The sequence below is a fragment of the Sciurus carolinensis genome, chromosome 5, assembly GCF_902686445.1.
Source record: "Sciurus carolinensis chromosome 5, mSciCar1.2, whole genome shotgun sequence".
Lineage (NCBI taxonomy): Eukaryota > Metazoa > Chordata > Mammalia > Rodentia > Sciuridae > Sciurus > Sciurus carolinensis.
The window spans coordinates 64044349-64621064 of NC_062217.1; the positions used below are offsets into that span (position 1 = coordinate 64044349).

Sequence of the window (576716 nt, forward strand, 5' to 3'; positions counted from 1 at the left end):
TACACACTTTTCAAAAGAAGAAATTCAGATGAGCAACAAATATGTGGAAAATGTTCAACATCCCTAGCAATCAGGGAAATGCACATTGAAACTACATAGAGATTTTATGTCACTCCAGTTAGAATGGCAAGCATCAAGAAGACAAATAATAATAAATGCTGGTGAGAATGCGGGGAAAGAGGCAAATTTTTCATTCCAATTTGAAACTTCCTCAATCAGATACTTCCATAAAACTGAATTTAAAATAGTTACTTCATTGTCAGTGAATGTAGGATACTTATACATTGTAGGACAAGGAAAGAGGTTTAACCACCAATCAAGAAAACAACAACAACAACAAAACAATTTCCTTTGTTAATGTACTGGCTAAGACTTTTCAATTATTTAATTAGATTTCTCCAGTATAATTACAGACTGAAAGTTTTCTGTGTTAGTGCAGTCCGTGACCTATTCCAGATCCCCAAAGATGACAACAGTAAACATTTGAAATGAACGTGAACTTCCACATTGAACAATAGAAGAACTTGTTTTGAGATGATTACTATGTCAGGAAGAGCATGGCACACTAACAGTCTCTTCATAATTCCAAAATAATAGAATGTAACAATGCTTTATATTGTTCTCAATTTTCTTTTCCTTAGTACAGAACAAAGATTTCCAAGAAATTAGAGGAAATTTTCAACTATCTACCCACATTCTCTCTCTTTCAGAGCAAACCCTAGGGGACATCAAAGCAACTGTTACATTCACTCTGGTTACAGCCAGCTGAGGCTTGACAGGAAAATCTCCTTGAAGTGATTCTCTCTGCTAACGTTTTATACTTATCACTGTCAAGTAGTTATTATCATTGACATCTGGCAGAATTTCAGAGCTTATCATGTTGTCTAACACCTGCCAAGGTTTATGCAGAAGACTCAGAAGTTTATTAGAAGCTGCTCAAAATAATTAGTTTCATTAGTAATTTTTAGAAATCTTATATATTGATACTCTACTTCAACAGTATCATATCTTAACAAATATTTTTTCACAAAGTTAAAATAACGTTATATTTAGCTATTGTTAAATGGTAGCATTTTTAAAGTCCCAAATCAATGCAACTGGTTTAGAATATTTATTTTCATTATCAAAAGAAAACTGATGATGGAAAAGGTCATTAGGAAATGTCTAAGGAATTACAAAGCTTAATTCGTATATGTTGCTAAGTCTTTTCTTACCCATAGCTATTCATAGTATGAAGTGTATTATTAAGAAAGAAAATGAAGGGTATGGCTAAGATATAATTTATATTATGCACATTCATTTAACACTTTGTCTACATAGCAACCATCAGGTTTTTTGTTTTGTTTTGTTTTTAAAAAACTAGAAAATTAAATTTTATTTTTTTATTTTTTTTTATTTTTATAGAGTACATTTTGATTCATTGTACACGAATGGGGTACAACTTTTTGTTTCTATGGTTGTACATGATGTAGATTCATGCCATTTGTGTAATCATACATGTACATAGGGTAATGATGTCTGTCTCATTCCACCATCTTTCATACCCCCGCCCCCCCTCCCCCCTCTTATTTCCCTCCAACCTAGATGCCCTTCAACAGATGAATGGATAAAGAAACTGTGATATATATATATATATATATACACACACACACACACACACAATGGAATATTTCAGTCATAAAGAGTAATAACATTATGGCATTTGCAGATAAATGGATGAAATTAGAGAATATCATGCTAAATGAAATAAGTCAATCCCAAAAAACCAAAGGTTGAATGTTTTCCCTGATAAGTGGATGATGATATATAATGGGGGTGGGGGGTGGGGTGTGAGAGAAGAATGGAGGACCTGTACATCAGTTTTATGTTTATGACATTTTACTCTCCAATGAAATTAGGAATTTACATACTATGTTATTTCTCTCTTTATAACAATTCAACATAGAGTTTTTAGAATTGATGAAAATGTGTATGTGCCTCAACTTTATCAATACAAGGAATTATTACAAAAATTGGCCACCTTGGATTTTGCCTTCATGAAAAGTTGAAACTTTCTCATATGTTGCTGCTACTGTAATAGTGATTCACCTCATACCAAATTTAAATATAACCCTTGCTATTCTGCCACTGAGGCTTATATTAAAAATGGACATGTTTTATTTTCCTCCTCTCCTCTCTCCCTCTCTAACTTGGGGGCAGGGAGAGTAGGAGTTATTGGTTTTTGAGCACTTACCTACCACAGGAATCAAGTAATTCATACTTCAGGGATGGAGCCAGAAGATCCAAGAAATGGCTCCTCCCAAATTAACAAGTGAATCACAATAGCCCAGAGGTAACACCTGGAATAAATCTGTTCTTTAAAAAAAACCCGTTTTTCCTCATGGGCAGATCACAGCCTCTGGGACAGGAGTGCCCTATGCTTTTCCTTTGCTAACAAAGCAATAAATCTTCTTTTTCCTTTTTCTTAAAACTATGTTCTTGTTATTGAATTGGCACTGGGGACAAAGGACCAAGTTTCAATAACACTGTTGCATTGATTATTATATATCTAACAATCAGGAAATTTTCACTTATTTAATTTTAATTTCCTTTATTTAAAGTTTTCCTTCTTTGTTAATTCCTAAGGCTGTAGCTAGCAAAGACAGAAGAATTTACTTGAACTCAAAGAATTACTTAGGTATAGGTATTGGCTTGCAGTGAGTAAAAGGACCATTAAAAGAAAACAGTTTCCCATTTTATAACTAGAGTCTTCAGACTCTCCTGGCGATTTTTTTTTGAAGTCTTCCCTTCACCCAAATCCAGTAGAATTTGGCATAATCAATGACAATGTTCTGATTCTGTGCCTTAAAGGATATTTTGATAGAGCAACCATTACACAAACTTTTGCACTGCATTACTTTGATATTCCTTGACATACTAAATTTTCTATATATTATATTTAAACACAAAATATTTGGGTGCAAACAAAGAATAACAATGAAACCCAAACATAACCTGTCTTTCAAAGTTCTCTTGATTCTTTATTCTTGTTTAAAGGGAATCATAAATGCTTTATTGAAACAATAAATTTACATAATAGACAACATTTAATCTACACTAAATTATACCACCTTAACACAATAGAATAGTTAGAGAAAACCAACAATGCTTCATTGTGTTTGGTAAAAGTAGAATAAAATTTGCACAGCTGTTTAATAAGTATATTCACATTCTCTGGGCATTAACATACATATACTCTGTAAAAGGTGACAGCAAATGAACACTGTTTTGTCCAATTTTATTCTTGTTTCCAGCACATTAATAGCATAGTCACTTTAGATATCTATATGTTTCTCTCTTTCATGAGTTAATGGTCTATTTTTCTTACTTTTTAAAAATTTATACTTGTACATGTATACACACGTGTGTGTATGTATGTTATTAAGAAAAGCAATCATTTAATTACATATATGTATGAAAACACAGTACCCCACATATACATTTTATGTTATACATTTATGTTAATGATAAATTTAATGGTTACTCAAAGTAATGAAAGTTTGAATGAAAGGAATAAAAATTACATGTTACTAGTTAAATACGTGATCTTTCTGATATTTTTCTATCTCTGTGTGAGGTTTATGGATGAATTGTGAATGGTCAGAGATTTCTAGATTAATAGTGTTGTCTGAGATTTCCTTACAGTATGTTCTTGGGAACTGCCATCCTGTTCTTGGTAGTCTAGGAAGTAGGGGGTGGAATGAATATATATCAGGGAGGAGAGACTTGCTGTCTTCACAACTGATCAGGACTACATAACATCTACTGAAGTGTGCCAAAAAAGAAATATGAAACAACTCTGCCAAATCCAGACTTAATTTTGCAGATGTGTTAGGAATAATTCTTATTCAAGTGGAATCAAGAAATAATTCCTATTCAAGTGGAATCATCTTAAGAGTAGTATTCTCTTTGTTTTGCATAAAGGTTCTGGAAGGATAAACAGTTTTATAAAAGTAAAAATTTCAGAGAATTAAATTAAAATCAAATGTTTGATACACTTTAATTTATGTTCAAAATAATATTTTAAATAGTAATTACTTTCTTGATTATTGTAAGACATTTTGCATTACTTACAACATTATGTTGCAGTGAGAATTCTCTTTAGAAAACAAAAAATTGTATTTTATAGTTATTTTATTAGCTCATAAAAGCTACCACTCTACCAGAATAAGAAAGCAATTCAAATAAAGTAATTCATACATATATTCACTATGTAAAAATACTATTAAACATTTGCAATTAAAGTCAAAGTTTTGATAATTTATATTATTTTCTTTTCAAATATCTATAGCAGCACCCAGAGTTACATATATCATACTGGGATTAAAAAAAATATATATATATATATAGTTCTGACTATGCCTTCTCAATAAATATATATATATGTATACATAAATATATATGAATGTTAAACTGTTACAATGCATCACCTTCTTTATAGAACCCCTTAAAATTTTAAATGGGATGCCCAATTTAAGAAGAGATAATATTATTTTGAGGGTTGCAAAGCAGGTTCATTGTTCACTAATTATTTTGCCAGTTTCTATCACCTGCCCAGTCTCAGTGAGACAGAACCCTCATACATAAAAGTTAAGTCGAGCAGATTTATTGCTTACAATTAGGTAGCAAGTTACAGTAGAACCCTGAACCAATCCTTTGAGGCTCAGAAAAACTGCACAGGGAAGATAGAATTTCGTCAGCATGTGCATCAACTGTGCTATATCTGAGGAATCCCAGAAAGCATCATCCTTGAGATTTATTCTCTGGGGATCACATGACATAATGCACCAAAGTATTGAAGGACATCCTGTTTTGAGAGGAGACTGGGACAGAACCTGGACTGTTGCAGCCAGGTTTCCTTCATTTCAGAATGTTGTATTCCCACATATTCCACAGTTATTCTGGAAGAAAGAAAAACTACATCAGCTAAGGACCACGCAGAGAACTATCCTGTAGAAGTTGATATTCTCATGGTGGCTAAATAAACACTTATTTGAGTTGATCTCACAGAAGTTGAGAGGGGACTAGCAGTAGAAGTCAAAGCAGGAGAGTTCCATCAATAGGTACAATGTTATGATTAGATAAGAAGAATTAGATCTGGTGTTCTGTGGAATAGCAGGGTAAATATAATTAACAACATTGCAGTGTATATCTCAAAATAATTAGAATAGAGGATTTTGGATTTAGTCATCAAAAAGAAAGGGTAAAAGTGTAAGGCAATGGATATGCTAATCACCCTGAATTTATCACTATCCAAACTACACATGAATCAAAATATCACACTGTACCTCATAAATATGTGAAAATATTATGTCAATAAATAAATGAAATGAATATATTAATCTATTGACTCCTCGTATAAGCTTGCTACTGTGCTAGATTGTACTAGATCATATTCAACAAAGTAGAAATAATTCCTGGCTTTGTGTTTCTTATAGTCTAGTAAGAAGTTAATTGAACAAATAAGATATAACTCTAGAAAATTATGGTATACACTCTTAAAACAATATAGATGATTCAAAAAAATCACAAAATCAAGTACTATTGAAAACTAGTGAAAATAATTGAGCTCCAGATTACATTCTGTCCAAGCTTATATGTGACCCTTGTTTAGTTTTATAATTTCCAAGAGTTTTAAATTATCTGTGAAATGAGAAAGTTGCTTAAATTCTCAGAAGTTCTCTCAATCACTGAAATTATTGATATTCATTAATTTTATTCAATTATTCAGCAATTTCCCTAGAGGAATCAATAGTTATGTTTTATAGTGGTAAGTACAGTGATAAATACATGTGTGTGTATATGCAATGAGCAATTATTTGATAATATATACATATGATTGCTATTTTATATATAATATGTATTTGTGTAAAATATGTATTATGTATATACACACACACACTCTCAATAACATAGAATGGCTAGGGAATAGACATTTTTCCTGCTTGCACAGAGTTTAACATAATAGTAGAAAGTTAAATCAATATTAAGTATGTAATTACATATATAAATACATGATTAAATTTTATAAAAATTGCAATGCATATATTTCAAAGAATTCTAGGTTTCTGACTCTAATCCACAAATGGTGCTGTTGTTTATTGAGGTCAGTATGAATAGATTTTTTTGGTGCTGTTGTTTGTTTGTTATGGGTAGTACTGGGGATTGAAGCCAGGGTCTCAAGCAAGCTAGGTAAGGACTCTACCCTCTATACCACTGAGCTACATGCTCAGCGCTTTTTAAAAGTTTTATTTTGAGGCAGACTGTCACAAAGTCTTTCAGACTATCCCGGAACTTGTGATTCTCCTACTGAGTCTCTGGAGTAGCTGGAATTACAGGTCTTCACCATCACCATCACCCCCAGCCTAAATAGAATTTTAGGAAGAATGGGGTGACAATGACATTTTGCTAAGTTGGAAATGATGGAAAACTAACCTAATCAGTATGTCCAGTAGAAAACTGAATACATGTGTATGGAGTAAAATGTTAAGTTTCCAATGGAGATAACTACAAATTTGTGTTGTCTCCATATACGTGGCATTCAAACTATGCAAGTATTGATTTTATCTATGAAAATGTAAGAGAAAGGAAGAGCAAGAGAGGTTAGGAATGAATATTGAATGGGTAGTTGAGCTGGTTGTGGTGATGCACACCTGTGATCCCAGCAACTAAGGAAGCTGAGGCAAATTCAAGGTCAGCCTCAACAACTTAGCTTAGCCTTCAGTAACTTAGCAAGACCTTGTCTCAAAATTAAAAAAAAAAAAAAAAAAAAAAAATTAAAGGTGCTGAGATTGTAGCTCAGAGATGAAATGCACTGGATTAAATCCACAGTGCTGAAAAACAAGATAGGTGTCTGAAATGGAGTTAGAGGAGTGTCCAGATAGTTAGAATACAAAGTACAGATAATTTGTGTAAGAGACTAGAGAGGAAAGAGTTTCCTAAGAAACTCTCTGACAGGCAGCTGAGATACTGAGCAGGAATTCTTCATTGACAAATATTGATTGCATTCCTACCACACACCAGGTGAAAGTCTAAGCACCAAGGATACATCAATGAATAAATCAGAGTCTTCCTTTGTGGAACTCCTTCTCTTCTTTGGCTGGGGGACAAATATGATACATAATAAATTATTAATTTTATATCACCAAGTATTTTAACATATGATAAATGAAATGAAAAAAAGTAAAGCGGGTAAGATATTTTGAGACTACAGCACCAGTGTGATGTAAGAAGGAACGAGGTCAGAGAGATGATAGTAATTGTTTTGAGCATATTAGAAACTTGATTTAAGTTACTTGAGAGAATTATTGCTGTAACTTTTTAGAAAATATGCTGTATGGGGAGAAGTGTGGAATCCATATTTCTGTTTAGAAAGTTATTACTATTGTATTATAGTAATAAGCTATTATTACTATAATCCACAAGAGAAATGATGGTTTTGACCAAAGTGATTAGGGATGGTGAAATGTGTTTGTCTTCTGCTATATTTTGTAAAGGATTTCCACACAAATTGAATGAGAGCAGAGAGAGAAAGGGAAACTTCAAGGAGGGTATTAAGATTTTTTTGGCCTGAGCAACCAGAGGGATGGGGTTGCCATCCCCTGTGGTATGACAGGCTAATGCTGAACCTGGAGAATTCAGGAATGTGGTTGATGAGCTGTCAAATTTAAGGTGTTAACCAATTACAGGCATAAAGGAGAAAGTTGGAAATAGGAGTCTACAGGACTAAGAAAAAAGATGATCAATGTGCAAGTTTTTATATATAAAAACATAAGAATGGATATCTGGAGAATAAGTTTAAATTGAAAAGATGTCTGGTAAAGATAACCCAGTTGATACTAAACTTTTAAATACTATGCAGCGTTATAGATTTTACAACTCTTGTTTGTTCTCTATTAAAAAAAAAAAAAAAGCTGGGGATAGAGCTCAGGGGTACAATGCTTGCTTAGCATGTGCAAGATGCCTGATTCAATCCCTAGGATTAAAATGTAGAAAGAAAAAAGGCAAAAAGGTTTCTCAAAAATTATACACAGATTGGGCCCTGGTATTCATTTGGTAATGAACATGTGCACGTAGTTGTTGACTGGACTAAGGTGCTCTTTACATTTTTGCTTGGGAATTTTATAAGGCAGCTTATATTATTCGATGAAAACTCAGAACTTCTCATTAGCATTCAGGTCTCATCAAGCTTATCACTCCTCTAGCACTACTACATTTCCATATGTTCTCATTTGAGTCTTCTTTGCTAAATAGTAGCATCTTCTTTCCATCTTAGTTTTATACAGTCCCTTCTCCTATAAGTGCCTTTCCTGCTCCTGAAAATTAAGCAATTTCCAGGACTCCTTGTAAAATCTCATTTATATTAGTTGTTGTTTATTTCTATTTCTTTGGCTGTTTCATGCACATTCTGTAATGCATTAAAATGGGTCTTAGAACAGACTCTTGAAATAAACAAGAAAACTAGGCAAGCAGCACTAAATGTTGAGACTGGCAGCATAGGCCAATTAACATTTAACCCTAAATAAGATAATACATTAGAATAAAAATAGTTCAACTAGGGTTCTGCTAGAAAATTAATAAATAGAAGGCTATGGATTAAGCCTATTGTGGATAAACCTTTTCTGAATAAACTGTTGATCACAGTATTTTTCATCATGTGCATTTATTGGCTTAACTCTGGAGAATGTTATTTAAGCAGTGCTCTTAGGATCTCATGCAGGGGATATGACATTATAAATGTAATGCTAGATTTTATTTTACAATGTTTATTGTATTTATCATCCAACCCAGTAGTGTTTTGCACATAATTTCATGTTATTTAAAACTAATATGTGGCACATTTTGGCACTAGTAATTTACAATTAATTAAGATGGCATAAGACTTTCCTGCATCACAAGAATATAGTGGATGGAAAAATGTTAGTGTCTTTTCTCCATCAATAATATCACATGGAACATGGACTGTTAAGTTTATGAAACAAGCACATAATTTTCCTTCTCACTCATTGAAATAAGTAAAGATAAATAAAAACATTCTCTATTAGTTATCTGTTCAAATGAATTAGTGGAAAGAGATACTGAATATCTTTGCTTGCTTAGAAAGATTCCAGTTCACCCCCAAAAGAATCAGGCTTCCAAATGAACTAGGCCATGTTTTATTTTATGTCAGAAGACAGTGGAACCATAGACTCCTTTCTTGTTACTATGTGGGTTGGGAAGACCAGGTTTTTGGGGTAACAATCTCATGGACCAGATTTTGGGGTCATGAAGACAACCCAAAGCCATTCTTTTCTGAATGCTAATCAAGATTAGGGACTGATGACAAGAAGGATTTCACAAATTGACAAATGTAGAGCCCTCTATCTCCTCCTAAATTTTCACCTGCAGCTCTTGAAATTTCACTGTCAGTGAATCCTTCCTTATCCTTCATTTTATGTAACTTAGTATTTGGTTCTTTGGGATTGGCTTATTTTGCTTAGCATAATATTCTCCAGCTCCATGCATTTACTGACAAATGCCATAATTTTATTCTTCCTTAAGGTTGAGTAATATTCCATTATGTACATATAGCACATTTTACTTATCCACTTATCTATTGGTTCCATAGTTTATTGCAAATTGAGCTGCTATAAACATCTATGTGATTGTGTCACTGTAGTATGCTGATTTTAAGTCCTTTGGGTATAAATGAAAGAGTGACATAACTGGGTCGTATGGTGGTTTCATTCCAAGTATTTTGAGGAATCTCCATACTACTTTCCATAATGGTTGTGCCAATTTGCAGTCCCACCAGTAATGTATGAATGTGTCTTTTCCCCACATCCTAACCAACACCTACTGTTGCTTGTATTCTTGATAACTGCCATTCTGACTGGAGTGAGATGAAATCTCAGTGTAGTCTTGATTTGCATTTCTCTAATTGCTAAAGATGTTGAACATTTTTAAATATATTTGTTGATTGATTGTATTTCTTCTTTTGTGAAGTGTCTTTTCAGTTCCTTAGTCCATTTACTGATTGGGTTATTTGTTTCTTTTTTTGGTATTCAATTTTTTGAGTTCTTTATATATCCTGGATTAATGCTCTATCTGAGGTGCAGGTGGTAAAGATTTCCTCCCATTCTGTAGGTTCTCTCTTCACATTATTGTTTATTTTTCTGTGAAGAATTTTTTTTTAGTTTGATTCTATCCCATTTATTGATTCTTTTTTTTTATTGTAAACAAATGGGATACATGATGTTTCTCTGTTTGTACATGGCGTAAAGGCATACCATTTGTGTAATCATAAATTTACATAGGGTAATGTTGTTTGATTCATTCTGCAATTTTTTCCCTTCCCCCCCACCCCTCCCACCCCTCCCCTCCCTCTATACAGTCCTTCCTTACTCCATTCCTACCCCCTCCCTAAACCCAACTCCAACCCCAACACTAACACTTCCCACCCCCCATTATGTGTCATCATCCACTTATTAGCGATATCATTCTTCCTTTGGTTTTTTGAGATTGGCTTATCTCACTTAGCATGATATTCTCCAGTTTCATCCATTTGCCTGCAAATACCATAATTTTATCATTCTTTATGGCTGAGTAATATTCCATTGTATATATATACCACATTTTCTTTATCCATTCATCAATTGAAGGACATCTAGGTTGGTTCCACAATCTGGCTATTGTGAACTGAGCAGCTATGAACATTGATGTGGCTCTTTCTCTGTAGTATGCTGATTTTAAGTCCTTTGGGTATAGGCCAAGGAGTGGGATAGCTGGGTCAAATGGTGGTTCCATTCCAAGTTTTCTAAGGAATCTCCACACTGCTTTCCAGAGTGGCTGCACTAGTTTGCAGCCCCACCAGCAATGTATGAGTGTACCTTTCTCCCCACATCCTCCCCAACACCTATTGTTGCTTGTGTTCTTGATAATCGCCATTCTAATTGGGGTGAGATGGAATCTTAGGGTGGTTTTGATTTGCATTTCTCTTATTACTAGAGATGTTGAACATTTTTCCATATGTTTGTTGATTGCTTGTATATCTTCTTCTGTGAAGTGTCTATTCATTTCCTTAGCCCATTTGTCGATTGGATTATTTGCATTCTTGGTGTAGAGGTTTTTGAGTTCTTTATAGATTCTGGAGATTAGCACTCTATCTGAAGTATGATTGGCAAAGATTTTCTCCCACTCTGTACAGATTTAATGCAATTCCAATTAAAATCCCAATGATGTACCTTACAGAAATAGAGCAAGCAATTATGAAATTCATCTGGAAGAATAAAAAACCCAGAATAGCTAAAGCAATCCTTGGCAGAAAGAGTGAAGCAGGGGGTATCGCAATACCAGATCTTCAACTCTACTACAAAGCAATAGTTACAAAAACGGCATGGTATTGGTACCAAAACAGAAAGGTGGATCAATGGTACAGAATAGAGGACACGGACACAAACCCAAATAAATACAATTTTCTCATACTAGACAAAGGGGCCAAAAATATGCAATGGAGAAAAGATAGCCTCTTCGACAAATGGTGCTGGGAGAATTGGAAATCCATATGCAACAGAATGAAACTAAACCCATATCTCTCACCATGCATGAAACTAAACTCAAAATGGATTAAGGATCTCGGAATCAGACCAGAGACCTTGCATCTTATAGAAGAAAAGTAGGTCCAGAGCTTCAACATGTCGGCTTAGGACCAGACTTCCTCAACAGGACTCCCATAGTACAAGAAATAAAAGCAAGAATTAATAACTGGGATAGATTCAAACTAAAAAGCTTTCTCTCAGCAAAGGAAACTATTGATTCTTAATTTTACTTCTTGTGCTTTAGGTGTCTTATTAAGGAAGTCAGGTCCTAAGCTGACATGATGAATGTTTGGGCCTACTTTTCCTTCTATTACGTGCAGGGTCTCTGTTCTAGAGTCTAAGTCCTTGATCCATTTTGAGTTGAGTTTTGTGCAGGATGAGAGATAGAGGTTTAATTTCATTTTGCTACATTTGGATTTCCAGTTTTCCCAGCACCATTTGTTGGAGAGGCTATCTTTTCTCCAATGTATGCTTTTGGCACCTCTGTCTAGTCTGAGATAACTGTATTTATGTGGGTTTGTCTCTGTGTCTTCTATCCTGTACCATTGGTCTACCTGTCCGTTTTGGTGCCGATACCATGCCATTTTTATTATAGCTTTGTAGTATAATTTAAGGTCTGGTATTGTGATGCCTCTTGCTTCTTTAAAATAAGGAATTTTTAAGCCTACCAAAAAATTGACAGCAAGATTAAAATCTATTCTTGAATCACTAACATGTAATCCAACATGGCAAGACATGAAATAAACTGGGGTAAATAATAAATTGCAAACCTCCACAGGTGTGTTAGGTATAAGGCTTCTCAAGATAAGGAGTCATGTAAAGCTAAAATATTCTAATTTTATTATTTTAGAATTTGACCAATTGTCTTACATTTTTGACTGTGACTATTTATTATTTTAAAAGGGACAGTTTTGATAGATTTATACATCCATTTTCATTGAACAGTTTGATATTTAGTAGTTTATTTTGGCACAACGTAAGTATTAGCCAACTGTAATGTAACTTTTCATCAATAAAAAAATGACAAATTCATAAGTGTTTAATAAAAAACAGTATCATACTGATCATTAAATAATTATGTAACATCCCATCCCACCATTTATAGTTAATTGCTTTCAAAATTAATTTTGCATTATTTTATCAAGTTTCTAAATCCCCCAACATTAATAAACAAAATAGACATTGTTTCTTCTATCAAGAAGTCACCTTTTAATGTGTTTGGAAACAACTCAAAGTAATTAAAAATTCTTTTTTGTCTTTCTATGTTAAATTTGAAGGGCAACACCAAAAGAAAAAAAACGCCCAAGGAAAAGACAAAAAAAAAAACCACTAAAACCTCCTTAAACTGTCAAAACACTTTATTAAAATTCTAATAATTGACCAGTATACTCTGTTCAACAGGGAAGGGAAAATGTTGTAATAGGTAGAGAGAGGGATATCTAATGTGGGGCAAAAAATGACAATTAAAACAAATTATAACATTAAAATCTATTTAAAAGGAAAAATTAATGGTGATTATTCAATTAACTCTTAAAGGTAAATCTCCAATAAAGTTTCTTCCAGCAAAATTACTTAGGATAAATATTAAATAAGAAAAAATAATGTTACTAACATATACTTGCAAAGAAAACTTGTTTTGACATTCCAATTTACATTGTTTTGATAAGTTTCCTTAATTTCTTTGAAAAAATCCTAAATTCATCTGGTCAAATAACCCATCTCTAGATCAGGAAGTGAATGTGCAATCTAAACTTAAAAAAAAATCATAAGATTTCATTACTTTGATAATAATAATCTCTTAGGGGTGAACACAGGATACAGTTTGAACATGTAAGTCAAGATTCTTAGATGTTTGCTCTTGCTACTGGGGAAGAGAAGTAACTTAAAATGAATAAATGAGTAAATGACTCAATAAACACAAACATGGCATCTGATTTCATTAATAAGCAAAAGAATAAATTTTTAAAATTAAAAAGAAGAGATCAGACTACTGAAATTTTCTCTTTTTATATACCAAACTTTTAAATGGTAGACTGGAGGGGGTAATAGGATGTTAGCCACTACTAAGCCATCCTGTCTCTCACCAAGAAGTAAGGCACACCAGAAAGGTAAATGGCTCCCAGTACCTCAGCTCTGCTCAGGAGCTACTCTAGTCTTAGGGCCATTCTCTCCACAATTCACGTGATTATCTTCGAGGGTTTAGTGTCATTTTAATAATGTGTTGGTTCTTGTGTTATTTTTGCATTCTCTATTTTATATGGTTGTTTATTTCAACTTGTTTTATTTTCTTTTTTTTTCTTTAATTATTAATTTTTTACTTTTTATAGACTGCATTTTGAATCATTGTACACAAATGGGGTACACTGTTTTGTTTCTACGGTTGTACATGATGTAGATTCATATCATTCATTTTTCATATCCCCCCATTTCCTTCTACATAATCTAAAGTTCCTCCATTCTTCTCTCACTCTCCACCTCACAACCCCCATTATATATCATCATTCGCTTATCAGGGAAAACATTCGGCCTTTATTATTTTGGGATTGGCTTATTTCACATAGCATGAATTCTCCAACTCCATTATTTTACTTCCAAACGCCATAATATTATTCTTCTTTATGGATGAATAATATTCCATTGTGTACATATATTATGCTTTCTTTATCCATTCCTCTGTTGAAGGGTGTCTAGGTTGGTTCTACAAACTAGCTATTGTGAATTGTGCTGCTATAAACATTGATGTGACTGCATCACTGTAGTATGCTGATTTTAAGTCCTTTGGGTATAAACCAAGGAATGGGATAACTGGGTCAAAAGGTGGGTCCATTCCAAATTTTCTGAGGATTTTCCACACTGTTTTCCAGAGTAGTTGTACCAATTTGCAACTCCACCAGCAATATAAAAGTGTGCCTTTTTCCCCACATCCACGTCAATGTCTATTATTGTTTGTGTTCTTGATAATAGCCATTCAAATTGGAGTAAGATGAAATCTTAGACTTGTTTTAATTTCCATTTCTCTTACTAGAGATGTTGAACACTTTTTCATATATTTATTAATTGCCTGTGTGTCTTCTTCTGTAAAGTGTCTGTCCAGTTCCTTGGCCCATTTATTGATTGGGTTCTTGGTATTTTTGGCATAAAGTTTTGTTAGTTCTTTATAAACTTTGAAGATAAGTGCTCTATCCGAAGTGTGTGTGGAAAGGATTTTCTCCCACTCTGTAGGCTCTCTTTTCACATTATTGATTGTATCCTTTGCTGAGAAAAAGCTTTTTAGTTTGAGTCCATCCCATTTATTGATTCTTGCTTTAATTTCTTGTGCTTTGGGAGTCTTGTTAAGGAAGTCTAATCCTAAATCAACATGATGAAGATTTGGACCTACTTTATCTTCTTTTTGGTGCAGGGTCTCTGGTCTAATTCCTAAGATCTTGATGCATTTTGAGTTGAGTTTTGTGCAGAGTGAGAGGTTTAATTTCATTTTACTGCATATGGATTTCCAGTTTTCCCAGCACCATTTGTTGAACGGGCTATCTTTGCTCCATTGTATGTTTTTGGCTCCTTTGTCTTGTATGAGGTGACTGTATTTATGTGAGTTTGTCTCTGTGTCTTCTATTCTGTACCATTGGTCTGCCTGTCTATTTTGGTGCCAATACCATGCTGTTTTTGTTACTATTGCTCTGTAGTATAGTTGAAGTTCTGGTATTGTGATACCTCCTGCTTCACTTTTCCTGCTCAGGATTGTTTTGGCTATTCAAGTTCTCTTCTTCTTCTAGATGAAGTTCATTATTGTTTTCTCTGTTTCTATGAGGAATGTCATTGGAATTGTAATTAGAATGGCTTTGAATCTGTATAGCATCTTTGGTAGTATGGTCATTTTGACAATAGTAATTCTGCCTATCCAAGAACATGGGAGATCTTTCCATCTTCTAAGGTTTTCTTCAATTTATTTCTTTAGTATTCTGTAGTTTTCATTGTAGAGGTCTTTCACATCTTTTGTTAGATTGATTTCCAATATTTTATTTTTTTTGAGGCTTTTGTGAGTGGAGTAGTTTTCCTAATTTCTCTTTCAGAGGATTCATCATTTATGAATAGAAATGCATTAGATTTATGCCTATTGATTTTATATCCTGCAACTTTGCTGAATTCATTTGTTAGTTCTAGAAGATTTCTAGTGGAGTTTTCTGGCTCCTCTAAATATAGAATCATGTCATTGGCAAATAGTGACGGCTTGAGTTCTTTTTTTCCTCTTCAAATTCCTTTAATTTCTTTGATCTGTCTAATTGATCTGGCTAGTGTTTCAAAGGATGATATGACTAGAAGTGGTGAAAGGGGGCATCCCTGCCTGTTCCAGTTTTTACAGGGAATGCTTTCAGTTTTTCTCCATTAAGAATGATGTTGGCTATGGGCTTAGCATAGATAGCCTTTTCAATGTTGAGGTATGTTCCTACTATTCCTATTTTTTCTAGTGTTTTAAGCATGAAGGGGTGCAAGATTTTATCAATCACTTTCTCAGCATTTATTGAAATAATCATGTGATTCTTTACTTTAAGTCTATTGATGTAATGAATTACATTTATTGATTTCCAGATGTTGAACCAAACTTGCATCCTTGGGTTAAACCCCACTTGATCATGGTGCACTAGCTTTTTAGTATATTTTTGTATGTGATTTTCCATTATTTTGTTAAGGATTTTTGCATCTATGTTCATCAGGGATATTGGTCTAAAGTTTCTTTCCTTGATGAGTCTTTGGTTTTGTTATCAGAGTGATACTAGCTTTATAGAATGAGTTTGGAAGGGTTCCCTCCTTTTCCATTTCCTGGAATACCTTGAGGAGTCTTGGTATTAGTTGTTCCTTAAAGGTCTTGTAGAATTTGGCTAAGAATCCATCTGGTCCTGGGCTTTTCTTTGTTGGTAGGCTTTTGAGGGTTTCTTCTATTTCGGTTCTTGAAACTGATCTGTTCAAATTGTGTATGTCTTCCTGATTCAGTTTGGGAGGTTCACATGCCTCTAAAAATTTGTCAATGTCTTCGATATTTTCTATTTTGTTGGAGTATAGATTTTCAAAGTAGCTTCTAATTATGTTGTGTATTTCAATGGTGTCTGTCGTGATTTTCCTCATCACGAATTCTAGTAATTTGAATTTTCTCTCTCCTCTTTGTTAGTGTGGCTAGGGGTTTATCAGTTTTGTTTACTTTATCAAAGAACCAACTTTTTGTTTTGTCAATCTTTTGAATTGTTTCTCTTGTTTCAATTTCATTGATTTCAGCTCTGATTTTAATTATTTCCTGTTTTCTACTATTTTTGGTGTTGAATTATTCTTTTTCTAGGGATTTGAGATGTAATGTTAGGTCATTTAGTTGTTGGCTTTTTATTTTTTTAATGTATGAACTCAATGCAATGAACTTTCCTCTTAGTACTGCTTTCATAGTGTCCCAGAGATTTTGATATATTGTGTCATTGTTCTCATTTACCTCTATGAATTTTTTTATTTCTTCCCTGATGTCTTCTGTTATCATTGCATCATTCAGTAGCATGTTATTTAGTCTCCAGGTGTAGGAGTAGTTTTTGTTTATTATTTTATGGTTGATTTCTAATTGCATTCCATTTATGGTCTGATAGGATACAAGGTAGAATCTTTATTTTTTGTATTTAATAATAGCTTCTTTGTGGCATAGCATATGGTCTATTTTGGAGAAGGATCCATGAGCTGCTGAGAAGAAAGTATATTTGCTTGATAATGGATGAAATACTCTGTAAATGTCCATTAAGTCTATATCATTGATTGTATAATTTAGTTCTATAGTTTCTTTGTTCAGTGTTTGTTTGGGGGATCTATCCGGTGGTGAGAGCGGTGTGTTCAAGTACCCCACTATTATTGTGTTTTGGTCTATTTGATTCTTAAAATTGAGAAAGGTTTGTTTGATGTACATAGATGCTACATTTTTGGGGGCATAAATATTTATGATTATGATGTCTTGCTGATTTATTCTTCCCTTAAGCAGTATGAAATGTCCTTCTTTATCCCTTCTGACTAACTTACGTTTGAAGTTCACTTTATCTGATATGAGGATGGAGACCCCTGCTTTTTTACTGAGTCCATGTGCATGGTATGTTTTACCCCATCCTTTCACCTTTTGTCTATGAATGTCTTTTTCTATGAGATGAATCTCTTGAGGCAGCATGTTGTTGGGTCTTTCTTTTTAATCCAATCTGCCAGTCTGTGTCTTTTGATGCGTGAGTTTAGGCAATTAACATTTAGGGTTATTATTGAGATGTGATTTGTATTTATTTGGGCTTATTTTTGGTTTTTAAATTGACTTGGTTTCTCCTTTGATTGACTTTTCCTTTAGGGTAATTCCTCCCTTGGCTGACTTGTATTGTTTTTCACTTCCTCCTCATGAAATATTTTGCTGAGAATATTCTATAGTGCAGGCTTTCTATATGTAAATTCTTTTAACTTTTGTTTATCATGGAAATATTTTATTTCATCATCAAATCTGAAGGGTAGTTTTGCTGCGTATAGGATTCTTGGTTGACATCCATGTTCTTTCAGAGTTTGAAATATATTTTTCCAGGCCCTTCTTGCTTTTAGGGTCTGGGCTGAGAAATCTGCTGATATTCATATTGGTTTCCCCTTATAAGTAATCTGATGCTTTTCTCTCAGTCTTTAAAATCCTATCTTTATTTTGTATGTGAGATATTTTCATTATAATGTGCCTTGGTGTGGATCTGTTGTAATTTTGTGCACCTGGTGTTCTATAAGCCTCTTGTATTTGATTTTCCATTTCATTTTTCAGGTTTGGGAAATTTTGTGATATTATTTAGTTGAATTGTTTGTTCATGCCTTTGGTTTGCATCTCTGTGCCTTCCTCAATCCCAATAATTCTTAAATTTGGTCTTTTCATGATATCCCATAATTCTTGGAGTTTCCGTTCATGATTTCTTAACATCTTCTCAGTTTGTTCAATTTTATTTTCAAGATTAAATATTTTGTCTTTATTGTCTGAGATTCTGTCTTCCATCAGATCTATTCTGTTGGTGATGCTTTCTCTTGAGTTTTTAATTTGGTTTATTGTTTCTTTCATTTCAAGTATTTCTGTTTGTTTGTTTTTCAGAATCTCTATCTCTTTATTGAAGTGTTCTTTTGCTTCCTGCATTTGCTCTTTTAATTGTTTATTGGAGTGATCATGCATTGCCTGCATTTGTTCTCTTATCTCATGTTTTGTTTCTCTTTATGGATCATTTTAATTATGCAGATTCTAAACTCTTTTTCTGTCATTTCTACTGCCATACTGTCATTGGATTCTATCAAAATAGCATCTTGGTTTGTTAGGGATACTTTCTTCCCCCATTGTTTCATATTATTTCTGTATAGTCCCCTCTAGCAGTGAAGATCTGAGGCACTGAAATTTCCACCCTGCAGGCTTATTGTGACCTCCTGCTTTCTAGTACCTTTTCTTTGAAGGGGAGATCAACATTAGCAGCACCCAACACAAAGGAAATGCATCCCTGAACCCAATAGCCCCTAAAAGATAACATTATTGTAATAAACAGGATGTATTTGATTATTAGTTACAGAATTTCTAGTGGTGAATGAAGAGGATGGGGAAGGTTGTAGGATGTAAGTGAGTAAATAAAGGTGCCTGTCAAAGGGCCTCCAGTCTCCTTTAGGTGTGTCAGGAAGGGAACTGCTCTTCCTATGATGGTGGCCACGCCCTCAGGAATAATTCAAAATGCCTGCACCAGCTTCCAAAGAAGCTGGGGAGCCCCAGTGAGGGCAGACTCAGTGTCCAGTGAGCGTATCTGGCAGGGATTGGGGAGGGTAGGCTTCTCAACTTGTTTTCATAGCTCTAATTGACATTCCTCCAATTCCCTGGTTTATACATCTTCCTCTTCAATAATTATTATAATTAGTTTACTAAGTACTCTGTGTATAATATATACTTGTTTGTAGTAATGAAAGCTGTTTTTTCTTTGCAAGTCTTGTATTTTTGACTGGTGTTGAGGTTCTATTTGAAACACACCCACAACTCAAAACTGTATCATAGTGAGTGACAACACCGCATTTGATAGGTTTGTTATAACAAAAAATTAATAAATAATAAACTCGTATGACAAAATTTCAACTGAATCATTAGTCATAGTACTTTAACATATTTATTCTGTACCAAATTGTCAGTACCTTTTCTTTACAAGAAAAACTTCCCAGTAGGGAATATTAAAGTCCTTAAATAGATACATTTTCTAGGCCAATCTTGTGAGAGAAATCCACTTGGGCAAACAAATTCACCAGATAGTGGAGTCTATGTTTTTCTGTTTTGCTTTGTATTTAATAAATGAAGACAGATTTTGAAGGGTGGTGGGGCATGTGGAAATTTTATGGTTGTAGGGTGGAGGCTAATAATGGTCTCTGAGCCCCTTTGACCTTCAAGAAGCAGAAACTAGAGCAAGCAAGCATCTGATTTGTAAAGTAGGGAATTTGGAAACATGAAATCCAAGGAACTTTGATAGTAGTATGGCAAGATTCAAGGCTTATTATTTTGGCACATAGAAGTTCTGTTGCTACATAGAAGTAACTTGTTGCATGGAAATGCTGTTAGTTACTTCCAAATGTTGAATTTTTTTTTTTTTCTTTCAGAGTAACAGAGTTTCAGGTTTTTTCTGCTCAGAAGAAAGGTTACATTTCCCCTTGACCTACTAAAAATTTCTGGGAAAGTTTCGGTAACCTCCCTGTCAAAGGCAAACTGTAAATGAACGGAGTTAAACGGGTAAAAGACTGTTTAAAACTATCGCAATAGAGAAGAAAACTTAGCTAAAATAAAAGGCAATTACTGGTGTGAATGGTGGAAAAGTGCTGGAGAACAGGATGGGATTAGCAGGAGGATCTCAATTACTAAAGCACATTTGATTATTCCTGAGTCTGTTAATGTTTTTCTCTGATGATACCATCCTTCTTTCCTAACTGGTGCCATGAAAGTTAGGCCTCTGTCCTTATGAAGAAACAGAAAGATAAGGGCACTATCTCTTTTGATAATTTAATTCCAAAAGGATGAATCCCAGGCCATGGAGAAGACATTTCTCAGTTAAAAATCTGACAAAAGACTGAGAGATTTATGTATATTCCAAAGAGGTAGGGCAAATATTCATAAAGACAAATTTTCTAAAGTAAATGCTCTCATAAAAGAGACCTGGGATTTGCCCTCAGGAAGAAATCTGTTTAAATTTTAGTTAAGCTGAGAGGAACATGGAAGTCAATCCTGGTTAGCTGTTAAAAACAACCACAAAAACAGCATGTGTCTTTTGGTCTTCATTCATTTCTTGCTCTTTCCTAGTATATTGGTTTTGGACAATGAGGACTGTCAGAGCAGTGAACTAAGTGAATTCTTAGTCTGTGAAGACTTTGCAGAGAAGAGTGTGCCACGTCAACCCTGAACTGCACATGTCAAGACATTCTAAGTGTTCAAAACACTGGGACTATTAATCTCTGTTTACTCTCAGTTGAACGGAAACCTAACTGGTAGTGCTTTTTGTGGAATTGAAATGAACACAAAAGGATTCCAAAATAGCTCCTGCCTGGGACCTTCATCAACATATACGAGTCTCCTTGACTTTGAAATGCCTACATTTATTAATTCTCCATTCACACTTATTTTGCTTTATCAGCAAATATGCTACTTTTCCAACTTAATTTGAAGCTGGTCTCATATTTTGTGTTCCTCCTAAAAAACTGATGTAACTATTACAAAATTTACCCTCAATGATATTTGTTTGAGTGATTTTCTCTTTCTAATAGCATCTCTATTTAAGAATTATGCAGAATTTCTAATATATGCTTTGTAATTATGGGACTATGTCACACAACTTCAAGGTTGTAAATATGTTACAGTCCTTATGCATAGTGTTCTAAATAGGGAAACCCAAATGTAGGATCGAGCATGGGGGAATAAAGTACAATCTCTCTCTCTCTCTCTCTCTCTTTTTTTTTTTTTTTCTTTTTAGTTGTAGATGGACACGAAGTCTTTATTTTATTCACTTATTTTTATGTGGTGCTGAGGATCGAACCCAGTGCCTTACACGTGCTAGGTAAGTGCTCTACCACTGAGCTAAAACCCCAACCCCATGGACAATATCTTTTGATGTTGGGTTTGATCATTGATTGATTTGGAATAATGTCAAAAATCAATGTAAAAATAGATATGGGAGAAATTTTCATAGTTTATAAAACTTTGAAATTACTTAGCTTAGTTTTTTTAGTCTCCTTTGTACAAATAAAATTTTAACTATTTCAGAATATAGAGAAGCTTGGGGTTAAAAATAAGCTTTGAAGTTTGTGCAAATAGGATCTTTTCTAATTTTTGTTATGGTATTTTATTGAGACCTATACATCCAATATAAATAGTGTCAAAACTTGGTGAAGAAACATGGCCTACAATAAATATTAAACAACAAGATGATAATGGTAATGATTTTTTCATTGAGGACAGCTTTTGAATTTTTGATTCATATGAACTATTAAGTCCAGGCCTTAATAGAGTATTGATTACATATAGGAGTTCTAAATAACAATAAAGTGATCCTCATAAAGGAAAAACATCACATGAGAAAGCTTCTAATTAAAGCTGTAATTTATTATCATAAAATAAATGTTATTGCTATTATTTATGAACACTATACCTAAATAACTCTGATAGTAATCAATATCTATTGACTAAAAGAACTGAGTTGGCTGCATTTTATTTCAAGTGTACAAACCAGGACATGTTTTTAAATGCCAAAATTGTCCTTCATTAAGAAATGCATTGTATTAACAAAAATAAAAAAAAATTATGCAATAAAAAAGAAGCTGATTTAAGTACTTTTTTATCCTAGTAGGTTAAATTATTTAAGTTTAAAATTATATTTGCTTAATAGGGAGTCAATTTATGTATTCAAATAGACTTACAGGATAGAAATGGGTAAACTATTTTAGATAGATATCTCAAGAGAAAAACCACATTTTAAAATGTTCTTTATTGGTAAGGGGGGAAAATTCAGCCTCTGCTTGTTGCTAGGTAATCATCAGAGTTGAGATAATCACTTTTGTGTTCAATCTTACTTTAAAATTTTGCATTTACAAATGAAAGTAAGAGTATTCAAGTTATATTCATATTGATAAAATTTTATCCACATGTGCCACGTACTGGCACTGTTCTGTGTTTAGGACTATGTGGGTCACTGTCTTAAGCATGACCAGCTGCTAAGGAAAAAGTGGAGAACAGTACAGACAGTGATGCCTTCGACCTCTGATAGACCAGTTTTCAAGTATGTGGGCTACTGTGTGAACTTCATCTGCTATTTAAATTTGAAGTTTCTGTTTCTTCTGCAAGATTAAGATAATAGCTAATATACTGCGTAGTTCTAAGAGATAAATGAGATGATATGATAAGTGCTGGTACATTATAGGCCTCAACAGATGGCAGTTTACTAAACTTAAATAGTTTACCTTACAAAAAAGTGAACAGTAGTTAAAGTAGTTTAACTTAAACTGCTGTAAACATTCGTAAGCATTAACCAGTACGTTATTGGTGGTTAAATTTCAGGTAATCAAAATATGAAGACTCAACTTAATGATTCTTGTTTCATTTTAAATATAAAATTTAAGGCATATTTGACATTCATGTAAAATGCATGTGTTATATGTCATGCGTTCGGCACTATTTCCTCATCAGATTTTTCATGATTACTTCAAGATGCTGCTACATGGTAAGTCATTGCACACAGCCTCATTACCAGGGCTTGTCACATTTTGGGAGACACCAGTGTGGCTTCTGTGAATATCACCACATTAATGTGAGTTTGCCACTCTTCTGAGTACCACATAGAAGTGATGCTTCTGAGTACCACATAGAAGTGATGCTTTTTTCTTTAAAGAAATATTTTATATCTGCTGTTGCAACTTGCTGTTGATGCACAACACAATATTATAGGTATTCCTCTGGATAAAAAAGAATATTCTATTGTTTTTAGTGAGTGTGTGAATAATGTAAATATACTAAATTATTTAATCTATTAATGGATTATCTCTTATTTTCAATATTAGTTAATATTAAGGAATTGCCTTAACATCTTTGTATTTACAATCATATTTTTATTTTAAGAGGAATAATTGAATCAGAGGTATATAAATTATATCTTTAATTTGCACTAGCAAATCAAGCTCCTGTTATGGGGTGCAACTTAAGAACAGACCAGTCACCACTGAGAAGTCCAAATTTGGGAGTCTTTATTAAGCCAGTTGACTGTCTCACACAATGCCCCAAAAAATGCCTATTGGGAGAACAGCCCCAACCATAGGGTTGTAGGGGTTCTTATACCAAAAATCACATCAATCATAAGTGTCTGTTGGTATGATTCAAAATTACAAATTAACATCATGAGATCATCAACAGAGGGGGAAGTGGGTCAAAATGACCCTCACCTAGGTGCAATCTAAAGAATGGTTACTAACATCCACATAATCACTGTTCACATGGTACATTGTTTAAGAGCAATAGGAATCAAAAGAGAGCATTTTTTCTTTACATAGGAATTGTCATTCTGTATTGTTAAACATGTCACACTAAGTAACTGATGATAGGTATAGAGGTGGGGTGTTCCCACGGGAGAAGCTTATTTTCTACATAAAATGGAGTCTCAGAACAAAATGGAGTCTGTTTAGTCATTTCCCTTAGAGTCTGCCCTATAACATTCTCATGGAGTCAGATCTGTCAGCCCATCACACTCCAAAGTATTTGTATGATAGTTTCTAATATTTCAAATTACATATAAATATATGTGAGTATATATATTAGATAATACAAACAAGAAGGTATTTTCTAATGCACTTATTTATTTCAACTCATTGTTTATACAACTCAAATTACATAAGGTTTTCAAATTGAGTAAAATTTTTAGAGTTTTAATTTTGTGTACATTGTTCAAAATGCCAAATTTCAGTTTTAATGAAGTTATGTTTAATCACATCCTTTTCTGACTCTGAAAGCTCAGTATTTTACATGGATGATATAAGTTGCTTCTTTTTGACTGCTTTCCTATCATTCATTCTCAAAATGAATAAGCTATTCTGACTTTCATACTTCTGATTCTAACTAAATTATTGAGAATTAATTGCCTGATTATTTTTTCCTTTATCTATTTCTTTTTCCACAAAGAGGTCCGTTGTTTTTCATAAAATACTCAGTTTCAGAAGGCTTCTCCTCTGCTTACTGCCCTTAGAACAAGCACATAACACTTTCCTTCTAAAGTAGCATTTAAAGAGCAGTTTTGTCTCTAGTTCCCATGCTGTTCATTTTTCTTATTTCTGGGGACCTTACTGCAAGTGTTATACACAAATTGACATTGACTAGTTACTTCGTTAGACTTTATAATGGACTGCAAAAGAGGGGCACAGTCTCTAATTTAACTGTTTCCACCTAGGGAAAAGGGAGGTTCAATGATTCTACAAAGAAAAAACCATTGAGAACTCAGAAAATGCAATTCACTTAAAAAATTAAGATCATATTGCTTTTCAGTGATATTTTTATTCTGAGAAGACTTAATAATTTACAACTACTTTGCCAGCTTTACTCTGATGAAAAGATTTTATGTTGATAAAGTAAGTAATGCTTCCTTTTCCTATGTGTTTTTTTGCTTTCCCTTCCTTTGGCATCCTATTTAAGTGGCAAAGAAATAATAAACACAACTAGAGGCTAGTGTTTTATGTCAACAATTCAGACCAAAACAAATCATCCTACCAAAGGCCCCACCCACAAATGCCAGCACATTGGTAGGATTTTCACACATGAATTGAAGACAGTGAACATTGGAACCACAATAGCTGCTTTGTAGATAGGATAGTTTCAAGAACTAAGTCCTGAGTATAAGCATATTTAGCTGTGTACTGTCTTCATTATTTGTTACTTGATTAAAATATTTTCACCTCAAGATTTATTTTGCATGCAGAAAAGGGAATGTTAAACTCTTACAAGGCAAATAAACCAATAATGCTATTTTAACATGTGGGTGTTTTTGCTTATTAAGTTTAACGCTTAGAGTTTTATGACAGAACTTCTGTGGTTTATGGTATATATCTTATAATAAAATGGATTTTTAAGTTACATATTGGTAACAAAATTAATACAAGTTAATAAATTCAACTAATTTATTTGTTTTTATCCTTAAATTGTATCCTGCATTGTTTCTCTGAATCATTAGTTTTGTAACTTACAATTTATAGAAAACAAGGAGAAAGGGAGTTATATCAATATTTTCTATCATATAATGCTTAATAAAATATACACCCTAACCAATTACTATGCCTCCATTTCTGCCTTATACTATAGTAGCAAATTTATTTAGTAATGCTATTAAGATGATTCTCTGATACATGATTTTAGATTTTCCCCTCTTTCCTTCAACCATTGACTTCACTTGAATCTGCTTTTAGCCGTAATCACTATGGACTGTGGAAGAATGCAAGGGCCACTCTCCTTTCTTGGAGGGTCTTCCCTTCCCTGTTCTAGGTAAATCTTGTTCATTCTTCACTTGGTAGCATCAGCACCTTGGAGAATCTTTCTCTGATTTCTGTAACTGTCAAATTCTGTTGGTAGTCCTCTACGCAGTTATAGTTTTCTTTTTGTGTGATTACACATTGTTTCACAACTAGATCTTGCTTTCCATTAGGGAAGTGGCCTGCTTTGACCCTGTTGATTTTATCATAACAGCTTAATAATATTTTAAGTGAATGAAAGAAACAATGAAGTAAATAATCTACAAAGTTGAGAAATTTCAAAAAATTAAGTAAAAAAATGACTTAAATTCACTACTATAAATATTTTTAAGTGGTGAATTAACTTATTCTAATATAATTGCAATGTTGAAAGGTAATTCACTTGAATTTCTGTTTTTATTCACATTCTAGGCTTTCTTAGAAAAAGATTACAAGTTACAATATGGAGAAGATACCACTACCTGGACACATTCCAGGATGGTAAAAATTCCCCTCCTCTTCCTGAAAACTTGTTTATATTTTAAAATAATAATCCTAGATATACCTTCCCCTTTTTCTGACATACATATAACACACAGCCTGGGTGTATAGTAGGATAAACCACCTAGGTGTGTGTACCATCACTCTCTGATGTTTACACAATGACAAAATCACCTAATGATAAATATCTCAGAACTCATTTGTGGCTAAGTGGTATACAACTGTACTTTGCTAGAGTGACTCGAGTCTTGAGGCTCAGGAAAGTACCTTACTTAAGATTTCAGGGTTTTTTTTTTTGTTTTGTTTTGTTTTTTGTTTTTGTTTTTTTTTTTTTTTTTAAGCAAAATGATGCAAAAGAGAACCAAACAACAGTGAAACTCCACCAGGAAATGTCTGGGAGAGAGCCAAATGCAAAACTTCCATCATTTATAAGACCATTATCATCTTCACACCACTAAGGGAAAACATGAAGTATTGCCAACTAGGGAAGCTCCTGAAGCATCAATTTCCAGTGTTTTATCAGAGTTTCATTATGTGGACATGTTTTTTGAGTCATTGACCAAATAATCATCAAAGTCAATCTCCAGCTCTCTCTCCTCCTAAAATATTAAACTGATTCTTCAGTTTCATGGCTAGTCTTTCTGGCATGGTCAGAACCCACTCTAACTCATCTTATTAGCATTGACTATATAGAGTTCATCATGAGTCAATCCATTAGTGAAATGCACTGAGAAGCCCGCTGTCAATGAGAAAGATGTTCATATCACTTAGGAAATTTCTTTTCCATTGAAGGAAAAGGCCAATTTTTTTTTGTTACACAGTATGTAAAAATGTGTGTTTGTAACATGAAATGAAAATGTGGGATAAATATCTGCCTTCATAGTTTAATACTATTTAGACTACTTAATACTATTTAAACTATTTAGTATATAGTTTATTAAGAAATCTCATGATCTACTTCTAAAAGTAATGTGACTTTTATAGAATTCTCATTCCAAAATTGAGACAGATGTTGTCCTATTCAAGCAGAATATCAAAAGTTATTCCATTTTCAAAAGTATTGTTCTGTATTTGTAAAACTAAGATATTATTTCAATTATCCAAGCAGAAATAGCATAGCTATCATTAGCTGAGATCATGGATTAAATATCATTTATGATGCTTTTTCTAGTCTAAGAATATATTATTTTGGAATTTTGTGCTATATTATTGCTGTGTGCAACATCTACTCTGAAAATGTGTGCAACATTCATTTCAAAATACGATCCTGTTCAGTTCCCCGTCTCAATGGGTGACAGAAATATGCATTCAGTTTAATAAACACAGAAATCCAAGAATGTTTTCAACTCTGCCTCCACAGTCAATCCAGCATCAAGCTCTTTGATGTATATTCAAAGAACTGATCCCAATTTGTTTGACATTTGTTCAATATTGCTCTCATAAATCTTATCCAAGATATAATCATCATCTACCTAGAATACTGAATAACTTCATTTTGAACCCCAAATGGAACTCAGCTTCCAAGACCACAAGATGGGAAAATGCATATTTAAAGAAAAATAGAAGTGTTATAGTGACTCATTTAATTTAACACATGAGTGTTTATACCACTACATGATCAGTCCTAATATATTTAATCAAAATAGTGCCTTTAAATATATTCTATGGAAGATCATCATTTTTTCCTTTTTATTTTTTCTTTTTATCTTTCCTTATTTTCCCACACCCTCTCTTAATATGGACACTGAAGAAGAAAGAGAAGTATTGGGAAGGAAGCAAAAATGATTGAGTGACCTTCGTAACAAAAGCTCGAAAGAATTAAATATTTCCTTTTTATCAGTAATTTTAATCTTCACATATTCTAAAATAAATATGAGTTTTCTGTTCTTCTCAGTATCCCATTTGGATTAGTAAAGTTCACTGATGATGACTTTAGGCAAAGCAAATTCACAAATTTTATTAGGAAAAAATCCTCTAGGTAAGTTTAAGTACTATACTTTTGAATTAGTTCCTCAAAGGGCATATGTTATAAAAATTCAATTTGCAATGACAAAAGTGACCATGAAATTTGCCATGGCAGTATTTAATCTATCCCAGAAGTCATATACTTTTGTCAAAGCTAAACTGAATACTAAAATATTCCACTTTTGTCTCTTCAGTAAATGATGCATTGGGGAAATGATTGTCCAGTGCTATCAAAGTCATTGAGGCAAAGAAATGAATTTCATCACTCATGTCTAATAGACAGAGGCACTGAAGTATACCAAAACTAAATCTACATTTTATTTCTGGGAATGGACAGAATATGAGCAGTAAGAATACTGAGCTCAATATTTCCAATTTGGGGGCAAAATTTTACTTCTCTACTATTTCAAAATTTTAAAATACAAATTTTAGGTAGATGTTCAGAATAATCAATCAAATGACTAATTGCTGGTCACCCTTGTGAAAACTAAATTTTATCTATTCTGTGATGTAGCGAGTGTGGCTGGAAGTTTCCTTTTCTCATCTCTTTATGTGATCTCCCCAAGAAAAGATCACACTTCACAAACTTAAGTAAGGTATGGCCATGCAGCTAAGTTTTTGTTTGTGGGATGAAAAAAGAAGTGTCATGTATAAGCTACTTCAAATGTCTTCAAAAGACAGCTGGTGTAGGGAGTTTCCTCTTTTTAATTTGTCCTTTCCTCATTTCTGCTGTCTTTGTACAGATGTGATGACGAGTACTAAAGTCCCCATTTGCCTCATTGGGAGAGCTGGTGGAGGCCAAGTGTTTCAGCAGTGGAATAAAAAGGGCCTGGATGTCTGCGGCCACCTTGAAGCCGAGTTGCCTTGCTAGCCTGGCATGCAAAGCTTCAGACCTTTGTGAGACAGGAAGGTACGCTTATCATTTTTTATTTATGACACTTTTATTTTGATCCTTCCAGCAAAATGTAATCCTAATAGAAATAGTGACATTTCCACGGAAATAAAGACATTCAGTAGAGGGCTACTCAGTCTGGTGAGATGTGAATTTTTATTTGTCTTTGATAAGGTAAGTACAGAAACAGGCAATTTTTAAAATTAATTAATTTTTGGTACTGAGGATTGAACCTGGGGTCCTTTACCACTGAGCTAAATCCCTAGTCCTTTTTTTTTAAAAAAGCTAAGTTGCTTACAGCCTCACTAAATTGCTGAGGCTAGCTTCCAACTTGTGATCTTTCTGTCTCAGTCTCTCAATTTTTGGGGATTACAGGCATGCACCACTAGGCCTGGTTTAAAAATAAGTGATTTTTTTTTTTTTGAGTAGTTGTTTCTGGCATGATAAATTTATTGTATTTTTCCAAAGTACTAATTGATCATAATTTGACATTTTTTAAGGGATCATCATTACAGATAATCTGAGACTATTTAGGTAACACATATTTTCTCTGTGTGTGTTTTTGTTAATTACTATAATTACATTGAGTTATAAGTAAATGCTTAAGTAGTTTAGGCTTTAATCTGGAAAATGTAAAATTGTTAGATAATTAGAACACCATTCTGTGTTTGCCCTCAGCTTCTATTGACTCTAGAAGACAATCAGAGAACCCATTTAACTACTGTTCCAATTACATGTCTTTCTCCAAGCATAGTTCAGAACTGAGATATGAGAAGACTCCCAAGAATTTATGTGAGTCTTGAGACTTTAATAGAAGAAATGATAGATCCTCTCGTGCTGAAATCTTGGTCTTGAAATTTTCCAGTTGATGATATTAGCATATAAGGATAGCCCAACCTTGGACAAGTATCAACCACAGAACATGTCAATTTTAATGACTGTTCAAGACTAACCCAGGAGGGAAGGGGAATGGGAGGAGAGAGAGAGAGAGAGAGAGAGAGAGAGAGAGAGAGAGAGAGAGAGAGAGAGAGAGAGGAAGAATAAGGAATAACATTTTTTCTTCCTATAACTTCTCTACATGTATGGTAATAGTAGAATGTCAATTAGGAAAAGTTTCAGTTACTCAGTAGTTGAATTGTTAAAAGATTACATCACATCTTTAAAAAGGTAAAATAAAACTTACAGATAATAATCACCATTTTTGTACATTTTTTAACTTTATCCCAAATACATTTCATAAAACAGAAGAGAAGGAACCAATGCCTTTTCACAAACAGAATTTCCTTATTCCTGGTCTTCATGATTCTCCAGGCAATGTGCAATTCATTTCAATTTTGTGGCCTTATTTATTGCCCAATTGTTTCTTTCTTATTTGCTGTTGGAGATTACTATATAAAGTCTATCAAATATACAACTTAATGAGTACTTCAGCTTCTCTTTTTACTGCCAACCATGAACAATGCAGAAAAAATATACAGAGAAACAGCTTTTTATTACCTCCTGCCACTTAACGATAAACCACGGCTCTGTTATTAGGCAGAATTGAATGTCTTCTTCAATCAGATATAGAAAGAATATAATTCTTGAGGGTAAATAACATTAGGCTAAGATTTTGAAGGCTATAAGTAAATTATAGTTCTCAAAACAAATAAAACAATGGTGTTTTTTTGCTATAAAAATACATATTGAAACATATATAACATGTTTTTATAAGGAGTAAATAGCATTTAATTAAAATTATAAATTGTAATTACTCAATGTGTCTCATCCTTGAAAAACTAATCATTCATGAATCACTAATCTTTGTGAATTTACTTGTTCCAGGTACTATATGAAATCATATTAGGTGGTAACAGCTCCATTTCACAGGTCGGCATTTTTACCCCTTTTATTAGGCTTTTATGAACAAATAAGTTTATGCTAGAATATAAAAAAATATGAATTTTAAAAATATAAAATAATAACAATAATAAATAAATTCAATGACAAAATTAATCATAATGAAAACTATATTTTCCTAGTGTTAGTGTATGTGGAACATTGGAAGAGGTAAGATATTTATTATTTTAAACTGAAATACAACTATGATGCTGGCAGGCATTAAATCATAGTCTCTCAGGCAATTACTACACTTTTTTAAAAAAAGAACTTTAGAATTCCAAAAATAATTATCAGAGTTTCCTCCTAAGAAATATTATACTACTGAATTATATTTTTAAAAGATAAATATTAATGAATCTCTTCTGAACAGCAGCATCACAATTTATAATAGGAATATCAAGCTTGTTACTCCTTTTGAAGATTACCTGTAAGAAACAGTATGATCAATTGGAAATGAGAAAATAATTTTGAAATCTACGATTCAAAAAGAGAAAATGAGGAAAATCTTACTATATTTAGACTGTAAATATTATGGCTGTTTCTATATAGATTTGTTAAAATTTAAAATATAAGATCATGCTTAATGGCTTAGTAAATAGGATAATCATCTTCACTTTTTCTTCCTCTCTTTTCAGTATTGTAAGAAAAATGATTTGGATAAAGAAAGAAAGATTTCAAGGGAATACATTTAATTTGCATGGTAATTAGCAATGTTTAATGGGAAGTATTAAAAATGAGCATTCAATGGAGAAATTCAATGTGTTTACATTTTATGGATTGGTTCAAATATTTTAGAGATAATGCTCACCTTTACAAAAAGACTCACAGGAGTATACCACATCAGGAACCAGCACCTCAGATCTGATCCTTCAGTTATCCTCTGTCCATCTATCAGTAGGGAAATAGTTCTGGTTTTCTGACATCGACTGTGCATGGCTGCTTTCCGTCCTCTGATGGCATGTCTTATCTACTCTCGTTAACCTTTCATTCATGAGCATTGCCAAACCCATTGAAAAGACAAATAACTAGACTTAACTAAGCCTACATCAAATGTTGAATATATTATTTTGAGCCTACATGTATAAATGTTTGCTTATGAAATTTTCAGTGTAAATGTTTGCCTTTAAAGTTTTTAATGTGTGGCAGAATCCATTTTGAGACTCGTGTTTATAAAGACATCACAGCAAAATATTAGCAGATTAGCTAACTCCTAATTCAAATTTCCAAGGGCTATCGTTATTTACTAAAATGCTAAAACCAAACCAAACACATGCACACTCACAAATCCAAGTATTGTATATCATCAAGTTGACATTTGGTACTGCATGTCAGCTAAATAAAACAATCAGAGAGAGAGATTCTCCAAAAAGTAATGATATCTATTTGGGAATTGCAGAACCTAGCAAAGGGAATGTATATTCCAGAGTAATCTATAAGCCTATCAAAAGGATTGGGGCAAGGGAAAGCTTTTAAAGCCAAAAGTGAGGAGGATTTCATCAGATATTTTGAAACAATATTCTCTGACTACAGTGATTAAAAGAATGGAGTCAATCCAAGTTTGAACAGATAGTAACTGGGCACATGTCCTTGTAGGAGTACTTTATGTATAAGGTTGTTGTAGCCTCCGTGTAAGCTTGTGGATCTATAAGTCATTTGATATAGTTACTATCTGGAAACTATGCATTAAGAATGCTTTCTTCATAATCTTCCTGACTTCATTCACTTATTTTTATTTCTGTTGAGATATGTGAATCCATTGTGAATATGACAACATTCACATTTCTTTCACATTACCAGGATTTCAATTTAAAATGTTTACTTGTTTTTGATTTATGGATTTAACTATAAAACTCTAGGAGAAGCAAGCTAAGTATATAAGGAATATTGAAAATATTAAGATACACAGTATAAGATAACTGGTCTTACCATACTATTTTTTAAATCCCCTTTAATCTTAATGCCAGAGAAAGCCAAATATACTCCCAGAACCATTACATATGATACCTCACTTCTTGTTAGCTTGCTGCTAGCTTCCCAAACATGTAACCTCATCAGGGGATACCTGAAACTATTCTTTACTTGTTCCTTTCTTCCCCCTCTTTTTCTATCCCTCTCCACCCTTCCCCCTCTTTCTTGTTCCTCTCTCCCCACTACTTCTCCTCCTCCTCTGCCTCCTTCTTATTGTGTTCACTATAAGGATTCTCAAACTCTGTTGTCTATATAGTGACTCTGACAAATTCAAGTTAGAGTGGCTGATAGAAATATCTGAATAAATAATTTTCTATCATTCTCATATGGTGTGATCTTTAGTTCCAAAGAAATAGTGAGAATCTGACCTCTTTTTTTTTTTTTTCTTTTTTTTTTTTTAACCAAGGCATGATTAGAAACACTGATATGTAGCTAAAACCTTGTTGGAATATCATATTTGAAAATAATACCCATTTAAGTAGATGTGACCAAATACTTCTTTAATGACTAAAATTGACTTTATGGAGACAATGCTCAAAATGCTTGCTTGGGAAAACTGAGCTGGCTCTGGTGTGTCCTCACTTTGGGAACTGAGTAAGGAAGTTTACTTTTTGGTAGGTATAGGAATATAAAGATTTGAAGACCCCGGGAAGAAAGGTATCACCCAAATTAGTAGGAACTACATGGTAAAACTGACGCTAAGTTCTTTGTTTGGATTCCTAGACCACAGAGGATTTTAAAGTTCTGTTCTGAGATTTCTATGAACACTTCAGCAAATTTGAAGAAGACCTAGAGGGTAAATTATCACATTGCTGTATCCTTAAAAATAATTCAGCTGAGTCTGAGTCTAGCTTTATTTTTCAATCAATTATACTTTTATAATTATTTTTTATCAGAAGGAGGAAGACTATCGAGCACAATTTTGTATCAGTAGGAAAGTATATTATCGCGTCCCCTGCCCGCAGAGAAACACGAAACCGGATCAGGGCAAGTTCTTTATTTTCTGCAGTCTGCTTCTTCTGGCTGGCCAGCAGCCGCGGGCCGCTCTTGCAAGCGCCTTACATTACATACAACAACCAATCAGCTTATAGATCACGAGGGGAAAGCATGGACAGTAATGGAGCACAATAGTGTGGATATAGCAATCATGCAGTGTCCACGAGGACCCATGGCCAATCACATTAACTTCCTCAAAATACGCCACTTGTTGGCAGAGAGTATTAGTCTGCTGGAGGTACCTGGTTTTGTTCTCAGCACTTCCTTGGCACCTTGCCAGGCGCCATCTTGGCCACGCCGAAGGGCTGGGGGTCTGCAGTACCCCGACAGCTCCCCCTTTTTTATTTATTAAAAGAATGCTGGCTTGGGATCGTGCCTGTCTTAGGCGGAGTGGTCAACCATCGTCCTTACCCGTCATCGGATAACTGCAGAGCATGCTACAGCTCCTGTCTTAGGTCGGTACGCGGTTACCTCCTTCCTTACCCGTCGTTGACTACCGATCCAGCATGCTCAGCCAGACTTGAGGAGAGCTGCCAGCCTCTAAGGCCATCATGGCTTGATGGAAAATGATGCGATCTCTGGCATGAACTTGGTGTATACGCATGATAAAGCGTGTGAGGAAGATAATTGCAATAATCATTAGCACACACAATGCTCCCATTCCTGCCCATTGCTTTACAAAACTGAAGGAAGAAGATAACCAATTTTGCATTTCAGATATAGGGGCTACATTAACTCTAGTAGAATTAAGGCTAACAATTTGTGATCTAAGAATGGCAGTAAGATTATCAAATTTATAAGACCAATTGGCACGTAGCTGAGTAGATATGATTTTAGACAAATTTGCTGCATAACTAAGATTATGATAAGCTACAGGTGTAATGCACAGTCCCGGCAGATGATAAATACACCCCACGCTTAACAGTTCTTGTATAAGGTCCATTTGTTCTTGAAGTAAGTCCACACGCTGGTTCACCAAAAGTAGTCCTGCTTTTAGGTGTTGATCCACTGTTTGTTGAGTAGACAGAGCAGTAGCTGTCTGCTGGACCACTTCATTAAGCTTAGTTGCTGACTGTACTGATGTCGTCAAGGCTACAGCTGCTGTGGCGACTGCTGCTGCTGATGCAACTATGGTGGTAATGACTGCTACGGTGATTCCAAAGTCCCTCTTATTTCTGGAAAGCAATACTGGCAATTCATCATCTGTAACAGAAACTGGGACTGGTAGGAAGGTAGGAACACACATTAAGTCTGCCAGCAGGAACCTAGAAGCATTTTAACATTGAGAGATAGCACAAATCTGAAGTACAATTGAGAGAAGCAGTTGTTTTGTTACATAGTTGAACTGTTCCTCCTAAGAGACTAAAAAGAGGTTGTAAGTTAGTTTATTCCGTGGAAACACACAAACTGAGCCGCAGCTCCAGTAAAGCACCGGGTTACCCTTATTACCCAGAGTTAAAAAAAAAAACCCAAACAAAGAGACAAAGAGAAAGTTTATCTTTAGGGGATCTGAAGGTCTCCTCTATTCCCCCTTTTTGTTTATCATGGATAGAATCTTATACCCATTTGTCTATCCTGCCTCGGTTATCAGTTTGCTTAATCATTTGGTACTGTTGAGTAAGGACCATAGTTTGGATTGTTTAAAGGGAATAATACAGACTTCTCCCGGCAGGGAGAAAGCTGATATTTCGAAAGTCCCGAGAAGTGAGCGCACCCTACATCCCCTATAGGCAGGTAAATTTGGTAATCAATGGGCTCCGGAGATCCTTGACATTTGTAAAGGCAGATGGCTTCATGGCTTCATTTCCTCGAATTGACCCGATTCCCTATTTCTACACTAACTACCTGTCCTTAATTCTGGCTTCATTCTCCGCTTTAGCTAGAGGAACTCCCAACTGCTTCAAGGAAAAGGGGGCGTTGGTCGTTCTGGCTGCTTCGAAGCTGAAAGGGGGCAGTGAGGGGCAAGCAGCTTGGAGTTCCTCTTTTTAAAAATCGGGTCAATCGAGGGGTCCGAGGTAGAAGTCTGGTTGGGGAGGAGCAGGTTATAAAGTCATCTGGGGGTGGGTGTTTCTATGATAGAAGAACAAAAAGACATGAGTACTGAAATGAAATTAGTACAAAGTAAATGTTGCAGTATCTGGAACATGCCACTGAGTATCATGAAAATGACAGAAGTCAATCTTTCACCAGGAGGTGGAAGAACTGAGAAATTGTTCCCATAACTAGACCTAGCAAAGGCTGGAAAGGACAAGGCCTTTATTTGGGAACTTTAACATAGTCCAGGTTATCAGGAATGTAAACACAACATTTAACTCTTAATGTCATAGATATCCCAAAAAATATAGTTAAGCTACTTAAGTCATCTGATTGTGTAAAATATCCCTTTATTGGTATAACCTGTGTTTAGTAGAGAGCTCTATATTTCTGTTACTTAGGGCTAGGTAATCATACGAGCAAACATAGATTAAGTCTACCTGTGTAGCTTAGGAAGATCTGTAGGCCTTAAACTGACTAAAAACTTCTGACTCTGGCAGTTTCTCTTGATTGTTATCAGGCACATTTGTTGAAGAATCTTTTTTTCATTTGTAGCTTCCAGTCTTTATTCTAGTGGACTAACATAAGTGTACATCTTAAGTTACATTTAATTATTATTTCTCTTAAATGCCCAAGAATGGCTATATTTTGGTTTTTACTGTTTTGCTGGGTGTCCAGGATCCTCTAGTCTCAACAATCTCCTTGATCAGGAGGTTGTGTGACCCAGAGTTGCAGCACTCCTTAGAGAAGTCCTCTTATTCCCTGGGTTCAGGCTGACTGAGGGCAAAAGATCCAAATACTGGCCTATCTTGCCTTCTGTATTTAATTCCAATCTCTAAGTTTGATCTTAATCATCCAGCAAGCCAGTTTTACCAGTCATAGAGTGAGAGTACTGGGCTTTAACTTTAATGTTCATAACTTTACAGTTATTTACCCTTTTATCTAACTGGAGTCTGTATTAGTTCTGGAAGTTACCACTATCTGTTCTATAGGTGATGGCTTATTATCATAAGTTACCTAGGTTGCGTGTTTTTGAAGCAGCTACTTTTGTAAAACATTAACAGGTAACAGTTTTACAAAATGAAATTAGCAAGAGTAAAAATATATTCTGCTTGTATAATAGCTATCTTGAATTTTGACTGAGAACCACATTATATTTCCTATTTGAGATCATAGTAATTTTACAACAAGAACCAATCTTTTGATTATAACTTTAAATAAGCTGAAGTCTGACTTATTTTGGAGTCACTCTAACATGTAGTAAGGTGGGAGGCAGAGCCTTATCTCAGGTAAGGCGTGACTCTTTATAGATCTTAAGTGTTCTAATTCTGATGTTGATCTTTGCTTTTTCCTTAAATATCATTAAGTAGTTTACATATACTGTTTCCTGAGTCTATACAAACTTTATAATTAACACAATTTAACATTGTATCTAAAACATGAATCAAAGAAAGGCTGAGAGAGCTTTTAACTTTCCTTTTGTGTGTCAAAGTGGCAAAATATTTTCATGTTTCACAAAATTAACCTTTAAACAAGTCAGGCTCTAATGTTTAGAAATACATTTACATTTGAAATTTTTTATCTCAATGTAAAGTATAACCAATTTTACATATATCCTATTGATAACAGGTCCTCTAATAGAATACTAAATGATAGAAATTAATCCCCAATGAAATTTACTCTTTATAAGCTTAAAATTACCATTACAGACAAGTTTATCTGGAGAATAGCACCTTGATAAATTTCCTGCTTTAAAACTTGTATACCTGAAAAATATGAACACATTTAATATACAACTAGAAACCATTTCACAATTACCTTGACACCTTTTTTTCTTACCAAATTTAGTTTTTAAAGAAAAATTTAGACTCTGTAACACAGTACAATACTTTAACAGTTGTTTAACCATAATTGTATACACCCCAATTTTTAAGACTAATTGTTCTAATGAATAAAACTTAAGAGACACAAAGTTAAGAGTAAATTAGTGTTTCTAAGAAATCCTTGCCATTTTACCATGTCATTTTACCATATAGATTAAACTTTGGCTTATATTAGAACATTAGTATTTCACCTTAGGAAAAACCTTAAATAGCTTTAGCTGTTTTACATACATACAACCAACTTAGTTATACACAGACTTGTTGAAACTGGCCCTTTACTTACACACAGACTTTCTTACTCAGAAACATTTCCTTTTTCTTTTTATTTACCAACCTATGAAAACACCAAGAATGTTTAAGTATGATACCCCATGTAATTTAAGAAGTTAAAAGTACTTGATGTTATTTAACAATTAGCATTTTAACTTTGTAAATTAACCAGACGTCTCTACAAACACATTTGAGTAATCCCATACATGTTAACTCCAATTTATTTATTTTATAAAAACCAAGATATCAGACAAGTGTCCTGAACAGGATCCGTTGCCTCTTTCCTGCTGAAGAAAAGTCCTAGAAGCAATTGATATTAGACATTGTTTAACAATAACATTTCATTAGTTTGACCACCTGGAGACTTGTAAGTTATTTTCAAAGATATTTTACTTTTATTAGTTTACCCAATTTAAATTGAACCTTTTTAAATCACGTGAATAAAAGTATTTGGATCCATTTTTAAATTTTAATTTTAAGAGCACTCAGTTTTGACAAAACATGACATTAGACAGCACGACATACAGATAACATAAAATTAAAGGCCTTGTAACTTTATAGGTAAATGTTCATTGCAATGAAACAGATGTTTAAAAACTTCAGTTGAATAAAAAATAGAACTGATCAAAAAGAAAAAAATCATTAACCTAGGTATGTAGGATCAAAATTATGAGCTCAAAAATACAGCATTAAAGAAAAACAAAACAAACAAAGAATCCTAGAAAATAAGTTAGTTAAGTTTAAAACGGACACCCCTTTTTTTTTTTTTTTTTTTTTTTTTTTTTTTTTTTTTTCTTTTCTTTAGGTTACCCCTCCTCCTTCCCGCTGAGACTGCTGTAATTTATAATCCATTGTAGGCTTTGACAAGGCCAGGCAGGGGGGAGGGAGGATCACCCAGGACTTTTTAACCCTTTTTTTACCTGGTTGAGAAATCAGATTAGGTTTGAATGCAGAAAATCATGAAACAATTATCTCCCAATACTTGTGGGGACTATGGCTACTATATTATGTTCCCACTCTTTTTGAAGACTGAGAACATGATCGTTCCTCTTTAATTTCTTCTAAGATCTGACTTCCTTCTTCTAAAGGCCCCTTTAAATCCCTAAAAGGGTTTTTTGATTTACCTTGCTGCATCAAACAAGATTTAACAAGTGACCATATTGCCAGAGTTCCCATTGGCAAAGGCTCGCGTCTCTCCGCGTCGCGCAAATCCTCTCCTAGCTGTTCCCACTGAGGAAGATTTAATAATCCCTCGTCTAAAAACCACGGAGAGACTTTCTCTACAGTATCTAGGAACTTGAAGGCCGTGTTTGCCTTCAATGGTGTTCCGTGATTTTTTTTTAAAAGTTCTCTAAGAGGCCGCTGCATTCTAATCTTAGACAGATCCGTTCCCATGACTACGAGGTAGTTTACTAGTTTAAACACATAAACAAAAGACAGGCGCGCGCACGCACACACGCTCACTCACACACGCACACAGTTTGGTACCACTTGAATCGTCCCTCCCACGGGGAACCTTTTATGATGAATCGTCCCTCCTCTGGGGAACCTCTTATGATGAATTGTCCCTCCGCTGGGGAACCTCCTGTGATGAATTGTCCCTCTGCTGGGGAACCTCCTGTAATGAATTGTCCCTCTGCTGGGGAACCTCCTGTAATGAATTGTCCCTCTGCTGGGGAACCTCCTGTAATGAATTGTCCCTCTGCTGGGGAACCTCCTGTAATGAATTGTCCCTCTGCTGGGGAACCTCCTGTAATGAATTGTCCCTCTGCTGGGGAACCTCCTGTAATGAATTGTCCCTCTGCTGGGGAACCTCCTGTAATGAATTGTCCCTCTGCTGGGGAACCTCCTGTAATGAATTGTCCCTCTGCTGGGGAACCTCCTGTAATGAATTGTCGCTGCTCCGCGAACCTCGAGACGTCTCACCTTTTGAACTCTCAAACTAATTTTTCTTGATTTGAAAACTTATGTGAACTTACCCTTATATTTTTTCTCAGTCCGGGTGTTTCGGCACCATCTATCGCGTCCCCTGCCCGCAGAGAAACACGAAACCGGATCAGGGCAAGTTCTTTATTTTCTGCAGTCTGCTTCTTCTGGCTGGCCAGCAGCCGCGGGCCGCTCTTGCAAGCGCCTTACATTACATACAACAACCAATCAGCTTATAGATCACGAGGGGAAAGCATGGACAGTAATGGAGCACAATAGTGTGGATATAGCAATCATGCAGTGTCCACGAGGACCCATGGCCAATCACATTAACTTCCTCAAAATACGCCACTTGTTGGCAGAGAGTATTAGTCTGCTGGAGGTACCTGGTTTTGTTCTCAGCACTTCCTTGGCACCTTGCCAGGCGCCATCTTGGCCACGCCGAAGGGCTGGGGGTCTGCAGTACCCCGACAGTATATATTCTTTATAAACACCCCTTCCAGGTTGTTAAATTCTGGCCATTTTCTGTCTTTCAACATGTTGGCACTACTTTGGAAATTTCAGAAATCTGATGGATATGCAAAGAAAATTTAATTTCCATTCTGTGGGATTACTGGTTTAGGTACCCACCTGAAAATATGAATTTTGTTTTCTTTGCCCCAAATTTCAATTCCTACAGTTTCCTTCAAATACCTGCATACTACCTTCCAAATTAAAGTTTCCGGTTTTCTCCTTTCCACTTGATTTTGGGACACCAAGCACTGAAACCTCCTTCCCCAGTTCCGTTTAAAGACCCTTGGTTATCTTACATCTGGCCTTTTCCCCCAGGATGGGAAACCCTATAGGTTCAGACAACTTGTCAGAAATTCAAAAGGTCGTCATTCAACAGATCTTTCCAGAGCCAGATTTATCACATGACAAGTCTCTGTGTGGTCTTTTAAGGAGGTCTGGCAAAATATTTGGGGCACAAAATGGTCTTACACAAGTGGTAACAAATATTATGCACAATATCACAAAGAACAAAGACATTCTAGCTCTAGAGCTTGAAGAAACTCAGAGGGTTGTTCTATATAACCATCTGATTCTGGCCTCCAGAGGAGTCCATGTGCACTGGTCAGAAACAACTGCTGTGCATTTGTCCCCTGAAATTTCTCTGACATCTTTATGGAAAATAATCATATTAAAAATGCCAATGTAGAAATTCATAGAATTTCTGATATTATTCTCATACTTCCAGGATAATCTTTGTTACACTGATTTAGAATCCAATGGGCAGGTGACACTCAGGGCACAATCACTGGCTTCTTGTAATACAAATAAAGACACATACTCACCTTTTCATTTTAGGGATCTCTCTTTTAAAATGGATGGGCCACCAGATTTAGCATTTCTAATAAGCTCCCAGGTAATAACAACATTGTTTATTCATGGACTTAGATTAGTAAAGACCTAAACCAGACATCAACACTTTTTTTGTCTTTAAAGGGCAGACAAGTAAATATTTTAGGCTTGTGGGTCATAGTGGTCTGTGTTGCAAGTCTTCTACTCTGTTGATGTAGCTCAAAAATTGCCATAGAGGATTCCACATAAAGGAGTAGGCTTGGCCACATTTAAACTACCCTTTTAGGCACAGGAATTTGTTTCCTGTAATTTTTGTTTCATGAGATAGTCTTCTTTTTGACATTTTCTCAAACATTTTAAGATGTGAAAAATGTTCTTAGGTAATAAGACATAAGATAAGCAGTAGGCTATATTTGGCCTTTAGCCCTTAGTTTGCAGACCACTAACCTGGATCCTACTCTTGTTCTGACCTGAATGGAGATAGAAAAAGACTAAATCTCCCAAAGCTTAAGCAGAAAAACAACTGCAAAAAATATAGTAAATATAAATAGTAAGGACAATGACAAATTAAAAGTAAGAAGCTAGATTTTTCTTGTCGAAAATAAGAGATTTCTTCCCCTTTCTTTCAGACATTTTATCTTCCAAAATTTGTAATTTTAACTACTTTTTTTTTTGGTACAAGGGCTTGAACCCAGGGACACTTATGTATTGAACCACTTCCCCAGACCTTCAGTTTTTAATTTTTAAAATTTTGATATAGGGTCTATCTAAATTGCTTAGGGCCTCCCCATGCTGCTGAGGCTGGCCTTTGAACTTGCCATCCTCCTTCATCAGCCTCTCAAGCTGCTGGGATAACAGGTATGTGCTACCGCACATAGTTTACTTTTGCCTCTTCAAAACATATTAAAAAATTAGATAGACTTTATATCAGCTTTAGGACCCAGGATGGCTTTCTCAAGGCATTTGGAGGCATTTCTTTGAAATGTCAATAATTAAGGAAGAGAGTGCCCTATTTTCTGGTGCCCCTATTTTCTAAGGAGCATAACATCCCTAAGGAACATTGATTCAGATGGCCAAATTACTGTCATAAAATTTTAAGAAGTTTGCTTTTCTTCTGGATAAAGTTCAGTACGTACAACAAATGACCACTCCAACTACCAAATAAGGTTGGAATGAGTTACATGTTACAAATGGTCCTTGTAAGTCCTTTTATTTGAGGCCTAGTACTGTGGATCTTCAGAACTTGGGTTGTGTTGTCTGGGTTGTATAAAATGGTGGAGTTCTTACTGTCTTTGCAGTGGATTGCCAATGCACCATTTTCTGTTTCAATGGTGAGTTGATCGCATAAGAGTTTTCTCAACTACCTTTGTGGAGAGGATCTCTAGATTGGAGGTTTTCGTTTTTTGTCTTTTTTTTTTTTTTTTCACAACATTACCATGCATCTACCATGTTAGATTGACTGTGGTTCAGAGGAATAAGGATGGAATTTGGAAGAGCATCTACTTAGTCCAGGAGTGTCTAGGGAAAAATCTCTTATCATGCTACCAGTGTAAGGCAGAAGTTTTCTATTAACATCATTCTTCATGATTCAGAAATCACATCCACAGAATTGTTTGATGTCCCTAACTTGCATTCTTATAGCATTCTGGAAATTATTTTCTCAATATTACTGGAGTGTGATGTAATCAGTGATTTATTAGCTTATCTTGGTTCATGTCTGTGAGCTACTTGGGGGCAAATATAGCACTCTGAGTACAGTGGCTAGCACATTCAGGGCATGTCGTGGTTTGGATATGAGATGTCCCTCAAAAGATCCAGTTAATTAAGGAATATTCAAAAGTTAAATGCTTAGATTATGAGAACTATAACCTAATTAGTCTATCCTAATTTGAATGGACTTTCTGGTTGGTAACTGTAGGCAGATGGACCATGGTTAGGGGAGGTAGGACACTGGGGTGTGCCCTGGAAGGGTTGTTCTTCCTTGGGGCCCCTTTTCTTCCTTACTCTCTGCTTCCTGACCCCACCATAAACTGAGCAGCTTTCCTCCTCTGGGCCATGCCCCAGTGATGTGATGCCTCACCCAGAGCTATTAGAGGCCTAGAGCTATTGAGTGGACCATGGACCATCTATGGGCAAAGATCTCTGTAAGTCCTCAATCAACTTTTCCTCTTCTAAGTTATTGTTAGACATTTTTGTCATAGAGATATAAAAGATGATTAAAACAAAGATTGATACCTATTCTAAATAAACAAAATAAATTTAAAAAATGGTTTTATTTTCACAATGTTGTTCATGTATTATGAATATATTAATATTCTTGTGTGCATTACATACTTTTATTTTTTCATATATTTCCAAGCAGAAGAAATGTAATGGCCCATTAATTTTCAATTACTAAAAACCACAAATTAATTTGAAGTGATAAAATGAAAATTTTCCAAGTGTAAGCATATATATAACCCCAATAAATGCATCTAAAATTCTGTATTAGAATATGCTTATTTATGAAATATATAATTATTGTCAATATCAAATCATAGGAACTTAGAGAAAAAAAATATCTCAAATGTACCTAATTCACAAAATATCAGATTTACAGATGAGCTACAATCATTCATAAGATGGCAGAATACTAGGCCTTTTGAAATTATAAAGTAATAGTGAAATATTTAGAGGGAAAAACTAATGATATCTTTTTAGGGGACAAAGTGATGAAGAACAAAGTTGCCTAGAATACTAATTTCAGTTCTTGCTCCTCTTATTATTTATACAATTTTTATAGTACTTAAAATGTCACGTGTAGTATTAATGATGGCATGGGTAAGTTTAAAAGAGGAATTACCAAAAGATACAAAATCTTTAAAAATTTTTATATAAACATTTCAACCTAGAAATATAAGACTATAGAAATTTCAATATTATATTTTAGCTTTAATTTTGTTTTTAGGTTTTTAGAACTGGTCATTTTATCAAAAGTTCTAAATAGACCAATATTTTAAAAATATATAATGATTCAATTAAAAGTATAAAATTCTTGTGCTCTGTGAGAACATAGCTTTTTTAGGAGATTGTACTAATGCTTCTATTCTTTTCCAGTCTAGTATCCAGAATAAACTTCAGATATCTTCTTTGATTTTAACTGTCAGATAGATCGTGCTTTATTTACTTTTAAGGTAGATTTATTTATAAATATAATAGGAAAAAATTCAGTATTACCACATTAGAAAATTGGAAAAGATTATATACTCTATAAAATTTGAAACATATTATGTATTTCTTTTATCACCTATAGTCATCATTAAAATTAAAAATAGTTTCAGTATATTCTAAGACTTCAGTATATTCTAAATGCTACCAATGAAAATATTTTGTGTTCCAGAGATATTAATACAATAAAAACTCTGAGCAATGTCGTAAAAAATAGTAACACTGATGTTTTTGTCTATGCTTTCTGTATTTAGATATGTCTTATTAATTAAACAGTCAAGTAGTAATACCTCTATTTTTAGCAGAAATTTCATTTCAAGGGGAGATACTAGAGTAACTAGCTGAGTTAGATTGGCATAGTCAGCTTTCAAAAGTACTAGATTGGAGTCTTGGTGGAGTCTGTCAGTAAGATGTGGGATTTGTTCAGCATGTGACATTTGTGAGTAATTTCCTTAGTAATAATATGGCACAATGATGTCATTCTCCCTATCTCACATCACAGCTGAGAAGACCATCAAAGTGTGGAAAACATGTGTGTGAAGAAACTGAGTCTGCTCACAGGAAGAATGTGTGCATTTGTACTTAACTCCTTATTGTCCAAACAATATCTTATGTAAAGATAGCTTGTTTTCATCTTCATTTCTCTTTCCATGTCAGTCACCATAGTGATTTTAACAATAAGAACAATTGTAGACAATTCTAAATGTAAGCAAAATTTTCTCTAGGCAAAAGTATTCATCAAAAGCCATGGTAGAGTGTCTCTAAGAAAGGGAATCAAGGGTCGTTTCAGACATTGTGGCATCCAGATGTAATTACCTAATTGCACAAACAAACGTTAACCAAGCAATTGTTAAGAAATTTGGAGATGTATTAGTTTGGTATCAGAGAAAATATAAAAGTATATTTATAGCATATAATATGCATATGCATATTATATACATTCATCTCCTGGAGTTTTTCATATTACATTTCTGGAAATGGACATTCTTAGCCAAATAACCTCTTTTTTACCTACAAGATGCTATTGTCAGAGATCTCTTAACTTCACATTTCTACCATGCCTCATAGTTCTTTGCTCACATAAGACTAGATTAAATGATGTGATTTGAACAGATAGTACACTGGATGTAGAACATGGTAGTCTGGTATAGTTTCAAGGGATTAGGAATTGAAATCCAAAGTGTCCTTGAAATTATAAACCCTCTCAAAGTTCTCAAAAATTTTAAAGGACATATGGGAATTTCTAGATTGCAGTGTTTTTGGACAAAATTAGCATATTTCACATAAATGGATGGAAATTTGGGGTGGAACAGACACTTAGGGTATACTTTGGCATATATTTGAGAAGGAGTGAATAAACAACATGAAATAGATGATGTATGGAGTCTGAAGTTAAAAAGACAATGACAGTATGAATCTATAGAGATGGTGTTATAGGAATTAAGGGTGAGAAGAGGGATCAAGTAAGTTTATACACACCTAATTAAGAAATTTAGTTATCATTCTCTGTAGGATCAAATCCAAAGAAGTCTCCTGAGATCAAACAAAATAGTTCGTTCTAAGTCCAAATACTATTCTTTTGTGTATATATACTACATTTTTTGGTCCATTTATTCATCAATGGATACACTGGGTTATTCCATATCTTAGCTATTTTGAATAATAATATAATGAAAATGGGAGGGTAGGTATTTCCTAAATATATTGGATTACATTTTTACTGGGAGGATTTTCATAATTTATAATTCACAATTAATAGATAATTATAAGTGTAACTTTCTCAGTATATACTTGTTCTCACACAATATCTGTGTTCTAAAATAAAACACAATATTTCTATTCAATTAGAACACACATATTGTTGTCTAAAATGTAAAGCATTTACATTCGTTAGTGAACTTAAATGCTTTATGTTTTAGGCATTATTATAAACATATCATATTTACATGACTAGCCCACTTCTGAAGAGATTTCAGTTTAGTTTTTTTTTTTTAATTTTAGAAGAAGAGTTATCCATTATTAAGCCAAATTCAGGGGATTGGGGGAGGCATCTCCTGTCTTAAAATTCCTATGTTTAACAGGTAAGGGAATAAAGGCTCTTAACGTTTTAACAAATTTTGCAAGGTAAGCACTGGGCTTATATTTGAACTACAGTAAGACTGAATAAGATGATTCATATGCTAATCAATTAATCAAACCAAATTAATATATTCCATTCTCATCTAAACTCTTGCATAAGAGTTCTGACTTTGTGTATTACAGGGATATTTTCCTTAGATCACCCATCTTTGTTCTTTTGAAATTTGTGTTTGTTCACAGTCCAATTTGTTTAATGTCCTGTCATGATTTTTAAACATTAATTTATTGCTAATTAAGATGCTTATTTTGGTATAAATCATGTTTTTAAAAATACATGACTTATATCAAATCATTTCTTTGGAATATTTAAAAGTTTATCTCATCAAATCTGCTTTTTCTCCTTTTGCTTTCAATATCACTTTGACTATATGCTAAATGTATGCAATCTGTTCTTGAATTTTGTTTGCACAATCAGGGTTTGTTTGTTTGTTTTTATGTGTGTGTGTGTGTCCTTTATTAATATATTATTTTAGATTTTATTACTTAATTGTACCATGAAAGATTAGGAAATAAATTTACTTTTGACATGCTAAAAGTTGATATATTCTTAAAATCAATGTTATATGTCTTATGAGATCTCAAGTTTTTTTTAAATCTAGTTATTTTGTTAAAGTCCTATCCTCTCAGCCATTTACTTACTGTTTCCTTAGGATATTAATTCGTGGAATGGAGATACATCTGCAAAGAAGATAGGATGAACATTTCTCAACAATCTGTTGGACTTAGTGACATGCACTTATAAATAGAAGCAATTGTGATAATCGTTGTATTGTTATTGACTTTCTTTTTTCTGCCTTATACTGTTTTACATGTTCGGATATTAATCTCTTGTTCACCTTTCTTTTTGGTATGCTTTTGTTTGATAGTCCAGCCTCTTAATCGGTTTGTTTTAGTTCTGCGGTTGTTGTTAGTAACTATATGTGTTCATGTGGCTTTCTGATACAGTTTAAGATTTGTCATTAGGAATATATTAAATTGACTGCAACACAAATATGCATTTTTTCTTTAAACCTCAAAAAATAACTGCAGATGGAAAATCAGGATAGTCGGATAAAATGAAGTTTTAAATAAATATTGTGAGTTTCTGAGCCTTTGGTGATTATATGATTTTGCTACAAGGCAATAGTGAAATACTACAGGCTGTGTGGTTCACAGTCTGGAGGCTGAAGTCTGGGATCACCATCCTCCAGGGTTGGGTTTCTGGTAAATGCTCTCTTCCTGACCTGTAGATGGCCATGTTTTCTTTACATGGCCTTTCCTCAGCATAGATGCAGGGGAAAGAGAAAAAAGGGGGAAAGCTCCTTGGAAAGTTCTTGCAAGGACACTAAACCATTGTTTCAGGGGTCCTACACTATGACTTCTTTTAACAGCTCAGTTTTTCCTTAGAAGCCTATTTCCATGTACAGACACACTGGTAATTAGGGCTTCAACACATAAACTTGGAAGAACGCAGACATTCAATCTCTAATAACAAAGGTACAGTACCTAACTCTGGGGAGAACCTTTGTAATGAATAAGGCATATATAAAATATGATTATTTGTATAATCCACAATCACCCTAAAAATACAACAGTGACTCAGGAAAATAAGTTATTCCATATATTCTGCCCAGTGAACTGAAGCACACTGCACTATGTAACAATACTGAAATCACACCTAGCCTTGAATACTCGCATGCCAAATGCTCACTTTGGTCTTTAGGGTAAGACCATTAGAAGTATTTGTTTAGTGAATAAATGAAGTAAATGCTTGTATAGAAATAATATTTAGCTTACGTAAGTGATAAAGAAAATCTACATAAATTGACATTTAAAAATAAATTGTTCTTGTAGATAGGATTTAAATCTAGTAATAACCCCTTCATAATAATAAAACTATCTTTTTCATCAAACTCAATATTTAATTCTTTGAACTGTATACGTGGAGAGGGGGAGATGTGTACAATCTTCATAGCAGTTAAATTTACAGTGTTCATTTTGGAATATTATTCATACATCTATATGTAAAATAATGCCTTTTTAATTAGAATACCATTATCAGAATTGTTATGATACTCAATTTTTTTTCTGTATCTGCCCTATGAAGAAGATCCTACACACAACCAGATCAGAGATTTACAAAGAAATAGTCACATTCACACATGTATCTATTATTCTGCATTTTGGGGTTAATAGACAATAGCTTTTATATTCTACCTCTGTACTACTGTGTAATAGAAAATTGATATTCTCAGTTCTCATCCATCATGGAAAAAAAATCTGTGTACAAGGTATTGTAGTTGATAGTATTTCGAATAACCAAAAATAGGAGAAACTATTCTCAATATGGTATTGATAATAATAATGCATTTTGTTTTGCTTTAAAATTCAGCTTACTTCCTTACAAAATATTCATTGTACTTTTTCACATGTATTAACTTTCCATTAACTAGATATTCAACTGCAGAAAATATGCATTTCTCAATTTAAAAAATTGACTTAATAATACATGAGAGATAAAGGAGTAAGAAAAATGTCACTGTCAATTTTATCATTAGCTCAATTTTGTTGAAATTGCTTTAAATTTACCTCAAGGAGTAGAGTGAATTCAAACACTGAAACATCACATTGACTTATAAATTAATTTTGAAGAGTCCTGATCAAAATTAAATTGCATTTTAGCTTGTTTTGTCCTAGAAAAATGCCTCTTATTATATCTGATCTCATTGTCCAAACTGTTCTTCCTTGTTCTCATGTGGTTAAGTTGGATACACACACCTGTTGTATATAAGTGGTACTCACCAAATATAATCTATACAGATAAATCGTTGAATGTAACATATTCAGAGACTGTTTCCTCTTAAGAGAAAAATAATTACTAGTAAAAATCTTGATAAATATATTAACCAGTTTTGAATATGATGACAACAAAATATTACTGATCAAAACATATACACAGACCCATTTATCTTCTCCTCAATTCTTTCGTGTTGTCCACTCCAGCTCGCTAATATTATCTATATATTCTATGTGTTGGTGAAAATATGTGGGTGGTGAAATAGTGTACCCTGGAAAAGAGGACTCAGGTATGCAAGCACTGGGTGTCCGAAGCACCTGGAATAAGCCTAAGGCTCTAAAATATTAAGACTAAAAATAAAGGTGCATATCACAATAGCCACTTTGACACCAGTTGCTGCATTGAAAACCTCTAATCATAAATGTAATATAAAATCTTTTACCTGCAATTATTTTAACCTTTAGTATTCTTTGTAAATGTGAATTAAATGTGTTAATTACAAATTATATAAAAGGAGCCGGTAAAAAATAAATGACAGAAAATCCCTGCAGGGATTTTTTTAAATTGTATTTTTTGATGTCTATAAAAGTTAAATGGTATCAGTAGAATTTTGAACCCATGATATTTTGTCTATACGAATGAAAAAATGTATTTGTCTTATATTATAACTTTTAATTATCTCAATGTTTTATAAAAGTAAATTGCCATTTTATATGTATTTAATGTCAAAGAGAATGCTTTAATTTAATTTAAGGAGATTGTTGCTGGTTTGGTTTTTAATGAGTAGCTTACACTTTTTTCATTCTTTTGATCACATTTTTGTATTAGATATCTCTAAAATTATATGTAAATAGAAGGAAAAGAAAATTTGCAGAGTTGTAAAACAAAGTTAAATGCATATTTTCACAGTGGCATTGAGCATAGGAAAAATTGTCCTTCATAAATACAAGTCTTAAAATATGTAAATCCTAAACTATATTGAGTATAGGTAGACACAATGATTCTACAATCCTCATTTAGAACACCCCCTAGTCAGACTCATGCTCTGAAGAAGAAAATGCTTCAGCATTTCTATAAACAATAAGTAAAGCTGTAGAATAGAAAAATTTACGTTTTGTTTTAAGATACATTCAACATTGATTTACTATTTCAACACATTTAAATAAATCAGTTCTGATGAACTATTTTTAATCCAAAGAATGTAAAATAAAAATAAGTAAAAACTGTTTTTTTCTTTGTTATCTTTTGCCAAAACGTAGCTTCAAAAGCAAAAATGTTTCTTGCTCATTATCGTAAAATATCTCCCCTACTTGATAGTTGTTTAATTCTTTCTTTTTTCACACTGGGGAATATTATCCACAATTGTAATAATGGGTTTATGAGACTAAGAAGCAGAAAAATGCATGAAAGATGTTAAATCTCATAATTTGTGGTACTTTCATCAAACGACTCAATAGAATAAAAATACTATACATCGGGAGGCAACATTTGAAAAATATATAAATAATGAACTCCTATAATTCAACAATAGCTTACTAAACAACCCCATTAAATACTGACAAAGTACTTGAATAGACATTTTTAAAAAAATTATATAAATGAAATTAAGCATATGCAAAGATGTTCAAAATTGCTAATAATCAGGGTAAGGCAAGTGAAAGTAAGGATGTGGAGACATTGGAATCTTTGTTCACTGTTGATGGGAATGTGAAATGGTGCAGCTTCTGTGGAAAATAGTATAAGGGTCACTCAAAAAAATTGTAACTACAAGTTATCTGAAAATCCACTTCTAGATATATATCCAAAAGGATTAAAAGAAGTATTGTGAGGTGATATTTGCAAATAAATAGAGTGTAATGTTTCACAAATATTAAGGAAGGGAGGCAACCCAGTGCAGATGGATAGATGAATTGATCATCAAAACATGTTGTAGACATATAATGGAGTATTACTTAGTCCTAAAACACAACAGGAAATATGTCCAGTAAAAAACCCCCACAAATAATGTATGATTATAGTTATATGAAGTATATAGCACTCTCAAATCCATAGAAAATAGAATGTAGGTTGCTGGGGGTTGGTGGGAGGAGAACAAGGGGCATTGTTTCATATATAGAGAGAGCTTCAGTTATGTAAGATACAATAGTTCTGGAGTTGGGTTCCACAACAATGTGCACACACCTAACAATAAGAAATTAAGATGCTAAACTTTGTGTTATATGTAATTTTTTCTTGTTAATACTATTTTTAAATTTTTTAATCTTTCAACTGATACAAACATCAAAACTACACATATTTTGGGGGTACCATATAATGCTTTTGTATACACCGTATGATGTTTAAATCAGGTTAAGTCAATCTATCTCCTGAAACATTTATCATTATTTATGATGAAAACATTCAAAATCCTTTCCCTGAGGTTTTTTTTAATAAATATATTTTAATAAGAAATAACCAATTTTCCCAAACAAAAGAGAGAAGAATGCATTGAATTAAAATTTTGTGAATCTAATATCTGTCTTAGTAGAAAACACTCAGATTCTCATATGCACATTGAAGTATACAGTATATTATTTTTATCTATAGTCATGTTACTGTGTAGTAGCACACCAGAATATTTGCTCCTATCTAACCATAACTTATCCCCCTTTGATAAACCTTTTCCTATCTCTCTGTCCCCCCTACCCTGTCCAATCTGTAGTAATCATCATTCTATTCTCAAAGTCTAGGATATCATCTTTTAATATTCCACATATAAATAAGATTGTTCAATACTTATCTTTCTGTGCCTTATGTCACTTAACATATTTCCAGTTCCATTCATATTGTTGCAAATGGCAAGATTCCCTTTATTATGGCTGATTGCTATTCCATGTTGTATGTGCACCACATTTTCTTTATCCAGTCAACAGGTGATTGACACTTACCTTGTTTCTATTTCTTGGTTATTGTGAATAGCACTACAGTTAACATGGGAGTGCAGATATTTCTTCTACTACTGATATCATTTCTTTTAGCTACATACCCAGTAGTTGAATTGCTGTATCACAGGATAATTCTATTTTTTAATTATTTGAGGAGTTTCAAGAGAGGTGTTCATAATAGCTGTACTAATTTACATGCCAAGCAACAATATGTCAATTTTTCCTTTAATCTACACCGTCTCCAGACTTCTTGTCCTTGGTCTTTTTTTGTTACAGGAGTGAGGTAATATTTCATTATAGTTCAAATTTGCATTCCTCTTAATGGTTAGTGATATTGAATGTTTTTCCATATACCTGTTGGCCTTTCATATATCTGTTGTTTTCCTTTAAAAATATCTAATAAGCTCTATTGCCCCTTTATTAATTGGGTTATTTGTTTTAGTGCTATTGAACTCTTTGTTTTCCTCATATATTCTGGGGATTAACCCTTTATCAGATGGTGCATTAGCTTTGTGTCACTGTGATCAAAAGATCCAACGTGAACAATTTAGAGAAGGAAAAGTTTATTTCATCTCATGATTTCAGAGATTCAGTCCATGGCTGACCAACTCCATAGCTCTGGGCCAGAGGTGAGACAGAACAATATGGTGAAGTGGTGTGATAGAGAAAAGTAGCTCAGGATATGACAACCAGGAAGCAGAGCATGCTCTACTCACCAGGAACAAAATATAAACCACAAAGTCATGCCCCTAATGACCTACTTTCTCCAGCCACAAGCTACCTGCCAGTGGTTACCACCCAGTTAATCTATTCAAGTAGATTAATCCATAGATAAGTTTATGACTCTCATAATCTAATCATTTCACCTCTGAACATTCTTGCATTGTCTCACACATGAGCTTTCAGGGGCCACCACATATCTGAAACATAACAATTGTGTAGAATACTTTCTCCCATTCTGAAGGTTGTTTCTTCATTCTGTTGATATTATCTCTGCTGTGCGGGAGCTTTTTAGTTTGATATAATCCTATTTATCTACGTTTGCCTCTTTTTCCTGTGCTTTTGGGATCTTGTTCAATAAAAAGAAACTAGCCCATTCCAATATTCTGAAATACAGCCCTTTGTTTTCTTCTAGGAGTTTATTAGTTGAAGTCTTATATTTAAGATTTTAATCTATTTGAGTTGAATTTTTTTTTTTTGCTACTGGTGAAAGAGTTATATCTTTTTAAAATTAGAATTTAAAAGCAATCAGTAACACTGCCTTAGTATTTTTAGCAATAATGACATCTTTTTTTCTGAAATGAATTGTAAGTAATAAAATTGCTATCTAGATCTTGGGAAATTTAAGATTTCTCAGTATAATCCTGGGATAAACTCTCAATAATATTTTCCTTGGTTGTTAGATTTCAAACATTTTTCACCACCCAACAATAAAAGTTAATTTTGTGGCTTACATTGACCGAGAAAGAGGGATTTATTTGTCTTTTATAACTTCTGAATAATTCTTAATTTATTATATGATGAATATTTTCAAGGCACTAATGCTGTCTCAAGTCAGTGACTTAAAAAGAAAACAGTAATTGCAAATGTTGCCAGCATGGTGTTGCTTTAGGAGGAAATCAATTTATGTTTTGATGAAAAAATATTTCTTTAGTGTTGAAAAGTAAGACAATAAAATTGTTTTTCTCTGTAGTACATCTTTTCAATTTCAACTTTGATCTAAGTTAAAATCTACTGAAGAAAGATACACTGATAGCAAATGTTTTATCATTTATTAATTGTATTTAAAATTTACATGGTTCTATTTACTAAGGATATTAGATGATGTTCTTATTTTATGATTTAAACAATTACAAACATTTGGCTTAAAATAATGTACATATCAATGTAACAAGTTTGAAAAATGGAAAATGAGAATCTGAAGCCTGTCTTCTTTAGAGCAATAATCATAACACTTCAACTTAATGAATTATATTTTTTCTTTAAAAATTCTAGTATTTTTTAAAAGAACAAAATTCTAAAGGCCTTTACATGCAGTGGATATACATAACATTCAGAATAACTAGCTCCCATGCTTACACTGAACTCAACATAAGGCAAAAGCCCATAATTGTATTGATTCTTTGGCTCAGTGTGTTCAAATTGCAAAGCAATGTGGCAAGCTTAATGAAGACAATCCCTTGATTTTGCCAGCTTATATTGCTAACATGGTTGCAATAAATTTCAACCATTGTCTCTGATGAAATAAGCAGTTTTGATTAGCAGGACAGTTTTGTTTTCTGAATGCAAGAGACAAGCATGAATCTGTTTCTCTAATTGTTCTCTTAGCTCAGGAAAATGAGGAAGGAGCAAGTTGTTTTAATAAAACATTATTTTGCTTCCTGGCATGACCACATCTGATTAGGAAAACAGTAAACCAATCAGATTCTGTGAGATGAAACGGCATATCTTCTACTCTTGGCAACCTGTTCCATATTGCCACAAATTATAAAACAATAGAATGATTTGCTGTCAGGTAATTTATTCATGTCACAAACATTGGTCTCCTTTCAACTGCTCAAGAAAAACAAGCCTTTGGTAACTCTAGTTATTGTATGCTACAATACAAAATAAATTACCAATTATCATTCCTGAACTAACATACGGCCAGACCTATGCACCACTTTGATGTTTCCTTCTTTCCTATAATTCTCTTTGATAGTCACCTCTTTTGACACCAGTAGGTAAATCTACAGAAATCCTTGTTCTTGAAATGTTTTCATCTCAGGACATTCTTATTCTTGCAATATAATAGAAAAATAACCATTCCGGCAAATAAAATCCCTCCAAATAAAATAAACATAATTCAAGTTTGCTTGATGACGACCACACAGGCACCTGCTCTCCCAATATTCAAGGACGCCATCTGTCCAAAAAGATAAAAGACAACTTTCAGACAAATTTTACCCTCAGAGTAAAATATACAAATTATAATGTGTTTAAAGGTTAATATTTTTAAAAATCATAAATGTACTTGCCTTTTTCTCCTTTCAGTCACAAGTAGTACAATAAAATTGAAACATTAGACAATGGCATTTTTAAAAAGGAAGTGATTTGTATGTTAAAAATGGTAGTACTAGCACTCATTTATGGAATTTTTAATAAAAATAATAAAAATAGAACTTAAGTAAAATGAACTTTCTATAGAAAAATTTCCAATAAAAGGTTTACTCTGCAGTTTGCAGGTATACTTTTGCAATGATATTTCCTAGTGATAGCTTGGACTATATTTGAGAAGAAATAGCTATTACAGTCACTGCAATCATTTTGAAGTTATTTCCGCAGATATTATATTGAATTAAATGTGTTATTCATTTATTCCAGACAGAAACATACAATGTTGTAACTTCAATGCTTTGTCATAAATAGACCATAATTACAATTGCTGGGTGGCTTATTAAAAATTGTTTTCACCTTATGACAATCATTGAAATGAGAACTGGGATTTAAAAAATAATACTGAATATAAAAATGGCTAGACATATATTAAAAATTTTTACATGGTTTATAATGAAGATTTATTCTTTAGACATAAACCAACATTTTAATAATTTGACTTTTTGATATCAATTTTATTGTGATTTTCTAAGGTCTAAGGATTCAGGGTAGACTAGCAATTAAAGAATATTATTTCATACTAGAAAGAAAGTAAAAAAATTGTGAGAAATAAAATAGCTAATATTGAGCTGAATTGAAAAAAGGGCATGTTTTCATTTCCTAAATATGGAAATTAACTGCATTATCTACCAATTCTTTCTAATGTATTTATTGTTACTCATTATCTCATTGTAGGTTTAAAAGAATTCAAATAATATTTATTTTTATAATATTTATTTTTTATTCCTTTCACTTAATACATTGTTTGTAAAAGCTAATTTTCTGTAATATCATTTATCTTCCTTTAGAATTGATGTAAAAGTGAGAGGAGGAAAGGATCATGTGAAGGCATTAATGATCGCTTTTGTGCTAAGAATAATTTTTATAGGTCACCACTATCATCTTCAGTCACCTGTGTATAGTTACATCCACATGCTCCATGTAACCAGAGAGTGAATGGAGCATCAAGAGGCAATATGTAAGTCACACTTCATCAAAGTGAAGAAACTGAAGTGCATCTAACTCCAAAATACATGTGCTTTTCCTTGTGTTTCTTCTGATATCTAATTGTTTTCAAGTGTTGTTTCATATCAGTCATCTAAAGAGCTTTTTACCAAATATATGTGCAGTATTCCTAATGTTCAATAGAAATGGATAAGTACTGGGTAAAAATTTTTGAAAAGTTTCCCAAATGCCCTCTGATATATGTTCAATACTGGGAAGTACCATGCACTCGAATGCAAATGATTAAGTAGCTTCACTTGTTATCTATATCTACATCTGCAGGTATCTTACAAGGTTTCCCTGGTACACATTCTCAGTCCTATGTGATCTGTTGTGTGAAAATGAACTGAACACATGCACACCAAATTAACATAGTTTCAAGGACTGTTCTCAATTAATTGGCATGAGAAACAGCCACACATTCTCTAAATCTTACCAATCAATATAGTATTGGATACAGATTATTAAATGGCATATTGTTTTGATTTCTTACAGCTGGTAGATACATAAAGTGTGAGAACCCTGTGGGAATACACCAACAGAACATAGGAATGGATGATTTTATCCAAGCTATGAGAAAGAGGATAAAGTTCTTTTTAAGTTTTGAAGCACACATAGTATGTTTTTCAAATTAAATGGCAGAAATAAGCCTAATGTTTAATGGTGGTCAAATTTATTTAAAGCACATGCATGTACATACACAAACAAGTGTATATGTTCTCTATAAAATACACTAAGACTTATGTGTGGGAATTGCTCCCTAATCTGTTTCCATCATTTCTAATTCCAGCTAACCTGGAAAGTTTTCCAAATAATCATATTCTTGTATATTTTAATATTTTCACTTATTTGTTCCAGTGATCGGCCACTTGTGGAGGACAATGATATATGGGATATCCAATGAATTTCATAGACATATGGAGTGAGTGGAGGGAAAGTGACAGGAATTAAATGGCATAAATAGGAAACCTTTCCAATAAACTGGAATCCTGAGAGTTTTCAAAGGTTTTGGTGTGGGTCTGTTGAGAGTCCCCTGAGTGTCTTAAAAATATAAATAATAAAAGATGTGGAAGTAAAATCTTAAAGTAATTTAAAAGTTTTAAAATTAGTGCTTATTATACTAAAATAAAGTCATTATAAAACATTTTATATGCTGCCTTGCTGTTTGTATGATACTATATGATACAAAAGAGCATAATAAAATACGGAAGAGAGAAATAGTCTTTAGGAGGCTTTTAAAACTTATTATTACTACATATATTATTTTGATTTCAATTTTAGAGGAATGATAAGCATAATGGCTCTTTACTATAAATATGTAATGAAGATATTATACATCATTTATATACCCATAAACTTCCTTTATTTAATGCTCTTTTATATAAGAGATACAATTAAATTACATACCATTGAACTGGGATTTGTTTTTAGTAAATCAAAATATCATTAATTCATGTAGTACTCTTTGGAAATACTAAGGTCTCAAAGTGAAGAACTCAAAATATAGTCTCTAAACTTTTAGTACAACAATGTGAAAGGTAGTCACTAACTTATTTTATATTTTCTGCCCTTTAGATGAAAATTGCTTCTCTTATAATTGAAGAATTGCAGTAACAAACAAAACTCATTTATCCTCATATTTTACCTTCTTTCCTCTGTTTTTCCATTTTCCCTCCTTAACCAAATCTATCTCTGTTTATTGAATTCAAGAGTTTTCTTTTAGGGGGGAAGGTGATTCATAAGGCAAGCACCTTAAGCCTGAACATTAGAATTTTGATTCTGCATTTCCACCCACTAATACATATGAGATGTGGTTATTAATCAGCTTCAACTAAGTAAGACTTTGGAAAATCACTGCACTCATTGATGGAGAGTATATATTTATTTGGACAGTATCTTACTTTTAGACTTCTGACTAAATAAGCAAAGTGTTACAAATATTGAGGGAATTGTGAAAGAAAAAAGAAAGAGCAATTGATAGTAAGGACAACTGTCTGAGAATGTATCCATTCCCTCTATCACAAATCAGGACATGGAAGCTATAAGTTTGAGGCGCTTTCTCTAGATTTAGGTATACTTGGGTTGTCCTGCCTTCATCCTCCCCACCAAACTCACACAGCAGCACACACCCTCTATGTACTCAGAGTGGGAGATGCTGCACTCTAGCCTGAACCTGAGTTCCTAACTATATTCAGGGGATAATGACTCACCTAAGTCAGTCATTTGCTTACTTCTTCTGGATAAAGTGATTGTCAAGGACCAACTACTTTATATATGAAAAGCTATTTAGGATTGTTTTTCTTTTTAATTGAACTGGGACAAAAAGTTATTTTATTTCTGTTTATGTCTATGAAGAATATAAGTGGGAAATTACAACAGTACCTCCAAGTAGAAAATTCTTTTTGGTAAGAATGGATCTAATATATATAGACAAAAATGCGAGGCAAAAAGATTGAGTTTTGCACATGATGATTTCCTTTTTCTAGCTATGTGTAAAATTAAATATTCTAATGTTAGTGTTTTGTAACAAGCATATTACACTTTTAACTTTTTGCTTCAGCTAGCTCAAATTCAGTTCCTGTTCCTTGTTATGACTTATCATAAAGTGGAAATGCAATTGAAGCAGGCATGTCCCTTTTAAATATGTTTCTTTTAGTAATATATGCAAGAGAAAAGTATACAAAATGTGATTTAATGACCTATTTTTCAAACTTAACAAAAGACTAAATTGCTCTTGGTTGAGGGTAACTGGACTAGATCAATCACTATTTGTATCTTCCTCCTCCAAAAGAAGTAGATGAAGTTAATTCTTATACTTGAAATAACTTTAGTAGATGACAGTCTTACCTGTGTCCATTCATTCGTTTGTGGATCATAGGATTCCATAGTGTTTAGGTATGTCTGCCCATCATAGCCGCCGACAGCATATAACCTGTCACCAAGGAGACAGACTCCAACAGCATCCCGGGGCATACTCAAAGGAGCCACCATGGTCCAGGTGTCTGTTTTCGGATCATATCTGAAATTCAAGGAAAATAGAACATAACACCTTCTAATTGCATTAAACTTTTACTTGATGAACGGTAATTTTTCAAATGCATGACATAAGAAAGAAAACTAAGTTCTTTTTTTTTCCTAAAAGTTCAATCATTTGAGCATGTTTGGAATTGATAGCAATAATGTATAGATATCTAAATGTTAAGATATTTAAAAAATATACCTATACTCTTATATAGTGCAGATTCATTTAACAAAAGTATTCTTTTCATTAGGAAAATTTAGATACAAAAATATTTTCCATAGCAAAACAAGTGCCTTTAAAATCATATATGTAGAGTGTGATGGTAATGAATCAAAGAAATGGCTAAAATTCTGGGAGAATTGTGCCACACTTGGTTGATGAAAATGCCTTTGTGTGTATTCTGAAAGTCTATCCTAAAACTGCTGGAAAGTAAAGAGAAGTTGGTGCAAAAGACCCATTCTTTCAAAAACCATGTGGTTAGCTTTGAGGAAACAGGTTTGTAGTGTAGTTAACTAAATTCAAGAAAGTATGAGATAGAAGTATATCTGAAAAGGTAAGTTTTGATCAGCTTATTGATTGATTTCCTGGACAGGATGTTTCTTCTTTATTCAATAGAAAAATAGTGAGCCTTTGAAACTTGGGGAAGTAATTATAATTTGAACAGAACTGCCACTCCTGGGACATGTAGAAACATGACAAGGTTTCACCATGAGAAAGGGTGGTATGTCAAGAAATTGAAGTCAGGAAATCAATACATGGGATGGCTTCAAACTAAAAAGCTTCTTCACAGCAAAGGGAAAACATCAAGAGTGGGAAGAAAGAGACTACAAAATGGGAGGAAAAATCTTGGCACTTGCACCTCAGATAAAGCATTAATTTCCAAGATATACAATGAACTCAAAATCTTAACTACAAACAAACACAAATAACGCAATCAATAAATGGCAAAGGAACTAAATAGACACGTCTCCAAAGAAGAAATATGAACGGTCAACAAACATGAAAAAATGTTCAACATTTCTATCAATTAGAGAAATGCAAATTAGAACTACACTGAGTTTTCAACTCTCTTCATTCAGAACAACAATTATCAGGAATACAAATAACAATAAATGTTCTTGGAGATAGGGATAGGAAAGACAGTGGCATGATTCTGACACAACTTTTCTATGTACATATAGTTATACACCACAGTGAATCTCAACATCATGTAAGACCACAAGATTTGGATCCTAATTAGAATAAGATATACTCCATGTTTGTAAAACTATATCAAAATTTACTCTACTATCATGTATAACTAAAAAGAAAAAATTAAAAAATCAAAAAAGAAATGATTTCCTTCCAAATCCTTCACAGGTATATGCTAATTTTGGTAAACAAACATAATCTTCCCACTTCCTAATTGAGCTTTGAATTGAAATTGTTATAAAGTAAAATGAAATTGTGGAATAAAAAAAAAGAAAAAAATTGATGCCTAAATTATTCAAACAAACAAAAAATAATTTCAGTTTCAAAATATATATATCTATACATATAATATTGTGAGTGGCAAAAGCCTGGAGACTATTTTAATTAATGTGCTTTAATTCAGCTAAGAATGAATGATAGAACTATGCTGTTGCGTTTCACAGTTGCTGGTTCAAACACCAACACAAAAAACTCATAAGAATCGAAAGGAAAAGTATAAAAATAAGACTAGAAGAAAGTATTTCCTTTCAAACACAGCAAATATATTTTTAGTTTGTTTTTCTGTTCCAATTCTTTTTATACCAATTGAAATTTTCAATGAACACATACCTAAAATACGAGAGCAAACAATCAAAAATACCTATAGTTCATTGAAAATAAGTTAAAGTGGTTACAAAAGATCTCCAGTTGTCATACAGACAATAATCATATTACTCAAGATGTCACATGCATTTTTTGCATTGTGTTTGAAGGGTTTGTGCACTTTAATGATGACATGTGTGAAATGAAATACTGATTGAACACCTGCAAAACCTGGATCACCTTGAAGAATAGACTGCTCAGCATATAAATATTTGATTTTACATGCTCAGATTAATCAATGCAAAACTTCAAAAACAACCAGGCTCATACAGATACACATGTTTGCAGCCACAAATATAAAATCTATTTTATCAGAATTTTCTCTTAAATTTTTAAACCTTTTCCACAAACATTTTGAAGTACACAAAGATAAAAAATGAGAGGAATAAGAGAGATCAAAAGATACTGTAAGTATACAAATAGTACAATCTAGAATGTCTAGAACAGGGTGGCACATTTAACAATAATATTTACTGAATTTTTCCATGAGTCAAAGCAAAAGAAAAAAGAAAAAAAATAATAATGAGTAAACAAAAGTGAAGAAGCAATGGTTTTAAATTGAATGTGAGTTGGACATATAATAAGCTAAAGTAAGTGGACCTTACTTGGGTCCTAATTCAAATTGAACCAAAGTTAAAAGACAGATATTTTGAAAATTTTAATATAACACAGGTATTCAATTTTAATAAAGAATTGGTGAAGTTTTTATTGGTGAGATAATAGCAATTGTAGTTATGCTAAAAAATGGATTGCCATGTTGTTTGTTTCTGAAACTAATTTAGAAATGTTTTGGTTTAAAAACATGTTTGATAAATTCTTTATAATAGTTTACAGGGAAAAAAGGACACAGGGAAGGGAAATGGATGAAGCAAGAGAGACAAACTTGTGATAGGTGTTGGAGCTGGGTAAAGAATACAGGGAGTATCCTGCATTGTTTACTTTTTTTTCTTAGGAAAGTTTTCTATTCCAAATCATTTTGAAAGGATTAATGTAGAATACATTTTAATTTCAGTGGGAAGGTAACCTTGCTTAACATTATATTCTTAATAAAATCCAAAATGACAATTGTCGCATTCATTTCACAAACATAGCTTTATCTGTATTCATATTTTAGACTTTATTTAATCATTATTAAGGTCTACAGTGTGGAGAGCTGTGACAGAGGACAGGAGAGGGGTCTCTGATGACCTCATGGCTGTGGCATGCCCAGTGCCTGGAAATGTTTCTGTGCAAGGGCACAGAATGCTTAGCTGCTTTGGCAATGCCCTGCATGAGGAAGCTCTGTGCAAGAGTCCTATCAGCTCTGAACTTGATCTCAGGCACATTGCTCCTGGGAAGGAAGGAGTTCTTATGCTAGACAACTACAATGCTTAACCAGCTCTGCTTCTCCTGTTTTTGCCCATTTTGCCCACTTTACAGTAAATTTAAACAATGAATTTTCTTGAAAGCTGCACAAAGCTCCTAACATTGCACTTTGCAACTGTGGAAAAGCTACATATAGATATCCTAGTTTCTGTAACATTCCTGAATACAAAGAATAGTCCTTGCATAGTCTTTAACCTGATGAGATGTATATAAATAAAGATTACTGGCGTTATTCTTTAGATCTGCATCACCAGCAGAGAGCAGAGCTCCACCTGATCCCAGCTTAATCTTCAAAATTTGTGTTCATGAGTCTTTATTTCTAATCCTCCTTCACCCCTCCTGGGAACATTGAGTTTGGCTGCACAGGTTGCAGCATTACAGAGTTATATTTTTTTCAAATATGGTCTGCAAAGCAGACTTTTCATTTTAGCAAAAAAAAAAAAAAAAAAAAAAAGGCTAACACTGGTGTTAAGCAGTCATAAATTTCAAAAAGTTTAGTTCTTTAAGTTAAATTTATACAATGAACAATTTTGAAACTCTCATATTTGAAGAGGAATTAAGAAAATACTAATACAATACTAATACATCCAACATTTAGGGGCACATTTAGAAACACTAAATTACATTTAGAAATGCAGATCCTTTTTCAATTTCACCTTTCATTTTGGTACGTGTGTATATGTGTGTGTGTACTGGGAATTGAATCCAGGGAAGCTTTACCACTGAGCAATCCTTTTTATTTTGAGACAGAGTCCTTGCCAAGTGTCTCGCTAAATTGTTGAGGCTGGCCTTGAACTTGCATTTTCCTGCCTTTGCCTCCAAAGTTGACGGTATTACTAACATGTGCCACTGCACTGACTACATTTCACACATTTTTTTGAATGTAATTTTAAAGCTGTAATGCTTTCTAGAATCCTCAAATCTTAGAATTAGATGTACCTGTTTTTGAAATGTCAGTATTTCAAATATGTAACAGCAATCTTTTCATGAGTATATGCAGTGGTGATAACATTTACATTTGTATATGACCAGTGACATCAAACCAAACCAAGACCTTAGCGCCTTTCTTTCCCCCAAATACACACTCTATCACAGATATTTAGGAAGTGATCACATAAGTTCAAATTTACCCAGTAGTCATTATCTTTCTTCACACATTAATAATTCTAAACTTATTATTCTGTATTCAGGAACTCTGTAGATTCCCCTCTTAGACTGGGGACAGGCAAAGTTATCCTCAAAATGAGATTAGCATCTGTTTTTAGCTTAAGAGAGGATCTAAAAAGGGATAAGTATTTTCTAAACCATTACTAACAATGAATTTGTGCTTTTTATGTCATGTTTTTGAAAAAAAAAAATGTAATTCTAAGCACTCTTTTTTTGGTCCCTGGTTGCCACTTCATTAAAAAAAAAAAAAAAAAAAAAAAGCAGTGCAGGGTTTGATTTTGTATTTACCTTGCCTGCTTTCCTTGCATCTCACATCTCACTTTGGCCTTCCAGGTAGGAGAGTAAGCTTTGTATCAGATACTCTATTAAAGTTTATAGTCCTTAGGCAAGAGAAGCACCAGTATATAGTGGCTAAAATTGGCTGTAAAATGAAAACTTGCTAAAGGCTTATGCTAGTTACAGAAAAAAAAGTTAGTTTCTCTTTGAAAATCCCTACTGCAGTTCTTAAGTAATCACTAATTTTTTTCAAGTTCTATGGTCATTTCCATAATTTAAGAATAAAATTTGGTCTTAAAATATTAAAAGAAAATTTATCTTAAACAGGAAAAAATTACTTGGGTAACAGTTGAGAATGATCAGTTTTTCAAATTATAAGCAGCATTCAGATAGCAGACTAAACAAGTGTTTTATAGCTAGGTATGTTTCCCTGTTTAAAAAAATAATTAAATAAAATTACCAAAAAATAAGAACACAAAGAAACAAGAAAAGACAAAAATGAAGAGCCAATGCTACGAGAAAGAATAGACTGCTCTGAAAGAGTAGTTTGTAGATTTCAAGTAAATGAATTACACAAATTATTTCTGAATTAATTTGAATAAATTATTTGTGCTTTAGGTAAGAGTGATGATAGTGCTCTAGTGCTAGTTAAATATAAATAATTTTATTTTGTCCTATAAAGAAAACAATTGTCTATCAGTTTTCATGAGATTATCAAAATCGAAACCTTGACTTTAGAAATACTAGAATATAGGATAGTAATGCAAAATAATTCCAATAAAATTATTTGTTAAGAACTTCATTAATAACTGCATCAATGCTCCTATAAACATTCTTGTTTGGATATTTTCATACATGCACATTGCTAAAGGATATTAAGGAATGAGATATTTGGTTGAAGAAACTATCTAAAATGTCAATTCATTTGACAAAGAAGCCTTGTTGACTTATCCTCCCTTCATTAGTGTAATGAGTTTCACTTGCTCTACCTGCTCTAGTATTATGTTTTCATTTTAACCTTTCTGTGGTAAGTGGTGGAGAGACATAGGAATTTTACTTTGCAGTTCCTTTAGGACTAACATCAATCATTTTTTCCAGTAGTAATTGCCGTTTGGGTGTCCTGTTTTGAAGAGCTCTTGTTTAAGTCTTCTGCCTATTTTTTTAAAAATGCTTTAATGTTCTTTTAAAAATAATTTGTATTTTATTCATAGTTCATTTCTAGAGTAGAATCAATGCATTTGTTAATTGTATGTATTCCAAATATTTTTCTCACTCTCTAGCTTACTTTCTTATCCTCTTAATGATATTTTTGAAAATGTTTCAACTGTAATATCTTTCTTTATTGATAACTCTAGGTCCAGGTTAACCAATATTTCACATTCCAATACTTTGAATATGGTTTTCTATATTGTATTCTAAATGTTTTATTGCTTTATTTTTCACATTTAAATCTAAAATGCATTCTGAACTAATTTTTGGTGTGATATGAGATAGGAACTAAGAATAATACTTTTGTATATTTAATATCCAACTGACCTAGCGCTATTTGTCATAAAGACTGGATTCTTCTCACTGCTCTTCAGCTTCTCCTTTCCCATAATCAAGATTCTTTATGTGTTTGATTCTGTTTCAGGACACAAATCTGTTTCATTTGTCTGTTTATGCTGTGGTGGTGCCACAATGTCTTACTTAAAGTCACTTAGCAGTTTTATTATCATTCAGTTCAAATCATTTTCTAACTTTGGCTATGTGTTTCTTTAAATTGTATTGCTTAATTTCAAATGTTTAGCATTTTTAAAGTTATCTTTTAGCTATTTATTTCTAATTTAATTTCACATTGGTTGGAGAATACACTCTGAAATTTCAAGTTTTGCAATCTCTTGAGGCTTACTTTATGGCTCAGAAGTTGGTAAAATTTGATACAAATTTTCATGTATCAAAATATTGTTGATAAAGGAAATTATTGCAACACTACAATAATCTAGATCTATTTTTAAAGAATTGTATATAATAAACTAAAATGAGGAGAAAAATATTATCTTCATCCAAAGGAGGTAGGGGGAACAGAAATAGGAAAAATAGTGGAATGATTCTGACATAACTTTTCTGTGTACATATATGAATATAGCACTGTGAATCTCCACATCATGTACAACCACAAGTCTGGGATCCTAATTAGAATAAGATGTACTCCATGTTTGTATAAATATATCAAAATATACTCTACTGTTATATATTACTATGAAGAATAAATAATTTTTTTAAAAAAAATCAAGGCAAAAGATAACTGTAAATTGGAGTGAAAAGAGTTGTAAAGAAATGTATGGGTGTGAGAATATATTTGAAAAGAGAGTAAAAATATACTTGCATAAAACAAATATTGTGTATTAAAATAAAAAATTTTATACAAATATGCCAAAGTAAAAGAAGAAAAGGATAAAACAGTGGTGACTTAGGTCACTACGGTGTTGTGGAGGATGAAATATAGAGACGTTTTACACATAAGGTGCAGCTGGTTGATTATAATTAAAAATATTATTTAAAAAAGAATATTAATGTCTACCAAAAAACTTCTTTTACTTCTTTGAACTCTCTTGGGAGAGTGTTGTGTGATTAAAACATACCTACACATGCATGAGTGCACATATGTGCATGTGTGTGCATGCACACACACACACATACACATGTCAATCATTCTCCTGATAGCTTATTTAATGGAATTGGTCTGCACCACCACAGATCTGCATGCTTGTTTGATTCATTCTGCATTGTGATCAGTAAACACTGGTGGTCTGTGGGTGCTCTTGAACGGCGGTACACCTGACAAAGGGAGAGGGTTGCTCATCAGCACCTGTGAATGGACTGCACTAAAGGATATTCTAAGAAGTCAGGCTGTATCACTACAGTCACTTTCTGAGACTTTCCCGAGATGCCTCTATGAGACATCCTACGAAGCTTCTGCAAAGAGAATCTGAATGAGTGTGGGAGCAACTCTGTTTTGAGGTGACAACCCCATAATGCATCACTTCATATTTGCTCTCCTCTCTTCCTTTCAAATTTTGCTCCACCCATCCCTTGTTTCCCTGGATCTGATCCCTCACTAAAGCATTAACATGTTAGGTGTTAACAGGGAACATTACCTAAGGGAACTTGAAATAGCAATTTAAATATAATTGTTGAAATTAATTCTAGGGACATTTAAGAACAGAGTACAGCCTATAGGAACTTTGATTAGAATATTAGGAGAAATTCATTGGGTCTTACTTAATTTTTAAATGGTCATGTTAAAGAATAAATTGTATACAACAGTCATTTTGAAAACTGAATAATGTAAAGGTGTTTGATTCTTACTAACATTATGTTAAAAACAACAAAATTTATTAATATAATGCATATTTTAATTTATTAAATTAAATATTTAATATTTGATTTTATTTAAAATATTTAATAAAATTTAACAATTTGAAAATAAAAAGCTAAGCAAATATATAAATATATGCATATCAAAAGTATGTAGATTAGGTCCTAGTAATAACAAAATGAGAACATAATAAAAATAGGTCAGAAAAAGAGTATATTAAATTTATTCTATAATATTGGTTGAAATTAGTATTTTTCAGTTCATAATGATTTAATTGGAACAAGAGAATAAAATGGATGTGAACATTTTATATCATTCGCCAAATGATTTATTAAAGAGATAACTGAAAACAGCTAACGCTATAAAATAAGGATAAATTATATGTGCATATATATCTAATATCAGGACAGAAATTTACCAAAAAACATAATCACAATTGTGTAAATCATTACTATGCTGACACCTAATGAACTGCGCTTCTTAATGTCATGCCTTTGTGTAGCATATTCCCACATCACAGTGACTTGAGTCAACTAAGGGACACTAACAAATATAATGCAAAGGTTTAATTAGTCATTGTATTGAACCCTTGTCCACTTCGAGACCTCTCCTTTTGGATCACTTTGTCTTGAACTCCAGTCACCATACTGGAGAAGTTCAAATCACAAGGAGACCTGGCAGAGAACCAAAGTTCTCTGGTAGAAGCATCAGCTGATCTCTCCAACAAGAGCTACCCTTGTCAGTCCTGAGAGAGAATTATATGGAATATGGAATATTCCATCACCAAACCCCAGATAATCGCATCAACCTGCATGTTGAGCAGACCAGCCCAGATGAAATTAGTCAACACACGAAATCATGAATGATAATAAAATTGTTATTTTAAACAACTAAGATCTGGGGATTGTTCTGTAGTCAGAAATATATAACCAGAGAAAGAAACTCTCATACGTTTTTGTCTTAAAAGAAATATACAACACCCACACTTAAAGCAAATAGCCTTGGGAAGATATTTGTAAAGCAGAAAAATAAGTGTTTAATAACATCTTTAAGGTATATTCAAATAAATTTTAAAAATAATAAGCCTCATCTTATTGGTTCATACCACACTTTAAAATGCCATTAAGTTCTGATGGAATTTAAGATCAGGTGGCCCAATGTATTAGACATTCCATCATTCCAAATGCATCAATTCATAGTTTTTTTTTTTGGTACCAGAGATTGTACCCAGCAATGCTTAACCACTGAGTCACATCCTAGTCCTTTTTTGTATTATATTTAGAGATAGAGTCTTGCTGAATTGCTTAGGACTTCGCTAAGTTGCTGAGGCTGGCTTTGAACTTGCAATCCTCTGCCTCAGTCTCCCAAGCCACTGGTATTATAGGTGAGTGCCACTGCACCCAGTGTCAATCCATAGTTTAAGTTATGTGCTATGCTACTGAAAATAGCCTGAAAGTAAATTAGGAGAAAGAGATAAAGAAATAGAGATATTTTTCTAATGTTAATATTTGCTATAATGTATATCTTAATATACAAGAAGATAAATAAAATGTTGATACCAGATTTCTTAAATAAATTTGGTTGCATAATAACTGATGAAATTGCTTTCTTTTTGAACTTTTCCTTGATTTTCCATGTTATCTACAACAAATTTGTTGTATTTATAAGTTAAGAAATTTAAAAAAAAGTTTTAAATGTTTTAAAGATCAGGCTGCAAACATTCAAGACAAACTTTCTTATTTTCAAATTCAGTCTATAAATTATTCTCTGATCAGAATATATTTCTCAACAAGAATCTCACATAGGTTATTGAGGGCATGTTCTCTGTTCAGATTCAACTGCAGAAGTCCTGCTAATTAGGGTCACATGTGAAGGGAAATAACTTTGAGTTGACTGTCAACTTCCACTCTATGACAAAGTAGGAAGAGGTTAGCTCAAGTTAAAAAAATAATTCTACTCAATATTCATAATGTGTTTCAGGCTTTCATGTTTCAGGTTCTAATGTTTATTTTCCATATATTTCATGTTTTTATTAATGTTCTCCCTATATTACTTGATACTTCTTTTAAAAATATGATGGACACAAACAGACTGAGAAAGAAAGAGAAGGAAACTAGGTTTCTGTTTCCCTCTCAGTATTCATTGTTTATTTTTTTACACAAAAATATTTTAGAAGTTAATCTGTCACCTTTTGTATGAAGATGAATGAAAGATTCTATTTTGAATAATGCCATGTTTTATTACATCTACTTTCCTAGGTTGAGAAGAGAGAAATGAGTTGTTGACAGAACAGAGAGAAAACAAGAGCAAGCTAAGAAGATCTTTGAGTCCTTTCAGATGCAATTCTGCAGTAGACGATTACAGATTATTTGAATTATTGTCAATCAATAGGAGAAGGAGCATACCCAGGAGTTATGAATACTGGTTAAATCTCATTTTTTAAAATGAGAATCTCCTCATTTCAAACTGAGAAACAATAGATTATTTACATAATTACTTCATCTATTAATATAACAGAACACCTGTGAGTTTCAACTATGCATTTTTAAATAACCTCTCCCAAAATAAAAATGAATTTTTCAGTTTGATAAGAGGGATGATGTCCTTCTATTTATATAGACGTGACATGTTTCTTTAATTCATGAACATCTGCCTTTCCACAGGACTGTTCTTCTCCCTCGAATTACAAAGATAAAAAACATAATGCCAGAATTCTGGACAGAGTTTTCCAGGACATTCTGGCACTCGGTGTCTCCAGCTGATCACTTCAAAGAATGTCCCTTGCCTCGTAAGTCATTCAGGAAGATATCTAATCACATCTAAATCATGGATAACTTAGTATCAGTTAACAATGATTGCATTCACTAATAAAGCTGAACCCCTCAGTACTTAAATTGTCATGGAATCCCCATATTTTGTAAATACAAGAAACAAAACTTAGGGTCCTATATATATCAAAACATAAATAATATATTAATATGGTTCTTTAAAAACTAAGAAAATCATCAATAATTTGAGTAAATAGTTTTTCTCTCCTTTTTCACTTCTTCATATTCTACAAATGTTCCAATTCTTGAACTTTGAACAAAAAAGACGAAATGAAGAAGGATGGAAAAAAGAAATGAAAATATCCAATGTTCCTATTCTTACCTTATATTCTGTTTGTAGTAATTAAAAATTCAATTTCACAACAAATTGAATAATGCATTTATCCCTGTTTGTATGACTGCAAATATTGCCTTTGCTCCTTTCATTTTATCAAAGATATGAACAAAATAAAACTAAAGAACTATATCTTTACAGAAATATAATCAATTCTATTGTTTTAGATAAATTTTTCTGACTGGATTTGACTTTGATAGACCTTGAAAAATAGTTTTCTATTTATGATAATATATAAAATACTTTTATAGTTGTTAATTGGTTAAGATTTAAAGATATTTTTGAATTAATATTTGAACCATTGCTTTTTCAAGCACCATCTACCTTAAAAATTCTTGTCTATTGAATAAATGTCTCAAATATATAATAATCATTGATATCCAGCAAGAGATGATGAAAATAGACATTCATATGCAAATCTGATAAAATAATCAAGTAAAAACCTATCTATCTATCTCCTTCCAAACATCCATCCATCCTTCCATTCTTTCATTCATTCATTGCTCACTCTATCATATACATACAGAAAGAGACACATATCACTCTGTATCACTCTATATCATGTATATGTACACAGTAGAGATGATATATCATGATACATATAACCAGATGATATAACATTTCTCAATATGTCCTCTGCCAATTTACTGGCAATATTATCAATATAATAACTCTTAGTTTACCTGAAGATATTTTTCCTTGGGGGAAATTTGAGGTCTGTTTTCCTTAGTGTCTGATTCAATAAATGTTAACTGAGTGCCTACTCTACCAGGGATTGTGCCAAAGTGCAGAAATATTGAGGTGGAGATGTAATCTTGGTCATTCCCAACATGTGGAACCAACTTTAGTGGAAATACTGATAAAAGCATAACTTAATTGATATTGATTAGTACAAAGCAAAATTCTTCATTGTTATTTTAGGCCAAATCTCAATTAAGAAAATATTCCTCTAGCAACTATCAGGAGAATAGTTTGGAAGGACCAAAACTGGGTGTTACAGAGTTTAGGGAGTTCCTATCATCTTGACACTCTTCTCTTACCATCCTTCATTACTGGGATGCAGATCTGAGGGCAAAGTGTTTCTGATCTACTACTACCCAGCAGTGGTATTGATGCTTTTAAGGACATTTTATGATCTATTGCCTGGATTCCAGTTTTGCTTGCAATATTGTTAATCGATAGTATTATTGCATAGCAAGTTAATTAGTGTTATTAATGATATCATTTGCTATTATATATAATAAAATATTTTCTAATATTAAATATTACACAGTATTAAAATATTATTGAATATTAAGCTCTGATTATTTGTTTCTTGTCTCTTAAAAAGCAGCATAAACTCTGGCACAGTACAAAATGTGTACAAGATAATAATTGCTGTCTAAATAAAAAGATATGTGAAAGTTCTTTGTCTAATGCATCTTTTTTATCGGCTTAAATTCTCCTAGAACTCTCTCCACACTTTGGAAACAAATATTGTTAGCCAATGTGTTCTCATTAAGGTGAGGCTCAGTCACAAAACCAAGTTTGTCTGTTCCATACACTATTCTGGACTCCCTGTTCTCTCACTCAGTCCCTGGCTTCCAACCTGCTCTGATCTGAGGTTCTTGGCTTTCATGACAGGCAACTGTAAAAATTTTAAGTATTATATAAATGTGCTTGATAACATTATTATACAATATATTTGCATTTGCATAGAATATTATGCAAATAGTATATTAAAATTTGACATATCCATCTATCTATCAAACATAGCATTGTACACTACACTTGTTATTTCCAGTGATGTTTTGCCTATGATTATATATTAAAATATTTTTCACGTTATATGTGCAAAATAGTTCTACAGAAACATCATGAAGTACTTTTTTATTGATGATTTACATGTGAAATCATCAATATAAAAACAGTTTACAGAACATGCAAGAATGCTATTACTTTGACAGGTAGTATGAATTAGGACAAGAATCATGAGAACACTATGTGCTTCTGCATTACTTAAGCTGTGAGTACTCACTGTACTCCTATAACTTAAAATAGCTTTGCTTATTTAAATCTAATTTTGTATCATAAATATATTCCTAGACTGAATTATTTATGCCTCTGTTCACAAACAACATTTCAATACATCATACAGTAAAGTTAGAGGGAATATTTGGATGAAATATCATTTCATTAGTAGTATTCGTCTTTGATATTCAAGGTAAAAGTAGGATTGTCCTCATATTCAGCTTTTCTTTCATTTTCCTAAGAATTTAGCAGAGGAAAATGTGAATCACCTTTCAATTCATTTGGATTTATTAAAAATAAATGATTGCATGTTTATGCATATAAAAATATAAATCTATGTATTTAGACCCTCACCTTCATCCTTACTATAACAACTGTAGTTCCTAATTTCAGTAGATTAGGGAATATTTAATGAAAACATGCTAAGCCTAATGTCCTTGTCTATGTATATGTTGCCATAAAACTGAAGTCCATTTCACAGAGTAGCAATACCGTTTAACATTATTTATGGATATCATAGAAGGAGAAGCATATATTTGAGTAGAGGCTATTTACCAAAAACTATCTTTTGCCAATAAACAGAACCTCAGGGGATCAATGATATACATATATATTTTAAAAAGTTATTGAATCTTCTTCCTACTAACTATAACACTTATAAACATGAGTATAAATGATATAGTTTCTTAATATCAAAAGGAAATTTTCCCTCTCTTCAATGGTAACCACCAAATATATCTTTTTCTTCTCCCATGGAAAAGTTGGGATACTGTCTTCCCACTCTCATGAAGCTTTCTGTGGTCATATGACTGGTTTGTCATTGAAGTATGAAGAAAAAAAATCGTATTATTTGCAAGTAGAATCTTTAAGAATCAGTGAACAATTTCCTAGTATCTCGCTTTTTTCCTTTGAGCATAGGGACCTGCAGTACGATCTCTCTCTCTCTCTCTCTCTCTCTCTCTCCATATATATATATATATATATATATATATATATATATATATATATCAGAGTACTATCTCTCTCTCTCTCTCTCTCTCTCCATATATATATATATATATATATATATATATATATATATATCAGAGTGACAGCACCATAGACAAGTAGCATCACACTATTACACCACTGAGAGTTTTGAAGATACAACGGGATTACTTATTCCAAGTGATACATATTTCATATTTTGATTTCCCCATAGATCAGCATATATCTGTCTGTAACAGAATATATCACTATAAGTCTTACTAAAGATGCTAAAATCCTTACTGCATAAGGTATAATTCTTGTGAGACATGGCCCTGAAAGGGAACAGTTATAACCAAGCCAGTAATGTCTACATTGCTGAACTAAACCTGAAGGTAAGGTACATTTTCACTCTGGTCTCTGTGTACCTGGTCCGTTTTAGGAACAGTCGAAAGAAGTTGGTCACAGTGGTACACGCCTGTAATTGCAGGGACTCAGGGCACTGAGGCAGAAGGATATCAAGTTTTAGACTGTATTAAAAATAAAAATAATTCTAGTAACTCTGTTACATTTAATAGGGTGTGTCTTAAAACAAAGAAGTCCTAAATAGTCTTTGGAGAGTCTGAAGAGGTAGGTAGAAAAAACAAGACAGGATGAATAAAACAAATAAATCAAATATCCAATATTTTAAAAAATGAACGAATATTCAGGTTTGGTAAATTACTTAAAACTTTGTTTCAGCTAACCTTTTAAAAATTCATCAAGGAGAAAATTTAAGATTATTTAAGAGTCATGTGAAGAAAACTTCTAGGACTTTAAGAAGGAAGAAAGCAAGAAAGAAAAAAAGAAACATGAAAATGAGAAAATGAAGGAGTGTGTGTGTGTGAGAGAGAGAGAGAGAGAGAGAGAGAGAGAGAGAGAGAGAGAGAAGGAGAGAGAGGGAGGGAGGGACAGGGAGGGGAGGGGGGAAGGAATTTGTTTTTCCTCAAGTACAGTTTTCACAATCACTAGAATTAGCATCAGTATCATTTGCACTATCTCTTACACCTTAGCAGTGCCCAAAGGGTCTTACCTTTCTACATAATCTAGGAGCCGGGAACAGTGGTTTGAAGCCGGAGCATCATGGCCGCCTACTGCATAAAGAAAACCGTCACATGTGGCCACTCCAACACCCCCTCTCCTCTTACACATCGGAGCACACATGTTCCACTTATTTGTATGAGGATCATAGTATTCCATTGAACTCAAACAGGAACTGCCATCACGACCCCCAACTGAATACAACCTAAAAACACAATTGGAAAAACACCATTTAATATCACAGTCTGGATAACAAAATGCAGAAAAGTTTCTCTAAAAATGCATTTGACAGTATGAGCTTTAGTTGTGTTAGAATACATTATTTTACACGGAGAGTTTGTGAAAGACTCTACAAATGAGTACATCTATCCACAGTACCTACTATACTAAAACACAGGGTACTAGATGAATTTTCTAATCTCTATGGTTTCTAGAATCTTAGAATGACTTAAATTGCATATTGCAAGATAATTAGTATTAATAAATTAAACTTAATAAACATTGAGGAATAATTATTATAATATGGAAGAAGATAAAAGACAGTGACCCTAATCAGAAGTATTGAAAGAATTGATTTGAAAGTGTATAAATCATGCCTGCTCTTCATGTTCCATTCTCACACTTTAAGACCCTAAATAAATAGAATAATTCTAACAAATACTGTCATAACCAACTTTCTTAGCACCTCCACTTAGCTAAATACAAGATTTACAGAGGAAAAAAAGTGTGCAATGATGTTAGCCTGATTGAATATTGCTGAAACTGAATACATTCATTTTGCTACAGTTATTTAATTAATGAGAAGTATGATAGGAACCCAGGAAATAAGCTATACCTCATAACTGGCACGTAAACATTTTAAAATACTAATTTGGGTGAAACTGTTCTTTCCTGTTTCATGATAGTCATGAAGTTTCCATCACAGGCAGATGTGGTATTGCAGTTATTTACCCATTTCTTCTCTACATATGTGCCACACACCATGCAGAGTTAGGTGAACATAACTATGAACAAAATAAGAAAAAAAAAAAAATCCCTGTCCTAACTTCTACTGATGTAAGGGTGAGTTTGTGGGAGGAGTAGACATAACTTATATACTACTGTGGAAGGTGCTAAGTGCTGTAGGCCTCAGAAGCATGGTCAGGAATACAATGGGTTAAAGGAGGCAAATGGGTAAAAGGTAAAGGTTGTTGGAATGTTAAATAAGATCTCAATGTGAAGGTGACGTTTTCACAGAAACTTGAAAATGATAGTGATTAGAGATGAGTGCAGGAGTATCTGGAAGGAAAAGGATTCCAGGCTGTCTAAACAATTAGTGCCAAGTTTCAGAAGCAGCAAATAAGGCCGTGTGCCTGGAGGGAAGAATGAGGCTGTGGCGGCATTTGGGGTAAGAGATGTAGTTCAGGGTCAATGGCAGCTTACACAGGTGCATGTAGACACTTTCCCTCAGTGAAATAGAAAGCCATAGAGTAAAGGAATGGCATGACTTACTTATGTTTTAATGAGGAGGTGTGTTACAGAATTTTTCCTTTTCTATGAATATTTTGCCTAATATGTAGTCGAAGTACTTTTTGTTTTGTTTATTTTTTTAACCTGGGGCACTTAACCACTGAGTCACATCCCCAGGTCATTTTTGTATTTTATTTAGAGACAGAGTCTCACCGACTTGCTTAGGGCCTTGCTAATTTGCTGCGGCTGACTTTGAACTCATGATCCTCCTGCCTCAGCCTCCTAAGCCCCTGGGATTATAGTTGTGCACCACTGCACCTGGCATGTAGTCTTAATTCTACATTTTTTTTTTTCAGTTTCAAAATAAATACCTTTGAAGAAAGTATTGGTGTATAAAATAATTCAGATTATAGATTTATAAATTCATGCTCTAATATCATTTAGTAATTCTAGGATAGTTTAAACTGATTTCAAATCCTGGGGACATTTTTTAAAACTGTTTATATTTCTCATAATGCCTGTGATAAAAAATGCTTCTGATTGCCCAAGTGTTTTCTTTATGAATGTAATACCTCTTTACTTGATTACTCACAAGTTGTATACTGGCTCTCAATCCTGCATAATATTGAAATTAACCAATAGGAGCATTTAAAAAGACAAATACTGGACAATTTAGCTTGCAAAATTGCCCAGAAGCAAAATAATTATTCACTCAGAAGTTTCATCATCCTAGACACTCCATGAAATCTGGCCTCATTTATTTGTTTCATTTAAGGTCTAACTAAAGAAAGTATACTAATCTTGAGGTATTTTTAAGGGTAACTATATGTATTTTGCATGAACTTAATTATTATGTAAATGTCTTCTTGTAAGACTCCTAAGACAGTCTGTGGTAAATAGTTTAGATATAAAAATGGTATCAACCTCTTTTTGATATTGTTTTAAAGAAGAGGTTCACTTTAAACTGCTCTATTTATTAACATATATTGTGGGAAGTCAACCTATGAAGCAGAATCAGACAGTTCCCTGTCTAGTTTCCCTGAGAAAAAGCTCCCCTAATTCCTTCCTATCCTGTCCATCACAGAAGAAACTCCTGCTGATCTTGCCCCACTTCACCTGTGTGTCTATAAATAAAAGAGTAGGGCTACTCCATGTTAGAGGCCAGAGCTGGTATGGCCAGACCGGTCATGCTCCCTCTCATTTGAAAAGAGTATTGGCTCTTATTTATTGATTAGATAAGTATATGGGTAATTGATTAATTTATAGCCAACATCATCCTCCGGCAGTTAACCCTTTTCTGATCCTTTATTATTATTGATAATAAAATAATTCCATGCTATAATATATCATATCATACTTATTTTCATTTTCTGAAATTACCTTAAAATGATAAATTATATTAACAAATACATAACAAAATACGTATAAAAAGCAATGATACCATATGACCTACTGAGACTAAATCATGAAGAAATAGGAAGTCTGAACAGACCTATATCTAATCTAGTATTAGTAAGCTATATGTCCATTCAGACTTTGGAGATTGAAACAGTAATTGAAACCTCCCAACAAAGGAATATACAGGACTAGAGATGGTTTCTCTGGTAAACTCTCACACACTGGAAGAACTAATGCCAATCCTGCCAAACGCTTCCAAAAAGAAGGAAGGAACACTCCCAAACATTTTGTGGGGCCAGGAAAGACACTGCAAGAAAAGAAAGCTAGAGGTCAATATTCCTGATGAATGTAGATAAAAAAAATCCTCGATATCAGCCAACTGACTTCTACAACACATTAAAAAGCTTATATACCATGATCAAGTGAGATTTACACCTGGGACTCAAGGATGTTTCAATATACAAAAATCAATTAAATTGACACATATACCATATTAACAGAATAAAGGCTAAATATCACATAACTGTCTCAAAAACAAAAGAAAGCATACCACAAAATTCAGTGCAAGTTTCACAATAAAAACTTTCAATAAACTAGGCATAGCAATAAACCACTTAATAAAAATTAGTTAGGATATTATGCATTAAGCCAAATTCATCCAATGAAAAATCTACTTATTATGCTGGTAGAATCAGTGAGTTAATAAATATCTCATATTCTTTTGCTTGAAGACTATAATAACTACATGATGATTAATTAAATATATTGCTTACCATACAGAAATATTAAGCCTATTTTCATATTTTTGGCTAATAACATACATTAGCATATATTTTATATAGAAATGAAATATTTCTGCAAAGTTCACAGCTGATCTTATCATTGATTCTTTGATTTAATTACACATATTATGAATCTTCCCTAATAAAATCCACCGCTACAGGGCTTATACATTCAAGAAATTCATGTGATGCCTCAGTCAAAATGAAATGATATTTTACAGTTCTTTTTGTAAACTAACACTTGGTAACTATGAGCTATTATGTTATAAATTACTTAATAAAACCTAAATAAACTACATTATTGATAGTTTGTTTCATTTGATGTATGGTTCCTTTTCATGTTATTCTTAATATGGTATATCATATCAATAAAAAAGTAACCATCATAATTTTAATAACAAAATAGCAATACTAAGACAATTTAATTGACAGTAGATAATATATTGGACTTTTCTGCAATGAAAGAGCTTTGAAAAAGAAATTAGAAATTGCAATTCATATAAAGCAATAACGATGTCCTTAAGGAATGTTTCATAAGTCATCATTAAAACCATGAAATATACCAGGCATGATGGCACATGCCTGTAATCCAGTGGCTCTGGAGGCTGAGGCAGGAGGATCTCAAGTTCAAACCAGTCTCAGCAAAAGTGAGTCACTAAGCAACTCAGTGAGGCCTGTCTCTAAATAAAATAACAGAATAGGGCTGGGGATGTGACTCAGTGTTCAAGTGTCCCCGAGGTCAATCCCCAATATAAAAAAACAAAACAAAACAAAACATGAGATGTATTCCAACATTTGAAAAAAAATGTATTGTGTACTTTATGAATATATGGAATTAACCAACATTATCTACTTTCCACTTCTTTGTCAACCAAACTAATAGTAAATGACTAATTAAAATAGAATATAGCCAGGGATGGTGGCACGTGCCTATAATCCTGAGAACTCAGTAGGCTGATAAGGATCACAAATTCAAGACCAGCCTCAGCAACTTAGTGAAACCCTGTCTCAAAACAGAAACAAAACTTTAAATTTAAATGTAAATAATGGGCTGGAGATTTGACTCAGTGGTAGAACACTCTGAGTTTAATACCCAGTACAAACAAGCAAACCAAAAGAGAACGATAAAGTAAAAATAAATAACGACATTATTCTAGTTATTCTTAACATTTTAAAAATATCCAGACGATAGAAACAATATGCTCTGAGAAGTTAGAATGAATTCTCCAATATGCACGAAAACTATCATAAAAATTATCTAAGGTTATCTTCCCTCATTCTTGGTCTATTTCCTCAAAGTTTAGACTAGTTCCCTGCTTTCTTTCACTAACACAACAAATTAGATGTTGTAAGTCTGAAGGGCAGAGGAGTCTGACACTGGAAGTAAATGCTATGACAATATAGGAAGTGACATCTGACAGTTTCATAGCAAGAAAAGAAAGGTGACATTTCAAGTTAGAGTTGAAAGATGAGTAAAAATTTGTAACATAAAGAAAAAAGAAGGAAGCATTACCTTCAGGGAGAGCTTATGTGTAAAGACAAGGGGCATGGAAGGTTATGGCAGGTGATATATAAAGATTGGCAGCTATGTCATTCTGATGGAAGAGGTGATATTGATGGACAGGAAGAGATGCAGCTGGTAAGATGAAAAGATTAGACTGAGAATAAAAGGGGTTTTATGTCAAGCTATGGAGTTGTGATTTCATTCTCAGGTGATAAGAAAAGGACAAAAGTATAACATTTATAGGAATTATTAGGTTCCTAGTTCTGTTTGTTATATTGACCAGCATATAATATACTTGGAATGCTAGGAACTGGAGGGGGTTAAAAAAAATCCTTGACTTAAGTAAATTTTTTCAGAACTCTGCTGAGAATAGCAAGAAGTGAGTCTTCTCTACTATTTTTCATAGCTTATATGTTTGATCAGCACACAGATCAGTTTGACACAGTGTTTAGACACCAAGTTTCAATGCCTTGATACCTACTTCTCAGTTGCCCATCCAAGATAATGCTACTCTAGTAGTTATAATGCTATTCTAGTATGAACTATACAGCCGTTCTAGGAAATACATCTTATATTCAGTAAGCAGTGTCCAAGTCTGTATTAAAGAGACTTTGTGCTGCAGCATGGTGGTGCATATCTGTAATCCCAGTGACCCAGTGGCTGAGACAGGAGGATTGCAAGTTCAAGGCCAGCCTAGGTAACTTAGAGATACCCTAGGCAACTTAGTGAATCCCTGTCTCAAAAAAAAAAAAAAAAAAAGTTAAAAAAGAAAAGAAAAAGTGCTGAGGATATAGCTCAGTGGTAGACTACCCCTGGGTTAAATCCCCATGACCCACCCCTGCAAGCAACAACAACAAAAATAATGTAGCTTTACATGTGTTAAGACTCAGGATACTTTTAATTATATTATCTCTAGAGTGTGACTCTGTCACAAATGTGACAATTCTGAGATTTTTAACCCTATAAGTTATACAAGCTAATGAGTTATAGTTTCAGATGCTGGCAGAAGACAGTCTCCTTGTCAAGAAATGCCTTCATCACTTACAGTACAATAAGCAACATGAGTTTCACGGTCATGTTGCTTTCCCTTGACCCCTAAGGCCCTCCAGGGTGATACAGAGAGATTGAGGTGAACACTGCACATATAATGAGTCTATTTCACTTTTGAGAAACCTCAAGTTTAGGAAGTCCTAATCTTTTAAAGGGGGCTGTCAACAAACCTGCTCAAACTTTGTCCTGAAGGGAGATATTATGGCTATTTATCTTTATTCAAGGAACAAAACTGCTCTCTGCGCTGAAGAAGACATTATCTCCCCATCTATCATTGCTGTTGGACCTACAAATAAACTTGGAAATATGGTGTGAATAAAAATTGCCAAAACTTCTTGCTTGGAAAATGTACAATAATGTTAAAAATCCTTGGAGACTTGTGCACTAATTCTCTTGTCCTAATAGCCATCACAGCCTTGGTCAAAGAGCTGGATGAAGGAGAGATGGATTCACATTTCCTTTCAAAAACTTTTTTGTTGTTGTTGCACAACTTACTTCTCGCATAAGTTTTTTAGAAACTAGATATAAGGTAATACTGGTAAAATGTTAGAAAATTTTATTTTAGGTGATCTTATCCCTCATTAATAATTGGTGTTTATGTTATCATGCAAAAAGAGTAAATGAGAATTGGAAGACATGTAGAAGTTTCTACCACAGCACTAGACCTTTTCCAGTCCTACGTGCCATTGTGTGATTGTGCTTACTTTATCCTAGGTATCTTTTTCACTAAGTAAGTAGGGTTATTTTTACTCATCTCTCATTAATAAATGCAAGTTTATCTCACCAGAAAGCATTCACTGATCTCACATTGTCCTGTTCCCTGAAATTTATTAATATCTGTACCCTAGGTAAAGTTATTTACCGCTTTGCATATTTTATCAATCATGCGTACTCCAGGGGTGGTTATGGAAAATTTTTCTGATTTCCTTTTCTAAATATTCAAAGGTTTTGTTAATTAGCGTGTGATATTAAATATGTTTTCACTCACTGTATTTGATTACTTAGAACAAAAGCTGCCAGAATCTCACAATCCCAGTAGCGTGTAACACCTCTGAAACAAATCTCTAGATCTAGAACTCTGGTCTTTTGTTTCCTAATCAATGGAAAATTCTTTAATCCATGAGGAAGCTTTTAGATCCTGATGTTAGAGTACTTCTGCATTGGCCTTTCAGTGAAACTTTTCATGCAAGGTACTAGTTAGAGTGCCTGACAGGTCAGTGAGCAAGATTTCACTGAGTTTGCAATAGGTTGTATGATGGCTTTTGTTCTTGCTTACCAAGAAATGTTGGTACATGTTGCAAACTCAGCCTGAAACTTGCTGCCATTTTAACATATAGGTTGGTAAACAAAGTTATGGGCTGAAGCCTGATAAAGCACATCAACCTTTAATTATTACCCAATATTTACTAAAAGAACTTGACAATTGTAGGTATGCAAATTAATTTAAGTAAGTTCAACACGTCCCAAAGCTTAGTAGAATTCACCAACCTAAAACCTGGTAAACGGTCACATCATTCTTCTTCCATGGTTCTTGCCAACTCCCATTCTCCACCTCTTAGTACCTGTAGCTTCCATTTTGTTTTGTGGCTATTCCCTATTTCTTCTAATATTATGTAAGCTCCCCGAGGGCAGACTTGATTTATTTTCTTTGATATATTACCATAACCTTTACATGTTTGTGAAATTTGAAAAGTAAGTAACATCATGGTTTCCCATTTTAGAAAAATGAAGATTCATCTATGAAAACTGGTCAATGAAAAAAGCACCTATTTAAGTTCTACTGAAACAAGACTTTGACATACAACAGTGAAAAACATTAATCATGTCTCTTGTGAACACAAAAGAAGGGAAGATTAAATTATGTGAATTACAGAAGGGTTCATGGAAAAGTCAAAGCCTAAACTAGGCTTTGGATGATCAGAAATACTGTAAATATTCTCATTCAGGGTTTAGGCAGAATAAATCTTAATATACATTTAATATTTCTTGACACAATGTCTTCAAGGGCTATGAAATGAGTCTCATTAGTATTGATCTTACCACAGGGAATTTAATGCACATAAGGGGCTAGAGCTATATTAGGTTATTGGCCTAGAGGTTTTTCAAATGCAAGCAAAGATCAGGAGAACATCTGAAGAAAGGAACTAAGTGGATGGTGGACAGGGGTCAGTGCACAGCCGCTGTTAAAGAAAAAATGGAGGTAGAATCCAGGCAGAAAGACAAGTATATGAAAAGGCACATGTGTGTGAGTAATCAAAGAGTGTTCAGGGAATCTGAGTCATTCAAGTACGGCTGGAATTTCAACTGGTTGTAAGGCAGGTGATGAGAATGAAGACTGGATTAAAAAAATGGGGTCTACATCTAGGGCATTCCTCATTTCAGACTGAGAAGTCTGAAAGCAACTATGCTAAATGTGAGAAACAAAATGAATTGTTTGCTGTTACTATAGTCTGCAGTTCTAAGGCGTGATTTATCAAGAAGCTATTGTAATACATCTTAGCCAGTCTACTCTTAAAGTGGGACTCTAATAATTTTATAGTATCTTTAGCAATTATAAATTAATTTTCAGCTATAGAAAATCGTTACGAAATTAAAATGCAACCGTGTCACTGCCCTTTTAACCTTTCACAACATCTTTACCTTGGCCTATGGCTGCTATATGACTGGAGCATGCCTTTCAGTCCAATTGTTTCTGTCCACTCTCTCTCATCATGTCCCAGGAAAACTTTTCTACATTTGTTTGCATCTCCTATTCAAGGACATGACACAAACTGTCTTTCCTTGTTGGAATGCTTCCTTGTTGAATATCTGATATCCATAAAGTCCTACCATTTCGCCTAGTAGATAAATTATAAACTTCCTGAGCTTTTTAGTAGCCAGAAGTAATTCAATAAATAAGTATACAATTTTTTTTTCCTTCTCTTCTTTTTCCTTTTTTAGATGTGGAAGAAAAACAGTAAATCTTATAAGATTTTGGGTTTCAGATTTAAGAAAAAAGAGTAACAAAACTTGAATATAAAAATAGAAATAGAGTTTGGAAGGCATCATATAAATACCTGGTCATTTAGCTTCAGGCCTCTTGCTTGATATTGGGACATAATAAAGAAAATAATAGACATTATTTCCTACACTCATGATACTTAAGACAGTATAAGCTTCAGAATGAACATAAATGGCACTGTCCCATGAATATTATTAACATGAAGTTCTGAGTGAATGAATGAGTTGGTTTTGGGATGGTGAATCATGAAACAGAAACAGTTGTGTAGTTTTTATGTTTTCCAGGCATGTCAAAACATTATTAAAATTCAGGCCTGTTTGTGGGTGTGTTCAGACAATATCAGTATCTGCTTATTAGCTAATTTAAGGGGAAAAATAAAAACAAAAAACAAAACAAAAAAGAAAAACGCAGAAAGATCTTTTTAGATTCAATGTAAAATTTAAAGAAACCAAGCCAAGGCAGGAATCAAAAAAGAAACAAAAAGAATCACTAATGCACATATTGCCTGGCGATTCTGAGATTAATGACCAACTACTGTACCACACTGTCTACTCACTAGTTTGCTGCATTTTCTTTATTCACCAAATAAGTTTTCAGCTGCACTGGCCTAAGATGATGTACCTACTCCTTAGCTTACTCTGTATTATTGGGAGACTGCCCAGAAAGTTCCATGAAATCAATCTATGCTTTTGAATCCACCAGAACACATTTATAAATTTTAAGCCCTGAGCCAATTTCATAGTTTTCCACAACAAATGGTATCAAAATAACCTCAATCTTAGAGGATTGTGCATTGTTTTTATTAGTCTTAATTGGAAAAATTGTTTTAAAAATATTCGAGGAAACATCAGCAAGGTTAGAAAGATCCATTAGTGATATGATATATAAAAACAAAACAAGAAGAAAAATTTTCATCCATAGAAGCAAGGGGAATAAAAAAGAAAAAGTCAGAGGGTGATGTGATGTTTTGAAACAATTTTCTGCTCTGGGTCTGAAGTGAAAGGTTACCCTCTCATGCTTATTCTTCTCTATGAGTAACACAGGAAAAACACCTAGGAGTTAAGAGACACTCATCAAATTATAGAATGTTGAGGCTATTAAATCTCACTTCAGAGGTGAGTATAGATGCCCAAATAAGAGCTGTGCTACTTTGATTTAATGGAGAAAGATAATATAAAGTAAAACACAAAATCATTGAAAGTATTTTCATATGATAAGATCAAAATTTAGGAGAATTTACTGAGTCAAAATGCAAATAATTTCAAGAATGTAAACTTCAAATAGTATTAACTTCATACTTTTATATTTGGCATGAAATAAACAGAATTTTTAAAGGTATTATAAATCTTTGGTAACCAAAACACAACCTGAAAATTAATTAATTTGAATGCCTAGAAAATATAAAAGTGGCATTAGAAGAAGCTAGATGGAAAACTTTTAATGTTATAATGATGTGTGAGTACTTGCCATAATATTTTCCATTAAATATTTTATCCTGTTTAATTCTGATTAAGATTGAAAAACATAACAAAATACACATATTGAAATGTTTCAAAACAAAGTTATAAGGAAGTATCACAAAGTCATAATATGAGGTAATCATCAAAATAATCTAGAATAAGATAATATATTAAAATGCTACTTTGTGTGTATGTTTTCATTGCACAATAACACTATGAGTTAATATAATGATGGGGTAAGGAGACTTCCAATTTGTAGGACAAATTGGCTATGTCAATGATACACTATTCTAAAAAATGCAAGGAATCTATGTAAATAGTAAGAAAAAAAGTCACTACACAGATGAACTATTACTTATTCATGTAATTATTAGAAATATATATATGATTATTAGAAATATGAAAGAGGCAGTTTATCTATGATTTTCTTTATAGGAATTATGAAAATTAACATCCAAGAGAAAATCATTCTATTATGGTAAATTTTACAATCTGTGAATAAATACATGCATATGATTGTTTTTCTCTTACAATTCTTATGAAAAATATTATATTACTTAGCCTGGTGCATTCTTGTAATCCCAGTGGTTTAGGAGGCTGAGACAGGAGGACTGCAAGTTCAAAGTCAGCCTCAGCAACTTAACAAGGTCCTAAGCAACTTAGTGAGACCCTATTTCAAAATAAAAATGAAGTTCAAAACAGGCTGGGGATGAGACCCCATATTTAAGTGCCCCTGTGTTCAATCCCGGGTTGGAAAAAAAAAAAAAAAAAGAAGAAGAAAAATATTATAATACTTAAATGGATATCCTCCTTTGAGAGATAATAAGTACAGGTAGAAAAGTGGCATTAATATAAGTATTCACCATGGAATAAAATGAAAATGTTAACACAAATGAAAATATTTTTCTACAATTGCCATTAAAAGATACAGCAGAATAAAAAAATTACATTATGAGGAGAGTGAAGAGTAGACTATGAGTAACTCATGTAGAAATAATTCCTAGAAGTTAAGAAATCAGGTAAATTGCTGATGAGATCATGTTGAAAAGTTATTTCTAGGAGGGTTGTGCAAGAGTGCTTCTAATCACTTGTTAAGTAGCATCCCCTCACTCTGGGACCATTAGAATGCACGTACTTTAACTTCTTTTGACTTTTATGCATCAACTTTCCAGTAATTTTACCTGAGAAAAATAACTTAAGAAAGAAAAGATTTATTTTGGCTCTCAGAGGTTTCAGTCCATTTTCATCTGGCTCCATTGTTTCTGGGCTTATGGAGAGGCAAGTACATCATAATGGAAAGTTGTGACGAAGTTGTTCACCTCGTGGCAACCAGGAAGAATTTTGAGTTTTTCTCAAAAGTTGGAGCCAAAAGAAATTTTGCAGGAATGTTCAAAAATATCATTTTCTATTGAGGGTGCTACAAGTAGAAGGTTTGAAAGAGAAAAGCATACAGCAGAAAATGAGTTTGATCAAACACAAAAAGAAACTAAATGGACAGGTTGCTATCAGGTCAGCTTCCCATGATTCTGGTCCATCTTCCCTTTCTTATCTAAAAGATTTTGAAAATAATAAAAGATTTATATTAAATAAGTAGCTAGCAATATATTTGAGAGTAGGATTTTAAGAGCAATTAAACACACTGTGAAAAAAACTTAAGGGTCCTAAAAACTCAATGACAGGACAAAGCACATAGGAAAACAGAACGAAGTACAACATAGCAAGTGAACATCTTTCTATAAAATGAGAACAACGTACAGTTATGGTTTAGATATGTGTCCTCCCAAAGTTCATGTGTAAGTTAATGCAAAAAGGATTAGTAGTGAAATGACTGAGTTATGAGTGTCTTAACCCAATCAGTGCATTAATCCACTTTAGGGATTAACTGACAGGTGACTCTGGACAGCTAGGCTATGGTTGGGTCTCTGGGGGCATGCCTTCAGGGTATGTATCTTGTCCTTGCTGAGTAGAGCTCTTACTCTGCTTCTTGATGCTCATGTCCTGACCTGCATTCCTCCAGCAAACTCTTCCACCATAATGTTCTGCTTCACCTTGAGCCCTGAGGAATGTAGCTGGCCTTCTATGGACTGAGATTTCTGAAACTGTGAGCCCCCAAATAAACTTTTTCTCCTTTAAAATTGTTCTTATAGGTTCTTTGGCCACAGCAGTGGAAAAGCTGACTAAAACACTTATTTTCTGAGCAAAAGTACATGTATTATAATGCAAAATATTTAAGAAAATGTATATTTGGTGATACAGAAGAATTCTTAAGGTGACATAAAATTCAGTTAATTGAAATAAAATAAGAATGAAGTAGATAGGAAGGAGATGAGTCCAAGATATCACGTAGAGAAAATTAAAATAGAAAAATTTTATGTCTGCATTGGAAATAATAAGTATCATAAAGAAATTAATGCTGCTGGAATCTACAATGTTGAAGAAAAAAATTGCCAGGTTAAGGGGAAAAGAAATAAAATATTTTAAAAGAAAACACACTTAGGGTAAAGAAATCAGTGTTTGAACACTTTACCAATATAAATGTATATTATTAGTCACCTTTCCACTGTAGTGACCTCATACCCAATACCTGAGAAAAATAACTAAGAAAGAAAAGATTTATTTTGGCTCTCAGAGGTTTCAGTCCATTTTCATCTGGCTCCAATGTTTCTGGGCTTATGGTGAGGCAAGTACATCATAATGGAAAGTTGTGACGAAGTTGTTCACTCGTGGCAACCAGGAAAGAGAGGTGGGGAGGGGCAGGGGAGAAGATAAAAATCCCCAAGGGCACGGCCCCCAGGTCCCACTCCCTCTATCTTACTGCAGTTTCCACCACTTCCCAATATCCATTCAGCTCCGAGTTCCTCCATAGATAAATCCATCCATGAAGTCAGGGCCTTCATAATCCAATTACTTCCCCAAATTCCTATATCTGAACATTGCTGCTCCATGAACCAAGTCTTCAACACATGAAACTTTGGGAACATTGAAGAATTAAATCATAATACATACTAAATATGTAACTTAGTGAGACCCTATTTGTATGTATATATATGTGTGTATGTGTGTGTGTGTGTGTGTGTGTGTGTGTGTGTGTGTACATATATACTGCAAAATAAAGGACTGTAAATAATAGGAAAGTAATTAACAAGTCACAGTAGACAGAAACTTCCTTGAGTAGAAGACAAGTTTGCAATTATTAAAATGGATCTTCAAGAATTAACTTTCAATAATGAAGAGTAGCCATCTGATTATATCGTGAAATACATTTTTTATTTTGAGAGGGGTTTGACTATTTTTAACTTGTTATTTTTCTGATCTCATGCTCTCTTTTGTACTCAGCTTTTGAGTGGGGACTTTGCTGTCTGATTTATTGTTAGAATTTGGCATTACAAGGTGATGGAGAGAGATTAAAAGACTAGGGAAACTGTTTTGCTCCATTTTGTTTGCGCTGGGTTCCTGTGAGAGTCAACTGCTCCATTCTTCACTCCAACAAGAAGTCTCTTGTTTAACTTCAGTTTAATTTAGTTTGCAGTTTTTCCAACAATTGCAAAGACTCTTTAATCTTAAAGAGTCAACTCAGAGTCATTAACACCAGCAAACTCTGACACCTTCTTCTGAGCACTCTGGGTCCCAGGGCAAGGGACCCTTCTTCCATGCTGAGATATTGACTCCAGATAACTGTGACTCGGTCTCAAATGTCTTGAGTTTGAGTTACATCTGGTCCTTGCCCCAAGATTCTAAATCTTAATGATTTCAATCTCTTCTTTCAGTTCCCCCATCTAGGGGAACACTATAATGTAGTGTTCTCTTGTAGATCTTCAAGTTGACTAATTTTTATTCCTATGTAATGCATTCTTTACATTAAAGTATCTTTTTTAGCATAACTGATAAGTGGTTTGATTTCTTTTTATGAAACATTTAATAACAAATATCTATGAAAATAAAGGTGTGAATCATGAAAACATGTAAAAATAATAAAAGACTATAGGATTTAAACATTGCCCCATCACCAAAAGGTAAACAAACAAACAAACAAACAAAAAACAGGCTCAGTGGCACATATAACTTTAATCCCAGCAACTTGGAAGGCTAAGACAGAAATATTGCAAGTTATAAGCCAGCCTTGGCAATGTAGTAAGACCCTTTCTCAAAATAAAAAATAAAAATGGCTGTGAATTTGATTCAGAAGTAGTAATATGAATAATAATGAAATGAGATGCATCAATCCAGAAAGAATTAATATCCAGGATAAATGAGGCACTCCACAAAACAAAACAAAACAAAAAAGAACACAGGAAAAACACTATACCATACAGTTCTAAAAAAAGGTATTCAATGGAAAATACGTATACTGAAGATGTTTGGTCTCATATATTACAGAATATGATAGAGATATCTACTAAAATGGAAAAGAATAATAAAAGACTAAAATTATCAAGTCAACAGGATATGGTACACCCTGCACTTGAATAAAAAACTTAATATGTCAATAAATTAAGGGCACAACTTTCAAAAACTTTTACACAAAACTCAACACAAAATCAGCATACTACAGAGATACAGCCACATCACTGTTCATAGCTGTTCAATTCACAATAGTCAGACTGTGGAACCAATCTAGATGTCCTTCAATTGATGAATGGATAAAGAAACTGTGGTATATATATACAATGAAAAGAATAATAAAGAATACTAAAATAATATAAAGAATAATAAAATTATGGCATTTGCAGGCAAATGGATGAAATTGGAGAATATCATGCTAAGTGAGATAAGCCAATCTCAAAAATCCAAAGGATGAATGATCTCACTGATAAGTGGATGATGACACATAATGGGGGGTGGGAAGGGGGCAAGAATGGAGGAAGGAGGGACTGTATAGAGGGAAAAGAGAGGTGGGAGGGGAGGGGGGGAAGGAAAAAATAACAGAATGAATCAAACATCATTACCTATGTAAATGTATGATTACGCAAATGGTATGCTGTTACTCCATGTACAAACAGAAACAACATGTATCCCATTTGTTTACAATAAAAATAAAATAAAATAAAATTCTAATCAGTGAAGCAAATATTCAAGCTTAATCACGACTTTTAAATATCTCTCTATTAGGCTCTAAGACGGTCCCCAACGTTTTTTGCCCCATAGGGCAGATACTCTGGGAAATCCCTCCCGTTGACAATCAGGACTTGCCGGTGTTACAGAATACTTGCTCCCTTAGCTTATCTCAGACCCAGTCATAGCTGACAGCAAGGGGAATCTTTTCTGCCCTTGAAGAAGTGAACTGTCAAATTGTGAAAGGTCCTCTTGGCTAGAACTGAGAGCAGACTTTAGGACTGAGAGCAAACTCAGAGGATAGCTGGCAGGAAAATGGTCTCTTCCCTGTTGCCATAGGAACTGAATCTGCCAAAACCCCCAACAAATCTGGAAGAGGACCCCGGGCTCTAAATAAGACTGTGGCTCGGCAGACATCTTGATTTCAGCTCTGAGAGCTGTAGAGAATGTAGCCCAGATTTCTGATCCAGGGAAGCTGTGCCATAATAAATGAGTATTGTTTAAGCTTCTAAAAAAAACCAAAAAACAAAAAAACAAAACAAAACAAAAAAAAAAAACAACACAAAAGAGTATTGAGTTAGACTTTTGTCACTGTAACCAAAATTTCTGATAAGAACAAGTTACAGGAGGAAAGTTTATTTTGATTCATGGCTTCAGAGGTTTACTCCATGGTTTGCAGATTCCTTTGCTTTGCATCCAAGATGAGACAGAGCATCAGGGTGCCTGTGGTGGAGGAGTGCTACTCCATTCTTGGAGGATAGAACACAGAAGTAGGGAAAGGGACCTCAGGGAAGATGAACCCTTCCAGTTCACTCCCCCACCAGTGACCAACCTGCTCCAACCATGCATCACCTTACCTACAGTTATTACCTAATTAGTTCACTCAAACTAGGATGGTCCAATTAGGTTGCAGTTCTCACCATTCAAATTTCATCTCCAAACATACCTGCATTAACACAGGAGCATTTGTGGCACACTTCACATACAAACCATACATTCTTCTTCTGGTCCCCAAAAGCTCATGTGCATCTTGCAATGCAAAATACATTTAGTTCACCATCCAAAGACCCAAAGTATTAACAGTTTAAGCATTGCCCAGAAGTTCAATTCCAAGGTCTTATCTAGGACTCAAGGCAAACTCTTGGCTGTGAGCCCTTGTAAAAATCAAAGGCAAGTTACATACATCCAACATACAATGGCACAGAGAAAATGAGTCCATTCCCGAAGTGAGGGATAGGAAACACAGAAGAGATGGTACCATAACAGACAAAAATCCAGCAGCCAACAGGTCTCATAGCTCTGCATACAACATCTAGGACACATGGCAGCAAGATGTGCTCTTTATATATACACAATGGAATATTATTCAGCCATAAAGAAGAATAAAATTATGGCCTTTGCAGGTAAATGGATGGAATTGGAGAATATTATGGTAAGTGAAATAAGCCAATCCCCCAAAAAACCAAAGGTTGAATTTATTCCCTGATAAGTGGATAATGATACATAAAGGGGCTGGGGTGTGATAAGAGAAGAATGAAGAATGGAGGAACTTTGGATTACATAGAGGGAAATGAGAGGGGAGAGGGGTGGGGGTATGAAAGATGGTGCAATAAGACAGACATCACTACCCTATGCACATGTATGATTACATGAATGGCATGAATCTACATCATGTACAACCATAGAAATGAAAAGTTGTACCCCATTTGTGTAGAATGAATCAAAATGCAGTCTGTAAAAAAAAAAAAATGTGATCTTCAAAGGGCTTCAACAGCTCTACCACTTTGGCCTTTCTTTTGGCCTTTCTGATTGCAGCACATATGGCCTATCTTTCAACCTGTGTTTTTTTTTTTTTTTTTTTTTGGGGGGGGGGGTGGGGGAGTTAGGGGCTGGCACTTTTTTTTAGAAAGAAGCTTTTCTCAGCAGACATCTCTTATTTCCTGGAGTCTCCATTCTGGTTTCAGCTTCAACTTCACAGCTTAACACATCACCCTCTCAGTGGTAGCCCACAGGGATTCTGACCTAGCTAACTGGCCTTCTTTGAAATCTTGGTGAATGCATACATGAGCCCTTAACTCCAGAATCATGCATTCCAGCAGAACCTGCATCACTTGGATAATGCCAAGGGTTGTTGCCAGTTTTCACAGTAGATGGGCCTTCTGGGATCAAGGCTGCAGAAACCTCTGAGTGCCTGGGCAACTGAGCATGGTGAAACAACCTGCTAGGTCTCCCTGTGTAAACAGGATGTCCTCAGAATCTCCTCCCAAGGAAATTTTCCCTTCTACCTTCTTGAGCTTTCAATGGGTGTTGTCTTGGCAAATTCCTAAGAATGCCCTCAAGTCATCTTTCCTATTATTTCTGTGCAAAGTACTTAGTATTTCTTCAGTGATTGTAATCTCTTTAACAACTGCCCTTCCTTGGCTCCAGTTTTACATTTTTCTGGTCAAAATGGAAGTTTTAACATCCTTTACCTCTGCTTTCTGATCCTAATTCTCACAGTAAACTGAGTAAATCTGTCAGCAAAATCTCACCACTGACTGAATGCTGTGATGCCTTGAAATTTCCTCTGCCAGATTAGTTGGTCCCTTACCTTTAAATTCTGCCCCATACAAAGTCTCAGGACATGGGCAAAATGTCAAAAAGTTCTTTGCCAGAGTATAAAACAAATGATCTCTAGTCCAATTCCCAATAGAGAAATAAGGTATTTCCATCCGAAACCTCATGAGTAAAATCTTCACCATTAGCCATTCTAGTCTTCTGAGCTTCCAGCAGAATTGCATATTAAGTTCTGCTTATAAAATCCTAAGTCTTCTCCAGTCCGTATCTCCAAACTCTCTAAACTTCTTCCTCAAACCAGCTCCAAGGACTTCTTAACCAAATGGTTAAATTAGTCACAGAAACAACTCATCTACTTGGTACCAATTTCTTTAATTAGCTTTGTCTTGCTGTAACCAAAACACCTGACAAGAATAACTTGGGAGGAAAAGAGGTGTAGTCCATGGTATGCTGAATCCATTACTCCAGGTAAGGCAGAGAATTGTGGCAGAAGAGTGTGCAAAAGAAGGTAGCTTAGGTCATGATGGCTAGGAAGAAGAGAGAGAGAAAGGGAAAGGGGGCTGAAGGGAAGATTGACCCATTCAGGACACACCCTAGTGATCCACCTCCTCTAGCCATGCTCCACCTGAATACAGTTACCATGGATCAGTCCCATTCAAACTAGGATGGACTGACCAGGTTACAACACTCACACTCCAGTCATTTCAGCTCTGAACATTTCTGCATTAACACAAGAGGCTTGGGGGACACCTCGTAACCAAATCATGACAACTATAAAGACTGTTTCAGGTATAGGTCTACACCCAGCTCAAATGTATAGATGTGTTTACCAGAGGACATATGCAAGGATATTCAACATTCTTATTAGCAAGAAGTACAAACTAAAAAATATTCAACTATATTCAGTAGTCGAGTATCAAAAATGAATTAAGTTAACAAAAAAGAATACCACAAAGACCATTATTAACTTTTATTAAGTTTTGAATTTTGAGACATAATAAATAGAACTAAGGCAAGTAAAAATTAATGAAGAAGAAAACAAGAAAAGCAGGCATAGCTTCTGCATATGCTAAATATTAACTAAAAACAAAAATAAAACTAAATAATGACATTGGCAAAAAGCTAAGACAAGATGGAATTAGCAATAAAGCTAAGGTATATAAACTAAAAAAAAGGAGTATAATAACAATATAGAAGGAGACATAACAATGTGAATTGATAATTATTACTAGTTGTTAAACTAGAAACAATGTATAACTGCTACCTGCTAGACTTTAGAATCTCAGTAAAATATTTTTAAAGGTATTGCATTTTAAAATGTACAAAAAATTTCCGCCATCATTTTTTTCTGCTGCTTAAGAAATTATGCTTCTCCAGTCTTCATCTCTGCAGCGCTGGCGTTCTGAGGCAATTGCTGAGCCTGCTGCTGCTGAGTGGGCTCCAGGCTGGCGGTGTTCCTGGGGCACCTGTTGGACTACATTGGCAAGACCAGGACCCCTTGCTCAGGTTGCCATGCTATCTCCCTTGCTATCTCCAGTTGTCCCTGATGTCACCTTCCCACCTTGCTGCCTGTGTCCAGAGGGTGCACATAGGTTCTCATGGATCAGGAGTCTGGTTCCAGAGTTTGACATCTGCATTTCTCCTGTCAGGGTGCTGTCTCCCCCAGCAGAGTTCTTACAGCTCACGAAGTGGCAGATAAAAATAGCTAAGAGCCAGGTTATTATTGCACCCTTCTACCTGGGGACAAGACCTTTAGAGCAGAAACTGGTGAATTTCCTGGAAAGTACTCTAGAAAAGTCTCTGCAAGTGAAGTTTCCATTCGATCTCAGGGTCTGTATTCTCCTGGATTTCACCTGGGGTTCAAGAGCAAGAATAACTCTGCACAATGCTGCTCCAGTTTTGGCAGAGGTTTCTAGAGCAGGTTCTCATCTTCCTCTTCCATGCATGGGAACTTTGGGGGATTCTCTGGATCCTTGTCAATGAGCACTTCAACAAGACCATTGATCTCTGGTACATCAAAGTTTACCTCTTTGATAGATAACACTATCCTCTTAAGTGGTGCAAACGGGAGTGACTACTACTTCCCCAATTGCCAGGACCTCTACATGTTATTGTCCAACTATGAGGAGATTGCTGAGTTCCTTACAGATCAAGTGGATATGAAGGGGGATGTTACCCTGCAGCCGCAGGGGAAAGAAAAGGTGCAGGTGGTGGATGGGACTATGCATCCTTACAAAGGTGACTGGGACTGGACTGTACACTGCAAGGTGGTCAATAAGTGGGTCATGTATGTGATCCATTCAGCCCAGATCTGCTAGCAGATGCTGCATGCCTAAACCTTCCATGGGGATTCCTTTCTGATCTAGGAGGAGGCAGCATCAGCTGGTGATAAGAGACCCCTGGATTTATCAATTGATACAGATGAAGCCTTTTGAGACACACATTGATGAGATAGTCACAGACACCCTGCTGACTAAAACTGGAAAAGGTGTTGAGATCTACCTCACCATGGGCTATCTCAATCTGACCCAGGCCTACCTGAACCTGGTCTTGGCCATGCAGGTAAAGTACAAGATCCTGCTGGCCTCTCCAGAGGTAAATGACTTCTTTGGAGCCAAAGAGGTGGCAGGCGCAAACTGAGCAGCAATTCTATAGTGAAGTATGCCGCCTGAGGAGCAGGAGCAGGTCCAAGTACAGGACTACTAGTGGAGGAGTTGGAAGTTTCATGACAAAGGTCTCTGGCTGTCCCTGGCAGGGAGTGGCTCTCCCTATCTCATGCTGATTGGTTTTCCTAATTTTGGGTACAGGTCAGTTCACTTGGGCCTGGAGACCCAGAATACCATTGTTACAGAGAACTGAGTCCTGCAGCAGCAGTTTCACCATGAGCAAAAGCTGCTCTACTTGCAGTCAGGTGTGGTGTCCTCCACCGCCATCTAACAGCCGAGTGGCCTGGTGAAACTGTGGATGAAGATGGTGACTTGACTGATAAAGAACTTCTGAGGACATCAGAAATGATCTTGATGAAGATGACAGGCATGGTGGGCATCAGCTCCTTCGGCCATACTTGGACAATAACTGTGGTCTGTGTGTCCCATTAAACTCTTGCAGGGACACCGTGGCCAAAGGTCAAGACAGCCCTGGCAAAGCCAATGAGTCTTGCCTGTTGTGCTTGCTATGAGGGGAGGAGCCTGCAGGGACCTGACCTAGTACCTCCCTGCTCTTTCAAGAAGGCTAGTGCCCCTGAGACCCCCAAAGAGTTCAGGTCAGGTACCCAGGGGCTGGAATTGGATGCATAAACAGGGGACTTGGTAGGGAATCACATGTATTTTGGGACTGCCGCCTGCATCTCGATCTATACTGAGGAACAGCTCTGCACTAACTCTCTTGGATTCCATGTGTTTAAATTTGTGGTGTTTTCGGAGCCTCCTCTGTTAACTTTCTTAATTGCAATGGCAAGAAATCATAACTCAGGTGAAAATTATGAAGTCCCCTGACTCCCCTCCAAGAAAAATGTAATTCTCATGTTTCATGACTGTTATACAGAAAAATTATTGAAATCTATGCCATTCATGTTATGATGTGATTATGCTAAAGTAAGAATTAAATAACAGTGAAAAATGTGAAATGCTTTAAAGACTAAAGTAGATACAAAACCAAAGCTGGAATATGCATTATTATAAAATATTGAAAGAATAATGAAATATGAACAAATATATTTGATTCTAAATAAGTAATATGATTTATAGTTAGAATAATTATATAAATCTCCATGGATAGATCAATAAGTTAAAATATTTTGACAAATTGTTGGAAGGAATTTAAGTATAAAGTCAATACTGACTTTTAAAAGTAAAATCTCCACTAAGGAAACTATACACAATCAGATATTGCCTTTAATATTCCAGAGCATATGCATCTCAAATGATAAGTGACATCACAGGTTACACCCATTAAAACTGTTTCATAATTAGAAAACATAGACAAGGACACCTGATATTACAATTATGTATGTTACTACTCTAAAAAATAAAGCAATACAATAAAAATAAAATTAATATAAATATTGAGAAGTCAGAGACAATGTTTTACTAGTTTACTGATGCTTATCTTTCTAGCAAACGTATTATTATAAGTTTAAAAATAGAATTAGCATATTTAAATATATTAATCAATGTGAATGACTTCAGAAAGAATAACCTATGCCAAATTAAAAACCACCAGAATACATAAAGAATACATAAACTGTGATTTTGAAAGATAAAAATATGGCCTTGTTCTCAGATAAAAATAGAAAATAGAAAATAGGAAAAAATAATAAATATAAAAAGTGTATCTTTCCATTGAATTAAATAGAATGTAAAATGTAATTTATTTATGTGCATGTATGTGTATGTACACATAGTGTGCTAATTCACTTTTTATTCCTAAAATAACATGACACTAAGAAAATAATTTTAAGCCTGAGGTAAACCTCAATGAAGCTTTCCTTAACCTCAACAAACTATGAATAAATTTTGGCTTGCTATAAACACATTAACATGGAATTCGTATGTCAATAATGTAAACAAATTAGGAGAAAGAGGAAGTCAGCAAGATGGTGAAATAGACTTCCCAGCACTTTTCCCCTAACAGGAATATCAAGGTACATACCTTCATGAAGGGTTAAGAAACCTAGGTAAGAGATTACAGCACCCAAATGTAGCATAGAAATAAGAAAAGTCATATCAAAAAGGAAGGGACATTATCTATGCCCCTCATGCCCCAAACCCCAAGCACTATCACATGAAGAGAGATAGCCCTAAGTGGAGGAAGAAGAAGGAAAGTGGACATTGACCTTTGCCTCAAACACCAACAGAGACCTGCCCAAGGAAATCCCAGAGCCAGGCCGTTTTCATTGCCCCAGCCTTTAGGCCAGTGCTCATGGACTGAGTCCCCATGCCTGAACTGGTGCGGGGCGGATTCCAAAGCCCCAGGAGGCCTGCCAGGTTCATATAGTCTTCAGATCTGCTGCAACACCAGGTCAATCCCAGAGTTATTGGGATTATAGAGACATGGTCTTCTCTCATTTTATAAGATATTTTGAGGTTGACAATATAGCCACAAATTTTAAATATATATTTCCTTTGGTCCAGGGAGTCTATTTCCAAATGTCTATCATAGAATATAGTTTTGTGCTTATAAAATATACATACAAATATGTTCAAGTTTATCTATTTTTAATAGTGAAAAATTAGAAACTTAAATGTTCGTAAATGGAATTATTTAATAAAACTTTTAGAGACTAGCTACATTTAGTTTAATTTTTTTTTTTTTAACAAAGAGTAGACTGCTTCATAGTCATACAATACTTATTTACAATTTATGGGAGTGAAGCAGTTTATTTTTTGGTACTGTATCATAACAGTAACTGTATTTTACACACAGTCACATATATTTTAAAAAGCATTAAATTTTTAAAGACTTTAACTAAATTTGATAGAAGAATTCATTTAATATTCACTCAGTAGATACAGAGAATGTTTATTATGCCCAGGCATAATGAAAAAGGCAGACAAAATCTCAATACTATTAAACATATATGGTAATAAAAAGAAACAGAGCAATAGACTAATAATCTTAGGAACAGTGAGTAAACAGTTTGGAATAGTCCACACAGTGGTCTCATTTAGATATTCTCCATATCGACAAATTTTTGATGAAATCTAGATAATAAGAAGGATCCAGGTACATCAGTATTGATGTGAGCAGCAACTCAGCAAAGAAATAAGTAAATTCAGAGTCACTGAGCTGGGTTAGACCTTGGTATATTTGAGTCGTATTTAATAGGGTAATTTGACTAGTTTGTAGTGAACAAAATAGAGTAGACAGGAACAACATTTAGTGGGCCCCTTTAGGTAAAGATTTGTATGGTGTTGTAATTGCAAAGAAGATGTACTTACAAAGACTTACTTATTGTTACCATGTGTACAAGGATTTCTCTAGAAACTTTAGCAAATAGACTGTAGGAGAAAGAAGTAGAGAGACTATCTTGAAAGTTTTTGCAATTGTCAGAGTAGGTGGTGCCATTGTCTTTGCTTAGTACCACAGTTCTAACAGGGGTGAAAGGAGTTGGAATTTGCCAGACAAATTATACATTACACGATGTCCTCAGACATTTTTGCTTGTCACGCAGAAGTGGATAGATTGGAGATGCTGGTAGCCTATAGTGGTTAAATCCAGGATGTTGTTAGTCTACAATGCACAGGACAGAACTCTACCCTCAACAAATTATTATCTGGCACAAAATACCAACAGTATTGATGTTGAGAATTTCTCACTTAGGGCAATAGGAATGGAGTTGCTTTAAAAGTAGACAGAATGGTATAATCATGCAAGAAAATATATTTTGAAAACAAATATTTAGAAGTCTTTTGAAGGGTAGTCCTTTCCATTTTTTTCTAAAGGTTATAGATATTCTTAGAAAATATATTTGGCATTGCTTTAACCAGAAATTAAAGAATTTTTGGTTCCTGCTTATATGGAGAGAGCATTGATTTTTATTTGTCAATTATCCAAGCAGACTAAATCTTAAAACATCAACAATTTGAAATGCTTTAAAAGTTTTCTACTGAACCAGCTTACTAATAGTTGTTTTAGAAACAATTTTTCATTCATTTTTTTCACAATAAAAAAATTAAAGAAAAATCTACTCACTTGCCATTCAATGCTGCAACACCAACTGTGCTCCGAGCAATTGACATGCTGGCTACAAATGTCCACTGTTGACTCTGTGGATCCCACCTCTCCACTGTATTCAGGTAGCTCCAACCATCATGGCCTCCCACAGCATAAATAGGGCCCTCAAGCACTGTTACCCCTAAAACATGGGAGAAACACATATTGTACCTGTAGTTAACAATATCTCATTATACACTTAAAAATCTGTTAGATTTATGTGTTCTTATGACATTATTATGAAAATTAAAATAAAAGAACATTGAATGGATTTCTTTCACAGTGTAATTTTAAAAGTCAAATTAATAGTACAAAACTATGATCTCATTCAGCATAAACTCCTGTTGCTAAGAAACGATTTCAATAAGGTAAAAACTATCCGCTATTCATCTAATCATTCTATAAAAGTGAAAGCAAAATTTAAACCAACAATAAATATTATGACCTATATGCTTCATAAAAGAAAACTAATTCATTTATAAGTAACCATATGAAGAAAAATAATCTGAAAATCAGAGATAGTATCTTGTACCTCCACTTCTAAAGACTATTTCTACACTGCAGTTTAAAGTACTGTATGGTTTTCAGCAACGTAATGTGAAAACAATGGAGGAGTATCAATTTGTATTTCTTGGTAGTGTTCTCTGTTTTGGTTTTCCAATTACTTCATAGTAAACTTATTTATAGCTTAGAAAGTATGACATCCATCATACTATTAGCCCAAATCACTAAACACAAATAATCAAAATAAACAAAATCATTGTGAGTCATAAATGGGAGGATGTAATACAACTCCATTCACTGATTTTCCAGTATGTTTACTTCTTCATAAATAAATATTTAAATATCATGTTAATATTGATTAAAGTGATCTCTTTTTTTCTATAGAGAAATTATGGGGACTATTCCACAAAAGGATAAATTTCAATGTCTGTTAAGAGCTCTGAGTTGTCTGTGATTTTGCCCTACTTCCACACTGAGTGGGTTGCCACAGCTTTATACATATTGATAGAAGACATGACTCCTGTGTCAAAGAGGAAAAGCAGTTTATTATTTATAGCAAGAGCAGTAGTCAAAGTATCACCAATTTGGGAAGCTTTGTTTTTATTTTTGCTTGTTCCCCGAGTTCCAGTTCCCACAGGGTGACCAAAAAAGGTGAGTAAGGTGGACTTTAATGTTTCCTTCTGCCAAATGAACTTTAAACAGGTTCTTCCTGCTTCTAGAGCATTGAGAAGATTATTTCTCTATTCCTTTGAGATGTAAATCTTTCTAAAACCCTCCTGCAGTTTTTACCATCTGATTGCCTTTTTCAAGGACCTGATAGAGGTACCTTTGAAATGCCCTTAGCATTGAAAATAGTATGCTATGTTGTCTCCCAGTCTCTCTGGGTGGGGAGATAGCATTAGCATTTTGCTCCAAATTATAGAACTACCTATAGATGTGAAGATAGGAGAAAAGTTTGCTTTTCTTTGGTAAGGTCAATTAGCAAACAGACTTCCTAATATCCTTCTCTCCTTAGTTCAGCTCTTAAAACCTACCACTTCTATTTTTAAAGCTGAGGTCAGCCTTAGTTCTGGCCTATTTTCTGTATTGCAATAATGTTCAATAAAAGATTCCTTGCCTACTTAAGTTTGCTTGGTACAATCTTTGCTTTGAGAAATGTCAACTGAAGTTCAGATAAGCAGCAGTTTGAATAACAGGACAGGAAACTAATTCATAATGTCCAATAAACATATATGTCCATTGTTCTGGAAAGAGACAGTATCTTTGTTTTTAAGCTAGGTTGCCTTTTACTTTGGTGAAAAGCACATTTGTCTTCCCGATTATACTAACATGCTTTTAAATATAGCCCAGAAAAAGAAAAAAAAAAAAAGCAGTTAGTAACTGACTTCAGAAATGTGCATAAATATAAGATCTTCCAGGGAAAATTGTCTCTCAGTACTGGTGTGAAAATAAGATTTTTATTTATTTATTCATTTATTTAACCATTATTATTCAATGACTATTTTGTGTCAGAAATTGATCTTGGCACTACAGACACAAAAATGAACAAAGCAGACAAAGTTATGACCCTCACTGGGCTCCACATATTAGTCAGTGAGTGTTTAACTGAAATGGAATAAGCCTGCTTCATATGTATAACACAACTATAATAAAAAAAAAGTATCTAACTAAAATAATACATTCAACTTATAAATATACATTCAGAAGTGTATACATTCAACTTATGAATCCTATTTTAAATACACTAGTAAGTAGGTATAAGTATACAAATAAAGGGCTAGAACCCTTGATTAGTTATAGTAATCTAGAGTTTATGCCTTTTGAACTTCAGATCTTGTTCTTTAATAGGTCACATTAAGAAATAGAATGAATGAGAACATGTGAAGGCAGGGGCTATATATAAAGATATGGACAAAACTATATGGACTTTTAGAGAAGTATACATAGTTAATCACATGTATCAGTAATAATTAAGCTTATTAAGATTGAAGATTAAATAATAATGAAGTTTCAAAAGTGATGACAGAATCAACTTTTTCTTGGGTTATTAAATTAATATGTAGTAGAATTTGAATAGTTTGTATACTTTAGATTAGAACACACTTTTATTGATTTATGCTCTGTCTTTCCTCTTAAAGATAAGGTATTTATCAGAAAGGGCCACATCATTAGCAGGATCTAATAAAGTAAACAAATTCATTATTTTTTATTCTAAGCAAAAAAAACCACTAAATGTTTATTTAAAAAAAGGACGAATTACTATAATACTTATTTTGGTTGTTTTAGAGAAAATGATTTGGTAGCAGTAGGGTGATGACTAGAAGGAAATTTCAGTTATCCAGAAGTAGAATTTGGTAGCTTGAACCTGCAGGTTTCAGTGCAAAAACATAAAAACAAAAATATTTGAGATATGTTCTAGGTATCTTGCTGTTGTAACTTGCTCATAGATTGCTTGATTATATGAATAAAAAAAGGTGAATCAAGAATAACTAAATTTATTAATCATTTGAGATATTTCAGGGAGAGGAGAGGTTTGGAAACTGTTTCAGAGGAAAATTTGACAATCTTACTTTGATGCTTCATGTTCGAGGGGACCAAATGGGTGGTTGAATGTTGGAGTCTGAAATTCAAGTAATGCTGGAAAATTGGGTATACATTTTGAAGTCATCAGCAGTTAAGTGACATTTAATGTTAAAGAATTTGAAAGAATCAGTTAAGAAAACAACATGAAAAATGAAAGTAACAGAGATCAAAATCTAGGCCCACATGACCCCAATACTAGTTAATGAAGACAAAATATGAGACGAAGAAGTGGAAAGTAGATGGGAAGAAAACCAGAAGTTTTTGATATCTCATAACTTGGAGGAGAAAATGTCCTTCTTACCTTGCTTTCTCTCTGGTGTCCTCAAGAATTAGGTCTTCACATTTTATTCAGTTTTTATTGTTATACATTATTAGATGTCTTACTTAGAGTCAGATATTCTAAGGCGAGAGGTTAATTTTGTGTGATTTACACTTTAAATTTCTTTTTAATATGAATGTTTGGTAAACAAATGTATTTGTTATCACCATTTTTGTTTTTGTTTATATATGTGCAAGATTTCCCTCTAGCTCTAGCATACACATAGGCAAGTTTCTGATGCTATGTTGTAAATTCCTTATCACCAAAGAAGGACATAAGTATTGTAATGATTTCATAGTGTTATGGGAAGGATTATATGAATTAAGGTACATAAAGCACACAGAACAGAATCTGATATATTACAGTCATTTGATTTTGATAAGCTATTGCAATTGCTATTATTATCTTCATACTTAAGTCTCAGGAAAAATGGAAAGGAAATTCATAGCATATATATAAAGATTGCATAAACATCTAAAGGCTTGATATATTTAGTAGTCAGAAAAACCATTCAAATAAAATGTCTTTGGGAAAAAGTTTTAGATATGTATAAATGTTTAAGTTATGATGCAGTCAAATGGTGTTGAGAACAATGTGAATTAAGAATTCTTTATATTTCTTATGGAATTTTAATTTAGGAAAATAATTTTGGAGGTAAATTTAACTAGGTTCACTGCAAATATGACAGTCACTTTTATAAAATTTGCAATAATTTATAATTAAAATAATTATGATAGCAAAATGCAGTAATTGATGTGTAAGAACTTGTAAATATTTAATACAAGTCAAGCAAACTTTTAGATAGGTCATTACTCCTTCAATGCAGGTGTCATTTGTTCTAAAGAACAATTAGGAAGTTCTCCATGTATCTACTAAAAATGATATAGATCCAACATTGAAGTGAAGAATAAGACAACAATCACAGAAATATTATGATATTTTATATATTAATATTGTTTAATAACCAGAACATTCTTGGAGAGAATACAAGGTCTGTGGGGGAGAGTGGCAAGGTAAAATTCAAAAGACTATTGTAATACAGAGTTTTGGCTATGAAGTATAATAGTATGGAATCGTAGTGATCCATTACTACTAGCTGGGAAATACTTGACCTTGGAAATATTAATTCATTGTCATATGAATAAGTTATATAGTTGTTTGACAAATCAAATGGTCATTATGTTTTAGGAATGGACATTAAAGCTGGACGTTAAGAATTGAAAGCAGAACTCGAATTCCTTTCTCAAATATATCTGATTAAATTATTGAGTAAGTAATGTATTCTTAGGATTATTTTTAATAACATGTTTGGAAAAATATCTACTTTTTTCCTGAAAATATCTGTGTTTTATGCTTTCATATTATAAAGATATTCCTGTAGAATGCCAAGGATTCTTGAGTTCTAGCTCCTTACGATTTGCACATTTCTTGCAGCTGTGAAGCTTCCCTTGCAGAAGGGTCTCATTAAGTGGAATGAATAATTGGACCAGAATAATTTCAAAATCAGAATAATACATTCAACCACCTCCAATGTTTACTAAAAATATCTTTATATTTATAGATGGAATAAGGTTAAGACTGTAACAGTATTTTTTTGTTATCGATATTAACCCAGAATCTAAAAAATTAACATCTAATGTAAAGAAGAGTAATATCTAAAGTTATTTTAAATGACTCAAACTTAATAATTTCATAATTAATTCTGATAAGTTTTAAAAAATTATAGATTTTAGGTTTTAAAAATATACCTTTTTTAGATACATAAAATTATTTGTATATTTTAAGCTAGGGCTCCTTGCACATGTCATTGCCTTAGAGAATTCTGAAGCAATATATTTATCAGAAATTTTCCATACACTTTTATTTCAGGATAGTTCATTCAAACAACCAAACTATCCCTACTTTTCAGGTCACAACATAAAATTAGCATTTTTCACCTGGGTTATAGAACGCTAATAAATGCAGTGGAGATTTAGGTCTTTAAATATGGAGACTAATTAGTGGGGAATGGTCTGATTATACATCTAATACCACAAATATTTTCACTTAATAAGAGAATTTTAAAATTCCACAGCTTACATCAAAATACATATTTTACTATTTCCATATCAACATAATGAGAGACTTGTTTTCCTGAAGAAAAATTTACTTTTTCTATCCCTACTAATATTATCAATCAGAATATAGCTAAATTAGTTCTAAGCTATAAACTGTTCCAATTTAAAGACATGTGTTTAATTATGGAAAACAATGACAAAGTAAAGATATTGCTTTTTTTTTTTTCTTTTCTTTTTGGCAATGATGAAGATTAAACCCAGGGCCTCATGTATACAAGGTAGATGTGTTACTGCTGAGTAATGTCCCCAGACCTTTTAAAATTTTATTTTGTGACAGGGCCTCTCTAAGTTGCCTAAGCTAGCTTCAAACTTGCAATCTTCCTGCCTCATCCTCCAGAGAAGTGATAATTTGTGGGAAGTCATCCTTATTTAGGAGAATCAGATTAAGTTGAGCCATGGGATCAGATGTCTAGCTTCTAGGAACTGCTGGGAAGCATGTGGCACTGCATGGGAGTGGTTCCCAGTCTCCTTCTGGAATAGTCCCCCTAAGAGAATGTCTCCCCTATCTATACCCTATCCTGTCCCTCACAGAAGAAGCTCCTCCTAGTCTTGGCCCCCTTTACCTCTGTGTCTATAAATAAAAGAGAGTTGGGCTACTATATGCTTTTAGAGGCTAGAACTGGTATAGCCAGATCCATCATGGCCCCTCTCATTTAAAAAGAGTATTGCCTCTTCTGTGTTTTGCCTCTTCTGTGTTTATTGAGTAGATAAGTTTATGGGTAATTGATTGATAAACAACCAACATCATCCTCTGGCAGTTAACCCTTTTCTCATCCATGAGGGTTGTGGCTGATAGACTCCCACAATAATTAGATTTAAAAACCACCACTCCTGGCAGGATTGATTTCCTATTTGCATTTAACCATTAATTACAAACTAATATGAAGTCTGAGTCTGAAAACACACACACACACACACACACACACACACACACACATGTATATATATTTTTAGGTACAGCATATTTCTTTTGAAATTCTAACAATGCAAACTTTTTTTGGATTTAACCATTTTTTTGAAATAAATTACTACGATATTACTAATTATTATCTGGGGAAGTCAAAAATAACACACCAGTGGCTTCATCATATGTGTGTAGTCACTCACCAAAACAATGTTTTGGTTAGGAGTGGACCACATACATGACAGTGGACCCATAAGATCATAATGGAACTGAAAAAGTCCTATCATCCAGTGATGATATAATCCTGGTAATGTCATAGAAAAATGTGTTACATGTTTGTGTTATATGCTCCTGTAAACTAACCTACTGTGCTGTCAGTTGTATAAAAGTAAAACACATGAATTTATGTATTGTACATAATAAATGACTGTTATCGTTTTATGTATTTACTATACTTTGATTTTATCATTTTTAAAAAATGTACTTCTACTTATTAAAAAGGATTCATTTTGAAAGAGTACATTGTGTTATGCTGCCAGCAACCTCCCACACCTAATGCTGACCATCCATATCTCTGGATTTCATCAAGAAAGAAATGAAATCAATATAACAAAGAGATATCTGCATTGTATTATTCAGAAAAACTAATATAGGGATTCAACCTAGGTGCCCATCAAAATATGAATGGATAAGAAAAATGTAGTATGTATACAAAAAGAAATATTATTCAGCCTTCAAGAAGGATAAAATCCTGTCATTTGGGCAAAATTGAAAGGAACTGAGGATATCATGTTAAGTGAAATAAGCCAGACATGGAATATGAGGAGTACATGCTCTTCCTATTAAGTTGAAGCTAAAATTATCAACCTAATTGTAGAAAAGAGATTATGACAGGTTGAGAAGGGTTGAGGGGGAGGTGGAAAAAGGATGTTGAATTTGACTAGAGCACACTGTATACATTATATAGAAATATCGCACTAAACTCATTAATATGAACAACTAATAAAGCTCACCAAAAATAAAATATATTTTGAAAAAAAGGTCACTTGTAGTGATTAATGCATACCACCTAGTTTGTGTAGAACATCCTTTGATATTTGCACAATGACAAAATTGCCTAGTGACACATTTCTCAGTTTACATGCCCATTATTATGTGATGCATGGCAATAATACAATGGTATAATTTACTTTAAGCTTTTTTAATCAAAACTATTAAAAAACATTATCAAAGCTATGCTATAAAGTAGTAAATATTTATAATTAAATATTAGTGTGATAATTTGAGTGGTAATTAGATAATTTTACTTCAGAAGCAATAAATAAATAACAGTTCTTAAACGTGACACTTTATATTTGCTCTGTGTGAATAATTTAAGAAATATAATTTGCATAATGGGAAATGGAAAAATAGATGAGTAAAAAATTATATATACTTAAATACTTAATTCTATAAATTTTCCCAGTGAGTATACACTTTTTGTGTTTGTTTATGTATACAAATATACACTCTTCTTTAATATTTGCACAATAATATTAGATATGCAGGTGATATACAATACACACAAATAATAACTATGCAAATCTGTGTGCACATACTAAATAAAATATTAGTAGACATGGGCAGAACACAATGTAGCATATAGCATAGGTACGTTTTTCACATAACTCTACAAATTCATGTAGGATTAAGTTTCTTTTTGCTTGATCCACAAAAAGGAAAAGCATAATTTATTTTGGTGTATTATATTCCATTCTTTCTTACACTAAGAATAATGAGTGTCTATCTTGGCTGCACATTGAAATCACCTGGGAACATTTGGACAAAAATACTAAGGTTTGTCTGGTTTATGGGGATTTTAATTTGATTGAACTGGGATGAAGTCCAGAAACAGAGATGTTCTGAAGTTCTCTCAGGTGATTCCTATGGACAGTGAAGACTGAGAATGACTGCTATGGTAGAAAATGATGACAGTACTAGACTCGTGGCAGGATGTCTTCAACCAATAATCTGCCTACCTTATAGATCTCTAATATTTTCCATTCATATACTGTGTGTGTGTACACTAAATGTATAGTCATATGGAATCAAGGATGTCATAAAGTTTAGCAGTTAGCTAACTTTCAGTTTCATTCCTATACAACTTCTATTTAATGGATTCATTCATAATTCACTCATTTTTCTAAAACTCATAGCCTACATTCTATATGTTCACATATTCTTGTAGTGTATAAAAGGGGGATGGGGATCAGAGAGACAGAGTCACTGAAGCCCACTAATAAGTTCTACCTTATCATCTAACCTTATGGTTAAGAGAAAGGTTCTTTCCCAGGTGAAAAAGGGATGCCTGAACTAAGATCTAAAGAAAGAATATTAAGATTTAGTTGGGAATGAGTAATTCTTGAGAGAAAGAACATTGTGGTGTGAAAGCCTTGTGGCATGAAGAAGCAGAATACGTCTGAGGAGATGCAAGAAGGCCAATGTGACGAGAAAACTGGAAGACTGAGCCATAGGCAGCATGACGTATATGAAGGCCGAATAGTTAAGAGGTCACACAAGGTGGGACCTTACATGTCAATAAATGTCAAGCAACTAATTAACTTTGTAAAACTGATAGGACTATTTGTCTTTCACAATATGTCTTGCTGTCCGGGTAGGAATAAATGAGAATAGATGTGACCATGCCAATTTATGTGAGATCCTGGTGTCTCGTCCTGAGGTGATGAAAGCTGATACAAGAGAAAGTGTAGAACTGAGGAAACACTTGTAAATGAAGAGCATGAACTTATGGGTCCCTTTTCCTACACCTCTCCTCCATCCATTATCAGCATATTTGTTTATTAGAAATTATATCTTGTAATCCTGAGAAAATTAGCCTGTTGTGTTTCAGTTTCTTTTTTTCTTTTCTTTCTTTTTTTTATCTATACAATGGAGTAATAGTGGACCTAAACCACAGGTTGTTTCAAGGACTGAATGAATTAATATATGCAAAACACTTAAAAAAAAATGCCTGGAAGTCTTTAGCATTGTGTATTCAATATGTTGAAGATTATGAGTGCAAAGTATTAAGAACCTAGGTGTTACTGGTCCTACTTCAGTGTGTAGTATCGTGGTTTCATTATAAAGAGACAGTAGTAGAAGGGCCAATTAAAGATATAACTATGTACAATGTGCCACATTTCTTCTATTATTGAGGATTCTATCTACATATGATTAATTTTAACAATTTAAAACATTGTTCCTAAAACATTCTACACTACAAAAAAGCCCTTTCTAAATATTTTGCTAAGTTAATATAAGTGTTCTTTTGTGAAAATCCCAGTGATGCTTTCATATAATACTAAGTCATTGTTTTAAAGTAGGAATGTTTGTGCACATGTAAAGAAAAACAAAAATTGTACTAGATTTCGAAGTTCTAAGTGCTAGTTTTCCTATTAGCTAAATGTTGTTCGCTGTTAAAACAAAAATTACAACTGATGTAACACAGGTAAGTGCTCTAAAACCCACAAGTTCTAACTGGAGAGTATCTCAGAATGTATCTCAGGAGATGAGGCAAGTGAACTGTGGTTGAAAGGCTAGTTAGAATGTTGACAACTAGATATGTAAGACACTGAAAGTAAAAAGAATCACTTGAGTGGAACAAAGAAAAAACAGGTTATCTATGATGGTGAGTGAACAGGCATTTTCTTACCCGATGGTGTAGCAACCTTAAAAATGTGTGGACTCAGAAGTGATTTCTGCTTCACTGCATCCACCATGCAGCACAGGAACCAAAGCTACCCTTTATTTTTTTCATTATTTGGAAATATTATCTTTTAATAATATAATAGTACATAATTACATAATCATACATGGGGCAACTGTAAAAGATTTCAGACATTCCACATCACCTTAACCCCACTCTGTGGTTAGTTTTGTAATAGAAATTACATAAAGTTTATTAATTATTATTTAAGTTCACCCATTCAGGACTATTCTTCAAATTACTTGTTAGTTCCTAGTTTTTCTTCTTTTCTTTTATTATTATTATTAGAACTTTATTGTTATACATAGTAGTTGGGTTCATCCCAATAAACTCATACATGTATGGAAGTCAATTTCAGTTCACGTTCCCCTCTTTTTCATCCCCTCCTCCATCCCTTCTCCCTTTCTCCTTCCTCTACTCTACTCGACTTCCTTTTGCTCATCTATCAATTTGTATTTGATTGGTTCTTTGTGTAATCATATCTTTCCTTCTTCCATTCCTTTATTTTATTCTAGCTTCTGAATATGAGAGAAAATGTTTGACTTTTGAATGTCAGGGATTGGCTTATTTCATTTAGCATGATGTTGCCCATTTCCATCCATTTACCAGCAAATGCCATAATTTCATTCTTTTTAATGACTGAGTAGAACTCCATGGTGTGTGTGTGTGTGCATGTGTGTGTGTGTGTAACAATTTCTTAATTCATTTATCTGTTGACAGGCATCTGGGTAGTTTCCATAATTTAGGTTTTGTGACTTGTGCTGCTATAAGTGTTGATGTGGCTGTGTTGTTGTATGTTAATTTTAGACCTTTTGGGAAAATACCCAGGAGTGGTATAAGTGGTATGGTGGTTCCATACCTAGTTTTTTTGAGGAATCTCCATACTGCTTTCCAGAGTTGTTGTACTAGTTAGTCTGCAATTCCACCAACATTTTACAAATATTCTTTTCTCCTCACAACCTCACCAGCATTTATTATTGTTCACATTCTTGGTTATTGTCATTCTGACTGGAGTGAGATAAAATCTTAGTTTAGTTTTGATCTGCATTTCCCTGATTGCTAAAGATGTTGAACATTTTTTCATATCTTTCTTGGTCTTTGTGTTTTTTCTTGTAAGAAGTTTCTATTTAGTTCTTTTGCCCATGTATTGATTGATTGGGTTATTCGTCTGTTTATTTTTAAATTTTTTAAGTTCTTTGTAATATTCTGGATATTAATCTCCTATTGGAGGAGTAGCTGGCTAAGATTTTCCCCAGTTCTGGCAGGCTCTCACTCCTAACCATTTCCTATGCTGTGCAAATGCTTTTTAGTTTAATGGCATCCCACTTATTGATTCTTGGTTTTATTTCTTGCACCAAAGCTACCCTTCTTACCAACCACTCCCAGACAATGACTGCATATGATGGAGGTAGAAATGCAGACCATTCTTGGAAGACACAGGACTCCCTGAACTGGAGCCTTCATCTCTGTGATCCCTGTATGCCCAGCTAAACTCTTTTTTAGAAGTGTGTTCCAGAAGAGAGCAACTCTTCTGTTCAATCTTCCTTCCTCTCATTTTACCTTCAGGAGACTTAGATCTGAAGTCTTTTTACACCATCTCTCTCTCCTGCTCCCTCCCTCTATATCCTTCAAGCTTGTTCCCTATAATAAATGTCATGAACAGCTAACCCATCTTAACATCTCCTGCTCATGGACCCTAATTTTACACAGTCGTTAAAAGAAAAATATTGTCGATAAAGTTAAAACAAAACTTTGGAACAGGGATATAAAATGATACAAAAACACTGATTATTGGTCAAAGAAGAATATATTTTATGTGAGATCTGAGGAATTGGTGAAGGCTTTTTTTTTTTTCAAGCAAGGATTGATTCCAGATGGGTTAACCACTGCGCCACATACCCAACTATTTTTATTTTTTTAATTTGAAAAAAGGTCATGCTATGTTGCTTAGTGCCTCACTGAGTTGCTGAGACTGGGTTTGAATTTGTGGTCCTCCTGCCTCCTGAGGCCACTATGAACCTCTGGTGAAGGTATTTGCACAAGAGACGGGTCTCATCAGAAATGTAGTTTAATCTCACCCCAGTGCTTAGTGTCATTGTAGAGAGTATGTAAACAGACGATTGATGATGCTGTTAAAAAGGAAAAAGAAATTAAAAAATTTAAATTGTTCTGTTTAGATAAATGCAGATCACGTCTAAATGTAGCCAGTGGGGTGAAATTTTAGAGAGGGGAGCCTTGTGGAGGTCGTATTGAAAGGATCAGAACTAGATTTTATTATACAACATGACAGGTAAGTCAAAATCCATTACTTTAGCAAATAGAAATATTTGTTAAATTTTCTACAACATAAATTGAGATTTTAAGATATCTTACTGGAAAAGATCTTAAAAATTCAATAGTGATTGCAGGGTACTCCGGCATGCAAGCAGATTCAGGGACCAGATAGGGCAGCCAGAGACCTCCCCAAGTAGCCTGGACGCCTGCGGTGGGAGGTGCCGTTCAAGGCTAGTTTTTCGGAGCTGACCGCCCAGTGAGAGGCTTTCTACATAGAACCAGCCACAAGCCCCCGAACCAACGGAGAGCCTCGATCCGCAAGCAGCCTCTGGGATCAGGGCAGGGCAGCCAGAGACCTCTTCAGGCGGCTCTGCCCACTCCGGCTGCAGGCTCTCTTCACGGGGCGATCCAAGATGGCGGCCTAGAGGGAGACTGCACCCCCTGTCGCTCCAGAACCCAGGAGTTAAGAGGGGAGGCATTGAGAGACTCGGACTGAAATAGAGCCATGGGTGAGTCTGCCCACTGGGTAAAGCGCGGCCCGGGTGGCAGGCCCAGATAGAGGTGGCTTATCGGACACGGGCAGGGCAGCTAGAGTCATCCACAGGCAGCCCTGCGCACTCTGGCAGTGGGCCCCGCCCACACAGCCAGCTTCTCCAGGTTCTCGGAACGGAACTGGCCCGCTAGTGAGAGCCTTTCTGACCAGAACAAGCTCCGAGTCCCGGAGCCAGCGCATTGCAGCGTACTCCGGCACGCAAGCAGATTCAGGGACCAGATAGGGCAGCCAGAGACCTCCCCAAGTAGCCTGGACCCCTGCGGTGGGAGGTGCCGTTCAAGGCTAGTTTCTTGGAGCTGACCGCCCAGTGAGAGACTTTCTACATAGAACCAGCCACAAGCCCCCGAACCAACGGAGAGCCTCGATCCGCAAGCAGCCTCTGGGATCAGGGCAGGGCAGCCAGAGACCTCTTCAGGCGGCTCTGCCCACTCCGGCTGCAGGCTCTCTTCACGGGGCAATCCAAGATGGCGGCCTAGAGGGAGACTGCACCCCCAGTCGCTCCAGAACCCAGGAGTTAAGAAGGGGAGGCATTGAGAGACTCGGACTGAAATAGAGCCACGGGTGAGTCTGCCCACTGGGTAAAGCTTGGCCCAGGTGGCAGGCCCAGATAGAGGTGGCTTATTGGAGCCGGGCAGGGCAGCTAGAGTCTTCCCAAGGTAGCCTTCCACACTCCGGCAGTGGGCTCCTCCCACACGGCCAGCTGCACGGTGCAGGCCCACAGTGAGAGCATTTCAGCACAGAGCCAGTTCCAAATTGTGGAACCAGTAGGGGGCTAGGGGCAGTTTTCTTCGGATGCGCTGCTTTATCAGATTCCTCCAAGACATCAGGCTACTGAAGGCTGGGAGGTGATACACTGGAAATCTACCGGGACACTATAAGCCAATAGTGGAAAACTGCAATATCTCAGGGTCCCACTGACAACTGACCAATATGAGAAAACAAGGGAAGAAAATGTCCCAAACAAACCTAGATACTACATCAATAAAACCCAATGACAGCACAGAAGAAGAAATGTCAGAAAGGGAGTTCAGAATGTACGTAATTAAAACGATCAGGGAAGCTAATGAGGAGATGAAAGAGCAAATGCAGGCATTGAAGGAGGAGATGAAAGAGCAAATGCAGGCATTACATGATCACACCAATCAACAGTTAAAAGACCAAATACGGGAAGCAAGAGATCATTTCAATAAAGAGTTAGAGATACTGAAAAAAAAACAAACTGAAATACTTGAAATGAAGGAAACAATAAACCAAGTTAAAAACTCCATAGAAAGCATAACCAATAGGATAGAACACCTGGAAGACAGAACCTCAGACATTGAAGACAAATTATTTAATCTTGAAAGCAAAGTTGGCCAAACAGAAAAGATGGTAAGAAATCATGAACAGAATCTACAATAATTATGGGATATCATGAAAAGGCCAAATTTAAGAATTATTGGGATTGAGGAAGGCTTAGAGAAACAAACCAAAGGAATGAACAATCTATTCAATGAAATAATAACAGAAAATTTCCCAAATCTGAAGAATGAAATGGAAAACCAAGTACAAGAGGCTTATAGGAATCAAAATATACAAAATTACAACAGACCCACACCAAGGCACATTATTATGAAAATACCTAACATACAAAATAAAGACAGAATTTTAAAGGCCGCGAGAGAAAAGAATCAAATTACATTCAGAGGGAAACCAATAAGAATATCAGCAGATTTTTCAATCCAGACCCTAAAAGCCAGAAGGGCCTGGAACAACATATACCAAGCCCTGAAAGAAAATGGATGCCAACCAAGAATCTTACACCCAGCAAAACTTACCTTCAAATTTGACGATGAAATAAGATCCTTCCATGATAAACAAAAGCTAAAGGAATTCACAAAAAGAAAGCCAGCATTACAGAACATTCTCAGCAAAATATTCCATGAGGAAGAGATGAAAAACAACAATGCAAATCAGCAACAGGAGGCGCTAGCCTAAAGGAATAGCCAAATAAAGGAGAAACCAAATCATGTCAAAAACAAATATGAGTCAATTGACTGGGAATACAAATCATATCACAATAATAACCCTGAAGGTTAATGGCCTGAATTCATCAATCAAAAGACACAGACTGGCAGATTGGATTAAAAAGAAAAATCCAACAATATGCTGCCTGCAAGAGACTCATCTCATAGAAAGAGACACCCATAGACTAAAGGTGAAAGGATGGGGAAAAACATACCATGCACACGGACACAGCAAAAAAGCTGGAGTATCCATCCTCATCTCAGATAATATGGACTTCAAACCAAAACTAGTCAGAAGGGATAAAGAAGGACATTACATGCTGCTTAAGGGAAGCATAAATCAGCAAGACATAACAATCATAAATATCTATGCCCCGAACATTGGCTCATCCACGTACGTCAAACAAATCCTTCTCAATTCCAGAAATCAAATAGACCACAACACAATAATACTAGGCGATTTTAACACACCTCTCTCACCACTGGATAGATCGTCCAAACAAAAATTGAATAAAGAAACTATAGATCTCAACAACACAATCAGCAATTTAGACTTAACAGACATATATAGAATATACCATCCAACAAAGAACGAATACACTTTCTTCTCAGCAGCACATGGATCCTTCTCTAAAATAGACCATATTTTATGCCACAAAGCTACTGTTAGCAAATACAAGAAGATAGAGATACTACCTTGTACTCTATCAGATCATAATGGATTGAAATTAGAAATCAATGACACAATAAAAAATAGAAACTTCTCCAATACCTGGAGACTAAATAATACACTATTATATGATGAATGGATAACAGAAGACATCAGGAGGGAAATAAAAAAATTCTTAGAAGTAAACGAGAACAAAGACACATCATATCAAAATCTCTGGGACACTATGAAAGCAGTACTTAGAGGAAGATTTATTTCATGGGGTGCATTCAAAAAAAAGAAGTAGAAATCAACAAATAAACGACTTAACACTACAGCTCAAAGCGCTAGAAAAAGAAGAGCAGACCAATACCAAAAGTAGTAGAAGACAGGAAATAGTTAAAATCAGAGCCGAAATCAACGAAATCAAAACAAAAGAAACAATTGGAAAAATTAACAAAATAAATAGTTGGTTCTTTGAAAAAATAAATAAAATTGATAAACCCTTAGCCACACTAACAAAGAGAAAGAGGGAGAAAACTCAAATTACTAAAATTCGGAATGAACAAGGAAACATCACAACAGACACGAGTGAAATACAAAACATAATTAGAAGCTATTTCGAAAATCTATACTCCAACAAAACAGAAAACCTCGAAGACATCAACAAATTTCTAGAGACATATGAATTACCTAAACTGAACGAGGAGGACATACACAATTTAAATAAACCAATTTCAAGCAATGAAATAGAAGAGGTCATCAAAAGCCTACCAACAAAGAAAAGTCCAGGACCAGATGGGTTCTCAGCCGAGTTCTACAAAACCTTTAAAGAAGAGCTCATTCCAATACTCCTCAAACTATTCCATGAAATAGAAGAGGAGGGAACCCTCCCAAACTCGTTCTATGAAGCCAATATCACCCTGATACCTAAACCAGACAGAGACACATCGAGGAAAGAAAATTTCAGACCAATATCCTTAATGAACATCGACGCAAAAATTCTCAACAAAATTTTAGCAAATCACATACAAATATATATTAAAAAGATAGTGCACCACGATCAAGTGGGTTTTATCCCAGGGATGCAAGGTTGGTTCAACATTCGGAAATCAATAAATGTCATTCACCATATCAACAGACTTAAGGTTAAGAATCACATGATTATTTCAATAGATGCAGAAAAAGCTTTCGATAAAATACAGCATCCCTTCATGCTCAAAACACTAGAAAAAATTGGGGTAGTGGGAACATTCCTAAACATTATAAAGGCAATCTATGCTAAGCCCATGGCCAATATCATTCTAAATGGTGAATAACTGAAAGCGTTCCCCCTAAAAACTGGAACAAGGCAGGGATGCCCTCTTTCACCGCTTCTATTCAACATCGTCCTTGAGACTCTAGCCAGAGCAATCAGACAAACCAAAGAAATTAAAGGGATACGAATAGGAAAAGAAGAACTCAAACTATCCCTGTTCGCTGATGACATGATTATATATTTAGAGGAACCTGGAAATTCCACCAGAAAACTTTTAGAACTCATAAGTGAATTCAGTAAAGTAGCAGGTTACAAGATCAATGCTCACAAATCCAATGCATTTTTATACATAAGTGATGAATCTTCAGAAAGAGAAATTAGGAAAACTACCCCATTCACAATAGCATCGAAAAAAATAAAATACTTGGGAATCAATCTCACAAAAGAGGTGAAAGACCTCTACAATGAGAACTACAGAACACTAAAGAAAGAAATTCAAGAAAACCTTAAAAGATGGAAAGACCTCCCATGTTCCTGGATAGGCAGAATTAATATTGTCAAAATGGCTATACTACCTAAAGTGCTCTACAGATTCAATGCAATTCCAATTAAAATCCCAATGATGTACCTTTGCAGAAATAGAGCAAGCAATTATAAAGTTCATCTGGAAGAATAAAAACCCTAGAATAGCTAAAGCAATCCTCAGTAGCAAGAGTGAAGCAGGGGTAATCGCAATACCAGATCTTCAACTCTACTACAAAGCAATAGTAACAAAAACGGCATGGTATTGGTACCAAAATAGAAAGGTAGATCAATGGTACAGAATAGAGGACATGGACACAAACCCAAATAAATACAATTTTCTCATACTAGACAAAGGTTCCAAAAATATGCAATGGAGAAAAGATAGCCTCTTCAACAAATGGTGCTGGGAAAACTGGAAAACCATATGCAATAGAATGAAATTAAACCCCTATCTCTCACCCTACACAAAACTCAACTCAAAATGGATCAAGGACCTCGGAATCAGACCAGAGACCCTGCATCTTATAGAAGAAAAAGTAGGTCCAAATCTTCAACTTGTTGGCTTAGGATCAGACTTCCTTAACAGGACTCCCATAGCACAAGAAATAAAAGCAAGAATCAACAACTGGGATAGATTCAAACTAAAAAGCTTTCTCTCAGCAAAGGAAAGTATCAGAAATGTGAAGAGAGAGCCTACAGAGTGGGAGAATATTTTTGTCAACCATACCTCAGATAGAGCGCTAATTTCCAGAATCTATAAAGAACTCAAAAAACTCTACATGAAGAATACAAATAATCCAATCAACAAATGGGCTAAGGAAATGAACAGACACTTCACAGAAGAAGATGTACAAGTAATCAACAGATATATGAAAAAATGTTCAACATCCCTAGTAATAAGGGAAATGCAAATCAAAACTACCCTAAGATTTCATCTCACCCCAATTAGAATGGCGATTATCAAGAACACAAGCAACAATAGGTGTTGGCGAGGATGTGGTGAAAAAGGAACACTCATACATTGCTGGTGGGGTTGCAAATTAGTGCAGCCACTCTGGAAAGCAGTGTGGAGATTCCTCAGAAAGCTTGGAATGGAAACACCATTTGACCCAGCTATCCCACTCCTTGGCCTATACCCAAAGGACTTAAAATCAGCATACTACAGAGATACAGCCACATCAATGTTCATTGCTGCTCAATTCACCATAGCCAGATTGTGGAACCAACCTAGATGCCCTTCAGTTGATGAATGGATAAAGAAACTGTGGCATATATATACAATGGAATATTACTCCGCAATGAAGAATGATAAAATTATGGCATTTGTAGGCAAATGGACGAAATTGGAGAATATCATGCTAAGTGAGATAAGCCAATCTCAAAAAACTAAAGGACGAATGATCTCGCTGATAAGCGGATGAGGACATATAATGGGGGTTGGGAGGGGTTAGCATTAGGTTTAGGGTTAGGTTTAGAGTTAGGCTAAGGAGAGCGGTAAGAATGAAGGAAAGAAGGACTGTATAGAGGGAAAAGAGGGGTGGGAGGGGTGGGGGGAAGGGAAAAAAAAATAAACATCATTACCCTATGTAAATGTTAAAAATAAATAAATAAACAAAAAAAAAATTCAATAGTGTGATATTACTACCTAAACAACTATTTTACCTGAAAATTGTTCTCTACTGCATTACCTCAGTGTTCTACTGACATACCCATGATTTTTACATATGCCAATGGTAACCTCATAAAACTCCTTATGGAGTGTCCTTAATGGCATACACTTTCCTTAATGGCATAAAAATATTTGAAAATATTTAAAATATTTGAAAATAAGTATTCTTGTCTGCTTCCATTTTCATTTCCTTTAAAAAAATGGAAGGGTGATTATTACAACAAATGAGACTTAAGAGAATTTTCATGATAACCAACTACCCCCAGAGTTGTAGCATTTCTTAAAGACACATGTTTACATACAGTTATGTTATTCAGGCATGTAAAAAACATGTGTCATTCAAAATGCATAAAATGTAAATATAATTTTTACTTAAGTGTTTATAATTTTAAAGGGTCAGAGACATATATCTTTTTTGTTTATACAAATATCTGGATTAACCTAAAATTTGCCAAATATTCACTTTAGTGCCAAAAAGTCCACTATATTTTGGTAAGTGAATTAATTCTCAGATTTGGTGCCATATTAAAGATACATGCTATTTGTCTTCCAAATGTTAATATTTTGCCTGTTGGAAGTATTATTTTTACAAAAGGGATCTATGTTTTATATTATGTACCTTCAAGTACCTAATATAACATTGCCAGTGTGTACGAACAGACCCTTCTACTCCAATTCATTCTTCACTTTGCCGCTATAAAAATCATCCTGATGCTGTAGAAGTCAGGCATCTTCCTGCTCATACCCAAGTTTTATTTGTTCTATGACTTGAACTTACCTTACTTTTCCATGATGAATTGCCATTGCCTAAATATTCCTACATGGCTCCTTTGATAAAATTCTACTATTCTACTCAAATCTAACTCAAAGGGGACATATTCTATAAGTTTTTCCATTATTTTGATAAAATTTCTTCCTCCTATATCTATGAGCCTGTAACACTTTCCATATTTAAATCTAAGCTATATTAGGCACACTGAATATTTTCTAAATATATAATATTCAGATTACTTATGAAGTAACATTATACATAGCTTCCACTTTATATTTATATAAACTAATATTTTCAAATATGATTGATGCAAATTAAAAGCAGTATTGCTTTAATGCAATTTTAATACTTCTCTGTATCTGTACTCATTTTTAAAGTAATTTAAAAGAACGGCCTTGCGGAAGAAGTTAATTCCATAATTATTTAATAAAATAAATTCAATAAGATTATCTTGTCTCATTGTACAGTTCACTGATTACATTTATATTACATTTCAATAATTGCTAAATTAAATAAAATTGGGGAAATGATTCTGTATACTAAATGAAAATGAAGCAGGCAAATATTGAAAAGATCATTGCTGTTGAAGACTTGTTGTTTGCATTCAGAACAATCACTTGTTAGCTATGTGATTTTGTAAGAATACCTTAACCTCTGATTCACATTTTTGTCAATTTTTAAAATAAGGTTATGAGCTCTTTTCCTTGAATCATTCTAGCAAAAATTTACATTATGTTTCTAGCTCTTGAAGTGTATGTAATAAATATTTCAGAACTGAATTATTACTTGTTCTAAATTTTAAGGCCTATTGTCAGTGATATTGCTGGTTGGGAGTAACAATTTTCAGGACAATTTTAGGTAAAATATGAAACTGTTAAAAAAGAAATATCTTACCAATGTCAGTCTAGATGTATAAATAACTAAACTATTTGTCTTTATTTGTTCCCTCTTAACCTTGTCTTATTTTTTCAGACTATCAATATGCTATTTATTTCATTCTCCATCATTTCAACCAATCAATAAATCCTGTTTTAATCAGAAGCATTTAATCCCACTATTTTAAACTACATATTTCTTTCCAGCAAGTCACTCTCTCACAATAAAATATCCTATCATCTCTTGACATTTCTCCCAACTTCCATAAAATAAAACATTTAGAAGTTCAGGAATTTTAGATAGACATATCCAAGAGTGAATTTGGTTTTTTTCATTAACCTTCCCTGGAATATAAGGATGTTTAAATGTACATATTAAAGTTTTTCTTCAGTTTTAGAAAAAAATACAAATATACGAAGAATTGAAAAATCCAATTTAATAATGACCTAATAATCTATGTTTAAGCTTTTCATCATTTAAATAGGAAATACCAAACTTTTGGACATAAAAAACTACCATTTACTATCCTATCAAATTTGAAACAAAATGGTTACATGCTAATAAGAAGAAACAATTTTTTTTTAAATTGAAATCAATGAGACACAAACAAATATAAATAGATTGAACATATTACAAAGTTTTTTATTTGAATAGATGATTAAAATGTTTTGATTTGTAAGCCTGATTAAGAAAATTAAGACCTAAATCACCTAAATTAAAAATGAGGAAGGCATTATTACAAATACATGAGAAATTAGAAGAATAAGAGATGGCAGTATGAATAATGTACTGAATTTGGGTCCCCCAAACTTATATGATGTAGACTAGTGCTGCTCTAAAACCTCAAAGATTTTCTAGTCAAGAAAACCACTAAATAGAAAATTTCATAATCTGGCATAATATTCAATTAATATTAATTATTTAATATATGATTAGAGAGTATTAATTTCCAAATTATTAAGTAAAATCACTGCAATCAATAAATTAGTTGTTTTATTTAAGACTTTAATACACACTCTATAAAGGTGAATAATTCTATTTATAGGATTTAAAATGTTTATTTTTTCCATTTTTTCATATAATCTGACTAAGTATCAGAGGAAAGGAGTGATTTTCATATTCAAAACTAAATCATACATGGAATATCAATTTTTCCATGTTATTATATTTTAAATTATACTGGAATCATAGCATTTACTGGGAAGTTTTAATGAAGATTTCAAAAAGTAAGAATTAAATCTCATTTTAAAATGTTCCAATGTAACAGGAGATAATATTAAAATTGTACTGGTGACCTTAATCAAGTTTGTAAAGGTTTAAAGGAGTTATTTTATCAAGTCTAAAGTCAAGAAAAGCATATCAAATGCTTGTAATCATTAAGTAAACTTTGGTGCTAAAAAACATGTTCTGTTCAATTCTCTTTTAAAGATTATGCTTTTCTGCATTTGAGAACATGTTTTCTCTTTTACACATTGGCTTTGAGTTTATATGAGTAAAAATCTAGTATTTTTATTATTAAATTCATTAATTATTAAATGGCTTCATTATTAATAACTTAGTTAATGCTTTTTCTATGCTTTTGTTAATTATTATTTCTTTATTAAATTGAGATTATCTGGGTTTATCCTAAGTTCTATTAACTAAAATTAAGAAGAAAAAAATGCTTGAACTTCTGAAATGGAAATTGAACAAGTTTGAATCTTATCTTTTCAAAGTGCTAACATTTTCATAATGTTTCTAATAATGATTTTCTTTAATCAATGACAATATTTCACCTTTACTTACAGAACCCTAATGTGAGCCAACAATGTCTTAGTAAATTTGGCAAGTAAATAAAAGGGTACTTACAAATGAACGTGACAAAGTTTTACTGTAGAAGTTATTAAAGTAAGTGTGAAAACTGCTAAATTAAATAATTATTATCTGCATTCATGGGTTTTAAAATATGCCTACTGTATACCTGGAGTACAGAGGAGAGAACCATTAACCTTGCACAGTGGAGGAAGACTTGAAGTAAATGACACTCAATTCAACTGGTAAGTGATGAAGAAGAGTTTTCTACTGAGGGATTAGAAGAGGGGTTATTCCAGACAGACACAAAAATTTGTGCAAAGTAGGCTGCAACTGTGGTGTTTATAGCATAGTCATGTGTTTTGTGTATTACTAAGGTAATAAATGTCTGCCCTATCAAAAAAACAAATAAGATCTTAATCACTTTATTTATTATTAATAGATCCTAGTATAAGTTTGTTGCTTATATATTGCATGTATGGATGACATAAGCAAATGTAAAACAAATGCATAATCTTCAGGGTGTTTTTTGGGGAGCTATAGGTATCACTGCTATACTGTTTGGTCTACACAATGTTAGTCTATAGTCATCTGTGTTTCCTGGATTTAGCTATGCTTTCCTCTATGATTCATAATCACATACATCCATCTGAGTACATTATCTCTTCTTTACCTTGGGAACTTCTCTTCTATGCTGCATGTTTGGTTATTCCAGTCTGTTCTTCTTTTTTTAAATTATTTTTTAATTTTTTTTTTTTTTTTTTAGTTTTTACAGACTGCATTTTGATTCATTGTACATAAATGGGGTACAACTTTTTGTTTCTATGGTTATGCACAATGTAGCTTCATACCATTCGTGTAATCAAACATGTACATAAGGTAATGATGACTGTCTCATTCCACCATTTTTATAAGGCATTATTTAACACTTTGTCTTTAGCAACTTGCAAAGATAAGACTAATGAAGGCAGGCTTCTTATCTTCAATATTTTATAATAGTCCAGGATTTTTTAAATTCTTTAGCCTTAAGATTGGAATAAACAATAAGAATTAACTGGTGAGTTACTTATCTAGCCCTCTCCATCTTAAATCTTTTAGAGAAACATTGACAGGTTTGTAAGCCTTTGATACATTTCGAGTTGACTAAGGACCCTTGTCTGTCATTTCATGCTTGCCTACATTCTAGCAGCTATTGATCTTTGTTGGCACAGATTCTCTGTTTTAGATTTTAGGGTTTCCTAAATGCTAAAATTGAGGTGATGCATATTTAACAAATACTTGTGCATGAATTCAATTTAATGATGATAGTGCTATAACATGTGACCTTTACTACTTGATAAAGTGATAAAATTAGGGACATGTGAACTAATGTGAAGACATTATTTCATAAGAGTAAATATCACTCAACTATTTTTCTGATGGACATCATTATCATGAGCCTTATAAATAGAGCAAATTACATAAGAATAATCACATTAAGATTAGAATCCTGAGACACTATCATTTCATTGTGATTCACTCTATCATTTTATTTGGTGGTTTTTAGTTGACATAAATGGTATGACGAAAACAACAAAGAAAAATATAATGATTTACTATTCCACCCCTACTACACCTATTCAGATGAGTTTCATTAAACTAAAACCAAGAAAAATAAATTTAAACAATACGAATAACTGTAGAAGTTGAAAGCAACAGCTCACAAGTCCTTGAAATGTTTTGTCCTGCCGATTCCCCTCTTTCCAGTCTCATTAAATACACATTGATCCACTAAGAATCCTTAAGGATCTGTCCTATGCATGGAAGTAAATAATTGACACGCAGTTATTTCTTAAGCTACAATATGAACATAATATTCTAGTAATAAAAGTTAAATGCTAAGGCATAGAATTATGTGCAGAAGTTCTCAATATCTTTGTAACCCTCGATAAATTACTATAACTCTGAGCTCCAATTTCTTATTTGTAAAGCAGTGGTAGAGATAGCACTTACTTTAAGAAAACTATTGTGAAGATTAAATGAGAAAATGTGCTTAATGTGCTTGAGAGAGTTTTTGACACTTGGTTATTTTTTAAAAAGTAACTCTTAGCTTAATGTGATTTTATATGCTCAGTGTCAAAAATAAGGTGAAGTTCAAAAATATCTAGGAAGGAACAAAGAAATGATAAGTCCAATTCCTTCTCATACCATTTTCTACTATTCTCTGGTTTCTTATTCTTAACTCCAAATAGAAGCTCAGATTCAGAAGTGGCCTATTAAAAGCACTTTAGTTATTTTAATCCCATATTATTTTTTAACAGATGTGATTGTAGACTGTCGGGAGAGGCAAATGAATTACAGTCTTGTTTGAACCATCTCAAGGCAGAGGTGATGCCCTTCTGAGAGCTCTTGGTGGTATCTCCCCAATTTGAGACAGCTCGGATGCTGGTGACACCCTGTTCAGAGAGTTCTATGTCTCATAGAATTTATTGGTTCAAATAGCCTTAGGTTCAGACACCAGCTTCCAGTGGGTGGAAGAGATATGGGTATGCTCAACAGTCTTGAGATGCCAGGTGCCTGGAGGAGAAAAAAATGCCAGCCAAGCAGATGAGCCCAATTGGGCTGTTTCCTCATCACCTCACTTTTGTTTATTTTAAAGAAGCTTCTCACAATAAATCCTTTTAATGTCTAAACCTATATAATAATGCGGGGAGCCATGCTCTTAGTTGTCAGAAACCCCATCAGGGCTACCTCACGCATTGGGATGCTTTCTCTCTTTTTTTTTTTAAATTAATTTTTAAAATTTGTTCTAATTAGTTACACATGACAGTAGCATGCATTTATGCAGTTTGATAAATCATACATAAATGGAGTGTAATTTCTCATTTTTCTAATTGTACATATTATAGGATCACATCAGTCATGTGTTTGTATGTTTGTTTTATTTCCAATCCTCTTGCCACCCTCATTTGGGAAACTGAGGGAATATCATGATGGATCACTACAGTAGATGTTTCCTGACCTTTGGTGAAATGAATAGCTTTTAAGATATGCAGCCTATAGAAAAATATTTTATAAGTATCTCTGATCTTGTATTAACAACTGATAAGATTCAAAACATGTTATGAGATTAAAGTACTAACAGGTTGCTTAGTAGGTTATTCATTAGGCTTGGGACCTTAGGTCAAGGGGTTTTTCAGGTGTAATTAAATAGAAATCCACTGCTTGACTCAAACCATAATTTCAGTGACATTTTATTATAAAGATTGTAATTAGTTTAGCTTATAAATCAAGTAATGTGCCTGTTTTTTTTTTTTTTTTTTTTCTGCCTCATTTGTTAAGTATTTGTATGTTTAGGTAAATTCGAACTGAGAATTTTCTTTCTTCATTGACAGATAGGAAGTCTGTTGGGAGAAGTTTCCCATGGGGCAAAACTGACTACAGATATTGAAGATTACAAATATCCAGCACAGAAACTCCAGCACTTATATGCTACACATATGAATGTACACATATACATACATGCACTTGTGTGTGTGTGTGTATGTGTGTGTGTGTTTCAAAATGACTCACAAAGACCTGTGTATCGAAGGGTTAGTGTTTTAGTTAATTTTTTTATTGCTGTGACTAAAAAACCTGATCAGAACAAATATAGAGGAGGAAAAGTTTATTTAGGGGCTCACAGTCTCGGATGTCTCAGCATATAGAAGGCCAGCTCCATTCCTCAGGGCTCAAGGTGAAGCAGAAGATCTAGCTGAAGAATGTGGTGGAGGGAAGCAACTCACATCATATTCAAAAAGCAGAGAGAGAGAGAGAGATTCCACTTGCTAGATATGAATTATATACCCCAAAGTCACATCCCCAATGACCCACCTCCTCCAGTCACATCCTACCCAACTTCAGTTTCCACTCAGTTAATCCTGTCTGGGAATTAACCACTGATTGGGTTAAGGCTCTCATAACCCAATCATTTCTCCTCTAAACCTTCTTGCATTGTCTCACACATGAGCTTTTGGGAGATAACTCACATCCAAACACTTGGTCACTAGTCTGTGGCACTATTGAAAGGTGGAGAAATCTTCAAGTGGTAGTGTCAAGTAGAGGAATTTTGGTTATTTGGGGAATGTCCTTTAGGTGGTATCTGAATGCCAGCCTCCTTCTTTCTCTCTTTGTTTCTCAGATGTCATGAAGTAAACAGGCCTCCCTCACCAGACACACCCAACATTATGTATAGTGCTACCATGGGCCCAAATAAACAGAACCAAGTAACAATGGTCTGGAACTTTGAATCAAAATAAGCCTTTCCTCTTTTTAAGTAAATTATCTCAGGTATTTTGTGCCAGAAACAGAAAGCTAATAACATTGTGTTTGTGTGTACATGTGTGTTGTATGTGTGTATATCCCTCCAAAGACACATTATTTTCTGCCATTTACAATTATGTATAGTATGTAACAGTTTTAAATTGAAGTAAATTTATATGAGACTGAATTTATTATTTATTTTTTTAACTTAATAACATAAAAATACATGTTTTATAGGGAAGCTTTGAAATCCTGAATTGTGTGGTATATCATAATAATGTGCATATTTTATTATATGAATTGCATTTTCTCTTCAAGTAAACCCAAAGAGAAATTATTCTTCAATCAAAATTTATTTTTTAATTGGAAAATTATATTTTACTTCTTTTTTGTTAAAAAATCATTAATAAATCAATCATTCTCTGTATAAAGAGACTTAAAACTCCTTAAAACTTAACAATTCTTTTTTATAATTTTTCAGACATTACCCCCCTACAAATCATATTTAGTTAAACTTAACCAAATTTGGATGTTGTTTATTTCCAAATTTCATTGACTAGAAATTTCACTGAATGCCTTATGTGTGGTTGAAAAGAGCTAGACTAATGGTGTTATAACCCATGCAAACACAGTTTTTGAATCTCTTCTCTAAGAACTACATCCTACTTGTTTGAATTATAATTTTGTCAAGTTTTCCTAATCTACTGTAGATTAATAATATTTCAAGCATCATTATGACCAACATTATTGCCTTGAAAAGGGTCTGATTTTAAAGTTATGCATATTTGCTTACACTTACTCTATATAAAGAGTCATTTTGGAATGCCTGGTTTAGTTGCAATGACAGCTGCTTTTTGTTTGTTTTAGAACAGGGTATAGAGTGTCCTAGAGAGAGCTGTGTCATTCCCCAGCTTCTGGTGACAGGTGAGAAAAATGGTGTCAATGTGAAAACATCTTCATGTGGTGAAGATAAACAAGGAGCAGCACTGGTCATTTGCTGAGGTCAATGCCCTCAGAATCAGGTTAAGGAAGATCTCATAGAGTAAGTTAGCTCTCTTGATAGTCAATTATTAAAAAAACTTCAAGCCTGATTCCTGAATCTCTTTTGCTTTCTGCCTTGTCATATGATGTTTCCTACTTGCTTGTGTTCACACAATGTGTGACACAGTCAGGAGGCCATGATCCTGAACCTCCAGAACTGTGAACTAAATAAACCTCTTTTGTTTACAAAGTTCTCAGACTCAGGTATTTTGTTATAGTGTCAGAAAATACACTAATGGAGTGTCTAATTCAACAGGTTTTAATCAACTTCTGTATGAGAGTGTATATATACATATGGTGACATGAAAGCACAGACACAGGTATAGAAATATAAATATTGTGATCATTTACATTAATTTACTAAAATTAAATATATTATATTTTTGCATATTATATTATAAAAATATGAATCACTACCTTTGCCATCCTTTCAGAATCTTAAATAACATTTTGGTGAAATAATGTCAGAATAATGTTATTCTCCTCCTCCTCCCAGGCAAAACATTTTTGAATTGTTCTTATCCCAAAGGTCAAAATACAGTATGAATTTAAATAATAAAATGACAAGTATAAAGAGCCTATAACATCCTTTTCAACTGTAACCTTAATACTGTGTTATATTCTTGTATATTAACTTCTCAGAATCTGCCATCTCTAAGGAATCATTGAACTGATTACCTGTGAGCCATAATTTATTGTGCAAGTCAGCTTACTAGTAAAGTTGCTTCTGAATTCTATTTCAACCATTTCATTTAAAACTGTATTTAAACTGAAATGATCACAGAAGAAAAGCTTTCTAGGAACACCATTTTTCATTTTTATTGGTTATTAAATAGAAACTTCATGTCCTGTGAAATGGTGAAATGTTTTTGGAATGAACTTTTGTCTGTATTAAATCTGACAATCTAATCTCTTTCCCTGGGCACAAAAACCAAAACAAAACACAATACATTTTGTTCCGATCTTTTCCTAGGAGTGGCTGAAAGATGAAATACATTAATGAAACTAATAGGTTACTAGATAGGGCAGGACTAACACCTTCTGCATGTCATTATTAATGCATTCGTGACCAAGTATTTGGTATTTTAGAATATTTGCTATTAACAAATGACATCCAAAGAGGCAAAGCAAGGTTAAGCTGTTGGTTAATTGCCCTGAAAAGAAGTATCAGTGATTCAAAATTTTATAAGAATGTGTGAATAAAAGATTTATATTCCAGGGGCTGAGGTTGTATGTCAATGGTAGAGTGCTTGCTTCACACGTTAGAGGTCAGTGGTAGAGCGCTTGCCTTAAAAAGAAATAACTTCCATCTTTTAAAAATGATTTATATTCTTTATATCTTGTGAATATAAACATCTGTTAACATGAACATAAGAATTAATAATTATTGATATCAGTACCCTATAATTTAAGGAGCATAATATTTTTTTTTCACTTTTTTATTTATTTATTTTTTTTACGTTTACATAGGGTAATGATGTTTATTATATTTTTCCCCTCCCCCCCACCCCTCCCACCCCTCCCACCCCTCCCACCCCTCTTTTCCTTCTACACAGTCCTTCTTTCCTTCATTCTTACTGCTCTCCTTAGCCTAACTCTAAACCTAACCCTAAACCTAATGCTAGCCCGTCCCACCCCCCATTATATGTCCTCATCCGCTTATCAGCGAGATCATTCGTCCTTTAGTTTTTTGAGATTGGCTTATCTCACTTAGCATGATATTCTCCAATTTTGACCATTTGCCTACAAATGCCATAATTTTATCATTCTTCATTGCGGAGTAATATTCCATTGTATATATATGCCACAGTTTCTTTATCCATTCATCAACTGAAGGGCATCTAGGTTGGTTCCACAATCTGGCTATGGTGAATTGAGCAGCAATGAACATTGATGTGGCTGTATCTCTGTAGTATGCTGATTTTAAGTCCTTTGGGTATAGGCCAAGGAGTGGGATAGCTGGGTCAAATGGTGTTCCCATTCCAAGCTTTCTGAGGAATCTCCACACTGCTTTCCAGAGTGGTTGCACTAATTTGCAACCCCACCAGCAATGTATGAGTGTTCCTTTTTCACCACATCCTCGCCAACACCTATTGTTGCTTGTATTCTTGATAATCGCCATTCTAATTGGGGTGAGATGAAATCTTAGGGTAGTTTTGATTTGCATTTCCCTTATTACTAGGGATGTTGAACATTTTTTCATATATCTGGTGATTACTTGTACATCTTCTTCTGTGAAGTGTCTGTTCATTTCCTTAGCCCATTTGTTGATTGGATTATTTGTATTCTTCGTGTAGAGTTTTTTGAGTTCTTTATAGATTCTGGAAATTAGCGCTCTATCTGAGGTATGGTTGGCAAAGATATTCTCCCACTCTGTAGGCTCTCTCTTCACATTTCTGATAGTTTCCTTTGCTGAGAGAAAGCTTTTTAGTTTGAATCTATTTAATTAAAAATTATTAATGTATGAAAATGTATGATTTCCTATATTTATCAAGTTCTTAATCTATCAGATCACATGAATCAAAAGCTTACATTCTAGCAATTTGATTTGTTTTTACTTAAAAAAATCAATAATATTACCTAGTGTTTTACATTCACAAGAAAATATTTTTTGGGAATTACATGAAATGTGTTTCTCTGGGTACATATTTATAGGATAAAAATTGATAATATTCCATCAAAAAGATAGCAAGATATTTTTCCTAGTGTCATGACATTGATAATGATAAAGGTATTTCTAAATAAGTGTCTTTTTAAGTAATTCACAAATCTGAAGATTTATAAGGAAAAATCATTTCAATGATTCAGAAATATTTTACCAAACCAGTCACTCAAGTCTCAACAACATGCATATCTACAGAATTTCAGCTGATTATTTATATATTCAATTTAATAATTGTAGCTTTTCTGTTAGATGAATAAAAATCCAATTTTCAGAAGATTATAACTGTACATATTCTTGAGTATGATGTAGATATATGTGTAGTATAACCTAATCTGTAATTGTCATAAGAAAAGCATTAAAGACATAATTTTAAATAAAGCAAAATATGGTCTGAGAGAAAAGGATGATGGCTTCTCTCATCAAGAGGGGATTTTATGAGAGACTGGTGAAAGGAAATTGAAGGCCTGTCACTGACCAAACTTCCTACAGCGTCCACGAAGTGGCTCTCACATTGAGGTCAGATGACAATTATTTTTCCATAAGAAGAGTCCCATTTTTAATCCCCATAAGATTGGCTGTGATTCTAGTATTATCATACCTACTTGTGAATAATGAACTTACTATATTGCTAGAAAGGGTAATACAATAAATAATCAGAATGGGACAAAAATGAAGAAAAAGAGTAAAGCAAAACTAAACAATCTCATATTTGTTAAGAATTTTAGACCAAACTTTATTACTAAGATCTATATCAACTTCAACAAGCTAGTTAATCTTTCTGACCCTTAATTATTTCAGTTCTAAAATTTGTAGTAAATATTTGCTTGAGGTTTAAATATGTTAATCTATATAAATTTCTGTTTGATTTCTTTATTGTTCCATTACCATGTGTTCTTTGGGTTGGAATCTACTAGGGCTTAAGGAAATTTCTATTAAACCTTGAGTTTAACATACATTTCAAATTGGGACATGGAAGATTTGCATCTTCATTCATGCCAAATACATCTATGAAAAAATTAAAATGCAAAATGAAATTTTTTCCCCGAGAAACTTAAAAAGCAAAAGTAAGAAATAAATAAGCATTATCAGAATGACAGGGTCTGAAGTATTCAACTTTTGTGGGCTTAGTGTTTTTCCTTCTGTTAATAGCTCTTTCTGTGTGATTACCTCAGTGACCAGATTGCTCCCAAGTTTTCTAAAAATCAAATTGCATAACTTTTAATTCAATAAAAAAGGGTATCAGGTGAGTTTATGTCTTTATTATGTGAAATGATGAATAACTCTAAGTCTGTAGGGCAACTGTGCACAAGAAATTACCCCCAAATAAATATATCATCATTAAATTAAGAATTCCCATTGAAATATTTTCATAGAGTGGGGTTTAAGTTGTTTTATTACATGTTATACTTGCAGTTCTTTCACTGGAGAGTAAATATAGGAAAAGATGTTTGTTTTCTTTAAAAACACTTTCATGACATAATTCAGTATCATTAAAACAATTTGTTTTCCAATAAAACTTGGTTTTCCAATAAAACTTTCCAATAAAAGTTGGCTGAGCTTGCTTTTCACATTTCTGCTTTTATACATTCTCCTTCCTTGTCCAAAATGTAGTTTTCTTCCTCAATTTGTCTGATTGTTAATCTTTCATACTTTGGTTTATGCATTACCTCTCCTTAGATGTCATTCCTAATTCCTAATTAGTTGTACTTAATGTGACAACACCCTTACTCGTTTCATGTATAACTCTTCATTTTAATTAGCTATTAGATTATTTGGACTCACAAGTCAGGTTTATGTTCCATCAGTGCAATATCTTTTACTTTTTTTCATCAATATTATGGTGTGTCGTAGTGCAATTTCCATATTAGTTGAATGTTATAATTTAATCAATGAACATTCTCACACAAAATTTTCTCATGTTTTAACTTAACTAATTTGGCTGGGCTTCTCTTTATCTTGATATTATTCATATTCCATGTTAATATAAGAATATTAAGATAATTAAAACATTTATAAAATAGACATGGACATATTTGATTAAAAATAGTTGCTAAAGAAGACAGTAAAACAAAGAAACGGATTTAAAATATAGCCAGATGAGATTGATATGAAATTTGAATGCATATTTGTTCTTATCAGGCTGTGAAATTAATTTTAGACTTTCTAGCATTTAACTCTCAGAGGAAAACCTAGTTAGATATATCATCTAACAATGTTTATGAAATAAAAACTGACTGATGGTTCAGGAAGGTAAAGTTAATATTGTGACTTCAAGTAAACTGGTATATCTCTCAGTATTTCTTATAAAGAAAAACCTGCCTGTACTCAAAACCAGTTTCTATTTTAAAGGTCCTATTTTCAAGAAGATATTTTATGGGTCGTCAGTAATGATTTTTTAGAAATTCAATCCAAAATTTCTTAAACACAATTTCAGAATATAGTTTTCTGCTATATTCCTTAACAGAATTTTGAAGATGGAAAAAAAAAAAAACAAACAAACTTGAAGACTATTAAAGAAAAGTGATATCATGGATTGCAGAGAGAACATTGTTAAAGATTAATCACACATTTTATGATATAAAATTTTACTTCTAATAATAAGTAACATTAAATAAAAGATTACTGCATAGCTAATAAGGCATGAAATCTCTGTGAATAATTTTGTGTTTCAACTAGTGTTCAAATTAGCTTATATAACTAGTGTATGTAACATGAAAGAAGGTATTCTTTCTATTCATCTCTTCCTTAAGCACCTAATGAAATTTCTAGCACTAAAATTCTTCAATAAATGTTTACTTGAACATGAACATAATTCAATAAAAATACACCTGTGAATATCTAAGCTAAGAATTCCAAAGGTAACAGAACATTTTGTTCATGGAACAAAAACTACAAATACATAATGGAACTTTAAAAAATAAAATTGTAGTTTACTGATCAGAGTATATCATGTTACATTCTATGAAAAAAGATCTTGTAGTTTGTCTGTTGTTCCTTCCTCTTTCCTTCATCCCAGCCTTTCCTCTTTCTTTCATTCCTGTTTGCGTCTATTAGGCAGGTTACTTAGCCATGAATGGGTAGGTCGGGGAAAGGATGATGAAGGGCAGGCATTAGACAAATGCATTAAGAAAATGAGTGAGTCACAAAACTGAGACTATAGGGAGCCTTAACAGACAGGCAAGCATTTGGAAAATGGGAGCCTAAATATCCAACCTTCCATCACCCAGAGATTATTATAAATCCATAAGGTAACCAATACTTGAAATCATGGAGAACATATGGAAGCAGATAAATGTCAGCAAAATGGGACCCATTACTTCAGAACCTTCTCTAGCAGTAGTTAATCATAACCCCATAAGGGAACTATTGTTTCTAGACCATGTCACCACTATGTCTTGTGACCACATTGCCAGGACACTTCCTTATCACCAAAACCATGTCACAACCAGCCCTTGTGAAGAGGTCATCATGACCTTTTATCAGAAATCAGCTTAAGACTATACAAAGAGAAAATTAATTGCTTAAGGGGGCACAAGAGAATAGAACAAGGTCAAAGAAACTGAAATCTGTTAAAAATGTCTGAATCTATAAGTGTCATGCAATTCTCTTCAGAGACTGTCCAGGCCACTAAGTACCTGTACTGTATTTACATCTCTTATTCTCACTTTCCAAAATAAACTCCTGCCTGGTACTATGTACAACTGGTTTGGGATCCTTCTTACCAGATTACAAGAACCTGCTGCTAAGAACCCCTGCAAGCACTTTGGCTTTGCAGGCCAGTCTCCTCTACAACATTTCCCTTATTTCTTCCTTTCCTTCTCTCTTTTTTCCTGTTTATTTTTTGCAGCAGATACTAAAGATGTGTCTATGATTCTTCCAAAATAAAATGATAAAATGTATAAAGTAAATAAAAATACCAAAATAGTGTTTGAAATTGTAAACGTATATGTTTCTCTATTACATCTTTTATTTTTTTTTTGTGGGGGGTACCAGGGATTGAACTCAGGGGCACTTGACCGCTGAGCAGCATCTCAGCCCTACTTTGTATTCTATTTAGAGACATGGTGTCACCAAGTTGCTTAGCACCTCAATTTTGCTGAGGCTGGCTTTGAACTAGCAATCCTCCTGCCTCAGTCTCCCAAGCCACTGGGATTACAGGTATGTGCCATGGCGCTCGGCCCTCTGTTATATCTTCATAAGTAATAAGAAACATGGCACTATTATAATTTCCTGTTTACTCAAATACCTAACCTGTCAATGAAGATTATAAAGCTCTCTGCTCTAAAACCTTATTTTCATATTCCATTACCTGCTAAGAATGTTTTTTAAAAATTTTATCAGTTGGATATGCATAAAGACTGAAAAGTGTGGGACTCTGTGTATATTTGTTTGTTGGATTTGGGTGTGTGATCTGAGTATGTATACATGAGCACATATTGTCAAGAGAATTAAACCTTATTTATATCCCCAATAGGTGCTCCCCTCTTTTCTTTCTTTTTTTTTTTTAAGTATCTGTTACATTATACTGAGTAGATAGATTTAAACTGTGGTTCCTTGTGAAATACTGCAGAACTTTGAAGGGAGAACCTTTTTAAGGAAACAGGTTGTCTTGGTCTAGTAAGAAATGCTACCTCTTAAGTAAAAGAGACGTGAAGAGGACAAACATATACTGATATAATTAGAGAAACGGTGGTGATGCTGAAGCGAGTGTTTCTTTTAAAACAATGAAAACTGACAGCCTAGAATGAGATTTTCTAGTCCAATGAGTTACATCAGAAATAAATACAAGGATTGTAGAATACTGATATTTTCTTTAGTCCATTCATTACTCCTTGCTATCTGTATAGTTTCTAAAAACGAGGGGAAAGATTAGTAATAAAAGTTATTTCTTTGGTTTCTCTTTCCTCATATGTATATTGGGTAAATTTTATTACTTAAAATATTTAATATTATTTGAAAACATTATTAGATACTTTAATTTCCACATCGGTTTCTCCCTTGGAGTTTAAGAAACCTTACTGTTTTGTTTCTCTGGTATGTGAGCATTTCTGCATACAAATTAACAGATTCCTCTATCCCACCCTTGTCTCAACCCTGGTCCCAAGAAGGGTATCACCAGATTGTTTTAGTAATTTAATTCCAGTCTAGTATAGTAAGTCAAATGTGGAATTGGACTTCTTTTGAGCAACAAGGAAAGAATGTAGTGACACATTAGGATCCAATCTTTGTAGGAGGCAACTGCCCTGTGTTTGCTTTGGCAAAGAAGCCCCTTTCTCCCTATCAACTTTCCCCACACCATGCTTTTTGCAAATCTTGATTTTTCTGGGAAAGAATTTTTAGGGTTTGTATCCTTGCTGAGATGGGCAGAGGCCATGTATGAAGATGTCTTTTTTCCTGTACTTCATAATTGGAAAAAAAAAAAAAGTGCTTGACTTAGCACAGGTTAAGTTGAAAACCATTTCCTGTCAGAAATTTAAAATATGCATTCTTTATTTTCTAGCATCTAGGATTGATATTGAAAGCCTAATATTAGTCCTTCCTTTGTACTTGAGTACTTCATTGCTGTCATTTCTTTGCTGCTCATTCATGCTCATTTTCTTGTTAGCTTAGATTTATTTTTTCCTACTATGGGAGATGCTGCAGTAATCTCTTCATCTTTGAAAGTTATAAAATAACAAGTCAAATGAACTGAACTTACTCTTCATTCATTTTTCTGGTTTCCTTCTGAGCTACTTATTTGAGAAATCATGTGTTGTACTTCATTTATTTCAAATTAAATTTTACGTTTCTCTCCCACATTCTTAGTGCTTTTTAAAAATGATCATGAGTGATTGATCATCTGGCAGGGACCATCTTGGGACTGGGCGTGGTGGAGCCTACGGAAACTGAAACTCAGATTTGTGAGGTACTGGAAACCTTCAGTGACACTGTAAGTCTACAGGGTAGAAACTGTACTGCCTCAGATCCCCACAGCTAGATGGGAAGACACACGAACAAAATGAAAAAAAAAAAAAAAAAGGGAATAAAGCACTCTGAACAAACCAGGATGCTCCAATTATAGACTCCATTGACAAAACAGTAGAAGAAATGTCAGAGGAGTTCAGAATTTTCTTAGTAAGACTGCTCCACAACTTTAAGGAGGATATAAAGAGTGAAATCAGAGCTATGTTTCAGGAGGTGGAAGGTAACTTAAATAAAGAGATGAAGATCCTGAAAAGAAATCTAGAAGAAATCTTTGAAATGAAGGGATCAGTAAAGCAAAATAAAGATTCAATGGAAAGTAGCTCCAACAGAGGAGACACTTGGAAGACAGAACCTCAGGCAATGAAAACAAAATATATAATTTTGAAAATAAAGGTGACCATACAGAGAAGATGATAAATTGCGTGACTTTCCCTCACCCAGACACAATGCCTAAACAGCAGCTGCTAAAGCCAATGGAGTGGAGCTACTGTGACTACTTCTGGGCTAATGAGAAGGACCCCCCAAGGCAATGGCACCACAGCGGAGTTCCAACTACTGCTCCAAAAGCAACTGAAAGGCAAACAAATGCAGAAAGAAATGTCTGAATTCGTCCAAGGGAGGATAAAGATTGAAGAAGAATATGCAAAGAACTTGGCTAAGCTCTCTCAGAACTCGTTGGCTGCACAGGAGGAAGGCTCCCTGGGAGAAGCATGAGCTCAGGTGAAGAAGAGCCTGGCAGATGATGCAGATGTTCCTCTCAAGTTCTCTGCCAAACTTCACAGCAAGGTAGAGAACTTCAAGAAAGACCCGAAAAAGTGTGACCACCATATTGCTGACCTCCACAAGCAACTCGCCAGCTGCTATGCATCGGTGGATTAGGCCTGAAAAGCCCTCACAGAGCATCAGAGAGACCTGGAGATGAAGACCCAGCAGCTGAAGATCAAGCTGAGACACAAGACGGAGGAGAATATCAAGAAGGCACGGAAGTCCCCACAGGCTGGTGATGACCTCTCGTGCTATGTGGACCTCTACAACCAGGCCCGGGTCAAGTGGTTTGAAGATATGATGACCACCACTTTGGAGCTGGAGCAGCTGGAAGTGGAGAGAGTAGAGATGATCCAGCAACATCTGTGCCAGTATACACAGCTGTGGCATGAGATGGACATTTTCAACCAAAGCACAGTTGAGCCTGTGGACCAACTGCTTCAAAAAGTGAACCCAAAGACAGAGAACTGTGGGTCAAAGACAGAGAACTGTGGGTCAGAGAGCACAAAATGGGCTACATTTGCTCTGTGGACATGGAGATCTAGACATGCCTGTGTAGCCCCTAGGGGGTCCTGCCCAGGAGATGGGCTCAGTGTCCCACAGAGAGGAGGTGGCAGCACCCACTGGGTGAAGTTGCCCTCCCACTCACTCTCCTGTCCATTGAGGAGAGAGGAGAGAGCTGGTGATTCCAGACAGGTGATCTGGATGGCCCAACTGGGGGATCCCAAATATTCCCAGGACAAGAAGTAGACCTGCAACCCTGCCCTTGTCTCTAAGACTGAAGCCCTCCAAACCCCATGCCATGCTTGTTGCACTGAGAACAAATAGGCTGGAAAAAAAAAATGATCATGAGTGTAATATCAAACTTTTTGATAAAGGACAAGTTTTGTCCTTTATCTATTTTCTCATAATTTTAAGATAAATTTATTTTTATTGATTTTAAAGAGATGACATAGATTTTTATTTTTTCCCCAAACTTATTTAATACTTAATTTCAGCAAGCATTTTAAATTTTAAAGGACATTGCTTATATTTTTCTTCTTTTTCAACTTTTTATTTAAGGGTTAATATCTTATGGCACCAATTTGAGGATGCCCAGAGAAATTTGTGTTCTTTTTATATTTTAAGTTCTATCTTGGAAAATGGATCATATCTTGGTTTTTCAGAGAACATTGCAAGCATGTATATCTTCACTTCTTCATATCCTTCAACTATCCTAGGGATCTTTAGAGTTAAGATATCAATAATATTAAGCAAAATATAATTGGCATTCTATGTGCATGGAAAACATGAATAATATTACAATATTAAGATGACAGAGGGGAAAATGTCTCTTTAAATGAGTAATCCATGAGTAATCCTTAAATGTCAGAATTTAGGGGAAATTTTCATTTTATTTGTTATAAACTCTATCATTACAATGGCATCACAACTGTGATTATTTGTTAGTCTGTGTTAGTAGGATAGCAAGTTGAAGGCCTGGCTTACCTGGGTAACATAGTGAAACCAGTCTCAAAATAAAAATAAAACAGAAACTCTGCTATTATGAAGTTGACAATAATAGTTATTGCAGTAATGTTCCTGTTTTTGCCCTCGGAGTCATTTTGAGGAATATAAACAGTCATAGAGAGGTTTTTCAACATGGCAGAATAGAGAAGGTCACTTTCCTGGATGCTGTGTGGTGCAAAATCAAGAAAGCAGACAGGCAGTTTCTCAGCAAGGCATGTGAAGAAACGGGGCTTTGCTGGGAATTAATACTGAACATTTAAAGCAGATTGTGGACTCAGGAGGTTGGGGATAATAAAATAAGGAAGAAATTCACAGTGTCACTGCTGAAGGTGATGCCAGCCAGAGAAATACCCTGCAAACAAAGTAGAGGGTATTGAATTAACCACAATTTCAGGAGGCCTGAGGTGTGACTGGTTACAGAGAGACCAGAGATCAAAGACTAACCTGAAAGGAGTGCTGCAAAATGTCCTTGCACAGGAAAGAAAGCACATGTCTCCTGACTGCACACAAAGGAGAGAGGAAGGAACCATTTTGCAGTTGTGGCAACGGGGCCAGCAGCGGAGTCGTTGATTCCTGGCAAACCTAATCATGGTCCAAATTAAAGACCTGGAAAGCCCACACTGCATGACACAGAGTGCCTAACTGACCAGGAAAAAAAGCAAATGAGAGAGGGGTTTGCACACGGGAGCACAGGTTGTGGAATCCCACCTGGATTCCTCGCTCCCCATACAGCCTGGTCACTTTCAGAACTGGCTGTGAGAGATGCACAGGACTGGGAATTTGAAGGGAGTGGGCGGGAATAATGGAATTTGGAGACTGAACCAAAGATACCAGGAAATGTAGGACGATAGAGGGGACTAAGCATTGGATCCTCCACCACACAAATGGAACCTGGAGTAGATTCCTGTGGTGCATTCTCCCAGCATGAACGAACAACTGGTGGGCCCCCTGATTTAAAATCTTCAGACCAATTGCCATTTAACTAATAACTTGGAGCCTACCTAAGCCTAAGCCCTGCCTCCAGGAGTTTTGCCTATTGGATTTCCTTTCAACTCTAGAACCCCACCCTGAGAGTGGAGCAGACCTCACACTCCAAACCGCCCCACATAACACTGCTGAGAAGGGAAGAATCTTTTGAACTTCAATGGAAATAATTTTCAAACTTTTCATGGAGATTGTTTTTAAAATTTTTATTTTATTTCTTTTTTTCTTTTATCTGTTTAATTGTGATGTGAATGGTTCATGGATACTTACATATTTTCACATTTGTTTCCTTTTTCTCTTTTTTAGCACTTTTTAGAGGCAGTCATTTTTCATGGATCAGTATTTTGAGGACTAGGATTTTTGATTAATATATTTCAGTTTTGTTTTGTACACTTATTTTTTTCTCATTTTTATTTTATATATATATATTATTTTTTCTCTTATCTGTTTCCTTTTATTCTTTTCTCTCTTTTATTCTGTGAACAAAAAAATTTAAAAAGTCATAGAACAGAAATATACTTATTTATCTACCTACTTACTTAATTTCCCACAACCTATCCATCTTCTTATATGTATATCTACCTGTATGTCTAAGTCAATCAAATATTTCAGTTGACTCATTCCTCATATGCATCCTACAGAAACAATTGATCATCCATGCTAAGAACTTCATGTGGGAATTTATGAATGGAATTACTTTTTCCCACATGTAGTTGTCTTTTGTGTAAGTAAGTTGATAGAGTAAGCACAGATTGATCAAGTGAAAACAGAAAATATAGTTATAAGTAGAATGATTTATTTATCTTTTTATTGATAACAGCATTATGAATAAGAAAGAATATGAATTTTAAGTCAGGTTGAGGTTAATATCCCTTGTCTTCATTATAAGAAGTTGTGACTTTTAAAAAAGTTGACTACCCTGTTCATTATATTTTTGTATCTTTAAAAATGCAATAACATTATTTGTATTATATGGTAGTTGTGAGTATTTAATCAGGTAACAAACAAATGGTAAATATCAACCATTTTCCCCCATTGACTTCATATCTGATCATTTTTTAAATTTTGGTTATATCCACATATATAAATGTTCATGGATAGCAAGTATTTTTCCCCTTAAATACTAATAAATACTAATAAGTTATTATTAATTTTTTTACTGATCTTGAATGTCTATGGCCTGTATCTATAAACTAAGCACATCAGATAATGTGCTCCCATAAGGAATTTAAAATCTGAAGTGAACAAAGCTGAATCCAGATAAGAACAGTGAATGCTATGATGTTTTACTGTGCTTTATCCCCACTCGCTTCTCCCTAACTTTATTTCAATCACTCATCTTCCACAAACTATCCCAGAAAATAGAAGAGAAATAAACACATTCCAACTCACTATGAGACCAATATTAACTTGACACCCAAACCCTACAAAGATTGGTAAGAAAAGAAAATTGCAGAAAAATTTTCCTGTGAATTTGGGTGAGAAATCTTCCACAAAATACTAGCAAAGCAAATACAGTGACATATAAAAAATGATTATATTCCACGACCAAGTAGATTGTATCTGAAGAAGACAAGATGAGTTAATATCTGGAAATTTTGCAATGTAATATACTATAGTAATAGAATAAAGGCCAAATATTAGATGTTCATTTTAATAGGTACAGAAAAATTCTATTCTTTCTTGATTAAAAAAAAATCATTGAACAAGAAATATTAGAGATCTTCCTTAACTTGATGAAAACATTTACAAAAAAAAAAAAAAGAAAAAGAGATAAAAGAAAAAAAGGAGGAAAAGAAGGAAAAGAAAAGAGAAAAAATCCTAAGAAATGTAAGAGTTAGTGCTGAAAGTTCCTGCATTCAATTCTGTACTGGAAACCCTAATCAGAGAAAATAGGTGAGGATAAGAAACAAAAATCATATGACCTGAAAGAAGGAAATAATACTATCCATACATGCAGAAAACACAATCTTATATAAATAGACACCTAACAATACATAGAAAATCAACTAACCCATTAAAATGTTTAGCAAGGCTTCATCATACAAGAACACTATCCAACTACAAATCAACTGATTTTTCATGGGTGCCAATGTGAAAGAAAGATACTTTCAACAAATGGTTCTAGGACTACATACAAATGAAAGAAAGAGAACTGCTATCTTACAATAGATTAAAACAAATAACTCTAAATGGATCAAATTCTTTTGGTTAAAAATCTATAAATATAATACTTCTAAATGAAAACATAAGCATAAGTCTTTATCAGCAAATATTATGTTATTATTTCTTACATATGCTACCAAGATCATAGGCAATGAAAATAATTAAAAGGACTTCTTCAAATTAATAACTATTGTGTTTCAAAGGACATTATTAAGAAAACTAAAATATAACCCATAGAATGTGAGAAAATACTTACGAATTTTATATGTGATAGAGGATTTTTGTCTAGAATATAAAAAGAACACTTACAACTCAATGGTAATAAAAACATTGCCCTCTGAGTCATTGAGAGTCATTTTAATCATTTTTATAACACAAAATTGCATGTTTGTATAAAATATATTTATTTTATGAATATATTAAAATGTATATAGAATATAAGGTTATATCAGATATTTTCTAAGTTCCACCAAGACTTATAGCTTATGATTTTTTCATTTAATCACTCTGTCCGATTAATTTTATAATATTCACTATTTTCTTCTCCATCTTCTTTTCCAGTAATCTCAGACTACATCATCATTGTAGATTATTATTTAAAACTTACATTTTATTTGGTCTTCCCAGTTCTAGACTTTCCGACAGGATTGGATGAGACCTCTATTTCCACCAGTGTTTAACATTTCACAATTCTTCACTTTTTTATAAAAGTTGTTTTTGGAAGGACTGACCAATAAATTTATGCAAATAAAAATAAAAAAACCTCAAGCACTTATTGGGCAAAATATTTTAATCAATATTTTCCCAAAGAAGATATATGATAAGACAATAAGCACAGAAAGATTCTCAAAAAAAAAAAAAAAAAAATCACTAGAGAAGCATCTACAAAGCCACAATGAGATAATACTTCAAATAAATTAGGATGATTATAATGAAAACAACAGGTGTTGGCAAAGATTTGGAGAAACTGGCACCCTCAGGTATTGCTGGTGTGTATAGGAAAATGATACAGCCATTCTGGAAAACAATATAGAGTTACCACATGATGAAACAATCCTACCTACATATCTATGCCCAAGAGGACTGAAAACATATTCAAACAAAAATGCATAAAAACGTTTATAGCAGTTTCAATTGTAATAGCTAAGAAGTGGAAAGAACTCAAATGTCTTTGTGAAGATTATATATAAAGAAAGAATGTGGCAAAGTCTAACAAACGGTATCAACCCTAAAAGAAACAAAATGTTCAAATGTGCTCCTTTGAATGAACCTTGAAAATATTAAACTACATTAAAAAATGCACAAAAGTCTTCAGTTTGTATGATTCTATTTTAAAGAAATGTCCAGGACAGGAAAATTAAGTAGATTAGGAGTTGCCAAGGAGGATAGGGCAACAAAGAGTGACTATTATTGGGTACAGGATTTCTTTTGGGGGATGACAAAAATATTTTGGAATTTGATAGTGATAATGGTTGCTCTACTCTTTGAATATACTCAAAACCACTGATTTTTACATTTTGAAACTTAATTTTATGATATATGAATTGTAACAGAATTGAAAATAAGCTATTAAAAAACGAAACAATCCTTGCCACACATTTCCCATATAGCATGGTATCAGGCATGTCAAAAATTCATATAGCCTTTATATTATTGTTTATCAGTTTTTCCTTAACAGAATTCAGTGTAATGTCTTATTCAATTTTATACAATGTAAAATGTGGGGAAAGTTGATATAATTTATAAATCATGTGTTTTAAAAACATAAATGATAAAAAAAAAAAACCTTGGCAAATTGGGAGAACTGAGATCTTAATTAGTTTAATTCTCCAGGCAGATACATGGCTCCCTTGGTATGACAGACTTAATATGCTCAGAATTTTAGTATGCTGTTTCATCCAGCAAGTTTCTTAATTTATTGGCAGCTGTGAAACATTTTTTAATGACATAATCATCTTTAGCAATTAAAGGACTTGTGATTTTCTCATAAAGGGAAAATAAAGCTATCCAGGTCAAAATACTTCTAGTTCTTTTTTTTTTTTTTTTTTTTTTTTTTTTAATAAAGACAAGATCTTGCTGTGTTGTCCAGGCTAGTCTGGAACTCCTGAATTCCTGAAAGCATGTGATCTTCCCACTACAGCCCCTCTGGAGTGCTGGGATAATTAGGCCTGCACCACTGTGCCTAGTTTCATTTATTTATTTATTTAATTTTGTAATTTTTTGATTTAGAATGTAACTCCTTATCACTTGAAAGTATATTATGGTATTATATATTAAAACTTGTAATTCCACTGCATGCCACAAGTAGACCCTAATTATGTAATAAATAAAACGGGTCATTCTGAATAAATAGAAAATGAGCACAGGTGGTTGGTTTACACTCAAACCCAATCCTGATGATTACACTAAAGCCTTAATACATGCCATGTTTGAGAGACTAACATCAAGCCTGTAAAAATAATCAGGAAAACAGATCGGTACTGTTTTGTGACAGGGAAACTTTGGGCATTGACTTCGGTGGACATCTTGAAGGAGAACTTGATTTGTGCTCCTTTTGTTACCCCATGTTGCTCTCTTAAGAAGAGCTGTTGCATCTCTATACTGCTGGGCATGAAACATCAGTGCCAGTGCCGATTTGCCAGAATGGGCTTGCCAGAGCCTGAGGATGACATCACAACCTAACTTGGATGAGAATTGACAGATCTGGATATTGACTGGCAGACCTGGATATTGACTTCTGCTGTTAGCTGCTGGTTTAAAAGTCAAGGCATCACATACAAGGGAAAACTCAAGAAAAGGTAAACAAAAGCTAAAGAGGATTCTTGTGCAAACTGAAGTAAACAATGATGTACCTCTGAGGATTACATTTTCAGGATAATAGCAGATAATTTGGGTGAAGTCAGCATGCACTTTCAGAGCTCCAAACCTCATACATTCTTGATTATTTTAATAAGGTACAGAGAATAGCATATACTTTAACCCTGCCTACGATTAGCCAGAATATCTGTTGTGCCCACATGAGTGTTCAGAAATAAAATCACATATTTAATTGGCCACAACTGCTAGTAGACAAAATTAAACAGGAAAGAAAAAAAAAAAAAAAGGAAGAAATTTGGAGAGAAAAGGAAGAACATAATGAAGAGAGAAAGGAGAAAAAGTAGGAAAAGAAGAGAAGGAGGGGGAAATAGGAGTAGGAGGAATAATGGGAGAAAGCTGAGAAAAGGACAAAAAGGTGAAGGAAACTTGGAGGAAGCAGAGGAGAAGGAAGGTGATCACCTATAATAAATAAAAATGAATTAATTAGTTAGATAAGAATTTGAAATAGGAATAATAAATAACCCAATAACTGCATAGAGATAAGGGAGGATATTAATACCATTAATGATTATAATGAATTATCAAGTACGAATTATGACAATGCACAATACAATTAACTCATATTAAGATGTTGATATGTGGTGTGAGTATTATGATGTATACAGACTGAGCACATTTTGAAGACTGGATATTAAATTTATCTATCAGGAAGGAATAAAGAGAACCCATAAAATAAAATTTAAAAGATACAATGAATTAAATAAGAAATATCAGCATTGATGCATTATAAGTCCCTGGAAGAGAGATAAAGGTAAAGCAGACTCACCTGATATAGGAGAATCAGGACTCTGGGTTCAAGGAATTTTATTTATGTGGGTATGACATGTAATGTTGACATTGTTGTGATTCAAATGATTATAAAAGAATATGACAGTTCATAGGGGAAGCAATCTTTCACAGGAGAGGACACAGAGCACAGCTGTTTTGGATTCCTCTTGATCTGATTTCAACTGACTGGAACTTGGATTACTGTCTAATCAATCAAGCAGTTTTCCATATGCTGGGGTATGTCAGTCATTTACAAGAATTTTGAGATGAGAATTGTGCTCAGAAATATGTTCTGTGTTATGATTTTATTACTAATCCAGTCAGTTCAGATATTTGGAGTACTGCAGGAGAGTATAAAAAAAAATAGCAGGAAGCAACAACCAGTAACAAGTAAAACAGAGAAAACTATTGACAAAGAGGATGGCAACATGATCTACCAGGTAATGGAAATGAAATGGAAACAACAGCAGAACAGAAGAGAGGCTTAGATATGAAAATGTTGTACTACTAGAGTTGTAATTGGGTTTCTAAAACCTGTGGGAAGCACTGCATTACATTTCAGATGTCTGTGGTACTGACCTCATAGTTTTCTGTGCAGCCTCACTTCCATATGCACCTTTCACTGGGGTCTTAATTAGACACTTTACCAGAGCCTGTCCAAGAGAATCATCTTTGCCATCCTGCTCAGTGCTGAGGTCTGAAGAGTCAGCAACCTGTGTAATAGGATTTGAGGCAAACCCTAATCCTACATACTTTTACACCTGAAGCTCTACCACTAAAAGTGTATTCTAGTCAAAATGGTTTAATGTGTTTTGTTGAGATACAATTACCCTACATAACTGAGTTTTTAGCCTACATTAATGGAAATAAATTGAATGATAAAAACAAAGGGGGAAGAATATACTAAATTCTAATTCTTCCAATCCAGTTATATTTCCCCAGCACAGAAATATACATAGTTAGCTAGCTGGCTACTAAAAACAACACATACGAGTTTTATATGAAATCCCATATCTTTCAAAATATATACTTAGAGAAAAGTACAGTCTAGAAGATACTTTTTTATATCATGATTATTAGCTGGGAAAATACAATTTAAGATTGATGCTTTTATCTGTATTACAAATTAGTTTGGCTCACTGTGTTTTAAATAATTTACAGACTCTTAAATAAAATAGAAGTTTAGAACTTTGGAAATATTCTCAGATATTTATCAATATTCCTAGTTTTACTTATGAGCAAACTAAAGAAACTGAGATCAACCAGCTTAATAAAAATTAAAAATGTTTCTTTAGTTCAGAGGTATTTTGTTGATGTATCTATCCATCTATCTATATATGTACATATATATATTTAATATTGCTTAGATTAAAAAGACAGTAGACACAAATTGGTAATAAATTGTTAGAAACTTCAGAGTAATTATTTATAGTTGCTTTTGAAATGCTCCACAATTTTGTTTTTCTCTGAGTCTGTTTATTTCAATTAAACCCTGACATCTCCTTAATATGTATATTCCAAACACACAAACCCATTTAGTTACTTACCTGACATATTTCAAGTCTTTGAAAATAGTAATTTGAATTTCTCCTTACAAGCACCATTATACAAAGTACAAACTCAACAAGTATTAGTCTTTATTAAATTTCACTATTTTTAATTGCACAGAACTTTACAAAGTGATTTCATAATCTTTATTAGATTGTTACCTATTTAATAACCTTGAATTGGTGGCAAATCAGCAAACAGACTGATTTTAAGTGTTGACTCTTCATACATGCAGATATAAAATAGTAAATTAAAGATTCACATATGGAATTTCTGAATCCAAATACAATTCTCCTTATTCTACAAATTACTCCACAGTAAAGACCAGATGAATCCTATCATACTGACTTATGATGCCAGTTGTTATGTCACTGTTTCTTCAAACTTGTATTGCCCTTTTCCTCACAGATTTTTCAAGATAGACTCCATTAATAGCACAAACAGATAAAATTGCTTATCTAGCACTGTGGGAGAGGCTACCTTAAGTTTTACTCACTCACAGTAACTATTTCTTCTGGGCTGCACTAACTTTGCCTCTACATGATTCTTCATTTCTTTTATATCAAATATATGAATGTCAGATTGTGAAAACCTTAGTGATAGCCTGAGGACTATTCTCTTTGGTCTTCAACATCTCTCTCAACAGTTTAATGCACATGTGTCAAAACAGGAAAATGTCAAGAATTTAAAGAACAAAAAAACTATGCTTCAAATAAGCCCACAATTTGCATAAATGCAATAATAATTTATAGCATTACCATAGCAATAAAATATTTGTAATAGTAATATCAGTAAAGTAATAGATCTTACCTAGACCATGTCTATGTGTTGACATTGGTGGTAAGACAGTCCAAGTCTTGGTTTTGGGATTGTAACATTCAACAGTGTTCAGTGTCTTTAAGCCATCTCGACCTCCAATTACAAAGAGTTTGTCATCAATAACAGCCACACCAAACTGCAGCCTTCTGCCATTCATCATCCCTGCCTGGATCCACAAATTTGTTCTGAGGTCATATTTCTCTATGGTTGTAGCTCCTGATAAAACATAAAATCAAATAGTCAAGAATTGCTACTATACCCAATATAAATCCTGCCCCCAAGACAGTGTACAAACTAGGATGTGAAAACATTGCTGTCACATTCATTTTTCTTAAAGAAAAGAGTGGCAGAAAAACAAAGGAAATAGTAACTGGACTACTTTACTTTCTCTTCTTGTCAGACGCTAATGATCCAAATAGACACAAATGTTCAATTCTTTTAATTACATAATGCTCTCAAGGCTAAAATATTGATTTAATAGAAACATTGTTGGCCACGACAGTTTTGTCAGTAGATTTTAAAACTCCTCTGTATCCTGTTTGCCATTTTAAAAATGTGACATTGTCCCAGTTTGAAAAAACTTGGACAAGCCCTTAGTTTGGTTTTTGGTTTTTCTTTGGTACCAGGGATTGAACACAAGTGTGCTTAACCATTGAGTCACATGCCAGCCCTTTTTTAATTTTTTGTTTTAAAACAGGTCTCACCAGGATGCTTACAGCCTCTTTAAGTGTTTGAGGTTGTTTCAAACCTGTGATGTTCCAGCCTCAGTCTCTCAAGCCACTGTTTTTACAGTCATGCACCATCATGCCTGGTAGACAAGTCCTTTTAAATGACTAAACTGTGTGTGTTATCTGTATAATTTCTGAAAGTAAACATCAGATGAAATAATTCTTACTTCATTATTACATAGTAATAATGAAATATTACTGTTTCTCTTTACATTTGTCTTATGTCTTTAATAAATTAAGATTTTAGAAGTCAACTGTAAGATGTTTAAGCAAGTATTTACCGTTTTATAACCTGTTTTAAAAAATGATCTTAGAAATAGCTTCATAAAATTTAGCAACATAAAATATCATTCTATCCTTACCAACATTAAAATCGCAAAATAAAATATCTTTATCTAAAAGCTTTTTATACATTAATTTAAGAATTCTATAACTGATAAATAAAAAAAGAAATTAAAGGATAAACTAAATTGCTGGTGAGACTTGTTTTAATGTGTTTATTCAATTCATGTTGAAAATGTCTTCCAAGAATGAGATTACAAGTATTTACATGAAATGATATAGGTAATAAATATAATACTGCTTCATCATTTGTTCTTACTATGCAGACTAACATTCACCAATGCTTCTTTAAAGGTTAAACACCCTTACAAAGAAAACTCACATTTCTGTGTACTTTCACTTCAAACACTGAAGATCTATTTTACTTGTGATACAAGGTTGCAAATCTAGGGAAAACATTCCTTTTGGGGACTCATTTATATTTTAAAACCTAACCAGCAATGAACAAAACGAACATAAACATCTTGGAAAAAGAATTTTTGCTAATTCATGCAGTTTATGCTCCATTTCTAGTCAAACCTATTAGAAGTGTAATAGTATAGATACAGGATTAGATGCATTAAATCTGCTTTCTGATGTAACTAAAAATAGAAGTTAATTCCCACATACAACTAAATTTGAAGCATTATGAAGCAATTATTTTTAGATTAATATTAATTTTTAATGTTCATAAATTATGATAGTATTTACTAGAATTTATGCAGTATTTTAAACATTTATTTTGTTTTAATGCATTTATTATATTTTATATTGAATGCTTTATTTCACTGTGTACAAATCAAAACTCCAAGGAGAACTACATTTGTTGAATATTTTCAAGGTCATCTGAATGATCAAATTTCAACAGCATTCCTATTATAATGAATGCCTAATTAAAAATAAAGATGTAATGTACAGGTGCCTGTCTCTTCCAGTTATTGACAAATGATGGCAACAGGAAGAATATAACCTAATTCTAAGACACCCAACCCTATTAAACTCATATTATTCAGGTATGAATGGATAAGGAAGCATGTGAACAACAGACAGTTCTTTTAATTTCCAAAACCTTGCTTAAAAGCTCTGTAGAGAATTCAAGGTGCAGTTATGTACCTCAGTGGAAATAGTTGAGAATGGGTGAAGTTAATGGTTCCTGAATAACCAAAGGAATTACTTTTCAAAAGGGAAAACTGAGCACTTGATATGACTTTCAAAGCCTTATCCAAATAAGCTAGGTATGTCTTAACATCTCAATATATGACAAGGGATTTTACTAACTTCAGTTTTCAAAAGTGAACTTATCCTAAAGTTGCAACAGCAAAAATAGCAGCTTAGTCCTGTCTTCATTTTTCAAATTAGAATTTGTATTTATTCTGTATGATTGCTGTAAAAACAAAAGTCTCAAACTTAGTTGCATAAAAAACACAAATTAATTATTTTACAATTCTGTACGCCAGCAACTAAAACACAGTAAAATCAAGTGTTGGCAGCACTGTGCTCTTTCAGGAGTCTTTGGGAAAAACTGTTTTCTTGTCTTTAGCATCTTCACATTCCTATGACATCTGCTATGCTCAAAGCCAGCAACACTGTATTTCTCTGACATTGACCATTGTGATTACACTGGACTCACCCTAACTTAATTTGACAGCTTAATGTAGATAAAAATAATCTCTTTATGCTAATGTCCTCTGATTTGCAATCTTAATTTTTTTGCATAAACTTAATCCTTCCTTCGCTATGTAATCTAATATGTTCCCAGATTCTAGAAATTAGAATATAGACATTTGGGGATGGCATTATTCTGGTTATCCTAGAAGTTAAGGCCTATTTTCACTTCACTCTTCAATTGTACTTAGTTACCAAAAGTTTAGTAATAATAATAACAATGATAACGAATACTTTTCTATTTGTAGAGCATATTGTACTATTTAATGTAATCCATCATATTCTTACTCAGTCACCACATATTGTGTTTTATCTGCCTTTTAACAATGACAAAGCTAAGCATATGCTTCTCCTTTTACCGATGAAATTATTAATAATAAATATTTTAAGAAATAGTCTCACCAATCTATTTAATTAGCTGTTTATTTAGCCTTATTAACTTTATTATTATTCTTATTTTTACTTTCTCATTTTGTGAGTTATTTTTCTTTATTTGTAAGGGTATACGTATTCCCTTTGTTGTTTCCAGAAGAATTTGAGTCCTTATTGTTTCTTAAAATAAACACAATTACTGTGATTATAGTTTTAAAAAACAGTATGAATATGAGTGGGCCACTGTTGTGGTAAGTAATCACTGTGGAATAATGCAAAATTTATTTTAAGACAGTTACTTTGGAGCTACCTTATTAATGAAACCATTAATGGTTATCTCAAATGCTTACGAAGTGAATATATGACTTTAAAATGTGTTATTACAGCAAAATTTTCTAAAATAAAAAATACAATAAAACATGTGACTGCATGTCCAATGAAGTGCTGACAATTTCTGTAAACTGGAGAATAGTCATATTATCTAAAGGTAAAAATTGTCATTGTTTTATTGCCATTAGAAAGTTTGCACTAGTATTGCCAGTTGATCCAACTTACTAAGAAGAGGCAGGCAGCAAACTAGATTCTTTTTTAAAATTTGGAACCTCCAAATAATGAAGGCATGCAACTAATTTATAATAATTTTTAAGCCCATTAAAACATATATGACCATGACTAATACTAGTCTTTGGTGACTATTAGTAGGAGTCATTAAATCTTAAATTCTAGACTAGCCCTGTTAAAGCATTTTGAATCCTGCATTGACTCTTAGAGGGAAATTTTGCTGTTATCCTGTGAGCTTTCACTTTGTGCAGTAATAATATTATCTTGTATAATTTTTATTATAATTTAAGAAACTATAAAGCAACTGGTACAACATCCTAACAATGTCATATTTTTTTCAATTGTAAAGGAAAACATTTTTGGTATGTAAAGAACATGAAATAAAACTAGATATATATATTTTTGAGACTTTATGGATACAACTACACATATGTGTATTTTTATATACTTCATAATTCACTTATTATCAATTATGTTCCTGATAATGGTTAGTATCTTAGTATTTATAGTAAAACCAACTTTTTTGGTTGTATGATTTAAAATAATTCCTAATATGATCATTTTCTGAAAAAGCAGTCATAATACCAAAGAAAATAATGAGATGCATATTGTTTGCATATATTTTATGAAATGTTTATTAAATAAATCTTGAGTAAAGGGCTTTTGAGTAATAATTTACAAACATGACACTGTATTTTCATAAAAACCTGAAGAAATGGATATCATTTCTATGCAAATTTTATATAAAATATCCAATTTTGAGAAAACTTCATTTATTAGTTCAGTATCTTACTGATACTTCTTTTAAACATCTCATCTTATTAAAGAAAGAGTTAGTTGCAACAAAACATGTATGGTAGGCAGAATTTTAAAAATTCCCCATCCTGAGATTTAATGTCCTATTTTTGGGAACTGTGACTATGACAAAACGTCAGCCCATTGATTGCAATGCTACATGGTTCTGTCAATCTTATGATAGGTATATTACCTCTGTGGCCCTGATGATGTAACCCCTTAAAAATAGAGCTATTTCTCTAGTTAATTATAAAAGAGAAAATCAGAATGTCTTGGAACTTGAACAGGATTCAACTTAGTATTGCATGTTTGAAGATGGAGAAGACACAGGAGAAGGCATGCAAGAGTTCCGTAGGTGCTAAGAACAATCCTTACCTAACCCCCAGAAAGGAAATAGTACCTTAGCTCTTCAATCACATGGAAAGAATTCTGTCAACAATCTGAATGAGCTCCATAGTAAAGTCTAGTGAACCTTGATTCTCGAGGTCTTAAGCAGAGCATCCAAACCCGCCATTCTGGACTTTTAAGCATAGAAATTTGAGCGAGTATGTGGCAACTGTTTTAAGCAATTATGTATGTAGTAATGTGCTACAGCAAGAAGGAATAAATGTTAGTTCATTTTAATTTGCATTTTTATAGTCTGTAAATTTTTTGTTTTCCAAGATCAATAACAAAACTAGAAGGTGTTAAATACAAAACAAATACAAAAGTATTTCCCTCATATAAAAGTGAGTAGATTCTTTTCAAGATATAAAACTGGGAAAAAGTGCTCAAGATGTTATCAAAGCACAATTCTGAGTTTCTTTAGAAACAAATATGAATATTTGGGGGCAAGAATGATAGGAATTAATGCTTGCACATTCTACTTTGGAATTATAGATGATAGAACTTTCCCCATTATATATAATTCAAATATTTAGTAACCTCATTTATTCTGAACACAGTACAGAATTAAGTGATAAAAGTTTTTGAATTGACAAACTAGTTGTCACAAAAGGCTCCTATATATAAAGAAGATAAAGTTCTTCTATTCAACACACCAGAAAGGCCCTCAGGTCTTCTCTCAAAGCTTTTTTTACCATAATTTTAATGTAATATTAATAAACTCAGTACCTGACTTGCAAGCCTTTTTACAAACCCATAAATTAGGATGATCTTGGGCAGCTGAAAGTAGCAATAGCTGACACTAAGTGAGTAACCAGGGGGAAAATGCATTAAATTAGCACAGAACAATCATTTATGACTACTCAATGAAAAAAATTGAATTATCAAATGTATAAAGAGCTTTTTAGTCAACACTGATGTTGATCTTTATGCTATCAAATCGTTACAAAAAGGTTAAATTATACGAGATATATTCTTTCTAAGAAAGCAGCAAACACTGAGAAGTATTTTTGAAAACTTTGAAGCCAAAGATATTTTTCACAATGTATAAAATATAAGACCTCAAACTTTAAAGAGAATATGATTATAATTAATTACTTATTTCTTGAAATTATCATGGGATAAGCACTTCATTGACTTTTACATATCCACATATTTGTGAAAAATATGATTGTGGAATGATATTTATTACACTCATATAAAAGATATCATTGCAGGGAAAATATTTTTCAAGTAAGATAGAAATTTTATTTTCCAGATAATTTGTTATATTTTGTAAAGATGTTCTTATAAATATCTTATAATCATAATATTTATGTTCCAAATAAGCAATAAAAAAAGTCACATTGTCTCCTGATATAAAACATTTGTAAAATAGTTATAGACTGATGCATAGTTTTATATATATAAGTCAAAATTTATCATTAATTTTAACACATAATTTTGAAGAAGGTATATAAATTTTGAAATTTCAGCATTATGCTTAACTTAAACTAAATTCATTAAACTCAGAAAATACAAAAAGGATTCCTACCTTGAGACTTATAGCCAAAGGAAAGAAAAATATGTGTAAAATGTTTCATTATTATGTAATAATTCACTTCAATGACTAAAAATTATTGCTTTTAAAATTTCAAAAAAAAAGAGATGTGTGGAAGTTGGCAAATCAGAAAAGCAAAATGCCAAGATCAGTGAGATTTCTTTATAAAAATGAAAATCACTTAGATTGTGAAAAGAAGAACCTATTCAACATAACCACACTAAGAGTAAATTAAGTGAAAATAAAATCAGCAAGCTAAGTGACTGTATCAGATGATTTAAAACACTACTGAGAGATGTCAATTGAATGAATGATAAAAACTATACTGATTTTAAGTGAGATGACTGTGGAAATTACTATATTGTATAGCCATAACTAATAGAATAATGATGTTTTACAAGATATTTTAAAAATTATATAGGTATTACTGTGAAAATTCAAATGCAAAACATTAGGAAATAAATTTTTAAAAGAGATAATCTCTAATACAGAGCAGTACTAAGGGGAAAAAAAAACTTACCTGACATTAAAAAGTACTGCATAACTGTAGAGATTTTTTTTTAAGTTACTGATGAAATAAAGTGGTTATATTAATAAATTTGAAAAGAAAGCCAGGAATAGTCAGACATGGGTATTTTTAAAAAAATATAAAAGTGGCTATATACATCCATGGAAAATATTTATTATATAAAAATATATTAAGATAAATCAGTATCCTTTTGAGAAAAGCAAACATGATTCCTGTCTTACTACTTATTTCAGAATGCATTTTAAATGAATCAATGATGCAAGAACAGCTCAGCAACCACAGAACTCAATTAGTTTTTGGTTTTTCTTCTCAGGACTTCACAGGTATTAATTGAGACAGGAAGAGCCTGAGTAACCTGCCAGGGTCATAGCCACACTCTAAAAAGAACCTCGAGTGTTCCAGAAGATAAAAAAAGTAGGCAATCAAATTTCACTTCTTAGTGGACCTGTGATTAAAGGTCTATTTGAAAAAATTACAAAACTCAGAAGTTATAAATTATTTATTAATATATTTTACCACTAACCACCTACATAGAAAAATTTTAAAAATTATACAAATAGTGAAACAAACAAAAACAGAAATCTGAGAATATACACAACAAAATAAATTTAAATGGAGGTATAAGTATTGCATAAATCAAGAAAAATGGAAACATTCAAATAAAAAACATGCCAATGACATTAACAGCACTTAGTAGGAAACGATTATGAATAACATTAGAAAATTTACTTAACTTTCCTATCATTAAAAAGTTTAATTAGATGTTCCAACAGATTTCAAAAATATAAAATTTTTATGTTCACATCAAACAACTTAATGACATTAAGTCAATACAAATATTTTTAAGAGGTGTGTGTGTGTGTGTGTGTGTATTTAAATATGCAGTAAATTTAGGAAGCAGGAAGTTGAATTTTTAATGTGCAGCCTATTTTAAGTATTTTAGCATAAGTATGACTTAGTTCGATAGTTTAAATTCTAATTCATTGTTTTTAAAAGCAGTGTCTGGTGTTGCTATTGACATCACAGGATAGAGGCTTTCAAAATGAAAAACCAAAGTTTAAACTTATTAATTCTACTCATTCACCTTTTTATAGCAAAGAACTTTGCAGTAAATGAACACACACATTAAAACATTATTATGAGTGTGTGTGTATTTTCATCTTGGTAAATGCTCATTAAAATCATGTTTCACATTTTCACATTAAATATTTGTTTTCATAATCCACATCATTTGCCAAATATGAGTCATGCTCTTATTATCCATAAATTATTCATTATTATTAAAATGCCCTGTAGCCTCATAAACACCTTCTATAAAATAATGACTACAAGTATTTTAACTTTTGTTGAAAATCTGTACACTGATGAATGAAATAAAAAGAAAACATTCATGGCAATTGGGTTCCAGTATTGCTGGACATATGGCAAAAATACAAGTCTTAGTAAAAGAATAGGAAGTTAATTAATCTCCACCTAAGTTCTAAACCTTTGGAAAATACATTTTTTTCCTGTTTCAAAAATGAGCATGCATCTTCACAAAGCTGTACTAATTGAGGAATCTTTGTGATTCACTGAATTTGTTCATTTCAAAATGAAGGATTACATTAATAATGCCACATTAAGTAATAGGATAGTGACTTCTTCTGTCTCTAAATCTTTTACTTCTTATTCTCTGAGAGTCTCTGTCATAGAAGTAATTTACCATAGCCCTGGGGAGTCTCCTTTGCCAAGAGTAGGCACACACTGAAAGATTAAAACCAGGTATTCATAAAACATGCAAAAACATACTCAGACTTATTCCCCTGTGGATCTACAAAAGGAGAGTTAGTGTGAGAAAGGAACTATTTATCATTATTTGCAGTACATTCACAGGGGCATGGACCACAAAAGAATGTACTGAGATTTATTTATTTAATATGTTGAATATTTATAATAAAAATGATGGACATTTCATCACAACATGAATAATTTCACATTCAATCTGTATTTCTTGAAAGACCTACATAATGTATAGTGGTGTAGTCCAAATCCTCTGACTATTAAGGGGAAAAATAAAGTTTTCATTAGATTAAATTCAGAACAATTTTAACTATAATTTTAACCTTGCACTATCCTTAGAAAAGCAACCTGAGATGGTCACAGGTTAGTCACTAAAATTTGTCTCTTTCTAGTAAATAAGGCTGTGAAAGGCAACTTCACTGATAGTTTATTCACTATCCACTTGACAGTCTCCTTTCATTCCTGGATAAAGCATGGCTTCAGGGGTCTAAAAGTCCCTTGTCTACAGACTCACCGGGAAAGATACAAACAAGAATTTAACACATGAGCTTCTTTCCTAACTCCAAACATTGTTAGGAAACCGATAGCATGACTTAGTTCTTCCCTTGGGACACTTAGGGAAGCATGGTTCTCCAATAAAATATCCCTTTGCAACAATAGGAAGTATATATCTATTTCAGAAGACAGTTCTGTGTATGTGAAAAAGCTAACTGGTCTTTGGCTGACAAGATGTTATTCAGGGTTTTGAGTTTCTTCTGTAGCTTTCTGAAAACTGGTGACCTTGAACTGGCAATCTCCAATGATACAGTTCAAGTTCAAAGAAAGAGTGCTGAAGTGGAACCAAAGTGACTGAATGGGGTTACCGAGACAGGCATCAAGTCGGGAGATACTCAAAGGCCAAAGATGAAAAAATAAGACTTCTTTTTTATATTGCTTTTCTTCAGAAAAAGTCATACAGCACTTTAAAGTTATTGCAACTGCCTAATTGCAAATGCTCAGGTTTCTTTGGCACAGAGTTGTAAGTGAATCATTTCCTTAAAGTCATATTATGATTACTAGTGAGTAAAATGCTTTAAAAAATAACTAATTATGGAATTACAGAAGTGAAAACTTGTGCTTCCAAAATTCTAGATAGTTACATATTTTCCTGTTCAAGTCATGGAAGCAAAAATTAGGTCAAGATGGTTAATTTCACCTAGATATTTCACTTCTCATCTTTGCCCTTTCAACCAAAAGGCTGATAATGAAACAGAGACAAATTCAGTATAAAAAGATCTGATCAAGTCCTTTGAATGGCAAGAAAAAAATCAGAAATTTTTTACCTAAAGCTAAATAATTTCTTACTTTAAAATATGTGAAAATTCAAAAGATGGCTTAAATATAAAAATACCATAATACACATAAAATAATTGAACAATCCTAGGAATTATGTTTCTATTTTATAGTTAATAATTAAAGCTTTAACTCATTCATATTTTATTTATCTTCTTCCCATCACATTCCTTTTATTAACTGCATGAAGAACATTTGCTTTGAGTTCACATGCAATATTTGGGGCTATGTGATCAAACACCAACCTGACTGTTAATCAGGTAGTAACTAACTTTTGTTTATAATCAGGCCATCAAGGAGACGGCAATGCAAAAACATAATGAGGGATGCTTTTAATTCTCCTTCACTTTTCTACTCAGTTGATCACTGTCTAAGTGAGCAGGCACCCTTTCTGTGCCATCAGTACACCTGGCATTGCTTTCGTCAGGTTCCATCTAGCATTCACGGCTATAATGCATAGAGTTAAAGTAGAACGTTGTAATAATGCAATTTTCTCAATTTCTCCACTTCATTCTCAAAAGATTACCAATTTGAATGATTCTCAGTTTTAACTTTCTTCATTCTTTTTTGAAATTAAGGAGTCTGTTATAAATGCCTTAATCAATGTCAGAATGGCTTTCTCTTCACCTGCTATCCTGATTGTAGGAAAGTGCACTGTGTCTGCTTTGTGTCAAGAAGGGAGCAGGTCCTCTCTGAATCTTGATTCCTCTTCAGCCAAATCAAAGGACACCTGCTTCTTCACAGGTTTGTACCTATTAGTAGGACTTTTCAGTGATCTATAACCTAACATTCCAGCAGTCCTGTTTTTTTTTTTTCTGTATCAAGTGGCAAATTTTAATGTCTTCTCAAATACAGACAGTATTGGTTCTGATATGCATGGATATTATTTATTACTGTTTAGTAAAAGAACACCAGTCACCCCATGACAGGGTTTATATCTGAGTTACTAATTCACTGTAATTACTTTAAATTCAAACATTGCTACTAGCTCTTCAGTCTACAAATCACCACTTCAGAGAAACGCATCATAATCAACAATTTGTCATGTCACTTCTTTCAAAGTATATAGGTGATTTTTATTGACGTCATGAACATGCTTTCTGTTTCAGTTTCCTAGAGAAACCCACTTTAATATTACACACACACACACACACACACACACACACCCTGATAATTGAAAAACAATTGGCCAATGAGGATGTAAGTGCAGTATAAAAAGGGAAAAGGATAATACTGCAAGTGAAACCAGACTGGAACTACAGTTTTCAAAATCCAGATGGTTGAGAGTTGTTGCCCTTGGAGATTTATCCTTATCTTTAATAGAACTTCTAGACTTCTGTGTCTGAGTTTGCTCTCAAAAAAAAAAAAAAAAAAAAAAAAAATCCCAATGTTTTTAGGCAGATAGGCAAGATCAGAGGTTGCCTGTTTTGTGGCATTGCAAACATGCTCAGAAACTTCCCACTCGAGCTGCTGACAAAGTAGATATGGGTCAAATGAATTTGACATTTGTATCACAGATTTCATAGAAATAGGGAGAAGAGGATTATTTTTTTTTTGAATGGGAGTTCTAAAGCTTATTTTGGTAAAAAGCCCAATAGCAAAAATCACTGGCTTTATGGGCCACCTTATAGGTTTCTTAGTTGCAACCACATGACCATGACAGACTGAAAGAACAGATAAATGAGCAATGTTCAATAAAACTTTATGGATTCTGAAATTTGAATTTTAAGAAATGCATATTTCATAAAGAAATTTTTATTCTTCTTTTGATTTTTTAACTATTAAAGTATATAATTTTTAGGGCACAAACCATGCAAAACATGGGAGAACAGGTCTGCAGGCCAGTTTGAGGAGCTCTGCCTTTAAAATACCATAAAATACAAATATTAGGAAAAAAACAAAAATGATAACAAATATAGTCTGGTCAACTAAATGAAAAAACTAATTTTGGAAGAAGGCATTTCCAGATAGCAATTTACAATATCCAGTTTATCAGTGGCCTTCCCTAACCAGCATGCATGAAATAGAAACAGTGTTTATTCTATAAGCTCCATTACTTTTCTTTCTTAATATTTCTCCATACCTAATGATCACATGAACTATTCAATACTTACTTGTTTACAGCTTCCTAAATACTATTTAAGCTAAAGCAAGCCAGAGGTTTTTTTTTTTTGTTTTGTTTTGTTTTGTTTTGTTCGTCAGCATTAAGAAGAGTACTTGGAAACTGGTAGGCACTCCAATATTTATAGGGATATTAGATGATCAGAAAAGAGTCAGTGTTTAATCTGGAAACCCAAGAATGTCTGAGCCACTGACAGCAGAAAAGGATGCAACTCTATTTTATAATTAATACTTCCTAATTGTTGGGCCAGAAATTTATTTAGACATGAATTTTTCCTAGTTTAGGAGAGTTTAGCAGTTCTACATAAAACATATTTTTTATTTAAATAATTATTTAACTCATGAGTATAAAAGAGTTTAATGTGATAGAATTACCATTAATCAGACTGTCAATATTTGAAGACTTTGTTTATTCCTGTCCACTCTTCAGATGTAGACTTTGACAATATGCACACTGTCAATAGAAATTCTTGTAAAGAAGCTACTTAAAAGAAAATTGTAAATTATGTGCAACAAAAATAACTCAAACTAAAACATTGTGATACTAAGCAACTAATATTAAAAATAATACATTTGAATATATTTTGTGTAATTTCTATAAAATATACTTAATTCAATTATTTTTATATTAAAAACAGTAACTTCTACAATTGTCTGATAAAACTGATGTTGACTCATTAAAGTTTTGATGCATATAAAATTTATAATGCAATAAATAATAAAGACAAATGATTTAAAAGATGTGAAAACTAGTTGTGCAAAAGTATAACTTTATATTTTTATAACTGAACTTATCCTATTCATAAATTTCCTTTCAAAAGGGACTTTGTTACTATTTTGTCAAATGTTACTATTGAGACTTTACTTCTTAGATTGATTTGTTCTATGAAACAATGGAAGCTTCATCTCCAAGGAATGAATGAGGTATAGGTGTGAGCAAAAATCTCCAACAATGAATAATACATATCATAATATTTCAAAATATGACTTTGATCATATATTTTTAAAAATTCTTACATGTGCCATTATGTTGATATTTCTTTCTTTCTTTCTTTTTTTTTTTTGGCACCAGGGATTGAACCCAGGGGCACTTAACACTGAGCCACATTCCCAGCCCTTTTTGTGTTTTATTTAGATACAGGGTCTCACTGAGTTACTCATGGCCTTACTAAATTGCTGAGGCTGGCTTTGAATTTGCAATCCTCCTGTCTCAGCTTCCCTAGCCACTGTGATTATAGGCGTGCACCACTGCACTCAGCCTTAGGTTGACATTTACTAAAGTGCCTCAGAGAGAACTCTATTATTACCATCTTGTATATGAGAAGCACCAAGATTTGTAATACTTAATTATCTGCTAAAGCTAACAAAACTCACACAAGTCTTTAAATTTTACTAAAATGAGTAAAATGTCATGCACCCAAAGGTATGTGAGGTTGTTAGTACAGAATTAGACCTAAAAGTCAATATAAAGCCAAAAGTCATGAAATATTTAAATCTTATACATTTCTTGTATATGTATATTTATATGGACTTACATAAATATAATTTAAAAAGTTTAAATCTATTATGAAAATGTATTTTTGGTTTAGTATCTTGTTTGATGTCATGAAATAAAATATCTAATTTTCCTTTGCATTACCTGTGTTTATACGGAATTTAAAAATTATTAACAAATATGCAACTATATTCTTCATATCACACAGACACTGGGCCTTTCTAAGGCATCAGCATTTTCAGGTCTCCCACCATGGCTTACTCCAGAGAAATTGAGCTCGGCATCACTCTCATCATTGAAATCATTTCCTTCTCTCCCTCTCAGCAGGTGTGGTTGGATTTCATGACTAATATGACTCCAGTGTAATAGAATAAATTAAATGTTCTTATTCACTTGATAATTTATTCATGATTTTAGCTCTTACTATTAGATCATCCCTTGTTGGGTATATCCTTATGTGCAGACATCATTTTGTAGAAATATTTGTTTATACTTCTGAACCACATTAAGTGGTACATGTTCATAAACACATTTTTTAAAAGTCAGGAATCAAGACTACTTGAGTGTGAAACACAGCTCACATAAAATTTTTCAAAAGCTTTAACAGAAAATAAAAACATAACTTATAATTCTGGTACAACAAAGAATATTTTATATGTATAAAAATGCCAAAACTTTCCAGGTTGTTATGCAGGTTGTAATGAAATATAATTAATAGAAAAGAGTCATGAAAAAGCAAACAGATATACAGGGCGTAATGAAAATGCAACTTTTGTAAATTTAGTGATATACTAGTATTGTTTCAAAGAAGTAAGAAAATATTTTCTGTGATTTTTTCATGTATCTTTCTTCAAGGCATATGTCTTATAATATCAGCATATGTGTCTTTTCAATGTAAATATGCATTGGTTACAAAAATACTTGTGCATGACTGATCATAGCAGCTTTATTTATTTATGATAGCTAAAACTGGAAGCATCCCAGGACTCCATAATAGATAAACAGATTGCTGTTAAGCAATTAAAAGGAATCAAGTAGTGATATACACAACACAGATGAATCCCAAGGAATATTATGCTGATTGAAAGGAGTCTTAGAAAAGAGTAAAAAATATGTGATTTCATTAATTTGAAGATCAATAATATACAATTTAAATTACAAAGTAGTCTAGGGTGGTCTTTGGAAGTACAGAAGGGAAGATTGACTAAGGAAGGATATAAGGAAATTTCCTGAGGTAATGATAATGCTCTTTGGGATGATGACAATGATCACTTAAAGGAACACCTAAGATTTGTGTGTATCATTGAATATAAATTTTGTTAAAATATCTAAGCAAGTCTTTAAATTTAGTTAATAATATGCATGCTGATGTGGTTTAGATGAAGTATATTCTTTTCTATAATTTTTAAATGCATTTAAAAATGCTGAATGAATACAGAGGTGATGGATAAAAATGTGATAAAATTACAAAGCATAAACATGATATAAGCTTGATTAGTATATGGATGCTTAGTTTATGACTATGGATTTTATATATTAAAATTTTATAATAATATTTTGGGCAAAAAAATGATTAAAAACAGTTGTTTTCAATATAACTGGTAAGGCTATTGAGTAACCAAAGACTAAGTTTTAAATTTGAATTAGACAAGGTAAGAAAGGAGTAGAATTAGATATGGTGTGGATATAGATATTATTACGGTTACTGTGGAGCATCAAATCTGAGGAAGTGAGTGGTGAAATGTGATAAAGAGTATCAGTATTATATCAAGACATGTTTGATGGAAAAATAGGAAAAACTTGCTGGTTAAATTTTTAACAGTAGATGATGAAAGAAAGTTATTGCATGCACAAAGAATATTGGGTTAAACTGTGTGGACATTGTGGTCTTATGAAGATTCTTATAATTTTGAATTTACATTTTGATTAATAATCAGAGTGAAAGTCTCGATATATTTATTTGACAGCAATGAGCTGGGTGGGTGGGATTGAAGAGATCTTGGAGCTAGGAAGATCATTATATAGCATTTCTCTGTGTCATAAGAACAATAAATCCCTTGGAAGAGTACATGCAATATATGCGTCCAGCAGCTATGAAGTGATAAAGCTTCAGCTAAGAGACTGGAAATGTAGATGTAAATCAGATAGCCCTTGATAACTGATTAGCTATGGAGGGAAAGGAAAATCTGATAACTGCAGTTTGAAGCTGATAAGGGTATATTCTAGGGAGAATATTAATACTTTCCTTATAAAAGGAAATACAGTAACCTCCTATAGAATTGTAGAGTTGTTTATATAATATTATGTATTATAGCCTAGTTATCCTTGGTTACAGAAAAAATTGATTTTTATATTTCATATTTAAAATTTCTTTCCTTCAGTGAACACTGTGTTAAGTGGAGTAAGGCAAGCAAAGAAATATAAATACTATATGTTCTCACTTGTACAAGAGATCTAAAAAGTTAACACAGAAGCAGAGAGCAGGATGGTAGTTACAGAGGTGGAGGTAGATGTTGTTGTTTGGGGAGTTGTTAGTCAAGAATACAAAATTTTATTTAGAAAAGAGGTAGACTTTCAAGAGATATACTGTATAACATCATGAGTACAGTAATAATTTATTTTCAACTTGACAATTGCCAGGAAAGAGATTTTAACTGTTCTCAATAAAAAAGTAAGTATACCAGGTAATGCATATGTTAGATGGTTCAATTTAGCCATTATACAATATGCAAAGCAACCTGCTATATAATATAGATATATGGAATTTTTAATTTTTCAATTAAAAATATTAAAGTTGCCTTTTTCACATAAATTATTCTTTGAGGATAAAAACATGAACATAAAAATCAAATTTAAAACTGTTTTATTACAGTAAGGCCTTTTGTTTTATAAAAATAAAAATATACCAAAATATACTAAATATAGCTTTGTAAATTTATAGTCATATACATGAAATTTTAAGATGTTACTATATAGCTTTTGTCATTTAAACAATTCTATGTGTATAAAATTAATTTACAAAACAGGAAAGGGAATAAATATCACAGAGTGTATTCAATTGTTTCATTCTTATATTCTTAACATTTTCTCTAAAATCATAAAACAAAATTTATTCAGCTGACCTGGTATTTTTTGTTTACTTTAGTGCATTAGAGAACTAGGTGTGATCTTCAGTAAAAACTTAAAGAAAAAAAAATTGTTAGATTTATATTATATCAGGGTCTTTCTTGGCATTTAAAAACAAGTCATTTTATCATATTTCAGGTGAAATGTGGATAAAAGGGTAAGAAGAATTCAAATTTTTTAATTATACAGGCCCCTGGATTTACTCTTCCTCTTAACTACTAAATAGTAGAAATTAAGAAAGTTTCTTAACTTCTAACATAATGAAAATAATCTAGAAAAATACTCTCAACATAAGTTCATTATAGGAAGTTAATGAAATTTTGTATACAGAGATATATGGCAGTAGGTGTTTACAATATATTTCATTGTTGAAATCATTTAATTATTTCCAAATTATCAGCTACTGAGGACAAATATTCTTGATCCATAATGTTGTTTTCCATGTGAAGGACAGAAATGGGAAAGTTATTTAGGTAACAATTTTCTACTTTCATATCTTTAAAATATTATAATTTGGGGGAATTTCATATTAGTATTAAATTTGTACTGATACATAATGTATTATACTTCAAACCTAATGCTTCTTGTATGTATGTGAGAATTAATGTAGAACAAATGGGTAAACATGAATTTGTGCTTCTAGGTCTGAATGTTAGCTAATGATTCCTCAGATCCAAGACTTTTATTGATTTCTACTTGTACTCTGCATTTTGAATTACAATCATTACTAAAAGATGTGTGGGATTGGATCAAATAGTTAATGAATGATAATTTGTTTTTTAATTAGAGCTAGTCTAATTTAATAATAATATCGTTTAATACTTTCAGATAGGATTATTTCTAATTTGAGATGTAAAATATAGAACTATGAATACAATACTTCCAAATTTGTGAATACTCCAAATTTAATTAAACTTAGAAATATCAACAGTCCACTTTCCAAATATGTAAAACGCCTGAAAAAATGTAGGTTGTTATTAGTTTAACTGTGAACATAACATTAAATTTCCAAAAGTTATAAAACAAAACAAGTAATCTAAAAACTTACAAGTACTTACAAAACAAGTAATTACTTACAAAACAAGTAATCTAAAAACTAATCTGAAAATCTCAAAATATATGAAATGAAACAAAACACATAATAAACCCAAAGAAACAGGAGATTTCTGTCCATTGGAAAATAGAAGACTTATGATGAAATGCCCTAAAATTATAACTCTGGTACACCTGGGCAAATTACAACAATAGATTTTTTTTTAACTAAATAAATATTCAACTGATACACAAAACATAAAGATTGCATATTTATTAATGAGGTATTGCTATAGTTTGGATCTGGAGGGTTTCCTAAAGGCCATATGTTTAGCTGGTTATCAATCTGCACTATTGGGAGGTGATAAAAGGTTTGGTAGGTGGGACTTAATGGAAGAAAGTTAGGTTATTGGGTGTATGCTCTTGAAGAGGATATTTGGACCCCAGTTCTTTCCTGTCTTTCCTTCTTTGTGATTTATCACCTTCTCCAAGTTGCACTCTAACCATGATATACTCTGCTACTATAGACTTAAAGCAACAGAGCCGATCAACCATGGCCTAAAATCTCTGAAGGCATTAACCAAAATAAACCTTTCCTCCTTTTATTTCTCAGGTATTTTGTTTAAGTGCCAGAAAACTGACTGACTATATGTACCATGTGATGTTTTGTACATGTATACTAGTGTGATCAGGTTAAACGTATTTATTGTTTGTGGTGAAAACATTTGAAATCCATTCTTCTAGCTTTTTGACATACGCAGAACACAATCACTATTTGTATTCACCTTGCATAATTTTTTGCATTGTTAGACTTAAGTGAAAATAAGAGAAATCCTCAAGGGCACAATCAAGTAGCTGAAAAAACAGAGATGGGAGATCTGGGAACTAAATTAATATGGAAGCTAGCACTTTCAGAGGGCAGATGAGTATACCATGTATACACTTGATGAGATCTGGAGCATCTGCCTTTGGCCTGACAGAAGGTGGGAGAACAGGGAACCAGAGACACTGCATTAAACCTGATTCATTGAGGAAGACTGACATAGCTCTAAGGGTAGCCTTGGTTCAGGGTTAAAGCAGACTCATTCATATTGGAGGAAAACATCTGTAGTTAGGCCTACAAAAGTTCACAGAGGAAAGAAAATTAACTATGATTTCAAATAATATTATTTAACACACAAAGAATGAAACTAACAAGAATGAGAACATTAGAAACAACGAATAGTAGATTTGTTCCCCCAAAGTTTTTAGGTGTTGGTATTCTTGACCACAGGATATGAAATAAATCTGAAGTATAGTCAGCATTCCATATTTGGGGATTCTGTATCCATGGATTCAACCAACCATGGATAGAAAATACTAGGGGAAAATTTGCGTGTTTCTTGAGTATGTACAGACTTTTTTCATGTTATTATTCCCTAAACAATACATTATAATCTTTATTTACATAGCGCTTACGTTATATTAGTAAGTAATCTAGTAACCTAGAGATGATTTAATGTATATAGCAGGATGCATATTGGTTATAGGGAAATAGTGTGCCATTTTATATAAGGGACTTGAAATCTCCAGATTTTTGTATCTCAGTGGTCCTAGAACAAATCACCTATGGAAACCGAGGCAGATGGATGTCTATAGGTAAGAAGTAATAAATGAAGCTAAGTAAATAAATAAATAAACAAGATGAAAACTACATAAATTTATAATAAAAATCTGAGAAAAGAATTTGAGATTCAGGTAGAAAATTTTGAAATTAAAAATAAATAGGTGCCTCTGCTTTTAACCATGATGGATTATTGTGTATCAGAAAACTATCCCCCAAAGAGTAACTACAAAGCTTCGGTTTTCAATTAAGCTTCACTTTTCAATACAAAAAAAAAAAAAAATGAGCTCTTCTAAGAGATTGAAGATTAAAAAAATGATGGCTAACATTTAAAAGGCCAAGTCCCACTATAAAAGGACTATGAATGGAAATGAGCCTAGTACTGTTTGCCATTTTCCCCTTGAGAAATGGCTGATACACAAACAGTGCTAGAAAGAGAGTTCTTTGCAATCTGTGCTGGCTGAGGCCTCTGGGCAGTGTAGTGGCACTGGGGGTAACAACTGCTGTTCAGGGCAGCCAGGTAGTCAGAACTTTACACTTGAATCCCTAAGAAAATAGTCTGGTTGATTATCACTGCTCATCTTTTCTGGCATTTTCTGATTTCTAAGATATACCATGAGACATACATAGAGGCAGAAAATGGAAGCTAAGATGCTAAACTTAGCTCATGAATAGTTCTAAGGCATAGATCTATCTGAGAACTAGATTAAGCTAGTTTTTCTTAAGTGAAAATAAAATGACATTCAGGGACCACCAAAAATTAGTGGCCCTGTTATAAATATTGAAAGCAAAACAGGAGTAGGGCAGTACTAATAAATACCTAGTCTTAGTCTCAAATTATCTAATTCTTTTTTGAAAGATGATTTTCTCTTACTCTTAAATTCTGCCTAAGGAAAGTAAATTCTATTTAAGAGAACTTAATGGTATTCAGAGTCTGTTTATCTTCTTATATAATATTCATCATTCTTTCAGAAATTGCCAGAGATTTTATGCTGCTTACTAGATTTTTACTATAATCCTCTAAATCACTAAAATTATTCCTTTGAAAATAAACCATATGACAAAAGTGTCTGATAGGCTGTCTGTATTGAACACTTTATTTTATGGTATAGCTAACCCATTAGTTCAAGAAACTGAAATAAAATATGTAATAATTAGAAAAGAAGGAAATAATCTGTAACTATTCAACATTATTTACATGATTAAATAGGTTAACAAATTAAAATTTAAAATATTCAATCTTTCTACATAAGAAGGAAATTTAAATGTAATGACAACTTGTGGTTTATTTTATAATTATTTCTACTTTATACTAGAAATTGTTCATAATAAAGTAATTTTTAATACAGAATTTTTTGAGAAGGTATTGCAAATGGCATCCTGCATAATTTAATGATGACATAAAGTTATCTATATTTTCTAGAAAAAAATCAATTCATACATCATAATACGTTTACCTCCCACACACTGATTTTTCACCTAGAATTCATTCACTCAGAGGTTGGATAAACTAAAAGAAAGAGAGGTGCAGGGATTTCAGGTCAGTCAATGTACAGGGGAGCAAAAGTCCTTGAGTCAAGAAAACTCCTTAAGACACAATAGGGGAACCCTGTTTGAATGGCTTAGAAATGTCTGCAACTCCTCTGTCCTTGAGACCTGGAGACATTATCTTATTATAATAACATTTGGTACTAGTGAACTCTGAGAAGCAAGCAAGTTATGTGATCTGCACATGCTCAAAGCTAACTGTACTATGTAACCTAATGCAACTTGATATGACGCTGGAATACATAATAAAACTGAACTGGCTTTCCCACAGAAGCCACTTTTTGCTCTTTGCCATCCTGTGTGCTTGCCTGTTTATTGCTCTCCCCTTAGCCCTTATACTTGAACCCCAATTAACCTTTACAGAGAGGAGAGGGCCAGAGTTCCAATATCCGTTTCAAAAGTATGTCCCCAGTGGCCTATCTTCCTTTGATTAGGTCCCAACTACTAGAGGTTACACCACCTCTCCATATCACCATATGTTGAGACCACACCTTCAACCCATGTGCCTTTGGGAGACATTCAAAATCCAAACTATAATGCTTGAAAAAGTATACTACAAGATTCCATTTATCACTTAGTTCTTTTTTTCTTGATTCATCATTCTTGAATGTTGTTTGAACTGGCCTAAAAGACATTTACCTTACACATATGGTGTTCATGTATGTATCATCTACATGACTACCTTGTGGTCTTATTCCTGCCCTGCATCACATCACTATCTCTTATTTGTTTATTTATTACTTTTTTGGCATTGAACCCATGGTTACTGAACTTCTGAGTTCATTCTTGAACCTTTTAAAATTATTTATTTTTTTAATTATTTTTATCTCACTAAGCAAACCTGTTTTGCTCCATTCAATCATCTTTTTTATTATTATTTTTTATTTTTACAGACTGTATTTTGATTCATTGTACACAAACGGAGTACAATTTTTTGTTTCTATGATTGTGCATGATATAGATTCATACCATTTGTGTAACCATACATGTACATAGGGTAATGATGTCCATTTTAAGACAGGGTTTTGCTAAGTTGCAGATGCTTTCCTTGCATTTGCAATTCTCTCTCCTCAGCCTCCCAAATCACTGGGTTACAGAAATAAGACACCACAATCAGCAGATTGCTATTATTTCAGGAAGTCCTTGTATTCTCATACTTCTGAAGTTTCTACACTCTTCTTTTTCCATAATTCAGTTAGGAAACTCAGACCAGGTTACTACAGAGAACTGGTAGACTTTTTAGTAAAAAACAAGCCTGCTAAAATGTTCTCTGTTATTAGTTGTCTTTGCATACTCCTTCTCATCATTTTTGTACAAAAATCAAGCATAATGCTGAGAAAAAGTAGATTAAAAATATTAGGTGATGTACCTGGATTTGAACAGATATTTCTCTGATTTCAAAATATTTTCCACAAAACCAAAGGTAGAATGTTTTCCCTGATAAGTGGATGATGATATATAATGGACGTGGGGGGTGGGGAGTGAGAGAAGAATGGAGGAACTTTAGATTACATAGAGGGAAATGAGATGGAGGGAGAATATGAAAAGTGGTGGATTGAGACAGACATCATTACCCTATGTACATATATGATTACACAAATGGTATGAATCTGCATAGCGCACAACCATAGAAACGAAATGATGTACCCCATTTGTGTACAATGAATCAAAATGCAGTCTGTAAAAAAAAAAAATACTTAAAAAGCCACTTTCTCCATAAGAATATCACTTGCCTATAAGTACTTATGGAGTAGAATAGAACCTACTAAATATTCTGCTAAAATTAGTATGTATCTTTTCTCCACTAGTGTGTTTTTTTTTACCTACTGGTTATATTCCAGCCATAATGGTTTTCTCCCATTCCTTGAAGATGCCATATTCCTCCAAATGTACACCTTTATATTTGATAGATATGCAGTCATTTTCTTTTAGCCATATTCCTCTTATAGTAATTTTCTATAACTTTGTGCAGTGGCTCTATCATAGCCAATGAGGTTTGTCCATGGCATGATTATTGCTAAAAATAATTTTCTAAACTAATGCCTAATAATTCTTTATATTTTGATAAAAAACCACTTTTATTATACTTCTATACTTCTAAGCTAGACTGTCTGGTACCTATACCTTGTATTCATTGCATTTACAATTCCCTTTTTGTAATGTTCATTTTAATTATTTTGTTTACTATTTGCTGTCGGGAGCCTCAAATGAATTGTTGGCTTGTCTGAGTCATCTCTAAGTGGCGGTTTGTGCCTTGGAGAACTCTTGGTGTTATCTCACCCATCTGAGACTGCTGATTGCCTTGGCAATGAACTGCTTAACGAGAATTCTATGATACTGTGGAAGTTATTGGATCAGACAGCCTTAGGTCCAAATGTGCAACTCCCAGGAGGTGAAAAGAGATACCAGTAAGTCAAATACTCTTGAGGTGCCAGCTGCCTGGAAGAGGACGAATTACTGTGCAAGTGATAAGTCTCTAATCAGGTCAGTTTTCTATGGCCTCTAATTTCTGTTTATCTTGAAAGTTTTTCTCACAATAAATCCCCCTTTGATGTGTTTCAATATAAATAAAACATTCACTGGCCTTCTTCCTTTGTTAGGATCAGACCCATCAAGTCTTTTCAACCCTTAAAGCCCCCATTAAACTATATTTCCTGTGTTCTTTGTCTTTATTTCTTAATACTATTTTTTCAACCTTTTATTTCTAGCTGGCCCACACCTCTATATGGTTTGCTGAATCCCCCCCTGCACAGGTCGCAGAGAGAATTTATTTTCCCAGATAAAGTTGGTAGCTCTGTGAGTGAGGGATCATGCTCTCCATTGTACTCTGCCAGTTCTTAACATAGAAACTGACACAAAAATATGCACATAAGGTGTGCATAATTATTAAATGCAGGTACCTGTTAATAGAAAAAGAAAGAACAGAAAAAAAGCAATGCTCTGAAATATCATAATATCTGCAGGACATCTGCCACTGTTATTCCTAGAGTTTATGAAATCCATGAGATATCGTCTGAATCCAAGTAATTAAGGAGCTGAAGAGGAACCCAATGAAACTGCATAGCCCTTTCAAAGCCACAATATAAATAGATAAATAATTACAGAAGATTGCACTGACTCTTGCATAGATCTTCAAATTAGTAATGCAAGTTCTAAATTGTTTGCTGTATTTTAAATTTTTATTTCTCTTACTTTTTATGGTTTTCTTTTTCTTTTTCATGTTTGTTCCATTTTTCTCATTACCCTTCCAGAAAAGTGGACACAATTTTAAGACAAAAATCTTAATAACTATTTACAGATAAGTTAATAAGATGTAGAAAGCACTTTTTAAGCAATAAAATCATGATGCTTATACAAGGATTACCTTGAAAATGTCCTAGTTGAACTTTAAATGACTTGAGAAATTGGGCTTCTAGAAGTTTCTGATTTACCAGGAAGAACAGTTTCTCTGAAGATTGATTTAAGTGCTAAAATTTTTATCTAAATTTATGAGTTTTATCTAAGGTACAATTCACATACTACTAAGATATGGTATTCTTAAAAGTCTCCTCAATTAATTTCCCCATGTTTTATGCTGAATTAATCAGGAATATCTTTTTAAATACCCCTATATTCTCATACTTTTTAAAGTTCCTACCTTACTGGATAACTATAGCAGTAACTAAATGGGCATTATTCATTCCAAAATCAAAGAGATTCAGGAATTTCAAAGGAAATTTAATTTTCAAAGAATTTCTTCAATTTCAGAAGACAACAATGTGAGATTAGAGATATTCAAATTCTGGCAAATATTTCAATAGACTGTGTATTTTCCTATTATTTTATGCTGCAGCAACTGTATTACAGTCACAGGATTTATCTACCTAATATGCCAATCATATTACTGAAAAAATTAATGTTAAATAGGATTAGATAAATGTAATTGTTTGGAAAATACATTCCTGCTGAAATAAGTGTGTGAATCACATAAAAATTTTAGAGAGAAAATTTTCATGATGTTTAGTAATCTGCGGAAATCAGTTAAATAAGATAAAGTATGAAACAGATAAAAATTCAAATTAGTCATATGCTTTGCTTCTTCAAAATTGCAGTGATTTCTTGTTAATATGAATTTATTGTTTAATGTTCAATTAATATTTTTGTTTTTTTATTAAAAAATACTATTCTTTGCAGATGTGCAAATGGAATTGATATTGGCATTTTCCCATAGAATATGCATTCTTTAAAAACAAATGATATTCATTTGACTTTGAAATTAGACAAATATGTATAGACTCATATTTATAAAAATCTGAGACTAGGGGGAATGTATTTATTGAAGTTCCTAAAATCAGATTATTTAACAAATAAAATAAACTTACCACAACATTATAATCATGTGTTTCTGCTTCTGTTCTAGGGCATAGAATATTACATCATATAGTTTATGTTACTTGGTATTTATTACTCTCATAAGGACAATGTAGATAGAGGTTAATACCTTTGCTTTCTTGACTGAGATAAATCTTCAATACCTTTGCTTCTTGACTGAGATAAATCTTCTTTGTTTTTATTTTACTATAATTTCTAACAATTTGTTGGTCAGAAGATTTTTATCTGATAAGACATTTTCTGTTTCATCACTTTAAAAAGACATTTTAAAACCATTATCCCTTCTCTTAAAACTTCCATAATATCATCTTAAATAATAGCATTTGATGGTATATTAAAGAAGTGAGGCTCTGAGAAAGAGAAAATGGAGAGAAGGGACAGAATTCATTTGTGTCATTTCTTTAGTTCTCAAAGCAACAAGTTATCTATTGCTTTTAACTGACAGTTATGTGTATTTCATATTTTTGAAAATTATCTTAATTTTATTTGATAACTGCAACACTACTCATGAATTGAATAAAGAGCAATTTTCTAGAGCTGACGTCATGGCACAGAATAGATGCTTAATTAGTTTTCTTGAATGAATGAATCAATCAATCAACTAATCAATCATAATGACTAAAACTCAGATTTCATTAAGCCAAAGCTATTATTATTAATTGAAGTAATATTAGCTTTTCTCAATAGTCCTGATATTATAATTTGGTAAGAAAACTAGGATACTACATTATTACTTCAAGTAGAAAATACATTTTTAAATGAAATCATAATGTCCACAAACTTGTAATCCATAGAATGTATATGGAAGAAAGATATATAGCAAAGAAAGAATAAAAAATATGTAATGTCTTTCTGTGGTAAAGTTACTGTAAAATTTTTGTAAAGTTAAAATATATTTTGCATCAGTTTTATATAAACCATCAACACATTAGTCAGCGTTCCCTAGAGAAAAAGAACTAATATGGTATATAGATTTGTAAGAGAGAATTATGGGAATTGGCTCACTCAGTTATGGAGATTAAAAAGTCCCCACTAATTGGGCACTGTGTTACATGCCTGTATTCCCAGTGGATGGGAAAACTGAGGCATGAGGATCACAAGTTCAAAGCCCACCTCAGCAAAAGCAAGGCACTAAGCAACTGAGTGAGATCCTTTCTCTAAATAAAATACAAAATAGGGCTGGGATGTGGCTCAGTGGTGGAGTGCTGCTGGGGTTCAATCCCTGATACTCAAAAAAACAAAAAAAGTCCCCACTATATGCAGTCTTTAAGCTGCAGAATCAGGGAAGATAGCAATGTAATTTATTCTTGAGTCCAAAACCCAGGAACAGGACGCAATGGGGCCATGGTGGAGGGGGAGTAAAGTTCACTGCTGCTATAATTACTGGAGTTTGAGTTTCTGAAAATATGTTACTATGAAGATTGAGGACAAAGGATGTATGTTCACCTCCAGGAGAGAAAGTAAATTCTTTTCTGTGCCTTTTTGCTCTATCCAGTACCTCAAGGGATTGGAAAATGTTCACTACATTAGTGAAGGAAATATGATATTCAATCTTCTTTGCTCAGTCTGTTGAATAAAATGCTAATCTCTTCTAGAAACACCATCAGAAATAATATTTTGCAACAACTTAAGTATCCCTAACCTAGTCACAATGAAACATAGAAGTAACCATCAAAACAATTCTTGATTATTTCCTTTCAGAAAGAGACTGTTATGGTTTAGATATGAGGTGTCCACGAAAAACTCATGTGTAAGGCAATACAAAAATGTTTAAAGGTGAAATGACTGTATTATGAGAGCTTTAACCAAAACAGTGCATTAATCCATTGATCTGAATTAACTGGAAAGTAACTATAGACAGTTACTTTCCTTCAGCTGGAGGAAGTGGATAACTAGGGCTGTGCCTTTGGGGTTTATATTTTTTCCCTGATATGTGGAGCTCTCTCTACTTCCTCATTGTCATGTTCTGAACTGCTTTCTTCTTCAACACCCTTCTGCCATAATGTTCTGCCCCACCTCAGGTCCAGAGCAATAGAGTTGACCATCTAGGGCTCAAGACCTCAGAAACTGTGAACAGCAAACAAACTTTTCCTCCTCTTAAATTGTTCTGGTCAGGTCCAGCAGTGAGAAAACTGACTGAAACAAAAACTAACCCAAATGAATGAGATTCCATTGGCTTCAATGAAGTTTAGAGGCATTTCCTAATTTCTATAACAATGTATTCTATAGTTTAGCACCTTCTCCCAGTACCTTATTTTTTTTTATTAAGGAGTTATAGTCATCTCCTGCAATGTGATACATTTGGCCCCTTTATTCTCTTGATTTACTAAGTAACTATAAAGGAATTCTAGTTTCTTTAATTTTTCTAACTTACATATGTTAATACTTTAGTGCTCATTTTAATGTTATAATTACTAGAAATTAACTTCCTAGTATATAGGAGTTAAACTTTTCAAAAACAAAAGCCATGGGAACTATCAGTCGTAGGACATCTTTTTGACTGATAAAATATAGAAATATGAGTTCTTTCCTATTATATAATTAGTTTTTCTTTATATACTATTTTGGTATCTCCTGTTACAATAAGTTTAGTTACTTCATTTTGTTTCTTCAACAGCAAAATTCTTTCAAAAGAGGTCAAATATGTACTTATACTGTTGTCACCAATTACATTTTAGTATGTACTTGAAATATATTTTAGTTAATTATATTACTTTTTACATACAAATATATCAAATTATACTTTTTCATATTGTATATTTGTTCAACAAAAGGCAGACACACATAAGAAACCTAAAGAGGACAAATATTCATGAGATTAGTTTCCAATAACTATAGAAAAGTAAGGACAAAATATTTGAATGTGTGTGTTAAACTTTTAAACACTTCTTTTTGAAGGGTTAGATAAGTACACACATTAAATTCATGAAGTAAAACTACTACTGTTATTACACTAATTCATACTTGTCTGTTTATATGTCTGAATTCTATCTGAATGTCTCAGCTTCTCAAATGCAGAATCTTATCATCATTGTACTGCAGCAAGCATGTCCCTGACATATTGTGTTTCTTTTATTTATATCTAAAATGCACTTCTCAATATATGCAACAAATTGGCCTGTGTTTTCAAAGTTTTAATTCTTTTCTCATTTCATTTGAAATCTTGTATATAATGCACAAGAAATGAATAAAGAATTTAAAGATGAATAAACAGAAATGGAAAATACAGACCAGAAAAACAAATGGTCTTTAATTTTCCCTTAAACTTAAATCATAATTGTTAAAGTTAACTTTATGCAAGCATTATTGACTTATCCAGATTATAATAATAAAATAATAAGCCATGGTGTGGCACAGGGTTTGTCTTAATAAAGATCTAAAATTATATACCTTTGTTGTTATCCATTCCTCCTACTGCATACAGAGTTCCAACTGTAGATTTTCTGGGTTTAGTTCTTGGACTTTGCATTAAAGTTCTTCTTTCTGGCAGTAGATGATATTTCATTGCTTCCAGAATCAGCTTTTGACATTCCAAATCATTCTTAAATAGTGCATGGTTTTCTAGGTCAGCCAAGATCTGTGAATAATATGTAATCACTATTAATAATGATTTTAAAAAATAAGAATGTGGCATCAGTAATTAAAAATATTAAAGCCTATGATAGTACTCCTATAGTGAGAGGAGTAAGGAGTGTAGGAATTCATTATACTGACAAATAAATACAAATAAAATGCACATTTCCAAGAGGAATGCAGTACATATTTTAATTCAATATTGTCATGATCTTACTACTTATTGCAAAAAGTTCTAGAGATCAATTTTTCCATTTCCTTTCTTCTTAGAGAGTTGTTTATAAATCAAGTGCAATTGCTTATGTTATTCATAAACATGTCTGGTTAAGAATTAAATAACTTTCAATGAACTTATCATAAGTATTCACATAATTAAGATCTTTCAAATACAGTTGAATTCTATTCTAAATCCAAAGTAACTCCATGAAAATGTAAACAGTTTCCTCATAATAGCTCTTAAAGTATGGAAGGAATTTAAAAGCTGCTTATGAGGTAAAGTAATAGTTTCCAATAGTGAAAAATAAGAAATTTTAATGCCAAAAATCCTGCACCAAAGGGAACAATAGAGTAAAACCAGGAGTTTTAAACTATATTGTCTCTCTTTTGCTACTACAGGTTTTAGTGTCTATGAATCTTTTGTATACAACTTTTAACACTTCCAAATCTTTAATTTCCCTCTTCCTCAGTATTTGTTTAGATTCCGTTATTCCTTGAATTTTTTCAATCTTACTTTTTTTCATGAATTGCATTTCATTTTTAATGATACTGGTTTGTTATATATATATTTAAAATTAATGAGTTGAATATTTAACAAAGACTCACTGGTTTTTTCTTGTACATTGATAAGTAATTATACTACATCCATACACAAATGTTCATTAAGTGAATACATTAATATAAAATGGCAACATGTAATTAAATAAGTAATGTAACACTATAATTTTAACTTGAAATGAATTTACTTAACCTATTTATATTACTATTAGAGGAAATAGGAAGACTGTAAAAACACATAAAGGCTCATATATAAAAGGTATAAAAAATAACAGAGTAGATCTAAGTCAGAATAGGAGTATAATGTATTAGTTACTAGATGCTATGGAAATATGTAAGTGAAAATGTTTACATTCTTGGATCTATTTCTTTTCTTATATATGAAACACCAGCTGTCTTACTATCTTCTTTTATTCTGAACACTAAATTAAAAAAATAGTTTGGAATGAAATAGGTAATTGTTAATGAATTTTTTAAAGAACTACTATTTCAACATTTAGTAACAGTTTTTGCTCTTTATTACCAAAAAGAATATTTATTTCTAACATATATATCAAAATGTTTCTCTTGAATCTAAGCCTTTTCTTTCTATTTTTGAAAGAAAAATAATTGGGCTTTACAGTGATTAATGCATAAAGCTACATATATTTACAATGTATAAATTATTTTGTGATTAATTTATAAGTGAATTTATGATTGATTTATATATTTACAAATTTATATATACGATGTGCCCTCTCATAAATTCTTTTTTCTTTCCTTTTTTCATCTCTTTGGAAAAATTTGGGATTATCAATCATTAAAAATTATCACTGTATTTGGTGTTAATTATTTATAAAAAATATGTAGATGGGTAAGAAATTACAAATAAAAGAGAAAATTTTTTAAAAATTATGAGCTCTTTTCCATGTCATTTTTTCCTGGAAAACTATATTCTAGGATCAAAACAGTTTAACTTAAAACCTGGGTGATGGCTTTAGTTTTAGATAAGTTGATTAAATACTTTAAAGTTTTGATATATTAATGCAAAGAGTCATTTATATTAAAACTAGTTCATATACTATTCCTGATAGTTAGATAACTTTTAACTCAGGGCAGATTAATTGTAGCTTATAATTAACTTGACTTCTTTTTGGCTTTATCAGTATGACATAATATCAACACAAAATTTTAGTAAATGGAAACAGGTTAAATATCTAATATTTTAAAATTCAAAGATTGCATAGTAGTAATATGGAACCAATAAGTTATAATTTAATAGTTTAGCATTACCAACATACAAAAGTGTTCATATTAAATTCCAGTAAATGATCTCTTCTGAGGCTAAATCTCTTGAATTATTCCAGTGCTGCAAATCAAAAAGGTCAGATAATATTGGCTCACATTACAATTTTTATTTCTTTGGACAAGTTTTAAACAGTAGACTATTAGAAATTAATGAAATTCTTGAATAACTTTTAATTTTCAAAAATAAGAAAAATGCTACAAATATTAGTCATTGAAATGTTTCAAATTTTTCTTAGTTTTTAAAGTTTTATATATGAAATACACATAAGGAAATAGAGTATACTACATGTTACATGAGTTAAATGTTGTTTAAATGATAACATTTGCTAAAATAAAATAAATTACATGTTTAAAAAATTAGCCATCTGGATCATGTTTTCCTGTTCTAAGTTTTGTTGAGACTGAAAAACAAAAGTCCCTTTTTCAGTTAAATGATATGTGTAATACAAGACTACAGAGAAACAAGAATGTGCATGCAATAGAAAGATATCATTTCTTTCCCAAGAAATATATTTTGTTAAAATTCAGTAGCATGATATATACATTGATATTAAAGTTTAAGAAAACATCTGATTTGAGCTTCTATGGGAACACTACATAGTTACATACATCTAAACAAATGCAAAGATATATCTGACTTATTTCAAATTATTTATAAATAACAGCTAATTGTTAAAGTAAGTTAAGAAGTTAGGTGGAAATAAAGAATCAGGAGAGTCAACTTTTTAGTACCTAGTTTTATAATTTGTTTAAGTAATAAATTATAAATGGAAATGAACTACTCATTATTTACAAATGTATGCACAAGGAAATTACAATATGAATCATTTATTTCAAAGTATGACAAATAATATATGTAAATTAAAATATGTATTATGCTTCTATAAAATGGCAATGGTATTTAGTCCTTAAATGATATTTTTCTTTATATGCACCAAATGTTGTGTAAAATACCTGAACTTTGGCATACTCCTAACCATTTTCTCAAAGTCAGATATTTTGAAAGGAATTCAATTATTCATAATCATTGGTATGTATTGTTCTATATTTTAAAATTATTACTTGTAGCTATGTATTACTTATGGATACCATGAACACTGTTTGTGTTTCATTTCCTCTAACAAAATGTTTTAGTATTATTATTTTATCCCAAGTTCAAGTATAAATGCAGACTGTTTTTAAACTTCAACTATTTTTATATTTTCTTGGAATATTCCAAAAATAACTCAAATATGCTTTTTTTACCCATTGAAAAGAAGATAGTAAAAGTAATGTAGTTTTAACATTCTTAAATTCTAATGAATCCTAAGTTAATGTGATTTCTTCTTTGCTTCTCAAATTTAGAAAAAAATTGGTATTAGTTTATAAATAATAAAATACTTATAAACCTGCTCTGTTAGTCAGCTTTTCATCACTGTGACCCCCATACCTAACATGAACAAGTTAGAGGAGAAAGAGTTTATTGTGGGCTCACAGTTTCAGAGGTTCAGTCCATGGTTAGCAGACTCCACTGCTCTGGATCTGAGGGTAGGTCGAATATCATGACGGAAGGCCATGGTGTAGGAAAGATGTTCAGGTCATGAAAGCCAGGAAGCAGAGAAAGAGAGAGTGGAGCCAGGGACAAGATATAGTCTGAGGCTACACTACCAGTGACCTACTTCCTCCAGCCATGCCCCATCTCCCTATAGTTAACATGTAGTATTCCATTCAAATTATTATCCATCAAATGGGTTAATCCATTGGAGAGTTTACAGCTCTAGTTATCAAGTTATTTAATGTGTGAACATTCCTGTATTGCCTAATACATGAGTTTTAGAGGAACATTAAAGATTCAAACCAGAAAAGTTGTTTGTCTGCAAATATTTATATAATAATTGCAAATTAGAATTTTTCCCTTAGAATAATAAATATGAATACCATTTTGATAATCTTAACATAATTTAGTTTACAAATGAAAAGTCCTTGAAACTTTGTCAATATCAATAATTTGGATGTTTTCACACTTAGAATAATTATCAACTGCATCTTAAGTATTAATTTGGTTCTAAGCCTCAAAAAAGTATTTCATTATTTACAAATCTATAATGTTTCAGCATGTTCATTTTCTTAAAGAAAGACCAAAAATAAAATTTCTGTGACTCAATATGAAGGACATTATGGGGAACTATTAGCATTACATGAATTTCTAAGGGAAGAATCTCTGGATCCATGCCTTTCAGCTAAAGAGAAATAAGACATACTTTAGTTTTAGAAATTTGTCCTATGTAGAAATATGAAACAAAAAGTTTTGGAAATTCTCCACAGTCAAATAGGTATTTTGGAACAGGTAGTATGCACCCAAGACCTACACATCAGTTAGAGAAGTATAACATGGGCAGTGTCCACCAAGTACCTTAAAATAAGATTCATTGGTACAAAGTAATTCTGTGATACTTCAATGTCCATGGTTCTGCTATGTTTTAAAATGATAGCTTCTGTCTTTCTGTTATCATTAAATTATTTATCTTTACAATTACTTTTTAGTTCTGATGAGAGATCGATCCCTCCCTAGCTTATAGACAGCCACTTTGCTGTGTATTCACAAGAATTTCCCTTAGTGCATGGATGTGGAAAGAAATTTCTTTCCTCTTCTAAGAGCAATAATTCCATCATTAGTGCTTTATTCTCATCTAAACTTAATTACTTCCCAAAGGTTCTACTTCCAAATAGCATCACACTGGGAGTTAGGACTGTACCATGTGACTGCTAGTGGCTACAGGAATTCAGTCCTTACCAGTTCCTCAGTAATCCTAGCTAAGAATTCAATACCTGAGTACAATTTGACCAGAATTTAATTAATCATCCTTGAGTGTTAGTCAAGTTCCTTTTTTAATTCCTTATAAAATGTTGGTGGTTTTCTAGGGAATTGGATCCCCAAACAATTAATTGCAGGTTGTTTTGTTTTGTTTTGTGATAACCAGTATAACAGTAGACAAGAACTAGATATCAAAAGATCCCTCACTTCATGGTTATAAAGGAGATTTTTATATGCTCAGGACATATGGGGCAGTGCGTGCTTCTCTGTCCCTACATTAAACAATAGTGAATACGAAGTAAATATTTGATCCAGGAAGTATTTGCTCCTGGAGAATGAGACTGGGAACCACAAAAATAGCATGACTACAGCTTGTCCTTTAATACTACTTCAAGAGGCTCACCTTGCTGTGCATGCTGACCCAAAGTTATTATGATATAAACTCCACATAAGCCCAACACTCAAAGACTGCTTTAAAATAACCATACCCAAGAACTAGAATCATATAGCTATCTTGTGATTTCTCTGCAGAGGAAACACTAGGGTATTTGTTCTTTCATACTGAAAAAGGTATAATAAATACAATTTGTTTATAAAAAATTGTTTTGTGTTAACAATAAGTGCATTTCACTAAATATAGTTACAAATAAATTGCAATTCCAATGAATGTACTACTCAGAATAAAATTAAGCAGACTGAAAACATTCTTTTTGCCATTTTGCTATGCAATTTAATTTCCCAAAGTGTTTTACCTATTTATTTTCTGTAAAAATTTTAAGAAATAAAAGTTATTTAGTTTTTGGTATGGTTTACTCTGTGAAGAATTTCACTTTAAATATGAAATTGGATTATATAATTGAAATTGCAAGTATGCATAATTTCATTTTAGTTAGATTGTATTTCAAACAAAATTTCAAGTATATTTAATAAAAAAACTATTGTGATATTGTCTTTTAGAACTTATAATAATGCTTGCCCTTTGGACTATTATGTTAAAGTTTGACAGTAATATAATCATGTAGAGTTTGACGTGGAAACACTATTAAGTAGAATTTGTAATGGAATACTATATTGTTTAAATTCACATTTCATGTATTACTGCTTTCAAATTCTGTGGGTTGAAAGATAAGTAGATTTTGTAGAGAAATTCAAAATCGTAAACTATCAAAATTTGATGTTTGCCTTGAAAATGCAATGAAATATAGTTAAAGGAAAATACGTTTGTTAGAAAAGCAAAATTTTTGATGTTTTATAACCTATTTAGGTAAACTGAATGGGAAAAAAACTGTATCATATTTGGCAGCAAATATAAACAAAATTTAAAAAAATCTTATCTCAAATATATATATATGCATGTATAAATACATATATAATATATAAATGAATTAAAAATTTCCAGTGTTCCTATTTAATTATGTGAACATGTTAGGAAAATAAGGTATATAGCACATGCCACTTCTCTGTAGGCAATGTGTTCCTCTGTTAAAAATTTTTTTCAGTTAAGCAGTCACTTTGCAAATATGGTCTATCTCTCTATAACCTTGTTAGGTTTCCTCTGTGACTCAGTAAGGACTGCTGAATTATAGGATAACCCTGTAGCAGCTGAATAGAACATAACCAAGAAACATGAGAAAAAACTTATTATTTTGAATCTATCCCATTTTTTGATTCTTGCTTTTATTTCTTGTGCTTTGGGAGTCTTGTTAAGGAAGTCTGGTTCTAAGCCAAAATGGTTTAGATTTGGCCTGCTTTTTCTTCTGTTTTATGCAGGGTCTCTGATCTAATTCCTAGGTCCTTGATCCATTTTGAATTGAGTTTTGTACAGGGTGAGAGATAGGCATTTACTTTCATTTTGCTGAATATGGATTTCCAGTTTTCCCAGCACCATTTGTTGAAGAAGTTATCTTTTCTCCATTGATTTTGGCTCCTTTGTCTAGCATGAGATAATTTATTTATGTGGGTTCGTCTCTGTGTCCTCTATTCTGTACCATTGATCTACCTGTCTATTTTGGTGCCAATACCATGCTGTTTTCGTTACTATTGCTATGTAGTATAGTTGAAGTTCTGGTATTGTGATACCTCCTGCTTCACTTCGTTCTTCCTGCTAAGGATTGATACCTAACAGGGAGGGAGGAGTGAGGGAAGAATGGAGGGAGAATGCATTGTGTAGAGGGAATGAGGGGTGGGGAGGGGGCAAGGAGGAGAAAAGATAATGGAATGAGACAAACATCATTACCCTTTGTACTTGTATGTTTACACACAAATGGTGTGACTCCCTGTACAACCAGAGAAATGAAAAGTTGTACCCCATTTGTGTACAATGAATCGAAAAAGATAAGAAAAAAATGAGAATCATGTGTATTACCTTAAGAATTCACCAATGCAAAAAATATTAGACCAGTTTAACCATCATAGATAGAACTTTTGGTGTAGACTCTGTAGGACCATTCTAGCTACTAGAAAAGTCATGAACTTTCAATTAGAAATATTCTTTACGGCTATGCATTTGAAAGCATTATTCTTCTCCTCTTTCCCATTCTTTTTAAAGTTCCATTGGATTTCAGATTAACTTCACTTTGATTAGGAAAAAATTGCATTCATTAAGGCAATATTTAATGCAATATTTTATTATAATAAAATGACTTTGATTGTTGATGGTTTGAGAAGTTGAATCTCAGGCCCAAATTAGCTACATGTTTAGGAAAGTGAAAATCTGTGAATGTTTTAATTCTGTGTGCTGCCCAAAGACACTCTGCAAATGGCAGATTTCCATAACTATGTACCTGATTTCATTTCAAATGCTTACAGTAAATTAGAAAGCATGACTCTGAAAGTATTCCAAATAGGAATAGTTTTTAAATCTACATTTGCCTTGCTTTTTGCCAAGTTATAAAATAGAAAACAGAGTAAATTTCATGTCAATCAAGAAAATGTGTCTTCTTTTTGAAAACATTACATCAAGAAAATGCTTTTTGCCTAGAGTACATGTTATGATTTTCCTGTCTCATGTATATAGACCTTGCTTTAACATTGTAAATAACTCATTTATTTGTTTGCTTAAAAATAAAATGTATAATTTATTTTTGTTGTATCACCTATTCTTATTTGTCTAAGGGTACATGCTCTTAAAGTAAATGTTAAAAAGTATTTACATCATGATTGTGAATTATAAACTTTCCAAAAATATAAAGTAACATCATTAAAGATATAAAATCATAACATACTTCTATATTGTTAAAGCTTGAAATGTGAAAATATCTTTATATTAATCCATCCCTTAAAAAATACTGCATTAATGGAAATATAATTTGAATGGGAAGGTAATTAACACAAGCTGTACAAAGCATAGTATCTATACTTTTCATCTGGTCATGGGGATCTGTAGAAAAATGGAATGTAATATTGAATAAAAGCTGAAATAAAGAGATGTAAATATAAACTTACTATAGAACAAAGAAAGTACTACATTTTCCAATAATATATTCTTGGGCTAGCACAGTTATGAAAACATTTTCATTTTTACAACAAAATGACAAAATTTCATATACTTTATATCATTCCATAATATATCAAACTCTTATTTCACTATTGTCCTATGCTAAAAAAATAAACTCACATAATTAGAATCTACAAAATAAAATTGATTCATATTAGAAGTAACACTCCTTAGAGAAATGAGTTTCATACAGTTTTCAAGTTTTCTGCTTAAGAATAATAAATAAGGTAATGATAAAATGCTATCATATCCCATAAGCCATAAGAAAAATATTTTTACTTCAATGTCTGGGAATCATACAAATAAAATATATTCAGGCATTTGTATTATGCAGTTTCTAAGACATTTCACAGGGAAACAATAATCCCATTCAGTGCTAAACAAACCCTGAGCCTATTTATTAGTTAGTATAGCGTGCTGATGAAAGAAGTTTGATTTTCACAGAACTTTATAGCAACATGATGAATACAGAGTTCATGGGTAGAACAGTTTCACAAGGGAAAACAGTGCCTCATGCCTACAGAGGTTTTCTGTATATTTCCTCTCTTTCATATTTTGTCTGTGTTCAAAGGCATGAAGAGGGGAAAATGAATGATAATGTTGAAAATTTGGCAATGTTAGTTTGTTCCCCAGTGCTCAGAGATCTTCATCAGTGACTAATCCAGTATCTGCTGTGATTGGAACAGCTGCTTTTCCACCAAAGGATCTAGCTCAATCAAAGCTAGATTGTCAGTCTGTTGCCTGAAAGGAAACATCACCCCTGAGCAGACAGACTCTCTTATTACATTTGAAGTCCTATTAACCTCCCTTGAAAAGAATTTTGTCAAAGGGTAGAATAATGACATTTTAAGAGGCCAAAATATTTCCATGCCCATTTTATTAACATAATCACTCTTTTAGCTAAATTACTTGAGAATCTTATTTATATTTTACTATAAATGAGAAAAGTAGACGATAAAGATTTCTGGATTCTTTTCCTGTGTTCTCATTTCAAAAACAAAACGCAAAATGACTTATAAAACTTATATCAGATACATTTGAATGAGTCCTCCTCAGGTATTTGGGGAAAAAAGAAGAAACTGCATATGAAATAAGGATCAGGTTCATTAATTTAATTCTGAGTACAGAAATATTTGATTGCCTTCAGATGATAAATAATTGGCTAAGCTGACAATACAAATACAGAAGAATAATGGCATAATCAAAACAAGTAGAGCTCATAAGACTAATCCAAATGATAGTTTTTATTAGTGACAAGTGAAATGGGTTTTGTGCTGTTATAATTTATGAGTGACTTTTATTTATTTAATGTGGGTTTACAGTTTCATAGTTTGAAAGCTCAGAATTTCTAAAGCTGAAAGAAATGATCCTATACTCTGCACAAATATTATCTCCATTCTGAACAACTTTATTGTATTCCCAATTAATTGCTGGACCTTTCATTCATTCATTCAGAAAAATTTAGACAGCGCAGATTTTGTTCAAGGTACTATTAGGTCCTAGATACCAGCAGTCTTGTTTGCCACTAATTCATTTAAGATCACCTTAGAATATTTTCTTTAATTTATTCATGTTTACACTATATTTAAAATTGTGCATTACTTTTTGTTTATAAGAGATTATTCAACCTCCTTTGACTATATGCTAAAAATTTTACTCTACAATTTCATTTTATCTAGTCATTCATTTTCTCCAAATCCCTAAGGCACATTATATTATATTTTATATTTTAGTTATTGATTTCTTCCCACTCATCAGAATACATTATGCAACTTCCTTTTTCTTTTTCTTATGCAACTTTCTTAATCCAAACCCTTATCCTTACTGCCTCTGTCTCTCACTCTCTCTCAAATGTAAATATTACCTTTTCCCTCTGGAGCCTCTATTAAAATATGACCCAATCTTCAGAGTCTAGTTTAAGGTACTGTTACTTCAACAAGGACCGAATGAATTGCACAGGCCTCAGTCAATAAAATTTACTTTTTAAAAAAATCTAGACTTTAGTTATTATGTATATAAACAATTAAGGGCTTGTTATACATGTTAAATTATAAACCTTTAGAAAATCATTAAAAAATATCTGCTATATCTTGTCTGTTACCTCTGACAGGGTTACGGGTCCTAGGACTCACTAAGAACTGCTTAAATGAGTGATCATTTGCTATTATTAGTTTGTATACTAATTTACTTTAAATAATCTATTCTATATTGAAGTCTGAAAATATATACATATTCAATATCACATCTCAATTTCAATGTATAAATTAATCACCATCAGAAACATTTTTCTTTGTTAAGAAACATCTTTGCTCACCAATCACTGAATGTCTACATTTTTAAACAGTTTATCCCAGAAACTGGTCATAGAATGTTTATTTCAAGTCATAGTCAGTAGAAAAAAATCCACTAGAGAAAAAAAAAAATTAACTCTTGGACATTGCTGTAAGGTGTTTTGACAATTAACTAGGAAGTATTATATATGGATGCTCCACTGACCATTCAAACTCATATATTTAAATCTGAATTTCTTCCCAGAACCATTTCCCTTCTGCATTTGGTTTGTCTTCTTTTTTAAATTAATGACTTGGAATATTTCTTTGCCCCCATATCTATTGTAAGCTATTTGCATTTAAGCTGCTTCAACAACAATGGAGAATATACTATATGAATAAATGAGCATTACCAAAATTTATTTTCCTTCCCAAGATCTCTTACTCAATAAATATTTTATTAGAAAAATTCCTATCTCCTCGGTCAACCTAACAACTAAAGTTACCAAATATTGTTAATTATTATAATATTGCCTAGGATCCTTCAATTTCACTATTCCTTTTGCATTCCGAATACAATATCACTAGACAAAATTCTTTAAATCTTTTCTGATTTCTTAGAAAGATTAACAATTTGAGTTATTATTGTCTCTTACATGAAATCATATGCAGAATTCCAAATTCTCCCACATAGTGTCCCAAAACACAACTTCACTCTTCATCATGCTGCCATGTTTTAATCAACTGCAAGATTGTGAAAGTATTTCCAACTGAGATCTTAAACACCTAGTTCGGGCTGATTTTTCATTGTAGTTCCAAATCAACCATCCACTTTGACAAGGCTATTCTATTTACTCTCCTCCATAAACATAATTTCTTTATTATGCTTTTAATATGTTTTTTTTCCCTTAATTTGAACTATCTTGACTGACTCCTAGTCGAATATACTTGTTGCACTCTGTTTCTAAAGAACTTTTGAAGATGTTATTGTTTTTAAAAATCTATAATTGGATCTCCATAAGAAAAGCTCCTATTTTTACTTTTTTCTGTAACTTACTTAAAAATTATTTAGTATTGTGTGGTTTATACTTAGCAGACACCAGTAGAAGAATATGTATATGTATATGTGTGTGTGTGTGTGTGTGTGTGTGTGTGTGCGCGCATGGAGTACTGGAAATCAGAAACCTAGGGTGCTTTACCACTAAGCTACACCCCCAATCCTCCTTTTAAAAACAAACAAACAGAAAATTGAGACAGGGTCTCCTTAAGTTGAACAGGTTGGCCTCAAACTTTATTCCTTCTACCTCAGTTTCCCAAGTAGCTAGGATTATAGGCATGCATTTACTATGCCCAACTTGTTTTTATCTTTTTTATGGTTTTATATTTGGCAGTCTCATTCTTAAATATTAAGTGTGCTTATTTGAATATTAAAGGAAGGAGTGTGGAGGAGCATATATTTATAACATTCCATTATTTTAATCTTATTTTTCAGTGGATAATTGGAAAAAAAGATATTCAAGTGTGTAGATTCATCATGAGGGACCACTGTGTTTATGCTGCCTTTAACTCATTCACAAAATAATTCTCCACTATCAATACAGATCATAAGAATTATAAAGTCATTTTTACTAAGTTAGGGGTCAAATACAGACTCAAATTCAGAAGCATATTGAGTTACATTTTTCTGTTTTTTTTCTGAGGACACTGTGAGACTTTTTAAAGTGACATCTGCACACTTGGTAGTACTGGATTAATTGAAGATATTCTTGACCTTTGAGTTGTATGAAGTAGTAATTTTTAGCATGTTGAATATGATTAGGACTATTACCTCTGCTACAGCCTGTATCAGAGGGAGATATCTAAATTCCATTATTATTACTGTTGTTATTTAAAATCCCATTATTAATCTTCAAAGATATTATAGTTGAGAGTATTAGCATAGTGTTTGATAAATATTTTGATATATCATTAAAATTATAATCTTTTCCTCAGAATCAAATTAATAGATATTTGTATTTGCCTTGCTGTTTCTTTTTTCTGAACACCCATTTCTTTCCTAAAGAGGTTTAGCATGCTTGCATGTACCTAGATTCCATTAAAGCTTTTCCTAGCCTGAACAAGTTTTCAAGTTGAAATTTATGCCTAACTTTCTGAATCATGCTTTACGGAATCACTTATGTGTCCCTAGCTACCAAAACTAAAAGGATCAATCTTATCTAGAAAGTCATCTTAAAAACATTTAGTTAATGTCAGTTTCACTAATATTTTGTAAGAAAAATTGTCTCAGTACGATTTATTATTACCTGAAATGGATAGATCATATTCTAAGTAAGTGTGTCATCCAATCATAATTCAAATGCAAACCATCTGTGCTGAAAGAATAAAATGTATTATGATACATAGGGTCATCCTCTATTTATATGACTTTTACACAAGACATTGTTCTAAATTAAGAGATACTAAACACAGTTTTAAACTGTAGCTAACAAGGGAAAGGTACTAAGTGCAATGCTCATTCTTAAACATTACCTTCTGTGAGAGGGATGAACTTTCAAACGGCCTTCACACTATATTCAGAGGTAACTGCCTCAATCAGTTAAAAGGCATATGCTGCTACAAGAAAGATTAAAAATTCTTCCTTTACTTCTCCCACATTTGATCTTAGAGAAGATAATTCTGGTGGTAGAAGGACCTGGAAATATTTTGACATAAGTCTTCAGGATAGTAATCAAAGAGACAGAATTTAGTGGTAATGCAGTCTATGTGGAAAGCTGGAGTCCCTAATTTCAATAATAATGTGGACCTCACATTAAACGTGCTTTGCTTCAGCCCCATCTCAATCATTTTAACTAATCCTTTTAATTTGTCTCACACTAATTATAAGGTATCAGTCAGTATTTTGCTTCCTTCATTTCACTAAGAGAAGATGGAGAAAGAATTTTAATCACTTCATATTTGCAGATTTCCAGTTTTCTTTAGATTTATTCTGATCAAAGCCCAACATACCTCTTTTGATCATCATCAGTGAAATAAGTTCCTGTGAAAACATCAAGGTAGATGCATCTTGCAAGTCAATAAGGGATTAAAATTATTCTCCCACGTAAACCTAATTCCACTGGGCATACACTTTTGAGAGTTTTTAAAGTTTGGGTATGAAATGAATTGCTCAAACATCTTTACTGAAAAGATTTCAGGAATAAAAGAAATATAATTTTATTAATCTTAATACTCAGGGCACTAAAAGAGATGGGAATGTGTCAAACCTTATGTCAGATACTTTGGAGTATGCAAAAAGCAATGCATTGGTTCCTAATTTCAAGTGATTTATAATATATTTGAGCATATGGTTATTATTTTCCAGTAATTACAGTTAAGCAGCAATATAACAAGCTGTGTGTGAAACAGCTTCCTATGTCTGCATCTGAAGCACAGTTTTCAGTTGGTTGACTTCTTTAAACCAAAAATTTTTAAACTACCTACTCTTTTTTGCTCTTTATACGTGGCCTGCCTGAACTTTCATAGCAGTTGAAAGTCATTGCAAACAGTTCCATTAATCACTGTAATGTGTAGATCCATGCTGGGAGGTAATTACTTAAAGTGGTATTCAATAGCATACATTGTAATTTAAATTGCTTAACACAGGAAGTAATCGTATTCTCACCATGCCATTCACAATGTCATGCTGGAACAACTAAAGTAGTTTTCCTTTAATAAGTCTGGGTTGGGTATTTTGTTTTTTATTTGGTTTTGCTTTTGCATCTATATTTCATTTCTGAAAGAAAGTCAATACAATTTCTTCAAAATATGAAAGAGAATAGGGTGTGGGGCCTATTCTTAAAAAACTTTTTAATAGAGAAACATATGGCCCCCACCCGGGCTTTTCTCTTTCCTTCTGTTCTGCTACTTACATACATGTGCAAAGCCCATTCCAAGTACAATTAAAGGGAATTCTTTACCTGCTCAGCAAAAGACAAAATCCATCCTGACCATACGGGGCAAAATTTAATTTTTAAAATGACTGTGATTTTTTAATGCGTATAATTTTTTATTTCTGCCGAGACCAGTGCAGCCAAATTTATGGTTCCGGTGAGGGGTTCAGGGGGATTTTAGAAAATAAAGACTACTGAACACAGATTTTGAAGATTGAGCGGGGATCAGGTGGAGCTCTGCTCTCTGATGGAGATGCAGATATAAAGAGTTATGCCAACAATCTTTTCTATTTACATGTCTCATTATCAGGTTAGACTATGCAAGCATTATTCTTTGTATTCAGGAAAGTTACAGAAACTAGGACATCTATGCAGCTTTTCTGCAGTTGCCATCCACAGTTGCAAAGTGCAATGTTAGGAGCTTTGTGTAGCTCTCAAGAAAGTCCATTGTTAAAAGTTACTACTGACTTTACAGTAAAGGGAGGAGCAGAACTGGTGAAACATGGTAAAGAATTCCTTCCTTCTCAGAGTTATTGTTGAGAACAAGGTGACATCTGTGCAGGCAAGTTGTATTAACAAGCCATTTTGGGAACTTGCCCATAAACCCCCCCAGGAAAGGGCGCTCAGGTGCTACCCTCAAGAGCCAATACAAGACAAATAGGACATACTGGGCCCCCGGGGTTTATCAAGGCTGTTAAGAGAAATCTGTCTGAGAAATGGGCAGTTTCCCGGGAACCTTATCTATCAAGGACAAGGGGGCCTAGCCCCTTCATCTCCTCATCTCCTGCATAGTTTACCCCCTCCCTCCTCCTTTCTTCTTCCAGGACCATTCAGTTCTGGCAGGACCCAATGAGAATCAAATAGATTGGAGGGACCCAACAAAAGAGGACAAATGTTTAGCTGTTCAAATGTTAACCAATAATATATAGGTCTTTGTGTGTGAATGCTTGAAATAGAGTGCTTTCTCACCCCTCGGGGCCGCTCCCCACTCAGCCATTGTAGTGGTCTGAGAGGCTGGTTGCGGTCCAAGCTCAAGCTTGCAATAAAACCTCGTTGTGTGTCTTGCTTTATCGTGTGTGCACTTTGACTCTCTGGGGATCAGTCAATATTGAACCCCAATACTATGTGCCTGAGATTAAGGTCAGAGCTGATAGGACTCTTGCACAGAGATTCCTCATGCAGGGCAATGCCACAACAGCTAAGCATCATGTGTCCTTGCACAAGAACATTCCAGGCACCATGCATGCCTCAGCCATGAGGTCATCAGAAGCCCCCCAATCTCAGTCACAGCTCTCCCATCCTCTGTCACCCCTGTCCACAGATTTCTATCTTGTCATCAACTATTAAAAACTCAGACCTTTCAGAAAGGCTAAGAAATTAAGAAGGGTTATATTTTCAAGATAGACTATGGTTATTAGATATAGAAATTTACATAAATATATTCCTATTTGTAATTTGGTTATTTTCTGTGAAATTATAAATGCTGCTAAACATTTAATACTATTTGTATTTATGAGACTTTTTTACTAACAGTTTTGCTCAAGTTCCTAAAACACAGTTATAACTGGATCACAAATTGTGGTTTTAGTATGTCAAATCTATAAGTTTTTGCAGTGAAACATTGTCACTTATCAGAGTTGGAAAAAGAACTTGGGAAAATTCTTAAAGTTAAGATGCTGTGTCTGCTCTCTGAAGTGTCCATATTTTGACATAGCACTAACTGGAAATATTAGACATGCTTTTTATAAGAAGTAAATTATTAGGTATGAATACTTATAAGAAATAGTTTATTTATAATAATTGTTATAAGAATATATATGTATGTACATATATACAGATGATATAATATATATGAAATATTTATAATCATAGCAGATGGTATTAGCAAAAATATGCTATGTTTGGAACTGAGAAATTGTCAATTATTAAAGCTAGGTTCCAGTCAAGAATCATAAAATAAGCTGCCTACTGGTGAGAATGTGGAGAAGCTGTTTATCAGAGAAACATCAGAAGCCTTGCTAGTTTAAATGTTTTATCACTAGTACTCTTAGTAATGATAACAAATTATTGGATGTCCATGGGTCTAGTATTTTTTGCACAGCTTGTGAGCAGAAGCATACAGGCATTCATAGCCATTGTCTGGGACAACCATTTGAAGAATGAATAGAAAAAAATCTTCAGAAGGTGAAAATTGTCTCCCTTTGGATTTAAAGAGAGATTTGCTTACTACTGAGAAAGACAGAGAGAGAGAGAGAGAGAGAGAGAGAGAGATGCATTTCTACAAGGCAAGGGGCAAGCATACCCACAGTCCATTATTAGAAATTGCTCAGGTTCCTAAGGTTCAGGAGCCAGACACCCAGGGGTGGAGAATTGTGGGTGCAAGCTGATGACTGTAATTGGGTTGGTCAAACTTTTGACCATTCTGTTTTAAAGTAACTTTCTCACAATGAATCCCTTTGATGTAAAAACATATATAATAAGCATGCAGAGCCAATTCATTGTCAGTCTTCCTCCATCGGAGGTCAGATGGACCACAGGGTCCTGCTTTCTCTATTTTCTCTATTTCTGTGTTTCTTCATCTTTTTTCCAACCCCCTCATCAGCCCAGTTCAGGGAAACTGAGTAAACAAAGTGGTGCTGGACACAAGAGTTAGCACCTTGGAACAGGAACCCAGAATGCTCATGGGAACTTTAATTTGTTAAGGTGAGTGGGACGCTCCTCAAAAAAAGAGGACCATTGATTAAAGGAAGGGGAGGAGTGAGTTGATATATAGCTCTGTAAAAAGCACAGGATATTCTAATTCTAAAGAAAGAGAACATTATGCTACAGTGCTTAAGAAATCATGGGGTAGCCCCATAACGAAGGTACAACTGGAGCAGTTTTTGGAATTTGTTATTAAAACTTCTTTATTTCTTTGAAGAGGGAGCCAGTGGTAGATGTAGAGATCTGGGAGGAGCTTGGCAAAGAGCTGCATGTTAGATATGCAACTGAGCAATCAGGCAAGATTTCCATGGAAACTATTTCTTTGTAGTCCATTTCTGGTTGTAAGAATGAAGGTAAAGGTTAGAAACAGCTAACAAAGAGTCTGGAACCAATTTTACCTTCCCCCCCATGGCCAGCCTCTGTCTACAGAGAACAAGTGGGTGGAGCCCTGGGTCAAGTTACTGCCACCACTGCTGGCTTGGTTGGCTTGCTGAGGCAGAGGGTAGGGGGTTGTGTGGCACTGTCTTCTTTGCTCAGCGTTATGGATCCAAGCCTATTGAGAGAGAATAGGAGATGTCCAAAAAATGAGACCTTTTGTTAATAAGCTTCTCTCTAATCCTGCAGTGCTGGAGAGAAAAATGGAAAGATTCTAAATGTGTAAGTTTTCCTTTTATTAAGAAGTTTTTCTGAGGATTTCACAGGGTCCCACATTCTTTAAATATCTGGACTCTAATCTAAGCCAAAAGTGCACTCAGATTTAGTAAAGATGTTTTGCATGCTCTTCTAGAAATTGTGCCCTGTAATTTTTTCTTCTTCTTTTTTTTTTTAATAACTCCCATTTTAAGATTCTATATTTTGGGGCTCATGATCTTATGGTGAATTCACATTTGATCTTGCATGCCTAAAGTACAGTATTTTCCTAATTGTTTTATTTAACTATTGAGGTCTTTGCACTATGTCTTTGCTCAGAGGCAAATTTTTTAAGAGTTGACTCTCAAATACATTAAAAAAATTTCCTCTTAAAATTCTAAAAAGGTCATAGATATGGTGGTGATGAGAGTGGATCTGATAGTCATCAGGACAAGTAGCCATCTGAAATTTTTTATTTCAGTGTCCTCCTGTCTGTTAGATTTTATACCTAACATTTTCAACTGTGCAGGTCTGTCCTATATTTAAGCCATAATGTGAAAGTCTGATTGGCTTTATTTTAATGTCTAACAGGTTAAATCTAGTAGCAGCTTTAATAAACATCTGTAACATTGCCTCCTACCTGTGGAACTCCACTTGCAAAAAGTTACAAAATCTTTGTTTTTTGTCTTTTATGTGTATGTGTGTACATTGGTGTCTTGCATTTTGTCTGCATATGTGTTGTATGTTTATATTGGCATATAAATAAATGAGCATTCATAAATTTAAATTTAAATTAATACTGGATTCAAGAATTTTTAAATTTACATGATTTAAAAGTAAGGGCAGAGTAAATTGGGTAAACAGATAAAAATAAAGATGTCTTCACAATTATTAACTTAAAAGTTTTTTAGGTGATCAGAAAATGGTGTTAATTTCTATAAAATATTAGAATATAATATCCATTGTTTCTAGGATTTTTCTTCAACAAGAAAAAGATGGCTGATACTGTTAACTAGTCTAATACCTTGGTTTTCACAATTTGAAATAAATAAATTAGATTTAACACAAATTGGATTATCATAAATGTGTTTGTTATAGATCTGAATGATTTACAAAGGTAAGGTGCCAAAACATTAACTTCTAAATATAACATGAAGTGCTCTTAATCTCATAATTCCATAAGGAAATATATTTAAACATTGGATCATAAATTGGTAAATGACAAAGATTTAAGATTGCTTCATCAGTGTCTTCACTGAAAATAAGTTTACTAAGAGTTAATATTTTAACAAGTATAATTCCATATGCAAAGGGCACCAAAATGTTCAATTGCAGTACTCTCAATAACATAAAAGCATTTTATCTTATTAAAATGGAGTAATTTGTCTGAATTCAGAATTTCATAGGATTGTGTCAGAATATAAATTTTAAAAAGGGATCAACAGCTACGAAAGAGAAATAAGAAAGTTCTAGGTATGGAAATATATCTTAGAATGGAAAGTAGGAGGAAAAGAAAACATTTCTGAGTGAGAAAGTCTTTGTGTGATCAAGTAAAGTTGTAGAATGTCTAAGCAAGTTACAAAAATTTACCCCTGTGAAGGGTAAATTTCAAAGTGTGTGTGTGTTATTAAATTGGTTATATATATACATATATATACATGTATATATATATGTGTTATTAAATTGGTTATATATATATGTATATATATATATATATATATTTATAATAAGCAATTAACGATATTCAAGGCTTTTCCTAAGATCAAATACTAACATACTGGTATAAAACAAAGTATAATCTATGTTAGAGCCATGGTTTTAAAGGAATTAGGGTCTATACAACTCTGGTTAAACAACAACTGTTATTTTAGTATATCATGCTATATTACAGAGTCTAGATATCTTTTTCAAAGCTAAACTTGGTTAATATAAAACATCAATGTAATTGTGCTATTCATGATTTCTTGGAATAATAATTGTATTCTTAATTCCCAAATATACAAATTTTTAAAGTATAAGATTTGAAAGAACATTTACTAAGCTGGTGTTCTCCAAACTAAAATTGTCTGAAATGGTAAGTTTAGACTTACAACAATAACAAATTTAATTGGGGATTTATTTATATCATTTAATGTTTTGTAACTGGACCTGTTATCAATTAGAAATATGTAAAATTTTATGTTACTTTTTACACTGGGGTAAAAATTTAAATGTATTTTTAAAAGATAATTAGATCCTTATCTGTTTAATGTTAATACTGTGAAACATTAAAACATTTTGCCACTTTTCCACAAAAGGGAGTTAAACACTTGCTTAGCTTTTGTTTGATTCATGTTTCGAATGTGGTGTTAAACTGTTTTAACACATTCATATAGACTCAAGAAATGATATATAGAAAATTTAAAAATAATACTATTTTTAAAAGAGACTAAAATCATTTTCAAAAATAAAACACCATACCTTAAGATTTGGCAAGAGGCAACCTCACCTAAGTTAAGACTCTGCCTCTCATCTTATTTCATGTTAAGATAACCTTTCAAGTTCATTTAAAATTAAATTTAAAAAATAGATTTTGTTTACAAAAATCACTGTGATCTTAAACAAAAAAATATAGCTAAGCAAAAATATGAGATTATAAAAAATTTTGTTCCTTGGTTCACAGATATTATACAAACTAAATATGTTTTTACTCTTGTTAATTTCATTTTGTATTTTCCTTGTAAACTTTAACTGTTGTCTGTTAGTGCTTTACAGAAGTACAACTTTCAATAAAACAACCTAAGTTAATTTGAGATAATAGGCCATTATCTAAAGACAGACAGAATGTAAGGTTAACTTTCAGTAATAATACTGATCCCAACTAAATAAAAGGGGTGACTGACTGTAAAGTTATAGACATTAAAATTAAAGTCTAGTACTCTTACTTTAAAATTGGTGAAACTGACTTGTTGGATGTTTAAAACTAAAGCTTGGAGATTAAAGTTAATGAAGTAAAAGAGTCAAGAAAAAAATACGCAATATTTGGCTCTGACCCTTTGAATCAGCTTGAACCCAGGGAATAAGGGGACTTCTCTACAGGCTTGCAACTCTAAGCCACATGACTTCTTGATCAGGGGGATCCATGTGACCCTGTAGAACAGAAAGTTAATCAGTGCACATGGTGCAAAAAAGGAGAGTCATTGGAGAAGGGAGACATCCTTGATGCTTCCAAGGGAAGTCACATCGTCAAGGAGATGCCCACCCATCCTGGCAGATTGCACTAAAGGAGCTAAGAGGCTGTTCAAGTTCCCAGGAGTGATCCCCTGAGGCAACTCAACTGATTTTTTTTTTTTTTTTTTTTTTTTTTTTTTGCGGTGCTGGGGATTGAACCCAGGGTCTTCTGCTTGCAAGGCAAACACTCTATCCACTGAGATATATCCCCAGCCCTGATTCTTAAAAAATAGATAGGAATGAGGTCAATTTTACCAGCTTGGTCTTGAATACCTAGCAAAAACAGTTATAACCAAAGTATGGCCATTCCTGGGAATTTGAAAGAAAATAAAATAGTTCTTTTAATAGAACTTAAGACATATGGTGCCCCCAAATTCTGACACATTTTTCCTTTGTGAGGCTCATATTTACCTCTATCTCTTTATCAGGGAAGAATGTTTCTTCTATGTCAATCAATCAGGACCGGTAAGGGATAAGGTTAAATAACTACAGGACAGATTGAGACCAGATTATGGTAAAGAGGGCTCACTCATCCCTTAAGTTACAATTTAAAAAACAAATTAAGGGGGAGATAGAACCCCACAAAATTGTTTGGATCATGCTATTTTTGTTTTACATTTTTAAAATTGTGATGCTGAAGGTTGTACTGCGGCAGAGCACACATGACACCCACTACAGTAGGTCTGTCAGGCCTGGTCTGGTGGAGAGACTTATAAACAGGACAATAGAATGGACCAGATCTGGTGATAATGTGGGGAAGAGGCCATGCTTGTGTCTTTATAGAAGTTGTGGCTTATCCCATCTGAGTACCTGAATGGGCCATCCATCATCATCATGGAGGTTCAAACAACTTAAGCTCAAACCAGAGGTGTTGATCCCAACCCCCATCAGGAACAAGAAGCTGAGAAGGAAGAAGAGGAAGCAAAGAAGACTCCATGGACCCAGAATGCCAATCTGCCAATGTGAGGACAACTGAAGAACTTGACACATCAGACTGAACAGTTAGTCAAATAGCAGGGAAGGGAAGCCCTAAGTCTCCACCATGTTTGTGGATTCAGCATGGCTTGCCAAACAAACATTTAAGGATGTAAATGGGTTTAATCTTTGGAATATGTTAAAACATTCTGGGTGGTACATTTTTGGGAATATGTGTTTGCTCCTTAGTCTCTTTTTGTGTTATAACAACAAGATGCTGTTTCTTCTGGAAAGAAATCTGAGAACTCCAAATAGCCCATAACTTGTACGTAAATAAAAAATAAAGGGGGAGATGTTGGGAGTGGCAGATGAATTTTGGGTCTTTGAACTGCTCAGAGACACAGGCTGACCCTCCCTTATTTTGATACAGGGTCTCCTAAATTGCTGAGGTTGGTTGTGAACTTGTAATTCTCCTGCCTCACCTTCCCAAACTGCTGGAATTAAATGTGTGTGCCACAGCGCTTTGTGTATCTATAGCTATTTTGATACCAAAACAAACTGTATTTCTATTATCAATATGTAACTCACACACATACACATATACACACATATAAATATGTATTATCTATACATACACAATAGTATCCCTTATCTGAGGGTGATAAGTTTCAAAACCCACAGCCTGAAACCATGGATAGTACCAAGTCTTAGGTATGTTTTCTTTTTTTCTCTCCAAACACACATGCCTACTATAAAGATAAATCTATAAATTAGGCACAGTAAGATATTAACAACTCATAATAACAGAGCAATTATGATAATATACCTTAATAAAAGTTATTTAAAATTATGCATTGTTAATTTCTTGCATTGTCCACTTAATATTTTTGGACCATGGTTCACTAAGGGTAACTAAAACTATGAAAAGTGAAACGGGCTAAGAGGGAACTATTATATCTCACAACTGTTTGTTTGCTTTTAAATAATAACTTTTGTATAAACAATAAATAGCTACTTTTTAATTCATATGACATAATCAAGCCATTTTTTCCCAAAATACATCATTTCTAGTCAGAGTATTATGACTCTTGAATCAGAAGCAAAAAATATTAATTCTTAATTATTTTTCCCTAGTATCTGTGAATACTTAGGCAAGAGACAATTTTCTGAGTTAAAGTAGCTTAAAAAGGAATCACAACAATCTTCTTAATGTAGAGATGAACATTAAGAATATTTAAACATAGTGTTAAATTTACCGTCACATTGTACAAATAAATTTAAATTTATTGTCACATTGTTTCAACACAGAAGCATTTCCTACAATCACAGCCCTGCCCTTCATCCACAGAGAATCTTCTACTACCACCTTCCTCCCGTTCTTTGTGTTTCAACCCTCACTTCTGGGTACTGTGAACAGGTTCCCTTTCTACTGTGGGAGACTGCTCTGAAAATTTCCCTGTTTACTTCCAAAATGTTCCTTCAAAGGGACTCTTCAGTTTCCTTCACGTTTTACATCTTTCTAGTGTTTTACTCAGTTGATCATTTCTTTTTTATTCTCTTAAAATTCTCTTTCCTTGTATTTCTTTAAAACACTTTTTGAATTTCGCTTTAGAATATCTTTCCAATGCACTCATCATGTACCTTCACCTTCACATCTCTTTTCATCTTTTTCATGCTTAAAACTTCTAAATCACACACATTGCCCAACTTATGCAAGGACATAATACAGGTTTCACACATTTCATGAGAAATCTCCATGACTCACTAATGAATCTATCCACGAGTTGAAATGCAGGCTCTGGAGAGAGGCATCCTGTTTCCAAATCTCAGTCAGTCCCTCACCAAGTTTTGGAATGTAAGTGAGAATAATTTGTGTCTTGAATTGACAAATAGTATGTGAACAATTAGTTCTATTATTACATATTCCAAATATTTAGGTATCTTCTAAATTTCAAACATTTTGCTCTTCTCTGTGCTAAAAACCTTACCTGCTGTCATGCAACCTGCTACTACACTATAATCTCATATAATACATACTACTCGTTTTCCCCCTAAACTTCTCTATTTTCATCATTCATACATGGAATCACATGTAATATTAATTATAGAACAAAGGCAAGTAAACATACAGTTGAATTTTTTCCCTTTACCTAATCTGCTACTTCTATCCTGATAATATTTTTTCTATTTTATTCCGTAAAATTTTATATTAATCCTTTTCTCTCCCAAACTTATTTGCTGCCTATTATGGTTTGGATGTGAGGTGTCCTCCAAAAGCTCATGTGTGAGACAATGCAAGAAGGTTCAGAGGAGAAATGATTGGGTTGTGAGAGTATTAATCAGTGAATTAATCCCTGATGGGATTAACTGAGTGGCAGCTGGAGGCAGATGGGGTGTGGCTGAAGGCAGTGGTTAACTGGGGTCATGACTATGTGGTATATACTTTGTATCAGGAGAGCAGAGTCTCTCTCTCTGCTTCCTGATCATGACATGAGCTGCTTCCCTCCGCCATGATGTTCTGCCTCATCTTGAGCCCTGAGGAAAGGAGCCTGCTATCTATGGATTGAAACCATGAGCCCTCAAATAAACTCTTCCTCCTCTATGGTTGTACTGTTTGGGTCATTTAGTCATAGCAGTGAAATTGCTGACTAAAATACTGTCCAAGCACAGCAAAATTTATGACTTAACTTGTCTCTGTTTCCAACTTTCTGCATGTTGATGGCCCAGTTAAACCTCTTTTAAGAACATAAACAAAATCATCTAATTTGTCTGGCTAGTACCTTCAATGGTTTCTCCAATAAACAAAGGTAAATTCCAAATCTAACAGAACACTAAGTAAAGCTATTCATTATCTATTTTTCTAGTGTGAGATTTGATAGTGCTTCCATAACATCTATGCTACAGATTTGACAACCACTGTGCAAAAATCAGTGACACTTATTTCATGTTGCTCTGAATTTGCTCCTTCTGCCTTGAAAACCCTCTTTTTACTGAAGCCCTGATAAATAACTCCTCCTTTTCTAAGACCCAGTGTATGTCACCTCCTTTATAAAGTCTTTCCTGATGCCAGGGGATATGGATTACTCCCCATTCTTTTATCTCCTATTACTCAACTACAACATTTAATTGTATAAATTAATTTATATTTGTCTATCTCCCACCCAATGACATGTTATTTATCTTTATATGCCTGCAAATCTAAATTGACATTAATAGAGGATGATGAATGAATACTATTTTTAAAACACATTATTGTAGTATTGCTATTTACTTGCAGAGATGTTTAATTTTCTATTCATTTACATATGTTAATAATTGCAAAGGAATATCAAATATTTATTGGAGTATTATGTATAGAGAATATCAAATAATTAGAATAGCTATTTTCTGAGATATTTCAGGGTTAAATTTGAGTTTCACCATTTATCCAAGTACGTGGTAAGAAAATGGTTAATAAAAATTACAGTATTTGCTATTCTTAGTTAGGAAATAGTATGAGAATAAAATATATTTCAAAATGAAATTTATCTTAGCATAAAAATATATTGATCTGGGTGAGTGATCACTAGTGACACAGTTAAACATTTTATAAAATAATTTTAGTGAATTAAAAGAAAATTATGAGACACACTGTGTAAAATGAATCTGAACAATAATTAGTTGTCAAATGGCTGTGGCAGCTTTTGGGCACTCTGATATAACAAGGGCAAGGACCAACAACCTAAACCATTGCCTGATGACTTCCATTTAGATATCAATGACCCCCAGTAACTATGTGTGGAGGAAAATTTGTGGGAGATCTCCTCTACCTACCTCAGTAAAGACATACAAATCTCTTCAATCAATATTTAGGAAGGAGAAAGATTGGGGGTTGATGTGAGGCCCCTTGACATGGAAGCACAATAAGGACTTGACATACTTGGTTTACTGAAAAACATGATTGTTAATGACACAGAGTTCTTTCTAACTTCACTAAACATTAAGAATAAATTGAACTGTCATTAGTATGAATGGAAGTCTGAAAGTAAGATGACATCAGTTATAAAAGTTAAATTACTTTTCTCTGTGTAGCAATATAAGTTAAAGTGATTAATTCTAACATTCAGGAGAGTGCATTTAATTAATTAATGCAGTGGACATTCATCAATTTCCTACTATTGCAGAGGCCTTGTCCTAAGAACATAAACATAAATAGAATAATTTCCCAAAGTGTAAACCTTCATAAATTACGAAAGAAAAAGAAATGTAATTGTAAGAAAATAATTAAAACTGTTATACTATCAGTAGATGTTATGGTTTGGATCTGAAAGTTTCATAAAAAGCTCATTTGTTGAAGGCTTAGCCCCAAGTGCAGTACTGTTTAGTGATGAAACCCTGGGGTAGTGTTGTATCATGGGATTTTATTCCAATAGTTGGTTGATCCATTGATGAGATCATAAATTAATGAACAGCTGGGAGGTGGTGGAAACTTTAGGAAGTCCAGTTGGAGGAAGGAGGTCACTGGGAGAATGTTCTGAAAGGGTCTATCTTGTCCCTGGCACCTTCCTCTCTTACCTAGCATCTTCCTCTCTCTCTGTTTCCTGGCCTCCATGAGATGAGGAGTTTTGCTCTGCCACGTATTCCCATGCCCACTGCAATGAGAACAAGTGACTATGTATGGAAATATCTGGAACTCTCAGCCAATACAAATATTGCCTCCTGTAAGTTGCTGTTCTCAGGTATTTTATCACAGAGAGAGAAAGCTATCATAGTAGAGATGGTTTCTTTTTATAGTACTGGAGATTGAACCCAGGACTTTCTGCATGCCAGACAAGAACTCTTCCACTGAACTGAATCCCTATCCTTACAGATGACTATTAATAGAGATATGGGCAAATGCTCTAAGAAACAGATGAAGATATGCTTAATCAGGTGCTATGTGATAAAGAAATACTTGCAGAAGGGAAATCTTGCTTAAACTTAATCAATACTGATAAAATATTTACTTGCCAGGCATGGAAAAGGGTTGACTATGACCAAGAAGAGAAACATGTCCTTGGAAATAAAAGCTATCAAATAAAATTTGAAGTATTATTTTATTCAAAACATACCTTGTTTACTGATATTATATTCCTAAAATATTTGTTATCTATGTATTTGTGTATGTATACATGTGTATAGTATCTTAATCTCCATCTATATCTCCATTCATCTATTCATCTATTTATCCATCTACCTGTCTATTCATCTTTCTATTCAGTCATCCACTAGTCTATCCATCTGCCCATCTATCCATTCATCCATCCATCCATCCATCCAGTTTTCCAAGCTCTACATGAAGTCAAACAACTATAATGTCCTTATAAAATTATCTTTTTTCTTGAATGTAGCACATAAAACCACAGGATAATATTTATTGTATTACTTTCTAAATATATTCAGAAGATAAGTATCACCTAAACTATTGCAATACTTCCCTAACTGGTGTTTCGGCTTTTAATCCTTCCTCTTAGTAATTCCTGTTTTTCATTTACACCCCCATCATTCATTTTGTAGCATTCTCTGACTTGTTATTTGCCTTCAGAGATGAAACTTTCGGCAACAGCATCACCTAGCAACATCGCTGATTTGATTTAGGCTTGGTCTAACCAATGTTAATTAGAATCAGAAGGTTAAAGTATATGAAGGAGGGCAAAAGCTTTTCTTCTCTATTCCCTGAACATAGTGGCTAGGGTTGTGTTCGTTTATGACTATCTGAAGTGGGATAGAGTCTGCTACAATTCTCATCTCTCTGGGCTGTGAAAATAAGTATTCTTGCCTGACACAGTGCTGCATACCTGTAATCCTATTTACTCCAGATAACTGTGAGATTGAGGCCAACCTTAGAAATTAGATCCTGTCTCAAAAAAAATAAATAAATAAAATAAAGAATGAAATAAAATAAAAAATAAAAAATAGTGGTGGGTATGTAGCTCAGTAGTGAGTGCCCCTGGGTTAAATCTACAATACTGCAAAGACAAAACAAAAACTCCTCAATACCATTTGGTGGTTTCTGTAGCCCTCGTCAAATTTCTCTGCAAATAGTGTCATCATTGAAATCTCATCAATTGAATCAACTTTACTGAATTTTGTTTCCAGTTGGGTTACTGGACTACAATATAATTCATCTTACACCTTTAGCTAAAATGATCCTTTTAGGATATAATTACTCTCCACTTATTATATTGGGATATTTCTACAATAAAAATCAAAAGGATAAAAAAAAAGATATGAGTATTCTCATCCCAAACTCCTATAATTATTTTTCATATTGATTAAAAGTTCATAGGAACTTTCACTTTAAAGTTCCTAGTTCTATATTATCTAATTCCTTATACTTTTTACTTTGTCTTTTACACCCTAGCAAACTTGTTCAAAGAACTGTAGATGCATTCATCTCTTTGCACTTCCTCAAAGATGGCCAATACATGCTCACCTCAGAGTTTTGCATTTGCTATTGCCTCTGCTCTTCTGCCTGATATTCTTTTGATATTTCTTTCTTGTGTCTGTTCAGTCTTTTCTTCTTAGAAGTCTTTTCTGGTTAGATGACATAAATCAGTCACATTGACCCCTTACTACAATTAGGTATAGCTGAGGATAAGCAGTTGTAGACGTTATAGTCTCTATAGACAAGATGGGAGAAATTGAATTAAACCAAATTTTTTTCCCCACAAACAAGCAGAAAGAAAACATCTATGAATGTACCAAATTTCCACTTACCAGAAGCATAGGCTACTGAGAACAATATTTTCTTCTTTCAAAAAATGAAAAAAATTATCTGCTTATCTACAGATAATATGACACAAGAATTTTACAGATTTAAAAGTGAATATTCTTAAAGGAATGTTTATAGATTTTGGAGTCTTGGATATATTCTGGCTGTGATTCTTTCAAACTTAATGAGTAAGCCACTTAATTTCATGATTTTTAATTCCTTTATAAATAACGTAATGATGTTTTTTAACATTTCTCAAAACATTATATTAAAATAGCATCAAGTATGTTAAAATATTTTGTATATACTTGAATCATAAATTATTATTTAAAATTATTCATTTTATTAACTATATTTAAGGAAGTTGAAGAATGATATACTATATAAAACAAATGCTTTCTATTAGATTTTTTTAAATCTATTCCTATGATTCTAATTAGTAATTGTCTTTAGAATTCTACTTTTAAAAGCAACTTCCTAATAGAATTCATAATAAAAAATCTAATTTTATTTGGTTTAATATAAGCCACCATTTCTATTATGTTCTATTAAACTTCTATTATGTTCATAGTGGGGGTAGTTTATAAATTCTAGTCAATTTCTTATACCTTCTATGTGATCTCCATATGGAGAACTTCAATAACAATACACACATAACAGCGAGCTTCTACCTATCAAGGAAAAGATAATTTATAGTAGAAGCTCTAGCATATTTAAAAAATGACCCAAGTGATATAAGCCAGTAAGTACTATTCTTTAGGCCATTCCTAATTTTAATCTCTCAATTTCCTTATGGTTTTTGCTTTTAACTATTTACTGATGAATGCTTTGTATATATATATATATATATATATATATATATGTATATATATATTTTTTTAATGTTTCAATGTATCTGTTGATATGTTTATATCAGTTTAAAAAATAGCATTAATGGCTTTTATTAATATATAAAATATTTACATGTTATTAATTATATATTTTATATATGACATTATGTTATTTTTATATATTAAATGCTTCATGTATACTTCATGCATTTATATGCAGTATTTTATGAACAAGTTCATGATTTCATTTTGGATCAAATTAATATCTTATCCTGTCCTAAAAAAAAAAAGAAAAAGGAGAACAAATTATTGAAGCCAATTAGCAGTAAATAGTATTCTTTCCTGTGAAGCATAGCATATATAGCATATTTGATTTGCAAGAAGGGATTACAATCTGTGGAGAACCATCCAAGTCTAGTAGATAAGACTTGGATGAACCATAGGATACAGAGATCTGACTCCCAGGAACTGGCAGTAGGTCATGGGAGACTGTTTCAGAGAGCCTAAGAGTGAGTGGCCCTGTATGGGAGTGGCTTACCATCTGGGGATATGCTAGTTCCCTAAGCAAATGACTTCCCTAACTCCACCCCATCCTGTTCCTCACAGAAGAAGCCGCTCCTGGTCTTTGCTCCTTTACCTGTGTAACTATAATAAAGGTGAAGGTGGAGTTCTCCATCTTGTTGGAGGCCAGATCTGATATGGGAGATCAGCCACACCCACTCCCATTTGAAGAGTATTGACTCTTGTGTGTTTATTAACTAGATAAATTTATTGGTAATTAATTGATTTATCACAGCACCATCCTCGAACAGTTAATCCTTCCCTCATCCACACTGAATTGGACATGGCTGAAACTCCTGCAACAATCTTTTAAAACATGAGTATCATACAATATGGTAATAGAGATTTGTAAGAAACTTCATAGAGAAAGTCTTAAGTAATAATTAGAAGGGAAAATGAGGTCAACAGAGGGAATATGATACACATTCAGAATAAACATATATAATCACATTGTTTTCATAACAAAGTAAAACAAGTATTAGAAAAAAGGCAGATCCAAGAATAAAATCTTGAACTTGAAACTTTCAGGTTCCATTTTACCAAAATGCACAGGGCCATGGTAGGTGGTAAAACATATACTTTAATGCCTACAAGTAAGATATATGAGAAATGAGAAATAAGGACACAAGTTAGGTAATTTTGTTCACATTAACGGTTCTGTATGACCTTTGGATTCTTACAAACACTAAGATATGATAAGGCAAATATAAGTTCAATACCAAATGACTTTTTCATACTTCTTGTGGGTTATACACCTTCCCCCAATTAATATGCCAAATCCCTAAGACCACTGTAATAATAATGCATTTAAGGAAAGAAATGAGGATAAACAGCATGGTAAACGTGGGGTCTTAATTCAATATGATCCATATTCTCATAAGGAAAAAGGATGTTCCTGCCCCCATCCCTCACTGTACAAAGGAAAGGTCATGTGAAACCATAGTGAGAAGTGGCTATCTATAAGCTAGGGTTAAGAGTTCTCATCAGTAACTAAATTTACCAGCACTTTGATGTTATCTTTTAGCTTCCAAAACTGAGAAAACTAATTTCTATTGTTTAAGACATCAGTCTAAGGCATTTTGTGCTGGAGCATAAGCAGACTAATATGCTTGGTTTACAACAATAATCTGAGCAAATGTGTAACACATTTCACTCACATTTTATTCTATTTTCTGGTACCCTTGAAGATTACAGTCCAGTTTTGCAATTTAATTCTAAAATGCTTTATAACATTCTTGTGACATTTCTTAAAGACCGTCTAGTAGATTAATGATTTCTTATTTCTCAGAATTATGCAGCTGTGATGTCACTTTCTGTATGTTGTAATTATTCATTGTGCGTGTGTGTATGTGTATCATGTGTGTGTCTGTGTGTTTCTCTATATTTTCAAATCAATCCTCAGTGATGAGACATCTGGTAATTATAGGATGGGACATTTAGTAATTATATTTTAATTAGGGAAAACAAAGTATTAGAAAACATTCTAAATCCTAGTCTTAGCCTGGGAAGTAAACAAAAGAAAGCTATAAATATGAAGAATATTGGTGCCAGGAAGTGAGGAAATAGATATTAGAAGGATAGACAGACAGAAATAAAATGTTAAATACTAAAAATGTAGTTCTGAGGGGTGACAAACCTTGCATTTTTCATCTTGGGTAAAAAACTCTCCCAACTTGCAAGGCTGCTTTTTTATATGAAGTTATAATATCTTTCTTTCTTTCTTTCTTTTTTTTTTTTTTTTTTGTACCAGGAATTGAACCCAGGAGTGCTTACAGGGAGCCACTTCCCCAGCTCTTTTTTTATGTGTTATTTGGGGACAAGTTCTCTCTAAGTTCCTTAGGACTTTGCTAAATTGAGGCTGGCTTTGAACTTGCAATCCTCTTGCTTCAGCCTTCCTAGTAGCTAAGATTATAGGTATGTACCTTGTCATGTTTTAAAGAACCTTATTTATAAATAGTCTTTCATATTGTGAAAGCATAGAATAAATTAATTGCTTTTCTTTGTTTCAACTCTCGCTTTGACAATACAAATAGTCATGTTCAGTGTGTGTACTTAATAAAGCAAAAATCAACTCACACATTGTTATTCTTCCAACATAAGAAATACCTCTCCAAAACACTTTCTTTCAGAACACCTTTATTTGAATGTTTTGTACTCATTTTAACCTAAAAATTAGTGATGACACTTTCTCACTAATATTTTAAGGGTTTCTTTAAGTTGATGTTCTCTTATTTTTAAATTTATTTAGTACTGTCTTAAAAATTCCCTTATACTTTCCACATGGAAAACAATTAGCTGATATTTTTTGGTGGTACCTTTCAAAGCCTTGAAAAGCTCAAATTGCATTTTATGTCATTAGGTTCATAAAAACTATTTGCAACAAAATTAAATATTTTTAGATTTGTCTCAGAGGACAAAGTTATGAAACAATAAAGTATGACCCTCAATCAAGGTTACTCTGAAAAATAATGCTTTTTCTGAAATATTTTAATTCATCTTTCTATTATACTTTGGGGATTTTACAAAAGCAAAGAAGAAACACAACATTGTGTTTGTGCTAAAATGATCCTGATCATAACAAGAAGTAAAATTATGTAACTTCTGTTCTTCTATGAAAAAACTTTGAGTCTTGTATAGGTATCTGTACAACTACACATACAGATATGCATCTACATACATATGAGAAAAATCAAAAGACTAAAATTTCTGTAAAATCTACAAAATAAATTTTTAAAAGGAAAAATTATAACTGGTTTTTGAAATTGTCACCGTGAAGTTATCTTTCATTTGTGTCATGTATTTTTCTCAATATTTGATATGGCTCAACATAAAAACAAGTTAATTTTTTTTAAATACAGATAATGGTTTGATTAAAAATTCTGTACCCAAAAGATAAACACTAATGAAGTTTGGAATAATCTGTTTAAAATGTAATTATCAAAGACATTAATAAGCAACTTTGTTTTCAAAATTCCTCTCTATTACAAAATAAAGCCATTTTTTAGGTGCCTAGTATGTAGAAATATTGGAGATAAGATCTTGAAGAACTTACAAAACATTATAACTAGACACAGACATCCAAATAATCTAAATAAAATATGCCCGCTCTAAAGTGGTAAATAATGTGCTATGGGAACACTGAAGGAAAGCACCAATCTCTGGAAATGGGTAGAGGTGTGCAAGCAAGTTTCAGAAAAGTCTATCTTGGGTTGAATTCTCAGTGATGAACCTGGCAATCAAATGTGTGCATGTCTCACTCAGTATGAGGATTATGGTATGGAAGTAGACATAGAAAATATTTAAAAATCTGTGTTCCTTTCTACAAGTAGTTTAATAACTACAGGAAAGAAAGCTTCAACAGAGAATATTATACACATTGCTGAGAATTTGGTATAATACATACGGGTATACAACATATGCATTTCAAAGCCACAGAACATTGCAATTAAATTTGTGTTTTGAAAAATTTACTCTGGAGGTTGTGAAGAATGGATATAGGTAGGGGAATTTGTTAATGAACTTAAAGAGTTAATAGGGAGTCCATTAGAATATATGATAAGGACTAAATCTAATGGTCAGATTAATACAAAGATGAGATTTAAAACTATTTAAATTTGCACATTAAAAAAATAAAAAATAAAAATGTTAATGAAAAATGAAGCAAAAGAATAACTTAAGAAAGAATAACTTTAGAAAGAAAAACATATTTCTACATTATGTTGCTGGACATGGGATTAGGACAGTCCTTCTGGTCTCCCAAAAATCTGACCAGTCTGATTAATTGGTATTTATTATTTAAACAGATCTTTACTTTGTATTTCAGGCATAATCTATTTATCTGCCTATCTTATTCATATTTTATCAGATATTGAAACTAACAAGCATTAACATGAATGAATATTAGCATGAGGTGAAATATAATGGTCTGGATAAAATTCCACCTTTCATTTTTATAATAGATGAGTATTATAAGTGACAACTCACTGACCAGATTTAATGTGTTCTTTGTGCTTAAATATTCATCACTCACCAAATTTTTACTTCATATTTGCCATCTCATATTCTTAACCCGCTTTTGAAAAGACTACAGCACTTATCCTGAATTGTAGCAAATTGGGAAGTTGTTTAATGGTTTGGAAAAGCCTCACAGCTGACTGAATAGAGAATAACACACTCATTATTATTTATGACTCTATTTCCAGGTCTTTATAGGTCAGCTTATTGAATTCACTGAATATGTTGCTTTTTCAGCTTAGTAAAACCAAAGTTGTAGGCTATTTTGCAGTAGACAATCTAATAGAAAAACATTAAAATTCTTTAAATGTAATAACGCATTAACACACTTAGGATATTTACTCCAAATGAAAAACTCATAGGTTATGAAACTTTAAGAATTTTATAACATTAAAAAGAATGTATCCACAAAAGAAAATGATTCCCTAATGTTTCTCTGGATTATTCTTTCCGTGAGTTTTTAATACACATTAAAAGTTTCTTTAGAAAAAGAGGGATTCCAGGAGTTAGTGTTGAGTTATGCGTTAGTTTTTTAATTAAGATACTTGAAAGACATTACTATAACAATTTATATTTTAAACTTTAAAAAGGGGGATTGGTCTGATGGCATTTTAGATTTATAAATATGAAACTTTTTTGAAGAATATCTTCAAATAATATTTGCACAGAGATATAGCCCTGGGAAGTGCTAATCTACAGCCAATCATTGAAAATCTTTTGGAGACCAAATATAGAGGTAATAGACTTAATCATACAAAATGCAGCATGTTTTTGTTTTTGTCTAAGTAATTTATAATTTAAGCATCAGCATTTGACATTAGCCTATGGGAAACACAGTCTATTTTGGCTTCAAATATCCCATATTTAATCCTTACACATATGTTCAAAGTGTATCTAATGTGTAAAAACATTGAACAATATAGAACTCTATGCTATTTAAAGTACCAAAAGAAAAGAAATAAAAAATATGTAAAAATAAGAAAACTGGATGGTTTTGATAATCAACTTTAAGTGTATTTTGACCAAAAAATATTTTACAAGTAGTATTCTCCTTAATTCCCTTTCTATAATACTAGCTTTTCAGTAATTTAATATTTTATAAAACAGCAATATGTATATGAAATATTTTAGGAGAAAATTTGCAGAAAGACCTTAGCATTAATATAGAATATTTGAATTGTTACATAAATCATAGAAAAAACATTTATTGAAAAAATTAAGTCATTTAAATATACATTTAAAATGTAATTGATAGTTGAAAGTATAAACATAGTAATACTGATTTTCATTATTGATGCAATAAAATATATTTAAAGAGTATAATTATGTAAAAAAACAATAAATTACATGGATATAGATTTATTAAATGATGGTTATAATGAATGTTAAGAGGTTCAGTAAATAACTTTTAGTCATAAGTTTCAAGAAAACATGAATATTTAAATATTATCTAAATTTTCAGGAAATTTTTTCTTCTGATCATAACTAATTTAAGCTTTGTAGTTTAAATAATCCAGCTTTCTATTTGAAATATAATCTTAAAAATTCATGTATCCATCATATATGTTGTTTCTACTTTGTGTATCAGGATGAGAGCTTCTACTTCTACATCTTCTAAATGCCAAGACATAAGAGTCAAACGATTATTTCATTTGTTTGAAAGCTTATTCCCATAGGGGGAAAATAATTCTTGTTGGAGATTTAGGTTCTCTAAATTTCATTTCACATGTATCAATGAGTTATTAAATTTAAAGTAGTACCTAAAATAGACTTTTAATTCTCAGCATCTCAAAATTTACCTAAAAAAATATTTATGGGGATGGATATGAAAGTCTTTTCTGGAATAAAAATCTATGAAAGTAAGTAAGGTAGACATATTTTAATAGAGCATCATGTAATCAAGCATATATTTTTAAATATGGAAAAATAAATTCTAAAATGGGCAGAATAAGTTTGGTAAAGAAGCTAGCATTAGATATAAAATATTGGAGTAAATATAACTTTGAATCAACAATAGTCAAAGAATCACACTAATATTTCATAAAGCACATCAACAGAATAGAAAAACAGGGAAAAACATAGTGCATCCACTAAATGAATTCTATTAACTAAATTAATGGAAGTCTACCAAAAATTTCTGCTAACAGCAAACCCTGAATTATTTTCCAGAATCTAAAACTGAGCATACAAAAAATAATTGAAAATTTTCTCAATTTTTAAGAGTATTGAATTAGAAAATTTTTGTATGTGTGAATAATGTTAAATTAATATGTATGCTGCTTAATTAATATGTACATATATATTAATTTATATGATACTCAGCATAATATTCTAAGATAATTTTTCTTCATTTGAAAAATATCAGTCTTTTAAACTATTATAAAAGTGAATATGGATCATTTAAGTATTTTCTTCGCCAGCTAATGCTTCGGTAAGCTTTATCAGTAGGGTGTGCCGAAGAGACATTGTATGAGGAAATATTTTGTTTTCTGGTTTACATGTGCCCACTTTCCAGGTCCCTATAGTGAATGTAATTCTTCATTACCTTCCATCTGTGCTAAGTGGCTAGTATCACTTATCTGATTCCTTCTCAGCTGATTCTGTAGTACTGTCTGTGGTAGGACACAGGTGGGGAGAATTCTCAAAGTTGTAGGGGTTAGGTTTCCAGCAAGTTCTGCCATTGCACCAATCACCAAAGTGACCTCTGCTATCCAGTGAGCTATGGTTCTTCTGGATTCAAGGTTTGGATATTAGTGATGATGGTGGGGACTCTTCATTGGGTGCTTAATTCTTGGTCCTATTGGTAGTAACTACTCCTTATTTTTGTGATTACTCTGGTTAGTAACTGCTCCTTATTTTTGTGATTACTGTATTCTTTGGCATCATGTTAAGTTCTTACTTTCCAATCCTTCCTTATTCCACATGGTTGCTCATGGTAGTTTATATAAGCATACCCTGTTTAAATTTTAATGTGTGTTTGTATATGTATATACTTTCTTTCTTACTGAACTTAGCTAACTAATTCCAGTCACCTATAGAAAAAAAAATTCATTTCAGTTTTGAATTCTCTGCATTTACTCTTAAATTCTAGTCTCCTACTCTTCTTTGGTTCCATTTCACAAAAGAGAATTTGGGCAAAGTTGGCAATGAACTTTATGTTGTTAAATACAAAAGGCAATTATTAAGTCTCATCCTATTTGACATTTCAGCAGCATTTGATATCTTTGCTCACTCCACTGAGATGTTTCTTATTTGAAATCCCAGGACATCAAGCTCTTTTGGTTTTTATTCTATTTGATTATCTATATAATATCAAATAATTTGTTTTTTCTTATTTCTTAGTTGCTCTGGTTGAATATTCTAGAATTTCATTTTTTCCTCTTTTCTTATCTAACTACGCTCACTTCTTTGGTGATGCTATCTCATGTCACATCTTTAAATTGTATTTATGTGCTAACTGCTTCCTGATTTTTTTTAAAGTTAATTTTCTTTTCTTTTCTTTTCTTTTCTTTTCTTTTCTTTTCTTTTATTTCCTTTTTTCTTTTTTTCTGGTTCCAGGGATTAAACCCAGAGGCACTTAACCACTGAGTCACATCCCTGGTCCTCTTTATGTTTTATTTGAGATGGGTCTCGCTAAATTACCTAGGACCTCAATAAATTGCTAAATTGGCTCCAGAGCTGCATCTTCATGCAGGCTTACTGCTTCCTGATTTATATCTCCTTGCTACTTGTTACACCACCTGAAAGATGCATTTGATTGCCCTCTTAGCGTTTACACTTAAACTATTAAGATTCTTTACGAGATAATTCAGCTTTCTCAAATCCTAAATTAAAATCCTTGGTAAAGAAAGTCTAATGATTTAAGTTTCATTTGTTTTATTGCAATATTTCATAATGTTCCTTAGTTCATCTACAAATTATTATATCCTTTTAAATTTTGTGATTCTATATAACATAAACAATTAAAAATAATTTCCCTTAAATGTTTAAAATAGAAAAAATAATTGTTCTTGTACTGGATGTCCTCTTGGACATTGAGAGCTTGTATGGAGTTTCCAGCAAGGGAGCATAACTAATCATACATCTTCGATATCTTTGACTGAAGAATGGTCTTCCTTATCAGGGAAGGTGGACCTCTTTGATCCAAAACACAGGTTAAGGAGAGATGTACATGGAGTGGTGAGAGAGGAAGGGGAACATGTCTAACCAGCAGATCAGTCAAATCAACCTTGGCCATCAATGAGATGGTGGATGTCACAGCAAGATTTCCCTCATTCCTGTGTAGTCTCTTAGTAAATGCAATCTATAATATTTTAAAAATATGTATGAAAATACTTAGGAACAAATTTAATTTTTAAATTTAATTTCTTTTGTTTTTTGGAGTAAACTTTGTTTTTCTGATAAAATGTCACAAAATTTTCATGTAGTCTTTAAATATATCATGACTATAGATATCAGAGGAATGTTGATAAATTTATGCTTCATAAATTTATCTAACAGAGGAACAAATGGGATATTATGTTCTATGCAAATTTGCTTTTGCAATGTCCATTCAATAAAGAAATTTTAGTAAATTCAGAATCAATGTGCTCCAATCCTTGCTTATGACAATGTTCTCAGTGTTCTCTATTATATCCTTTGTAACACCATCACATAGACTTACACCACAATCCAGACAAATCAAATATCAACAAATAGTTAAAATACATGTAACAAAAATTCTCTTACTGCCTAAAATAAACTTCTCATTTGTCTATTCAGCAAGATTTGATTTCAACTGAATTCAACTATGCCAGCATCTTTGTGAGCAAGACTTGTTTTTTTTCTTTTCTTCTTTTGGTATTGGGGAATGAACTCAGGGGTACTCAACCACTGAGCCATGCCCCCAGTCCTTTTTATTTATTTATTTATTTTTAATTTTGGACAGGATCTCCCTGTTACTTAGAGCCTTGTTAAATTGCTGAGCCTGACTTTGAACTTGAAATCCTCTTGCCTGAGCATCCTGAGCCACTTGGATTATAGGCATAAACCACAGCACCCAAATGTGAGCAAGAAAGTTTGTTGTTCTAAAAAATATTACTTGAAGAAAGTTATAAAAGCAAACTGAACTAAGCAATACAATACAGCAGGAAGAATTTAAAGTCAAACATACTTAATGAGAAAGGTTCAGCTAAGTTGGAACAGAGAACAAATAGAGGTGTGTGGTGGGCAGTTGGTTCCAGCAAAAGGGAATATGTTATCAATAACATTAGATTTGTCAAAGCATACCCTGATGAAGTAAATAAAACAATTGTTATATGTGATCTGTAGGTCATGTGTCTTCCTTAAGTGGTTGGCCTTGTGTAGACAACCTAGTTTCAAATGGAGTAACTAGGCAAATAGAAGAAAAACAAAACATTCCCCATGGCATGACACTCCTTTTAGCCCCAAAGATTAGCTGATAAAAATGGACTATGGAAGGAATAATCCTGGCTTCCTTAAGATATTGAAAGATGTCCAATTTGGCTGGAGAATTGTGAGAAATGATAAAAAATGAGGTCAGGGGAGTAAACCTTTGGATAAATGATGTAGAGTCTTATAAAATGGAGATATTAGCAATTTATCCTAAATGCATAAATCTTAACTTTGAAATCTATTCATACTGAAAAAGTTCTGCATGGTGTTATATGGAAAATTATTGCAGTGGTTACATTATTAAATATTATTTGTACATAAAAGTAAGAACAAAAGTTCAGAAGCTGGGCTGGGGATATGGCTCAGTTGGTAGAGTGCTTAACTTTCAAGCACAAGGTCCTGGGTTCAATCCCCAGTACCACAAAAAAAAAAAAAAAAAAAAAAAAAAAAGTTCAGAAACTATTCAGAAACTATTACAATAGTATAGAATAGATATGGTAGGGATGTAAAGATGATTATAGACAAACAAACAAAAACTAAGTCCTCTCCCCCCAAAAAAGAACAAACAACAAAAAGAACACATTTGGGACATGGTTTGGAGAAGAATCAAAGTACTTGTTTAGAGATTGAATGTTAAAAACAACGTGAATAGAAAAATAAAGCTAAAATTTAGGGCTTAGCAACTGGTTGATTGGTGTAATGGTTAATCTGAATTGTCAATATGATGGGATTAAGAGATGGCTAAAATTAGAGGCTGCTGGAGGTGTAAATAAGCTTGATTTTAAGAATGAGTGGCATGCGGGAGAGCCAACTGAAGTGGAGACCCACCCTACATGTGGTCAGCATCATCCAACAGGTTGGAAACTTGCATAGAATTTTTATGGAAGAACAAGAAAGCAGCAGCAGACACAAACTCCGTTTTTTTGGAAAGAGATCTTGAGAGTGCTGCGATCACCTGAGGACATCAGACTCCAGCTCCTTTACTCTTCCAAAGAAGCTCTGCCAGTGATTCTTCAGGGAATTTTTAGGCCTTCTGTCCTGGAGTGGGGTAGCATCATCCATCCCTCTTGTTCTAAGTCTTTAGCATCTTGGACTACTGGTTCCTTCACCTCTCCAGTCTTTAGGCAGACATTGTGGACTATCAAGCTTCTGGTTGTGTAAGTCAATCAAATAAATCTCTTTGTGTAATCATATATGTATTTGATTATACAGAACCAAAAGGATTTATATATATATATAAATACTTTTATATATATACATATTTATATAGACATAATTATAAATCTATGATATGTTTAAATATATACATATATATAAATTCATATATACCCTATTGGTTGTGTTCTTCTAGAGATCCCTGACTAATATAATTGATCATGATATTTAATGAGAATGAGAAGAATAGTCTTGGGAGTTTGCAATAACCCATTTTGTTCATGTGAAGTTCTGTATTCCTATTGGATATGCAGTTGAACTTATTAAGTAGTTAATTGAGCAGTTGAGTGTTTTTCAGAAAAAGTTTAGGAAAAAAGGCTAAAACTTAGAATTTGTAACTAGTTTCAACATGGCATTTAAAGGTGTGAAATTATATGCTATTTTCAATATACAAAATATGGTGGCCTGGAGCACTGCAACATTAGAGAACAGAAAAAATTAGCGATGGAAAATGAGCAAGAGTGACCAGATTAGCAATACAGAAAGCTGCTAAGAAATCAAGAAAGATGAATGTGATGTGGGAAAGAAATGACAGCATGAAGAGTTTTGGTCATTTTGATTAGTGCAAAGAATTGATTGAAATAGGGTAAAAGATAATGAGGGTTATGAACAAGTTAATTTAATAACTATAAAAGTCCATAATTTGGGGGAAATGGAACAGAGAATTGGAGCAAGTGGTAGAGAGGCATATGAGTTTTGTTTGGTTTTAAAATGTTTGAAAAAATGCAACTTTGTAAGTAGTTTGGGATTATCCAAAATAGTCAAAATTGATAAAATATAGAAAGGATAATTGTAGTATAGGAACCTCTGTGGCAAGAGAGATGGGTTACAAAGCACAACTAGTGGATGCAGCCCTGATGGGAGAAGAGCAAATCTCCCATCAGGAGAGGCAAATACAGGCTTTCAGATTATGGTCCAACTTCTTTATTTTTTTTGCTACACCAAGGAGAACAATGTGTGAATGGACATATCATTGAACATCTTTTACTAGATTGATACCCTGTTGGTTTAAAGCTTGTTGAAAAGAAAGAAAAGTTTTGAACTTTTGTAATGTAACTTGAACTTTGAATGTCATTGTAGGCTAAATGATCATAAATAAATAAGATTTTAGAAGCATATGTTGTCTATATTTTCATTTTGAAGAAATTGCTTTCAGATTCCTTTTAGAGAAAAGTAATCCTTTTTCATTATTGATTTTTTAGCTTTGTAGAGAGGACTATTTCTATACTAACTAGACAATGAGCAGATCAGAGGGAAATAGAACAGTGCCAAAATGAAAAGATAAAAATGAATGAAAATGAATTATGCTAACTTGTTTGGATAATTCTTTTGGTCTTATTCATTTGTAAGAGTTTATAGATTTTCAATTTTTTTCCATTATAAAGATAAGATGTACAACACATTAAACATTAAAGTTTTGCAGACATACTTGGAGAACTGTTGGAATTGTCAGGGACTAGTTTGGAGAAGTAAAATTAAACAAAACATAAATTACTCAAGGATGTAACCTATTCAGTATATCTTCTACTGTGATTTATGAATTCTCTTTTTATATTGATTTGCTCTTTGTCATGTTGCTTGCTTTTCATTAGATTTTTTACTCGTGGCTATAATTTTTATGGGCAATAGAGTCTCTATGTCACTGCAATCAGATCATTTGTCACTGTTCCAATGAACACAAAGGTTGGAGACCTCGCCCTTACTTCTTGTATTATTATTACTACCTTATAGACTCTTTGGGAATAAGTTTAATAGAGATTTTCAAAAAAGAATTAATTCTTGTGAAGAAAAAGTAGCATCTCTTTCCTAATATTAAACACTTGAGTGTCTTTATAATTTTGTTTGTTACTAGATTAAACCATATTCTTCTAAGTCTAGACAATATTTTATTTTTCCATTGTAAATGTTTTTCGCATTAACTTTTGCTACAGAAAAATAAAAGTAAATGTACATGTGTACAAACACATGTGCACGTGCGCACACACACACCCTCAGCTACATTATTTTAAGAATCAATAGGTTTAATAACTAAAACAATATTAGTTCTAAGATACGAAGAAAAGCCTATCTGAATATTTCCAACTTTCAAAATTTTCTCTGTGAAAGATATCTCTGAATATCTCTAAACTTGATTATATGTAGAATTGTTTTCACTTTATTTTTAGAGACACATAATAGCTTTCTAAACCATTTGAATTCACCAAAATTGATATTCATGTGTACTTTTTTTGTGTTTGTGGTAGTAGGATTGACTCAGAGCCTTGAGCATACTAGGAAAGCTCCCCACCAATGAACTGTACCCTCTGCTTTATGTATACTTTTAAATGTATACATATAGTAAATTTATACATATAATATATATGTATATATATATATATATGCATACATATATGAAACCAAAATCAGTGGAAATGAAAGTTACAGAATATTAAATGTTAGTCATTATTTAAAATTACTTAAATTTCCATATTTTGGTTGTTGAAATTTTAAATATTGGGTATTCAAGAAAAATATAAAAACTATTATACAAAATTCTACTCCTCACTTATTTTAAATAATAGAGTTCTTGGTCTATAGCTCAATTATCTATTTCTTTCATTTTTCATTTTCCTCTGTTACCTTCCACAGCAAAGTCAAACAATTGAATTTATTTTAGTTTAAGCTGTCGTATCTCAATTGAGAATGAAATAGACGTTGTTTCTGTGTCTCTCCTGAAGTTCATTTCACTTACTATTGTTCTCATATAAAATCCATATTTCTTTACTAAAATTTACATCCTCATTATATTTACAACACCAAATTGCCATAACTAATACCTCATAAAGGCATGTACTCATTTATAATTAATAAAAATATCAGAACAGATTTTATCTTGTGTACCTAAGAAATACCTATATGCAGAAATATGCAACAGACTAAATAATAAAATACATGAGAATGCTAATTGTGAGTAAAGATTGAATATATATCAAAGGCTATTTGGTCAATTACCTCATTAATATAAGACAAGATTATTATTGTAGGCTAAATTTATTCCTTGGCACTAATAAGTCTTTTATCATGTTGCCGTTGTTGATGAAGTCACCATCATTGCTTTGATTGCTATCTTTTATTCTAGAATTCTTTAATGCATTTGCATATATAATCACAGAAATACCCAGTTAGAAATGTAATTTCAGGGACACTATAAGCCAATAGAGGAAATCTGCAATATCTCAGAGTCCCACTGACATCTGACCAATATGAAAAAACAAGGGAAGAAAATGTCCCAAACAAAACTAGATACTATATCAATAAAACCCAATGACAGCACAGCAGAAGAAATGTCAGAAAGAGAGTTCAGAATGTACATAATTAAAACAATCAGGGAAGCAAATGAGGAGATGAAAGAGCAAATGCAGGCATTGAAGGAGGAGATGAAAGAGCAAATGCAGGCATTAAATGATCGCACCAATCAACAGTTAAAAAAGACCAAATACGGGAAGCAAGAGATCATTTCAATAAAGAGTTAGAGGTACTGAAAAAAAAAACAAACAGAAATCCTTGAAATGAAGGAAGCAATAAACCAAGTTAAAAACTCCATAGAAAGCATAACCAATAGGATAGAACCCCTGGAAGACAGAACCTCAGACATTGAAGACAAATTATTTAATCTTGAAAGCAAAGTTGGCCAAACAGAAAAGATGGTAAGAAATCATGAACAGAATCTACAAGAATTATGGGATATCATGAAAAGGCCAAATTTAAGAATTATTGGGATTGAGGAAGGCTTAGAGAAACAAACCAAGGAATGAACAATCTATTCAATGAAATAATATCAGAAAATTTCCCAAATCTGAAGAATGAAATGGAAAACCAAGTACAAGAGGCTTATAGGAATCGAAATATACAAAATTACAACAGACCCACACCAAGGCACATTATTATGAAAATACCTAACATACAAAATAAAGACAGAATTTTAAAGGCCGCAAGAGAAAAGAACCAAATTACATTCAGGGGGAAACCAATAAGAATATCAGCAGATTTTTCAATCTAGACCCTAAAAGCTAGAAGGACCTAGAACAATATTTACCAAGCCCTGAAAGAAAATGGATGCCAATCAAGAATCTTATACCCAGTAAAACTTACCTTTAGACTTGATGGTGAAATAAAATCCTTCCATGATAAACAAAAGTTAAAGGAATTTACAAAAAAAAGTTAAAGGAATTTACAGAACATACTCAGCAAAATATTCCATGAGGAAGAGATGAAAAACAATGATGCAAATCAGCAACGGGAGGAACTAGCCTAAAGTAATAGCCAAATAAAGGAGAAACCAAATCATGTCAAAAAACAAAAATGAGTCAAATGACTGGGAATACAAATCATATCACAATAATAACCCTGAAGGTTAATGGCCTGAACTCATCAATCAAAAGACAGACTGACAGATTGGATTAAAAAGAAAAATCCAACAATATGCTGCCTGTGAGAGACTCATCTCATAGAAAGAGATACCCATAGACTAAAGGTGAAAGGAAGGGAAAAAACATACCATGCACACGGACACAGCAAAAAAGCTGGAGTATCCATCCTCATTTCAGATAATGTGGACTTCAAACCAAAACTAGTCAGAAGGGATAAAGAAGGACATTACATGCTGCTTAAGGGAAGCATAAATCAACAAGACATAACAATCGTAAATATCTCTGCCCCGAACATTGGCTCATCCATGTACGTCAAACAAATCCTTCTCAATTCCAGAAATCAAATAGACCACAACACAATAATACTAGGCGATTTTAACACCCCTCTCTCACCGCTGGATAGATCTTCCAAACAAAAAATGAATAAAGAAACTATAGATCTCAATAACACAATCAACAATTTAGACTTAATAGACATATATAAAATATACCATCCAACAAAAAACGAATACACTTTCTTCTCAGCAGCACATGGATCCTTCTCTAAAATAGACCATATTTTATGCCACAAAGCTACTGTTAGCAAATACAAGAAGATAGAGATACTAACTTGTACTCTATCAGATCATAATGGATTGAAATTAGAAATAAATGACAGAATAAAAAACAGAAACTTCTCCAATACCTGGAGATTAGATAATACACTATTATATGATGAATGGATAATAGAAGACATCAGGAGGGAAATAAAAAAATTCTTAGAAGTAAACGAGAACAAAGATACATCATATCAAAATCTCTGGGACACTATGAAAGCAGTACTTAGAGGAATATTTATTTCATGGGGCGCATTCAACAAAAGAAGTAGAAATCAACAAATAAATGACTTAACACTACAGCTCAAAGTCCTAGTAAAATAAGAGCAGACCAACACCAAAAGTAGTAGAAGACAGGAAAAAGTTAAAATCAGAAATCAATGAAATTGAAACAAAAGAAACAATTGGAAAAATTAACAAAATAAATAGTTGGTTCTTTGAAAAAATAAACAAAATTGATAAACCCTTAGTCACACTAACAAAGAGAAAGAGGGAGAAAACTCAAATTACTAAAATTCGAATGAAAAAGGAAACATCACAACAGACACAAGTGAAATACAAAACATAATTAGAAGCTATTTTGAAAATCTATACTCCAACAAAACAGAAAATCTCGAAGACATCAACAGGTTTCTAGAGACATATGAATTACCTAAACTGAATAAGGAGGACATACACAACTTAAATAAATGAATTTCAAGCAATGAAATAGAAGAGGTCATCAAAAGCCTACCAACAAAGAAAAGTCCAGGAACAGATGGGTTCTCAGCCGAATTCTACAAAACCTTTAAAGAAGAACTCATTCCAATACTCCTCAAAGTATTCCATGAAATAGAAGAGGAGGGAACCCTCCCAAACTCCTTCTATGAAACCAATATCACCCTGATACTTAAACCAGACAGAGACACATCGAGGAAAGAAAATTGCAGACCAATATCCTTAAGGAACATCGATGCAAAAATTCTCAACAAAATTTTAGCAAATTGCATACAAAAATATATTAAAAAGATAGTGCACCATGATCAAGTGGGTTTTATCCCAGGGATGCAAGGTTGGTTCAACATCCGGAAATCAATAAATGTCATTCACCATATCAACAGTCTTAAAGTTAAGAATCACATGATTATTTCAATAGATGCAGAAAAAGCATTTGATAAAATACAGCATCCCTTCATGCTCAAAACACTAGAAAAAATTGGGGTAGTGGGAACATTCCTTAACATTATAAAGGCCATCTACACTAAGCCCATGGCTAATATCATTCTAAATGGTGAAAAACTGAAAACATTCCCCCTAAAAACTGGAACAAGGCAGGGATGCCCTCTTTCACCACTTCTATTCAACATTGTCCTTGAGACTCTAGCCAGAGCAATTAGACAAACCAAAGAAATTAAAGTGTTACGAATTGGAAAACCAGAACTCAAACTATCCCTGTTCGCTGATGACAGGATTATATATTTAGAGGAACCTGGAAATTCCACCAGAAAACTTTTAGAACTCATAAGTGAATTCAGTAAAGTAGCAGGTTACAAGATCAATGCTCACAAATCCAATGCATTTTTATACATAAGTGATGAATCTTCAGAAAGAGAAGTTAGGAAAACTACCCCATTCACAATAGCATCGAAAAAAATAAAATACTTGGGAATCAATCTCACAAAAGAGGTGAAAGACCTCTACAATGAGAACTACAGAACACTAAAGAAAGAAATTAAAGAAAACCTTAGAAGATGGAAAGATCTCCCATGTTCTTGGATAGGCAGAATTAATATTGTCAAAATGGCCATACTACCTAACGTGCTATACTGATTCAATGAAATTCCAATTAAAATTCCAATGATGTACCTCACAGAAATAGAGCAAGCAATTATAAAGTTCATCTGGAAGAATAAAAAGCCCAGAATAGCTAAAGCAATCCTCAGTAGAAAGAGCAAAGCAGGGGGTATCGCAATACCAGATCTTCAACTCTATTACAAAGCAATAGTAACAAAAACGGCATGGTATTGGTACCAAAATAGACAGGTAGATCAATGGTACAGAATAGAGGACATGGACACAAACCCAAATAAATACAATTTTCTCATACTAGACAAAGGTTCCAACAATATGCAATGGAGAAAAGATAGCCTCTTCAACAAATGGTGCTGGGAAAACTGGAAAACCATATGCAACAGAATGAAATGAAACCCCTATCTCTCACCCTACACAAAACTCAACTCAAAATGGTTCAAGGACCTCGGAATCAGACCAGAGACTCTGCATCTTATAGAAGAAAAAGTAGGTCCAAATCTTCAACTTGTTGGCTTAGGATCAGACTTCCTTAACAGGACTCCCATAGCACAAGAAATAAAAGCAAGAATCAACAACCGGGATAGATTCAAACTAAAAAGCTTTCTCTCAGCAAAGGAAACTCTCAGTAATGTGAAGAGAGAGCCTACAGAGTGGGAGAATATCTTTGCCACTCATACTTCAGCTAGAGCGCTAATTTCCAGAATCTATAAAGAACTCAAAAAACTCTACACGAAGAATACAAATAATCCAATCAACAAATGGGCTAAGGAAATGAACAGACACTGCACAGAAGAAGATGTACAAGCAATCAACAGATATATGAAAAAAATGTTCAACATCTCTAGTAATAAGAGAAATGCAAATCAAAACTACCCTATGATTTCATCTCACCCCAATTAGAATGGCGATTATCAAGAACACAAGCAACAATAGGTGTTGGAGAGTATGTGGGGAAAAAGGAACACTCATACATTGCTGGTGGGGTTGCAAATTAGTACAGCCACTCTGGAAAGCAGTATGGAGATTCCTCAGAAAGCTTGGAATGGAAACACCATTTGACCCAGCTATCCGACTCCTTGGCCTATACCCAAAGGACTTAAAATCAGGATACTACAGAGATACAGCCATATCAATGTTCATAGCTGCTGAATTCACCATAGCCAGATTGTGGAACCAACCTAGATGCCCTTCAGTTGATGAATGGATAAAGAAACTGTGGCATACATATACAATGGAATATTACTCCGCCATGAAGAATGATGAAATTATGGCATTTGCAGGCAAATGGATGAAATTGGAGAATATCATGCTAAGTGAGATAAGCCAATCTCAAAAAATTAAAGACGAATGATCTCGCTGATAAGCGGATGAGGACATATAATGGGGGGGTGTGAGGGGTTAGCGTTAGGTTTAGGGTTAGGTTTAGGGTTAGGGATAAGGAGGGTGGTAAGAATGGAGGAAAGAAGAACTGTATAGAGAGAAAAGAGGGGCTGGGGTGAAGGGAAAAAATAATGAATCAAACATCATTGCCCTATGTAAATTTATGATTACACAAATGGTATGCCTTGACTCCATGTACAAAGAGAGAAACAACATGTATCCCATTTGTATACAATAAAAAAAAAGTATGTAGAAGTAAGCTAAAAAAAAAGAAATGTAATTTCAGGTAACAAAGTCTAACTTTCTTCTGGAAGCTAATTTTTTGCTATATGTATTTACTTTTGTCTTAAACATCTTTTTAAATAATCTTATATTTTCTGTTCTTACACTGGTCAGTACTTTGCACTGTTTTGGCTAATGATATTGTAAACATTTCACATTGATTTTTCACATTGATTCTCTCACTCACCTGAAACTGATCATTTGTATCAGCAGGAATTACTTTACAAAAGCACAAATGAATCCTTTTCTTAAGTCTCCTCATACACAGTTCAAGTACTACTTAGCCAACTATTTTTGAAAGTAATCCTTATTTCACTAGGAAAATAAAACTCTTTCTCCCTTAAATATTGTTAGTATTTAGAAATGTAATTTGTGTTTTTAATATATGAAACAGCATATGATTATATATTATAATTCATGTAAAATATATAACATTATAATTACATGTTCATGTATATATCTGTATCTATTTATATTATCTATGGTAATAAGGAAAGAAAAGGAAAAGAGGAAAGAAATTAACACTGAAATTATTATTTTAGTATTATTTAGAACTTAGAGTCATAGTACTTTTAATCTTTCTACTCTTATGTATGCTGACATCTTGCTGTGGCATGTTGTCCAAATAACTTCCCCTACTCTCGAATGGTTTTCAGTTTTTTATTCAATATTTCTATCATTCATCAACCAAACTGTGTTTGAAATTCCATATGTCCTACCCACTCTGATGATAACCCACACAAACTCCTCAGGTGTGTGTATTTAAACACACACAGCATATGCACAGAAATCACCTAAGGGCTGTAAAAGAGCTATGCATCATTAGTTATTTTAAGAATCATGATTCCAGGATCAAGAAAAAAGTGTTTTTGGTCATATTAATAGATTTTTATGAAGACCCTAAGATGTTTAAAAGTCCAAGTGAAAAGCTATAATCCTAGGTTCAGTTAATCTCTCTCCGCCCCCTGGTTGAACACTGAGATTAGTATGAAGCTAACCAAACATAAACATTGCACTTATATTGTTAGGTAGTATCTAGCAGTGAGCAGTGAAATGCATGGCAAGGTCACAAGTATTCTTTAAATTACTTTAGGATCTTCTTTAAACTACTTTCAAAGTAGATCAGAAAGCAAAGTTGATTGTAGAAAATAAACAGAAGCAAAAGAGGTAATGGGAAACTGTCAAAAGAAAAGGATTAATGGGACTAACTCTTGACAGGGTCCATTGATGTTGATGTGAAGCTTGGAATTATGGTTGTAGGAGTCTCCATTTGTCTGGGAAGGAAGATTCCTTTAGTAGCACAGGCTCACTCAGATAACTTCTGGAGAATAGCTAAATATTACATTTATGTCTACTGGACATTGTGGTTAGAATTACACTTCTGTAACTCCAGGATCTCATGAGGCTGAGGTGGGAAGATTGCAAATTCAAGGCTAGGCTGAGCAACTTAGTGAGACATTATCTCAAAATAAAAAATAAAAATGACTGGAGATGTGGATCAGTGGTAAAGGGTTCCTGTGTTTAATCCCCAGTACTTCCCTCCCACCCCCAAATAATTAAGTTAAAATCTTTCTACTAGTTAGTCATGCCAAAACGAAAGATTATATTTAGATTTTTAATTTTTTTATTTGTTCCAATAATGTTAAAATATTGATTCACTAAGCAAGATAAAGAATCTGAACCAGTAAGAAATAGAAGCCAATACATGGCATAGCTTTAAGAACAAAATGAGACCATAGAATAACATCTCTGTTCTGATGTACAGGTGGGAACATCTCCCCATAGATGATGACAGAAGAATGGGGAAGGAGGATGTGAAAAAAAACTCATATTGTGAGAAGATAGAGCCCTGGTCATGTTCTTGGCCTCTTCTGGGATGCATCCTACTCTTTATGATAATTTTTGAGTACCAGTTTAACTCCATGCTCCCTGCATTTCAGTAAACAAAGAGTGTAAATGGTTAGACAGTAATAGCTATATCCTAGCATTTGTTATTGGCTAATGACCACCTACCTATCATTGGCTATCTTTGGTTAGCAGTGATCAATGGCCATTTGTGCCTTGAGAAAGGATTTAAGACTCTGCAAACACCTAGCATCAGAAGCTAGTGTGGGAGATTTGAAAAATTCCAATTCTCGTTATCACAATTTATTTTGTCCAATAATCTAAATGCATGTTTTATTTCCTAAAAAGTACAGCATTATGATAGACTCATGTAATTTGTTCAGGAAGTACTTGTATAAATTCTTTAGCTCTGTTTTTTCCTCCTTTTTTTCTCTCAATAGTCAAATAAAACACAATTATTGTTTTTTATGTGAGTCTTCATCCTTTTTCCAGTTATGGTAAACAGATGTATTAAACTTTCTAACTTTAATACACGACCACAAACTTCACTTCTGTATTAGCTATTAACATTTTATTCTTGCCTATTATTTTCTTCTGATGTCCTAAGTCTCTACATTCTTAGTGATATATGTGTTAGGGAGAAATTTTGTTGATGGTTTGGATCCAGATGAAGAAAGGAATAGGTTTTCCAACAAAATACAGGCACATAAAATTTCATCTATCATTTCATAGGGTAGATCCAGTTTCAAGATTAATTTTGGATAGCCGATGAAGCCAAGTCCCTGGATTAGCAATGCTGTACAGAGATAATGTTGCAAAATTACAAATTTTAACCAAAACTTTAAATGTGAATAGATAAAACATGTTGTGATGTGTATTTCCAATATGTCTTTTCAGTAAATTGTGTCTATTGAAACAGCATCACACATAATTACCTGTGGTGGAAGCAGTGGCAGTCGTATGAAGGCAAGAAGCATGCTCAGATCATTGCATCGCCTCTGCATGTCATACTTGACCCACATCATTAATGCATGGAAGATGGTTTCTTCATCAGGAACATTTACATCATCACTGGCTAGTAGTTTATGGAGCTCCTCAGCTGGAAGGAGTAAAAACTCCTGATTTCTTATAACTTCCATTATGTTTTCCTGGAGGGAGAAAACATCTTGGCATAAATTCTGCTTCACTTTTATTTGGCGAGTAAAGCATCTCAGAAAGAAATGAGAAAAATAGTCAATAACCTTTGTTCTCGTTATAACATAATCCTTGAGACTCAATCCTTCAGAAACTAGAAGCTGTTAAGATGAAAGCATTGTAATTGTAATTGAAGTGTAAATGTATCTGAGGCAGCACAGCTCTTGTAATAACTGGAGGATTATAATGTTGAGCTTTGTTATGCAGGCAGAATATACTAAGTGATTAAATGTTCAAGTTTCAAGTGTTCTGCTATGGAAGATTTAGTGAATATGAAAAGAATAACATTTCGCATTTTTAAAAGCTTGACTACACGTACAAGCATCAGAAAATGGCAATAAAATTACATTGAAAATGTAAATATGTATCATTGTTTTTATAAAAGGAAAAAAAGAAAAGGACAGAAAGGCCACAGCAGTCACAACAGTCCCACATTCCACCCTCTTATTATCTTTCATAGCTCTTTCCTCTCAGGACAATTTATTTGGCTCAATTCAGATTTCCATTTGTTTTATTTCCAGATTGCCAGAGTCTCTAATTACTCTGCCTGAGTCTATTCTTAGTGTCTCAATTGCATCTTCTATAATGATGCCAAAATGATATTTCTAAAACATAAATGTGCATATAACATCATTCAAAGATTTTTGTTTTATTTTATAGTCTTCCTTGCATTTGGTTCAAACTTCTTGTTTAAGCTTTCTGTTTTTATATTATCTGACATCTTCTGATTATCATTCATTTTTTCCTTACTTATTCCAGTCACAACTGAAAGAAAATTTATTCTTTAAATTCACCATGTTAACATGTTCACCTTATTCATTTCATTGCTTAAAAATGACTTTATCCAGCATATTTTCCTAATTCCTGTCATATTTCAAGATACAATTCAAAAGCTATCTATCTGAGCTATTCAAGCCCTCTATCGTGTCTCATGTGACCTGACTGCAGTTCCACTAGATCTTCACAGTTCAAGTTTGTATATCTTTGCCACTGCTGTTACCAAACAGCAGTCTAATCTTTGGTGCACTTTGAGATCTCATTACAAATTGTAAAACCTTGCCTCTTGTAAACAGTATATCTAGATCCTGGCATAGTGCCTGGAAAATAGCAGAGGAACCATACATTTACTGAATAGATGGATTGATCTTGCAGAAAAACAATTGTGGGTAAAATGATACAGAGTACTACAGTGCTTTTTAAACATATTTTTTAAACTGTCAAAACCTTTCCTACACTTAATGTTTAGAGAAGACAGAGATTCCACAAACAATATTTGGCCTCCTTTTTTGTGTGTGTGTGTACCAAGGATAGAACCCACGGGCACTCAACCTCTGAGCCACATCCCACTCCTTTTTTATTTTTTATTTTGAGATACAGTCTTGTTAAGTTGCTTACGGCCTTACTAAATTACTGAGGCTGGCTTTGAACTTGCAATCCTTCTGTGTCAGCCTCCTGAGCCACTGGGATTATATGTGTGTGCCACAGTGCCTGGTATGTTTGGCTTCCTTTTGCTCTACCTCCTCCAATATCTCCTGAAGCAATTCCTTGGAAGATATAACAAAGACTTCTCAGAACAGAGTAATGGTCACAACATTATAATACTGGTAGAGATCTCCATAGGACATATAATTTAAGATAAAACCTGATTGAAGCTAGGACTATTTTTAAAAAGGCAATGTGACTCTACTAAAACAGAGTAAAACATTCATTAAGGGACCAATAATCTGAAGGTGAGAGAAGACACACTTATATTCTGAGGAGAAACCTGATTCATGATGGGAGCATATCATGGGACCCGAAGTGCCTTTAACTTGAACAAGAGGATGCTAACTTTTACTTTCTTTCAGATCATCTGTCATTTAATTTGCATACATTTTATAATTTATAAGTAATATAATTTGTTTATATTAATCAACATCACACAATAACTGAGTTAATTCTGTTAGTGGAAATCATTTTATCCCTTGTGTTTCCTTTGGGCTTCTATGATGCTATATAAATTGTAGATGTTCAATAACTATTTACTGAGTTAACAAATTAAGTGTTTTGAGAAGTGCTATAAAAATTCTCTAAAGAGATAAAATAAAAGTGTTTTTGTGAAATCTTGGAAAGTTTTTTTTGTCCATTTGCTCTTTCAGTTACTCAAAAATATCTGCCTCTATTAAACTATCCACAGAATTATAGAGCTAGACCATCAGTATGTAGCGTGGAATACCATTTAAAAAGCTCTATGAAACTCTTAGTGGTATCTATCATAAAGATATTGTTCAAGGCATATTTCATTATATTTTATAGTGTCCTCTTTATGATGACCCTTGGGGAAAATTTCTTTCAGGTTTTAGTAGCAGGAATAATTGCACTTCTCCTGAGTAAATTGGTTTGCTTTTATCATGGATGTTGTAAATTATGAAATTGATCAGATTCCTCTCTTTATTTGGCCTCTAGAAAACTTAGAGTCACATTGAAATTCATGTGGCAGGAAAGCTATAGCACTTTATAGTTTGGTTTATTTTTCTGACAACTCTGATAATAGTTTCGTTTAATATCACTACAGCATCTTTCTTTGCTTTCTCTTTTTCTGCTCTTTTACACCTGCATCTAATTTAGCTTATATTCATATAATGTTGAATTATTTTGAGCCATATTTAAATCTTTTGGGAGCTATTGTTGCATTTATAAAACTCCTATAAATAAACTGAATATTAGAAGTTTGGTATCATTCCTTCCTAATTCTGTCAGACTTGCTCATTTATTATGTTGTTTACTATTGTTGTTTTTACATACTCTGAAATTCTAAACATCTCTTGGTTTTCCATACCTCAAGTTTCAATATTCCCTGCCTAATATTCTTCTATGGTGATTGGAATCTAGCTTCTGAAATTGTTTTAGTTCTATTATGCTTTATTTATAAATGTTGTAATACCAGTTCACACTAATTTTCTTATATTGCTTATGCACCTTAGCTAATACTTTATTATTTGTAAAGATTGTATTTTGAGAGACATCTACATTTACCTTTTGTAAAATTCCATTTTTTTAATGTTCAATCATTTGTTCAGCATAAATTTATTTAACACCTGATGTATGGTCCTGACTAACTTGTGAGGGACAACAAAGTAGAATCAAAAACTTACCTTAGAGGAGATATGTATAAAAATGCAGTACCTGGAAAGTGATGGTGGGCAACTCCATAGAAGGTGACTTATTAAATATACCCAAAATATCTGGGAGGAGTTTATACCAAAAAATGGGAGCTGGAGAAAACTGGTATTCTGACCATAAAACAAAGATATAACATCAGGAAATGCAGTATGTGAAGCCAGGGTTGGTCTATCACCTTGATTGGAAATGAGCACAGAAAAACTCTGGGAAATAATACTGAAAGGGTATTTTAAGTAGGATAATGGAAGAGGTTTATTCTAAAACTGTGACAGTCTCTCCCATTTATATACACACACAGAGACTCTCTCTCTCTCTCTCTCTCTCTCTCTCTCTCTCTCTGTCTCACACACACGTACACACACACACACACACACACACACACCTTCTATATATTCTATGTATTAGTTGAAAGCATTTATTGTAAAGAACAAAATTTGGTATTAAACATAAGATGCCACTACCTAAGACATAAAAATTATAGAAATGAATTCTAAAATCTACTATTTACTTTTGCTACTTCATATTATTTTAAATTATTTTTCCTAGCTAAAAATATTCAAGTTTTGTTTTATTCTAAATAGAAGATTTTTTCTTTTCTTTCTTTCTTTTTTTTTTTTTTAACCAGTATTGTTTGGTGTCCCTTCAGTTTAACATAAAACTATTCTCTAATATGCATATCATCTTCTTTTAACTCTACTATTACTTTTCCTATTATATAAGTAGTAATTCCTTTGATATTTTATTAGAAATATCATTTTCTACCTCACATAAAATGTTAACTAAAAATTAATGGTAACATTAGGTCGTGCAGAATATAATTACATCCCTTTAATTATTACCTTGTTGTTATTGATGTAGCTTAAAATATGGATATTAAATTGATAGCAAAAAATTACTCAAATAACATTAAAGTGAACTTTAATCTTCTTTACTTCATTAATGCTTTCTATTAAAATAACACAAAATGCAAGAAAAAAAAACTAAAATTATGGTTACTTAAAGAAACATTTCTCCTTTGGAAATCTGATGAGTTAAGACCAACATCACTCCAAATGCAATTTTAAAATTATACTTCTTTAAGGATCCCTTACAAAGTAGTTTGGAGAGTTTCATAACATACATATGACTATACTATTTTCTGAAGCAAGATTGAAATTAAGAGATGGTTTCAATCTTCTTAAGCAGTGTCCTTCCTGTTAATTCATGCACCGGATAGAGATAAAATTTCAAACTTCTATAACATTAAACCCAACACTGTGGTGTGAGTCACACTGGCTGTCACTCATGAGGGCACAGGTTGTAAATTTTGGCCACATCCTTGGTGTTTTCTCCTAAGCATGCTTTCCCTTCTTTCTACAAGCACCAGACTGATAGTTTTCCAAATTTTAAAGTTCTGTTTCCCTTGTCAGTTCTCTTTTCTTGCATTTTCCTATAAATGATCAAGAAAATAAAGTCACTCATTTAAAACTTGATTTAAAGATTTTTCCCACATATATTCCATTTTATTACTCATGTTGTTGCTTCTGCAAAACACTAGACCACAAACTTTCTTGGAAGTGGTGACTCCTTGCTGTATTTGCACATGATGGAAAGGGTGAGAAAGATCTCTAGAAACTCTTATTTATAAGGGAAAGAATCTCATTCATGATGGCCTTGTCTTCATGTCCTAATCAATCCCAAAGGCCACATCTTCCTACTATTACAAATGGGACTGAGGCTTCAACATATGAATTTGGGGGAAGACAAAAACATTTATACCCTGTTTCCCTAAAATATTCATTGATATTCTTAAACATAGACTGTGACCTGATGTGGAAATAGATTGTTTGCAGATATAATTAGTTTAATTGAAAGCCACACTGAATTAGACTGGCCCTAATACAATGACTATTGTCACTGAGTAATTATGAGATCTACAGATTCTCAATGAGGAGAGCTCAAGCTGAAAAAAATTGGAGAAATGGGGAAAAGAAGGATATTTGAAGATAAAGGGAGAGATTAGTTATACTGCCACAAATCAAGGAAGGCCAAGGATTGTCCAGGATACCAGAATTTTGAAGAGGAAGAAAAGATTCTTCCCTGGGGACTTCAGAAATGGCCCTGCACACAATTCAATTTTGGAATCCTGGCCTTCAGAATGGTGAGATAATATATTTCTGTTGTTTTAAGCCATTCATTTTGTGGAACTTTGTTACTAATACACATCCTAAGAGGGAACTCTTACATAAAACTAAGAAACTATAGCGATTATTCCCAATATTTTAAGTGATAATTTCTTGATTCTTTATTTATAGATGCTGCCTTTAAGAAACATTAGCTTTCCCATGTGCCATGTTGAGGACAAGAAAAATATGGTCTTATTAAAGGTTCAGCCTGATTTTACATACATATTTTTTCTATTACTTCTAGAATTTACACTTTTTATATCTAGAATGACAAGAATTAACTCTCCTCATTTATCAAGAGCTTCTTGTAAGTGACAAATGTTGTTATACTGCCATATTACTGTCAAGATTCTAAACTTTTCAGATTTTAAAATCTGTTTTTCTTGGCTTTTTAAAAATATCTTTTTTTTTAATGTGGTACTGAAAATCAAACCCAGTACCTCACACATGCTATTTTCCTTGCCTGAATTTTTAATCCCTGTTTCAAAGTGGTTGACTGAATTCTTGAATACTAACCTGCAATTTCAGAGGGAATGAAGATCCATTACGCTACAGTGAAAATTTGCTATTTTATACATGAAAATGCTGAGACTCAGAGAGGAGCAAATATAATCTCGCTGCTAGTCAGTCCAAGGCTGGGATTAAGAATTCAATCTCTTGTCCTCTATGATACCTCCCATTAACACTACCTGGACTATCTACCCTTTGGGTAGTTTCTTTCAGATTCTCCTCTGATAACTGTTGGGACTGTCTTATTTTGACCAATGGATGTATATGCACCCTGATTCTTGAGTGCTGACCTGAATTTTGTTTATCATCCTTAATATTTCTGAGTTCCATGATGTGGCATGGTGATTATGGGTGATTTATTTTGGAGAGTTGGCCAGGATTTAGATCCCAACCCTGTTAATCATTGACATGTGAATTTAAAAAGCTGTGTTTCTTATAAGTGAGGATAACTATAGTATTCACTGTAAAACACTCTTTTGAGGATTTAAGTATGAAGACTAATTTAAATTTCTTAGAGAAATGTGTGACTCCTAACACATTATGTATTTGCCATTACTGTTCTGCATCTGACCCTACCCTTTACTTCAATCTTCTATTAGTAGCTCTACAGTCTATATTCACATTGTTATCTTCCTTAATTTCTTTTCCAAGTAGTCACTGAAGCAATAAAATTTTATTAAGCAATAACTGTAGGTCTAGTATGTACCTAACCTGAGAATACAGAAAAAGAAAAGAAAGAGAGGGAGGGAAGGAAGGAAGTTTTGGGGACCTACAAATCTTACTCTTACTTTCTAAAGAGGAGGCCAATATGATGCTATAAGAGATTTAATGAAATCAAAAGGATGGAAATGGAATGAAGGAGTTTGAATTAGTGGAGAGCAACAGTTTTTCTCTCTGCAATAATTCCCAGGGCAAGAAAATACTTATTATGGAACCATGGATTCAGCAAGTAACAAATAATTCTTAATATCTTCTGGTCCAGTTCTCATATTTTTTGGCCAGAATGTAGTATGGGAATTTCTGCTACCTCACATAATCTCAAAATGAAATGATCTTTAAAATCACTTAATTTAGATTCCATGTGTTTTTTATGTGCACTGCTCGCCTACTTGTTATTTTCTGTGTTGAGAACCTTATTACACTATGAAGAAACTCATGTCATTGCTGAATAACTCTATCAGAAAATTGTCATAGTTTGAAGCAAAAACTGTCTTCATGCAATTTTTTATGAATCCTGATATAAATCAATTACTATTCTATATATCATTTCAAACACTTGAAGATTAATATTTTTCTTCTTTATATTATGTCTTTTAAAGACTGTAAAATTATCATTCTTTAATCTCTCCAGAAGATCCTAATCTCCAAAACCAGAGAGAGATGCTGGTGTAGAAGATGCAGTTTTAGATGAATTCCTTTTTTGAAATCCCTGCAGTTTTTTCTTATTACTTTAGAAATGAATAAAAATAACACAAAAATAATAGATTGTCTCACTGACCACATTGTTTATTTGCAGAGTTTTTGTCATTCTCAATGAATTTTCCAAATAAAGACAGAAAAAAATGAACTAATCACTATAAAAATCTTTATTTTCATCCTGATATATGTTTACATTTCATCCACTGAATATAGTGACATATGTAAATATAAAGTATACTATTTACTAATATATTACTAATATTATTCAGATAGAAGGAAGTGTTTAAAGAGCTACAAATATATCCAAGTTAACAGTGTTTCCTAATTTTTGTTTATTTTTATCCATTTGTAGAAAAACAACGTGAAAGAGAATTTCTTTAAGTATTTAACTTACATAATCAGTTCCTGCTTGATTATAGTACTGTAAGCGATGTACATCTAGTACTTGCCACTTGTATTTTGTTGTCATAAACCCATACCTTCTGGATTTCTCTCAACTATGGTAAAACTACCTTGAACCAAATCTACCAGACTAAAGTGAAGGGCTGTGAGTTGTGTTTATTAATTCTTTATCACCCACTAAATACTGGCTACTTGATTGGTAGTAACTACATTTTTTTTTTTCAAAACATCAAAGTTTCAATGCTTTAAAAAATGAAACATATTATAATTCCAAAACTGTATCTAGTATCAGAAATAATATTTGCTAGCCTTTATCAAGATTATCACATGGGAAAAAAGAAAATTGTGTTAAATGCCTTAAAATATATGATTTTATAATTGGAAGATTCTTTGACAAAATGTAACTAAAGAGTTAAGCTAGAAATTTATTGGAAAGAGCAAGTAGTTTTTAATAAAAAGATAGGATGTACCAATTCTTATACCTCTTAATCATGATTTGCCAGGTAAAAAGAACTTAGTATTCTCAGACACTGTCTCCTTATCTTGAAAATCAATACCACAACTATATCTAATTTATAAGCCTCTTCTTATTTGCCTTAAAGATCCACTAATATTAGAAAAAATGGATTTCTAAATTTTACAAAGTTATGCAAAATATAAGCAATTTGTTAGGGTGGATACTTAAATCTTTGTACTTGTTGGTCTGTTTCTGATATTGGACACATATTGGTGAAAAGTTTAATATGTGACATATTATTTACTAACATAAATAATGCATAAATATAAAAGTACATAAATATAATTTATAAATTTTATTGCAAAAAAAATATCCCAGTCAGCTAAAACAGTTCTAATTCATCTTTTGAATTAATAGGAAAGGGACTCTCCTCAAATATGTTAAATGCTTTGTAAACTGTGTAACAGTATTATGTATAAATTACAAGTATGAATCATCATATTGATTTTTATGATTATTAATATTATGCACTTTTAATTCTTAGTAGTAACAAAATCTCTGTCTTCCTCAACTTTATAAACTGTTTGACATAAGTATTTGCTAGGTTCCTTCTAGTTGTTTAATGGAAGTCATTAATAATGACAGTAGCTGGAGAGGTCAGGAGGAAATTGAAAATCCATACGCAATCTTTATGAAATCATATGTTTGTGCCAATACACAGGAGAAATGGTTATCAGTGCCAATTAAATCTTGAGACAACAACATACCTATATATTCAAAGATGTTTCTGTGGCAAAGTATCCAGGACACCTAATCATATAACTTTTACTTCAAGTTCTCATTTGATGAAAGCATAAAAAAATGATCTTCTACAACTTTGCTAGAAAAAGAAAATTTTTTATGCATGGTAATATTCTATCTTCCCTGCTAGGGCATCTTGTAGAAAATTGACTGTAAGAATCGACTTTGATCTGCCAGAATGTTTGTATATTTTATCAGGCAGTGCTCATCTATAGTTACAGAAAAGTAAAAGAAAATTTTTTCCTTATCTTAACAGAAAACATTTTTTCCCAGGACTAGAAAGGACTATATCATTGACTGGAATTAACATAGTCTTTGTACTTATGCTTATAAACATAGATGACCCTGTAGAAGTGTCTGTTAAATGCATAATCAGAATTACTAGACAGTTGGTGTAAAAAGTATGTGTAGAAAAGAAAAAAGTGAGTGGGGAAGTGGCATACATAACCATATTGATTATTGTGCAGTTAAAAATATTAAGCACTTTGCAAAAAGACTACATTCCAATTTTGCAATCTTAAGGTCTAAATGGTTTCTACAAAAGCATGTACAATTTTAATTATAATTTCATTTTCATTTATTGCTTAATCAAAGAATTTAGACCATTTCCCCTCTGGGTTGGATTAATTTACTACTTAATAACAACCAATATTTAAAAATCTCGGCGATCCAAGATGGCGGCCTAGAGGGAGACTGCACCCCCTGTCGCCCCAGAACCCAGGAGTTAAGAAGGGGAGGCATTGAGAGACTGGGACTGAAATAGAGCCACGGGTGAGTCTGCCCACTGGGTAAAGCTCGGCCCGGGGGGGCAGGCCCAGATAGAGGTGGCTTATCAGAGCCGGGCAGGGCAGCTAGAGTCATCCACAGGCAGCCCTGCGCACTCCGGCAGTGGGCCCCGCCCACACAGCCAGCTTCTCCAGGTTCTCGGAACGGAACTGGCCCACTGGTGAGAGCCTTTCTGAACAGAACAAGCTCCGAGTCCCGGAGCCAGTGCAGCTCAGCGTACTCTGGCACGCAAGCAGATTCAGGGTCCAGACAGGGCAGCCAGAGACTTCCCCAAGTAGTCTGGACCCCTGCGGTGGGAGGTGCCGTTCAAGGCTAGCCTCTCGGAGCTGACCGCCCAGTGAGAGACTTTCTACATAGAACCAGCCACAAGCCCCCGAACCAACGGAGAGCCTCGATCCGCAAACAGCCTCTGGGATCAGGGCAGGGCAGTCAGACACCTCTTCAGGCGGCTCTGCCCACTCTGGCTGCAGGCTCTCTTCTCGGGGCGATCCAAGATGGCGGCCTAGAGGGAGACTGCACCCCCTGTCGCTCCAGAACCCAGGAGTTAAGAAGGGGAGGCATTGAGAGACTGGGAATGAAATAGAGCCACAGGTGAGTCTGCCCACTGGGTAAAGCTTGGCCCGGGTGGCAGGCCCAGATAGAGGTGGCTTATCGGAGCCAGGCAGGGCAGCTAGAGTCTTCCCAAGGTAGCCTTCCACACTCCGGCAGTGAGCTCCTCCCACACGGCCAGCTGCACGGTGCAGGCCCACAGTGAGAGCATTTCAGCACAGAGCCAGTTCCAAATCCTGGAACCAGTAGGGGGGTAGGGGCAGTTTTCTTCGGATATGCTGCTTTATCAGATTCCTCCAAGACATCAGGCTACTGAAGGCTGGGAGGTGATACACTGGAAATCTACCGGGACACTATAAGCCAATAGCGGAAAACTGGAATATCTCAGGGTCCCACTGACAACTGACCAATATGAGAAAACAAGGGAAGAAAATGTCCCAAACAAACCTAGATACTACATCAATAAAACCCAATGACAGCACAGCAGAAGAAATGTCAGAAAGGGAGTTCAGAATGTACGTAATTAAAATGATCAGGGAAGCAAATGAGGAGATGAAAGAGCAAATGCAGGCATTGAAGGAGGAGATGAAAGAGCCAATGCAGGCATTAAATGATCGCACCAATCAACAGTTAAAAGACCAAATACGGGAAGCAAGAGATCATTTCAATAAAGAGTTAGAGATACTGAAAAAAACCAAACTGAAATACTTGAAATGAAGTAAACAATAAACCAAGTTAAAAACTCCATAGAAAGCATAACCAATAGAATGGAGCACCTGGAAGACAGAACCTCAGACATTGAAGACAAATTATTTAATCTTGAAAGCAAAGTTGGCCAAACAGAAAAGATGGTAAGAAATCATGAACAGAATCTATAAGAATTATGGGATATCATGAAAAGGCCAAATTTAAGAATTATTGGGATTGAGGAAGGCTTAGAGAAACAAACCAAAGGAATGAACAATCTATTCAATGAAATAATATCAGAAAATTTCCCAAATCTGAAGAATGAAATGGAAAACCAAATACAAGAGGCTTATAGAACTCCAAACATACAAAATTACAACAGACCCACACCAAGGCACATTATTATGAAAATACCTAACATACAAAATAAAGACAGAATATTAAAGGCCGCGAGAGAAAAGAATCAAATTACATTCAGAGGGAAACCAATAAGAATATCAGCAGATTTTTCAATCCAGACCCTAAAAGCCAGAAGGGCCTGGAACAACATTACCACACCCTGAAAGAAAACGGATGCCAACCAAGAATCTTATACCCAGCAAAACTTACCTTCAAATTTGACGATGAAATAAGATCCTTCCATGATAAACAAAAGCTAAAGGAATTTACAAAAAGAAAGCCAGCATTACAGAACATTCTCAGCAAAATATTCCATGAGGAAGAGATGAAAAACAACGATGCAAATCAGCAACAGGAGGCGCTAGCCTAAAGGAATAGCCAAATAAAGGAGAAACCAAATCATGCCAAAAACAAATATGAGTCAATTGACTGGGAATACAAATCATATCACAATAATAACCCTGAATGTTAATGGCCTGAATTCATCAATCAAAAGACACAGACTGGCAGATTGGATTAAAAAGAAAAATCCAACAATATGCTGCCTGCAAGAGACTCACCTCATAGAAAGAGACACCCATAGACTAAAGGTGAAAGGATGGGGAAAAACATACCATGCACACGGACACAGCAAAAAAAATGGAGTATCCATCCTCATCTCAGATAATGTGGACTTCAAACCAAAACTAGTCAGAAGGGATAAAGAAGGACATTACATGCTGCTTAAGGGAAGCATAAATCAGCAAGACATAACAATCATAAATATCTATGCCCCGAACATTGGCTCATCCACGTACGTCAAACAAGTTCTTATCAATTCCAGAAATCAAATAGACCACAACACAATCATACTAGGCGATTTTAACACACCTCTCTCACCACTGGATAGATCGTCCAAACAAAAATTGAATAAAGAAACTATAGATCTCAACAACACAATCAGCAATTTAGACTTAACAGACATATATAGAATATACCATCCAACAAAGAACGAATACACTTTCTTCTCAACAGCACATGGATCCTTCTCTAAAATAGACCATATTTTATGCCACAAAGGTACTGTTAGAAAATACAAGAAGATAGAGATACTACCTTGTACTCTATCAGATCATAATGGATTGAAATTAGAAATGAATGACAGAATAAAAAACAGAAACTTCTCCAATACTTGGAGACTAAATAATACACTATTATACGATGAATGGATAACAGAAGACATCAGGAGGGAAATAAAAAAATTCTTAGAAGTAAACGAGAACAAAGACACATCATATCAAAATCTCTGGGACACTATGAAAGCAGTACTTAGAGGAAGATTTATTTCATGGGGTGCATTCAACAAAAGAAGTAGAAATCAACAAATAAACGACTTAACACTACAGCTCAAAGCGCTAGAAAAAGAAGAGCAGACCAATACCAAAAGTAGTAGAAGACAGGAAATAGTTAAAATCAGAGCCGAAATCAACGAAATCGAAACAAAAGAAACAATTGGAAAAATTAACAAAATAAATAGTTGGTTCTTTGAAAAAATAATTAAAATTGATAAACCCTTAGCCACACTAACAAAGAGAAAGAGGGAGAAAACTCAAATTACTAAAATTCGGAACGAACAAGGAAACATCACAACAGACACGAGTGAAATACAAAACATAATTAGAAGCTATTTCGAAAATCTATACTCCAACAAAAAAGAAAACTTCGAAGACATCAACAAATTTCTAGAGACATATGAATTACCTAAACTGAACGAGGAGGACATACACAACCTAAATAAACCAATTTCAAGCAATGAAATAGAAGAGGTCATCAAAAGCCTACCAACAAAGAAAAGTCCAGGACCAGATGGGTTCTCAGCCGAGTTCTACAAAACCTTTAAAGAAGAGCTCATTCCAATACTCCTCAAACTATTCCATGAAATAGAAGAGGAGGGAACCCTCCCAAACTCGTTCTATGAAGCCAATATCACCCTGATACCTAAACCAGACAGAGACACATCGAGGAAGGAAAATTTCAGACCAATATCCTTAATGAACATCGATGCAAAAATTCTCAACAAAATTTTAGCAAATCGCATACAAATATATATTAAAAAGATAGTGCACCACGATCAAGTGGGTTTTATCCCAGGGATGCAAGGTTGGTTCAACATTCGGAAATCAATAAATGTCATTCACCATATCAACAGACTTAAAGTTAAGAATCACATGATTATTTCAATAGATGCAGAAAAAGCATTCGATAAAATACAGCATCCCTTCATGCTCAAAACACTAGAAAAAATTGGGGTAGTGGGAACATTCCTTAACATTATAAAGGCCATCTACGCTAAGCCCATGGCTAATATCATTCTAAATGGTGAAAAACTGAAAGCGTTCCCCCTAAAAACTGGAACAAGGCAGGGATGCCCTCTTTCACCGCTTCTATTCAACATTGTCCTTGAGACTCTAGCCAGAGCAATCAGACAAACCAAAGAAATTAAAGGGATACGAATTGGAAAACCAGAACTCAAACTATCCCTGTTCGCTGATGACATGATTATATATTTAGAGGAACCTGGAAATTCCACCAGAAAACTTTTAGAACTCATAAGTGAATTCAGTAAAGTAGCAGGTTACAAGATCAATGCTCATAAATCCAATGCATTTTTACACATAAGTGATGAATCTTCAGAAAGAGAAATTAGGAAAACTACCCCATTCACAATAGCATTGAAAAAAATAAAATACTTGGGAATCAATCTCACAAAAGAGGTGAAAGACCTCTACAATGAGAACTACAGAACACTAAAGAAAGAAATTAAAGAAAACCTTAGAAGATGGAAAGATCTCCCATGTTCCTGGATAGGCAGAATTAATATTGTCAAAATGGCTATACTACCTAAAGTGCTATACAGATTCAATGCAATTCCAATTAAAATCCCAATGATGTACCTCACAGAAATAGAGCAAGCAATTATGAAATTCATCTGGAAGAATAAAAAACCTAGAATAGCTAAAGCAATCCTCAGTAGCAAGAGCGAAGCAGGGGGTATTGCAATACCAGATCTTCAACTCTACTACAAAGCAATAGTAACAAAAACGGCATGGTATTGGTACCAAAATAGACAGGTAGATCAATGGTACAGAATAGAGGACATGGACACAAACCCAAATAAATACAATTTTCTCATACTAGACAAAGGTTCCAACAATATGCAATGGAGAAAAGATACCCTCTTCAACAAATGGTGCTGGGAAAACTGGAAAACCATATGCAATAGAATGAAATGAAACCCCTATCTCTCACCCTACACAAAACTCAACTCAAAATGGATCAAGGACCTTGGAATAAGACCAGAGACCCTGCATCTTATAGAAGAAAAAGTAGGTACAAATCTTCAACTTGTTGGCTTAGGATCAGACTTCCTTAACAGGACTCCCATAGCACAAGAAATAAAAGCAAGAATCAACAACTGGGATAGATTCAAACTAAAAAGCTTTCTCTCAGCAAAGGAAACTATCAGAAATGTGAAGAGAGAGCCTACAGAGTGGGAGAATATTTTTGCCAACCATACCTCAGATAGAGCGCTAATTTCCAGAATCTATAAAGAACTCAAAAACTCTACACGAAGAATACAAATAATCCAATCAACAAATGGGCTAAGGAAATGAACAGACACTTCACAGAAGAAGATGTACAAGTAATCAACAGATATATGAAAAAATGTTCAACATCCCTAGTAATAAGAGAAATGCAAATCAAAACTACCCTAAGATTTCATCTCACCCCAATTAGAATGGCGATTATCAAGAACACAAGCAACAATAGGTGTTGACGAGGATGTGGTGAAAAAGGAACACTCATACATTGCTGGTGGGGTTGCAAATTAGTGCAGCCACTCTGGAAAGCAGTGTGGAGATTCCTCAGAAAGCTTGGAATGGAAACACCATTTGACCCAGCTATCCCACTCCTTGGCCTATACCCAAAGGACTTAAAATCAGCATACTACAGAGATACAGCCACATCAATGTTCATTGCTGCTCAATTCACCATAGACAGATTGTGGAACCAACCTAGATGCCCTTCAGTTGATGAATGGATAAAGAAACTGTGGCATATTTATACAATGGAATATTACTCCGCAATGAAGAATGATAAAATTATGGCATTTGTAGGCAAATGGTCGAAATTGGAGAATATCATGCTAAGTGAGATAAGCCAATCTCAAAAAACTAAAGGGCGAATGATCTCGCTGATAAGCGGATGAGGACATATAATGGGGGTGGGAGGGGTTAGCATTAGGTTTAGGGTTAGGTTTAGAGTTAGGCTAAGGAGAGCGGTAAGAATGAAGGAAAGAAGGACTGTATAAAGGGAAAAGGGTGGGAGGGGTGGGGGGGAAGGGAAAAAAAAAGAAACATCATTACCCTATGTAAACGTAAAAAAATAAAAAAAATTAAAAAAAATAAATAAAAATCTCAGCACAGTATGTCCTTTTATATTGAACCTATTTTAAAACTTTTTTGTTTAACAGCAGAAAGAAGTGTAATAATTACCACATAAAATCAGGTAAAAATAAAAGGCAACCTATAAAAATATTTCCAGTAAAACCCTAAGATTCAAATAATGAAAGTATACTTTATAAAAAAATATTTAGAATAAAACAACAAAATCTTGGCAGTTACACAAATTTATAACACATAGTCCTCAAGTTTGCCAAAAAATAATTTTGTTCATGTCAATAATTTGATAATCATCAAATAAAGAACCATTAATTATATTAGAACATGTATTATTATATACAGAGCATTCTATACAAATTTGGTTCTAGATATGGAACATTAATATATTATACAGTAATTTGGTAAAAAGAAGTTAAGAGCTACTGTAAAGATAAAGATTATCTTTCACAGTGCTATCTCAGAAAGTTTCAAAATGGAAATGACTATTCAATATTTCTTAAAACATTATAAATATACAATTTTACTTTTAATAAATTCATTAAATAGCTATTGTATAATGTCAAAATGATAGGTTTACATATTAGTTTTGTATTGTTGTGTAACAAATCACACAAAATTTTGGCTTAATGAGATGGAGCATGAAAAAATGTTGGAATGAGAGACATCATTACCCTATGTACATGTATGATTACACTAATGGTATGAATCTACTTTGTGCACAACCATAGAAACAAAATGATGTACCCCATTTGTGTACAATGAATCAAAATATAGTCTGTAAAAAATTTTTTTAAAAACTCATTTATTATTTAGTACCAGGCAAAATGTAATTCAGTTGCTTTCACAGTGTCAACATCAAGGTAGTGGTAGAGCCTCTTCATTTTTAAAAATCTTTGGAAAATTCTCTTTTCAGGCTCATACAGGAAAATTCTGATTTCAAGTTCATGTACACAGTGTGGATTTGGGAGCTGGAAGAGGAGAGGAATTAACCTCTCTTGTCTCTCCACAGCATATCCAATGTAATTTCTACCTCACCAAATACATAAGTACTACTGTTACATGATGTTGACACTAACCTGAATTTGATTAACTATTGAATATTATACAGTTTGATCCTGTAGATAAATGTCTCATTTCTGTGCCACCCTATACTACAAATAGATAGATTTCTAACTATGATCTTTCAGGTATCTCAAGTGCTCCAACCTTATTAATCTTGATCCAATAAACATAGAGGTTCTAATACCAGCAGAGTGAAATGCCTTCCTATATGTTAGCCCACCTCTGTCAAAGATAAGAACATCCAGAACATGCACAATGAGGGGATCACTATGTACCGTGAAGGTTATTTTGTCAATAGTAATGGCATTCTTTTTCTCCTCTAAACTTACCCCCCATATTTATTTATAATACCTCATGGTGCAACAAGATCAATAAACATAGCAAAATAGAACATTTCATTGCAAAACTTTGACAGAGGGTGACTGGCTCTTTCAAATACACTTGAACAACCTGTGGGCCATTATTTCTTTGCTTGGTAATGTTGTAGATTCATGACCATCTTAATCTATCCAGGTAGAAATGATTATTTCACTTGGTGTGGTTTTGATCATGACCTGGTTCACTGTTGCCTCAGATTAAACAGTCATGATCATAGACCTTCCGGGTCTAGTAAATTGGAATCCATGTTGGGTAGCTTACGGGTAGCTTCTAGCTTGGGCCTGAAAGGATCAAAAGGTAACTTGTGAGGTAGCTCAGTGGTAGAACACTTAGATAGTAATAATGGAGTCCTAGATTTGGTCTCTAGAACCATATATATGCACACATGCATGAGTACACACTCAGACACATAGATACATCAAAAAGGTAGAGTTCGGAAGAGTGACTCCAGGCCCAAGTCCTATGTATAATCTTTCAGGCCCAATTATAGCCATTTCTAAGACTTTGCCTGGAAGGAAACTGCCCTCTTCACACAAGACTAGGTATGCAGCCAGTGACTGTAGTTTTCCAAAAGAAGTCACAGTCAAGATCACCAGGGTCATCCATTCTCATACAGATACCTGCACTCCTAGCTCAGGCCCCTCCATTGAAGAGACCTCTTATCAAGAGCCTTGGCTGAGACACTACCTCCTGTTGAATCAGAACCTTTTCATTTTTGGTCTTTCCTTGTCTCTTGCTCTTGGACTCATGATTCCATCATATCAAGAGTCTTTTATTCAATGCTACTTGGCAGTGAGAGTTTTTCTCATCTTTGATCTTCCACCTAACTGCCACTGGTGCTGGTCTTTGGGAAAACATGGGACTTGAGACACAGCACAACCTTTTGCCTCTTACATCTACTGTCCTGGTATGTGAATAAAGGCTTAATAGTTATTTCAGTTAGTCTCGTTGTCATAGTGGAGCATCTTGACGTCTGGTTGCTTGACAGTAGGTGTGTGTTACCCCCAAATCCAACACCTTAACTTTTATTTATTTTACTTTGCTTCCCTCCTACTGCAATGTAGAAAGAAATCAGTCCAAAGTGCATCTTTCAATCCTGTAATCACTCTTATATGTCTAGTTTATGCAATATAAATGCAACTGTCATAAAAAGTTTTAGAATTTTCTATCAACTTTTATATTAAGGACCATATTTTATCTACTTAGTATGCCTAAAGCTCTTGAATCACAGATATACAGTGTTGAATTTAGATCCTTACTGAGAATATTTTATTCTTGTTACTACAAATTAAAATGTTAATGTTAGCATTTTTGGTCATAGTGTGAGTTTTCAGAATTGTGAAATGCTTTCAGTTCACTACACATATTATCAATGAACTTCTAGTAATTTTTATGTGATTAAGCTAAAACACTGTACTACCTGTAATGACTCTATAATATAAAGAGAAAGTTCTGCACTTAGAGTAATAAATCAATACAGAAATTTCTGTATCTAGAGAGACAATATGTGTGACAGAGAGGGAAAGACTAATTTATCAAAGACTACTAAATAAAGGATGCAATTTACTTAGATTATAATAACAAATGTGCACATATGAAGAAAGTGAAACTAATGAGGGTTAAAGTGAAATGTCCAAAGTTCCTTCTACAATTCTAAAAAGTAGATAAACAATTAAAATATGTCAATTTGATTTCAAGGAAAAACCACATAATTGATAGGGAAAGGATGAGATGCTGTCAGTTGAGATAGGGATGTGAGGAGATGAGCCTGACAATCTTGAATCCCTTAATCTTCTGATCCCTTCCCTTCTACATTCCAGAAAATTATCTTTTTTTGCTAGAAAATGAGCCAATGAATAAATAAAGAAATAAACCAGTCAATACAAAAAATTAACACACAAAGTGATACCTCAGTTTCTTGCCAGAGTCAGTATCAGCTAGATAATTAGAAATTCGATTCTGGAAAAAATACCATTCACATCAAAGTACCATAATTTTAATTAAACCAGGTCCAAGAGTAGGGGATGCTACCTCTCTCCAGAGCATATGACTGGAAATATTGGTATTGCAGAACAGAAGAATCCACATAATAGCACTAATCATCAGAGCCGAGTAATAAAAATAAAGAGAAGGGAGGATGAATTGGCAACCAAATTGCCAAGGTCTATAAGGATTTATGGAAATTGTCACCAAGAATCTTGGAGTGAGATGGATTGACTTTTGTTCAGGGCATTATTTTATTTAAATGATGAGAAAACTTAGATAAAAGTTGATAGTAGCTATAAAACGGTAATTTCTTGTGTTCATACAATTTTTAGGACAAAATAATGATATATACTCAGAATTAACTGATTTAAGGAAAAAATTGAGATTTGCTTGTTCAGTATACTACCCACAAGTATGTATAATCTTTTTGATTCTTCCCAATGGAATATATGGCTTTTAACAGGGTAAATACACAATGAAAATCTTATGTGATACTTTTACAGACTACATAAGGACTCTGTTTTTCTCTGCTTATAGGAGTATATATAGAAGTTTCACAATACCTAAAATTTTGTCCTGGTGTGGGTGCAATTGTTCCATAGGACAGAAGAAATAATCAGAAGACAGAGGCAGAAAGATTGGAAAGAGGAAGAATGTGTTCCCTCATGCATGGAACCATCACAGAATGATGCTCTTAGGAACAGGGAGCCCTTCATAGTTTCGCATGAGCACTGGTACACAATTACTGATTTGACAATGATACTATTGCCTTGAAAATGCTTCCTTCTCCAGTCTTATCATGAGGATGTTACTAGAAAAGAAGAAATGCAGTTTATTTTTATATACCAAAGTTGAGAGTATACTTTTATAGGACTTTTTCACTTTTTCAGAGCTCTTATTTGCTGTCATGATATAGGATACACAAACCTTAACTGTTCTGACATTCTACAAAATATCAAAGGCATCCCATCTGCTGATGGATACCTATCATGATGCTATGTGGATTCAGTGAGCAGAAAATAATCTAGTAACATATATGTATGCTGAAGGTGAAGGATAAATCCCATGATGTTTTCATGAATCTTCTGCATTTGTATATTTTTTTAATTACCTTGTAGTGTGGAATATAACAGGAGAGTTTCTCTTTACCTAGAGAAGAGAACATCATTGCCCTTCATTCATTCGCTTGTAAAAATTAGGTACTAATTTATTTGGCGCTTTTTTTTTTTAACTTTGAAGACCCTTCAGAATATGATTCTAACCTATTATATGGGTCATTTTGTAATCGTTGTCCTTCTAAGAGGCTGGAACAAGCAAGGTCAGGTTGTAGTGCAAGTTTCCCTTCCATTTATATCATATGATGAGTAAATCATTCACGTGAGAATATCGATGGTGGATAAGAACATTGAGAAGGGATTCTGGCTAGTCTCAGTGATAAAATTAAGGCTCAAACTTCTAAAGTTGTATAGCCAGGTCATATTTTGCATAAAGTATTCATCTTTGAGTAAGTATATCTGTGCCTATCTCTTAACCCAAATTTAGGGCCTTAAGTAGGATCCATTAACAAAAAATATGGAGAAAAGATAAGAATTCAGTTCTATTATAGAAATATATCAATGTGTTATAATAGTGCTACTCATGACAATAATGAAAGGAAATCATTCTCTTAGGCCAAGCTCTGAACAGGACACTTGGTTGTTGACTTTGTATGGTTACAAAATGGCTTTCTGAGAATGTCAAATAGGTTGACGAGCTATTGAAGTCTTATGGAACAATAGGGAATTATCAATGACAGGGAGGTCTAGGACAATCTTATGTCAACCGAGTGACTTCAGAGTGAGGGTATTTCCCGAATGCTTCTCAGATAACAATTATTATAGAGGAGCAACAACCAAGTAGGAGCAACAACTTAAGTGATAGACATTGACTATCTTCTTCCCTTAGCCATTTCAGTATTTCCACAATATTTTCACAAACAGAGGACAATGAAAGGAAGGATTGAATCTATGCATGGCCCTGAAAATATGAACTCCCTCTCACCAAGGCTAATCTAATTACAGCACTGCTAATTGTTAACATGGTACTTCTTTGGAGGACATAAGACAACTGGTGAAAATGTGTAATATAAATTACCTTCTACCTTGAAAGAGGAAGACATTCATCTTTTCTGGTATAGTTGCATATTCTGGGTTGGGGTTTGACTTCTTTCCACTTCAACATCATGAAAAAGGCATAGAAAATTCCTGACCAATTGATATATTATGACTAGAAAATTTTCTTCAGAAAAAAGAACTCCTATTACAGTAAAAACAGTGCAAAAATGGACTCGTCCACATGAGATTCAGTGGTCTTACTACATACTTCATCAACAGTTTCTGTTGCAAAGAATGATAGAACAGTATGTTGAAGGATTCTATAAAGCACCAGCTTTAGAGATAGCACAATGTACAATAAAAACATGGTTCTTCAAGAAAGTCTACATTAATTGAACCAAGAATTCATATTTTATTCGGCATCACCAACCTATTAGAATTCATCGGTTAGGAAAACAAAATGTGGGCCTGAGATTCACCCATTTCACTATTAGTCCCAGTAACCAATTTAAGAATATGTGCTTTCCTTCCCTCCAACAGGATTTGTTAAGCAAGAAAGTCTGGGTCCTAGAGGAGAGGCCACCTCTGTCAGTAGAGAGTGAGTTCTGCTGAACTAGAATCTGGCCAGTCAGAGCTGATTAATACCATTTAGAAGAGAGAAAGAAATAGTGTATAATGGGATAAACTTTGACCTTTGAGAAACAAAAGACAATATTTATTGTCAGAAAATTCCTTTCCTTTTATCTCTTTGATGGACAGTTTTGCACCACAGTGGTTCCACATGATCTGTTTAGATACATTACCCTTGTTAAACTACCAGCTGTGTTTTTTTTATTACCTGTGAATAGCTCATAAATATACTACCTTGCTGCTTTCCTTCTTTTCCAGACTACTTTCCTTTTTCATCTCAATTTTGCAGCCCTGAGATTACATATACCAATACATCCTTGGTCCATTAGGTTGTCTCGGCTTTTGTTTTCTAGGGAAAATATATCTTTCTCTTTTGGAAATCAAAAGTTAAGTGCAACCTAATTATCAACCATAAACAAACAAGAAATTCATGGAATGTTTACGTTTATAAGACCTTGTCCAGGTAAATAGCTAGAATAGAATGGAAATACCAATGGGGGAATATTAGTTATATGTGGAGACTTTTCGATTACTCTATATTATAGTGTTTTGATCACATATTTAATGTACAATTGTGAAGACAAGTAAAATGCAAAAGAAATCCTCATCATAAGAAAAATATCCAAAGTAATATCAATATTACTACTATTCATTTTACTGTGACAAACACTTTAAACTATTTCCCTTTCACACTTGAGTCTGTTTTGGGGATGGGCATATGTCATCAAAGGGTAGGGTAGGTAAATAAATTTCCAAAACAGAGTTGTGTGATAAATTACATGTAACAATGAAAAAAAGAGTGCAGATAATTTGAAAAGCAGCAATGTATATAGTATGCATGGATGACAAGGACAGTTTTGGTCAGGAATAGGTCGATGGCTTATTTTGGGACAGAAAAAGAAAACAAAGGAGTATAAGTAGATCAGATGCAAGTGACTTTGGTAATCTAAATTTTGATAATAGTTTGTAGTCTGGTTCCATAAAAATTGATTATAGCTTTGACAGAAATGGAAAAGTTTAGAATTGACATGTTGCTAATCAAAGTAAGTTTTATAAGACTCATTGCTTTTGAAATGATAAGGCACAATATATTATAAATATTTAGCAGGAAACTAGAAGTGTAAGTCCATAGAAAGGTAAATGTTGGACAGATAGAACTCTTTAATTGATAGAGTGATAATATCCTTTTATGTTTTGGCCAACATGGGCCAAAACAAGAAATAGCAAAACAAGAAGAGATACATATGAGACGGTCAAGGAGATGAAAATTTTAAGGACAGGTTATTTAGGAAAATTAAAAAAGAATAATTACAGAATAAAAACTGAGAAAAAGACCATATCCCTGATAAGCACTTTTACCCAGATGATAGATGTACAAGTCTGTAGGATTGTAAAGGGCAAACAGTGAATGTCATGAAAGCAGTGGAATACTCTGGAGCCCTACTGTGCTAACAAGAGAGAATTCACTACTATAGTTTTACCATAGTACTTATTATTCTAAAGACAAGACTCATTTATTTGACTGTATCCTCAATAAGTATCTCAAAATCTGAAAGAGTATAAGTCCTCAAAGTTCCTTTTGAATAAATTCTTGTTCTCAGCTTACTGCAAAGCAGAGGGGGGAAACAAGTTAAAGATAAACAACATAATCATGAGAAGGAAAACATAATCATGAAAAGGAGAAAATAATCAAATCGGTGTAAGGAAAAAGTACAAGCAAATGAGAGATCACTTGAAAATGTCTCCTAGTTAAGAAAGTTATAATAAAAATTTTAACCAGTAGTATGGAAACCAAAGTTGTTCATATTTTAAAACAGAACCTTGAAAATTCTCTGCACTATTTTTGAGTATGTATAGAATTTAAAATATAGGCGATAAAGAAATACGAAAGCATTAGAGCAGAAACAGGAGAGGATAGCTATAATCCAAAGGAATTATAGCATATATATTGCATATAAATGTCCATCTGAAACATAGTAGACTTGTAAGGATTATGATATCATTTCTTTTAATTCATTTAAAGGAATGCTTGTGATATGCCCTATATAAGTATTTAAAGAGATATACTTAAAGTGATAACTAAATATAATTTTGGTTTAGTTTTCTTTTACTTTTAAAATTTTTTTAGTTATACATGATAGTAGAGTATATTTTGACATATTATACAAACATAGAGTTTATCTTATTCTAATTAGGATCCCAGACTTGTGGATGTGCACAATGTTGAGATTCACTGTGGTATATTCATATATATACATAGGAAAGTTATGTCAGATTCATTCCACTGTTTTTTCTATTCCTGTCCCCACTCCCTTCCCTTCATTCCCCTTTATCTAATCTACAGAAATTTAACCAATATACAGAATTATTTAAATATACAAATCAGAGATTTTTCATTTTTCATTTTTCATTTTCTAGGATACCAAAAATGTCTCAGAATAGATTTATAAAAATAATTTGATACTCACTATTTAATGAGAAAAGAGCATTAAAGATAAAAGTTTAAAGTTTGCTGAAGTCAAGAAATATGAAAGTGGAGGAATTTCTGACAGTTACCTCTTTTAAATTTTATGAGTCTCAAACAGGGCATTAATAGGTAAAAGCTGAAGTCATCATTTTGAAATTCTTACCTTGAGAGTAATAGAACATGACTATTATCAGAAATATGTACATACTTCAGATAGATTTCTATTGTACAAATCCCTCTCTTGTAAGTCTCCAACATACTTATTCCTTTTATCAGTGGGAGCTGAAGATAACTACTAAAAAAGGTCTTTTCATTGCACTGAAATCATTCCTTTTACATTTTATTCACATCATCCCCGGTACCTCATTAAGACCTCCATTCAATAACTGATAACTCATATTTATATTTTATTTTCAGTTGCTGTAATGAGTAGAAACCCATATGGTCACTCATATTTGCCATCTTGGAAAGTCAAGCACAATTTTAGAAAATATTCCAAGTTTACACAAATGTAGTTGAGAAGGGCTTCAAAGTTAGGCAGTATGACTCCAGAATTTATACTTAGCCATAGATTATGTTGTATCTCAGTATGGCTTAAATAAAATGCTGTTGCAATATATTGAGTATGTATCAACATCATGATATGATTTCTTTAAATTTCTTCAAAACTTTACCACCAATGGTTTATAGTGAATTTGTTCTCTTGATGATTCCCATAGTTGCAATTTCTGCAATAAAGACATGTCTTCACAAAAATAGACAAAGCAAAACTAACTATAACACGGTTATCCTTAAAAAGGAAATTAAGGAAACATCTAAAGCTGTTTTTCTTACATTCCTTCCGTATTGAGTTAATTTGTTTTCTACCTCTAAACCATGTAGAGCACATAAAAACAATATCCAGATTAATTCAATTTCAAGCTTGGAATAGGTTATATTTATTGAAACTCTCTAAAGAATGGTTTTGCCTAATCTGTGAGAATATAATTACACTCTAAATGGGGTTTTTAGTCCCATGCAATGGCACACACCTCTAACCCCAGTACTAGGTAGGATGAGGCAGGAGCATTGCAAGTTCAAGGCAACTAAGCAAGTCACTGTCTCAAAAACAAACAAATAAACAAACAAATAAACAAACAAAAAGTGGACTGGGGCTGCAGTTCAGTGGTAGAGTGCCACTGGATTCAATCCTCAGTACTGAAAAAGGAAACAAAAAATAGAGATAGTGTTGGTTTTTAAAGTGTAGCACTAAGACTATATTATTACTTGTAGGAACAATACTGATAATATGACATTATAGTTTATCCTTCACAATTTTAAAATCACTACCCTTTAGCCTTAAACTAATATTTAAAATAACATGTGGATTATCATACTATGCATTTTAAACTGAGTAATAATATTATTATTATTCAATAATAATATTGAATGTAATGTGGTGATTTCTCCACTTTCATTCATTAAACACTTAGTGAGCATCTACATTGTGTCAGGCATTCATATTAAATTCTGGGGAAGAAGAGGTACTTGGGACTAAAGTAGAACAAGATATATTCCATGCTTTTATAATCATGTTGAAATGAATTCTACTATGATATATAACTAAAAAGAACCAATAAATAAAAAATTTAAAAAACAAAAGTGATTGCTAAATATTAAAAAAATAAAAAGGTAAGGAAGATTGACACCAGTTGGCCTAACCAATTACAAAAGCCTTGAATTCCTGCCCACTCACAATATATTCAGATGGCTGCAACTATTATAAACTTGTGATTTCATTTTTTATGTTTATAAACTATTAAATATATTATTTAATTCTCATCGCTCAGTGATGTCAGTGGTATGATTATTCCCTTTCAAAGATGAGGAAAGCAGAGCATGAAAAATTTCTTGCCTTCAATGGTTTCCCCTGTTGTCCTATTAACAATCCAAGTGTTATGGTCTAAGTTAATGTAGGCAGTGAAATGATTAGATTGCAAGAGTTCTAACCTTATGGGTGTATTAATCCATTTGATGGATTAATAAATTGAATAGATTACTAGGTGGTAACTCTTGGCAGGTGAGGTATGGCTAGAGAAAGTAGGTCACGGGGTAGGGGTGTCTTGGAGATCATATATTTTGTTTCTTGTTCCTCCCACTTTCTCTCTCTGCTTCCTGAACTCAGTGAGCTGAGAAGCTCCCCTTTGCTATTCCCTTCTGTTATGGTGTTCTGCCTCTCCTTGGGTCCAGAGCAATGGAGTCAATCAAACGTGGACTGAAGTTTTGAAATCATGACTCTGAAATAAACTTTCCTCCTTTCAGTTGTTCCTGTGATATATTTTGGTCACTGTGACAAACACACTAAGTAATCTGCCTCCAAAGACCATGCTTATAATCACATTCTTCACTGTCTCCTTGCCTAAAATAATTGCTGATGAATAACTGTGAATAGAAATCTTGAATAAAAAAACAAATTTTTACAAATTTTCATGAAAGAGACTTGTGAACTATCACAGCAACCCAGGAGATGATGTAACATGATGGATACACTAACCAACTGATGCCCCAGCATGCCAAAATCTCCCAGGGAACTTAAGTTACTGACCTAAAAATGTTGATTAGCAAAGTGAGCTCACACAATGAATTTTTAGCAGGTAAATACACTATGTACTGTCTTCCCGTCTCAATACCCCATGAGAACTATGCCCTTATTAAGGAGTCACTGAAGTTCCACTAGATTCACCTAATACGTATTAGACAACATTGGACATTTTAATTACAGAGGTAAGACACTTCTGTGGCTTAAGTTTCCTAAGGACACTTTCATTAGCTGAAGTTTATCTAAAGAGTCATAGTTTGATCTTTGATTTTATTCAGTAGGGCAAAGAAAGGAGTCATTTAAAGAAGGATCAAGGGGTAATTGTGCGACTAATCTTTGTTCTTTATTGCCTACTTTAAAATACTTGATTAAAGTTTGGATTATATTTGCAAACCAGGAAAATTGGGTTGTAACATTACATAGTTAATATTAAAGTTCTTATAGAATAATGATATTTGGGAGTTTTCTTCAATTCTGCTTGCTTGGTTCTGGATTTTTAAATTTTTATGGAATGAATAAATTTTCAATTATGAGAACACATTACAATTTTAGGATTATATTTTATAGTCCTTACTTTATCTTGGATACAAGATCCTTTTAAATATGGCTCATTTAAATATTCATTTTTTCAGAAACTGAACTAACTAGCTAACAAAACAAGATGAAAATTCCTATCCTGATTTTCATACTGGATACTTACTTAGCGTGATGAAAATTCACTTGACTGAAGTTATCATGTATGTTTTTGATATCTTTCTCCATCATATCAAGTCTTGAAAATAGTATAACTCTCAAGATAATAGAAAAAAAGTCACAATTTAAATTTAGTTTTTACTAGCAACCTTCCTCAGGTTTTCAGAATATCTTAAAATCATTTGTGTTATTCTGCCAAATAAATGAGTTTTCATTATTCCAAGTAAAATGTTTATTTTTCACTTTGATAATACAACCTGTGATACACAAACTTTGTGAGACCTATCAACTACTTCTTCATAAAGCATTTGCTTAATCAATCTCTTATTTAAAGAGAGAAACAACCACAGAAAAAGCAGTTAATATGTGGGCAATGTATGCCTGTTGGTGGCTCACATTTGTGGGCAAAGCTCTAAAATAAGGTGTTGAATATTTATCTGATTACTCCTTGTGTATTAAAATATTTGCCATTTTAACATATTACATGAATATACATGTATATGTTCACACACATATATGCATATATATGGTAAATTGTGTATATATATATATAGCATGTACACACATATGCACATGCATGGATTCATCATGGGTACAAAAACTACAAATTTGTGTTTATTGACAACTCAAAATCATGAATAGCATTAATACTGACATTTCAAGTTTCCAAATGGCAGCAATCTAAGACAACATTCTAAACAGAAGATATTTACACTTTTTTTCACAATGAGTTTGCATTAAAAAATTTAGAAATATTTTATTTATATTAAATATTAATAATGTTTTATGTTTATATGCAAAATTAATTTTAGTTTTAGATATTTATGAATAACAATTTCACTTACATGGATGCTTAGCTATACCTTGAAAGTCGTGGGTAGAAATGGATGATATCACAAGAAAGTTAATTGCAAAATGGTAATATTGCAAGAATATAACATATTCTTGGGAAAACTAGAGGGGATTAAGGAGGTTGATAACTAGAATACTACTAATTAAATGAAATACAACACTGTTGATGACGGCTGGGGAACTTCTAAGGAGTTGGTGGAGCTTTATACTATAAAGAATTAGAAATCAATTCACAAAATTTCCAGGTTTTAAAATACAACAATGATTATGTTTATGTAAAAATATTCTACTAGTAAGATGTAGGATAGCTCATAATGGAATAAAATGGAGATGGGGGAAGTTCCATGTCATTTTAAAATAAGAATTTTCATACATGAAAGTTACTTGGAGAGTGAGATTGGAAAAGAGGGAGAAATATACTTCAGCCATCGATATATTGACTTAAGTTGCCTTGTGGATGATGAAACAGATATATGAAATGTTGGAAGTTGGACCACATCAATGTTTATAGCAGCTCAATTTACAATAGCTAAGCTATGGAGCCAACCTAGGTGCCCTTCAACAGATGGATGAATAAAGCAAATGTGTTATATATACACAATGGAAAATTATTCAGCCATTAAGAAGAACAACAGACATTTGCCAGAAAATGAATGGATCTGGAGACTATTATGTTAAATGAAATAAAACAATATGAAAAAGCCAAAAGTGGAATGTTTTCAATTATATGTGGAAGCTAACACATAATAAGGGGGGTGGAAAATTAAAATTCAGTAGATTAGATGAAGGGGAATGAAGGGAATGGAAGGGGGATAGGAAAAGGAAAGAGTGGAATAAATTTGACATAATTTTCCTACAAACATATATGAATACATCACAGTGAATCTCATGATCATGTACATCCACAAGAATAGGGTCCTAATTAGGATAAAGTATTTTCCATGCTTATATAATTATATAAACATGAATTCTACTATCATGTATAACTAAAAATACCTAATAAAAATAAATAAAATAGAAGTTGTAGTGAATATTTTAGAAAAAATAATTTCTTGTAACAAACCAAATAAGTAACCCTTCCCTCATCAGCAGTTTTTCTTTCTGCAGTTTCATTACCACAGTCAACTGAGGTCCAAAAATAATAAATAAAAAAATATCATTAAATCAGCAATTCCTAAGTTTTAAATTGCATACCATTCTGAGTAGTATGGTATGATTAAATCTTAAACTACCTTTCCCTGTTCCTTCCAGGTTGTGAATCATCCTTTTTTCCACTGTATCCAGACTGTAAACACTAGCCACCAATTAGTTACTATTGCCCTCTTGGTTATCAGATGGACTGCCATGATATCACACTGCTTATGTTCAAATAATTCTTATTTCACTAGAAAATATTCCCAATGTTGAAGAGTAGTGATGTATAAAAGAGGACTGAGAAGGACAGATTAACTCTGGTACTAAGTGGCAATGCTACAGGACAAATAATAAAAACATGGCATACATAGGACTTAGAACGACGGGTGGTTTCAGGCATCCACTGGGGGGGGATTCTTGAAACATAGCCCTGTGGATAAAAAGGAGTAAGGTGTTAGTAATTGTTATACACAGGGATTGAGAAGTAAGCTCTTGAACTCAGAATGAGATCTCAGTTTGCGATATAGCCGGTGAATCATTACTGAAGTTCTGGGACCCTCAGTGTACCAGGAGTGAGTATAAATTAGTGAAAAAAAGAGAAGATGCCATAACACTGTGGGTGGGTAAGGCTTAAATAAATGTGCAGAAAAGAGAAGACAAGGAAAAACACTGAGAAACATTTTGGAAATCCAGGGGAATGAGAGGTTAAAGGTTAAAGTGTTATTTATTAGTGTGGAAATTTAAATCTGAAAATGGTGAATAAAAAAGGGGAGTTAAAAGAGAGGATGATATAAACACTTGTTTGTGGGCTAGTTAGCCTTTCCTTCCACTTTTTAAAATAAATTTATTTTAGTTGTTGATGGACTTTTATTTATTTATTTTTATATGGTGCTGAGGATCGAACCCAGTGCCTCACACATGCTACACAAGCACTCTACCACTGAGCCACAACCCCAGCCCTTCTTCTACTTTCTAATCCAACCTTTAAATAGTAAATTTTGTAAATCAAAAGGATAACAATTATATAGTTTATTTACTTCCTGAATTTAATATATGAAGAATTAAAGGAGAAATGTGAAAAACAATTTCTTTAAAATATACAGATTTATTTGTTTATTTTTAATTCAGAGTTAATTTTCATTTTTTATTTTAGGTTTTTTAATTTATTTTTTAATTTTATTGTTCTTTTTAGATATACATGACAGTAGAGTATATTCTGACATATTTATATAAACACGAGTATATCGTATTCTAAATAGAATCCTAGTCTTGTGATTGTATATGATGTGGACATTCATTGAGGTGTATTTATTAACAAGTAAAGAAAATATATTAGAATTAAATTATAAACTTACATATATTTCAAATTACATAACTTGTACTATTGCACAATGATCACAAATAGTGTATAAAAATTATAAGAGCTGAATCTTTTTGACATCAATTTCAACGTTATAGAGTATATTGGTTTATATTATACTATTTTTCCTATCTTTGCAAATAATGACTGCAGAATAATAAATGATCCTGTTTAACAACATTTCTTCAGAATTTATCAAATAGTACAGAGTTAAATATTATGCTTGTTTTTACATAATAAAAACATCACTTTTTTAGGATATGATATTTACCATAGATATTCAAAATGTATTTTAAAATAATTTTAAATATTAGCATACTGGACATAAGGCATTGTTAAATTAAAAACATTTGTTCTTAAAAGGTAAATTCTAGTCCTAAATTTGGTTTTATCTAAATTGTAACAAATTCTAATATGTAACAATAATCCCACAATTATGTATAATTATAATTCAGCAATAAAAAATAGGGAAAAATAAAACAAATTGTGACAACTTCTAATGATTTACCTCATATATTCATGCACATAAATTATTTATTTCATAAATATATATGAACATATATAAACAAATAAAAATAGTTTATAAATAATTGTTTATTTGATTAAAAAAATCAGAACGAGAATAATTTACTTGAAGTTCCAGAGAGAGAGAAAGAGAGAGAAAGAGAGAAGAAAGTGGAGTACAATTGTAATTTAGATGCTTACTTGTCATTTTTTAGCCCACAGAAAACCTCAAATGCCTGCATTTTATGGCAAAACTTGTGCAGAATCAGCACACTTTTAGATACAGAGAGGTTTTATTCCAAGTGGATTTACATAGACATAAATAATGTTTGTAGATTAAAAAAAGGTGAAAAAATGGTTCATGCAATGTTAACTCAAATAATGTTTTTAATCACAATTAAGGGACTTTAAAAAATTGCTAAAATGTACTCTGTTATCCATTAGTATATATTCATACTATATAGCACTGATTCCTTTAATTGTGACTTACCATTGTAGGTCATCCATGTTTATTAAATTGATAAGTAAATCAAATAACTTCTAAAATTTACATTCTCAAAAATAATGCTTGGAATATGATATTTCATATTACCTAAGGATTTTCATAACCTAAGAGAAGAAAATTGAAATAGTTGTTTGTTTCACCTTTGTTAATTTATGTTTAGATATTATGCTGTAAAGTTTTCTTCACTGGATCCTTTTATTTGAACCTGATATGGCTTGAATTCTATTCATAAAATTTAAACTGGATGTTCAGACACTGCTGATTTCTGGGGTTTTGTTGTTGTTATTGTTGTTCAGCCCAGAGCCATGTGAATGGAAAAGATTATGAAGACAGTAGAAAGGAAAATGCTTTCTGGATATGTTAATGATACCAATTTTCTCTCCAAATAGATGGATCAATGACACAGTATGGCCTGCTGTACAGGGAGGACTGACAGTAAGGTAAGAGGACTGTTCTTGAGACTTCAAGCTTCCCTATCTCTGTATGAGCAGCCTAGAGCAGCCTGGATCAACCTTTGGAGCACATCTCCCCAAATAATCTACTCAGATGTTTGATTTTTCTATTCACTATTTGATACTGATTGATATTCTGATCTTCAGGTTTAGAATATAATTTCTGGCAAAATATTTTAAAAACTGAAAATTAAGGTTGAGTATCTTTTTTACAGTTCTGTCTCTTTCATTATTCTAATTTGACTGAAGATGAATAATAATGCAGTGTCTCCAAAGTAGGGCAGAAAGAATAAGAAATAGGTAGAATGGAGACATAAAGGAAAGATAAGGATGTAAGATTTTAATTCAGAAGTTCCTCAGACTTTTCCAGGTCTAGTGCAGCCTAAGTCAGTCTCTGTCCCAAGTCAGTTACTGTCCAATTTCTGGAAAATCTGCAACTCTTCCTGTGCACTGTTAAATGCCCAATAAATAGAGATACAAAGTTTTGAGAAATCTATGATTCAGGGGACTTTCAAGTGCTATGTACTGATCAGATAAAGGAAATCACATCACTCTAAGGATCTGGAGATTAACCAGACCACCAGAAACTATCTTGAGATCACTAGACTGATATAATTCCCACATACTTTTCTATACTCATCCCCTTGCAAGTTTCCCTTACAAGAAGAGTTGGGAAATCCATAAACTTATCTCTCACTCTTGAGATAACCATATTCTTCCTTGAATGTGAATTCTTTGCTTTGTCCGCCAAAGGCATTTCTTTTGAGATTGCCCACATTCTCCACTAAATGTGTATCTACTTCTAAAATAAACCTCTGTCTGTGCCTCTGGATGGGCTCATGCTGCACTGCTAGCCAAGAACTGGGTGGTGAGCCATATTCCTACTTCTCTCCAGGAACTCCTCAGACCCTTCTTTGAAGACATCTCTTCTCCCATGACACTCCCATTCCTCCTGGGATCCTGTCATGTCTCTCAATTAGAAGTTGCTTCTTCATATAATTCGCTCAAGTCTATCATGATATAAATTAGAGAATATGTCTCATTGGTGATTACATTTTACACTTAATTGTACTAGATTTGGTAGCTTTTTGTTCTTCAGACTTCATAGAATTAGATTGCTATAATTATCTAACACATAATGTAAATGAAATTTTCTTTGACTTTTGTTCTTTTTATTCATTTGGAAGAGTTCTATGAAATGGTTATGAAAACAGGGTTATGATATACACTTAGAGAACATTGGGTTTTATATAAATTTATGATAACCTTGACATCTTTGTGTCATGGGCATGTACATGGATATGCCTTTTCATACTTAAAATTGTCATAGAACAAAAAGTAACAATCAGTGAAAAAGACTCCTATTCATTGAACATTTTCATTACTCAACAATGTTCTTAAGAGAAGAAGAAAGGTCAGCAAAATATCTGTTAACATAGTAATTCTGACACAAAACACCTCACAAACATTAATTGTGCTTTGTGTGCACTCATAAACTTTGCACATGAAATAAACAAGAACATTCAATATACAAACATATAAATAGTCATAATTGCTTACCCCTACCCTATTTTAGCATATCTATGAAATTAACAAACTCATGTTTGTTTCAGCACCAACTTGGCAGATAAAATGAAGAGGCTTATGTGTGATAAAATGTAAATGATCTTACTGACCAAATAACAGGGATATATATTTCTTTTCCTAAAGAAAATTCGGCCAGTAAAGACAAATACAGTGTTAAACTAAAATAGCATTTTCTTTGTAATAAACTAAAAACCACATCATTCAGTGGAAAGAAACATTACAAACACCTTACGAGAAATCAATAAGATAAGGTTGCACAACAGGTCAAATCACTCCTGTTGTCTGCACCATGATTTATAATGCATGTCTCCTGTAGAAAATGTATTAATGCAGACATAATCCTGTCTTCCATTGTGAAAACAATAATGGGGCCCTATCCAGCTGATACAAGGCTTGTAAAAAGTGTTTTAGGTATTTCAAATGAGCATTTGTTTAAATTTTGTTGTATGTAGACTGAATTGAGTTGATTTAATTAATCTAGGATTATAATATTTCTGAAACTCTTTTATAATGCTCCATATCTATGAAATAAATCTCTCTTAAAGTTCTGTACTATTTAATAAAACTTGCTCATGTCAAATTCAATGTAAAGATAAGGCTCCCAATACTAACCCTCTTCCCGTTTTTACCTTTTTTAAATACTATGGGAAATTTTATTATCCTATTTCCCTCATGCATGCCCTGGCTCTAAAATTAATTCATTTGTTTAATTAGTCAAACAAAATGATACTTTTTCAAGTTTCACCTGAGGTAGATTAATACTATTTACCTTTTAAATACTAATGTTGGATGGAACTTATGAATAGATGATACACATAAAAGTAGTAAGTTCTGCAACAGATGAAAGGACAAAATTATACAAAAGTGTAGGAGAAGAAGGTTTCAGAGGGGAGAATGGATATGTGAGGGTGTACTTAGAATGTTATATTTTAAGGTTGAAGATTGCATTGAAAATTTGAGGGAACATAGGGAGGTAGGATAAAACATTTTGGTAGAAGAAGAAGAATCTTAAAGGACATAAAGAGGGGAAATATAATGGAATGATGGAGACAAGAAAGTACCTGGCATGGTAGAATAGCAATTGTTACAAGGAAATATGACTAGAGTGGACATCGGACTGCAAGAGACTGTATGCTAGCAGCCTGTTCGTATGACAGTTTATGAGACCCTTTAAAGAATGTTGAATAGAGAAGAAGTTTAATCAAATTTGGATAAAAAGAAAGCAATCACATAATTTAAGAAAAGTGGGGCTGGGGAGATAGCTCAGTCGGTAGAGTGCTTGCCTTGCAAGCACAAGGCCCTGGGTTCGATCCCCGGCACCCCCCCCCAAAAAAAAAAAAAGAAAAAGAAAAGTAACAGAAATAATGTTGTGTTTATCTCCTCTGTGAACTATACTTTAATATAATTTCTACAAAGCACAAGAAAGCAAAACTAAACAATATATAATATTTCTAAAATATACAAACATACATTGTAAATATTTGCAGAGAACAGATGTATTACAAACAATAAATATTCTCTACCCTCAAAAGATAGTTGTACCATTAAAGGAGAAATACAGATTCTTAAAGAATCATCAAGTATAACTGTAGCTAAGAAGTTCTGTCTTAAATTTGGTGGTACTTTTGTGGAACACTGAGTTTCATACTTGATAATGTTTACTTATATATATATGTATATATGTAATAGGTTAAATTTAAAATATTATATAATAAAACATTTAAAACTGAATAAACAAAACATTTGAAATCAAATATTCCAAAGCACTACAAGTGAATTTCAAATGCTACATAATAAGTATTTTCAGTAATTGGGAGATAGAGAACACAGGAGCCAATGCAACTTGGAACAAAAAAAATGAGAACTTTTAAAGGGTAGTGAACTCCAGGCAGACTGAGAAGTCAGGTTCAGTGAACCATATAGAGAAGAATAAATAAAGAAGACTTTCCCCAAATTTAAGGTTAGAGGAACTGTCAAAAAAGTGTTCATTTGACTGGGTGCAGTAACACACTCCTGTAATCCCCGCAGCTTGGGATACTGAGGCAGGAGGATTGAGAGTGTAAAGCCAGCCTCAGCAACTTAGTGAGGCACTTAGCAACTCAGCAAGACACTGTCTCTAGATAAAATATAAAAAAGGGCTGGGGATGTGGCTCAGTGGTTAACCACCCTGGGTTCAATGCTCAGTAGTTAAGAAAAAAAGAAAAAAAATGTTCATTTGTATTAAAGACTGATGAAACTGGGAAAAGTACAATTGGATTTTTAAAGTACTGCTGTCAAGTCTGCCAAGGCATTTCTTTATCTTGTTGGAGTTGAGATTCATGAACCTTGGAGTTACACAGAGGGGGTGATCTGGTTTGAAGGACAGTACTAAGGTATTTGTCTTAATATTGCAGTTGTAGAGGAGAAAGCACATAATTTAAGAGTGTTGGTCACAGATCACTCAGAAAACTAAACTCTTAAGATACATTTGTCCACACATATTATTTTAATATGCCTATTTTGAACAAGATTTGTCATCATTATTATTATTTTATTACTCTTCAAGGTGGTTTTAAGAGATTTTGTTGGGAAAGGAGATAAACTTATAGCATTGTAATAGTTGAAGAATTAGAACATAAAGAGGAGAGATAGAGACAATTTGGTCAATGGTCATATATAGTCAACACAGTCAATATATGCAACAGTTAAATGACAGATTTTGGAACAATATTATCTAATTTGATTCTGGCTGCACCACTTTTTGAGTGCAATAGCATGATTCAATGAATGTTTTTTGTTTCAGGGCTTTGTTGTTGTTGTTGTTGTTTTATTCAATTTATTTTAAATGGCCAAAATAGACAAATACTTAGTTGCCTCTACCTGAGGGTAGAAATTAAAGGAGGAGGGGGAAGAGACTGCTAATGATTACAGAATTTCCTTTGAAGAAGTGTTAATATTAAAATGAGATTTCAGTGGTGATCAAATGGCACTGTACATATACTAAAGAAGTCGAATAGCAAATCCTAATGTGTGAAATACACGCCGTATCACTCATATATCTCAATAAATCTCTTATGGTTGTAAATGCACAACATAATTCTGAAGTTACAAGATATATATATATATATTCCATGGCATCAGAAAAACTAGATTTTTCAAAACACTAAACACAAATTTCATATATAGCAAAGGATTTATAAAGATAATCAATCCATAATTCTGAAGTGAACACAATGACCTCCACATAAAATTGTTCAAGTCTGTTAATATCACTTTTAAAGTTTGACATACTGTTTTGCTTCCTCAATATGCAATTCTAAAATAAGATGATCTGTCACTAAATATGTGACCGAGATTTCTCTACAAATTGTGAATGATGTTATAATATATTCTCTTGCTATGTGTAACTAAAAGGAACCAATTGAAACGATTGCTTTTATAAATATTTTGAAGTTTGTAGGGAAATTGCTTCAGAGATTTTTAACTATAATGATACTATCTGTATAATAAAACTATTGGCACTAAACAATAAGTGTAAAGCAGAATGAGGTCTAGCATAGAAAGGCCTATTACTCTAATTTAATCATCATAATAATATTCTTCATAATAATGTATTGTGAAGAAACTAAATTTTTTGCCATTACTTGGTGCTCTGGTTATTGCTAAGAAATATTGTGTAGCAATCATAAATAAGATACACAGATAGTTATTTCATCCTCTTGTTATATAGGGACATTATCTAACATTTACCATTGGAAAACTATTTATCTTACTGAGGAAATATACCTCAGTGTGCTTTACTATTTCTAGTGATTAGAGTCTAAGTTCTATGAAATTTCATATTACTTGCAGGAGATTGATGGTTGTAAATTATCTGCCTTGTGAAAAAGACAATACTAAGGTTTGAGATTTTATTGCTTTATATGATATTAACCTGTTTGTCTTTAACTCTACAAGTTTATTTTAGCATTCTTTTTATACCGACTATAATCTTATATTAACATCCTTCTAATACTCTTATTCTTGAAACAGGGATCATAAATTATTTGGCATGGGCTTAATATATGTTTGTGTGAAACTTGGGTTTTACTTTTCATTAAAGTCATGTTTTATGTTTTTATAAATGTGTACTCAGTTTACAAGTAAACCAGCTACTTTTATGTCTCATAATATAATATTAAGTAATACAAAATGACCTTTAATAAGTAATCTAGTGGTATTTGAAATTAGGTGATCCTATCTCAAATATAGTATATAGGTTGTTTCAATATAGAAACATGATCATAATATTTCGGGGAGTTATTTCTCAGTGTCCTAATCAAGCTGCCTTAGTCTCTCAGGTAATCATTTTTCCAGAATATAAAGACCTGTGGATTCACTGTGACCTAAAGCTTGGACGTCATTTTGTAACTTACTACCTCTTCATGCCTATGAAAAAATTTGAGGATTTCCATTTTTTTTTCTATCCACATCATAAGAAACCTTATCATATGAATGTGCTCAAAACTGGTGAACACCAAGTGTTCTGTTTTGTGCTCTGTATTGATTTGTCTTTTGACCTCTGGGTAGGATCTTTTAAAATAATGATTTCATTTGAAACCCAGATCAAACAAGCTTTATGAATCTATATTTGGACTTTGCGGATTGCCTGTTCTTGATTAGAGAGTATGTGGTAGAATGTGATTGCAGGGAGGGGGAAAGAATGAGAAGCAGGTAGGGAGAGGATAAATCACTGTTCCTTACCTCCTGACTGCCCCCAAATCCCTTGAAAGCATAATCTCTAGCTAACGTAATCTTTCTGTCTTTATTAAAAGAATTTACAATCTACTAAGGTGAACTATCTTCTTTTGTCCCTTTCTTCTATTAATTAGTACAGTACCTGAAGACTGTGTTTTGAAGTGGATAGGAGTAGACATGGAAAGAAAGAAAAGCACATTGGTTAGATGGCACCAGTCCAAAGAAAAAGCTGACAACCAAAGAAAGAAGATATTTAATAGATTTTATTTATTTATTTATTTTGGTGAGAGGGATTGAACCCAAGGGTGCTTAACCACTGAGTCATATCTCCAGCCCTTTTTATTTTTTACTTTGAAACAGGGTCTTGCCAAGTTACTTAGAGCCTCACTAAATCGCTGAGGCTGGTTTTGAACTTGCCAATTCTCCTGCCTCAGTCTTTTGAGCTTCTGGGATTCCAGGTGTGCACCACCACACCTGGCTTAAAGAAAAATATTTCTAAAGATAGAAGAGGACTGTGATTAAGAATATGAGTGAAAAGACGGTGGTTACTGCTCCCATAAAAGTGGAAGTGAATGTAGGTGTGTTGATTTAACTCTAATAGTTCCTTCATTAACTAGCATTTTATATTTCTTAAAGTACTTTACAAATATGGTTCACATTTGATATCTACTGCAAAGCACCATGTACAATGTTTCCCTAACTCAAGGTTTCTTTTAATAAAGTAACTTTTGAAAACTTACCTTCATATTTGGATAATATTTTTGTTCAAATATTATCCAAATATTTGATAATTATTTATCAAATAATTATCAAATATAACCTTGTAATTATAACATCAGACAATTGCTATAAGTGGATGATCCTTCTACTCTAGGTTCAAATTAAAGATTGACAATTTATTAACTAAATGGTCTTGAAAAAGACACTTAAGCTAATTGTGTCTCAGTTTTATTATCTGTAGAATGAGAACACAATTTTTCCTATCTATAGGGACATTGCTCTTCTGTGCATAAAGGACTTTCTGTCAATCATAGGGAAAGTTTACAGTAACTTCCAAGCAGCATTATCCTGTATTAGGTCTTTAGAATTTCAGAGATTATGCTAATACTTTCTTTTTCTATAGGAGATCAATATACTGAATATATTAGAAAGAATAAATATAAATTAAGCATACTTTTGAAATAATTTATACTATTGAATGTATTATGTCACAAAGGTAAAGCTAAAATCAATAATTTTTATGGAAAAATCTTGGTATATGAATGTATATATGTGCACATATTATGTTTATATTTATGTTGTATATGTGTCTGTGCCTACATAGAGATACATTATTCCAGTGAAAGCAACCGTGCATTTAAATTGTATCAATACTTCAACCTTAAGCACTTTTAGGTGCTGTGAAGAGACTAATCAGTATGCTTTATCTGGTTGGGAAGATATTAGATTTCTTTCCTTCATTTCTGTTTTGTCCTTTTTATTGTAAGAAACAATTTTTACTTTTCTTCCAAAAGTTATAATAACTAGTAGTTCCCAAAGTGTATATTTTATATTGCTTTTAAAATTAAGTGAGTACTCAAGTCCTTTCCAAAGAACTGCATTAAAACAAACAAATACAAAACACACTAAAATTGTTGGCAAGGAATAGGGGATAATCATAAAATTGCTACTTTAAATGACAATAAAATTACTCAAATATAATATGTATAAATCAATTAATAAATAGTAAACTATCTTTTAAGTCAGTATGCAGAAAAAGTTCTACATAACATTCTATGTGTTATGAGTTGAATTCAGGAAGAGTCTTTTGAATTACCTATTCCAAAGTTTGAAATACAATACAATATTTGGAGGAAAGCTTCTGAACGTCTGTAAAATGGGAATATGTATATATGTTTAGAATTTCAGGAAAATTCTTCCTAAAGGACAAAAGCATTGAAATAGCACTTAATAGTTTTTTAATTGAAAATTGTTCAAAGCATCATAGAAGAAAAGAATAGTATGCTAAATAAATGATGTAGCAAATGCATTGGTGTAAGGAACAATCTGGAAATATAATATAGATAGAAATTCAGTTTATGATAGTATCAAAAAGAAGAAAACAAGAATAAATTCAACAAAAGAAGTATTAAACAAATACTTTGGAAACTAAAAACACTGCTGAAAAAATTAGTCTAAATAAGTAGAATGTATCTAATGTCTATGGATGTGAAGGCTAAATATTAAGATAGAAATAATCCACACACTGATTTATAAACTCAGTACAATACCTATAAAAATCTCAGCTGTCTGATTTGCAACAAAAGTGATCAAAAATGGTGGAAGGAGACAGACATCATTACCCTATGTACATATATGATTACACAAATCTTATGAATCTACATTGTGTACAACCATAGAAACAAAATCGTGTACCCCCTTTGTGTAAAATTAATCAAAACACTGTCTGTAAAAATAAAAAAAAGTGATGAAATTTTCCTCAATTTTACATCAAAATTCAAAAGACCAAAAATAGCTAAAATATCTTAAAAAAGAATAAAATTGAAGACCTCACACTTGCCAAATACAAAGTTTACTGACACTTGATTTGCAGTAAATTGAGAGTGTTTTACTGACATTATGACAAACATGGAGCTCAATGAAAAATAAATGAGAGTAGGAAATAAACCATCACCTTTATAGTCAACTGATTTTTGACCAGGTTGCCAAGAAAATTCAGTGGAAAAAGTAATCATTTTGATATATGATGAGGAAACTGGATGCTGTAAAATAAAGTTACACCCCTATCTCACAACATATAAAAATCACAATACCAGACCTTCAACTATACTACAAAGCAATAGTAACAAAAATGGCATGGTATTGGCACCAAAATAGACAGGTAGATCAATGGTACAGAATAGAGGACACAGACACAAACCCAAATAAATACAATTTTCTAATACTAGACAAAGGTGCCAAAAATAGGCAATGGAGAAAAGAAAGCCTCTTCAACAAATGGTACTGGGAAAACTAGAAATCCATATGCAACAGAATGAAACTAAACCCCTATCTCTCACCCTGCACAAAAATCAACTCACAATGGATCAAGGACCTCGGAATCAGACCAGAGACCCTGCATCTTATAGAAGAAAAAGTAGGTCCAAATCTTCAACTTGTTGGCTTAGGATCAGACTTCCTTAACAGGACTCCCATAGCACAAGAAATAAAAGCAAGAATCAATAACTGGGATAGATTCAAACTAAATAGCTTTCTTTCAGCAAAGGAAACCATCAGCAATGCAAAGAGAGAGCCTACAGAGTGGGAGAAAATCTTTGCCACTCATACTTCAGATAGAGCACTAATTTCCAGAATATATAAAGAAATCAAAAAACTCTACACCAAGAATACAAATAACCCAATCAACAAATGGGCTAAGGATATGAACAGACACTTCACAGAAGATGATCTAGAAGCAATCAAAAAACATATGAAAAAATGTTCAACGTCTTTAGTAATAAGAGAAATGCAAATCAAAACTACCCTAAGATTCCATCTCAACCCAATTAGAATGGCGATTATCAAGAATACAAGCAACAATAGGTGTTGGAGAGGATGTGGGGAAAAAGGTACACTCATACATTGCTGGTGGATCTGCAAATTAGTGCAGCCACTCTGGAAAGCAGTCTGGAGATTCCTTAGAAAACTTGGAATGGACCCACCATTTGACCCAGTTATCCCACTCCTCAGCCTTTACCCAAAGGACTTAAAATCAGCATACTACAGAGATACAGCCACATCAATGTTCAGAGTTGCTCAATTCACAATAGCCAGATTGTGGGACCAACCCAGATGCCCCTCAATTGATGAATAGATAAAGAAACTGTGGTATTTATATACCATGGAATATTACTCAGCCATAAAGAATAATAAAATTATGGCATTTGCAGGCAAATGGATGAAATTGGAGAATATCATGCTAAGTTAGATAAGACAATCTCAAAAAACCAAAGGATGAATGATCTCACTGATAAGTAGATGATGACACATATAGGGGGTGGGAAGGGGGCAGGAATGGAGGAAGGAGGGACTCTATAGAGGGATAAGAGGGGTGAAAGGGGTGGGGGAAAGAAAAAAAATAACAGAGTGAATCAAAAACTATTACCCTAGGTAAATGTATGATTACACAAATGGTATGCCTCTACTTCATGTACAGAGAAACAAGATGTATCCCATTTGTTTACAACAAAAATGAATTAAAAAAATTAAATCAACGTAAATTAAAGAACCAAATATAAGAGCCCAAACCACAAATCCCCTAAATGGTCATATATGTGGAAATAACTGTGACAGTATATGTGGAAATCATGTGACCTTGGATTGATCAATGGTTTCTTAAATCAAAAGCACAAAAAACAAACAGCAAAAAAGGTTAAGTTGGACATCATCAAATTTGAAACCATTGCCTTAAAGAACATCATTAGAAAGTGAAAAGACAACCCACAGAGTGGCAGAAAATATTTGCAATTCACAGTTGATAAGGGACTTGATATCTAGAATATTTTAAGAATTTTTACAACTGAATAATAATCCAATTTATTTTCAAATGTTTTTATTCATATATTATAGTTATACAGAATAGTGGATTTCATTTTGACATAACTTTGCTTCATTTCTCTCCCCTGTGTTTCCTCTATTCTTCCCTTCCTCCCTGTTCTTATTCCCCCTCCTCTACTGGTCTTCCTTCTATTTTTTTTTATTGTTTCTTTAATTTTATAAATTAAAAAAAATTTTTTTTTGCTTCTTTTGAGTTATAAATAATAGTAGAATCCATTTTGATAAAATTATACAAACAGATTATATCTTATTCTAGTTAGGACCCCATTTTTGTGGATCTACATGATGTGTCTCTTTTACTTTTTCAAATTGATGCTTTACAGATACACACAAAGATGAAATTCACTGTAACATATTTATATATGTAATGTAATTTGGTCAAATTTATTCTGTATTTTCTCCTTTTCCCCATCCCTCCTCCCTCCCACTCAGTCTCCTTCCTCCTCTCCACTGATCTTCTCCCTGCTTTTCATGGGATCTGCCTCCCCACTTTTTCCCCATTACTTTGCTCTAGCTTCTACATATAAGAGAAAATATTTGACCATTGACTTTCTGAGTCTGCCTTACAACATTTAGCATGATGTTCTCCAGTTGCATCCTCTTTAGGGATACCATAGTTTCAGTCCTCTTTCCAGTTGAGTAAAACTCCATTGTGTATATATATCGAATTTTCTTAATCTATTCATTTCTTGAAAGGCACCTGGGTTCATTCCATAACTGGGTTATTGTGAATTGCACTGGTATAAACACTGAGGTACCTACAGCACTAAAATATGCTGATTTTAGTTCTTTGGATCAATTCAAGGAGTGGGATAGCTGGGGGATATGATGATTCTATTCCTAGTCTGTTGAGAAATCTCCATACTGCTATCAAAAGTGGTTCTATTAATTGCCAGTACTACCAACAATGTATGAGTGTAGATTTTTACCATTGTCCTTGCCAGCATTTATTATTATTTGTATTCTTTTTTTTATTTGTATTCTTGATGATTGCCATTCTAACTGGAATCTCAATAGTTTTGAATTGCATTTCCCTGATTGCTAGGGATTGCAATGTTTTATGTATATGTATTGAACTAAATATATATTTCTTGGCCATTTGTTTTCTTCTTTTAAGAAATATCTGTTTAGTGTTTTTTTTTTTTTTTTGCTTATTTATTGATTGGATTATTTAGTTTTTGGTGTTAAGGTTTTTGAGTTCTTTATATATTCAAGATATCAATCCCTGTTGGAGGAGTAGCTGGCAAAGGTCTTTTCACACTCTATAGGTTCTATCTTCATACTCTTAATCATTTCCTTTACTGTGTAGAAGCATTGTAATTTGATGTTGTCTCATTTATTGATTCTTGGTTTTACTTCTTTGAATTTTAAGTGTCTCAAACAACTCTATTTAAAAATAGGCAGAAGATCTGAAAGACATTTTTTCAAGGAAGATGTATAAATGTCCAGTGAATACATGAAAAGAGACTACATTGCATTAGGCACCAGGAAAATGCAAATAGAAATTAGAAGAGGACATTTCATACTCACTAGGATGGCTGTAATCAATAAGAAATGTTAAACACAAAGTGACCACATGATCATTTCACTCCTAGATACATACCAAAAAGAAATAAAAGTATTATCTCTACATGAAACTTATATATGAATTTTGATACCTGCATTAATCATAAAACCCCAAAGTATAAAGAACTTGAATATTTGTCATCTGACGAGTGGATAAATAAAATGGAGTACATATGTATGGTGCAATGAAAAATGAAGCACTGATACATGCTGTAACATGAATGAGACTTGAAAATATATTGAAAAAAAAGAAGTCAAATGCAAATGACCACATATTTTATAATGCAATTTCTATGAGAAATTTCTATAAATCAAATAAATAAATGACAGAAAGTAGATTATTGGTTGTAAATATTGGTGAACTTGGGAGGAAATGGAAAGTTAACAAGAAGAGTTCCTTTTTGAATAGAAAAATGTTCTAAAATTGTGGTGTTTGCATTACTCTGAATATGTTAAATTCATTACACTGCACATTTTACATTGATAAATTTATGGCTGTGAATTATGTCTTGATACTGCTTTAAAGCAAAATATTTTGAAGTAGGAAAATGACACTTCAAGAATCATTCCTTGCTCACCTACTGTTATCAGTGTTCCTCTATTAAGGACATTAAGTTTTATTGCTTGGTGATAAAGTGGTGCTTATCAACATTATCTTGAAAAACATTTGCATTTTATGGAACTTAAATTTTAACAGGATATTTGGAGACTCATAAGGCTGTAAAGAATCACAAGAGACCACGCTGATAATCTCTGACAAATTTCATTTGTTTCAGTGATGAGAGAAATCTCGAATGATCTGCTAAAAGACACATAGTTGCATTAAACATCATTAAATGTCAAGTTTCTTAGTTTTCTATGAAATTTTTTCTTTATACTTTACCTTTTTTCTTGTTCAAAGTTAGTATTGAAATATCAAAAGCTTTCAGTTATAAAAAATATAATAAAACATTAAAATGAACTAGGTGAAAATTGCGTTTGTTGCCCAAAATTCAAGCAGCAGAGTTGGGAAAGTATTCTGAACAAAATTAATTAATAAATAAGTATAGTCCAGATTTTTGGCCCCTAGTTTTTAAAACAGCATGAGAAATTCTACAGTGTCTATATGGTTGGGATTATTCCAGAATACCCATGCCAACATTCTGACCATTGTTTTCTCTTTAATCTTAGTGGTACTCTATAGTATCATAGATTCCTTGAAAAATTAACATTGATAAATGTCATACATTCTAAGGTTAGTTATTCACAAAATTTTATGTTACAGTATTTAATATTAAGAAAATTATACTATTTTTATAAAATCTATTAGTTACAGCTTGGAGCTAAAACAATAATAGCAAAAAAACTAATATAGGATATTATGCATTTTTTATAATATAACTCAGATATATTACATTGGCCTCTCTAAATACAAGGATAACTCTTCACTACTATATGTACTTAGGTTTTGATTTTATGTCAATTAAATATATCAATTTTATTAATGCAAATGTAATGTATTGATGAACACAGCTGAATAAGAGTTGACAGCCTGTGTCTTCCTCTTAACCCAGGCAGATGCTTGGAGTTGGTAAAATTCTCATCTGCTGATCTATCAGATGTTTTAAAACAATTTTTGCTTAGAACCTGAAACTTCTTTATTCATATGTCTATTGCATATGCTGCCAAAAAGTTTATTTATTCTGAGTAGTTTACAAATTATTGTTGTTTTGTTGTTGTTTTGGTTAAAGTTATTACCAAATCTTATTTATATAGACCTTATTTATATATATTTATATATATATCATATTTCTGCCTTCTTGAAGTAAAACAATAATAATTCTCAGACAATTTTATGACTTAAAAAAGGAAAACAGAGAGTCAATATACTATGATGGATTTCAAGTGGGTTTACTAAATGTTTTACTTTTGATTCTAAATGTTCTAGTAAAATAATGGTCTTTTCTGTGCCAAATACTATTTCAATCCACTGGAAACTAACCAAGACATGTCCCCCAAAAGCTCATGAGGGAGACCTTGCAAGAAGGTTTACAGTTGAAATGATTAGAGATTAACTGAGTGGTAACTGGAGGAAGGTAGGGTGTGGCTGGAGGAGATGGGTCCTTTGGGAGTGTCTTTGGGTTATAGTTTCTCTGAAGAATGGAGCTCTCTCTGCATCTTGATGGTCATGTCCTGAGCTGCCTTCCTCCACCACATAATGTTCCGCTTCAGGTCAAGTCCGGAGGCATGGGAGTAGGCCATTTGTGGACTGAGACCTCGGAAACCATGATCCCCCAAATAAATTTTCCTCCTGTAAAATTGTTCTTGTCAGGTCTTTGGTCACGGTGGCAAAAAAGCTGACTAAAATAGCTCATTACCTACTAAAGCAAGTTGTTCAAATGCACACCGCATCATTGGTCACTTAAAAACGAAGCTTTAGAGTCTTTGAAACGGTTGTAGTTTTCAAGCCTTCAGTATATAATGAATTTTCTCCTATAATAAAGAAAATGGAATTTTCTACAGTCTCCTTCAAAAAGAGGATAAAAGCACTTCAGTGCATCACAAGTGATATCTGTCGGTATGCATAAAATAGCAAACTTAAATAATTTAGGTAATGTACTATTATTGCCTACTTTTATGTTTCTATTTCTTTATCGAACTTACAAAAGTTTAAAATGTAGAAGTTAATAAGGCAATGATGATAATAATACAACTGTATCATGGTCTGTGAAGATTTTGAATTTTTAAAACATCACACAGTACCCTATTATTAGGTACAATTTTTACAGTTTTGTTTTTGTGCAAAATTTAAAAATATAAAGTAAAAATGTAAGGTACAGTTAGTATAGAGTTCACTACTTAAAAAAACTGCCTTGTTTGATTAATATATGTAGTCAATCTCAATACATAAACCAATTAAAGTATGTAAATTTATACACATATGCCTTAATCAGGTAATGCCATGAGACAAAAACAAACCAAAACAAAACAAACAAAACCAAACACCCAAGTATCTATAAAAATTTAATTCTGTACATTAACAAATGTCAATTTCATCAATTTTTCTTCCAGTTCAAGCATGATATATTTATTTGAAAAAGTATTTTCTAAATTTCATGGTATCTGAAATCATTTGGTTTTGAATTTTATCATTTATTCTTATTCATACGGCAGAAGTAAAAATAAAATCACTTTATAATGTAATCAGTAATTATCTTAATCTCCTTTGTAATAGAACTGGGAATGAAATGAAATTCTATCTCTATGTTTGGAAGTCTCTACGTTCTTTTAACTGTAGATCCAAACAAAATATAAAAAATTTTTAACAATTGCTTATAATATTATAAAAAACAATGTGGACACTTATTCAGTTTTAAATAAGCATACTGTATAATACTGACAAAACAGATAATTTTGATTAAAATGTGCTCTTTCATTGTTTTCAAGAAATCAATTATTTTAATATTTATAAATTATACAACTTTAGTGGAATTTAAATATCTTCCATGTTGTTCAAATTTTCCTCTGTTAAAAAATGTTTTGAAGTTATGAACTGCTAATTGGAATCAAGATCACAACCTAAATTAAAATATTTATTGAATTTACTTAGGTCCAGATCTGAATCACATTCTTCAAACTTTGGGTCACTTCTGCTTACTAGGATCCAGCAATTTTTCATTATGATGTGTTATTTTATACAATTGCTATCATGTGAAAATAGGGTACATTTGGTCTACTAGTAATTGTTTCTTTATTATGTGCCTTCTGTATGTCACACCAGGTTTTGAATTTATTCCTTTATAGCATCATTTTCCATGAAAACTAATGAAATACAATTTTCATTTGAAATATGAGATAATTAAATATAGACCTTGAATATAAAATAACCATTGAGAACTCTTATTTCATTTTAAAAATTGTATGTATGCATTATAGAATATTACATTACCTTTTCAACAGTTTTCAAAGAGCTGAAAATGTTGGTGAATTCTAAAGAACATAGGCACATCTTGTTTATATTTATTTATGCTTACACCTACTAATAAGGTAGTAAGAAAAATACAATGACACAATAAATTTTTCAAACTGTTCTGGTTTAGGGATAAAATTTTTACTTGAAATTATCAATATTTATAAACTTTCCCTTAATTTAGGGTTATTAAATGTATAATATTTTTAATTATTAAAATGTGAAAGTATTAATATATTCTTATAAACATACTTTATTGTGTACCTAGAATAAGAAAGGTGATATACTAAGCTCTAAGAAAAGAACTATGAACAAGTCAGGGGAAGTTTGTTTCCACAAATGATGTTAAAAGATAACTCTATGTGTAGCTTTAATATATTTAGAAAAAATTGGGATCTGAGGGGAGCATCTGATATCCTTGAGCTTTTTCTGGCAGTACACTAAGTTCTGAAACATTCTTTTAAGAGCAGAGATGGCCCATTTCTATCCTGACATGTATATGTACAAAGGGCAGACTGGTTTTGCCCTCAGGCAAAGATTGATTTATCATGTTTCTTTTGAACTCTAATCGATCCCTCTGCATTTTTTTTTCACTTTAAAAATTACTGTTAAACATCTAAAGAATAAATATACTCCTTAACAGGGAAAAAGCATTAAAAGAAAGATCTAAGAAGGAAACATAAAAAGAAATTAGTTCCATAATAATGTGATTCATCAGAAAATGCAAGTAATCTACAATACTATTTTATGATGTGAAATTACTATAGTAAAATGAGACTTTCATATACATAAATTTAGATGTCTTTTCTTATTTGTAAGAAAAGAAAATTATTGATGTCATTTATTGAACACTGTGATTGTCAAGTGAAAAGAACTTATAGGCAAGAATTTCTGTTTTTTCTTCCTTTTCCTATCTCTCTGGAAGACTTTTTTGAACTATTCTAATAATAAGAGATTGTCACTTGCCACCAATGATAATTCTACAGATAAAATGATTGAAATCACTTAGGGATTACTTTCAAGATGTTATGAAAATGCTTTAAATGTGTGTTTATAAGATATTTTAAACTTGAGTGTCCTTTCTTAAAGTTGTATTATTTATATTATTGCCACAACATGAGACATATAATATGTCTACAAAAGCTTAAATCTGGTAGACAATAAAGAAAAGATAATACATTTTGGATAGTAAGTTGTACATGTCTTTTTATGTTGTGGCTTTATAAGCTGTGTACTATATTGTGTTAGAGATAGCTCAGAGGAACAAATGAAAACTTAAAAACGCAAATGAAGGAAATTTGAAATAAATGGAATGTCTTTTAAGTAGATTAATATTATCATCAAATTCTTCTTCATCATAAGCAACAATGAAGCACAGGGGGTTCATTTCTTAATGGAATGTTCAAGTTCGAACCTAAAAACCTGACATTGAAACATGTTTGAACACTACCTGAATAGAAGAAATGGACTATATTATTAGATACTCTGTGATTGTGTTGAAATAATACTTAAAATTCTCACCAATGCACATTTAACTGTGGTTATTTTAGAGAACTCTGAAAATTGAGCAGGGCATGGTTACATAGGACTGTAAACCCAACTACACAGGAGACTAAGGCAGGAAGATCTCAAGATCAAGACAATCCTGGACAATGTAAGGAGACCTTGCCTCAAAATAAAGTTTTAAAAAAAGGCCTAGGGAATATAGTTCAGTGACAAACTACCCATCAGTTCAATACTCAGTAACCCCTCCTCTCCCCCACAAAAAAGAACCTCTATTAATTGCAACTGAAATGTTCTATGTAGTCAAATTGCAATTACACTGGTGAATAGTTACTCATTATAATATTACTATCTTAAATACATTCCTACCAAATTATTCAGTGCAATCTGAATAACCTATTGACACATCACACTAAAAGCAATTAAAAGTCAATTTTTTTTACCCCTCTATTAAAGTCAACTCTAGTCTTAGCAGGTAGTCTTTGTCGGGGTCTTTAGCCCCCTTTCTGTTCTCGACCAGTGACAAGGGAAGGGAGCACTCCCCAACAAGGCCAGACCGAGAAAAGTAGGGCCGACTGACCAACTGCACCCAGCCCTCCAAGCTGAGGACAATCAGACGTGTCAGGGAGACCAGTCACAGCAGGAACTCGTTTATTGAGGAAATCACACAGCTTTTATGTAGGGTAGAGGCTAGGCAGGAACCAATCAGCTTAAAGGTCAGCAAGGCCCGCGAGGTTCACGCAGGTGAGAGTCCCATAGGACTATATGGCAAGCAGGAGCTGATCACGTTTGCAGAACTGTTGTTAACCAATCCCTGACAGTGGTCCAATTTATCGTCATTAACCTTTGAAACCGCCTTTGAGGCCTTGATCTTGCTCACGCGCCAGGGAGTAAGGAGTCCAGCCTGAGTTAGTTAACGTGTCATTAGTCCCAACAAGCCTTACCAATGATCTTAATTTAAAGCACAAGTAAAAACTGCCTGTCAAGAGTATACAAGTTCCTGCAATCTGAAGGACAGAATGGGTGGTGATGGAAAAATACCTAATTTGATTTTGATAATCATAAAAAAAAAACAGTAGTCAGTCTAATTTAGAAACAGAGAACATTGAGAACAATAAAACCAGAAAAATAAGAGGAACTTATTTTCCACGCAGATTTCCACAGGCTTTTTCCAGTGTTTGTGATCATTAAATCTCAATAGCACTGTTCCCCACAACTACTCACTATATCTATCCTGACATTTCTGCTCAATCTATTAAGAAATTTGAAAGTCAAACTTTGATAATTTTCAACTTACACAATCACATATAACTTAAACTTGTCATCTGACTATATGGGAATGTGAGATACTGAAAAGCAATTGAAAGAAAGAAATGAATAAAAGAGGGGAAAAGGCATTAAAAATCAATTTAAGGAGGACATGGTAGAGCACACCTATAATCCCATATATTTGGGATGGCAAAGCAGGAAGGTCACAAGTTTGAGGCCAGCTGGGGCAATTTAGCAAATCCCTATCTCAAACACTGGAAAGGGCTGGACATGTAGCTCAGTGGTAGAATGTATGCTTAACATGTATAATGCCTGTAAAATCTCCACTACCTCAAAAACAAAATCAATATTTATACTAATGTATCACATTTTAGTGTCAAGAAAAATGAATGAACTTTATTTTGGTGACTTAGATGTGCAAGGAAATTTAAACTCCATCTATTCCTCCAAAAAAACTCTAATCTATGGTTTATTGAAAGAGTTACTATTAAAGAGAAAAAGCATGCTTCTAGCAAGAAACCATGAGACATGTCAGGTATTTCAAAACCATTAACAGAAACCACATTGATAAATTCATTCTTTTTCTTGGGCATAACTCTAATAGTTCTGAAAGACAAATTTCCAAAGCATAAGATCTTTAATACCACCAGACTGAAAGGCAGCTACCCTTACATTGACTCTGGAAGGTTTCATGCTCCAGGTTTTCTCTTCCCTATGTCAAGGCTACTGATGAACAAAGTATTCACTAATTAGTCATATGTCCACTGCCTCTGCTTCCAGAATACATCTAGAGAAATACTGAAAGCCAGGCTGATAGCATTGGGCAGAAACCAAGTTGCAAAATGAGCAGGGAAATGGAAGAAAACAAAACACAACTGAGGAACAAAATCTTCATGGAGGTCTTTGATAGCATCTATATTTGAGGTTTATTATACCCATATGAAGTAATCTGTGTATTGTGTTCTGAATATTGGAAATTTGTTCTAATAAGAGTGAAATGTAATTACTGTATAGCGATTAGCATATTCATTCATATCAAATACATGAAATTTGCATTATGACAGTACATACTAAGTTTAATACCTCATTCTAGCTTATTTTATCCATTGATTCTAAGTGATTAGTTAACACTCCTAAGCCATAAATTTGTCAACTGTAGAATGGAATTAATCCATGTCTTGTCTTGCCAGAATTTTGGAAGGAATAAATTAAATAAGTGTATTTGACACTCAGAACGATACCTGACACATATTACACACATAACATATGGCACCACAGTACCAGTAATGGCAAGTATGACCCTCAACAGAGCTGCCTGTAATGTGCCAAACAAAATGTCAGAAAATAGAGCTACCTCTCTCTTTTTCTTTCTCTCTCTCCCAATAAGTACATCTGAAGTATCAACCTTTAGTTTTGTTCTCACCTTTTGCCTTGTCCTTATACTGGGCTGGTGATGTCTCAAAATTAAAATTTGGCCCTTATTTGCTCAAAAAAATTTAATGGTATAATTTTAAATTTAAGACAAAGATCCCAATTCTTAACAGTCTCCATAACCCACTGAAATTTGGTTTGGCCTAAATCTCAAGATTCAAACATTATTTTGCTTCCCTTTCTTCCCCACCATCCTATATCACTTGAATTTCCTTAAACATAAATAGCTCCTTCCCACCTCAGATCACTGGCACATCCATTTCCCTCTGTCATGAACATTCTTTAGCCAACTCTTCCCCACACTAACTCTACCTCATCTTTTACAACTTAGGATAAGCATCACTTGTTTAAAGAGGCTTTTCATGTTTCATTCCCTCATAGCATCTTATAATTTTTGGTTGTAGCATTTATCATATTCATATGCACATATCTATATGCGTAACCAAATAATTACCACTTATGGTGACAATTTATTTCACTCAACATATTGACCTTGACTCTAAGGGCAATTTCATGTCTATTTAGTTTGTTCTTGCAGTCTCAGTGCCACTTCTACAGTACCTGGTACAGAGTCATCAGCAGTATCTCAGCCCTTCGCTTACTCATTCAATAATGAATATGAGGTGTAACCATTCATCTAGATTCTTAGGTTAGAGATGTTTAGAAAACTAATACCAAAAAGGTACAACAGCAGGGTGTGGTGGCATGTACCTGCAATCCCAGCAGCTGGAGAAGCTGAGGCATGAGGATCACGAGTTCAAAGACAGCCTCAGCAACTTTATGAGGCCCTAAGCAACTCAGTGAGAGCCTATCTCTAAATAAAATATAAAAAGGGCTGGGGACGTGCCTAGGTGGTTAAGAGCCCCTGGGTTAATCCCCAGTACTGAAAAAGAGGAAGAAAAAAAAAAAAAAAAAAAAAAAAAAAGAAGAAGAAGAAGCTATAATAAAAATGTGGTGGGTCGGGCTGGGGTATAGCTGAGTTGGTAGAGTGCTTGCCTCGCAAGCACAAGGCCCTGGGTTCAATCCCCAGCACCACACACACACACACACACACACACACACACACACACACATACACACATACACACACGGCAGGTAGATAATAATTACAACAGAGAAATAAAATCAAGGAAATAATGAGCACTCAAAAACATGTAAAGATGTGTAAGGAAAGAGAGAGCTTTAAAGGCAGTGCCACCTCTAATGGAATGTTCAGAGAAGAGGTCTCTGTTCAGTGACAATTCAGCAGCAATTTTGAATGAGGCAGAGGAGAAAGTGATATTCACATTTGGTAGAAGAGAGCTTCTGGCAGAGGAAAGCAAGAGCAAAGTGTATCACATGATATGCTTGATGTTTTAGTTACCTTTTCCTCATTGCAACTAAAATAACTGACAAGAAAAACTTGGAGGAAAAGTTTATTTGGGACTAACAGTTTCAGAATTCTCAGTCCGTAGATGACCAACTCCGCGGCTATGGGCCCAAGATAAGGCAGCACAACATGGGGAAGAGCCCAACTGAGAAAAGCTGTTCAGTTCATGATTGGGTCAGGAAGCTGGGGTAGGGAAGGGTGGCACAGGGAAGATACACCCTTCTAGGCACACTCCCAGTGACCCACCTCCTCCACCTAAACCCCACCTGCCTGCAGTTATCAGCTGGTCAGTTCATTTAAACTGGGATGGACTGAGTGGTTGCAGCTCTCATAATCTAAGTATTTTCCCTCTGTTATTCCTACATTAACAGGTGCTTTGGGGAGACATCTACATTTAAATCATAATTCTTGATGTAGGAAAAAACAGTAAGAAAGTTAGTAAAGCTGGAATTGTATGATATAGGGAAATTCATGGTAGGACATGTGATTGGACAAATGTCAGCAGCAAACCACATGTATACTTGCTGAGACTGCTGAGAGTTCCAATTCTAAAGAAATACCCAGGGAAAACAGGAGAATTATTTAACTTATTACAATGTAGTAGACACTTTGTTAGGATAAAAAATTTGGAAATACTCCAACAAAAGAATTTGCAATATATTTGTGAAGATCAGTCACAAAAACATAAAAAAGATAATTAATTATATAAGGAAGTCTATAATGATATTTCATAATCCTAAGGAAAGGAATAAATACTAAAATTTCCAATGATGGAGATAATGTCATGGAGTTTTGATATTTCTTTGACAGATGAATTTAATTGGAAATGTAGGGATTATTTAGAACTTCATAGTAAGGATTCTGCAAAGAAGTATCTGAAGCTGGTAGAAGTAATAAAAGCACACAACACATGTTTAGATGAGGTGAGTTCAATTCCATTTAATTTTGAGGAAAATTCTCAGGTAGTACTTTAGAAGCAAGGCATGAAAGACTATGTACTTGAGAATAAGGAGCTTGCTGTGTGTGCGTGGAGCAGGGCAGGTTTGAAGAGATTGTTGGATTCGGAAAATAAACCACTCTATTGCTAATAGAAAAGATTGTGGATAGGGAAATAGACTTGAATAGCCATTGGAAGGACTTTGGAAAGTGCTGTTCAGGGATGTTTCCACTATCTCAACCTTCTTAAACTACAGTTCATTTGGAAATTGTTCTTAAAGGCACTGAGCAGGGGAACTATGCTCCTCAAGACCCTCCAGAGGGCACTCATCAACCATCGTAACTGCAACAGTTAAGGCAATAGATTTCAAGGGTTCGCTTGGAAGTTATTCTACTTGTCCATTTCTTACATATCTTACTGCCTGTGGAGAATAATATCTTTTTCTTTTCCAAGATTGTCTCTTTTTTTTTTTTTTTTTTTTTTCAGCTGGCAGGGCCACCCGAGGCTTTATTTTGGAAAAAAAACAAATGAATTGGTTTGGGGTTAAGGGCATGGGCAAGAGGGGGTACTCCAGGCAAAAGAGGGGATGCCCAGGGGTGGGTAGGGCTAGGGCTGAACCTCGGATGGGTCTCTTTTTCCCTATGCTTCCCCCTTACAGCTGCCTCCCCCCAGGCTCTGGGGCAGCAGCAGAAGGCAGGAGAGGGGGAGGAGCTACTGAGGCCGTTCACTTCGGCAGGACATCTGAAGACTCAGACACCAACTTCCCATCGCGAGCCTCAATCTTCTTCACAACCACGGCCTTGGTGTGACTGAAGGAGCTAGAGCCCCCAGCAGAGCTGAAGCTGGGCTGGAAGGAGCTGAGGCCATAGCTGAGGCCAGGGCTGGAGAGGCCCCCGTAGGATGTGCTCAGTCCTCCTGAGTAGCCACTGGTGGTCTTCGTATGGATACTCATATTCTACATCCCAGACTCCAGCCTGCTCTCCTCGCACTCCAGCAGCTTGCGGTAGGTGGCGATCTCGATGTCTAGGGCCAGCTTGACGTTCATGAGCTCCTGGTACTCGCGCAGCTGCCGGCGCCATGTCCTGCTTGGCCCGCTGCAGGGCGGCCCCCAGTTCAGCCACCTTGGCGTTGGCATCCTTAATGGCCAGCTCCCCGCGCTGCTCAGCATTGGCGATGGCAGCCTCCAGGGATGCCCTCTGGCCTTTGATGGCCTCGATCTCCGCCTGGAGGCGGCTGATGTTGCAGTTCATCTCAGAGATCTCGTTCTTGGTGCGGCGCAGGTCATCCCCGTGCTTCCCAGCCAGTGTCTGCAGCTCCTCATACTTTAACTGGTACATGCTCTAGGCATCGGCCCGGCTGCAGTTGGCGATCTCCTCGTACTGGGCACGTAACTCAGCAATAATGCAGTCCATGTCCAGGGAGCGGCTGTTGTCCATGGACAGCACCACGGACTTGTCGGAGACCTGGGACTGCAGCTCAAGGATCTCCTCTTCATACAGCTGCCTGAGGAAGTTTATCTCGTCAGTCAGTCCTTCCAGGCGAGACTCCAGCTCCACCTTGTTCATGTAAACTTCATCCACATCTTTCTTGATGAGGACAAATTCATTCTCCATCTCTGTACGCTTATTGATCTCATCCTCATACTTATTCTTGAAGTCCTCCACCAGTCCCTGCATGTTGCCGAGCTCCGCCTCCAGCTTCAACTTCTCCTGGCCCAGGGACTCCAGCTGCCGCCGAAGATTGTTGATGTAGCTCTCAAACATGTTGTCCATGTTGCTGCGAGCAGTCTTCTGCTGCTGGAGGAGGCTCCACTTGGTCTCCAGCATTTTGTTCTGCTGCTCCAGGAACTGTACCTTGTCGATGAAGGAGGCAAACTTGTTGTTGAGGGTCTTGATCTGCTCCTTCTCCTGAGTACGGCACAGCCTGGATGTTGGGGTCCACCTCCAACTTGAGGGGGCTCAGCAGGCTCTGGTTTACAGTGACTGCTGTGATGCCCCCCACAGCACCAGGCCCACCATAGCTGCTGCTCAGACCCATGCTGGAGCCCAGGCTCCCCCTGAAGCTGCTGCTGCTGCCCACCCGGGAGAAGCTGGAGGAACTGATGCGGGCACCGGGCCCACTCGTGTATGAGCGGCTGCTGAAGGCCTGGGGGCCAGAGGTGGACATTTTGTAGGACTTCTGGGTCACCCTGATGGACATGGTGGAGGCTGGCGTGAAGGCAGGAGGACTGAAGACAAGAGACTCAAGAAGGAGCCGAGCAACTGCTTCTAAGTAGTCCCAAGATTGTCTCTTATTAGCAAACTATAAATCAGAATCCATTGGGGAATGAACTTCTAGGAAATGAATTTCTATGCATCTTCTACAAAAGGCAGAGAGATGAATTTGGAGGTGATAGCAATGAAGATTGGTGGAAAGAGATCACCCAGCAGAGAAGGAGAGATTGAAAGACTGAAATAGACTCAGGACTCTGCATTCGTCTTTATCCAAAGTTGTTGAATTCTGAAATTATACTTTCATATAATACTTAACTTTAAACAATTGATTATACTTCTTAAATTTTAAACAGAATGAGAAACACTTAAATACTGCTATTTTCAATAAAAATGCATTCATAGAATACATGAAGCAGAAATTGTCATGCCTTAATTTTATTTAGCTTCAGCATTCATTTTTTTTTAAACATTTCTTCATATGACACAACCACGAAAAACTTTCCATTCTTGTTATTCTCATCTGTCTTTGTCACTCTTTGCTGCTTTTAAAAAGTGTGATGTCCAGAATTAAGCAAGGGTCTCATAATGAAATCTAAATAGAATGTGGTAGGACTGTTTCATTCAATGGTTTTGATTCTATCTTTATATTCATGCAGCCAAAGTTTAAAATTGTGTTTTTGAATTAGTTTCACAAGTCTGCCTAATCTTGGGCTTGCAATCAAAATTTTCCAGTATTTTGCAAATGAACCAATGCCAAGCTAGGTCACCTTCCCTGGATAGATTTTGGAATCGTTAACACAAAATCAATAGCTGTCACCAAATAAATGAGTAAAATTTGCAAAGGAAAGATAGCAAATCTTATGAAAGGAATAATAAAAAGCAAATTAAGGTCTGATCTTTGAAGATCCAGTTCACAGCTAAAGAGCTTAGCAAAAAAATTTAAAAATAGACCAGGTAAATATTACTTATGAAACACAATTTGAGTCAGTAAAGAAATTAATTCCATTTTTTATATATAGTAGATAGAACAAATGGGGTGATTTCCTATCAAAGCAGTTAAAAAGAAAAAAGAAAATACAGCACAATAGATCTGCTTTCAAAGCAGATTGAATAGATTAGATGGAGACATATGCCTGATTAGACAAGGATCAGAGGCAAATATGTAATGAGAAACTGTAATATCACATGCAAATGCTAATTTTAAAGTGTTAGAAACACAGTAAAATAGAGCTCTAGGAAAATAGCTAAATAGTAAATTTTCTTCTCTTAAATAGTGTGACCTTGAACAACTGGAATATGGTGGAACATCATGTTTTTAAAAATAATTTGAAATCATTTACATTTCAACTGACATGGCACAACATCTAAGCAATATAGATTTTCAAAAATAAACTAATATAGAGACTTTTGGAATGTGCAGCATCTTAGAACTATTTGTATTTGCTTTAAATATATTTTCATATAGGGTATATCTTTTAATATCTCTAAAAATATTGTCACTGTTAAGTGAGAAATTATAGAACAATCTAAGCAGCTGCAAGAAAAACAGTTTTATTACTAAATTAATAATTTGAAACTAGACCAGAAGGGACCATCATCCCTCTGGATATGGAAGCATATTGTTCTTCAGCTTAGCTAAGCCAGGAGCTTCTAATTGTAATGAAATGTGCCTAATTAAATGACAGCAGATGGACTTTGATATTTTGGTTGATAAAGTATTTGTTTACACTGATTTTTTATGGTTCATATAATTTCAAAAGTAGTACTGTGTCCTGTCATGGAATACTTCTGAAAAAGGATTTGACAATAGAATTACAATTTATGAATCTCCTTTTAATTTTTCTATTTTCATCTAATGTACTAATCTGCTTAAGGGATTAAAGAATAAAATGAAAATCATATTAAAACTCTATCTAAGAATAACAATTAGAATACTTTTATGTGGTTGACTCTCAACAGTGATTTAAAAAATGTCAAATTTCAAAGTCTGAGTTGTGAAAGAAACAGAAACCATAAAGCTTAATGAGATTTATCTCTGATAAATGGTTCCCTTGAGCTGAAAAGAAAAAAGTTATATAATACCTTACAATTGGATTTTTTTCAAATTATAACAATCAAAACTTAATAATATTAGTAAAAATAACACTTGCAAAACTGGCTAACATTTATATAAGGTTTCCTCCAAGTCAGAAAATACATTAAGTGCTTTTAGAGTAATTATTAAGTGCTTTTAGAGTAATTGTTTCTACACATAAAATTGGATGAGTATCAAACTGTTGTAACAGGTTACTCTATTCAAGAATGGGAATTATGGAAAACAAAACAAAACAAAAAATCAACCGCTCACACCATAATGTTCACATATATAAAGTATACAATTTGAACTACTTTTAGAATGTCTATAATGCTGGTAAAAATGCATACTTGAATGTGAAGAAAATATAAGAGAAAATATAAAATAGGCTTAATCACTTAATGTATTTTACAAACATTTACTGAGTGATATTCACTAAAACTTTTGAATTATAAAAACAGTGTGGAAAGTAAAATTTGTAAACAAAGAAAAGTTATTTTATGAAACTAAATATTTAGTACAAAAGTTCTCAAGAGTTCTGGAATCCAATATTCAAGTATAATATGCAGTGTAACTGTAAATTTTTCTCCATATATCATGTAGGCAAAGCTGTAGGAAACTTAATGTGCTATGATTTAATGTTTGAAATAGAAATGCGGAAGACATAAAAATCAGCAGCTATGGAAGTGAATGTAGAAAGATAGATATAATGCAATAATTAAGAAAAATTGGTTTATACAACTTTGAAATCCCAAATAATCAGTATTAATACTTATATTATCTGTAAAGTGTAAATAAAGCCATACAAGCAATAATAAATTATATCACATAGAGTATCTTTATGTTGAGAAGAGATATGACTATGGTAATATATCCCATGTAACAAAATAATGAAAAGGTGCTAAGCGTACAAAACTCATTTAAAGTTAAAAAGTTGTTCAATGTCATCACAGTAATTATTTCCATCCTTGATCATACAGTGTCTCTATTATTAAAATATTAATATCCTTACCATTGTGTAGCTGTGGGCCACCTTCATTAATTCAATGCACCCTTGAGCATCTGCAAATGCTCGGATTCCTAAACAGTTAGAGGGGTGCAGAAGCTTCATGAGGAAGTGGCAGCACACTTCCACTACTTGAGGAAGCTGAAGAAGACACGCTGCAGCAAGGAGGTTTTCAATGGTGTCTTCTTTCAATTCCAAGCAACCTAACCATAAGAGAAGAGAATTATGGAACTCTTGAGTTTAACAGACCCTGCTGTATTACTCAAAACATTAGGCAAATTTACTATAAGGTAACTGAGCCTAGATTGATAATCAAGATAAATATGACTCAGAAAAAGCCAGTGTAGAAGTATTACTTACTTAAGGCAATGTTCATGCAATGAACTATTTCATGCAATGTTCAAAATCATCCAGTAAATATAAATACAGTTTCACCTACAGTGAAAGGACAATAGGTTGACAGGGCTGCAGCCATTTCTCCCCTGCCATTTTGCTGCTGCCATTATTCTGCTCCCCCCCTCCCGGACACACACACCATTTTACAACCTAGATTTTTAGCCCGCCATATTCCTCGTCAGTCTTTGGTCAGATTGTTATTAGCCCACGAACTTCCACTGCTTAAGAATAGCTCTCCTGCCCTTTTCTCTTTCTCTCTCTCTCTCTCTCACACTTAAGGGCAGACACTCTGCTCATCAGCTTAATAAAATCTCTTGTGTGAGTTTCCATGTGTGGAGTGTTTTTCTGGGTGCTTTCGTTGGTGCCATGGATCTGATGGGCTTTGCCACCACCACTTAGGTGAGTAGACCACCCCCATCTGACACCCCAGACCTCTGGAAGCTGGTCTCACCTTCCATTTGCCCTGACGCCCAGTTCCACATCCACCACTGGTGAGTCTTTTTGTAAGTCAACTTAAACACTCTTCTGCTGACCTAAGACATGACCATTGATTGTCTGACACCCTTCAGGGGGCTGAGGAGTGGGGGCTCCCCCAGTCATGACTTTTACAGTTACAGCTGACCCCCTTAGTTGACTTTATCTGACAGATGGGTCCCTGATCTTTATGGTAGAGATTCTCTCTCTGGGTTGAGGCTCCTCTTCACTTTTCCTCTCAAAATTCTTGGCGCCAGGTCCTCAACTCCCTCGATTTTTCTAGGCACACCCTGACAGGGGTGACAACTCCCATTATTGTGTTGCCTCCTCATCTCTAGCCAACTAGTCTGTAACCTTGGGACGTCTTGGACATTGACTTGGCTGTTTATCAGTCTCCACCATGGGATCTGGGTCCTCCATTCTGGCAGATTCACCCCTGGGATGTCTACCACACAATCTTAAACCCCTTCACTTGACCCCCAGACTAAAGCCACCAAAACTTATTTGCTTGTGTAATTATATTGGCCACAATATCCTTTAGATAATCAATTCAAATGACCAGTTAATGGCACCCCGGATCCCAGTGTTCTATGGGACCTATACAATTTCTGTGAGCAAGTGGGGAAAATGGAAAGAGATTTCTCTACATTCAAGCTTTCTCTTTCTTGCACCCTAAACCTAATCTTTGCTTTTCCTGCAAACCCAAACACCTCCTTTTGGCAATGAAACCTTCACTTCCTCCCACTTTTCCTTCCTTTCCTAATCCCTCCTCCTCCTCTGACTTTGATCTGGCTAACCAGCCACCCCCATACCAGTCCCTTATGGCAGAGGCCCCTGCCCCCGGCCCCTGCTCCTCCATCTCCTTTGACCCCTTCTGTTTTGGCTTCCACCATCCCAGCCTAGCCCACTCAGTCCTCCTGCCACGAGGTTCCCATACACATGTTCTAGTCTCCCTACAGGAGATGGCCAGTTTGGAGGGAGTGACCAGACTCCATGTTCCTTTCTTGCTCTCTGATATTTCCCAGATGGAAAAGTGGCTAGGCTCCTTCACCTCCAATTCCACAAACTTCATCAAGGAATTTCAGTACCTTAGCCGTCTTATGACCTTATCTGGCATGACATTTATATGATCATATCCAACACCTTGACACCTGAGGAGCACAGGAGAGTCTGGAAACAGGTGCACAACTATGCAGATGAGGTTCACCAATCATCCCCTACCCACCCCATTGGGGTTGAAGCAGTACCAGAAAAGGAGTCCCAATGGGACTATAACATGTGGACTGGGCATCTGCAGCAGGACAAGTTCCAAACCCGCATCTTGCAGGTCTCACAAAGGCCACCATTAAACTCATTAATGCAATGTTCAAAATCCTTCCTGATTAACTTCAGGAAGTAATACAGGACAAAACTGAAAACTCATTGACCTTTCTGAGTTGCCTCACAAAGGCCACACTCAAACAATATTAGTCAGAACCCTGAAACTTATTATTTTTCCCAAGTCACCCAGACAAAAAGGCTAAACTGAGTTGGTTGAACAATGGGACCCCTTACCCCACAGTCGGAAGTTCTAGTAGTGACATTCAGGGTGTATAATGGAAGAGAAGAAAAAAAAAAACAAAAAAAAAACTAAAATACCAAATGCTAACCAAAGTCTTTCATCCAGTTAGACCTGCCCAGCCAGCTACTACTAGGGGCATCCTACCTCCCAGAAGACCTCCAGGTCCATGTCTCAAGGGCAGAAAAGAGAACCACTGGGCACAAGCCTGCCCAACTCCCAGCAGCCCCCAGGTCCTTGTCCAAAATGCCACCAACCAGGACATTGGGCAGTGAATTGCCCTGGTGCTCAGAGAAGTGCCAAGTCACCCTCACCCCCTTTCCCCAGTGACTTACTGGGATTGGCAATGGATGACTGAAAGGGTCCAGGACTTCTACACCTTATGATCACCATGGCTTAAGAGCCCTGGGCAACCCTTATGATGGCAGGCAGGCAGTTAGATACTGGAACCACCTTTTCAGTGTTGCAGGATTTTGGGGACCCACTTCCCCTGACAAATCCTCTATTTGGGGGGTAGAGGGAAAACCATATCACCCGCTACAAACTCCTCCAATAAGTTGCCATATTGGACAAATCTTAACTCATTCTGTTTTGATAATTCCTATATGTCCCATTTCCCTCCTGTGAAGAGACATCCTAACCAAATTGGGTGCTTCTATTTCTTTCTCACCCACCATGTGCCTCCACCAAGACTCTTATGCTATTCCTCTCCTCATGATCTTGCAGGAATATACAACCCAACCTGAGTCTTCATATCCCTGTCCTCCCTCCCTTGTTGACTATAGGGAACATTCCTCAAGCCTATCTGACAGCAGTCACTAACACCATGGTCTAAGTAAGCCGAACAGTCTGGACAGAGAAACTGAGGTAATGGTAAAAACTTGCCATGAAATGAAGGTCTTTGCAGCTGCTGAGGCTGAGTTAGAAGCTGAGGGAATGCCTCACTTATGAAGCATCCCAGCAAGCTATGATGTGAGTTCACCCATGCTGCCTTGCCTCATGCTGTGTGCAGGAGCTTATCATCCTCCCAGTCTTTGTCTCAGACCTGTTGCTGGGCAGAATTACTTAGGCATACTTGGTTTGTTTACATTACCTCGATGTATAGTTCACCTGTACACTGATTCTGTTATGCTTTAACAAGTATATTAACCTGATTGGATAATGTGCCTATATATTTCCTGTACAATCCTAAATAAAATTAGATCTGTGCCTTCAGAGCCCAGTCTCCGATGTCTGAGTTCACTAGGTAGGCATCGTATATCCTCACCCTCAGCGGACCCTGTCTCCGAACATCTACAGTTGACCCCAAGGTATGGGACACCCACATACCCTCTATATCCTCATGCTCACCTGTACTCATTCACCTGAAGGACCCAACATCCTACCCAGTCCAGGCCCAATATCCCTTTCCCAAAGGAACCTTTTAGGGCTTCAACCAGTCATCCATGATTTAAGGTAGAAAGGCTTCCTGCACCCTGCCAAGTCACCTTATAACACTCCCATCCTGGCTGTTAAGAAGCCTAACAAATTTTACTGTTTAGTACAGGATCTCCGAATCATCAATCTGCAGTTGTCCCCATCTTCCCCATTGTGCCCAGTCTCTACACCTTGCTTTCCTCTATCTCCACCTCCACCATATCCTTCTCTGTGAAGGATGCCTTTTTCACTGTCCCTCTTCATCCTGACTCACAGGATCTCTTTGCTTTCACCTGGACTGACCCTCTCACTTAAGATTCTTCTCGACTGACCTGACCATTTCTCACACAGGGATTTTGGGACAACCTTCGCCTCTTGTGGTCAAACACTGTCTCACAATCTTGCCTCTCTTACTTTTGTTTCCTCCTTCCTCTTACAGGATGTTGATGACCTAATTTTATGTAGTCCCTCTCTCAAGGACTCCCAAGGAGACACTATTAAGCTTCTAAATTTTCTGTCTGATAGAGGGTCTAGGGTCTCTCCAGCAAAGGTACAGCTTTCCTAACCTCAGTTTACTTACTTAGAAGTCAGCCTCTCACCTGGATTTAAGGCCATCACTGTAGAGAGAAAAGCATTGTGGCAGGACATGCCCACTCCATCTATCAAGGAAGAAATTCTTTCCTTTCTAGGGCTAGCAGGATATTTACAATCCTGGATCCCAAATTTTTCCATCCTGGTGGTGGTCCCCTTGTATGAGGTTTCAAAGGGTGCTTCCACTGAACCTCTTCTCAACCGAGCGGAAGCCCCTTTCTAGACCCTAAGGAAAGCCCTTCTTCAGGCTCCAGCCCTATACCTTCCTGTCATCACCACACCATCCTATCTGTTTGTCTCTGAGAAAAGTGGGTTTGCTCTGGGATTCTTAGGACATAGGTTCGGTCCCAATATCGGCCCAGTGGCATACCTATCAAAAAGGCAAGACTCCACAGTAAAAGACTGGACACCATGTCTTAGGGTATTGATCAAAGCATTTGTCTTAACCCAGAATTGAAAAAACTTTCCTTTGGGGTTCTCACTGAAGTGCTTTCACCTCATCATCTATCAGAGTTTCTTACTTATAAAGGGTCTGCAAACTCTACCGACCTGTTGGGTATTAGCTTTGCAAACTGCTCTTATTAAAGACTCTTCCATTTCCTTTAAGACATGCCCTCCTTTAAATTCAACCACCCTCTTACTCTCGCCTGCCAATATACATGCTTCAGCAACCCATAGTTACCTTGAGACTCTGAAAGAGTTAATCCCCTCCCCCTCCAATGTTCAGGAGGGGGGTCTTATACAACCCTACTTTCATATGATTCACTGATGGGAGCTCTTTTCTCTTTGAAGGGATCTGACCGACTGGTTATGCCATTGTCTCCCTGGAAAAGGTTGTAGAGTCAGGACCACTAACTAACAACACCACCAACCAACAGGCGGAACTAATTACCCTCACCTGTGCATGCACCCTCCCAAAGGGAGAATCCCTCACAATCTACACTGACTCCAAATATAATTTTCACATTATCCTTTCCCATGCTGCTATTTGGAAAGAGAAGGGCCTTCTTACCACAAAAGGGAACTCCATCACCAACTTTAGCTACATCCTATACCTCCTTGAGGGTCTTTGCCTCCCAGCAACCATAGGACTTGTACATTGCCATTCCCATCAGACAGACCAATAATTCTTCAGGCAACAACAAGGCAGATGAGGAGGCTAAAAGAGCAGCCCTTCCATCTACTCCAGCCCCCATCATGACCCTCCATGATCCCTTACTTCCACCGCCCCTCAACAGAGAGATACTTTCCTACCTCCACTGTCTATTCCACTCCAACCTTTCTTCACTCTCTGCTAGGACTCATTTGCAACTATCCTCCTCTGACATCTCATTTCTGAGGAAACTCTTCTCCACATGTGAATTTTGCCTACAAACCAATCCTACAGTCATCAGACTCCCCACTTTTTTGACTCACTAGGCCCGTGGCACCATTCCAGGGGTAGACTGGCAACTTGAGTTCACTCACATGCTCACAGTAAGAAAATCTAAATACCTTTTGGTCATGATAGACACCTTCTCAGGATGGGCTGAAGCCATCCCCATCTCCAAAAAAAGGGAACTAACGGTCTCTATGTTCATCCTCATGAAATCATTCCTCGCTTTGGAGAGCATACCTCCTTCCAATCAGATAATGGGCCTGAATTCATCTCCTGAATTTCCCAACAACTTGCCAAGACTCTTGGAGTCCCTTGGCATTTCCACATTCCCCTTTCATCCATAATCATTGGGTAAAGCAGAATGAACAAACCAAAGTCTTAAAAATGTCTTAACCAAACTTTAGAACTTCACCTTGACTGACTTAAACTCCTGCCTTTTACTCTTCTGTGTCTTCACTGGTTCCCGAAGAAAACTGTCACTATCTCCCCTTTTGAGCTCTCCCCTTTTGAGCTGACATACCGTCAACTCATCCTTCCCCCTGGGATAATGTCCCTTCCTTTCCCTCTTCCTTCTCCTATGTTCATTCTCTCCTAAACCACATTCGGGCATTCCTATGGGGTTACTCTGATTCCTCCCTGCCTGGACCCTTGTCTGACATCCTGGTGCAATCTCTTGAAATAGAAGACCAAGTTCTTATCTCTCCTCCTCAGAAGGCTACAGCCCCTCTATCTCCCAAATGGCAGGGATCATATATGGTGATCCTGGCTACGCTAGTGGCTGTCAAGGTGGGAGGTTTACCAGGATGGCTACACATTTCTTGGGTTAAGTTCTACTCTCATTCCACAAACTCCTCTCCAGCTTCTAACCCTCAGGTTTCTTCCATCCAATACTCAGCCACCATAGTGGGACATCTCTGCCTCAGGCTGAAGACCATCAAGCCCTCCACACTTCTTCCCATTTCGGAGGCCAACGGCCAGAACACCAAGACACCAGACAACCACACCCAGCCACGAGAACTGGACTGCCAGCTACATTCTTACCTCCCCTGCCATTTGCCCTGTCTGCCATTTTCCTAATTATTGGAATTTTCCCCAATAGATCTGCCCAGGTGCCAGCCATTTTCTCCCTCACAGATTGCCCTAGGGACTGCTGGAAGACTGACTTCTACTGTCCCCAGGGACATTTTACCCATTTTACACACAGCTAATGCTCAGAGGATTCACTCTTAACACAGATAGTCATCCCCACATACCAAATACTCAATTTAACTAACCTTTTCATGGCACAGGAATTTTGAATGTGCATGAGAGCAGGGTTCTCTCATCTCCTGGCTAGTGCCCTAGAGCTTTTACAGCTCTTTGACTTTCAATAGCATCCCCTTAGAGTAGTCAGATAATTTGCTTCCAGATATATATTTCCAATGAGTTCACAAGAAAAAGGGAAGTTCTTGCAGGAAGAGTGCTGCTTCTATGTCAATCTGGTATTTTTCAGGACAAGATCAAACAGCTGCAAGAGGACTTGGAAAAGGGAAGGAACGAACTTACCCTAGGAACGTCATGGTCCATTTTGGGCCAATTATGGCAATTTATTCTCCCATTTATGTTCCCCACTCCTTATAATTGCCATCATACTGGTCTTTGCCCTCTACACATTGAAGTTTGCACAAAATCTGATTCAAAACAATTTCTAATCAGACTATTAATCACCTTGTATTACAGGACTATCAGGACCTCATAAAGGAACAATCAGAGCCTGACTACAAGTGCACTCCCCAGGGGAACTATCCAGTCTCCAATCCCCACCTACTGCAATGAAATCTCCCTCCCCAAATCAGCTTTATGCCCTCATCCAGTAGGAAGCAGTTACTGAAGATGGATCTTTGTCCATATGCCCAAAAGGGATCTTCTTATAAAAACAAAAATGGAGGAATGAAGGGAAGTAGGTTAACAAGGCTGTAGCCATGTCTCCCTTGATTCTGCCCCCAACACCATTTTACAACCTAGATTATTCTGACTGTGAACAATCAATTGAGATAACTCACTACCTTCCTAGATTGTTATTAGCCTGCAAACTTCCACTACTTAAGAATAACTTTCCCGCACCTCTCCCCGTCTCCCACTTAAGGGTAGACACTCTGCTCATTTGCTTAATAAAATCTCTTGTGTGAGTTCCCGTGTCTGGAGTGATTTTCTGGCTGCTTTCATACAGTATCTGTACCCATTTCACAGCAATTATGGTTCTTCCTTTGGTTGTAAAAGAAGAACAAAGAGAAATAGGGTTCAAGCTACATGTCTTCAAACTTAGGGGATTAGAGGCTCACTTCATTCCTGAAAGCATACATATGTTTGTATCTGAATATGAGGATAATAAAAAATATGTACATAATTTTATATATACATATGCTATAAGTTTCTAATATGGTATTTAACTAACTGTACTAATGTTTCTAATTGTCTATAATATTTCTTTCCTTTGATCAGTTATATTAACTGCAATACATTGCCATTTCAGTTTTTCTTTTTTTTTTTCCTTTTCTAACTTTTAGAAAATGGAGTTATTTTGAAATGCTTAGGACTCACCTTTGAAATATTCTAGGTTAAATATATGGCACTAGATTTCAATTAGTAATTCAATGTCTTTATGGTTTTATTCTCAGAGATTTTAATTATATTTGAATGGGTTAGGTCATAGTCTCAGAAATGGTTTATTTCATTTTTGTAACATAGACTAGCAGTAGCTCTTTTTTAGAAATAATTCACTAATTTTTGTTGAAAACAGAGCCAGACCACATTTCCCTTGAGTTATAGGGGACATAAGTTCTTGTCCATGGACCATGAGTGGAAATGATGGCTGTTTGTTACTAACAAACCAACATGTTCAGGATAAATATTTATCTGTGTGCTCCTCTTATACCAACTATTAAAGGTGATAATAAAGTCCAAATGGATAGAAATTACACAAGGAAGAGCCAAAGTCCTGAATTAAAACCTGGAATCACTAGATTGAGCTAATAATAGTCAAACTGTATTCCCATAATATACTTAGAATTTGAACATATATAATTATATTAACCATTGCAGCCTCATTTACTCTGTTGCAGTTTTCATTTTATTTTAATTAGCCAGAACCTGTAATGATGTGAACATTTTCATACCATAAATTATTTAGCTATCATTATTACTTTGCTAAATGAATCAACTTTTTCAGTGAATTGCCTCATTAAATCATTGTTTCAAGAAATCAAATGTTTTTCTTGATCTCTGTTAATGAACACTACAGACCAATGATAATGGGCAGGGATTTTTAAGAGTATAATTATTTTATTAAACCTTGTTTAAAAAATTTTGACATGGCTGAATATGAAGATATATGCTTTCATTAGTACAGGAAATTTATTGCCCATTTTTATCTAAATGATTCTTGTCACTATCGACCTCTTTTTTCTGTTTTCTCTTAGAGACTATTTCTAAGGGATTAAAAATTAGAACACCTCATTCTCTTCAGTCTGTAACTTTTTTCATATTTCCATTTACTAATTCTTTGTAATATCTAACATTTTATTTACCCCTCATTTTTAGAACACCAGTAATGTTTATTTCTAGTAGTCATCTTCATGAGAATTACTTGCACCTCAATGCATAAAATATTTTCATATCCACCTTCAAGTCCATGGATATTTCCTTAGGTTTGGTCAAAATGCTATTGATCCCTTACATCCTAACAGTTTATATAACCTTCAATTCTAGAAGTATCTTCCATTTGCATTATTCACTTTATACAATTTCTAACTAATTCATACAACACAAATTTTTGTTACTAAACATATACATATATATACTTAATGTTTTTATTTTTACTTGATTATTGATCTATTCTTTTTTCTGCTTTCTGTCTTTATATAACTTTACCATATTTAATTTTGGTGATAATTACCTAATTATAAATATATATGGTTTTAGTTAAAATGGAAAATTGTGAGAATTTTAATTGTTTTTCTGAGAAAATAATGATCTGTTATTCACATTTCCAAGTCTTTTAAATTTGACTTAAATCTATACGTTAGTTTTATAAATAAAATGTTTTGTTGTTCACACCGAAGTTTTTATTGTGCAATATTTTTCATCTTCATTAATTTGCAAGAACAGTATAAAAACATTCAAATACCCTTCATCTATCTTCACCAAATGTTAACATTTTTGCCATATGTAAGGGTATGCTTGTGTGTGTATGTGTGTGTGTGTGTATAGTGTGTACTGATGCTATACTTGATAAATTATTTGAAAATTAATTTAAGTCACCATATTTCAAACTAAAATGCTTCTGCATGTATTATTAAAAAACAAGGATAGTCTCCAGTTTAGTGATAATGTCACTATCTCATGTGAAATTGGTGCAAAATTATTTTCTACAGTAACATTTTCACAAAATGTTCAACAAATATGCTATATATATTTTATTTTTTTAAATTCAGGATCTAATCAAGAATTATACATTATATTTATGTTCCTTTCTTTTTCTTTACTTTAGAACAGTTTCCCAGCTTTTTTGTTACATAGGGTATTTATTTGGGTGAAGAATCCAGAAAGTTGTTTGTAGAAATCCTCAGTTTGTTCTTGTCAAATAATTTCTCCATGATGGAATTTGGGGAAATCTTTTCGACCATCACTGACCTTGTACCTTTTCTGTGCCATGTCAGGAGGCTCATGATGTCAGAGTGTCCCATTTTGGTGGCTCTAAGTTTGACACCTTTCTTCAAGCAGTATCTATCTGCTGTATTTCTTCATTTGAAAGAAGGCTCTTTCTTTATAATTGATAAAGTAATATATCGGAAAGATAAATATCTTTACATTCATACAACAATATTTTACCCATAAAATGCTTAATAAATAAAAATATTATATTTTGTTTATGAGTTTCACTGAAAGAGTAAGAGAGCAAAGGAATCTATATCAGGCTAAGTGCGCAAAGTATTGATGAAGAAGAAAAAGAGAAGATAAAAGGAGATAATTGAAAGGGATTACAAGTAATGTAAAATTAAGATACTATTTATTATATATTAATTTCCAATTAAATACCTACTTTTATTTTACATATTTTATATGAGATATGTATTAGTAAGAAAGTTAAGCTAGTTTTTTAAAATTCCAAGATTTCTATGAATTCACAAAGACTTTGTGGTTCAGATATTATCAAATAGTAGAAAACTGTGGATTTAAGGTCAATTCAGAGGAAGATGTTTGTTTATAGGAACAAAATTCTCTGAGGAGTTTGTTTTTCATGGAGTAAATAACATTATCATGCAATAATTTTGTGAAACAAAATCTTTATCTGAAGTTGATTCATACTGATTTGAATTATTTGACTAATTACATCAGTGCTAATTATTTATATATATTTAAAGGTTTATAAAACCCTTAGAAAGCAACAGAAAAATGTGTTCTATAAGTTATAGAAACTGATTTTTACATCAATTTTAGGTTATTTATGAAACATATTTATAAAAATAAGTTAAAATAGTGGACACATTGAAATCTGTTGTTATTTACTGGTAATTGATCATGAGTCTAGTAATTTTTAATATATATATAAACACACACATATATATAAATATATCTCCAATATATTTTTATTTAAGACGTTCAAAGGGATTTTTTTTTCTATATTGTTTAATAAGGTCAGCAAGAGGGTGATTGCATGCTTCTTAGCACAGGTCTTATGAAAATCAGGTGAAAGAGATAAATACTAAAAGTTTTTATAGATTTCACATAACTAAGATTTTAGAACATCAGAAGGATGACTTTCCTTACTTTTTTACTATTTGTCTCCATAGATTTTGTTCAGAACAACTAGCACATCATGCCTGAACTACTGTACTTGAAAATGCCTGCTTATTAGATGTGTACTTAGTTGGGGACTGAGACCTTAGATTTCAAGAGGATTTTCACTACTAATTTATGTAAAAGGTTCATTGTGCCTAAACTGTTTGTACATACAGTATGGTTTATGTTGAATACCTGTTTCCTTCTGAGAGTCTGAAATACTGTTATGTTGTAGACAGTAGCTGTTTATATGACCTGCAACTAATAAAACTCTGCATACTAAATCTGATTAGTTTCCCTAGTTGGCACTTTATTACAACTCATTGAAGCGGGGATTATGTGTGTCCTGTAGGACTCAACTAGAAGGAGACCATAGGAAGTATGTGTCTGGTTTTCTCTGGACTTCATTCCAGGGTCTTTGCCCTTTTCTGACTATGTGTTCTTTTTTCATAATTAATCATAGCCATTGGTATTCAGAGTCTTGCTAGTTATTCCAGTGAATCTTTGAACCCTGGAACCTCCCAAGATATTACTCTGATCAGAAGAGTTGGGGTAGAAGACTAGGAGAGCAGTATAGTTAATATTTTAATTCACCAAAATTAAATATAGTTTAATTACAATTATATTCTAATGTATACTTATACAATTTATAGTTATAAATCTGTACTTATATTAATATGTGCAAATTTATATTTATAAATATAGATTTATTGCAATCATATCCCAGGAGATACTTTGTGGAAGTTATAAAACTGATTCCATAAATCATATGGAAAAGTAATGAACCTAGAATAGTCAAAATAATTTTGAAAAATAACAAAATGGCACTACATGATATTAAAACTTAATACAAAGCTACAATAATTAAACTTGATTGGTACTGGTCTAAACAGGTCTAAACATATAGATCAGAGCAAGAGAATAATATCCAGTAATAAATGGACTTATCCATGTGTGGACAAGTAAAATATGTATAGGCACAAGGAAATTCACTTGAAAAAAGGATACTCTTTGAAAAATCAGACATGTATATTCAGAAACATGTATTGCAGTGTAATCCCTCACGACATGTAAAATGTATTCAAGATGGATCTAAATATTAAACTTTAGATTATAGATCTTCAATTAAATAATAGGAGAACATTCTTATGTTAAACAGTTTTTAGATTAACTATCCAAAACATAGTCCATGAAAGGACAAATTGATAAATTTTACTTCACAAAAATCACTGCAAGAGACACTATTACAGAACCAAAAGGTGAACTAGACTGGGGAAATGTTTACAAATCTTATATCTGATAAATCATTAGAACCAGAAAACATAAGAGACTTTCAAACTTGATCAGAGAAAAATTAATATGGGACAAATGATTTAAACAACTTTGTCACAAAAGGAGTATGAAAGAAAGCTACAATCACTGTTGTAGGGAATATACATTAAAAACACAGAGACATTAAACCCTATGAAAACTCCTACTGGAAATGTGACATTGCACAACTACTTTGGAAATCACATTCACCTCATTTACTCAGTCAATCTGCTCCTACCTACTTGCTTATGAAAACTGAAAGCATATATGAATATAAAGACTTCTATATGAATATCTATAGATTTTTTTAATGACCAGTGGCTGGAAACAACCCAAATGTTTATTGACAGGTTATTGGATAAGCAAATTGGAGTATATTTAATTTATTGGAGTATATTATACTTCACAGCATACCATTTTCCTTTCATGAAAATTAAATCATGTTAAACATACCTATCTCATCAAATATTTATCAATTCATTATAAATGACTTCCAAAACATTCATATGTAGAATAATTTTAAAGTGTAATTTTAAATTACTTATTGGTAGTTTTGATGATTAATTTGGGGATTATAACCACTGTCTTAAAGAGTTAAAAATGCTGTATTTTTTTTTTTAACTTAGAACACGTCCAGTGAAAGATATCTCTGTGAAAGCAAAAAGCACAAAAGGAATAATAGTGAGTTTAGAGCTTGAATGCTCACAAATTGAGCTACTTCATGCATGATATATTTCTTTACATCTATAACCTGGCCAATTCTCTGACAGATTTGGATGGTAAAAGAGCAAAAGTCTGCCAAGACTTCGACTTAATCGTTAACTAAAAGGTGAAACGAAAGTAATTCTATGCTTCCAAAGTTAACTTTTAAGGCAAAAATATTCTCAAATAGATTAAGTAAGAGTGAGAATCTACCTGTTTTTGCTCAGGTACCACAGAAAATCAGCTGAAAAATACCTGATGCTTAGATGAAACCTAAAAAGGCTCTGAATTTAGTAGCAGAAAACTTTTAGAAATTATTTTCAAAAAATAAAGAGATTTATAAACTCCATTAAAAAGTTCAGAAGAGACCAAGTAGCCTGGACCCCTACGGTGGGAGGTGCCTTTCAAGTCTAGCTTCTCAGACCAGACCGCCCAGTGAGAGGTTTTCTACACAGAACCAGCCACAAGCCCCCGAACCAACGGAGAGCTTCGATCCGCAAGCAGCCTCCGGGATCAGGGCAGGGCAGCCAGAGACCTCTTCAGGCGGCTCAGCCCACTCTGGCTGCAGGCTCTCTTCACGGGGTGATCCAAGATGGCGGCCTAGAGGGTGACTGCACCCCCAGTCGCTCCAGAACCCAGGAGTTAAGAAGGGGAGGCATTGAGAGACTCGGACTGAAATAGAGCCACGGGTGAGTCTGCCCACTGGGTAAAGCTCGGCCCGGGTGGCAGGCCCAGATAGAGGCGGCTTATCGGAGTCGGGCAGGGCAGCTAGAGTCTTCCACAGGCAGCCCTACACACTCCGGCGGTGGGCCCCGTCCACACAGCCAGCTTCTCCAGGTTCCCGGAGTGGGCCCGCTAGTGAGAGCCTTTCTGACCAGAACAAGCTCCAAGTCCTGGAGCCAGCGCAGCACAGCGTACTCTGGCATGCAAGCAGCTTCAGGTACCAGGATAGGGCAGCCAGAGACTTCCCCAAGTAGCCTGGACCCCTGCGGTGGGAGGTGCCTTTCAAGGCTAGATTCTCAGACCACACCGCCCAGTGAGAGGTTTTCAACATAGAACCAGCCACAAGCCCCCGAACCAATGGAGAGCTTTGATCCGCAAGAGCCTCTGGGATCAGGGCAGGGCAGCCAGAGACCTCTTCAGGCGGCTCTGCCCACTCCGGCCGCAGGCTCTTTCCACGGGGCAATCCAAGATGGTGGCCTAGAGGGTGACTGCATCCCCAGTCACTCCAGAACCCAGGAGTTAAGAACGGGAGGCATTGAGAGACTCAGACTGAAATAGAGCCACAGGTGAGTCTGCCCACTGGATAAAGCTCGGCCCGGGAGGCAGGCACAGATAGAGGTGGCTTATCGGAGCTGGGCAGGGCAGCTAGAGTCTTCCCAAGGTAGCCTTCCACACTCCGGCAGTGGGCTCCTCCCACACGGCCAGCTGCATGGTGCAGGCCCACAGTGAGAGCCTTTCCACACAGAGCCAGCTCCAAACCCTGCAACCAGTAGGGGGCTAAGGGCAGTTTTCTTCGGATGCACTGCATTATCAGATTCCTCCAAGACATGAGGCTACTGAAGGCTGGGAGGTGATACACTGGAAATCTACCGGGACACTATAAGCCAATAGCGGAAATCTGCAATATCTCAGGGTCCCACTGACATCTGACCAATATGAGAAAACAAGGGAAGAAAATGTCCCAAACAAACCTAGATACTACATCAATAAAACCCAATGACAGCACAGCAGAAGAAATGTCAGAAAGGGAGTTTAGAAAGTACATAATTAAAAAGATCAGGGAAGCTAATGAGGAGATGAAAGAACAAATGCAGGCATTGAAGGAGGAGATGAAAGAGCAAATGCAGGCATTAAATGATCGCACCGAACAACAGTTAAAAGACCAAATACGGGAAGCAAGAGATCATTTCAATAAAGAGTTAGAGATACTGAAAAAAAAAGCAAACTGAAATACTTGAAATGAAGGAAACAATAAACCAAGTTAAAAACTCCATAGAAAGCAGAACCAATAGGATAGAACACCTGGAAGACAGAACCTCAGACACTGAAGACAAATTATTTAATCTTGAAAACAAAGTTGGCCAAACAGAAAAGATGGTAAGAAATCATGAACAGAATCTACAAGAATTATGGGATATCATGAAAAGGCCAAATTTGAGAATTACTGGGATTGAGGAAGGCTTAGAGAAACAAACCAAAGGAATGAACAATCTATTCAATGAAATAATATCAGAAAATTTCCTGAATCTGAAGAATGAAATGGAAAACCAAGTACAAGAGGCTTATAGAACTCCAAACATACAAAATTACAACAGACCCACACCAAGGCACATTATTATGAAAATACCTAACATACAAAATAAAGACAGAATTTTAAAGGCCGCGGAGAAAAGAATCAAATTACATTCAGAGGGAAACCAATAAGAATATCAGCAGATTTTTCAATCCAGACCCTGAAAGCTAGAAGGGCCTGGAACAACATATACCAAGCCCTGAAAGAAAACTGATGCCAACCAAGAATCTTATACCCAGCAAAACTTACCTTCAAATTTGACGATGAAATAAGATCCTTCCATGATAAACAAAAGCTAAAGGAATTCACAAAAAGAAAGCCAGCATTACAGAACATTCTCAGCAAAACATTCCATGAGGAAGAGATGAAAAACAATGATGCAAATCAGCAACAGGAGGCGCTAGCCTAAAGGAATAGCCAAATAAAGGAGAAACCAAATCATGTCAAAAACAAATATGAGTCAATTGACTGGGAATACAAATCATATCACAATAATAACCTTGAATGTTAATGGCCTGAATTCATCAATCAAAAGACACAGACTGGCAGATTGGATTAAAAAGAAAAATCCAACATTATGCTGCCTGCAAGAGACTCATCTCATAGAAAGAGACACCCATAGACTAAAGGTGAAAGGATGGGGAAAAACATACCATGCACACGGACACAGCAAAAAAGCTGGAGTATCCATCCTCATTTCAGATAATGTGGACTTCAAACCAAAACTAGTCAGAAGGGATAAAGAAGGACATTACATGCTGCTTAAGGGAAGCATAAATCAGCAAGACATAACAATCATAAATATCTATGCCCCGAACATTGGCTCATCCACGTATGTCAAACAAATCCTTCTCAATTCCAGAAATCAAATAGACCACAACACAATAATACTAGGCGATTTTAACACACCTCTCTCACTACTGGATAGATCGTCCAAACAAAAATTGAATAAAGAAACTATAGATCTCAACAACACAATCAACAATTTAGACTTAACTGACATATATAGAATATACCATCCAACAAAGAACGAATACACTTTCTTCTCAGCAGCACATGGATCCTTCTCTAAAATAGACCATATTTTATGCCACAAAGCTACTGTTAGAAAATACAAGAAGATAGAGATACTACCTTGTACTCTATCAGATCATAATGGTTTGAAATTAGAAATAAATGACAGAATAAAAAACAGAAACTTCTCCAATACCTGGAGATTAAATAATACACTATTATATGATGAAAGGATAAAGAAGACATCAGGAGGGAAATAAAAAAATTCTTAGAAATAAACGAGAACAAAGGCACATCATATCAAAATCTCTGGGACAGTATGAAAGCGGTACTTAGAGGAAGATTTATTTCATGGGGAGCTATCAAAAAAAGAAGTAGAAATCAACAAATAAACGACTTAACACTACAGCTCAAAGCGTTAGAAAAAGAAGAGCAGACCAATACCAAAAGTAGTAGAAGACAGGAAATAGTTAAAATCAGAGCCGAAATCAACGAAATCGAAACAAAAGAAACAATTGGAAAAATTAACAAAATAAATAGTTGGTTCTTTGAAAAAATAAATAAAATTGATAAACCCTTAGCCACACTAACAAAGAGAAAGAGGGAGAAAACTCAAATTACTAAAATTTGGAATGAACAAGGAAACATCACAACAGACACGACTGAAATACAAAACATAATTAGAAGCTATTTCGAAAATCTATACTCCAACAAAACAGAAAACCTCGAAGACATCAACAAATTTCTAGAGACATATGAATTACCTAAACTGAACGAGGAGGACATACACAACTTAAATAAGCCAATTTCAAGCAATGAAATAGAAGAGGTCATCAAAAGCCTACCAACAAAGAAAAGTCCAGGACCAGATGGGTTCTCAGCCGAGTTCTACAAAACCTTTAAAGAAGAGCTCATTCCAATACTCCTCAAACTATTCCATGAAATAGAAGAGGAGGGAACCCTCCCAAACTCCTTCTATGAAGCCAATATCACCCTGATACCTAAACCAGACAGAGACACATCGAGGAAAGAAAATTTCAGACCAATATCCTCAATGAACATCAATGCAAAAATTCTCAACAAAATTTTAGCAAATAGCATACAAATATATATTAAAAAGATAGTGCACCACGATCAAGTGGGTTTTATCCCAGGGATGCAAGGTTGGTTCAACATTCGGAAATCAATAAATGTCATTCACCATATCAACAGACTTAAAGTTAGGAATCACATGATTATTTCAATAGATGCAGAAAAAGCATTTGATAAAATATAGCATCCCTTCATGCTCAAAACACTAGAAAAAATTGGGGTAGTGGGAACATTCCTTAACATTATAAAGGCCATCTACGCTAAGCCCATGGCTAATATCATTCTAAATGGTGAAAAACTGAAAGCGTTCCCCCTAAAAACTGGAACAAGGCAGGGATGCCCTCTTTCACCACTTCTATTCAACATCGTCCTTGAGACTCTAGCCAGAGCAATTAGACAAACCAAAGAAATTAAAGGGATATGAATAGGAAAAGAAGAACTCAAACTATCCCTGTTCACTGATGACATGATTATATATTTAGAGGAACCTGGAAATTCCACCAGAAAACTTTTAGAACTCACAAGTGAATTCAGTAAAGTAGCAGGTTACAAGATCAATGCTCATAAATCCAATGCATTTTTATACATAAGTGATGAATCTTCAGAAAGAGAAATTAGGAAAACTACCCCATTCACAATAGCATCGAAAAAAATAAAATACTTGGGAATCGATCTCACAAAAGAGGTGAAAGACCTCTACAATGAGAACTACAGAACACTAAAGAAAGAAATTCAAGAAAACCTTAGAAGATGGAAAGATCTCCCATGTTCCTGGATAGGCAGAATTAATACTGTCAAAATGGCTATACTACCTAAAGTGCTCTACAGATTCAATGCAATTCCAATTAAAATCCCAATGATGTACCTTGCAGAAATAGAGCAAGCAATTATGAAATTCATCTGGAAGAATAAAAAACCTAGAATAGCTAAAGCAATCCTCAGTAGCAAGAGCGAAGCAGGGGGTATTGCAATACCAGATCTTCAACTCTACTACAAAGCAATAGTAACAAAAACGGCATGGTATTGGTACCAAAATAGACAGGTAGATCAATGGTACAGAATAGAGGACATGGACACAAACCCAAATAAATACAATTTTCTCATACTAGACAAAGGTTCCAAAAATATGCAATGGAGAAAAGATAGTCTCTTCAACAAATTGTTCTGGGAAAATTGGAAAACCATATGCAATAGAATGAAATGAAACCCCTATCTCTCACCCTACACAAAACTCAACTCAAAATGGATCAAGGATCTCGGAATCAGACCAGAGACCCTGCATCTTATAGAAGAAAAAGTAGGTCCAAATCTTCAACTTGTTGGCTTAGGATCAGACTTCCTTAACAGGACTCCCATAGCACAAGAAATAAAAGCAAGAATCAACAACTGGGATAGATTCAAACTAAAAAGCTTTCTCTCAGCAAAGGAAATGATCAGCAATGTGAAGAGAGAGTCTACAGAGTGGGAGAATATCTTTGCCAACCATACTTCAGATAGAGCACTAATTTCCAGAATCTATAAAGAACTCAAAAAACTCTACACCAAGAATAAAAATAATCCAATCAACAAATGGGCTAAGGAAATGAACAGACACTTCACAGAAGAAGATGTACAAGTAATCAACAGATATATGAAAAAATGTTCAACATCCCTAGTAATAAGGGAAATGCAAATCAAAACTACCCTAAGATTTCATCTCACCCCATTTAGAATGGCGATTATCAAGAATACAAGCAACAATAGGTGTTGGCGAGGATGTGGTGAAAAAGGAACACTCATACATTGCTGGTGGGGCTGCAAATTAGTGCAGCCACTCTGGAAAGCAGTGTGGAGATTCCTCAGAAAGCTTGGAATGGAAACACCATTTGACCCAGCTATCCCACTCCTTGGCCTATACCCAAAGGACTTAAAATCAGCATACTACAGAGATACAGCCACATCAATGTTCATTGCTGCTCAATTCACCATAGCCAGATTGTGGAACCAACCTAGATGCCCTTCAGTTGATGAATGGATAAAGAAACTGTGGCATATATATACAATGGAATATTACTCCGCAATGAAGAATGATAAAATTATGGCATTTGTAGGCAAATGGATGAAATTGGAGAATATCATGCTAAGTGAGATAAGCCAATCTCAAAAAAGTAAAGGACGAATGATCTCGCTGATAAGCGGATGAGGACATATAATGGGGGGTGGGAGGGGTTAGCATTAGGTTTAGGATTAGGTTTAGGGTTAGGGATAAGGAGAGCGGTAAGAATGAAGGAAAGAAGGACTGTATAGAGGGATAAGAGGGATGGGAGGGGTGGGAGGGGTGGGGGGGAAGGAAAAAAAAATAAACATCATTGCCCTATGTAATCGTATGATTACACAAATGGTATGCCTTGACTCTATGTACAAATAGAGAAACAACATGTATCCCATTTGTATACAATACAAAAAAAAAAAAAAAAAGTTCAGAAGAAATTTGTATTCAGGGATAATTAATTGAAAATGTCAATACTTCTTCAAGAAATAAATAGCCTTCGGCTCAAGTAACTTCCTTAATTTCCCTCATGATCATGAGAGTTTCAGGTTTCTGATTCAGACAGAAAAATATGTATCAGGAAAGCAACTATATGCCTTTCTCTCTGTTTCTCTTTTATCAATGAAATAAATATTTATTAAAATTTCCCCAGAAGTTTTTTGGCCATATTGCCCTGGAAAGATTGTGTCACATGACTGTGCGTAACCCAGTGGAGAGGTAAGGAGGAATATACCAAGTACTGGTTTTTGACTGCTTAGAATTTTTCATTACCCTCTGATTCAAGAGAGTGGATTAAGGAGGGAATGGTTTATAGATAAGAATCACCAAGGAAAGCTACAATCATCTTCACTTGTCTTAAGTAAATGGTAAAACTATTAAATATTCCAAATACATGTAGGCTTAAACTCTGATTTTCTACAAGACATTTAAAAGTATTAGGTATTGGAATGAAACTATTTAAAATAGAATGAGAAGGAAAGAGTTGATATTTATGTAAGAATATGATGCTCACTGTTCTATTATTTATTATGTAAGCAGTCCCTTAGTAACAATTTATGATTTTACAAATAAAATGTATACATATATAGTTAAAAATCTGTTATATTGAAAAATTTATATCACCAAAGGTATTGTTTTAAAAATGCGTATTTCACCAGACAACTGCAAAAAACTGCCTTATAAAATTCACAAAGTAAATTAAATACTATCTATTTGTCAACCTGTCTTCCTCCCTCCCTCATTCTCAATAGCAAGAAAAATAATCTCATTTATTTTCAAGAAACTAAATCTTCAAAATTGTTTTTGTCAGAAAATTAGAGGATTTTAGAAGTACATTTTTAAGTTAGTATACTCACAGATTTCAAAGAAAATTTCAAAGATGTTACACAGATTTTTTTCACCTACCATTAACCAGGCTTCCCTTATTATTAATATCTTACATTAGCATGGTACATATATTTCACTAATGGATAAACACTATTACATTATTAGATAAATCCTTACTTTACTCACATTTCCTCTGATTTTTTTTTTTTTTTTAACTTAATGTCTTCTTTTTTTCTGTCATGGGTTACCATTCAGGGTACCATGACTCATTTATTCATGTCTTCTTTTATATCTCTTGACTGTGACAGGTATGCCAAATTTAATGACTGGCAGTTTTGAAGTATATTATTTTGTAGAATGTTCTTTCATTGAGATTTTTCTGATTATAATTAGACTGGGATTATGAATTTTTGCTCTCATTACATCCTAACAAGAAAATACTACCAGCATGATTTTTTGCTATTGATGTTCATTTTGATGGCTTGGCAGAGGTAATGCCTGTCAGGCTTCTCTACTAATACTGGTCTTTCCAGCCTTTCCATTGTGTGCTGTCTGAAAGAATGTGTATGCATGGCTCACACCTAAGGAGTGAGGAGTCGTGTTTATCTTCTGAGAGTTGAATAAATAGTGATTTGGAATTCTTTGGCAAGGGAAATTTATCCTCCATCACTAATTTACTTATTCAATAATTTACTTATGCAGTATCAGCAAAATCATTGGATTTTTTCAGAATAAGTGTTTTAACATAGGCAGGAAAGTTTAGAGCTTATATCAATTTATAATCTTTCTTAGGTTTACATATATTTTTAACAGTTTCCAAAAAGTTGATTTTTATTGCATTCAATTTTTACTGAGACTTTCACAAACATAAAATTATTCCTTGTCAACATTTGCTACATAACTGGTACTCTGATCTTTTCTCCCTCTCATCAAGAAGAAAATCCTGGTTGCCTTCTAAAACTTACAGCAAACTAGTTTTAGGATACAGACTACAAGTTCTATATATGAAATTCTATAAATATATATCTCATTAATCTAAATAATGTCTTACATGTTTTCCAGTCATAAGAAATGCAAGCTTAATGTTTTTTCAGTACTAAATACATTTCAGAGTGTAAGGGCCTACTGTTCCAAAGGTCAAAGAAAGTTATGCAAGGACCAATGTAAAGGTAACTCTAACAGGAAAAGCTATTATTTTTCCATTTTTACCTGCACATGTTACCTGTCGCTTTGAAAATCCACTGGGAATCAGGTCAGAAAAAAATTCAGGAGTTCTAATTTACTTAAATTGCCTCAAATGTGTTTTCCTTATATACTTATCCTTTGAAGAAAATAGAAAATTGTTTTCTGAACAAAAGTCTTGATTTTCTTTAAACATTCCCTTGACCCACATCCATTCACTGGTGTTAAACTTCCTTGACTTTAACAATAGACTATGCCCTTATCTTTAGTATGTTATACATTATAACTCTAGGCCTAGTCAAATGCATAGATATTTTTCTACTCCTACTACTTTCTCCAGAATTTAGCATAAAACAACTTGTCATGCAACACTCCAAGAAATTGTAAGAAAAAGAGAATTAACTCATGTTATAGAAGTTATCTAGGTCTCTAATTTAAGTAACATTATGATCGCCCACCGCCCGCAGGGACAATCACAACGCGTACGCTCTTCTTGATCACAGGAACCAAAAGGGCTTTATTCCACAAGTCTCAGACTTATATTGAGAACATCAGCCTATCAGAGAGTAGACTACCAGGAAAGTCAGCCTATCAAGGAACAGTCTCCAGGCAGATACCAGGATTGCCTCATGTACAACAGCCAACCAGATTTACTTCCTAAAACTTATATATGAGTGCAGCTATGTCTGGCAAGCTGCCAGGTGCCATCTTAGAGATCAGGCCACAGTGCGGCTCTGGGGCCCTCAGAGCCCGCCCCTGACATAACATAATTTGTCAACTTGTCCACCAGACCTAGCACAGATATGTTAATTTGGCCATTACAATAACCAATTTTGTGCAGAGTATATACTCCTTAAGATCAGCATAGAAAATGCCATTTCCTTTAAATGAATTTTATCTAGTACCTAATTGAGTTTGATTCTCAGATTTAAGTATTCTTTTGTTTAGTGCATGGAATTATTATCGTCTTGTGTACCTGGACAACATGATTTGAACTTGAATCAGTTGATAGAAGCAACAGTTCTGTAACTCATTATTGCATCCACTTTTGGCATAATAGCGAGGCTGTATGAAGTACGCACATGGTGTCTTAGGCATATTCAAAATATCTTTGAATACTTTGACTATTTCAAATTACAAAAGGATACAATTTCTTCAGACTTTAATAGGATAAAGCATGTGTTTCTTTTGAGCAAACTATTTACTTTTATTTTGTACTATAACTCACTATATTGATGTCTTTGTCTTGGTGACTAAGAAGCTATAACAAATTGGTATGTCATTTCCTTGAATACAAACAGAAACTTAAAATATTTACTATTGTGCAATTCATCCCATGGGTGTTGTGGATTTTAGTTTAAATATGTTTTCTAGGTTCTTTAGATTTGACTTTCAGAGACATTCTAAAATTCTGACACCTTAGTTACTTAAGAATGAATACCCAAATTATAATCTAGTGACTTATTAAAATGACTTTTAAAACTTTATTACTCTTTGACATTTTACTTCAATGGGGAAAACAAAAATGAGACAGAAAGGGTAAGCATAAAAGAATACAATTTCTACTGGAAGACTTTAGCACTAGTAAGTAGGCCATTATCCCATACAATAAGGTTGAATTAAAATTACCTGTCAAGGACTTCCATCTCGACATGCTTAAATATTTTCTGCACTAACTTGGGTATTTGTGCTGTAGAAAGAAAAAGCTGGCAGGTTTTGGCATTTATTTTCTGACATTCTGCTCAGATCATTAGAACTCTACTATCTTGTCAATATTTCCACTCTATAGACCCACTGTCTCTCTTTTCTGGGGTCTCTGCATTGACAAACATTTTGGTTGTTGGTTTAGTAAATAAGTTTCCTTTTGACTGTATTTTGGTTCTCAAAATATGCTTTATATGTTACCTTCTTACCTTTAAGTTATCATTATATGTTAAAGCTGAGAAATAATTGGATGAAGACTCATATCAGTAAAATATAGGGGCCCACGAAATATTTAAATTACTTAATGAGAAGCAAAAATCAGGTATGTCAATAAAAGTAAACATCTAACAATCAGAATGCATACAGGGCTGTTGAAGAGAGTTGTGTTTAAATAACAATATTGTTGAAGGCCAATGTAAAGACAAATAAATGATGTTAAATTGTACATACTATACTATTCGGTGTCTGAAGTATAACATGATAAAGTATACAGACAATTTGGAATTAGAGTGAATGTGAAATAATCCTGAGAACACACAGTAAACCCTGTGATTAATGTAGAACCATATGATTAATGCAGAATACACAGCATGCAAAATGAACAGATGATGTGATGGCATCTGCTTCCATTTTTACCTCTAGCATGCAAAGCTGTGGAGCTTTTAAACAGTTAAAAGACTGAGATCAGCAATAAAGTAAAATCAAAATAATTTTTTTAAGGAAGCAAGGTTGGTTATGAAATAAATGTTGAGAGATTTTTTTTCCTTGAAAGTTCAAAAATCAAATATGAATGAGTCATATTGTGATAGATACATAACCTTTACTAATTGGCTTGCAAATAACAAGATCCACATAACATTTTTATTAAACATTCCTGTTAAATCCCATATATGAAGTTCTCAATAACAACAACAAAAATCTAGATAATATCCACAAAATATATATTCTTTTTATTATTTATTTTGAAATAATAATTTTACTCACATTAGTTTTATAAACATTCAGTTTTACATGTGTACACGTACAAACAACAAAAGCAAAGAAGGTTATTTGCTAAAATAATTGAAAGGCAGGAAGATGATGGAAATATAGAACTTATTTTTATTGTTTTACTTCTTTCTTACTGAAAATACAGGTTATTTCAACATTTTGTGAAAATTACTTAAATAAATGTTTTAAGATAATGGATAATAATTATACATAAAACCAGTCTTTGAAGGCTCAATTTCCTTATATTGAGGATAGAATTTTCCATCTAGTTAGAGCTCTAAGTTTAAAACTAATATTCTACTAATGTATTTGCATAATTCATTCCACTTGAATTAAACCAGTAATAAAAATGAAACAATAATTTACTTTTAATTACAATAAAAAATTCTGAAGAGTTTAGATGGTGAAGTCCAGGCTTAATATATTGATATGTACTTTTTAATATTAAATAAGAGCATAAAACATCTCAGTGCTTATGTGTGACTATTTATTTCATTCAAATGTTTAGCAGTAAGCAGAAGCTATCTTAAAATTCCATTGCATTGTACCAAGACTTTAATTAACTTCAGCAGCACACAAGACTTTTTTTTACAAATAAGTTAACTCTTCAGTGTGATTAAAGGTTTGCTATTTGGCAGTTTAATTTTCTACTCCTCTTTTTTAATACCACTACTAGATGGACAGCTTCCTTTATTTAAACTGTGTCCTTATCAGTTCTCTACAGGACCTGACACTTTGATAGTAACCTTGCATTTCCATCTCCCATATTTGTTAGAACTCTTAATTCCTTACCCATCAATGAACACAGCATATTTCCAAGAATGTCAGAATAGGAAGGATTATATAAAAGATAAACCAGGAAGAAATTTCTATCAGCAAGTTTCTATATCGTGAAAAAGTACATCTTTTCAAATATATTTCTTCTTCTCTTTATACAATGTGATAGTAGATTTTTGACTTGGCTTGCAGTTCAAATATGGCTGTGTGCATACACATGTAAAATCAATATAGTAGCTCTCTCTGCTCCATTCTCTAGAGAGGAAAACTTGGCTTTGTAAAAAAGAATGTTTATATCAAAAGATAACAAAAGAGTTATTTTAAGTGCTAAATTTGAAAGTTCATTAAAATTTAGTTATTGTGTAATTCAGCATATTGCTTTCTAGAATCCAATATACTGCATAGCACATAGTAGCCATATAGTAGCTTGTCATGTGTTCACAGGACAAGGACCATTACACACATTAATGTGTTCATATTATTGAGCACCTTTGCTATCTGCAGGAGACAAGCATTAGATTGGGAGGAATAATAAACCAAACCTAGAACGAGTCACTGCATAGCCACACAGCAGTCAATTCAAGCTACCTAAACTATTTTGACAGCAAGTTATGCCATTCCAATGAACTCCTATGTATCTGACACTCTACGAAAGGGCAGCAAAATGTAAGAGAATATACCACTCATTTTTTTGTTCTGTCATTCATATTCTAGTAATATGTTCATTGTCTTTCTATTGATCTTTGTCAGGTGCCTTTACTTCACTAACTGGGGTGTATGAAGAACTCTATAGAGTTCTGAAAAATAAATATGTGTCTTCCTATTAATCGAAAAAATTTCTGATTTACCTCAAGATGAATTTTATCAATGCATACTAATGATATTTAATATGTTACTCTAAAAATATTTTGGTCCTTCTGACTGCACAGATCTAATACAGAAAGTGTTCATCTGTAAAATGTGTGATATTCAGGATAGAATACATCTGTACGTCTCTAACTTCATAGGGGATTGGAAAGTAGAAAGATGCAAAACTGTGAAGCCTAATTATTCTTTTCTTGCCTGACTCCATGCTTTTAAGAATCTCCAACAGAATAACTTCAGAACAGCATTGACATTATTATACCAAGTTAAAGACTTTATTATAGATAAATAAGATACTGAGTATGTTTTATAAATGAGTACACTATAGAAGATAAGCTCTGTTATGTATTGTAAAATACTCAAATTTTACTTTTACTACCTTGGACAATATACAACTGAGAGTGATATCAAAATACATTGATTTTAATGCTTTTGAAAAAAATAGAGCTCTTTCACTATACCAGGCTTGAATAATTCTGAGCTCTATTAAATTTAACTTAAAGGTTTATGCCATTTTAATTTGTGTTGTAGTCACTTCAACTTGATTATATAATCTTCTAGTATATACGACCCTCCTGCAATAAGAACTAAAATGTTGTTAATAAGATTACTATTTAATTTAGAAAAATTGATATATAATATTAAAATTGAATATTCTCTAGATTATAAATAAGCTTTTAATTTAAAATTAAAAACATCAACTGTATAAGAGCTCTGCTAATAATACACATTGTTGCTTATATGAGCCTTTGCTCTCTACAAATGGGCAAGTTCACAAGCAGATTTCAGAAAAAGCAAATCAAACCGAATGGAAAATTTTAAAAGAAAAATCTTGAAATTACTTATACAGCTAAGTAAGAACTAGAAAAGTGCTATGACTTTCATAATTGTATATAAATTTATTTCTAAAGTGAGTATACAATTTTCACTTTTTTCCATTTTTGATATGTAACAATGTATGAAAAAAATGACTGAATTATGCCATTATTAGGCAAAGAAGCAATTCTGATACTTCAGTAAGTGCTCATCTTTTTCTTATTATTGAATTATTACCTTGCATCCATCCAAAAATATTTTCTTTAATTTCTTGTTTTCTCTAACACAAAGAACTTAGTATTTTTAATTTAAAATACTAAGTATTTACATTATAAATATTGATATTTTTCCTTAAAAATTATTTTTCTGTCTCATTGAAGAAAGCTTTTTTGTTGTTGCATTAGTATTGTAGTTTCAAATTGTAGTTGGGATAATTGCAAACATCTAATTGTAAAGAGCTTTGATTTAAATAATACGTTTTCTGTGCAAATGACATGAGTGAGTCATCAACTCAACTATCCAAGTAATGGCAAAGTGTCATCCATTATGTTTGTGTTGATTGTGCTCTGTGTGAATTTTTATAATTACTAATTTGGTGAAAACTGGATAGTATAAATGTATGGAGTACATCAAATAATGTATTGATTTCGTGAGAGGATCCAAAAATATTCTGCCAAATTATTTTGATGATTCCTATAATGACCACAACCTTCCAAATTCTTGATCCTTTTTTTCTCATGTCATTTGCTGGACAAGGAAAACCAAAGACTTAAAAAGTAGGGTGTTTCCCATGTCTTAGTATACATAAATTTTTATTATAAAATCTATTTTTAAAAGACGACTCTTTTTTCTCCAAATAAAAGATTATTGAACTCTATAATCACTGAAATTTATATCATTCAAAAATTCATTTCAAGCTACTTTATTCATTTAATTTCTAAGTGAATGAAATAACTTAGCTATAAATTGTCTTTTCAAATCTTATACTTGCCAGATTCTATGAGAAAAATTATCTGTTTAAATCATTTTAATGCACTCTGATCCATCTTCATTGGACACATTACTTCTATATCTAATAATTATCAATTCCTTTTTTTTTTTTTTTTTTTTTTTTTGCGGTACTGGGGATCAAACTCAGGGCCTTGTGCTTTCGAGGCAAGCACTCTACCAGCTGAGCTATCTACCCAGCCCAATTGTCAATTCTTGATGAAGTTGATCCTCCTTAGTTGCTCCAAGTCTAGAAAACCTTAAACATTAAGAAAATATTCTGAAATGACTGATCCTTTACTAGCCTTCTGGTTCATTCAATTTTTTTCTCCTTTCTGAGATACATTTATTTTTTTCCCTCTTCAAACAGTCTTGCAGATCAGTTAGCTAGTTAACTAACTAGTCACATATGCAGGTACCCTCTATTCTTCCCTTTCTATACAATTTCTCACTTCATCTCTTCTATTGTTATGATTTTATATTATATGTAGAAAAAAGGTATATATATTCTCACAGCTACAATTTTCTCTATAATACCACACAAATTATTTGTTCATCTATCACATTTCTGCAAACTCGCAATTGGAAATTTATTAACCACTAGGGACAAATGTGTATAGGAGCAAAGGTCCAAGTGGCAGTGGCAGCTGAGAGGCAGCTTTATATCCTGCTTGCCCTCTGTAAAGCAGAGCCCAAACTGGGTCATTACATTCAGCAGGAAGCTTTGAAACACCTTCCAACCCTGTGTAGCAAGATGCTGAGTGTTTTTGATCTAGTTTTACACATAAGAAATGCAAGACCACTAGGGCACGGAGACTGGGTGTTAGGTCTATGCCTCACTATGGCTAGAAGGATCCATAAAAGGATTCATGATTCTAGCTTCATGATTCTTCCAGGTCTAGGAAACAATAATGTGATAATGTTTGCTGCAGTTTAGTTCAGAAGAAAATGCTCCTTTATACTACTGTTTAATGTTCTAAGCAAATTGAAATTGAATTGAGAAGGACTTAGCAATCCCCTCAGTTCCCTTAAACTTTTATAGGCTCTTTCCTGACTTTTGGTCTTGACCTTCCTCAGAGCATTTACTTTAGAAAAATTAGAATTGTAAATTTTTCTCTACTCCTTTTCGATATGTTTTCAAAAGCCTTCTGTCAGTTTTACAACCCAATAATGATTTTCCCTAAGAAACTGATAACCTTATCTTAATGATGTAAACCTGAGGGGAGATCAACTCTTCTATCCCTCAGTTTCTGTGGGAAGGAAGAAGTTTAGGAAGATATTGCTCCTAGTTTTGAAATTAACCCCATCACAAAGAAATGAGAAAGTTTACTTTTCCTTTTGTAAAATCAATTATGGCAAACATAAATGATTGGAGTCCTTAGTTTGAATCTAGAACTTAAAAATCCTCTCACGCTTTGTAGAGATTGATTTGTTATCTTTCTCCCTTATTGGAACAGCCTTGAAAAATGTCTTGCTTATATGTTTAACTATGTCCTCTTCAACTTTTTACTTTGTCAAATTATTACTCCAAAATTATGGGGCCAAAAACAACTAAGTCTTTCATGGCCTCAGTGCTTTGATAGTCTGCACTCAAAGAATTATGCATTTTCTCTGTTCCAAGAGTCTTCATTTACTGAGAATTGCATTAAAATTAGTAAGGTCCTCTCCCCAATAAGCAAAATCCTGAATGAGGACAGATTCCTGCTGGTTCCATAGGCATTTGACTCCTGTATGTTATCTTCACAATGCCATCAATTATTTCTCTCTTACCAGAAATGCTGGGAAAATACAGCTCCTTAAACAGGGGCCCTGCTGCATTGATAATCAGGTTCTATCTTGCATTTTTCTTCTAATCTCACAGGAGGATCAAGAATTCAAGCAGAATGAGCTACAAGACATTTCTAAGAACAAACAAATCATCAATTCACTCTGTCTTTGCCTCTCTCATGATATTTGATTATATCTGTCCATCTCTTAGTAAACTTGAAGAGTTATGTTTTTCTAACTAATGCAAGTCTTGATAATGCTCCAGACAAGAGTTTCATGCCTTCTAAATTCCTCAACATTTGACATTATATCATATTTTCCCCTCATCTAAATCATCTCTTCACTTGGGCTGTGAGTTTCTGGAGAGCAAGACATGACTTATTTATTAGCTTGTTCTCCTGAGATGCAGCTAATACTTGTACTTTAAATATTATCCAACAAATGTTTACTACATTGGCAAAATTATTTGAATGCACAGAATATAATTGGGTGAATACCAATAGAATATGTTGATGTAGTAAGTCAGGGAAATAAAGTTTGAAAAATTCATATTCTCAAATCTAAGTATCTTTATTGTCCCTTTCAACTAAGTTTGTTATTATGTCCTTATTAAATGTTCTGTGAATGTTTTTACATTAAAACAACATATTACAAAGATAAAAACTCTTTGAAACCATCATTTCCAAAGGAAAAGACATTTAGAATCTCTTTCTCACCCTAATGCTATGAGCAAGTATGGACACAGATTTGTATTTAACAATTAGTATGCTCACTGTCCTCTCGAAAGTTCTTTCCATGGCTATTATCAAGAATAAAAGCAACAATAAGTGTTGGCGAGGATATAGGGAAAAAGGCACACTCATACATTGCTGGTAGGACTGCAAATGGATGCAATCATTATGGAAAGCAGTAAGGAGATTCCTCAGAAAACTTGGATTGGAACCACCATATGACCCAGCTATCCCACTCTTCAGTTTATACCTGAAGGACTTAGAATCAGCATACTACAGTGACACAATCACATCAATGTTTATAACAGATCAACTCACAATAGTTAAATATGGAACCAACCTAGGTGGCCTTCAACAGATAAATGGATAAAGAAAATGTGAAATATATACACAACAGAATATTTCTCAGTCTTAAAGAAGGAGGGAATTATGGTATTTGTCAGTAAATGATGGAACTGGAGAATATCATGCTAAGTAAAATAAGCCAATTCCAAAAAACCAAAGGCTGAATGTTTCCTCTGATATGTATTTGCTAATTCACCAAAGAGGGGGCATTAGGGAAGAATAGAGGTACTTTGGATTAGACAGACGGGAGTGAAGGGATGGGAGAGGGTATAAGGGTAGGAAGGATAATAGAATAAATCCAACATTATTTTCTATGTGCATATATGGTTGCATGACAGATGTGATTCTACATCATGTGCAACCAGAAGAATGAGAAGTTATACTACATTTATTTATGATGTGTCAAAATACATTCTACTGTATTTTGTAATTGTTAATTAGAACAAATAAAAAATTAACAAAAATGTTCATTCCATCAACACTTTATTTATATAAGCCTGTTTAAATTCTTTGTGGAAGATAGGATATATCAACATATATATATATATATATATATATATATATATATTTCTGATCCCAATAACAAATGAAAAGTCAGTCTGAATTTCCCCCATTAAAAAATTTTCAACTGAAAATTAAAATACATAGGTGAATCTTTTCTCTTGTGTTTTCAAAACTTTACTCAAAGGAAATGAGCTAAAATGCATAAAACATAAACTTGATGTTACAACTCTTTTCTCATACCTGTATATGCAAATTGGACAAGGTCCCAGAGGGCATTGGGGTCTATGCCTTCCATCTTAATTTCCTCTTGCTTGGCTTCACAAACATCACTTGTAAACATGGCAGCGAAATAGTCAGAGACGGAACTCAGAACAAGCCTGAAAGAGTCACAGGATCTAATTTAAGCCATGACCATAAAGCATGAAAACACTGTCAACCAGAATGCATTGCAGAGCACATAGTCAATCATTAATCAATCAATAGATCAATGCATTATTTATTTATTGCCTCAGAATTTTTCTTTTAAAAACTGATTTAAGAAATCTTGCCCTTTTGGTCACAAAGCATTCTCCCATATTTTCTTCCATTGTTCTAAATTTGTTTTTCCTTTCACATTTAGAACATTAATCCTTTTGAATAAAAATCAAGTTTTATTTCTGTCTACATACTGATCCAGTTTTCACCACACTTGTATCCCCATTCTATTAAGGTGCCACCTGCATCACAAATTCAAATCCTGAATGTACATTTACCTGTCTCTGAGATTCCTATTATATTTTTTTGCCATTTGCCTGTTATGCCATTGCAATAATCTTTTTTAATACTATGAGTCTATGTCTTTATAATCAATAAGGTAATTCTTTCTATTTAGTTTTCTTTTTATTTAAATATTATTGGAGTTTGATTCTTTCATCAATGAAGTTTCAAACTTTCTAAAGAAAGTTTTTAAAGCTCTTCTCAGTAATCACAATGGAACTCTGATTTAAAAAATCATTGATTTTTTCCAATTTCATCTGGGGTAGGTTGAAATTTTTTAATATAAACCAACCAAACCAAAAGCATAATATCTACACATGTATTTGTAATATCTTGTCTACTTTACTGTCAAATATAAAAGCTTTCCCTAATATTGAACTTTATAGTGTTGGTTAATTCCTATATGCTTTTCAGGTTGAGTGGCACTGCACATAATCTCTTCATTCTAATTCTACTTTTAGTGTTTAGTCTAGGTGGTAATAAATTATACTTTCCATGTCTTAAAAGAAAAAAAATATAAATTTTTATTGAATAAAAATACCTTATATAAGACATTGCAGATACAGCTACAATATATTTTCAGAGAAATGAAATCTAGCCCAGCTTTCAAAGGTATAGTAAAGAAAATTTTCCTAGTATTGATACTAGTTTGGTTCCAATAGAAAGTTAGCTTTCTTATTCTTATCATTTTTTGTGTGTGATGTAATATGTCCCCCATTTCTAAATGTTTAGATTTTTTTCTCTTTTAGGATTTTACTAGTTTCATGATAATATGCATAAAGTGGATGTTGTTTAGATTTACTCTGTGTATGATCTACCGAGCTTCCTAGAGTAGTGGGTAGATTGTCTTTTATCAAATTTTAAAACTGCTCTGCAAATAAATCCTCAGGTTTTAGCACAATTTGCTTTCTGACTCTTTCACGGACTCAAATTATATTTCTGTCTCAACAATCAAGAATGCCTTTAATGCTCTGTGGTTTCTAGTGATTTGAATTTTTTAAAATCCCATTTGCTATTCTCCTTTGCTTTATTTATTATATAATTTTTCCTGTAAATGTTTAAGTTATTTTTGTAGTTATTTTTATGTACTTTTCTGATCCTTTTAACAGCAGAGTCATTTCTAGATCAATTGCATCAATTGGTTTTACTCTTGACAAGTTTTTTTCATGTACTGAAAATTTTAATTGTATAACAGACATTATTCCATCATCCCCCTAAATATTAGAAGCTATAAAGGATCATGACTTTAGTTTCTAGGGTTATTTTTTTAAAAGAGTTCTTTTGATTGTTTTGGTTGTTGGTTGGTATGTTCACACTTTTTTGATCATTTTAAAGAAAACCATATTTGGGTTTTCTGGTGATTTATTGCTGCTGGAGTCGGAATAAAGAGTTCCCATGAACTTTTTCCATCCTAAATGGAAATATAAATTTTAAAAATATTGGATAAAACTCTTGACAATATATCTTTACTTATAAAGGAAAAAAAGTTAAAAAAAAAAGGACATGTAGTTAAGAGGTGTATTTTTCACAGTTGTTTAGAGTTAGCAACTCAGAAACTTCCTTTTTTTTAAGAGCAGGGTAGAGGAAATCAAGACATTTTTGAGGGTTATCAGAGAAAGATTAGTCATTGATTGATAATGGAAGAGAGGAGAAAACAAGAGACTATGATCTGGAGGGACCAAGATGAATTCTTTGTTTTTAACAGAAAAAGTACAGAAACTCCCATTTATTTTGCTCTGTGTGTGTGTGTGTGTGTGCAGATTAAGGATTTCTTGGAAAAGCAGACTGTAGAGCAGGAAAAATACAAAATGTGCCTGTGACTCCTTTTGTTCCAGAAGCTAAGTGCTCAAAACCAATGCAGACTCGTCAAATGAACTAAATAAGATGCCTACCTCTGCAAGCAGAGCAAGAGTAAACTTTGAATGTGTTTCTTTAGCTTTCTTTTTTTCCACTAAGAATATTGTAAAGGACATAAAAGAAGAAATGTCAATATCTCTAAGTTTTCATGATATTCTAGTAGGAAATTTTTTTCAATTACTTATTTTGCAGCTTTATGTATTTTAAATGTTTATCTTTTGTATAATGTAAGTGAAGCATGGTGAAATTTAATTTAAACAAAAAGGTACATTCCTTGTTTTAACTGAAAAAACTCCTTAGGTATAAAATGTATGTATTTATGAAGTCCCTTGTGGGACTTATGATTTTATGTATCTTAATATTAGTGCCTAGAATGGCAACATGTTAGAAATACTTAAATTTATCAGTTCCCCATGCATTGGTTACTAAACATGCCATTTTTTTACATTCTCAAAGTTTGACAGAATGATTAAAACACAGATATCATCAAATGTATATTACATACCAGTTAGATAAATCACTGTCAAGTGATTGGTTTTGTATAAAACAGTAAATATAATACTATGTGAAAGAAACAAACTACTATGAAATGGGATAAATATGTTTTTTAAGTGTAAGAAATATATTGACATAAAGTTAACCAGTTCAATCATAACACATAAAATCCATAACTGTAGGAAGGACACATCCGGTAGAGCAAAATATTGTGTGACCTATATTATTTAATTTTAAATCATTACATACATATTCTCCATTTTCTATGACTTATAAAATATTGCTAACTCAGTGACAGAAAGGTAGAAAAATTTAGACTTCACTTAGATTTAGTGACACATAAGCTTTGAATTAGATTTTAGAAGAAGGATTTAATGCATAACAGAAATTAATATCTTTATAGGGGCATATTTGGCTTCCATCAATGCAAGAGAAGCAGAAGCAAAAACTGCATAAGTGAGTCTATGAATTCAACCACTCAGGAAAATCTCTTATTGAAGTCACCACAAATTTATTTTCTTACAAATCTATTAAACTCAATTTTTGTGATTTTGACATTGTTGACCTCCCATTCTTTAATTCATTTTTTTTGGCTAAAGCAGTACAGACTTTCTTCTCTCAACTTACCTCTGATTCAATAACTTCTCTCTGTTCTTACTAATGGACCCTTTTGTTATCATGTGTATCTTTCAGGTCTCTGTACTTTGCCTTAATATTCAATGTTAGTGAATTGTTCTTAAGCATCGCAATAATTACTACTATGATAGTTTTAAATCTGACTTTGTATCTTAGATGCCTATAGAAACTGGTCATCAGACATTCCAGTAGTGTTTCACTCTGTCTAGACTAAACTTAAAGTTTTCTTTCTTTTACATTTTCCTGTTTTTTATTGGTACACTGCCAACATATCCAACATCCAGAACAGAAGTTAGGAACTTATCTTCAGGGAAACTTCTTCCAGCTCATTGCCTATATCATACATGACACAAAATCCATCTTTCTTTTTGTAGGGCTTCCTGTTGCTCTCCTTAGGAGGCACATCCACGTCTCTAGGGGCAATGATGTTAGGACCTAATAACAACAAGTCACCCCCTTTCAGAAAACTGCATTTGGCTCAAAAAGAGCTTCCATATTCCTTGGGGGTTGACCTGATTCTGCTCCTCTCACTTCATCCTCCCCAGTTTTCAAACTCTGGGTGGATTCAAAGGTAATGACTGCTAGAACCAGGGTATGAAGTCCTGCCCCCTGGCTTCAGGGTATGACTAAAAGCAGCAAGTCATGCTTCAGAGCAGGAAATTAAAATGAAGTAATGCTCCTTTCTTAATTTGTTCCTTCCTCAAACCTCTCCTGCTTCACTTTCTTCTAAGGGCACTCTGTAAATAAATCATGCACACCTGACTTCCAGGCTCAGGTTGTATTAATAGGGAACCTGACTTATGACACCATTTTTCAAATATTTCTCAGTTCATCTCTTCATGTTCATAGAACCCTCATTTCATGCCTAGATTAACTATAACAGCTTCACAGATCATTGACTTGTTTCTGCTGGGCCTATCTTTCATGTATTTGTTAAAGTTGCACCATATTTCAAAGATAGCTTTCTAAATTATGATAGTCAGTCTACTGTTGTTGCTAGAAGAATTACTTCTCTACCTTAGATCGCCTGGTTTGGGATTCTATTTTCACTGTTACAGACAGCATAATGGGTGAAATTCATAATTTTTCTATGACACAGTTTTCTGAACTGTAAAAAAAATATGGGAAATATCGGAATTTCCCTTTCCGTTAAGACACATGCAAAACAATTTAGACAGAACCTGGCATGTAATCAGCGAGGTACCTATTTTTTGGGGAGGAGAGTGGGAGTACTGGGGATCGAACTCAGGGCACTAGACCACTGACCCACATCCCCACCCCGATTCTGTATTTTATTTAGAGACAGGGTCTCACTGAGTTGCTTAGCTCCTCACTTTTGCTGAGGCTGGCTTTGAACTCTGGATCCTCCTGCCTCAGGCTTCCAAGCTGCTAAAATTACAGGTGTGCACCACTGCACCTGGCAACACAGTGCCTAAAAATAAGCATTATCATTTTTATTACTATTATCAACTTATTTATATTATTCCCCTCCTCAGTGGGGGTGGGGGAGTGAGAGAAAAATGAGGAACTTTGATTTATGTAGAGGGAAATGAGAGGGAGGAGTGGGCATGTGTATGAAACATGGTGGAATGAGGCAGACATCATTACCCTATTCAATGATAAGAGTCTACATCTTGCACAACCATAGAAATGAAAAGGTGCACCCCATTTGTGTACATAGAATCAAATGCAGTCTGTAAAACTAAAAAAAAAAATTAAAAATTATTATAAAAGTATCTATATTAGGAGTTTATCAAGATGGTGGACTAGAGGGTGACTGCATATCATGTCGCTCCAGGACTCAGGATTCAAAAAGAGGAGGTATTGAGAGACTTGGACCTACTCAGAGCTGCCAGGTGAGTCTCTCCCACTGGGCAAGCCTTCCTGGCCCCGGGCAGTACCTTCAGACCGTGGGTAGCATTCTGGAGAAGGGCCGCCCAGCAAAAGACTTACGAACAGAGTGAGGCTCCCTGGTCCAGGAGGTTGGTTCAGATCCCTGGAAATGTTGTAGAAGAGGGCTGCCCAATGAAACTTCTTGGAGGAGAGCTGCCCACCAAGACTTCCCCACAGGGTGAGCCTTCCCTGCTGGGCGAAGCTTTCCCACAGGGGAGGTAGAACCAGTGACCCAGGCCAAGACCAGCTGTGCCCCAGCCTGCAGTCTAGTCCCCCTTTGGTTGACCATTGGTCAACAAGTGGAGGTACCTCTGCCCACTAGTAGGGAATATACCCCACCTGAAGGTCACCACCCCTTGAGCAGCAGCTTCCTTGTGAATCACTGCATTATCAAGTTCCACCAAGACTTCAGGCTACTGAAGGCTAGGAAGTGAGTTAATGGACATCTACAGGGACACTATAAGTCAATAGGGGAAATCTGCAATAACTCAGAGTTTCATTACTACAGGGGAAGAATATGAGAAAACAAGGGAAGACAATGTCTCAAACAAACCTAGATGTCACATAAATAAAATCCAATAATAGCATAGCAGAAGAAATGTCAGAAAGGAAGTTTAGAATGTACATAATTAAAATGATCAGAGAAGCAAACGATGAGATGAAAGAGCAAATACGGGCTTTGAATGATCACACCAATCAACAGTTAAAAGAGCAAATGCAGGAAGCAAAAGTCCATTTCAATAAAGAGTTAGAGATACTGAAAAACAAACAAACAAACAAACAGAAATTCTAGAAATGAAGGAAACAATTAACCAAATTAAAAACTCCATAGAAATCATAACCAATAGGATAGAACACCTGGAAGACAGAACCTCAGACGTTGAGGACAAGATATTTAATCTTGAAACCAAAGTTGACCAAACAGAGAAGATGGTGAGAAATCATGAACAGAATCTACAAGAATTATGGTATATCATGAAAATGCCAAATTTAAGAATGATTGGGATTGAGGAAGGCACAGAGAAACAAACTAAAGGAATGAACAATCTATTCAATGAAATAATATCAGAAAATTTCCCAAATCTGAAGAATGAAATGGAAATTCAAGTATAAGAGGCATATAGACTCCAAATACACAAAATTACAACAGACCCACACCAAGGCACATTATAATGAAAATACCTAACATACAAAATAAAGACAGAATTTTAAAGGCTGTGAGAGAAAAAAATCAAACTACATTCAGGGGAAACCAACATGAATATCAGCAGATTTTTCAACCCAGACCCAGCTAGAAGGACCTGGAACAACACTTTTCAAGTTCTGAAAAAAAATGGATGCCAACCAAGAATCTTATACCCAACAAAACTTACCTTCAGATTTGATGATGAAATAAAATACTTCCATGGTAAACAAAAGCTCAAAGAATCTACATAAAGAAAGCTGACACTACAGAACTTTCTCAGCAAAACATTCCATGAGGAAGAGATGAAAAACAACTATGTAAATCAGCAAAGGGAGGAACTACCCTAAAGAAATAGCCAAATAAAGGAGAAACCAAGTCATGTTAAAAAAAAAATGAGTCAAATGACCAGGAATACAGATCATATCTCAATAATAACCTAAATGTTAATGACCTGCACTCATTAATCAAAAGACATAGACTTGCAGATTGGATTAAAAAGAAAGATCCAACAATATGTTGCCTGCAAGAGACTCATCTCATAGAAAGAGATACCCACAGACTAAAGGTGAAAGGGTGGGAAAAAGTATACTATGCACTAGGACTCAGCAAAAAAGTCGGAGTATCCATCCTCATATAAGATAATGTGGACTTCAAGCCAGTTAGTCAGAAGGGATGAAGAAGGACATTTCATACTGCTTAAGGGAAGCATAAATCAGCAAGACATAACAATCATAAATATCTATGCCCCAAACAGTGGCTCATCCATGTACGTAGAAAAATTCTTCTCGATTCCAGGAATCAAATAGACCACAACACAATAATACTAGGTGACTTTAAAACACCTCTCACAGAACTGGACAGATCATCCAAACAAAAATTGAACAAAGAAACCATAGATCTCAATAACACAATCAATAATTTAGACTTAACTAACATATAGAGAATATACCATCCAACAAAGAGCGAACACATTCTCTTCTCAGCAGCACATGGATCCTTCTCTAAAATAGATCATATATTATTCCAGAAAACTACTGTTAGCAAATACAAGAAGATAGAGATACTACTTTGTATTCTATTAGATCATAATGGATGGAAATTAGAAATAAATGACAGAATAAAAACCAGAAACTACTCCAACACCTGGAGATTAAATAATATGCTATTATATGATGAATGGATAACAGAAGACATCAGGGGGGAAATAAAAACATTCATAGAGGTAAACAAGAACAAAGATACATCTTATCAAAATCTCTGGGACACTATGAAAGAAGTACTTAGAGGAAAATTTATTTCATGGAGCACATTCAATAAAAGAAGAAAAAATCAACAAATAAATGACTTAACACTGCAGCACAAACACCTAGAAAAAGAGGAACAGAGCAACACCCAAAGTAGTAGAAGATAGGAAATAGTTAAAATCAGAGCTGAAATCAATGAAATTGAAACAAAAGAAACAATAGAAAAAAATGACAAAATAAATAGTTGGTTCTTTGAAAAAATAAACAAAATTGATAAACCCTTAGCCACAATAACAAAGAGAAGGAGAGAGAAAACTCAAATTACTAAAATTCGGAATAAACAAGGAAATATCACGGCAGACACCATTGAAATACAAAACATAATCAGAAGCTATTTTGAAAATCTATACTCCAAAAAAATAGAAAGTCTCAAAGACATCAACAGGTTTCTAGAGACATATGAATTACCTAAACTGAACCAGGAGGACATACACAATTTAAATAGATCAATTTCAAGTAATGAAATAGAAGAAATCATCAAAAGCCTACCAACAAAGAAAAGTCTGGGACCAGATGGGTTCTCAGCCGAGTTCTACAAAACCTTTAAAGAAGAGCTGATTCCAATACTTCTCAAAGTATTTCATGAAATAGAAGAGGAAGGAACCTTCCCAAACTCATTCTATGAAGCCAACACCACCCTGATACCTAAATCAGACAGAGACACATTGAGGAAAAAAAATGTCAGACAAATATCCTTAATGAACATCGACACAAAAATTCTCAACAAAATTTTAGCAAATCGCATACAAAAACATATGAAAAAGTAGTGCACCACCATCAAGTGGGTTTTATCCCAGGGATGCAAGGTTGGTTCAACATCAGGAAATCAATAAATGTAATTCACCATATCAACAGACTTAAAGTTAAGAATCACATGATCATTTCAATAGATGCAGAAAAAGCATTCGATAAAATACAGCATCCCTTCATGCTCAAAACATTAGAAAAAGTAGGGATAGTGGAAACATTCCTTAACATTGTAAAGGCCATCTATGCGAAGCCCATGGCTAATATATTCTAAATGGTGAAAACCTGAAAGCATTCCCCCTAAAAACTGGAACAAGGCAGGGATGCCCTCTTTCACCACTTCTATTCAACATTGTCCTCGAAACTCTAGCCAAAGCAATTAGACAGACCAAGGAAATTAAAGGGATACGAATAGGAAAAGAAGAACTCAAAGTATCCCTATTTGCTGATGACATGAGTATATATTTAGAGGAATCAGAAAATTCCACCAGAAAGCTTTTAGAACTCATAAGTGAATTCAGTAAAGTAGCAGCATATAAGATCAATGCTCATAAATCTAATGCATTTTTATTCATAAGTGATGAATCCTCAGAAAGAGAAGTTAGGAAAACTACCCAATTCATAATAGCTTTGAAAAAAAGAAAATACTTGGGAATCAATCTGAGAAAAGAGGTGAAAGACCTCTACAATGAGGACTACAGAACACTAAAGAAAGGAATTAAAGAAAACCTTAGAAGATGGAAAGATTTCCCATGTTCTTGGATAGGCAGAATTAATATTGTCAAAATGGTCATACTACTGAAAGTGCTATGCAGATTCAATGCAATTCCAATTAAAATCCCAATGAAGTACCTTACAAAAATAGAGCAAGCAATCATGAAATTCATCTGGAAGAATAAGAAACCCAGAATAGCTAAAGCAATCCTTAGCAGGAAGAATGAAGCAGGGGAATCACAATACCAGAACTTCAACTATACTATAAAGCAATAGTAACAAAAGTGGCATGGTATTGGCACCAAAATAGACAGGTAGATCAATGATACAGAATAGAGAACACAGAGAGAAACCCAAATAAATATTGTTTTATCATACTAGACAAAGGTTCCAAAACCATGCAATGGAGAAAAGATAGCCTCTTCAACAAATGGTACTGGGAAAACTGGAAATCCATATGCAACAGAATGAAACTAAACCCCTATCTCTCACCCTGCACAAAACTCAACTCAAAATGGATCAAGGACCTCGGAATCAGACCAGAGACCCTGCATCTTATAGAAGAAAAAGTATGTCCAAATCTTCAACTTGTTGACTTAGGATCAAACTTCCCTAACAGGACTCCCATAGCACAAGAAATAAAAGCAAGAATCAATAACTGGGATAGATTCAAACTAAAAAGCTTTCTCTCAGCAAAGTAAACTATCAGCAATCTGAAGAGAGAGCCTACAGAGTGGGAGAAATTCTTTGCCACTCATACGTCAGATAGAGCACTAATTTCCAGAATACATAAAGAACTCAACAAACTACAAGTATACAAGTAACCCAATTAAAAAATGGGCTAAGGAAATGAACAGACACTTCACAGAAGAAGATTTATACGAAATCAACAGATATATGAAAATATGTTCAATATCTCTAGTAATAAGGGAAATGCAAATCAAAACTACCCTAAGATTTCATTTCACCCCAATTAGAATGGCGATTATCAAGAACACAAGCAACAATAGGTGTTGGCGAGGATGTGAGGAAAAAGGTACACTCATACATTGCTGGTGGGGCTGCAAATTAGTGTAGCAACTCTGGAAAGCAGTATGGAGATTCCTCAGAAAACTTGGAATGGAACCACCATTTGACCCAGCTATCCCACTCCTTGGCCTATACCCAAAGGACTTAAAATCAGCATACTACAGAGATACAGCCACATCAATGTTCATAGCTGCTCAATTCACCATAGCCAGATTGTGGAACCAACCTAGATGTCCTTCAATTGATGAATGGATAAAGAAACTGTGGTATATATATATATATATATATACAATGGAATATTTCTCAACCATAAAGAATAATAAAATTATGGCATTTGCAGGCAAATGGATGGAATTGGAGAATATCATGCTAACTGAAATAAACCAATCTCAAAACACCAAAGGACGAAAGATCTCGCTGATAAGCGGATGATCATACATAATGGGGGTTAGGAGGGAGACAAGAATGGAGGAAGTAGGGACTTCATAGAGGGCAAAGAGGGGTGGGAGATGTGGGGAGGAAGGAAAAATAGCAGAATGAATCAAACACCATTACCCTATGTAATTGATTACACAAATGGTATGCCTCTACTTCATGTACAACATTTTTTTGTTTACCCCTTTTGTTTACAACAATAAAATAAAAACTTGTACCCCTTTTGTTTATAGCAATAAAGTAAAAAGAATATATATCAGGTTCTAATTATACATAGTATTTCAAATTCAAACCAAATGCAATTTTTCTGAAAATCTTTCAAAACACATTATCATACTGTTATTGTCTTATTTGATTGTATCTCACACTTGATATCAGAACCATATATTTTAGTTTCCAGTTATTTTCAACTAGAATAAATTACTTAATTATTTGATAGGCTTTTCTTCATTATTGAAGTATATTGGAAACTTCATTAAGAAAAACATCATGTTTGATAATCCTTAGGCATTACAAACAGGGAATAGACCAATGCTTGTATGTTAGAGAAATGTTTGTTTTGATTAGTACAAAGAAAGATGCTTCATATTTTGCTGAAAATCAACAGTAGGCATAAGCATGACATTAAATTGTTGTCAAGGTGATAGGGGAAAATAACATAAAAAAATTTAGCTTCTTTAATTGTTACAGTTTAGATGTGAGGTGTCCCTAAAAGGTTCATGCATAAGACTGTACAAGAATGTTCAGAGGCAAAATGATTATGAGTGTCTTAACCTATTCAGTGGATTGATTCACTGATATGAACTAACTGGGCAGTAACTCTAGGCAAGTAGTTTACTGGGGATATGACTTTGGGGTTTATATTTTGTCCCTGGTAAATGGAGCTCTGTTTCTGATCCCTGGTTATAATATACTGAGCTGATTTCCTCTGCAATGCCCTTTGGCCATTTGGTTCTTCCTCACCTCAGGCCCAGAGCTAAGGAGTGGGCTTACTATGGGCTGAGACCTCTGAAATAAACTTTTCCTCCCTTTAGCTGTTGTTGCCATGTCTAATGGTCACAGAAATGCAAATCTGACAAAAACAATAATCAGTTCATTTTCCTGACGTGCAGAGCTATTACAAATTGTAAAACCGAGTGAGATTTAGGAGGATATTATATTTAATAAAATTAAAGAAATGACTTGTTTTTCTTTTCTATCAAGAACATTCCATCTGCACAGAGAAGAAATACTACTTTCCTGCTCCAGGGCATTCATATCTAAGTTACTTATGAAAGTAATTTCTTTTTACTGCATTTAATATAGTTTAAGTGCTAAAAAATATACCAACTCAATTACTATTTTTAGTCACACAATTTACATTATATTACTGCATTATAAAGAACATTAAATGAAAAAGGTAGAGTGAGGAAAGGTTGATCAATGGGTGTTAAGTTACAGTTGGGAGTCAGAAGTTCTGATATGCTATTGGACCATAGGGCGGTTATGCATAAAAATGATATACTGTATATCTCAAAAAAGCTAAAGGAAAGGATTTTGAATGCTTTGACCATAAATAAATGATAAATGATTCAGGAGATAGATATATTTAACTTTATTTAAATATTACACATCCTATTCATGTATTGAAACATCATATGGTGTCCCAATAATTATCTAATTTTATGTTTCACTGTCTCACTAAAATGATTGGAATAATTTAATTTTTAAAAATAAGTAGATAAACAAAATACTAAACAAGCTTCACAGACATGACTATTTGTTTGGTTTTTAGGATGAAATCACTAATTTTCCTTCTATTTGTTGAGTTCTAAGATATATTGTACTTGAACCAAAACATGAACTTGTCACTTTTATTCTCCATTCATATTGGACAGGTTATTGACTCTGTAACCTGAGAAATATCACATTTTTAGCACATTATGTTATACTGTTTATTATACTATGGAGTGGTTATTTTAAAAGACAATTTTTCAACAAATGTATTAACTATATTGTGTGTTTTAATTTTTCATATATTCTTGATTTAAAATTGTCCTTCAGACTTTCTCAAGTATGTTTTCTTTCTAATGAGTTTTCTTTTTTAAAAGCAAAACCAAATGACATATTTTCATCTCTCCACTGGGTAAATATGCCACTGAAGATTTTAGGTCGAAAGTGTTTCATTGAAAAAATAAACTTTCATATAATGCTGATCAAATAATTGTAGAAGTAGAATTCATTATTTTTCCAATACTTCCAATATTTTTGAACAATAATGGTTTTCTTATTCTTTGATAAGTAATAAATTTTGCCTCTCACAAAAGTATTAAAATTCTCCCATTTTACTAAGTACCATTAACACTAATAAATTTATAAGGAAGCCTAAGGCATCTGTAAGAAAATTTCTTGCTTTTCTTTTTCTTTTTCTTTTTCTCTTTCTTCTTCTTCTTCTTTTTTTTTTCTCCTTAAACTCAGATATCTGAGAAGTCCTGCTTTTGAAGCAAAAGTATTTCTTTGTTGTTGCTTCTTTTGATAGTATAGCAAAAAAAAATTAAAGACCTGCATTTGGGGTCAAGTAGACTTGATTCAAATTCTGATTCTGATTACATTCTCTGTGAAAGAGGGTCAAGTTATTTAATTTAATTTATTATTATTATTATTATTATTATTATTATTATTATTTTAACCAGAGACTCAACCCAGAGGTGCTTAAACACCGAGCCACAATCCTGGCCTTTTTTTTGTATTTTATTTAGAGACAGGGTTTGCTGAGTTGCTTACAGCCTCATTAAGTTGCTAAGACCAGCTTTGAACTTGTAATCCTGCTGCCTCAGCCTCCCAAGCTACTGGTATTATAGGTGTGTAACACTGAGCCTGACAGGTTATTTAATCTAACTTATGATTTCTTTCTTTATAAAGTACAAATAAGCTTAATAATACTTTAAGTTTTCCTTATGAACTAAAGCATATTAAAATAATAAATGTATTCTTGAAATTATAAGGATTATCATATATATGAAAGAATGAAAATAGAATACAACACATATAAAAGGCTCAGTGTTTTTGTCTGTATAACAGTATTATTCTTATCATCATCAAATATAATAATCTTGTTCTCCACTTAAGTTTTCATTTGATCATAAATTGGTGTGATTGTTCAAGAGTTCAACTAAGTTATATTTTTCTCTTTTTAAAAAAAATAGGATAACCTCTCCTTTATCCTGATGTATGGACCCCATTCTCCAGAATAAACTTGTATATTCTTCCAGTTTTTATAAACATTATAAATAATACTATTTCCAGCTCAGAATATGTTATAAACTATGTAAGATTTTTACATTTAAGTCTACTCAACACAGTTACTCTTAATAATGCCTAAAGGTGGATAAAAATTTCACAAGATGAATGATACATATTTCAATATTTACCTGTATATCACACAAGGCTCTTCAAACTCCTTAATTGTCTTACTATTGAAAATTCAAGTGTGCAAATGTTAATATTGATTTTATATTTCTAATTTTTATTATCTGACATTCCTGATTACAGGCAGCCCATCTATTTAAAATCCACCATGTTTGGTATTCAGGCATTTACATGCAAATATTTTGGTTCAGTTGTCAATAATAAATTATACTGGGCTATTTGTGAGAAATCTATATTTATCTTAGAATTTCTATGGAGACTGAGATCATAAATGAGCTCAGAATTTTGATTATCTTCATTGCAAAGAATATATTAATGTGTTACCTAAACAAAGCTAGTTATTATTATTTCAGTTCTTACCTATTTAAATCAATAGTAGTGATAAATTAATATACCAATATAGACATGGCATTTTAAAAATGGATTGAAAATAGTGACTTAAATAAAGTTAGAAACTCATATACAACATAATCAGTACATAAACAAAAAATTTTATAATGGGTAGTCCTATAATGGGAAATTTATTAAATATAAATTTATTTCTAAGTTTTGAATGATGTGATAATTAATATAAATTAAATATGTATGATTTTTATGAATGACTATGTAATGACTGCTTATATTAGCTTGTGATGTCTTTCCTGAAAGAGAGTGGACCTTAAAACAAATTATTTATTTTTATATTATGTGAAATTATATATTTCAAACACACATTTTCCAGTGCTAGTGGTTACAATATGATATATAATTTGCCTGAACATAACACTTGGCTGTATTAATCAAAATGCAGGGGAAACTTTTAAAATTCATTTGTTTGTTTCTTACTTATATGATAATTATTTACTTTAAGCCAATAGCTAGTTTTACATTAGTTACAATTTTTCATTGTGCAAATGTATAAAAAGATGGTGTAATATACCTACAATTATTCAAAGCAAGGCTTGCCATTTTTAGGTTTCCCACAAATACTTTTCATATATTTGTTAGTATTTATTTAACTTATAATTCTAAGGATGCCAATTATTTATAATATGTTGCTAAAATTTTAACCATAATGCTGTCTAAAAAATTAGCTGGGAAGTCATTAGACCCTCATGACTGAGATGGATCCAGCATTCTGGATTTCCACATAAGCAAAGCCCAAGTCGGAGTAAATTCAGAATGTACCAACTAATCTCTAACTAGGCCAGTATTCCTCCCTAACCAGTCCAGTACTTCTTTTCTTCTTTCCAGGAATACCTTATAAAAGTTCTCCTTCCAACCCTTTGGTGAAGTTTTGATTGGTGAATTGTTGTCTATTCAAATAAACTTAATGTGCCTAAGTCTATCTTGAAGACAATGTGAAATATTATGCATAAAGGAGGACCACATAACATATTGCTTAAAAATGGTTCAAATGAAAAAGAAAATAACGTTATGTCTAATAAGACTTGACTAAATAATGTAAATTATGTCACTGCTCTTTTGTTTATTTTTATTTGAATTGCATTTTTTTCTATTTGTTCTTTTTGGTTAAACATGAGAGTAGAGTATATTTAGACAATTTATACAAATATGGAGTATGTCTTATTCTAATTAGGATCCCAGTCTTGTGACTGTACATGAGGAAATCCATATGGTGCAGAATCAAATTCACCCCCTATCTCTTACACTGCACAAAACTCAACTCAAAGTGGATCAAAGAACTAGGCATTAGACCAGAGATAATGTAGCTTTTCTTTAAAAATAAACATTTTATGTGTAATTCTTTTTTTAATCACAAATAATTTATTCTTCTGTTAGAGTTGATACAGTTTTAAATAGCAACAAAGTACATAGTAGTGGAAAATTGGCACAGAACCTATAAGCATTCAATCACAATAAGGTTGTCTATGCTTTATCTGCTCAAACTTGATGTCCATTTTTGTGTTATTTTTTTGAGTTGATTATAGGCCCCTTGTCCCCTTAAGCCAATATATATAAACATGCACATATTACAACATTGAATATTTCTCTCAACAACAATGAAAAGTAATTATTCTCTTGCAAATGATAATTCAATTTCAGAATATTTGAAAAACAAATATGAATAGTATATTATAGAAAGATCAGACCCTACATGACCTGGATTATTTATTCAGTGTCAAACATTCTTTTCCAGACTTGGCAGCTGAAAACAGCCACTAGGGGAAGAAGGGCAGTGGGAGGTGCTGCTTGAGGGGCACAGTGTCTGTTTGTGGAGACAGAAGCCTCCGGAAACAGTGGTGGCTGCACAACAACTAATGTACTTGATGCCACTAACTGTGCATGGTTATAATGGTAAAATGTGTATCTTTATTTTGCATAAAAATATTTTTTCAAAAAGACATTTGTTCAAAGAAAAATAATAATGAATTTGTGATTTTATGTTATGTGTTTAAAGTACAAACATTTATGACAACAATACTAAGGACAAGAAAGAAGTGAAAGTGTACTATTTGAGGCTTTTAAGGACTGTTTGTGAGGTGACCCAGGAACAATGAGGCTTGTACTCTTGCCTCTGCCCGAATGGCCTGCTGGGTGCTGTGCTTGCTCAGTGTTGGACAGACCAGCGTTCCTGGCGCAGCACAGTGTCCTGAGTAAGACAGCATTGCTAGGAAACTGGCGAAGCCCAAATTTAGGCCAGTAAAGAAAATAAAGTGGGTTGATAAAGAAATCATCCAAAAGGCAGAACAGGAAAGGAGAGACCAAGAACAAATGATACAAGAATGGCAGGGTGGCGTTTTTAATCTCAACCATCACAGTTCCATTAAATGTGAACAGTCTAAAACTGAACCTAAACTAAAAAAAAAAAAAAAAAAATTCTTTTCCAGATATTGCCAAATATTGAATATGATTCAGTCTCTGCATTTTACCAAGATTTTCTGAACTCTTTTTAGTAGTCCACACATTGATATGTGCATGTATGTATATTTGTTTATATACAGCTATAATTATAGATGTTAAAATTATTAATATAAATACATACAGATATTTATATAAATAAAAATAATACCATTTAATCTTTAATATATGGGGAGGAGAATATTGAAATATTTTCTGACTTGGATAATTTAGTTTTTCTGTTAATTCATTAGCATAAAATATGACATACAGACAACCTAAAACTTTTTGTACACATATAGTCATTCCTCAGTATCTGCAGGGAATTGTGTCAAGGAACCTCAAATCTACCAAACTCCAAGGATGCTCTGGTCTTTTATATAAAATTTTGCAGAATTTTCATATAACTTATACATATCATTCCAAATTTTTAATCGATTAATAGATCAATGATAATCCTAATACAATGTAAATGCTATATTTGTATATAAATGTATTTTTTATGGAATAATGACAAGGAAATATTCTGTAAATATTTAATACTTATGAAATTTATAATTTATGACCCGTGGTTAGTTGGCACCAACAGATATGAAGGCAAGACTGAATTTGGTTATTTAACCTTGCCAATATTCGACTTAAAATTTTTTTCTCACTTAAAATGAAAAAGAATTAGAAAAAATAAGTAGAAAATCACCATCCAATTTAATGAATTTTCAAAAGTAAACTGATAAATCTGTAGAGTACAGAATAAGTAGATATTTAGTAACTTGGAATTATCAATAAATTTTTTGAAGAATACTGAAAAGTATTAGCTTTAAAACATGTTGGGTTTAATAATATTGGTATCCTATAAGCTAATTTTAATAAATGTAAAATATGGATTTTGAGATCAACCTTGAATTTTATCATTAAAACAAGCAATATATATCCAAGTGACCTGATTTTTAAAAATTCTGGTAGAATAATATACCTCATTTCAAATTTTAGGCATACTTCTTAAATTATATTTTAATTTAGTATGATTTTGAGTTACAAAAGAAGACATTTTTTCTGTAAAGTTATCATCAGTGTTATATGTTATTAACTCAGTTTGTTCTATTTCATAAAGAAGATGGCTTGATATAAAAAATGATATTATAACTTTCCCCCAAAATAAAGAATAAAAATGACGAAATTCCAAGATTTCTTAGAAATGTTGGTCCTTATTCCCATAATCATAAGTGTATTCTGCAATCTTCCTATCAGTCAATCAAGTTTAAACCTATGAATGCATATTTCCAATAACAACAAACTATTATACCTATGTGCAGGTATCTTTCGGTTCCCAACAATCAGGATAACATCACAGAGTTGCTGCTGCTTCAAGTAACTCTCCATCTTTCTGAAGGTTTGCTCAGCATGGTGAACAGCTTGATAGAATTCTTCAGAGCAACTGGAGTCCAAATCACTTTGCGGAGTCAGAGAATGGCTGGTTGATGAGAGCCTGTAAATCACAGACACACAAGATTTTGTTTATACAAAGTTGTAGATTCTTTTTAGAAAGTTTTAGAAGAAAAAATCCAACTGAAACTATTTTCAAGATATTTTATGAAAATTCAGTGAAACAAGTCTGAAAAATCTAATCTGGGTTAAATGATTTGAAGGAGGATGCAATAAATGATTTGAAAACTTTCTGTTCTGTTTGTAAAAAAAAATGACTTTCAAAGAGGCTTTCTGTATTTATTAGCATATTAAGTTAGTAAATCTGAAATTGTTAAGGTTTATTCTAAAATCAATTAACAAGAAAATATTAAAACAAGGTGCAGAAAATGTGTTATATGTACACAATGAAATCCTTTACACTTATAATAAAAAACGAAATCCTGTAATTTGACCCAGCAATGATGAACTCGAAGGACATAATGTTTAGTGAAATTATCAGAATAAGGAAAAGTATAGGTCATTATCTCTTCCTAAACATATTTTCCAAAATCTGAAGTACAATATTAGCAACCCCCCCAAAAATGTTAAAAAAAGTAAATGAATCACAACTAATTGTGATTAATTGATTCACATTTTAATCATATAAAGCCACCAAACACATTTGTTTTTCGAACACCACATATGATTGAAACTTTTATCTGTTTGAGATTCAGAATGAGATACATTAACACTACTCCTAGACCATATTTTATTTAAGTTCTTTTCAGTATGATGTAAACAAACAAATAAATGAACCCATAAAGATTAAAAAAAAGATTATTGATATGTCAAAAATGTGTTTGTGAACAAAGAAAAATGTATCTACTTAGAATCTAACAAATCTAAATTCATTAAAATTACATGAGTTCTCTGTTATCTACAATTTTTTTTGGCACAATATGGTTATTTTTATCAGACTTTACAAATTTTCCTTTAAATATTTGAAACTAATACAAGGTTTTGCTATCCCATATGTTTGTCTTCCACAAGTTTTCAAATGATAACCCCAGAATATGGTCATTTCTCAGCACATATTCTGTGAATCAGGTTCAGGCAAATGTAGCAAGAATAGCAGAATTTATGCACATATTAACACATTGAACAGAAAGTCATGGAATGTCTGCAAGGTACATTTTTAAATCTAGAACAAACATATCATTTGTTCTCAGGTACCTAAGGAAAATGGAGTCAGGTAGGTTGCCAAGAAATAAAAATTGCCCCAAAAGAGACCTGGATATTTCTGGTATGGTACCCAGAATGTATCAATAGAGTCTAAAATTCAAGATAGTAGAGAAAGTCTGGCAGAATGACTCCAAATTATTTCTCATAGGGGGCTTGAAACAAAGGGCATATGCAGATACTGGAAATAAATCATTGTATTTATTACCCAGAAATCAAATGAAATACATAAGGCAGAAAGTTATACACTTCACTAAAATATTCATGATTTGGAAAATGTTACCAAGAAAATAATCTACCATGCTTTATCTTTAAGTCATCCAAGATGTGGTGGATAAAATATTAAAACAAATACTGAAAGAAATAGAATCTTACAATTTTAGAACTTAGACTTTAGAAATAAAAGAGTTTAGTATTTGATAGGATTTATTCAGAATCAAAAGGTTAATTACTGTCATGATAGAAACTTTTTATCTAATAAAAATACATTTGAGCCTTTTCTAAAAAATTTTTTTGAAAGTAATTTAAAAGAATAAATATTAAAAGATTGAAGATTAGAAAGTAGCCTCCAAAACTTTTCTTTTTTGTCTGAATTCAAGTTTTCTCCTAGACTTTTTTTCTTAAAGTTCTCATGTTTTGAGCTTACCCATATTTTGTCTGAGAATAAGTCACTTTTCTTCTAGGTCATCCAATCTGTCACACAAATGGTTATATTGGTTTGACTTGATTTTCTCTTGCACATTTCCTCATAAATCATTTCCTGATCTCAAACTTGGGTAGAATTCATTCTCTTTGACCTTTGTTTCAAGATGGGATTTAAAAATGAGTTTCCACATCAGATCACTCATGATTTTTAAACTAAGCTTTAATATTTAACTTCATTCTATCACATAACCAGTCTTATTAATTTAACAAATAAGACCTTAAAAGTTTAAAATATATGGAAAATGTCTTTAACACTGTTTCCTATTTGTAGTAATAACAATTAAATGATTTCTTTAACAATATTTCCTGTTAGTATTAAATTAAATGACAAAATAAAATTGTATGTATGTTTTTGTTTCCCTTGAGTGATAATAATCAGATTTTGTTTGAAAAAATATATTAAAGAACATTTCTGTAATATCAAATAAAATAATTGTCCACATTTATACAGTCTTGGGCAAGGACCTGACTACAGTGAAAGATGGGTAGACTGAAGTGAAAAAACCTGTTTAATCTAGAAACTTAGTATATATTTCAGGTAATGTATATTGTTTCAGAATGTTTAAAATGATTAAATATTTTATGTGAGGCACATATTTCAATTATAAACCATAAAGTCACTATTAAAAAAATATTAAAGTTCAAAAAGTCACCAAAAATAAAAAGAAAAAAAGAGAAATTTAAATAGATAAATGAATAAACCACTTTGCAAGGCAATATTAAATAATAAAAACATCATCTTAACATATCATTATCAAAGCACAAACCAGTGTTCATAATAAATGCTTAGTTATGCTGAGCACACTAATTTTGATTCTTTTAATAACTCCCAAGAGGGAGGTTTAGATACAGGATACATGATGATAGATAAAGTTTAAGCAACAGGTACTGCTACTTAGAACCAAGAAAAATGAATAGAGCCTTTAATGTTGCTTCTGGGTACAATTCTATTTCATAAGATAATTGAAAGTAAGGCTTTTTGTCAGAATATTATGACACATGCACACATACACATATATACACAAATGGGTAGGGTAGAAAAATAAAAAAAGGTATGACTTATGAACCAAAGAAAAGTTTATATATTCTTGATATACTGATAGGTTCTGGATCTCAAATAGTGTGTTTATAAAATGGAATATGATTTTTAAAAACTCCTGATATGACAATTATAGAAACAAAGTATATATTTTAAATCACTTTTAATATAAGGTTAAAGTTTATTTTCAAAGAAACACTGGGTATGAAAATGTAAATACATATATTATATGTACATATCGGTATGTGCAACATGTTGCTTAAAAAAGGTCTAACAAATATTCTCACAAAAACAATGTGTTTGTTGTTTCTGCTTTAAAATTTAAAAATTGATAGTCTGTAAAGATCCTTATTTTGTACTAAAAGGATTTTTAAATGTTTGAAACTACAAAATTTACATAAATATTTTTAAGAACTGTAAACTCAAAGAAAATTGTTGGCAGAATGATCAGAGTGGTTGACAAACTACATTTAGATACTGAAAATTCTCACACACAAAGAAAGGTAAGAATTCTAGGAAGAAACTTCTCAGAAGGAAATTCTTGCAATGCAAAATGTGATAACATTCTAAAAGTGCTTCTAATATAATGTGGTCCATAATTGATAGGTAAATGATTGATTGGGCAACACCCATGCGTCTCTTTTTATCTTTTCCCTTACTACTTTTTTATGAGTGCACCTAAAATTTTAAAATCAAATGAATTTTGCTTTGATAACTGATATTAAAATTAACCTTGAACATACAATTGCCATTAATTTATAATACCATGCTAATTATCTTCAGTCAATTGTTTTATTGTCATGGAAGGTTGGAAAAAATGTTCATATGAAAATAAGATAATTTTATGCTGGTAAGAAATAGTGAAAGTTATCTAAACCTATACATTCAGAAGTGGATTTCCTCCCCAAAATTCTCCTTCCCAAATTCCAAGTTATTGAAAATAATTTAATTTTGAGTAAATAGAACATCAAAGGAGAGGAAACCAATATACTTAAGATAAATTTAATAGCCTAAACTTTTTGACACAGTAATTATTTGTGAAAATTAAGAATTAACATTAATAAAAATCTTAATTTGATTATTGTTAATGTTTCATGATAAAAAATGATTTTGTAGTAGATGGTTTATACCAAATAAAATTTTCAAGAGGAATGGACTAGTCCTTTGTAAGAAGATGAATAAAAGAAAAAAAAAACGTGCATATACCTATACTATAACCTATTTAAATTCTTACAAATTGTTTATCATGTATCACTCTAAAATAAATTATTCTTTCAAATCCCTGAATTCTTACTAGAAATGAATTATGTTAATACTATTCTAGTTCATCATTCACAAAGTATCTCTGGGCAAAAGAAAACTAACTATCAAACACAAAATATTTTTCTTGTTCAAATGAACTACTTAGGAGTAAAATGGCAATTACCTGTCTTGGGAAAACAAATTCTAAGACAAGTGAATATTACTTTATTTATTTTATCTGATACAATAATAAAAGGAAAATATTTCCTCATAGCAATTACTGAGATGAACTAGATAAAACTTCAAATTAATTCTGAAGTACATTAATGGAATTTGTTTTATTTACATTTTCAGCTATTCAAAAAAACTACATTTTGTCTTGTTAATGAATTATCAGAAAATGAAAGCTTTCACATAATATAATCTAAGTCTAAGGAAAGGGAAAAAAGAAAAGAAACAGAAGAATGAAAATTGCTAAAAGTATCTCCCTTCCTCCACTGTTCTACCTAATAATAATTAAGGACCTGTTGGCTAACACAAAGATGTGCTTTGCCAGAATATGAAATGTATGTAAATGATTTATTTAAAATATACAGATAGAAACAGACATATATGGATAGCTATAATAAAATATTATACAGATATTCATATACAGATATCCTTGGAGTCTAAAATTTTCAAAATAATAGAAATAGAGAACTTCTATTACAAGATAGTTTTTAAACACAGAAAAAACTGCTGCTTAACTAAACAAAGTACAGTGAATATTTTATTTCCAATTCGAATTATACAAATTTTTCATTAAAAATCTTGCTGAAAAAGTTATTTCTAAAATATATTATAAAATAATAGAAACAAAGCACTATTTTCTTTCTCCCCCTTCAATGTACATAATTATCAATAAGAAGCAATGACAGCAATCAGATAACACAAACCCAGGTTTTTCTACATCTTTCTAGTCTTTCCAACTGTAAATGAAAATTATCTCCTTCAAAAATCCTTCCAGCCTATTCTTAAAAACAATTAAGATGTCTTCCTTTGTATTTAAGATTTGACCTAAAGTACACATTAAGGGATCTGTATGTCATGATATTTTGTCTCCTCATTCAGATGGGAGCAGGAGCAGAATGTGGTGTGATATTTTAATACCGTAAACTAAAAAGGATTTTACATATAGAGTATTTGACTTAGCTCTGTAGAAAATGTACTTGAAATATTATTGATATTTGAGCTGCAGTTCTAGAAGAGTTATCCCTGAACCAGCAGCATCAATTCTTCTATGAAGTTGTTAGAAATTCCAAATGTCAGATAACACCTTGGACCTATTGAATCGAGCCCTGTTGGTGATTCTGAGGAATGTTTAAGTGAGAGAATCATCAATACTTAACCTTGGTCTATACTGTGGCCAGAAATTTTGGGATTCATTCAAACACTTCATTAATATTAACTTACAGGATATTTTACAATTAAAAAGTTCATGTCATTTTTTTTCCTCATAATTCACTCACAATTTAATTCAGCACACATTTATTGAGTGCAATATCAGAACTGATACTCTGAGACAAAAAGATAAAAAATTAAGATAACTAAATAGCTCTTCAATAATTCATAATAACTAGTTGTTTGAGTGAAACTAATTGTAACTAAAATAAATAAGTGCTATAAAAATAATAATATAAAAATTGGGATTCAAAGAGAAGAAATAGAATCACTTGAATCCATGTACAGATTGTGGAAAAGGAAGGAGGGCTACATGGAGGAAAATATGACTCAACTGGGTCTTTGAGGATATGAAGATGGTTAGAATTATTAAAATTCTTATTTTACAAATGAGGAGACCAAAATGTAGAGTAGTAAAAAGGAAAAAAATCCCTTGAGGCTATGAAACTGAAAAATAATGAGGCCATAATTCAAGTTAAGACTTTTAGATACAGATTAACAATTCCCTTCCCCGCCCTCAAAAACAAACAAACAAACAAACAAACAAAAATAAAACAAACCAAACAAACCAAACCAAAACAAAACAAACCCCTCTATTTCACTTGATTACTCCAAGGTAAAGAAACTGGATAAAGATTATTTGTGGAATACTAGAGGAAGGATAACATTTGGGTTCCCTAGTCTTACATTAAAGTTATTCCTTTATATCTATCTAAACATTGCAAGACAATTCTCAAAATAAGATGTACAAAGTATTTACCTAAATAATTATAGACAGACATGTAGTCAATATAAAAGAGAAATTTCTTTCTGTTTTTCACATTTTCTTTTTGTAAATATGCTGCAGAGGAAAAAGGATGCTTTACTTAGAATGTGAGTAACTTGACTGCATTTTATTTTTCTAATAATATTGATTAGTAAATCATTCCAGATAAAATTAAATTACCATGTATAGAACTACTCAGTTTTAATAGCAACTGCATTTGCTAATTTACCTGTGTTTTCAGTCTTACATTGAATTAATTTACACCATTTATATACAATAGATTTTTTAGGAAGAAAACTTATTTCAGATGTTTAAAGTTTTATTTCTTGCCCCTTCCCCACATAGCTCTTTAGATCACATTATTTACTGCCTTATGTAAACTGCTGTGTTCCATGGAAGGAACCTGATTTCTGTTCATACCATCCCCTGCAATATTTCCATCGCTCATTACAAACTGGATTCATTTTTCACTTATCCTGTTCTCTTCCTATGTGGTACTTTATCTACACATATTCCTCCAAAAGTCAGTCCATTCCACACAGACATTCTAGTTGCCAGTTGACTCTAGGTTCCTTTCTCTGTCCCTTCAGCTTAGAGGTGGTAATGGCTTCCCAGTTTTCTAATCTAAATGTCTCATCAATACCTTGTTCTTCTAATATAGTCAATACCTCAGTAAATAATATCTTCATTAAATGTCTTCATTTGAAACAACATGACTTTATTCTATATGGGGACCCTGTCTGATTAGGGTAGTGGCCCTAGGATACTGACAACAAATTGGAAATTTGAAAGCCTCATGTATTTGGGAAATACACAGATGGTCCTCTTAGGTTGGAAATGGAACACTAAAAATCCAGCACTTAGATGTCATTTTTGTTCAAAATAACCAGAATAAAGAAAGACATGACATAAGGAGCTCATAGAAGGCAAGAATTTGGACAGTTGAAATATATTGTAACACTAGAAGTAATAAGGACCATGAGTTGGATTGGAAAGCTTATAAAAGTCTAATGAATGATAATTTTGGGCCTAGGATTCAACTCAAGGTACAGAAGAAGAATGAGAATACTTTTATGGGCTTAAAGAATCCTTTACTCCTAATGAAATCAGTACAAACTCATGGAAGGAGGGAGCAGGCCCCAAATCTAATTTTGATAAAAATCACAATACCTGTTTTATGTACAGGGTCATTGAATCAGCTATGATTGGAATTAGGCCTGGTGGGATAGAGGTGTCTTTATAATACTTGGGGAAAGTTGTTGAAACACAAGAAAAAACAAGAAACTTGAACCCTTTCCTTAATTGAAGGAGAAGCTTGAACCCTTTCCTTAATTGAAGGAGAAGCTTGAACCCTTTCCTTAATTGAAGGAGAAGCAGGCCCTCTTCTTTGGAGGAAATTAACCTACTTTTGCATCAAGTTTCTTTGAATTTTTTCATGAAGGTTTGATCAAAAACAGATGCTTTTCAAAATAATGCCATTTTCCCTTAGGACCTGTCCACCGTGCTTTATTCCCCACAGGCTTACAATTCTCATCATGGTGTGAAGGAAAAAAGTAACAATGTCTGTGCTGGGAATACATACCATCAAAGGAATTAAATGATATTGTACTAATTTGTATAAGCAGGTACGTCGGAAACACCAGTAGAAAGAGATTCACAGGATGTTATATTAAGAATGTATTGGGGTGACTCTATCATCTTTTATAGTTTAATACTGGAGTCCTAATATCTGCAATGGCAGCATACTTTAGAGCAAGAAACAAATTAGTGTCCATAGAAATGATATAATTAATCTATTGTGACCAATTTTTTTGACCATAACTACTGGATGTTCTAGAGAAGGCCCCTATCACCATTAAGGAATTCAATGACAGGGAGTCCTGAAGCATACTTTGAAATCTTTATGTTAACTAAACTTAGATTCTGATGTCATAATTGAATTGAGCTCTTTGATGTCAATGGCAATAGTGTACCAGAGACAATGTGGAGACCTGTTTCACTATAAACAACCAATACTACCTACTACACTTTTGTGTCAATAAAATTTTAATTCTTTTTTATCATTATGCACTACATATATATATCAACTTTTCATACTATACTCCATAACATATAAAATTACTATACACCAATTAAAATAAATTAAAAATTAAAATGAAGTTTATTGAAGAAAATTCACAACAATTTAATTATAAATTGTCTATGTCTGCTTTCTTGTGACAACAATAATGTTGAGTAATTAGGATGGAGACCATATTTCTCCCAAAGTGTAAATTATCTACCACCTCACTCCTTACACTCATGAAAAATTTGCTGTTCCCTATTATGACCATAGGAATGAAGAGGCAATCAGTGGATATGTGTCTCTGGAAGAGACAAGTTTATTATGAGTTACCAGTATGTAAGAGATGGAAAGTTCTCTTCATTGTTACTTGGTCTACTGAATTGGAAATGTTTAGACATTTTGTCTAAAAATTAGAGTGGAGTTACCATGTTTCATTACGTTTTCTTCCCAAGTTTTTTAATTTATTAATTCAGAGATTCAGAGCAGCTTCATTGATTATAAGTCAGGGTTTTTTAAGGAAAAAATCTGTAAAATTGCTGCAATTCTGTATTGGGAATATTTATCCACATTTCCCCAAAATATTTTATATTAGAAAATGGAGAGTACCAAACAGTTCCAGAAGGTATTAAATAATATCTATGAACTAAAGTAATTACTTTACTACCCTAAATACCACCATATGCACCACCAGAGAAAACCTTTTGAAAATTAGTAATAAATTTCATACATGTCCAAATCCATATCCTGGTGTTGTGAATGGATCAATGAATTCCACCTATACTATTTCCTCAGTCCAAGAATGCATAGTTACTAAAGATGTATTTAGAAACTGTCATGTTTTTCGTACTGATTTTACAAACCACAGTCAGACATATTACAAAAAAAGTGTTAACTGAATTCCCACCACAAGTCCACCACAGCAGTAAACCTAAACTTTATTGCATTTATGAAAAAATTGTATACATCAGTGCTACATTAAAAGCTTAAAATGTGAAAAAGCAGAGATCCAGTTATATCACAAATCCTTTCATTAGGGGAAAATGCCAGATAGATCTTGAATAAAAACTACATTATTGCAAATGTAATCAAACAATAATGATCATTGAAGTTGATATTCTAGAACTATTATTTTTACAGAAGAAAATCAACTCACAATCCCTGGAACTTGGTGCTCAGCTAGCAAGTTCCCATTACTTTTTTTTTTTTTTTTTAAATCAACATGTTAGGGAAATCAGAACATGTTTGCATTTCCCTAACAGGGAGAACAGAATTACTCCAATATCTTAACCACAGGGGAATGACAATTTGCCTTCTTTCTAGTATTTGCAAGAGTCTTGATCACCTTGGTAACCCGTAAAACAACACACTTTTCCATGTCACTGGTGATATTGCAATTACTGAAACTGATGGGCAGGAAATACCAAGTATGCTAGATTTCTTAGTTCTCAAAATCAGAATAGGAGAATACTTCAAAAATGAAGAATACTTTCATTTTGTGAAAATTCTAGGAGTGTTAAAGTTTGAGCATATTAAGAAATTACTGTTTTTTAGAAAAAAAATCTTATTCAAATGTATTTTTCCTCCTTTTACTTTTAATTAATTAGTATTTTGTAAAAACACTTAAAAAGAGATGTACACTCTTAACCAAATTTTAGTTGTACAATATAATATTGCTAACTGTAAGCACAATATTATACACCAGAAATATGGAAGTTATTCATCTTAAATAACTGAAACTCTGTACTTATTGAGTAGCAACATCCCATTTTCTTCCTCCCCACCCTTCCTTCCACCTTCTGGCAACAACCATTCATTCTGCTTTCTTTTTTTTTTTTTATTATTGTATAAAAATGGGATACATGTTGTTTCTCTATTTGTACATAGAGTCAAGGCATACCATTTGTGTAGTCATACGTTTACATAGGGAAATAATGTTTGATTATTTTTTTTCTTCCCCCCCACCCCTCCCACCCCTCTTTTCCCTCTATACAGTCCTTCTTTCCTTCATTCTTACCGCTCTCCTTATCCCTAACCCTAAACCTAACCCTAAACCTAATGCTAACCCCTCCCACCCCCCATTATATGTCCTCATCCGCTTATCAGCGAGATCATTCGTCCTTTACTTTTTTGAGATTGGCTTATCTCACTTAGCATGATATTCTCCAATTTCATCCATTTGCCTGTAAATGCCATCATTTTATCATTCTTCATTGCAGAGTAATATTCCATTGTATATATATGCCACAGTTTCTTTATCCATTCACCAACTGAAGGGCATCTAGGTTGGTTCCACAATCTGGCTATGGTGAATTGAGCAGCAATGAACATTGATGTGGCTGTATCTCTGTAGTATGCTGATTTTAAGTCCTTTGGGTATAGGCCAAGGAGTGGGAGAGCTGGGTCAAATGGTGTTTCCATTCCAAGCTTTCTGAGGAATCTCCATACTGCTTTCCAGAGTGGCTGCACTAATTTGCAACCCCACCAGCAATGTATGAGTGTTCCTTTTTCACCACATCCTCGCCAACACCTATTGTTGCTTGTATTCTTGATAATCACCATTCTAATTGGGGTGAAATGAAATCTTAGGGTAGTTTTGATTTGCATTTCCCTTATTACTAGGGATGTTGAACATTTTTTCATATATCTGTTGATTACTTGTACATCATCTTCTGTGAACTGTCTGTTCATTTCCTTAGCCCATTTGTTGATTGGATTATTTGTATTTTTGGTGTAGAGTTTTTTGAGTTCTTTATAGATTCTGGAAATTAGCGCTCTATCTGAAGTATGGTTGGCAAAGATACTCTCCCACTCTGTAGGCTCTCTCTTCACATTGCTGATCGTTTCCTTTGCTGAGAGAAAGCTTTTTAGTTTGAATCTATCCCAGTTGTTGATTCTTGCTTTTATTTCTTGTGCTATGGGAGTCCTGTTAAGGAAGTCTGATCCTAAGCCAACAAGTTGAAGATTTGGACCTACTTTTTCTTCTATAAGATGCAGGGTCTCTGGTCTGATTCCGAGGTCCTTGATCCATTTTGAGTTGAGTTTTGTGTAGGGTGAGAGATAGGGGTTTCATTTCATTCTATTGCATATGGTTTTCCAGTTTTCCCAGCACCATTTGTTGAAGAGGCTATCTTTTCTCCATTGCATATTTTTGGAACCTTTGTCTAGTATGAGAAAATTGTATTTATTTGGGTTTGTGTCCATGTCCTCTGTTCTGTACCATTGATCTACCTGTCTATTTTGGTACCAATACCATGCCGTTTTTGTTACTATTGTTTTGTAGTAGAGTTGAAGATCTGGTATTGCAATACCCCCTGCTTCGCTCTTGCTACTGAGGATTGCTTTAGCTATTCTAGGTTTTTTATTCCTCCAGATGAATTTCATAATTGCTTGCTCTATTTCTGCAAGGTACATCATTGGGATTTTAATTGGAATTGCATTGAATCTGTATAGCACTTTAGGTAGTATAGCCATTTTGACAATATTAATTCTGCCTATCCAGGAACATGGGAGATCTTTCCATCTTCTAAGGTTTTCTTGAATTTCTTTCTTTAGTGTTCTGTAGTTCTCATTGTAGAGGTCTTTCACCTCTTTTGTGAGATTGATTCCCAAGTATTTTAATTTTTTCGATGCTATTGTGAATAGGGTAGTTTTCCTAATTTCTCTTTCTGAAGATTCATCACTTATGTGTAAAAATGCATTGGATTTATGAGCATTGATCTTGTAACCTGCTACTTTACTGAATTCACTTATGAGTTCTAAAAGTTTTCTGGTGGAATTTCCAGGTTCCTCTAAATATATAATCATGTCATCAGCGAACAGGGATAGTTTGAGTTCTTCTTTTCCTATTCATATCCCTTTAATATCTTTGGTTTGTCTAATTGCTCTGGCTAGAGTCTCAAGGACGATGTTGAATAGAAGTGGTGAAAGAGGGCATCCCTGTCTTGTTCCAGTTTTTAGGGGGAACGCTTTCAGTTTTTCACCATTTAGAATGATATTAGCCATGGGCTTAGCGTAGATGGCCTTTATAATGTTAAGGAATGTTCCCACTACCCCAATTTTTTCTAGTGTTTTGAGCATGAAGGGATGCTGTATTTTATCGAATGCTTTTTCTGCATCTATTGAAATAATCATGTGATTCTTAACTTTAAGTCTGTTGATATGGTGAATGACATTTATTGATTTCCGAATGTTGAACCAACCTTGCATCCCTGGGATAAAACCCACTTGATCGTGGTGCACTATCTTTTTAATATATATTTGTATGCGATTTGCTAAAATTTTGTTGAGAATTTTTGCATCGATGTTCATTAAGGATATTGGTCTGAAATTTTCTTTCCTTGATGTGTCTCTGTCTGGTTTAGGTATCAGGGTGATATTGGCTTCATAGAACGAGTTTGGGAGGGTTCCCTCCTCTTCTATTTCATGGAATAGTTTGAGGAGTATTGGAATGAGCTCTTCTTTAAAGGTTTTGTAGAACTCGGCTGAGAACCCATCTGGTCCTGGACTTTTCTTTGTTGGTAGGCTTTTGATGACCTCTTCTATTTCATTGCTTGAAATTGGTTTATTTAAGTTGTATATGTCCTCCTCGTTCAGTTTAGGTAGTTCATATGTCTCTAGAAATTTGTTGATGTCTTCGAGGTTTTCTGTTTTGTTGGAGTATAGATTTTCCAAATAGCTTCTAATTATGTTTTGTATTTCACTCGTGTCTGTTGTGATGTTTCCTTGTTCATTCCGAATTTTAGTAATTTGAGTTTTCTCCCTCTTTCTCTTTGTTAGTGTGGCTAAGGGTTTATCAATTTTATTTATTTTTTCAAAGAACCAACTATTTATTTTGTTAATTTTTCCAATTGTTTCTTTTGTTTCGATTTCGTTGATTTTGGCTCTGATTTTAACTATTTCCTGTCTTCTACTACTTTTGGTATTGGTCTGCTCTTCTTTTTCTAGCGCTTTGAGCTGTAGTGTTAAGTCGTTTATTTGTTGATTTCTACTTCTTTTTTTGAATGCGCCCCATGAAATAAATCTTCCTCTAAGTACCGCTTTCATAGTGTCCCAGAGATTTTGATATGATGTGTCTTTGTTCTCTTTTACTTCTAAGAATTTTTTTATTTCCTTCCCGATGTCGTCTGTTATCCATTCATCATACAATAGTGTATTATTTAATCTCCAGGTATTGGAGAAGTTTCTGTTTTTTATTCTGTCATTTATTTCTAATTTCAATCCATTATGATCTGTTAGAGTACAAGGTAGTATCTCTATCTTCTTGTATTTGCTAACAGTAGCTTTGTGGCATAAAATATGGTCTATTTTAGAGAAGGATCCATGTGCTGCTGAGAAGAAAGTGTATTCGTACTTTGTTGCATGGTATATTCTGTATATGTCCGTTAAGTCTAAATTGTTGATTGTGTTGTTGAGATCTATAGTTTCTTTATTCAATTTTTGTTTGGACGATCTATCCAGTGGTGAGAGAGGTGTGTTAAAATCGCCTAGTATTATTGTGTTGTGGTCTATTTGATTTCTGGAATTGAGAAGGATTTGTTTGACATACGTGGATGAGTCAATGTTCGGGGCATAGATATTTATGATTGTTATGTCTTGCTGATTTATGCTTCCCTTAAGCAGCATGTAATGTCCTTCTTTATCCCTTCTGACTAGTTTTGGTTTGAAGTCCACATTATCTGAAATGAGGATGGATACTCCAGCTTTTTTGCTGTGTCCGTGTGCATGGTATGTTTTTCCCCATCCTTTCACCTTTAGTCTATGGGTGTCTCTTTCTTTGAGATGAGTCTCTTGCAGGCAGCATAATGTTGGATTTTTCTTTTTAATCCAATCTGCCAGTCTATGTCTTTTGATTGATGAGTTCAGGCCATTAACATTCAGGGTTATTATTGTGATATGATTTGTATTCCCAGTCAATTGACTCATATTTGTTTTTGACATGATTTGGTTTCTCCTTTATTTGGCTATTCCTTTAGGCTAGCGCCTCCTGTTGCTGATTTGCATCATTGTTTTTCATCTCTTCCTCATGGAATATTTTGCTGAGAATGTTCTGTAATGCTGGCTTTCTTTTTGTAAATTCCTTTAGCTTTTGTTTATCATGGAAGGATCTTATTTCGTCGTCAAACCTGAAAGTAAGTTTTGCTAGTAAGATTCTTGGTTGGCATCCATTTTCTTTCAGGGCTTGGTAAATGTTGTTCCAGGCCCTTCTAGCTTTTAGGGTCTGGATTGAAAAATCTGCTGATATTCCTATTGGTTTCCCTAAAATGTAATTTGATTCTTTTCTCTCGTGGCCTTTAAAATTCTGTCTTTATTTTGTATGTTAGGTATTTTCATAATAATGTGCCTTGGTGTGGGTCTGTTGTAATTTTGTATGTTTGGAATTCTATAAGCCTCTTGTACTTGGTTTTCCATTTCATTCTTCAGATTTGGGAAATTTTCTGATATTATTTCATTGAATAGATTGTTCATTCCTTTGGTTTGTTTCTCTAAGCCTTCCTCAATCCCAATAATTCTTAAATTTGGCCTTTTCATGATATCCCATAATTCTTGTAGATTCTGTTCATAATTTCTTACCATCTTCTCTGTTTGGCCAACTTTGTTTTCAAGATTAAATAATTTGTCTTCAATGTCTGAGGTTCTGTCTTCCAGGTGTTCTATCCTATTGGTTCTGCTTTCTATGGAGTTTTTAACTTGGTTTATTGTTTCCTTCATTTCAAGGATTTCAGTTCGCTTTTTTTTCAGTATCTCTAACTCCTTATTGAAATGAAATCTTGCTTCCCGTATTTGGTCTTTTAACTGTTGATTGGTGCGATCATTTAATGCCTGCATTTGCTCTTTCATCTCCTCCTTCAATGCCTGCATTTGCTCTTTCATCTCTTCATTAGCTTCCCTGATCGTTTTAATTACGTACATTCTGAACTCCCTTTCTGACTTTCTTCTGCTGTGCTGTCATTGGGTTTTATTGATGTAGTATCTAGGTTTGTTTGGGACATTTTCTTCCCTTGTTTTCTCATATTGGTCAGCTGTCAGTGGGACCCTGGGATATTGCAGATTTCCGCTATTGGCTTATAGTGTCCCGGTAGATTTCCAGTGTATCACCTCCCAGCCTTCAGTAGCCTGATGTCTTGGAGAAATTTGATAATGCAGTGCTTCCGAAGAAAGCTGCCCCTAGCCCCCTACTGGTTGCAGAGTTTGGAGCTGGCTCTGTGCAGAAAGGCTCTCACTGTGGGCCTGCACCATGCAGCTGGCCGTGTGGGAGGATCCCACTGCCGGAGTGTGGAAGGCTACCTGGGGAAGACTCCAGCTGCCCTGCCCTTCTCTGATCAGCCACCTCTATCTGGGCCTGCCACCCGGGCTGAGATTTACCCAGTGGGCAGACTCACCCGTGGCTCTATTTCAGTCTGAGTCTCTCAATGCCTCCGTTCTTAACTCCTGGGTTCTGGAGTGACTGGGGATGCAGTCACCCTCTAGGCCACCATCTTGGATCGCCCCGTGGAAAGAGCCTGCAGCCGGAGTGGGCAGAGCCGCCTGAAGAGGTCTCTGGCTGCCCTGCCCTGATCCCAGAGGCTGCTTGCGGATTGAAGTTCTCCGTTGGTTTGGGGACTTGTGGCTGGTTCTATGTAGAAAGCCTCTCACTGTGCGGTCTGCTCCGAGAAGCTAGCCTTGAAAGGCACCTCCCACCGCAGGGGTCCAGGCTGCTTGGGGAAGTCTCTGGCTGCCCTATCCTGGTCCCTGAAGCTGCTTGCGTGCTGGAGTATGCTGGGAGTATGCTGTGCTGGCTCCGGGACTTGGAGCTTGTTCTGGTCAGAAAGGCTCTCACTAGGGGGTCTGCTCCGGGAACCTGGAGAAGCTGGCTGTGTGGGCGGGGCCCACCACCGGAGTGTGCAGGGCTGCCTGTGGAAGACTCTAGCTGCCCTGCCCGGCTCCGATAAGCCACCTCTCTCTGGGCCTGCCACCCGGGCCGAGCTTTACCCAGTGGGCAGACTCACCCGTGGCTCTTTTTCAGTCCGAGTCTCTCAATGACTCCACTTCTTAACTCCTGGGTTCTGGAGCGACTGGGGGTGCAGTCACCCTCTAGGCCGCCATCTTGGATCGCCCCGTGGAGAGAGTCAGATATGCTTCTTATTGGTCAGATTTTGCAGCCACAGTCTATGGTAATTTCAGCTGTCTCCAGTAGGAATTATGCATAGTCAAGCTGTCTTATTGCCCTTTGCATGTTGAATGTTAATGACATACCTGGTCCAAGTTTATTCAATGCTGATTCAATCCAAGACACGAGGATGACTCCAACAGATGACTCTGCAGAACTTGTCAGGAGACTGTCACACAGCGGCACCCTGGCCAGGTAGGGCCGCCTGCTCCACACAGTGCCCCAATCCCGATCACCTGAGCACCCTCAATCCGCGACCTCAGCCTCCCAGTTCTCTACAAGTGGCCCATTCTGCTTTCTGATTCTGTGTTTAACTATGTAAGATTCTACATATAAGTGGAATCATTCAGTACTTACACTTCTTTTACTGACTTATTCCACTTAAAGTCTACCAGACTCAGCCATGTTGTTGGATTTGCCAGAATGCCTTTTTTTTTTTTTTAAGCTGGTGTGTGTGTGTGTGTGTGTGTGTGTGTGTGCACATGTGATTGCATTTGTGTGTGTGCACACACACACACACACCACGTGCACACAGTGAGGAAGGCTGCTGTTCCTGTTGAGTTTCAGAAAATCTCATGGAAAGCTGATAGCTACATATTTAGATATCAGGGACTGAGGTGATTTTCTTCTGTAAAAATATCACATCTGGAATATGAACTTCAATTATCATCACTGTTGATTACATTTGTTTTAACATGGTTATTCAACATGGTTATCTTACATTTTACCTATAAAATTAAGAAACTATAAATATATTTATATATGATATGTTATACACTATATATAATATATACACATATATATTTGTATATATTCACTTATGGTTTTACATATATGTACATATACATGCACTCACATCAAATTTTTAATCTTTTCTTATATCAATGAACATTTAGAATGTTTTCAAATCTCAGTTGCTGATAATAATAATTAAATGAATCTATAGAATGTATATATTTTTTGAGATACTGATTTAAATTCTTTTAGATATATGTAATGAGATTTATTAATCACATGACAACTCTAGTTTTAATTTTTTGAAGAACTGTCATACTGTTTTCCATAATGACTAAAGATTTTTACACTCTTATATTAATATTTAACATTAAAGACCTTAAATGATGTGTCTTAAGTTACCTGCCACTAAAATAAAGCATAGGTTTTGATATATTCTTTTGTTGAAGTTATCACATGGAAAATGTATGTGTTCCACATGCAGCAATTTATTAATAAACTCACAAGTCTACTAGTTTTGCCAAAGTCCGGCTCAAGAGAGTGTTCTGTTCTATGCCTAGGCTGCTATCCAAGGTATTCTGTGACTTGGGCCACTTGAGACTGAAGATCAAATAATAATAGAAGTGACTATAACTAACAGGAAAGCTATATTGAGTTTCTGTCAAGTCCATTTGGAAAATTAGAACCCCAGAAATTTTGGGAAGCACATTTTATGAATTTACTACTTGAGAATCATCTCCTAGAAAACCAAATGAAGTCCAGAAGGCAATTATGAATCCATTTAGCCCATTATGATTCAAAAATATCACTAAGAAGCATGTAAGCATAAATATTCTATGGTTATATCAAAATGGTACATCTAAAAATGGGCCAGGACACATACAGAACTACATTATTACATAACTTGTGGTTCAATCTTCTTGGTACATAATTCTACTGTTTCATCATTTCTACTTCAAATGATAACTAGGCCTTGTATTAATTTTCCATTAATGGTGACTAATGACCATAGAACTATCAGCTTTCAACAACCAAACCTCTGTTCAGTCCAGAGTTCAGATTTGTTGTGGCTTTCATGATCAGGTCTCATAAGGCTGCAATTGAATAGCTATGCTCTAGTCTGAGAATCAACTAGGAAAGAATCTGCATTCAAGTTCATCTAGTTTGTTGGCAAACTCATTTCTTTGTGTTTACATAATAAGAACATGCTTCTTGATGGCAATCTTGAGGTTGCTCACAGGTCTTAGAGGATCTGCTCAACTCATAGAGGTGCACGTAGTTCCTCGAGGTCACTTACATTTCTTTCCAACATGAACTTCCTCAATACAGTTGCATCTTCATCATGTCAACACATAGGATCTTTCAAATGAATCTGGATATAAGATGGCAATTCATATAACATAATATAATAAAAGCAGTGATATTGCATTATCTTTGCCATGTTCTGCCAGCTAGAAATGGGTCACAGGAACCATAGATACTTAAACAAAGGTCAATATTCAAAAGCATGATTACCAGAAGGCAGAGATCATTGGTGGTAATCTCAGTGTATGTCTGCCACAGAACTCATGAGGGAAGTCCTTATAACCAGTCTTCCTAAAAGGTAAACTCATAAATCAGCTTTATGGAGCATTCTGATATAAGCAGCCTCTCTCACTTTTACAAGGACACATGAAATTCTGCTTAAATTATGAAAACTTAGTATTTGAAGATTTAGTAGTTAATAGTTTCAATTATTAATTTTTGTTTGACCACTTTGAGATCCCCACAAAATCCAGACAAAAACAAGAATTTAGGATGATTAACACCAATAACTAAGGAAAAATTTGGTTGTTTGCAAAATGTGGCTAAATAGGATTGTGTAAACAAGGAGACTGACTAAGGTGCTGCTTACAAATCTTATAACCTATAATGAAGGTCAGTGAAGAACTGCATTGACCTGTTCAAAATGGGAGCTGCAAAAACTCAGAACCTTTATACTCATGTAATTACATACCTATATAATATACTCAGAATCTTGTACTTAAATAACTTATACAAGGAGTTAAGGCATGAATGTATTCAAAGATAGTTGACTAATAGAACCACTCTGATAGAATTGTTCCTGGGTAAGCAAAATTTTAAATAATCAATAATAAAGGAAAATAAAAGAAACACAGGGTGAGATCCTTAAGCCTATCAGAGAATTACAGAGCGGATATAGGAGCAGAGATCCTTAAGGTCACTTGGTGGTGGTACACACTGTAGTTTTGTTCAAAGGACAAAACCTTATATTACCTGGCATTCACTGAGATACCAGGAGATCATATCTTACAACTAAGAACTACAGTGTAGAGTAAAGCTAATATACATCCAGTGTAAAAATCAATTTTCAGTGATATCAAAGCAGGCTATCAGTAATACCACAGTTTATTAGACCAAATTTCAGCACTCTTTAAAATAAAACAACCTATGCCAGTTCCTTATTACATAAAGTTGATGGTCATCCTGCTGTTAAGAAATTACAAGACATGTGAAGGAGAAAAAGACTGAAAAAAGAGGAAAAGTGTCAAGTGATTAAAGGACCTAGGTCTAAAGTGACCAAGATGTTTGAATAGCAGACAAGACTTTTAAAGAATTATTATAAACATGTTTAATTAATTAATTAAAGATAAGGGAATTAATGCACAAATATATAAGGAAAGTATATTAGGAATATATTAATAAAAGAAAGTAAATTCTAGAACTGAAAAGTAGAGTATTTAAAATAAGAAATTCATTGATGAATTGAATGGAGGTGTCAGAAGAGTATTAAATGGGGATTGAATGAATTTGGCAGAAGAAAGAGTCTGTGGAAAACAGGAAGAAAGAAAAATGAAAAAAGTTAACAGAATTTTAAGGACATATGAGAAAATATCAAGTGATCTACTGTACTTCAATTTCAAGCCCGGAAAAAAGGTGAGAGAGAATAGGCAGAGAAAATTTTAAAAAATGACTAAGAAGTCCCTAAATATAATTGATATACTACAGATCCAAACAGCTCAGTGATAAATACAACACAAATCCCGATGAAACACAGCAAATCAATAACAAAAGGGTAGATTAGTCACCAAACCATCTTGGCACAGTTGTTTTATGCTAAAAATAAATGTAAGTTGCTACCTGATATAACAGACTTCAGATATGTTAAAGTGCTATGCTTAAATGACCAAATAATTAACAAGTAGAAAAAAATCATTGCAGATAGGACATATTTTACAAAACTGGATGGAATGTATTTTCAAGCAAGCCATAATTTCCTAAAGTCTGAAAGGAAAATGTCAACAGAAAAGGTGTCATTATTATTTGGATGGACAATGTCATGGAAACATTTAAATACTAGTTACACACTTGGAGAAAATATTTAACTTGCATTCATGAAAATAAAGAATTCCTAGGTTACCCCAAACACTTTTAAAACACAATAATAAAAGGAGAAAATAGTAAATTAACAATGGATATTTTAATTCAATTCAAAAGAGCAGGGCAAATCTTGGAAAATATATGAAAATATGCTCAAATTAAAATAGCACTTATGAACATACTAATCATGAATGACTATTTGTTTGTAATACTGAAAGTATTTTAAAGAACTAATAATCCAACAGTAGCCAAGGTTTTCTTGAAGTGTGAGAAATTTTATTCATGAATAAGGGAATTAATTAAATTTCAAAGAAAAAACAAAGTCAGAGAAAAGATGCTATGTTCAGATAGAAATAAGTCACCAGATGCCTAAAATGTATGTATAAGTGTGCTGAGATTGCACAATGAAATTTTTTTTAATAACATGTTAAAAAAATTAGATTTATCTTCTAAGTTGAGGTGTGTTTCATGGAATATCTGTCATGAGATCAATATAGAAAAAGATAGATTTATTTGGAAAATGCCATTTTACTACTGTCTCACTTGAGATAGTTACATTGTAACTCTTGAAAATAACAAAGGATATGAAAATAAATAAACTGAGTTTAATTTTGTTTAGCTGCATTCACCCACATGTATTTATTATGAAGTAATGTTTAATTTTTATAATTTTTTTTTATTTTCCTGGTAGGAAACTAGTACAGAGGGTAACCTTTATTAATATTTTATGGAACTTGTACACCACAGAACACTTTGGAAAGAGTAGTTTCAAGCATTTAACTATTAAAAGCCAGGGATATCACCATAAACAAGAATAGAAGAGGTGCAAAGAGGGAGATTTTTTTTAAGTTTTTTTTTAAATTATTTTTATTTGTTCTAGTTAGTTATAGATGACAGCAGAATGCATTTCGGTTCATTGAACACCAATGGAGCCAACTTTTCATTTATCTGGTTATACATGATGTAGGGTCATACCATTCGTGCAATCATACATGTACCTAGGGTAATCATATTCACCTCATTCTACTATCTTTCCCACCCTGGTCCCCTCCCCTCCCCTCAGTCCCCTCTGCCCAATCCAAAGTTCCTTCATTCTTCTCTTGCCCCTCCCTATTATGGATCAGCATCCACATATTAGAGAAAACTTTTGACCTTTGGTTTTTCGAGACTGGTTTATTTCTCTTGGTATGATATTCTAATTTTCGCATTTATCGGCAAATGCCATAATTTTATTCTCCTTTAAGACTGAGTAATATTCCATTGTGTATATATACCAGTTTCTTTATCCAGTCATCTATTGAAGTGTTGGTTCCACAGTTTAGCTATTGTGAATTGAGCTGCTCTAAACATTAATGTGACTGCTTCATTGTAGTATGCTGATTTTAAGTCCTTTGGGTATAAACCGAGGAGTGAGACAGCTGGGTCAAATGGTAGTTACATTCCAAGTTTTCTGAGGAATCTCCATACTGCTTTCCAGAATGGTTGCACCCATTTGCAGTGCCACCAGCACTGTATGAGTAAAAAGGCAGACTTATGGGGAGGCTTTTATAGTAATCAGGGGAATAAATGATGCAGACCTGAATAGATAAGATTTAATATAGGGGTATTCTCAAGAGAATGGGTATAGATAAAAAGATATAATAAGAATAAAAGCTACAAAACTTGAAGGTCAATGCATATTTGACCATATAAATCCATATTGGGTGTTAAATCATGTAAAATCATTGTTATAATTGATTATTAGTTTATTCATACTGGTTATAACTTTTACATGGGATCTACCTATAAAGCCTATTAGGGGGTCAATCAATGGTATAGGTAAGAAGATTTTAAATGGTATTCTAAATGGAAATTCACTATGTAATGATCAGTTAATAGAAATGGAATGCTGTAATGAGAAGATGGAAACAGAGCCAAAGTTGTTGAATGAGGAACTATCAACTATTGCTAGTTAGGAAAAAAATTACATCAGAATATAGAGACAGATCTGAATGACAACATAACAACAACAAAAGCATAATAAATACATTACTAATAGTCAACAAGTCAACCTATGAAATGCTAGGCAACCGGAATTATGCCACTTTCACTTTTACCCTGGCCCTTTCTTTGGTCTTGGAGAAGTTCTTACAGGGCTATAATTTAGCACTTAGGAACTGTCTTCTCCTTTGAAGACACCACAATTACTAGTTTTTTAATCTTGTCATTCCTTTTGTCTGTTCATGCTCTCTTCTGTGCATTATACTGTTAGTGATTTAATACTATTAATAAATGTAACATTATTACCCTATTCCTGCATCCAATTTCTATGTGTACAAAAATGTTTGAACAGTATCTGATTTGTTTTTCTTTCTTTTTCTTTCTTCTTTTTTTTTTTTGATATTGGGGATTGAATTCAGGGCCACTTAACCACTGAGCCACATTCCTAGCCTTTTTAAAATTTTATTTTGAGACAGGGTCTCGCTCAGTTGCTTAGGGCTGCACTAAGTTGTTGAGGCTGGCTTTGAACTCTCAATCATCTTGCCTCAGTCTCCTCATTCGCTGGGATTACAGGCATACTTTATTTATCCGATGATTCTTAGGGATAAAATATCACTGTATTAAATATTCTTTAGTTAAAATGTTTGGATCATTTTCCACATTTTAATCCACCCAAATAATTGTATTACATTAAATTGAATGCTATTCTGGAATAAACAAAACTAAAGTTATTTGGCCTAACAAAAATAGTATTAACTGAAACTTAATTTGAATAATCACTTTGATAGTTTATTCATATATAAAATTGCTATAAAACACAATACTTTTATATAAAGTGTATATCTACATATACAGACCTACATATCCATGCATATTCCAAGTATTTTAGTTAATAAAGTAAAGCCAGTTAATGCAATAGTTTGAAAATAATTTTCTGGTTTATGGATGTTTGTTTTTAGAATGCAAGATCAATCGCATAATGCAAAATGATAACAAACAAAAATAAAATTGTACAATTCATTTTTTAAAAAAAGTATATACATGGGTACACACATGTATATAAAGACACACACCATATAAATAAAAACTGGATGCTTAACACACTTGAAGCAAATTAAATGTCCATATTCAAAATTTATAGAAAAATTAAGCAAATTTAGAAGCATAAATTCTATGATGAGGTTTCATGAGCAACTGTAAAAGTGTTGCAAAGATTTATTTTCCAGAATTAAATTTATTGATATTAGTATGTTCATGTTATTTAAAATATTTTAAAGCAATTGATTTTAAATATATGTAAAGTTTTCTACTATTAATAATAAGTGGAACATAAAAACTTTATAAGTTTGGTGGTTAGAAACAAGTGTTTCTTATTTTAATTTGATTAAAGTTGTTTATGTGTCAGATAAAATAGATACGTATCTAAGAATACCAAAGAGAATTGCAAAAATAAAAACAAGTAAAAAATCACAAATATAAATGGAAGGTCAGTGGTGGAGAAGAATGGGATCAAGAGGAAAGAAAGAGGGATGTGCATATATGAATATACTACAGTGAATGCCACCTTTATGTATATGCAGCAAGCACCCATCAAAAATAAGTAAGTAAGTCTTAGTATGACCAGTAGAGAAGAGGAAAGAGAATAGGGGGTGGGGGAAAGGAATGGGATGAGGAATGATATAGAATAAATCACACATTCCATGCATGTATGATTTTGTCAAAATGAACCAAACTACTATGCATAACTATAATTATTCAATAAAAAAGGAGTAAGGAGATGTTGCCTTATCGTTTTTAAAGTGTCTGCTCAAGCCTTTGCCAGTTAGATAAACTTAGTGTTGGTATTAATTAATAAAAACAATAGAAAATCCTTATTCTTTACTATGAGGTGTACAATCTTAAAATCTTTAAGTACAAAATAATTATCTTCACTATAAGACTATATCATACAGCAGATCTTTAGAAAACTTTTATTTTCCATATCTAATTCCCATTGAACAAAATCTCCCTATTTCCTTCTTCCTTCAGCCACTAGTAACCATCATTCTATTTTCTGATTTTATGAACTGGACTATTTTTTGAATTTACCAAGAAAAAGCTATGTAGTTTTTATTTTTTTGTATCTGGTTTATTTCACTTAATATAATGTTTTCCAGGTTAAGGGTAAGGTCCATCCTAAATTGTGGAATTTTCTTTATTTTAATGTATAAATGATATTTTATTGTATTTGCATATCTTATTCATTGTTCATCTGCAGAAGGACATTGGGTCATTCACAGATCTTGGCTATTGTGAATAACGTTGCAATGAACATAGGAATGTATTTATTTTTTGAGATCATAATTTCAATTCTTTTGGATATATGGAGAAACAAGATTACTGGATCATATGGTAGTTTTATTTGAAATTTTTTGAGGAACACATGTGTTACTTTTCATAGTAACTATTTCATTTTACTTTGTGACTATTCAGTGTGTAAGTGTTTAATTTCACCTCCTCACTAACACATATTTTGTTTTTAGGCTTTTGTTTTACTTTCTAGAATAGAGTTTCTGTTATAAAGTAGTATCTCATTGATTTGATTTTCATTTTAGTGGTGATTGCTGATATTGGACATTCCTTCATATAACCAACCATAGGGCATTTATTTGTATGTTTTCTTTCAAGAAAAGAATATCCATCCTTTGTCCATTGCTAATCAGGTAATGTAATGCTCTGCTATTGAGTTGTAGGAGTTTCTTCTATATTGTGGGTATGATACTCTTATTAGAGAAATGATTTGCAATCATTTTCTACCATTCTGTAAGTTATCTATTCATATTGTTGATTGTTTCCTTGGCAGTGTGGGAGCTCTAAAGTTTGATACAGTTCCACTTATCTATTTTTTTAATTGTATTTTTGGTCTTATTCATTGATTCATGGCCAAAACGAATGTCAAGAAGATTTTCTCCTATGTTTTCTTTTCTATGCTCTTTTGATTACACAGTTTTGTAGTGCATTTTAAATCGGGTACCATGATTCTTCCAATTTTCTTTGTTCCCAAGATTTCTTTGGCTCTTTGGTATTTTTTGTGTTCTATATTTATTTGACATTGCTTTTTATATTTGTGAAAGAATGATAGCAGAATTTTGATGGATATAGAATTGAATCTGTCAACTGTTATCAACAGTGTGATCATATTAACAATATTAATTCTTTTAATCCCTTAAAATGAGATAAATGTATCTTTCCATTTACTTGTTTCCTCTTGCTTTTTTTTACTAGAGTGTTGCAGTTTTCAATGTATAAGACTTTCATATTCTTCATTAATGTTTAAGTGTGCTTATCTTGTTAGTGCTATTATAAGTGAGATTGTTTTCTTGATTTCCTATGCAGATGATTCCTTATTAATTTATAAAAGTAGAACTGATTTTTATCAGTTGACTTTTTACTCTGAAAGGAAAGATTTTAAAGATATAGAGATAACCATAATTATAGTTAGCAAACAAGTTTTTTTATTGGAAAAAATAAGTGCAACTTCATAATTTAACCTTTAAGCAAATCCCTTGATCAACATTCTTGAAGGAGTGTGTTTCACTATTTTTAAAAAATTTTTATTGTAGTTCTCTTTATCACTTCTCTCAAGTAATTCTACCCTTTGAATTCCTTGACTTTGTCAACAAGAACTAATCTCAGTTATTTTTTTAGAACCTTTACTTCTCTTTCTTAACATTAAATCTCATTTTTCAATTATAAATAATGCATCTACACTGGTTCATTAAGATATCTGGGAAAGATATCTGTTCAAAACTGGCAATGAAGTGAAAATTCTGAGGTAATCCTCAACTTTGACATGTAGTTAGCTTTTTCTATTCTTGGCTCCAATTATGTTAAAAAAAACAACAAACATAGTAACAGAAAATGAAAACCAAAACAATAACAAAACCTAAATCGAATAAAATAAATGGTTTCTTCTCCCATTATACATCAGCAAAAGAAACACTCTTTTTTTCTCTTCCCAGAAGCAGAGAAAAAGAAAGAAAATATATTTGACTCATAACCATCAATAAGAGCATCTTTAGCAACAAAATACATGAAGAAACTTGGGCTTCCTAAAGATTGGAAGCAGGGTGATATGACCAAAAAAGCACAGAGGATACTTAAGGAGTGGTTGTGAGACACAGAAAGACAGCAATGAAGGAAATGGTTTCCATTTTGGGTGCTGTTCTACAGCCTATCAAACTTCCATGGTTGCCAATCTGATATTTTGACAGGGAGATCTATACCCTTAGAAAGTGTAAGTTAAAGAAAAAAAGAAAAAGAAAAGAGGACTAATGATTACATCATTATCAAATCTATGTATCTTATGTGTAAAATTTAGATTCATTACAAAGATTTTAAACATAAATAGTTTTATCTTTTTTCATGATCATATGTGCACATTCAATTCAGTGGTCAGAAAAAGGACTGATAAAGGGAGGGAAGTCTTCCCTTTCCCTAGGCAATGTATGGTATTGAGACTTGTTTAGGGTGACCAAGGGGTTTTTGAAGGTACCAATGTTAATAAATAGATCAGACTAGCATCACTATCTCCAAATGGAAGTTAGAAATGTAAAAGGGTTAAAAGATAAAACATCTTATCCGGGCACAGTGGTTCATGGCTGCTACATGGGAGTCTGAGCAGGAGGATTATAAGTCCTAAGACAGCATGGAAAATTTAGCAAGACCCTTTACCTGGAGGAAAATAAATTAAAGGATGAGGATATAGCTAAGTGGTACAGCACTACTGAGTTTAATTCCCAGTACTACACACACACACACACACACACACACACACAAACACATATCAATAAGTTTTATCACATATAATCAGTGTTTCTTAATGCAAATGACTGTGATCAAGATGAGTGTCCCCTAATTAGAGTCAATATGTGCCATTCTTCAGGATGGGTTACTTCAACAGCCATATTTGGAGAACTTAAATTTTTTCACAACATTGTGCTAAATATCTGATGTATCAAGATGAACTCATGTTTTCAGCTGTTCACCATGCCCATTTAAAGCTCAACATAATAGGAAGGTATTATTATTATAGATGAAATTACATTTCACTCACAGCAAAATATTATACCCTTCCTATGAATCACAAATTTATTCATTCACTAATGTGTCATTTAATAAAATTTTACTGAAATAACATAGTTATAGCAGAAAGTTCATTCACAGAGATAACAATCTAGTGAGGGCAAACTGACATTACAGAAATGAAAATAGTATGTAATATTTTGGGAAATTAAAATTTGGACTACAAATTAAAGTAATTGGAGGTGTGATTTAGAAAACACCAGAGTTGAGGGATATCACAATTTCAGCATTGGATGTTTTTCTGGAAAATGTTCCCTCAAAGACTAAATGTATTGGTCTTGGTAAAAAGAAATGAACGTATCTTTGATTCTGACCCATCCACCAAATCCTCATTTAAAAATTTTCCTGATGAGATTTTTCCCATTATTACTTGTTTTAAAACAAATGTTTAAAATGAATATGAAATTTAAATCAACATTTTAATCATATTTTCCAGATATAGCTCATATTTGAAGGAAATTTATTAGAATCTAATTGGAAAATTGTACACAGGTAAGGGTTAATTTTAGGCATATTACAGAAAATTATCTCTAAAGCAACTGTGGCTTTATGGGCATGTTTTATTTTTAGTCATTTTGTAGGTCTAAATACTGATTCAAGAGTTATACAAAATCATTAAAATGTCCAAATTTTCCATTGTATTTTAAATGTAATTTTCACTTAGAGAAATAATCTATGCAGTAGCATTTTCATGACTAAACATGAAATCAACCAAAATCAATTACATCCTTGATTAAAAACTCCCACTACTTATCTTTGAATTGTCAGTGTATATTGATTGCCATTGAAATTTATTTTTATATTGAGGTCTGCGTAAGAGTAAGGATGAATTTGAAAAGTCAAATCTCAAATGTCTTTCTTTCTTTTTGTATGTAAAACACAATGTTTTTTTTTATTTTTAATTCATTCTAATTAATTGTACATGACAGCAGAATGCATTTGGATTCATTGTACATGAATGGAGCACAACTTTTCATTTCTCTAGTTGTACCTGATAGAGTCCATACCATTCATGCAATCATACATGTACCAAGAGTAATGATGTCCATCTCATTCCACCATCTTTCCCACCCCCACACCACCTCCTCTCCCCTCACTCCCCTGTGCCCATCCTAATTTCCTTCATTCTTCCGTACTGTCCCTCCCAATTATGGATCAGCATCCGCTTATCAGAGAAAACATTCAACCTTTGTTTTTTTGGAGATTGGCTTTTTTCACTTAGCATAATCTCCAGCTCCATCCATTTACTTGCAAATACCATAATTTTATTCTTCTTTATGACCGAGTAATATTCCAGTGTATATATATACCACATTCTCTTTATCCATTCATCTGTTGAAGGGCATCTAGTTTGTTTCTATAGTTTAGCTATTGTGAATTGAGCTGCTATAAATATTGATGTGGCTGTTTCACTGTAGTAAGCTGATTTTAAGGGCATTGTGTATAAATGGAGGAGTGGGAGAGCTAGGTTAAGTGGTGGTTCCATTCCAAGTTTTCTGAGGAATCTCCTTACTGCTCTCCAGAGTAGTTGCACCAATTTGCAGTCCCACCAGGAATATATGAGTCCACTTTTTTCCCCACATCCTCACCGACCCATTTTATTGCTTATATTCTTGATAACTGTCATTCAATCTGGAGTGAAATGAAATCTTGGAGTAGTTTTGATTTTCATTTCTCTACCAGAAATGTTGAACATTTTTTCATACATTTGTTTATCAATTGTATTTCTTCTTCTGTGAAGTGTCTGTTCATTTCCTTAGCCCATGTTTTTATTGGGTCATTTGTTTTTACAGTGTTAAGTTCTTTAAGTTCTTTATATATCCTGGAGATTAGTGCTTTATCTGAGGTGCAGGTGGTAAAGATTTTCTCCCATTCTGTAAGCTCTCCATGTTATTGAATGTCTCCTTTGCTGAGAAGAAGCTTTTTAGTTTGAATCCATCCTATTTATTGATTCTTGATTTTACTTCTTGCACTTTAGGAGTCTTATTAAGTCAGGTCCTAAGCCAACATGATGAAGATTTGGGTTTACTTTTTCTTCTATCAGCTGTAGGGTCTCTTTTATAGTGCCTAAGTCTTTGATCCACTTTGAGTTGATTTTCATGCAGGGTGACAGAGAGAGGTTTAGTTTCATTTAGCTACATATGTATTTCCAGTTTTCCCAGCAACAATTGTTAAGGAAGCTATGCTTTCTCCAGTGTATGTTTTTGGCACGTTTGTTTAGTATGAGATAACTTTGTTTGTGTGATTTGTCTCTGTGTCTGTTTTGGTCTCAATACCATGCCATTTTTGTAGTAGTATAGTTTAAGGTATGATAGTGTGATGCCTCCTGCTTCAGTCTTCTTGCTAAGGATTGCTTTGGCTATTCTGGGTCTCTTATTTTTCCAAATGAATTTCATGATTGCTTTTTCTATTTCTATGAAGAATGTCATTGGAATTTTAATAGAAATTGTATTTCATCTGTATAATATTTTTGGTAGTATGGCCATTTTGACAATATTAATTCAGCCTATCCAAGAACATGGGAAATCTTTCCATCTTCTAAGGTTTTCTTCAATTTCTTTCTTTAATGTTCTGTGATTTTCATTGTAGAGGTCTTTCGCCTCTTTTGATAGACTGAGCCCCAAGTATTTTATTTTATTTCTTGAGGTTATTGTGAATGGGATAGTTTTCCTAAATTCTCTCCATTGATTCATCACCCATGCATAGAAATGCATTTTATTTATGGGTATTTATTTTATATCCTGCTACTTTGCTGAATTCATTTATGAGTTTTAGAAGTTTTCTGGTGGAATTTTTTGAATCTTCTAAATATAGAATCATGTCATCAGCAAATAGTGATAGTTTGACAAATTTCTAGAGACATATGATCTTCCCAAACTGAATTATGGGGACATACACAATTTGAACAGATCAATTTCAAGCAATGAAATAGAAGACACCATCAAATGTCTTTCAAATAGTACAACTTCAAAGTATCTGTGAAACTATCTGCCACTAGATACTAGGACAGATATATTTCATAAAAATTCTGAAAAAAAAATAATAATAGGTTGCAGAAATAAGATGGAACTTGAGAGTCAGCTTTTATTTAACATAATTTATGCTAGAATTAAGTGAGACAAGTAAGCATCTGGAAACTCACATTTTATTAAAATTTGTAAATAAGCTAAAGTTCATTAACTGATGTCTGCAGTAAGGCTAATGAAATACCAAAGCTGGAGTCCAATAATGTTTTAGGGACTAAGGATAATCTTCAATAAATGTTGAATGTAAGACTAGAAAGATATGCAGGAATGTATGTTAGAAGGTACAGTAAGACGCACTGTTTCAAGTAAAGGTATATTTGTAACCAGGGACAGAGAAGCATTAATACCATAAACATCTGAAGGAAGAATTGCAAATTTCTGAGAACTGAACAAGGTTCAGATCATGAAGTTTTCATTTGCTTCCATAGTTATTCTGTGTAGAATTGGAGCTCTTTAAGTATTTAATGCCCTCTCTATCATAATTTTAAAGTCTCCTTAAATTCTCTAAAATCAGTGAAAAGGATTGAAATGGATCCTACATCTCACTCACAGTCTGTGCCTTCTTCTGCACCATATCTACCCTAAGTCATAGGTATAACACACATGGAGACAACGAAGACTATTAAATCCTAATTTTGTTTTTAATACACATTGTATCTCACTTTGAGCATTGACTTTTACTTCCTGTACTTATATTCTGTGATTCCTTTTTTACTTTTTTAATCAGTGCCTTATATTTATCAGTTATACAGAATATTCAAATTCATTTTGACATATCTGTTATTCCTTTCGAGTGCTTCTACCTCGTATTCTAAAAATATTGGTATGAGTGACAGCATGGCAATGTTTTATTTTATTCACTTGACATCTGTCTCTTTAAAGTTTGAAAATCAAAAACTTCTTTAATTATCATAGTAAACTTTGTAATTATTCAAATAAACTAATATGTAGCAAGTGCTTAATACTTTTGAATGAATGCTTTTACTAGCAACATTAAAGCTATATTAACATTGGATGTATAAAAATTTCTGATTGAGTCATGAGGATTCAATGGAGAGTATTAATTGATTTCATTACATTTATTCAATATTTACTTTATTAAATAGAATTTTAGGCTTTTTCTTTTAGTTTTTTATCAGAATTGTCTACTGGAAACGATTGCACCATATCTACAATAATATATATGAGGGTGTCATGTGTTCAGTGCACCTCATAGGAAGTACTATTTCCTTTATAATAAGTGATAATAATATAAGTACTAATAATATGATAACCTTTGTTTATCTATGGAACTTGTATTTTTTTCAAAGAGTGCTTTTTAACATTGAAATGTTTATGTTCATAAGAAAATATATAGTCAAATATGCTTCAGTTTTGAAAACTACATATATTTCTATATGTTAATTCTTTGACTATTTCTTATCCTTTGTTTTACTATTTAATATACTAATTAATTCAGTTCACCAAATTACTATTTTCTGGCTTTTCTATTCCAATTTCCCAAATAGGCAAACCTTTTTTAAATCATGTAAACTAAAACACAATAAAATCAACATTGGAAATCTGTGTCAAATTTTATTTCCACATGGTAAAGGTGAATATAATTTCCCGTCATTTGATACTAAAATCAGATCTTAAGAATGTGCTGTTCTTTTTCTGGTTAATGAAAATTTGACACTTAACAGAAAAATATTATAATATGTTACAGAAAAATATTATAATAGTCACAGAAATTCCTACATGAATTTCAAAAGATCATTTTGCAATTTGCAATGTTGCCTGTCAGTTTAGCAAAGAGAAAATATCTTTTACTTTTAAATTGATTATAGTGGGAGTGGGCTACAAAAGAATGGCAAATTATATATTTCTATTCTTTTTTATTGTGATTTTAAAAAGCAAGTGTTAACAAAATGATAATAATATAAAAGACACTCTCTTAAGAAGTGTATTCTACATGGATGTATCGGTGGTAATGATAATGAATGCTTCCAAATGTGAACTGATCTAAGAAACATAAACTTAAGGTCTTTCCCACCATAACTCCAATAAATATCTGAAACCAAATGAGGAATTCTAATCCTTGTAAATTGATATATAAGAAATTATGATCAGTATTACTGATTCTACAGATGTACCCCCAAATCTGATATATATTGACACTGAAATCAGTTCATGGACACAAAGTTCATATGCAAAATGCAATTAGAAGAAAATCCAAATAATTTTTACATGAAAGTATAGATTGCATTTCTTTAAAATCTACTTCTAAATATTTCTTAATGTTTAAGTTGATGAAATATACCTATAATTGCTTAGCAATTTGATACTCATTGGTTAGTATAAACTTAAAATACATAAATATCTAATTTAAACTGGTATGTCACTTATGTTTTAGAGATACTAGTTTCACAGACAAAGAATTTTTATATTTTAAAGAAGTAAAAAAATATAGGTACTATATGAAACGGTCAATATGCTAAATTTAACCTATGATTAAATTTGTTTTTATTTTTATTAAAAATACTTAGTAATTATAAACTATGATGGTTTTTAAATTTCTCTAAAAGTTACAATTTTCTCTACAAGTAAAATAAAACAATTTATGGTCAATGATTGTTGCTTATGTCACCAATTGTTAAATAGTTTTAGATTTATATATTAAAATATTTCCTTGAAATATTTGTTAGAAGAAAAATATCTTTTATAATCATGAAATCTAGGACTATAAACAAACATTACTGATTTATCTTCTTAAATAAAATGATATGTTGCTATTATCAAGTTAATCACATATATGCAAAATATCAATTTTGTTTTTATACCAAAATACACTACTAATATGTTTAATTATACTTAATAAAATTGATGATATTTTGGATTATACCCATAAAATTATGAAACCATTGTTAAAATGTAGGTGTTAAGAAAACCACCAGAGAAAAATGTGAATCCATTGTTTTCATATATTTCATAGATAGTAAGGGAAATTCTGTTGGTAATCTAATACAAAATAATAGAAGAATCCATCAACAAACCCTATGATACTAATCACAGATGGAAAAATATATTTGAAACATCATATTGTGATAAATCAAGCATGCATATTTGAATTTGAGCATACCTTCTTTCAAGACTCAATGAAATTGTAGAAGTTAAACTTTATTATAAGTTTCTTCCAAAATTTCTTCTGTTCAAAATATATAATCTCCCTGCCATTATATACCCACATATGTGTACATGGGTATCTATATACCTGTTATTCAAGAGAAACTTACACTTGGAGTACCTGACATACACAAGGAAGATATCTAGTTTAGAAAATGTAGTCTCATATAGAAAATTAGAATTGAGATACTGAGCTTTAAAATAATGTAAAGGCAAATGCCAAAAACATGCAAGGAAGATAGGGTTTGCCTTTACCTATATGCCTATGTAAGCTCTATCAAATGACATTAAGTAACAAAGATTCTGAACTTCCCTACTACTTTTTTTTTAACACATTAAAGTTTATTATAAAAATTATTCAGAAATAATAGTCATTCCCTAAAACACAAAGCAAGAAAACAAATACAAACACAGACAGGTATTGAACAAAGTTGGAAGGCATAAACATCCTGGTATCTCAGAGGTCTCTTCCCACACATTCCTCTCACTGGAATTTTCACATTGAAGGAAATTTTACAGGATAAGGTACATTTTTTGTGGGTCACCTCACTTCTAACTACAAATGAAGTCACTAAGCTGGTGTTAATCAAAAAGGGTCACAACAAAAGCTTAACTTTCTTCGTTAAAGGAAAAGAGCACAGTTTCAGACATGGATATTCTTCAGGGTGATGCTTTCTTCAAGGGTGTTGAAACATTTTTAATGGTACATTACCAGGTGACTTTAAAACCTAACCCTACATAAGTTGCAACTTATTCATTTAAAAAAAAATGTAATGGACTAAGAAATTTTCTCCTTTATAATGAGATTTCTTGTTTCTATATGTCCAATCACATCTTTCTCTTATGTTACTTTGTCTTCAGTGGCAAATAAATTATTGCTTTGATCTCCACGGCCTTGGAGAGCTTGAATGACTGCCACATCTGGGAATCTTTTCTTGTGAAAGTGTAGAAAGACTCACCTATTTGCAGGCGACCATAGGTAATGGGCCCTTTCCATGCTTATGGATAACTTTGAATTTAGAGACCTGCTCTCCTTGGGTGAAAGAGATACCAGTGAGCCTAAACAGACTTGAGATGCCAGCTGCCTGGAGGAGGTAGAATTACTGCATAAGTGATAATAAGGTCCGGACCAGGTCAATTTCCCACAGCCTCTCTCGCCTCTTGTTTATTTTAAAGAACTCTTCCTAACAATGAATCTCTTTGAGGTGTCCCCCTATAAAATAAAGGTCCACGGGCTTTCGCCTTTCGTTAGACTCAGACCCACCAGATCTTTTCCACCCGTAAAGTCTGCACTTGAACTATATTTCTTGTGTTCTTTGTCTTTATTTCTCAATACTATTTTTTCCAGTCTTTTATTTCCAGTCGACCCATACCTCTCTACATTTTACTGATTCCCTCCCCATCTGGAGGGGCCACAAGATTGCTTAATTCTATTGTCCTGGAAGTTAAAAAAAATGATTTTACCAAAATGCTTTCCTTTACTTGATATGATTCTCATAATAAAAACAGTTTAATAAAGTAGTAATTACTAGAAAAGCAATGTGACTTTCCCCAACAATACACTATCAGATCCATAACATTTATAATGTTTATTTCCATGTTGAAAAGTTATGTGGTGTGACATTAATAGATATTGGCATATTTTGATTATTGGCCCTCATTATTATTTTCCTAAGTATCTTGGTGTACTCTTATTTTAACAGTCCTAGCTTTAAATTTTTCAATTTCTAAAACTGTTGGAAATGTTTATTTTAGATTGTCATTTTCTGAAGTAGCTATAACACTATTTAATCAGGTTCTAAACTGATATGGAAAAGTACGATGTCACAATCAGAATAATCAGCTCTTTAAATATTTAAGTAAAATAATTATTTTTGGTCTTCTGTGATTCATACAGGAAATTTACATTATCTTAGGAATGAGGGTTATGAAAAAACTTAGGCTGTTTCATTTGAGAAAAGCACTGTATCTCATAGTTTATCTTCCATGACTGTGGTCCTATCTTTCCAGAGTCATGGAGATTTTATCGTCTCAAGGACATATGACTATCCAGATGATATGTGACTTATGATGGTTTCACCTATGTTTTTGTGACCTTACTATGATGTGAAATCCATATGCATAGAATAGAAATCATACTTGAAATTTTGAATTTTGTTCTTTCCAGACTAGCAATATGCTGCTATACAATACTGTCTTTTGATATTGAGCAACACAACCAGTGATTAAGAGGTGAAACAACTGACCTACAGTATACCATACTGCTAAGCTCTCATTCTCAGAAGGTTTGGTGTATTCAATGAATTGTTACATGATAGTTTCAACTTACGATGGAATTATTGGAAAATGATCCCATTTTAAGTCTAGGAATGTCTGCAAATGTATTTATTTACTACGCCTGAAGTATTGATCCCCATATCTGCGTGGTTGACTATGCACTCAAGTCTGTGTGTAACCATTTGCTATATACATTAGAGTATACTGGGAACAGCAAAATTAGTAATTTATCCTAATACCCCCCCATGTTTCCCACAGTTCTTTCATAATTGTGTGATTATCATTTAAGATTCACAATTATTCTTCTCACACCATTTTCCTCATATCTCTCACCCAGATGCTGATAATAAAAATTGATTATTTATTACTTTTAGTAACTAGAAAACAAACTCTATCAAATATTTGAATTGTACTGGATACATAAGCCAAGATAGAGATAGCAATTTAATTATTTGGCAGTATGCATCTACCATTTTGATGTGATCAAATTAATTAATTTTCATTGATTTAGAAAATTGTGTACTTGAAATAGGAGGCAAACTCAAATGTGGATCAATAATAAAATCCTTTTCAGAACACAATGTTCTACTTCTCTTTACTTCTGAATTTTAAATTGGTCATTAATATTCATGATTATATGATGCTTTAAAGTTTAAAGATGAGACTACATTTATTGTTTTCTTTAAATGTGCTATATTATGAAGATTTTGAAAAACCCTGTTTATTTATACTATAAATATGTGAATTATTAGGTAGTGAATATAAAACTAATAAAACACAAATCACAGCTTCTGCCGTTAAGTTTTGTGGAAAGACAGATACATAAACAATGTGACAGCAGTGTTACAGTGCTTTTAATAAGGAATATACAGTGCTATGAGATCATAGAGATGGAATTTAATTCAACTCATCTGTAGACAAGATGGTGGGGGGCTATCAATCAAAGCTTATTTTAAGAAATCATTAAGAGTTGCATAGGTCAAGTGCAAGAAAGAAATAGATTTCTTGGCAAGAGAGCATGTTCAAAGGCTCAGAATTTATGTGAAATATTCAGAAAACCTAATACACAACACTAGAACCTAATATACATCACTAGAAAGTGGATTTTATGGTAGAAAGGTAGGAAATGGACTCTAACGAAATATGGCTGTAAATTCTACTACTTTCCAACAACAAATATATGGCCTGTTTAAAGTTCATTAGTCACTACTCATAGGTGGAAAAATGAGTGAACTTGAAATACACACTTAGCTAGTTACTGACTATGTAAATGTGTTGGGATATGTCTATCTTTATGGAATCTTCAACTTTCTCATCTAATGTGAAACTGAAAAGTATGTTTCATTGTTTAGATCCATTTATCCAATAGTTCATTCATTTATTCAACAAACACATATTAAATGCTATTATATGTTAGTTTATTCTAAAATCTGGAGCCATAGCTGCAGACAAAACCTGTAAACTTCCTGTTGTCATGTAATTTACTTCTAAGTAGAAACATAGAAAAAAAATCCTAGCTGTTAAAATGCTATATAATAGAGAATGACTGGATAAAATTAAGAAGGTACTATTGTGTGAGAAAAAAAAACATTTTAAGAGGAATCTAAGGAAATGAGGAGATCAGAAAAATCCCTAAGACAAGAGAATGCTTGGTGGCTGTGAAACAAGAAATTCAGTGTAAGATGAACAGAGGAAAGGGTTGTAGAGTCAACAGAACAAAACAAAACAAAACAATCTTGATTATGTAAGGCCCTGTAGACCTAGGTAGGAATGTTTTTATTTTACTCTGTGTAAGATGGAAAGTTATGAACAGGTTATGTTTTAGAAGGATCACTAGCTGCCATGTGTAGAATAGATTACTTTGACAAAGGTGGAATGAAGGAGAACAATTTGAAGCTTTGTGTAAGAGACTGCTGCAAGCAAAGATGATGATTTTTTTTTTAAATCATGTATAAATGGAGTGTAATTTTTCATTTTTTCTAATGTACATATTGTAAGATCACATTGGTCATGCAGTCATATATGTACATAAGATAATAATGTCTGTTTCACTCTACAATCCTTCCTCCCCCCATACCCCTTCCCATTCCTTCACTCCCCTCTACCTAATATAAAGTAACTCTATTCTTCCCTAGCCACCTCCCCTCCAATTGTGAATTAGTATCTGCATAGAGAAAACATTTGGCCTTTGGTTTTATAGGTTTGGCTCATTTCTCTTAGCACAATATTCAACAACTCCATCCATTTACTGGTAAATACCATAATTTCATTCTTCTTTAAAGCTGAGTAATATTCCATTGTATAGATATATACCACATTTTCTTTATCCATTCATCTGTTGATAGGCACCTAGGTTGGTTCCATAGTTTAGCTATTGTGAGTTGAGCAGCTATAAACATTGATGGGGCTGTGTCACTGTAGTATGCTCATTTTAAGTCCTTCAGGTGTAAACTGAGGAGTGGGATAACTGGGTCATAGATTTAACTCAAGTGGTAACAAGGAAAATAATTTTTAAAAATGATTGCATTATGTTATTTTTCAATGATACTCCAGTGAGAATGTGTTATTGTTTTGGATATGGAATATAAGACACAGAGGGGGAGAAAAAAATCCAGAATTATTGAAAGTCTTTGAATATAGCAACTTTGAATTTGACATGTGGTGATGGAGAAAAGATAAGAGGAACAGATATAAACAAGTATTTGGTGTCAGAAGACATATAAGTGGAGATGTCAATTGGGCTACTAAATAAACATCTGGGTTTTATGGCAAATAAAAAAGCTATCTAATCAAGTTGAGTACCATATTTTTTATTGGCACTAAGTAAAATCAGGCCACTGTGTCAGACCACATAATGACTGTAACTAGCAAAAGTAAAATGACCAAGAACAGGTTGGGGTGCAGCTCAGTAGTAGAGTGTTCAACTAGCATATTTGAAAGCAAATGTTTAAGAAGTTGACAGTGAAAATTAAAGAAACCAAGAGCTATTATTGACTCAAACACCAGGTGAAATATAAAACATTAAAAGGTTTTGATAGTTCTGTTCAAACAGGGAGGGAAACATGATCATGGAGTCTGCTAATGTGTAACATCATAAAATAAAGAAAACAAAAACCCAACTAGTAGTGAATAAATATTCTATTAGAACATGACTGGACCACATACAAAACTTATTTTGGGAAGTTGTTTCCACCCTTTCCTTCCTCATTAAAATTTTGTTTGCCTTATCCAGCATACTGTTTACTCTTCCTTTATGAAGAGTATTTCTTTTGGCAGACAAGAAAGAAGAAAATGAGGAACTAAGGAATTAGTTCTCTTCTATCAGATATCGACATTGGCCATTTGTCACAAGAGATGGATCAATTTCTATCTTGAGAGTGTTGCTCTTTCAACGTCCTGAAATTATTTTTACAAGTGTAGATTCCACTTGAAATACAAGACCAGATACATGGTGTTCCTGCAGTATTTCTGGTTAAGAAACTACTGTTGTTAGGAAAAAAATGAAGTTTAGGATACAGCTTTTCTTCTTCAAAAATTAATCTCTCTAGTCAGGTAATTTTTAATTAAACGTTGTGGCCACTTATTCAAATTGATTATAGACTTCTCCAATGTTGCTTATGTTTTTCCAAATTTAAAGAGAAAATATTGGTTCTCAAAAAACATATATGAAACATTTGTAAAGTTCTTAAAAAATTATTAATGTCACAGAACTGTATTTTTAGAATTTTGGTAACTGAATTCTAGTAACATTTCATAAATAACCACTGCTTTCCAAGAATATTGAATAGTTAGAGGGCTTCCATGTGTTGCTTTATTTTGCATGTAATTTCCCTATTTTGCATAATTGCCCATATTTTCCTTTCCCATTTAAAAGCAAAGGGTTTGCTTCAGTTTGACATGTTTCCTTTCCCATCAATTTATGTTTTTATTATTTTAAATTTTTATTGCTCCAAGTTCAAATTATCTATTTTCATTCTTTATTTCTTTACCTTCTAGATGGAATCTTTAAATTTTATTTTCCTGTCTCTTTAATACATTTACCAATTTTTATTTTAATCTGCTGACACAGATTTAAAATTCTTGGTCCTCCAGGCAGCTTTTGCCTAAAGAGGCTTCTTGGTCCTAAGAACTCCAGTAATTCCACTTTAAGAGACTGGTTTAGTGATCTTTGGAGAGTGAAGCTTGGAGATGCTATCTGAAAGGTCACGTTTTTTAAACTTGTGATTATCCTCCTTTATCAGTTAGGGTTCTCCAGAGGGACAGAATCAATAGAATGTATAAGCAATTATAAAAGGGAATTTATTAGATTTGGTTACAGAATCAGAGGCAGGCGAGCCCCAAAATTGCCACCTGAAAGCTGGAGAACAGGGGAAACCGGTGGTTTCTTAGTCCAAAAAACTGGAAGCTTCAAAACAAGAGGGATGACTGATGAAGCTCCATCTGAGGGGGAAGGCCTGGACGCTCCTTAAAGAATCACTGGTGTAAATCCACATTCGAAAGCTGAAGAAACTAGAGTTTGAAGTCAATGGGTAATGCCAGCAGCAAAAAAAAAAAAATGCACCCTATCAAGAAGAATTCTACTTGATTACATCTTCCACCTTTTGTTCTGACCAGCAATTCAGCCTGCTGGAGGATGCCATCCATGTTCAGGGTGGGTCTTCAGCTCTGAGTTCACTGACCATGTGCCAATTATCTCTGGAAACACCCACAGGGACTCAACCACCCAGAAGTGTACTTTACAAAGTTACCATACTTTTTTATTTTGAGATTTTGGAAATCCTATCCTGGGCTTCACACTTGCTAAGCAAGCACTCTACAACTGGACCACATCTCCAGTCCTAGGCATTTCTTAACCCACTCTATTTAACAACCAAGTTTAACCATGGCAGCTAGAAACTCACAGAACTTTCAAAACAAAAATTGTACACTATGCTTACTGTAGTCTGACCTAAATGAAGTATTGCTTTTTTATTCATTTTAATTAGTTCTATGTGAATTCTTGCATGTTATTTATAATCCTCTCTCGTGAAGTACTCTAGAGAGTGAAACAAAGCATTTTAAAATGTCAGTAAATTATTTATGTATTTATTTTGTGACCAGGGATTGAACCCAGGGTTGTTTTGAACTCCCAACCCTCCCGCCTCAGCCTCCAGAGTGACTGGGATTACAGGTGTGTACTAGTGTGCTTGGCCATAAATGTCAGTAAGTGAAAGCCAAGTACACCAATTTCTAGTAGCCTATTAATTTGGAAGGAAATAAATAGAACCTTTAAATATAAAAAAATAAGTATATATAAATATAAAAGCAAAATATATTTCAAAGGGCAAGAAAGAAACAATTCTAGACTTTTATACTTTCAAAAGTACTTCTTACTTCATGTACAAAGAGAGAAACAACATGTATCCCATTTGTTTACAATAAAAATAAATTTAAAAAAAAACTTCTGATGTAAAGAGAAAAAAGGAATTGCAGAGAACCCATCAGACAATGTCAATTATGATTCTACATTGCATTGTTACTCTGCTTGACTGTGGAGTTTTTTTCTACAGCTCCTTTAATTGACTCAAATAATAGCAAAATTTCCATCTTCCAGCATTGGTTTTCCTTTTTGATGACCTAAAAAAGTGTAAGACAGTAGCACATGAACAGTGGAATATTTCTATCTTAATTATATAAACCAAGAAAATATCTCAAGAAGTTGAAGCAATGATCTGCAAATTTTAATGGCTTGCATTTTTTTTTTTTTTGGTTTCTAATTTTCATTTCTTCTGAGTGCACAAAACAAGTCCTGTTACTTAGAATTTCTTAATAGAAATTCAGAATCATATTTGCATTTTATGTACCCTAAGATATTTGAAATCTGTTAAAAAACAAATTTCTAAATGTATTATTTAGCTCTAGTAGAGTAGAACATTGTTATATATAGATGTCAAGTATACAGTTTGAGTTATTGTAAAGAACAAATTCCATCCCCACCAAATATGAGCATTTATACCTGTTAAAATCAGGATTTAATAACTTCCATTTTATTACTTCTTATAGAATCAAGAACTATAATTTCAGATGATTTTAAGATATATACCCTAATGCTTATAATTGAAACACTAAACACACAATTCTCTGAAGAGTAAGTTGCATTTACTTGGTAGCTAATACAAGCAGTGTTAGGAAATACATTTGAGGACAAAGAAAATATGTCTCTAAGGACATGTAAGTCTCAAAATAGAATAGTAATAAAAATATTATTATCCAATATAAAAATAATGTATCCTATTTCTCAGGTACACATGTGGATTATGACACTGAATGAGAAGCAAAAACATTGAACTGAGAAAAAAAAATAAGCTGAAATAGATTTGGTATTCCTAGTGTCAATATTAGTTTTCTGTTTAAATAATAGGATATAATCCAATTTCATCATGAGTAAAAAAATTAATAAATTCTGTGAGAACAAAAAGAGTAAACTCTGAAGCTAAAATGAATATCAACATTATTGAAAACCAGTCATCCGATGTATCTATAAAATTCATTTCTGTTTATTTGAGAAGTTGTCAGAACACTTACAGTGCAGTTCATATTAAGAATTGCAATAGTGTTTATCAGATGATAAAAAGTATAAAGAGTATAGAAACGCTATATTTAATGGTGACAACTAAGAAAATCATCACCGATTCTGTCAAATTGAAAGCTGGTGAAAAAGATAATAAAGTGTAAAATAATGATTTTTTAAAAATTCTTCTCATGTTATTATCCAAAGGTATATTTTGAAAATCTCTAAATTTAAAATTGTATTCCAATAGCTATGGGATGTTTATATAATATTAATATCCTTGAAGTATTGTGAAGACACAGAAATGCAGTATATGAATGATTTTGGTAATGTTAGTTGTTCATGAATTTTCATTGAGCTTATGGGTAGAAATATGGAGAGTTAAAATAGTCAAAACACATTTGTTGTGGGAAAAATATGCTGGCAAAAAACAAGTTAGTTCATTTTTTCCCTTTAATTGGAGAAGATATCTAGAAGTACATATTGTTTTTGTGCAGTATTTTGAAAAATCACTACTCAATATTTACATGAGTCAAAACATCACAGTATCCCTCATATGTATGTATATTCCTCATTACTATGTATGTCAATCAAAAAATATATTTCAAAAAGAACACCCACAGCATTACAACACACACTAAAAATGAAGACAAAGTTGCAAAAATTAATAAAGATCTAGAAGTTTAATGAGAAGTAATTAGCCAACATGTTCAGAATTCATTGTTGAACTGGAAATAGTAAATTACATACAACAAAAAACATACACATATATAGTAGATATTAAATGATAAAATATATTACAATAATTAATTGAATATATTTAATTCATTCAAAAATCCCTTTTTTACATATTACATCATTTCAATGTCATTTGTGGGTGGTAGACTGTGGGGAGCCATCTGACTGGTATGAGAGCCATTGACTAGGAATGCTTAGCCTCTGGAACTCACAGTCAAATACCCACTGTTCTAGAATGCTGGAGTCATGTAGTACCCTGCATTAGCTCACCACTCAGGTTGGAGTACAGGCACCAGAGATGGGAGTGACCCTCTAGAGTCAAATGGCCTTCTTACTTCCACTCCCATCCTGTTTTTCCTGAAGAAACTCCTACCAGTCCCCTTTAATCTGTACCATTATAAATAAAGCAGTGCAGGCTCCTTCCTTTGTTAGAGTCAGACTTTCTAGATGGCTCAACTGGTCAGGTCCATGCTTCAAACATATTCTTTCCTTTTTGTCTTTGTTTTTGATGTGTATATTTCTTAGCTTTTATTTTGCAGCCAGCCCATCCCTCCCAGGGGAACTCTTTCTTTCACCCACACCTGACACGAGTGAGAGTGGACCTCTTACATTTTAAATGTTTCTATTTTAAAGATAAAGAAAAATAACTCCTTAAAAGTTTAAATTGTTTCTTGCACATTTCAATGAAAATATCAGTTTCAGAACTCAAATTTTTTTGTAAAACAGGCACTGAACTTATGCTCAACACACTTATGATTGATACCATTAACACCCTCTTTATATAAAATAAGAAGTTCAGAACTGGGAGATAAAACAAATTTCCCATTGTAGTTTGAATGTTGTTTGTCCTATAAAGGTTCATGTCTTGGGAGCTTGGTCCTTAATGTGGTAGTGTGGGAAGACTAGAACCCTTAAGAAGCGGAGCCTAGTTGGAGGTGATTGGAGATAACAAGGACTTATTCGTCTTTTCAAATGGAGAGGAAAAATCTAGAGGGATTAGTGCCTGAATTAAAGAGACAATTTCCAGTGATGTTGAAGTTGGATGATTGTGCAATTTATTGAGAAGAGAAACAGGCCAAAGGAGCAGATAGGAAACAATACACTTACCTCAGTTCTTAAAATGAGAAGTTGGAGTTATATGAGTATAATCCCAACAAATACTTTCAAAAGGCAATTGAGTAAAGACTGAATATTTAAAGAAAGGTCTAGGCAGGAGTGGTGGCACAGCCTGTAATACCAGAAACTCAAGAGGCTTAGGTAGGAGGATTTCAAGCTTGAGGTCAGCCTCAGCAACTTAGCAAAACTATGTTTCAAAATAAAATTTAAAAACAGCTGGGGATGTGGCTGAATGATAGGGCACTCCTGGGTTCAATCCCTATCACCATTAAAAAATAAATAAGGAAATAGATACTTAATATTCAATAATATACAATTAAGGTTAAAACTAAGTATTAGAATGAGGATGTTTTGTGATGTTAGAAAGTAGAGGGACTTCCGTGGCACCAAAATTAAAGGGACATGAAGGTATTAGAGTCAGAAAGACAGAAGGAAAACACTGAGAAGTGTCACTAAACAAAACAGATTATCCCATTTCAAATATAAAGGAGGTAATGGCTGGTTAAATGCCCTAGAAAGTTAATGCAATATTTCAAAGAAAATGTTCACTGGATTTTTATGTCATTGATTACTTAAACATAATTATTTCAATGTATTGTCATGAAGTGAAATTACAATCCAAGGAATGGTGAGACTTGAGTATGGGTCAATCAGAACCTGAACCTTGAATTGCCTTGAGGGTGGGACAGAGAGATGTATCTAATTAAGTTATTTGCCTTTCTGTTTTGAGTTAGTAGAAATTCATGTTCATAAGCCCACAGAGAGAGCCAGTAGAAAAAGTGTGCTTTCAACATTCAGAAGGAAAAATGGGGTAGGGTTGTGGAGAGGAAATGAAAGGAACAAAGAGTATACAGAATTCAGAGGGAGGATCACAAAAGAAAAGAAAGCCATTGACAATACAGGAAGGGCCCAACTCAAGCATTCAGCAAGAATAAAGAGAAAGTTGAGCACCTTTTCACTAACTGGCTTCACTTACTTCAGTGACATAACTGGTATGATTTCCTGCAAGAGTGAGTGACTAATAATGGGGTGGAAAATTTGATGAAAGAAAAAAAATAACAGTTGGTAGTTATTCAATACTTACTTCCTTATGTGTATAACCACTTTAATATTCCAGCTATTTTAAGAAGTAGGTGCTATTATCACCTCTATTTTACAAATAATAAAATTGCACAATAGAGAGATAAATAATTTTTCCAGAGATATACAGTTTCTCCATAATACTGACATGGATATGGGCAAATTGACTTCATGCCTAAAACTATATGTATACTGTCTCTTGGATATTAAAGTTCTCTAATAATTTAAATGGCATTTTGGTCTGAATGTGTCTCCTAAATTACATGTGTAGGAAACTGAATCCCTGGTACAATATTATCATAAGATGTAATCTTTGTGAGGTTTTTGTATCATGAAGACTCCGTCTTCATGAATGGATTGATGTCATTATAAAGTGAGTTTCAATGAGAGGATTCTCCTGCTCTTCTGCCCTCTGAGGAGTCACCAAGGAGGCCCTCACCTTGCACTTGCCAGGCTCTAGAACTGTTAGAGATAAATTTCTGTTATTTAGAAGTTGCCTAGTCTCACAAAACAAATGAAGACAAGACAAATGGAGATCTTTTAAAGAAAATCTGAAATTATATTCTAGTGGTATCAATAGATACATCGAGTTTAAAGAAAATTAATTGTAGGGACATCAATATACCACATGTTAAGATTTCTCCAGAATGGTTCACTAGTGGAGATTGCTCAAAGTACCACCATTATTTTTCTTTCTTCTTTCTCTAATTCATATATTTTACCATAGCCTGTCAGAATTCACAAAATCACTCTTCCTTAGAAAGGATTTGTGATCCTCCTTTCCTTGCCCTTATGTTGCAGATTAAGCAATTTTTAGTATATAATGTTTTGGATGTAGATGTATTATTATACTTGCCTTTGTTCTTATGATGAGTTAAATTAAGCATTTTACTCTATATCCTGAGCTTCCCTAGAGAGCAGGAGCTGTTATATTTTATTCTGATTTCCAAGGCACTGATAATCCACATAATGAATGGCTTTCATCACAAGCTAAATGTATTAATTGTAAGTTATTAAAGTGATGATATTAACATATCTATGCAGTGTTGGCTATGGTGGGTTTTTTGTATTGTGACATATTATTTACTATTTTGTATTGTGATATATATCTATTCATTATGTGTATATATATATACACTTCTCTATGTATATTTTATTTTATATAAACAATGTTTTAGAACAACTTTGAGTTTACTGCAAAATTAAGATTTAGAGATTTACCATGTATCTGCTGCTTCTCCTCATGCATAGCCTCTGCCATTATCACCATGCCCTATGAAAACAGTGTTTGTTACTATTGATGAGTCTCCACATCATTATCACCCAGTCCATAGTTTACATTAGGCTTCATTCTTGGTGTTTTACATTCCATGTTTTTGAACAAGTGTTTGGTGACATGATTCATGTCTATAGAGTACACTGCTCTGAAAATCATCTGTGCTTCTCCTATTGGTCCCTCCTCCCATCCCCTGGCAACCACTGATCTTCTTATAGTTTATCTAGTTTAGCTTGTTTCAGGATATATATATAGACATATATTTGTAAGCATACATCATGCAGCATTTTAAGATTATTTTCTTTCACTTAGTAATATATGTGTAAGTTTCCTCCATGTCCTTTCATGGCTTAGTAGTAGCTCATTTCTTTATATTGTTAAGTAATATTTCATTGTCTGGATAAAGACACTAAATTATCCTTGCACCTACTGTAGGGCTTCCCGTTGCTTCTGAGTCTTGGCAATTATTAATAAAGTTGCTAAAAGCATCTTTGTGAAGCTTCTTGTGTAAATATACCTTTTTCCTTTTTTGGGTAAATACTAAGAAGCAGGATTAATGGGTCACATGGTAAGAATATATTTTTGTAAGTATCTGTCAATTTGTCTTTCAAAGTGTATCATTTTGTATTCCCATCAGCAATGAATGAGAGTTCCTTTTACACCAAATCTTGTTTAGTAGTGTCGGTTTTCTGGATTTTGGTCATTTTAATAAATATGCAGTGGTATCATTGCTGTTTTAACTTGTATTTTTAATGTTATGTGATGTGGAGTATCTTTTCATTTGCTTATTTTTCACCAGTATGACTTCTTTGGTGTGACTTTGTTAAAACCCTTGGCCCAATTTTTAAACCGGTTGTTTGTTTACTTATCATTGGGTATAAACGTTCTTCATTAATTTTGGATAACAGTTCATTATCAGATGGGTTTTTTGCAAATATATTCTTTCAGTATGGAGGTTATGTTTTCTTTTTCTTGATATTGTCTTCTGCAGAACTAAAAATTGTAATTATAATGAAGTCCAAATTATGAATTCCTTTCTTCGCAGATCATGCTTTTGTTGTTTTACCTAAAAATTCACAACCAAACCCACAGTCTCCTAGATTTTTCTCCTCTTTTCTCCTGGGAATTTTCAAGCTTGGAGTTTACTTTTAGGTGCATGATCCATTTTAAGTTAATTTTTGTGGAGGTTGTATAGTTTTTGTCTAGATTCATTTTTCTGGATGTGGATATACAGTTGTTCTAGTACCCATTTGTAGTTTCCCCCATTGTATTGTATTTTTCCTTTGTTAAAGATCAGTTGACTTTATATATTTCTCTTCTTTTCTATTGATCCAATTCCTATACATTTTCCTCCTGTCACCATTGTGAATAATGACACTCATCTATTTGTTGGGATGAGGTGAAAAACAAAGCTTTGCATACAGAACACATCAAAATATTATGTGACCTTGGGTTTATAGTACTCAGCATGTCACTTTAGTTAAAAAATGAAAATTAATTTGCATCTATAAAATATTGTTAGAAAACAGGCATAATATTAACAATTATGTAAGGAATGAGAAAATATCAGTTAATATTTAAATTTGTCCCCAAACTATGAGTTACATGATTTTAAAGGTACAATCTAGTTACAGAATATAAGCAAAAAGTCTTACTCTTTTATGTATGCAAATTAATGGGCTATGCAATGAAGTCAGGTGAATTAACAAAACAGAAAGCTAGCTATTTTACATGCTATCATCTGAAATGGACAGATGTGAAGTTATTCTCTAAGCATATGCTGAAGCTTAAGCCTTTTTATGTCTTAATCTCATACTTTCCTGGATGCATAGTTTATTAAGTAGGCATCTGGCAATCTTTAACTATATTAAGAGTTCTCAAGGAAGATAAAATCTATACTGGGTAAAATCATATTGCAAAGCTCAGAATTTAGTCATGGCTTATATATGTTGAAGCTTGGATCATGTCTTCCATATGAATAATACATCTATCTCTTCCTAAAGAGTTCCTCTATTTAAAAGTGCTTTTTAATGCCTTTGGACATACTTTCACTGTACTTTATGGAATGTTGGAAAATAGGTCTTCTTTTTCACTTTTTCTTTCTGAATAACTGTGGTATTTGTTTAGGAAGTGTTCGAATCTGTCTGCCCTATCAAAGCTATTAAAGAGTTGAAAAAATACTGTAATTATATGCCTTTAACCAGCTTCACTGACATATGCTTTATTGATGAATAGCTCTCCATACATGTATGCAAATGTGTATTGTCCCCCTACCCACATGCTTGCAATTTCCTGAAACACTTAGTGATGCTGAGGCTATCATAATACTTTACTCCAAAATTATGTGGTATAACTTTTTTAAGAACAAAATCATTATGCAACATAAATTCAACATAGTTTTCCCCACAATCCGTAATGTTTCCCTAACATAATCTGCATTTGTGTTCATATTTTCCTTACTGATCCCCCAAAATTTATTCCATATGATTTTTAAATCTAGGATCCAATAAAATTCGATTTGGTTTCTTTTCTGTTTTGTTCATATTCTTTTAATCTAGAATTCCATCCAAATTCTCCAAACTGTCTTTTTTTATTTTGTTTTTCCATGACATTTATTTTATTGAAATAACCAGAACAATGCATTATGAAAAATATCACAATATGTTTTTGGTTAATTGCTTTCTCGTTGTGTTGTCCATATTCTTTGGATCTGTTTACACTGGGACTAGAAGGACAATTAAATCCTCAAATTAAATATTTGGGCAAGTAAAGGTGATTCATTGCCTTAATCAGATGCCACAGTATTTCAGGTTGTCCCTTATTAGTTATGTTACATTTGATAACTTGCTAAAGGGAAGAATAGTAGGTTCCTCCATTTCAGATGTATAATAATTTCCCTTTGCAGTTAGCCTCCTCAAATCTTTTATATTGATGTCTGTCAGAAAAGTTTATCACAAATTTAATTAGTTGTAAAGGATACATTTTTAGTGTTTCAGGTAGTTTATGTGCTTCAAATATATATGTTTTTAAAACCTTGAATCAACAAATTTAGTACATTTATAATGTGTAGGCAATATCTCTCACATAACTGATTTAGGAAATGAGCTGTCTAAAGTAGACAATTTTAATTTTAAAAGTTTGACAATTTTTAATTTGCTTTTTAAAAATTTTGACAAAGTTCTTAGTTCAAAGAAAAATAATATTCTCATGATAACCATATCACTTCTGAATTATAATATGTAAACAAATAGAAAGTGGGTAATAGGAAGAGGGGAGAGAGACAGATTGGGAGAAAAGAAAGGAGATTTACCATAAGTATGTCTATTATTTTATGTCTTCGTATTTTTTAAAATTATTATCTATCTTTCTCTCTCTCGCTCGCTCGCTCTCTCTCTCTCTCCATCTCTTCCTCTTATTGCCTCAAACTGTTTAACTTTCAAGGACATCTTCCTTAATATAAATTTATTCTAGAATTATCTCTGTAGTGTCTAGCTTTCCACACTCAATGTTTCATTATAATAGTATAGTTGGATAATAGACTTTTCCTTCCTTCCTTCCTACCCTCCTTTTTATTCTTTCTCTTCATTGACAACTGTGAAAAGAAGTTAAATAAAAGTATTTATATCACACAAATTCATCGTTCTTTTTTTTAAAAATTGCATACCAGAGATAGACCCAAGAGGGACTTTACCACTGATCTACACCTCCAGCCTTATTTATGTATTTAGGCAGTGTCTCCCTATGTTGCTGAGGGTAGCAGCATCAAACTTGCAATCCTCTTCCCTAGCATCCTAAGTAGCTAGGATTAGAGGTTTGTACCACCTTGCCAGGTAAAATGCATATTTTTATATATCAAATTTGAAAAACTTCAGAATCTGCAAACTAATTCCCTTAAAGATGGAATCTTTTTTGCTGCAGAAGAGTCTTCCTATGCCACCTATGGATATATAGACACTAGTATGAAAATTTCTGTTCTAAAGTACAATCACAGGAATAAAGCTTGCTAATATTTCTTGAACTCAATATATGCTGGATGCTTTAGATATTTTATTTATAAAATTCTTGACCACCCAGTGAAGGCAATATTATATTTCTAAAGTAGAAGGTTTAGTTTGCATACACATGAATTTCAAATTATTCTGCAGAAATATAACTACATCAAGGGACTCCAAATTCTCTAGTTATCTCTTCTATTTGAAGCTGACACTTAATAGTTATAGTCGAGGTCTTTTGGTTAATTTCTATTAATGAGGTGCAAAACTTTTACAGTGGTAAACATGTTTTACAAGGAGGATTAAATATATTTTATGAGTGTGATGTGCTAAATTGAATCAATGTCTTTATTTACTTATTCCAAATTGGATTGGTTTTTTAGTGGTTAACTTTTCTAGTTGACTGTGAGGCAGAGTTATTTTTAAGCATCAATATAGACATTGTAGTTGATATTTCATTTGGTTGTTAACCTCAGGAACTGTGGCATATACTATATGGGGGCTTAATTTCCCTTTTTTAAAAAAAGTATGTACTTTTCCTATTGAACAGAATATCTGACTAAGAACATGAATAGAATATTTAGGTCCTAAATTCTGTTTGTGGTAATTGATTGTATCTCTTGAGAAAGCCTCACACCCTAAAATCTTTATACTTAACTATTGTATATCTGTAAATTAGTAGATACTCTTTGAATTCAGAACATCACTCCTATTTGTAAATATGAATTACATAAACTATTTTTATGTGATACGTATATAAATATATAATTGTTTTTCAATTTAAAATCAGTTTGGAAGGCCTAAATTGCCCTACATATGTAAATCTCCCCTGAGCATCATCATGCTAACCATTGTCTGCTTAGCTGCTAAAATAACAGAGACAGAGCTTTGTCAGTGGGAGCTCTAAAGCTAATAAAACACCCGTCCCCAAAGCACTGACTCAGGTGAAATGTTTTGAAGGTCTTGAAAAGGTCTCAGCCTATTCTCCTCACACTGACCTTCCCCTTGAGGTAAACCAAAATGCCCTGCTTGCTGCAGGAACGTTCTGGAGTCAGAGGCAAACAGAATGTCCTTTTGACTGCCAAGATTAATGTGTTAAAAGAGCTGTCAAAGCATTAATGTGTTAAAGAGTGTCAAAGCAAGATTAGTGATAAATAAGCAATAGAGCTAAAGGGATATTGGATAGCACCATAGAAATTCAAAAGAGTCACAAATTGGTGTTGTTTTAAAAAGTTAAAAAAAGATAAATATATAATTGAAACTAAAAGAAAAAAGTCCTAGATTACATAAATCCAAGTTGTACCCATTTTTTTAACATTTTTAAAGATTGTTCTAATTAGTTAAACATGACAGTAGAATGCATGTATGCATTTTGATGAATCACACATAAATGGAGTATAATTTTTCATTTTTCTGACTGTACAGGGGAATGAAGGGAGGGAAAGGGGTACCCATTGTTTTTAGACATGCCTACTTCAATAATTAAAACCATTATTACACATAGTTAAATTAGAAAAGAAACTCAGTGTTAAGGGTTCAGTAACAGTGGAGCTTTATAAGGCTCTAATTTATATTTACAGACTATACTGATTCAGATATTATTTATAAAACAATAGATTGAAAATTAATGTATTTGAATTCTTATCCTAACATTACCAATAGTTGACTGTGACATTGAACAAGTCCCATAACAAATTTGGGCCCCTATCCCTCCATGGGCAAAAATAAGAAAATAGATAGATAGGTACCTATATATAGATAAGGTACCTAGTAAAGTCCGAGAATTGTGTGATGGCTGGAAATGCAAAGGTTTATAGTTCTGAGAGTTGCATATGAATGTGTGTGTGAGAAAGAGACAGAAAAAGAGAGAGAGCTAAAGAGAGAAAGTGAGTGGGTAAATGATGAGATCATTTGAGTTCTACATCAATTGCTACATTGTTGAAAATGGGCTAGTACAGTATAAAATTTTTAAAAATGAGAATGAGACAGAATTGATGGAAACTTATGTACTTGGACTGGACTTATTTAGCAATATTACAAACTGTGTAATCACATTCAATTTTATATTTAAAGGACGTCTAAACAACAATAACTATTGACTTCATGCCAAGGGTTGTGCATGTGACATGTGGCTCACCATGTGAATTACCAGGTAGCATTTAAAGTGATGGAGTGTGGGGAATTTGCTTAAATATAAGAGCAAAACCAAAAGATAAAACAAAGAAAGAGAACAGGATGGTTTAGATGTTCTAAAAGACTAATGTATTTTTTTTTACTGTCTATTAAAATATAACATTTTTAAAGGGTAGAAAAAACTACCTCTAATTTATAAACTTCATATTCCTGAAGATAATCCAGGAAGAGAGACAAAAAGTAAGTAGGCACAGAGATACAGTGGTTACTTTGGTGCAAAAAGAAATGCCTAAGGAAAACCATAGGAAGTTAAATCCTTTTTAGAATCAGTTCAAAGAAAACGTTGCTCTTTTCCTTTCCTCTCTGGTTCCCAACAAAGCCCACATTTCTTCAGGATAAAGCTGTGCAGTCAAAAAACCAGGCAAGATATGAATACAAATATAAGTTCTATACTCTAGCAGTCTGAAGTGATTGCATTTCATGCAGCAGGTTGGGGGAAAATAACAAAAAGCAATATTGTTATTCCACTGTGACAGCTACTACCCCCTCAAATGCTCTTTAATACCACCTAAGAAGGAGCAGTTTCAAAGGCAAAAATGTATATATAAATTTTATACACTGAAGAAGAACTTTGCTGGTCTTGTTATTGTTTGCCAGCTTGGAACTAACCTCTTTATACTTGTATGAAGATACATGTTTATCGTTTTTAGCCTCTGAGGTTTTGGAATTTGTTAAGTACTTTTATCACTAAAATAGCTGACTAAGTAATTATTTAGAATTGACTGTTATCCCATGTGGTATACAATGAGAATTTTCAGAGGTTGGAATAATTGTGGTTATGTCATATTGTGGGGAAGTATTTAGAAAACCTACTGTCTAAGAAAATTTGAGAGGCAGAATGTTTGTTTAGTGAAGTTAGGGATCCAGTCAAAGAAATTCCCAGAAGAAAGTTACTAGACAGAGTTAGTTGGACTTTATTATCTATGTTGGAACTTAAAGTAGTAAGCGGGGCAAAAACAACAACAACAAAAAAAACAACAACAACAACAACAACAAAAAAAAAACAGTTGTCCTGTTTGAAGAAGTACAGGGAACAGGAAAGAATCCAGAAAGTTCAGGATTTGGAGGGAAAAGTAATAAAATGACCATGCCTCTTCTTCTAATGAAAGACAATATTCAGATATGATTTGAATCATAAAATCTTTCCTAAGAGTAGATTGATATGTTCCAAGCAAATACTTTCAATTGGACAAGATAAATCAATAAAAGATGGCCACTTTGAAATCCATGGAAGATTAATCATCTTAACCTGTAACTGAGTTTATACATAAAGAGGAATGATTTAAAGAGAATTACTGGTAGGGTTCTGAGCACATAGAGCCAACTGGATTGAACATTTTTAATTTTTTTTTTTTTTTTTTTTTTGTCATGCTAGCCTGGTTTAAAAGAAACCATGACAATTTAAAGTGTTAGACTCTTAGTGTTCAACTTTGTACAACAAGAAGTAGTTAAAGGACTCTGCTCAGATCATAGGGGCTACATATTTACTGATTCTATCATTACAGGGAGCTAAGGAGGACAAAGGAAAAGCAAGGTTGTTCTAGAAGGAAGAGTGAAGAGTCATAAGTGGAGGAAGAACTTTCATCGAGAATTAATATGCCTATTCAAGAAACACTTGCTACTCCTGGGTGAGAAACACCACAATATTAGAATAGTCTTTTAGAATTGCATGACCAGTATCTGCTATGGGTCCACCAGTTTTCCTCTTACTAAGTGGAAATGCTTATTGGAGTCATTCTGGCCTTCTTTCCCCATTGTATGCTGTTTGGGAATGTGTATATGATAAAGGGGGCAGAAAACTTATATCAGAATTGAAGTGAACACTATCATGAGATCCTGGGCTTTGAGTCTGATAACATAATTGAATGAGAATTACGACTGATTTTATGGGGAGGCATGAAAATATGTTGTGTGCAGAAGAAAGATATGAGCAGTGACTCTCCAGATCACTAAAAAGTTACGCCATGGTAAAATATATTGTTGAAAATAAAATGTTGACTTCGCTTGTAAATCAACCTGATGAATGTGAAGCCAGATTTAAAACTTTAGATACTGGGTTTATTCTGTAAAGTGCTTCAACCAATAGAAGGAAGGCAAAATTGACAGTATGGTAATTCTATGCCCTGGGCTTGAATTCTAGTTATGGTACAAACCTGTTTCATAGATGTGGGCCTGGCAATTTTACCTCTGTGAACTTCAATATCTCAGTGTATAAAATATGGATATTTATGGTTATCTTATTGGTAATACAAATATCATACCTGTTTGGATAAGCATAAGACATAACACAATTTATAGATGCTATGTCTATGGTGTGGTAGAGTAAGAAAATAAGAAAGGACATGATATGACAAAATTATAATTGCTCTAATGAAAATAAGGAAGAATACACTTTATCCCCGCAGTCTAAAAGCTTGGGTAGAATACACGTTACTTCGCTTAGTACAAAGAAAAGAAAATTTGAAGTCACTGTGCTTAGATATCAACCATGAGATTGTGACAATACTCTATTTCGCCTCATTTCAGAGTAAACTTGGTAGAAAATACAATGACAGAAAAGTTCAAGGAAATGAGTATAGTAGAACTTCATAGAAATTGAAAAGTATAATGCCATACAATGGTTGCAGGTCTTTCTGTCAGGCAACCTATATAAAATTGTCCTGTGAAATTTTAGTATCTTATTCTTACATATTGTATTATATTAGTAAAGAATAAAATCTTAATGCTTTACAACCATCATTAGAGCCTGTTCTTCTTTTAAAAGTTCAGTTATAAAAAATTTTGAGAAGTTTAACAAATTTTGAAGGAATTCTCAAATATTTTAAATAATATTTAGAGTTGTATTTAATATCTGCCACAAAAATTAGACCAAAATAGACCACTTCTCAAATATCATAATTTAAACTTTTAAAAATTATTTTTCAGGTAACTGTCTTTTTATTATCATTAAATCCTATAAACGCATTTTAATTTTTTTATACATAAAGCTATAACTCTTTTGAATATAGTCATTACCTTTGGAATTCAATGGAATTGATTGTTAACTTTAGCACTTATCAATCTGAACCTGTAAATACAATTTTTCAGAGTTATTTAAATGTGCATTGCAGTGTATTTTAATTCCTTTAATTAAATAATTCCCTTTGAAAGGTTCATGGTTTCTTTGTAATTCTTGAATAATTTTGCGTGTCATTGACCTATGTTGAAAGAAATGATTCTACTCTTTATGTAAGTAAGCAATTAGGAAAAAGTCCTGTTTATAGCTTTCTCTCAAAAATTTTCAAGTCTAGAGAACAGGCTGTTCTTAATCTTTCTAATAAATTTTGATTGACAAACTCCAAACCCAAAGCCATACTGCATGATAAACATCAAATCCTCAGACACACTTTCTCCTTATTCTTAAACATAAAGACAAAAAGTTACACTACTTCAGTTGTTTAGATATTAAGAATCACATCAAGTGTTCTAATGATATGCTTCTCAGTTTTCAAGAACATTATAGAAGTTATGTATTGTGAATTTTAAAAAATTTGTAACTATACTATTCTTTTTAGTCTATTAATGTACATTGATTCTAAATAATTGTTGCTCCCTTACTGAAAATTTCACTGAATTTCTTACTACAAAATCATTCACAAAGAAAATACTGAGGAATTTTTGAATGAAGAAAGTACTTTCTTATTGACTTTAATTTCAAAAGAATATTCAAAAATTAAAAAGCAAGCTAGAGGAGTTGCTCAGTGGTAGAGTGCTTGACTCACATTTGCAAGGCCCTGGGTTCAATCTCCAGCACCATAACAACAGCAGCAATAATAACAATAAGCAACTCTTCCCTTTTTTCTAAAATGGATTTCTCAGGTCAGAGGAATAAAAAAAAAAAAAAAAAAAAAAAATTGAAGAATGTAAGCCTGGGAGCTCCATCTGTCTGCTAGCATGTTGCTGTTCATTGACCAATAGAACTCAGCAGTGACTGTCGACATGGGTTTTCCTTAAGTTTGTGGAACAGTTGTCATGGCAACTGCATTTCTGTGCATCACTGCTCCCATCAGATCAGGAGCAAGACTGAGAAAAAAGTTTCCTTGTCAAAAATATAAAACCTAGGAAAGTAAAATTGTCTAGTCCTTTTCACCAGAAAAAACTAATATGTAATATCTGTATGTGTGTGTGTGGGTGGGTGTGAGTGTGTGCGTGCGTGTGCGCGCGCACATGCGCACACGCACATTTTATATTGAGGAAGAAAGTAGAATTAATTTAAGAAATCATAAAGCACCACTTCAAAGTTGTTTTTCCAGTGTTCTTTTAATAAATTTACAATTTTTATTGTAAATTGATAATTTAGAATTGTGTGTATTTATGGGGTAACAAAGTAATGTTACGATTTGTGAATAAAGTGAAATAATTAAATCAAGCTAAAAAAAGAAATCATAAAGCATTATTCAATTTATTTACATGTGTCTAGATTTCACTAAACTTCTATATGATGCTTAGAAAGAGAGAAATATGTTTAAAAACTTATTTCATTTTCTAAAATTAAAAGAGATTATTATGTCAGACAAACAGAATACACCTCTAACCTTTCTGTGTGTATTTGGAAAAAACTGTTACAAAAGAGTCATGGAATTATAACAAGGAGACTTTAGTGTGGTGACAAATATTAATGTTTGTGGTACTTATAGAAAAGAAGAAACATGCTACTTAAGATGGCATAGTAACTAAATGAAATAAGTTTCAGATAATGTTAACTTATGTCAGTATAGGACCTTAAATACCACTGTGTCTAGATGGAGTGGGAGAAAGTTATCACTGCCTCCCTCCAAGGACACCATTTGGGTGGCCTTATTAACACTGAGTGGTGGTGGAGTCCCCGTGAGCACTCTTCTATACCCTAGTGGAAAGGAGGAGAGGTGCCCTATTACCCCTCACTGGGTCTGGGAATCCGGGATCCCCACATGGTCTCCACTGATGAGGGTGGGGAGAGTTGTGGAGGGGCTTTGGTACTGTCACATGGGGATGAAACACCAGGTTCTTACTTGTCCTGCTGCAACGGGATCTCCTTAGGGCCTGGCAAAAATAGATGTCACCTTTTCATTTGCTGCCAGGTGTGAGCATGGGGATATGCTGTATTCTGTTGTGTGTAACTGAAGTCCTTTATCATTTAAAAGTTTTCCGTCTATTATCTAAAATATCTGCCCTACTAGATTGACCCCATTCCTGGTCTTTGTCTACAAAGCAGGTTTTACCTGATGGCATTCTTGCTTTTGAACTTCTACATAATCTGTTTAGGGATATGAAAACCAAAATTAAAACCAGGAAAACTCACCATTGTGCCATTACTTGGGCACTGAGTTCCTTGATCTCTTTGCCTTCTTTACATTTCTGTCTTACGTTTATTTTAGACATTTTAAATTTTATTTATACTGTGTTTTCTATCGTAATTAGCTGGAGGAATAGGGAATTGTTTTTCTACCTCATCTTCTTACAAGCCTGACTACTTTTTAAAAACTCTTGAAGACTGACCATTTCTTTAGCACCTCCACACTCCCACTCTGATTCGTTGTCTCTCACCTGCACTTCTGCAGTTGTTTTATTACTGATATATTTTCTGAAATGCTTATGCAGTTTCACACTCTTGTCCTGAAACTGAAGCAATTGTATAAAAAGTAAGTTCTGGTAATCCTACTGCCAACACTTTCACATGGTTTCCCATGATACTTTGAATTATATCCTATTTCTTTATTGTGGATCATAAAACTCTATGTAACCTAACTCTAGGTAACCTCTTTTCACTCATTTCTCTTACTATATTTTGTCCCAGCTCAGTCCACATGGACCTTTTGGAGTCTTTTTATGCTACAAGAACACTACATCACTCAATATCTGGTCCCTTACATATTCTTTAAGGCATTTCATTTGTTCTCTCTCCTGCAACACAACTTCCTTAGGTCTCAACATGGCTTATCCCCTCATTGAATTTATATTTCTGCTCAACGAAATAAACTCAAGAGAGGCTTATTATCTATCAGTTTGTCTAGAATAGTACTACCATTTTGATACTTTCTTATCACCTCATCTTGTTTTAATTTGTAGTAAAAATAGTAAACTCACAATCATTAAATAATTATTACTTGAATTAACTTACTTAAATAAACAAGTTAACATGAAATAATAGACTCATAGAAATGTTTATGATTTATGTTTTCTTATTGATTTTTGAAAATTCCTTTCAAAATACTTGGCAGCAAGATATGCCTTGGTATGAGGCATAGTTTACATATCTTTGAAAAATAGGATTCATTTGCAAATGTATAAACATGTGGTCTTCAAATTGGAAAAAACTGAGTTCCTCTCTATATACTTAATCAAATGAACTTTTCTATATTATTTTGGAATATTACAAGTTTTTACTTTATTCATAAGCATAAAATTATAATTTGGAAATAAAGTAAGACCAGAAAATTTAACTTTATTTATTTTTTTAAAATATTTTTTAGATGTTGATAGACCTTTATTTATTCATTTACTTATATGTGGTGCTGAGAATTGAACCCAGTGCCTCAAGCATGCTAGGCAAGCATATACCACTGAGCCATAACCCCAGCCCCTAGTTTTATTTTAAAAAGAAACGTTACTGCATCCCTGAGCCTCTAGATAACACAGCCAATCTGTCACTTCTTAAATAGTTGGCATACAAGGAGTCATAGAACTGAACTGGACTCTTGAGCTCCATTTCTAATTTTGATTATGACTCACTGAGTAACCTTGGGAAAGTCACTTAACCTTCTGTGATCATGTTACCTTGTTATAAAAAAGAAACAGAAGCATTTAACTCCCACAGGTATTATGTCTAGTAATTCATATTTGAAGACCTTTTGAAAGATCTGTACATACCCATACACAGCACAAATAGCTATTTGAACTATTACACCAAAGTCAACACACAACTCAGAAAATTTGTCCTTGACTCGTATGTCCATCATCAAAAAGGTTGAGAGCTATTTTTCTATTGTGGTCTTCTAAGGGAAAAACTATATTGCTTTCTAAAATCACTGTCAAATATTGCAATCAGGAGAAAAATAAACTATTATAAATTAACCACATAAATGCCCTTTTATGTTTCTATTCTGATTTTTATATTCTTAATATTTATTGTATGATCCCTTAATTACAAGCATCCCTAAAATCATTTAACAAATATTCTCTAAAATATTTTTAATTACATTTATTTTTTACAGGTTTATAAAAAATTACATCTGTCATGCCTACTACCAGAAGTAGAAGATGTGTAAATGAGTAATCCTACTGCCAATACTTTTCACAACCTGCATGCAAAAATATGGGGTAAAAAAATCTAAACAAAAGAATGTCACATTTGAACTCCATTGAAAAGAAAGAAGCAAAACAAACATATATGACATCTGCTTTGGACTACAATATTTGTCTGGCCCAGAATATGTTTAAATCTGTAAAACACTGCTAGGTTTGCTCTTGTAAATACATACCTAATTTTTTAAAATAGTTATTTTCTCTACATACTTAAAGAAAACCCTCATAACACATGTCTCCTAGTTTGGCAAAATCAATTTCCTGTTATCTCCTTCAAGTGGATGAATCTGACTTCCCTCCACTCTTTCATCCTGGTCATTTGCATTCAACCAAATATTCAATTTGTTTTCTTTGAAACAAATGTTTTTTTCATTAATTTGTCATTTTGTAATTTATTTTTTCTAAAATGCAAAGGGAACACAGTGTTGAATCTTCTTTGGGTAGCATGATAAACTAGAAAGATACCAGTTTTCAAAGAAAACAGCATGGTAGAAGAGGGAAGCTTTGGATACAATGAGTAAAACCAGAAAAGAACTGAAAATACTTCTTGTGTTGGTCACTAGGGCTCCAGTGTAAGACAAAATATCCTGAAAAATAAGATGGGAAATGCAGTCAGAGGACTACAATGGCCAACTTTGTGACTAGGTTTTGCATTAATGATTGCATTTAATCCTCACAAATCCTCTGGAAATTAAGGGCACTTATCCTCACTTTACAAAGGAAGAACATGCCACTCAGAGAAGATAACTCACATTCCAAGATCTCAGAGGTAAAGAGTGGCAGGTTCTAGAGCTAGATGCAGGTTTGTCTGACTTCACAGCTCATGTTTTTATACCTTGTCACACCAAGAACTGTGTCTGTGATTCTGGATTTCTTTCCATCTTTCTCACCTAAAGAATAAAGAAATTGTTTTTCTACAGAAAATTACCATTAGATCTCCCCTTGATAATAACAAACAGAGGTTACTGCGACTACTTTTAATACATTTATTCAGCAAAACTCATTCCGAGGTAAAATTCAAGAATAGGATGCCCAGTGAAAAGTTAATTATCTTATATAGGTTGCAAATATACTACTTTAAAGTAAACACCCTTGTGTTGATGTGTACTACCCACAGCAGAGTAAAGGAGCAGTTCAGGGTCTGAAATGTTTTCATCACACTAAATTTTTTCTAAGAACACAGTATTGTAGATATAAAATATAAGCAAATATATAAAACTCACTCTGACAAGTTTGATTTTAAAAGAAAAAAAAACAAGAACACAAATTTTGGGTTATCTGAAAAAAAATTATATATAACATTTCAATCTAAATGTGAGTTCTTTGTGCAGAGGAATTATATTATTGTTCAAATTAGCTTAAAAAGATAATCAGTATATAGGAAATTAGAATATATGTATATAGGTCCAAAATTTGCTCTATAGAATAGAGGTTTATGCAGACTACGTTCTTTAGAGACACATTTCCTTATCCATTCATTGTTTCTCAATGCATTTACTAAGCCTAAAGGTCAGAGCTCATTCAAAAGTAAATTTCTTTTAACCTTTAACCAGTCCTCCAACAGATTCTGAACATACAGCTTTAAAATTATAGCTAACAAATGAACTGCAAAACTGTATTGGAACAAAACTAAATCTTTATCTCCACAATGTAACCTTAGTTTCTGCCATAAATGTTTGCACTTATATAATTTTTTTCCCTTTTCTTGGTGCTTCTAGATTTTCAGGAAGAAAAAGAATGATGTTGAAAGATAACTTGGAGGAAGAATGTCATATAAAGATGACAGTTCAGCATTCAGTGGACAGACAGTTCTAGAACTTCAGACACAGACCTTAATAACTCTGAACTTTAGTATCCATATATCATAATATAAGATTTTAAAGCATATATGAGATATTTTTGACGTCCAAGGTTATATTTTTATTTCTTTCTTGAGGGGGACACTTGAGCTCTTGATCAGCACATGGATCACCTCACAATTTACATGCAGTCTGAAGGAAATTCTTAGAAAAATAAACTTGATATTATTCCACAAGTTATATTCTGTATAAGTTATTTCAAGTATATGCCACATAGATTTTCAATAAGGCTAATTGGTCTGGCTAGAAATGGGCACTTTGAAAACCCTGAACATGATACTATGTGATTATCCATCTGTGAAACATGTTGACATTACAAATGTACAACCACCCAATTTTTGTGCATATCTCAGAATGTCATTAAGATTCATTTAAATTTTTGATACTACATTTAACGTTAATCATTCTTGAATGATAAAAGACAGGAACATTGTTCAAAAACTATAAGGTAATATGCGTGAACACTGTCCAGCAAGGCAACCAATCAGAAACATTTTTAAATCTATGTATAATATTTTACAAAGAGCAAAATAGGCGAAATGAAACCTGGTGTAATGTTAGCCTACAAAAATTTTTACCTGTCTTTATGTTATGATCTGTATGAGGAGTCTACCAAAAGCTCCTATGTTAATGCAGGAATATTCCAATGTAAAATTATTTGATTGTGAGAAGTGTAATGCAGTCAGTTCATGTAGGCAGGTGGGGAATGGCTGGAGTAGGTGGGTCACTGTGGATGTGTCCTGGAAGGGAACAACTTCCCTGTGACCCTTTTCCCTTTCTCCTCTCTGTGCTTTCTGGTTGTAATAATATGAACAGCTTTCCTCCATCATTACCTTCAGCCACCATGTTTTGCTTCACCTTGGGCCCAGAGCAATGGAGTCAGCTCCGTTTATAAATTGAGACCTCTAAGACTGTGAGCACCACCAAATGAACTTTCCTTTCTCTATCTTGTTCTTGTCAAGTATTTTGGTCATAGCAACACAAAGCTGAATAACACAGAAATTTGTCCTGAGGAGTGGGAACATTACTGTGACTAACCTGATGATGTAGATCAGCTTTATAATGCTGCAAGCAGAGCTTAAAGGCTAATTCTGATGGAAACTCAGAAGAACAGAATGCCAACAGAAATGAGAACTATGTTCATGAGGTTTCATAGGGGAACAAGGACTCTATTGGGAACTGAACTAGAAGCCATTCATGTCAGATTCTGACCAAACAAACAAACAAACAAACAAACTTATCTACATTTTTCCCATGTCCTGAGACTTTGTGTGACATTAAATCTAAAGATGATGGACTATATAATCTGGTAGAGGAAATTTCAAGGCAGCATAGCATTCTTTCAATAGCATGGATTTTTCTGACAGCTTTTAGCCAGATTTACTATGGGAATCAGGAGCAGAAAACAGAGACAAAGAATTTTTAAAATTTGCAGTTTGACCAGAAAAGTGCATGTAAACTTGGTACAGTAAAATAATCTCTCATTGAAGATATTGTAGCCACTAAAGAGATGCTAAGTACTTTACATAGGGACAATAAGAAAGATGGCTTGAGGACATCTGAGGAATTTGCAAGGCCATACTCATTGCAGACTGCATGGTACAGAAAGGAAAATTCCTTTGAGAGGAGATCAGGGAGTACCCTGATTGCACAGGGAGGTGGAAATTATTTCACTATGCTCAATCAAGCTGGCATTCAGAGACCATTACAAAAATGATACTGGAGGCCCAGATGTAGCATGAGCTGGTGGCAGAACTTGACATCATCTACATGGTGTTGGTTCTGCAGGAATGCAGGATTCTGGAGTTAAGTTATCACGAAGGCTTCCACTGAGATTCCAAAGGAAGGTCTGGGGGATCAGGGAAAGTATAGCAGGTATGGAATCCCTGTGTGCTGCCTCTGAGTGAGCAGTACATGAAGCTATGAAGGTGAAGTCAAATCTGTAATGGAGAAATTAAGGGATGCAAGTAACATGGACTGTTTTCTGAGGAAATCTGCTAACTGCAGAGAAGGCAGGCTAAAAGAGACCCATTTGCCCTGCAACCAGCAAGACCAAAGAAGCAGGGCTGCCCAAAGCTTTTGGAAATTGCATTGATACCATGTGACCTGGTTATAAAATTGTTTGCCCAGGTGATTTAGGTCTTGCTTTTACCCCATCCCATCTTTACTTGTCCCATTCCTTCACACTGGAATAAGAATGCTTATTCTGTGCCATTATATATTGGATATATGCTAATTGTTTTTAATTTTTACAGGGTCTTATAGTCAAGAATTTGCCTTGAGTCTCAGATATGTCTTTGGACTTGAACATTTGGAAAATGTTAGAATCATTATGTCTGTGGGATACTTGCTGACAAATAAAATGTATTTTGTACTGTGAGATGGACATGAGATTTGGGGGAGCAGGGACAGAATGTTATGGTTTGGATATGAGGTATCTCCCCAAAACTCCTGTTAATGCAGGAATATTCCAGGTTGAAATGATTCAACTGTGAGAACTGTAGTCCAGTTAGTCCATCAGACTATGAATCAACTGGTTGGTAACTGTAGGCAGGTGGGCCATGGCTGGAGGAGGTGGGTCACTATGGGTGTGTCCTGGATGGGTTGACATTTCTAGCTACCCATTTCTCAACTCTCTGCTTCCTGATTGAATGAAGTGAGTAGACTTCTTCTGTCTTGCTATTTAGCCATGATATTTTGCCTCACCTTGGGACCAAAGTAATGGAGTCAGCTATTTATGGATCCAGACCTCTGAAACCATGAGCACTGAGTAAACTTTCCCTCAAAGCCACTCTTTTGGGGATTTGGGTCACAATGATGTAAAGCTGACTGACACACTGTTTGGCTTGAAGCTGTTCTACATCATGTGTATAACTTTTTTTTTATTTTAAAGAGAAGTTTGTTCATGACATCTTAAACATTGAAGGCAAAGTTCTTAGTACTTACAACAAATAAACAACAATTTATAGTTTAAAATATGTATTATTTTATTATTTAATTTAAAATTTCCCATTACATTTCTTTTTACAGTAAACCCATTTTATGGATACATAAACTTTTGATGAGTAGGCATCATAGAGCTTATTGATCAAACCAGATATGCACACTAAAATTGAACCTAATTCTTATATATGTTTTTGTCTTTAAATCTAAGAAGAACTATTGTTAATTCTTGATCAAACCACACTTTTTATCCTGTTTTAAGACTTTTTACTTACATTTAAAAATATCTAGGCAATGATTTATCAAATTTAAAGTTCTAGTATACACAAACTGACCTTGTCTGAATTTCTAATCAAAACCTTAATGGTCCCCTAAATCAGCACACAAATAAATTTCAGCTATTTCACTTGTGCCCTCATCATCTGGGGAAGGGCATGATTATTATCACCATAATCTTGAGTATTTATTATTTATTACATACCCACATATGCCATGGTCTATAAACTTAACATGGTTTATTTACATAGATCTTATGATTTACAATGTGCTTTTTTTATGTGCAACAACTTATCCTCTTTTGCCTTTAAAACAAACTTAGCAGCAAAAAGGAAGGTTGTCCCCATTGTATATATGAGGAAAATGAAGCCAAGAAAAATGATCTTGTGGTCAATGAAACTGAAGTTAGATGTTCAAATTTAATATTGTTCAAATTTGTTTTGTCTTAAAACAAACAAAAAATCTTACTTGCATTCCTCTGACAGAACTTTAGTACTGACAACAACATTTTATCCCAAGACATATATAAAACTGAAAAATATTAAATAGGGAAAACAGGTAAGAACTAAATATGAGTAACAGATAATTTATTTGGAAAGAACAGTTTCAAAAACAAATTTTTTAAGAATGTGAAATACAGAATTAAAACTACAATCAATTTTATACCTTGACATTTTTTTCTGTGAAAATATTGTTCCCTTTCATTACTCATTTAAATTGATCAGATGAAACTACAAAAAGAAGAAAGAAATGGTTTCTAATTTTTATTGTAGTAACAGAATCTATCCAAAGTTGAAAATTAATTTTTTAATGCTCTTTTTGTTATCAAAAGGAAACTTTTTGATTGGAACTAGCTCATGTTACATAAAATATTCACACATGATTCTAGGGCCTTCTTCCATCTGTAAGAAACCAGTCCATAAAATTCTTCAGAAATCAGTTGCACTTCTGTATTAAAATTTTATCTGTAGAGTTAAAGTTTTATAAAGTTTAAGATTATAAAATATTAAAATGAAGGTTGAAGTTCTGATATGTTTAGTTAAAGGAAAGGAATTGGAGCTTTTCCTTTTTAAAAAATATAGTATATGTCAAAAATTCCCAGAAGGATAATAGTAACTGACTGATTTCCCTTTTATGTGTCAGAGCTTATATTTTAAGATTCAGTTGAAATATTATTTTGGCTATTTACTACACTGATTTGAAATACTAATTTATTTATTATATCTCATCTTAATTATGGTGAAGCTAACTTCCACTTCTCTATTTTATGCAAAAATCTAAAAGTATTTTTATTCATGGTCAAAAGATAAGTATCAACCTGGTAATTGTTACTGGTTAAAACTAAATAAAACATGTTTTGATGAAAGCAATTTCACAGAGTGAAGAATTTCATTCTTCATCATACCATTGCCAATATCTAAGCAGCATTTTATCACTTCAAAATTATTTTTATATGTGTGAACTAATTTTGTGGTAATGATTGTTGTCCCTGAAATTGACTCTCTTATTTTCCATAACTAATTATAGTAGATAACAGCTTTTTCTTTAACATCATACTTATAACTGTAAATGGAAATTAGCAGCTTTGAGTATAAGGAGGTTAGTCTGACTCCAATGCTAGACAGGTGTGGTTGGGATATAAATTACGTCAGCAGGAAAGACATAAGAATTGTCTATTTCACAAATTTCTATAAAAATGGATGTGTGGAGTTGAGTGTTAGAATGTTCCACAAAATAATCTTTGGTGTATTTCCTCATGCAACACTTGGGGACCTGATAATCTATTCTTAATTTTGACATATAGAGATTTTGCAGTTTTTCATTTAATCATAATTATCAATACTGGGCTTTTTTTATACACAAAACTTAAGATAATCATTTTGTACTACATCTCCTTTTTATTCCATACTTAGCAAATAAAAATAAATGCTAGTTGGTGGCATCCATCAGTCATAATTGCCTTCTCATCAGGTTTTACTTGTAATGGGAGAAAAATCTCAGAGTTATCTTGGAGTTTTTTATACACAGTTTTCTTACATGTTATTTGATTTTTTTTTTAACTTTGGAAAATTCAGTACCATAGATACTGAAAACCACAACAAAGAGTTATATGGATATTTCTTTTTAAAAAAATCAAGAATTTTATAACAATTAGGAATTCAAGTTATTTCAATTTAAAAAAGAATTTTCTTACATTGATATTGGCTAAAGGAGATAGACACACAAATTGAAATGTTTAAATGTAAATAATGGGTTACATGGTGAAGCTGTTTATGAAAAGTTACTCAGATTAGTTGAGTAGGTGATATGATGATTCTGGAGTCCTTTTCCATCTTTGATTCATAATTCTATAATGGTGCTATGGAGTGTCTGCTAATTTGCTCTACTAACATTTCAGAGATGGCAGTTGACTGTTAAGGAAATACACATATCTAAATCTGTTTATTTGTGTGCTGAAAAATATCCTGATTTCAGTAATGGATAGAAAAGTATTTTTCCATCTTTAATTTTGTATAAAGTTGATTTCTCAAATTCTATTAAAGTTTATTTCACAGATGAATTTTGGTCATAAATATAAGAACTATTTCCAATATTTGATAAAACCAGATATTTTTCTAATTTATCTTTGATCTCTACTTTCTTAGTAACATTGAGTTCAATTCAGTTCAAACTGGAATCCTAATTTCAAGTAGGAAAATCTCTGATGCACAGGTCTTTACTCAGTCAGCAATGAAAGTCAAAGTTAATGAAGCCACAATGAAATATGAGTTTTGTCTCTCATTGAGGTAGTATATTTATCATCACTGTTTAAAGGATACAAATTATTCCCTAGCCATGAACATCTAGCTGAAACACTTCTTTTGTCCTATGAGAACTAGCAAGAAAAAAAGGTATAATTCTGAAAACTATTTAAGTTATTTTCAACAATTCTACAATATTTATAAGAAGTGTTTGGTGTAATATATTCTTATGGAAGAGGGACTTTCCATGATGGCAGCTAAACTGGTACGACTTTAATATATTTATCTTCCATCTTCTGCATTTAGAAAAAAATCATTATCAAACAGAGAGCTTCCAAAATTTGAAGGTATTAGTCAATATTTGATTTTAATAAATATTTGTATTAAAAATTGTCATGATTGTAGATACATGATCACATATTTTAATGTACCTTTTTAATATATTTGAATAATTTATTGGATAATATATAGTAATATAAACTATTAAATTTCTTTCAAAATCATAACATTTTAAAACTTTTCCCTTTAAAAAGGAAAACAAATCTCAGATTATTTTATACTCTAAAACCTTAACTTCACTTCAATATCACTGGTGGTGGGACAGTCAAAGCACTACTCTAATAAAGTGATTAGAGAAACATGAATAAGGTGCGGTGCTTGATTACCATGAAAATATTCCTCAATGAAGATAAAAAGAGTTAAGTGCACTATTAAGAGCTATGTACACATAAAAGAAGGTAAAGTACCAAACAAAACATTCTGAGTAGACCAAGACAGAATCTTAACTTATATTTAAGAAACTATAGAGAAGCTGTAAAGAGTGCAAAGAGTGAAATTTTACTGCAGTCTTGATCAAAAATGTAGAATTATAATATAAGATGTGAGATCAAAAGGATAAAGAGGATAGCAGTTTTTATGAATAAAACATGGAATGAGTTATTTTCTTATAAGGCTTCTCCAGTAACTTTGAGAGTCTTAGTTTGATGCAATTTTAAATATATAGTGGGTAATTCAAGACATGAAAGATGGTTGAGAAGCAGACCCGGAAATTTTAAATGCAGTATTATGTAATTTAATCTTTATTGTATAAGCAAAGGAAGATACTGAAAGCATTTTGAAAAAGTGAAAATAAAATATGTTTACAAATTAATTTACAGAATTTTTCCAAGGGTATATTTTAGCAGGTAGACTTAAAGACTGGGAAATTAATTAGGATTCTATTTTGAAAAGTCTACTTAAAACAATGGATTAAAAAAAAGAAAAGAAATGAAAAATAAATGTAGTATGAAAGAAAAAGAAACAATAAAGAATTCTACAAGGTTTTGCATTAACCATATTCTAAGAATGTGTATTGGCTAATAGACACCTATTATTCCCAACCTTTCTGTAAGATTGCCTAATCACCAGAGAGATTAAAGATTAGAACTTTTTACATTTTCTTTACAAGTTAGCTTCTGCAGGAATAATAAAGTCATATTATGGGGCTGGGGATATGGCTTAGTTGGTAGAGTGCTTGCCTTGTAAGCACAAAACCCTGGGTTCAATCCCCAGCAGTGCAAAAAAGGAAAAAAAAAAAAATCACATTATGATTTCCTGGACTACTGCCCCTGACCTGCCTAGTGTTCCTTTCCTCTCCACCTACTTATTTTCCCCTGCCTTAGTCATAAGGGCATAATCTCAGCTTCTCTGTATGCCTCCTTCCTGAACATGTATGTAACAAGCTGTGTGGCCTTTGGTGATGTGATGTATGTGACCTGTCCTGGAGAACAGTGAACATTAAAAACTTTCTTTGAATATCATTAACCTCTATATCCTCATTCAATCATCTCTTTAAATTATGATCCACATGCAATACTACTTTGGATTCTGAAAAACAGGAGACCTGGGAAAACAAACAGGTTCTGAACAGGTTCCAGTGAAAGAGTTTAGGAAGAAAATCCATTGACATTTACTATATGTCACTCGCTATGCTAGTTACTGTACCCATGTCATATCATTTACATTCAGTGAGAATGGTGTGAGTGAATAATGAGATAGGCATATTATCTCCAGTTTATGTTGAAGAAAAAATAAGTCTGAAAAGAGAACTTACCTATCATGATAAGTCTTAACTAATAACAATAGAATACTTACAATGTAAATGAATACATATTTGTTTGGAGCATTAATTTAATGTAAGTGCAGTGTACTATTTTGTGTCTGGGTTTTTCCTCAAAGTTATGTCTATGAAATTAAGCCTTGGTTACATTTTGGATTTAAATATGTCTCCCAAAAAGCTCATGTGTTAGCCAATGTAGGTTTCAGAGGTGAAAAGAATGGATTATGAGAACTGTAACCTCATCAGTAGACTAGTCCACTAGATGGATTAAAATACCAAATGGACTGGATGGTAACTGAAGGCCAGTGGGATGTGGTGTTAACCAACTATGGACTGAACTTCTGAAACCATGAGCCCCAAATAAACTTTTCCTCCTCTAGGTTTTTTATGTCACAGTCACCAAAAGACTAATACATCCATGTTGCATGTAGCAACAGTTCATTTTTTTTATTGCTTTGTCTATATTTTGAATACGGTGTGAAACAAAGGTTAAAATATTGAATTTTATTTTGCATAGATAACCAACTTTCCTAGTATTATCTGTTAAAAAGATTATTTTCCCCATTACATTTCAATGGTGATTTTTTTCATATATCAAATAGCTATATGTATAGTTCTACCTCTATTTCAATTAATTAGTCACCTATTTACACTAATAGTACAATATTTTAATTGCTTTATGTTATTTTGACATTTGTAGAGTAATTCTTTATGACTTTTTCAACTTTTTTTAAACTTTAATACTTCCTTAAAATTCCAGTCTTCTACCCAAAAGAGATGGGGTGTTAATGGAATATAATTCAATGGGTGCATAATTTGGGAAAAATTGATCTCTTTGCAACATTAAATCTTATATTTCTGAATATGGTATGTTCTCTATTCATTTAGGTTTCTCTGCCCATTTTTCTTACAGTAATTTTCACAGTTTTCAGTGTAGAATTTTTATACATTTTAAGCTTGTTTACAAATGCTTTCTATTTCTATTCATCTTAAATTTCTCTTGTGGTTTAGATATGTGCTATCCCCAAAAACTCATGTGTGAGACAATGCAAGAAATTTCAGGAGTGAAATCATTAGATATGCAAGGTATAACATAATCAGTAGATTAATCCACTCACAAGGATTAACTTCATGGTAATGACAGGCAGGTTGGGTGTAGATAGAGGAAGTAGGTAACTGGGGGTGTGCCTTTGGGGTTTATATTTTGTTAATGGAAACAACATCTTGGACCCAGAGATATGCAGTCAGCCAACTGTGAACTGAGTCTCTGAAACCATGAACCAAAATAAACTTTTCTTCTTCTGTGTTGTTCTTGTCAGGTATATTGGTTACCGTGATGCAAAGGCCAACTAAAGCAATTTTCATTATAATATATTTTACAGATGTTATTTTATGATAGTTTATTTAATGTAGAAATGAGTTTAGAGGGAAAAATGGCTTTATATAGTGACCTTGCATCTGGAAATATTATTGAGTTAATTGATTAATTTAAGTCAATCTGCAGATAAGTTTAGTTTGTTGTTGTTGTTGTTGTTGCTGTTGTTTTGGCTTGACCTTTTTTCTTGGTCATTTAATTTTGGTTTTGGTATGTTTCATACATTTATCAAAGACCAGATAATGTATGTAAAAAGTTGTAGAGGTCTTTTTATCTTTCTCCTGACAGGATTTAATAATATTCTTTTGGTGAGAAGATGACATATGATTCGAGAACACCTTTTACAAATCAGGAAAGTTTGCATTGAACTCATCACCTATCCATAGACTATAGTAACAAAGAAGTCATAGTTACAAGCCCAGAATTATGTTTTTGGTTGTACTTAGTACAAAATCCATTTTTTCCTAATAATTTAGATGATATTTCTAAGGTTTCTGTTTCTAGTATTTTCTTTATGACTTTCCTCATTGGTGTCACTGCCAAGGCACAAGCAGTGAGTGGATTAATCAGTGATTTTTTAAAAATATTTTCTTAAATGTTGATAGACCTTTATTTCATTCATTTATTTATATGCAGTGCTGAGGATTGAACCCAGTGACTCACACGTTAGGCAAGCACTCTACCACTGAGCCACAACCCCAACCCGATTTATTTTTTAAAGAGAACAAAATGTAAGTCAGGCTCTCTGCTCATTGTTTTCTTTCTACCTAAGAACTTAGATCTTCAAGTCATGACTGGCTTGGCAGCATTAAGTCAAGTTTTCAGTTTACAGTGAGGTTAAACAGTCTCTAATTCATGGTTGATTGCTTAATACCCATGCCCTTGCCCTGTGACTTGTCAAAGAACTTCAAAGTAAAAGGTAGTTATCAATGGAAGGGTTCATGCCAATTCCCCAACCTCCCTCCAGGGTCTTGCATCCCAGATCCTTACTTTTTATCTATTAGTTTTATCTTTTTTCTATTAGTTTGGGTGTTTATTTTTACTACATATCTTTCTCTTGTTTATTTTTTATTTCATTTCATTCTCACCTGGAGGAGTGTCTGATTCCAGTTATGATGTCACAGTCAAAAGCATAAATCTTGTGTTCTTTTAAACATAACAAATTTGGATGACAGCAGAAAGTCCAAACAGAACTGTCTTTCCTTAATGAGAAATTTTGAGATAAAAATGAACATTTTTAATTTGAGATATAGTCCTCTGAATTTAATACTATATTAGAATGATCTAGACATGGAAGTAAAATGAAGGTTTTCCAAATATTTATGTTACATGCAACCTGTTAAATAAATTATTTATGATGCATAAAACATAATAAATTAGCTATCCAGATGAAAACTTCTCAATACACTATAAACACCTTATTCCCACTATTCTTTTTAAAGGAAATTACAAATATTCAGATTAATGGAAGATATAATAAACTGAGTACATATGAATAAATTTGATGACTGAGGAAAATATGGCATGTATACATATGTGTCTTATCAGAACTTATATTTGTTTAGTTTATTAGTATTTTTTTAATATTTAGATATAGTTGTGTGAATAAGCATCCTATTCTTATCAGTTTTAATAATTTCATCCGACTTCACATTTGTGTAACAGGAATATACCTAGTTAATACAGTTAATGTTTTTTAAGAAAATAAGAACTTAATACAGTAATATTTCTGCCTTTTCAGTAATCAACATTTTCATGTTCAAAAGTATGTGATGTGTTCCTTTATCTTCCTTTAACTTTAACTTAATAAGCAATTTCATTTTTTTCTTCTAAAGCTTTGTTTTCATTTTACTTTCCCAATTACTTTATAGTTGCCTTATTGATATATTTGATTGACCATTCAACCTTGTAAATCAATTTTCTGTGAATGTAACTCAGTTTTAATTCAACAGTGATTCCATACCATCACCTAAAACTCTAAATATTGATCTATCTCTGCTTCTTTTTTAGAAGACCATTGGTGGGATATAAAATATCCTTAAGGGATGCAAGATTTTTCTGTATTTCAGTATTATGATTTTCTAAGAGTGATTTTGTTCCAAGCAGCTACTCCACAGATTTCACTAATTGCAAGTGCATAATTTTTACCTGTATGAAGGAGAAATCTTATGTTCTTTATAAAAACTGCAAAACACCTTTTATAGATTTTAGAATTCACTGAAACTTTATTGACAACATCAAATGACTTTTGACTTAATAACTAAAGAGTTCTTAAATATAATGATGCTTAAATTGTCACTTTCTCAAATTCTAACCCACAGAATAGCATACCATAACAGAAACTTAAAGTAAAATGGTGTCTGGTGTTTACAAAATTTGCAATTTTACAAAATCTTGTCACCTTACCATTTAACTCCAAAAATTCAAAAAATTAAAAAAAAATTGCCAGAATAATATTTAATTCATTTTATTCATTCTAAAAAAGTATATGAAAATGTTCAGTACTGTATTGGGTAATAGTGCATTCTTGCAAACTACCTCACATTGACTGACTACTTCATTGCTTTTGAGACATACTACCTTGGAGAACACATTGTGAAAATTTCAGGTTTCCACTTACATTATATTTATAGGGGTGCCTATGTAATTAGATAGTTTCTTTTTTTTTTCCTAAAGGCTGAGTCATTCTTAAACTTAGAAGAGCTAATTCAAAACAACCCCAAACTCTCAAACTATGAGATTATTTTGTATTTTAGGAAAACGTCCACTGAAGTAGTAATCTCATAATCATAGATTATAAAATAATACTTACTTTGTAAGTATTTCCTTAGAGACTGACAAATGCACCTGGAAATAGACTAAGAAGAGCAAAATTTGAGAACTAATTAACTATAATGGAAGCAACAGGCACATTTATTTTGACCATTTGTAATCAGAAAGCTTGCTAGAAATCTCAGATTAAAAACAAAAGTGTAAATCAAAATTTTCTCTCAAGAAGAATAATTTAGAAGTATTAGTTGAAAACACAAATATTTGAAATATGTTAAATTTCATGAATAAAAGTGAGGACAGGGCAAAAAGTACTTGTATATTAAAAGTACTTATATACCAGTCTCATCAGAGATTAAGCTGAGGACCATGTTAGATGTTTTTTTCAGAGGTGAATATTAAATACATATGAATCACATGGTGTGTTTCTTCTTCTTAAATATATTCTAACTTGTCATTCAGAAGTTTTTTCTTGGTGTTATCCCCAACCTACCAGTTATAATATTCCTTACAGTTTTTCTTACTGTTGTACTGTTTCATATTTTCAGTTGTTTGACTATAGTATTCATTTAACTGAAAGTTTTACAAAGCAAGTAACCATTCCACATCATTGTACTTGTATTGTTTAAAATATTGTCTGATAGAGTGAATGTATCTTGAATAAGTGAAGAAAGGTAAAAACGATTAACTTAGACACCCGTCAATGTAGTGCATGAATGATGAACCTAGCCATTCTTGTTAGTTCCAAAACATGGAGAGAGAAACTAACTCCTAAATAATTTGTCTTTGACTCCGTTGCTGGTCCCTGAATTAAGTCTACATATTATTTTGACTAATGTGTAAGTGTGAAACCACTATTCCATCTTACAATTTATTTCCACAATCCAAGAAAAATTTATGGTACACTTTAGCAGTCAAGTTTCCTACTCACTGATCAAGTTTATTTTTGTCTTTAAAAGGAGTTTATATGAATAGAATTATATAGAAAATAATCCTTAATATCTAGCTTATTTTAATCAACATGTTTCCAAAATTCCTTTATATTGATGGATATAAAATTTTGTTATATAAACATCTCTGTTTTTACCAAATTACTCATTCCTTTATTGGATTGTTTGCAGATTTTTGCTATTTTGAATACAGTCACTAACTTACTGGTTCTTATCTATCACACTTGGAATTCTAACCACCAAATTATCAAGTCTATGTCATTGATGTCAGTAGGGGGCCTCTGAATATGAATGTATGAACAGTCTCACATGCATAGGGAATATGGGAAATAACAGTCATGAAATTCATTTGGAATAGTCAAAGCAATTCTTAGCAAGAAAAACAAAGCAGGAGGCATCACAATATTGAACTTAAATTATACTATAGATCTATAGTAACAAAACCAGCATGTATTGGCACTGAAACAGACAAGAAGACCAATGGAATAGAATAGAAGACACAGAGACAAACCCACATAAATACAGTTACCTCATACTAAACAAAGGAGACAAAAACATAAATTAAAGGGTAGCCTTTTAAATAAATTATTCTGCAAAAACTGGAAATCCATATATAGTAGCATGAAATTGAACCCTTATCTCTCACCCTGCACAAAACTCAACTCAAAGTGGATCAAAATAATAGGAATTAGACTAAAAACCCTGCACTCACTAGAAGAAAATATAGGTCCAACATTCCAACATATCAACTCAGGAGCTCCTAAAGTGCAACATACAAAATTAAAAAATTAATAAATGGGATGACATCAAATTAAAAAGCTTTCTCACACCAAAGTAAACAATCAAGAGTGTGAAGAGATAACCTACAGAATTGGAGAAAATCTTTGCCACTGTACCTCAGATAAGGTGTTAACTTCCAGGATATACAAAGTCTTCAAGAAACATCGAAAAAAAAAAAAAGCATGAATAATCCAATCAATAAATGGGCAAAGGAACTAAACTGACACTTCTCAAAAGAAGAAATATTAATGGTAAACAAATATATTCAACATCTCTAGCAGTTTCAGAAAGGCAAATTAAAACTACACTGAGATTCTCTCAGAATGACAACTATCAAGAATACAAGCAAAAATAAATCTGATGAAGATTTTGGGAAAAGCCTCCACTCATCCATTGTTGGTGGGACTGAAAATTGGTGCAACCACTTGGGAATGTTGTATGAAGATTCCTCAAAAAACTAAGAATGAAATCACCACTTGACTAAGTTATCCCACTCCTCAGTATATATCCAAAGGACTTAAAATCAGCATATTACAGTGATGCACAACCACATCAATGTTTATATCTGCATAATTCACAATAGCTAAGCTATGGAGCCAACCTAGATATCCATCAACAAATTAGTGGAAAAAGATATTGTAGTATATATACATAATGGTATATTACTCAGCTGTAAAGAGTGACTTTATGACATTTGCCAGTAAATGAATAGAGCTGGAGACTATCATGCTAAGTTAAATAAACCCATCCCCAAACCAAATGTTGAATGTTTTTTATGATATGTGGAAGCTAACTCACAATAAGAGAGAGGGAGAAGAAAGAAAAAAGAAAGAAAGAAAGAAAGAAAGAAAGAAAGAAAGAAAGAAAGAAAGAAAGAAAGAAAGAAAGAAAGAAAGAAAAAAAGGAAGGAAGGAAGGAAGGAAGGAAGGAAGGAAAAGAAAAAAAAGGAAGAAAATAGAGAAGTTTAGTGGATTAGACAAAGGAGAATGAAGGGAAGGGGGATGGGAAAAGAAAACAGTGAAATGAATCTGACATCTGTCCTATGTACACATGTGACTATACCACAGTGAATCTTACCATTATGTACATTATGAGACATTAATTTTAAAAAAATAACTATGGGGAAATGGCAGAAAGACCAGTAGAGAGAAGGCAGCAGGGGGAGGAGGAAGGGGACTGGAAGGAGAGGTACTGGGACTCATTTAAAACAAGAAATATTCCATACTTTTAATAATTATGTCAAGATGGATTCTACTGTCATTTATAATTATAAAGAATCAATATGTTTAAACCAAAAAACTGTATGCTGGGATGCTTGCCTATTCCTACTATAACCAGTGACATGGAAGCACAATTCCTGTATCTAATTTTATCTTTCATTAACACTGGGAAAGAAATACACCCTGCAGCAGCAATTACTCTTCAAAATAAAATCTTAATGACAGTAGAAAGTTTTACTGAACAAAACATTTTCTCTTAGATATTGTGCTTTAAATCCATGTGTGTGAAGACAAGAAATTATGCACAGAGGATTAACTCAAGCCTGTGAAAACCAGACTTTTTACAGATTCACTCTAATTTCAGAAACAGTGCCTTTGTTCAATGATATCTGAATATCAGTTGACGTAGGGACTTAGCAGGTGGATCAGCAGATGGTAGTCAGAATTCCCTGGTTTACTACTAACAGTCAATGCTTCATCAAAACCAAGATAAAGCAAAAAATATTTAAAATAGAAGGCTAAGCATATATCAACTCCTATTATGAAGTCTAGTGAGCTAAATTTTGATTATTTGGGGGAAATTAAAGCATTAACTAAAGACATTGATAGATATTTCTATCAATTTGGTTTGACAAAAATGTTTTTTAAACTACAGACTATAGCATAATTATTCAAAATAAACAGTAATTAACTGAACTAAATCAAGCAACACAAGGGTTTGCAAATTTACCCTGTGGTTTACCAGCTGTGCTTTTTACTATCTGTGCTGTGAATTTACTCTCATGCTTTGAGTTCTCAAGAGGTGGTAGAAAATTGAAGCACATTTTAGAAGCATATTAAGTATGAATAAAATTACTAATTTAGTAACAGTAAATCATCTGGCAATGGGAGATTCATTTTTAAAAAATCATTATGGAGCAAGTTTAACATGCCTTCATTGGGCACCTACTATACTCCAGGAACAATGTGAAGCAGGGGATATGGATTTAAATAAGGCATCACAAATAGAAGGAAATATGGAAACAGAATAAAAATTTTGATGAGTGGTTGAAATTCAGTTTACTGACTTACTGAACCAATGAAATGAGAAGAATTTCTCTTTAGAGGTACATTAAGCATAGGTTTTATAATCAGGAACTCTATGCATCTCTGTTTTGTACATGAACGTATAAGCCTTTCTTGTAAGTGAAAATAATTTCCCAGACACTGAAAATGCTGAAGAAGTTTCCTCTAATTTACTCCATCATGTCACTAGGGATAGGTCTTACAAAGCAATTGTCTCAGTTGGAATTATAATAGATCCTTTACCTAACACATTACCTGTGGTAAATTCTTAACTTCCCATTGGTAACAACAGTACATGTTAGATCTCTGATGAAAGTGACCAAATTACATCACAATGGAATGAAAATAATGATTTCATATAATAGCTCTTAAATATTAATTTACCAATCCACCTACACAGGCATGCCTCTCCTTGTTTATAGTTATATTTTTATGGTTAGAGAAGCATAGTTTTGATGTTTTAAATATAAAACAATCCTTATCAAGCACGTAATACATTGTCTGCACTCAGTAAGGCATTGGAGATATATCATTAAAAAGCAAGGTAATGTCCTCATAGTCTCTACAAGATTCAATTTTATAAACTGGTTCAACTGGACAAATTTGTTGTTACATGATCTTTCAAGTGGCCACAGTACAAGATTTCAATCTCTACATAGAAAGCACACTCATAGAAATTCAGGAAAGATGTCTACATATTTTGGTATTATACTTTAGAAAAAAACCAAGTTACCCTATAATCGACATATGCAATATATTGAACTAACAGCATTATTTCATTTAATTTTCCCAACACTCTGTGAGGAAGATACAATTTTTTCTATGTCTATATTATTTTTATTTTATATTATGATTCAGTTTATAGATAAAATATTAAGGTTATGATAAGGGGAAAGTCTTGCTAAATGTTATAGCGACACTAAAAGTTTACACAAGAACTTCAACCTTGTCGAGTGTAAATCTACAGAGAATGAAGAGTGAATCTGAAATCCATTTTACCAGCTTCCCAGGCTGTGGTCCAAATATGGGCAGATCATTCAAGTGAAATTGCTTTTCACAGTCTGGAGTAAGGCAGGTAATGGTAAGGCAGGGTCAAGAGATGACAGAATCCTACATGAAATGTTCTTAATGCAGCTGTGGACCCCATAACTCTTTGAAATCCACTGAAATAAATTTAAAATGGATCTGTCCAAGATCTGCAGAATCCAGAATTGGCACTGGAGCCAGAAAAAGCAGTATCATCCTCTATTACCTCTACTGCAATCATTGCAATCCTCTGATAACATGACTAATCAGTGGTGTAAAATTTTACCAAACTCTAGAAGGATATTCAGAAGTAATAGGAAGATATGATTGTTACCAAAAAAAAAAATCTTGTATGAAGGAAAATTCCAGAAACACTGGCAATCCTGTATAGTGACCAGTCCTAATAAACCAACACTCTTGAATATGTATACACTCTCAGACACATCAGTGATCTTCACTTCCCAGCCATCAGTGGGGAAATGGGATACAGGTTTAATTTTTCTGATAATTCAATAAAAATGATTGGATTAGTTTTCCTAACAATAAGGTCAGTGCATGTACACATAATTAGTTATGATTTATGAGAATTGTTTCAAATTATTTACTCATACATTATTTCAGTCAATACTAGAACATGTTTAAAAAATAGCAGAAACATTTATCAACTCTTCAAAAATCTTACTAAATGTTGTACAACAATTCCTTGATTATTGAGAGCTATTGCATTCAGGATCCCCTATAGATACCCAAATTCATGGAAGCTCAAGTTCCTTATGTAAAATGACATTGCATTGGCATATACCCTAAATATATTCTTCTATATTCTTCAAATGATCTCAATATTACTTATATCACCTAATACAATGCAAGTAGTTTTTATAGTGTATGAGTCCAGGAAAAATATGAAATAAAGGTCTATACATGTATAGTATGTATGCAATTTTTTAATTGAATCCACATATATGGAATCCACAGATATGGAGGACTGATTGCATAAAATTTGCATTTATAAATTCTATCTGTCACGGAATTATGCACTCAATAGTATATTATGTTCCTTTTCAAACATTTATTTGGTCATGGTAAACCATGTGTTATCTAAACATTTGAACATTGGTTCTAGGATATAAGTGAAACAATAATGTGAATTTAGTTTTATTTATAGCAGCATGAATAAAGTATGATGATTTTATTACAATGATTAAGGTCCTGTAGAAAATAACATATTGATTATAACTAAATGCTTTTAATTATTTGTCTTTGAATAGTGGCATGTATTTGAATTTTAGACTCCAAGTTAAGTTTCACAAATATTTCATCATGATCTAAGAATTTCCAGTGTTAAATTTTGCATGCAGTAGGTGAGTATATATGCAAATAGTGGGTAAAATGTATCATTTTTGTTAAATACAGATGATATTTCTGCTCATCTATGAAAGAACTAAATAGCACAAGGCTTTATTTAAAATCTTATATAAAAGTTTAGTAATACTTTCATGTAAATAATTTGATAAATTGTCTTGTTTGCTATTATTATCATTTTTTATTCCAAATAAAAATAATCAGTATATAATTTAAACTTATAACTTAGCTTTCAAAATGTTCTAGAGGCCCAGTCTCAGGGGCTGCCCACACTTTACTAAATTTTACATCCAGGATCCCTACCAGTTTCGCACTGTTAGTATCTGAGCAAAATTCTTTTCTGCTTCTAGCAGGAAAAGAGGCAAATAAGTAGCTACATAAAGAGTTCTGCCGAGCTCTCTGTTCTCCTTAACAGGGCATGAGCTTAATGGAATCTGTAAGACTATTTTATCAGAATCTAACTTATTCCTATATTATCAAAATCTAACTGATCTGAGAGAAGCAAAATACCAAGTTCAAGTTCAAAGATTGGTATCTAATCAGAGGAAAACAGAACATTTCCAAATCTCACCAGGTCTGTAACTACATCGATAATGCTCCTGTAAAATAAAATGGTATCACAGTTAAAGGAAAAAAAATGCCTTAGATTCTATTGAGAGTCTCCAGAGACACCCAGACCAGAGGGGAAACAAAACCAAAGGCGCCAGAAGAGATTGTAAACTCTGACATTCTAGCTACAGCAAACAGTAAACATATTATAATTTCTTGTCAGATAAACATAAAACCTCAGATTCTTTTATCTTTTACATGACAAATCATGTATGACTTTCAACCAAAAATTAAAAGCCATGCTGAAACAGAATAAATTTTTTAAAAAGACAAAAGCATAGTCTTAAGGAAAACAAGCAAGTAAGCATCAATACCAGTATCAGATATGGTAGAGAATTTGGCCCTATCAGACTAGAAATTCAAAAGTATTTCATGGGAAAAATGGGCTACATTCAAGAACAGATGGGAAATGTAAACAAAGAGATAAGAACTCTAAAGACTCCAAAGGAAATGGTAGAAATCAAAAACATTCTAAGAAAAAAAGAATTCCTTTGATGAGATTGGCAATACACTGGACATGGACCAGGAAAGGGGAAAGAAATCAGTGAGCCTGAGTATATGGCAGGAGACTTCAAAACTGAAACAAATAAGAAAATGAAATACCTGAAACAAAATATCCTAGAACAGTTGAATAATCACAAAAGATGGAGCATAAGACCAAGCACTAGAAGGAAAAAAATTAAAGAAACAAGAAACAGTGAGTAATATTGACTGAAAGTTTTCTGAAATTAATCTAAGAGAAGATAGAAGTCAGGATAAATTTTTAAAAATCTACACGTAAGTATAGGACTCACATTCAAACTGCAGAAACATCAAAGAGAAAGAGAAAAATATTGAAAGAACCCAGGAAAGAAATGAAACACCCATGCCTATAGATAAAAAATTTAATAAATTACATTGTATGTTTATTCAGAAAATACTTCAGGAAAAAAGAGGTAAAGTATTTAAAATGTTACAAGAAAAAGAATCACTAACTTGGAATTCTATACCTAGACATAATTATCTAAACTTGAAGGAAAAATAGCAATATTCTTAGACAAACAAAAAAATAGAGCGAAATCATTATCTGTAGGTCTGGCTCATAAGAAACATTATATGAAGTCATTCAGAGAGAAGGAATAGGTCATTAATTTATATTCTCATAAAGAAAGAAAGAAAACTGAAGAAAGAAAAAAGGAAAATAAGATTTTTTATTTTTCTTATTGTTAATTGATCTAACAAGTAATAGCGTCTTACTCCAATTAGAATGGCTATTATCAAGAACACAAACAATAATAGATGTTGGTGTGGATGTGAGGAGAAAGGAACACTTTTGCACTGCTGGTGGAGTTGCAAAGTGGTGCAGTCACTCTGGAAAGCAGTGTGGAGAATCCTTAGAAAACTTGGAATGGACCCACCTTTTGACTTAGTTATTCCACTCCTTAGTTTATACCCAACGGACTTAAAATTAGCATACTACAGTAACACAGTCACATCAATGTTTATAGCAGTTCAATTCACAATAGCTAGATTGTGGAACCAACCTTCAACAGATGAATGGATAAAGAAACTGTGGTATATATACACAATGGAATCTTATTCATCCATAAAGAAGAATAACATAATGTCATTTGCAAATAAGTGGATAGAATTGGAGAACATCATGCTAAGTGAATTAAGCCGATCCCAAAAAAACAAAGGCTGAATGTTTTACCTGATAAGTGGATGATGATATATAATGGGGGTACAGGATGGGGAGTGAGAGAAGAATGGAGGAACTTTAGATTATGTAAAAGGAAATGAGAGGGGGAGGGTATGAAAAATGGTGGAATGAGACAGACATCATTGGCCTATTTACATGTATGATTACACAAATGGTATGAATCTACATCTTGTACAACCATAGAAATGAAATGATGTACTCCATTTGTGTACAATGAATCAAAATGCAGTCTGTAAAAAATAAAATAAATAAGTAATTTAAATAAATAAATAAATACATAAATAAATAGTAATAGCAATGTATTTAGTGGTTGTAGTTCATGCATTAGTGAACTGAATGGCACCCATGAAATAAATCATGGTAGGGAAGAACTGTGAACACTTTCTTATAAGATGTTTGCACTACCTGTAAAGTAATATAATGCTATTGGATAGGTGACTTGGATTACTTATAAATGCCTATTTAATATTCTAGGACAGCCATCACATTTTTTTAAATGTCAAATTAATTTACTAATAGTGGAGAGACTATAAACATTTTAAAATCTCAGTATCAGGGAGGGCACCAAAAGAGATGAAGGACAAATCAATGAACAAGGACAACACACAAGAAACAACTTCAAATATGGTGGATATGAAGGCAAATAGTAATAATCACTTTAGTTGAGAATAGTCTAAATTCATCCAATAAAATACAGAGATCCTCTGAGTTAAAAATAAAGAAATTGTATATGTATACTGTATACAAGAGACCTTCTTTTTAATATATTTAAATTGTAGGTTAAAAGTAAATGAAGGAGAAAGATATGCCAGGCTAACAATTATCAAATGAATGCTGGAACTGTTGTAGTAATTTCAGGAAAACTGGACTTGAAAAGTGATGAGCCTTAATAATGATAAATGTGAGCATTAAATAATGATAAAATAGTTCTAAAAGAAGACATAATGATTTCTGCTATGTCTATTTCTACCAAAAAATGTCAAAATATGTGAAGCATGGACTGATAGAATTACAAAGAGAAGTAGAGAATCCACAATGTTGGACACTTCAACAACCCTCTGAAAGAAATGGACAGATAGAGCAGGAAGAAAATCAGTTAAGGATATAGTCAAACTGTATGTGACCCTCAATTTACTGCATCTAATTGACATTTATAGAACAATATTCAAACACTAGCAGAATAAATATATGCTTAAAATCCTCCAAGTTAGACAACACTCAACACTTTGGGCCATAAAACTCATCTTAATATATTTTAAAGAAAAGACATCATGCAAAGTATGCTCACAAACTATAGGAGAGTTAAAGTAGAGATAAGCAACATGAAAACTTTAAAAACATTTGAAAATATCAGTGATCTCAAAATAACACCTGGTCCAATCAGAAATTTAAATAAATATCCAAAATATTGTGAAAAAACTTAAAAATATATGTATTAAGCTAGAAAAACAATAGGACAAAATTTATAGCATCAAATGGATGTATTTTTAAAGATCTAAAATCAGCAATCTCTTCTTTAGTACTCAGAAACTAAGAATGATAAAGCAAATTAATTCAAAGTATGCATAAGAAAATAAATAAAAATGGGAGGAGAATCAATACAATAGAAATCAGCACAGAAAACCAATAAACGAAAAGCTCTTTCTTTGAAAAGATTAAAATGATTGATTAGATTCTATTCCTGGATAAACAAGACAAAACAAAAGAAAATACAAGTTAATAGTATCAAGAAGAAAGTAGGAGCTATCACTACTGATCTCATGGACATTAGTAGCACAATTAAAGAATATTATGAAAACCTCTATGCTCATAGATTTAATAACTTAAATAAAATTGACCAATTTCTTGAAAGGCATTACTTGCAAACCCACACAAGAAGAAGTAAATAATCAAAATAGTCCTTGTAGAAATTTAACAAAAATTAGTAACGTTCTAAAGAAGAAAGCACAATCCCAGAATGCTTTCACTGATTAACTCTACCAAATGTGCAAGGAAGAAATTATGACAGTTTTACACAATCTATTCTAGATAATAGAAGCAGAAAAAATGCTTCCTGGCTCATTCTGTGAGGTTAGCATTACTCTAAAATCAACACCAGATAGAGGAGTATTAAAAAAAGAGAAAATTATAGTCCTATATATTTCATGAATATAGATGTCAAAATTCTCAATAATTATGAGCCAATGAAATAAAATGATGTATAACACATGTATTTATATATGAAAGGTTAATAAACAAGTCAATTTTTTTCTTATGTCAGCAATGAATAATTGAGATTTTAAATTTAAAACAACACCATTTTCATGAACAAAATGTGGATTGCTTAAGTTGTAATAAAATATTATGAAATCTATATGAAGAAAACTACAAAATTCTGATATAAAACATCAAAGTTCTAAATACATGGAAAACTCACAATTATCACTAAGACATGGGTTCTTCCAAATTTTATCTAAAATTAAATGCAATCCTAACCAAAATTAAAGCACAAAATCTTGTGGCATGTGACAGATTATAAAGTCTAAATAGAAAGGCCCCGAATCTAGAAGATCAAATGCAATATTGAAGGAAAAAAGTATTCAGAAGATTAACCCTACCAACTTCAAGGTTTACTGTATTTTTGTTTGTTTGCTTATTTGTTTTGGTACTGGGAGATGAACCTAGAGGTGTTTTACCATTGAGACACACTCCAGATCTTTTTATATTTAATTTTGAAAAAGTTCTTACTGAGTTACTCAGGGCCTCGCTCTGTTTCTGAAACTGACTTTGAACTTTCAGTCTTCCTGCTTCAGCCTCCCAAGTTGCAGAGATTTTAGGTACGTACCACCACATCCAACAAGGTTTACTATAAAGCTATTCAAATATTCAAAAAGGTATAATACTTGTAAATGATACATATATATACATATATATCAATAAACAAAACTGAGAACTCACACAAATATATTTAACATATATTTCACAAAGCAGTAAAAGAAAATCAATAGAGAAACCATAGTTATTTCTTATAAAAAATGGTATTAGAGGTGTCTCAGCACAGTATGTAGCACTTGGTCTCATCATTAAATTTGATGTTGGACAATTCAACATATTGGCTCAGAAACTGACTTCCTTAATAAAATTTCTAAAGTACAAGAAATAAAATAAAAAATCAAGAAATGAATAACATAAAACTAAAAAACTTCTTCTCAGCAAAGGAAACAATCAAGAGCATGAAGAGAGCCTACTGAATGGGCACCTCAGGTATGTCATTAATTTCCAGGATATGAAAAGAACCCAAAGACTTAAAAACAACAACAACAGAATGACTCAGCCATTAAATGGGCAAAGGAACTAAACAGACATGTCTCAAAAGAAGAATTATGAATGGTCATCAAATATATGAAAAAATGTTCACATCTGTAGCAATTAAATAAATGCAAATTATAACTACACTGAGATTTCATCTCATTCCAACCAGGATGGCAACTATCAATATAAGTAACAATAAATGTTGGCAAAGATGTGGGGAAAAGAGTAGGATCATACATTGTTGATGGCACTGTAAATTGGTTCAACTACTCTGGAAAGCAGTATGAAGATTGCTCAAAACACTAGGAATGGGACCACCATTTAACAGTGTTATCCCACTACTTGGCACGTATCCAAAGGATTTAAAATTAGCATACTACAGTGATGCAGCCACATTAATGTTTACAATAGCACAATACACAAGAGCTAAGCAATGGAGCCAAACTAGGTATGCTTCAGCATATATATATTCTAATATATATGCATATATATGATATACATAATGCCCTTTAACATATATGTATTATATATATATGTGTGTGTGTGTGTGTATGTGTGTATATAATGGAATATTATTCAGTCATAAAGAAGAATGTATTTATGACATCTGTCAGTAAGTGGATGTATCTGGAGACCATCATGCTAAGTGAAATAAGCTGATCCCCCAAAATGGAAGGTTGAATGTTTTTGCTGATATGTGGAAGCTAAACAACACTAAAGGGTGGGGGTAAGAAGAGAAGTTCATTGAAGTAGACAAAGAGGAATGAAGGGAAGGGAGGGTGGATAGGAATAGGAAAGATAGTAGAATTAATCTAACATAATTTTCCTATGTACATATATGAAAATACCTAAGTGAATCCCACCACCAGGTACATGCACAGGATTGGGGATCCTAATTACAATAAGATAAATTTCATGCTTGTATAATTTTATCAAAATTGACTCTACTGTCATGTTATAAGTAAAAAGAACCAATTGAAAATGGTCTTGGAGCAACTGGAGCAGCAACATTAAAAAAAAGGAATGTAGATATTGAACTGTTTTCACAAAAAATAACCAAAGTGGATCTGAGACACAATGTACAATACAAAACTGGGAAACTCTTAGAAAGTAACACAGAAGAAAATCTACATGGTTTCAGGTTTGATGATGAATTTTTAGATAAGACACCAAAATCCAGATCCATGAAAGAAAAAAATTGATAAGTCAAACTCTGTTAAATTTTAAAGCTTCTGTTTTGCAAAAGACACTCTGAATATAAAAGCACAAACATATCAAAAAGATATGGAGGAATCTTCTATGCATATTGCTAAATAAAAGAAGCCAATCTGAAAAATCTATGTGTAGTTTTCATCCAACTATATGACATTCTTGAAAAGTCACAACTATAGAGAATGAAAACCGCAAAAACCAGTTGAAGGGCTTAGCATAGAAGAACAGCCATATAAAGCACAGTTTTTTAGGACACTGAAACTGTTGTATATGATTTGGAATAATGGATACATGACATTACTCATTTGGCAAAATTCATAGAATTTTACAAACACAAAAATGTAAAAGTGTGATTTATAGAAATCTGCTAATAATAATGTATCAATACTGGTTCATCAATAGTAATAAATGTACCACCACATTTCTAAGTGTAATTGATAGATGAAATTGGGGGTTGGAGAGGGAGAATAAGGGAAATATCTATATTCTGCTTACTTGTTCTGAAAAACTAAAAGTGCTTTTAAATGTGTATTAATTGGAAAATTTGATACTAAATTAAAAAGTATTAGGGACTACATTACCAGAAAGTTAAGAGAAAATAGCATCTTACACAATGAAATAAAAGTCATGCAAAACCTCTGGTTATGTTCTCTGCCCTTTCTGTGATATTTACCTTGTTAGGTTTTGTGTTCTTTTCAAAGACTTTCTTCTCATTAAGTAAAAGGTCAAGTAGAATTCAATCCATATTTATTATTCTTTTTAAAAATTCCATAATGGAAAAGGTTCTATTAACCTGTTCTGTACAGGTACCCCTGTAGATGGACATTCTTTTTCCTACATGACAAAGTCTCTTTATCTGTTCTGCTTGGTCTAAGCTGAGAAAGGGAAGATTTTCAGAGCTGGCAAAGTTCACCTTCCTATGTATGTCTATCATGCTCTAATGAAGGGAATTAACTCAATATGGGCAAAGAAGGAAAAAAAAATACAGAAGATTCTTAGACCACTTAAACACTAGCCAACAATCTTCTTATTATAATATTCAGAGTAAGAAAAGTAGATTCAATTTCATCTGCTTATATTAAAAAGGGTCTTATTAAATAGGATCCTCATTTGTGAAAAGAAGTTACTTGGGATTAGCATATTAATTATATTGAAAGACATTTAAATAACCCAATAAGTTTTTAATGATAAATTTAATCATAAAAATTTTCATTTATATAACTTCCAAATTTCCTCTCTAAATATTAATAAAAATGCAACATCAAAAAATGCAAACTCTGTGTTATTCGAAGGCCACAGAGCTTAGTGAAGGGTATTGACTTGGCAGTCAGACAAACAGTTTTCTAGAATTTGGGAAGCCACTAATGAGATCTGAGACCTTGTAAAGGTCAATTAATATTTGAGAGTCTTAGTCTCCTAGCTTTTCTCTGCAAAATGAGACTATGGGCTCAGCTGAACTTCAAAATCATTGCCAGCTCTACTGTTCTTTTAATGCCATCACCCTATTTAGTACAGTGGCAAAAATATGTTCATTTTATTACAAATATTTAAATGATTTTTTCACAAAAAATGAGATAAATATAAATATGAAAAGTGACTCAATGAACCTCATTAAGTAACTGAAATACACAATGAATTTGTGTTGAAATCATCAACTTAGATAACCAATTCTCTATTATGATCTGTATCGGGAAATCCACACTGATTTTCACATTAGCATTAAATTAGCAGCACTTCCATTTGATCAGCTGGGCATTTTGATAGCTCTCAGAGGAATGGAAGTGTCTGTAGACATCCAAACCAATGAATTAAAAACAATACTGTAATTGACAATAACAAAAATTAGACAATTATCAACCATGTCACACTGCAGTCAGTACAGACTCTTCATCTCTTCTTAGTCGATAGACCTGGAGTAAGGCATTTTCTATAACCAGTAAAATTGTTCCAGGTCAAAGGTATTTAAATCTCGAAAACCCAGAGAACCACTAAAGAATTTTCTTAATAATTCCTATTCCCAGCATTCAACCCAAAGACACTGAATGAGAATCTCCAAGATGCCTAGGCAATTCCTATGTACTGAATTTTGCATTCTATGGCATGTGTGCTATGGTAATACCAAGTATGGAGACAGCTTGCTAAGTCTGTTCATTATACATATGTAATTTGTACTATTTCATTTGCCCTTTCATAATGTCTCAAAATTACTTATAATTGATAAGACCTCATCTAATCAAGGATATATACACCTTTTCCCTTAGTGTTTTTTAATGAGTTTAATTAGAACCGAGTAGAGTAGTCCTCCTTTATTCATTATTTGGTTTACCTTGGCTACAATTTTATCTGTGGTCAGCTAATCTGAAAATACTGAATTGAAAATTCTAGAGATGATCAATTCCTAAATGTTAAGTTGTGTGCTGTTTTGAGCAGAGTAATGAAATCTTACAAGTCAAGCTCTGTTCTGCAAGAGATGTAGCATCCCTTTGTCCAGCACATCAAGCTGTATCGTATGCTGCCGAACTGTTAGGCACTTAGCATTCATTTCAGTTTTCAAATTGACTGTCATGGTATCACAGTGTTTGTGTTCAAGTGACTTATTTGATAATGGAGTAAAAGTGCAAGTGTAGTGATGCTGGTCATTTGGGATATGCCAAAGAAAAGTAGTAATGTCCTTCCTTTAAGTGAAAAGGCAGAAGTTCTCAATAAGGAAAGAAGAAAAACTGTGAGGTTTCTAAGATCTATGGTAACAAATCTATCCACAAAATTGTGCAAAATCAAAAATAAATTTGTGCTATTTTTGTTGTTGCAACTCACACTGCAAAGGTTACGGCCACAGTGTATGATAGTTATAATGGAAATTCATGAAATTTGTGTGTGCATGTATAGGAAAAAGAAGTATAATATATGTAAGTTTCAGTACTACCTATGGTGTCAAGTATCTGTGGAGGGTCTTGGCACATATTCCCTGATGCAATAGTTCTGAAATTATTCACCAATATGTTCAACAATTTCATTGAAGAAATTATAATAAGAGTTAAGAATTTTGTAATGACTATAATATGCTAGATGTTGTTCTAAGTGATTGAAGAATGTTAATTCATTTATTCTTTACAACAATGTAGTGAAGTAGATAGGATTTTTAGCCCCACTTTAGAAATGAGGAAAAAGTTGTAATGAGGTTATTTTCTCATGATCCTATACCTCTAGGTATTACAGTTTTGATTTGACCTCAAGGTGTTGAGTTCTTGATTAGTAAAATATTCCATTCTTTTAATTTATTTCACTCTTTTAGAAGGTTTTTAGAGTGGTTCCATAGCAGACCCTACATGCAGATTCACAGCAGGACATGATATTGAATCTCATTCTTTTTGAATCAATGTCTGGCTCGGTAGATGAAAAGAGATTTGTGGATTGATACCATGGAGTGTGTTCCTGTGGTAGCTACTGCAACCCATACAGCATGCTGTTCATTAGTCAACATGCAGCCTGGTGTAAGACTCTGGCAGAGTCTGAGAGAATATATGTTGGCATGAGTCTTGGACAGTCTTTGTGTGGCTGCTAGTCTGAGTACTCTCTGATTGGACCAGGGAATGAATCTGAGGAGTGTGCCAACATGGTTTGGCTCCTTTTGAAGACACCTGTCAACTCTTGGCAAAGGCTCAGAGAGTGCAGCCATTAAGTGACCACAGGACCATTAATACTTCCCAAATAGAAATCATAAATGCAGAAAGAGGCATGAAAATTGGGAAATGATCTTTAAAATCAAATCATTTATAATTTTTTAAACAAAGTAATTATTCTGAATCTACTGGAAAAATCTAGAGACTAATATTGCCTTTTTACATTGTTGCTCCTCCATTTCTTACGTGATTTATGAACTCAATATTTATGCTAATAGAATAGCATATTGGCCAGCTACAGTCATGTTACAACTTGTTTTTTCAGTGTTCAGTCAATTTGAAAGATTATCGGCAGGTCATAATATAGATCTTAGAACTATAGCAGCTTATTTTTTAGCCCTTCATTCAGGGATTTCTCTTTCCAGAAATTTTGCAAACTGCATATCATGAAAATAATTCTTTGTGTAAACTCATAGAAATTTTAGAAGAAAATTATACCAAATATCCTGTAAAATACATTATTTAGCCAACAAAGAAATGATGGAGTTTTAAGATAACTAAATTGGCCTAGGTTTTCCAGGATTTTCCCATATTTAAAATGGAAAACCTCATGTCAGTCACTTCAGTTTCAGGTACCTTGGACAGCTCACTTATTAATTTTTTATTGTTATATATAGATCACTATAAATTTAACAGTTTTAAACTGCACACCCATTTATTATTTCTGTTTTGTCAGTCAGGAGGCTGGATATGGATTATCTGAGTCTTCCATGAAAGGTCAAATAGTCTGTGCCAGGGTAATGGTTGGGCTGCTTTTTCCATCTGGAGGCTTGATTGGAAAAGAATCTTCCTTAAGCTTACTCCAGTTATTGAGAGAACACATTTCCCTGCTTTTGTAAGACTGAGGTTCTAATTTACTTCCTGGTTTTCAGCCAGAAGTTGCTCCCATTTCCTAAAAGCCATTCACAGTTCCATACCACGTGGATTTTCCCACAGATCCTCTCACAACCTGACAGTTCATTTGCTAGAAGCTAACAATGAAGAGAATCTCTTATTGAGATAAATTCCTTCAATAATCAATAGAGCTCAGAATGGCAAATACCTGGATTGCAGCCTACCATGACCCTGAAATAGAGGACCTAGTTAAGCTGTTAAGTTGTTCTCAAACTTCTTGCCAACAAGTGTGTGTTATCTTAGGCCTAAGAGTTTATGGTCATTTGTTATTCAGGAATAAGAAACTGACACAGCTGGTCATTCTGGAGTTCCTCAAGAACCCCCTGCGCATGTGTGTACACATGCACACACACACACACACACACACACACAAACACACACATACACACACACACACACGGAAAAAAAAAAAAAAAGAACAAAGCAAGGTCAACCACAGTACAAGTTGCTCCAGGTCTCAAGGTAGAAGTGGGTTTTGGATTTAAGGTCCAGACAAAAGGCAGGGACTAAGCCTTAGGCTTTCTCAAAGGTGAAATTAACACTAAGACACACAAAGAAATTTCACATCTCACTAGCCAAAGTCGAAATCACTAGAAAAACCCTTTCAAATTCCTAAGAGAAAAAGAAAGCCCAATGAACATTTTAGAGTTAAACTACTATTACAGTATAAAAGAGAAATAAACAAGGTTAAAGAAAAAGTCATTGAGTTTATATTAAAAGATTCAGAAAAGGAACTTCTAATGGATGAACATAAGAAAGAAACATGATCAAAAACTTAAAATCTGATAAAAAGAAAGAAGTAATGGCAAGCAAATAAACTATAGAAGTATAAATCTCAATGCCTATTTATAAAAAGTTGTTATAATGATTATTAATTTGGAATACATAACAATGGTGTAGAGTAAAATCAATACCATGTGGCATAAAAATGTCTCCCACAATTAAATGGATGCATGTTTTTGTATATTTCTGGAGAAAGATATTATTAATTTTAGACTTTAGAGATTGACTTAAAATTGTGAGGATAATTCCTAAAAGATCAGAAAGAGTGTATATTTTCTTAATATTATATGCGCAATCAAGCTTTAATCAGAGAGCTAGAACAACTGGCTAAATAAGGAAGTATTTAAAAAATTATCTCAAAGTAAAATAGAGTAGTGCTGGGGAAGCAAATCAGTGGTAGAGTACTTGCATGGCATGCATGTAACCCCAGACATAATCCTTACTATCATAAAATTTTTAAAAATTATATAGAGATAAGTCAGTAATCACAATAAACATTTCAGTACCACTCTAGTTACAAAATAAGATTTTTTTTAAATAAAAAGGATTTGTAATGAAAGGATTATATGTCTGGATTAAAAATAAATCCTATTAGACACACTTTAGAAGACACTCACTGAAACAAAAAGGAGTTAAAATGATAAAGAAACATACAGTGAGATGTGTTTTAGTAAAATACTTAATGAAATAAAAAAGCTGTGGCTGCAGTAGTAATATCAAAGTAAATTTTAATGCAAGATGTAATGAAATACTGTAGTTTATAATTGTTTCACAACATAAGAATGATTAGAACTTGTAAAAAAGTCACAAAATACTTAAGCAACATTTGACAAATTTATAAGGAAATACCCCCAAATCTGTCATGATTGTAGATTTCACTTTAGCTTTTCTGACATTGTGTGAATTCATCAAAAACATTAATAAAGATATTTTAAAGAATTCATTAATAATATACTAAAAGTACCTAATTAACAAACTTTGTTAATAAATACATAAAATAGACAACATATTAAGACATGAGTCATATGTCCTATTCTCTTTGACTTCAATGAAATTAAGATAGAAAAGCTTTTAAACAGAAGTGTTCCTGTTGGAAATTATACACAACAGCATACATACAATTCATTAGGTTTGAATTCAAAGTAATTTAATAGAAATTAAAATTAAATAATAGCAAAACTTCCTATCAAATCTCATGTAACTCAGGTAAAGTAGTAATTTACATATCACCTTAAATTCTTATATTAGAAAATGAAGAGTATTTAAATATTGAGAATGATAGGAGGAGCCTAAATAAATTAAGCATAAGTACAGAAAATAATGTAAGATATCTAAAGTAATAATAAGAAAAACAAAACAAACAAAATAGGAAATTAATTCTCTGAAAAGCATCATAAACCTAAAATTTTGGTGGATATCTGAAGAAAAAAACCCTGCAGTAAATAGTATATTGTATACTTAGAAAATGCTGAGAGTAGATTTTTTTTAAGGGTTGTAAACACAAAAAAGAAAAGCAAGGAAGGTAAGTCTTATTTTAATTAGTTTGACTTAGCTATGTATTCATACACGATGTACTCATATATCACAACACCATAAATATATGTAATTTTTGTCAAATAAGCAAATATTAGAAAATAAAAGTATATGGTGGCACATGCCTGTGATCCCAGTGGCTCAGGAGACTGAGGCAAGAGGATTTTGAGTTCAAAGCCAGCCTCAGCAACAGTGAGGCACTAAGAAATTCAGTGAGATCCTGCCTCTAAATAAAATACAAAAAATAAGGCTATGGATGTGACTCAGTGGTCAAGTGTCCCTGACTTCAATCTTCAGTACCAAAAAAACAAAAAGTATGTGGTAGAGATAAATAATATTAAAATAAATGAATGACTTTCCATATAATTTTAAAATTATAAGAAAAATAAATTCATTGCATCTGTACATATAAGTATACATTTGATTACACACACACACAATGAATCTGATTATTTAATAAAATAATGCATCCCAAATCTTAGACATCTTTTTTCTGGAATATACTAGCTACTTATTAATTTTACCTAACAGTGTATTTAGAGGAACATACTATTAAACCCTCCTTTCTGATCCCTATTGAGTGGACCATTTATGCTTCCAAGCATGAAGTAAAGACACATGCATAAAACATTATTTCTTTTTTATGACTATCAGTCCTAGTGATATTTTCTAGTTTAATTTTTAAAACTACTTCAAATCATAACTGGTATTCTAAAGAATATAGAAATCACTTTTACGCAGATTTTTACAATGAATATTTTTAAAGCAATTTGTCTAGTTTTTTGCTTACAAAAATAAAATGTGTGAGTGTTTAATTTTGTTAAAGGCTGTAATATACCATTCATGATATGAATATGGAAAAATTTGAATGTCTGAATGAATATAATGAAATCACATTTTCATATATGACCATAGGGTATATAACCTATGAATATGGTATACATAAATACACAAAGATATTAATCCATTTTTATGTATTTATGATTATGTGTTAATGTGAGTACAGATATATATATTCTGAGAAGGAAAGAAAGAAATGGAGATACAAAGAAGCCACAGAGAGAGAGAGAAAACTGGAGGTAAGGAATAGCATTTTTATGGCTGTAGAACCCAAAGTGATTAAAGTTGAACACAATTATTTTTTATTGAATTTAACATACATTGCATTATTACAAGAACAGGTGAACTATAGTCACTTCCATAAGGTCTTCAAGAAAGTCAATTAAAATGTACTTCAGAGACTTAATGTATGACAGAAAAGAAGCAGGTAAGTCAAAGAAGATGAAAAAAGATTGCCAAAGAATGAGACCGTTTTTCTTTTTCTCTAAACTTTTAATTGGTCAGGCTTTCATCCATGGTTTCTGCATCAATAGATTCTACAGAATAATAAAATATTTTAAAATTCCATCTGTACTGAACACATACAGATCTTACTTTTGCTCATCATTGTATCTTAAATAATATAGTAATTATTTATGTAACATTTACACTGTATTAGGTATCATCGGTAACCTAGAGATGATTTAAAGCATATGGGAGGATATGGGTAGATTATATGTAAATACTAGCCATTTTATAAAGGGACATTAGCATTCACAGATGTTACTATCCTTGGGAAGCTCTGAACCATTATCTCATGGATACTAAAGGATAGCTGCATCTTATATTTACATGTGCTATTTTATTATTTAGACATCCTGAATTCCTAATTAATATTTCAAAAAGAGTTAGTGGAGAGAAATACATGAATCTTGTCTTTATTTATATGGTGACAGACATTTTACATTGTTAAGTATAAATTGGCTTTACTTCTAGCTACATGTTTCAAAATCATATAGTTTACATGATGTGTCCACAAATAGAAATACAAACAATTGAAGGTGGATTTTATATTATATTTTGCAAAATGCCTATCTCATCTCAAAAACTACAAAGAGAGCTCCAAGTGGATTAAAATATTGTTTTATTTTAAGTAAATGCTTTTCCTGACTTTTCTTACAATGATATAATTCTAATAAGTTGTATATTATACTAAAGTGCTACATAAAACCCTTTTTTTTCAGATTCTACTTAAGATTTTTCCAAAACAAAAATTTCTGACTTTGAAAAAATATTAGGCATATTCCACAAGTGTCTATGTATTTGCCCCAGTGTTTAAGAAATCAAAGTAAACAGTAGAAAAGTTGTGTGAAACCACATTGTTTTGTCTACTTCCTTCTTTTAGTAATGAAAACACTTTAGGGTTTCTCGAAAGAAGAACGAGAAACAACTAATCACTCCATAATGGAAGTGGAAGGCATTTGCTCAAGAAATAAACAAATACTGTTGGTGATCCTTTGATTATCCCTGCCCAGTAACCCCCACCTGAACTTGTATAATCCCCTCTGAAAAGCCTCTTTAATCAGTAATATTTTTAACAGAATCAACTGTCATGGAATTCTAACATTTTTGTAATTCAATGGGAAATGAGAAATAAACTGTGATTTTTTTTTTTTTTTTGAAGCCACCACTTTGTTTTCTGAGGTGCACAGGGATTCGAATCCAGGTCCATGAGGGCAATAAGCAAGTGCTCTACACGCTGAGCTACTTGCCCACTAAGCTGTGATATTTAAATGACTTACTTATTGAAGGCATCCCAGAACTAATTCTACCTATGTGTTAGAGTCTCTCTGTGATAGCCCACAGGAAATGTTAACGTAATGAATAGAGCAGATACATAAAACAGTAACTAACAGTAAAAGCAGAATGGCATAAATGCCAAATCAGCATCATTAGTGTTCCTGAGGTTTGGGGGAGTGAGGTAACTGAAGGGAAGACAGGCTTCATAGAAATAGTGAGTTTGAGCACTCTTTAAAATGAGTATGAAAACCTGGAAAGAAGACTCTTGCTAAAGCGCAGAGGTATGGGTATCCACATCCTCTAGCCACTCTTCAGGTTAATTAAAAATTTATTTTATTCAAGGTTTATTGAAAAAACATTAATTTAGGGGTATTATTTATTGACAGGTCATTATTTCCTGCTTTCTTTCACTTGCCCTCTGAGGTAGGTTTGAAGTACATAATCCAAACCAGCTTTAATGTTTTCCCACACTATGTAGGGTGCAGAAGCCAAAAAGGCTTTTGTGCAAGTGTGAGAAAGGAGAAGTTTTAAAACTTTCTATTTCCTCCTAAGTCAGTCCTGCACTACACAGGGTAAGATAAAGCTATCACATAACTGCAGTCTAATACAAACAAGTTATTGAGAAACACCCACCTTAAATAAGATGTAACATCAAGGGTGAGGTCAAAATCCAAAGTTTTGACTGTGACCTGCAGCACTTATTAAATTTAGTAAAGCATAGTTACCCAAATATAAAAGGAATCATACATTTTAAAAACACATCTATTTAATACAATATCATGATTTTTTTAGGGTATAATGATCCTTAAAAATGATATCTTCAGAAGCTCTCATTTAACAAAACAGTATAAAACTGAAAGAGTATATATTTTAAAAGAAGAAATTTACTGACTTATCTGAACAATTCATCAGATCACTTTTCATTGATTTTCATTTTCATATTTAGTGTGGAACTTTCTAATTAAATAATCATTCACCCAAGGGTTTGCCATCTCCTACCAGCAAAAAGGGTTCACCCACTTCAAAAACTTGCATTTGTTTTTCTTGGTCAGCAAGTTTGCATTGTCTCTTAAAGTATTTGACTAACTTTACCACTTACTGAGGTGCTTCTATTTTTCCCTCAGATCCTAAATATTCAATCTGCTATAGCGGTATATTAATTTGATGTGTTATTTATTTATTTATTTATTTATTTGTCTGTGGCCCACTGCCCCAGTGGATTGATGGTTTTCAGGTAATACATGAATTTAAGTCTATATTCTACTTCTTCAAGCAGGTTTTGTCACGTACTTCCCAAAATCTCTTATGGTGAGTACTCTTCTATTGTTTTTGCAGATTTCCATCATGGGATATCTAAGCAATTCTGTAGATCACTTCTCTAGCACTGTTCATTCCTTCAGAGAAGAATCTTCTTATCTTCTCTGTAGGATTGGGTACCATCTAGTGTGCCCTGGTGACTTCAAAGACAGAGAAAAAAGGATGAAGTGAGGGGAAGAGGATACTCAAGAACCATGGTGCACTGGACTCTGTCATGTTTAGAGTGGTTCATCTATGAGAATTTGCACCTCTGCCAAGTACCCCTAAAGAATAAATGAAATTGACCAGTTTTGAAATCGTGGGTCATTTAGGTAACCGAAGACCCTTACTTTTATATAGAGAAAAGGAACACTGGTGATAAATGTTAAGTGATTTCTAAATACGATAATTACCAATTTTTTTTAAAGACAGTAGCAATAACTTATGTTTCAAATCTGCTCTTGATATCTTGAAATATTTGCCTCCTTGTAAGAAAAATATATTAAGAAAATATTCTGAATAGAAAGAGCATACGTGTGGGAGAGTGCTAATTTGGCAAATTAAATTTTTTGTTTCCAAACTTAATTTGGTATTTGCATTTTATTTTGAAAAAGCATTTTATGACTTTGTTTTCTCAGGACATTTTGAACCAACTCTATGTAAAGTGCTGTGTCACAAATGGATGATCATTCTTGTGTGTGGGGTGGGTGGAGAAATAGAGAGTATGAAATTAAGTTATAAAAACTATACAGCAATTAGAATTGCAGTTTAAGCAGTGAACTAGCTTACACACTTTAAAAATATCATATGCATATAAAGTTAATATGTTTGAATAATTAGCTAAGTTAGAAGAATTTTTCTGATGATACCATTCAAGGATAATATTCATATTTGATTATGGAGTTATATATTTTACTAAAGCATAGTTAAGGGCTATGCTTAATTTTACCAATTATGCAAACTAATTTTCTTTTAAATTACCAGCAGTTCTTTTTTAACAAGAGAAGATTGGATCCTTTAGACAAGTCATTATGTGGAAATGAGCCATTTCATCAGAGGTGGAGAAATAGTTACAGAGCATTCACTAACTTGTCTAAGATTTATTGTGAAACAGATAAAATGAAATCACTTATTTTTTTGATCAAAGAATATGTTTGCTCAATCATTGGTGATTGGATTTAATTTGGAAAAAATGAGGCTGTTTGGGAAAAAGTCAAAAGTTCATCTTGTAAAATTTTGTTGACTCATGTAAACTAATGTAAGGAATTCCTACTTTTTCAAGGCAGTAAGCTCTGGGTAAGACTATGCCTCAAATGATTTAGAATAAAGTTATGAGACATCACATTTTAGTTCCCTAACTAAATCAAGAGGATCCATTGTACCTGGATGTATTTTGACTCTTGGAAATAAAATTGCACAACTGCAAACTTTATAAGGCTGTTTGTGTATGGCTCTTGGCTGGTCAAATGAGTCTAGAACATTCTTTCCAGTCCCCAATTATGTCTTTCTTTGGCTTCTGCATTTCAAACCTATCATTGCTGGTATTTTGTGGACCTCCCTGTTTTCCCTCTGATTCTTTTCTGAAGTTTAAAAAAAAAAATCCCTGTCTTCCAACTTTCCTAAAAGCTGAGCTAGTCAAGGGAATTAATGACAAACAAAGTGGGAGAATAGCTAATTGAATAATCTCTATGGCTCTCTTTCTCCTCTACCCAGTCCTCAGGGCTACTAAAAATAAACTCTTCCTTCTGTCTAGGTCTGGACTTCTCACAGTCATTGTTGCAATATCACTGACTGTGTTAATTTATGCAACCTGAAGTGATTAAAAGCTTAATTACTGTACCACATACTAAGTATTACTTCAATCATTGATCTGTTCGATATAATTGATGGTATCACTTACAGAATCTAAGTAAAATTTGGGAAGGTCATGGAACATTGGGACGCTTCATGAGGCAGCTTACTGCATCAATTTCAGAATAAAAAGTTTGACAGTGATTGGCAGAGTTCTTAAGAGGTAAGTTAAATATGTAAAACCTATGAAAAAGAAGAGATGGTTCTACTTTGATTCTTAGGATTATTCAGAACTGACAACATCATCGCAGGACACACTGCAAAATAAAAGTGGAGGGAATCATAACACTATTAAGAGTTTCAAGAGGCAAACAGCAGAGGATTAAGCCAAGTATGAAACACTTCTAAAGGGCAGTGAGGCAGATCACATTGCTCTCCAGTGAAGCTGGTTCAGTCGGGAATATATTAAAATTTAGTAAATTTTTTGAGACATTTTAACCAATTTGTAATTTTCTTTTACATCTGTTTGTATCTTCTCATTCCCTCTCTCACTTTTCTTTTTAGTGCTGAAAGTAATATTTTTAAGAATACAATATTATTTTGTGAGTGTTTCAGAACAGGCTTAAAGGAGAAAAGTCACAAAATATATTTCCATTTCTCATTGTTAAGGGGTTAAGCACAGAGGAAATTTTCTTAGCAAATTATGTTAGCAAGATGAAGGGGAGAAAGTCTCCTAGGAAGAACAGAAACAACATGCTTTAGATTCCACAAGTCATACCTGATTTCAAGGTAGCATGCAGTGAGATTATATTCTGCTCCTCATGCTGTGTAAAATGAGTCCCTGAGCCAATGCCAGATATGTTATTGGGGGTAAAATGGTCTCCTATAATTCCCAAGTTAGAACTGTAAGAAAATTTCTGTTTATGGAAGTTTCGTTCTAGTGTAATTAGCAGACATTATGGGACTTTTGAGAACTTCCCAATGTTGCCCTTTAAAGGAAATTAAGTAATGATAGCTTCGAGCCACTCCATTTTGAAAATGGGCGAGGATCTCCCAAATGTAAGAGTCTCATAAAGCATTTACTGTGTCAGAAGTATATTTTAAAGCAAATAAAAACAAAACATTAAAGCAGTGGAAAAGTGATTTACTCTGCATACTCTAATTTAACCTCAAGTGCCAGGTATGAGAGAGGTATATTTGACAGTAGATTTTCTGTTTAGAATCTCTTCTGAGGGAGAATCAGTTGCCACATTACCTAATCTGAATGAATTCAAAACCTAACTTGAATCATTTAAGCAACAATCAGCTAAATAAGAATACTCCACTTGCAATTACTAGCTTTTGTGAAAGTGATACTCTGAAATCTAGAGGTAGACTTGCAATAATACTACTGATATAAAAAATTCTGAGAGTAGTCCTGATGTAGTACTTCAAAACTCTATAATTAAAGAGTTTCTAGTTGTTTTATGTTTTCCTTCCTCCTTCCTTCCTTCCTTCCTTTCTTTCTTTCTTTCTTTCTTTCTTTCTTTCTTTCTTTCTTTCTTTCTTTCTTTCTTTCTTTCTTTCTATTCAATTTTTAATAGCCAGTGGATCGTTGTGGAGAACATTGTCAGGGTATTAAGTAACATTTGTTACATATTGCAAGGTTACTTACTTTATTAATAAAACTATATAAAAATTGTCTTTTGAATTACCTATAATGTTGTTAAAGTCTAGATAAAACTCTGCCCAATGATGAAAATTCTCATACTACATGAAGTTGCTATCTATTTTCACTAACTCTGGCATTATGGGTCATACTGCCATCATTGCTAGCTCAACAATTAAGGTGTAGTGTCTATTTTTTTTTTTTAGAATAAAATGACAATTTTATTTTAACACAATAATTGTACATAATAATCCCATAATAATGGGATTCAATGTGATATTTACATACATTCATACAGCATGAACTCATCATACCCAATTGCCCTTGTCACCCAGTCCCTGGCACCCTTCCCAGTCCCTAGTAATAACTATTCTACATTTTGGAATTTAGGATGACTATTTATTTATTTATTTATTTATTTTAGTTTATATATGTGAGAAAAAAACAAGTCTTTCTAAATCAGGCTTTTTTTCTTAATGTCTTCCAGTTTTATCATTTTTCTGCAAAAGACAGGATTATATTCTTCTTTATAGCAGAATAGTACTCTATTGTATACCTATAATTTTTTTACCCATTCTTCTGTTGATAGGTAGGGTGTAGTATCTTAAAGCTGGTAAGTGCTTAATATACTGTGCCCTTATTATCTCAGTAAATATGCATGTGAGGTGAGCAAGGCAAACTCAAGAATCTTGTGTAATTCATGAAGACACAGATTTAGAGAAATTTAGAGAGACTAATAATGTGTTAATATTATCTTCGAATTCTCCAGATTCCATAAAATTGGCCTACATATTTCCATGTGTATTCTTTGTAAAGGACAAATTTCACTTGAAATATAGGCACTACCCTCTTAATGTCTTATTTATGCATGATACTAATGTAAGATGTTAAGTAGTTGAAATTTCATGAGGAAGACAGTTAATTTACTATCAAAATTTTCTAAGATTTTATAAATTTTGATATTTGACAAATTAAGAATTAAAGACAGATTTTATTTGCTCATTTCAATAGTTCCATCCATAAAATAGTTTGATCATTATTAATCAATAATGCAATCTATTCAATTTTAAAATAGATGAAATTGCCTTCCAAGAAGTTCCTTTAAATTATCATCAATAAGTAGAGGTTTTATACTTAGTACACTTAAAATTGAATAGGAAAAAAGTATTTCACAGAGAATATATTACCATTTTAGAGTATCTTTATGTTCTTTTACCTATTTTGTATTATGGTTCTAACTACTTATCTCTCATCACATTTTTTCAAGGGACTATGTAGCTTCAATGGGAATAAATAACCACTAGATGGCAATATTACTCTTCTCCAACACATATAACTCTTCACCTAATTTTGACACTGATTACAGCATTATACTTAATGTCAAATATAACTTGTTTTTAGATTTATCATGTAAAAGTGTAATAGCATATACATTTCACTGTAACATTTCAAGAACAAAGAAAACAATTGTAACCTTCAAGTAACCTTATATAAAAAAATGTGTAATTTGACTTAAAATTTTTTTTCTCAGATATAATATGTATATGGAGTTTTCTTTTTTCTTTCTTTTTCACTCCACATGTATGAACATATTTGTTGCTATGGTAATCAAGTCAAATAATATCTTATAAATGGCTTTATATATTGAATGCTACTATTATTTGAAACACTCTATATAGATGAAACTTATTCATGGTTTTTCTATATCCATACATTCTACAAAGCAGATATAAAATACTTTTTGTAATTCTACTGATGAGCAACAATAGGTTCCCTTTAACTTCTATTTCTTTTTCTGTAGGATATAGTCTCAAAATTTGTATTCCCGAATTAGAAGACATGATTTTTGCATACCAATAAATATTGTTTCATTGTTTTACCCAGAAAATTAGAGCAATTTAGATCTCCACAAGAAATGATAAATTTCTGATTTTTTTCTAACCCCAGATAGTGTAACTATATAAAATTAAGCCACTTAACCTGATTCACAAAACTGGAGCATTATGATATAATATTTATTTTAGAAACACTACCTATTTTAGAGATATTATTTTCATCATAAATCCAAAAAAAATTTGTTTTCCAGACTACCATATATTTTGGAAAAAAATGTGTTAGGACATACCAATTTTTATGTTCAAATTTTCAATAGTTTTATTCTAAATTTTATCTTATAATTCAGTTTTTTAAAAAAGAAAAAAAATTATTCCCACTGGTCATTTAAGTTGGCATAGGTTTTGAGCCAGAGGTCTATTTTCTTCTGTATGGAAAGTCAATTACACCAATGCCACTTAAAAAAAAAAAAAAAAAAAAAAAAAAAAAAAAAAAAAACCCAGCAACAACAAATACTTCCCATTTAATATTGAAATGCCCTTCTCATACATTAGGTTTTTCCTTTGTATTTTTATCTATTTCTGTAGTTGTCTTGGTTGTTTCACAGTCTATCCATCTTATCACCTTTATGATTCTGTTCAATTACAATTATTGTAGAAAATTATAATATATTTTTCTAATTGCTAGAGATGTCATTTTTTCATAAATTTGTTGACTATTTTATTTCTTCTTTTGAGAAGTGGCTGTTTAGTCATTTGTCCATTTATTGATTGGGTAATAAGAATAATAATTATTATTATTATTTTGGTGTTAAGTGTTTTGAGTTCTTCCTATATCCTGGAAATTAATGCCTTGAGATGCAGGTGGCAAAGATTTTCTGCCATTTTGTAGACTCACTCTCAATGTTCTTGATTGTTTCCTTTGCTGTGAAGAAGTTTTATAGTTTGATGCTCTTCCATTTATTGACTTTTGATTTTACCTGTTGCCCATTAGGAGTTTTGTTAAGAAACTCTATTCCTGAGCTGACATGTTGGAGTGTCTGGCTTACATTTTCTTCTAGTAGGTGCATTGTTTCTGATCTAATTCCTATGTCTTTGATCAAGTATGAGTTGCATTGAAACTATATTGAGATTTCATCTCACTCCAACTAGAATGTCAATTATTAAGACTACAAGTTGTAATAAATGTTGTCTAGAATGTAGGGGAAAAGGTACACATACATTGTTGGGGGGACTGAAAATTGGTACAACCACTCTGGAAAACAGTATGCAGACTCCTCAAAAAACTAGGAATTGAACCACCATTTGACCCAGTTATTCCACTCTTCATGTATGTCCAAAGGATTTAAAATCAGCATACTATAGCGACATAGACACATAAATGTTTATAGCAGCACAATTCACAATTCCTAAGCCATGGAGTCAATCTAGTTGCCATTCGACAGATGAATGAATAAACAAATTGTGGCAAATATACACAATGGAGTATAACAAAGCCATAAATAAGAATGACTTCATGACATTTGCCAGTAAATAGATGGATCTGGAGACTATTATGCTAAGTGAAATAAGCCAATCCCCCACAAAAAAAAAAAAAGGCCAAATGTAGATTATTTTCTCTCATATGTGGAAATTGATCCACAATAAGTGGGAGGGGGGAGATAGGGGTTCCATGGCTTAAGCAAAGGGGAATGAAGGGAAGGGAATGGGAAATAGAAAAGGAAAGAGAGTGGAATGAATCTGACATAACTTTCCTGTGTACATATATGAATACACCACAGTGAATCTCAACATCATGTACATCCACAAGAATGGGATCCTAATTAGAACAGAATAAGATATATTTTATTCTTGTATAATTATATTAAAATGAACTCAATTGGTATGTAAAACTAAAAAGAACCAATAAAATGAAAAAGTATTAATCCAATAAATCTATAAATAAATTTAAATGAAGAAAATTATAATACAAAATAAAATAAAGAAGTTACTATTTCCATTCTTGGATTTGCTTGGATATTTATTTACCATGCTTACTTTAGAATAATTTTGACAATTCTGTAATAATTTTAATGGTTACTAGATTGAGTTTTTACATTATATTCTCACTTAGAAATATATTTTGCCTCTGTAATGGGTTATTAGTTTGAATCTTTTACCATAATCTATGAATCTCATTTAAAATCTAAAGCATTTTTATTATTACAAGGTATTTTGGATTTTTATTATATTTTGTGTTTCATATTATTAGATTGTGAATGAGATATTTGTTCCATATATATTTCCAAATGTCTGTTAATTGTATAGGGAAATCTAATAATGAAGCCATATCCCAACACTTCCTTGTTTCTCTTCTTTTAGAAGATTTTTGACATTATTTCACATTATTCTGGGAATATAAAATCAAGTTTAATTTTTATTTCAATACTTAGAAAATTATTTTGTTTTTTATCTTGTTAAATATCCACAACTATAATAAATACCACCATCCTGTATGAATGTGTGTATACTCTGAAAATTTTATGCAGAAATAATCTATAATTTTTGTAGTTTCCTTCAATTCTTGTGTTCTTTTTTGCTTTCTTTTCTTTTAGCAATATTTGGCGGAATCTCTTTACCACCATATGACACATTTATACCATACTCAATGTTTATCCTAAGGAATTAAAGTTATCATATTATAGAGATATATGCACACCCACAATTACATCAGCACAGTTCATAATAGCCAAATCATAGATCCAGTCTCTGTGTCCATCAATTAATGAATGGATAAGGAATACATGGGATATTAACACAATGGGGTTTTATTTTGTTGAGGAAGAGTGAAGGTAAGAAATGTGAGAGCATAATGTTGAACAAATTAAGCCAATCTCAGAAAATCAAAGGTTTGCTGTTTTATTTCATATGTGGAAACTAGAGAAAAAGAAAAAGGGAAAATAAGGGGGGATAAATCTCATGAAAATACAAGAGAGACCAGTAGAGGAAGAGGACCAAGGTGTGGGAAGAGGACAGAGAAACGGGAGGTAGTAGTGAATAAAATTGACCTCATTATATTGTTATATCGTGAGCATGTATGAACATGTAAAACAAAATCATACTATTATATATAATTAAAATGAACAAATAAAAAAGTTTCCATTTTAAAAATATTTACTAAATCAGGATGTTTTTTATTTGGTATCTATTAATGTATTTAAAATTTGTTTTGTGTATTTGTCTGATAGGGTTAGATTGTGTTGAGAAAAAGCATATTTAATTAAATTATAAAAATATTCATTATTTTAATATGTTGCTAGATAACTTACTAATATATTAATTAGAATTTGTATAAAACATAAAATTTATTTAATATTTTGTGATTAATTTGTTATTTATAATTAATATTATAATTCAGCATTGTTATGATTGAAATCATTTAAACATCACAGAAATTATTTGTTTCTATTTTTTTTTTTTAACCGGTGCTGGGGATTTGAACCCAGGGCCTTGTGCTTGTGAGGCAAGCACTCTACCAACTGCGCTATAATCCCAGTCCCTAATTATTTGTTTCTTTAAAGTTAAATAGAGATTTATCACTTGGGCCATATACTTTATATATTTGCTTATTATCTACATTTATGTATCAACAATTTATAAAGCTATGAAGTTCTATACTTTCTCCCTTTATTATGGATATATTTTGATAATATACACATTACATAAGAAAGAAATGCAGTTCAGAAATTTGTTGGCATGTGTTTTACATAATATTGTCTATTGGATCATTTTATTTATCTATGGCTATGAAGATCTGCTTATTTATAAAGTATATTTTCTTCTTTTCTATCAGGTCTGCCAGAGGTTTACATATTAATATTTCTAAATGACCAGGTTGTTAGCCTTATTCTTTGTCATTCTGTTTGAAAACGTTTTTGTCAATTTGGGTATTTTCTTTCCTAATTTTTATCACTCCTGTTTTTTGTAAAATGCAGGAACTTAATGTTTTCTATCTCCTCTTTTATTACTTGAAAAGTTTTTAAAAAGTATATATTTACAAAGTACACATGAATTTTGATATGTGTACACTGTGGAATGGTTAATAAAGCTATTCCATATATGCATTATGTCATGTACTTAATTTTTGTCATGTACTTTTGAGAAAAGTACTCATTTAGTAATTTTCAAATGTACAATATCTTATTATGAACCATGATATATAATAGGTCTCTTGAACCTATTTTTGTTTTCTGAGATTTTGTGTCCTTTGATCAACACCTCCCAGTCTCTTCAATCAAAGCATCTTATAATCACCATCCTACTCTGTTTCTATGAGATCAACTTTTTTAGATTTCACATATAAATGTTTTTCTGTTCCTTGCTTATTTCACTTAGCATAATGACCTTTAGGTTCATCCTTGTTGTTACATGAAAGATTTTGTCTTCATAAACTCTTGATAACAGTATAGTATTGTGCATAAACACTATATTTTCTTTATTCTTTTGTCTATCAGTGGATACCCTGGTTCATTTCACACCACAGACACTGAACAATGCTTCAGGAATACTAGAGTGCAGGTATCATGATTTCATATCCTTTGATTATGTAACTAACAATGGGATTGCTGAATAATATTATGTGTTTAAGGTTTTGTAGAGCACACACAAAGTTTTCCATAGTGACCGTCAAATGTATATTCACAGTGACAGTTTGTGGGGCATTCATTTTTCTATATTCTCAACAGTACTTTTTACCTTTAGTTATTTTGGTAATAGATATTCTGGCTTGGATATGAGATGTGTTCCAAAAGCTGATATGTTAATATAAGAATGTTTGGAGGTAAATGATTGGATTGTGAGAGCTGTACTCTTATCAGTCAATTCTACTTTGAATGGATTCACTGGGTGGTAACTGTAGGCAGGTGAGGCATTGTTATGGTTTGGATGTGAGGTGTCCCTCAATATCTCATGTGTGAGACAATGCAAGAAGGTTCAGAGAAATGATTTGGTCAGAAGAGTCTTAACCCAATCAGTGAATTAATCCTCTGACAGGGATTACCTGAGTGGTAATTGAAGTGGTAGGATCTGGCTGGAGGAGGTGGGAATTGGGGCATGGCTTTGGGTATATATTTTGTATCTGGAGAGTGGAGACTGTCTCTCTGTTTTCTGATCACCATGTGAACTGCTTCCCTCTGTCACACTTTTCCACCATGATATTTTGCCTCACCTGGAGCCTGGAGGAATGGAGCCAGCCTTCTACAGACTAAGACCTCTGAAACTGTGAGCCCACAAATAAACTTTCCCTCATTTAAAGTTGTTCTGCTCAGATATTTCAGTCATAGCAGCGAAAAAGCTGACTAACCCAGGCATGGATAAAGGAGTGGGTGACTAGGTGTGTAACTTCCTTATGGCCCCTTCTCGTCTCTCTCCTTCTGATTCTTGGGTGCCATAAAGGAAGTTTTGCTCTTCCTTTGCCATAGCCTTCTGCCAGGGTGGTCTGCTTCACAGTGGGCCCAAAGCAATAGACTTGGCCAAACATGGACTGAGAACTCTGAAACCTTGATCCCTATATAAGCCTTTCCTCCTCTAAGTTTTTCTTGTTGGATATTTTGGCACAGTGACACAAAACTGACTAAAGCAATAATCATTCTAATAGGTATGAACTAAGGTCTCATTGAGGTGGCTGTTCTTTTCTGCACTTTAGCTGCAAGCTAACTGCACAATTTGAATTTAAAATTTTCTTTTTCTGCTAATTTCCACAGCTATAATTTATACATAGTTCAATACAGTGATCATTTAAAATAGTATATCTATTAATTTATTTTTACAGTAGAAGATATTTCTTAAACTCTAAAATTATTAAGGTTTAGCTTTGTTAGATCACAAACATAAAAAGTCATTTGTTAAATCCTTTCAATTTTTTATTTGAAGAGTTTTCTATTTGACCTAATAAATGAGTTGAGTTTTCAAAAACTTTGATATGGTAAATGTATACACTATTGAACATATGGATGATATTGAAATAATCAACATTTCACTTCTCAATATGCTTATTTTTAAACTTTCTGAAGTATTTTGAAAATCTTTCTATGATATTATTTTATCATTTATTCTTATATTACTAGAAGTTTGTACCTCAAAAATTTTAATATATTAACCCATTTACTAATGTTAATATGACATCTTTAATTTGCATAGTAAACCATTTTTTGATATTAAAGGAGCATTAGTCCTGTATATTTTTCAATATAACTCCCATTATTTTGGTTAAATATGCCCCAAATATTTCTACAAATATTTCCATATATATCTGTAAATAGACACTATGCATATTATATATACATCTTATATATCATATACACTCATACTTATTATATTTGTGACTTCCATTGATGTCTTGCCTTTTTATAGTGACAAAATAATTGTTGATATTTAATAGGTACTATATTTGATTATCTTTACTGATTATTTTTCTATCTCAGATTATTTTGGATGTTGAATTTGGGTAGAAACAAATCTTTCTTACAGTGATCTAATATTGTTTTTCCCTCTAATCCCTATATAACTTGCATAAATTAAAATGGAAAATTAACACATATTATAGTAGCTGATACAAAATCATCTAAAGATATTCAGTATTCATCTGAAATCCCATCATAATCTTTAATCCCAGAATTTTAAGTGGAAGTATATTTGCAATGGTGTTTTAAGGATTTTAGAATCTACTTATTGAATATTTAAGATTTGGCCACATTTTTCTGAATTGACCATCTAATAACAACAAAATAAATCTCTGATACTTTGCAGAAAACTTCTTTACAAATCTTAACTACCAGAAGTTACTCATCTGAAGATCCAAAATCCGAATAATTGCCAAATTTTATTCATTCAATTAAGTTTATCTGCACATTTTAATGAAATATATTTTTTTAAAAGGAGAAGTTACACTTTACCTCTCAACAAAAGATAATTAAAGTCAATGAAAAATGATAAGAGGAATCCTGCCAGAGACTGAGAACCCTTGATTTGCCAGGAGTGAACACATTAATGTGGCATCCTTCAGGACAGTGATGACTTTTCATCAGCTCCCCTGATATACTTCTCTTTGGCTAGCTCCTAGATCAATTTAGTTCTTCAACCTAGCCTATGATGAATAAAGCTGAGGGAAATTTATAACTACACACACATATTTTTCTCCAAAGAAACAGAAATAGGAATCATTGAATTTGTGTGATTGAATTCAACATAGAAAATTATAGGAGTATTTTAATATTGAAAACAATATTTTGAAGTAGAATTGACAGCCTGTAAATATTCACATTATTGTCAACTTCCCCAAGGTCCAAAGCTTAAGCTTTTGTATGGTTTCTAATCACCTTTCTTTGAAACAAAATAATACGTTGAATGTTTCAGAAGTATTGTAGTTATTTACTATCTCAAAATAATATATTACAAAGGCATATGTATTAATAAGTATTTTAAGAGCCTCACAATTATATATTATATATATGTATATTTATAAATATGTATTTATTAATTCTAACTCATTCAAGATGTAGCTCTTCCAACTGGAAGTGATTTTTCATTTCTTGGCTTTCTCAGATCCATCTTTTTCTAAGACTCTGTTAAAGGGTCCCTTTATAGACTACTGCAACTTTTTATTTTAGCACAGCATGATATAGTCACAATTCTCTTCAAGGTCAGTTACAGAGTTTGGACATGAGCAGTCACAAAAGGGAATATGATCAGAAGGACCCTCATGCTTACCTCCATGTTTTACTGTCTCTAAATATTTAATAATTTTCAATAAGAAGCAATGAGTTTTAATTTTCCTGGGACTCCACAGTGACATTGTTGGTCCCAAGTCTATTCAAAATGACAACACATACCCACCTCTCACATGTGTAACAAACTCTCAACTCCTTGGTGAGATATGTGGTCATGATGAAACCCTCTGAGTAGGCCATGAATAATTGATCCATCTGAACCAATTTTTTTTTTTTATCACATGAATATCCACGTGTCTAATCTCACCCATGCTACTTAACCTAACCATCTTTGGCCATCACACACATTTAATTTCTCATTCTGTTATTTCATAAACTAATTTACATAAAGCTGTATATTTTTGGCTTAGATGGTTTCCTCAGATTGTCAGCCTGAAACTTGCATTGTCCCATTCAAAAGTGCTTCATACATAATACTTACTTGTAACCTATACATGGGTAGGATATTCATATTCCCTTCTCTATGGTAACTGAATGCATAGAGAAAAAATCTCTAGCATTATATTTGTGCAACTATACTATGAGGCTTTCATTATCAGGAAAAAAATCCTTTCTGTTCTGAAAGATTCAAGTGACTTGTTTGTATAATGCACTTCACATTGCTATTAGTATGTGCTCTAATCATCAAAGACATGGAGACTCTCGATTCAAACTATAATCCTGGGTATATTCAATCTGTTATAGACAACTCATCAGAAAATATTTTTCTTGTTCTCAGTTTCTTAAATGCCATATAATCATCCCAACTTCATTCTCATTTCCACATAGTCCTTTTTATATTCTATTTTGACACAGTGTCTCAAAGGTTCTTAAGGCTGACTTAGGCCTTAAATTTGAGATTCTCCTGCCTCAGTCTTCCAAGTCCCTCAAATTACTGATGTGTACCACTGCACACAGTTTGCCATGTCTGTTCTTCATGTGGAACCTTAAATCTCAACTAACTTTATAACTACAGGTTCTTCCTAAATTTTTATTTCTGATATTCCCTTACTCCACTGCAACTATTCTGCTAAGAGTAAAAAATATTTATATATGTCAGATAGGTATCAGACTCAGATTGTGTAAAACAAAATTGTTTTCTTCCTTCCAATTTCTTGCATTGCCCTCTTCAGAGAATAGCAACAACAACCAAACAAATAACAAGGAAAAATCTCATTTGCGTGTCCAAACTTGTTGGAATCCTCTTCTCTCTCCCTCCCTTTTACAATTAAACCTTTAATTAATCAAAATTTTTGTGTTTGTTTGTTTTGGTACCAGGGCTTTAACCCAGAGATGCTTAACCACTGAGTCACATGCCCCACCTATTTTTATTTATTTTTTTATCTTGAAATGAGATCTCACTAAATTGATTAGGACCTCATTGAGTTGCTGAGGCTGGCTTTGAAACTGTGATCCTCTTGTCTCAGCCTCCAGAGTCACTGGGATCAATTATGTTTACTTTCCAAACCTTTTTTCTACTCCTTTTTCTAATAAGACTATTGTTCTAGCATTTTAATGTCCTTTTAATATTCAGTTTCAACATCTTTCTTTTCTCTTGTCCATTTCCTTCCTATAACAGAAAGATTTACTCAAGTTTGAGTTACATCAGGAGCATCATGATTTCATAGTCATTGTAAGTAAAAAGTCCTTAATATGATCAAGAAGGCCTCTCCTTGCTGGAATATAGTTTAGTTGGCAAGCACCTGACATTTACACATGTTCATGCTAATTTACTTGCCAACTTTTTTTTTTTCTCTTCTTAGAAACTGAACATATTGAGATTGAGTTGAAATTCATTAAGTCCCTTATGGAGACTTCCTCTTCTATTCTTTTCAACATCTCCTTAATATGTATATTTTAGTCTATCACAAGTTCAATTTCTTTAAATAATTACCTGTTAATTTTTAGTACTAAATTTTCACTCAAACTTTTCTGGACCATCTTGTATCCATATAGGTTGGCATTTCGTCTTGGAAAGAGAAACCAGTTAAAAATAGTCTTCACTGACTGAAAGAATATCTAGTGTTCCCTTGGGGTACATTCGTCCCACCACATAACTAAAGTGTTTAGAATAGAGTTTAATTCAAACCATCAATAGTCAATTCACACGGTTATGCTAGCAATCAAGTAGAATCAAAGACAGGTTCACTGTCATTTTTAATGGTCACGAGACAGAAAGACTTCAGAAGTGATGTATTTCTTATCCCTTTCTGTCATATTCCAGTAGAAATTGAGATAAAGAGAAATTCAGGTGACTACATGGTGACATTTTCCCAAACAAGCAGATTTTACCCTAGAATTTAAATTTTCTAATGAGTAATCTAGTTTCCTTTCTATCATGTCCTGCAACCTTAGGAGACAACATATTAAAATAAGGCAAACAATGTTACTATCATAGAGAAATACATACTACACACAATTGTAGATATTTATGCATTATATTTTCAACGTGTGGCACTATAAAAACAAAGGTTTTCCTGGAATTTATTGATGAATATGAAGTAAAATATTTTTCATACTTAGACTAAATTTTTGTATGAGGCACATGAAACATGAGAGAACAGAGAAGAACAGATACAAGTAAGTCTTCAATGGTATTTAAAATTCCAAAATACACTTCAATTTTGGGAAAACAAGAAATTTACATTAAGAAAAGATTTTAACTTGTGATTTTTAGAGGCTGTATAGTAATACAAATTCAACTTTACAGTGAAAAACACTCTTCTGTTAAAAATCAATTTAAAACCATAGGCTATTCAAAAATCATTAAAATAATTACATCTAAATATTTTATATCCATTAAGATAAATGATAGGGTAGAAAATGAACTGTCTGTCTCTCTGTAGGAAAATTTTATTTAGTGGTGGTTCCAAGTCCTCTGACAAAACACAAAGAGGAGCCAGCATTGGATAGCTCATTCAATTCTGAGCCATGAGGTAAAGCTCAAGGAGTATGCCTACTCCCCAGAGGCTCTGCTAGCACTGGCAATAGAAAGAGAAGGTAAAGATCCCTTGTGATTATGTGGCAAAGCCTTCTGCTGTTTCTGTGCAGAGCTGCTTATGTAAAACTATTCAGCCTTCCATTCTTTCTCATCAGCTGCCAAGAGGAAGGCACAGAAAACTCAAGGCACATACTTTAGCATCAGGTTCTTCAAGGCAAATGCCAGTGGCTCCTTCGGTCATACATCAAATTTAAGAAGTGTTTGACTCCAATATATGATGTGAAATAAGTTAGAATCAAACTTTTATTCAAAGCATAGTCAATCAATACCTTGATAAATTTTAGAAACCAATACAACTATTTCATTTTACTCAAATTGATCATTGACATAGAATTGAAGAAATAAAACTGAATTAAAATAGAAAATGTTATGGAGAAATACTTCATACAGTGAGCTTTTGTCTCACTATAATGTTTTTTTTTTCCTCATTCAGTCTTAGGGTTAAATGATGTTTATCCTTTTTTATGATGAATATTATTTCACTGTATCGCTATTATCAAATTATATGTTTGAACACTGATTACAATATTATCTTGATTAATGCAGCTTCATGACAAGTCTGAAAATCAGGATCTTTAGTCCTTAAATTAACTTATCTCTTTGAAAATGGCTTCATTTATTCCATATTCTTTAAATGTGTGCAGGGTGAGGGCACAGATTTTCAGGATAACCTTGTCAATTTGTACCAAAAAAAAGCATATAAACACTTTCTTGGGGGAAATATTAGAACTATAAGTCAACTGGAAGAGACTTGACAACTTAATTATAGTGAGCGTTCTGATTCATGAACATGGTATAACTGTCACTATTTAGGACTCTAATTTCTTGCAGCTTGATTTTGTTATTTTTAATCTATGAGTCCTTCACATCTTTTGTACTATTTATTCCTAAGTAGTACTTATTGCATCAATACTATTTTGATTCCATCAACAATTTTCCTAGGCAATTATGTCTGAAATAGGTTTTTTCTTCATTTCTATGTGCATAATCAATTTGTCTAGAAAATGATAATATTTCTATTTGATTGTTTCTAAAATATATGCTTTTTATTTATTTTTGTTCCTTTACAGAGATTACTATATCTTGAATGCAGTGCTGAATAGTGGTAAAAGAAGATATCCTCATCTTTTTCCCGACCTTAGAAGGAACAAACTTAGTTTTCAACCTTGTAATCTAGCTATAGATATTCAATAGATTCCCTTTATTGAACAAATAGTTTCTGGTTTGAGAAATACTCTGCTATTTACATGTCTACCCCAACTTTTCTCATTTTGTATTAACATGTTACATCATTTTATTGTTTTACTTTTAATCAGCTTTGTGTGTTTAAATTTAAATTACATTTCCTGTAAGCAGCATAATGATCCAGCTTTATTGCACAATCTGATATTCTCTGTATTTTGGTTGTGGAGGTGAAGACAGGTACATTTACTAGAGGTACTGATACAGCTAAGTGTCAGATTATCATTTGTGCTATGTGTTTTCTAATTGTTGCATCTTCTCTTTGTTATCATTTCTTCTCTTTTTTTAGATTAATTGAATGACTTTTACAAGATAATTTTCCCTCTCTTCTTTCTTGATTTATTAGTTACTTATCGTATTTTAAAATTTTAGTGATTACTTTAAGATTTACAACAAATCCTTAGATTTCCTTCAAGTCATGTATTAATTCAAATTTAATATAAACCCCTTAAAACACTATACATTGATTTCTCTCCTTCAAATCTTAATGCTGTTATTATGACACTTTTATTTTATCCATGTGGTTAAAATCTCATAACACAGTCTTCTTTTTATAAAAATTAATTGTATTATGAATATTCCAGACATAAAGAAGAAAATTATTAGTTTTTAACCATTTCATTGCCTTCTGTGGTGTTCTTAATTCTTTTGCATAGTTATTGTGTGTTGTGTCATTTTCCTTGTGTCTGGATGCATTCTTGTTATCTCTTGTAGAACTTATCTGGTGGTAATGAATTATTTCTAACATTCTATATATGAAAAAATATCCTATTCTCAATTTTAAAGATATCTTCAGTGTGTACAGAATTCTAAATGGATAGTTTTACTTTTCCTGTAAAGTCGCTACTTCACTGTCTTCTCATTTATTTACTGCCAATGAGAAATGGTCCACCATATTTATCTCTCTCTATATATAAAACACATATTTTTTCTGGATAATCTTATTTTTTCTATTTAAAATCACCTAAGGACAGAGAAAGAATAATGTATAATTAATATTAATTCCATCCTTCTTGTTATTGAAGAATTTCAGATCATTTCTTAAAAATCACTATTTATATGTTAAGATCTATTAGTTAAAATGATCTGCTTTACAGATGTTACATTGAAAATTCATTTCACCTGGGGTCCTAAAATTATAGCACATCATTCTCTCTGGTCAATCCTACCTTAATCAAGTTTTCTTTAACATTTCCATAAACCTATTTTCATATCCTGGCAAAAATTTAGTATAATTAGGAAGCATCAAACCCATTTAGTGCTTCATCCAATATTTTAATTTCAAGATCTTCAAACCATCTTTAATTCTGCTCAAATCATTTGTGTCTTCATCAGATTTTTTCTTCAAAGATTTAAATAACGTTACCTTAAATTCAAAAAGACCAATTAATTATTATCTACCTAAACAAATATGCAAATTCCAGGGCATTTGTTTTGTAAAATGACCACAAAAATACCTAAAATTAGTTTAGATAGTACAATAAATCAGTAGTGTGATATATTGGTCAATAATTTGAGACTGACTTAAGTGTTGCACATATTGTTTTGTTCAGAAACTTAATGTAAATGAAGAACATATAAATCAGTATTCTGTAAATTCTTTGAGAGTTTTTTTTTCAAAACCAATGAAATTTGACTTAACATGTAGCTGTTACAAACCTATCATCTTCATAGACACAAATTATGTTTGGGGACCTGGGAAAAGCAAATACTAAGTCTGAACAAAATTATATTCTATATTAGTCAAATTCTTATTTTGATTACATAGGGTGATTTCCTTTGATTTTTCTAAATAATTTAAAATAGTACCTTAGAGGGACTAATTATAGAGTTTATAAATTATTCATTAGAAATTTATATATTAAAACTGAAATAGTATCCTTTAACTTTTTTTTGTTATAAATGAAAGTTGTATTCCTTTTTCATCTTATTGCTATACAATATTCACAAATTTCTCACAGATAGATTTGGGGTTTAGATGCCTGCAAAATCAGCTTAGTGGTTCTATTTCTTTTTCCTTTATAATCTTAGTTTACCTGAAGCAAACTTGCTCAGAGAATAGAGTGCCAGAAAATTGTTGGATTTGGGGTAGAACACCATGTAATATTGATGAACTCATCCTAAATAAGTAAAAGAATGTTCCCTAAGAAGGTATTATTTTCACTATTTCTGGTTTAGATAATAAATCATATTATATTGTATAATATATATAAAATATACATATATAATTGGGTATTATCTATGTATATATAGTATATTATATGTATGTATATTATTATAACATAATTATAATTATAATATAATATGATTATAATATAATATATATGATATAATTTACTATGTATATGAATATTTGTATATATTATATAATGTATATATATATTGTTACATGTATATAATATAATATAGATATAAATAATACCATGTATATAATATAATATAGATATATATAATACCAAATTATATGTACCAGAGAGATTCATAAATATAACAGAATCATACACTGTTATAAATTTGAATTTAAACAATATATTCAATATGTAATCTGGTAAAAATCAAGTTGTTAATCAATGTTTTTCAATATTATTATGGCACATATTTGTTCATTCAACAGTCTTCATTGAGTAATTACATGCTTTGTTGTTAGGAAGAAGGTGAAGACCAACAGATAGTCCTCTCCACTTGGCAATTGCACTTAGAGACAAATCAACATAGATATTAACATGTGGTCATGAGCTTCAGTAAGAGCTAAAGAAAAGGATAGAGCATTTACACTAAGAACATAAAAAAGTAGGTACAAATTTGTTAGGGTAATCAAGAAATAATTCTCTGAGAATGGTACAGAGTTTTTATTCAAGACATCACAAGGATGAATTGTGATAAACTCAGGAAAGAGTGTGTTGAAAGAAGGGAAACGACTGTATGAGGAAAGAAAATAAATTTGTGAGGCTTGGGGCAGTGAAAAATTGTACAGAAGGACCCTGAGTCTGGAAAGCAGGAACAAATGGGAAGTTTGGTGCAAAAGGGCCCAGAGAGGAGAGGAAGACATAGGTGATTCAGGGCCAGGATGTCTGTGGTAAACATTGTGATCAAGGAGTGTTTCATGGTGCATTTTGTGATAAGGGATCATTTGATCATTTTTATTGATTTCTGTGCAGAGGATGGATTACAGGAGGCAAAGTGGAGAAGAGGTAGAAAAGATGGTGGTTGAGTTGAAAAAGATAGTAACTTAGAAGGGGTGCAAAAAAATGGAGGTAAAGAGATGTGAGATATCAGAGGAGACTTTCTAAGTCAAATGACAGGGTTTTGTGGAATATTGAAAAAAAGGGGAAAGAGAATGTTGACAAATAAGTTGCTTATACAACCTAGTGCATGGAGCACTATTCTCTGAGAGAGGGAAGTTGAATAAGAATGGAAGTGAGATTAGAAACCCAATTTTGCACACATTGCATTGAAATAGTCTCCGTGACATCTACTTGAGAGGTCAGATAGAAAGGTGGAGGCATGAGGCCAGATGTTGGGAGAGATCTAACTTTAGATGCAAATCTGAAAATATGGTTAATGGATAGTAACCAAAACCATGGAATCTGATAACTGCATTCTTTTTGGAATCGAAAATAACAAACAGGTAAAACATAACATCTTATCTCACTCATGTCACTGTAAACTACAATAATATAAATATTACTCTATGGTTTCTTTATTACATATGGAATTTTTTGAACAATTTATCTACCTTACACATATGACTATCTAGGGAATTACATGCTTTCTAACTCAGTTTGGACAGGAAAGTAGAAAAAAAATTGTACCATAAATCAGTAACCTAACTGAATATATTCTCAATCACACAGTGATCAAGATAGTAGAGTACAGATATTTGTTTAGGGTGGTATAGGATAGTGGTTGTTGGTGTAGTGGGGTGTGTTGAGTTAAAAGTTACAATTTGGCAGTAAATTTGTTCATTTCTATATTTCTGCTACATTTCTGTTTCAGGTCCACGTGTAATAAGACCTTTCTAGAATTCTAAGATAAGGGGCAGCTTTCCTCTGAGTGATCTCCATCTGTTGTTCTAACAACAGGTTTAATCAGCTGAACTCCTCATTCTTGTTTGAAGCAATGTTTCTAACTAGTATAAGACCAAATGAATAAAAGGAAGGGACAAATCCTTGTTTTTTATAGGGATTAAATTATCAAGAAGTCAGAATAGATAAAGAAAATACTGGATATTAATATGCCAACACATTTTGATGATATAATAATGATGTGAGTAATACAAAGTAATACAAAGTTTATATATTTTTGTACTCATTGATAATCATAAGCACTATGTAGCTTTCCTAGAGGTATAGTCACAGAAAAAAGTTGAATTAACTTTGTGGGTTATTTTACATACATTTCTGAATTATAGTAAAATTTACATACAGTGTTTTACTTTGGAACTGCTATCTTTTCTGGGTAATGAAACTTCCTCTTACCATATATTAAATTATTATATATTTTAGTGACTAATTGATGAGTTTTCTAATGTGGTTCTCAATCAGAAACCCAAAACTGAAGTTTAAGAACACACAAAAGCCACCAAATACTATTAGTTCTAACCAATTTGTCTAGCAGAAAAAAATTAGACTTATCTAAATAATTTGCATATTAATAAGAATTCAAAGATAAAAGTAGTTTTTATTTTTCATACTTAAGGATGTAGAATCTCACATGGTGATTCCAATAGTAAAGATTATTTGGGTTGGTACTTGTGTTATTTTCAGAATACTCATCATTTAAAAAATTTTGTGATTTAAAAACAATGACATATATTCTAAAGTAAGCTAAGTCTGATGAATGTTTTATTCCTTACTGAGCTGTTTTTAACTTTATATATTTAAATGCATTATAATCCATTAAATCAGTAATTCTTTAGTATTTTTAAATTCTCCAACTTACATGAAAATCTTCAAAAATTGTTAATACCAAACATGCTCAGAGGCTTACATGTGCATTATAGCAAACTATTTTTGTAAATATGAAGCATTAATATTCCTGGAAGGTCAGATATTTCCAGGTGATTTGAAGATTCAAAGTTTTATATATATGTATACACACACACACACACACACACACACACATATATATATATATATACATGTCATATATAATGTTTAAAATCTACCCATAGATTTTATGTAATATTTATAAAATCATTATATATACCTGTATATGTGTGTGTATATATATATGTGTGTATGGTATATAGTCAATTTTTTTTCTGTGCTGAAAAAATCACAAAATATCACTTTCTTTAAGGCAGTGATTAGAAAGTGTTTAACCTGATTAGTTTCCTTTAAATATATAAGGTGAATTGCTAAGTGTTTATGAACAGTTTCCCTTCCCTCAAATCATTTTATGTCTATTCAACTAAAGATAATTTAAAAACCCAAGAAATCTTCCTGTAACAATTCAAATATTGTAAGTATCAAGTGAATACGTAGGTTCAAAATATTTATGTTATCAGTTATAATCATTTTGAATAAACTTTGATTTAGATCTATATATGAAAAACTTTGAACATATGTGGAAATTGAAAATTAAATTTCTTCTTTTAATTCAATAATATTTAAGGTCTTAATATCACACTAAAATACATTGCATACTCTTAAATTTCAAATTAAAATCTACATCATTCATAATAAAAAATTATGGTTAATTTTTTTGTATCTCTAACATCACATTTGTCACTATAAACAGCACCCACATACAGTATTTTGTTTCATATATTTTTTAAAACTTTTTCAACTTTATAAGACCCTAATTCAATTAAATAAAATTTGGAAGTGTTTTCTATTCCTAATTTGTTCTTGAGTAGTAATTAATATTTATTAGCATATTCATTATCATTTTGCTTCACTTTTCCTGTATTTCTTCATCGATAATATATTCTGATATCATATGACTCTAAATGCAAATTCTTTCATATCCTCATTATATGCACAAACTAGTAATGATATAGTGTTGAATAATAATGACTCAATTTATTAAAAATGTAAAAATTAGATGTTTCATATGTTGGAAGGATTTTCTATGTCTTCTACTACACAAAGCATAATGCAAGAAATAAACTAGAAGTAAATGTTGACCTGCTTAAAAGACATACAGTTTTAATACCGAGCAGCATATCATAACAGCTGAAAGCAAAGGGGATCAGTAACAGTTTTAATTCTAAGACTTACTCTATAAAAGGCAAAAGTGAATACAAATGGGCTGGGGATCTGGTGGTGTAGCTCAGTGGTAGAGTGCTTGCCCAGCATGCACCTGGCCTTAAATTCCATCCCCAACATTAACAAAAAAGTTAACACAAAGTATAAAGACAAAAGAGAAGTTGGCAGAAGGAATAGTAACCCTGTCTGAGGTTGGAGCAGAGGTAAGACAATGCTGTTGTCCATCGCCCTCATTATAACTGGAATACAGAATCAAGTCGCAGGGATCCTAGATAATAATGCTAAATCAGTTACTAGGTGAGTATATGAGATGTATTTTGATGATGTTTAAGACCAATTTCAGCTGACATCAGATAATGGAATGATATAATTTAATGACATAAGATGATATAAGAACAATATAATCTGAGAAATAAAAGAATCTTTCCACTTGGAGATTTACTAAAATGCATGTATATTCGATTTTTAGTTATGGCTGAAAACTAGCAAAAAAAAAATAGTAACAGGTTTGAACCAATAGAAATTAATGAGCAAACTTTTAATGAGATTTTAACTTGGTTAATAAAATTGAGGCTGAAATTCAACTCAAATTTTCAACCTCGAACAATTTAGACTTACGAATTACAAGAGAACAAGGGGAGAAATGAATGGAAATTGGGATGTACTGGCTGCCCCATGGGGACTTACTGTACCTGTGTCCACATCCTTCACCTGTTGCCTGGCTGGAGTTGGCTGACTCCACTTTGAGCTCTTGCAGGACCAGCCCCTTTTCATGTGGTCCAGGAAAGTCCATGCCTGGCACCACTTCTTCCTCTAGGGACTCCACGTAGAAAAGAGTCCTGGCTGGCTGCTGGGAACCTTGCCCAGGAGCCCCTTGCTGCAGCCTGGTAGCAACTGGCAGCAGGGTGCCATTCAGTGGATTGAAGGAAGAGGAGGAAGAGGATGGGGAGGATGAGGAAGCGGAGGAAGAGGAAGGTTTCTTCCAGAAAGTGCTCACACTGCCCCTCTCTTGGCTTTTGAGCAGTCGGCTCTGACTGGGTCCCCAGTGCTCGAAGCTACCACTGCTGTCCTGTTGCAGGCAGCCGCCCCCCGCCGGGCTGCCTGGGGAAGGCGATGGATGGCTGAAGAGTTTCCAGCGGAGTCGCAGGATGTGTTTCACATCGAAGTCTTTTCTCCCAGAGCCTGACATGCTTTATGCAAGAAAGGCAAAAGGACCGCAGCTGACTCAGAAGTAGGCTGACCAGTAGACAGGAAAGGCCAGAAGAACCTGGGGGCGGAGGAGGAGGCGGGATGCGCCCTGTGAACCTCGGGAGCCAAACCAGTTGAGGCGGGCTGCGTGCCCTGCCAAGAGAAGACCGGAGAGCTGACGGCAAAGCGGCGCAGCTCTGTCAAGATCTGGTTCTGTGGACCTGGGCGGGAGGGGACCACTGGTCAGGCGCAGAGGCAGGAGTGGGACGGCAAGGGCTGAGAATCCTGAATATCCGTTCGGGGACCCAGAGGTTATGGCCAGGAGGGAAGACCCTGAGGCTGGAGATACGCGAGAGAGGGAGGTCTGCGCGCTCCGAAGCTCGGGAGGTGGCCGCAGCTGGATACACCTCACTGGGGTACACTCCTGGCAGAGCCTTAGTCCGGAAGGTGCCGGTACTCCAGTCCTTGCAGCTCAGAGTTCAGTGCCTGGAAAGCGCAAAGAGAGAAAGAGCCCCAAGTCGCCAAGAAGCGCACCCCCAGCCTTCTCGGTGCACCTGCGCCCCTGTCCCTGGCCTCTCTCGGAGAATGCTCTGATAGCTTGCTGGGTATCTATGAGAAAGTCAAATGCTTTCTGCAGTGCGAGAAGAGATGGTTTTAGATAGTCAGTTTGTAAAAAGAGAAAAATAAATATGCCAGAAAAATATAGGGAGGCAAAGGGAAAAGCCCGCCGTGAAGCTGTCAAGGTCCTCACTGTACAATTTTCTCTCTGCCTCAGCGCCTCCTCCTCCCCCGTAAGTGACGCAGATGTGCACTGGGGCCTATACCGAGAGATGGAGGGAGGGAGGGAAGGCTTCAATCTTCTTTATGCAAGTGAGTCTGCTGCTCTTATTGTCCCTTTGCGTAGGTCCTGTCACCTTTTTTCAACCTCCTTCCTCACTACATTACTGTGTAGCAATAAAAGTAAAGCAAACAGGCATTATGCTTTAATATCAGTAAACACCAAACACGAATCATGACAGTGTAAACTTAATAGGCTGCCATCGGTGTTCAGGTTGCAGGTTAATAGCTTGAATTATTTAATAAACTGCGTCTTTTAACCTTTAGCCTTAATTTCTCTGTCGTGAGACACACAAGAAATAGGAATGCTGGTGTCTAGGTGTGATGATGCCACCATCCTGGCAGTTACATTGTCATTCTGCTATTAATGCACCCGGGCAGTGCTTCACCCTGGGGACCAGAGGTGCACAGTAGAAATTTGAAGATGAACTGAATACAGGGGATCAGTTTAGCAAAATCAACGCATTTGGTGGGTATCTTCAGAATGAAAGCCATTCTCAGTTGTAAACCAAGAATGGGATATAATGATAAAAGAGAATGTTAAGGCATAACCTTCTGGTACATGAATCATGGTATAAAATGCATGGGAGAGGTTAAGCAACCCACAATTATAGCCAAAGGCTACAATCCTGCAAGTAAGTGTTTGCAGAAAGGAAGATGTGGTTTTTCCTTTATTAGTGTAGTCACAACAGCGAGGATTGTGATTCTTTTCTACATATGAATTCTTGGAAATTTTTCATCTTTTTCTTTAATGAGGCTTTAAAATAGAAACACTTACGCTGAAGTCAAGGACACTAGGGAAGCAATGTGTTCCCTAACTCAACCAGGAATATGGTTGCTGTCCATTCTTGAAATCCATAGCTTCAATAACTCCAGCAGGGCAGAGGAATCAAACATCGAAGTGTGGTTACCTGACTGTTCTATTACCCCATTGTTAGCTGTAAACTTAAACAAAAACCCAAGCTTAATGTGAAGTCCTTCTCAGACAAAGTTAATAAAACAAGAAATTAAGTGTATAAAAGCCCTACTTTCAAGGGACAAAAAAATCTCTATTGTGCATTTTAAATATTGATTTACGCCACAACAGCTGGACTGCAATCCCCTGTGCCTTGATTTTTCTTGCAGTATTCAGTATAAAAAATAAAAAAAAAAACCTTTAAAGCAAACAATGGTGACAGATCATTTTTATCCAAGAATGGAATCAAGTAAGTATTTCCCTTAGGAAAGGAAGCAAGTATATGAAATTACACATCACAAAGAGAACAGAGAAAACTTTCCATCAAAGGTAATGTGGAAATTTGAAGTTGATATAATTAAATCATTTCTGTAGAAGTTGGTGCTTCTACATGGATATATGGATATTCTTACTTGATTTTTAAACATATTGAAATAATATAAAATTACTTGTAATAAATTCCTGCATAAATATATTTCCATTCATTAATATTTATTATCATTCAAATATTGTAGTATGAAATTTGCTTTTATTTCTATTCTGAGTTTGAATTTTGTGTTTCTCTTTTCCTCTCAAATACTAATATTACTCTTTCGCCACCTAAAATTTGTCTGCTTAAAGATTAGCAGTTTATATGACCTTTAGGACATAGAAGATTTTCTAGAGGTATAAGATTGCATTTTGGTATAAAGAAACTTAAAATGAAAATATCCTAATTTTTAGCAGATTAGTAAAACCTATTTTAAAATCTTGTCGTTCTACTCAATATGCTTTAAACACTGTTGCAACTTACTATTTACATATAAATGCCTTTATGTATTTATCTATCTGTATATCATAGGTTTGAAAAAGTCATCTAAATTATTAAATCAAAATAATCAGGATATAAGAAACAAAGTATGCATGATACTATGCTAAACAAATATTTGACAAATATAATTATATTATTTTCTATGTATTGTTACTCTACTACTGTTGGCAAAGAAAAATAGGTAAGAAATGAAGGAAGAAAGAGAAAGAAAGGGAAGAGAGAAGGGGAGAAGAGAGAGAGGGAGAGAGAGAGAGGAGTGTGCAGGAGGAAGGAAAGAAGAAAAATTTACTTAGATCTCATGATTTAATTTGACATTAGATAAAATCCTTTAAAAATAGACTTTGTCAAATATTGCATTAATTAATTTTATTCAGTTTTCAACATTAAAAATTTTAAATGAGCATTTAACATATACCATATCCAATGCCTTATAATAGCAAATATTAAATATTTTCCTGCAGCCTGCTAGAAAAGCTCACAATAGAGAATTAACTGTTTGTAATTTATAATTGATTGGTGAGTCAATTAAATCAAGATTTAAGATAACTAAGCTTATAGAGAAAAGGACATTGACATAATAAGGATCATTTCTAGGAATCTGTAAAATAACATTACACTTTGTTTTAAAGACAAAACCAACTCGATTATTCTAACACTATTGTTGACTTAAATTGAACAGTCAGTTCAATCAATCAGGGTCTTTCAAATGATTATCCATATGGTTGCCATAGTTCCCTGACACAGTTTAAGTCAAAAAAGATTAATCAGGATACAGAAAATCTGCAAAACAGTTAAATATGGACTATAATATTCAAATATAAGTGTTCATGTAATTATTAAGTGTGTTAACACTCAATGTGAGTGTTAAGTATACCACACAGAAAATTTCTAAAACTCAAATATTTAAGTAGTAAGCAAAATTGGATTTGGATTTAAGCATTTTCCTTGCTGAAAATTTCTGTTAGTAATCATTTTCAGAACAAGCTCAATTAAATATATACTTATTTAAGAAAAATTATTCTAATTCTTTTTAATTCTTTTGACAACTCTTGTACAATGTCTAGAATTTTGCTTTTAAATAATAATTTTCAACCAAAGCATTTGGGTGGATAATTAAACTACAGTTGGAAAGTTCATGTCTTATGATGGCTCCAATATTTTTGCTTGTCTGATTAATTTTAATGAAATATATCTATGTATATAGAAAATTCAAAATTTATTTAAAATTAGTGGATACTACTTAAAATAAGTGTACAGCATTATGGATGTGTGAACTGAATGAAGAAGTTTGTTTTGTAAACATATTTTCTTACTAAAATTATTGAAACATAATGCCATATAGCATTATTCTATGAGTAATATTAAGGGTCCCTATTTCTTGCAAAAAATAAACATAATCTGCTGGGTGTCTATTAGTATTCATGATGCTACAGATATAGTTTGTAGTTAGGTAGCAATGAAGTGATTATTTAATAAATATTTGTATGTGTTAATTGGTTCTCAGGTACCATTTTAATCCCCTCTACCTCTTTGGTTTACTTGACCTTTTGATTTAGATCTAGTAATACATTTGCATACTCTAGAAATTCTCATGGAAATATTTGAGTCAATCATGGGAATATATGCATTCAAAATGTGTATTTGGGGAGAGGAGTACTGGAGATTGAACTCAGGAGCACTTGACCACTGAGCCACATTCCTGGCCCTATTTTGTATTTTATTTAGAGACAGGGTCTCACTGAGTTGCTTAGTGCCTTTCTTTTGCTGAACCTGACTTTGAACTTGCCATTCCCTTGCCTCAGCCTCCCAAGCTGCTGAGATTTCAGGTGTGTTCCACCTGCACCTGGCTCAAAATGATTTTTAAAGAATGTATTTATATTAGTAAAACCTATTTTAAAATCTTGTAGTTCTACTCAATATGTTTTAAACACTGTTGCAACTTACTATTTAAATATAAATGCCTTTATGTATTTATCTATCTGTATATAATAGGTTTTATTTTCATCTGTTCGATGTCACAAAATATGTGCAGAATCTTGAATGTTTCAGGTAACTTCATTATTTTGAATTTATACTGGATCCTGGCTGGTTAATCATATTACTCAGGGAAACATGATTAAAAAAGTATTACATCTTCTATGGATATATTTCTAGACAAAAACTAACATATAAATATAGATAAATAGACACAAAGTATTTCATACAGATATAGATAAATTCAATATATAAAATTATTTTTCAACATTTTAAGAATTTTACTAAGGTGTAAAACATTTGGGTATGCTAGTTTTTTTAATTTTGTACAACACTGGAATCATTTTTAAAAACATTGCTTATTTAATACTTGCTAATACTTTTTAAAAAATTATAAGAAGTTAATATTTACCTAGTATAAAGAAAATAATTTAATTATTTTGCATGTTGTACTTAGATTTGCCTGTAGCATTGTGAGGCAATGTGTGTCCCATGAATCCTTAACCATTATGGTGGATACAATACAGTAAGGTTAGAGTTGGTACAATGAAGATTTGGAGGCTATAAGAAAAAAAACATATGATTACTTATGTAAAACATGGATAAAGTAACAGAAGTGTAAAATATCAGTTTCAATGTTACAATTTTTTTCCTATTGGGACTGGAAAATGTCCTGTACTTTTACGGAAACATTGAATGAACTTTGTGGGTGATATTTTACTTTCTCCTGTTTCTTTTGGGACACTGACTCTAGAAAAATACAATTTAAAAAATATTCATGTCAGATTACTATACTGCTCTTTCCATTTCAATACATGTCTACTAAATCTTTATGGTTTTGTTCATTCACATTATTTCCAGATTCTTTTGAAATCCAGGGCAAAAAATGATTATGGCTTCAAAAGTTAAGATAGGTTTGCCTTAAGTCAATTCTAATTAAGGACATAAAATTAAAAAACAAAAGTTTCAGGTGTTTTATCTCCCAAAAGTTTACATGCAAGTAATATATGACAATAAACCCTAGAACAATATTTTCTACATATTTTGGTTTTGAAATAATCTTGTGAGTCTTATTCAAGTGAATTCTGTATTCACATAGTAACAAGGAAATTATTCTGAAAAATCAAATTCCTTCTGAACATTGCTACTATGAATAAATTGGTTTTCAATATCCCCTTTGAAATTCAGAACTCAAGATGTTTAATATTTCCAGTTAAGAGCCTTTGGAAAGAAGTCCTAAAGAACAACCCTGTGGGAAGCTAACCAAATGACCCCTTGCCTTGGGACCTGTCCCCTGAGACTACCATGACCTCTCCCTTTCCCTGCTGCACTAGCTGTTAGGCATAGCAAAAGATGGAAGTTCTCATTTTTTATATAGCAGGGAAAATATTACATGTACTACACAAAGAAGCATAATAAAGTCTGAAAAATACAAGAAAGATAAATCTGGTCACTGTATATGCTTCCAGAAATTGTGGTCTACTTAAGTTTCTGTGTCTATGTCTAGGACAAAATTATACCTGAAGATGATAGTAGCAAAACAAATGATGGATTGGCATAGTGTCTCTTACACTGGAAAGTGTCTCAGATCAAACACTGAATATTTTTTCCAACATTTAGAAACAGAAAATTTTATAGTTTATTATTGTTTTCTTCTTACAAAATTATCCAGAAAACTGGTAATAACCATTTAGCAACATTCTACTAAGTGCCTGACAACTATTTCACTCAATCCTAATAAAAAATCTTCTTAGGTAGTATTATAAAATATACTTACTATAATAAAAATTAAAACTCTACTTGCCAAAGGTATTTTAGCTAAGGCATGCCCCCTTTAGCTATAACTCTTCTTCTATTTTTAAATTCATGTACAGAAAATTTTTAAAATGATAAAAACATTATTGGTAGAGATTCTGTACAACTTCGTGAGTTGTGTGAATTTGCTTTGCTCAAATAGAGAAATTTTCTGTATTCTTAAATTTTTGCTTTCTTGTTAGTTTGTATGTGTATTTGTATTTATTCATTTTGTGCTGCTTTAACAGAACTCTACAGACTAGACTAATTTATAAAAACACAGAAGTTTATTCTATCATGTTTTTGGAGCTAATCACAAGATTCTGGAATTTGGTCTGGTGAGAACCTTGTTGCTGTGACCCCAGATGGCAGAAGAGCAGAAGAGAGACAACCCACTCTTGCAAGCTCAATTTACACTGGCATTAATCTGTTCATGAGAGCAGAACCCTCATGATATAACCTTCTCCCAAAGACCCTATCTTCCAATACTGGGTCCTGGATAATAGAATTGGGAAAGTCAAAATGTATGTGTGTGTTAGTCAACTTTTTCACTGCTGTGACCAAAAGACCTGAGATGGAAAATTTTAGGAGGAAAAGTTTATTTAGGGGCTCACAGTTTCAGAGGTCTCAGTCCATACACCACTGATTCCATTCCTGGGACCTGCGGTGAGGTAGAACATCATGGTGGAAAGCCATGGAGGAGAAAAGCAACTGGGAACATGGCATCAGGAAGCGGGGAGCACTCCTCACACCACAGACAAAATATAAACCTTAAAGGCATGCCTGACGACCCACCTTCTCCACATCCTACCTTCCTACATTTACCACCTACTTAATTCCTATCAAGGGATTTACAGACTGGTTAGGTTAGGATTCTTATAATCCAATCGTTATACCTCTTAACTTTCTTGCATTGTCTTACATATGAGCTTTTGGGGGAAATCTCATAGCTAAACCATAACAATGTGTGTGCACTTTTAAACAAAAAGGTATTATAAAACTTTGTGGTTACTTAGTATAAGAAGAAAGAGAATTATAAACCTCTGTAGTTTCTGGAATATTTCAGTACTGTCATTTGTATTCCTAAAGGACTCAAAAACACTGAAGAAAAATCAGCATACATTATGCATACACATTTTCAAAAAGAGGCAATGCAATATGTAATATATTTAGGAAGACTTCTTATTGAAATTGTTAAAATTTATTTTAAAAGTCTTTCCACTTAAATTCACAAACTGTGGTTACATTAAAAATGCCATCCATCCATCTGTCCTCCATCCTTTCATATATTCAAAGCCATATTTTATTGAGCACTTGCTTTATGCTAGAACATGTTTAAGGTGATAGGGATGTGACAGGAAAAAAAAAAAAAACAACTAAATCTGTGCCCTCACTGACATTACATTCTTGAGGTGAGGTAAGTTATGGAAATTAAAAATCAACATATATATATATATATATATATATCTGATGGAGATGTAAATAAATTATGGAGAAAATAGGGAGTTTTTAAGGAAGAGGGTTGAGCTTTATGTGATCTGAACGGCCAAACTCCATTAATAAGTTGACATTTCTGAGTATCCAAAAGGAATTGAAAGCACAAGGTAGCATGTATATAGGACCATGCTCCAGGCAGAGAGATTAGAAAAGCAAGGGCTTTGAGGCATGATAAATTCTGACATATTTAAAGGATAAGACCTACTAAAGTCAGCAAAAAGGAAAGGAGATGTATGTGAACTCAAGGAGGTAAGAGGGGCCAGATTTCTGATAGGATCTTTCAGGCAAATGCTGGGATCATAGGTATTACAATGAATGAGAAGGGAAGTCATTGGAGGATGTGGAACATCGGAGTCATGGCAGCTGACTTACACTTTCCAATACCACTCTGACAACTATGCTAAGAAATGCAGGAATAACAAAGTAAGGAGAAGGGAAATCAGAATACTATGGAAATAAAAAGATGACGTAAATTTAGATTATAACATGTGGTAAGGTCTAATGTTCGTAGGAAATAGAGTTTTGTCACCGTTAATGGTCTTTTTATTGTTTATTTTCTAGATAGTGTCCATGTTTTAGACAATCTTGTTCACCTTTTGCTACTCAAAAAATTTCTTTCTGTTCTTCACTGATGCAGGGCTGCTCACATTATCTAAGTCATGCTCAGATATTAATGATATATTCCTTCAACATAAAATAATTTACATTTTATATTGAGTTATCACAGAGGGTTCAAAGTTGTAGTTATGTAGGATGAATAAAGCCAAATTCTAATATACACCATAAGGATGATAGTTGAAATACTGCATTATGTACTGGTGCTTTACTATGAGAGTATACCTGCTCTTACCACATACACATATACAAAGGTAACTGATTCATGATGGATATGTTAAATTATTTGACATATATATATAGATAGATAGATATAGATATATAAGTTCTAACTATAACATAATACAATAAGTGGAAAGTGTAATAATTTTTCCCATAGATCATCAAATCTAGGAAGAGGAATATTCAAAGTACTTCTTCACACTTCATGGATTGCTGACAATATTAGCTATGCTGCAAATATTCACAGCCTGAAATGTACACTCTGGTTTGAAAACAGACTATACTGCTTTTATTTGTAAATCATTTTATTTTATAAATTGTTGCTACATAATTGTATATGTATATGTATAACCCAGGAAGTAGAAAATATAATGCATATACATATTTGGTTCTGGAATTGAACCCAGGGCTTCCTAGAGTCTAAGCACATTCTTGACCTCTGAGCAGTACCCCAGTTATTATTCAGTAGAACTTTTACTATTTATAATACAGTTTGAAACAACTACTATGATCTGAGGATGAATTTGGTTTAGAAAATTTCAGACATATTGGCAGGATAATGCATGGGTTATTTCTAAGAAAATGTATTTACTTTATCTGAATTTTTAATCCCTCTCACCACATTGGATCTGATGTTACTATGTCTATTCTACTATATATATGATTAAGTTTGACCTTAAAGTGCTGATACGAGTTGAATTTTGCATCATATCTCTTTGAGGGATGATTTCTGAAGAGTTCATGATTTGGAAATGATAAACTAATTAAAATGAAAATATCAAGTTTGTCATTATGTATTTCATGCTTTTGATAAATACTTATTGAACACTGTAAATGCCAAGCACAGCAGAAGATAATAAAGACACAAATATGAATGCACATAGCCCAGTAAGTAGAAAAATTTGTAAGTAAATCATTTTAGAGCATTAAGTTGTAAAATAATTAATATTAAACTAATAATTTTATAAATGATAATATCAATAGTATAACAACTTTGTGAAATATGACATTGAAGCAAAAGCATAATTATTAAGAAAAGAAAATATATAGCCAAAACATTGCAATATTAAAAAATACTTGTGAATATAATTTGCATAAGAATGCTTAAGTTATGACATTTGCAAAATATCATGTACATATTGTCCCTAGTTGCCTGTTGACTAGAAAGCAACATTGTAGTGTCGAAGAAGAATCACAGACTTTGCAATCAAATCATGATCCAAATCCTTTTCTACTTTCTGGCTGAATGGCTTTGGACAATGTTCTTATTTCCTTTAAATTTCACCTTCCTCTTTTGCAAAATGGATATTAATGAAAGAGGCCTAGGTCTGCTTCATTAGATTTTTGTACAGACCAAATAAAACAAAATCTTCTAAGTAGCTAGAAAATACTACATAGTTAATTATAAAGGTAGATATTTATATTTACTTTGAAATTATATATACTTAAATAACTTTTACACTATTGAAAATAAAGCTTTCTTAGCTAATATTATAACTTTCACAAGCATTTTATTAAAAACGTTAAGTTATCATAACTTGAGTATCCATTGTATATGGTTCTGACTAATGACAACATTACTTCTCTGGTGATCCAGGAATTTTATGAGTGAATGACAAAATTGAAAATCAATGTTTACATCATTTTACATAGGAATAGTCAGTATACTTACATGTCTTCATATTACATATATTCTTAAATAATTTTAAGTAGAAGAAGTGCATTAAAATATTTGCTTTAGTTGCAAAAACAGGTTAAATTTACTCTCATAGTTGGAAGAACAATGAGAAACTAGGGAATACATGAAATAATTTAGAGGTCACAGAAATCTTGAGCTTGTACTGTGAGAGAAATGATGATGCACTAAGGAAATTCCTGATAGTGTGAGTGAAACCATAAAGTTTACTAAGGAAATCAGGTTATTTTACTAGTTGAACTTGCCCATTAATATTCTCTGAACTGGGCATATGGAATTTATGTATATTACCCATCAGATATGATCCATTATAAAGTCATCACTGTGTTTTCATTATAGTAAAATTTTAATCAAATGAAAAAAATGTGTACAAGTCAAACTGTTGGTTTTGAATGGGTGCTGAATGGCACAAAGAATTTTTTTCAAAATTAATTTGCTTTAAACACATTTCAGTAATCATCTTTCTTCCATTTACTATTGTTGGTATGAATACGGTAGACAACTGGAAAACTGACTGGGGAAACTAAGATTGACACATATTCATCAGAACAAGCAAATCAGAAGATCAATTCATTATTTTTGATCTATTGCTACAAACATATATACTTCATAGGAGCATTGTAAATATACACTATGATTTCTGACACACACACAAAAAATGTCTAGCCAAGCAGAACTAATTGAAACTACTGGATACTTCAATCAATCAATCAATTAGCATTAAGAATCAGCTGTGTACTTTGTGAACTGAAAGAAATAAGGATCAAGTGTGGTAGAAGATGCAAACACCAAAGGAAAGATTTTTAGCTTGTAACTAATGCACAAAGTAAGATGTTTATAAACACTTATCTAATTTTTATAAGATACACACAGCTTTTACAACATATTTCACAATTGTTTCATATGTCCATTTTCCAAACATGCAAAAATTAATCTCAGAGAGGCCTATGCAGCAATCACAAATTTCCCCAGAACTTCATCGACTCTGAGATTATTTGGTTAATAGGATAAATTTTACAGGTTATAGAGTTGTAAAATTTAAATTTCATGCAAAACATAATAACTTATAAAGTTGCCTAATTTCTTCATGTAAAAATGTTTCACTAACTAAAATTCAGATATTTCTTTGATATCGATAGTAGTCTCTAGTAAAGCAACATATATATATATAAAGCAACATAGTTATTACAGTGCAAATTATTTTTCCAATCCAAATGCCTCTCATGAATGTATATATGCACATACATGGATACACATGGAATTTTAAAGGATTCAAATTACAGGGAATGATACAGTCAATAACATTAAAGTGAAAATATTTCAACATTTATTTTTTTTGACAGAGTAGATTGGCATATGTAGCAAATAGCATTTATAAAGCTTTAAAAATAGTTTCAATACTTTAAGTGGCATCATCAACTTACAGTAGGTATTAAATCAAAGGGTCACTTTTTTTCTTGCTGTTATTATTGCTATGGAGGATATGACAGCTTTTATGATGTTGCTGACATGTGTAACATCTAATATAGTCGGTTTCAATAGGGTAATCTGATAACAGCAAGAAATTTTTAGAAGTGGGTGATCAGCAGATTCAAAAATGTCATAAAGATCCTTAAGAATTATGATACAAAAAGAATAAATTGATAAATATGGAGAGATGGAGTGATGACTTTCAATAACATTACTGAGTTTTTAATCTGTCATTTAGTTAAATCAAGACTGTCCAGCCTGTTATAGTTAAATTTATAATACTAATAATTTAGATTGTTAAGTAGAAGTGATTAAATATTTGTCACAAAGTGTTGCAATCTATCCAATCATGGAAAATGCACTTAGGAGCACCTGTTATCTAACAGTGTACCATGAAGAGAACAGCTTACTGTCCACTCAGATTTTACATTTTATTTTGGTAGAAAAGCCATAAGCAACTAAACAATTATGTAAATATCTTATGCATCTCGTTCAGTGTTATGGCATAACCAACTTGGTAAGAGTTGCATATGCAGTTCTGTACCTTAAATAGGATCTTTAGATAATTTTCTTCATAAATTTGCCATGAGATATAAAGGACAGAAGAGATAGAGAAGGCATAGAGAAGAAAGACTAGAATCCAGAAAACAGAGGAAAAGGGTCAATTTAAGAGTTGGAAAAAGAGAAAACCAGAGAGGGCATGGCTACTGAAAGCGCTTTAAGGCTTTGTGAGCATTGGAAGAGCATGAAGCCCTGTGTTGAGTGTGTGGGAGGAGAGTGCACCAGATGCTGTAGGACTTAAAATTAACAGTGTAGACCTTGGGCATTGATTGCATCTTCAGTGGGAATTTGTTGTTTTAAGGAGGAAAATAATGTATAATTTAAGACTTTAAGAAAGGTAACCTGTATTAGATAGAAGAGATGTAAGAGTCAAAATAAAAGTGTCATTCTGAAATATTTTATACTCCAACAGAAAGATGCAATAACATACCCAAGGATCATTCAGTAATGAGAATCAGAAATAAGAAGCTAGAAGATACTGATGCTTGCTTTCATACCCAGGACTCATTGTCATTTACTGTAGAAACTTTAGAATCCAAAGTGGTATTTATTTCATAAATAGATATAAATTATAATCCAGGAATTGGTATGTTTCAGTACTTTAACATTTGTTATCACACTTATTAAATTCTTCTGGTTCTTAAAAGAAAACAGGAATCTACAAAGGTGATGATAAAACTGAGGCCTCAAGGATGAGGAGAAACACACCAAGGAAACAGCAAAAATAAAAAAAGTATATACTATATGCTAATACATCTCAGAAAAGAGCTGAGTATGGTGAATCAGTCACAAAGGTTTGCAGGAATAATTTTTAAAGGCAAAAAAGGCGATATTGCTTTCTAATTTATTAACCTAAATATTAGAAAAGGTGTAACCTGTGCAAATTTTACATTAATCTCTAGCATTTTCTGAATTAAAATCTAGATCTTCTGAAAGTACTCTATCCCACTGATCCCTTCTTGTAAACACTGGAGTTAAGATGATCATAATCAACAAAGCCAAATCTGAAGTAAGAACTGTAGAAGCTAAACCTACATTGCCAATGTAGGAAAAGTATCCCATAAATTTTACTTGAATCTCTAAAATTTACTTTCCACCAGTTTAGTTTCCATTCTTATGAAAATTAACCCAAATTTATTGTCTTCTGCTCATCTAGTAGTCTACATTTAACCTGCAATTTAAACTTCATTAAGGTAAGTTTATAATTTTTCAAACACTAAAACATTTGTAGTCCATTTTGTCTGATTATCTAACTTCAGGGAGTTGTTATACATTTTAAACAATACATGATTATTAATTCATGATTACTAATTTAATGAGTTGTTAAAATTAATAAAATGAAGTATTTAATAATGACATTTATTATCTCCTCTCTTTCTTACACATTAACATGCATTATAAGTAGCTCAAAGAAGAAATGATTCATACCGCAAATGTGTACAGCTAAACAATAAAGAAATTGAAATTCTCATCCATGAGTAAACAATGGTATTTCTTTAAATGTTTATAATTAAAGCAGAAAAAAGCATTTGTGCATTTTCGCAAAATTGAGTTATACTTCATGCATTTTGGGGTCCTTTCAGAATAATATCTAGAAAACATGATAAATGGAGTAAACCCAGAAAGAAGAAACTGAAATAATGAGGGGCATAGGGAAGGGCATCGAGAGGAAAAGATACAATGGTAGATATTTCATCTTAATTAAAGGAGAGGAACCTTATCAAAGTCTTAAAATCATGGATTTGAATTCCAGATCCAGCACTTACTAGCTTGTGTAAACTTGAAATAATTAGTAAAGCTTCTCAGAGACTTCTTTCCCTAACCTGCAAAACAGAAGTCATAATACTTCATAAAGTTTTGGGAGAAAAATAAATATATCTAACATTTTAAAGTCCAACATATAGAAATTACTCAGCAAATATGAACCTGTGTATTTCTACATTTTTTCCTCTAAATTAAAGTGGTTCATGATAAATTTCCTGCTATTTAATACATAAATTATGAAATAGATTTTACCAGATACTACAGATAGGAGATAACTACTGTATATTAAATATTAGAATAATGCATTGATGCTCATAAAATGTAACCTTTTGAAGGTGACTGTAAAGACTAGTCATGTGCTTCAATGATATGTACTTTGGTCACAATTTTAGGTTACACTGATTAATACTGATGTGTGACAAGATTTCTCTTTTCAAAATCTTGGTTCATCATTCATAGTTATCAGAGTGAATCTTCAGCATGATTGTAAAGAGCATTCAAAATGTCATTACCTATTGAAAATATTACCAGTTTTTATTGCTGAATCACTCTTGTATTCTGCTACTTGGACTAAGTATAAAGGTCACATTGCAAAGGTAGTGGCCAGATGGTGAACCCTGGTACCATGGTCACTGCCCTGTCCTTAGGGAAGGTCTGAGTACACCTCTGAGGTAATATCCCTATAGTTTGACAGGAGGAAGCAAATGGAAACCATTTTGGTAATGGAAATGATTTCAAATATATTATGTTAAACCAATAAGAATTCATCATTAAGTAATGAGGAATACATATCAAAAAGAGAAGCCTAGGGAGAAAGGAGTTATTTGCACATAGAAATTCTTCTCATGATAAATATTTAACTCAGTGCCTGAGGTTGTCACTGAAGATCCTACTTCACTGAATTATTATATTTATTTAAGATGAAAATATGTAAAGAATATATAATTTTGATATTATTTGTAATTTGTAGTACAATTGCTGAGATATCATTTCCAAGTATATTAAATACAAGACAGGCTTTTTGAAAATCAGATTTTCTTTGATGAAATACAAACAGGATTAAATTTATGTTGTTAATTTAGTTTGTAAGTAATAGATTTAGAAATATGATGTTAAATCCAGTGAAAAGCATTTGTTATTAAATTTCATATGTCATTTTTATCCATATTTTCCCTTAGCATTTAAAAAGATATAAATAACATTATTTATGTATTATTTTCTGTTTTTTGCATTACTAAGTAACCATCATTTCCCAAAAAGCATCAGTGGGGGGTCTCTGCTCTTTCCTTTGCAAGACATTAAATAATTAATAAAGTTTCCTGCTTCATACATTTGTTAAAAATCTCTGTTTTAGATGCTTCGGTGGAGCTTACATCCGAGTGGGAAAAGACAAATAAGCAAATAAATAGGTAAATAATGTCAAGAAGTTTTAATTATTTTGTAGAAAAATGAAGCAAGCGGTGAACTAGAGAATGCTGAGGAGGCTGCAACAATTATTTTAGATAATATGGTTAGAGATAGTCTGTCTGCTAAGGTGACATTTGAGAGGAAGCCTGAATAAAGGTGGGAGGGTGGAAGGGAGCCCTGCCGTTTCCAGGGCAATAGTCATCTAGGCATAAGGAAAGCCAAGTGAAAAAGCTCTTAGGCATGTGCTTGGCATGTTAGGGCAGCAATAAATGGGAAGAAAAAATAATTAAATAGAAGGTTCAACTAACTGTGATTCCCAGTGATAGAAAATCTCAGCATCACTAGGTTCTATTGGTTTTGGTTGTACTTTTATTTTCTTTGCCCCTGGAATCTGCCTACTCCCAAACCTTGCCATAATATAACTCAGTCTTTTCTTTTTTTCCCTTTTACTATTCTTGGACAGAAGATATATGGCTGTCTTCCATCTTTCTCTGCTAATGATGCTCTAGCTCTAAAATACACTTGTTTTAGGTTCTTATTACCTGACCTTTAGCATCCAGTGTGGTTGACAAAACAGGAGTGTGTGCATGTGTGAAATGTATAGCTAATAATCCATTTCATTATTAGTGAATGACTTTTTAAGTCTCTGTGACTTAAAATTATTGTATAAAGTATTTCAATAAACATTTTTTTCTTGCATTCATACTACTTATATTTGAATGACCTGTTCAGAAGATATGAGGTTTTCTTCAGCTCTTATTTTTTAAAATATATTTTATACCTTCCTCTTAGATATCAACTGGACAAAGTTGTAAATTATAGAGGAATCATTTACCTAAACTTTAAGTGTGCAAATGCAAAAATACCCTAGTTTTTTCCAACCATCTTTCCTAACTCAATACCATTGTATCCTATTCTATTCTGCTAATTTAAAGCATGTGCAAAAATAGAATACAACAAAAGGTCTCATGCACCCTTCACTCTAACTTCATTATCATTTTATGGAGAATATTTTAAAATCTCCACTTCCATTCTTATCAGCTAACTATCTCATTGATTACTTTGAAGTAAATCTTGAAACTTAAAAAATTTAATGCCCCAGTACATTAATGTAAATCTAAAAAATTAAAGTTCTTTTTATTTAAAAAATGAGCACAATACTATTTAAAACAAAAATGATAATAATAATTCCATGACATCAGCAAATATTCATTCAGTACTAAATTCTCCATCTGATTTATGTGTCTCCCTGACACCTTATAATGCATGTATTTTAAATTCCAAAGAGAACATTTAGTTCACATGGGAATTGAATGGTAATTACTTTTATTTACTTAAAAAAAAAAAAAAAAAAACAACCTTTCTAAGGGCCCATTTGCACTTTTCCTCTCTGACTCTGTTTTTGACTTTTTAATCTTTCAGTTTCTTCTGCAGTTACCTTGGGTTCAAGGAACTGTAGCAGGCCTGGTTGACATGCATGTGTGTGACATGGGACCAAAACTATACCCAATCAATGGCAACTCTCACAGAATTTAAGAGATTGACTCCCTAGGTGGGAACATTGCTCCGTGACAGAATGGAGGCTGCTTCCCTGAGTAGGAGCAATCATTTCATGATGGGAACCAATCAAGCCCTCAGGGGATGAAGAAAGGATGATGATCCCCGGTCTTCACAGAACATTTCTAAGGTAATGGTCAACCAGAACATGGTCTAGGATAAGGCACTCTGTCATCCATGCAACTCCCTTAGCCATGTATATTCTTAACCTTGGCTTTTATTCCCCTTTTCTATACAACCTCAAAGTTTCAGATCTTGGTCACTCTACCCCAAAATCTATTTTTCCTGTTATGGCCATGCTGATTAAAACTCCTTTCCTGCCCTTCACTACTGATCGTCTCTTTGGTATGCATATTGGGATAGGTAACTGAGACTGATATATTGGTGTTGGGATCTTACCCAAGGACTGTGGTAACATTTCTACATAATGCCTCTCTTTCTTTAGATGATTTCTTTTTGTTTTCTTTCTATGTAGGATTGATTTTCTGAAATATTTGGTGATCTTTGTTGGTTTGCTCATCTTTGATATGAGAATATCTGCTTGTTTCTCTGTCAATAAGTTGTATATTTCAATTCTGGGGATACCTCTCAATCACATGTATTCAGCTGATACGTGGTGCATTTTATGGTAAGCAGGCAACCTGTCTTTTGACTATCAAGACTCCAATTTCCTCCTAGTCAGTATTTATAAGTCAAAACATTCTCCCTTCCTCTCCTGCTGCCCAACCCTAGTCTAAGGATCAGGGATGAGGTAAGAAAAAAAGGAAGCAAAAATATGCCTATTTCTTTTAGCTGATGACAAGCAATGCAAATTCATGAAGGAAAACAAAATCATCTGAGACCACTAATGTAGATTTATAATTCATCATCCTGATAAATACCCAAGGATCTCCCTGGCTTTACTTCATCATTTGAATGTGTTTTTTCAACTCATCTAAAAGTGTTCCCACTCCTCCAACCATACACTCTTAGAAATACAAAGATCTGGATTTCTCTGACTATTGTAAGTTCAACATATTTCTGCATCTGTAGTATTTCTCAACATTTATTCTTGCTTGGGATATTTTGTAAGTATAATATTGGATATGCATGCATGTATAAGACAAAGAAAGTTTAAAATCCAAAACTAAATCAAACCAGATTGTTAATCTAATTTTTATGTAATTTAATCACTCTATCAATTAGACATGAATCAACTGTTAAAATAGTTATGACCTAATAAGATGAAAATTCCTCAAGGTAGGAGATCTAGATTCTATAAACATTGTCACTTCAGGAAGAGTATTGCTAACTGTAATTTTATGGGTACAAAACTAAACTTTTAATATAAAGTTTTTATGAAGTTTTCCTAACCTGAAAAGATACTGATATTATCAATTGATCTACCTTTAATTTTATATGTCATGGACCAAAATAAGGAAGTGTGCACATAAATAACTGAAGTAAAATAACTTACCTATGTATATAGTGAGGTATATGAAAGTTAAAATTTATTACCAGGAATCTATAATTATTCATTTCATGAAAATAATGTTTCAAAGCCATTGGGAATGTTGGCATTGGAAACCAGATTAAAAGGGAAAGTCTTTCCAGAGCCTCTGGGTAGGGTAAGTAGTGATGCTTGCAGCCTTCTGACCCCACACTGCATCCCATCCTTATGGGCAGGAGATAGGCCAGTGCAGCTCTATGGATCTGGGAGCAGAGTTGTAGAATCCAAGGATCTTTTTTTTTATTATTATTATTATTCGTATTACTTGATGGGAGGCATTATGGCCCTGAAGACATAATGATAAATACTCATGCTAAATTCATTTTCGACTCAATGAACTCCCTCTGGAAAAGCAACACCCTCTGTGATGTGACACTGAGAGTAGAGTAGAAAGACTTCCCTGCCAGTGGGATTGTGCTGGCTGCCTGTGGTGATTACTTCTGGCCATGTTCACAAGTGAGCTTTCAGAGAAAAGAAAACCCTATGTTGATACCAACGTTTAAGTCCTCTTCTGTGAAAATCTGTTGGACTTTTTTATACACAGAAATAGTACATGTAATGGGGAAAATGTTCAAGAACTGCTTCACATGGCCTGTCTGCTTCAGCTGCAAGATGTGTAGCATACCTGCTGTGAGATCTTAGAAATTAAACTGGACCCTTCTAAGTGTCTGAGTATCAGGGATTTTGCTGAAACTCACAATTGTATTGACCTGATTCGAGCAGCTGAGGTTTTTAGCTAGAAGCTTTTTCCTGAAGTGGTACAGAATGAAGAATTCACTTTTCTAAGTCAAGGAGAGGAGGAAAATCTAATCCAAATTTGATAATATTCAGGTAGATTCTCAAGAGCCAGTCTTTGAAACCATCATCAATTGGGTGAAGCAAGACAAAAAAAGAATGAGAAGAATCCTTGCTTGACCTGTGACAATATGTGCAGATACCCCTGCTGACCCCCAGGTACATACATTTGTGTTAGAGTCTTTCATCTGCTTGGATCTGGTTGATGACACAAAGCAGTTTCATCTGAGGTCTGAACTTCAGAGTCAGATGCAGGGACCCAGAACAAGGGCCCTTCTAAGAGCCAGTAAAGTGCTTCTGGAGATTGGGGGCTTCAGATGCCAACAGTCTCCCATTCATGTAGTAGAGAAATATGACTCCAAGACTCGGGAATGGAGTTTTTTGCCAAGAATAACTTGCAAGAGATGTTACATGGCCTCATTGTCCCTATATGACCAGATCCAGATAATTGGTAGCTATGGCAGTCATTCCTATCTCAGCTCAATGAAATGTCAAGACTCCATAGCAGTTGAGGATGGTGTTGGGTATTCTGTGGTTCCTGTGAATGTCTGACAAGGTCTTCTTGTATCTACTACCCTGAGGGGTATGATATACATCTTTGGAGGCTTTGATGTAAGCTGTCATCATACCAGTATGGAACAATATGACCCAAACATTGACTAGTAGAGAATACTAAGACATACACAAAGAATTCCAGAATCAAGTAATGGGTGGTGGAATGATCTACTGTCTAGGAGGATATAATGGCTTGAATATTTTAAATTTAGTTGAAAAACATGATCCACATACATGACAACAGACTAAGGCTACTCGAATGACTACCAAGTCTCTTGGTGCAGGAGTAGCTTATTGAATGACTGTATTGAAGAGGTGTACAGTCCACCTTTTATCCATTGAAGCATACAACATTTGCACTGATTGCTGGACAACTGTTACTAATACGATCACTTCACGTGCTATGTAGGAGCCACAGTGCTTCAGGGAGAGTCAATGCAACTGCAGGATATGATGGGAATCCCCAGCTGAGAAGCATTGAATTCTATGACCCTATCATCAACAACTGGGAAACAGTGACATCATGGAAATCCAGTGTTGTGATGTTGGTGTGTATGTTCTCTGAGATAAGTAACCTTTTCTTGCAATACTATCCAGAGCCAGTGACCTGTCCAAGGAATACATTGCAGAAGAATCAAAGATTTTTTCCAGGTTGTCTATTAGTACTGTAAGCACAGGGTGATTATAAGCATGAGTACAGTGATGATTGCACTTATTTGACGCATAGTTCCCATCATGCTAGTAATGTCCCACAGAATGGTGGGTAACAGATACTCAAGAGAAGAGAATACAGTGGATGGATGTGAGAGACCAGATCACCTCTCCCTCTGGTCTGGGGAACACCTTTTATATATATATAGTGTAGAAAACAAAGGTGATTATGGCCTACTATATGTGTACAGTAAAGCAACCTAAATGAAAGTATTCCAGCTTGAGTAAACTTGGTAAATCCAATTATTTTTCTGGGACTAATAGCTTTTCTAATCTACAGGTAGCTAGGGACACCCCAGCTCCATTTGAAAGGAAAACAAAATAGAGAGCTCTGTCTTAACTTTGGGAACCAAAGTAACAGATTTATGTGAAGCTCCCTTAAGGGAATGGCATTGGTATATCCAAACTGAGGTTAGAATATGTGACATATATTGGGTTTGATGGAATGTGAGTGAACCTACACCACCTCTGAAGTATAACCTAGAAGATGGAGAAGTATATATTATTTGAAGGATTTTTTAATTTCCCTAAGCTCTTTCTAAAATCAGATGTTGTACATCTTGGCACTGGAGACTGAAAGAATAACAGAATGTACATTTATTGAAATGAGAGGTGATAGCATAAATGTGGGAGTTCAATATACCTGGGGATGAACTAGAAGTGCCTGTGATTTTACAATCATCCTTTTCCCTGCTGGGGCTAATGTAGCCTTGATAATGTTTGTTTTGACTTGGTGAAAGACTCTTTCTTTGTTGAATCAAATACTACTACACTCTTACACTTCCACATTATTTTTGGGGGGAAAGGGTGGGGGTAGCAGAAGCGTAGTAGTGCAGCTATCTGATGACTACCCCATTCTTTAAGGTCACAGTTCTGCTGGGGAGTGTTGTTTGTTTTGTTTTTACTGCTGTGTTTGGTACATTTAGGTGTCTTCTGCTATAACTTTCCCTTACCTGACTTCAGAGTGACTTTTATTCATCCCAGGACAAAATAACCAAGGACATCCAAAATTCTATTAGTAGCTTCAGTACCTCTGCTCTCGTCATTTCTGAGCTACTATCCGAAGCTCTTCTGGATCATGAAGCTCTTTTTTATGGGTATTGGGGGTGTAGGAATGCATTAGCCTAAAGAAGAATGAACTTTCCCTTTGCTCTGGAACTGCACTTTTTCCCCTTTGCCTGAGTTGTATTGACCTACAGCATTAGTTTCTTTTGTAATTTTTAAAGAAAATAATAAACTGTAAGAGAGAGAGAAAGAGAGAGAGAGAGAGAGAGAGCCCTGATGTTTCCACTGCTCCACACCATTTCATTCCAAATATTTGAAGAGTTGTCATGTGAAAATAAACATGATTTATGCTTTGCCTTAAAAGAGCATGGTTAAAATTTTGTAAAAGTCGTTGAGTGCAGATGCCAAACCACTAATAATAAGAACTTAGTAAAAAACAATGTTGTCTAATAATGAAAGAAACTTTTAAAAACACTAAGTACATGTTTTACTTTTTTAGAATTATCCAAGCAGAGGCTAAATTGTCACGTTTGATTTATGGTACACAGAATTCTTGATTTAAGAGGTTGTGTGATAGGGGAGTGAGGTGCTTGTTGATAATACTTCTACCCACTTTAAGGCCCTTTGATTTTTATGTTGTTGAATTTTATTAAATTCTATATGTTATTCAGTGACAATTTGTTTTTGAAAAAGGATTAGAGAAATATTATTGAAAAATAATCTTTTATTATATTTCTGTGTAGATCACCTTATAATCTCAGGCATTTAAAATCTGATTACCTGATTTTGTTTATCTTTCATTAGGTAGATCTACTAATGGCTTTGTTGCCTGTCCTAATGGGTGTTAAGTGAATATGGGTATCAGGAATAACCCAGCTGGGGTCCACTTTACCAAGATTCTTTTTAGCTGTTGGATATCTAGGTGATGTTTATACCCACTGCTCTTCCTGAAAATTAGTGCTCAGTAACTGTCATTTATATCACAATTTATTTTCTTCCTTTGCTTAACTCTGTTGAAGGAATCAAAAGACTCAGGTGTTTATAACTAAGGAGAGGGCAGGTGGTCTAGGTGGGAGCAGCATTTAGAAGTAGCATCAACATGCAGAGGGCTCATTGAGTCTGTATTGACTTGAATTTAAAAACAGATTTCTAGCCAGAATCTCAATACTAAATTTCAAAGGCTTAGAAATATTGATTAAGATATAAAGACTAACATGAATACAATATAAAAAGCATTACCAGCTGGATATTATTTTCCATAATGCAAAAAATCACTCTTGGGAGTATTATTTCTACACTAAAATATTGAAATCTTTCCTCTCCAATGGTTTAAAGACCTTGATATTAATATACTTCTTTAAGATATCTAGGATATTTCTGTATGAAATACTGAGGTCATGCCCCTGCCATATAAAACAGCATAGACATTTTGAAATAAATCAAAATCTTTTTAAAATCTGAATAAATTGAATAGGAAAATACCCAAGATAAGTCTTTTCCTTCTTATATCTAAGTCAAGATAATGGGATAAAATTTGTCTAATTCATTGGGTTTAAATTTTAAAAATATTTTACCTATAATAATTTATAATTACACGTGATCTTTTATGTGTTAATATGTTCTACAAGTGTTTAAAGTAAGGAGAGGGCAGGTGGTCTAGGTGGGAGCAGAATATTTAAGGTGTTAGAGAATAACCTTAGTCATATAGTCATATATTCAATCTGGTAGAATGTTTAAGTGTCTCCTTATGTCTTTCCCTTTTTCTTCCCTTTCATCAGAGTAGCTTTGCAAACACCCTATCACTGACAAAATTTCTAGAAGAATATGTGTATAAGTTGTGCTCAGAGTTCTCTCAGTCTCCTTTCACACATTTCCCTACATGTTCTCTGTATTCCTGAGATTAAATACTCTTTCTTCCCCCCAGTGCTTTTGGACTGCCCTGGGCATAAAATCCTTTGTGTTACCCTGCTCTGCTTCAGTTAATTCTCTCTCAGCATTTGCAGCTCATCTCAGAAATCATATTCTCATGGAAACATTCTCTGATCAACACAGGTTTGAGCATATCCCCTTGCTCTATACTTTTTTACTTCTCTGTACTTCTTCTTTATAACATTTCTGTAGTGTATTATTATATACCTGTATTCTTATTTTTTTTTTTATCTGTAGCCTCTCCCATGCTCTGTAGACCCAACACAAATTAAGATCTGCCTATATATTTTATTATAATGTCATTAACTATAAGCAAATTATTAAGCATGATAGGCATCAACATGCTTGTTAAGTCATTGTGTGAATGTATAAATGAATGAAAATGTGAATAGATTCACTAATGTAAGCTTGTCTGCATTACACATATCTATGAGTTCCAAACAAATGAGAAGGAAAGTCATAATTGATAATTTTCAGAAAAAATACCCAGTTATACTTTGGTCTTCCAGCTATTTAAGTAACATATATGATAAAATTGTGTGAAACAATTCACTTTTATAATGCATTGAAAATATTTGGAGACACAATTGTTTTTCACAAATTTATTTTGATCTCAAAAAATATAGCTCATTGAGATAGGGTACGTTACATCTTTGGAAAAGTTTAGTTTCACAAATATAACAAGCTATACTTTGTAGAAGTAACAAAACTGGACAAATTTTCTATATTTTATTTTAAATATTGTGTTAAAGAATTTAATAATGAATATTTTCAGTAAAACTTTAGATTAATGTATTTGTGCATATTAGTCAAAGTAGACTATTTGCTTCTTATCAATTCACATTTATTTCATATGTGCATGAAGTCTAGTATTCAGACCCTAGAAACTCTTTCCTAATTATTACTCTATATTTCTGGATTTTGTTGTATGAAAACCATATAAAGTATGGTCTTTAAAATATCTACAGGTGGGGTTGTAGCTGGTTCTCCACCCTGGGTCTGTGGTTGCATTGACTAGTAGTTAATCATCTAGCTGTGCATCGCTTCTAAAGAGCTGGGAAAGAACTTAGGGATATATTCAAAATAGGAGGAAGGAATATGCATTGCAATATTAAATCTTGAATTTTAATAATAAGAATATGTTATGTTCAATAGTGTCCCTCTAAAGGTTGCATTGAAACCCTAATTCCCAGAACCTGAGGCTAGGCATTACTTATAAAGAACCTTTGCAGATGTAATCAAGTTACATAATGAGATCATAATGAATTATGACGAGTCCATTCTAATTTAACTGTTATCCTTGTAAGATGAGAAAACAGAGACATACCTATGAGAAAGTCATGTTAAAAATATAGAGACACAAAGTGAAGATGCCTATGTGAAGGTAAAGGCAGAGGTTGGAGTTAATGTTACAAACCAAGAAATGCCTGGGGCTATCAGTAGCTAAGAGGTAGGGAAAGTCTCTTCTGGAAATTCTTGTTTTAAGGCATTGATTTTGTGGTACTTTGTCATGGCAGCCCTAGGAAACACATAAATATAGTTTGTTCTATTGAAGGAGAGAAAAATCCTAGTTAATGCAACCTAAAAATTTACTTAACCAAAACAAATAATATTAATAAATTTAAAATAACAAATTAGAATTATTTAAATGGACCACAATGTGAAAACATAAGGTTCTAAGTGAAAAGACCAGAATTAAAAATTCAGAACTGCAAAATTAGTTTATTAAATTTTTTCTTCAGTTTAAAACAAAAATGATATTCCATATTACAAGTATTTGTTTGTGATGTTGGCCAAAAGAAGCATCTCTTTTGATATATGCTAATTGCCCAAAAAGGCATAATATATGAGTGATATCATCTAATTCACAATTCTTTTGTCAATCACAAAGGATTTTACTGATTACTGATTTCATCAAAAAAGACCGGAGATTCTTCCAAATATAGAATATTCTGAACTTTTCCTACATTGTAGTCAATCAACTTTAACATAAAATGTAATGTTTAAGAGTTATTTATTTCTTCAAAAATTAGTTTGAAAAATTCAAGAATTCTGTGTAATCTCTCCTCAGTGCAATTAAAATATTGAGAAATTTCATTTGAACTCTTCCTGTGTATATCTGAGGTTAAGTGCTACAATTATTACTAGATTTTTCATCAAAACCAACTCTTATTGGTTCAGTCTATCCAAATGTATTATTTCTACTTCTCACTGTTATTTTCTTTGAAGGTTAAGACTAAAGTATTTTCTTCATTCATGGTCCTTCCAGTTTGGCAGTATTAGATGGAGAAACTGTGGTATATATACACAATGGAATATTACTCAATCATATAGAAGAATAATATTATGGCATTTGCAGATAAATGAATAGAATTGGAGAATATCATGCTAAGTGAAATAGGCCAATCCCAAAAAACCAAAAGTCAGATGTTTTCCCTGATAACTTTATGATGATATATAATGGGGGTGGGTTTGGGGGGTGAGAGAAGAATGGAGGAACTTCAGATTGAATAAAGGGAAATGAGAGGGAGGGGGGTATGAAAAATGGTGGAATGAGACAGACATCATTACCCTTTATACATATATGATTACATGAATGGTATGAATCTACTTCATTTATAACCATAGAAATGAAAAGATGTACCCCATTTTTGTACAATAAAAATATTTTAAAAATTTAAAAGGAAGATTTTGTTTAAATGAATTGTTTTGATTTTCTTCCTTCCTTCTTTCCCTTCCCTCCTTTTCTTTTCTTTTTCTTCTTTTGTTCATGACTGCTTTGAAGCAGGTTTAATAAGGGCCCTGAGAATTATTTCAACAGTTGAGACATTTGTAAGTGAATATTACATAATAACTAACTTGACATTTGCATCCCCCATAGTACATTTTTTCAAGACTTTTGAAATCTTCTACCTTCATTGTGCAATGTTTTAAATTTAACTCAGTTAGTTGTGCTTTAGAACGTTGTTTCAGATTGGAGACCTCAGATCCAAAAAACTTGACCAGTTTCAAATAATGATATATAATAGAGTAAGTTCACTTTTTCACTTTTATTACCCAAACCACTAAAATTTGAATTTCAAATTAAATATTAGTTTCATCATAATTGTGTAATTCCTTTTTTTAATTTTGAAGCTGTATATCAATATTCAAAAAATAAGTAGGCATTGCTGTTTATTAATTTGGGTCTTCTAAACCTATCTAATTATACTCATTCATTAAAAAAAAATTATTGTATGCCCTAATTTTAGATGCTCTAAGTTCATCAATAAACCCAACACAGATATTTGACAGTTTTTTCCTAAAGTTTTTTCTACAGTTTTTTTTTCTAATATTCACTATTTCAATACTTACCTATTTAAAAAATTAATCACTAATATTGTATATGTTCAAAACTGGAAAAAGAGAGAGGAGGTATACCTAACTCACTTGTATTCTCATATTAATTTGCACTTTATATATTTATATACATTTTGTAAACTAAAACATCCTATTAGATATAAGTAACTTTTTAACTATCCATTGAATATCATGGAACAACTACTGAAGTCCAGTAGATGAGAATTCTTATGAACATTTCACATAATTTGAATTTAAGAGTTATAGTAGTTGAATTAGTTACTGAAGTTTTGAAAGTCTTATGAGGATATATACCTGTAATTCATGCTATCACTGTACCTACCTTACTGACTTCCTACATAATGATATTCAGGAGATCAGTGGTTAATTTAGCTAGACACTATTTAAAAAAAATAATAGTATGAGTTGCTTAATTAGAATTTCTAAAATTCTTATTTACTTTTGTTAAATCAGATCTTAAACTGTGAGAAGTCCCCATTGTGCTTTGGTAAACAATATCTTCAGTCTTCTAGTTCTTGGCTCCAGACTGATTATCAATGTCTTAATCTATTGCTCTTTCTTATTTCCGACATTCCACGGTCTTTTAATGACACAGTGTCTCTACTAGTCTGTCATTTGTCCCTTCATTCTTATTGCTTTATCTGAATCTCAGCTTCCACTGAGATTCATCCTTTGGGCTGAAGCTCCACTTCCACTTCCTTAGCTAGACCCTGGCACCTTTACTTTCAACAATCTGGCCTAACTATGAATTCTACTAGTACAAATACTATGGTTATTATTTCCTATTATAATAATCATATCATATTCCCATTGTAATATTATATAATAATTGTTGTATACCGTTATCATTTTTACATACCTCCTTACAACACCTCCTATAAACTGATAAATCAACTTAAGTATTGGTTTTTCAATAAATTTAAAATTTTTCTCATCTTGGGCTGTTGGTCTCCTCTCCTCTGCCTTCTCAATGCTTATGAGCATTCCTCCAACAAAACGCTGTTGAAAATAGTAGTGACCACTCTGCATAGAGGCTTTTCCTACAGTTTTTGAGTGCATGAACCAGCATGAATTGTGTAATAGTCATTTCAGTCCCCAACAGGAAGTGCATGATATTAATTATTTAGGAGTTTGAATGCTTTTCTTTTCTTTTTTAAAAGTAGTTTCTCTGTGCTTCACTGAGATTCTCACAAAAGTATTGATAATCAGTCAATTCTTACTCTAAATATATATGTTTATGTCTGAAAATTTCAGATGTTTTAAAAGCTTGGAAAATTTATGTAGACTTATAGATCATAATATGCTTGAACCTACATCCATGCAGTTCTCAAACAATGAAAACCTCATTCTAAATTTTTAACTTGGTACTTAAAAATTAGAATTAAATTTCTTCATAAAAAACTATTTTGATTGAATCTATAAAAAGTGAGAATTTGATTTTTACTCTAATTAAATTGTAAGTAGTGGTGGAAATAGATGGAATTAACATATGACAACTAAATAGTGACTTGAATCCTACAGGAAGTACTTTGAACTTATTTGTTTCACACAGAAAACATATCTATAATGAAATTGTATGATTAAAATGTCCTTGTATCTGGCCATAAAGTTTTTATTTTGTGTATCAGATCATCTTTACTGCTCTTGAATAAGTAATCAATGAATGTGAAAAATTTATTTTTATTATTTTAAGTATAATCCCTAATCATTTTCTTTACCAGATTAGCTTGTCTCTAACTAAAATACTTAAGTCATATAATATGTATGGCTAATTTTGAAAAACAGTTAACTAACTTAGGTCACATACTTACAACTATATATACATTTACAAATTTTCTCCTATTGTCTCCAAAATTTTGGTCACAAAACTGGAAAGAAATTTCAAAGTCATAAATGAAAGTAATGCAAAGTTTCTAGGGCTGATAATACATATAGAATGTCTTAGTAATGTATAACTCTAAATCCTTTTGATATATATTTTAATAAATGTGTATTGCATTTTAGGGAAAAATAATTGAAATATTTGAAATAAATCAAACACACAAAAAAGAGAGTCTTATTTCCTTCATCATGTAAGATACATAAATGCAATAATTAATACATAATACAAGCATTTAAAAATATGAAAACTCTGAGATTGATGATCTATAAGTAGAATCCAGTAGTTTCCAAGACAAAGACAAGCTTTACATGCACACCCTCTTTCTCAGTGGCCACATGCTTCTCTCTGGACCCTATTTCATGTATATCTCTCTCTGCAATTAAGGGGTTTTGTTCATTTGTTTGTTTTTGTTTATTTTTGGTATGTATGTAATGGGAAATTGTCTAGACCATTTTCCTGGCTTAAAACCACCTGATATCTAATCTTGTTTTAGTAATCCCAAATTCCTTGAAACAGAGGGCATAAGAAGGAAGGGAGGGAAGAAAGGAAGAAAGAAAGAATGTAGGAAAGATTCTGATTGTCCACCTTATTCTATAAACTGTCTCCCTGAATCTATGTTATGGTTTAGACACGAGGTGGCCTCCAAAAGCTCATGTGCGAGATAATATGAGAATTTTCAGAGGTGAAATCATTAGATTATGATAGGTATAACTCAATCAGTAGGTTGGCCCACTAATATGGATTAACTGAGTGGTAATTATAGGGGGGTATGGCTAGAGAAAATAGGTCACTCTGTGCATGACTTTGGAGTTTATATATTAGAGATTCATTAGCTTGACAACTACAACAACAACAATTATCTTTAATTAATGCTTTTAGTAATGAGTGGAAAGACTTAATAAGTCTCTTCATACTCAAAATTTTCTTGCTCTGTCCTCAAGCCTTTCCTGATTTCTTTGGTACTTTTACACTAAAAAGAAAGTCCATCCTTTCTCAGTTGTCCCTTCTTTGTTGGAAGATTATTGTAATGAACACATATTTCTTAGTCAAAGCATTTGTGACTTCCTGGAAACATATTATAATAAACATTACATATATAATATCTATACTTTGAATAACACCTCTCTTCATGTTGTTCAGTGTGCAAATGTCCCCAAAATATGTTGCAGAACTATAATTTCTTACCATTCATTTTTACTTGAGTGACATTTAATATAAAATTATTATAACTGAAAAAATTTTGATCTTTGAAATGTATTATTGAAACATTACTACTTCATTGATATGAAACATTTTTTTTTCCAAAATACAGAACAGATGAAATGCTCCCAAAAATTAAGAAAATTTGTTATGCTTTAATTAACTTGTAAAGATATGTAAATATTTACTTGAGTGTGCATAATATATGTGTCTATCTCACTTTGTTAACTTTCAAGTATTATTTTGCTATTTCTTTGCAGGTGAACTCCCACCTCAAAAACAAGATTGATCATAATGTTTCATCCATTAACTGAAGTAGTCCCTTTCATGTTCCCTGTATTTAGTTGTTGAAAATGCAGTAGTAAAAATATTGAGTGCACCATTCTCTTGCAACTTTCAGTCTGCAGGAGGAGAGAGGCGGTAATTTTTCTAAATAATATGTAATACATTAACAAGTATGAAGACAATTGTTTCAGGTAATCAATAATTAATAACTACTTCCAAAAAAAATGTAATTTGGATTAGGTAGTTCCAGGACTTCATTGTCAGGAAACAAAATATATGCCAAGATGGAAAAATAAATCTTGGAGTTGAGTAGTCTTGTGGAAAAGGTATATTTTAGTGAGAAACACTAGCAATTAAATACAAATACTGTATTGGAAAAGAATGTTTCAGAGGATCTTTCTGGTGAGACCACTAGCAAGGTTTGATCCTGTGAACACATTTTAATGTAAAAAATTGAGTATTTGTGTTTTTATATTGTGTGTGTGTGTGTGTGTGTGCATGTTTGTGTGTGTGTGTATGTATGTATGCAAAGAGAGAGAGAGAGACAAAATATTTTGATAAACAAATTAGTTTATGTATTAGAGATATATGTCCACTGGGTTTTGGACTAAAATTTTCCTTTCAAGATTCTTAATATTTACCTTACATTTAAAATAGTTTATTATTTGCCTTTAAAGGGACAAAAAGTGTCTTAATTTTCTACATTGTTGAGTACAGTTTATTTAAGACCTTTTGTCAGGAATGACGTAAAGGATTAGAGCTGAGTGGTAGTTGCTACATTGTGAAGTATTTCTATCATAGGAGTTAATCTTCAAGATTATTTGATTTTGTTTCCATTCAATATGTTCTCTTATGTGTTCTGGTCACCTGGAAATTCACCCTCTTCTGTGCCTCTTAATGTATTTGTTGTTACTCATTTTTTTTGGAACTCATATAGTATTGCATATAAGACTTGTATTTTATGTTCTAATAACTGAGTTGAATAATTATTTTTCTTATGTTTGTACTATAAGTAGAGGATGCTATATACTATTTATTTTTATACACAACTTGACATATAGTCTAAAATGTAATGTTCTCTTAATCAGTCACTGCTGAATTATTGAATTAAAACAATGTTTACTGCAGGAATATAATTAGGCATTTTCTTATTGCTGAGATTTAAGGGTTCTTAGTATGCTTTGAATATCAGTCCTTTAGTATACCTGTTGAAATGATATTATCTGTGACTTACCTTTTTATTCTCTTGAAAATAGCTTTCACAAAACAGAAATTTTTAATTGTAATTAAAAATTCTTTTTTTTCATGTGTTGTGCCTCTTGTGCTATATCTAAAGTGTCATCATCAAGTAAAAGGTCTTCTAGATTTTTTATTATGCTGCCTTCCAGGATTTTAATAGTTTCAAATTTTACATCCAGAAATGTGATTCATTTGGGGAGTATTTTTTGTAAAATGTCATGTATTGGCTCTTTTTTTTTTTTTTTTTTTTTTTGATGAGGTACATTTGTAAAGAAAAAAATAATATATATCTAATAAAATTTATTTCTATGTGAAAATGTCTTGTCTTGTCAAAAATTGTCGTACCATGATTTATATTGAGGGTAGTAAGATATATTCTTTTTAGTCTGAAATATAGTATTTTCAGTGGTTTTCCTGTACAATTGAATCCAATTTTGGCAAATAGCATTCACTATGTTGTGTGTCTTCTTTTAAATGTGTTTCTGACAAAGGTTTGAGTGGATTCCAAAAGTGTGAAAATCAATAGGTCATAATAACTAGAGATGATACTGATACTTGATTACCAAAGAGAATTTCTTTCCTGAAAATAAAATTGTTTTATGTTCTAAAAACTGACATGAGCATCTTATTAAACTCCAAATGACATGAAATTAAGGGGGGAAACAACTAAGTTTTAGAGAAAATAATAAATGGAAAAGATTGTGACTAATTGGAATTTTTAACATTTTTCCTCTTTCTATATCTGGATAAAGTGTGAAGGATCTTAAATCTGTTGGAACATAAAATTTGCCCTGTTTCTTGGCTTAGCTGGTTTTGACATGGTATAGACAGAGCATATGTTGCTTTCCTCAGTGTTTCCTTCACTGCCAATTCTGTCTCAAATCTTATGAGTGATCAAAATTGAGCATTATGACTTTCTCATCAGAAGAAAAGTAATTGTATATATGAAGCTTGATTATCTGAATAAAGTAAAATCACTCATTTATTCTTCCTATGCCTCAAAAATAGATGGCACTGATCCTGATTTTAAATATTAGAATGCATATTTCAGTGAAATGAATATGTTTTTTATGCTATCTTTTTCCCCCTCTTAAAATATTTTTAGATGGGAGTGGCTGTAATCCCAGTGGTTCAGGAGGCTGAAGCAGGAGAATCTCCAGTTCAGAGTCAGCCTCAGCAATTTAGTAGACCCTGTCTCAAAATAAAATACATTAAAAAAAAAAAAAAGATCTGGGGGATGTGACTCAGTGGTTAAGTTCTCCTGGGTTCAATCCCTGGTTTTAAAAAAAAATTGTTTTATAATTGAAATTCTATAGTCAAAGCTAATTTTGACATTTAGGAATCTTTCTAAATATATTATTTTAATCTAGAACCAAAAATTGTAAGTATTTTTTTTTAGTTAAGAAAACATTCAAAGGAATTATATTATTTTATAAATTACCAAAGTATCATCAATCAGCTAATACACAATTCCAATGAGACATATAAACATGGATGCTACTAAAAATATACATTTAATGTTAATATGGAAATATTTCTAGGTACATAAAATCAGGTACATATGTGATATAATGTCATTATGTCTGTGTGGAAACTTCATAGAAAGATAAAAATGAACTGTATACTTTGACAACACCAGAGAAGTTAAGCCTGTTTATAAGACTTCAGTCACATTCATGGTTTGAATTTCACGTAGCTTGAATTAGTATGATGTTTTAGATTTTGCTTTTTATAGCTTAACTTAATAAATGATTGCAGGCTTCAGAACTGAATTGGGCATAGGGTGTGATGGGATACGGTTCTAGAATTCCTACCTGAACATTAACACAAGTCGAAGTAAGTTTCTGTAATCTTGCTTTTAGCATGTACACTTAATGTAAAATGTGAATATCTATGTCAACTAATAAAAGAATTAAAAAGAAAACATTTATATTAGGTTCTTTTCTTCAAAAATTTGAAAGGTACTTGCACATTTTTTAGTCTGATATAGAGACAGTCCATTTAATTATGATGCCACTGTGTTACTATTTTGGTAAAAATTAGTAATACTTGTTTTGTTATTTCTTCTTTGTAATAATAACTGAAAGATCCCTTGCAACTACTTTATTAACAAATGAAAAAGACCCAGATTAAAGTGTCAGATGTTAACAGATTTGTTGACTTTACCTTTCACTTTTCAAAAGCAATACAAAATAAGCAAAAAAAAAAAAAAAAAAGCATAAATTATAATTGGAGTTCAGTGTGGAACTTGTAGGAAGCATTATTCATTACATTATAAATGAAAATATGCATACTGTGATAAAATTAAATTACACATTTTAAAAAAATCTTTACACTAAATGTAATTTAGGACAGTTGTCAGTCATTAAGTTGTATTTACTTAGACATTGATATTAACTAATTAATCTTAAAGAGAAACACTAAAATTAATGGAGTATCATCTGTAAAGAAATTCTTTCCTTAAGTTTTCTTTCTTACAAATACAATTAGGCACTAACTGTAAGAATATTGATCTTATAATATGTATCATAAATAAGGAATAACAGTCACAAGATGTTCACTTAAATAAATATTGAATACCACTATTATTACAATCCAAAATGAATTAGCAATAAGCAATCTGGAATAACAAGATCATGACATTGGTGGCAAGCTAGAACTTACTGCTACTGGGGCTAGGGGTCATTAATAAAGGAAATGTGGGTATATAGGGAATGATTAGCCATTTGAATTAGACACACCACTGTGTGTATTAGTGAAGGTAGAGGGATACATTTTAAAAATCTCACCACCAAAAAATAAACAGAAGCTTTGTTTTCCCCCTTTAGAAAATGTCTGTTACCAAAAAAAATGAACAAAAATACCGAAAAAACAAAAAACAAACAAAAAATCATAAAAAGAAAAAAAGGAAGGAAATAAGAAAGCAGGGAAAAGTTCTATCACACGAAATCATAGAATTAGATTTTCTCAGCCAATCACAGGTGACCTTTTCCAGCTTCTGTAGGATTGTCCCAGTTCTTCCTTTAAACATATGGAAAGTTGAAACAGAGGAAAATGAACTCTTCTTGCAGTTAGCTAAGTTCCAAAATAAAAGGAGAGTTGAAAGAGCAGAGCCACCTTGTAGGACTTCTACTAAATTCATTTGCAGTGAAGTCACTCCTATTCATGAGTGAAGGAAGAGACAGAGAGGAGTCAGGAAACAATGATAGTGGACCAAACTCTTCAAGATGGTATCAAGCGTGGAGATTGTTTTTCCCATTAATTATTCTCCCCAGGGAGTAGAGGTTTATGAGGACAGTGATCAGTTCAGGGTTTGAACCAGAAAATAATAATTGCCTAAGAATATATAATAAGGCATGACAGGGAAGTCTCTGTGAGCTTTCTAACCTTGAAGTAATTTCATAGGAAATGGATGCTATTTACTCTGTGCAGGGGTGGACACTGTAGGTTATTAAGTATATGATGTTTCAATGTGTTTTACTATTTTAGAGACATCATCCAAATGGAATCATACAGTATTTGCCCATCTGTGACTGGCTTATTTCACTTATAATGTCTTCCATTTTCCTCCATTGTTGCTGCAAACAGAGTTGCATATTCACTCATAGATAATATTTGAAAATATAGAGAAGAATGGAGTAAAGACAAAAGAAAGAGCATGAACAAAATAATAAGGGTTAGTTGTAAGTCAGTGCAGGAAATTATAAGGAGTTCAAGTTGATTTCTGTTTAAATTGGAATGTAAAATAAAATCAAAGACAAAAATAGGTAGTTTTGAAGTAGGTACCATACATGATAACTAATGAAGAGCTGAAGAGAGAGATGATCAAAGTTGTATTTCAACAAAAATTAAAATTTTATAAATTTTTTTAGAAACTTTGTACAATATATACTTCAGGTGAGAAGCACTAGTACAAAAATAAGTAAATTTAATTGAAATTATGGGCATAATGGCCATAGAAATGGAGATCATAGAATCAACTTTGAGATATGTTATTGAGATAAATTAAGTGTATACGACATTGATTGATCATTGTACTCACCAGTTTGAAACACTTCAATGACTGTCATCCATTGTACTTAACATAAATTTTAGTCTTTATCTTGACCTACAAAATTCTTAATGAGTTGTCCCTGACTTATTTTTTAAACTCTCCAATAATCTCATGTTATTTCTGTACCTTTGTATATTTGTTTCATCTATAAAAGTTTCTTCCCAAGTTTTCTAAAGTTCTGAGTTTCTTCATCCTATAATGTTTTCATACAGATAATAAGTTCACTTAAAATGCTCCTATCTCTTTTCACATGGCCATCAGTTACATATCAAGATTCAACTGAAGTAGCCTTCCTCAGAAGGGACTCTTCTGGGCTCCTTATCCTTTGGTGGTTTAGCACTATTTATGTTTTGTTTATAAGTGGTATCACAGTTGTGCTTTGTGTGTGTTTATGTTGTTAATTATTTTACGGAAGTTAAGTTTTAAGGTCTCCCTTCTGTCCTATCACTCCATTGATAGAGGAGTTCCATCCACTCCTTTCATCATACAGGAAGCTCCTATGACTAGGGAGAAGGGGACTAACACATTTATTTTAATAAATGAGTGGGTGTGAAAAGTGAAGAGCCCTGTCACATCTTTAACTTTGCAGTAGAAACTTCCTTTCTGCATGCTCAATTTTCTCCAGGAAAAAAAAAAATGTGATAATATATCAGGGAGTTGTCAAAAAGATTCAGAAGTTGGTTTTCTGGTTGGTTGATTGATTGATATTTATCTTTTCCAGCTTAGCACCCCACTTTATATAGAATTGAAGCCAAGAGATAACTAGAATTCTAAAAACACTTAAAGAAAGAAAAAGAAGAATTATCTAATACCCACATATATAAAATAATATTAAGGAGTCTAATCAGGGTTCATAAAATGGAGAAATAGGGAAAAAATAGAGAATATTAATGCCTAATGATGTGTGTTTGCATGTGTGTGCGTATGTGCATGTGCATGTGTGAGAAATAGAGAGAGAGAAAGAGAAAGATGGAGGAGAGGAGAGGTATGGTAATATTTAAGTGGGTTCATTACATCTCTGAAAGCAGAAGACATTACAAGAAAGGAGAAGCTAAATCATCTAATCTGCAAGTATGTGATAGAGTGTTTGGCTTTCTTCTTGTCACAAGGGAAATTTAACTTGAACTCATATCGAAGATTATCCCTATTCCAAATTTGGGAATTAGGAAGATGTGTTATCAGTATGAACAGATTGCCTCTTTAATCATTCCTTATTTTCCTTCAGTGTCTTTCTCAGATAGTCTCTAAAAGAGACACTCGGGTTATTACATTCTTTGCCATACTGAACAAGTGGGAATTAGTTGAGGGTAATCACACAGTAATTTTGTTTTCCCACAAACCTTTGAGAACCATGTTCCAGAAATTTTTCATTTTGGCCCTAGAATTGAATTTTTTTGCAGGTCTCATAGCTTTTCTAGTTCATGTCAATCAAAAATAGAATATCATTTCAATAATTAAACAATCCTTTTTTGTCTACTACAAAAACTTTATTTTTAAATTTAGTCTAAAGTGTCTTCCCAGTTCCAACTCAGACTAAACTCAAATCATAAATCCTGCAGATGGAAAAAAATCTGCTACTTTTTCCTTATTTCTTTCTTTTCCTTTCTAGTTCTATATTTAATATTTTTGGCTTCTCTGGGTTGAGGGAGAGAGGAGCAATATTGTGCTGAATTGATCTAATCTGACTGGAAGAGATTCTTCTTGGTATTACTACCCTCACAATGAAAAATGTTCAATTGATAGCTTTTTGCATCTTAATTTCAGATCCACTTGGAGCTTCCTTGATATGAAAATGTTCCATGTGGCAGTTTCTACTATGCCCTCAGTACTCAAACTTCCAGAAATCTGCCCTCTCTAATCTGCTAGACAATCTTTTAAGGTGAGATCTTCTTTAGGATGATCTTAGATTCCTTTGTCCAATTTCTTTACAAAACATAGAAACAGACCATCCCTATACTGCCTCCCTTCACTCTGCTACCAGACAATGGCAGCCTCATCTGTAACCTCCAGATTAAGGCTTCTCCTGATGGAAAGAGAACAGAATTTCAATGCTCCTTGAATTTCAGAGAACACACAGCAAACTGACAAAGACGTTGTCTTAAAGCATCTCTATTATTTGTTTTATGAAAAGGTATAGGTACTATATTCATTTGTGAAAAGATGATGGAAACCAGGAATATAAACTTATCTCTATTACCTGGAGTTTCCAGACTTCAATTCTCATGCAAATTAAAGGTAATAGATGAATTTCACAGTGTGAGTGTGATTTACAAAAGTGCTTCACCTCTTCAGTTAAGTATTGAGGGTACTACCCAATTTTTCTTGACATTTGAGACATCTGCCAAAACTGAGATTAAAAAAAAAAAATCAAAACTGAGATTAAAAGAATTCCATTTCGTTTTCTCTCATACATCATACCACCAGGGGTAAAAAAAGGGGTTCAAATTCTTGCCATTCCCTATTTGTCTACTTATCTAACATAAATACATATATACATATGAAAAATTTTAAGTTATTTCTTGCCAAACACATATTTGTAATTTGTCTTTTTTTATCTTTATTAATGCAAGATAAAGATTGAATGCTATCAAATAAAATTGCCTTGTATTAACTAAAATTCCTGAATTATTATCTTTTTAATTTTATGAAGAGAAAGAGATTCTTTGATATTTATTTTCCCCATGCATAACCTGGTCAATGTAATAAAAAGCTAAACATGCTTTCCTTAATATCAATAACTGGCACTGTGATTGCTTCGGCAGCACATATATTAAAATTGGAATGATACAGAGATTAGCATGGCCCCTTGTGCAAGGATAACATGCAAATTTGTGAAGCACTCCATATTTTTTGAAGAAGGCTTAGAGAAACAAACCAAAAGAATGAACAATCTATTCAATGAAACAATATTCAGAAAATTTCCCAAATCTGAAGAATGAAATGAAAAATCAAGTACAAGAGGCTTATAGGACTCCAAATACACAAAACAACAACAGACCCAAACCAAGGCATATTATAATGAAAATGCCTAATATACAAAATAAAGACAGAATTTTAAAGGCTGTGAGAGAAAACAACCAAATTACATTCAGGGGGAAACCGATACGTATATCAGCAGATTTTTCAATCCAGACCCTAAAAGCTAGAAGGGCCTGGAACAACATTTTTCGAGTCCTGAAAGAAAATGGATGCCAATCAAGAATCTTATATCCAGCAAAACTTACCTTCAGATTTGATGGTAAAATAAAATCCTTCCATGATAAACAAAAGCTAAAAGAATTTACAAAAAGAAAGCCAGCATTATAGAATATTCTCAGCAAAATATTCCATGAGGAACAGATGAAAAACAAAAATGCAAATCAGCAAAGGGAAGAACTATCCTAAAGGAATTGTCAAATAAAGGAGAAACCAAGTCGTGTCAAAAAAAAAAAAAAAAGAGCCAAATGACTGGGAATACAAATCATATCTCAATAATAACCCTGAATATTAATGGCCTGAACTCATCAATCAAAAGACATAGACTGGCAGATTGGATAAAAAAGAAAGATCCAACAATATGTTGTCTGCAAGAGACTCATCTCATAGAAAAAGATACCCACAGACTAAAGGTGAAAGGATGGGGAAAAGCATACCATGCACATGGACTCAGCAAAAAAGTTGGGGTATCCATTCTCATTTCAGATAATGTGGACTTCAAGCCAAAGTTACTCAAAAGGGATAAAGAAGGACATTTCATACTGCTTAAGGGAAGCATAAATCAGCAAGACATGAAAATCATAAATATCTATGCCCCAAACAGTGGATCATCCATGTATGTCAAACAAATCCTTCTCAATTTTAGAAACCAAATAGACCATAACACAATAATACTAGGTGATTTTAACATGCCTCTCTCACCACTGGACAGATTTTCCAAACAAAAACTGAACAAAGAAACCATAGATCACAATAACACAATCAACAATTTAGACTTAACAGACATTTATAGAATATACCATCCAACGAAGAGTGAATACACTTTCTTCTCAGCAGCACATGGATCCTTCTCTAAAATAGACCATATATTATGCCACAAAGCTAACATTAGCAAATACAAGAAGATAGAGACACTACCTTGTATTCTATCAGATCACAATGGATTGAAGTTAGAAATAAATGAAAAAGTAAAAACGGAAACTAATCCAACACCTGGAGATTAAACAATATGTTATTTTATGATGAATGGATAATAGAAGATATCAGGAAGGAAATTAAAAATTTCTTAGAGGTAAATGAGAACAAAGAAACATCATATCAAAATCTCTGGGACACTATGAAAGCAGTACTTAGAGGAAAATTTATTTCATGGGGCACATTCAATAAAAGAAGAACAAATCAAAAAATAAATGACCTAACATTACAGCTCAAAGCCCTAGAAAAAGAAGAACAGACCACCACCAAAAGCAGTAGAAGACAGGAAATAGTTAAAATCAGAGCTGAAATCAATGAAATTGAAACAAAAGAAACAATTCAAAAAATTGACAAAATAAATATTGGTTCTTTGAAAAAATAAACAAAATAGATAAACCTTTAGTCACACAAAGAGAAGAAGAGAGAAAACCCAAATTACTAAAATTCGGAATGAACAAGGAAATATCACAACAGACACGATTGAAATACAAAACATAATTAGAAGCTATTTTGAAAATCTCTACTCCAACAAAATAGAAAATTTTGAAGACATCAACAGGTTTCTAGAGACATATGAATTGCCTAAACGGAACGAGGAGGATATACACAATTTAAATAGACCAATTTCAGGTAATGAAATAGAAGAAGTCATCAAAAGTCTACCAACAAAGAAAAGTCCAGGACCAGATTGGTTCTCAGTCGAGTTCTACAAAACCTTTAAAGAAGAGTTCATCCCATTACTCCTCAAAGTATTCCATGAAATAGAAGAGGAGGGAACCCTCCCAAACTCATTCTATGAAGCCAATATTACCCTGATACCTAAACCAGACAGAGACACAACGAGGAAAGAAAATTTCAGACCAATATCCTTAATGAACATTGATGTGCAAAAATTCTCAACAAAATCTTAGCAAATCGCACACAAAAACATATTAAAAAAATAGCGCACCATGCTAAGTGAGATAAGCCAATCTCAAAAAACTAAAGGACGAATGATCTCGCTGATAAGCGGATGAGGACATATAATGGGGGTTGGGAGGGGTTAGCATTAGGTTTAGGGTTAGGTTTAGAGTTAGGCTAAGGAGAGCGGTAAGAATGAAGGAAAGAAGGACTGTATAGAGGGAAAAGAGGGGTGGGAGGGGTAGGGGGAAGGGAAAAAAATAAACATCATTACCCTATGTAAACGTTAAAAATAAATAAACAAAAAAAAAAAAAAAATAGCGCACCATGATCAAGTGGGTTTCATTCCAGGTATGCAAGGTTGGTTCAACATTCGGAAATCAATAAATGTCATTCACCATATCAACAGACTTAAAGTTAAGAATCACATGCTTATTTCAATAGATGCAGAAAAAGCATTCAATAAAATACAGCATCCCTTCATGCTCAAAACACTAGGAAAAATTGGGATAGTGGGAACATTCCTTAACATTGTAAAGGCCATCTATGCTAAGCCCATGGCTAATATCATTCTAAATGGTGTAAAACTGAAAGCATTCCCCCTAAAAACTGGAACAAGGCAGGGATGCCCTCTTTCACCACTTCTATTCAACATTGTCCTTGAAACTCTAGCCAGAGCAATTAGACCAAAGAAATTAAAGGGATACGAATAGGAAAAGAAGAACTCAAACTATCCCTATTTGCTAATGATATGATTATATATTTAGAGGAACCAGGAAATTCCACCAGAAAACTTTTAGAACTCATAAGTGAATTCAGTAAAGTAGCAGGATATAAGATCAATGCTAATAAATCTAATGCATTTTTATAAATAAGTGATGAATCTTTGGAAAGAAAAATTAGGAAAACTATCCCATTCACAATAGCATCGAAAAAAATAAAATACTTGGGAATCAATCTAACAAAAAGACCTCTACAATGAGGACTACAAAACACTAAAGAAAGAAATTAAAGAAAACCTTAGAAGATGGAAAAATCTCCCTTGTTCTTGAATAGGCAGAATTAATATTGTCAAAATGGCCATACTACCTAAAGTGCTATACAGATTCAATGCAATTCCAATTAAAATCCCAAAGATGTACCTTACAGAAATAGAGCAAGCAATCATGAAATTCATCTGGAAGAATAAGAAACCCAGAATAGCTAAAGCAATCCTTCACAGGAAAAATGAAGCTGGGGGTATCGCAATACCAGAACTTCAACTCTACTACAAAGCAATAGTAACAAAAATGGCATAGTATTGGTACCAAAATAGACAGGTAAATCAATGATACAGAGTAGAGGACATGGACACAAACCCAAATAAATACAATTTTCTCATACTAGACAAAGGGGCCAAAAATATGCAATGGAGAAAAGATAGCCTCTTCAACAAATGGTGCTGGGCAAATTGGAAATCCATATGCAACAGAATGAAACTATACCCATATCTTTCACCGTGCACGAAACTAAACTCAAAATGGATTAAGGACCTCGGAATCAGACCAGATACCCTGCAGATTATAGAAGAAAAAGTATGTCCAGATCTTCAACATGTCAGCTTAAGACCAGACTTCCTTAACAGGACTCCCACAGCACAAGAAATAAAAGCAAGAATCAATAACTGGGATAGATTCAAACTAAAAAACTTTCTCTCAGCAAAGGAAACTATCAGCAATGCAAAGAAAGAGCCTACAGAGTGGGAGAAAATCTTTGCCAATCATACTTCAGATAGAGCGCTAATCTCCAGAATCTATAAAGAACTCAAAAAACTCTACACCAAGAATACAAATAACCCAATCGACAAATGGGCTAAGGAAGTGAACAGGCACTTCACAGAAGAAGATCTACAAGCAATCAACAAACATATGAAAAAATGTCCCACGTCTCTAGTAATAAGAGAAATGCAAATCAAAACCACCCTAAGATTCCATCTCACCCCAATTAGAATGGCAATTATCAAGAATACAAGCAACAACAGGTGTTGGTGAGGATGTGGGGAAAAAGGTACACTCGTACATTGCTGGTGGGGCTGCAAATTAGTGCAGCCACTCTGGAAAGCAGTGTGGAGATTCCTTAGAAAACTTGGAATGGAACCACAATTTGACCCAGCTATCCCACTCCTTGGCCTATACCCAAAGGACTTAAAATCAGCATACCACAGAGATACAGCCACATCAATGTTCATAACTGCTCAGTTCACAATAGCCAGATTGTGGAACCAACCTAGATGTCCTTCAATTGATGAATGGATAAAGAAACAGTGGTATATATATACAATGGAATATTACTCAGCCATAAAGAATAATAAAATTATGGCATTTGCAGGCAAATGGATGCAACTGGAGAATATCATGCTAAGTGAGATAAGCCAATCTCAAAAAAACAAAGGTCGAATGATCTCTCTGATAAGCGGTGATGACACATAATGGGGGGTGGGAGGGGTTAGTGTTAGGGTTAGGGTTAGGGTTTGGGAGGGGGGCAAGAATGGAGGAAGGAAGGACTGTACAGAGACAAAAGAGGGGTGGGAGGGGTGGGGGGAAGGGAAAAATAACAGAATGAATCAAACAACATTACCCTATGTAAATTTATGATTACACAAATGACATGCCTTACTGCATGTACAAACAGAGAAACAACATGTATCCCATTTGTTTACAATAATTAAAAAAAGGAAAAAAAAATAACTGGCACTACTCTTTAATTATTCTTTCACTTGTCTTTCAAGAATAGACTTGTGTGAGCACTCCTGGATGTGTGTGTGTCTGCATGTGTATAGATTTTACCTATGTGAACTTTTCAAGTAATTCTTTCTGTTCTGTTTCAAATTCTAGTAGATTTGGTAAGTATCTTGAAAATTGGTAACATAACTTCATGAGGATCTACCACTAAACTATTTTAAATGTTCAAATAATTTATTTTTATTCCATAAGGCATATGATTAAAAATTTCTAGCAGTTAGAAAATAACATTAGTGTATTTTATGACAATGTGTATTAAGAAAAAAAAACTCCCAATTTGTTTATGTATTTTTCTAACAGACAAATTCCCAAGCTTACATGGTAGAATTGATCTTTAATCATTCACAACATATGCTTATCCTGCTTTGAACACCAGAGACAGTGAATTAAAGATGATAAGTATTTTGAAAAAGAGACAAATTCAAGCTTTCTTAATATATTTTCTATAAGAAGCATGAGTTCACATAAACTATCTTGATAAGTAAGTCATTACTGAAAAAGGATTCATCACACTATGAAATTAGCTCCAAATTTTTATTTCTGTGGTCTTCAATATTCTTTAATTTGATTCACTAATAAATCTTTCCATTTTTGCTTTAAGCCATATACTTAAAAATTCAAATGAATTTCTATCAGTAGTCATAGTTTAGAAATCAGGTTTCTAATGACTTTTTATTATGCTACTCTTTGTGAGTTACACTTTTTTCTAAATGTCCATCAATAAAACAGTCTTAAAATTAGGAAATTAGGAAATAATACATAACAGTTATAAATAATAAAGGAGGGTCAAAAATTGTCATTTTTAAAAACCAATGAAAAAAATTTAATGCAATATGGTAAATTGTGCTACTTTTCCAAATGGTTTTCATATTGATTTTCTGATTAGAGGCTCAAAATAACATTTGATAATTTTTAGATAGTATTTCAAGTATATTTTACTATATCATAATTGGGGATGATATAAAAAGATAAAAACTTTGGATATATGAAATACATCCATTATTAAAAGAAATATTGTGTCTTCTAAAGTTTGGCAAAATAGTTTTCACAGTCACAAAATTGTGAAAGGGAAAAAATTCTGATAGAGTGGATTTAAATTTAAACTCCAGCTTTTTAAGCAATAATACATGGTTTACAACAACAAAATTCAAATTACAACTAGATTACTTAAGGACAAGAAGATGATTTAATTGGGCTACATGTGTAAGATTTTCAGAGATTTTGTTTGCTCCAGGCACTTATTTTACCTGGAGTTTAAGTAACACTATTCAATTGCTTGTTCTTTATTTTTCTATTTTCAACATTTCTTTGTGAGTGTGGGGCTCATTCTCTCTTATGGAATGTAGCTGAACATATTCAAGGAGAACACTGGAACATCAAATACCTTATATTGTTCTGAGAACTCAAAATCTTCAAAGGAAAAAGGAAAGAAAAGAAAAACAACTGCTCGACAATACACAATTCCCTGACTCCAATTGGCCTACCTTAATGAATGATAATCTCCATGGAATTGGGGAAGACTGAATCCCTAAAGAGAGGCTCCTGGAAAGAAAAGAAATACTTTTGCACTAAATTAATAAAATGGACTACAGCAGCAAACTATTCATGATTTAAATTTATTAATTAGCACAACCCTAAAATAAGCTTGCAAAAATCATTAGAACCATGAGAATCCCATTGTACTTGAAAAATGTGTATTAATTCTTGATGCTTTCATTCAGTGAAAGAATTGTTGAGTAGTACACTGGCAGATTCTCTAAATGGTAGTTTGTGCATAAAGCTACTAGGAAAAGTTTCCATATAGACTTGTTTTACATTTACTTAACATAGAAAGAGCAGAAACATGTAATAGGGCAATAAAAATATTTACATCCTTCAACTACTTCAATCCGTTTCAAAATCATGAGCCTACATGGCAATGATATTTTATCCCCAGTGCACAGTGTACCAAAACACAGGGTCTATAAAGTTCCAGATGGTAAACTTTCAGGATTGTGGGCCAGTATAGTCTTTGTCACAAACATTCCACTCTCCTAATATATCAAGAAAGAAATCATACACACGAATGAACATGGTTGTATGTCAATAAAACTTTATTTATTGGCACTGGATTTTGAATTTCATATACTTTTCATGAAATATCTTTTGATTATTTTCCCAATCACTAACAAATATTAAAAGCATTCTTGACTGTGAATTCTCCAACAGGTAAATTACTAGATGCAGCTCATGGGTCAATCCTGTGTTCAAGGTCTGACCTCCAAATCTCTAGCTTTTCACTTAAGAAAGTAAATAAGATATGGGCTCAAATATGATTTGACATATCCTGCTTTGAAATTGTGTTATAAATTTCTATAGATATTATAATATACATATAGTTTTTTTATTATAAAAAATATCAAGTGCTCCTGTGTTTGTTCATAAAAGGATTGTTATGCTATCAACTGTTCCCAGGCATATATTAAATGGTCAAAATTTTTGTTGAATACAAGTTAGTCTTTCCAAGAAGAAAATCAAGTATAAGCTAATAATATCTCTATTAATATATGCCATATTTCACAGGCTATGGTTTATATGCAAAAGAGATAAATCATTGAGTCAAATTCATGGAATTCAAAACTCATTAGTATTCCCTGTTAATACTTGTCAAATAAAAACAAGTAAATCTATCTATACTTTTAAGTTTTCTTATTTCTTACATTTTATCTTATAAGCTGAGTTTTAGAAACTCTTTTATAAAACAGTCTCTGACTTGAATAACCTTTCATTTCTGTCCAATAACGGAAACAGTTTTGCTCTTAGCTCTAATTATTACATGAAATCTCATTAAATCATTAATTAATTGAGTTTTGTAGATTACATTTTTTCTCTAGTCCATTTAAATCTATGTTCATTTAATACAGGGTTTAGCTATAATAAAATTGATTTAGAGGTACACTATGAATATGATAAATAAAGTTTTAAAAGTTTCCTTTTAAATAAAACTTTTTGTAACTGTTCTGGTGAAATTAGTAAAAGTCTGATATAATAAAAAATAAAAAAAAATGTTAGCACACGCACATATAACCAAGAATTTAGGACATCAAGGTTATAAGTGTATATGTGTCTAAGAAAACCTTTAGTATACTAAAAGATTCAAAACATCTCCAAAATTTAGATCCCTTAAAGTAACTATAAGATAATAAATTATTAGAAATAAAAATTATAATGAAATGGAGTAAGTTTATAAGTAGACTAAAAGGTTACATCATCTTTACCTGTTGAGGCTGCTATAACAGAATGCCACAGACAGAGTAACTTATATCAATAGAAATGTTTTCCTCCCCAATCTGCAGAGCCAGAGAGTCCAAGATCAAGGTTCCAATATATTTGTCTGACAGGACCTGCTTTCTGAATCTTAAACAGCCATCTTCCCACTGTATCCTCATGTGGCAGAAGTAATAATGAAACCATTTAGGAACTTTTTATAAGAACACTAATCTTACTCATGAGAGCCCACCTCTGATATCTTAATTACTTCCCAAAGGCCCCACCTCCTAATACCAATGCCTTGGGGATTAGGATTTCAGTGCATGAATTTGGGAGAGGACACACATTCAATGTATAGCATTTTGACTTTGTAATTTTGCATTAACTTAAAAATAATTAATTTAGAAAACTGCTCAGTTTGTTAGTGAGAAATACTTTCAAATTATTTTGCAGTCCCAGGTCTACCTGTATGAGGTAAAATACTCAAGGTGCATGCAACAGACTGGGCATGACACAGTGTTGAAATGTTCCATTTTTTGAAAAACCTGTTCTCATATTCACTACATTTAAATTGTTCCCTGAAAAAAAAAATACAAAAATACTTGACTACTATTTTCCTACTTATTTACTGTCAGTGAGATTCTCTAGTTGACTTTAATTTTGTATTAGGATATTTCAGTATTTTATGAGGTACTTTGTCAAAAATAGTTCAGAAAGCAAATTCAATGTAAGATTTTTAATTAGTTATTTGTAAATTTAATTACAAAATAAAATACTATTTTTTGCATTTTAACCTCAAGTATATTTGATAACTAGTGTTTCAAAATTACATTCTCTTATTTCTTATAAGAACTATAAAATGATAAGATAAAATATTTTAAATTAAATTAAGGAAGAGTATTTGTGGTGATTATTCTTAATAGACTTTTTCTTTCCTTAAAAATGTTAAAGGCATTACATAGAAATTGGAAGTTCATGTTTTACAGCAAGTTCCCTTAAATTTGTTGCATATGATGGATTACTTTAATCCTCTGAGTATAGTGTGTCCAACTAATAGGAAGGCAGCATCTGCACTTTTAAGGATGCTCTAAGAGCAATTTTTTGTGTGATTTTGTGTATTGATTTGATTTCAGCTGGATTTGAAGTTAATTTGGTACAATGTTAGCATTTTTTTAGTATAAATTAATTTAGGCAAAATTTACCTAAGCATTTACCTCTATTATTCTCACTTGAATATTTTCATAATTATATTCTCAATATGGAAATTGTTTTTACATAATTTGTTCATTTTTACTTTCATAATCAATAAGTATCATAGTAATAAAATCAGCAATTTTATCCAAGAAAACATTCTTGGAACAGTTGCCTTAGACAAATGTTTTTAATATATACATATTATATATGTATATTTTATTATATATACACATAAATAAAAATCTAGAAAATAAGAACATATATTCTATAAAATAAATCTAATAAATTCAATTTATAACTATTACTACACATATAGTAATTTTCTTAAATTGCAAGTGGATTGACATAATTTTGAGTCATAAGGTATGTTTTAAAATATATGACATATAAAGGCAACTATGCAGTTGAACATTCTAAACATAAACTATTATTAGTATATATTTCTAAACCTTGTCTTGAATTTTAATAATCTCAAAATTTGGTGTCTTTTTAAAGTAAATCAGTAGAGAAACTAAATATTTTGATATTTAAATTTTTTAAACTGGGTGAACTGAAAAAAAAATCTAAGTTTAAACGGTAGAAATATTCACCATCATGTAAGATATGCCCATATAGCTTCATTGGAATCAATATAGTTAGAAAATGAATATATTAAAAACAACCAGTAACTATTTTGATATATTGCTAATTTGTTTCCTGGCAGAATCCTAGGTTTTGTAGTTCATTGCCTTGCTATAAACTTTATTCACCTTAACTGCAGAGGAAGAAAAGCCAAGCATGTACTCTTTGACCTAGATTCCAGGGCTTGCTTTCCTTGTGCTCTTTGCCTGCCATGCTCTTCTCCCAGCTGATCTATAGGGCTCAAGTTCCTTCCTCACTTTGCTTACATTTCTTATTCTGTTTGCAAATGCAACTTTTTCAAAACAAATCTTTCTAATTACTTTCTGAAATAGCAAAATCCACTAGGTAGTCTAATCTGCCACTTACCCTTGCTTCATTTTTCTCCAAAGTAGGTAACACCTAATGTATTAAACAATTAATTTGTTATTTTGTCTTGTTGTATAACACAAAGAATAAACCCTAATGTAAACTATGGAATTTATTTATATTAATGGATGGAAATTGGCTCATCAATGGCTACAAATGCACCACACAAATGTGGAGAACTCCGGAATGGGGACAAGAGGACATAAATAAGGAGTTTTCTGTATTTTCCTCCTATTTTCTCTGTAAACCTGAAACAGGTCGAAAAAGTCTATAAATTCTAAAATTTCAGAAGGAGAAGAGAGAAAAATAGGGAGGGATAGAGGAGAAGGAAGAGGAAAGGAAGAGAAGTAGAAGCAGAAGACTGAGTTAAATTTTGGGGGGTTTATGAATTTAACCTCTGATAATCATATATTTTAGGCTGCCATCTGAAAAAGGCCTTGTCTCACAGGTTCTTGGCAGGAAGCAAATGCCACAATGAATATGAAGTTGAGAAGAGTTTTAAGTGGGCAAACACTGCGAAGGAAAACTAGGTGGCATATGCAGTACCTCAGGGCCAGTAACAGTGGAGATCTGTCATCATGCCTAGGGCTGGAGAAGAAGATGAGCAGACCTTTTGGAGTGGTGCAGACAACCTGAATTGTTGCCATAGGTGGAAATCTAAGGCAATAAATAACCTGTGCACATTTGCTCCTATCCTCTAGTATTCTTACAAAGCTCTTCTTTTTATGTAACCCAACCAGAAACCAGTGAGGCCGGGGGTATCGTTGCAGTCTGACTTCAATAGAAAACAGTAAATCTGCTAGGACAGACAGAATGCTTCATATTCAAAGAACTTTCTTTGAAGGGCAAAGGATGAAATCAGTGGTAGACTATGTAGCTAGTATGTGTAGCTTTGAGTTTCATTCCCAGGAAAAAAAAAAAAAAAAAAAAAGACAAACTTACTTGGTAAGTTTTGTAGCCTTTATCCAATTGCTTATAAGGTATTTTGGAAGACTGAGCAAAATTAGGCCATACAAACTCGTTAGATTCTCTTTTCTCTTTGCTAATATTTTGTCATAATAATTAGTGCTTTCTTTCCCCCATGACTTCAGTCCTGATATGATTACCTGATTTCAAACATTTTTCCTTATGCTTGATTCTCTATTAGTAACCTAAAAATAATCACAATGTTTCAGATGGGGAAAATTAAATTCTTCTCTGATGAATCTCCCATCTTATATCGCCAACTTCTCCCAAATTCCTATCTTGTAGTTTCAAGCTCAATACTTTGAATCATAGCAAAATGATGTAGACAAGTCTGAACTGGATTTCTGGATACCACTTTACATGACTCTCTGACACCACATTCTTCCTAACTTATTATTTTTTTTTTCTCTTTACCCCCCTCTACTTATTATTGTTTTTCCTACAATCTAGTGTACTACTAATTTATAAAATAATGTCAAGCATGCAATAGTAATTGTAACTGTCATATTGCAAAATAAATTTAAGAATTGCATCATTTAATAATTTCATTGGCCCTATGCACTAGTTATTATCAACTGTTTATAGAAGGGAACATGGAAACTGAACATTCAAGTATATTGCTGAGCTGGTTGTTAGAATGATAGGGCAGGGATTCGATCATTACACAAAATCATCTCTTTTTGTAAGCTATTTAACATGTTAAAATAAATATTCTCTTGCTTTGCTTAGCGGTTTACTCCATGAGATTGTCAGTCCTGTTATAATTAGTAGTATAGCTTGATCTCGGTGTTTCCTTTATTGTATATTCTTGTTCACCTCCCTCCTCTTACTGATAGACTTAAATCACATTCTTATCATTGAAAAATCTTAGAATTAATTGAAGGTAATTTCAAATGAACTGGGAAAATGGAGATATGCAATGCTTGCTTTTCATTATTTCAAAAATATAAGTCAAAGTAAATGGAGATGCTTGAAAAAGAACTTGAATCTAGAACTAATTTCCTCAACTTTTAGGAATTAAATGGAAGTCGTTTTTCTAGAATATGTATCAAGATAAAATTTTTTGAACTCATTAAGATTCATATAAACTTTTAGATTAATGTTTATCTTTGAAGAAAATCAGTGATATAACATGGTGCATATTCTAAAATTCTCAAGGAAAAATCATAAAGATTTTACTTCCTGTCCAAAGTCCCATTCAAATTGAAAAATAATACAAGATACATTCAAGTAGGCTAACATAAATGGACTGAAGTCTCCATGGATATGAGAAAAATTACAAGGAAAAAGAGTTTAGACAACAAAAAGAATAGTACAATAAATCACTGTGTATTAGTCAGCAAAGAAAGAAAAAAACCTTAAACACACTAATTAGTATAGAACATAATGAGAAATTAGATACTTCCTCAACACAATTTTTCTATAATTTCTATAATTGTTTATGTATTTCATTCTCCACTTTGTATTTGCATTTTTGTGTAAATAGATAAAGAAAAATAGTAAGATGAAGATAATCTGTCATCATAGTTATGATGAAACACATGGAGTCTTATTAATATAAAGAACAAGACAATATACTGACTATTATTGTTATATAACATTATAGAAGTGTCAACAAATTCTATTCAACTAAACTTACAATGTTATGAAAATTTGGAAGGAGTGAAAGTAATGCCATAAGAAATATAACCTGAAAGTGCACACTTGGCTTAAAAACATTTGATGTTATGGGGAATTTCTTTCTAATCCTTTTTCCTTCTGGGAAGCATTTCTATGCATGGTTGATCAAATTTGAATTTTTCAACACTTTAGAGCAACTGAGAACAGCAAGGAGAGCAGTTATCAGTTACATTCTCAGTTGAGTAGTTGGCACTGTAGACTTAAGATCTTTTTTACTACCTATGCTTTACCAGTGTATAGTATTTGCAATTTCATGCATGGTTTGCCTTGTTAGTATTGATTTTTTTTTTCTGTATTGTTATTTTCTATCTTTTGCATTTTAGTTTCAATTACATCGACTATTCCATGATCATTTTGTTTGTTAAGCATTGGAAGAATTGTAAACCAAAAATGTCTCTGATGCTTATTGTTCTAATGATAAAAATAGACCTAGTTTTGTTTTTATAGAAAGAGATTGCTGTATCAAGTCAGGGGTCAACTAGATATGTATATAAATAATAGTATACTTAAGATAATAAAATAGAAATGAAATTCAGCAAAGTGGTTATTTATACAGCTAATAGAAAATCTTCAATAGTTTTTCTACATTAAAAATCCTTTAGAAAATATAATGGAATGACGGCATTAACAATAGCAACAAGAAAATAGTATGTCTAGAAACAAATCTAAGAACAAATGGTAAATATAGAAACTGTGAGATATTACTGTCATGAATAAGAAGATGATCTTGGTTGCACTCTTTATGAATGATCTCCTATTCCTCTGCAGATAAAAATATCATCAACTGAATGTTCACACCTGTGTTTCACTGGGATTAACCCTTGACCACATGTAATCTCTCCAAGCTTACATTTCCTTTCATGGATCTGCTGGCAGGAAAGTGCCTGGACCTCTTTCCTCCATTTGGAATACATATGTGGGGCTATCCAAGTTCCTAGAACTTAGTAGAATCAGTTGTACCCCTACTTGCACTGTGGGCAGTTTCTCCATTTGTGCAAGCCTACCTTAGTTGAGACTAACATTCCTTTTGTGCTCTTGGGTTGAAGCCATGAGTGTGACTAGTGAAAAAAACCAATGACTTTACTTATTCTTTGTAAGTGTCCTGCCTTTGCTCCATCAAACTTTAGCAGAAGACTTCTACATTCAGACATCATCACATAGTTGCCTAAATCAATAAAATGTTTTATTTTTTTTCTCCTTGGTCACTTACCCTTTAATTACAAGACTCACATAAGGGGATGTGGAATTTGAGATGCAATTCTGAATATCTAACACATATTTCTACATATAGTTTAACCTAGATGTCTTCAAATTTTTAAACACTTCAGGGTCTTTATTCCTTTACTAGTCAAATAAAATGATTTCCACATATACATGAAAAGATCTAAGAAGTGTTGATATGCCATACATTTCATAAGACAGAATAAAGGATTTTGTTATTGTGCCATAGACTAGAAGACAGTACGTTTTGCTTTGGGAGTAGAGAATCACCAAAGGAAACACATGAATTAGATTCCAAAGGAATACAGTATAATAAAGGTTTTACATTGACTTTTAAGCATAGAAAACCTTGCCATCTCATGGTAAAACAGTGCACTTTTTTTTTTAAATTCTAGGATATTATAGATTTTTGTCATATGTGAAAAAATAATGTAAATTAAATGTGGAAAAAATTTAAAACTCAACTTTTACTTTAGATATGAGATGAGTAAACTAAAGTAGTAAATTTGTGAGCTATAAAAAGACTTAATTTTCTTACATGTAAAATAGAAATAACATACAAGTTTTCCACATCTTAGTAGCAATTCATCATTCAAAGTAAAAAATAGGAATAAACATACAAAAATGAATTTTGAGAAGTATAGAATCATGAAAATGCAGGATATTATCATTGCTCATATTGGTTTAAAAATTTTGTTTTTATTGACAATACCATTAATTCAGAATATATTTATAACTTGCAAGAGATCGTGAAACCACTGACTTAAAAATATAGAAAAAAATTTAAAGAGAGCAAGTTTCCTGAGGTTAAATACCATATTCTTTCTCATCACATTCTCTATGTAGTAGAATAGTTTACTATTAATTAAATCTATTTATTGCTTAGTAAATATTTGTTATAATACTAACAATTTAGACAAATGCCTAAATAGTGATATATAATTGACATAATATAAAATATGATCCATAAGTTTTAGTATGTAACATGTAATAAATCATGTTGCATATATTAAAACTACAAAATTATTTTAAAGATTTTTTATAATAGTTATAAAATATTTTTATAAATTATTTTAATGCAAATATTAATATAGAATGTGTGTTTATGCATTTGTATAAACATGTGTGTATGTATATATATATATACACACACATATATGGTTTCATTTATGCAGTTACATTTAATGTAGATTCTTTAAAGAGAATTTTAGACAATGCATTGTATTACATTTGACTAAAGTGAGGAATATGTTTTATGATACATTTTTAAATGAATTTTGGTTAGAGAAACAGCAGATGATTGAAAGAACCAGATCAACTTGCAGAATATTTTTTCATTTCTCTTAATGAAAATACAGAAGCTTAAAAATACTAAGACTTTATAATCAACATTAAATCATGCATATTTGATTTACATTGTAGACTTAGGCAGTAAATAAAATTATTTTCTGTCTTGTGAAAGTAGAGGCCCATAATGACTTTATTTCTGCATGAGAACTAAAAACTTTGGAAATAATTTAACTCTTTCTTTTCCCTGACTAAAAAAGTAGTCCTGGTGTTCTAATTACAGAAATTATGAATTGTATTTCTCCATATGATGTTTTAAATAACAAATGGCATACATTTATTTAACAAAAATAAATGGGGCCCCTATACATGTCTGACTAGATATGCAGACCTTGAGGACAGTGGGGATTGTCCAATTGGGGAAGTGCATTTCAGAATAGGCATTCATGAGGGTTTCATGCTAGAGCAACATTATAATCACTTAAATTATGCAATTAAAATTGGTTTGGTCCTTGTCTACATATTTGAGGAATAGGATGATGAATATCAGCATGGAGATAATTTAATTCATAATTGGTTCAGCCTGACAGAGCATTTTATGAAACATTTAGGTTATTTTTATCTCTTTGGCCACAGGGGAAAATATTAGGTAAAATTATTGTGTGTTTGCTAATGAAAATATCCCAGAGAATTTGACTTTGCATGTGAGTGACAAATAATTAAGCAGGAATATGATTCTGTCATACTCCCTACCTATAGATTGACAGCAGGCCAGATATTGCTCACATCACAGGATGAAAACTGTTTCAGGAGCTAGATTAGGCCTTCAAATGAATGACAACAGTACTAGAAGATCTCTACATTTGTTACTCCTTTGAGCCTCTCTGTGTCACGTCTGGCATGTGTCCTATATCTTTAGGGATAATACGACTTAGGTTTTTAAAATAAATGGACATATATATGTTTGTTTGGTTATTTATTTATCCTTTGGCAGATTGTTTCCAGTTGGATTTTGCCAATATGGGTCACTAGGGGAAGACTGGAAGGGAAGGAAAAAGGGTGAAAAACTTGCTTCCTTCTTTTTATTAACTGTTCCTGTCAGTTTTATGCGAACAGCAATTCTTCAACTGCTGAGTCAATTTTCTAGTGTTTGTTGTGTTTTCAACTCTCCAGGAATCAGGCTCATGATAGACTTCCCAGGAGACACCAGCGCCAGCTAGGCAGTGCTCCCCTATCATATGTCAGAATTCCAACTTCAAAGAAGTCCTCTGATTGCCTGAGTCATCAGTCCAGTTGAGTAATATTTAATCTTCAAGAATCTGAGACCCTGTCTGGGGGCCCTCTTCCAAGATTCAAAGCTCTCACAAACCTCAACCTCTGTCCTTCCATCATAAAACCCTAGGGGCAGTAGCTGCTTACTGAATATGCCTTTCTGTTTCCCTCCATTTTTTCCTCTTTTATTTTCCAATTACTATTTAATATCTTATATTAATTTCCAGTTGAAGGTATTGGTATTATTTCTTCTTTCCCATCTGGACCTTAGCTAATATGGCTTATTTGTGAATAGGGACCAACAGGCTGCAATAATGATGACAGACATAGAGTATTCAGTAGAGCATTTTATTGTTCAGCTGAAAAAATGACTAAGGAATTTTTTTTTTTTTGTATTAGAGGAACTCTTTTAAATATGCCTTTCTGCCCAGACATCTGTCTTTTTCTATATTTCTCAGAAGTGAAGTCAGTTGTACAGGTAATTTTCTGGAGCATGCACTGGATATAACATATACATCTATATTATTGAATTACCAATTTATGTGTTGTAGAGAATAAGAAAAAGTAAAGTCCAGAAATGGAAATAAGAGGTTGATTGTATTTCTGCATCTTAATGTGTGAACCTTAAGCAATTGCAGATAGTGGAATGTAACTTAAATTCTACTAAGGGAAATTAATGGTCAAACCACAGGAGAAAAAAACTGGTCTGAGATCTGAAAGACAATTGATGCAAAACCAAATTTTAAAAAAATGAAATGTTCTCAAAGAGGATCAAATGAGAGGTTGGGGTAACAGATTTTCAATATTCAGTAAAAACCTTACATAGTTGTCTATGTTATTTAGTAGTTATCATTTATCCATCTATTGAGCTATCCATCTGTTATTGGAATTGGATTACAAAGAATATTGAGATCTACTTATAGCAAACACTGTAAAACACTCAAATTTCAAAAGCAAACAGTTTATAATTCTTTAGCTCTTCAATTTATTCTCAAAAGACATTGAGTCAGGAATATGTACCCAGTATATATCAATACAGTATTTAAACTGCATATATTACTTCAAGAAGTTGCTGATTTAATTGTGACGAACTGTGAGAAGGGTATTTATTGGTCAGAAAGGAGGTGAAGCCCCTAAAAGAGTAAATGAATTCACTTAAACTCAGTCTCTGTTTTGAAACTGAAAACGTCAATGAATTAAAACAGAAGTTTCTCAAGTAGAAAAGGAAAGAAGTTTACTGGAAAGAATGTTTTCAACCATGTGGCATGTATGAAAACTGGAAAATCATTTGGCACTACTGCAGGATGTAGTGGCCGAGAAGGAGCTGGAAGAGTGGAATCTAGTTTGGGAAGTAGATCATATAAGAAGTTTAAATTATTGTACAGATAATGAGAAAACATGGAAGGAAAAAAAATACCAGAATAAGATGGATTTATGGAAAAGTTAAGATGGAGGCAGAAAAATAAGTTATAAAATTAGTTCAAGAGTCCAGGTGAAATATGAGAAGAAATTAAGGTGAAGTAGGTGTCAAATGTATGGTGAGAAGACAGTAGTTTAGAGATGTATTTACTTGTCCACCAAGAAAATAACTTCTTTAAAATGTAGTGAGTGAAAAAGAAGTATCTGGAAGGTGTGGTTTCCCCTAGTTTGGATAAATAGATACAATAAATTGAAGCAGAGAATTTAGTAAAGATCCATTTTGTACGAATAGAAAATAAAAATAATTTTAGATTCAATATATTGTTTTTACTTCCTGTATCTCATATGCAGAAACACTGTCAGCAATCATGAATTATTATTACATCATGCAGTGTTCTAGGTGTATGCAGAGTAACCTCTTAGAATATACACTGGGAGTTCAATGTACATTTAGTATAATGTTGAACTCAACAACTAAATCAGTATTCCTAGAAACACCTATACAGCTGAGAAGAAGAGGATTAAAATAGAAATCTTGGGAATTTCAGTATTTAGTATACTACCTACAGCACTCCTTCCATGCTATGGACTTAGTTAAATATCTCTTTAATATTTTTATAAATATCTGAGTAAAAGAACACCTTGATTTTGTAAGTTGTATTATATCTATATATTTTTATTTATGCATTGCAAGGTTGAAAACATATTATTCAAAATAGATTCCAAAACTTCATTAATAGTTTAATTTTAATTAAAATACATAAATGTTTATAGAAAAAGATGACAATATGATTAGCCACTAAATATGCTCTCTATATGGTAGGATTTGTGGTGTTTTATTATCCTTCATATATTCATCTGTTAATCAAAATACCTATGCACATTATTTTTCATTTCAAAAATTAATACTTAAATATATATTATTTTTCTTTTCAAATATTCAGATCTTTAAAATGACTTTAAATAGCATTGGTAAACATGTTCTTCAAATGTTATTTGAACTCATTTTTAAAAAATCTAAACATTTGGAATGCTTTTAAAAAAATGCTAAATTTTTGAAATGGAAACTATATATATGTAGATATTTTGATTTAGGTAAAAGTTAGATGATGTAGGAAATAATGATAAAATAACCATTTTCATGACCTTCATTTTTCATGTCCTAGTCTAAGCCCCAAGCATATTTGGCCTTTTAAACATAGTCATTTAATTAGACTCCTTCCTTCTATTGCTGTTTTTGTTTAAAGGTTTTTCTCCATATAAGCAGCTAGAGTATTCTTCTAAAATTATAATTCAGGTGATACTATTCCTGTCTGAAGTCCCCACATCTTTCACATTTTGACCCTCAACCTCTTTTCTGAACTTGACCCAAATAATTTCCCCCACGCTGTTAATGAACATGGGTTACCTTGCTGCTTTTCTGTGAATATCCTAAACCCAATACTTCCTATGTTAGGTTTCTCCAATCTTATCCTATTAATAGCCTTCATTTGTTTTCTTAGCTTTTACTAGGTGAGATGTTTGTATCTGTTGATTCTCTCCCTAACAGAAAGGAAACTATGAGAGAAGCACCATATCTGCCTTGTTCACTGATGAACTATCAGTCCTAGAAAACTGGCTTTCCAATAAATATTTTCTGAACCTGTGAATAGATGACTATACATGTACTTGAACATGAACTAAGTCCATTTTACTTATATATTTGATGAAAAAAATAATAAGGGATTAAAATAGGAGGCTGGCAATGTAACTCAGTGGCAGAGTGAGGGGAGCCACTCATATCTAGCAGAATCAGACTTGGTTGACCCTTGGGATACAGAGGCCTGACTCCCAGGAACTGGCAGCCATAAGAGACTGTTCCAGTAGGTGGCCATCTATGGAATTGGCTTACCATCTGGGGGATATGCTAGTTCTCTGAGTAAATGGCTTCTCTAACTCCACCACATCCTCTTCCTTATAGATGAAGCCCTTCCCGGTCTTGACCCCCTTTACCTATGCAACTATAGATAAAGGAGAGGTGGGCTACTCCATCTTGTTGAAGGCCAGATCTGGTACAGCCCCATCTGTCACACCCCCTTCCTTTTGAAAAAATATTGGTTCTTGTGTGTTTTATTGATTAGACAAGTTTACTGGTAATTAATTGATTTATCTCTGGCATCCTCCAACAGTTAACCCTTCCCTCATCCACCCTGGACATGGCTGAAATCCCTGCAGTAGAGCACTTGCCTAACGTGCGCAAGATCTGGGGTTCAATCCCCAGTACCACACTATCGCACACATACAAACATCAGAAAAAAAAAAAAAAAAAGAAAAGAAAGAAAGAAATGAGAGAGAGAGAGAGAGAGAGAGAGAGAGAGAGAGAGAAATTTAAAATAGTTAAAATAGTTATTGCAGTAAATAGCAAAGAAAAGGCAGTATTTTACTACTTTTAGGTTGCATGCAAGTTTTAAAAAAATACTCATGCATACATCCTCATTATTCATGAAATGGATTCATGTAATCCTAACAGAATAGGATAGGATTTTGTATGTTTTTTTCTTTTCCTCTTCCTTCTCTCCTTTATTTATTTTTTGTATTACACAGGCCGAAGAATGGTGTTTCATTCATCTTAGAAATTCTTTAGCAGATAATAATTTTTGACACAGAAAATCTGTTCTTTTATTTCTTTAGTAATTAATTTTAGCATTTTGGTTAATTAATATGCAAATATGTATAATAAGTTTGAATTACAACTACCAGTAAAGATATGGAACTTTATAAAGAATGATGAAATCTATTATCATGTTGGAGAACTGTTTCTGAGGATTTAACATGTGAGTTAATTTTCATTTTGTATTCATGCCATGGCATATTCATAGCATCTCACAATGAATTTTAATGAATAATTAGAAATACAGAATCACAAACATTCATTAAAAATTCATGGCTATGTGGGTGCATTATGAAAAGCAGCAATAGTTCAGGTTTACCAGCATATATTTTTTTCAGATTTTAGTTCATTGACCTAATCTTAACATATCTGATTAATAGAACAGAACGGTTTATTAAGATTATGGTCAAGTTTTTTTAATAGATAAATTCAAACACCACAACAAAATCTTTTATGTGACAAAATATGACCTTAAACAAAATATACTTCATAATAAACATTTTGAGTACAAATGGAAAATATTCCTCCATTAATAATTAATCATTTTTATGACAGATAACATTGATCAGAACAGGCAACATTGATCAGAAATCTGTGGAGAACTGAGTGTAGAAAGGGGAAAACTCAAAACAGCCTCTGAAATGGTCCTTCTTTTAGTTTTCATGGGAGTAACTATGAACGTAAGAGTAAATATGGACACTCCAGGTAAAGTGAAGTGACATTTTCACTCCCTCAGAGATTAAATAATTAACACAGATAAATCCCTTTGAAGACACAAAAAAGTTAGGATTTTTCAAACCTGAGGAATTAATGACAGACCATCAATGGCAACTTTGACTAGCTTGAAACTGGACAACAGGAGCTGGATTGCAGTTGAGAGATTGATGCTTGGCCTACAAAGCTTTGCTCTATCACAGCCTGGGAAGATCTAGGAACTCATGACTCTTCATTGATGTTGTCTTAATTTCCATATCTACAAAGTGACTGAAAGTCACAGAAAAATTGATTGTTTAGAAAATGGTGGAATCAGTTTCTACATTCTCAATGGGTCTAGTCAAGATTAAGAGGAGAAAAAAGTCTGGTAGAAATTCAAGCTTTTTATTGTGTTTTCAAGAGATAATATATATGACTTTTGTTGAAAATTTCACCAAACATAGATATGAGGTAAAATGATGAATTAAATATCTTTTCAATATCTTAATGTAGCATTGTCTAACAGCTGCATTCAGTGACTATTTACTAATCAGTGGAAAAGATTTTTTTTTTGTTATATGCTATTGATAAGAGTCTAGAATCTGTGATGTTTACTCGTATATTGTTTTCCAAGTATGAATGAAAACAGTTCCTATTTGGTAAAGCATAACTCTAAAACTTTCTGATTTTTCACTCTGTAGGGCAATAAAATATTGTGTCTGATTTAGCAAGCTTATTGCAGCATGTCTTTTTAATTAACTGTATAAATTTCTCTTCTTCAAATCCACTTTCAACCAGACCTACCAGCCTGCTGTTTTCCTCATTAATAAACCTTTATCATATATTCATTCTATATTTCTATACTGTTCTTTGACATAACCATAGTGGTAAAAAGAAGAATTGTACCAAGTAGAATAGGGATTCTCTTAGTGTCTTCTATAAATGAGGTAATGAACAGATTGTTATATGTTTAATATTCTCTTTGAATATTTACTTCTGTCTAGATTTCCCTAGTATTAAGGAACGAATGTTTGTAATCCCCCATTCTAATGTTGAAATCTAATCCCCAATGTGATTGCACTGGGGACCTTGAGGTGGTGATAAGGTTACAACTAAAGAGTCCTCATGAATGGAATCAGTGACCTTATAAAGGAGACCTCAGGGAGTTCTCAGGCTCTCTTCCTGCTTGTGAAGATAGAATTAGAAATCGGCAGTCTGCAAAAGAGAAAAGGACTCTTGCCACAAAATGTCCAAGCTGGCACCCCATCAAGACTTCCAACTTCTAGAGTGTGAAAAATAAATTTTGGTTTTGAGCCCCTCAAGTCTATGTTACTTTGCTCTACCAGCTCGAACAAAAACAACTATCTAGCTGTACGGTGTGTTTCCGATGTTATTTCTACAAAGACTGTCTTTTAAATCCCTTAAATCTCCTGTTCTTTTATCATCCATTTGAAAAAGTGGAATCCGAGAAGAACTAACCATCTACCTTTTTATGTCTGCATGGATGTAGCTACATGCTACCCATTTTTCTTATCGTACACTGCAGCATGCAGTTACATCTGTACAACATTTTGTTTTATTTTTATGATGTATTAAAAATTTTTGTTGACCTTTCCACATGGAAATAACAAACATAGCAGAGAAGCTGATTCTAATAAGAGATAAACTTCTTTCCTAAAAGATATTGAACTCACTGTTATACTTTTTTATCTAGTATCTTAACTCAATGATCTTATCACATAATAGGTAAATCAGAATACGAACTAAGAGGTTTAACTTTACAGCTAAGCTAACTTTCTCCCAATGAATTATTCTCATGTGGGCATTTCTTAATTTATGTACAATTTGATACTAGGGACAAAGGTACAATTTGTGAATACTCCTCTGTATTTTGCACTGGGCAATGAAAAAAGCTTTTTATAGTAGATAAGTTTTGTAAGTAAGGTTTAAATTATCCACATGCATAAGTTAATAGGTTTGCATAGCAACTAATCTTTCTAGTGTATCTATCCGAACATTAGTTCTATAAAGAACACTGACAGGGTTTTTTTTTTTTTTTTAAGATGTGATGTCTAAATTCTAGCAATAAATAATTTAGTAGTTAATGAATGCTTCAGGAATTAAAATATTTATTTTACTCTGAAATATAACTATCCTTTCTGACTTCTTCATTTAAATAATGCCATGCAACAAGAAATAAGACTAAATAGATGACAATATTTTAAAACCACCAGAATTAATTGATGTAAAAAAAATTAAAAAGAAGAAAAGGATTTGGTGATTGAGCAAAAGAAAAATCTCCAAGATCCCAGAGCTTAAAGTGATTTGAGAAGCAATTGTGCTTTTATTGCACTTAAAGTATATACTTCTTTGTACATACTGAATTTAAGGATGTGTCACAAAATGGGACTTCAAAATGATGCCAAGTTCTAAAAAATGACATTCAAGAAATCTTCAAATGCTTGACTTCTTTATGACATTACATATACTTTGAAATTCTATACTTCTTGAAATTAGAGTAAAAGGAGACAAAAGAGCAAACTTCGTTTTGTGAATTGATGCAGCCAGCCTTTATTTAAAAGTCACTATGTATTTTATTATATGTCCCAAAAACTGACTATAAAATAACAAATGAAATAAATAAAAATGCATTCTCTTAAAGAGAAAAGAAAAATAATTTGAAAATCTAGAAATAAGAAATTCACTAGGACATTTTTAAATTATGAGTTTTGTCCAGATATTACTGTCTGATTAGATTTTAAAAAGTTACATGTTGTCAATATAGCAAGTCAGTAGGCATAAATGCAAAGTCTTGGTTTTTGCATTGATTCAATTGCTATAGTACAGACCATCACAGCACTGCCCTACTACAAAAGTAAGAAAATAAGTTTATCATGGCAGACATTCATTAATTCATCTGTAAGCATTTTTAAATCCATCTTTACTATATTCCCCCAAAGTTAAATTTTCACAATCACTATTATTTCTTTTTTGATAAACTTTTGTTTCATTTAAAATAAGTTTAGATTTATAGAAAAGTAGAAAACATAGTATAGAGAGTTTCCCAATACATTTCTTCTAGTTCCCAGTAACATTAAAATAACTATGGTACATTTGTCAAAATCAATAAATTATCATCCACACTAATAAGTAAACACCAGACTTTTTATGTATTTCACCATTTTACCTTCGAATTTCCCCTTTTCCACTTCATTTTCCATCCAGGATAACGTGTATCTTGATTGAATTGTCTCCATAGTCTTCCAGGGTCTGTGATAGTTTCATAGTACTTATTTTCCTTGACCTTCACAGTTTTGAAGAGTGCTGATCAGGGATTTTGGAAAATAACTACCTTTGGGCATTTCTGATACTTGCCTCTCAACTGAAATGAGAAACTGGGGTTACAGGTTTTGAGAAACTCTACCTACTGATCAAATGACCTCCTCATCATGTCATGAGTGGTAGGTGAAGTAAGAGGTGATCACTCCATTAGGGGCATGTGTTTTTAGACTTTTCTTTTTCCCTTATTTATTATTATTATTATTATTATTATTATTATTATTATTATTATTTTGGTGGGCAGGGGAGTATGTACTGGGAATTGAACTCAGGGTCACTCAACCACTGAGCCACATCCCCTGCCCTATTTTATATTTCATTTAGAGACAGGGTCTCACTGAGTTGCTCAACACCTTGAAGTTGCTGAGGCTGGCTTTGAACTAACTCTCTATCCTCCTGCCTTAGTCTCTGAGCCCCTGGGATTACAGGTGTGCTTTTCTTTATTGAAGAGTTTCTATCTTCCCCTTTTCCTCACTTTGTTTTTTGGAAGTGAGTCACTAAACCCAGTCCACATGTAAATGGAAGAGATGTGTAAGCTTTCCTCCCTGGACAATTAAGGATTTAAAGACAGTTTGATAGTAAGAATACTGACTCCCATTATCTACCATTTATTACTTAAAAAAAAATGCTTATATATGTGTAAAGCAGTTTTAGTATTATTAACCTATATTTTATGAAAAATAAATTTGGTAGGTTGAGTACTGGATTGAGTACCTCATTTTGTTGTTAACCACAACGATGGTGTTACCCACTGCTTTCCTCTGTTACTTAGGTTAGCAGTTTTGTCACTTTGCTCCCTTCAGTAGGGCTAGGTATGCATTGTTAACAGAGTTGGATTCATTTCCCACAGTTGGTGTTCTTTCCTGAGTGCTCCTGAAATCAGGGTTATTTTTAAAAATTTCATATATTACATTAAAATTAACCAGTTTTGATCTACACTTTTGTACATTTTCACAAATACATAGAAGGATATGCCAAGCACTCATATCACACAGAACACCTGAAAACTTACTCTGTATTGCACGCTTATTGTCAAAAAACATTCCACTCTCCCCTCTCCTGGTGATCACTGATCTTTGTTGTTACAATTTTTGCCCTTTCCAGAATGGTATATAAATGGAACAGTATAATCAGTAGCCTTTTGGGATTTGAAGATTTTGCACTTAACAAAATTATTTTAAAGTTAGTTATACTTTTGAATAAATCCTTGTATTTCCTTTTATTGTTGAGGAGTTACTCTTTGTACAAAAATACTTCTTTGTCCAAGGATATATTGGTGGCTTCCAGGTTTTGACAATTCTGAATAAAGCTGCTAGCAACATTCAGGTTAGGTGTTTGGTGAACATGTTTTCAAATCAGTTGCATAAGTCGAATATCTGTGTGGGATACTGTTTTTAGATATACATTGAGATTAACAATTTCCCAAACTGTCTTCAAAAATGGCAATTCTCTTCGGTACTCCTACCAAAATGGATGAATGTGCATTTTGCTCTGCATTATTTTTGTTTTCTCTAATTATTTTCAAAAGAAATATTTGCCACATTAATATTTCTATTGCAGCAAATCAATAAATTAGTTGTTATTCATTAGTAATAGAAAGAATATTAGCAATAGTGTAGAGTACTTATTGACTGGTTACTATGTAAAAACCACCCTGCTCAAACCTGAGAATATAAAAATGTAAACATTAATTTTACAAATTACATGGATGATGTGATACAGTCTTAAAATAACACTAACAATAGGAATTCTCATAACATGTATTGATAGTAAATACATTTTACAGGTAAAGGATGTGAGGCAGACAGGTTTAGCCACCTGCCCACCATTGTGGAACTAACAAATGGTGGAACCAGGATTCAACAAGTCAGGTGAGTAATACCACAATCTGTGGTTTTCAAATTTAGACTCTCAGAAATGACAGACTCCATAGTATCCCTATAAACTATTAAATAAATTTGGAATTCACAGAACCTAAGAACAAGTATGCAAGAAGTAGTAAAGTAGTGGTTAAAGAAAAAGAAATGAATAAATATATTTGGTGGGTTTTCTGGCACTGGGCTTCTGAGCCTTGCAAACATATCTAACTCTGTTTTCTCATATGGAAATAACACCAATAAAACTACTTATTTCAAAAGGTTTATAGAAAAATGCCTTCAATTGGTAGAGCATAACAAAATTACTTTTTAAAAATACATGTCACCTCTAACATTAAAACTTATTAATACCTGTTTATCTGATAGTACAAAGGTAAAGTCTTATCTAATACTGATTTTTTAAAACATATTTTCACTGTCTATCAGGAATTATCCAAACAGGACAGGAACCTAGAAACTCTGAAAATGTATTTATCTCTTTATCATCCATCTTTAGAAGAAAAAAAATTACATTTAAAACATGAAAGTTTCCTATTCAGATATTTTCACTTTTCTAAGCATAATGTTTGTGAAGTTCAAAACCTGATACTATCATGAAAAATGAAACAACTAAAAGGCAGAAAGGTATCACATGGAAAATAAGTATAGTATTTTGGACTTTGTTGAAACAATTTATTAGCCATTCATTATTATGTTTTCTACCCATTTTATAAAATGTTGTAGGCAGAGAATATTGGTATAATATAAATTGCTTTGTTTTGAAATATTGATCTCCTTTGACTTTAATATCACATTTGAATCTTGTATTTTTTACATGTAGACTAAAATTTAAAGTAATAAAGAACTTTAATTTAAACACAGATGACTGACACATTTAAGTGAAAATATACTAGACAAAGGATTGTGATTGAAAGGCAGGCAACACTACAATAAGCATATTACAAATTCCATTACACTTACATATCATTCTAAAAAATAATATAACTGTTAGATTATTAATTATGTAGATGTTCCAGTAATCATCATGTAGATACCACAGAATATTTTATATAAAATAAAAATAAATTTGCAAGTATTACTATGAAATCCATAATAGGTACTAAAACATACATTGGAATTGAAACAGATATAAACGTGTATGTATAGTTTGGACATTTTTACCTGAACAAAATGTGTCCTTAGGGTGAAACTAAAATGAAAAATGATGTCACACTCCAGTTATCTTCATCTACGTCTACATTTATCGAAGGTGTAATGATTTTTCAGAACTTATATTCATCCCTAGGCACACTTGAGCATCTGCTCTTTATTTGGGATTTGATTCTTATACTTTAAGATAGGTGAACTGCTGAACATGCAGTTCTTTGGTACCTCATTAATTTTAACTGGATTTTGTTGAGTTGTAGAAGATTGTCATAGTTCAGAGGTCACAAACCAGTGATCAAGTTAGACGGCAAAGATGCAAACTTCCTGTGCCTAGAGTTTTGCCAGTGTTCTTCCCCTCAGTTGAAGTCAATTACCTGTCAATCAAAAGAACTATCTGCAAAGGTTCCCATGTTCCACTTGAATAAACATCCTTATAATAAATGTAGGAAAAATTTAATCCAATTACATATATATATATATATATATATATATATATATATTAAAGTCTTCCATTATATTTTCCTCTCAGATAACTTTCCTAGAATACCCTGGAGTTTATACAAAGTTGCATGATACTGTGTAAGTCTTAATAATCTCCTAATTTATTTATTTATTTTAAAATTACAATTCTGGTATTAAAAAGAGTTAGGGTTTGACCTAGACAGAAGTATTTCATACCCTTTCCAGTGGTTTAGCTTATACTATCTTTTAGAAAGAGAGTCAATAGGTAATTTAATTCTAATTTATCTTTCTGCCTCCAGTTTCACCTTGATATATTTTCCAATATTTTATATTAATTCAAATGTGTTTTCCCCAAGATAATACATCTGGAAAAAACTCTGAGTAGTACCACGTCATGTCACAATTTAAATAATGTTCTGTCGACCTTGCATAAGCTTACCATGAAGTCATTACAGAACTCTTGACAGTGACAATAATTAAGTCTATGGGTACATATAAATCTTCTGCTGATACACTCGTTCTGAATTTAAGAAGCTTAAAATAAACAACTTCTAAAATTTCTATTTCCTCAATAATTTTGTCAATAGTGCAGAACAATGATTACTAACCTTAGGCTTCCTAAGTTATAATTTAGAGTTAATATATTTTCTATATTATTTGATATTTTAGCAAGTTTAATTAATGTTACATTTTGGAGTACTTTTATACATGTTTCATCCTTTAATTATTAGTACAAAGAGCAAAGCAATGAAAAGAGAATATATTTTATAATTGATAATTTTAGAAATCCCATGTAAGCAGAAAAGAACATGGATAAATTAAATTCAGAAGAACAATGCACACATATTTCTCAATTGTATGTAAGTAAATACAAATTTTCCTCTCTAACTTTAAAATAGTCTTAACTCTGTAATTGATAAATGTATATGTTTCTAAAGTTTTAACTATTTATCTTTTTGTTTCTTTTTGTCAAGAAAAAAATATTTGGGAGCTGAAAATATAGCTCAATGATAGAGCACTTGAGTAATATGCTTGAAGTTCTGAGTTCAATCACCAGTACTGAAAAAAGAGAAAAAAGATAAAAACAAGAATTATTTCTATAGAATTGCAAAAATAATTATACTGGTTTGGTTTTCTTGGCTATAGCTTAAACTATGTCAGAAATATTAATAAGAATTTTTTGACAGAGGACAGCATTCTATGTATGATTCGATCATTGTTGTTCTTGGTGGATATTCAGATTTTGAAAATACACACCTCCATATCTTTTCTTCTTTCCTCCATCTAAGATTCTATGCTCCTTTGATCCAGTTTCCGAGCTAATCATATAAAATCATACATACACACATGCACACGCCTTTAACCCCTAAGTTATTAGAGTTAGACTCTGGGTATTCCTTTACTTACTGTATTAGATCTGGCTCTTAAGAAAAAGAAAACCAACCAGATAAGCATGTGGTGTGTGTGTATGTGTGTTTACAACTAAAAAGAATTAATTCTAATAGGCAGTAAGAATTTGAGCTGGTCAGGGTGGTGCACATTATAAACCCATGGGCTCAGGAGGATAAGGCAGGAGTATTGCAAGTTCAAGGCCAGCCCGAGCAACTCAGTGAGAGCATGTCTCTAAGTGGAATACAAAAAAGGGCTGGGGTTGTGGCTCAGTAGTTAAGTACCCCTGTGTTCAATCCTGGGTACCAAAAAAAAAAAAAAAGAAGAAGATGAAGAATGTTGACAATTGCTAAGTTTTACTGATAATATGATTATTTAAAATAATAAATTAATAGTATTAATAGTGTTACAGAATACTAGAGTTCTGTGTTCTGTGAAGTGATGCCTTAACTCAAATTTCAAAATGAGTATGTAATGTGACAATCCGACTAGATAGACATATTGGTATATTGATGTGTATACAGTTTTCTCTGCAATTCTCATGTTCTTGAGATATTATTAATGAATGCATTAAAACATGCATCTTTCATAATTTTAAATCAGGATACTATAATCTGGACATTAGCATCTATATACAACATCAGTGAAAGTATTTGAATTATGTAGCTAGATATAAATTAAAATACACTTTTTAAAATATTTCAAGTTCAATATAGAGATAAGTCAGTCAAGCAAAATTGAAAAATTAAAATTTGATAAATCTTATCTATCAAAATTGATAAAACTTTTTAATAGTTATTTTAATCACCCCTTTTTCCCTTTTCCTTCTTTATCCTTTGGATCAGAGACTGACAAATATGTTCATGGTCTCTCTCTTCTCTTAAAAATATTTTCTAAGAAAACTTCTTTGCAATATAGGATGCCTAAGCAAATCATGAACTGTGAATTGGAAGTTAGCCAGGTACAGATGGTGAGAAGGCATTTAAGTCTAAGAAGCAGCCTGTGCAAAGGCTCAGAGGTGTGAGAAAGCATGACCTAACCAGGAAAATGTCATTAGTCATTTTGTCATTGCTTCAAAGTAAAGAAATTGACTTTATCTTCACATGAGAGTTAATGACTCTATAACTTTTATCAAAAACTACAACTGAGGCATTTCCTGAGAGTTGAAACTTTACTAGTAACAGTTAAGCTATGGTTACTGTTATTGTTATTTTGTTTAGGGGATATATTATTTAAAAGCACATGGGAGTCATATGTGTGCATCATTTCTTGTTGTTGTAATTCTGAGAAAGTAATTAGAGTGGTTTATACACCCACAAGACTGGTTTCTGAACCCATTTTCCAAGGCTGCTCTGAAATAATGTTTCTTTGTTTTCTGTGAAACAAATCAAACTCCTGATATAATATTCATCCTATCACTTTACAATATAGACTTTGATCTAAGATCTGGTACAGTCAGTGCTGAGAATTGCTTTTCTTTTGTGCATACAGTCGCTCAACAAGAAAGTCAAGGCCCTAACTTTATAGAAGCTTTGTTTTAATGGGTTAAATTCTAAAGTTTATAATATAAATGTTGGATCTGAGAATGATTTCTTCTGTCATAGTTTATTTGGAACCCAAGAACCTTTGCAAACTTACACTCCACTGCCTTGGTTTGATTTCTTGGGGTAATGAAGAGAGGCCAATAGGTATTTTTCTCACTTTTAATTTCTGACACCATTATTTCCCACTATAAAGTTCAACAGAAGGTACTCTTCAACATTTGTCCCTCCAAATCAGTAGCTTGAATAATCAAATTAATCTGCCTAGTCTAACAAACATGGGAAGAGATGTTGACCATGACCATGGAAAATCAGAAGACTTTTATACTTAACAAAACCAAACCAAACCAAACAAAAGAACAAACACAAAAGCTGTTAAAAATGAATATTGCTGGGCTGGGGAGATAGCTCAGCCGGTAAAGTCCTTGCCTTGCAAGCATAAGGCCATGGGTTTGATTCCCAGCACCACAAAAAAAAAAAAAAAAAAAAAAAGTATATTGCCTTGCAATAAATGTAAGACAAACACTTATTTTCTAATCAGCCTAGGGCTGATGGAATTCTATAATCTCAACATTTCATGAAATGAGTTAACACTACTCAGTAAAAGGAAGAAGTCAGAGATTAGAAAGGAAAGATAGGAATGATATGAGACTGATGGAAGTTAGTGGTACTTGCCTTCATTTGTAGATACTCACCAGTTGGCTGTGGACATGACTGAGTTCAGGTAAGTGGTGGTTCTGATACCAAAGTTAGTCATTAGAAGACTCTACAGTGTGACTGGAGGGTTTTAAAGCATCTAGCACAAAGTATAGAGTTAGCTGGTAAAAAATAATACTAACAGTATTTGAACATGTTTTGAGAACTTCTTTGGAAACTCTAGGGTTTATTTGTAGAGAAGAAAACTGAGGAAATGACATGAACTAATATTTTCACCGAATTACTGGGTGTATGCTTTACTCCTCATGATAACGCTGCATGGAACTTATTGCTAGATTCTGTTTAATTTTCTGTCAAAGGGGATACAAATAATTAAATAAATATTCTTCAGTATGGTTAGTAAATGTCAGATTCAATACTGAACTAGGCAGAATGTTTCAGGGGTATAGCCTTTTAACCTCTGGATCACAATGTCTGGAAGGAGAGAGTGTTTAGGATTTACACCTTGATCATGATTTAAAAAAAAAAAAAAAAAAAGTAAAGCTAAGAACTATCCTGATGCTGTCAGCTAGACTATTGTGTTCTCCTATTACACAGCCATTTCAGAGAACATCAATGTCAAATAACATCATTTTATAATGATGATGAATTCAAACAAAATGAGATCATTCTGTAAACCTTTCTAAACAGACAACTTAGCAACATCTAAAGCATAAAAAACTAAATGTACCTCTATTGTGGCTAGTAGGAGTGACTATGTCTGCGTTACTAATTACAGCTTTATCTCTGACCAATCTTACCTACTACTATGTAAGATAGATTAAAGACCAAATACCCATGCATCTTAAAAAAACATCCAATCAGGACAAAGCCTCACTTCCTTAAATTAATCCTAAAATGGTCTAACATAAGCTTAAGTCCTACGACAGGGCTATTCTAGAACCTTCACTGACACACACTCTTGTGTGTGGTCTTCCTCTTACAGAGATCCAATTTGCTCAACCACTCATGATTTCCTGGTGTCTTTTCCTTGAGTCACTGAATTGTCAATTGGGCATTAGGAATGAGATCATTGTGATATTAAATAGTGAAATGGAATTGAGTGATTATACAGAAACAAAAAAATAAAGAAAGGCAAAATAAATGCGAAGGAGAAAAAGACAGAAGAGAGTGGGAAAGTAGGAGAGAGAAGGGGAAAGGTGGGAGAGGGCAAGAGAGCACATAGAGTTCCTCAGGCTACATCTATGGTAGGGGTTGCAGAGAAATTATTATTTTGTGCTTATAAACTACAAACCATTGCTTCTCCAATTTTCATTTTGATACTTGCTTACTATACAAAGTGACTTTAAGGCAGGGTGCTTACCTAGTAATATATTTGAGCATCTCTTCCTCGTTGCAGAGTGAAAGATAGTTAACAAGCAGATGAAGAAGGCATATTTTGGGGCCATAGATCTTTCCTGAAACCAGTGAAATGTCATACAGTCAGTTCTGTGAATCCGTGAAGCAAGTGTTAAGCAGTAATACCAAGCAAGTATAATATTTGAAAGATAATATCTGTTGTAGATAGTGTAAGAAAACATTACTTCAGAGTGATGTTAAACGATCATAGTTGAGACCCTCATTTTCATGTTGTAATATATGCCTACTTCACAGAAAAAAAGTATTTTTAAAATGCATTGTTGTATTTCAAAGTTAAAGAATAATAATATATGCACAAGTCATCTTTATATTGTTATCTTCACTTTAGTAAATACGTCATCTTATGAAACTGAAAAGCTTATGACAAAAAGTTCACTGTTGCCAATTCTTCTAAAGAGAGCAGTGTTTTGTGCATAGATTTAACTTAAGAGGAAGGAACTTGAGGACCTTCTCTAACCCAGCTTTCATCAGTGGTGAGATCATCAGGTCAGCTACTGTCACCTAAGATAAAAGTCAAACTAAAACTCTGATGGAATTAGATCCACTATAATTTTCATCAAGAATACTCTTGTAAATCTCTCTTCTTCATATTTAAGAAGTGAAATATAAAGTGCCTTGCTCTTTGTTCTCCCAGTTCAATACACAGGAGAAAGCAAACTAAAAGTATCTTGAAAATTCATGCATAGCTTACTGATATTATCCAAATTAACATTAAAAACTAAAATTATATTTTAGCCTTTGAATGTAAAGTTTGCAAAACATATAGCCCACCTGGATTGGAGAAAAAATAAAGAAAAATTAAAGAATTAGAGACCAACTTCTTTCACCATAACACTGGAGGGGGGAAAAATAGCCATTCAGTTTCTTCTATACCAATTTCATACAGAGAGTTAGAGTCAGAACGAGGGACAGAACTTTGTTCTCACTTTTACTTCAGTGCTTCTTCTGACATTTGTATATGTGTGCAAGGATACACATATTACACACATGTGTGCATGTATTATGGTTAGATTTTTAAACAAACAGTGATCCTATAAAATATGATTCATACTAAAATATGAATTTGCCAATAATATAAATTACCTTCATTTAAATGGTTTTAAAAAACTCATGTTCACCTAGAAACACAGATGCAATTTTAAATTCATCTCTAATAAAAACACTGTAATCTGGAGATTTTAGCTCTTGAGCAATAGAGCATTCTGGGTAAAAAAGAGGACTTGCACAAATTTGAGTGGTTAATTGGGAAAATAGTAAGAACTGACGTGTATTTTCATTTTAAATAAAATAAAACTTTCTTTGTTTTTATAATCAATTGGATACAAAAAAGAGATGCATCATGAACAATATTTAAGTGTGTTTTTTTTCCATGTTTCGAGATAGGTGACATAAAATTCCAATTTAATAAATAAAATGGATATGATAGGAAACTATGGCATTGTCAGTTGGGAATCTATACTGTTGATCTTTTAAAAGAATGTATTATTTTTTTATTTGACTCCCTTAAGGATTTTCCCATTATTTCTGATTTTTAGTGGTCTTTCTAGACTTCATGAAGTCATTGCTGACCGTATTAAAATATTATTTTCACTTACTTTAGTAAATATTTCTTCTTGTGAAACTGGAAAGCACATGCCAAAAAGTTTGAGTTCATATTTTATATATATATATATATATATATATATATATATATATATACACACATATATATATCTCCAACTAGTTTGGAAGAAGAATTTTCAATTATATAGGAAGTTTTGGAAAAATTTCAGAAGTTATTTTTCCTAGTATTTCTTCTGACCCATTCTTTCTTTCTGCAACTATATTATCTGGTGTTACACATGTTAGAATTTTTTATTCTCTTATTTCTCTAAGACTATTTAATTACTTCTATTTTTTCATGCCCCTAAGCTTCAGTTTTATTATTTCCCAAGAACTTGTTCAAAGTCACTAATCATGCCTCTTCTAAGCTATTAAAACTAATACATTCTTAAATTGCATACCCAGTTTTAAAATATATTATTTCCATTTTTGAGGTTTAATGAATTCACTTATATCAACAAATTATCCTCATCGTATATTTCCTAAGCTTTTAATTCTTTTGAATACACATTTACTGTATTTATTTTATAGTCTCTTCAAGTAATTTCAATTGCTGGATGCCTTGTGATTCTCCCTTTCTCTCTTAGATTTTGGCCATGTAGCCTATTTCCCTGGTAAGAGTGATTTTTTGTTTTTATTATTTAACACTTGATGTGTTCTGATGTTAGCGTCTTTCTCCAGTGAGGGTTCAGTTTCCTCACAGTCTGAGCAGAGATGGTGGCGGCTGCTCACCCTGATGGAACTGGAGCTGAGCTGACTCAACCTGAGATGCAGTCCTGGCAAGTTTCCCACACCTTTGGTGGTTGCAGGACCCTCTAGAGTTTTCAGATTTTTCAGTTTTCAATCCTTTTTATCTTCATAGCATTTCCCGATGTTTATTTTAAAAGATGACTCTGCTTTTCAGAAGAATTTTATCTTTGAAAAGAAATCTAGAATATAGAGGAATTATATAATGACAGACCTGAATTAAATATATAGCAGTGTCTTTTTTAATAAAAGAGGAAAATAGGATTATGCAGACAAAATCATAGAGAATTTATTTCCAGAAAACCTAAACTGAAAATACCTATAACTAGTACCTTTTAAAAAAAGAAAATAATCCCAGAGTTAAATATATCATTACGTTAAAGAATGAAAAGCAAAACAAAGATTAACTATTTGATGATTGTAAATAATCATTGTTTGAATGCAGGTGAATGCAGGTTACATGGGTGCGCTTCCTTTCTAAATATTCATTGTGGTTGGTGTACTTATTTAAATTTTTCTTATCCTTCAATAAAACATTAAGATTGAAGGAAGAAGTATGTTTATTTCAAGAGAAACATTTTACTGATAATATCCACATATTCCTCCTGAGTATACTTTCAACTTTTCAGTAAGTGAGACCTTTAGAGCTTTTCTTATGAAACAGATGAATCTTTTTGGAGAATTCTAGTTGTGACTCAAGTGGCTCAAGTCTTTGAGCCATGTCTTATTGTCACCTGGAAATACAACCTTAAGTATTAAGTACTAAAAGTTCAGTTTATTTGAAAGCAGTAAAAATTATTACTTGCAGAATTAGCAGAAAGACAATTTTGAGACTTTCCAGTATCTATGGTAATGATTTATTAAACCTTCTATGGTTTTGCTGTCTTGCTTTGTTATTATTGATTTAAAAGTTCAGTGTTTTCAGTTTTTTTGTTGTTGTTTTTGTTTTGTTTTGGTTTTTAACTTAGTTTCCACTCTTTTCTGAATTTGATATATAGAGTCATGCATTCATCAAAATGCAGTAGGGTTCAGTTTCTTGTTCACAAGTTTCATTCCATGCACCTTTTTGGAAGTCAAGTGCTATCATATGGTCCTTTCAGTTTTTCTGATAATAAGCTCTCTGGATGATCTATAGGGATATACAAGTTATGTAACACCTTCATATCTATCATCAATTATATTTTGGGGAATATACAAGTTCAGGTTTGCATGTGTGAGTTCTAATAAATTGAAAGCTTTAGAAATTCAGGATAAGACTGGCAGATAAGTGACTGACAATAAATCTACGGTATTTAAATTTTGATTCCTTATAAATAGAGTTAACTGACTTTCTTTAGTTTCACTGTAGATCTAGTTGGAATAAATGAAATTCTATTTTGCATAAAATCTGAAATATAAACATAGTTTTTTAAAAGTATAAACAATAATTGTGTTCATATTATTACAATAATCTTTGGGATTTTCCTAGATTTATAAGAAAAATGGTCATTTTATAAGTGTTTAATCCATTTACATTTGTAGGATTATATGATACATACAAAATTAATAAAATAAAATTCTTTGAATACAAGTATCTGAAATCTCAAGAAAAGATTTCTATTATTAATAATGGATAGTTATAAACTTTTCAATGTCACAAAAAACAATTAAATATTGACATTTTTAATCTAAAATTGTTTTAATAATTTTTATTTATGCTTCTATTAATACATTAGAGTTTTACATAATTATGGGTTCATTTTGACATCTTCATGAACGAATACAAAGTAATTTGCTTGTTTTCAATTCCCAGCAATATTCTTTACCCTCCTCTTCTTCTTCTCTCATCACCTACTGATAATCTATTGGTCTTCCTTCTATTAATTCACTTTTTTAAAAAAATCAGTACATTACAGATATACATAAAAGTAGAATTCTTTGTGATATATTCATGAATAGATATGGCATAACTTGGTCAATTTAGTTTCACAATTTCTTCCTTCCCCTCAATCCCCTTCCTCTTTCCTTTAATTTCCTTTCTATTTTCCTTGATATTCTCCCTTTTTTTTTTTCTCCCTAGGTTCTACTTTTGAGAGAATAATACACCCTTGATTTTCTGATCTTGCTTATTTCCTGTAGCATTATGTCCTCTAGTTCCATCTCTTTACTAGTAAAGCAAAAACTTTCATTTTTTAGGCTTGAGTAAAACTTCATTGTGCATGTGTATTTTATATATATATATATATATATACATACACATATATATCATATATGGGGGTGTATATGTATATAATACACATATATCATATGTATTTTATATATATATATATATATATATATATATATATATATATATATACACATAGCATACATCACAGTCACTTTTTTCTTTAGCCTTTCTTCTATGGAGGGACACCTAGGCTAGTTACAGAACTTAGTTTTTGTGAATTTTGCTGCTATAAATATTGATATACATGCATCATTATAGTATGCTGATTTTTGTTCTTTTAGATAAATATCAAGGAGTAGAATAGCTTGATTGAATGGTGGGTCCAATATTAGTCTTTGGAGGACTCTTCATATAACTTTCCAAAGAGGTTGTGCTAGTTTGCAGTCTCATCAACAATGCATGAATGCTCCTTTTTTTACCCCACATCCTCACCAGCATTTATTGTCATTAATATTCTTGATGATTGGCATTGCAACTGACGTGAGATGAAATTTCAGTGTAGCTTTGATTTGCATTTATCTGATTGCTAAGGATGCTGAATATTTTTTCATATATTTGTTGGACATTTGCATTTCTTCTTTTGCAGAATATCTGCATAGTTCACAGTTTGCTTGCTCAGTTATCCATTTATTGATTTATTTTTTATTTTTTATTTTTTTGGTGCTGAGTTTTTGAGTAACTCTGTTATCAAAAGATGTAGATTGGCAAAGTGAATTTAAAACAAGACCAAACCACATGTTGCTTATAAGATGCTCACCTTAGAGCAAAGACATCCACAGGCTCAAGTTAAAATGATTGAAAAGAATATGCCATGCAAATGAAGACTGAAAGCAAACATAAGTAGCTACTCTCTTATCTGACAAAACAGACTTTAAACCAAAATTAATCAGAAGAGACAAAGAAGGTCATTTCAAACTGGTTAAGAGAATCATCCAACAACAAAATATAGTGGTTGTAAACATTTATGTTCCAAATGTCAGTGTACACAAGTACATAAAACAAACCCTACACAATATAAAGATGCAATAGACCCCAATATAATAACACTGGACTATTTCAACACACTGTCTTATCAATACATGGGTCATCAAGAAGTAAATTAAGTAGACTCTCCAGAACTAATGTTGTTAAATGGACATGATAGACATATATAGAATATTTTATTCATCAACAATAGAATTCACTTTCTTCTCAGCTATACATGGAGATTTCTTTAAAATAGACCATAGTTTAGGACACAGATCCAGTTTTAACAAATGCAATGCACAATGGAATGAAATTAGAAAGAAAAATGAGATAATAAAGGGAACCCACTTTAAATTATGGTGGTTAAATAATACACTTTTGAATGAGGATTGTGTCATAGAAGAAATCAGGGGAGAGATAAATTCTTAGAAAAACATAAGAACAGAGATATACCTTATCAAAATGGAAGATTTTGAAGATTTTTTGATGGTAATTCTAATAGGAAAGTTTATAGTATTGAGTGTTTACATAAATGGGAAAAGAAGAAACACTAAGATCTCAAATACATAATGTAATGTTGTACTTAAAGCACTAGACAAGCAGGGACATAATAATTCCAAAATTGGTAGAAGAAAGGAAATAATTAATACCTAAGCCAAAATTAATGAAACTGAGAGTGAAATTGAGAATAAAACAAATTGCAAAGAGTTAATACAGCAAGAGTTGGTTCTTTGAAAAGATAAACAGGATAAATAAATAAAAACCATCAGAAAATTTCTGGAATTGAAAAACCAATTAAGCAAAGTAGCAGAATATAAGATCAACATACAAAAGTCAGGTTTTCCTATACACAAAAAAAAAGAGTCTATTTTTCATGACAATTTATTTTCTGAAGCATTCTAGAATCTTGAAAATTTTATACACAAAACATACCACTAGACTACTAGAGTACTAGACTACATTCTTTTAATTTCATCATAATTAAATTTAAATAGAACCATATTGCATAGTGTTAAGATCTCATGTTAATTGTTCTTTTGACATTTTTCATAGTTGTTTCACTTTTCAATAAATCTTTATAATCAAGCCCAACTTTGTTTACTCTAAAATTATCAAACTCTCTGATTCCTTTATCAATTTATATTTCTATTAATCTTGTAGTTAGGTTTCATTCCTCCAAAGTTTTGTCTTATCCTTTAATGTAACTTCTCCCTTAGAATGCTACGAACTCTCCTCTTAGAAGAAATACTTTGTTATTTCTTTTTCTTTGTCTCATTAATTTAGTTTTGTGGCTTTATCACATATTCAATATCTTCTACATTGTCTAAATCATTTCAAAGGGGAAAACTTTCATGATCTTTCCCATTAAAAGAATTAAGAAAGAAATGTTTAAGCAATATTTTAAAAATAATTTCCTTTGGTTAATATGTTGGAATTCAATACCATTTTTATTCTTTGCATTTTAAATTTAGCTTAATAAAGCATAACAATGTACACTACCATTTTTTTTTGCAAATTTAATCACCAAAGACTATTAATTTGCAGACCAGTAGAAAATTTTTATTAACTATTTATATCTATAAGAGAGATTTCATTTTTACAGATGATTATAGGGACTATTCTCCAATTTTTGGCTCTATCATAAAATGAATCATTAACCATTTGCCAGAGACAGTGTTTATCAAATAAGAAAATATGTATTAACTAAAGCGCATTATTTGATTATGCTATTTTTCTTGACTTTTAAATGTCTCTCTATAATAAAGATTTCTATCATTATTTAATACATATTTTAATATCTAGTATCATCTTTTTCACTTTGCATTCTTGATTGAAACATTTCAATTAATTGAAAAGTTACTTAAATTACTTTTGTGATTTCTCCATTATCCTGAATGTCTTGAAGTTCCTCCCTCTGTTAGGGAGATGTATTGCCATAAAATAAAACATGTTTTTCCATTAAAGAGATTATATCCAACATGAGAACTAAAGCATTTTTAATTTCTACAAAATATTTTAAATGATTGTAAAAATTTAATGAAATAATATTTTATTTGAAACTGTGATTATATGATAAACTGATAAAATAGTCATTTTCAAATGGATATTTATTGTATGTTTTATAAAAATAATGGTTAGAATGATTTGCTAATACTGGTATAATCATCATTGGTACTTAAGAAAAAGTCAAAGTTTAAAGGTTGCTCCTATTTTAGGAGAGATGAAGAAAAGGAGATAGCAACAATTGGATAAGGTTAGAGGTAATTCTCCCTTTTATTGCACAATTTTTTATATAGTTATTTACTTTTTTATTACAAGTTGTATTCTCTAGATAAATTTTCAAAAGTTTATTTTATTTCCAATTAAAACTCAGGCAAAAATGTTATCATTTTTGAAGCCCACATGGTGTACTCAACAATCTGTAAATTATTAAGTTTTATTCAGGAGTGTATCATATTGCATAAAACAAGCATAATAAGGAGATAATGTAGAAAAAGTACTTTTTTCAATATTTTTATGAACACATAAAACAAAGGTTTCATAATAATTTAATTGCAAAAACTCCACAGCACAGACATAAAAAGCTAATTTGTGCACGCAGTACATGGAGGTGAAACAGTATTTGTGAGAGTTTTCTATAAAAAACTTAGTAACGACAATATTATTTCTCTTATTTCTCTTATTCTACAACAGGGATCTACCTAATGTTTTTCTTTTCCATGTGCAATATGCTAAGGATGTTATGAAAACTAAGTACGGATTTGATCATTGAACTCTCTGTCCTTAAAACATTTTCAATTATACTCAGCCAGAAATTGTAGCAACAATTAAGTTCATTTATGATCTTCTCCTCCAAACTTCTATTATATTTCAGTTTCATGAGAATAGGTGTATGTGTATGTGAGAGAATTCTGAGTATACTTGTGTATACCTTATTCTCTTTCACATACTATCAGAAGTGAGTGATAGTATAAGATCTATTTATTTTATGCTGCTAATGTGTTCTATATTAAATCAGGAAGTATTTATATAATTGTTTCATAATCACAATTATATAAAATCATTCTTATAGTTGGAAATAATTCACAAGTTTAACTGTTTATTATGATTCTGGAATGAGTTAGCTATCACTTATTAAATTCTTAGTGTGAACCGAAAATTGCTCTTATTTTGCAATTTATGATACACAGTGACTTCCAAGGTTTCTTATTCTCATTTTACATGCACTATACTTGTCTTCTGAGTGTGGCCTTCAGTTGTCAAATTAAAGAGTCACAAAGTCAGAATTAAAGCTCGGGGACTTCAAAATACATACCTGACTGAGGTCTGTGCTTGTGCCTCATTTATGTTAAGATGAATTTTCCTAACTACATTGTATGTCTGCATTACTTCAACTGAACTGTGTAGGTGATTTTTTTTTTAATTTAAATCAAATTCTAATTCTGACTCTGTGGGAATTTCGGAGGGTATCTTAATCACTCAATTCTCACTGAGACTAAATGATCAAATTTTTAGTTTGCCATGTTACGGTATTCTGTTGTTACTTAGGAAAGGAAAATTTAAATTTTAATGCATACCAAATTGTCTATTATGTGTGTTTTATAATAGTCGAGATAGGAACAATTCAATAAACATATCATGCCACAATTCTTAGAATTTTAAAAACTCTTCTAACAGGTCTATTTTGGCACAATAAATTAAAATCATAATCATAGAATTCTGGCGATGGCAACTTAATTCATTCAATACTTCTCATCCAAGAAGTTACCAAATCCAGAATGTTAACAAAACATGGACAGAATTAACTAGAAGTTCGTTATGTCTTTTTTCCCTCTATGTGAAAACAGAAGTTTGGCATCATAGGATATTCCTCGTGCAAGCACTGTAATTGCATAACATAGAAAGATCTTGGTTTACACAAATTCATGGTTCAAGAAAGAAAGATGAAAGAAAACTTTAGACCAAAACAAAGTTGGTCCTGATTTCCTTTAGTAGGCCTAAAGTTCTAAATATGAATAATTAAGGAGTAATATAAAATTTTTCATGTGTCATATTTTAAAATATTGCTGGACGGATTGTATAAATGGTTGTTCATAGGGGGCAAATCTAAAATGTAAGGACAAAAAAATCTTGTAAAATGATTAAAGAAAATCTCAGGGAAACGCTAACAACAACAACAACAAAAGCTAATAAAGGTACAGTTACATAGATACAGGCATTTTCACACATTATGAATGTATATGTAATATTGTATGAGTAATACATACAGAGGATACAATCAAACTCAATGGTCTTAAATCATAGGAAAATATGATCAGCCTCACTAGTGATCAGAAAAAATCAAATTCAAATTGATATGCAGTAACATTCATAAGTATCACACTTATAATAAAAAATAATCTGGAAACAAGAACTGGCAGTGAGATGGAACAATAGACATCTCACATACTACTGATAAGAGTGTAATTTTACATAACTAATTGGTGATATCTATTATAAATACAAACATGTATTATGTAACCCAGCAATTTCTATACTAGGTATAATCCCCTAAAAAAAAAAAAACAAAACTCATAAATGCCCCAAAGGAACATGTAGAGAATGTTCATTATAATTCTGTATTAGGAAAACATTGAAACAGTCTACATTTGTAAAATATTATGGTGAAATTTAAGGGAAAGGTTGAAATTACTGAAAGTAGAATCACATGCAGCAACATGTATAAGTCTCAGTTTTGGAAAACAAAGTAGACAATGATATTTATGATGGAAAATCCACATAATCACACAAGGACAAAAAAAAAAAACCAGACAAAAAATAACATAGTGGGAGGGGAATAGGAGGGACTGTAGAATTAATGGGATATAACTTTGCTAGCTATCTGAATACACTACCAGGATAACTCCACATCATGTACAACCACAAGAATGAGATCCTAATTAGAATAAGTTATCTCTATGTATGTATAATTTGCTAAATACATTCTACTGTCATGTATAACTTAAAAGAATAAATAAATAAATAAATAAATAAAATTTTCAAAAAATATATACTCTATGGATAATCAATTATTTGACAAAATTATATGACAATGTGTGTAAATGATAACTAGTAAATCCAGGAGTGTTGTTAAAAGATGATGGGATTAATTCTGGGGTAATTACACATGGTAGATTGATTTTATCCAATATATTAATTAATTAATTAATTTGGGGGGCAGTACCAGGAGTTGAACCCAGGGGTGATTAACCTCTGAGCCACATCCCCAACACTTCATATTTTATTTTGAGACAGGGATTTATAAAATACTTAGGATCTCTCCAAATTGTTGAGGCTGGCTTTGAACTCATGATCTTCCTTCTTCAGTCTCTCTAGCTGCTGGAATTAAAGGTGTGCACCACAATGTCCGGCAGCGGTATGTTAATTATTTTTAAAGCAAAAGCAAAATCTGAAATAGACAGGACAAATACAGTAAATGAACATCAAAATAGGCTTCTGCCATCAGAGAATATAATCAGGAAAAAAATGAGAATAGAGCTACAAGAAATTCAAGCTTGAGAGCCACCTCCAGTTGATAACATGGGCAGATGAAGGAAAAAGCACTCCCAAAATTTAAGCACAGCTCATTGAAAAATTTTCTTAAAACTGTAAACCAACAAACAAACACAAAAATTTTCTCCCATTTGAAAATTATGTAGTAATTAACAAGACATGAAGTGGTAGGCTGGAAAATAAAGTGGTAAGAATATATAAAGTCACAGAAAAATGAAAGTTAAAAAATATGAAATGCATTAAAGTAAGTGATAAATGCAAAGACTTAAATATATAAAAATAAATTTAGCAAGAGTCAAGGAAACCAATAGAAGGGAAACACAGTAAGCAAGTATAACTAAGCTATGGAGCTAAGCTATTGAGCCAACCAACCTAGGTGCCCTTCAACAGATGAACGGATAATGTGGTATATATACACACAATGGAATATTACTCAGTCATAAAGAATAATGACATTATGGCATTTGCCAGTAAATGGATGAATCTAGAGACTATCATGCTAAGTGAATTAAGCCAATCCCAAATATCCAAAGGTCAAATGTTTCCACTGATGTGTGAAAGCTAACCCACAATAAGGTAAGGAGTAGCAGAAGAGAAGTTCAGTAGATTAGACAAAGGGGAATGAAGGGAAGGGAGGGGAATAAGAAAAGGAAAGACAGTGGAATGAATCTGAGATAATTTTCCTATGTACATATTTGTACACACTGCAGTGGAATCCCACCATTGTGTAGATCCACAAGACTGGGATCCTAATTAGAGTAAGATTTATTTCATGCTTGTGTCATTATATTAAAATGGATTCTACTGTCATGTATGACTAAAAAGATGTTTAAAAAAAGAAATTTCCTAGAGCTGAAGAAAAATTCAAGTCTGCAGGTTGAAAATGTTCATCTAACTCAAAATGGGATTGATGCAAAATGAAACAAATCTTGGAAGATTCTGGAAAAATTCTTAAACTGGAAAGATTTTAAAGAATAAAATGTTCCTATTCCTATTGAAGAATAAGAGGAAAGTGAAGTCATTCATGTATTGCTGGCATATAGGTTGTGACATTTCTAAAAAGCAATCTGTCAACATCACTTAAATTGAGATACACATTAAAACTCTTCGTCCAAGTAGTCTTGTTCCTGGGAAGCTTTCACAAAGAATTTTGAAAAATTTAAATAACTAAGAATATACATATATTGTTTTTATCATAGCTCTTTTGCTGTAGAAACACCTAATGTGATATTGCACAACTGTTAAATAACAATACGAAATGCATAAGGAAACGTTAAGTGATTTCCATGAAGTGTGAGGTTGGACAAAATAAAATAAAAACAATCTGTATAACATATAATGTTATTCCACTTTTGGAAGGCAAATAATGTCCAATAGTACTCTATAGTAGCATGTGTGTGTGACTATGTTTATGGGACTTGGAAATATATACACAGAAAATATCCAAATAATAGCATGAGGAAAAGTGGACAGAAGGGAGATTTAAATTGCTAATGCAGCTCATGGACTATAATGCCATTAGAAGAAAACAGGAGAGGTTAAGTGAGATGCAGTGATAGAAGAAACAAAGCAAGTATAGTTACTTTCATATATATTTGTTTATGTGTTTATGAATCCAGAAATTTTATGTAAAAGAATATCTTAGTAATTACTATTTGTATGTTTATGAGTATAAATGAAGAAATTTGAGAAATGTAAATTTAGATTTACACCTATCAACTTTTAAGTGTATTTATATTTGGTGAAAAAGTTAAATTATATTGATGATGGTTTTATTTCACCAAAGCAAGAAACAGCAAGAAATACCAATCTATAAAATTCAAGATTGTGAATATTGAACTAGAAAACACGTGGTCAAGGACATAAGTATGAGTTACCTTTAGGCTGAGGTGGTCCAGAAATGCTTGGTGAGCATTAATATTATTCATCTTGTTATTAGATTTTCAGATATTGAAACAATTTGAATAAGCATCTACATAAAATGATCAGAATTACTCAATGAATTTTTTGATGTGCTTCCAACTAATGTTATCAAATTCAAACATTGCAAAAAAGTGAGCTTAAACTGAATTTGATAAATAAACTGGGCACTGTGTTTCATGACTTCAGGTCCAGTTACTCAGTAGATTGATACAGTGCTATCCCTTGAGCTCAGTTGGTCACAGCCAACCTGGGCAACACAATGAGACTCTGCTTAAATAAATAAATAATAACAATCATGATAAAAGTATATATGTTACAGGTACCAAATTCTGGGAGGCAATATGGCATAATGATTCTTGTTGAAGTCTTATATATAAGTAGGCAGGGATCAATTCCTGTTTCTGGCACAGACTGTGTGTATAATCTTGTGAAATTACCTAATTGCTTTGTGTAGCACTATCTTTCTGTGTAGAATGCAAATAATAGAATGAAAAATTTAGGATAATAATAGATGACTAATAGTATTTCTGAAAATAAAACATGAAACTTTCAATAGCCTGACACACATTAAATGCTAAATATAGCCCAGTTATTATAATTAAGAAAAAATCTGCAACTAGAATAAGGAAGAGTGGCAACTAAAACTAGCTCAGTGCATATTTTGTGTGTGCTACAAAGTTCAGAGATTCACAAATGACATCTCTACAATTTTGGCACCTCAAATGTATGCCAATAATAGTATTTTATAGGAAAATATTCAGAAAAGTCAAGTAATTTAGTTATTATTACTAAATTAGATCTTCTACTGTAAAATCTGAATTTTTCAATTCTTGGTCCATTGATCACATACCTGGGATGATTAAAAAACTCTATATTACGTTACAGATAAATTTCTTAATATGTAGTAAATGACGTATCCTCACACATTCAAAAAAGGCATTTTGAGAATAAATTTGGCTTTTGATTTTGAAAATTCATAATATAGTTATTAATTCCATGTTTATGGTAAATTTATCTTTTGTGCACAGTCGATGATTGGTTGCCAATGATTATTAATCAATAAACTTTCAAATATTTTTGAATGTTTTATTCATTTTATATGAATAATATTCACAAATATACATTATCTTCAAATGCTACTTGCTATAGCATTCAAGGCTTGTCAATGAAATTTCCCAAGTATTGGGAAGTATAAATACATTTTACACGGTTACTTAGATATGCTCTTGGTAACGTCTTATCAAGACACCAAGACAGAGACCAGTAAGATTTGAATTCACGTAAATTCCTGTGTAAATCCACTCTTCCTACACAGAAGTGGCTGTCAATGTTCCTCGCCCTCCCCTAACACATGAGGTTCCTCTGGCTCCCTCATCTCTGAATCACCTAGCACTAAACCTCTCATAAAATATGTCAGAATTTTACTGGAAACCATGTGGTCACTTTTATCATTGTATATAAAGTATTTTATATTTTCAATCACATAGTGAAATCACTGAAATCCGGAATCATTCCTTTTACTTCTTACCTCCTCAGGTTAGAACACATAGTATGACCAATATGACCAGAGAGTTTTTCTGTTTCGTTGTTTTTTTTTTTTTGTGTGTGTGTGCGTGTGTGTTTGTGTGTGCATGTGTGTGTGTGTGTGTGTGTGTGTGGATTATAGTTACACATGAAGTGGTATTTGGTTTGACATAATTACGTATGTACATTTCTCCGTTTCAATCCCCAGTACTTCCTCTTTCCTTTTCCTTTTCTTTCCCTTCTTCCTCCTCTGTTCCACTGGTCTGCCTTTTATTTATTTATTCATTTTTAAGTGGTACTTTATAGGTATACATAAAAGCTGAATTCACCATGGTGAATTTATATATGCACATGAGAAAGTTTGATCAGATTAATTCCCCAGTTCCAGTCTTTACCCATGTCTTTACTTCCCTCTCAATTCCATTCTTCTACTCCATTGATTTCCCGTCATTTTCCAGGTGTACTCCTCTACTTTTTTTTTTAATAATTTTGCTCTAGCCTCCATAGATAGTTTTTATTTGATAACCTAAAGAAAAAAATAATTCTTTAGAAACCTACATCCTAATTAAATTCAAAAGGGTATCCCTTTTATGGTTTTGTCTATAAAATATTTCATACTAAGCAAATAATAGCTGAATATTCTAGGTGTCCTTGTAATTTTTTAATGAAATGAGGTTAAAATGAAGATATTGAAAAAAACTTGGAGTTCAGAGTATGCCCCAATTTCAGAAATACTAGGCCAATATTTTTAAAAAAGAGGGAGAGAAATACTTATTATTAGACTTATAATTAAATGCTATGGACTTTGGGGATATGTTACAGTTTTCTATTAGTCTCAGTTATTAGAAAGAAGTATTTTATCTAAGAAAGAATATCTCTCTGCCACTTCCCTCCACTCTTTTCTCTTTCCAGTAATCCCGACAAATGAAGAAAAACAAGTTCAAAGTTCAAAGTGAGCAGCTAGCCATTTGAACCTTACTCTATCATGTGTCCTTGCTGTCATTATGATGGTATAATTTACAACTGTTATTTAGATAGATAGACTTTTTTTCTTTTGGACTGGGGATTGAACCCAGGGATGCTTAATTACTAAACCATGTCCCCAGCCTTTTTAAACTATTTTTTTCACTTTTTATTTAGAAACAGGGTCTCACTGAGTTGCTTAGTGCCTCGCTTTTGTTAAGGATGGCTTTGAACTCAGGATTCTCATGTCTCAGTCTTCCGAGCTGCTGGTTATAGATAGATTTTTTAGAATACTCTTGTAATACATATGGAAGTTGAAATCTGAGTTTCTATCCCAGGTTTTGAACTTTAGAGTTTTCACTTACTGTGTGGACTGAAGCAATATTTCTTTTTTTGTTCATATGTAAAATGGGAATAAGAAAACATTCAGAGTTTCTGAAAGTAACAAATGAACTAATTTATGTGGAAAGAAATTTTAAGATAGTGAATGCCTTAAATATGTTATTCTTATGCTTAGTTTCTGCTCTCCAACATCTATAACTGAGAAAGATCACAAAAAATTGGTTGAAAATTGTTCATATTTATTAAATTATGTCCATGTTGAGAAAAAATATAAAATGGTTAATAACTAAATATAATATTGCTTTAATCAACCTTTTCACAACTGTAACAAAAAGACCTGACAAGAACAATTTCACAGGAAGAAAAGTTTATTTAGCACTCATGGTTTCAGAGACCAACTGCATTGCTCTGGGACTGTGAAGTGAGGCAGAACATCTTGGTGGAAGGATATGGAGAAGGAAAACAGCTCAGGACATGACAATCAGGAAGGAAGAAAATCAGGAATAGACAGTTCCACTCACCAGGGACGAAATATATACCTCCAAAGCAGCCTCCATTGACCCATGTCCTCCAGCCACACCCTACCTGCCTATATTTATCACCCAGTAAATCCATTTCAGTAGGTTAATGCATTGAGTAGGTTAAGAGTCTTATAGGCCAATCATTTCACCTCTAAACTTTCTTGCATTATCTTTCACGTGAGCTTTTGGAAGTACCTAATATTTAAACTATAACAAATATGAAGATTCTGACATATAAGTGACACAGTTTATTTTGTAAAACTGAATAATATATATTTTAAAATGCATAAATTACTTAGAATTAAAAAATAACACCATTAAAATTTATCCCAAATTTAGTAATATTAACTATATGAATAATATTCCCTAATATATAATAATTATAAGACCTATCTGATGATACCCACTTGAATTCATTTAAATTAGCATTTAAGTTCACTTGAAAACTTTCATATTCTCACTAAGCATCCACAAATTGTCTGTTTTTTGACATGTTACTATTTGAACCCCATACAAATATCAGCAGTGACACCAGAGACATGCACACATATCATTCAATTTAATATGTGATCAAATGTCTTATTATTTATAAATTAAATTACACTACTATTGCTACTACTAACATTTTATTACTACTGTTAGGAATAATTCTTCATTTTGGTAAAGTATATTTTAATAATGATAAGTCAATGGACATAAAATCATAGTTCTAAAAATAAATATAAAGCAGGAATATATATATAGTTCAAAAATTGTATTCATAATTTTAAAAGTACTTTTTATGTATGAAATGAACTGTGTTACTATTGCTCTACTGTATCTCATCTAGACTCTCTCAAATATGATTCCCTTCTCTCTTTCTGTTATCAATATTCCCATCTCTAATGCATCATCACCAAATAATACATCAATTCTTGTTATTTACAAACCAGTTTTCAATGCTAATTTGAGTACTTCAAGTATGATCTCTACTTAACTTTCATCAGGATCCTGTGAGATCTTTCTAATTTCATGAACTAGAATGTATGACCCTGTACTGAATTTCTTGTCTATCCCAGGAGTTGTATGTATTTTCTTATCTATCTTTTCTTTTGTGTGATGGAATATATGAAAAAGACTGTTGGTCAATGATGAGATGTCAAGAAGGCATTATTTAGTCTTTCTTTGCAGGAGACAAAAGAAGGAGTGAAAATAGAGATTTCTTAATTATCATATTTTCCTGAATACATCACAACACATATCTATGGTTGTTAGCGTTACCAGGAACTTCATGAATGTATTGTATTCTCTAGAGTAGCTAGGGTAGCGTTGGTAAGCTAATTAGAAGTTATTTTTAAAAAATCGAGATCTTTCAGCATACTACATCATATTTATAGCAGTCAATTCACAATAGCTAAACTATGAAACCAACCTAGGTGCCCTTCAACAGATGAATGGATAAAGAAAATGTGGTACATATACTCTATGAAATATTACTCAGTCTTAAAAAAGAATGAAATCATGGCATTTTCAGGTAAATGGATAGAACTAGAGAATATCATGCTAAATGAAATAAGCCAATCCCAAAAAGCTGAAGGCTAAATGTTTTCTCTAATAAGTGGATGATGACACTGTGATGAGCTGACAGATCTGACTCCATGAGAATGTTATAGGCCAGACTCTAAGGGAAATGACTAAACAGACTCCATTTTGCTTTGGGACTCCAAGTTATGTAGGAAATAAGCTTCTCCCATGGAAACACCCCGCCTCTGTGCCCATCATAAGTTACTTGGTGTGACATGTTTAATAATATACAATGGCAACTCCTATGGAGTAAAGAATTGCTCTCTTTTGATTCCTACTGCTCCTAAACAATGTACCATGTGAACAGTGATTGTGTGGATGTTAGCAACCATTCTTTAGTTTGTACCTAGGTAAGGGTCATTTTGATCCACTTCCCCCTCTGTTGATGATCTCATGATGTTAATGTGTAATTTTGAATCATAGCAACAGACACTTATGATTAATGTGATTTTTGGTATAAGAACCCCTACAACCCTGTGGTTGGGGCTGTTCTCCCAATAGCCATTTTGGGGGGCATTGTATGAGACAGTCAGCCTGCCAGCTTAATAAAGACTCTCAAATTTGGACTTCTCAGTGAATTGTCGGTCTGTTCTTAAGTTGTGCCCCATAACGACACATAACAGGAGGGAGGGCTTAAGGGAAGAATGAAGGAACTTTGGATTATGCAGAGGGGAGTGAGGGGAGGGGTGGGCAGTAGAGATGGGAAGGACAGTAGAATGAGATAGACATTATTACCCTATATACACATATGAAAAAAATTGAAATTAAAAAATATCTGGATCTTTTCTGAACTTTTGATTTTAGCCTCTTGTGAGGGTTAGGTTTAAGATCTAAAATTTAAAAACCATATCAATGTATCTTCTTAAGATCTATATTCTTCCCCTAGCTGGCTAGAACTAATTTTTGTTTTCTTTATTTTGTCTGTTTCCTTTTGCTTTCCTTAAGTAGCAAAAAAAGTGTCACATTCTGAATGATAACATGAGAAAAATGGTGATATACACCAATTTAATAAAATATATTTGACAAGGTATATAAAAACTCCTTTGAGTGTTTTGAAGGAAATGCAATAAAAAATCGCTATGTTAAGGTGGACCTGTGAGCTGTATTGCTGAATATTCTAGCAGTGTTTTGTTGTATGTACAAGATTTCCCAGTTATAACTAAAAGGAGAGGTAAGCCTCAATTCCCAGTTTAAACACATTTGCAAAATTCTCAATCTGTGTACAAATATTTATCAGTATGATAGTTTCAATTATTGCATCCCTATTTTTCTTCATCTTGCATTTTTTAAATTTTCTCAATGCCATGATAACAGAGAGCAGGTTCTTAAATTCTTTGTCCTGTGGAGAGTTTTCTTTTTTATTTGATATGTGGCTGGGAGTGCTGACCATAGTATGTGGAAAACGTGTCAGAAGAATGCAATCAGACTATATGGACTGCCTTGGTGGAGAAATATTATTCTTTATAGTGAAAAGAAAGCCCTCTAAGGGAACTGACAGGCAAAGAATGAGAGATCTCTGGGTCTATAGAAGAAAGGATATCTGTATCATGATTCTGCAGCTTAGTGCTGTAAGGAATTAGCAAACTTGCAGAGGAGAACTGCCTACTTAGTAGACTGCACACTAAGGGAACAAACAGAGATTTTCCAGACACAAAAAGGAGGATGTGTATTTGGGCAACAGTCCATGTTTCATATAAGTTTTGTGAATGGGCAATCAAGAATTGGACCTAAAATCTACCTATCATTCACAATCCACATGCTTTAAACCTGGTGAAGTCCTAACACTCAAACACAGACCTAGAGAAGAGGGAAAAACAGGAAGAACCAATATCACAATATTTACTATTGCAATTTATGAATGTTGCATAACCCTTCCTTTAAATATTATGAAGTTTCTCTTGAAAATTTCCCTGTATAGAAGGAATGAGCACCTCTTTTGAGATTTATCCCAATTTTTTTATTGTGTCTCTTTAATTATTGATTTTTGTATTTTGAATTTTTTTTATTTGGCAAACTTTCTAAATTAAACTATTAATTCTTACAGTGATTCTGTAGATTATTTTTGGATTTCTAGCATACAGTGATGAACATTGTGAATATTAGCTAATAGTTATTAGTAATTTCAAGTTTTGTTTCAGCATTCCTATACCACTCAGGAACTAATGAAGACCTAGGAGCCACACAACATTTTTTTAACAGGTAATCTCGTATAGATACATCTTAGTCACATATAAATAAAGTTGTCAAGTAAATGAAAAGACAAGAAAACTAAGGAATCACAGAGGTAGCAAATGAAAAAAACAGCAGTTATGCCCTTCTTATGACACCTACACCTGGGGGGGATTGAGGTGAAGAGTTAAGAATTAGTATAACTTAGAAGAGGGGTCAATCAGAACAGTAATTCAAGTTTCTAAATAGGAAACTGCTCATTTCATTCTGGTAACTCTGAGTTCAGAGAAGGGATCTAGATATTCAGAAGAACTTGGTGTACTTACTGCTGATATATTTGACAGGGAATATGATTAGACAAGGACTGAATAATTATAACAAGTTGCATATGGGATTCAGGAATGAACTGTTGCTCCTAGGATAAAGAAGCATTACAGCATGACAGAAGTCAGGAAGCCCATAGAAAGCAAACAGGAACAAAACAAGTCCTTTCTGAAGATACCCTCCTTCTTTGCATTCTCTTTGTAGGAACCATTACTGGAAATGATTAATGTTATTTATTTTCTACTCCCAAACTCAGAAACACACACACACAAAATAAACAGTAGTGTACAATTGAGAGAAAAAAAGCTCAGTAACCAGGATCATGCATATTTGATTTTTAAAATTTTAACCTATTGCAGCAATTAAAGCCTCCAACATAGTGTTGAACAGAAGACATCAGAGCCAAGATTACTTGCTCCTGAGTTGAAAGGCATTTTTTCAGTTAAGTATAATCTTTGATCTAAAAATTAAGTAGATGGTCTTTATCAGTTTGCTTTGACTGTAAAATTATTTTTCTGAAACCATTATTTGTGTTATATTTTATTACCTGATCATTGTTTTAATGAAAAGATGGTATATTTTACTTTTATTCTTCAAATTTTGTTGAAGTGATGGACTTCATTGATTTCCAAATGTTAATACAAATCTATATTCCAGGAATAAGTACAAGTTGGCCTTGAGGTATTAGACTTATATGTTACTAAATTTGACTTGGTTTATATTTGAATCCATGCTCTCGAGATGAATTAGTTATTTATAATGTCAGATTTTTATATTAGTTTTGCTATACTTATGAGACCATCTGGGAAATATTTTTTCTGTATATGTTTTCTGAAAAAAATGTGTAGGATAGACACTGTTTATTCCTTAAATTATTTTATAACAATTCAACATTAAGACTTCTGAATCCTGAATTTTTTAAATGCCAATTTTGAACAAATACATAACCAGTTCTTTCAAGTTTTCTTTTGTATTTCAGAATTTGTGTATTTCAAAGAATTTATAAATTCAATATCATCGAGTTTATTAGTGTAAGGTTTTCATACTTTTCTACTATTTTCCTTTTGAATGGCTAAATATCTTAGTGATTATTCTTTTATTGTACTTAATATTCATTGTTTTAACCTTCTTATTGATGATAGTTTAAGGAGTTTATCAGTTCTAATGGTTCCTTTCCAAGTACCAAAATAAAACTTCTGGATTATATTTTATATTTTGGATTATAGATGGCTCTCAGAAACTCATGTATGAGATAATGCAAGAGTGCTCAGGGATGAAATGGTTGAATTGTGAGAGTTTAAACCTATTCAGGAGATTAATCCACTAAAGTGGATTAACTCAATGCTAACTGGATTTGTGGGGTGTGGCTAGAGGAGATGGGGCACTGGGGTGTGACTTTTTGGTTTATATTTTGTCCTGGTGAGCAGAGCTCTCTCTCTGCTTCCTGGTTGCCATGTCCTGAGCTGCTTTCTTTGGCCATGCTTTTCTGTGTGAGCATGCCTCACCTTGGACCCAGAGCTATAGAGTTGACCAGTGAATCAAAATTAACTTTTAATCCTCTACCTTGTTCTCATCAGGTCTTTTAGTCACAGTAACACAAAGTTCACTGAAACAATAGTCTATTATTAATTTCTGTCCCAATATCAATATCATTCTTTTAATTTTTCTTTGTGTTTAATTTGTAGTTTTTGTGATACCTTAATATATATTCTTAGACCATTACCTTTTTTAACCTTTCTGATTTTCTAATGTGTCTTTGAAGCTATCAATTTTCCTCTCATCACTCCTTTATCAGCAATCTATGAACATTAATATGCCATATATTGACTATCACTTCATCTAAAAATAGTTTTTAATTTCCATTACAATTATGTATGTAATAGATACCTTAAATATTGATTATTTTTTCAATATTTCCAGTAGGTTTAATTATTTATATTTTTATCTTACTTTTACTCAGAGAATTTTCTGGTGCTGATTTGACATTTTGTTTTATTTATTGTAAATCTTTCCATGCAACACTTACTGCTATTTCATTGCCCTGAGATCTGATATAGTGCATACTGTGCTCAAGCAAAGAGATGGTAGGACCATGATTTTTTTATATATGTCTATGCAGAATTTTTCAAGTAGAAAGAAAGTTGGACTAAGTCAAATGATAACAGGAATATTTATTTGAAATTTGAAATTCCCAGATATATTTAATCAAAGCCAAAAAAAAAAAAAAAAAAGGCACACCTTAACATACAGTCTAAGACATGTATTTGAAGTATCTCAGGTTTATTCTCAGGAATAAAATTGGAAATACTTTACACCAAATGTGGGAATTATTTTTACTTGTTATTTCAAAAGTTATAATTTAGTTTACTACCTTCAATATGAATTAAATAGATTCTAAATACTATTAGAATTCATTTTAGTAATTATATGTTTTTTTTTTTTCATACTGGATACAACCCTAAGTCTTTTTCTATTTATTTTATTTTATTTTTTTTTGAGACAGGATCTCACTAAGTTTCCATGGGCTGGCCTTGAACTTGAGATCTGTCACAGCTTCCCAAGTCTCTTGGATTATACATGTGGACCACCACACCCAGCTAATTATAGCATTCTTAAAGTGTGAAATACATTATATGCTTATCATATAGCAGAGCTAAGTGTGTTAACAAACATAATGAATGAGGAAAAAGTAGGTAAATGAATAAGTAATATAGCAAGTACCAAGGACCTAGTATATGCTGGGCAAAGTTCTAAACTTTCAATTTTAATATTATTTGACTTATGTCGCCTTGATTTTATTTTCCTAAACTCAGAAGAGTAAGTATATGAATGGAGCATTTTTTGCCTATACCAAGTGTAATCCTTGGCTTATTCGCATAAAGAAAAATGTTCACAATAAAAGAGAAATAAGGATATCAGATCATTAAGTATTTTTTCTACCTGTGTTTATTGCACTTACTTTATATTTATGAAAAAATATTAAAGCTGGATAATAACAAGAAAAGGAAAAACTTGTGATAATAACCTGCCATCTATTTGTAAAGGCAATTGCAGTGCTGTCCCGCTGTGAGAAAATATACTACAGCCACTGTTTATAGCAAAGAAAACAAACTGTGTACCTGATCTGGAAGAGATTAGGATTTTCTAGATAAGATGGGATTTGAATAAATGAATGTATACAGAACTGAAGATAATGTAAACACTGGCAAACGTGTGTTAGTCTGTGTAAGTCTGCTTTGATATAGCTAAGGATGTAAGTATTTTGAAAATGGGCAAAATTGTCTTATTTAACTTTTACAAAGCGAGACTCAAAATCAGAATGGAAATGCACTAAGACGGACTGAAGCATTCTTTATTCAGCTAGAACATTCTTTACAATTCCTTTCTAGTCACATTTATAAATTTCACCTCTCACTACTACTACTATATTTTTTACACTCCATTAATATGAGAATGTGTGTATGTGTGTGTGTGTGTGTGTGTGTATGTGCACACATGTGTGTGGACGTATATTAATGGAAAGGGAGCTAAAGAAACACATTTCTATTCAGGGGCCTAAGTAACTTACTCTTATCAATGTTCAAAGACATGTGTTTGAAATTATAATAATTAAAATGATGCAATTAATTCTGGCATGAATAATTCAGATATATTTTGGCGATATCACATTTATTATTCACACTTCCATGAAGAAGCAAGGAGATATTTCTGTATTGGAAATGGTTGATGGTAATTTCCTCAGATGGTCATCACTTTGGGTATAAAGCACCAAAAAGTATGATTTGGTTCAGTCACCATCAGGAAGCACCATCTCTATAGTAGGCACTGTTCTTGACCAACACTTGAAATATGATTAGTGTGACAAAGAAACTACACATTTACTGTACTTATTCTTAATTAATTTGATATTAGTTTCAATAGTCATATGTGGTTAGTGGCCATATACACTGGGCAGTACAGTTTTAGATATCATTTCAACAATAAACAAAGGACACAAACTTGTAGCTCGCAGTTACCTTTGATCAATCTGGCAATAAGTACATGAAAATTAGATATACATGTCACTTTGTAAGTGCTGTCTAAAATATAGATTAAGAAATTCAGAAGTTAGAGTAAAAGTGTGTATTTAAAATGGACATAGAGTGAAAATTTGGTGAAAGTATGAAGCACATAGGTGGGTAAGACTGATATATTTGGGGAGAATGTTTAAGATGCATGGAATAGATAGTACAAAATCCTTAGGATAAAAAATATGTTTTATATATTTAAAAAAGAGCAAGGATACCAAGATAACTCAAGGAGAGATGAATGGAGGATCATAAGAGATGAATGAGGTCATATTTTGTGGCATCATAAGCTTTAAAATCATTGACTTTTTGTAATAAAACATGACTTCCTCTTAGGTGCCCCGATATATTATACATGTGGCAGTGATTTTTAAATCTTATACAATATAAGATTTTATGTAATCTAAAGTTATAGAAAGAAAAAACAACTCCAGTTCTTACTCAATTTTATTATTATGCATTTTTAATGCAGATAATTTCTGACCCCAAATGTATAAGGATTTCTCCCCATGAGAAAGGAAGCAATTAATTTGGTGGCAAATACTATCCAGTGTCCTCTAATCCAATTTGGTTGACATTATCTACCTAGAGATCTCATGTGATAAGGGGCAATCTTCCAGTTTATCTGTCCTCCACACAATATTTTATGTATTTATTTTTTATTTAGTTAATTATTTATTTTTGTAGTTCTGGGGATTGAAGCCAGGGCAGTTGCAATCCCCAGGTTGTTTTTATCTGCACTTTGTTGGATCCCAGCAATAAGTCAGAGTTCCCACAACCCCTTCCTTGATTTTAATTAAGTTGCTCAAGTGGCTCACAGAACTCAAAAAGAGCTCTCTTGCTTATGAGTATTGATTTACTGCAGAGAATACTACAAAGCATGTAGATAAAGGGATGCATAGGATGCATAGGGCCAGGTATGAGGGAAGAAGTGGGGAGCTTCCACGACCTCTCCATCCAAGCAATACTATAAGAGTCACCATGTGTTCGGCTCTCTGAAAACTCCCCAAATTCTGCCCTTTGGAATTATATGGAGACTCCACTATGTAGGCATGAGTGCCAACAGACTGGGTGGGGAAACTGTAGCAAGGTCTATGTGTTTAGATTCTTCTTGGCCTTTCTGTGAAGGATACAGGGCAGCTCCTCTCTGGAATAAGTTGAGTATTATGACATACTATCAGACAAAGAAGGCTGGAGTTATGAGTCAAAACCTGGGAATGAAAACAAAATGAATCAAGACAAACAACCTACTTATCTATGTATATGTTTGTGTGTGTGTGTGTTTGTGTGTGTGTATTCAGTTAGAATACATCCATACACACTTATATATAGAGAATATAAAAGACACATTAACTTTCTTATAATAGTTGATCTTTTAACATATTTTGACACTGTTAGCCCCAGTGTTCCCCTTAAAATACAATTTGATTTTGGCCTCTGAGATAAAACTCCATCCTGAATTTCCCTCAATAGGATCTGACTGGTCACTTACAGTAGAGACTGTCTGCCAACTCATGCCTACAAAACCAAATTCCCTTGGATTCTCACACTTTGCCCCTCAATCAAAATTTCCCTGGAATATGTAGCTTTATTTCATACTTCTCCACCAAACACTTATAAACTTTAATCTCATGTACATTCCTGTCTTGGTGTTGTCTATAATACAAAAATGTTTTGGGGGAGTCACCACAAAATGCACTTTAATTCTTCTCACATTTTATCTAAGTGAGAATCAAAACCTTAATGGTTCCTGATTCTTAATAGTCATTCTAATTGCTAATTATGTGACCTTATTATGTTCTATACTTCATACACCAGAGCACGTGTTGTATTTCTGGAAAAGATGACCTCAAAATCAGATGTCTAAGATACAATATATTTTATAAGTTGATCTAATTTCAATTCCCTTTAATAACAGAATGGAAAATTTTATTGGATTTTCCTCTTTTCTTCCACTCAAGTTAAGACAAACTGGTTGCAGAGGATCAGACTCTGGACCGTGATGGAATTTGCAGGGTATGTCAGTTCTTCAAGGATATAGCTAAGATGTCCAATATTCCATTGAACATTGATCACAGCATGCCATAACACTTGCTTTCTTCTATGCTTAATTTAAAAACAGAAACTCTGTAAGAATGAACCTGAGACCCATCTGCCCAGATGTAGTCATATGTTTCATTGTTTTTTAGGCTATTGACATCACCTAAGTAGCTTGGGCGGTCAGCTTACAAAAGCCCTATCTCTTTCACTTTTCTCCCTCAGAATCAGGGCACTTACATTTTGGTAATAGAACTTCTGGTGTAAAATCCTTACAACGCTTCTGCCAAATACTTTTGCAATGATCCCCAAGTAATCTTTCATTAACACACCATGAAACACTCAAAGTCTCTAAGGACTTTAAATAAAAAAACAGAAAGTTATTAAGGTTATTTTCTGTTTTATTTTTCTTTTATTCTTTTCTCTCAAAGGAAAAAGAATCTGATGATTACTTAATAGAAAGAAAAGAAAATTTTATATATACAGAAATACACAACACAAATATGCAACAAATTTACTCAAGTATCAAGATAGTATCATATCATATTTTATAATTATCTATATATTATCTGCATTTTTCAATAACTCAAAACTCTCTGAAAGCAGGCATCACATGCATCTCTTTTCCTTTTTGATCCCTTTTGGTGTCAATGTCCAGGATATTGAGGATAAATATATATTTGTGGATTGCATAAATGGTCTCTTATTATAAGAAACCCCTCTCCATCTTCTTATATATAGACACAATTTCCATGAATTTTTATAGCAAATGTGCTTCTTTCTGTGGAAAAATTGAGGGTATATTTCAGATCAAAGATAAGGAGGATCAATGCTCTGATTGAAAACTCTTCATAAAGATGATCACATCTCTGGGATTACATTCCAAAATCAAGCATTATTCTAAGATAAGATTTAGATCTAAATGGAATTTTTTGGAAACTAACAAGAAACAGAAGAGTAAGCAGCTGTCTTAATTCATTTGGAGACTTTTGGCTTGTTTTATTTGAGATTTAATCTTTTGGATGTGCTATTGGGCGTGAACCAAAGCCAAACATATTTAACTAACAAGGCTTTACAGTTATTTCAGAATTGCTCAATGGAATGTGTTATTACAGTTACAAAATGATGTTCTAAATCTGCTAAAATGAGTACATTTTTCTTAGAAACCATAAATGTGTTTAGAATTATAAAGGGCAATATTTATTTGAACAGGAAAATTAGGTTCCTAGATCTATTTATTTAGAACATCAGTTCACAGTCACTTATATTTTCATTTGTTTCATGGATCAGTTCATGGTTAAAATACACTTGAAAGATAAACACTTTGATTCATATTTTTTGGTTGGATAATATTCTGTGTCACTTTTTCTGAAGACTTACTGATTTATTTTTCATTTTAAATACTAAGTGTGTGCTTTTAAGATAGATACGATGTATTCACCAATGAGTGATAGACTTGCACTTTATTTAATACATGGTTATTAAGGCCTAGTATGTTGTTTGAATTCTTCAGACTATTGTATTGAACAAGATAAAGACCAATTCTGCACTTATTTTCATATCTATACAGTTATAGTCTATCTCCCATTTGCTTTTTTGAGAGTGGAATTCTAACAACATTAAAATTAGTGGACACTGAGTGAGATTTTTTTTTTGTCCTGTGTTCACTCACTCCCCCTTTTTAGTAAATATCATTGTCATAAAAGAAGGGGTAACATACTGCATCCTACAGGCCATAAATGGCATGTACCTTGCTTGTTTTAAAATCAATTTTATTAGAACATATCTCTACCTTCTTCATAGATAGTCCATGGCAGCTTTTATATTACAATCATGTAGTTGAATAATGGTTAGAGAGAAGATTGGCCCATAAGCCTACAATAGTCACTGTCTCTTTACAAAGTTTGCCAACCTTGTACTAATTTAATAATTAAAAATGAAAATCCATATGATCCTGTGTAACAGTTTTTCTTGCAATAAGTAGACCAAGAAAAGTATGCTGCCATACGTTTTCTAAAACAACACAGGGCAAGACAATAGGTCTGAAAGGAATATGTGCTGACAAGAGGCAATTTCAGAAGGAAGGATCTTGAAGTAAAAAGAAGAGCAAGTGAAAATATAGGAGAGGAACGTCCAGCAGAAGCACACAAACAAGAAGTGTGTGTGTGTGGGGGGGGGGGGGGATTTACATGCAACAGTTTTATAAAAGTAGGCCAAATGCAGGTATATGCATGTTTTGGGTGGGAGGGGTGCTGGGTTTGAACCCAGGGTTGTTTAATACTGACCTACATCCCCAACCCTTCTATCTTATATTTTTTATTTTGAGGCAGGGTAGTTTCCCAAGGTGGGAAAAACTCCTTCCACACCAAACCTTGGTTAAGCATAGAGATGGATGATGTCACATATGAATCAAGAAGCCATAAAAAGGTTCATTTTACTCACATGAGTCTTACAGGAGGAAGCAAGAGAGTCCTTCACATTGGACCAAAATAGGCTTGAGGGAGGGGAGGAAACAGACTGGCTTAAGTTACAGCGTGACTGTGGGGTAGGCTAGACTGAGACACAGTCTGAATTTCCCAAACTAGTGCCCAATGGCACAGCAAAAGAGTTATCTTCATAGCTGGCTTGGGCAGAGGGTGGAAAGGAAGGGAAGCATGGTTTTGCAGTTAGACATCACAAATGGAAACACCTGACCTTTTACTGTTTTTTGAGAAATCCCACCAGAATATGAATAGGGAGATTGGAACTTCAGAATTTTCTCTTTAATAATTGATATTTGATCAAATGTTTGACTCAAGTTCATATTTCAACAAAATGAGTATAATACTTCTAGATCTCCCTACTTCAGAAAAGTCTTGTGATGCTTAGAGGACTTTTTTTTTTTTTTTTCCATCAAAGAACATTTACAAAAAGCATAGAAGAAAGACGAAAGAGTGCCATAAAGTGTGATGAGGGGCTTATTGTTTTAAATATGTTCCTCTTTGAATGAGAAAAATAGGCTCTGGTTATTTGAATAAACTTTTACAGGTGGATCTAAGCATTTTTGAAAGCATTTCAAGCCTGCTTTTCTTTCATTTTAGTGACAATTTTTCTGTCTGGGGAAAATATGTTATTTTGAAATTACCTAGATCATCACTTTGGCAGAAAGAAAGAAAGGGTAGTGTCATAACCTTTTAGGTACAGTTTGAATCTCTTGCCATATAACTCAGGATAAAAATCTTAAGCATCAACAATAAAAGAACCAAACGATTAAACACTGCATCAGTTACACAACTAAACTAGACCCTGGAAAACAATTCTTCACATAAAATTCCCTGCTGTTTGCAGGTGGAAGCATGATAAATATCTTCTAATTGAAACATTTTATAACCATTTATAAACTTTAATTTATGGTGGAAAATATGCATTTCAACAATAAATCTCTTGACAGTTACAAGCTGAGAAAGAACTTGTCTTCCTTATTGCTTCTGGTTATAAAAATGACAACAATAAGAGTGGCTAGGAAATCTGCAACAAAGTGTAGACCTCCAGGTTCGCAAAAATGAAGCTCACAAGATTCTCTGTAGTAAATCAACAAAATGAATTTACTGACATGTTAAAAAACAAACAACAAAATTATATACTTACATGTAAGGGTAAGATACAATAAATTTCAAAATCTTTACAATTTCTGTAAAAGTTTGATTAAAGAATCTATTGTAACAGATTATTATCGATTATGTTATCTACGGTAACATATTCATTATAGTTCACTTTTTGAGTTTTCACATAATTGAATAATAGCAATGTCATTTCAAGACACATGCTGTCTATTTAATATTCCATTTTAATTTCTTCAGTAGAAGACAAACCTGAGTGGTATGAACAGATAAATTATGCATTTGAATTCTCAATGAAATCAGTACTAGCAGACTATATCACCTAAATACTAAAAATATATTTTAAATATTTTGTGTCTCCTTAGTTCTCTAACAGAACTCATCTTGTTTCCATTCTTATCTTAGTAAAATAAATTATTTTTACTTAGTAAGTAAAAATATTTTTTATTCTTGATAAATATACCATCATTTAGATACCTACTTTCTCTAGAGATTAATATAATACATTAACATAAAACTGGAGAATATAGAAAACATTAAAGCATTTAGAAATCACACAAAAAACTACTTTAAAGATAAGGGGTTTTGTTTTTTCAAAATTTGTCTATTTTTTAGCTTCACCACAATTCTTATCACTCTGTGTATTCTAATGGAATAAAAGTTGTAAAACCATCCATAGGAAATGTATTCTAGCATGCATCTTATTCATTGTCAATAATGACGAAGAGTTTGTCTTTTACTAGTTTATCAGAAATTGTTACATTCATAACAATTTCTTTTGATCATATTTTAGATAGTAAAAATACTATAAATTTTTGTACCATAAAAAGAAATAAATTCATCTTAAGCATAAAATTAAAACCATGTTTGTTTGACACCAAAATACTGACTGTAGTTTTATGTGTAGATTGCATTTACAAAAATGCAATATATAATCTCTCCTACCATCACCACAGGATCTCTGTAGCCCAAACTCAATTTGCTGTTGCAGTGCAAAGTCAGTATATAGACAATATATAAATGAATAGACCTGGCTGTTGCATGTGTAAGAATTCTCCAAAGAAACAAAATTAGAGATAGCTACATTTATGTATGAAAGAAATTGTTTTCCCTCCTAAAGAGGTAGCAGATTCCTAAAACAAGGTAAGATTCCACAATTGATACAAAAGATTCTGTCTTACTCCTTCATAGCCGTATATCATTAACAGTTCAGGTTCCAGCATTCAACTCCATGCTTCAGTAAATTTATGAATAAACTGATACTGTATAAGGCAATAAGGCAAAAAAAAAAAAAAAAAAAGACATTCCAGAGAGAACACTATGTGACTGCAATGTATTAGCAAGGAGGTGGAGTTCTGGAAGCTTTTCCATTACAATCTGTGCAACATGAATATTCATTACTTCATATACTTTACAAGTCATTGACTTTATAACTGTTGCAGCAATAATGAGGTTATATAGGACTATCTCTAAAACAGGTGTTAAAAGCTTTGGTATTGGAAACTTTCACTTGTCATTTTGTATCTCAATTTAAATAATAAAGAATACTAGCAATTCACAGATAATCTCTGAGAACATTTTATTAGGTGGCAGTGATTCTAGCATATATATATATAACCTGCATAAATATATATATATAATATCTACATTATATATATAATATACCTAATAAGTTTTCAAAGTGAAATGAATATTTTGTTCTTTTGTATTTTACATTTTTTAAAATCCACAAGTGTATTATACACTACACTTGATAGTCATTGCAAAAATAAATCAAATGTACATAATTTTTTATGTAACATTTACAGGTTTGTAGAGATATAAGCAAGTTAAGACAAAAAGCAGTTGTCATCCCCATTAGGTGGAAAATTGGAAACACAGAATACTGAAAATAGAGTGCCCATATACAACATAATGCTACTTGTCCCTCAGGTGTCCTTTGCTGGCATTATTAATTGATCACAGCATTATGCAGAGATGCCCAGAATGACCTTGTGACTTCCAGCACAGTACTCTGTGTAGTCTCTGCCAATCAAAAGGAATTTGCTGGTAATTCCAGAGTGCGAGGTCAAGCAGAATATGGTGGTGCATGCCTGCAATCCCAGTGGTTCAGGAGGATGGCAAGTTCAAAGCCAGTTGCAGCAACTTAGCAAGGCCTTAAGAGACTTAATAAGACCCTGTCTCAAAATACAGAATATAAAAAAGGACTGGGGATATAACTCAGTGGTAAAGTGCCCCTGGGTTCAATCCCTGGTATTAAAAAAAAAAAAAAAAGAAAGAAAAAAGAAAAAAAGAAAAAAAAAACACCCTCAGAAAGAAAAGTTCAGATATAAATTCTGACAAGAACTTATCAATAATAAGACCTTAAATCTAAATGCTATCAACTGGTAGACAATTTTCACTGACACAGGAGGATAAAATACTTTATAAAACTAAGAAAGTATTTATAAAACTAAGAAAGTATTCATAAAATTTGTAATACATTTTTAAGTATTCTGGGGCTAGTACAGTAGCTCTGGGTACAAAATACAATGTTTAAAATACATAAAATATGAATTCTGAAAATTTTAATTTAAAGGATAAATAATTATTTCCCTACCAGAGAAGATAATCTGCTGCTGTCATAGATATATAGCAGGTATACACAAACATTCAGAAAATAATATATTCAGGATGTATATGTATAAGTTGTTTTGCAACCAGAATGTTTTGCTGTTATAAACACATTTTAAAAATAAATTTTTATATCCTACTTGGTTATTTTTTTGAATTATATTTTATTCTAAGTCCTAACATTAAAATTATGTCAGGTGTAAATAGTAACAAGAATTCTGGTTTTTAAATACATTCTTGCTTAACGAAGAGTCTATTATCATATAATAAGCTTATAAACACTAAAATTAATGTTTAAATGAATGTATAATAAATGCTACAAAAGGATTTATATGTCTTAATATAATTAGTTCCAGGCATTCAAGGAAGAAATTGCTTCCTACTTGGTTTTTAGAACAAAAAGATTTGAGATGGGCCATTTCATGGGAAGACAGGGGCAAAAAACACTTAATAAATGGGCAGGATAGTTTGTGCAAAATAACAAAGTACAGAAATTAAATGGATATACCAAATATACTACTCTGAATGTGGAACACTATTTACATAAGGTAATTGTACTAAATTGATAAGAAATAAAATTTCTCTTCTTCCTATTAGTGCTACAAATGTGTTACTGCTTTAGAATATGCATAAATGTGTTTTGAATATAACTTTATTTGAAAGGTGGAAAAATGTAATAAAATGATTAAGAATATTTATTTTAGGAAAAAAGATTGCATGAGTGAATCTGAATAAAAATTTATAAATTAATAAAACAAATATATATTATAAAAATGTTAATAATTGAGTTCAAATCCTGTGTCACAATTTTGGTCAACCAGATAATTGGAATCAGTTTGGTTTAGAAATTTATTTGAATAGCAGATATAGTCATTTTGATTGTATTCAGTTAAAATCAAAGTTTTAACATTGATTAATAATCATTGTAGAACTGTTAGTCTGGATTTTATGAAAGAATTTGGGAGAAATTGGGAGTATGGAGACATAAAAATCACTGTTTGCAAATTTACTTATGTGACAACATTTTTAAAATAGTCAAGATATAGAGACAACCTAAATGCCTATCAACAGGTGAATGGATAAAGAAAATATGGTAAATACATAAAATGGAATATTACTCAGCTTTCAAAAAGAAAACCTTACCATTTGCAGTAAACATAGATTAATCTGAATAATATTCTGCTAAGTGAAATAAGCCAATCTACACAGGTGAATACTAGGCAATATTACTATATAAGAAATCAAAAATGTCAAATTCATAGAAGCAGAGAGTAGAATATGATTGCCAAGACTAAGGAAAGTGGGAAATGGGAACTGCTGGTTAAAGAGTACTGATCTGAAATTTCCATTGCACAAGTTCTAGAAATCTAGTATATAACATGTTGATCATAGTTACCAATAGTTAAAAAGTACTTTTATTGTGCTTGAAATTTGTCATGAGGGTAGCTCTGAAGTGATCGCACTACACACAAACACACACACAGACACATACACACAAATAAATAAAAAGAAACAAAGGAAAAAACCCAGAAATTGTGGAAAGAAAGGGATAACTATGTAATTTGATAGATATGTTAATTATCTTGATTATAATAATAATTTCACAAAGCATACATAGATTAAAAAAAAATCAGCAGGACAAGGTGGTGCATGACTTCAATCCCAGCTACTCAGAAGGCTGAAGCAGGAGGATTGCTTGAGCCCAGGAGTTTGAGGACATTCTGAGCAATACAGTAAGGTACCTACTAAAAAAAAAAAAAAAAAAAAAAAAAAGAAAAGAAATGTACTTAAATATATACAGTTTCTATTTGTAATTACACTTCATTACAGTTCAATAAAGCTAGTGAGGAGGTAAAAGAAAGTGATAAATATAGTATTTGGGGGAAATGAAAAAAATGTTTTTCCTGAGGATCAAAGTTGATATGATATTTTGATGACATGGTGATTTGTAATGATAACAAAAATAGACTTGTCAAGAGAAAGGCAATAATTACAAATACCTAGCCATATTTTGGAGGGTGGCATGAAAGCTGCAGATGGTTCTAGGTAGACACAATGCTCTACAAGGCATAGTGGCACACTTTGGAGATGAGTCCAGACATGGAAGTCAGCTTTCAAAAATAGACTCGTAGACCCTTGGGAACCTAACTTTAGAAAATTAAATATGCTTGGCAAAGCAGTAGCAGCAGCTAGATGCTGAGCTAAGGTGGGAAGGGAAGCATAATGGATAGAAAAAATGCATTGGGGACATGCTCAACGAAATTTCAAACATGAGGTCTTCTGTTGACAGTTGAGCATTTGGTCTTCAGAGATGGGCCACATGCTGTTCCAGGAAGGCCAGTACCATTACCTCTGCTTCTTCACTCATTTTAAATGAAATTTCACCCACCCTTGTGGTACTGTGTTCACAATATAAGCTTGATCTCTGAGGCTGCAAAATAGTCTAACATTTTTATATTATTTTTACCATCTTCTGATAATTCATTGCTTATCAGTTTAGCAAAAGAGAAATGAGTATGTTCTTTTTAAATACCTGTTATAATTATTAAAGTGTTGCAAGTTGAAATTATTTATAGAGCATGCATTATATTGCCCTGTTTTTTTAAGCAGTAAATAGTGAACAAACATTAATTTTTGTTAATGGCTTAATGTGATCCACATATTATTGTCCTGATGGTGTCCCACCTACTTTGTCAATGTCACCCTGCCAACAATGAACTGTCACTTTTCCTGTTGCCTGTGTCCCTGGATCCAAAATCTTACTACATTCTAACTTGTTTATCCCCTATAGAAAATACGGAGAAAATGATTATAAAAATTATGAGTGAAATTATTAACCATATAAGGGATAAGGGATAAGGGAGTTAGCAGTAAGGTACCACAGCCTGTACTAGTGTGAAATTTGTTGTTTTCATGTTTAAAGGAGCACAAACTTATTTATGCAATGAGAAACTTTCCATCTACAAGAAAGATTCAGTTTAAAATTGAAATGTTTTCAACATTGGAGCAAAAAAAAATTAGATCAGCAGCTCTAAAGATTAAAAATGAGCCAAAGGAATCTATATCCAAAGTTTCTGTGTACTTTTTTTGCTCCTAGTGTTTGTTAAGGTGTGGAAATATGTGTATGAAGAAGTATTTACTTTAAATTCCACTTTGAAGCTGAGAAGTAATCTTAAATATATATATTTGTTGTTTTAAAAATGAGTACCCTTGTTATAGAGAGTATTAATCAAAGTAAATGACATTCTAACCTTTGATTGGCTAAACTATAACAAAATGAATAATTTTAAACATAAAATCATGATACCACCATCTTTCTGGTGCCTGTTTATTAAGGATACAAGGATGAGATAATGTCAAACAGGCTCTAGAGCCCTGGCTTTGCAAATCCAGATTTACAAATAGATAACCATAACTATAACAACAACAAAAGATTCACTCATTATTAATGAATCTGAATTCATCTTTAAACATAGTGAATAAATGTGGAGATTCAATCACATGCAATAAATAATGTATCAATATGTGTATAATACTCTTTGTGCAATATTGTGTACCAAATGTACATGAAATATACTTCCTCACACAGAGCAAGAGGCATGACTGAATGCACACCATAATAAGATGTGACAGTAGTATAATATATGCTAAAAGAGAAGCAAAAACATAGTGCCACTGTAGAATAAGAGTTGTAGTGTTACACTACAACTGCAGTTCTCAGCACACTTGCAATTTTGCATACAGACACCCTTCCCCTACACACATGAACATTTGCTAAATCTGAAGAGATTTTAGGTTTCCACTACGAGGGGGTGCCATGACATACTGTACATAGAAAATAGGTACCTTTCAATGCACAAGGCAGCCATTTCCACAAAGACTTAAAAGACGGAAGCCATAAATAGTTTCAGGCTTGAGAACCTCTGACATAAGAATTATGAAAAGCTTTCCGAGGCTTCAAGAATGTATTTGAGCCCAGTGTGGCAGTGTATGCCTGTAATCCTAGCCACTTGGGAACTGAATCAGAAGGAGCACAGGTTCGAAGTCAGCCTCAGCAACTAAGTGAGGCTATAAGCAACCTTGTGAGACCTTGTCTTAAAAATAAAAAATAAAAATAAAAAGGTTTAGGGATGTGGCTCAGTGGTTAAGTGCCTTTGGTTTCAATTCCTGGTACAAAAAATAAATAAATAAATACATAAGGTCTATTTGAGTTTACCAATGAGAAATATGAAGCATTTACACATACAGACTTGGGGTGGAAATATAATGAAGCAGAGTGGTCAGTCTCCTCACAAACAACAAAATCCATTATTTTAGTAAAAGTGATATTCAAGAAACAAAGGATGAATTTTTTTAGAAACCGAAATATATACTACATCCTAAATATATAGGTGCAGAAAAGAGGAGTCTAAATATATTAGAGGCAATAAATGAAATGTAAAGACTTCGTACACATGCATACTATATTTACGTATAACACAGTGTTTCCCTTTTAACAAATGTAGATGATTCCATAATTCTATTCTGACGTGAGTTCTTGTAATAGTTGTTATTTTGTTTTCTTTTATTTGACCAGGATTTTCCTGTTAATTTTCTAATATTTCTTCTAATGAGTAAATTGTATACTTTTTTATGAGTGTAACAAAATGTACATAACCAGTCCATTACAAACAGAACTTTTTCTTTATAACTTTTTTATTACCAAAAATTGCTGCACTTAATTCCTATGCATGTATTTGCTACTTTCCAGTGATATTTTTTTAGATCTTTTTGAGTAACAAGGAAGGATTATGTCTACAATTCTTCAAAAGCATACCATTTTGCAAAAACTAAAATGGAGTATAAAAACATTGAATAGGAAAGGCACAGTGGGAAAGAAAATAAGTACACATTCATTTCAAATTGTTTAGAGATAGATTGGTTTCAATCATTGTTAATCAGAGAAGGTAAATTTTAAGAATTCAAATTTTCTAAGTTGATGATGAAGTGGTACGATGATTCATTCATCTGTCAACTTGCCTGAGTCATGGGATGCCCATAGATTCAGTACATAGTATTCTGTGTGTGTTCACAAGGAGGCTGTTTCTGGATGAAATTAGCATTTAAATGTATAGGCTGACTAAAACAAATTGTCCTGATTAGTGTAGATCAGCCCCATTCAATGAGTTAAAGGTGTGACAACAGAAAGAATGACCCTCCTGCAAGTAAGAGAATTTCTTGTGCTTGATTGACTTCCAGCTAGGATGACAGCTTTTTCCTGCTTTCCAATTTGAATGGAGGCATTGGCTCTTCCAGGGTCTTGAACCTGTCTGCTTTTAGATTAAAACTACACCATTAACTCTCCTGATTCCAATAGCTTTCCAAATGTAGGGAATGGTCAGTCCTCACAACTGTGTGAGCCAGTTTCCAATCATTTTAATTAATCATGACTAGTTGAATAAATAAAATGATCTATTTTTCTGTTTCTCTGGAAAATCTTGACTGATACATATAGTAAGTGTGACATTTCCCTCAATATATTTCTTTTGTCTTGCTTTGTTTTGATACTGCTTATTTAAAAATAAGATTGAATGCTGATCCAAATGAAATGCTTACAAGCTAGCTCATCTTTTACTATTGCCATAACAAATATAAGTGTCATTTGATTTATTTATGGCTTTGAATGACTATCATAGAGGATGTTAGTTTTCATCTTTTTTTCCTGCAATTGAAATTTCTTGACAATGATCCTGATTTTCTGATGATTCATCAACTCATTCTCATTGTTGGGGCTGTTCTCCGCTCTTTCTATGGAATATGCAGAAGCTACATTGTCACCACTTTTGCCTGTGCTTGAAGTCCTGTGCTATCTTCACCAATGCTGAGAAATGTTTATTTCTGGATCATGTTACTGAAACTATGAAGAACCTTAGCTTTCTTCTTCAATGAAGGAAATTTTTACTTAAAATAAAATTTTTATTGATTCTGAACTGATGAAAAATCAATACAACACATATTTATTGAAAAGGCAAATGTTCCTGAGAATATACTTATTTTTTTTCAAGTAAAGTATTACTACTACAGAATTTTTTTAGAAAAAGTAATATAATTTTAATATTTCTCTTATATTCACAATATTCCCAGGTAATGCTCAGAAATTTTATATATTTATTCATATAACTTATGTATCCAAAAATCAAGGCTCTAAGCTAAAAAAGGCAGGGAAGACTTTGTCAAAGTGGAGATTTCTATTTAATGTAAACATTTTTACTGCATGTCCAATGTTCCTGTCACTGTGGTATAATCATGGGTGCTGATGAACTCTAGTCACCTTCAATGCAAGAGAATATTTTTATGTACCAATTTACTGAGTAAGCTAGAAGGATTTTTTAAAATAACAGTATTAATAGATGCAACTTTGGAAGCAGTTCAGGATTTTATCAATGTAGATAATCTTTCCTAGAGTTCCTCAGCATACTTTCTTGGATGTTCCATAAAGAGTGATAAATTTTAGTATTATGATATATTGAGAGGGCTGTTCTTTTTAGAACTTTCTCACCCGGATAGCCTTTGAAATAAACAGCTAACGCTGGTGGTAGTGATGTAGTTTTTCATTCAATGAATTACTGTGGTTCAGAAGCCCTTTCATTCCTCAAAGCATAGACTATTCCATTCAAAGATGATAACTGTAAGTTTGTGCAATAAAATTCATGTTTTAAAGACCTCTCTTCCTGCATCCTGGGAACTTTTTCAACTTTATTTAAAATATCAACTTAGAATAGAAAACAGACAAAAGTATTTATTGGTTTACTGAATTTTACAAATTATGTTATGCAGTTTGTATCCAGGGTGTCCTCCCAAATCTTGTGTATTGAAATTTTGTTCACCAACTTGTGCTACTATTGGGAGGTGATGAAAACATTAGGAGGTGGGACCAAGTTAAAGAAAGATAAATCAGGACCCTTATCCCTTCCCCTCTGACTTTTGCTTGCTGACAGATACAAGGTAATCAAACTTCTCTATCCATGCACCTGTCATGATGTTCTGCCTCATCACAGGCCCTAAAACAATGGAGTCAAGTTACCAAGGACTAAAACCGCTGACACCATAAGCATTATAAATCTTTCCTCCTTTAAGTTTTGTCACAGTGACAAAAATCTAACTAACAAAGATTACAGACAAATGTCTGATTTTTTTTTAGATGTTCTACCAACTGAAACCAATATAGAAAATTTTCTGTTATATTTTCTTTCATCTTTCACAATGAAATAATTTTCACTCTCAACAAAATGATGAAACCTCTAAATAGTGTAATATGGAAAATGTTAGTGAAGAAAAGTCCCTCTTCCTTGGGGACTTTCCATTGCAAGAGTTAATTATGAAGGAAGAAAGTGATAAAATGTTTAGAATTCAGACCTAGGTGAAGGGAAAAATTAATAGGGAGAAGGAGAATAATTCCCAAAGGATGCTGTCTTTATTAGATTACTAAAAATAGTGCTGTCTATTTGGGAGTAATGACTACATTCTGACCTGGTTTTGCATTCTCTATCCTTTTGGTAAACCAAGCATTCAGAGGTTAAAGTGGATGGCAAGCCAAAAAACTGCCAATTGGGCAAAAGAACAAAGGGAATATAAAATTAACACATTCTCTAAAGACAAAGTATTGATGCAAAGGCTGTATTTATTAATTCTGGGCAAGAACATACCAATAATATTCTTGAGTAAAGAATGATATGCTGTGCACAGGAATCAAATTGATAAATGCCTATGAATTTTGGCTTAACTAACATTATTTTCATTAAAAATATTTAGTATTTTAACAAGATAATATTGAGAGGATAAATTCATATTTTACTCAAAAAGCTAAAATAAAAGGTTTATTATGTAAGGTATAAGAAATATTGGCATTTTGGAAGTGAATTTGAAAGGTTAATGTTAATAAATGCTTCATATTATTATTTATTATTTCATTACCCTCTTAACCATCTTAAAAAAAAGCTCTCAAAGAATGACAATGAA

General features: G+C 32.9%; 1 protein-coding gene, 1 non-coding gene and 4 pseudogenes across 2 annotated transcripts; 4 read left to right on the forward strand and 2 right to left on the reverse strand.

Annotated features, from left to right (window-relative positions):
- Positions 1-54578: 54578 nt before the first annotated feature.
- Positions 54579-464498, reverse strand: Klhl1 (kelch like family member 1). The gene is made up of 11 exons (XM_047552871.1): positions 463539-464498; positions 340594-340776; positions 322230-322366; positions 289926-290122; positions 228972-229184; positions 176796-176982; positions 148095-148319; positions 100151-100313; positions 75198-75410; positions 59811-59982; positions 54579-55728 (listed from the first exon to the last, which is right to left on the reverse strand). The coding sequence occupies exons 1-11, from the start codon at positions 464033-464035 to the stop codon at positions 55669-55671; spliced, it is 2247 nt and encodes a 748-aa protein (XP_047408827.1). The 5' UTR covers positions 464036-464498; the 3' UTR covers positions 54579-55668.
- On the forward strand, positions 94823-96457 carry LOC124984775 (CDP-diacylglycerol--glycerol-3-phosphate 3-phosphatidyltransferase, mitochondrial-like; annotated as a pseudogene).
- Positions 170995-171114, forward strand: LOC124986062 (uncharacterized; annotated as a pseudogene).
- Positions 285114-286846, reverse strand: LOC124985862 (keratin, type II cytoskeletal 8-like; annotated as a pseudogene).
- Positions 464499-481940: 17442 nt separating the features above from the next.
- On the forward strand, positions 481941-484607 carry LOC124985605 (kelch-like protein 12; annotated as a pseudogene).
- A 17837-nt stretch (positions 484608-502444) lies between these two features.
- LOC124985975 (U6 spliceosomal RNA) lies at positions 502445-502549 on the forward strand. Its single transcript, XR_007108908.1, has one exon. It is a non-coding gene; the product is annotated as a U6 spliceosomal RNA (small nuclear RNA).
- Positions 502550-576716: the final 74167 nt, after the last annotated feature.

Bases quoted from the DNA above. Each gene is read 5' to 3' on its own strand.
- Klhl1 (XM_047552871.1), bottom strand. From the start codon at position 464,035: ATGTCAGGCTCTGGGAGAAAAGACTTCGATGTGAAACACATCCTGCGA. The intron at 229,185-289,925 runs GTAAGGATATTA...TTCTCCCTCCAG, and splicing joins TGGCCCACAGCTACACAATG to GAAAACATAATGGAAGTTAT. The intron at 55,729-59,810 runs GTAAGACTGTCA...CTTTTTGGACAG, and splicing joins AAACGAATGAATGGACACAG to ATGGCGTCCTTGAATATTGG.